The sequence below is a fragment of the Leiobunum rupestre genome, chromosome 9, assembly GCF_980474605.1.
Source record: "Leiobunum rupestre chromosome 9, qqLeiRupe1.1.hap1, whole genome shotgun sequence".
Classification (NCBI taxonomy): domain Eukaryota; kingdom Metazoa; phylum Arthropoda; class Arachnida; order Opiliones; family Sclerosomatidae; genus Leiobunum; species Leiobunum rupestre.
The window spans coordinates 21529492-21978596 of record NC_143392.1 but is presented as its reverse complement, the minus strand read 5'-3'; the positions used below and the strand labels follow the sequence as shown (position 1 = coordinate 21978596).

The following is a 449105-nucleotide window of genomic DNA, read 5'->3' as shown; positions in this document are numbered from 1 at the left end:
AAACACGGTGCCAAAACTAATAAAAAAAAAGTGTTAAGCAGAAATAAATATTTAAAAGAATGTTATACGGTTTTTTAGAGTTTAGAAATGATATATCGCGATGATAAAGAAATTTACTTTATTTTTATTATGTTCAGAATTATTGTATTTGTCGTATGGTGCTTTATAAAACCATTAATGCAATATTTAATCGTTAATTTTATAATTAAGTAAAATATAATCAATTAATTTGTGGTTATAATGTCGAATGTCCAGGAAAAATGGTTGAAAAGGAAAGTAACAAATGATAATGTCAAGTATTACAAACAAATAGCCAACTTAAAAGACAACTAAAGCAACCGCAGCTTTCAAAGTAAGAAAATTTGAAAGAGAAATGAGACATTGTTCCCTCAACTACAAAAAAAAAGATATGATAGTTGTCAAACCGAAACTGTGATAACTATTATAACTAATATTTCATTTCTAGTTAGGGCACATTGACTACACCAACTCCGAATTTTCGTTTCAGTGTTTAGATTATTCGTTAGAAAAAATATACAGTGCGTTTAAATGGTCGATTTAACAAAAAAAATTGTTTCCATAAATTTAAATTGAAAAAAGTACTGGTATTGAAATGCAATAATTTAACAATAAAGCTGTCGTGAAGTGAAAAGGGTTGTCTTTCTTAAGTGTGTTGCCACAGCATCAAATGTCTTCTCTAATCAATGCCTTTAAACTGGGCAGGCCGCTATTCAAAATCTTGGGATTTTTCCTCTATCATTACGAGGGTTTTATCTATTGCTACGCCATCTTTTGGCGGTCGTCGGAAGCAACGAGTGGTGAATAAACACCTACGTTATTAGTAATTTGCTAAGGGTTTGGGACTCCCCCGCAGCGCTAACTATCACCTAAGGCACCACCTTAGACCCAAGTCATCTAGCGAATTTTAATGCCTTTAAACAGGTAGCCGGGTTACAATGCGTAGGAGGGTGGTGGCAAACCCTTCATGCCACGCGAGCTAACAGCTCCCTACACTAACTATTACCATTAACCTCTACAAGTATTTATGGAAAGAGGAAACCGAAGTACTCGGGGGTAATTCCGAATAACCAGTGGGGAGATAACTTTCAAACTGAACGCGGAAGGAGTAATGGCATGAATATATTTAACAATGAATATACAACGGCAATAGGGTCGGCTGGTAGTACCTAGAATTAGGGTTGGAGCTTATCTAGTGGCGGCATTAGTCACGTGTCCGGAAATAGGAAAAAAAGAAAAGGAAAGCAGACGACAGCTCAGTAACATAGCTCGAGTTAGGGCTTTTGGCAAAGCTAGGGAAATAATTGTTAATAATGACTTAAATTGGTGAGTAATTTTTGTTTTCTAAAGATTTTTCTGGTAAATTATTTACCTAATATCGTTTTGGTTTTAAAGGTAGTGAAGGAATAAAGCCAAAACATTCCAAAACGTAAGACAAGTCCTAGGCCTTTACCCGAGCCTTTACCAATTCCTAAGCGTAAGAAGTCGACTCCATTGAGTTGGAAATCAAAACGTCGAATTTCAGTATTTCGCGAAACAAGTTTAAAAAAAATAAGAATACTGCCATCTGCTCCCAAATGACGAGAAAACTTTATCATTCTACCCGTGGCGCCGTCTATCTCTCATTGGTTCGTTCAAATAAGACGCATTTTCCGGCAATTTTTTTCCAAAAATAATGGATGGCGCCACGGGTCATATGATAACGTTTTCTCGTCATTTTAGAGGAGACGGAACATTCGTAATTTTCAAAAACTTGTTTCACGGGGAACAGACTTGATTAGATCTCTAGATTTATATTCCCAACTCAATGGTCGACTCCATCGCTTTCAAATGCTGTAAAACCCAAAACGTCATTTCCTAGTCTCTCCTGATTGGAGCTTTGAAACATGTAAAACATGTCACCCGGCTCTAAGCGACATCGTACTAGGGCCATCTTATACAGTTGAATATTCATTGTTAAATATATTCATGGTAATGGGTCCTCCTTGATTTTAGCCCCGGCCTTGTCAGTCCCCACCGGAGTCTAGGTTCCCCTGCTTGGACATATTGGGCGCATAATTTTCGACTCCCTTATCCTCCCTGCACCGACTGAGCGAATTCGCTGCTCACCCTGAGCTTGCTCATTTGAAAAGAAATAAAATCATCTGACGTGAGTGCTACCTCAATTGATAAACCAACTGAGAAAATTCTGAACATTCGTTTTTGGAAGCTGCTCATTTTCTGACCTCTGGCAGTTGGCAGACGAGTCACGATGATGAGTCTGTTGAGAGCAGTGATGCCAGATCGCAAAAATTAAATTTCCCTTTCCCAGCGTTAATTGTTTTTGTACCAAATATCCCCTAGTTTTCCGAAACAAAAGAGGCATTCATATTTACATATAAAATTTCATAATTTATTTATTATTTTATTTAAGAAGTAATACAGAGTGCGAAGATAGCGGGAGCTTATTATATTTGCGACCGAAAACTATCGCTACGCCCCATTTGGTTCGCCATTAAAACCTAGTTTGTAAATTTGACTTTATAAATGATACTTGCCATTTTAATATAATTTTTACATCGTTTGATTATATTTTGATAACTTTATTTTTAAAAAAATTCTTAAGACTTTTTAATGTGAGTGTCAGTGTTTCTCTAACTGTGTACCGCGGAACTAGAATTTTACAAACCACGGGAAACGTACCGCTACAAAAACTCATACTAATTAAATAAGTCAGCGGGGTAATTATTTGATCGCTGATAATCTTTTAAGTTAATGACGTAATTTTAGCAACTACACACGAGGACGTGTTTTTTAGATCGTATATACACTTTTTTTTACAAAATCATTTTTTACTGAATTTAAAAAGAATGAGTTACAATAACAAAGAAAGATTTGAACCGGCATTGAAAAATACTTATTAAATTCATTAGTAATTTGTCATATCTAGAGTTTTGCCATTGACATCAATACTCTTTACACAATTTAAATGATTATAGCTTGGGTTCTCTATTTCTCTAATTATTTTCCAAATTTTACTAGGGGTGGTTTGCAGTATTATTTATTTTTTTAATAGTATTTGGTTTTGTCGTTTTAATAAGATCAGATAATTAACGTTTATATTTTATATAATATTCTTTAAGTTTATTATTAAACGGTTCAGTTCTTAGGCGGCGATTGAATTTATTTCTCTTTTCAATACTTATGACTAACACACACGAATACCTAGGGATAGCGTTGGGAGAATAAGAATTAGTAACAATATTATAAACTTATGGTATAAACAATTAAGCTTACTTTAAATAATAAGCACAAGCCAAGTCACCTGTAATCTTTAAATCGAAGAAGATTTATATTGCTATAAAATTATTCTAAATTGCTAAGGCTTAGCGCGATAATTTTGTGAAAGGATATAAGGTGATTGACTTATTGTTCTAATGTACAGAAAGCGCTTTTATTTTGGTTGATTTCTTATATTAATTGTTATAGTACCAAAGTGTTGAAAAAGCGTTGCAATTCATTTTTATTAATGGTCAATGTTACTGGAAAATTTCAGAAAAACGTTTTCCTACTTTGGCGAAACTTGCTCAGATATTTATAAGGGTCCTCCTAATTTTCTCACTTTGCTCACCTTTCTCACTTTGTTCACTCCTATAGAAACAAACAAGTGCGTCGAGAGGGGCAAACGAATTTCAGTGAGCAAAATCTAATTTTTATCACTAGATAATAAAGTTGAAATCTCATTTCAATGGAAAATTGGATTTTAATCACTGGGCTATGTGGGAAAGATACCTCGCGGGGGAAGTGAGCAAAATCGAATTGGCATGGTTTTTCAATTGTACCAAGCCTCACGCACCAGTTAAAGACCGGCGTGGAATGTTCTCTTTGTATTGGCGCCTAACGGCGCCGGGCACTCACTTCGCTCGAGCGCTGGGGGCGCGCGGCGCCACCCCAACCCCAAACTAAATAAAGCGATGGGCCATCAATAACGCGACCTAGAGGACAGTACCTAGCCAACGCACCAAGTTTTGTCGAACAACTTACGTGATATTTCAACTTTATTATCTAGTGAGAAAAATTCGATTTTGCTCACGCCCCCGCAAGCTAGCTTTCCCACATAGCCCAGTGAAATTCGTTTGCCGCTCTCGACGCACTTGTTTATTTCTATAGGAGTGAGCAAAATGAGAGAGTGAGAAAACTAGGATCCCCCATTCGCTTTAACAGGTCAAGTATTGGTGCAAATTGAAAGGCGCTACTTCAATATCGAACGTGTAGATCTATTAAGCCATTTCTGTCACCAATTCTTACTTTTCGGGAGTATATCATCTTAAGTGACAAAATAGTCTGGATCTCCATATTTCCAAAATATTAAATACATATAATTTAAAACAACGGAAGTTTCATTAAAACACGCGATAATTTTATCGTCACATTGGATTACCTGATTGTACAAAGAATTTGTGTAATGTTTCATAAAAAAATGTTCATACAACCAATAATGTATTTATTTATACTCGAAGATAATAATTGTGTGGAGATGTTTTTTTGCATTTCACTTAATGCACCTGTTGAACCCGGTATGCGCCTCCGCTTAAAAAAATCAAATCTTCCCCGCCTCTCATTAGTTCCGTATAATTGAAACAAGGGGAAAATCAAGTCTTCCCCGCCTCTTATGGGTTCCGTATAATTGAAACAAGGGGAAAATCAAATCTTCCCCGCCTCTCATTGGTTCCTATGGACTGTGAGAAGGATGATAAAATACGCGAAAAAAGGATGTAGCTATATTATCCCTTTTAATTATGGACTTATCTACTTTTTCGCGTATTTTATCATCCTTCTCACAGTCCATAGGTGGTTTCTTCTTCTAACTTAACTTATCGTATATACTTTTCTCCACCACACTCCCCCCTTTTCGGCTTTCCGTTGCTATATGCAACGCGTTTTGAAATTTTTAATGTTTAGGCTTAGTTTCTCTTTTCGATTTGATAGTCGAAAGCCAGATTTCCAGCACGGTACTGATGAGTTCCAAATAGAACGAAACCGGTCTACCGTTGGAATTTCTGGCTATTTTATTTATTTTTAATTTAGTTTATTACTCGAAGATCTATTTGATCCGAGTTTCGCGTTGCTCGAAGACCTATCGGTACGAGTTATTAGTAAGTTTTTAAATTTCTTCAAATTTGTTTAGGATTTAGCTATATTATCCCTTTTAATTATGGTCTTATCTACTTTTTCGCGTATTTTATCATCCTTCTCACAGTCCATAGGTGGTTTCTTCTTCTAACTTAACTTATCGCAATATTTAATACTTGGCTTTTATGGAAAATTTATGATTTTCTAAAAATAGGTCAGAAAATGAAGTTTTTGAGGGCGAGACTCTCATCCCCGCCCGGGAAATATGAATTATAGATAAATTATTTAATTTAATATTACTTATATATTATTACTATAATTACATGTATGAAAATATTAAAAAGTTATTATTATTGTCAGAATGCTATATAATGACACCATATTAATAATAATAAGATTATTTAATATGATATATCTTTAATAATTACTTTATTTAAACGAAATCATTTTAGGCCATACAAGCGTAGCTAAATCATAAGCTAAAAAATACAAAAAAACCGCTGAACTTTTTAAAATAATTCGCCGACTAATTATAGTTCACTAAGCAAGGAGCCTACCCGAGGTGGTTATCACCGATTTAGTTGAAACTCGGGGGTTAGGTAGACCTTATGGTAGTATGAAAATTGCCAAAGGGAATAGTTACAATGCGCTTTAGTTTTCCCACGGCAACCGAAAATGTCTTGACCTCTCCATTTCAAAAAGCATGGGATTTTTTTGGTTACCCAAATTTTAAAAAAATTATCCATTTTACCCTAAATCCTTGATCAATTGCACCTAAAATAGGTTAAATTCATCTTTTTGGATAAGTTTTGAAAATATAATTTTCTCAAACCTTGTAAGTACCTTGTGAAACCGAGAAAATCCCATGCTTTTTTAAATTGAGATTTTTTGTTTTGAGAGATCAAACACATTTTCGGTTGCCATGGGAAAACTAAAGCCCATTGCAACTTTTCCCTTTGGCAATTTTCATACAAACATGGGGTCTACCTAACCCGAGTTTCAACAAAATCGGTGATAACCACCTCGGGTAGTCTCCTTGTAAGCTGAGTTCGGGAGAGGAATCCTTTGTACAACGAAAGAAAGGTAAACCGTACCTACACTCCCTCTAAGGGTTCCGAAGTGGCAGCGGCAATTTGAAAACCATTCGCGGCCAATGAACGATATTTTAGTTTTGCCAGGCACTGAAAAACAACGTAGTTAATTATTTAAACCGCATTTTTTAGGAGATATATCTTTACTAAACAAACGAATTTATTTGTTATTCAGAAAAAATATGTGACAAAATCGCGCCTATCAATCCCAATTCCGAAAAGATTTTTCAACTGAACGATTTTGGAAATTGATCTAGAAAAAAGTTCATTGATATGAGTTTTAAAAAAGAGAGGGGAGGGTAGAATTTTTTCGAAGACGAGATAAAGTAACTCAAGCTCATTCTAAGAAATTAGTGAATTGAAAAAACATTCACGAAATTTCCTTTTAGCCCAGCTCTGTTCACAAGGAAACAGCCAGTCAATTTGTGAAGTCGTTTTATATACTTATATTTTCCTTAACAATGATAACCAATTTATCATACCTCAAACTAATATTTTTCAGAAGAAACTGTTTAAGGCAGTGAAAAATATTTTCGTAGAACGGCTCTAAGAGAAAACACTCGTTGTAATCAAAAATATAATTTTGAATTAATTTTACAAAGTATTAACTGTAATACAAATGGTGCGCAAAATTAATGAAACTAGCACTATTGAATATAATTTTATTTGGTAGATACTTCAAATAATACATAGCAGACTGATAGCTTTTCAAAGCAAAATATAAGTGCACAAAAAATTTAATAGCTAACATTGCACCGTTGCCCAGTAATAAAATAAAAGTGTTCACATTATTTTCCAATCACGTTTAGAAATATTTTATGAATACCTCCAAAATAAGTACACCCAGAGCAAATGATTCAGCGACTATAAGGAGTAACAAAAATGGCCAATAATTGTTTGGAATGTTTCTCGTATCTCGGTGTAGCATTTGTCCTTTAGCGTTTCATATGCCAACTCAATAGTTTTGTCGAAAATACTCATAGCATTGAGCTGACGTATCCTGTAATGTGAAATATTTTATAGATATGAAACCAAACCAAATTAAAACTGTTTGCAATTATTTTAACCTGGTAAGGTGTAAAAGTGTTTTGCTAAGGTGATCATTATTTAGGATCAATTTTCATTTCTTGCCACAAGCGCGTTTTCCAAGAAGCAACGTCATGAAAATTGTTAGAATCGAAGCGCTATCGGTTTTCAGACAAACATTGTGCCATGTAAATACATGGCGAGTAGTATTTCATATTTCTACGGTTAATTAACTAGCTGACAGTGTTAACTAAATATAAATAATCTGTTACCACCGTTAGTTTCGTCACATCGCAATATACAATGCTCGAGTGTATAGTTGAATTACTTGCATAATAATTTGAAGCTTATTAAAAAATCACCCTACTATTTATTTCCTTAAATAAATCAGTAGGGAAGCCTTTGAGCAATTATAATGGCAACCCTCTATTTATAGGATTTGTGCATATCAAATTACGACTAATATCTATAGGGTGTGACTAAAACGAAGCTGAGTGGTGACCGTCTGGACTGCAGTAAATGGTAGGAATCTACTTTCCTAATATACGTAAATTAACTATGTCAGTGATGCCGCACTTTGGACATATATTGTTTTTCAGTTCTAGTCTGAAGAAGTGACTAAAATGCAGTGATGCATTACTTTGGACATATATTATTTCTCAATTCTAGTCTGGACGAAGTGACTAAAATGCAGTGATGCCGTACTTTGGACATATATGGTTTTTCAGTTCTAGTCTGGACGAAGTGACTTAAATGCAGTGATGCAGTAGACTGGACATATATTGTTTTTCATTTCTAGTCTGAAGAAGTGACTAAAATGCAGTGATGCAGTAGTCCCAGAAGAAATTAAACTGAAAAACCCGTTTTCGGCCATGTTCAGAAGGGTATTTCACAATAACGTCCAAGTCTCCATTGCCACTTTCTTCAACATTCCCTAGAACACTCTTCCAAATTTTAGTTTCATTTACTTAAATTTGTTGATCTACACGCATATCCTTAAAAAGTTGATATAAAAATTAAAATTAATTAGGAAAAAAACAGCCAAAACTATACTATTTTTGTTAGAAGAGTCAAAAGAAAAACATTCGGGCTATACTTAACTATATATTTTAGAAATTACTCTTATAGAATCTCATTTTAATTTAATTTACTGTTACAAAATAATTTTGGATTAATTATATTTATTTTCTGGTTCGGAAAGAACTTCTAACCTTAGATTGTTTAATATGGAAATGTTTTCGTCGTGCTCAATGTTGTTTTCTCTTTCGTCTTGAAGACCTTTATAATTATCATCATTTTGGTTGGAAAAACGAAACACGTGTACTCTCATGAAGATTACCCGTCAACTTCTTAATGAGCCCGAAGAACCAACATTTCCAATCATAGTTCCCTTCTAAAAGAAGGGCCACTATGATTGGAAATGTTAATAATTTGGTAGATTTTTATCAGTATAAAAAAGTATTTAGCCTAAGAGATCTAGAAACTAGACATTTGTATAAAGACCTTTTTTCGCACCCAAGTATGAAAATATTTTTTCTTACATAACATTAATCGGTTCCAGTATATCTTTTGTAACAGTCTGCTTTCTTGTGGACAGTGCATTACTTAAAATCCCCAAAGATTCCGGAGCCATGAAGAATACTGGTATAACCACATGCCTTAAATCCTCTTGCCAAGTGATATGCGACATTCGTCCATTTGCAACCTTCTGCATTACTTTTAGGTGATCTTTTGGTATTTTATTAAAAATTCTTTTCCTGATAGCTGCTCCTTTTTTACCGGGAAACTAAAGAATAAATTAAATTTTAAGGTAACAATTCCACCGTAAACCACAATGAAATAGCTAAAAGTCCATTCCCTATAAATTATTTTATAGATTGAATTTTATTTAAACCATGTGAACCTTTCAAAAACTCAAAAATGTCTCTACGATAACTACTCCATTTTCGCCGGAATATTCAAAAACTAATTCATTTTTCAGGCCCAATTAATCCATAGCCCCCAGTTAAAAGAATTAGCTTAAAGTCCACCTGCAGTCAATAATTTAAATTTAATTTGTTATTGAAAAATTTACCAACATAATTTAAAAAATTGTTAAAAAGAAAATTCTAAAAGAGCATAATCTGAAAACTTGAAAACTAATTCACCAAGGAACTAAAAAGAGAAGATGACCGTATAATTACACATATTTGATTGTAAAAGGATAAGGGCTTGTAATGATACAATACCACAATGCTTCCTCTCGAAACGAGTTCGTTACGTTCAATGAACCAAAGACACATGCTTAAATAGCTGAAGGAGGAACATTCGTATGTACAGGAAAAAGAATCTTTGATATAACATTGCGCAACGCTTGTGGACGAAACTAGGGCCCTGCGAATCAGCTGTATTCGACAAAGTCAAATATGGAATTGAATATTAAACAAATTCGACAAATTTGAAGACGAATCGTATATTCTAATAATGAATATTTCCATCCAATCAAATATCGGGCCGAATTGAACTTACAAGGGAAGGTCTTGGACTGTAAGTCGGGGATCCGAGAAAAAGTTATGGCAACCTTTAGACCATGCCCCAGGAAGGTATCAGCCGGGCGGATTTTTAAGCAGAGTCAAAAGGTCAAGTTTTATGAACTTTCGAAATTTTGACCTTGGTCGAGCAGGAAATTCCTTATGGGATTTTATATGCTAATTTCATGGGCACAAAAGGGTCCCCCCTTTGCAAAATTTTGAAATTTTACTTTTGTGAGGCCCATGTCAAACATTCGTTCGCAGTCATGAGCATGGAACTAGAGACAGGTCAAGCTTCGGCTTGAGACGGATGGTCAGAGGCAGGCCAAGGAACTTATCCCTAAGAAAAGAGCAACTGACTTGTGAGTTGCTCTCGCTCTCTAAGAGTAGAATCATGGTGGTTACGGGACTACTTTTAGGTCACTGCCAGCTTAATAGACATCTGCATCTGATTGGCATCAGTGAGAGTCCTATGTGCAGGGCATGCCTTGCAGAGGAGGAACCTTCCTCTAATGTCCTTTGTGACTGTGATTTTTACGCGGCTCAAAGGATTGAGCTTCTTGGTACGCAACTGCTGGAAACGAGCTATCTTTACAATATCTCGGCGAAGCAACTCACGCTTCGTTTCAGAGACTGGGCTTTTCCATTTTTAAAAGGCTTGGGCTGCACAATGGACCTCTGGTCGAAGTGCTACTAATAAGTTGTTACACTTGGGCTATGTAGAATAATATTCGTATTATTCCTTTAATTAAGATTATGAGTTAACACAATTATATTTTTATCAATTGGGTTTTGGGATTTAGTATTTTTACGTTTTCTTGTAAAATGCTTTGTGTTATTTTTTTAGTATTTGTCGGTCGAAGTTTCCCCGGCTTTTGTGACGGTCAGAGCAAAGAATTTAGACCCCAGGAATGGAAACTGCAGCTCTATCAAGTATAATTTGCTGGTCTCTAGCCTCCAAAGGCAACCCTAGGTTGACGGGCTTATTTCCGGTTCTATTGATTCGCCTAGCCGGAAGCTATCCCGTCAACTCGACAGGCGAGACATTAACGGTTTTTCTTTCGATTCCTGGGGTCTATATTCTTTGGTCAGAGTGCCGTTTTTTCCCGATGACGTGGGTAGTCCAATTTCATGCGGGCTACCTTCGTGCATCTCCGATGGCTGGAATTTCCAGCGCCGGCCAATCTCTGATTCGTCACGGGGGTTGGCGGTGGCCTCGACCGGATATTGGTCATAAGAATATTCTCGAACTATGCTCGAGAGTTTACTTAAGGCCGGTTTTGGCGCCTTTTTAGGCAGTTACCTTGAGAACCTGGAGAAAGCCTGTACCCCTTCAAGTTCGCGGACCCTTTATTGTACTAATTTTGCTTCGCGGTACTTCCCTCTTGTACAGTCGCGTGTAATTGTAACCCTTTTTAACTATTTGTAAATAAAAGTCATTTATATTTTATCTTAACTCCTCGTATCCTCCTTTCGTCGTCACGTTATTCAAACTTCACCGCACCAAACCCCAGTACAGAACTTTTGCCCTTTAGTTGTTTCAGTCCGACTAAAACTGTTCTTCAGTCTAATATAGGCTCTCCCACCTCCCTATTCGGCATTTATTCCACACGTTTATGGTGCCGCGAACCCGGGATAAGTACGGTCGGTTTACGCGGAGTGACTCGTCGAGTAACGCGTCGGACGCCCAATCGGAAATTTCTGAACTCTCGGTAGAGTCTGAACAATCAGCTAGTACCGGACTATCGGAAATATTAGAACTCTCGGATACAACGGAACAATCGGATAAAAATATCGGTAAAATGACAACTGCACTTGATAAACAAATTAGGAAACGCAGTGCGATCCGTAATTTAACGAACGTTATTATGAAATCTATAACCACGGAAATCGCCGAGGAAGATCCAGATACTGACATTCTGGAGGAAGCCATCATGCAGCTGAAAGCTAAAGAGAAACTTCTGCTTCAATAGGACGGAGAGATCGAAGATTTGGTCGAACCATGGAAATTTAAACGAAGAGATTCAGCATGCCCTAGAATTCCAAGAAAAGGTAATTCACGCCTAGGCTACAGCCAAGAGGTTCCTGGAAAAAATCAAAGAGATGACACCAACGCCTCTGCGGAAATTATTTGTCCAATTACTTGAAATTTTCTACTTTACATTACCTATTAAAGATAATAAATCCTATTAATTTTATTAAAATTTTAGGCCAATTTGGAAAATGGCGGATGTCATATAAGTTCCGTAATTATTGATAACTCGGGAAATTATTGATAATCGATAATTTTTCTAATAACAATCAAGAAATATATTGTTATGTGCTATTTTGCATACGGCAGATTTCAAATTAATGTACAAATAATTTCGGCAGTTATCGCATTATGAGATATTGATATCTGCCATTTTGTAAAATGGCGTCATATTTATATCACAGTGTAAGGGCTTATTTATTCGATCAGATAATGTAATGTAGAAAATTTCAATTAAATCGACAAATAATTTCGGCAGTTATCGCATCATAAGTTATATTTATATCCACCATTTTTCAAAATGGCGTCGGATTATTATTGGAAAACCCATAGGTCTAATTAACTCGGGCAGATAATGAAACGAAGAAAATTTCTGATTAATCGACGAATATTTACGGAACTTATCGCACGATGAGTTTTATTGATATCCGCCATTTTCCAAAATGGTGTCGGATTTCTATAAAAATCTATAGAACGAATTCATTCGGGCAGATAATGTAACATTGAAAATCTTAGGTTAATCGGATACAAATTACCTAACTTATTGCACCATGATTTATATTTGTATCCGCCATTTTATAAAATGGAGTCGTTTTTCTATCGAAATCTAAAAATCTGTTTACATCGTTCAGATAATGTAATGTAGAAATTTTAAGATTTATCGGCGAAAATATATGGCAGTTATCACGGCATATGTTTTACAAATATATTGTATTATACCTAAAATTTCGACGTATTTATTCAAATTAGCTCGAGTTCACCCAAAATGGTTTTTATTCCCCCCCTATTTGTCCAAAGTAATCCAAAAATGTTAAATTTATTGTTTTTTTTTATTTTTTTAAATTATTTTTGGTTTTGATTAATTGAAGTTTTGTCAGTTCCGCATGTTATTTTACATAGACTTTTCTTATTTTATGTTGTCAAAAACATTTTTGTGCCATGGCAAAACCGAAGCCCAGCGTAACTTTTCCCTTTACCGGGTTTCATGTTACATCTAGGTCTAACAATCCCCCAACGGCTACCTCGAGGGCAATTTCAGATGACGGTAGTATGGTGACGTCATTTTCCGAACGAACCCTCGAAGATTGAACACGGAAGTGGGAAAGAATCTGCTCCAACCGTGACGCAACGCCTCCGAAAACTTATCTCAACTTCGTGGGTGTTGCAGATCCGTCGGAACATGTTTCCACAAAACTTATGTCGCGTTTCCGTCAGCGACTATGGAAACTACTACTTGAATCAAATTGGACATGGATCGATCCCGGTATATAGAGGAGCGGCGGTACAAAGAGGATACGGGCTTGGTACTATATTGGCTTCGGCATTTCGATCGGCCATACCTATTTATAAAAAGGGGGCTTCATTCCTAGGGATAATTTTTTTAAATGCCGGGGCAAAAGTTGCTTCGGATGTATCAAGTGGTGTTTCCCTTCGATAATCTTTAAAAAACCGAGGGGCAGAAGCTGGGAAGGAAGCTTTGAGAAGAGCCGCTGAAAAAGTGATGAAACGGACTGGGAATGGCCGTAAAAGCGAAACCTATTATCAGTTCGGTTCGAACCAGGAAGAAGAAGAGGTCGTCTCCGCTACAGCACACCCCAGTTCGCCACGTACACAATGGCCCATCATATTATTAACTATAGCAGGCTATCGATTATTTAGGGACCACCATAATAGCCAAATGTGACTGTCAGGAATACCCCCACCACACTTGATAAAATTACTCGCGATCTAGCTGATATATCCTGTTTACTTAGCAAACTAAAAACTAATAACCCTCCTGGCTCTGATGACATTCATCCTCTTTTCCATCGTAACTGTGCCCAATTTCTTGCTTTGTACCCTTTACCTTCTCATTTCGTTTTAAATCTGGGCTTAAACTCCCTCTAGGAAGATAGCGAATATCACCCCCATTTGCAGGGTTCTCGTATTCATACCCCTAACATTTTAAAATTAGCTCCCCTAACTATAAGTTCCTAAATTAGCGAAATGTTTGTTCCATGTTCAACTTGCGACACTTTTTAAGTTTATATTTAATAATACACATAAATTGTTAAGTTGAGTTTAATTAAAATAACTAGGGGAAGAGAAAGTCAAAAGGCAATTAGTTGTCTTGGGGATGAATTTGGAATAGAATGAAATAAAAGTGTCAGCATTAAATAAAAGTAACAAACAGACGGAACTGGCAATGGTAAATTATTTATTGCGCGATAATGTAACATTAAAAGAAATACATGATTAACGTAAAGTAACTTATAACTAAAACCAAACAAAGTCATTAAGCTACTCGGCGAGTAGTATGTATCAAATCTTGGCTGGTTCTCCATTTTAAAAATATATTTGTTTTACGGTACCACATTTAAAACAGGGCTCCATCGCTGGCTTCGGGCTTTTACGGCTCCAGGCTGGGCGATGATGGCAAGCGGCGGCTCTGGCACAGTTGCTGGTCAATTCACGTAGTTGCGCGCCATTTTCAGGAACCCACGACTGTGTCACTTGGGCTCGTGGGGGAAACTTCACCACAACGGTGCACGCAGGGCCGGCTCAAGAAGTTTTTTTCACCCGGGCAAGGGGGATTTTTGGCGCCCCTCTTCTTTTGAGACAAAATTAATCTACCCCCCCCCCCCGTAATTAAAACATTACCATGTCCATGTTCTAAATTTACCGTTTTCATAACAATAAATAATCCCTTTAATCACTGTCTAAATACTTTGTGTAAACATATTTAATATTATCTTTATGGTACATGGTCATTTTACATGGAGCTTGAATCACTAGGTAAGGTGGCAAGACTAGTATACCTTAAGTTCATTAATAATAATGTCCTTACTAAATAGTATCACGGTTAATATATGTGAAATAAAATAATTAAGTTTTCGAAGAACCCGTGAGTTAAAAATAAAAATATCCATTATTTTTATCTTAGTAAACTTAATTCTTTTATTCCTTACATTAATTGCTTAATTAAAACACTTTTTGCGGGATTTTTAAGGCCTACACCATATGTAACATAATAACTCATAAGTATGCCATAAAAGCATTTTCGTTAATGAAACCTTGTTCACGGGATATGACGTTTATTACGTAATTTACAATTCCGTGACGAAATAAGCGTCATCAACTTTACTGATTGGAAACGGAAGTTAGTGAGAATTCCTCGCGCTTTTGTGGCTTTGCCCATGTCAAGTTTAGCTCGTACCTCGCGATCACATGATTTCATTTCCATGGTAACCTTTTCAATAGCGCAAGTATTATAAGCATTTTTGCATTTTAGGGTCCGCTTAATGTATGTTCCGCGTGAAACAAGGTCTCATTGAATTTTTTTTCAATGGAAATGTTATAAAGAGGCTTACTTATGAGTAGTTATGTTACATATGCCTACATTTATGAACATTTTTAAAGCTATCGCTTGCTTTTCTGCTTCAACGACTTCTCTTCATTTCCTTTTTTATATAAAGAACCAGAATGCTTCTTTTTCTCGGACATCTTAATTCAATTCAACGTGACTCTAATTAATATCTATCTAACTAAAACTAATAAATGGCTTTCTGCGCGTGCGCGTAAAATAGAAGAGACTAACTGTAACCACGGACACACGACAGATTAAATTGTACCGATAGACTGCTTTGGAACTAGCCATCGAAAACGATTTAAATGCATTTTAGAATATTAAATGCAGGTTCATAATAGCCTGAGAAACAAATATAATTCTTGAAGATGGTTAGTTTATTTATCATAAAGCTGGACAAACGACCACGAAATAGCAAGCAAGTACATTGAAGTACTGTATTACTTTGGGCTTCCTTCTATTCTTGTGGCCCTAAATGGGTTAGAGTGTGCAATAACTGGTGGCTTTAGCGGGAATTGGGGTCCGGCTCTTGTAACCCATAAGGGTGGTGGCACACTGGGATATGTTAGCTCTGATCAAATGGTCCTACTTCCCCCTCCGACTTCAGTCAGTTTTGGGCTGGAAACTGAGCTTCGGCTCAGGCTAACGGAGAGGGTCCAGGCGGATTGGGTAGCCTGCTGTGGGGCAGCGGGCCTCCGTATGAGGGCACGGTGGTCCTGTTTCCCGGCCTTTTGGACCGCTGTGTGCCCGTCGTTCCCCTTTAGGAGCTCTCTCCAAAGGGTATGACTCTTTACCTACGTAGGTAGGGTGCCGGCTGGAAATGCTATAGCATCCACTCTTAATCCCACCGCTGTGTGCGAAGTGAGAATTGGTCCACCCATTGCTGCACCTTTTTCTGGGTTGAGTGGTTTGGGTCAATGGTGCGACCATCAGTAAAAGGGTACTACTACCCATTCTGGATTTGTCACCTGTCCGGGCTTGGGGACGCTGGCGTAGGGCACTATGATGATAGGCCACCGGTGGTATGGCCCCTTTTGCTAGGTACACCGGGCTAAAAATTCTAGCACACTTCTATTCTTGTAGTATCGCCCAACTACTTTTTCTTCTTCATATTATATACCCTGGTTTATAATGAAAATACCAGGATAATGCTTCATCCGTCAGAACTATATGCGCCGTAATTTTATGGTTTATTTAATATTGTAAAATAAATAATCGCAAAAAAACGTTCATCGACGATGTTGGACATTTTGGTTGGGAAAACGATTTGTATTTCTAATTAACTAAAGATTTTTCAAATTATGTTATGCTTTCATTAAAAATTTATAAACAAATCCAATTCTTGGTAAACCAAAAAGGCACACAACTCAATTTCGGCGCCCCTCTCAAACCGGCGCCCTGGGCAGTTGCCCGGCCCTTGAGCCGCCCCTGGGTGCACGACTATGCGCTTGATTTTTAAAAAGAGTAGCGTTCTGGTCCAGGCACTGTTCTGGTCTTAACAAAGGGGAGCTACCAATTTTTATAGACTCAAAGAAGGCGTCTCGAAAGTTCTCCACCTGGGAAAACCATAGGACGTCAAAGACTCAGGGCCAAGCCAGAACTAGTTTTGAAAATGCGCGTCGCGTATTTCACAACACCGATTTTCGTTATTTTTGAGGGAACCAGCGCTTAGGGGGAAAACCAGCCATTGTATTTTATAAACCAATTTCCGATTGAAAACACACTTTTGAAAATATTATTTCTAAGATAAGCCTAAAATAGGGAAATTAATTTATTACAAGGGAATTAATTTGTTACAAACTTACGACGTTAGTACGTTTCTCCATTTAACAAATTGTTTACACTAGCCCAACAAAAAGATGCCACTTCATAGAGAAGTAAATTACGATACTCGTTTAATTTAAAAAGAGGTTATGTGGGAAATTAAAACAAGTTATCATTCGGTCCTGTATAGACGCCCCCTAATGGGTTCTCGATAAGATGACACTTGGGTGATGTTGGGAAGAAAAAAAACAGTTAAAATACGGATCAGTGTAGACGTCCGCTAGATGACACTTAGCGTTCTCTTAAAGATATTTTAATCATGAAATAACTCTAGCACATAGTACTTTCAAATTAGAACTATTCAGTAGAGATAAGCCGTAGCATCTCCCGCGGTTCCTGCTTAAACGCTAGCAAAGTCTCATTTTCCCGCCGAAATTTCATTATTTTTTAATTGTTCGTTAATTAATTAATTAATTAATGGCTTAGATTTGGATCATTTTAACTAAACGACAAGCTGCTGAAAAATGTCTAAAGCTATAATTATAATTATGGTTGAGCCCTTTACTTCCATAAGGTAGAACATATCTATTCAAATGCGGAAAGAACTATAAATGGTACCGCGGCAATTTATAATTCCAGATTATAATTGTGATGAGAAAGATGCAGAGGCCTAACCAAAAGTGATATTTGCACTTTAACTTATCTTCTCATAGATTAAATTTACTCTTATACGGTGAGATCGCTTGCTTTTGTGTCCACTCAACGGAAATGCGAGAAAAAGAGAGCGCTATTCCGTAAAACCAGCATTTTATAACTGGCACGAGAAAGTGGATCGTGGTCGGTTTTGCCTTAGCTTATTATTAATTAATAATCGCCGGTACCAGTAGCGTAAGAGAATATGACCTCACTATAGGATCCCCACATTCCCTGACACCGACCTTAAATTAAAAAAAAAATTATTAAAAAATTTATTAAAAATTATTTTTGTAATTATGGGATTTTTTTATGGGATTTATTTACGGGATTTTTTATGGGACTTATTTACGGGGTTTATTTTGGTACTCAAACACTGGCGCCAACGTCTTAGATTTATGGCATTTTTTATATTTACCCTTTGCATGACCGTTTCTCGATGTACTGCCTTAGCTATTTTTCCCAGAACCAATTTGTAGAATCTTCTTCAAAACGAGCTCGTGGTTCCAAATTCGTTCCATGCTTGTTGTTGTTGTTGTCGCGGTTCTTTCCCCCAGCCCCTACCAAGAATCGATACCGGATATTAATAACAAGACAAAAAATTTGAAATTTCGCTACGGACCTTTAAGTATCGTGTAAAAGGCCTGAGTAGACAACCAGTTTTCGACTTGTTCTCTAGAAATCCCCTTTTCTTTAGCGGCGTTGTATAGCATAGCCACCCCATCGTAGCTGGCCGGGTGCTTAGGATCGTAGAAAATCTTCTTCAAGACGAGCTCGTGGTTACGAATCCATTCCATGGTTGTTGTTGTTGTTGTCGCGGTTCTTTCCCCCAGCCCCCTACCAAGAATCGATAACGGATTTTAATAACAAGACAAAAAATTTGAAATTTCGCTACGCACCTTTATATATCGTGTAATAGTCCTGGGTAGACAACCAGTTTTCATTAACGGCGTTGTACAGCTTAGTCGTGGCTAGTAGGGTGCTTAGGATCGTAGTAAATCTTCTTCAAGGCTAGCTACGGCGTTCTGAATTCTGCCAATTGTTGTTGTTTCACGGGGGTTGTTTCTTATTCTTCTTAGCGTAAGATCTGAGAGTTCTCTCGATGAAACCGCCTGATTAGGTTCTTGGTTTAATACTGATGGGTGATTTTTATTATCGGCGTCCATTTTTTCTTTTTAACGCTAACCGGATAAGCGGACGACTAGCGGCGAGGGTGTTAAAGACGAGAACTCCGATTAGCCAATAGGAGGCCGCGTTCCCTGATTGTTTATAGCTCCAACGCCGTAGCTTACTAACGTCGCAATGTCTGACCGAGAAATCGGTTTATCGTCAATTAAAAACTCACCGTCTGAAGACCATGAAACTCGCGTCTACACCCTATTACACTTCTGTCGCGTTAAGTCGTTGTCCCGTATACTGATTCTGCCATTTCCCCTTACCTCGTTTAACGATATTCAATACCGATTGACACTGGTTGAAGCTCATCTACTTCCCATTTTAACTTTCTATAGCTAACCCGCTTAAAAAATTCCGCATATACTTTATCAAACCATTATTATTATTATTATTTTTTTTGTTTTTTATTTATTTATTTATTTTTTTTTTTCAATATTTAAGGACTGCCCCGCCCGCCGCCACAGCCGCGTCGCGAAAATTTAATATCGCGATAGCGAAAAAGTCTAGCGATTCTCGCGTATGGCCCTTCGCGCGCGCCCGCGATTTTTTTTTGATAGTTCATTCTCTCCATTCTTGGTAGCCAAAGGGTAGAGTTTTAAAGTTATCGATCACTCTTAATTTGTCTATATTTTTTTACTTGTTTAACGGTTACTACATTATGATCTCTTAATCGACAAATGTGATGTATGATTTCAATTCCGATTGGTAGAGTAGGAGCGTCAACATCGACCCCTAGCATACCCTTCAAAGAGTCCATAAATATTTTATTTTTAATAGAATAATTCTTAACGACATCGTCGGTTTCACCGGTATCGCGGTTGAATACTTTATACGCGTAGTTCTTAGGACCCCGCTACAGTACTCGGTTATATAGCAATTTGGGCCGTATTCCGATAATTGATCGGCTATTTGGCCTAAGTATGGTCCCTCCTCTAATAGTTTATGACCCTCTGGGCTGTGATACATGATTGAATCCGTATCCATATAAATTACGTGCTGTCCGAGCGTATCTAGGTGCTCGTACATTTTCATCCTAGCGAAGGCTGTGGTGTTACAAGCCAAAACAACGTTGACGTGTTTGAGAGCCGGGTGAATCTCTTTTAAGTGTTCCCATTTGAGTAAAATAGTGTCATCATCAATCGGCAGGACACATTTCCGCTCAATGTTGGGGTCGTTGAAAAATTCTAAAAAATTTTCTCTATCTCGAATTACTTAGGTCTTGACCAAGTTGTTACGTTGGCCCAGCTTACCCCAAAAACGACGTAGCCATAAGTTTTCCTACGCTTCTCCGACCGGCATTGTATTCAATTTTGTCAAAGTCTAGTTTGATACCTTCGACCTTTTCAAAATCTTGGTCGTATTTACGCTTATCTTCTTCGGTATTAACAGCCGGGGGAAAACCACTAGCATCCGCTTTAATTTAATACATCGTTTTGATGTAGGCCGCGAATAGTCCGCCCTCGCCCGTCTTTACGTCGTAACAACTCGTATTCCCATAATGCCACGCTTCGTATATCTCCAAAACTCTATACCCTTTTTTGACGGCTAGTTTTAATTCGTCCGAAATGAACGTACCGATAAAAGCTCGATCGGGGTCGTCGTGGCCACAAGTCTCCTGATTCATTTTTACGCTACATCGCTGGCAGAACGAACATACCAACTTACCATTCACGTGCATAGGGAGAACAGGGTGGAAAAGTTTATGGGGGGGGCAGAACTCGGCATTTAACTCTAGAGATTGTAAATCTTCAGGGTCGATCAATACTTTCGGATGCCCAACTGGGACTTTAGCGTATAGATTCACCGATGGATACAGCGAAATAAAGTCTCCGAAAAATATACGATCAAGCCTGGTAATTTTCATGTATAGACGCGTAGCGTTAGTCCGACCCCCGTAAAACGCGTCCCGCGGACTGAGGTGTGAAAAGATTTTCATCATAACATTTTCGAAAAAAGTCTTGTTTTTTGGGTCATTGGCAATACCCGCGAACTGGCATTCCCACATCTCTGTCACTGTTTCATTCATTTTTCTTAGAATTTCGACGGTCTTGAGCGTCTGTAGATAACTGTAATTATATTATTATTATTATTATTATATATGAGTCAGTATATATCAGGGCATCACGACCTATTTTCATACATGTTGGACAACCGTGAAAAAAGCAGCCTTGGAAAAAATAAATTTCATTGCCGTAAACACCGTCAACTTTAATCCCGCCGACTTTTAATAATCTACCCCGCATACCGCTTTGTATTATTATCTCCCGTCTCTTCTCCTCCCACGCTAACCATTGATATCCTTTAACCGACTGTCAATCGGTTAATCTATAACCATTAGATTAAGGTATAATGCCTATTATTGTATCTGGTTTTAGAATTTTTTTTCCTAAAAACGTTATTACAGGCCCCCGGGTAGAGTAATGGTGATCCTAAAGGGGTCTGCGTTACAGATTTCCATAAACTCTTTCCGGAAAACGCTACAGCTGAGCCTAAGGATGTTGCAATCACTCTTGCAGTAGACTATAGTGGCTTTAACAAAGTCAAATCCACGCCCATTAGCGATACAGTCTGAATGTCATTGCATCAACTCTCTTCGCTCATTTAAGCCGAGTTGATTGACACCGTACGCTTCCAAAGTAGGGAAGGGCTAACCCTTGGCGGTAGTATAGTTGATCTGTTCGGGTTTCTCGGGGTTGAAATGGTTTTCGACACAGTTAAACAATAATTAATGGGGGAATCGCCTTTTTGTCGATGAGGCCCTAAACCAAAGGTTTTGCTGAATTTCGACAGCGCCATTGGCAGAAACGAGTAGGAATCGAGGAAATTAAAATTAAAACATTTGAGAAACATTATCTTTGTTCCGTTAATAATAGTAAAGGGGGACACTTTTTTATCCACTAAAAACAAATTGCAGATCGTAACATTTGGCTGCGTGCGCCAGTAAATAAATCTTTTTAATGTCGGCGAGTGTCTGTAGGTATTCAACAAATCGGTTCACTACGCCATCACCTAAAAAGATTCGCTGCCGGGAGCTATACCGAACGCACACGGCGCAAACGTAGCTCGAATCCTTCTAAAACGCGAGATAAACTGGTAGTTATTCATTTATAATTACAAGGGCAGAGGAATATTATTTTCCAATTGTCTCATCGCCCAAGAAGTTGTCATCTGATTCTGCGGGTAAATAATTTCAAATTGCGCGTTATTCTATTGCGCCCATAACAAATTCTCGATATGAACGGCAAAGGTTAAGGTTATTTACTTCAGATTCTTTTTTAATATTAAAAGATTTCTCAAATATTTCAATGCACGTTTTCCATAGGAATAATGTAAGGTTTTCAAAATAGGAACAACTACCGGTTTTAGCAGATGAGTCATTAAGCCTTGTCGTTTCTTTCCAGGATTTCAGGAAAACACTATTAAATACGTTCATTAAATATATTTTATCGTCGAAAATTTCAGTCACAAGACTAATTACGACATCTTTACTAATTCCGTTCAAATAGTTTACATTTAACTTTATTTTATCTGGTGATTTAGTAGTTTTACTCCCAGGCGACATTTATCCGGCTTATAGAAAGGCAGCAGACGAAACGACCTACGACTTTTTTTAAAAATCGTTACGATAATGACCCACAGATGGCGACTAAGACTTCTCTGTAAAATTAGCTCCACCTACAAAATTTGGGAAAGAGTAAGTCTTGGAAACGTAAAATACCCGTTTGGTCGTTCTCAGTCGAGTCGATCGGTTCTTGATAATACATATAAATATATGGTGGTTTTTGAAATGCCCCCCCCCCCCCCCCCCGGTTATCAGTGTTCTCGGTATTGCCACGTTGGTGTGATAATCCTTTATGGGCTGAACGTAACAAAGATGAGGGTAGGGGTTGTAAGCTTGGCAAATAACGCAGTACACTTCGGAACATTGATGTAAAGTGTTCCTTTACCTGTAATCCAAGTACTTGTTACATTCTTTGCAAAAGATTATTTTATTTTGGCGCATAGATGCTCGCTAGTGGACGTGGATTGCAAGTGCGCGTCGAAGCACTCCTGACCGCCGAACGATCGCGAACATTTTGGGCATGGAATTAAGTCACCACGACAATTTATAGCGCGGCAACATAATTTACAATAAACGGCACACAGATGGCGCTATTTCTTATCGTAACCCACAAAACAAATGGGGCATGAGTAGTTAGTACTGAAAAATGGCGTTAATTTTGATATAATGTCGAAATGATTATTTTCGCATATCAAATAGAGTTGGTTATCAAGGTTTCCGTCTACCTCCTTAAAGATTACTTCGGGTTTGTCGTTTCTTATTTCGAAGACAATTATTTGAAAATCGGAAAGAATAATTGAAACTGCACTAGACTTTTGTAGCTGGCGCACTCTTTTTTAAGAACCCCTGGATAATGATTCGGCCTTAAGCCCGTCGCACACTGACAAAACATTTCTTCAAGTTGACGCGGTCGACGGTTATTAATTTTTAATCTTAATTCGTTTTCCCCGTCATCGCCAATAGAAGCTGACGCTGATGTTAGTTTAAGTTTTGGCTATTGCACACTACGCGTTCGCTACTACCGGAAGCAGGAACAACGTAAGATGCGCGCGCATTCATTTGTTTTGATTGCCGTGACTTAAATTGCGTTTCCTATTACTCAAAATTCATTTTAATCAATAATAATTAAGAATTATTAAATTATTATTGGGATACTTGGATAAATCAAATTTTATAATTAATTTATATTTAATTACCGTTCTTTTCTGGTTGATTAAATATAACAAAATAAATAAATTTCCACTTGCTTCCTCGCATGGTGCATTATTTGCTATTTGTAAAATTATTAATATCCCGTCGTAATCTAATTGGTTAGAAAGAGATGGAATGTCGTGACATCAGAGCCTGAAGCCAAGAGTAGCGTCAAAATGTTCAACGACGTTGAAGTCGGTACGAAACCGACGTTCGTCGTAACAGCAGGTCGCCAGCACCAGCGCCATTTTTCGTTACTGCAATGTTGGCGGTACCAGCAACAGTTGCGGAGACGAAAAACCGTTCAGTGTGCGACGGGCTTCAGTCGTTTGATGAACCGAGTCGGTCTTATAATTTTTTTTATATTCGTTATACCAGTTTTTGACGCCTGGATTTTGCGTTACTTTGAGTTTAGCTATAGCAACCACCAGCGCTCGTGCTAAACATAATTTATCTCTATTAAACGTGCTGTTACTTCGTAAATTTCGGCGTCTAAAAGGTCACATACGCTACCAGGCTCGAGCTGCGATTTTTTCCGGAAAGAAATTTCCAAGACTTTACTCGGAAAGGCTTCTGACCTACAAGTTATTTGCACTTGGTCGTCGTCCAATCAGGGCCGTCTTTACCTTTCAGGTGCCCCTGGGCTAATAATATCAGGCTCCCTTTTTTATGTGGCCGGGTCTTTACAATTAAATTATAGAAAAATATGAAGAACCATGCAGACGGCGCCCTACCGGAGCTCGACGCCCTAGGGCTTAGCCCTACTTAGCCCAATGGTAGAGATAGGCCTGCGTCCAATAATTCCTCGAAAATGTACGTAACAAATTGCGTTATCGCTAGCTCAACGTCACCGATGAAACGAACCCGTGAAATTAAATTTTTGATACTCTTTGACACCATCGTCTATGATTTCAAATTGTTCTGGTAATTCCAAATGCACAACATCGTTTACGGCAATACCACCACCACCATGTTGTGGCCAGGGCCGTAACCAGGGGGGACACTCGGGCCGTGCCCTTCCTGGAATTTGAAGTGCCCTACCTAGAATTTTGAGATGAAATTGAAATCTGAGGAAAATGCCCTACCCAGATATTTTGGTGATCATTAAAGTTTTTCAGTTGAAGGCATTTTTATTTTAATATTAGAAAATTTATTTTTTTCGTTAAAAAAATTATCGATTAGCAGTATAAACAAATAAATTTATAAAAATATGAATAACTATAAATGTTAAATATTTGTCGAGCCATCCCAACCATAGTCTACACTACAGATCTCTCTTCATCGTTACACCTTATCGAGGGGCTGATCACTCCGCGTAATCGGTGTACAGAGCCGTACCTTTGACTGTACTAATGGGATTACGCGTAATCTTTGAAGTCCCTGCCTTTGGCAGTGCTAATCTAAGCGTAATCCGGTGTACAGATTTTCTAAGAGTGGTTAGCCCCTCGCACCTTATTTACCAAGATATTTGTATCATGTGAGTAAAACGGTGTTTACCTACCCCACGAAAGTTCGTAACAGTGGTTTTGCAGCGTGTGATGGCCAAAACTGTGCAATAATCCATGAAAATGTTTTACATTAATATTGGTTTTTTTCTTTTAAATACTAATCTTGACTGAAATGTATTTCAAATGACAGTACGTAAGTAACTATGGCAAGGTCTAAAACTAAAATTGATATTAAGCCTTTGACGAGTTATTTCGATCAAGGTTCGTAGAGAAAAATACACTATTAGATCTAGGAGGATTCAAGTGTACCTGGAGAAGAAATTTGTATTCCCCCGACCAATGCCTCGCGGCTCGGCTACAGCTGTCGCCTGGTGTGTCAAATACTTGGACATGACATTTTTAGCGCCACCTACAAAGCTTCAAAGTAACCTAGGAGTTACCAAAACATTCGTCTCCTAGACAGTATTTCGAACCTTAACGGTTTTTAGCTTAGGCCACGTCGAAGAAATTTGCCCGAAAACTATATAATTTCAAAGAAAGTTGCAATGAATGTTAAGTTTTAAATTTAATTATGGGGAAATATTGTTGCTTTGACAACTGTCGTAGCGATTCTAGGTGCCATAAAAATATAATTTTTTTGCCAGTTCCTTAACCAAACACGTGGTCATAGTTCACATTTTCCCCACTAGATGGCTCCGTTGTAGTTTGATGTCTTCTCCCGTGACCCCCCCCCCCCCCCCCCGAATTCTTCTCCAGGTACACTTGAATCTTCCTAGATTAGATTGGAGCATTCGCCGGGAGTAGATATCCCGCCTGAAATATTCTGCTGTGTAAAAATGGAATAGGTGATTATGAAAAAGAATTGCGCGCAGAGGCTCACGGGAGTTGGTTATTTTTTGATAAAGCGTCGGCTGCTTAAATTCGTCTGCACCTACCGAGACCCGCGGTCGTCCGCGTTTAATAAAAAGCACCAACCATGGATTGATTGTTTGAAAAGTTAGTATTTTTCTAAAATTATTAGAAATACATAAAGTTAACAAATTTATTATATATTTTTTTTATTTCTTATAGTTCTAGACCAAGTATTGATAAAGAAACAAGCCCAATTTTAATAGAAGACACAAGGTTATATTTACATACATGTTTCCATTATTCCTGAAAATGAATTAAAATCAATTTGGATAGAATTTAAAAATATTTCATTTAATAAATCAATTACCTTAATTTAACGACTTGGCAAACTTCTCTCAAAACCAAAAACGAAAAATCCTTTCGATTGAACAATGAAATTATAGAAATCTCGCTAACCCTTGCCCAACTAGCCAGACGAATTTACAAAAAGGGCCAATTTTGATACTTTCAACTTGGTAGTACTTAACCAAATCACGTGACCACCGATATTTTTCATAATCCCCTATTGGGAAAACGAAAAATAAAGGGAAAATTTACAAGCTCTTCGGTCATTTTTAATCAAGACTCGTACTAATGACATGACAAATAAGTGTCTAACTAATGAAATATGAATTGTAAAATATTTTGTTAAATCTTCGAGATGTTGAATAATTATAATAATTAGCTAGGCTAATACCCTAGGCCGAAGTCAGCTTGCGACATTTAATGCCTTATTTACCAGTGGCCAGGTTACAACGCGTATGATGGTGGTGACAAGCCTTTCGTTCCACACAAGTAAGCCAGCATCTCGCTACTTTTTAACTATTATCATTAACTTCAGCGAGGAATCTATCAGATATCTTTTTTGTTAGGGTGAGGACAATAATACAAATAAACTATTTGAATCAGCTGTACCACGAGAAGGGAATGGAATAAGAAAGCCAGAAGTAATAAAAATTAAGAAAGTAACCACATCATGAAACGTAACCCAAGTTGGGTCAAAATGTTTAGTCTTTAGTAATTTTATATCTTATAAATAAAGTCTAGATGATTAAAATGTTATTGAAGTGGGTAAAAGTTGCCGGTGTAAGTTTTTAAAAGCGCATCTAATGGTTTTATGTTTTGTGAAATCTGATAAAAATTAGTCAAAAGTCAAAACGATTTTTAAAAAGAGCGAGTTTCTAAAAATGTTGTTATCGCGGTTTATCTCTTTTATGTAATTTGATTTCTAGTTAAATTTATCTAGTTGTTAAAATTATTGTTGTACTTAAATAAAATGATTTAAACTCTTAAAGCTTTACTTTTGCGAAATTTTTGATAAGCCTAAATAAATTTTAAACTAATTATCTGAGGTGTTTTTAAGACGTATTAAGGTGTTTGATAATTTATTATAGCTATATTAAAATTTTACACACGCCATATATATTTTAATATTAACTGAAGATATAATTGCTAAGAGTATAATGAGTTTATTATATTTATTACAATTTATATTACGTATGTAATTAACTAATTATATAAATTATATTACGTATGTAATTAACTAATTATATAAATTATATTACGTATGTAATTAACTAATTATATAAATTATATTACGTATGTAATTAACTAATTATATAAATTATATTACGTATGTAATTAACTAATTATATAAATTATATTACGTATGTAATTAACTAATTATATAAATTATATTACATACGTAATTATAATTTATATTACATATGTAATTAACTAATTATATAATTTATATTACGTACGTAATTAACTAATTATATAAATTATATTACATACGTAATTATAATTTATATTACGTACGTAATTAACTAATTATATAATTTATATTACGTACGTAATTAACTAATTATATAATTTATATTACGTACGTAATTAACTAATTATATAATTTATATTACGTACGTAATTAACTAATTATATAATTTATATTACATACGTAATTATAATTTATATTACATACGTAATTATAATTTATATTACATACGTAATTATAATTTATATTACATACGTAATTATAATTTATATTACATACGTAATTATAATTTATATTACATACGTAATTATAATTTATATTACATACGTAATTATAATTTATATTACATACGTAATTATAATTTATATTACATACGTAATTATAATTTATATTACATACGTAATTATAATTTATATTACATACGTAATTATAATTTATATTACATACGTAATTATAATTTATATTACATACGTAATTATAATTTATATTACATACGTAATTATAATTTATATTACGTACGTAATTAACTAATTATATAATTTATATTACATACGTAATTATAATTTATATTACATACGTAATTATAATTTATATTACATACGTAATTATAATATATATTACATACGTAATTATAATTTATATTACATACGTAATTATAATTTATATTACATACGTAATTATAATTTATATTACATACGTAATTATAATTTATATTACATACGTAATTATAATTTATATTACATACGTAATTATAATTTATATTACATACGTAATTATAATTTATATTACATACGTAATTATAATTTATATTACATACGTAATTATAATTTATATTACATACGTAATTATAATTTATATTACATACGTAATTATAATTTATATTACATACGTAATTATAATTTATATTACATACGTAATTATAATTTATATTACGTACGTAATTAACTAATTATATAATTTAGATTACATACGTGATAATAATTTATATAATACCGGATTATTTGGTTTCTGACAGACACCCATATATAGAAATAAGCTACCCAAGAATATGGGTCGCCCACGTATGACGTCACACTCTCTCTCTCTCCGAGCCGTTTCGGAAAATCTCCAAAACTCGTTCGTTGAATGCGCCCCCCTTGATTTTCGATCACTTGGGCCCAGCTCTGTTCCTGTATCTGAGAATTCTGTAACGCGGGACATACGACGAGATTGTGACGAGACTATTTATATTCAAAACAATAATGCATCGAACTTCGAATATTGTCAAACGTCTAGCGCACTCTAGCAACAGTGTGGCCAATGAAATAAATAGCGATTTCGTAGTCGATGACGAGCTTTTGGACATTGTTGAGCCACATGATTTAGGTGTGAAATCTCCAATGCAGCCGAAATTAGCAACTTATCCTAGAAAATTATTTGGTGCCAAACTAAGAAGCTTTAATAAATCGTGGTTTGTTGACAGAGATTGGTTAGAATATTCTGTCACACTAGACGCTTGCTTTTGTTTTCCATGTAGAAAATTTTCATTCACTCAAGAGAGAGGGCAGTGTTTTCCTGATTTTCTCTATTTTCTTACCACCTGTTCCCGTTGTTCTGGCGCACGAGAAAACGACTGTCCACACGGACAAAATTTAACGGATTTTCCGCCGTCAGCGCTGCCGGTAAACGAGAAAACGGAGAAAAAAATGTTGAAATATCTCTACTTTATTTTCCCGGTTTTTGAAGCTCTTTGAGTTCGACTAATCAGCGAGCGTTTCGCTGTCACGTGATATAAGGAGCGATTTTGAAAGTCTTTAAAAGTAGGCTTAAGAATTTTTGCGTCTACCACGTGACGGCATAACGCTCGCTGACTGGTCGAGCCCAACGCCACTCAAAAAAGGTTATCCGTTTTCTCGTTCCCCGGCAGCGCTCGCTGTGATAAAATCCGGCAAATTTGGTCAGTGTGTACAGTCGTGTTCCTGCGCGCCAGAACCACGGGAAAAGGCGGTAAAACTAGAAAATATAGAAAACCAGGAAAACACTGCCCGTTGTTCTGGTGCACGGGAAACGACTGTATACACGAACAAAATTTGCCAGATTTTACCGCCACGAGCGCTGCAGGTAGACGAGAAAACGGAAGACCATATTTTGAGGCGCGTTGGGCTTGATCAATCAGCGAGCGTTATGCCCTTAGAAATCAGATAACAAACTAGAACGATTTTTGAAATTTTGACGCGGGTTCCGATTAGAACTTTTAAAAAACCCTGCCTTTGGCCCATGCTTTGCTTGGCTGGCAACGAAAGTTACGCCATCGGTGTCAAACTGGTGAACTAACACTCTATTTCGCCTAAAATTAAATGGCCGACTTTAGCTCGACGCTAACGCGGTTTTCTTTTACATCTTTAAAGTAACTTATGTTTAATTAAAGTATCCAAATCGTGTAAGAGTACATACTCAAAAGAAAACATATCTTTTCACAGGTTAGTGTTAGAAATAGTTTTCTTTTTACCGTAATTTCCAATCGCTAAGAACGCACTAGAAAACGCGTTTCTTTCAAATCATAGAAAGATGGTTTTTTAAATAAAAAATTAAGAATGGTTCAAAATTCCGTAATTAAATATTTAAGGAGTAATTACTCAAACAAAAACATATCTTTTCACAGGTTACTGTTAGAAATAGTTGTTTTACGAGCAATGCTTATGGGGAAAACCGGTGCACAGTAATGGTTTATCGCGAATATCTACGTTAGTATTGTATGTACGGCTATAAACCCAAGTTTGAACATTAGGGTCCGGCTATTTCCCACAAAAAATGTTCTATGAACATTTTACATACGAGCAATCGTTGTGTCGTAATCGCGGTTTTAACGTTGTACCTGAAACGCGTCTTACAATTTTGCGCCTTCGTTGACTTAAAACGCATCCGCCGCTCTTCGTGTAACCGCGTTTAAAATTTACCACCCAGCTAACTCTTGTTATTTTGGCAATAAATCGCTTGAAAATGAAGCTTTTGTGAAGGTTGTGTGAGACAAAATGATGGGAAAGTCGGAATAATGGGTCACTTAAATTTAAGTTCATACTGACTGCTGTAAGGAATAAATCTAAAAGACCAGTATCAATGCTTTGAAAAGAAAACACGACACCGATGAGACTGTTCGACATGTAGAACGCGAGCGAATCAACCTACCAAATGATATAAGAAATATTCAACATACAAATTTTCCCGTTTATATGAACTTAAATGTAATATAAAATCGTCTTGAAAAACCGTTTATTGCTTTATAACATTCAAAAATAATATTAAAATTATAAACATTAATAATATAATAAGTTTGCGTTGTCAACGCGCGTATTTTGAAACGGAAAAACCCGATTACTATTGTTAGATCTTGGATTAATAATATGATATTTTTAATACGAAACAAATAACGAAATACGTGGAATTTAATAAATAAATAAGCTTAGAACGTATTTCGTTATTTGTTTCTTATTACAAGGAGCGTTCGCCATCATTTAACCAGGGAGTACAGAACGGGAGTCGTTTTGCCAGATCTTTTAGGGTTATCAACCAAGAAGTCAGAGAATCGAGGTGGGGTGGGTTGAAAGGGGGTGGAAGGTTGGCAAAATACGGGACAAGATACGGCTTTTTGCGCCATCTACCTAATTTTTGTGGCTTTGTTGTTTATGGAGGAAGTGGCTGCTGCCGTTTTTCATTAGATAATGTAGATCCTAATTGTAAATATTTAAATTATCTGGCATAATCCCAAGTTTCTAGAGTAAAGCGTATCATTTTTAGGATACAATACAATTTAAATCATAGTACTAAATCAATGTAAATATAATTTTGTATCATATTTCAAACATTTCCTTATTAAACGCATTCCCAAATATAGAAAAATAAATTGTATAAAATGATAGAAAATAATTATAAGATCTGTTAAAATAATTAAATTTTATTTCGTTTGACTTTTGAAAGTCGATTTATGTAACAATGATCCATGCTTATTTTCACCACGTGAGTATAAAATTTGAATTTCTCAACAAAAACCGCATGGACGCTGATAATAGATGGCGTTAAATAGTCGAGGTGTCCCGTATTTTGCAGAGGCGCCTGCTGAAGTGTAGCTCATTGCAGCAGAACCAAAAAAAAACCCTCTTTTCATCTCCCGTTCTGTACTCCCTGATTTAACGAGATTTAACGATAGTAATCGGGTTTTTCCGTTTCAAAATACGCAGTAAAATAAACCGAGGCTTAAGACTGGGCAAGATTCCGCGCCTTAAAATTTTCGTCTACTTTAAAGATACATTCTGAACGAACCAATGGATGAAAAGTTATGAAACTAGCTTTTAAATAAACCTTGAAACTTATTTCAAGTCATATTTATAATTCACCGATGACAAAATTCGTGAAAAGTATTAATATCGTTCCGAATTACAACCTACTTTCTAAAATATCATTTTTCTTTCTAATACGCGCGTTGACAACGCAAACTTTACCTAGACTAACAGCTGTTTGATTATCTACATGGCGCGTTAAAAATATTATTTTTGAATGTTGTAAAGCGATAAACGATTTTTCAAGACGATTTTATATTACATTTAAGTTCATATAAACGGGAAAAATTGTCAGTGGAATATTTCTTATATCATTTGGTAGGTTAATTAACGTTTAATTATCGCCAACTTTACATTAATTTCAATGGGGTGGGGGAAAACTTTTAACCAAGTTACGCGCGAGCGCGCCTCTTTAGGCAGCGCAGATGGCGTTACTTTCGTTTTAGCCAAGAATCTAATCGGTACCTTGTCAGCCATTCGATTAAGCGTTCTAGTTTGTTATCCGATTTCTATGGTTATGCCGTCACGTGGTAGACGCAAAAATTCGTAATCCTACTTTTAAAGACTTTCAATTTCGCTCTATATATCACATGACACCGTAACACTCGCTGATTGGTCGAGCTCAAAAACCTGGAAAATAAAGTAGAGATATTTCAATTTTTTTCTCGGTTTTCTCGTTTACCGGGCGAGCGTAAATTCATAACTCTTAAGTCTCTTTACACGAGAGTAGGAATTTTGGGAAAGACAAAATATTTCATTAAAGACGAAATAATTTTGAATAGACTAAACTCGTGCCACGTAACATTCTGATGCCTTCACATCTGCGGATCCTTCCATTTATCGTTATTTGTTTTCGTCTTAGGAAACGAAGATTTCTACATAGTTCTCAGATACGAAGAGAATAGTCTACCACAGGGCCGTGCTTAGGGGGTGGCAAGCCGCGCGGTCGCCCAGGGCCGCTAAAATTTTACCATAGGGATGTATATACCGGAGGGCCGCTACACTCACAACTTGTCAGTTTCGCCCATGCATTTCGCCCGAGGCCGCGAGATCTCTAAGCACGGCCCTGGTCTGATACGTGAAAATTTACTGGAAGTTGTCTGTTTGAATGAGCTTAATGCTGAATACACCTCAGAACGAATATTAGAAGTACTTCAAACCCACAAAATTGACGTCAATAAAATGGTTAACCAATGCTACGATGGAGCGTCAGGTAACTACCCTTTTATTTAGGGGTGTGCAAAATATTTGGTGAGACCAAATAATTCGATCGAATACCAAATCGAATAGCGCTTGAAAAAGTTGGCGAATATTCGTTTTTCCTCATCAAATAGTCGAATATTCGGAAAAGGTGTTTGGTATTTTCTAATAGTTTTCAAACTGGTAGAATAACCGCGGGTATTTTTCTAATTTGTTGAGTTTCCAGACAATCAAAAGATTACGTGATGAAAATAACGAACTATGCCTTATATCTGACACCTGCTTAGACCACCGCGGCAAGTAAAATATAAAGAGTACCTTGCACGTCCCTACTCTAACGAGGAGACGACCCGAGGTGGCTCTCACCGATTTGGTTCAAAGTTGGGGGATTGTTAGACCTAGATGTAACATGAAACCCGTTAAAGGGAAAAGTTACGCTGGGCTTCCGTTTTTCCATGGCAACCAAAAATGTTTTTGACAACATAAAATAAGAAAATGTCTATGTAAAATAACATGCGAAAATGACAAATTCTAAACTTCAATAAATCAAAAAAAAAAATTAAAAAAAAAATAATTTTTTTTGTAAATTTAACATTTTTGGATTACTTTGGACAAATAGGGGAGAATAAAAAATTTGGGTGAACTCGAGCGAATTTGAATAAATACGTCGAAATTTTAGGTATGATACAAAATATTTGTAAAACTTATGCCGTGATAACTGCCATATATTTTCGCCGATAAATCTTAAAATTTCTACATTACATTATCTGAACGATGTAAACCGATTTTTAGATTTCGATAGAAAAACGACGCCATTTTATAAAATGGCGGATACAAATATAAATCATGGTGCAATAAGTTAGGTAATTTGTATCCGATTAACCTAAGATTTTCTACGTTACATTATCTGCCCGAATGAATTCGTACTATAGATTTTTATAGAAATCCGACACCATTTTGGAAAATGGCAGATATCAATAAAACTCATCGTGCGATAAGTTCCGTAAATATTCGTCGATTAATCAGAAATTTTCTACGTTTCATTATCTGCCCGAGTTAATTAGACCTATGGGTTTTCCAATAATAATCCGACGCCATTTTGAAAAATGGTGGATATAAATATAACTTATGATGCGATAACTGCCGAAATTATTTGTCGATTTACGTGAAATTTTCTACATTACATTATCTGATCGAATAAATAAGCCCCTTACACTGTGATAGAAATATGACGCCATTTTATAAAATGGCAGATATCAATATCTCATAATGCGATAACTGCCGAAATTATTTGTACATTAATTTGAAATCTGCCGTATGCAAAATAGCACATAACAATATATTTCTTGATTGTTATTAGAAAAATTATCGATTATCAATAATTTCCCGAGTTATCAATAATTACGGAACTTATATGACATCCGCCATTTTCCAAATTGGCCTAAAATTTTAATAAAATTAATAGGATTACTTGATATTGTCTACTTTACATTACCTATTAAAGATAATAAATCCTATTAATTTTAATAAAATTCGAAGCCATTTTGGAAAATGGCGGATGTCATATAAGTTCCGTAATTATTCGACGATAAATCAGAATTTTTCTGTTTCATTAAATGATCGAATAAATAAGTCCTTTCTATTTTAAAAGAATTCCGAAGCCATTTTGCAAAATGGCGCATGTCTGAGAAGTTCCGTAATTATTCGTCAACTATTCTGAAATTTTCTATTTCTGACCGAGTAAATTAGTCCTATTTCTTTTGAGAGAAATACTCCGTTTTTCAAAATAACGCACATCAATGTATCCCTTGGTGCGATAAATTCTATATTGTTATTGTTAAAAAAATTATAGGAAACTTAATATAAAATGGGTAAATTTTAATACATTTCGGCAAAATCCAATAATATTGGGTAAGTTCTTATACCATTGGATTAATAATTATGGTTAAATTTATCATTTAGACATAATTTGGGTAAATTGAAATATTATTAAATTAGTTCAATTGGCATTGTAGAAATATTGGTAATTCGGGAAATTATTGTTAATTCAGAAAATGGTTGTAATTCAGGAAATTTTGGGTAATTTGGAAAATTATTGGTAATTTGGGAAATAATTGGTAATTTGGGAAATAATTTGTTATTCTGGAAATTATTGGTAATTCTTGAAACTAATGGTAATTCTGGAAACTATTGGTTTATCTTGAAACTAATGGTAATTCTTGAAACTAATGGTAATTCTGGAAACTATTGGTAACTCGGGAAATTATTGGTAACTCGGGAAATTATTGGTAACTCGGGAAATTATTGGAAACTCGGGAAATTATTGGAAACTCGCGATTTAATCATACTAATGACGATTTAAACGTTTCAATCAGGATTTAATCATTGTAATCAGATTCAATCATTTAATCATGATTAAATCAGATTCAAACATTATAATTATTTATTAAACGTGATTTAATCAACATAATCGTGATTAAATTGAATTAAATCAAAGTAATCACGATTAAATCGGATTTAATCTTTCGAGGGGTGCGTCGTTAATCAAGGAAGTGACCTGCCCCTCGGCGATAGCTGATCTTTTCAACTTGAACAAAAACCACTTAAGCAGAGAAATAGTACCTGCTCGCGCCTACATTCTAAAGAACGTAGCTCACGATGAAAGAAAAATAACAAATTGTTTGCTCAGCCCTCCAAGAATGTAAAGTAAGTGTAAACAATGAAAGTAGGCTACTTAAGAACTATAAAGTTCTAATTTTTCATTCAGGATGCTTTTCCTATATTGTACAAAATTTGCTGTGCAGCCCTTGCATTTGACTCATCAACAGCAGTATGCGAGGGAACATTCTCGACGTTGACCAGAATATTAAGCTCAGAACGTAGGACTGGTCGATTACTCGAACTCGACCTCGAATAGGTAATTGGAGAATACTCGTCGATTACAGAGTACCTAAAAATTGCATATTCAGGTACCCGATTACTCGAATGAGCTGCTCTCTAATACTCTCCGAGTATTTGTTTTTTCTATCCTCGTTGCTTCAAAGTTCAAAGAGGGGTTTTTACAACCTTTTGGCGACAATAAACGGTACCTACCAAGTTGTAGAAACTGTGGTCCATTTAAATTAAAGGAATGTTTTTCAGCATTGAAATTTACTTTATACTCCTTTTAAATTTAATTTCATAATTAATTGAATAAAACCACCTAATCAAGTACTCGATAACCCGACTCGTTAAAAATATTACTCGATGTTTTTTTTTAGTTACTCGACTCGAATAAGATAAAGTTTCCCCTCAATCAAGTACTCGATTACTCGACTCGACTTCAATATTACTCGACTCGAATACTCGATGAAAAAGAATTCGGTACTCGATATCCGACTCGGTTGCCTGAAACCACTACTCGCACAGCCCTACCGGAACTTCAATCAATGCAACCAGATCGTCTGTGCGATTTAACGTTACGCGCTGTGGAAAAAGACATCCCACAAAAAGTTACTTTTGACCAATTCCTTTCTATTTTTAAAGAAAAATCTAGAAAACTAGCAGTGTAAAGAGAAAATGATGTACTTTTGAAAAGGATTAAATTGTGATATCTAGTCTGAAATTTGAATTTCATAGTTATTACGGAGGCGAAACTTTAACTTATCAGTTCTCAAACATGCTATAACGCAAGGGGCGTTTGCCGCGTACCTAATTTATTCAGTTTTGGGAAGCGTATCCCCATAGAGGGTTGAATAATAATAATGATAATAATCAGCTAGGCTAATACCCTTGGCACCACTTTAGGCCTAAGTCGTCAAGCGACTTTTGAAGCCATTAATTCAGGTGGCCGGATTACAATGCGCAGGAGGGTGAGGACAGGCCCGCATGCCACGCGATCGAGCCAACAGCTCCCTACACTAACTATTACCGTTAACCTCAACAAGTTTTTATGGAAGGGGAAACCGAAGAGCTCGGAGGAAAACCCCTTAAACCAGAGTTTTCACCCAGTGCCACAAGCTGGGATCGAACCCGGCTCTTCTTGCTGCGAGGCGAAAGTGCTAACCACTCCACCATTCTTTAAGTATTATTCTTTAATCGAAAAATTATTATGAACTTGCAGTAAATCTAACTCGTTACAAGCTCTGATCGACTGCCCATTGAGACTAAAATATAATTTTCATCAATTTAAAAATATACATTGCGGAGTGCCTCGCTCGCTCATACTAAGCCACTAAAAACAGTGCCCTACTAAAATTTTGAGGCTGGTTACGGCGCTGATTGTGGCTGAGCCGGTGGCGATGGTGTATGATTTGAACTATCACTAGATATACTTTCAATAGAGCCCGAAGAACTATACGAAGCACTCGAATTTTCTAACATAGAAGACGGTATGAAAGACGGTGTTGAACCCCTTAAGGCACGTACGGATTGCGCTGCTAGATATTGCGAATTATCATCATCATAGTATAACGTCGATGTGGCTGAGCCGGGAATACCAACATGTTGAGACGTGTTATGGTCTATATAAACATTGGAACACATCGACGCGTTTATACTAATGAATTCGCTTATCGATAATGTATCAGCGTTAGATGTGGAACCTGTATCATGTCCTGACCACCTTGTTTTCCGTTTCGACCGAATTGATTTCCTTTCCGGAGATGTATCATCGTTAGAAGTGGAACCTGTATCAGACCCATTTGTTTTCTTTATTTTAACGTTAAAAGCCTCCCGCTTTCTTTTGACGCTAGATGGCCCCACCATCTCCATAAACGAGTTTGAAATTTCCACCTGAGCGTTCGTAGAGGAGTTAATGGATGGCGCCACCGTCTCGGTAAACGCGTTTTCTCGATTTATTATCTCCCTCTCTCCCGCTTTGGATTCTGGTTGCGTTTTATCAGGCGTGACAACGTCTTGTCGCGAAAAGTCTGACTCGATCGTATCATATATTTCGCGATCAGGTGTCAACCAGTTATTTCCATTAAACGGGAATTGATCAATAGAATAAATTCGATAACAGCGACGGGTGGCGTGATATAATTATCAGTGTTGTATAAGCTTGGTAACTCAAAATCATCGGCTAGCAAATCTAAACCGGGGGGTGTTAGAGGCGGGTTGTTCGTTATCGTTCCTAGCGTTTGATTCCACGAAATAATCCGACGTATTATAATCAATTGGTAGCTCAAAATCATCTCCCAATGCCGATAAAATATCATTCCTGTCCTGACATTGCATTTCGAATTCGGGTGTTAAAGCGTGGGTCGGGGTATTTTTAATTAAATTATTTAACTCGCTATGATTATTACATTTAAAAGGTGTTAGAGGGATATTACCGAGGTACTCAATTACTTCTCGAAACGCTTTAACTAAATTACTATCGATAACACAGTTTGGAACGTAATTGGTCATTAAAGACGCCAGATTAAAATAAAAATTGTACAAAAAAAGTAGACTTACTAGTCTAATCCGAATAAAGTATCATCAAATCTGCTAGGAGCTGCTCCGCCGACATTCTAGTACTTTTTCTGGATCAGATTAAAAAAGTTGAAAACGCTCGGAACTCTAGTTTCCAACTTCCAAGTGGTGTGTGCCAGGATCTTGGCTGGCCTTTTTATCCAAAAACGCGTCTAAAGGCCCATTTTCATGCTCGCTGGTAGCGGATAAAAATCATCAAAATTCGCATCCGCCACTCGCAAGCGTGAAAATAAAGCTAAAATATCTGTTTGAAACAGATCGACGCGGAAAGTGAAAAAGTGGGTAGCGGAAGCGGATTTTTTCGATTTTAACCCGCTACCAGCGAGCATGAAAATGGAGCTTAAAGCTTGTTTTCCACTGGCGCGCGCAACGACGCGTTTCTCAGCTTTGAAACGTTCAAACGTTTTTACGCGCGTAAAGAAAATAACATTATGACGCGCGCTAGTGGAAAATAAGCTTTAGGCTTATTAATGTAAATTCTCAAAAGTCCCGTATGGCGTATGAAACATCATATGTCATTCTTTCCTATGATATATACAGGGTGTCCATTTTTAATCGAAAAAGTGATTTTTCTCAATAACCGTTGAAGTTAGAATGTATAATTTTTTTTGTGTGAATTGTCAGTACCGGGGGCCATTGTTGTACATAATGTTTATCGATTTTAAAATAATATTTTAAAATTTTGAAAAAATAAATTTTGATTTATTGGAGCTCGTAAAATTTTGCCAATGAGAAAAATGTAGAGCGACGTCGAAAACATAAGAATAACGTTTGGTCGTTGAAAACACAACCATTTTTCACGAAAATACACGCGTTTGAAAATTGACTTAACGGGTAAACAAAATAATTGGATAAATCAAAAACTAGAATCTTTTGGATGCAGTGGAAGTCGTAAGACAATATTATTTTTAGGATGAACTAAATATTATTTTTATTTATTTAATGCAAGATTCTAAATTTCTAACTCTCATTTAAATGCTATATTACCATAGACCATTTTCGCTCGGGGAACCTTCAAGATATCACGTATCTAATTTCGGGGATATTGTTTTTGGACTTTCGGTTATTTTTCATTAAATTTAATTTAAATAAATAAAAATTGTATTTAGTTCAGTCTAACAATAATATTGTCTTACGACTTCCACTGCATCCAAAAGATTCTAGTTTTTGATTTTTCCAATTATTTTGTTTACCCGTTAATTCAATTTTCAAACGCGTGTAATTTCGTGAAAAATGATTGTGTTTTCAACGACCAAACGTTATTCTTATGTTTTCGACGTCGCTCTACATTTTTCTCATTGACAAAATTTGACGAGCTCCAATACATCAAAATTTATTTTTTCAAAATTTTAAAATATTATTTTAAAATCGATAAACATTATGTACAACAATGGCCCCCGGTACTGACAATTCACACTTCAACGGTTATTGAGAAAAATCACTTTTTCGATTAAAAATGGACACCCTGTATATTACGAGTCATTTTAGTTAGACCTATGCGTGTTTTTTTTTTCACATGAGGTTTTTTGAACGCTCTTTCAAGAATATTTTTTAGGCTGGCATATAAAAGAAAGATATTCTTGAAGAAAATAATGTCTTGATACTATTTCCTCAACAAATCTGGCGTGGGAATCCCCATTGAAATTAAAATAGTTATGGTTTTAAGCTGTTATATACGAAAAAGGGACCCCACTTGAAGAACATCTTGACTTAAAAATGTTTCCGAAACAACTTTTCCGTGGGATATGGTTTTCCAAAATTCTACGGGCCTCATTTAACTCGCAACTATATGGCAACCCAACGCCTTAAAGTGGGGTGATATCGGTTGGCATCTGTTAACATCTGTCTTGAAGATGCGTCAAATCATAAGCCTATCAACCCTAAGTTTGAATCGAAAGGCAATGTTGGTTCAAGCTAACGACTGTCGAAAGTACAGCGCTAAATCCACCCGGTGGCGGAAAAGAGAAACGTAACGCGTCCCGCAATGCATGATGCCAGCTGCTAAAGAGAGAGGTGCGTAGAGAGAGAAAGGGGGAAGGAAGAAGCTTCAATTTATTTCTACCAGATGCCGATACTATCGCCTGATTTCTTCTTTTTCGCCCGTCCAGTGGTGGTACAAAGGGCGCTATGCGCGTTTCAAACTTAGGGTTGATAGGCTTATGGTCAAATGAAATTAGATATCAACGTTTTAACGCTGTCTTGGAAAACGGTGTATTCCGTTAGCCGGACAAAAAAAATGGCTACATAAGGAAAATGTCTAAAACATGTGGGAACGCTTTTCTCAATATTAAAAACGCCCCCATTGAAAAAAAAAATCCCTACAAAACCAAACAGCTCGGTCTACCCCTGATCATTCCGCCAGACTCTCTAAACGTTAAAATGTACGCCAGAAGATCTGCTTCTCCGATGCCCGCGACTCCATCACCGGCTCCTTCGGTGGAGGAAATCCCGCAACGGTTTGCCACGGCGAGGTCAGTATCTATTTATTTGAATTTATATGACCCATTTGCACGAAAAAGCTCTAAAAATGTTTTATTCACGAACAGCCCCGTTGAAACCCGGCCTATCACGCTGATAATCAACCATTCAGACATCAACTGTAAAAGTTTAAATTTGTTTATTTTGGTATTCGTATATTTAAACCTCTTTTTTCTTAATTTTAAAAAGGCTCAATTTTGTCCAAGGCTGATTATTCAACCCGGTTCCTGTATGCAGTGCGTAATAGCGGGGTAATATACATTTATTCTAAAATGTCCGTAACAAACGACTAATGTGTTTTAAAATATATTCAGTCTGACCACCGAGCTTTACCATCAGAGGCTTGGGAGTTTATCAGACGGAGACCCCGAGCTTGAAGGTTAGACCCGCTTTTTTTTCTTTTTTTTTCTCGCCACTATCCATCGTTTTTCTTTTTCTCTAATTTAAAAAATTTAATTTAAACTTATTTAAATCTTTTTAATAAATATATTTTTATTACGATATATCTGGTTCTGTTTTCAAAGAAGATTTATTTGATTTTTTTTCTTACTATATACAATTTGCTTGTTTTCTAAAAGGAGGGGTCTGTCCGATTTTTAAGATTTTTTACTTAAGGGGCTCCAAAGTTCGGTAGCAAAATGTGTGTAAAGTAATAAAGAATCCTTGAGTAAAGTGCGAAATTTACGGTTGACTCTACCCGCAAGGCCGAGTGAGGGGTTGGGGGGAATGAAAAGCATGCTCAATTTTCTTTTTTTTGCCACCGAACTTTGGAGCCCCTTTAACATATCATAGCGTGCGAGGTACTATAACATGTTTAACGCAGATGTTTCCTCGTATCCATCCCCATATGGGGTCCCCCTTAGGGGTGGTTGTAAAACAGTCCTGAAATTTAGATCAGACTTTTATCAGCTCCGGCTAAAATAGACAGTGTCTGCTCTATCTCTTTCAAAAACTTATTTCCGAACATCATGGATTATCTCTATAACAACTAAGTACTTCTATTTAAATTATATCATTATGTTCGAGTACTTCTATTTAAATTATATCATTAGGTTCGTGAAGCGTTCATTTTATTAGTTGTCTAAACAATTATTGTAATTCATTAGCTTTACAACTCTCCCGGAAGGATGTAGTCCCGGCGAATATTTCTGGGTGCATGGGTAAATTTTTAATTCCATTTGGCTCTTTGTTTCTATATTTTACACCATTTTCTTTTCTTTTAATTCAATTTTCTTTATAGAACGATCTTCTCCCTGGCTATGGGACAAGACTTTACCTCCCTGCGTAAATTCTCGTTTGGCTCTTTGATTCTACATTTAGCATTTTTTTTTAATTCAATTTTCTTTATAGAACTAGAATCTCCCTGGAAAATGGGGAAAGATTTTGGCTCCCTGTGTAAATTCCTTTTGGTTATTTTTTAAAATTATTATTTTTTTTAATTACGTTATTTTATTATTGTCGCTACAGGGCGACACCACCCAATTCTACCGTCTTAGGGCGAGTGGCCATATTGAAGAAGGTGATTTATTACTGGGACCATCCCGAGGAGGTTTTCAGCATAGAAGAAATACATCGGTTTTATAACTAATAATAGACTTTAAAAAAATATATATATACATATATATTCATGTATTATTTATTTAATCTAGTGCACTATAGACAATAAAGTGAATAACTTTTTTTAAATCAAAACATTATTTCCCATATCACATTTTGGTAAAGCTTGCATTGTACAAATTGGTTCTGGGTTAACAAATTTCATTAGGCTGTGCGTTTTACGGGCGGGGAGCAATCCGAGCAAGACAATTTCCGAATTTTCCGCTTCCGACGGCAGCAGGCGCTAAAGCGTCTAACCAATGAAAAATGTACGCAAGAAAATGCACGACTTTTGACGGGTGGCGTTTTCCTTGTGTGGGGTATGGTGTTTGTTGCTCCTAGCATGTTGTCACTAACAATATATTTCCATAAATTTTCTAAAACAAAATATTCCTTTTAAATAAAATCGAATAAAACTACTGTACCTTTTTTTACTGCGGCAGGAAGAGGGGGGTTAGGTGATACAGATAGTCAATAGGCGCCATCTATGAGAGATAAAAATAACGGTTTTTAAAGAACTTGAAAAAAAATCAGCTAAGAGTTACATATTTTTAAATTAATTTATATTTTTTTTATATTTTAGGGACACAAATATTAAAAAACATACCAGAAACTTCGTTTTTTGGAGCCACGCTGTTGCAGGCCACGTGCTGACAGATTGTAGGGCTGTGCACGTGACTCAAATAGCCAATAAAAATTGACTCACCTTCGCTACTGGCGACACAGCGCGAGATAAATAGGAAATAGGCAGCCGCAACGAAGCTTCGGGTGCGAAATATCTAGCGTGCGACGTCCCTGTGTTTCTTGCTCTAAGGTTTCGGGCTTCTAACTTTTGTCTAGGCAGAATAATAGATCATGGAACTACCAAGTCAAATCTTTGATTACTGCAACTACTTTCCATTCATTATGTTTCTTTAACACATTCTAATATTAGCTGGGAAGATGTGCTACACAAATTACTCTAATAACACAGAGACTAAAGATAAACAAATGTGGCTCATTATGTTCTGCTTTATTATTTGTGTACTGGTCAACTGCTCTGCATTCGTATCATGCCCATTTATTTAAGTGCAATATGAAATCAATCTTTCCTTCGTGTCGTTCAAGTTCATGATAACAGGTTTAAGGAAGAAACAATTTCTTAAGTGGAAATATTTTCACCTATATTGTAACGACCATATTTTAGGCTTACGTTAGCCTGTTCATTTTAGCATTCTTGGGGTTTCTAGTTTCAGTTTAATTGTATAATAATCAGCTAGGCTAATACCCAATGCACCACCTTAGGCCTAAGTCGTCAAGCGACTTTTGAAGCCTTTAATTCAGGTGGCCGGGTTACAATGCGTAGGAGGGTGGTGGCAAGCCCTGCATGCCACACGATTGAGCCAACAGCTCCCTACACTAACTAATACCGTTAACCTCTACAAGTTTTTATGTATCGTTCTTTAAGTTTTTGTAACTTCCCCTCGGGCGTTCTCTCTCTACCCCTTGGCGACGCTCGTCTTGGGTTGGGTGGGATCGCGTGAACCAGCTGTTCTTAGCCGAGTTTCCCTTTCTTTGTTGACATGGGGTCCATAGCGGCTTTAATGGCCACGGGCTGCTGTGCCCCCAGTAGGTTTTCTCGTTCGCGTTTGGAGTAAAGGAGTGCCCCCTTGTCTTTGTAATGCCGCACTATCTTTTAACCCCCATCTCCCCATTTGGGATTTCTCCGAAACAAGGACTGCCAATGTGTCATGTTATTTTATATTTTTGTTATTTCTGTGTGACGTTTTTATTACTTCGGTTCTGAGAGTTTGTATTGATACGATTTTAACGAAATGAATAGAAAGCGAGATTTCCTCGCTTTGGGGTCATAAAGTGACTCCTATGGAAACTTTTAACGTCTAAGTGCGAAAAGTAAAAGTTTCACCGTGATTGTGTTTGGCTCGGCGGTACCCCCTTCATGTTAAACGAGCGTCCCTTCAACTAACAACTATTTTCGGGGTTTGAATTTAAAGACTTTCGCTCCCACGCTCGACGATTGGATGTCCTCAGTGATGACCGTTCAGGAAAAAAACTAGTGATTGGACAGAGCCCAAAAGCGCGGAAACCCAAGACCATCAAAACCAAAGATTTTGGCGGATTTTGATAGAACGATGGTATGACGTATTGTTTATTTTCGTAAATAAGACTTAACTGTTGTCAATTCCCTCGGAATGTTTCGGTGTTGTGTTTGTTATAAAATGTATGTCATGAATCAGTTAGTCTCTGCAGAGTCTTTGGTGCAGAGCTTTTGGTAGAGTTAAACCTAATTTGTGTGATTAATAATTAAAGGTAACCATTCTAATGGCAACTTGGCAGTCCGTCCTTTTATCCCTACGAGTAGTTTAAGCATACCCCTAGACTTCAATTCGTTAACTCGAATCGTGTACGTTATACGATTCTAAAAAAATTAAGCGTAAACAATTAATACTTTTTTTGCATTAACCGAATCGCATACAAAGCTAGATACGATTCTAAGGCCGGGTTATTTAAATAAAATATCAAATTACGACAGAAATATCTACGAAAATAAGTTGACAAAGCTTATCAAAGTTAGGCCTTTGTGGTCATCCATTTTACAATTAACTTCGCTATCGAATAAAATAAACAATTTTCGCTCTCTCTTGGTAATTGAACTACTCGAACAATTTTTAACCAGGCAGATAACCATTTTTAACGTGAAACTAATTTCTTAATCATTTGAAAATAATTAAAATCCGCAAACAGACAATTGAAACTGTTAACCCTCCCGTTTTACTAAGAAATCTACACCTTCAAAATGGCGGCATAGAACCGTTCATTCTTGCTCAAATTAAATATTTATTCTTGGTTCTTATATCTATACTTGGAACTGCGTCATTGATGACGTAGGGATGCAAACTATGTATACCAATCAAACGAAAATTACCTGACACTTATTGGGTGATTGGGAATTTTTTTAATTATTATAATTTTATGTAGTTGTTAATATTTTTAAAATGAACCAATCAATATTAGTTTTAAGTACATATAATATATATCTATATATATCTCCCCGCGGAGATAGATAAATTTCGAAATAATTTCTGAGAATGGTGCTATAAACAAAATCTAAATTTAGTTCATAGATGAAAATAAAACTCAAGGCCTAAGTCAAAAAACGACGTTTAATGACATAAATTCAGGTGGCCGGGTTACAATGCGTAGGAGGGTGGTAGCAAAAACCACGCAGGTCACGCGAACTAACTGCTCCCTACACTCACTAATACCTTTAACCTTTAGTTATGGAGATGGGTAGCGATGAACTTAGGAGAAAATTCTTTCAAGCAGTGGAAAGAGAAACGGCCTACTCAACGCGGAAGGTCAGAGCTACAAGATAGGATTGAACCCGGCTCTTCTTACTGCAAATCAAAAATGCTAGACATGCTGCCACCCAACCATGATGGTGTCCACAATGTTTGGTTTATAAATAGTGCAGAAATTGTTACTTATTCATTAATATATGATATTAGGTTGGTGTTGATACAAATGTGTAGAGCACTAAGCGTATCCTAATGACATTAAGCGCCGGAAATAACGAGAGTAAAGTAACACTAAGAAACGGTTTATTAAGCTAGAGTTTACATGTATTGCGCTTCGCGCTAACAAAAACAGTAACACCAGATAGAATCTAAATTCTCTCTGGTAACACACACAAAAGAGAGGGTACAAAGTTCGCTGGTCTCACAAGTCAGGTATAAATAGGATAGTTGATGCGGTCAGTCTATCTGTCCGTACACACACTAACAGTTAGGTCATCCTAAATTATTAATTTTAACGAAATGTGCTGTACATTTTTATTTAGATTTGGATTAGGTCAGTATATATTGACGTAGATTCCTCTGGATAATTTAAAGACGTAGATATTTTGAGATGATTTAAAGACGTAGATTTTTTGAGATGATTTAAAGACGTAAATATTTTGATATAATCTAAAGACGTAGATATTTTGAGATGATTTAAAGACGTAGATATTTTGAGATGATTTAAAGACGTAGATTTTTTGAGATGATTTAAAGACGTAAATATTTTGATATAATCTAAAGACGTAGATATTTTGAGATGATTTAAAGACGTAGATATTTTGAGATAATTTAAAGACGTAGATATTTTAAGATAATTTCAAGACGTGGATATTTTGAGATGATTTAAAGACGTAGATATTTTGAGATAATTTAAAGACGTAGATATCGTGGGAAAATCTCTAGACGTTTTAGATTTTTTAAAGTTTTTTTTAGAGTTTATGTAGTTTTTTACTCGAAGATCTATTTGATCCGAGATTCGCGTCTTTTTGTTTGCTCGAAGACCTATTGGGTACGAGTTATTTGTAAGTTTTTAAATATCTTCATTTTGTTTAGGGTTTAGCTATTTTATCCCTTTTAATTATGGACTAATCTACTTATTCGCGTATTTTATCATACATTACTAAATAAATGAAGATATAATATTAGATTAAAAGTAATATTTGCATCTTTAAGGCTTTAACTGGTAAGAGCTCTAAACAGTTTTTTCAGTTCGGAGAACTGTTTTGGTTATAATATATAACCATTTATTAAAACTCGAAAATTAATTTTCTCTTCATTCAATCTTAACACGTGACTTTAATACAAAAGATTATTTAAGGATCACCCAACAGCAAACTATCACTTACTTACGTTCGTTACGAACGACCACCAAAACGAACTTCCCGCAGCATTGCCCACCAATGATAAACTTGAGAGAAAATGAATGCCTCTAAACCATAACTTCGTGGCTTCAAAAACTTATATTAATTAATAGGAGGGAAGTGAGACACCGTCATTTTATGCATGAATAAAAACTTGATTTACAATTTTACAAAAATGTATACAATTAAACTCGACTAGTTTCGAGGTGACTAACACCCCATTGTCAAGAGCGAGAAGTGACGCGCAACCGTCGCCGGAGTTACATTTATCAGTTCGGCTTACAAAAAATTGATTTCCACGTCGTGCCAAAAGTGACATAATTACCAAAAGTGTGACAATCCCTGTACTTTCGTATGCTAAAGGTTTAATGAATGCTCGACTCGAGATCGACCACATAAAAGACTATTTATGGTCGCCTTTCTGGATCTTTTTTTAGTCTATGGTACTATATCGTAGGTAGATGGCGATAGCATCTCCACAGAACGACGAAAAATAAAAAAAAAATACACTAGCTTTGACCAGTGCTACTTAGTTCCTCCGTTCCTCACTACGAGGCGTTATTTGTTGGTTTTAACTTCCTTCCCTCCCCAAGGCATACTTTCCCTTCTCCCCTCCCAACTTGTATTTCGCTCGTAACATTCATTAAGAAATAGGTCCGATTGACACACTTTTGGTAATTATGTCACTTTTGGTCGTGCTTAAAAAAGGGCCGGAGTCGTTATTCATAAGGCGATTTTGTTTTTTTTTAATATTTCGATACTTTCTCCGGGTAATTTTTTGGTTCAGCATGAAGGTCTACAACCTAATTCCCCTACTGTTATTGATTAAATTATAAATCGTTAAAAGACGGGCCTATGGAGTGAAACAACCTGATTTTAAATCCGTTTTCAGAATTGAAATACGACAAGTGGTTGAGGTTACAGCGCGACCCAAACAAGAGCGAAAATGAATTTACATGGTATGAGTAGTGTAGCGGCGTGCGCAACTAGATACTATATTTTTTTTCCTATGGACCAAATAATTCAACCAAATACCGCCAAATGAAAGCCTATTTGTCAAATGGCAAATAACATGATATAAAATGGGGAAAGTGGTAAATAATTATAGATAATGTTATGAAATAGCTTTAATCCCGAGGGGCAGTTCACTCCTCTTTTGAGCGCATAATAGGGACTTGGCAGTGGTACGTCACAGTTTTTTTTAAATAGTTTTTATCGTGGGGAGAAAAATAATGCCACAATGGCGGCCATGGCCAAAGCTACGGAGTGCCAAGTCTCTATTCATCGGATTTAATTCTATTAAATGTATTAAATCGAGTTAATCGTGATTAAAGTTTTGATCCGATTTAATCGCGATTGAAATTTTTTATCCTAATTTAATCAAGAAAATATTTTAATATTGATTTAATCGGCTTAATCATGATCTAATATTTTTAATCACGACTTAATCGGCTTAATCATGATCTAATATTTTTAATCACGACTTAATCGGCTTAATCATGATCTAATATTTTTAATCACGACTTAATCGGCTTAATCATGATCTAATATTTTTAATCACGACTTAATCGGCTTAATCATGATCTAATATTTTTAATCACGACTTAATCGGCTTAATCATGATCTAATATTTTTAATCACGACTTAATCGGCTTAATCATGATCTAATATTTTTAATCATGACTTAATCGGCTTAATCATGATCTAATATTTTTAATCACGACTTAATCGGCTTAATCATGATCTAATATTTTTAATCACGACTTAATCAGCTTAATCATGATCTAATATTTTTAATCACGACTTAATCGGCTTAATCATGATCTAATATTTTTAATCACGACTTAATCGGCTTAATCATGATCTAATATTTTTAATCACGACTTAATCGGCTTAATCATGATCTAATATTTTTAATCACGACTTAATCGGCTTAATCATGATCTAATATTTTTAATCACGACTTAATCGGCTTAATCATGATCTCATATTTTTAATCACGACTTAATCGGCTTAATCATGATCTCATATTTTTAATCACGACTTAATCGGCTTAATCATGATCTAATATTTTTAATCACGACTTAATCGGCTTAATCATGATTAAAATACGTAATACTATCCCTCCATCTAACGTAAGATAAAACATGATAAATATTGGAAATTGTAATGTAGCAATAGAGAAAATGCGTATAAGGTTTTAACAGAGACATATACTTTATTTGGGGCCAAAACTTTATAACAAAACTGATAAAGATATAAAAAAATGTGAAACTTTAGCATTATTTGTGAAGCTACCAACTTGACCGTCTCACATTTTAAATCACCATTTTAGTTATTATTTAAAAAAATCTTAAACGTGGCTGTTCAAATTCACTTTTGGCGAGAAAATATATCTTCCTTTCCAAAAACTAGGGGGGGGGGCTACACCCGAAAGATAAAAAAATTACTTCCATATTACTCCCCAGTCCCCACGCCTGTGTCCCTAAGCCTTGGATGCATACGGCGCCGACCCTACCGGAGAGGGGGGGCTTGCAATCTTTCTCTCTATATATTTTTGTTTTGCGCTATTTAATTTAGTTTTGTAGAAGGCTCGCGTGTTTTTTGGGACGGAGGGAATTCGGGGCTCAAGGACGAACGTATATTTATTTGTTCGTCATGAGAGTAAATCAGCAATTGGATACAGGGGGTTTAAGCGCCCTATACACGATGCGATTTTTTGGGGGGCGACTTGTCGCTACGATCCGGGAGATCGCGATCGCTCGTCGGTTTTTGCCACACACGGCAAAACCCCGATGTTTCGAAAATGGAAAAATTTTACCAAACACAAAGCCTAGGCAGATTCCTAAAATCGACGTAGAGCACGGACTACAGTGTTTTACAGCACCAATTTTATTCAAAAAAAGAAAAGCTTGTATTGCGCTTGCCGTGATTATTACTACAGATGAAAAAAAAAAGGAAAACGAAAATGGTCGAAACAATGGCTTTTACTTACATTTAATTTATATAAACATAATTTTATATTACTTACATTTAATTTATATAAACATAATTTTATATTACTTACATTTAATTTATATAAACATAATTTTATATTACTTACATTATATAAACATAATTTTATATTACTTACATTATATAAACATAATTTTATATTACTTACATTATATAAACATAATTTTATATTACTTACATTATATAAAAATAATTTTATATTACTCACATTATATAAACATAATTTTATATTACTTACATTATATAAACATAATTTTATATTACTTACATTATATAAACATAATTTTATATTACTTACATTATATAAAAATAATTTTATATTACTCACATTATATAAACATAATTTTATATTACTCACATTATATAAACATAATTTCATATTACTTACATTATATAAACATAATTTTATATTACTTACATTATATAAACATAATTTTATATTACTCACATTATATAAACATAATTTTATATTACTTACATTATATAAACATAATTTTATATTACTTAGATTAATAAATAAATAAATAAATAAATAAAATAAATAAATAATAGATATTTAAAAAAAATAGAAAATTTCATTAGCTGGTCTGCCGACTAGCCCATACACGAGAAGATTTTTGTTTGCGACTCGTCAAAATCGCTGAAATTTCCCGCCCTGGTCGGAAGACCAGCGACGGTCGCTATCGCCGTCTTTGGTCTCCCAACAACGCTACACACGGTAAGATTTTTTCAAGGACAAACGACCGCGAGTCGCGGTCGCTCGAAAAATCGCATCGTGTATGGCCCGCTTTAAGGTGGTACAGGAGGGTTTGGTACGACTGCGAGTTTGAGTTATTTTTCCGGGGAAAAGGGTACCGCGAAAATTCTCGCATTGGAAAGGGGGAGGGGAGTACTACGGAAATTCTCGAATGGAGAAAAGGGGGAGAGGGTACCAAGGTAATTCAGTGGCGTAGCGTGGGCCATTGTCGCCCGGGGCGGAATCATAATTCCAAGGAGGATAGTAAGAGAGGCGAATTAGAAGGGATGAACGCGCCAAAATCATCCTTGTAAAAAGGGGCAATTTTGCCGCCCTCCTAATGGTGGCGCCCGGGGTGGTCCGTGCCTCCGCCCCCCCTAGCTACGCCACTGCGGTAATTATCACATGGAAAAAGGGGAGGGGGGTACCACGGTAATTATAACATGGGGAAAAAGGAGAGGAAGGGCCTTACTGGGGTGGTTCTACTTTGGGGAAAAGGGTACCATGGAGAGTATCGCATGGGAAAAGGAGGGAAGGGGGCCTTACTGGGGGTGGGTTCGACTATGGGGTAAAGGGTACCACGTAAATTATCGCATGTTAAAAAGGGGGAGGGGGCCATACTGCGGTAGTTCGACTATGGGGAAAAGGGTGCCACGGAAATTATCCAACGGGAAAAAGGGATGGGGGGGGCTTACTGGGGTGGAGGGCCTCGAAACACACAACTAGCTGGGGGCCCGCCTGTAAGGGAAAGTGTGTTTAAGCCTCTATTCCTACCGTTCGTTCAAAATTTTTATATTCACTGATTCCTTTAAAGAAGAGTCTACTAAATAACTCAAACTGTAAATTTGAGGAAAACGCCTTTCGTAAGATACCGAAAGACAGATTTGGGAAATAAGTTAAATGGTAATCGTAAATATATTTACGTTCATATCCAAATTATTTTAATATTAATTTTAAAAACACTTAAAATAAATATACTCAACATACTTAGTATTTATTGTTCTTAAGGGGGAAGAATACAGTAAAAGCCTCTTTTTCGTTCAAGCTGAACGTTTCTGTTTTAACAATTACATAATTGAATTATATTTTTCTGATTAGACTGAACCTTCCTCTAGTGCTTAAAATAATTTTGATAATTATAATATTATTAGTTAACGAGATATAAGGTCCTAACTAAAGGGTAGTTTGGGCGCTTGCCCAACTTATTTAGCTCCGGGGGTCCGAATTAAAACGTAATAACTTAATTACTTTTAAATATAAAATTGTCAAAATTATTTTAACCACTAAACAAGAGGCTGTTCTACACTTAAATATTAATTTTATAAGTTAAAATACAAAATTAAAAGAGTTCAGCTTGAAATAGCGCGAAAGTAGACAATGGCCACAGTAGTCTTCCCCCTTAATACGCCCTTTTTTTACCACTTGAAGAACAGTGAGTAAAACGTTTAATAGAACCATATCCAATTTTTAATCTTCTTATACTTATTTCATTAGATATGTAATTAAGAGTGCTCCTGCTAACTTTCCCAATACCTTTGGTAGAAAACCAGTGATTGAAAACATTGGATGTTAGCTATATCATATTGCACGACTAATTTATGGAAAATATTGGAACTGCAAACAACCGCAAAGGAACGTTTTTCGTTTAGATGACCTAAATGGATAATTTACTCGTACATGTATAATACAACGTTCTTGGTAATGTGATTAAGATTAGATATTATCAAGGAATTAATGTACTGTCTGTTTTAATTGGATTAAGCAAAAAGATAATATTTTACAAAACTCTCATAATATTTTACAAAACTTGAGGTTTCGTACGGCCATCAAGTGTCGGCAAAGCTTTCAAATTTTCATTATCTAAAAAAAAGAACAATGGCACAATTTGAAATTGTTTTTATTTTAAGTACAAATGATAGGCCTCCGGTGGTATGGTCTTTGTTACTAGGTACACCGGGCTATAAATTCTGACACACAGTTGGTCGCGAAACTAAACTGAAAGTTTTAAACTTGACTTTAGTAATTTGTGCTATTTACTTTATTTCATGATAGCAGGCCTATGCCAATACGTATAAATTGACGGGCTTAATTCACCTAAAATATGATACCATTTTCTGTAAAATGTGGTGGCTAAAAACACTTTCAATTAAATATTTTGTAAAATTATCTTCAATGACCATGAGTGTTATTTGTAAAATAAAGCGTTTGCCCTGCTCTCGCAACATGTCCGTGTTTTCCCGTTTTTGAACGGTTACCCGAATTTTGAAAAACAGATATATTCTTTTCTTATCTGATTATACCAATCATAAATGGTTAACCTTATTAACAAATTTACTAGCATATCAGATCAATATAAATACTATGGAGAGATAAAGATTACCTTTTACCTATAAGGAAAGTTTAATTCCGCAACTATTTCTGCCAACAATATTTGATAATTCAGTTATTATGAATTTTTGGTTCAAAACAAACATACCTCTGAGATTAAGGACCGGATGGTACACTGTAATGTGTACCACCGACTTTTGGAAATTTGTAAAGTTTTTCGTCACTCCAGTTCTAATATTAACACTTTTAATTTGGTTAGATTCCTTCTGGGCGTAATAAATTACATCCTCGAACGCTTCCAAGGTATTGACTGCAAAACAATGCTATTTAAAATGTTGCGTTAACATTATATATTTTGTAAGAGGTGATTATATTTCTAGAACTTAGATTATAAAAAATTTATCGGGAAGTCTTTGGGAAATATTAAATAGGTTTTCAAAATATTTTAGTTTCAGTTAGCTCTGAGATTTTACAAACTTAGACAAATCATTAAATGTAATTAATTGTGGTATAATTAATTATTTATTTAATTCACCTTAAGAAAGAAAAATGGCTATAAATATTATCAAAAAGGTTTGGGAAATTAGCAAAAATTGGTTCGGAATAACTAGTAATGTAAAGGAATTTCGTTAAAATTATCTTAAACTAAACACAACCTAACCTAAACGTCAAATTAATAAGTTAGTTTCAGTAAACGCACCATCACCTTTCGCCTTTAAAAATAACTATTAGGTTGGTACTTGTCACAATAAAGAGTATCCTAAGATAGGTCATAGGTCACCGAGGTCAGACTGAGTTAAGACGTCAAAGTACCATCTTCGTCTGCTTTTTCGTTTAACCGTGCATGTGTCAAATGTTATTGAAACTCGCTTATTAAGCGGAACACTGCGTAATTCTATCCCTAGCGATTGATTCGCGAATTTTCTAGAACCCAGAAAAAAACACAATATGTCGGAAACCACGAATATCGAAATAAGAAACCGTTTAGCCACATATTAAGTCTGTATCTGGTATAACTAACAAGAAGCAAATTCCTGAAGAAGGCTGTGTATTTTTGGTATAAAGTAAATAATTTCCACATTTAGATATTATCTTACCGACATCATTCACACTTAAAACCTGTGAAACAAATTTCTTTGGATTTTCCCCCGTAAGAGATGCGTAAAATATGCCAGGCTTGTCCAAGTCACACCAGTAAAGAACTCGATGTATCTCATCAATAGTTAAATCGTTCACTCGGCCAATTTCGTTTGTAACAAAAGCAGTTTTATTTGATCCATCAAGCCCCGCCTTATAAATTCCTCGATTTGGTCCCCAATCTGACCAATACATGAACCTGTCATTCAAAACGGAAATACTTTAATTTTTTATTAATCATCTAAGTAAACAATTGAATTTTAAAAATGATTTAAAAGGAACATTTTGTACGAGATAACAATTGCATCAGAGGTATTTTTAAACATCATTTTCCTGCTCTATAGTAATACAACTATAAGACCGGTTATAGTCAATCGAATTCAATTAAATGTCAGGGCATAATCAATAGAGCTCTGACACTGGCCATAAGCTCCGCCTCCGTTTCCATGACAACCACTGTAGCAGACGACTTTTCAAACTCTTGGAGGACAAGCACGGTTTTACAGCGGGAAAAACTATGGAAGATAAGATAGCTAGTCATTTTTAATTTATTTCAGTTTTAAAATTGGTTAGAAGTCAAAAGTTACTAATAAGTGAATATTTTAAAAGTCCGTGTATTACGGACGTAGCAGCGGGGAAGCGGTATGCTAATAAAATTACTTTAATAGATGGTGAAGATACATATTTAGTTGGGGTTAGGCCCAATGACAACATAACTGATATCAGACTGTGGCTTCCAATTACATATTTTGATTTATTTACATACTTAATTTTACGTAAAAGTGCATACACACTTGATGAATACACCACTTAGGCTTTACGTGCAGCGCTCACGGCGGCAAGTTCGAGAAACTCTAGTACGGGAATGTGTATTGCGGGAAGCTTAATTAGCAGGCGATGCCTGACGTAAGGTTGGTGTCTAAGGCTTTAAGCCGACACCATTTTGGTTTTTTCAAAAAAAATGCCTGACGTGAGAGAAACCATTTAGGGGCCTTAGACAACCACCAACTCCCAAGGCTTAGAAAACAAAGTTCGTTAGTTGTAACCCTTCAGGTTCATTTTCCCCCGTATACTTATTTTTTTTACTTTTTCTGTGTTTTATTTACTTTTGTTATTACGTTTTCCCCGCACTCTTGACCCTCTAAATTTACAGTTTTTGTTAAGTATTCGTAAAGCCCCATACGTCAAATTTCTTAGAATTCCGAGCTCTATTTAATGAAACTAATCCCCGTGTTAAATATAAATTTAATTTAATGATAAACTAAAAACTTAAATAACTTTTGAACCATACATACAAATTAATTATTGTTTATACGCCTTATAGAACTCGATCAAACCCCACGATAAAATATAAAATTAAGATAATTAATTAAACCATTCTCTCAATATAAATTATAAACTAAATCCCTGCCTTCGGCAACGTTAATATTAATCCCTCGCTAATGAAAGTGTTTTTCTCTCGGTCACAAGACCGTGTTGCAATACATTCAGCGAACTTTCCCAGCCAGATTTTCCCTAAAACTTTCCGAACTAAACCAGTAAAGCTCCCTCAGCTTACAGCGATCCCATGAAATCATTTCAAGTCCACAGGCTTCATATTAACTACCAGGTAGCGATAACCCAACAAAAGCGTTCGTTTTCCAAGGCCGTCGCCACAGGGTCAAGAGGGCGCCCGGACGTTTCCGCTTGGAGACAGAAAATCGGGAACCTCGAGACTCTCTGGCATTTCCCAAGCGACCTTTCGTAAATCGGACAACGTCATCACCGCATGACTAGACATGAGTCTTAAATACACCAAAGACCAGTTGCTTTTTGTTTCAACCCCGCCCCCCAATAATCGGAACAAAACCAAGAGACATAACTCTGCTTTTGGCAGACCTGGACAGAACGGTACAGAACTGGACAGAACTCTGCTTCTCGGGCAAGAGAAACCATGTCGAAATAAATATAAAATAATGTGCGATGAAGTCGCGCTTAAATATTAATTAACCCTCAATGCAAACCACATGATCGGAACAACCCTCAATGATTGCCTAAATGACCCACAGCCAGGACATTCCGACCGGAAGAACATAAGTCAAGCAGTAATAAGTCTTGAGAAGCGTAATGCCCTCAACACCCTCGAATCACCTGTTGATCACCCAATATCTAGCCATTCCGAGAGAAGGCAGCCAGATGACCGAGACCGATTCCCTAGCCTAGCCGGACGTTGCAGACTGAAACCCGAAGTACCTACGCCCCCGTCAGCTTGAGAAGTAAAAGAATATAGGAAGAAACCCGCAATCCGGCCGCCAAACCGTAGACGAGTAAATAAAGAGAATTAAAGAAAAGTGTGAATAAAGAAACGCGTAAACAAGCAATCCCCAAATACGTCCCGTTCTGTGAAGTGCGTGTGTCGGGCATCTTACGTAAACCGAGGAAAGAGAAAACCCGTAAACGGAGAGACGACAACGTTGCGGAGGACACCGAAACCAAGTGATGAGTAGAATTTCCATCATAACCCCCCCCCCCCCCCCCCATTGTAGAGTACCCAGGGTCGAAATACGAAGTAGCCAGTGAAAAGTAGAGAAAAAGTCTTGAAAATAAAGCTTAATCCCTCGCTATTGTCCGAGAAAAGGATTTAAGACAGGTCCCCTCGAGGTTGAGAGTTCATTCTGCCTCTTCTATTTATACAGTCCAGATTACTTTTTCCGTTCGCGTTGTGCCCTCGTTGTTATTATTTTTTTGAGTTAATTATTGTCATTGTTTAATTTTAGAATCTTTAATTGTAGTATTTAATTGTAGTGTTTATTATTATTTAGTGTAAGTGTATATTAATTTCTGCCCCCTCCGTCCTTCGAGCCCAAGATGCCTGAGAGTAAGGATACAGGAACCCATCCCATAGAAAATAGTAAGAGATAGTTTCATTAACAAATTTAAGGTCAAAGAGTGTATTTTTAGTGTTTAAATTCCCCTCGTATATTGGAAAAATCTAAAAGAACCATAGTAGAGATGGCCTAACCATCACTAGAAGCAAACTAAAATTATCCCCTCAGTTCCTCCCCGCAATTTTGTTAATTTGTTTTGTATTTTGGTGTTATTTATAAATTTGAGTGTTAAATAAAGATTTTGTGATTGATTAACGACAAAGGGTTTCCATTCTGAATTCGAATCTCCCCCTCTTTTTTATTTTTTTCTTTCCCCTGTATGTAACCCCCTCTCTCAGATTTAATTCACTCCACGATAAAGCCACGACTCGCATTTTTTCGCCATCTTCCCCCCGCCTTGGTGAATTAATATCTTTGAGCAAGGGCTAGGAATATTTCTGTGAACAATCAATCATCACGATTCATTAAAAACCTTACATAGTGTATGGCAACCTCTGTATCAGGCGGTTATTCTTGTTGTGTGCCTACTGTATTTGTAGAAATATAACAAAATTAAACAAAAGCTTAGCGTGGCATTCCTTTCCAAACGATCGTCCATTAAGAGATATTTGGTTTATAAAAGTTTAGAAGCATACAATTTTTATTTTGACAACTGTTTTTTCCCCATTTTTAAATGCAAGCAATTTCACCTCAGCACAATGGAAACCTACTGAATTCTCGTATCTATGAATAATTAAATATAATGTTTTAAATGATATTTTTTAATATACCACAATTTTCAGTCAAGTGTTTATCAGACACTCTTCCACCCCCTGCTTTGGACAAAAATGAAACAGAGCATAGTGTGGTTACTCCAATTAATAATTTTTCTGTATGATGTTTGTATTGCGACTGGAGCTGCCCTTTTGCTAACAAATTAGAAGGTTTTTCCATGAAAATACCGAAACAGTCAATTTTAACAGTTCCTTTATTACCGAACACATTAAAAAATGAACGTGGCATTGTTTTGTAGAGTTGATCTCTAGATGGGCAAATAACAAGATGCCCAAGTCGAAAGGGAAAATACGTCCAAAATTGAATGGAATATTCTTGATGTTGTGTGACTGGAAACATTAAACCTGTACGCTATATCTAAAAAGTCCAGATTTAATCTCAACTTCATTAGAAAAATAATAACTTGTTCAAATTTCGCTAGAGCAGATTTATTTGGTTTGACAATGTTGAATACAATCATCAGAGTTTCACAACTTGATAAGCCAGTATAATATTTCACTTTCAATTAATCTAGAAAGTTTTCTTCCATAATTGCTGTAGCTTTGAGTTTCGCGGTAGTTTTTTGGAATTAAGTTTTGGTTTCTAAAGATTTCTTATTCAATTTTGACTATATCTTTTTCACACTAATCCGATTGAGTTGAAGCATCTTGAATGTTAGGACAAACTTGAATGCACCAATAGACGAAGACTCTTCGTGTTCAGGTAAAGAAACGATATCTTCAAGAACCAACTCTTCTTCCGAAACCATAAGGGTGTCTTTTTTCCCTTTAGGCATATCATGGGTGTTTGTCTTTGATTTAGTAATTTCTAATCTTCGCAGTAATCTTTCTCTTCTTTCCATAATCTTTAAATGTTTATTGGAATTTTGAGATTTGTTGTAACCCAAATTTAAACTTGGGATCCAATCACTTATCTTGGTCTAACAATTTGGCAGGGGCTCCTGAAACAAATATTTGTTAATTTACCATTATTTACTTAAATTTTAAAAGAAACATATAAACTCACCTGTGATGAAATGAAGAGAACATATTATTGCACTTTTTATTTTTTCTTTACTTAGGTCTTTCCTTTATAAAGCTTGAATCCACCTTTGCCTCCTTATTTTTGAGTTTTACTATGCCTTGGTTCTTATTCTTTTCGTTTAATGATGGAAAGCGATAAAAATATACCTTATTGCCGTCTCGATTTCCGCGTATCGTAAAAAGCGCAAAAATTAATTATTTTTAACATGTTAAATAGATAATTTCACAAAATTAATAAGAAAATAAGTAAGTTTATTGTAAGCTCTATATGCCGCCAAAACCCTGTTTGCCCTCCAAGGCTCGTTTTCAAATTGAGAATATTACGTCACACCTACGTAATTTGGCTAGACCGCGCCCAGTGTCAGAGCTCTATATTGTGAAATTGAAATCCAGGACTGCTTAAGCCCTTGAGAAAGAGAATGCATTTTTATCCGCTAACATTTAAAAATACTGTAGGCCTACATCAATATTACGATGGGCACTGTAATCTAACAAATAATTACACATTTTTTTATTCCTTTTTTCAAATATACCATCTAAAACCGATTAAGTGGCCGGTTTCTTATCTTACAAAATTAAACCATTTCAATAAAAACACTTTTTCAGCTAAATCCCTGCACAGGTCGGTGCTATGATTAAACTAAAATATACAGGGTATAAACAAAAAATCAAGAATGTCATGGTGAAAATAATGCCCAAAAATCCAAATATGTTAATAACTAAGAAATACTTCTCGTTTTGTAAACAAAATTTTAATGATTAAATCATCGAGATGGGAGACGTTTGACAATGGAATGTCCAATGACTTTGAACCATGCCTTCAAGGTCATTCAAAGATGATCTTGATAACCATGGAGTTAAGAAACTTGGTTCCTATTAGAAAACTGTGTGCGATGACATTTTAGCGCAGTGCAGCGACTCGGTTTCGGCGAAACTATCCATAATTCCCAACAGCGCGTGTAAGAAATTTAAAAGTTATTATTCGATTCCAATTAACAGGAATTATTTATGGAAAAATTAAGCCTATATATCGATATTTTAGCATTTTTTTACGCCAACCTTCGCATTAGTACCGAAGCAGCTCTTGTCAAATTGGTATTATCACTTATATACATTTGGAAGCTTTTAAAAGGCATCAAATGCACCCTTACCATCTTCATATTCATCAGGGATAAAGGCGGGTGTGGTTTCATCCCAGCAAACACAAGTTTATCCCACGGATATCCACTAGATATCCAGTTTGGATATCCGTATAATATCCAAAAACCTGCAGATTACGCCCAAGGGACGTACTAAACCCATCCAAATGTCCCAGGTTTCTACGTCCGTGAGACGTCCACCTAACCTGGTAAAAGACGTCCAGTGGATATCAAATGGATGAAAACTGTACATAACAAGGAATGCTTGAGGACGTCCAATGGATATGCCTGAGACGTCCACTGAACCTGGAAAAGGACGTCCAATGGATATCAAATGGATGAAAACTGTACCTATATATGTACTTAAGGACGTCCAATGGATATGACTGAGCCTCCAATGGACCTGGAAAAGGACGTCCAATGGATATCAAATGGATGAAAACTGTACATAATAAAGATATGCTTAAGGACGTCCAATGGATATGCCTGAGACGTCCACTGGACCAGGAAAAGGACGTCCAATGGATATCAAATGGATGAAAACGGTACCTAAATATGTACTTAAGGACGTCCAATGGATATGCCTGAAACGTCCAATGGACCTGGAAAAGGACGTCCAATGGATATGCCTGAGACGTCCACTGGACCTGGAAAAGGACGTCCAATGGATATCAAATGGATGAAAACGGTACCTAAATATGTACTTAAGGACGTCCAATGGATATGCCTGAAACATCCAATGAACCTGGAAAAGGACGTCCAATGGATATCAAATGGATGAAAACTGTACCTAAATATATGCTTAATGAAGTCGAATATAGATGTGTAACGGATATCCATAAACAAGTCTATACGATTTATCGATAACATCGAAAGGAGTTAATAAAAACGTCTACTGGACAATTAAGTTTAGATATATAAAGCTGTGTGGGAAACGTGCGCGTTTGCAGCACTTGTGTATACGTTTGAGTCGACCCTAATTAACACATCTGCATTAATTTTTTAAAAGCATAATACGACAATAATTTATCTCAAATATTGAATTTAATGATTATGAAATATTTACAAATGACGTAACTATTTATCCAACTCTTTACGAGCTGATATAACTTTTCCTTTAGACTTGAGTCGTCCAGGGGCACGGCGAAAATAATCTTTAATAATATTTCCAATTTGGGCACAAGTTACATTGGTCATTGAAATTGAGGCATCTCTTGTACCGCTTCTAGAAACATTAACATTTTAAGAATTAGAGTACGGTACCGTCAGCATAGCATGTGCAAATACAAATAAATTACCGATCAACACTGTAACAACTTTCAGGTTATTTAATTGCAATTTTCCCTTCTTTCTTTCCCAGCTGAACTTTAGAGCCACTTCATCAGAAAAAATTAGTCTTTTTACGCAATCGTTGACACTCACACCTCCTTTTCTTTGAAGGAACTCCCTCTAAACAAAATAAAACCGCTTGTTGTTTTCTACAAAAACCGTATTTGAAAAATCTTTTACCTGTTTTATAGCTTTTTCCTTATTAATTAAGGGATATTTTTTTTGTAGGAAAAAACATAGGTGACGTCTTGCAACGTCACAGTGCCATGTCACTATAGAGTGGCAGCAGCTTGAAACCCTGCGACGTCACCAATGTTAAACGTCTATTGAGAAAAAACGCGAGTTTTCGTGACAACCATTACGGAAGCTACGGCTGTGACGTCACTAACTTTCAAAAACGCATCATCTGCTAGCACTCTATTGGGTCATGGGTTTTTACAAGCAAATGCCCAAGCCTGTCATTGTTAAAACCGGTCCCAACCCAAGCCCACTCAATAAGCAACTTTAAAAACCCGCCCATTTACGGCCCGAAAACATTTGTCCCCAACCGGCCTAATCCTAATCTAATGGACGCTTCAATAAAAGATACTTGGTTTCTACTCCCCTCTCCAAATTCATCTGGGAAGGAGCTATTTCCGGTCGGTCGGTTAAACGGTTAGAATGGCTAGCCAAAAAGTCATATTTAAGCCAATCGGAGCCGCGTTTTTGCCCTCATGAGAATTTTGCGTCAGATAAGAAACGCGTCGGCTCACGTGTATAAGGAACATACTAATGTTAATTTTCAATAATATATTTTAAGGTAAAATATATAATGTTACTAAAACTAAGTATAAGAAGATAATATTGTTATTATTATCATCCTCTTATGGTATAAATAATTAAAACTATATGTAATATTTTTATGATACCGGGCAATTTTAAAGCTTCTCATGTAGGCAGAGTTAATTCATTTCGTTTAAAATTATCTTTTGGAAAAAGATGAAAACTCACTCATTTAGAACTAAACATATTACTTTTACAGTACGGTATGCAACAAGTGTTTCCTTTTAACCAGGTAACGTTTTTGGCATGTTAAGGCTTAGCAAAAAACCGATGTTACGTTCGAGAAAGTTTCCAGCTTTCTAATATTTCAACAAGCACTATATTAATAATAACTTATGAGTCCTGGCTGTCGGAAATATTACTTCTTGACAATTTCTGGGAAGATGTTTTATTTAAGCGCCTATTACACGTATTGATCAGCCCCTCATGGGATAAATTAAAATCTGAAGCGCCCCTCAAAACGCGGTGCACATAGGCGCGCTCGTTCTTCGACTAATAGCTAAATAAGCCTCTGGTCATATCTGTTATAGAATCTAATTGTTTAATACAAAAATTATAACACTAAATTCTAGAATTTAAAAAACCCTTTAAAGTAAATATTGAAGCAATATTAAATGTGTAAATACAAATAATATTTAAAGTATTAAATTGTTATTATAAGGCTTTTTGTGTTGATCTTCTCATATAATCCCATTATTTTAAGACAGGGAAAGCCAACCCGCGGAAAAAAACGCATCTGTCGTCTGCTTTAACTCCGGAATTTCGGGAGACTAGTTTGCGCGGATTTTCAAGTTATGATGATATTTTCACGAAAAAAATGTAACTGTCAAGATTCTGAGGTATTTAAAAAGGTAATTTAAACCTTCAAAGTATGAAAAAAAGCCAATAAATAATCGACATTTTTCTACTCTATAATTACCAGTGGCGTAGGAACGGGGGGGGGGGGTTCCACCCTTGAAATTGTACAGGGGCGCCAAATTGTTTTAAAAGGGGTGCTAAAAACCAATTCAACATTCAATTTGCACCCCCTTAATCCAAAACGTTCCTACGCGCCTGATAATTACTTCAAAATATCTATTTGGCAGTTAGATATGGCTTCAAAGCTTTTTTATAGGTTTCAATTATCTTTTTAAATATATCTCAAGCACTTGACAATTATTTTTCTCTGAAAAATAGCACAATGACTTGAAAATATCCTGAGTTATATAGCAGACGACATATGCGTTTTTTCCCGTTACTCCTTCGGCCCATGATTAAGCCTAATTTCCGCCGATAGGGAATAAAGTGGAATAACAGCGCGAAATCTACAATGCGGTTGGAAGTATCAAAATAATAATTAATTTAAATTACCTTATTTGGATTTACGTAATGTCGTGAAGAACACGTTCTACCGCAGACCGCACTTAATAAATGTTTGATTATGAACAATATGCTTTCAAATAATAGAAATTCCCGCAAAAAGAAATAATGTAGAACCACGAGGGACGATGTCACTTAACCGTTGGCTCCTTCTAGGAAGCTCTAGCAGACAACGTATTGACTTTTTCTTCTTTAATTTTCGGGAGAGGACGTAAGGGCTAGTAGCAATAATCTGTCCTGCTTGAATTATTGTAACATAATATTTTTAATAAATATTTATTTTAAAAGTCATCTAAGCCAAAATTAAATTAAACTTACATCTCCTGGACATCCTACATACGTCATTCACATTTCGATGTAATCCGGAATTTGGGACATAAAAGGATGTTGTCATAACGTCCATCAAATTCACCGATATTTAGATCTAAAATGGACATCCAGGAGATGTCCTAATTTGTTAGCGATATTTTGTATGTAATATCTTAAAATTTATTATTTTTCTTAAGGATATCCATTTGGGCTTGGACATACAATGGTGACTTTGAGACATTCACAGGACGTGAAGTAAACTTTCTACGGTAGAATTTATCCTTTTTAACACAACATGCATTCAAATAAAAGAAATTGCCGCGAAAAGAAAATATATACGTCGAACCATATAATATAACTCATACCGCTGAGCTCCTTCTAGCAGACAGGCGCGGTGTTATCTGCTGGTAATAAAAAGAATTGGGCAGAACGAATGTGATCGTTTTCTTCTTCATTTTCCGGAAGACGACCGACGTAAGCGCTACCAGTAATCGGGCTTAAATTATTTAAATATAATATTTTTAATAAATGTTTATATTAAAAGTCATCTAAGCCAAAATTAAAGTTGTGGTGCACATTAATTTAAAGTAATTAATAATTAATAAAAATGTACAGCTCTTGGACATAGCCGTCATTCACAGTTCCATGAAATCCGGCATTCTGGACATTAGTGGATGTTGTCCGAACATCCATCAAATTAATCGATATTTTAGATCTAAAAATGTACGTCCCAAATGTTAAGCAATATGTTGGATCTATAATGGACATCCAGGAGATGTCCCAAATTTTCAGCGATATTTTAGATCTAAAAATGTACATCCAGGATATGTCCAAAATGTTTAGCGATATTTTGGATCTGTAAAGGACATCCAGGAGATGTCCAAAATGTTTAACGAAATTTTGGATTTATAATGGACATCCAGGAGATATCCAAATTGGTTAGCGATATTTTGGATGTACTTTGGATATTAATTCTAAAATATATTATTTTTGTCACGTCCCAACGACATTGTCTGGATATCCGTTTGGACATGGACGTATAATGCACTTTGAGACATTCATAGGACGTCCCAGGGACCACTTGTGTTTGCTGGGATACTTATTAACATTTCAGTTTTTTCTTTAATGCTTTTTCGCGATGTTCTACTTGTTATCGCCTTTAATTTATCGGCTTCTGGTTGTCCAATTGGCATGACCTTAAAATGTCATAGCGCAATATTTTCTAAGTAGAACCAAGTAACAGTTCCTAAACTCAAAAGTTATCGAGATAATTTTTGAATGACCTTGAAGACATGGTTCAAGGTCATTTCCGTTTTTAAATGTCCCCATGCACGAGCTAAGTGACCTTAGAATTTCATAAGTATTAAAAATAGATTTGGATTTATTCGCATTGGATCGATTTTTTTTACCCAAGGCACATCCTAGCGACTTTCAATGCCATTAAATCAGGTTGCATGCTTATACTGCTTAGGATGGTGGTGTAGCATGGAAAAATAAGAGGTAAAGAATAAGACAGCGCAGTTACAGTTGGTAGCGCGAACTACTATTTCAGTTTTATTGTTCACTTTTCCCGTAAAGCTTGGGTGTCTCTATTGGTAAGAAAACACCAAGGAGGATTAAGGGAAGGGGAGCTGTATTGAGGCGCCTCTTATGGCTGCATCCGTAGTCAGAGAGCGTGAGACGACCAGTGGGTGGGAGCGGGACGAAAATGTATGTAAAATACCGGCTCGCGTTCCTGTTTTGAGCGCCCTCTAGTTAAAAAAAATTGTTGAAAGTTATTTCGGTTTTTATTTTGAGAATTCGGCTGCTTTGGTGTTTGTTTTTCTAATGCCGTAAATTAGTAAACAATTTGCAAAACTCAAAATGTTTTTTTATATGGAAAATGCTCTTACTTTAGTTATATGATATTAATCTTCGCGTGATAAAAAAATTCGAATTTTATTTACTAAGTAAATCTAGTCGACATACATTTTTAGCGTATTCACGACGAAACACCGAAGCAGCAAAATTCTCAAAATAAAATCCGAAATAACTTTCAACAATTGTTTTGAACTAGAGGGCGCTCAAAACAGGAACGCGATCCGGTATTTTACATACGTTTTCCTCCCGCTCCCACCCACTGGGCGTCTCACGCTCTCTGACTACGGATGCAGCCATAAGAGGAGCCTCAATACAACTCCCCTTCCCTTAATCCTCCTTGAAAACACGAAGCTTTTGAAAAGTATTTAGAATACAATGCATAAGCAGAACGTTTAAATGGGAGTAAATTAGTTTCACTACGGATAACGGAATAGAATATTGCTCGCGGAAATTTGAACAACATTGCGGAAACGATTCGGTAACTTTTCAAAGGACAATTGTCTCTACGCCGGAAATGAATGGAGTAGTTGAGATTTTCAATAGCACGATGTTGGATGGTATACGTACTTTATTGACGGATGGGCAATTACCCCAGTATTTGTAGGGAGAGGAATTAGGGTGAGTGAGGGTAAGAATGGACACTTTTTGTAAAATTCGATTTAAAAACACAAATTGAGAGTAGACCATTTTAAAACGATTTGAAATACAAATAATGAATGTTAATTTTTAATATATTCTGGTTTTTGGTATTTAAATTTGTGAATTTTTAAAACAATAATTATTTTAAGAAATGAAGTGAGTAAGTCAAACATTGGACAAAATAGTTTTGAATTAGCCTGGGGGGGGGGGGGGGGTGCTAACTTTGGACACTATTAGGAAAACTATGGACAAGAAGGGTAGATATTGTAATATTACAATATTAATATATAAAGATATTAATATATTACATATTATACTTCTGGTGTCCAGTTATCACAGAAATAGTTTACGGTATCTTTGGAAATTTCTCCTTCGGGGTTTTTTTTTGTAAATTTGTAAATTTATGAATTTTCCTAAGATTTGCTAAAATTTCAATTCAAATTTCAATTCAAATTTCATAAAAATTTGCGGAAAACCATCAAATTTCATAAGATTTATTAAATTTGAGAAATTTGTTGGAATCGATAAAAAAAAATAAAATTTTCCAAAACATTTGAGAAATTTGAAAAGATTTTCTAAAATTTAATACGAAATTTGAAAAGTGTCGTACCCCTCGACTCTCCTTCACTAGCAATGTAAGCGAGGCAGCCTCATAGCTACGTGTTTCGTAGAGCTCCAACCTCACAGCCGTACACAGTCAGCCGTCTGCTTTCCCGGGAAATTTGAATATGAAAACTTGTTTTTAAAGTTTCCTTTCAAGGAAAGACTTTAAACTAAATCCTACCTCGTTTAAAATTGAATACAATCGACATGTGATTGATCACAAAGTAGGCTGTCCAATCTTAAACTTTGCACTAGTTAATTTAAATGCTTATAAAAAAGGCAAAACCTTCATTAAATTATAAATTTCGTGTACTAGAAAAACGCCAAATTGCTTAAAATAATACTTAAACAATTTATTTTTATCTCACCATTTCATGTTTCCATGCTATATCTTATTTCCTAAGCCACAAAACGAAATTTCCAATGAAATTTCAAGACATTTTTTTCGATAATTTTAGTTGTTTTATTTCAAGACTTGCTGTATAATCTGTCGCGGTGTAAATATTTAGTAATAAATTGCATGTTTTAGGGTATGTTTAAAGGCTGGTTCACACGGGCAGTGTTTTCCTGATTTTCTCTATTTTCTCGTTTTACCACCTTTTCCCGTTGTTCTGGCGCACGGGAAAACGACTGTACACACGGACAAAATTAAACGGACTTTTCCGCCGTCAGCGCTGCCGGTAAACGAGAAAACGGAGAAAAAAATGTTGAAATATCTCTACTTTTTTTCCCGGTTTTCTGAAGCACTTTGAGCTCGACTAATCAGCGAGCGTTTCGCTGTCACGGGATTTTGAAATTCTTTAAAAGTAGGCTTAAGAATTTTTGCGTCTACCACGTGACGGCATAACGCTCGCTGATTGGTCGAGCCCAACGCCCCTCAAAAAAAGGTTATCCGATTTCTCATTCCCCGGCAGCGCTCGCTGTGATAAAATCCGGCAAATTTTGTCCGTGTGTACAGTCGTGTTCCCGTGCGCAAGAACAACGGGAAAAGGTGGTAAAACGAGAAAATAGAGAAAATCAGGAAAACACTGCCCGTGTGAACCAGCCTTAAGGCTTCAAAATGAGACCAATTTTGCGCTTTGGCATCAAAGAATAAATTTTCAATTAAATATTTTTCAAAAGTGTCCAAACTTCGCCATGTCCATTCTTACCCTCACTCACCATATATACTTTTGCATATTTGATGAACCGCTTACTTCACTCTCATTTTAAAGTCAAGGTATCCAAAACAATTTTGTCGATTAAAACCTATCATTGGGCATTTAAAGTTATTTTCCTTTTTACCGAAACACACTAAAGTAAACTGGCGAATAGAGCAAAGCTTGGTATAATTGTGGGATACGGAGTGCTTACAAAAGCACATCGGATATGATACCCTTCCGTGCATCGTGTAATTGAAACAAACCACGTTCGTTTTAAATGAGTTCCAATTGGAAAGTATGGTCCTATTGAAAGACCATAAGAATTTTGTTTATCATTTTGTTGGACAAAGAAAGATGGCTCTAATGAAGATGAACTGGGATAATTTTAAAATATTTTCGAAGGAACGAGTGAAAAAAAAACCTGAAAATGTTCTGAATAACGTACTTACATTACCCGCAGGCTAGCGGAGGCAGGGACAAAGTAGACTTTCAGGAAAAACAAAGAGTCTTTTTGACTCCAATGTTCAAAATACACGATTGCGATAAGTAAAAGACGTGGAGGATGATGTTAATAATAATAATAATAATAATAAGGCACCACCTTAGGCCTAAGTCATCGAGCGACTTTTAAAGCCTTTAATTCAGGTCAGTGTTGCCAATGTGTGGGATAAATCCCACATTGTGGGGTTTTTGGCGATTTTTTGGGCTGTGTGGGATAAAGGGATTTTTAAGCGAAAATCATTGATTTGGTGGGATTTTTGGCCTGAATTTTTGAAAAAACACTATTTCCAGAAATTCATAAACCGAAAATATCAGACTTTTATAATCACAATAACCATAATATTAAATCTCTTGCAATATTAACAAGTTGGCAAGCCAAAATATACCTCTCCTCGGAAGAATTGTCCCTAGTGGTATTAATTTCTCGAGATAACCCTTAAAAATATATCTCCGCAATTTAGAGTTATTTGTTAAAAATATTAACCCATTTCTATCCCGCCCGGTATAAAATTTTTAATATAATTAAAATAATTGAGACGAAACGACCAATTTTAATTTATTCAGAATATCATAAGTTAAGTAGTTACAACAGTAAGTTAGACGTACTATAACAATGCACAATTGAATTAAACCCTTTTACAGAACAAGTTTATCAGTTAAATATAATACGAAGCAAATTTTAATGAAATATCTACAGAGGCTTTTTGGAATTACTCGCTTACGAAATACTTGCCGCATCTTTAACGCTCATTTTATTTCAACACTCGCCCTTGATGAAGATACCGTAGATATCTGGTAGTGGACGACTCGTTCACTTCCTGTTGACGTTGTGACGCATACCACATGAAAAAGACCAATGCCGTCCAATTTCCAATATCATATAATGACTCGCACACCCAAGAAATCATTGACTGCGTTAGAAATCGTAGATATCCAAATATCCACACCAAATGTATTTACAAGAAGCAAAAACCTTACCATCAACAAAGCACAGAGAGCCACTTGACTAACCGCCACCTCTTAAAGCAATTAACGTTAAATTATCTCCTTTGAATTAACAGAACTATATATAGGTCGTTAAGAAAGTGGACCACCCACAGGGTCTACCCTTTAACCCTCTAATCTCGGCTGACTGCGCTAAAACAAGATTTAACCTTTAAAAAATACCAGATTAGGCCTTCATAAATTCATTAATAAAAAAAGACTTTATTACCTATTATGCTTACGATGCCTGTCTTAATTTCAGTGAATCTAAGCAGCTATCGGTGGTTCTGTGGTAGAGCGCTCGACTGCCAAGCCGAATGGTCTGGGTTCGAAACCTGGGTGGCGCATTTGTTTTTAATCAATAGAGAAACGCTAAATTAGAATTTCTTCGATGCAATAATTTCAATTTCAATTCTATTTCAATTAAACCAAAATTTCCTACTCTATTAAATACGCTTCCGATAAAGCTGAAGGTCTAATTTTCAATAAGGCGTAACAAGTGTCGGTGGTTCTGTGGTAGAACGTCCGCCTGTCAATCAGGAGGTCTCGGGTTCAAATCCCGCCCGATGCGATCGCAAATTGATACTAAGACGAATACCGTGTACAACTGGTGGAAACCCTGCCATTGGACGTTGAGAGGTAGCATTACACTCAGCACTCGGTCCGTCCCAAAGTCATTAAGAAGAAGTTGGAGAGAAAACGCCCATATAAACACAACAGACTCAACATGCACAACCATCAGAACACAAACACAACAAATTCAACACTGACAAACTACGCATAAACATTACAAAAACGTAATACACCAAACCGTCACGACGGTGAGCGAAAAAACACCATCCAAACCAAACCGCAAATGCATCCGTTAACGCTCACCGTCACACGGTGGTTTTGCCAACCCTTTGAGAAACTGCGTACGCAGTGATTACACGTTGCACCGAAAATGCGAACGCGTTCGCAGTCCTGACAGACAGACAGACCCACCCACAGACCCACCCACAGACCCACAGACAGACACGGTCGTTGTATAACCCCTCCTAGGGGACTTTGTCCACTCGGAGAGGTAAAAATACTGCTCATTTAAGCGTACGTTTCAATCAAAGAAGATGGTAAAATGACTTAACAAAAATTTCCTATAGATTTTTTTTATAAAAATTATTAGTAATTTGTATTTAATTTTTTCCCCGCGCTGGCCTACGAAACTGGAAATTATTTGGCATGTTTTCCGCTGAGTTTTGGGAGGGGGCGTGGCTAAAAACGTGTAGGGGGTTTGGCTGGAAATTTTGGAACTGGACTGTGGGATTTTCGCTCGTCAAACATTGGCAACACTGATTCAGGTGGTCGGGTTACAATGCGTAGGAGGGTGGTGGCAAGCCCTGCAAGCCAACAGCAAAAATAACTAACTTAAAAAAAGGCACTTGGAATATACAAAAGCTCCGGAAAGTTACGTTTATAATAAAATGACGCTTGCTGATTGTTTCACGAATTTGAAGGTTCTTATAGACTTTTATGTAAAAAAAGTGAATGTTGAATTTAAACGGATATTTAATATTCGTTATCAATTACGATACAGTTCCACAGTAGATCTAGTAACTTTCAAAATTGCATTTACAATAGCTAACACATCCTATGACTAACGTTTAGCCAATTCTGTCAGAGATGAAGAAGCTTAAATAGCAAGCGCTGGTTTCGTTTCAACCAGTAACTTACCCTTCAAGAACGTCCAAAACAACTGCGACGGGAGATGAAGAATACTCGTTAATGACTTTGGCACATTTCTTAGCATCCGTGGAACAGGCTGAAATGAAGCTTTCTCCGCGGTCAGAGATGTAGAGTTTGTGGTTCAACCAGTCGAAAGCCAGTCCTTCTGGGTTTTTGAAATCGCTACTCAGCATCGTCTCGGTTATTTGAGTTCCATTCGAGAACATTCGCCTCACCACTCCTCCGTTGACGAATGTCTCTAACCAAATTATTTCAGACGTCGCTCCGTAAAAAGCCGCTCTTAAAATCGTGTTTTGACTGGAACCGTTAATTTGATACATCCGATTCGCCCTCAACAGGGAAAGCGAAATTTCTTTTAATGTTGAACTGATCAAAACAGGATATGCACCTATGAAATGTGACGCTTTTTGAAATCTTTCTTAAGATAACCTTAGTATATTTGAGCTATTTTTACGGTTAAAATAGATCACGCGAAAATGGCGAGTTCAACGATAGATATAAGCTTTGGAATAATACTGACCAGCTGCTTTGCACGTAGCATTGTCTTGGTTCAAATAATATCCTTTCAAGCATGAGCACTTGTAGGATCCTAGAATATTCTCGCAAGTGTGCGAACAAGGATTTGACTCGCATTCGTCGATATCTGAAAGAAAATTGGAATCATTACATCTTTAGACGAGCCTTTTTAAACCATCTTCATTGTTTTATTTATTATTTATAAATTACACGTATAAACTACAATGTTCATAAATATAGATTATAAGTATAAAAATACTGGTAATATACTTTAGTTAATTTTAATTTTCTAGATAACCAATTGTTTGACTAAAATTGCAGAACTCATAAGTTGTTTTAGATAATATTTTTATTTTTCGTATTTCGTGAGTCATAGAAAACATATTTATTGTTCGATTCGATCCTCAAAAAATGTGGTTTTCACACCCCTAATTTCGAAATAAAATATTTATTGTACCAGTCTGGTAAAGAAAATATTTAATTTTTATGTTTTTATTGATGTGAACGGTAATAGCAAGTGTAGGGAGCTATTGCGTCGCGTGGCATGCAGGGCTTGCCACCACCCTCCTACGCATTGTAACCTGGCCAACCGAATTAATGACATTAAAAGTCGCTCGATGACTTACGCCGAAGGTGGGTCAGGTGGCGCTTATAATATTTTTGTCTATGATAATGTTAATAATAATGTTAGTGATACTGTTAATTATAATTCTTATTTGTCAATTGTTCTATCAATCTGAGATAAAATAGCTGAAGTTCAATATTTTGGACGAAAAACGATTGTTGTTGTAATTAATTCATAGACAGCACAACCGTCAAGGCTTTATGACTTTCCTATTAAAACATACCATGGCAATTTTCAAATAAGTCAGGCCTGTATCCTTTATTACAACTGCAGTGTGCTTCTATGATTTCTTTGTACTTGGGTTCATCGTACTCATAATCATAATAATTATTGTTAATCTAAAAGTTAAAAAATTTGCTTTAATGTAGCTCTTAAAAGGCTAATAATGTTGAATCAACGATATTTCGTAAGAATAATACTTACTCTCTCCTTTCTAGTGGTTTCTGTGCAATTTTGGGCGCACCGTTTTTTCTTGCAGTTAACTCCATCTAAAACGTGTAAACAATTCCTTTAACACATTACCGCAGTAAGCACTTGTTTTAAACTTTATATATGTATTTGAACAATGCCTTTGTAGAAGATTCCTTTATTCGGAGCAATGGTGTGCTAAATATTGGTAAGTAACTATATCATCGTATATAATAAAATTAAATAAAATGTAAGCATGAAAATTTATTAAAATACCAAATTATTTACAAAATTATATTTATTGAAAATTAATTTTCAACTTTCTGCAGTTTCTGAATATACTTGTTCTGGATTCAACATAATATTTGTAATTTTTTACACAAATGTCTTTTATTTCCCCGTTGTGTAGGCAATATTCAAACATGTATTTTTTTAGCACTGTGCACGAAGTTACACTGTTAAAAAAAATTGTTCTAATTTGAACAAATCGCCGTTCAGAAGGTTGTCCCTGTAACAGAACGCCATTTTGTTCTAATATGAACAAAAATTATTCGTTCGATAAAGAACGATGGTTGATGGTTCAATATTGAACTTAGATGTTCTATATTGAACAAACCTTCTTTGTTCAAATTAGAACGCTTTGTCGTTCGCCGTGGATCATTTTCTCGTTCGACTTGGAATGCTTTATCGTTATCCAATACAGAGAGTTCATAAAGTTATTGCTTTTAAAATTATAACTCATGTCTCCTGCCGGCGGTTCATCATGCTAAATAATAAAAGTAGCCCAACCTAACCCATTGACCACCGGAAAGGAAAACCAGGCCTTAATCTAGATTATTTGAATTTAGTTCCAACCACAACTACAACCATCTTATTAAGCTTATAATATCTACCACGAAAATGATATGCGTTAAAAAAATAGCGCAAAAGATATTACATTCTATTCTCAGCCGAAAGGCCGAGAACTGGTAACAAATGAGTTTAGAATTTATTTCTATGCTGAAAACGTCAAACCAAATTGCAGTATATTACGAAATATTTTCTGTAAATTTTAATTCTGGAACTTGGGCAAATACATTTCCGAACGAATTTCGTCTACCTTGCCAATCAAATAAAAATATACTTAAAAAACAATGGTGCGTGTCCTATAAATTCGGACCTTTCACAACCCTTTTTCGTTTTCCACTTCGATAGGAAACGGAGGTTATTTATATCGTTATTTGTGTGAAGTCTCTTTTCAATAGGTGGGGTAGTTTCTGAGAAACAGCGTTACAGACCTAACGCCATTTGAGTCGCTAGTGAAGGAGCTACGCTCCAACAATGAAATTGAATCTTCGGTAAATTTCCAAACACACTGTTCATATAACTACAAAAACAACTTCATTACTACATGTTCTAACTCACCCTGTAAATAAATTACTACGAGTAATAGTTTAATCAACCAGTACACTAACTTAAAACAACATAATAATGTACGAAAAAACTACCTATAACAAAGCGCACTCTAAACCACTCATTTATTACTTTATGGTTGTCACACTTATTTGTTACTTTTGCTCATACGTTGGAAGTGTCACACTTATATGTTAGTACATTTACATCCATATAGGATTGTGTGTAAAACCTGTTCAAAGGGGAACGATCTCCTAGCCATTGGGACGAATCTATTCTATTGTGTAGTTTACAAGCCTTCCTCCAGAGGGCGAAAGAGCATTCGTTCTTATTTGAACGAAATAAAATATCTTGAACACACCGTTCTCTGTTACATACCTTTAGAACGCTATCGTTCATTTTTGAACAGACTGTTCTAAGTTGAACGTCTTCTAAACTAATTTTTTTAACAGTGTAGACTATTTTTCCTCAAACATAAATGATGATAATTATTGACACCATCGTTAAATTGTAACCATTGTGTACTTTTGTTAATTAACTCAGTGTTATTTTCAAGAATATCGTCCTTAGCCACCCTTAAGCGGAGTATTTCAATATTTTGTAGCCTCGCATATTACTAGATAAAATTGCAGATCAATGCTACGTCCAAGGACTGTTTTATATAAGCATAGCCTGTACTAAAAGCTTATAGGTTAAACGTGACATTTATGTCTCTGGAGAAGACGTGATCAATTTGAATTAGTATGTTTCATATGGATTTTTATTGCCCCCCGCGCGCAAGTTACGGAGTGGTTAGTTCTTTGTTAAGTTAAGAATTAACGTCAGTAATGAATTAGACGAAATTAATATTGACTAAACGTAACTAGGGCTTCCAGTTCTCATTGGACAAAATTTTCCTCGCAGACTAAATTAATTTTCATACGAATCACATCACTTAATTTCACAAAAAACTTCGAAAAGGTAGACCAAACAATCAATTCGCGAGATCCATATGCCCCGGAAGAGAAAAGTAATCTGTTAATAGACATCTTAAAAAAAAGGAAACCGTACCTTCATTTCGACACATTTCAATTACATAGACAACATACTTTCACAACCAGTTTCATCTGAACCGTCGGCACAATCTTTGCTTCGATCACAAACGTAGTCCTCAGAAATGCAGGATTCACCATTTTCACAAGGGTATTTTCCATTCAAACATGATATCTTTTCGTCAGTTGGTTTTCCTATAACAAACGAAATTGATTCATTTTAGTAATATCATTTAACTTTTACATTTTCCATTGCAGCTTTTGAAATATTATACAGGGTGTCCACTAAAACGATCCAGGGCGAATATCTCAGAAACCATTTTCTCTAATAATTAAAAAAAAAATTATGTTACGTAACTCGTGCAGGGGGCCAAAGAGAAATGATAACCTCAACGACCTTGAACCATGTCTTCAAGGTCATCCAAAAACTATCTCGAGAACCGTAAGTATTAGAAAGCTGGCTTAATTAGAAAAGTGTTTCCTGTCATGTTTTATGCCTAAATAGCGTGACCATGATCGGAAAATTGCAAGACAGCGCTAATAACTCTAGAACAAGTCGTGCTACATGATGTAAATTTGCTAAGAGATTTTAATATTCGGAAAATTGTATGAACTTGAACCATGTCTTCAAGGTCATACTAAAATTATCTCGAGAACCATTAGGCTTAGAGCTAAAATTCCAATTAGAAATTATAATTTCAAAACTTGTTTCAAGTTATTAATACATAAAATATGACGAAGAACAACTTTATAGTTAGAATTTTCGTCCGCTATTTACTCCCAAGTAATCATAAATGGCGATACTCAGTTACTAACTTAATCAGAAGCAGACGAACATTCGTACAGTGCCACCCATAGAAATAGAAATGAGACTAAAGTCACTGCGGTAACCGGTAATCTCAAGGAAAACGGGCAAGCTAGAACGCTGCCATGACAGTGGAATCACTACTAATCCACGCCGGAGTGCCCCATCTATTAAAAAAAAATGAAACCTTAATTTTTTTTAAATAGATGGCGTGCTTCCACTAAGATTACTGGCGATTCCACTCTCCTGGCAGCCTTCTAACTCGTACATCTCACCAAAATCTAATCGTGCTTCTAGTCTCATTTCTATTTCTATGGTGCCACCGCGCTTTATTTCCCACTCTGGCGGCGAGAATGCTTTGAAATATCTACAAATTATTATTAATTACTAATTAATAATACTAATTAAATAGTAATATATTATTAATAATTACATTTTGTATTTTTATTTTGAGCTGCATAAACCATTTTACATTTTTAGATATGGAGAAAGTATTTTGCATTTTACATTTAAAAATAAGCATTTTACTAAAAACTAAATTTTGCTATTTCTAGAGGAAAATCTGTTTACCCTACGACTTTAGTCTTTTCAAATTACCTGTTCCATTCAAAAGACAAGAGCCGTCCTCATCTAGAACATAACCAGTTCTACATTCGCATTTGTAGGAACCTAGAGTATTGACGCAAGTCTGACTGCACAACTCTTTGTTTGCACATTCGTTCACATCTGAAAAGCCAAGACTTCTGTTAACATAGCTCAAAGCCACACTCTATTGTTGGATCTCTCCATATTCATTCGGCAGATCCTAGTAAAATTTTTAACATTAGTTTTTGCTTAATTCTAACCCTCTCCTCTAAGGTTAGGATTATAGGTACAACTCTTTTTCTAATTTTAATAGAAATCTACCCCCCCCCCCCTACAATAGAAGCAGAGCCGTGCAGAGGTATCCTGGGGCCCGGGGTCAAACTTACACGCGGGCCCCTTCAATTTGCACCCCCCCCCCTTGAGCCCTGAAAACTTTTCCCAAGTTATCTGGATGTGCCCCCCCTCCCTTGAGCTTCTTCGATGGGCCCTACAGCTACGGTCCCCCCTACCCTTTTCGCCCAGGCCCCCGGGATTCTGCCCCCCCCCCCTCTGCACGGCAGCTAGAAACAAGATTGTGACTTCCATTGTGTGCCACAGAATACTAACGGAGTTAATAATACAAACAGGATCATATGCTTTTGTTACACGGTAGGTGTTTAGTTAAAATTGTAGCTGTTCGTCATTCAGTCTAGGTACACTCTGTTAAATAAGTCTTCGGCCGTTGGGATTTTGGCACTTATTTGCGATTATCTCAAAAACTATGAATGATAGCAAGTTGAAACCAATTTTATTTTTAATATTTTACTAATATCTTTCATACCTATGTCTTGATTCAGGTGTAGCATTTCCATATCCGCCGGAAACGCCAAATATCGTTTTTGACAACTTATTTAATAATGATGTTACGCCCCTGAAACCTGCATTTTTGGATTCAGAAGGGTCGATTCATATTCAGAAAGTGCCATTGTTATCTGGCTACGTCAAACGGCTGCTAAGATATAGCCTATCGAAACTTCGGGTCTCATTCGGTAAACTCTAAAATGCTCGAGGCGACCGAGAAAAAATATCTTATTGTTGAGGAAAAAACCACTTTCGTCGTTTCATTGTGGGTAACACAATAAGCATATATATATTTTTTTAACGTGTTGTTGGAACGCTGTGGTTATATGCCGGATTAATAATATTGATTAATGAGGCATTTTAGAATTTTCCGAATGAGGCGAAAGTTCTAACCACTCCGCCACCCCACTTGTATAGATTGGAAAAGTACTACTATTTTGCCCATGTTGAAGCTTAATTAATGCAATCGATAAACCACTGGAAGTATGCATATTAAAAAATTCAGCTTCTCTGAGGAAAAAGGGGATATATATGTTACCGTGTGTCGTTCACTGCGGCCAAGAAGAGACAGAAAGTTTATAGAATTTTTGGTGAGATGCAAGAGGTAACATTATGGATCCATTTATTTTTAACAATAGTATGTTTTAAAAAAATGTCATAAAAGTTTCAATCAAGTTTACAACATCAATTCAACAATTTTTTTTTATTTTTGGTAAAATGATTTTACCAAAAATAAAAAAATATTTAAAATCAATTGGTTTTCTGAAAAATTATTAAAAGTTTCAAACAATTTACAACATCGATGTACAAAAATGAATTTATTTTTTGTAACATCAATATGCTTAACCAAAATGTTTTAAAAGTGCATAAATCAAGTTTACAACATTAATGCATAAAAAATGTTCCTATTGGTATTACAACTTTCCTTTTCAGCCTATATATAGCGCCTTTTTACGTTTTTGTAATGTTTATGCGTAGGTTGTGAGTGTTGAATTTGTTGTGTTTGTGTTCTGATGGTTGTGCATGTTGAGTCTGTTGTGTTTATATGGGCGTTTTCTCTCCAACTTCTTCTTAATGACTTTGGGACGGACCGAGTGCTGAGTGTAATGCTACCTCTCAACGTCCAATGGCGATCGCATCGGGCGGGATTTGAACCCGAGACCTCCTGATTGACAGGCGGACGTTCTACCACAGAACCACCGACACTTGTTACGCCTTATTGAAAATTAGACCTTCAGCTTTATCGGAAGCGTATTTATTAGAGTACGAAATTTTGGTTTAATTGAAATAGAATTGAAATTGAAATTATTGCATCGAAGAAATTCTAATTTAGCGTTTCTCTATTGATTAAAAACAAATGCGCCACCCAGGTTTCGAACCCAGACCATTCGGCTTGGCAGTCGAGCGCTCTACCACAGAACCACCGATAGCTGCATAGATTCACAGAAATTAAGACAGGCATCGTAAGCATAATAGGTAATAAAGTCTTTTTTTATTAATGAATTTATGAAGGCCTAATCTGGTATTTTTTAAAGGTTAAATCTTGTTTTAGCGCAGTCAGCCGAGATTAGAGGGTTAAAGGGTAGACCCTGTGGGTGGTCCACTTTCTTAACGACCTATATATAGTTCTGTTAATTCAAAGGAGATAATTTAACGTTAATTGCTTTAAGAGCTGGCGGTTTGTCAAGTGGCTCTCTGTGCTTTGTTGATGGTAAGGTTTTTGCTTCTTGTAAATACATTTGGTGTGGATATTTGGATATCTACGATTTCTAACGCAGTCAATGATTTCTTGGGTGTGCGAGTCATTATATGATATTGGAAATTGGACGGCATTGGTCTTTTTCATGTGGTATGCGTCACAACGTCAACAGGAAGTGAACGAGTCGTCCACTACCAGATATCTACGGTATCTTCATCAAGGGCGAGTGTTGAAATAAAATGAGCGTTAAAGATGCGGCAAGTATTTCGTAAGCGAGTAATTCCAAAAAGCCTCTGTAGATATTTCTTTCATTAAAATTTGCTTCGTATTATATTTAACTGATAAACTTGTTCTGTAAAAGGGTTTAATTCAATTGTGCATTGTTATAGTACGTCTAACTTACTGTTGTAACTACTTAACTTATGATATTCTGAATAAATTAAAATTGGTCGTTTCGTCTCAATTATTTTAATTATAATAAAAATTTTATACCGGGCGGGATAGAAATGGGTTAATATTTTTAACAAATAACTCTAAATTGCGGAGATATATCTTTAAGGGTTATCTCGAGAAATTAATACCACTAGGGACAATTCGTCCGAGGAGAGGTATATTTTGGCTTGCCAACTTGTTTCACACGCACATTTAATACAACTTCATTAAGGCCATTAATATTATATTAAATAATATTAAAATTTAAATGTCTGTAAACCCTATGTATTTTTTTAAATACTTCTTAATAGGCCTTGTCACTTGGCCTTATGGCATATACAGCCTGAAATCAGAAAGGAAGTTGAATAATTGTTAGGGGTACTTAAAAACGCCGCTATATATAGGCTAAAAAGTAAACTTGTAGTACGAATGGGAATATTTGAATCAATTAATGTTGTAAACTTGATTGACACTTTTATTACATTTTTGTAAAACCTATTGATGTTACAATTAATAAATACATTTTTGTACGGTATATGCCTATTAGCGCAGTTCCCGTTAGCGCAGTTCCCGTTAACGCAGTTCCCAAAAGCGCGGTTTCCCAATAGCGCGGTTTCGATTATTACGTATATGTATATAAAAATTAATGAAAATAAACCAAAGGAAATTTAAAGGAGATTCCAACCACCCATGGATTCGAGGTAAAGCGTCCGAGTGCTGTTTAGGAAATCCGAGTTCGAATCTCCGTTGGGGAAAGTAAGTTCAAAAATATATTTCGATAGTTTCGATTAATTATCCAAATTTCAGTGTATATAACTTTGAATATGGAATGACTAAGTTAGGTTAGCCGGGCGCGCCGCAGGCTCGTAGGCACTGTAGGTTAGGTTTATTTTCATTAATTTTTATATACATATACGTAATAATTGAAACCGCGCTATTGGGAAACCGCGCTTTTGGGAAACCGCGCTATTGGGAAACCGCGCTATTGGGAACTGTGCAAATGGGAACCGCGCTTTTGGGACACTGCGCAAATGGGAACTGCGCAAATGGGAACTGCGCTAGTGGGCATAAACCTTTTGTACATTAAGGGGAAAGACTACAGTGGCCATTGTCTACTTTCGCGCTATTTCAAGCTGAACTCTTTTAATTTTGTATTTTAACTTATAAAATTAATATTTAAGTATAGAACAGCCTCTTGTTTAGTGCTTAAAATAAATTTGACAATTTTAAGTTTAAAAGTAATTAAGTTATTACGTTTTAATTCGGACCCCTGGAGCTAAACAAGTTGGGCAAGCGCCCAAACTACCCTTTAGTTAGGACCTTATATCCTGTTAACTATTAATATTAGAATTATCAAATTTATTTTGAGCACTAGAGGAAGGTTCAGCCTAATATGAAAAATATAATTCAATTATGTAATTGTTAAAACAGAAACGTTCAGCTTGAATGAAAATGAAGTTTTTACTGTATTATTTCCACTTAATGTTATGAATTGTTTGAATTTTTTATTAAATTTTAAGGAAACATATTGATGTTACTAAAACCAATTGTGCATTGATGTTGTAAACTTGATTGAAACTTTTATAAAAAAAAATTATAAAACAGACTGTTGTTAAAAAATAAATGGATCCAGAATGTTCCCCCTTGCATCTCACTAAGATTTCTATAAAATTTCTGTCCCTTCTTGGCCGCAGTGAACGACACGCGGTTGCCTATATATCCGCTTTTTACTTAGCGAAGCCACGGACTGTAAATTTTAGAGGACCGGTATTCCCGAGGTATTTTACGTCCCGTTCACCGATCAGGCTGACGGAAGTCCAGGGCCGGATTAACCAATAGGCCGAAAAGGCCTGGGCCTAGGGCACCAAGCCTACAAGGGGCACCAAGAGGGTTCGAAAAAGTAAAAGTACAAAACTTTAATCATTTGATTTTTACAAAATATTTTCCGGAGTAATTTTAGTAAATGCGTCCACCCCTATGAACCAAAAACGTTTGATTGTCACATTCTCTGACGGACTGCCGTCTAACCCCTGTAGACATACTAAATCTGGCAGAAAAATGAATTTTCCTTCCATTTCTCAATTATAAATTGAGGAAGTGCTTAGCTCGCTTCGCTTGCTATTGAAAGGGGGCACCAAAATTAACTTGGGCCTAGGGCCCCATAAAGTCTTAATCCGGCCCTGCGGAAGTCGCTCAAGGTCAACCAGATAACATGCGTGGGGGGGGGGGGGAATTTTCCCGGTCACAAACAGGGGTGGCTTAACGCGTTAATCTTCCCTCTATTTCTTTTCTATCTCTATGCATGGTACAAATGACCTTGACGGACTCTCTCTCTCTATTTCGAAGTGATTGATGCGCGGGGAAACCAAAATTCTACAGGAGAAGACTACGCTTTCCTCGTCCTCTAAAATTTACAGTCCGTGGCGAAGCTGAGCTTTTTCCTGTAATATATGACCCTTCTTCATAATTTCCGTGTTATATATATATCAAAGTGTGGTTTCATTTTAAAAACAATAGCAAAGCCGTAAACGTTTTCTATAGACGTTAAAGTAGACTTTAGACGTGAACATCCAGGTATTCCAAACGTGGTCGTTAAATCGTCTAGAGAGCGTTTCGACAGCGCTCAAGTTTAAGAAGAATATAATATAAAGTTAAAATTTTATGTTGTTTTCAGGCATTTTCATAATGTAATACTAACAAATTAAAGGGGAACGGCCAAGCTTTTCCAAATATGGCCTTATTTCCGTATCAAAAGATTAACAAGACGTTCAATATACTAACACGTACCTTTTTTTGTCTTGAAAAAATAGCTTTTGGCCCAAAAAGTTTAAACGAAAAATAACGCCAGGTGTTTGGGTTTGAATTTTCGTCGCCATCTTAGGGGCTGCCGCCAGCGCCCCTAACCCCGTATGAGCGATTTGCAAACTATCCTAACTTTTTTAAATCGCGCAATTTAGGCTTAAGTCTCTTATAACTGGAACGCGCCGCGCGTGCAAAACAAATTTTTTGCGTCTTCAGCAGCGCGCGCTTTTACGTAGTTTTTCCGTCTCACCGACTTCTCACCAGGTGTCGCGGCGGACGCGCGCTTTTCGATTTCCCGAAATTTCTTTATTTTATTAAAAATTAACCACTCAATAATTTTTTTGATGCGGTTTTCGCCATAAATTTTAGTTTTTAACGGGCTATAGGGCTATCTAACTGGTTAAAGCTTGACCGTTCCCCTTTAAACAAATGATGATTGATTTCAGTTAAAACAATTCGAAACCATTATTGTATGGTGGATTTTAATTACATTTTGACCATATTTTGAACAACGGTTCTTATGTAAATAAAAATTTATAAACATAATAATTTTAACTGAAATTTCTCTACTAAAAAGAAAATATGTCCATTCAATTTCTTAACTGATCATTATGAAATATGTTTTGCTAACATTTTCAAGCTAATATTTTAAATTGTATATAAAAGTTTTTTTTTAACCCAACACTATCTAGAAGCACTACCTAGCTAATTATTTAAGGCCCGTGCATGATCGGGAAAAACAATATTTACTGGTCCTTCGAATTCACCGTAAATTACCGCTAGGTGCGCATGTCTGAACTATAGCCATGCTGATTAAATCACGAAGGCTACGAGCCTACGGCCGGTATTGGCTGCATCGCAAACTTCGTACGACAGCGTTTGATGAATAAAACTAAGTATTTTTATTATAAATCTAAATATTTATATTATATTATACTAGGGCGTCGCAAAAACCGAAAACGGCTCTTTCAACAAAGACCTGAGTGGAGCGAGTTGGAAATTAACTAGTTAATTAGGCTAAAGTTAATGATACCCCCTCCCAGCAGAAAAGGAAAAGCAGTGGAAAAAGAAAACTGCGTTTTATTTGGAAAAGGAAAAAAACAATACGGCGTTTGCCAGTTTGCCACACAGCTTGCCCTATATGTGGTAGTGCTTTTTTTGGCACACAACCCACTTTTATTGTTGATTTTTAAAAGGCGCCCAATGTTAAAACCCGGGTCAAATATAATCCCATCCAAAGTCTTAACTCGCGACACGGCAACATAAGTCATTCCGAGGGCAAATTCGTTAGGCCCCATGTCCGCAACTGCTTTCTCCAGAGTTAAACCTTGGGAACGGTGAATAATTATGGCGTAAGGAAGTTGAAGCGGAAACTGTTTTCGGGTACAATTAGACCTTTTTTTAAAGGATACGGTGACTGGAGGAATCGGTTTAAAATTTCTGAGTGTTTTCGGGTACAATTAGACCTTTTTTAAAGGATACGGTGACTGGAGGAATCGGTTTAAAATTTCTGAGTGCTTTCGGGTACAATTAGACCTTTTTTTTTAAAGGATACGGTGACTGGAGGAATCGGTTTAAAATTTCTGAGTGTTTTCGGGTACAATTAGACCTTTTTTTAAAGGATATGGTGACTGGAGGAATCGGTTTAAAATTTCTGAGTGTTTTCGGGTACAATTAGACCTTTTTTTAAAGGATACGGTGACTTGAGGAATCGGTTTAAAATTTCTGAGTGCTTTCGGGTACAATTAGACCTTTTTTTTAAAGGATACGGTGACTGGAGGAATCGGTTTAAAATTTCTGAGTGTTTTCGGGTACAATTAGACCTTTTTTTAAAGGATACGGTGACTGGAGTTAGTGCGTTTAGTTAATCGTCACCACCGAGCCATTTATTAAGTTACTTTTGTTTACGAAATTGTATTAGTGTTTACTAGTTTTAATTAATATTGTAATCTAAAGTGTTTAATTAGTATTTAAGTTAGCTGTATAATAATGATAGGGAAATTGGCCACCTAGCTTAGTAGGGTTTAATCCTAATTGTGTGTAAATAATTAACGTGTGTTAAATATTAAATATCTTTTCTTAGTTCTGAATCTCTTGCGTTCTAATTTTCCTTAATAACTATTCATTTCACTAGAACTAATTATGTAACGTTTTCCTGGTAAGAAGGCCAATACTACCCTCTGACCAGCGTAGTCGATAACGTTAATAGTTAGTTCCAGTGAAGGTATTCTTCTATTTAAGGCGGGAGAAAGCGTAAACACTGCATACAATGTGATCAATATTTTTTTTAATTACTCGATTTTTATTAAAATTTTCTTTTCTTTCCCTGTTCCGAGCTTTTGATAACTAAACCACAATTAAAAATCAATCAAAATTTTAGTATTCTTCTTACCGACACAAGTGCTCCCGTCTGAATGCAGCATGTATCCTTTGAGGCAAAGACACTTCGGGTCTGTTACCGACTTTTCGCAAATATGAGAACAGGCCAAAATTTTGCAATCCTTTCCATCTACAATTTTCAATTAACAATATTAGAAGAAAAATAGTTATTTATTTTGGTTGTTATAATGACGAATTCTCTTTTGAGGAAACTCGTTAATTTCGCGAATAAGGTAAAGCTAATTTCCGTTTGTGGAGGTAAGACACACAACATCTACTGATCAGATAATGCATTTGCGCGGAAGCTTATTTTACATGCTGACCACCTGATTAACGACGAATTCTGTTAACCCAAACTCACAAGGGGAAAATGAGTTTCAATTTCGTAGAGTTTTCGGGTGAGTTTCGAGTAACGTTGCTTCTGAAAATCAAGATTTCTAATTGGAAATCTAGAATTTAAAAAGGTTACGACTTTATGTTAATTGAAATATATTTCAATATTTGTTATAAATTAGTGCATAATAGCCCAGCCTGTCGACCATCAATATGTGGTTTTTTTTTTTGCCTGTTCTGGGTTTTTTGAGCAGGTTAAAAAGTGTAGCCATATAACGTCATATTACTCCAATTCTATCTGGACTAAAAAAACGAGTTGGAGTAAGAAGGGAGTGGTTAAAGGTTAAAGGTTATTTATTTGCCGTAGCAGCCGTAGTTTTGTTTTAAGATTGCGACCGGTGGTGAGGTCATCAATATATGACTCATTTTTCTCATTTATTTAATAATAATAATAATCAGCTAGGCTAATACCCAAGGCACCACCAAGCGACTTTTTATGTCTTTAAATTGCATTTAACAATTGGATTTTCGTTATTAAAAGCTTGCCAAGTGTGAAGATGTTCAAAACCCGCCATGTTTTCGTGAAACGAAATTTAAGCAGACGAATTTTCTATATAAGCTAGATTACTCCCTCTGCACCTCCTTTCGAGGAGAAGTAAAAAGTGTAACATTTGAGCTCTGGAACAAGCGAACAAAATTCGGGACAGGGTAAATCTTACCCCGAGAACAGGCGAATAAAACGTTTTAGGGTAAAAAGTTTACACTTTTTGTCCTCGGAAAGGCGAAAAAAAACCACCTAATGTCGGCGCTGTTTTTGGTACTTCATCACGTGTTTCCTTTGTGTTAGCTTTTGTACGCACGCTTATGGCCTTTCCCTTTTCGAGTTGGGTCCAGACATCTTACAGGATAAATGCGAAAATATTTTCAAATCTACTTTCTTCGGAAAATATATTTGTTTTTGTCGTTACGTTCCTATTTTAAATTAGATATTTAAGTAAGTAAGGGAAATCGGTTAATTTTCCGTTGTTTCTAAAATAGTTTCCGGTTAACAATACCATCTTTTATAGACACAATTCTTATTTCTACAACTCATGAACGCCTTCCGAAGTTTAAAGAAAATGTATCTACAACCTTCGCATCCTTTTTCGTCAGATCGATCAGAACAGTCGTAGCTTCCATCGCAAAGAAAGTCCTTGGGTACGCAAGAAGAATTGTTCGCGCAAGGATACTTCCCATCTCCACAGGCCACTCGAAATCCACTTATTACTCCTAGAAAGAAATTAACACTGCGTATATATACTGGAGAAGGTTCCTACTACTAGACATAACTGAAGGCCACACTAACAAGGAAACATGCCGAAGTGTAACCCACCGATTTAGTTCAAACTCGGGGGATTGGTAGACCTTCATGTATCATGAAAAATCCTGAAGGGAATTTATTCAATGGGCAACCGTTTTGCCATGGCAACGAAAAATGTTTTTGACAACACAAAATATAAAATTTTCCCATGAGATTTTGACCTCAAATTGATCAAAAGTTGATCAATTTTTATGGTTTTTTTTGTCAATTTTTATCTATTTTTACTATTTTTACTATTTTTGGCATTTTCGAAATTTTTAAATTTGTTAAAATTTTTCACAGGGGGACCCTAGGAATTGGTCAGAATCCCATGTTATTTTCAATGGGAAAATTTCCATTTGTTGTTGTCATTTTTCGTTGCCATGGCAAAACGGTTGCCCATTGAATAAATTCCCTTTAGGATTTTTCATGATACATGAAGGTCTACCAATTCCCCGAGTTTGAACCAAATCGGTGGGTTACACTTCGGGATGTCTCCTTGTATGAAATACGGTACAACCACCACCCGCTCCACCAACATATGAGCGATAATTGGTCATCCTCTAGAGGCACACAGAATTCTTTGATTTTCAGACACAAGTGATCAGTAAACATGGCGACCGCATAGAAATGTTATTAAACCGAATCATTTTAAAATTTGCATTCGTCGAGTTTCGCTATATATACGCTGGTTGTGAATAACAAAGAAAATATACTTAGGTCCAGGGGCCTAGGATAGATTTTGGTTTGGGTTCCAGACCACAAAATCCGAAGTTTGCTAGTTAAAACCAATTAGATTTTGGAACTTTTTCTCTTTTTCGATCCGATAGCTCAGAAAAGTAATGTTGATTTAATTAAAACATTTACGATGTTAATATTTCAATTTTACCAGTCTTTTTAGTTTAAAATCTCCAATGAAATAAAATTTTATGAATTTTTCCAAATGTAATGATATCATTCATTGACTTGGCTGAACGGAAAGTCATACGGATAGAGTAAGAGATAGTACGCTATTATGTAACGTGAATCAACTATCGCTTTCCGCTGAAGTTGTGTTTGTTATTATTTTTGTAACAGATGCTGCTTTATGAGTAGTAAAGACCAGAAACGACATTTTTCGAGATTGTTTCCAGCAAAAGAATGTTTATAGGAAATATTATCACTCGAGCGATCAACACTGTGGTAAAAGAGACTAATTGCCTTCGTAAATCAATTAAATAGGCACTCCAGGGGTATATATAGCTTTAATTTATGAGAAAATGTAATTTCTATGTCAACTACTTCAGTTATCCGTTTAGGAAGCGGTGAATAAGCTTTCTACCAAACTACTTTAAACAGTGCAACAATTCACAAACACTACTCCAAAAATTACACAAAATTTCGACGAGACTACACCATTTTTAACGAAACTACGGAAACCTTTGCAGCGCTTTCACCAAACCTTTACAAAACAATTGCAGGCATTTATACCAAAACATATTGCATACACATTTTGTATTTCATCTTTATTTAAATTTCAAAGCATTTACGGTGCAACTATGATAGTAATAAGGTTACGAAGTAAACTACGAAACATTTAACAAAAATAATTTTACATGAGTAGTTTGATTAAAAATAACCATTAATGATATTTCTTCTTACTTCACCACAAACTCTAAAACCAACTATCTTTAAAATGTGATTAAATGAAAAATGTTGAAGACAAAAAAAGCGATGAAGATAAGAATACTGCATAAAGCCTGGACATCAGTTGATATTTGTACCATCGGTCTTGTTAACTGTGTTGGCTTAAGTCATGTAACTTTTGTTTATAATTCTATATTAAATGAAACCAGTTGTCTTATTTAAAATTTCGGTTTGGTCATCTTTTACGGTTGCGCTTTCCTTGGTGTGTTGTCAACTTCAACATATAAAATAATATATCCATATTTCATTGACCTGGTACTGATGATTTCTATAGAAACTGCCGAATTTGATAACTCGGTACCGATTTAGGATTAAGCCTTATTTCGAAATAAGAATTAAGAATTTTCTCTTTGTGCACCACTGATAACAAAATAAATTATTCAAGAGCTTCAGTGTAAGAACGAATGGCGATTTTGTTAAAATATTTTTCTTGTTAGTCGATTAGCGACAGCGGCCAGCGAAGGAATTTGAAAATATGCCCTACGCTTAACAAATAACGTTGTTACAATATGTAAACACTCCACATTTTTGTGTTTAAATAAAGGTTAAAATATTTTTTCAAATGATAAAAAAACAAACGGGCTTAGATACATTTTTATCAATTTAGAAAAAATGTTCTTAATTTGTACGTTAAGAAATAAAATCCAAATACAAATGTGGTACTCGAAGTTTTCAAGGATCACAAAATTTTCGGTGTTATGATAAATCAGAAAAAAAGACAGTAAAATAAAACGTTTTCAGTCCAATTTATAGTTCTTATTTAAGTTTGCAAAATTTTGAAAAAGTCAAAAGGTTTTCATTTTGAAACATGGTTAATCACAATGTCCACATTATCACTTGCCATTTTTTCAAAATATGTGTCTTGTGTTATTTTGACCAAAGACACGGAATTCTCAAAGTATCTAGCCAGGTGTTTTCTAAATCCAATATAGACGATTTTTTCAATTTTGACATTGACCCCTTGGGTATATCTAGAACGGCTTGGAGTAGATAAAGAAAAACAGGTTTCGAATTTAATATTTTGTTTTTTTATAATGGTCTTTCAAATGGAAGGGTCTTTAAATGTTCAATATTTGACAACTCAAAAACCATATTTTTACTTTCCGTTAATGTTATTTTGAGTTATTAATTTAATTAAAAAACCAAAAGTGTATAATATCGTTACGTAAGTGTGACACTTCCAATTCTTCACATGCAAAATTTTTCCGAGACCTATTCACGAGACAGACTGCATCACGGGATTCGTCGCCGTTTGGCGTCCGCTTGCTAACGTGTCACACCAGGAAGCACTAAACCCCTGGAGAGGTCCTGTGGGGTAGAATTGCTGTGAAATCGGCTATAGCAAGTATCTCTCGCAGACCCAAATTATCTTCCCCCATTTTCCTGGTATAGGAACGGAAGTCTGAAATGCGCATGCTTGTAACGTCATCATTGTAAAAAGACCTCGTCCCTAATATTCTGCGGCACATGCGCAGTTTCCAACTCCGTTCCTCAAAACTAGGAGGGGGAAGGAATTAGGGGGAAATTATAGAACTATCCCGGCCGCTAGCTTCTACCCCACAGTACCTCGCCAGGGGTTTAGTGCTCCCTGGTCACACGTAGCCTTTTGGCAGCGCTTCGATTGCGAAAGATTTTCTTATTGTGATGACGTCACTCCGCTACTAGCTCTCAAAAAATATTCCCCAAAGTGACAAACTTATTATAGAAACGGAAGTAGTTAACGTTTCGTTGGAGGGCCGTGCTTAGGGTGGGTTAGCTTGGCGGCTGCCCAGGTCTACCAAATATAAGGGAATTTAAGGGGCGCAAACATCGGTTTTAAGAGGTCATTACTAAATTAGCTTATCTGATATTTTACTCTATGCATATTTATCCTGTGTAGTATGTTAACATTTCTATCAGTTTTTTAACGTTACTGAACACTCGTAGTCCCATTTTTGTTTGGGTTACTTGGTAATTTCAGTACAATAATGCATTCCATTTTACTTAAAACTTAGTATTTCTTGGGCAAGTTGTGGGGAGTTTATACCAACTTTCATTAAATCTGCCCTGAAAGGTTGAAATGTTTGAAATTTTTTGAATTTATTTAAATTTTCTTACATAAAAATACAAATTTCAATGTTTACCTAATTTCATCCAATTATCAACATTTTTCAACCATTTTACCTAACATAACTTAATTTTACCCACAGTTCTTGAATTTTATCAATTTTTATAATAAAAAACGTAAATAAACCCAAATTGTATGAGTTTACCCAATTATCTGATACCTTTATACATTTAAACCCACTTCTCTTAATTTTACCAAAAATGCTTGAAATATTTTGGAATTTGTAAAGTTTTGCTTGTATAAAACCAAATTTCAAACGTTCATCCATTTTAAAAAATTGTGTTGGATTTTACAATTTATCTAATTTTACCCAATATACATGAAATTTAACTAATTTAACATGAAAAACTCGATATTGTTAATTTTTCCAAAATTGCATCCAATTCACCCAATTTCATCTGTTTCGCCTAATTTTATCCAAAATATATCACTATTCGGTATTTTTATTTATTAACATTTATTAGACATTACAGAAAGTATCCTTAAAATGTTTCATACATGTACCCATTTTTACCTCTCCGAGGGGACTATGTAATTAAAATCAGAGGATTCACGAAAAATTACATTAATAGATTTAAAAATTTAAACTTATTTGATTGCCGTTTGGTAATAAATTTAGCATTTAATTTTCCCAAGAAATCATCGGCCTTTTACTTTAAACAAATGGTGCATTTATTGCCAATAAATTACAAATTGCAATACTTTAGATAAATTTGTTTAAAAAGTAATATTTTTAAGAGTCTCTATAAGGTTGTTGCACACCTGCCACCTGACGAACTATTTCCCTAAATATTTGTTTACCTGTTTTGAAAATCTTTCCTAAAAAGATAATGAGCGATTCTGCGCTAATTATTTGAACAATGAAATGGCTTAATAATTTAACTTACTAATTTCAAAAACGATGAAGAAAATGATAACTGGAAGTAAGAACACACGCGCCTGTACGTGCGCGTTGAGACTAGACATCATTCCTGGAGGAGAAATCAAATCTATCAAAATTTTAAAATCGAACTTCTTTGGCGACCACTACTAGTAGTATCTCTACCATTATTTGCAAGCCTTTTTAGTGTATCACTTCCTTAAAACCAAAAGTAAAACCTAATTTTACCCTTGAAGAGAGGGATATTTGACACTACGAAGCGGCTTGCCTTTGTAGATTGATACAAATACAGCTTTAAATTTTTTTTATCTCCTTTGAAATTTGATACTGGCGTAGGATCACAGATAATTAATTAATTAGCTGGTACATTGGTTAAACCAGGGCCAAATAAACAAATATCCGATGTTAAAGGTTTAAATATAGTGGCAGCTTTTGTTTGAAGAAACGCATCTTCTTCAGCTGCTTTTTCAAAACACGTCCTTTAAATGGAAGAAAAAAAGTAGTTTATCTTTGATCATCTTTGACCAGTTTACAGGTTTCAGACGCAAACTGAGCCATGAATATATTATTTCTAGTAACAACCGGATAAGGTTAATGTGATAAAACGAATAACTGAAAAATATGCATAAACAAATAACACTAAAAAAAATAATATTTTATTAGGCTCGGAAGGAAACTTCACAATGGGTATATTTGATAAAAATATTTCAGTAAAAACAATTGTGCTCGAATTGACAGTCTGATACATAGAGATAGAAGTAAGTAGAGGAATTATTGAATCTGGGAAAGTGAAGACCGCGCTTGCGGTCTTGCGCGTGCTATGCGTTAAATTGCGAAAGTATGTGGCGTCATTTAGCCACGATAAAATAAACTAAAAACGTAAATAAGGCAACCAGCTGGTTGTCACGTGGTGGAAGTCTACGAAAGAAAAAGACGTTTTAGAGTAATAATTTAAATTAATAGTCGTAACTTGGTGAGTAGATATTTTACTTATTTTTCTTTAATATCAAGTTTCATTAATATTATATATAATTTAATAGAAAATCTAAACATTTTGCCCAAAGAGAAAATTGAATATAAGTCTGAAAAAGAATTAGCTTGGTGAGCTTTTTCCTAACAAGTTCTTTTTGTAATTGATGATTGATGTCTCGGCTTATTTTTCTGAGTCTTATGTTTACATAAATGTTTATGATCTTTTTCATTAGATCATTTACGTGGTGTTGGGAGCCAAGCTCATCATCGAACATATGTCCATGTAAATGATGTAAAGTTGGAAAAGTATCCACTGCAACTAACTGACTCAGCACCAAACATTCGATTTTCAAGTTTATGTTTTTAGCCGCAGTTTTTATTGGTATGAAATACCTCACTGCTTTCTCGGTTAAACTACAAATTTTAACAACACTAGCAGAGGGACGACATAATCCACCATTATCCTTTAAAAGTAATAGAAGTTTGGTTTGGTCAATTGCGTGATAGTTATGATTTCTTAGTGGGGAATTCTTACCATCCAAAGCAGCTAAACATGTTAAGCATTTAAGTTCCCTTTTTAGTTTTTTTACTACAAATCAACTCATATAATAAATTGTGTTATCTCTAAATATGTTGGATGTTGATGTTTCATCAGTAAGGAACAAAATTAAATTATCTAATTCTTCCTCTAATGTTTCGGTCAAAATGAGGATGTCCTTGCTTGGAACATGAGTATTTACCAATGCAATCACGTTACCACTTTGTGAAGTTTCAATTTTTGTAACTAAAGTGTTTTTGTACGCAGCTGGGATTGTTGTTCCACCCTCCTCTCTGACGAATTGTATTAAAGTACAATTCTAAATGGTCCTGAGAAAGCTAGTAGGTTAGAAGGTACCTTTAAAGTTAATATTTAATTAAAAACTTTATGTTGATCAAAATAACAAAATTTTTACTTTAGTGGAGCATTGGGTGGAACAATGTATTTCTCTGCGATACTCGAAACACTATGAATTGTCACAGCAAAACTCATAATAGCCGTTTTTCGTTGGCTTTCGAGAATTAAGTTGCCATCTTGGTCTGTCAAATTGAATAGAAGGTCTTTTGTCTTCAAAATGTCACTTTTAGTTACTTCCATGTTGGAAAGCCGAATTGGTGACTTGAAACCTTTAGCCCGCGGATTTCTTGAGTTTAAAACATCAAACAATCTGTGCAAATAAAAACATTGTTAAATTTTCTAGAAAAACCTGCCTAAAAATTAAACACTTCTAGGTACCGATCAATTGATGATATGAGTTTGGATGTTGGTTCACTTCCCTCAAATATTGGATCACCAGCCTCTCTCAAGAAGTCTAGACTGTTTGCCACTGAACTGCTAACTGTTTGTACCGCCAAGCTAACCTTCATTTTTTTAGGTTTAAATTTATTGTGAAATTTGGAAAGTTTGTTGGCCAAGGTTAAACCCTCAAATTCTTGGTAGCTTTGAAGGGTAGTGATGTAAGACCAGTAGACCACGTCCACTTTATCAGCTAGTAAATGCGTAAGGTTATTAGGAAAGTGAACCACATTTTTAATGTATTTTTCTTACTTCACCAGTTCGCCGGTCTATCAAGATACCAAAGTGCTCAAATAAATTTCTAAAAAGTTTGATCATATGGCAAGCGTCAAGGATGAAGTGAACCGTTTCACCTGGATCCGCTGGAAGGAAAATATAAAACATAGTAATGTTTAAATAAGCAGTGTTGGGTAGTATTTTAAATACTTTTTCAGTATTTAGTAATTTATTTTAAATACTTTCAGTATTTAAAATTTTATTTTAAATACTTTTTCAGTATTTAGTATTTTATTTTAAATACTTTTTCAGTATTTACTATTTTATTTTAAATACTTTTACAGTATTTACTATTTTATTTTAAATACTTTTTCAGTATTTAGTATTTTATTTTAAATACTTTTTCAGTATTTAGTATTTTATTTTAAATACTTTTTCAGTATTTAGTATTTTATTTTAAATACTTTTTCAGTATTTAGTATTTTATTTTAAATACTTTTTCAGTATTTAGTATTTTATTTTAAATACTTTTTCAGCATTTAGTATTTTATTTTAAATACTTTTTCCGTATTTAGTATTTTATTTTAAATACTTTTTCCGTATTTAGTATTTTATTTTAAATACTTTTAAAGAAATGTATTTAGTATTTTATTTTAAATACTTTTAAAGAAATGTATTTAGTATTTTATTTTAAATACTTTTAAAGAAATGTATTTAGTATTTTATTTTAAATACTTTTAAAGAAATGTATTTAGTATTTTATTTTAAATACTTTTAATGAAATGTATTAAGTATTTTATTTTAAATACTTTTAAAGAAATGTATTTAGTATTTTATTTTAAATACTTTTAAAGAAATGTATTTAGTATTTTATTTTAAATACTTTTAAAGAAATGTATTTAGTATTTTATTTTAAATAAATTTTTTCTTGTATTTGAACAAAATACTGAATATTATTAGCGAAAATACTTTATAAATCAAATAGTTTCTATACAATTAAATTGTCAGGGACAAAACACCATCAAGTCGCAAGTGGAAGAAATACGCGTAATTCATATTCACCCACAAACTCGTGACAAAATTCCGCTTATCACCCGTGGTGACTTTGGAGTGGCGAGTACTCTAGTCTTACGAGACAATCAGTCTTTTAAATAGCACGTAAAAGTGGAATATTCTCGTTCTTTCGAATATTCTGGCATTTTTTCGGCTTTTCAAGAAATTACAGTATTTTGAGTATTTAGTATTTTAAAATACTAAAATAAAGTATTTTATTTTAAATACTTAACGTTAAAAGTATTTAGTATTTCATTTTAAATACTTAACGTTAAAAGTATTTAGTATTTCATTTTAAATACCGAAAGTAAAGTATTTAGTATTTCATTTTAAATACCGAAAGTAAAGTATTTAGTATTTCATTTTAAATACCGAAAGTAAAGTATTTAGTATTTCATTTTAAATACCGAAAGTAAAGTATTTAGTATTTCATTTTAAATACCGAGAGTAAAGTATTTAGTATTTCATTTTAAATACCGAAAGTAAAGTATTTAGTATTTCATTTTAAATACCGAAAGTAAAGTATTTTACCCAACACTGACATGACAATAGGATGGCGCACCAGATGCTAATTCCCTCTTGAAACACTACTTTTAGGAAATGGGCCACCAGGCCCCCCATGTAGCGAAGAAATTCATTAAATTTTCACTTTCTGGGTGCGCCAACGAAACATTTTTTGTTTGTACCAGGATTTGGGAAACGGCATTCAATGATTTCTTCAGTTATTAGGTGGTTTTTTTTCGCCTGTTCTGGGTTTTTTTTTCGCAGGTTAAAAAGTGTAGCCCTTTGACGTCATTTTAATCCAATTCTATCTTGAAGAAAAAAAACGAGTTGGAGTAAGAAGGGAGTAGTTAAAGGTTAAAGGTTATTTATTTGTTTAGTTTTTAAGATGGTGAGGTCATCAATATATAGGACTCATTTTTCTTATTTATTTAATAATAATCAGCTAGGCTAATACCCAAGACACCACCTTAGGCCTAAGTCATCAAGCAACTTTTAAAGTCATTAAATAGCATTTAACAATTGGATTTTCGTTATTAAAAGCTTGCCAAAAGTGAAGATGTTCAAAACCCGTCATGTTTTCGTGAAACGAAATTTAAGCAGACGAATTTTCTATATAAGCTAGATTACTCCCTCTACATCTCCTTTCGAGGAGGAGTAAAAAGTGTAACATTTGAGCTTTGGAATAAGCGAACAAAATTCGGGACCACCTATTATAATAACAAGTTATTGAGTCCGTCACAAACTAATGCTATACATTTGGCCCCGGTTTTTTGTAGTTCAAATAGGCATTCTGTCACAAGATTCTTAAGCAAATAGCTTGGGGTTCCATGGACAAGGAAATATCCAATAGGTACTTTCCAGTGCATATTGATGGCTACCGCCATAAAAACCAGTGCTGAAGTGGCGATTTCATCTGTATCTTGTGTGTCATGTTCTAACCCGACATTTACGTATCCGGAAAATTCCTTGCCGGTCCATTCTGTGTGTTTTCTTATAGCTATCAGAAGTGAGTGTTCAATTGTGTTAACCTCATTTTTCATGTATTCGAAGCTCTCAAATGTAAATCCTGGTTTACCATCAACTTTATTTGACCATTCACGTAGTGTGCTGACATGCGGAAGACATAGATGTTTTCTTAGAAATTGGTATGCTTTTGGCGAATAAAAATGCATTGTCATAGCAAAACTTCGAATTAACTGAGGATATTTTTGCTTCTTTTTATTTTTTATTCCTGTTTGGTGGAAAAATTTAAACAACTCAATTGAAGTTGATCCAAACCTCTGTTCAATGTCGAGCGAATTTTCTTCTAAGAGCAGATTTTTTGATCCAAACCTCTGTTCAATATCGAGCGCATTTTCTTCTAAGAGCAAATTTGTTTATCCAAACCTCTGTTCAATGTCGAGCGCATTTTCTTCTAAGAGCAGATTTTTTGATCCAAACCTCTGTTCAATGTTGAGCGCATTTTCTTCTAAGAGCAGATTTTTTGATCCAAACCTCTGTTCAATGTCGAGCGCATTTTCTTCTAAGAGCAGATTTTTTGATCCAAACCTCTGTTCAATGTCGAGCGCATTTTCTTCTAAGAGCAGATTTTTTCTCGTAATTTGATGAAGCATGTGCTTCAGAGAAGACAATTTTAAATCTTTTCTTTTCTTTGCTTGTTTCGCTATTTTGAGTTGTTTCCGAAGAGTTTGGACTTTGTTCCTTTCAATTTATAAACTTCTTTGGAGCGCTAAAAACAGTGCAATGATGTTTGAGTCGATTTATTTTGAAACTCCACAGTCTCCATTGCTCCAGTTTGAATCTCAAGCGTTTCCTTTCCACGAATCAGCGTTGGAGATTCAATACCACTGAAATATGTCTGTAATTCATAAACAGAATATTTGTTAATATTAAGCAGGCAAGTATTAAGTTCTGCTTCAATTGCCTACATGATCGTGATTTGTTTTTCCCTAAGGACATATCATTTTCAATATCCGTTGTTTCAAAACCAAGAACTTCAATCATTTGGTCATCTTTCGTCAAATTCATTTCAGTAAATTCATTAGGTGATTTGTCATTTGAGGTCTCCACTTCCATCCCTACATACTGCGGATTTCAAAAAATTTAATCTAATTTCAAGTTATTTACCAAAACAGTAAAAACTAATATATTGATTATTAGGGCGGTGCCTACATTATTTATAACATAGACACCAGTTAGGATAGCTACATGGACGTCATTTGGACACTGACTTTTTGACCCTTGTGCAAATTTTTATTTATGACCGAAAACTTTTGTGTTTCTGCGTTAGTTCAATTAAATTGTGAATGTATAAATTGAATATTCACCAAAATAGGGAAATAACTATATATTTAGATTAAAAATAAAAAAAAATAAATTTGACGCATTTTTGGCATTTAAAAAAAAGGTGTTTTCTGGAGCACTGAGCCCCCTCCCCCTGGTAAAATCTTGAAATGACGTCCCTGGACAACTACTTACTTCTGTGAAATCGCCTGTTTTTACTTCCAACTCAAGACCACAGAAGTATTCATTTTGATACAAGAATGTAGAGATTATTGGAAAATCTCATGTCTCTGAAAGATTCTCAGTACTAGGAAGTGCACTGTTGGTTCCAGGCATCTCGGAAAAAGTCTCCATGTCATTGTGCTTGCTATAGCTCCGCTATAAAGCCGTTTATTAGGTAGCTACCCATTACTACTTTAATTTAACACTAAATAATTAAATACTTTTGTTCCAGTGTTATTAAATTTAAGGTTTAAATTCAAAATTATTTTTTCCAAAAAGACAGAAGGAATTACGCATTCTTTTAGTATTTTCCGCAGTTGACCATGACTCCCCTTTTTGCCAACGCGAAAGTCATCATCTTTGAAGGGTTTTCCACACACAAAATGGTTATTTCCAGGTTTGAAGTTTAACCGGCTTATAAAATTTAGCCATTTTTTGCGTTGATGTACGTTAGATTGAGGAAAACTTAACCATAAAAAGTTTATATGAAAAATTAGAGCAGATTTTTTCTCGTAATTTGATGAAGCATGTGCTTCAGAGAAGACAATTTTAAATCTTTTCTTTTCTTTGCTTGTTTAGCTATTTTGAGTTGTTTCCGAAGAGTTTGGACTTTGTTCCTTTCAATTTATAAACTTCTTTGGAGCGCTAAAAACAGTGCAATGATGTTTGAGTCGATTTATTTTGAAACTCCACAGTCTCCATTGCTCCAGTTTGAATCTCAAGCGTTTCCTTTCCACGAATCAGCGTTGGAGATTCAATACCACTGAAATATGTCTGTAATTCATAAACAGAATATTTGTTAATATTAAGCAGGCAAGTATTAAGTTCTGCTTCAATTGCCTACATGATCGTGATTTGTTTTTCCCTAAGGACTTATCATTTTCAATATCCGTTGTTTCAAAACCAAGAACTTCAATCATTTGGTCATCTTTCGTCAAATTCATTTCAGTAAATTCATTAGGTGATTTGTCATTTGAGGTCTCCACTTCCATCCCTACATACTGCGGATTTCAAAAAATTTAATCTAATTTCAAGTTATTTACCAAAACAGTAAAAACTAATATATTGATTATTAGGGCGGTGCCTACATTATTTATAACATAGACACCAGTTAGGATAGCTACATGGACGTCATTTGGACACTGACTTTTTGACCCTTGTGCAAATTTTTATTTATGACCGAAAACTTTTGTGTTTCTGCGTTAGTTCAATTAAATTGTGAATGTATAAATTGAATATTCACCAAAATAGGGAAATAACTATATATTTAGATTAAAAATAAAAAAAAATAAATTTGACGCATTTTTGGCATTTAAAAAAAAGGTGTTTTCTGGAGCACTGAGCCCCCTCCCCCTGGTAAAATCTTGAAATGACGTCCCTGGACAACTACTTACTTCTGTGAAATCGCCTGTTTTTACTTCCAACTCAAGACCACGGAAGTATTCATTTTGATACAAGAATGTAGAGATTATTGGAAAATCTCATGTCTCTGAAAGATTCTCAGTACTAGGAAGTGCACTGTTGGTTCCAGGCATCTCGGAAAAAGTCTCCATGTCATTGTGCTTGCTATAGCTCCGCTATAAAGCCGTTTATTAGGTAGCTACCCATTACTACTTTAATTTAACACTAAATAATTAAATACTTTTGTTCCAGTGTTATTAAATTTAAGGTTTAAATTCAAAATTATTTTTTCCAAAAAGACAGAAGGAATTACGCATTCTTTTAGTATTTTCCGCAGTTGACCATGACTCCCCTTTTTGCCAACGCGAAAGTCATCATCTTTGAAGGGTTTTCCACACACAAAATGGTTATTTCCAGGTTTGAAGTTTAACCGGCTTATAAAATTTAGCCATTTTTTGCGTTGATGTACGTTAGATTGAGGAAAACTTAACCATAAAAAGTTTATATGAAAAATTAGAGCAGATTTTTTCTCGTAATTTGATGAAGCATGTGCTTCAGAGAAGACAATTTTAAATCTTTTCTTTTCTTTGCTTGTTTAGCTATTTTGAGTTGTTTCCGAAGAGTTTGGACTTTGTTCCTTTCAATTTATAAACTTCTTTGGAGCGCTAAAAACAGTGCAATGATGTTTGAGTCGATTTATTTTGAAACTCCACAGTCTCCATTGCTCCAGTTTGAATCTCAAGCGTTTCCTTTCCACGAATCAGCGTTGGAGATTCAATACCACTGAAATATGTCTGTAATTCATAAACAGAATATTTGTTAATATTAAGCAGGCAAGTATTAAGTTCTGCTTCAATTGCCTACATGATCGTGATTTGTTTTTCCCTAAGGACTTATCATTTTCAATATCCGTTGTTTCAAAACCAAGAACTTCAATCATTTGGTCATCTTTCGTCAAATTCATTTCAGTAAATTCATTAGGTGATTTGTCATTTGAGGTCTCCACTTCCATCCCTACATACTGCGGATTTCAAAAAATTTAATCTAATTTCAAGTTATTTACCAAAACAGTAAAAACTAATATATTGATTATTAGGGCGGTGCCTACATTATTTATAACATAGACACCAGTTAGGATAGCTACATGGACGTCATTTGGACACTGACTTTTTGACCCTTGTGCAAATTTTTATTTATGACCGAAAACTTTTGTGTTTCTGCGTTAGTTCAATTAAATTGTGAATGTATAAATTGAATATTCACCAAAATAGGGAAATAACTATATATTTAGATTAAAAATAAAAAAAATAAATTTGACGCATTTTTGGCATTTAAAAAAAAGGTGTTTTCTGGAGCACTGAGCCCCCTCCCCCTGGTAAAATCTTGAAATGACGTCCCTGGACAACTACTTACTTCTGTGAAATCGCCTGTTTTTACTTCCAACTCAAGACCACGGAAGTATTCATTTTGATACAAGAATGTAGAGATTATTGGAAAATCTCATGTCTCTGAAAGATTCTCAGTACTAGGAAGTGCACTGTTGGTTCCAGGCATCTCGGAAAAAGTCTCCATGTCATTGTGCTTGCTATAGCTCCGCTATAAAGCCGTTTATTAGGTAGCTACCCATTACTACTTTAATTTAACACTAAATAATTAAATACTTTTGTTCCAGTGTTATTAAATTTAAGGTTTAAATTCAAAATTATTTTTTCCAAAAAGACAGAAGGAATTACGCATTCTTTTAGTATTTTCCGCAGTTGACCATGACTCCCCTTTTTGCCAACGCGAAAGTCATCATCTTTGAAGGGTTTTCCACACACAAAATGGTTATTTCCAGGTTTGAAGTTTAACCGGCTTATAAAATTTAGCCATTTTTTGCGTTGATGTACGTTAGATTGAGGAAAACTTAACCATAAAAAGTTTATATGAAAAATTATTGAAAATAAACATAACAATTGAAACTTATACTTATGAAAAGATATTTTCTCATTCGTAGAACGACTTTTACAGTTGGTAACAGCACATTTTTTACCCATTTTAGATATTAAAATTCGAATATTTCCAAAATCAAACTTTATTTACTGAAATTCAATCCCTTACATTTTGCGTCAAACCTAAAAAGTTTGGGTTTAGAATACGTATGACTTGAATTTCCCACATTTTTTAATTACTCCGTTACTCGATAGACAGCGCCACGTATTTTCGCCATCTGGCGCAGAGCACGCGAAATGACGTGGAGAGATGAATTTTCCGACTCAAGCACGCGCTCTTCCTGACTATCAATAATTTGTCCAGGTTATTCTTATTCTAATGTCTATGGTCTGATACGATAAAAAAAATCTTTGATTATTTGATGTTTTTCATTCTGTTTTATAATAACTGGACTAATATCCTATGAGAAAAGCAACATTAATCCGTAAAACTTTTACCTTAAACATACAGCCAAGGCTTAAAAATATTTACCATTCTCTGTTTTTGTGAATCTTTCTTCTCATTTCCATCTTGTAAACTTTCTACTCGTTTTCGTTTCAAATCTCGTGTTTGAGTTGGTTTATCACACTTGTCTTTCACAAAAAAAATACATTGAGTATCAGCGCCCATTTCGTAAATTTCAGCGTGATTTCGAAGCCCAACTGCAGAGCTTGTCCCGAGAGTCGCGAAAGAAAAAACCTACATTTAACTATTTTTCCAAGGCCACCAAAGACTATTAGGCCTTTATTTATTGGTCCGGCCTCGCGAAGCTATTTCTATAGTGATTGCCGAAACTTTGATGTTACACGATTTTAGCATTGGTGGTATAGGGAGTTAGTTACTCCCTCCGAAGGGTGTTTATTGTAAACATCTGGTTTTAGACAATGTGATTATTATTAAAACAATTCCGTAACGGTGTTGCGAAAATAATTTGTGTTTCGAAAAGCCATCACGGAAAAAGGGTCTCAAATTGTTTGATGTACCTACAGTTAATGTATAGGTATTTATACAATTATTTGCGATGAACTCTTTCGTCCATTTTCTCTAATCGACCTTCAGTTAAAATAAATTTTCTAAGCAATAGTTTCATCCTAGCTAAGGCAAACCCGTAGAGAAATTACACTTTTTCGAAAAGGCTCTTTGCAGATCATTGGCACCTAAGATTTTGCTTTCTGCTTTTGAAGTCATTTATTAAAATCTTCAGTTCTATCGTTTTGACCTAAAATAGCGTTTATTCCTCTAAGACAGCATATAGCTATAGATTTCTGAATAATAAAAATGTTTGTTAGAAGTTTAATTTTGGGCGAAGGTGAGGGGAAAGGAAGTATTTGCTTGAGTCTAAATCTTTGGTAAAAACTAAAATATATTATGTTTGATTTATTTCTTCTTAAAATTAAGCATTTTTGTTATTATATGTATTTTTCGAAATACGTCGTTTTCTGTGTCTTTTTGTGATAATTAACGCTACATTTCTCAAAAAAAGCTATAAGTTTAGCAATTAATATACCTTTCTTTGTGGTATAAGGTTTTGTATTATTCTGTAATACGTTTTTATTTATTAAATTAAAACATTTGTACTAATAATATACTTTTGTTTTGCACCAAATAGGTAACTTCGTACTAAATAGTTTTTGAAATATAATTTCAGTGGGCTATTCCTAAAATTGGAAGAACTTTTCCAAACAAAATAAAATACTATAAACAAGTTTTTGATATTTCTAGAAAATTTTCCTTACGGCCTAAGTCGAATCCAATTACCCTTTCCATTCAAAAGACAAGGACCGTCCTCAGCTAGATCATAACCAGTTCTACATTCGCATTTGTAGGATCCTAGTGTATTGACGCAAGTCTGACTGCACAACTTTGTGTTTTCACATTCGTCCACATCTGAAAAGCCAAGATATTTTAATATATTCGACTATAACGCATGAAGCCACACTATATTGTTGTATCTTTCCATATTTATTCACCATGGGTCGGTGGATCCTACTAAAAGTTTGAACACTCGTTTTTGCTTATTATTTTAACTTAATTATCAATACATTTTTGGCTAGATTTTGAAGCCAGTTTCTCAGATTACTAAGAGATTCAACAAATATTTTGGGGCCCTGGAGGAAAATTGAAATAATTTAACAGCTATCTAAACGATTCTCATTAAACTCTTCCACTTTATGACCAAAAATTCAACAAAATAAAGAAAACAATATTTAAATAAATAATCGTCATTATCGCTGTTTTCTTTTCAGAAAATAACTGTTTGTAAACTACTTCATTAGGACGAACGATTGTTCAATGTCTTTAGACTGAATGACGAAACACGGATCTAAACGCTTTGTTTTAATTAAAAATTGCATTTTTGTTAACGTGACATTTATTTGTAAACACCTTATAAATATAACATTAAATTTTTTCTTCAAAAAGTATTACGTTTCTACCAAGTATTCTTACCCTTAAGGTGGGAGAAATCGTAAGCACTTCATAAGCCAAAGTAAAATATTAAAAATATATAACAACGTACGTTTTTTAGTTCATTTTGCTTTTCTTTCCCTACGCCAAGCTTTTGATAAATATAAGGTAAAAAAATTCAAATTTAAGTACTTTGCTTACCGACACAAGTGCTCCCGTCTGAATCCATCATGTATCCTTTGAGGCAAAGACATTTCTGGCTTGTTACTGACTTCGCGTTTGGAATTACAAAGTTGTACCAATACCGTTAGCCTCCAACCCTCATCGAAATGCTACACCACGTCTCCCATTTCCCCCTACTCATACAACCGGAGCTATCCACAAAGTACCTTCCCACCGAACCATGGACACTTCAACTCTCAAAAACCTCAACAATTAGGGGTACATTCATCACCTACTCACTTTCCACCAAGTCCCCAATGGTCCCATCATGCATCGCACCATCCTCAACACCTATCGAACCTCCCACAATTCGTCATGCCTACCATTCCTCAACCACACAGTTACTGCTCAACTATTTCCCCAAATTTTGTACCCTTGGGGTATGAACAATACTCACTCCCGTCGGCATCGTCCAACTCAGGGCAACAATGCCCCCCTCAACAATACTGACAAGCATTTCCTCAAAAAACCATACCGGCGCCATATTCTTTTACTCAAACAACAATTCCTGCATCGCATTCATCTACTCAAACAACCATTCCTGCACTACATTCGTTTACTCAAATAACCATTCCTGGGCCACATTCATTTACTCAAACAACCATTCTGGCGCCACATTCGCACCCGATGGGTAACCTTCCTCCTGCGCCTTTCCCTTCCTCAAACTATCTACTTTTAAACGCTCGAAGCCTCCGTACATGTGAAAAGCGAGGTGAGCTATCATTTTTGCCAACTTTACTAAATTGCCCGGAAACTGACTGGAAATCTCTAACTAACCCTGCGGATTCGTCCAAGCACGATAATGTTCTTGTCGCGGCTATTGATTCGACTCAGGATGGTTGTCTTCCTGCGGTTCCTGTAAATACTGCTAATACTCCTCAATCTTCTTGTCTGAACCCCCTTGCTGGGCTGTTTATTCCCAACTCACTGAGTGACTCTTCCCGACGTCAACCGCTTTTGCTTCTGCTGACCAACCCCTGTACTCTAACCACCTACAAGACGTCGGAACTTGCCTCTATAATCTACACCAACCACGTCGATATAGTTGCTCTCACGGTAACTGGTCTCAAACCTGAGGTCTTTGATGGCGAACTGAGGCTGCCGCAGTTTACTATATTCCGCCGGGACCGCTCTGGTTCCCAAAAGGGAGGGGGTGTCGCTCTCATGTTTCTACTTCCTGCACTGTGCTGCAGCACCATATCCTGTCACCATCTGACTCAGACACCCTCTCCTCCCAGTACGGGCTGGATTTCCTGATTGTTCAGTGTTCCGTCCCGGGACGTTCGTTCCTGTTCTGCCTTCTTCAAAAGTCGCATGATGACTTAGGCCTAAGGTGGTGCCTTGGGTATTAGCCTAGCTGATTATTATTATTATTATTATCTTTACCGGTCTCCCTCCTTTGACAACCACACTAAACTGCTAGACGTCCTACAAGCCACTCTCCGCTTCAATGCAACTCTTCGCTCGGAGTTAATACTGCTGGGGGACTTTAACTATCCCTACGTAAACTGGTCCTTAGGACGCACTGTTCCCCCAGCTGATGCCGCCACTAAGCGTTTTTTCGAAATGGTCACTGACGCCAACTTAACACAGTCCATCTACTGTCACACCCGTTTGGGGTATGTCTTCCAGCGCCCTAGTACACTGGACCTTGTCTTCTCTATTGAAGAACACCTTGTCTACGATGTCAAACAGCTCCCTCCACTGGGTAAAAGTGACCACAATTTCATTCTCTTATGCATCGCCTGCCCAACACCATCGGTGCATCACCGCCAATGTCGTGACTTCTTCAGAGGGGACTACGACTCGTTCGGTACCTTTATCTCCCAGGTCGACTGGCGAGCTGAATTTGGCTCTGGCGATGTTGAATTCTGCTGGTCCCGTTTTTCGGCCATCCTTCATGACGGTATTCAGCGTTTTGTTCCTCTTCGGGTCATCCGTCCTCTTCGTCCGGCTCATTTCTCTGCACGCTTCCAGAAATCTTTACATTTTAAAACCACTACCTGGGCGCAGTACGTGCGTTCTAAATGCCGTGGGTACTCCCAATCTCGGGTTGAAAAGGACTACGCTGCGAACAAAAATGCCAGGAATGCCGTAACTAATGCTAGTCGGAACTTTAAGCGCAAATTTGAAGCTGACCTCACTGCGCAAATTGCTTCCAATCCGAAGGTCTTCTACAGTCATGTTAATAGATTGCGGCGAACTAAATTCACTATTACAGCGATGAGGACCTCTGATGGCCAACTTGTCACTGAACCTAGTTTGATGGCTACTATCCTCACTGACCATTTAATCTCTGTTTCCTCTACTGTCAATCAATCATTTTCGCCCTCTACTGTGCCTCCCACACCCAGCCTTCTCTCGACTCCTTTTCTTGTACTGCGGCTGATGTACACAAACAACTGCTGTCGTTGAACTCTACCCAATCTGCTGGCCCCGATGGGCTACACCCGTTCCTGCTTAAACTCCTAGCCAATGCGCTCGCCTCTCCGTTATGCATCATGTACAATATGAGTTTCACTACAGGGATTGTACCCCAGCAATGTAAGAGTGCCAACATCACTCCGATTCATAAAGCTGGCGCCCGTGACAACCCTGCCAATTACCGCCCTATTGCCAACACCTGTCACGTTGCTCGAATTGGAGAACGCTTGGTTGATAAACCCATCCGTGCCTTCCTGGAGGCCACCAGTTTTCTCCATCCGTCTCAACATGGATTTCGCGTCAAACATTCTTGCACCACTAATCTCTTGTCCACCACCAACGACTGGACCACCTGGTTGGATGAGGGGAAGCCTGTCGATGTCATCTATCTAGACATCAGAAAAGCGTTCGATACCATTCCCCATCCTGAATTGATTGCTGCTCTGCAGAAAGCTGGTATTACGGGAGCTGCTCTCACATGTCTCTCCAACTTCGTCATCGGGCGTCGGCATTCTGTTGTCCTTCAAGGGTATGCTTCACCACCACAAACTCCTCTCACAGGGGTTCCCCAGGGGAGTGTGCTTGGTCCGATCCTTTTCACCGTTTTCATCAATTCCATGCCGCGGTAGTCGGTCATTTTGTACAAAGGTAAAAATGTACAGGACATTTTTACCCAGGTAAAAATGTACAAGATAAACATGTACATCAAAAGGGCAAAAATGTACAAGATAAACATGTACATCAAAAGGGCAAAAATGTACAAGATAAACATGTACATCAAAAGGGCAAAAATGTACAAATTTTTATTAAAAACAATTACAAAATCGTTTACACGTCGGGGTTTCCAAACCGAATATTTTTACTAACACCGTTTAGAAATAAACTTCTCACTAACATTTTTCCTTCCATATCGAACGACCATAAGTTTAGAACTAAAACGAAGCATAATTATGCTAGAGATTTTATATACTTAGTATTAAAAAATAATAATATGCTAGAGCTTTTAAATACTTAAAAAAATAATTTTTTTCTCGATGGTCATTTTTACCGTGTAACTTTAAACACGTGTACATTTTTACCATGTACATTTTTTCCTAGGAATAAAAATTTTATACAATTATACCTTTGTACATTTTCACCTAGAATCCCATGCCGCAGGTGGTCCAGCACTCTCGACTCTACTTATTTGCCGACGACTCAAAATTAGCAAACCAGGTTTCCACCTCATTAGATCAACAGCGCCTCAATCAAGACCTCCAGGCTGTGGCGGCCTGGGCTAAAGCTCACAAAATGGAATTTAATGTCTCTAAATGTGGAGTGAACCACCTTGGGCGTTCTAATCCCTGTGCTTCGTACTTTTTGGGTGGTTCTACTATCTCGACCAGTGATTCTCCGGTGCGCGATCTCGGAGTTTGGGTGGACTCCTCCCTCAACTTCAGTCACCACTGCGCAAAAGCTGTTAAAAAGATTAATTCTATCACCGGCTTGACACGTCGCTCTTTTTATTTTCGCTCCCCACGGCTGATACGTACCCTGTACAACTCTCTTGTCTTGCCCTATATCAACTTTGGATCCGAAGTGTGGAGCCCGCCCCTTCAAGGTGACCGGGACAACCTTACAAAAGCCCACAACCGTTTTACTAAACTCACTAAGGGCCTCGAGTGCCTTCCTCCGGTTGCGCGGAATGAGGCCCTCAAGCTGGACTCCCCGCTTCTCAGACACGCGACCTGGTGTGTATCTGGAGCATGTGGTCGGGTCAGTCTGCTCTCCAGTTGTCCGCTTTCTTCAAATTAGACACTCTTCGCAAGACCAGGGGTCATGCAGCAAAAATATTCAAACCACGGGCCCGGACCAAACAACGTCAATGGCACCTTGCTTTCCGTGCTATCCAAACCTGGAACTCCCTCCCCGCAGATGTACTTTCTGCTCAATCTCGTTGGACTTTTCGCAGCCGCACTCGGGAGTTTCTCCATTCTACCGTTTAATTTTTTTTTCTTGCTTTTCCACTTGTGGGTTATATACAAGCCATTCTAGCTTCGTAACTTGTATTTTTCTTAATAATAAATAAAAAATGGGAACAGGCCAAAATTTTGCAATCCTTTCCATCTACAATTTTCAATTAACCATAGAAGAAAAATAGTTATTTATTTTGGTTGTTATAATGACGAATTCTCTTTTGAGGAAACTCGTTATTTCCGCGAATAAGGTAAAGCTAATTTCCGTTTGTGGAGGTAATACACACTTCATCTACTGATCCGAGAATGAATTTCCGCGGAAGCTTATTTTACCTGATTAACGACGAATCTGTTAACCCGAACTCATAAGGGTAAAATGAGTTTCAATTGCGTAGAGTGTTTGGGTGAGTTTCGAATAACGTTGCTTCTGAAAAACAAGATTTCTAATTGGAAATATAAAATCTAAAATTAATTGAAATGTATTATTGAGCAGAGCGTAGCTTTCTTAGCAGCGAGTTCTATGGGAAAGTTTTGTCCGTTCGCGCTCCGAGTGCATGCTAGAGAAAAGGGTTAGATAGGTAAAGACTACATAAAACCATTTCGAATTTTTAGATTTTTATTCTACGATTGGATTACACATTTATTTACACTCGTATTTCAACTAATAAAACTTCGATGGATATACCACCACTGCGAGTTTCCTCCACCTCAACTACTCCTCTCCATAATTTCATCACAGTTTCCCCAGACATTAAAGTGAACGGTATCAAACTGGCCAATTTGTCGAATTCGTCGTTCTGTCGACGTTAAACACCAGATCGTCCGTAAGGTTTCTCCTTTTAGAATAACGTTATTTAATAAAAAAATTCCATATTTTAGAAATTCATTAACGGGAAAGATAGTTACTTTGCTGGAGGGGCGGCTGCCTTTTTAACGGGCGTTTTGTGGGCCGGAGAAGTATTGAAATCAACGGCTGCCTTTTTGACGGGTGTTTTGCAAGCCGTCGACTGAGTAGGAAAGTGGGTTTATTTGGTGGTTGTAAGCGGTCGCGCACCAGAATTGCAAAGGGAACGTCTAAGGATATATTAGAAACGGAAGGCAGACGTAATTTTATAATTACAAACTTAATTTTATAATTACAAACGTAATTTTATAATTACAAACGTAATTTTATAATTACAAACGTAATTTTATAATTACAAACGTAATTTTATAATTACAAACGTAATTTTATAATTACAAACGTAATTTTATAATTACAAACGTAATTTTATAATTACAAACGTAATTTTATAATTACAAACGTAATTTTATAATTACAAACGTAATTTTATAATTACAAACGTAATTTTATAATTACAAACGTAATTTTATAATTACAAACGTAATTTTATAATTACAAACGTAATTTTATAATTACAAACGTAATTTTATAATTACAAACGTAATTTTATAATTACAAACGTAATTTTATAATTACAAACGTAATTTTATAATGGAAATTTTATAATGAAAATATTAAAATATATTGTGCAATTACCTTTCGCCCTCCAAATTTAGAACGACTTTTGAAAGTCAATAGTAAGACCGGACTAGCTTCCAAAAAAAAAAACTACTGTGATATGTATGTCATAAAAATAAAAGTTCTTACCTTAATTTCTTTAAATGTGTGATCAATATTTGAATAGTTCTTTTTATAAAATAACCTTGGCCATCTTGTTGAAATGTTGCCTCCCCGCTTCAGCTGTGGATCCGTTTTCTCTCCCACTAAAGAGCTTATGAACTCATTCTTAGGCATTGACTGAACTATTCCAGGGCAACATTTCAACAAGTTGGGCAACATTTCAACAAGTTGGGCAAGCGTAAAGACATTTTATAAAATCAACTATTATTTATATTGTCGCTAGCTCGCTCCGCTCAGGTTTTTGTCAAAAATACCCGTTCGGGTTTTATGACGCCCTAGTATTTTTTTGTTTTAAATTAGCAAAGTGCGTAATAGACCACCTGGTCGACCACCAATGTCAGCGCTTTGGTCTAAGTTTACTTTTTCGATTTGGGGCTCAAGTTTGAAACGAATGGCGTTTTAACGTTAATCTAATGACTGGGCAAACTGGCTACATGAATCCACCTATCCACCTAATGTTGAAAAACCAATGCACTAATCTCCCAATGCATGCTACCGGAAAATTCTTCGTAGATGGCAAGTGGTAGTATAGGATATAGGGGTGAGGGGATTGCAAGGATTTGCTCTTTTTTCCGCCAGGTAGCGTAGATCCGAATTTTTTTTTTCACGCGCCTTTCTAGTGTTGAATACATGGGCCCTTAAACCCAATTCAAACTTAGGGGGACCTTGATAGGCTTATGATAATGTTAATAGATTTTATAGCGGAAAAGGAGAATGGCAAAATCAAATTAAAAGACGCCTTTTAAAGACGAAGAAAGTAGTTTCAACAAAGGGCAATTTTGATTGCTGGATTTACGAACGGGTTTCATTTGCCATAGTCGTTTGCCAATGCTGTCAACTGCAACTAGACGATGAAAACATTGTGGCTTGTTACTTTCTTCTCTCGAAATACAGTTCCGAAGTCACAGATTGACATACTTGTGCCTACCGACCATCGAATGATCTGAAAATATCTTGTTTCTGGGGTGCTTTCGCGGGTAGAAATGAAATAACCAGGCTAAGGATAAATTTATAGAGCTTTTGCGGAGAAACTGTTTGGGAAATTCTACAAAGATTGTAGTGTTCCGAAGTTTGTTAGTATTATAGAAACAGAGAAGGTGATGGTGACAACATATATCAACAGTTACAAGAGCAGAAACTGCAATAACTCCGCCCTTCTGTAACACAACCAAAAAAATTAACTAAATTTTTTGTACGGGGGTTAAAATGTTTTATCAACTGTACAATACTATAAAATATTTAAATACATATTCGGCGGTCAAAAGATTTTTTAAAAGTGAAATGTTTAATTATAAATAATCAAATCTCATCTAAGCTCTGTTAGTCTTGTACCAAAAAAAATTGTTTTACTGTTTTCAATAACTTTGTTTTCTTTTTTTTTAAATAATCGCTTTTGTAATTTACATTGAGATCTGTTATTGTTATTTTATGATAATTTTGTAAAAAGAGGGCTATAAGTCGTATGCAGCTAAACTGACTTTCATGTTAGAAAATGCTGGTAACTTGATATGTTTACGTTTCAGCTTATGTGTGCTTTGAAACTTACCAATTTCTTGGTCTATTTTGATAAAATGTTCTAGGACTGCCCAAGAAACTAGATTGCCTTCCACTATTATGGGATACCGTTTGAAATTGTTCCTCACACTTTTCAAGAGATGTGGAGGATCAATTTCAATGAATGGCTTTTCCACTGATATCCCCATACTTTTGAACAAATTTTGATTGCCTGTTCCTTGGTCACAGACTACAGCTTTGACAATAAGGCCAATACGTTTCAGGTGAGTTACGCAATCATGAAGCAATATCTTCAAAGTCTGTTCGTGACAAGCATCTTTTGTGAGGAAGTAACCAATTGGTGGTTTGAATTTCAGTTTTATGTCATTCACCATGAATACTAGGGCCTGATTTGCGTACTATTTTGACCTTCCATATGGACCGAAGTCTACGAAACCTTCAATGTTATGGTTTTCATTTGCTACTATTTGAATTAATTATAAATGAACATAAGGCAGTAAGAGACCATGGCGGGATATGTTTTTGCCTTCAGTTTACCTAGGGAAAACCGTGGTTTCATTGCAATTTTCAAAAAAAAAAATAGTAGGTGTAGCTAATGGTGTAAGCCTGTTTTTGGTTTTGATACTCCTAAAACAATCGTCGGTGAAATGAAGACGGCAAAATACGAGGTTAAAGTGTAAGTAATCTGTAGTTTTATTTTGGAGCTGTTCACTGTTTACATTTTGCAGCCACTGCAGAACTATTAAGTTTTAACTTTTTTAAGAAATGTTAATGTATTAGAATAGGCTTATTAAATTAAAACGCGTATTCACGGCAGGGGCGGATTAACACTGACGGCGCCCCTAGGCACATAAAATTTTATCGCCCCAAATCCAAACTAGCTGTTGATTTCAGGTTTTGTTTTGAAAATCAAAAACCATTTAAAAAATATAACTTACTAACTTTTAAGTATCTACTATAGTTTGATTTCCCTTCAACGGAGAACCTTAACCTTGGATCGGACCATTATCGTATTTTTTAGCGTTTGGATAATTGTGCAACAAGATTACTGTCCGTCCAATGTGACGATATTTCAGCGATATTTTTAATAAATTCGCGGAAGAATGATTAAATGTGACCTGTTTTACAGTTTCTTCGTTTTACTACATTAGTCTGTCTAATTTTGAACAAAACGTTTGAGAAAATGGAAAAACGATATCAGAATATTGGCGCCCCTGGAAAAGTGGCGCCCTAGGCACGTGCCTACTGTGCCTAATGATTAATACGCCCCTGATTCACGGGTCTTATTCGATTTACAATTTTAAGCCGAACAAGACATTTCAAAATAAATTAAACTCGCAAAAATACCTAAAACACTCTTCCTTTTTTGCGTCTTCTCAAACTCTAATCTAGCGCGCGCCGGAGATACTAGTAGCGCCATCAAACGCCCGGGAATTGTGGACATTCTCGGCGAATAAAATCGTACCACGGATTTTTTAAAGAGAGGCGCCTCTCTGTAGCGAAGCGACTTTACACTCTCTTATACAGGGTGTCTGAAAATATTTGGCATGGACATTTTTCTCGAAGACCACTCGTACTAAAAATCTTAAATTTTCAGGATATGTTCTCTAGTAATGGACCTCTTCGATCTGTAAATTTCAGAAGAATCGGAAAATATTTCTCGGATTTGGAAAAAGTATTTTTTCACCGGCAGGTGGTAGACAAAAATTTTCAATGACAAAGTTGAAGAGAGTTTTACCATGGATGAAGGATATGACTGGAAGGCGATACAGTCATATCCTTCATCCATGGTTTTACTTTCTATCAAACCTAAAATATGGTCAGTTTGAGTGGGAGTCATCCTACTGAATTGCACAAATAAAGGGTCTCCTCGTATTTCAAATGCTAATTGAAGTTTTGGAATAAGATTGTGGAAATCTCCATCTTTCTCTCCAACTGTAAAAATCTCTCTCATCCAAATTTCCCTATTTCTTCGGTTTTTAATTCTATTTAATAAATTGTTATTATTCAAAATTAGCGCCATTGTAGCCTATTTCAATGTTTCCGCCGTTATTACCGAGCTCTGATTGGATGAACAATCACCTTTTATTTTAATCTCCGTACAAGGTTGGTTCCTTTCTGAAAAGTGAAATGAACGAACCGACGCGACAAACATAACCGAAACGACACGGCCGACGCTAACGTAATATTTTCGCATAGTCTGAACGCTGTTTTACTCTCATGTTCGGAATCGATTTTTTCCTTAACGGGTCGGAGTGTGCAATAACTGGTGGCTTTAACGGGGAGTCGGGGTCCGGCTCTTGTAACCCATAAGGGCGGCGGCGCACTGGGAGATGTTAGCTCCGATCAAATGGTCCTATTTCCAACTCCGACTTCGGTCAGGTTTGGGCTGGATACTGAGCTTCGGCTCAGGCTAACAGAGAGGGTCCGTGCAAACTGGCCGCCTCGGCGGTTTGGGTAGCCTGCTGTGGGGCGGTGGGCCTCCGTATGAGGGTACGGCGGTCCTGTTTCCCGGCCTTTTGGGGTCCCACCGGGATCTCCGGTGCCAGCTGTGAGGTTTTACTTGGTCTGCTGTGTGCCCGTCGTTCCCCTTTAGGAGCTCTCTCCAAAGGGTTTGACTCCTTACCTACGTAGGTAGGGTGTCGGCTGGAGTTGCTACAGCATCCACTCTTACTCCCACTGCTCTGGGTGAAGTGGGAAATGGTCCGCCCATTGCTGCACCTTCTGCTGGGTTGAGTGCCTTGCGTTAAAGGTGCGACCATCAGTAGTAGGGTTTGCCACCTGTCCGGGCTAGGGGGACGCTGGCGTAGAGCACTATAATGATAGACCTCCGTTGGTATGGTCTCTGTTACTAGGTACACCGGGCTATAAGTACTAGTTCTAAGCTACTTTGCCCATCCGGTTAGAGATAAAGAGTCCATGGTTGAAAAGGGATAAAATAAAATCATCTGCCGTGAGCGCTCGCTCAATTGATAAAACAAATGAGAAAAATTTTAAAACCAATTTAATTCTTATACTTAAAAAAGTATCGAAGCATATCAAACGAATTACGTCAAAATAATGTTAACCCTAACATAAAAGATAAATATGTCAATAAATAATTAAATATGTAATAAACTGTGCATTAGAAACATATTTGGCTGAAACAATGCCTTCTCTCGATGTTGGAATGAAGGGTAAAATTATTCCTCTTTCTTCGTACTCTTATGACAAGCCATAACTGTTTTAGCAAAACTCTAAATTACAAAACCAAATTCACTATTTGAACTAAGACCAGCATTCACACCAATCTCTGTGAATAGGTTGAACTTACTTCTTCAAAAGTTTCTCCATCAAAAATGGAAAAAAAGGCCTGAAACTTATGGTACAATTTGAGTGTCGACTGTCTTACATTTTTATCCTTATGAAAGCGACACTGCACGCAGCGTTGAAGAAAAATTTGAATAGTGCAAATTTAAAGGAGATTTAGATAATATATGTACTTTTCCAGTCAGATTCACAATCGGATAAGCCAAAATTAGTGACTTTGCAGTGATAGCTCTTCGGTCAATCGCTTCAAATACTTTAATTGCTCTTTTAAAATCAACCTAAAGTAAACAAATAACCACTCTAGATAATTCTACTGAAATGTATGACCATGACATACTTCATTATCGGTAGATAAGTTTGTCATTGCACTTGCAAACATTTGAAGTAACCATACCCCCGTGTTTAAATCTAAGAATTTTAGGGATAATAATTATAAAACTCAATTGCTATTTAAAAAAATGTTGCAGTACTTTCAACTTCCTCAGGCAAAGAATTATTGAGGTCTGTTTTAGCTTGCAATCTGATTGCATACAAAATTGTTTAAGACACTGCATCTCCAAAATATATACTAATCTAGAAAATAAAAAACACGCTTACTTTTTCCTTTTTGTAACTTTCTTTATCTGGGGTTGATACTCTCCATTGCGTATTTGAGTTTGTAGCCTGTTTCTGTTCCTCAGATCAGCCATTGCGTAGTTTTTGGTAAATGGTGTATTATGCTACAGAATAAAAAAATTATTAAAGATATATATTTTTATTAAAAAATGAATATGGTTACTTTATTCAGTTCATCCTGACTGATTTGGCCAACAATAGGCATATTAACATCAAATATTTGACTGTATGTCATAGAATCATTGGAGTCTTCATCGTGAATTATTGGATTTATATTCTCCAGAGCATCGTCTATGTCAGCAAATTTTGCTTCTTCATCAATTAACAAATTAAAATCGTCAGTAGAAATGTCATCAATGTCCTCCAGTTTGACATCTTCCTCAACCATATTTGAAACTTCCATATTTGAAGAAGATGCACTACGTTTTTAGCCTCTGTAACAAAAATTAAATCTGGGTGATACTCTAACTTAACTGCTTGACGTTAACAGCAATAAAAGTTCTATTAACTAATACTTTGAAACGCTTCTAAAATAAATTTTTATAATTTAATTCAGTATAGAAAACAAAAACTGACCTTTACTAGCCCACGACTGATTGTGCTAATCATTTAAAAACGAACTAGCCGCCAGACAGTGCTACCATTTGACGCAAAATCTGTTTCCCCGATACCCGTAAAAATATAAAGTATGGTAATTACATTGGTTTTTTACTAAACCTTTTTCAAATTAAATATAGGCTACTTTGAAAAGCTAGCAATTTTAAAACCAAAATTTCATGTTTTAAAAATTAATTTTACTATCTTATTATATTAATTTTTGTCAGAAGAATATAGGAAGTTAAATCGAAAACGAGGCTATTGTAGCTTTTTCTAATTATACCAGTTTCACGGTGACGTGTCTTAAGGTTGAACTTGAAGCGAAGCCGCGACGTTGAAAAGTTCTGGGAATGGGATTTTATGCAATGTTTTTCTTCGCTTTTCATTAATTTATCCTTCGTATTGGTATGCTAAAACAGAATTTACATCCTCAGCAAGACATATTCAAATATAATTAATTTTATAGTTCAATATATAGGTGAGTACATTTTTGTTACCGGCAAAGGCCGAGGCTTACTTAGAAAAGCTTGTTTTACATAATAAAATTATTCCATTTTTAGATTAAACTATGTGTACCTCATCATCAATTATCATAACTGAACTTAGTCTTCTTGGCTTAGTTCTACTTGCATCACACATTTCAGCAGTTGAACTCACATTTGAGCTTCCAGACAACGCTAAACAGTGCTTTCATGAAGATATACGAGAAGGAACAAAAGCAACTTTAGAATTTCAAGTAACTGATTGAATAATTTTGAACCTATATGATTAAAAATTGGGGCTGTTATTGTTTATTATAGGTTGTAACAGGAGGGCATTATGATGTTGATTGCAGTCTAGAATCTCCAAGTGGTCAAGAACTATACAAAGGCATTAAAAAACAATTTGATAGTCATTCATGGACAACTACGCAGTCTGGAACATACACCGTTTGCTTCAGCAACGAGTTTTCTACCTTCAGTCATAAATTAGTATATTTTGATTTACAAATAGGAGAAGAAAAACCTTTACCTGGTCTGGGCGAACATTTAACAGCTATGACGAAGGTAAATAATTATTTCTTTGTTTGAAATAACTTTTAAGTATTGGTTGCATAAAGTTTGAGAGATATCTAAGTTTTGGTTCATTAGTAAGAACAGATTTCAATATAAAAGTACTGAAAGTTTAGTAAAATTCAATTGAATGATTAATTAGTAATTATAAGTGAAAATGGTAGAAATTTTTTAGAATTTTCCAATATATTATTCCCACCTCTGACATCAGGGAAGGTAAAGGATATTTTTGGTTCACCTTAGAAGTCGAGAATTCTAAAGCACCCTCTTATGCGTCACTTATTGATGCTTGTTTTAATCATGTAGGACACACTTAAATAGTATTTTTAAAACTAAACCTAATGTTTGTCAAATTTGGTAGCAAATCTTTTGAATTAGATTACACAGCTTCTACTCTTTGCTAGCACCTCCTGATGTCAGGGGAAGCAGCAATATTGCTCGTGCTTGGCAAAGATAATAGTTATGTTAAATTTAAAAAAGACATTCAGGCTCTCAAAACAAATTCATAATGTTTTATTCCTATTGGGTTTTCATGCAACCAAAGCTTTAAAAACCAGCTGAAATAACTTTTCATTTTAGATGGAAACTGCGGCTGTAAACGTTCACGAAAACCTCAATACGATAATAGACTACCAAACCCACCATCGATTACGAGAAGCTCAAGGCAGAAAACGAGCGGAAGATTTAAATTCTCGAGTTTTATACTGGTCGGTTGGGGAAACTGTAATGGTTTTAGTTATCACGCTCGGACAAGTTATGGTTCTTAAAAACTTCTTCAGTGAAAAGAAACCTTCTGGCACATAAGTAATGTGATAAACTAGATAAAACATATTTTTTTTTTTGGAATGATTGAAAGCACGTTTTTTGAGGGAGAAATATTTAATTCTTCCTATACCAGCACGTCAAAAACACTATTTAAGATTGCAGGATAGTAGTATTGTTGGGAAAAAATCTGGAAGGTTAGTTGGTTTAGATCTAATTCGGACATTTGAATTTTTGCCGCATAAAATTTCATTTAAAACATTTGAAATTTTAATTTAAGTATTTAAATTACCCTCATAAATTTTGAGTAGTCAATCGCCTTAACTTCATAAAATGCTACGCGTTTAAAATTTTAAAGTTAATGTGGGTGAAAATTCAAAAATTCTTTATAATTTTTCAATTATATAAAGGTAAAATTGTATACATAAATTTAAATATTTTTACAAATTCATTGTATTTAACATAAAATTGAACATTATCCAAATCATTTTAGATGAGTTTGATTTATTATTTGTATAAATACGTACTTCCAATATTTCTGTTTTCCCAAGATATAAATTTCAAATAAAAATTTAGAACTATTTCCAAAAAAAAGAAATCTAAAGGTCCTGAATTTTGCCTTAAAAATAAAAGCTTGAAAGTATGTAATTATATTTATTGTATTTTGTCAATTTGGCTTATAGATTATTTTCATTAGTTTTCTTTCGTTTAAAGAAACCATAGGCCTAAAAAGTATTTCTTATGCATTGTTTAATAAAAGAAGCGAAGAAGACGTTGTATGTGTGAGACGAATAAATGTTTTATAAAGTTTTTTATGGCTTCTGGTTTAAACCATTAAACGCTCCGTTTTCTGAAATTAAATCGACTGTACCAAATGCAATTTAGTTTGAAGTTTTGATGTCAAATAATTTCATTGTATTAATGCGTAGGTGTACTATGTTTGTGCTAGACTGCAAATTACAATGTGACATCATATTGTCACTTTTGTCAGCAAAACAAAGGTAAAATCTTAGTAAAACACATCTGTTTGAAAAAATAATTGCTCACCAATTTTGCAGGACTGGATAAATAAAGCTTTTCTAATTTTTAAAGTGCTTAAGTTTAAATATTAGGTAAAAATTACTATTATAATTTTCAGGGGGATTAATAATAAACAAGCCAAATTAAATGGCCATAAGTAACATAATACGTATGACATAGAAAGGTTTCAGAAGAGGGAACGCGTCAAATCTTACTTTCTTCATTGGCAAAATTACTGCCAGGTTAGTGTGATGACGATAAATACAAGCTAAAATAGGTTTAGGTCTGAAATTCTAAAATAACTACCTTGAAACGATGGGGTGTATTTAATGGTTAATTTTATGTTCCGATATAATAATTTACAATTATTTTTTCAAAGTAAATCTTATTTAATTTCCACTAAGCCTTGGCTGATCCTTCAAAGTATTGAAAAGGGACCACTTAATTTATTTAAAAGGGGCGCTCAATTTGTTCGTGTCCATGACCGATTTGATTGTAACAAAATCAACTATCTGGACGCGATTTCTTTGGCGACAGGTGCGGAAATTATGATGAAATAATAAAGTGCTCACAAATTTTATGAGCCACCATAAAGGTTTCTAGGTACTAGATTCATCTAAGGGAAATTAATAGACAGTTGTCTTACGGGTCATATTCCAAGAAAAGGGGATAGAATATAGTGGACTGCAGAAAGGAGTTGTGCAGGTGAGCTTGAAATACATAAATTCTGCTTTACGATCATACGATGATTACAATTTTACAAAAATATTGGATAACTGACCCCCTGGTCCGGAAGGACTACGCCGTTATTGCAATGATACTATGAGTTTTCAACAATTGTAAACCACGCCTTAGCGGAATGGTAGCAAACATTTTCGGTTATTGTATTTCCAAGCTTAACCCGCATACTGTGGGATATGTTTTTTGCGAGTCAGTCTTTTCATGCGAAATGTCCGGGATTTCTGGAAAACTTATTTGTTTGGAGTTCAAAAGCGTCAAAAGAAGAAAAAGGTTAAGTTTAAATTGGTGGTGGAAAACGATAATTCATTTCGTAAATATTCGTGTCGTCATTTGCCATTTTATTTAAATAACCCGGATTTAAAATATTACCTGGTTTTTTAGGGCCCATAACGATATTACTTTAAAAATTTGAAAGCATAAATCTAATTTTCGTACGTTTTGTCGCTTCGATGAGATTACCAACAAAATGGCTACATATTTAGTAGCTACGCGTGAAATGGTTTTTGAACCCCCTCCCGGTTTCTATGGAGACCATAAGCCCCTCCCGTTAGGTGCAAACTAAGTATTGCCAAAATCAAGTTTTGGAGGTCAAAATCGTAGTTTTAATCAGTCTTGGTACGAAAAGTACCCAATTATAGAATATTCAATAGAAAATAATAAATAGTATGACTTTTGCTGCAAGCATTTTCCACCTCTAAACTTAGTTCTTTTGTTACCGGTTACTGTGACTTGAAAAATGTTACAAAAAATTTTAGGAATATTTTAATTCTGAGAAAGCTTCTTATCAAGTAGTTTACTTAAAATATATGTCTTACCTAGAATACAAATCAAAAGGATCAATTGCGTGTCAAATTAGCCTGTGCTCAACAAAGAAATGGTATTTTAAGAAATAGAGCAGTTTTATCAACTCTCGTCGAAGTAATATTATTATGTGCTCAGCAAGATATTGCATATCGAAGTCACAGACAAAATAGTGAAACGGTTAACAGGGGAAATTTCACAGAAATTGTGGAACGTATTAGGAGAAAATGTTCTGATTTATGAGCAAATTGCGAAACAATTGAAAATACATAGAAGTAAATGACCGAAGTTATCGAAATAGCGCTCAGAATCGGAGGGCGTTTTCCTTATGAAAATGATGAGAAAATCGAGGCAAATAAAAGCTAATTTCCATCCCCGTGTTTTGACGCGGTAAATTGCGCTTGGGAATTGTGGGTATAGCTATTTATATGCATAAAAATGGTTTCATAAAAACAAAAACGTTTTTTTTTTGGGCCTAGGAGCGCGCAAAATTTCAAATTCGAGGCCAAAATGTAACTTTAAAAGGAAAACGCCTCAAGCATGTGGAGTATAGCAGTCTGATAACTTCAGTTTATTTTCTTTTGACTATACAAAATGAATTCATTATGGTCGGCGAGATTAATGAATATGGGGGTGGTTGTAGTAGATGAAGAGATATTGGAGGATTGGAACAGCTGCGCGTATGTGTCAACTGTCCACCCGTTTGAGTGGAACTAGCGAAAGGAGATTTAGTACTATAATTGGAATAAACAGAGTTACGCGAACTACAATTTGTAGGCTGTCGAATCTCACCTTGTTATCAATAATTCTAATACCCTTAGAGACAATCCGATGTGCACCATGAATCAATTAAAAAAATTAAAGAATTTCTTTCAATATTGAAAATGATAAATTTGTAAAAAAAAAATTTTAACTGAAAATAAATATTTTTTGTTCCATTTCCAACTTTTTTTAATGGGTCCCCAAATCCTGGCTGCGCTATTGAATCACGACGAGATCTTAGTAATGATATGGTCATGGGTGAAACAAACTGGCATCTAGGAGCAACAAACACAGCACCCCACACAAGGATAACGCAACCCGTCAGAAGTCGTGCAATTTCTTGTATACATTTTTCATTGGTTAGACGCTTTAGCGCCTGTTGCCGTCGGAAAAGGAAAATTCGGAAATTGTCTACCCACTTTCAGTAAAACGTGCAGCGTAAAAGTTCGCCCAAGGAAATTAATACACAACACTGCGTTAGCGTGTTTAAAGGCTAGCTGCGTTCTCCTTGTGTATGTTGCTCCTAGCTGGCATTAAGAAATTTATGGTAGGGCGAATATGCTCATGTATATTATGTTACTTATGGTAACATCGAATGTGACCTTATAGGAAGATAAATCGTTTATTTTTTCATATAGTGACGACAAAAATATCGAAATAGCGCCACTGCGTGAATACAAGTCGGCGGAACGAATAAATTAACCGGCAAAATTTCGATTAACCATAAAAAGTTTGGTTAACTTTTTTTATGAACATTTTATACGAATAAACAACGATTTAACATGCAAAAATAATCGGTTGTTTCGTATATTTTTTGGATAATTTGAGGTTATGAATAAAAATAAATAATTGGATAATTTCTGATTCAAACGCCGATCTCTATGCGTGAGCCATGGACAGTAAATTAAGAGGACAGGTTTTCGATAGCCTTCCACAGTGCATTTTATTTCTCCCCGCGTATCAATCAGCTCGAGAGACTCCGAGGGAGTCTTGCAAGGTCGTTTGTACCACGTGACCTTAAAATTTCAAAATGGAAATCTATTGCGGTTGATATTGTTACGTAATTTTTTACGCTTTATATTTTAGTAATTTTTAATTTTGGCTTTTTAATTCAATAAAAACTATCAACTGATATTTAGTATATCATATTTAATCTATAAAAACGTGAAAAAATACCTTTTGGCGTAAAAATATATAATAACAGTATCGTCCAATCTTAGCGATACTTGTTTTTTTTTCAAATAACCTTGCACGACTCCCTTAGTGTGATTGGTTTACGGGGCTTTAAACCAGGCTTTTTACCTATCCTCTAAAATCTACTATCCATGCGTGAGCTACGTAAATTGCAAAAGGTTAGGAAAATTGGTTAAAAAATCTTCCGGATAAGGGATTTGATAATCCGACTTATTTATTCATAGACGAAAATATCTTGTAGCAGAAACTTATAATATATCTTACGAAACATGTACACAATCTTCGCAGGCTCCCGCTGAGTTTTCAAAATGCTATTTGGAACAAAACATCTAGTGCGGGGCTAACTTCGTTTTTCGTGAGATATATTATAAACTTAAATAATAATAATAATAATAATAATAATCAGCTAGGCTAATACCCTAGGTCATCGAGCGACTTTTAAAGCCTTTAATTGTGAACTAGGTCATTAAAATGAAACACGTGCCTTGTTTTCCCATTAAGTAAAATGTAAAAATTACACTCTGTAACTTATAAATAATATTTTAACTCTATATTACTTTGTTACTTAGAACATTAACCAATTTTATGGCTTATAGGTTCTAGTCTAGGTAGTTCTAGGAATTGGTGATAAGATGACGGCCATTGATTAAAGGTAAACATGGCCGGCCCAAAATTAGCAGCAAATTTTATTAACCCCGCCTACTCAAAGTACGGCATGATGAGGAAAAGGGGAAGATGAATTTTACGTTGGTTCAACCTTAAAACAAACGTCACGTGAAAGCTACTTATAAAATAAGCAAATGATAAAATCCTTAGGCAGTGGTGCTACGTAAGCTTTACCATTAATTTGAAATCTAACATACGAAACTTACAACGCGATGGACTAATTCCAGCCAGGCAAAATCTCGGTTGAAAAATGACTAGTTAATGTTCACTATATTATCGTCAGTTGTACATTGAGAGACCAACAGCCAATGGAAAGGCTGGCAATGACGTAGATAGGAACGTAAAAATCGCGGGTCAACGTCTAGGCACCTTCTATGTTTAGAGACTCTGAATCAGCGCGGTTCATTTCGCCCCCTTCTGCCATCCCGGGCTCTTCAGCATTTCAAAAAAACACGCAAAATCTCTCGAGAGGAAGAGAGAGAAAAAGTTTGAGAATTTTTCGCGCTTTTGGGCTTTGGTTGGCTTCGAGCCCAAAATTCCGTAAGTGGGTCAGGAATGGGCAAATTGTTCCTCGCTGAATGACGGGTTCTGGAACAAAGAAGGCCATATCCCTACTAAGGACGATGCCTACTCCTATCTTTACCTCTGTCTTCCCGCACACGTGTGCCACTGAGGTGGATTCTCAGCCATCAGGTTTCTCCAAGAACCGCCAGGTGTCGGTTTCCACTTTGAAGCCTCGGCCTTTCTTGGGATCTAATCGTGAAGCAATTGCTCCAATTCGTTTTTAGTGTCTCTTGACCTTTTTAGATTTTTCTCTCGGCAATCGGGCCACGGAAATAGTTCCAATCAAGAAATAATGCAAAGGCGCGTGTGTAAGTAATAGATTTTTCAGGCGAGACACCCAACCTTAGACTCGTTCAGGAACTTCGAAATTATAACTAGCAGTGCCATTTTAAGACCTTTGTATTCCTTATAGACTTCGAGCTTAGGAAATATAGCGCCATCTGCCTTGATATCCGTAAACTAAATATGTGAAAAACTAGCAGACACCTTTAGAATTTCTAGGTTGAGCATTCAGCTGTTATGCAGAGAGAATTTTGAACGAGCAGACAGCTTTCGTATATCCAATTAAAAATCGGTCGGTACTTATGACCAAAATTTAAACTACGCACGAAGCCTATTTCTAAGAAAATATTTTTAATGGATTTTTTTTCATACTCATAAGCCTTTGTAGCCCCCTTCCGATAAAACGGCCCTGATAACCAGATTCATCATTCATTCATCTGTATGGGGTGCAGACAACTAGTCTTATTTTCCTTAGTTGTCTCAATCGCTTAGAGATGGCGTCAAGGTCGTTTGAGCCCCACTATTGAGGGTGGGTCTACAAGCACGGAAGAAAGCATTCGCTAATCGTGTAGACTTTATTTATCCAACTTGCAATTGATAAACTTATCAAAATATAAGCAAATGATGTAAAAATTATATTAAAATGCAAGTATCATTTTTTATAAAGTCTAATTTACGAATAACGTTAAGGAAAACCTAATGGCGTCTGCTTTAGCCGCTATCTATCTAGGTTACAATTTTCGGTCTTCTTTCAAGAAGTTTAAGAAACCATAAATGTATAATTGTTATTTAGAATTAGTAACGGCATATCATTCTTGATATGTATTTTGGTATATCTACATACTTGCCTGATCTAATATTGAAATCTGATATTGGTATCTAGGATAGTAATAATAATAAGCTAAGCACCACCTTAGGCCTAAAGCCTGGTTCACACGGGCAGTGTTTTCCTGGTTTTCTATATTTTCTAGTTTTACCACCTTTTCCCGTGGTTCTGGCGCGCAGGAACACGACTGTACACACGGACAAAATTTACCGGATTTTATCACAGCGAACGCTGCCGGGGAACGAGGAAACGGATAACTCTTTGCGGATGACAACAAGGTTGGGCATAAGATCACCTCACTATCGGATGCACACGCTCTTCAGAGCGATATTGACGCTCTTGACTGCTGGGTGGTTTCAAACGGTATGAGCTTTAATACTGCCAAATCTATGGTGCTCCACTGTGGAGCGAAAAATCCAAAATTTCATTACCGGCTGAGTGGTAAAGATATTGAAGCCCAGGCTGTTGTTCGTGACCTCATGCTAATAATAATAATCAGCTAGGCTAATACCCAAGGCACCACCTTAGGCCTAAGTCATCAAGCGACTTTTGAAGCCTTTAATTCAGGTGGCCGGGTTACAATGCGTAGGAGGGTGGTGGCAAGCCCTGCATGCCACACGATCGAGCCAACAGCTCCCTACACTAACTATTACCGTTAACCTCAACAAGTTTTTGTGGAAGGGGAAAACGAAGAGCTCGGGGGAAAACCCCTTAAACCAGTGAGGAGATAACTTGCAAACTCAACGCGGAAGGAGTTGTTCCGAGTTTTCACCCAGTGCCACAAGCTGGGATCGAACCCGGCTCCTCTTGCTGCGAGGTGAAAGTGCTAACCACTACGCCATCTATTAGGGACGCCGCACAGTAAGGTGGCTTCTGCTCGTGGGATGAAGGCCCTATACATGTTACAACGCTTCTTCTCACACTTCAGTCCTAAATCGTTTCGAATCCTGTATCGTACATACGTACGTCCCCACCTCGACTACTGCTCCAGTATTTGGTCCCCTCATTTGGTGAAGGACTTAGATAACCTCGAGCGTGTGCAGCGAAAGGCCACAAAACTTGTAGCTGGATTACGCGGTCTTTCTTACCCCGATCGCCTCAAGATAAGTTTCGCGGATGGCGCTAATGTGTGTGTAAATATTGTTTGGGTACTGGGTGTATTTATCTAAAGCTATGTCTATGTAATCTTTGCTCTTTTATTTGTTTTTGCCTGTAAACTCTAGTGTTTTATTACTTTCAATTACTTGTCCATTGCTTGTTCATTATCTGTCGGGGCACAATAAGTGTATAGCTTTCTTTACCTGATGAAATAAAATTATTATTATTTAACCTTTTTTTGAGGGGCGTTGGGCTCGACCAGTCAGCAAGCGTTATGCCGTCCCGTGGTAGACGCAAACATTCTTAAGCCTACTTTTAAAGACTTTCATGGCGTTTTCCATTGGGACTGCTCCGAGCGTGATCCGGATTTGCCTTCTACGTCATCGCTCTACCACGGAGAACTCCGCTAGGTGCTCGGAGGACTAGACTTCCAGCCCTCCCAATGGAATACGAATTTTTCTCGGAGTCACTTTGCTTAAAAATTGCTCTTTTTTGGTTGCCCCGTCCCTCGAGTTGGGGCAGCTCGGATCAATCCGCGAGGGAGCAACAGTGCCAATGGAAGACGTGCCTCCTTTTTGGAGTTGCCCTTTTTGTCCCAATGGAACACGTTTTATATTTAGGAGCGCTCCAGGAGCGCTCAGAGGACTCCAATGGAAAACGCCATCAAAATCGCTCCTTATATCACGTGACAGCGAAACGCTCGCTGATTAGTCGAACTCAAAGAGCTTCAAAAACCAGGAAAATAAAGTAGAGATATATCAACATTTTTTTCTTTGTTTTCTCGTTTACCGGCACGCTGACGGCGGAAAAATCCGTTAAATTTTGTCCGTGTGTACAGTCGTTTTCCCGTGCGCCAGAACAACGGGAAATGTGAAATCTTGAAAATCCTTAAAAAAACGTAATATATCAACTTTAGAAGATCTTAAACTTTATTTTCATATCTCTACGAGTCGGTTGTAAATTTAAAGATTTTATCTCCTTAAATGTAGGTTAAGTTTTAAATACTGTAAATATTTCATGCATATATATAGTTTTCCATTATCTACCATTATTTACCACTTTTCCCAATTTATACCACAATGTTATTTACCACAATATTTAACACTTGTTAAATACCACTTTGGAAACCTGTCACGGTCACCGATTCATGAGGCGGGAATGATTTTAAAGCGAAAATATTAAAAATTAACGAAACAAAATGGATTAAGTTTGCTAAAAAAATACAATTGCTTAATTTAGTCTATTAACTTGAATTTCTACGAGGCGAGTTTTAATTAGGAACTGAAAATGAAACTACGATAGATTCTTTGATCTTAAAGAAATGATTAATATAATGAAAAATCGAATAAATCATTAGGTTAAGTTATATTTTGGTTTAAAAATTAAAAACTGATAGTAAATCTTTAATCGAATTTGGTTGAGTTGGCGCCCCGGAAATCTTGCTTGGGTATTTCATTTTAGCCTTCATTAAATAACTAAACTAAAAATCAAACAATATTAGAGTTGAATTATGTATATATAATTCGATATTGAGAATATAGATGGCGCTTTATTTTCTATACTAGGGCCCTACACCGATAACTAAACTGAAAAACCGTGAAAATCAAACCATATTTGAGTTGAATTATGGGTATATAATTCGATACTGAGAATATAGATGGCGCTTTATTTTCTATACTAGGGGCCTACACGGATAACTAAACTGAATAACAGTGAAAATCAAACAATATTAGAGTTGAACTATGGGGTGTATAGTTCGTTATTGATAATATAGATGGCGCTTTATTTTCTATAACAGAGGCTTGCAGTGATAATTATTTTGGAAAACTAGGGAATATTTGCTCAGAAAAGGGAAAATTGAAAAAAGGAAAATTTCATTTTTGAGATCTGGAATCACTGAAGTTCCAGACTAGGTCACTGTTTAAATTCATCAACACCAAATAACTTATAGCTTACGCTGTTAGCGCACCTCTGATGTGGTAATTTCTAAATTTGGTAAAACACAAGATATGGCAGACAAATTACCTGAAAAGGTAGAAAAGTCCATAATAAAAAGGGGGCAAAAAAAGTTAAACCCTAACAAATTTGAAGTAGTTATAAAACTTACGAAATACTTCTGGGACCAATAGGCCTTCAATAATAAAATTAAAACGCGAATCTCGGACCAAACAAATTAAAATAGTCAGAATTTCCAGACCTAGACCGGTTACACCGAGGGGGTAGCCACTTAAAAAATATAGTGTACAAATAGCGAGAAATAAAAATAAACATGCCTTGAAATCCATAAGAAATATTGGAAATATCAGAAATATTTGGAAATCTGGTGTACAATTTTTTTCCAAGTGCCTACCCACTCGGGTTACACCAGATTTGAAGCGGTGTGCATTACCGCGAGCGTCTTCCTTAAAACTCGTAATTTAGTTTTTAAAGAACCCCAGTAATGGCACCCACTATTAAAGCTACAGCAATGACGTAACGCGACTTGAAAAACGTCATAACTTTGAACTATATTACCCTGACCTTACGGAATAAGAAGTACAATAATTTTATAATTTCACATAAGTGTGTCAGTTCCCAATCTTATGACGGCAATTCTTCGTCAGTTCAACTAATTGACACATTTATGTATATAATTATAGAGTCACGGATTTTAAAGAAAAAAAACTTTAAAGTCAAAGATACCCGTCGATAAAAGCGAGGGGGTAGCCACTTCGAAAAAAAAAAATGTACACCAGATTTCTGATTTCCAAATATTTCCGATATTTCTTAAATATTTACGATTTTTCTAGATTTCCAGCAATATAGAAAATATTTCCGGTTAATTCTCTAGATTTCCAATACTTCTTTGCATTTCTCGAGATTTCTAATATTTCTTTAGATTTCTTGATTTCCAGAAATATCGAAAATATTTCCGTTTATTTCTTTATATTTCCAATATTTCTTGTGGATTTCAAGATTTCCGGAAATAATTATTTCGATTTCTCACTGTTTGTACACCAGATTTCTTAAGTGGCTAGCCCCTCGGATCAAAGGGAACAAACCAGGAACCCAGATTACACCCATCCGACCCAATTAATTTTCTAATTATAAACCTGAGCGGAAGATCCCCCTTTTCATAAACAATGATTTTCAACCCAGTTATTTCTTTGTCTAAAAACGATATACCCTAGCGGTCCATAACGTAATTGTCAATAAGGACACTCCCAATCCCAAGCCTTCCCACTGTCCTCGAGGCTAGGTTCATTGTGGAAAGCGTAACGTACGCGTCGCGGAGTTGCAAAAATCCTGAACCGACTTCAATAACAATTAACAAGCAGCGGCGACTGACAACTACCAAACGCTAGAAATGGAAAAGCTCAAATTGAAGGAAGAGATACCAAGATCCTTGATGACGCCAAACAGCCCAAAGTTGCTGGCTGTGTTTTTAGCAGGGCTTCGAGAGCAGCTCCCCCTGGGTGTCTTAAAAGACAAATCCCTCTTCGCGACTGAAATCGGGGAGCACATTTCAGTCTAGGCCTGAACCGGAGCACATCGCAGAAGCAGAAATGGTGAGTCAATATTTCCCGTCGATTTTTCTTAACACTAATTCGGTGTCGATTACCAACCGCGCCTACTACAACGAATACAATATTATCGAAATCAAATTGTACGATTTCGCGTTAATTATATTTGAGCTTAGTTAATTACGCCAAAACGCGACTAACACTTAGATTATTTAATTAGTTTTCCCTGTTTTTGAGAATGACGGTTTTTCATTATTGTTTTTCAGGCGGATCTTAGACCAAACGAAGTTCAGAGTAAGTTTTATTTTGTTTTTGTTGATTTTTTGGTTATTTATGTAAAAGAAATTCGGTTCTTTTAACTACCCCAAAACAAATGCAAAATTTTCACAATTTACGCGATCAATTCGGGACACGTGCGGTTTTGATTTAGAAACGAGGCGGTAATGAAACTAGATCCACGCGAGAGTTACTTACGCTACGACAAACGGTTACAATTGTACTCAAACTTTTAACAAAGTCAAATATTTCGTGTTTTAAAACAAGGCAAAAAAACCGCGTGTGAAATCGAAACTTTCTAGAAGTTTAGTCGCATAGTTTACTAGGTAAGGCTTTAAGAGAGGAAGAGGCTTGAGCTATTTTTAGCCCCTCGAAGTATGTGTCGAGAGAGACGTTTTCTCCTTGGGGAGTGAGTCTCACGATGGAAGCTCTGGAGCATCTTTTCCCTCTCTGGTGCGGTACCTCAGCCTTTCCTTATACGGATGAAGCCGAATTAGATCCAACATCTACGCCAACAAACTCCCTTCGCGCTGCGAGAGTTACGAAATTTCCAAGAAGATATTTTCTTAGAAAAACACAAGCGTCCCTAAATACCCCTCGCGTTACGGTCTATAGCTAATTCTTCGCCCAAGGACTAACGCTGGTACTCGGGATTATTAAACTAATGGACCTTTACACTTAAAAAAGGGAAAAGATAAAATTCAGAAACGAACGCCTGATGTGCAATTCGTTTTCGAACAACCTAGAAAGACCAGACACGTAAGAAATGAGACCAAGTAGGCACATGGTCCTGTCCTTGAATATTTTTAGACAATAAACAAAACTTTGAACTTATTTTAAAATATGTTAATAAAGTACCCTTTCATATTAAAAAAACAAATTATATTTATTATAATTATTAATTCTCGAGACTTACTTGCTTTACCGTTAACTTTACGATTGAGCTAACAAGTGTAAGTGGGCATTACCCAAGGGCAAGGGCCCCATGCATGCTGCTGTTTAGAGCCACCAATGCTGTTGAGACAATCTTGATTCATTTTTCAAAAAAATAATGTATCGTTTAAAAAAAATTTCATTGTAGAGGCCATGACTTTTATTTCAATATCCCATTTCACACTCGGTCAAATCTGCACACCAATAAAGTTTTCCCAAGTTTGCACATTGAGTCACTTAGAAGAATCTTATTTGAACTAATCATCGCAAAGCCCGCGGTAAAAGGCACACGCGTGCGTATTTTGCATTAAGCGGAAGAAATAAACTGGCCTCCTCTGTAAATTATATTAATCAGGGTTCATACAGACCTGGAAAATCTTGAAAACCTGGAAATATCAGGGAATTTGATGGTTGACCGAAAAGTCAGGGAAATATCAGGGAAATTCCATTTTTTTTTGTAAAATCAGGGAAATTTATGAGGGATCCGAAAGTTTGCGCTAATGAATACAAATTTACACCGAGAAGTTGTTCTTATTAAAGATTTGACTTTAATTATACTTATTTTATATTATGATATTGAACCAATTTATCTTAAATGACAATCATGAAATGAGTTACTCTGTAATTCTTAGTTTTTATTTGAGTTTATCTTGAACCTGGAAAAATCAGGGAATTATTATCCGTGGGAAAACCTGGATATATCAGGGAAATCGGGTTGCCAATAGCTGTATGAACCCTGTTAATTATCCATAAAAGTTTTGATCAACAGTGCTTCAAGTGGCAAAAACATGAAATTCGTTGATCTACTATATACTCCCTTGATATTTAGCGTCCTAATTTGTAGTGTAAGAATAAACCGATGTGGTTAACGTATTATTTTTCCTGGTTTCGGTTACAGCGTGCCGGGAGTGTTTCGACGTTTTCGACTTCGCGGGTGAGTCGAAGATCGACGCCTTTGATCTTGGCGATTGTCTCCGGGCCTGCGAGCTCGTCCCGACTCTTACCTTGATCGAGAAGAACGGCGGCACCAAGAAGAGGGGTACATTATTTTATTCAAAACAGTACTTCTGTATTACCAAGAATGACTAAGAATAATTGTGGCGAACTTCGTATCGAAATTTCGTCTGCTTTTTAACTGCGTGAAATAAAATCACGAAAAATGGAAAGCAGAAGAACTTTCTCCATAAAGTATGCCAGATTGGGCTTGGAATTTCTTTGTATAACGCTCTTATTGGCGCGCCATCTACAATAAGGAAAGTAAAATGCTTAGTATGTAATTACTATTCGCGACCGAAACGAGTGTAGGTGGCGTAACGGCGCTAGCTTCTCCGAGGTAGCTCCTATGATCTAGCGTCTGCAACATACAAATTAAAAAGTCATAAGAACGTTTCTTCTCAAATTAACTTATCAAGATATAAGCAAAATATGGCTAAATTATTTATACTTTATATATAATTTACGAATAACGATGAGGAAAAACTAATAGCGTCTTCCTTAGCAGCTTTATCGATAGTTTTCGGTCGCGAACATGTATCTATAAAAATTAAATCGAACCTGCTTTCGAAAATCTGCAGTAGATGGCGCCATAATAAATACTGAAATTGCCTTCGCTTCTTTAGATGTCTAACTGTCCTTCTCGCGATATCTCTGTTGACAGGTGAAAAGATGTTAACGGTAGAGGAGTTTTTGCCCATCTACAGCCAGATCAAGAAGGAGAAGGAAAGCGGAGCCATTGAAGATTTCATGGAAGGACTCAAGGTCTACGACAAGGCCGAAAACGGAACCATGATGGCTGGTGAATTGGCCCACGTCCTAATGTCACTCGGAGAGAAGCTCACCGACGCCGAAGTTGACGAGATCATGAAGACCTGCGCGGGTCCAGAAGACGATGAGGGATTCATTAACTACGAACGTAAGATTGTCGCTCTTACATATTTTTCTAAAGACGCTTCAATAAATCATCCTCCCAGGAAATCGCCAACAAGTAATATTTCTGAGAGCCAGGACATGCAAGTCACTGTTTATATAGTGCTTGTTAAAATAATGGAAATTTTTCACATTTACGGCAGCAACAAGCGTTCCCTTTTAACCAGGTAGCTTTTTTGACATATTAAGGCTTGTCAAAAACACGACGTTCTGTTTACAGGTGATAAGTTTCCATTATTTCAACAAGCACTACCTTCCTACGCATTGTAACCCGACCGCCTGAATTAATGGCTTTAAAAGTCGCTTGATGACTTAGGCCTAAGGTGGTGCCTTGGGTATTATCCTAGCTGATTATAATTATTTAACAATACCTTGCGGGTCCTGGCTCTCGGAAATATTACTTCTTGGCGATTTCCTGGGAGGATGAGTTATTTAAGCGCCTATCGCGTTTCTGTGTTGAATAATATTAAGTAGAGTTCGTCAAAATTTAATTATTTATTAATAATCTAATATCACAAAATATGAAGATGAGAAAGTATCGAAGAATTTTTATACAAATGTTCTCGTTTAAAACGCATCAAAAGTGGCGTGAATAAAACTACATGGCAGAATCGGCTCAAACTGAAGATAGTACCTTTGGCGTTGTACTGCAGCGCCACACGCGGACTTCCTTTAAACTAGATCGCCAGTGTCGTGATGCAGTTTGAGCATATTTTGTGGCTTAGTTTTCTCCCCCTTTAATCATCCTGCCTAGTGCCTACAGTAACTGTTCCTAGAGTTTAAGACTAACTTTCTCACTTACCAATCCCAGCACATATTATCTTTATATTGCGATTAATGCTCGTGGCGTCATCGCGTGAAAATAACGTAAAGTTTGATTTATATCTGTTGTTTCTTACCGTTTTAGAATTCTGCAAAGCCGTCATGGCGGGACCCTACGCGACTGAGGAGGCGGCGAAGTAGTGAGACCAGGCTGGGGATTCAAAGAGTTTAATTTATTCTGTCCGTGTTTGTGCAGTCATCACATCTTTTACACAACAACTACGAAAACGCAATAAAACACCATAAATTGGACGTATATTATACAATAATCTCTATCTTGGCTCTCGCGTTGAATATACAAAAGTCTTCGCGCTCAAAAAATAATATAAAAAATGCGAAAAAACTGCCTATACAGATTTCTTGTATAAAATATTTGAAAAATGTTTTTTGTTGAATCTGTATAAAAAATTATCTTAAGTTTCTAGACGATGGTTTATGTTATGCTCTCTCATATTTATAAAGAAAATTCACTTTTTATTGGAAAAAAAAGGGGATCTGAAAAACATTTCACAAAATTAACTCTTAATATTAAAACTTGAAGTACAATTATTATTAAATAAAAATTAGCTTATTTAACTCAAGTAATATCAGTTTGAAGTTTAGACAAAGCAATGGCTTAAGTCAGTTTTAGCTTTTAAGCGGTGCACCAGTGGCGTAACTTTGGGGCCCTCCCGCGGAAACAGGTTTTAGAGCACTTTCCTATAATCAAGGGGTTGGTCACTCCGCGAACTCGGTGTACACTGACGTACCTCTGACTGTACTAATAACAGTCGTGAGCTCTTAAAAATTGGAACCTTTAACGGTACTAAGTACGCGAAGTCGGTGTACAGGTCATCCGAGAGTGACTTACCACTCGCCTATAATAGGAACGATTTTTTCAGAAGCCTTTGTGGGGCCCTTAGGGCTGTTATTTACGCCACTGGGATTCACTCAAAATATCGGTGTAAGTGGAAACCTATAATTAATTAGGTTTCCAAGGTAAGAGAAGCTTCGAAAAGTTGTCATGAATCAAGAAATCACTAAAGGGACTAACCTAGGAGCAACAAACACAGCACCCCACACAAGGAGAACGCAACCCTTGTGTTTGTTGCTCCTAGGACTAGCTAACAAATTTTATCGACACGGTTACCAGGGTTGCCATTCTTTAAAAAAAAAACAAAAACAATTTGTTTGATTTAAATTGCATTTTTTCAATTTATGGATTTCCATAAATCTAATAGCTCTTTGCTTGTCTAACTGATAGATAATTTGCTTCTATCAGTTTGGTCAACTTAAATTTAACATAACGTTCACTATTTTTAATTAAATTTAACAATTTGGTTGGTTCGTTTTTCCTTCGAATTAGAATTTTTACAGAAACTGCTTTTTGCCATTTTTAAATTCAAATATGTTATTTAAATCATTTAAAAAATTACTTTATTTAAATTTTCCACGGATTTCTTGGTTCGTGAACTTGTTAAAATGTAGTAGTTTAAAAGATGATATTCTAAATGGTAATATCATCGGCTAACACGTTCTATGATCTTGTTATAGCGTAAATAGCAACAGTTAGTCAAAGCCTGGTGGCTAAAATATAAAATTAGTCGATCCACCATAAATAACGAACTTTTTACCGCTTTTAAGTGCGCTATAGAACGCGCATATCGGGCAAGGACTTGGAACTTAGAACGAGGCCAGTATTTGGCTCAGATTTAGACTCGCTGGAATCAAAAATAGGCGGGTACTCCCAATTAAAATCCACTTCCTCCAAATTAGTCTTGAGCGTCTCTTCGACAGCATTTACACTTCCGGCGATATTGTTCATTGAGTTTTTGTCGACAGGATGGTTTCCACTCTGCCGCTGTTCCGATTCACCTCCGCTCGACCTAGTTCGACCGGAAGTGTCATCCAGCAGTTTCCGGAGAGCCGGGTTGTCCATAATTCCCGAACGTCGTCGTTGTCGCTGCTTGTAGCGTCCCGAGCGAGACACGGACATTTGCTTCTTATCACGATGCTTGTCCGATGGCGCCGATGTGTCCAGGCCGGGGTCACCTCCATCCAAACGCGAATGACCGTCGTTCCTCTCGTGACCCGAGGACATCCAGCATTTCAAGAAGGACATGGCGTCCTTCATACGGACCGCAATTTTCATAAACACCTGCGAAATTTCAATTCCAATGGTTATTTTTATAAACTAACGTGGCCTTCTTGTTTAAATGTTGCTCTTACATCACAGTCTCTTACTTTCACAAGCCTACTAGCGCGCGCTACAGTCGCGAGGAATATAGGTTTTTTAGCGCGCGTGCAAAACGCTCGTGCGCAAAATATACTAATAAAGCTTTGTCTTGTGACGTAAGAGCAACATTTTGACAAGCTGGGCAAGACCACTTTTATTTTATAAAATCAACTATTTAACATAAATAGTCCTAGTCGCAATACGGCGCCAAATATACATTCCGAGCGTAAAAATAGACAGGTTAAGCCACCGCCCGAAAACTTGTAGTGGGAACTTGAAGGAATGTAGTACCTTTGTGTGTACAGCCTACACCTTCTACAAGCTCCCTCTACACGTTTTCTGGACCTTTTCTGGTACTCGCTTAATCTCTCTAATGGGGTGACAACTGGGAACAACTCCTGCGTTGAGTTTGCAAGTTCTCACCCCACTGGTTTAAGGGGTTTTACTCCGAGCTATTCGGTTTCCCCTTCCATAAAAACGTGTTGAGGTTATCGGTAATATTTAGTGTAATGATCTGTTGGCTCACGTGGCTACGAATTGTAACCCGGCCACCTGAATTAATGGCTTTAAAAGTCGTTTTACGATTAAGGCCTTGGGTATTAGCCTAGCTGATTATGATTATTAAAGTGGTCCATTTTTTGGTGTACTTTAAACCAAATATTTTGAATCTGGCACAACTGCTTTATTTTTTAACCGGCTTATAAATGTTTACCTGGCAGCTCTGTTTCTCCACGCCTAAAATGGCGGACGCTTGCTGCTCCAAAAATGTTTCGAAAACTGGTCAGAAAAATTTGGGTGAAAAACGAATTTGCCAGTTTCTATAATTTAAAGGTATTTTCAAATACCACAAGTAGAGTCAACTTCAATAGGTTTGAGACGCGCTTTTATTTCATCGCAATTGGCCAGCATGGTACTTTTGCGCGAGACTAATTTTAAGAACGCGCAGCCTTATTTAGTACAATTTTTTTTAAACCGATAGATGGCGGTAATGTTATTGAAACTGGCAAATAGCTCCTCCCATAGAGATAGAAAAGAAATAGAGGCACTAATGTATCTGGCGAAGTTGACCGCGAACGCCGACCCCCTTTTCGCCAATGTAGGAAGCCATGAGATGGGCAGATTACGTGGCGCCATCGATGCGCGGTGAAATGAAATACATTATGCCTTTTGGAAAATCAACTGTCATTTGATGTAAACAAAGGAAGGATAGATGACGTTGCAAATTCTGCCCATCTCCGCTTTCATACATGCGTTGGGGGGGATGAATTTTCCCGGTCAAAAACAGGGATGCCTTAACGCGGTAATCTTCCCTCTATTTCTTTTCTATCTCTATGGCTCCTCCCCTTCCTTATCCTTTGATACCCATAGATATATGAAATAACATAGATACCGTTCGCTGGACATGGGCCCGTGGGAAGAACACGGAAGAGACAGCTAACACATGGACCAAGAATCTAATGGGACTCACTGTTCAGGATTTAAAAAGCACGCGTTAATACCGGGAAGAAGAAAATCACGGCTAATTTTATTTCAATGTGGACAAACTTGGCCTAGTTTCGTAGAGAAGCTGGAGCGTTCACGTTCAATTTGGACGAAATGGCGCCGTTGTGGTCGGTGAAATGATTAGGCTTAGTAAGTTTTAGACCTTTTACTTTTGAAATTGGTTCTTTAAAAGTTTAAGTAATGGTAATTAACCATTGTGTTAAGTAAAAATTACCCGTATGCCGCAAATGGCTGAGGTTTTTTAATCAAATTCACTGGAATCAATTTTATTTTTAAACTTAAAAAATTAATTAACTAAGCCTAATCTAACTTTCTCGCACGGTACACGTACTGTCGCTTAGCAAGGATCCTAAATTGGCTTAAGCCTCTCGTAGTGATAGTTGAACCGAATTCTTGAGGCGCTTCATAGCGGCTGACTTACCTCAGCCTTCCGATTTAAGCCACGACCTACCGTGTCAAAATATCGGGAACAGTGAGTCCCCTTAGATTCTTGGTTCATGGCTAGCAGAAGACCCATATTTTCCCGATGCGCTACGTAATAGTGCCATCTATCGGTGACAAAAATTAGTATTTTGAAAAAAGAACGCGGTAGCTTAGGCCTAATAATGTTGATAGCCCTAGAGTAAAATGGAGTTGAAGTCACGTGACATTTTGGTTTTTTGCTTCTAGTGGAAAGATGGCGCTATAACGTAGCGCATCAGGAAAATGCTAGTTGTCCCTTCTGTATCAGTCCCTCGTAGAATTGTGGATCTATAATATTTCATATATCTATGGTGATACTAGCCCCCACAAAAAATTAAATGGGAAATTTTCCAGCCCTATTTCAGGAGCTATTTCAAGTTTTCTCTTTTAATTCTTTAAAGGGAGTAGAAACTAAAATACTAAAACAGTCTGCTAACACACGCTACGATTAGTTTCTCACGTAATTAGCGCCAATCACCTCTACTTTCTGTTAAACTTGTGTGGGGTACTGTGTTTGTTGCTCCTAGGTGGCAGTAATGCGAATTTCGTTGATAACATAAATATGAAAGTTCGTACTCCTTTTAAACTATAATTTTCCCGAATACTAACTTTGATAACGACTTGACAAACGCTGTTAAATAAACGTAAAATTTAATGAGCTCAAGATAACAATGCAATGTTTCATAGAAAAAAAATGTACATGATTTTCCAATACTAGCTATAGACTCTTAAACGTGCCTTCCCAATCGACCGCCATTATTTTACAGTCTACGGGGAGGGTGATGAAAAAACCGGTTTTGGGTGGATGAAATTTCTGCGGTAGAGGGCTTGCTCGTTAGTTGTCTGTACGATAATGGCGGCGCCCAGTAAACGTTTCTAAAAGAGTGTATTCCTTTGCCCCCTCCAACTTTTTGATCGGTTATGAAATACAAATTGTCTAATCAAAAATATTCAATGCTAAATGTCCTTAATTTTTTTAAGAAAAATAGGTTTTGTATCATAATGTACTTGAAACTTACTGAAACTTCAATCATTTGCTTTTTACAAAATATTTTCCGGAGTAATTTTAGTAAATGCGTCCACCCGTATGAACCAAAAACGTCCGATTGTCACATTCTCTGACGGACTGCCGTCTAGCCCCTGACGACATACTAAATCTGGCAGTAAAATGAATTTTCCTTCGATTTCTCAATTATAAATTGATGAAGTGCCTAGCTCGCTATTGAAAGGGGACACCAATTTTAACTAGGGCCTAGGGCCCCATAAAGTCTTAATCCGGCCCTGCCTCCAAGCTTCTCCAACGTTCCTACACCACTAATATTATGAACTTCTGAATAAACGTATAGTTTCTTACCTTTTAAAAGAACACCATACTGGAATCACGGCCGTATCCAAGACCCGAAAATACGCGTCTAACAACCGAGATCTTCGAAGAACGATTACGAATTTCGAATAGCCAAAAGAAAGAATGGTATAAGTAGTGAAAATACCAGGATTGTTTGTGAACTATAATAATTAATAATTACGTTTATGTCTTCATATCAACGAGAGACGTGGGAAGACAACACCGATAGCTGGCGTAAAACGGGCAGACAGTCGTAGACGCGTGCTGTCGCGACGGTCAGCAATGCGGATACTCGCGAATCTCTGAACTTTATTGTCCGTAAAAAAAGTAGAATCGAAACATTGACTCGCGTTTTAACAATTAGCTAGGCGTGCGCGCTCGCTTCCCGATTCCTGGTCGTCGCTTTCAACCGCAAAAACGAACCAACAATTAATAAATTACAAATATCGCGCCCGAGCGCTTCCAATATCACCCCCCACCGAAAAAAGGATGACAATTTTTCTTTGTCAATGGACACGATATGGCCAAGTTCACATACAAAGTTTCGTCGGAGTTGACGATATTTTAACGTAAATAGTGCTTTAGTGTGTAACAGACCGTTTAGTTAAGTAAACTATTAGTAAGTTCCATATTTTTTCAAAGTTAAATATTTCGTAGCTTGCTCGTGGGTGTGGCCAGGATCGCGTTACTGATTAGGCAATATGTAGGCAATAAGCGAGTTTCAATAACCACACTGCCATCTACACATAACTATAATAATAATAATAATAATAATAGTAATAATAGTGTATAATATGATTACATAAGGGGGACACTTCCTATTCTTCACATGCAAAAGTTTTACTTAGAGCTATTCACAAGACAGACTGCATTACGGGCTTCGGTGCCGTTTTGCGTCCGCTTGCTAACGCGGCACACGTAGCCTTTGACAGTGCCTCGCTAGGGGGAGATTTTCTTCTTGTGATGACGTCACTCCGTTACTAGCTCTCAGTAAAATATTCCCCAAAGTGACAAACTTAAGGAACAATATCATAGACTTATGGTAGTAATAATAATAATAATAACAAGAACCCATAGACGTACCAAGAACAGAGGAAAGGAAGTTTTGCTGGATCGCCTCCTAATCGATTTTTTTGAAAGAGGCGGAGCTATTGAGTCTTCCTCCACTATTGTTACTTCTAAGAAGAAGGTGCGAACCCTTACATTTACAGAAAATTATATATTATTTTTAAGTTGCTTTCAAGTTGGCTTTAAGTTGCCGTTATTAAGTTTCATGTTGGCTCTAAGTTGGCTTTAAGTGTCCTCCATTAAACGAAATTAGAGTTGGTTTTAAGTGGTTTTTAAGTAGGTTTTTAGTTAGTTTAAGTAGTTCTTAGACCGCTTATTTTTTTGGTTACTTATGTTACTACAGGCGGAAAATATAAAAAGGCGGGGCTTATTTTGAAAATATAGATTAGGAGGCTCCACGCCGGGCTAAAGCTATGATTACGTGTTCTTAGTACGTCTATGGGTTCTTGATAATAATAATAATAATAAGTTAGGCTAATACACCTTAGGCGTACGTCATCAAGCGACTTTTAAAACCATTAATTCATTATTAATTTAGAATGGTACTTGTCACAACAAAGGGAAGCCTAAGCTGATGTCCTGTCAAAGAGGTCACGCTGAGGTATCACGTCAAAATACCATCCACGTCTGCTTTTCCGTCTAACTGCGCATGTGTCAGACATTATTGAAATTATTGAAACTCGCTTATTGCCTGGAGCCCGAACTTTCGAAGGGCCAGTATTCTAATAGTAGGTTTCCTTTCAGGAAATCTTAAAACTGCTATATTAGGGCCCGATTAGAAGGCTTTTCACCACTAGGGCCCGAAAAACTGTGGCATATTTTTGTTGCCATGGTAATCAATTTATGTTGACCATGACAGTGGTCACTTGTCAAACAAAATCGTGTGATATAATAATCAACTAGGCTAATACTCACCAAGTCATCAAGCGACTTACAATGCCTTTAATTCAGGTGGCCAGGTTACAATGCGTAGGAGGGTGGTGGCCAGCCCTTCATGCCACTCGAGCCAACAGTTCCCTACACTTACTATTACCGTTAACCTCAATAAGTTTTAATGGAAGGGAAAACCGAAGAGCTCGGGGGAAAACCCCATTAACCAGTGGCAGGAATCCATATCTCTACTTGGAATGCTTATCGCGGCAGATTTTCGTCTCGATGTGGCTGACGGTTTTTTTGACGTGACTATCTTAACTTAACAAACAACTACGTGTGAGGGGAGCGTGCGCAGAGGGGATTTTTTATCTCTTACCATACTCGATACGACAGCCTCGGCAGGATAAGCATTCCAAGTAGAGGTATGGATTCCTGCAGTGGGGAGAGATAACTTGCAAACTCAACGCAGAAGGAGCAGTTCCGAGATTTCACCCCACCCCGTAATCGGTGACGTAGAAGCAAGCACCGAATTACTAGAACGATCACCAATTTTTGTTGCATTTAAAGGTCAACATAATCAATGAAAAATTCGGGTGGAATTTCAGGTAGATCCTCCTCTTCATGATTCCCTAAACATGTAATTCGTTAGCCGCACTCTCAAATATAAATGATTTTGTGGCCCTTTAAGACTAAGTCAGTATTCTTAATTCGAAGAATGCATTAATGTACCTAAGAATACTATAGCATTAGCCTCTGGTACTTCATCGAGTATAATTCTTCTACTTTTTATCATGAAATAGAAACATAGATGGCGATAGTGTATCGAAAGCGGATGAACTTTCGTTACGAAGTATGCGAGGGTTGAGATGATTTTTAGCGTTGCTTCCAATCTCCGTCGTGGTCTAATCATCGACAAACTACATCTTAGTAGTTGGTTGATGCTCTAACAGTAAGCTCCTTCCCCAAAAACCAATTAAACCAGCCTGGTATCTCATTGGATCCTTAAAACTATCGTCTTCTGCCTGTGACGTTTATCCCCCCCCCCCTCGTGGCGCGTCTCAAAATAGTCATTTTGTAAAAATCCCGTACACTAGCGAAAAAAGATTTTCAAAATCCCGTACGCAAAATTTGCAAATGTTGGACTCTCGTATTTTCCCTAAGTATAAAGAAATACGTTCTTGATAGGACAGAAACGTGATAATTTGCTATTTTTGAAGTTGGGTATTTTTTTCCTTAAAGCAAGTGGCGGCTCGACGTGAAGTAGCTCTTTTTCAATAGATGTCGCTAGCGTCGAAATAAAAAAGGTGGTACTTATAGGTACCCCACGCGTTGATTGGATCGTTTGTAAATTGGTCAATAACATAAATTGCAGCAATTATAAACAATATTTGTACACGGGATATAAAATTTCGGCTTAAGTCCGCTAAATAGAGTATACTTTGTCTAACAATAATACTCTATCATGAGGATATTTTAAATTTTAGCATCCTTTGGCACCCCGCTCTCCAGTTAAGTCGCGTTTTTGGAAGAATCGGATAGATTCATGGCCTTCTCTAATAACCGGGGCCTTTTCATAATACAGGTGGCAATGATAGTGCCGCCACTTCCTTTAAAGGCGCTTATCTTATTGGGTAATACGTAAAGTAACGCCACTACCCGCATATCTATCAGTATTTCCACTATTTTACACTCTAATTAAAGACTTATGGTTAAAGGGTTGAAGTTAAGGCTTAATTTTGAAATAAAAAAGACTACTAATTAATTATTCTCGACTGATACGATTATAGGTGGCGTTGAAGCCGCGCGCTACCTCGGAAGAGCGTGGCTGCCTATGACCTAGCGTTTGTTATTGTCAAATTAGAGAAAAATGGGAAAATGCCTAAATCTGGATGTCGTAGTAATTGCTCTGTTTTATCATGGAGGAAATACTAAAACAGTAAAATTACAATTAAATGCACCATTTAAATCTTCTATTTCATCCATCAACCGATAGTTGTCGGTCGTGAATTGAACTTCGAGTGTTTTTCCTAGAGCTCGAGAAAGCATTTGTAATGCGAACATGGACAATATGTATCCCTATCAGAAACCTCGAACGTCACGGTTGCGTTGAGACAGTAAATGAAGTTTTTTTCCTAACCAAAGTCCGAAAAAGATGGACTTTTTTATTCGAATTTAGTGGCCCGCGGAATACTGTCGAGGCAAATTGAAGTTTGGTATAAACACGTATCGTTCTACCGCTGTATGTCATGAAATAATTCAACCTTTACCCTTGGAACGGCCGGTCCATTCTGTAGCATCACTAATAAGCCGACACATTGCCATGTGGAAGGAAAGCAGATTTTATATTAAACTATTCTCTAGCAAGATATTTCCAAAATTAACTTCCTCGTTGGTAGAACACAAAAAATTCCTATATTTTATTGCGGTTGCATTGTTTAGATTTTTCAACGAGATCCTAGAACTAACGACTTTTTCTTTAAGAATTTAACGTTATGTATATAGAATGAATAGGCGATCTATCACTTTATAGCACTATTCCACTATTTTAAAAGAGTACAATAACTGTCGGTAAACAAACTCTTTTTGACCACCGTAACCCTCTTGTTTAAAATAGAAATTTTTAGGTTAACCGTGGCGCCATCCTCTGAACGGAATAGGTACCGTTATAAGCGCCATCTAAAGATAAAAAGAACAAATAGATAAAAAGTATAGGACTGTAGAGGGGGTGTTTCAAGCGTCATTTGAGTTTCTGTCAAATATTTTGATCCAATTATAACAAAACTAAGAAATGGTAAATTTTTATTTGTTAAAAATATATATATTTAAATTTAAATAAGAATTTATAATTTCAGAGGTTTCGATTCTGTGGAGACTTAGATTGCCCTGATTGGGTTCTAGCCGAGATTAATACTCTTACAAGAATTGTAATTAAATATAATTAAAATTAATCTCATTACTTCAATTATAAATGGTTTTTCATTTTTATTAGAGTTCTATTAAAATGAAACTTTTGTGCGTACAAGTAGTCAGTGATCTATTGGGAAAAGAAATTGATGTTAGACTTAAAATTTTAATTATTTTTATGAAGTAACATTTAGATTATTTTTTTTTGCAGTATGATAAAATTTATAAACTCACTACCGATGCAAAATATGGTAAATTTAAGTGATTGGTAAATGTACGAGAAAACAATTTAAGTATAAATTTTGTATGAAGATTCAAGAGACGTGAAAGCCGCAATAGCTGTGTTAATTTTCATATTATCGAGTGCAACTAAACACAGTGTTGATGAAGAATCTTTGTCTAATGAATTACAACAACTAGGTTTACCTAAAGGTATTTTCAAAAATTTTATAATTAAGGGGTTTTATTTTAGTTATTCAATTTGCTATTCCAGAACACGCTGGTGCATTGTGCAAAGTATATGGAGAAAAAGTGTCGGCTTTAGAGGAAAACTTTAAAAAGAATAGCCTGAGATGTAAGGTATCCTAATGACGTTAAATTTGTTGTAAACTAATTAAATAGTTATTTTTACAGTCTCTCATCTAGAAGAAAGCCATTGGAGAATTGATTTTCTAATGAATTCTAGCGAGGTCACTGAAGTGGCTCAGCCAGTTATTAATATAAATTTAAAAATCAAAGAGGATGATAAATTTAAAGATTGCACTTTTGCAGTAACGCAAGAAAAGTTCAGAGTGCTTTTATATGGTAAGTAGAAAAAAAATATATAAATAATATAGTTATTAAATTTATAAATATTTTTTTTAGAACTGAAACAAGCTTATGAAGCCATGAATTCAGTAGTTTGATAGCTATAAATATTTTGTATAGTTTCTTTTTTAAATAAAATTGTCTGTCATACGTTGTTGTCATGCCGTTGAGATACATTTATAGGGGAATTCTATAAATAGTTTCTATGACGTCAATGTTTCTTAACCAATCAAAATTTCGGAAATTGTCAATAAATTAGTCATTAAAAATGGCGGCGCGCGTGCAGTGGGTAGAAAGTTGAGAAATTTTTAATACTTCTATTTATATTTTTATCTTAGCTTATCGCTGTAAAAAGTATAAGGCTAATAAATTTGATAAGCACAATCATAGTTACACCTTTTTCGATATAAAAATGTCTCGAAATATAGCAGGTAAAGATAAAAATAAAAATATTTATAGGCCTTGGTTTAAATTATGGGCTTTTTCTTGGAGTTTATTCGAATAACGTTTAAGTACTAATGAAATATTTTTTGTTAGTGAAAGATCGTAGATATAAAAACCTATTAGGTGGGGATATTCCCCCAATATGGAAAACATATTGTAAGTTTTTTACCCTTTGGCTAATCTAATATTCTATTCGACTTGTAGCTGACAATATTAAATTTTTGTAGTGTACCATCTACAACAACAAGCCCCGACTCCCAAAAGAGTAATATGTCATCGTCAAGTCCCCAACAAACCGTCTCATTATGGACGGGAGTAAGTCTATTGTTAGCCGATGGTCTCCTTAAATATCAATCTAACCATTATATATTAAAGTTTTCACGGTGCGGTTTCGCGAGAAGAGGCTGACAAACTTTTAATAGAAGAAGGTAGTTATTTAGTACGAGAGTCACAAAGAGCACCTGGCCAATTTACCCTCAGTATGAAGTGAGTGTAGAAAGATATAACACCCCTAAAATAATAATTTAATAATTATAAATAATTTTTTAAAGATTTCGGGGTCAAATGAAAAATTTTAAGCTCTATTTTGATGGAAAGCATTATGTCGGAGAAAAACGTTTTGATACAGTCCAAGATTTAGTAGCAGATGGATTAATTACATTGTACTTAGAAGCTCACGCGGGAAATTACATTGCTATGATGCATCAGGAGTCAACCTATGCAGAGAGTCCATATATGACCTTAAATCCTTATCGGGATAAGCTTTGGAAAATGCATCAAAGAACGCTACGTAAAAATAAACAAGCTAAACAACAAGAAGCTCGCGCCATTACTCCATCTGTCCGTTCCGAAAGCCCAGAATCACCACATGATTACGAAACTCCTCCACTAGAGGTTAAACCATTAATATTTTTTCCATCCCACCTGCTAATCTAATCTAATGTTATATGTTTAGGCTTTCTTAATGGATGAGGAGGATGAGGATATAGATGTGTCACAATTTGAAAAGCCTCACAATTTCAAGGTGATAAAGAGTTCATTTCGAGATAGCAAAAGAAATATTCTATTACTATAAAACCAATATATTTTGTAGACCCACAATTACAAAGGTTTACCGTGGTGCGATTTTTGTGGAAATTTCATGTGGGGTTTAATCGCTCAGGGTGTTAAATGCGAAGGTTATTTAAAAATTATTTTCTATGAAACTTATAATGATTCATTAATAAGGTTTAAAAACATTTAGATTGCGGATTGAATACCCATCACAAGTGTTCTGAAAAAATTCCCAACGAGTGCCTACCTGATTTACAGCATGTAAAGCGCATTTTTGGTGTAGATTTAACAACTCTAGTAAAGGCTCACAATACACTAAGACCCTTTGTGGTGGATATGTGCGTTAAAGAGATCGAAACGAGAGGTACTTAATGAACATATTAAATAAAGTGAATGTGAAATATCTAAAAGATGTACAATTGTAGGGTTGGACATGGAAGGCATCTACAGAGTCCCTGGCTTCAATGACGCCATAGAAGATGTCAAAAATGCATTTGAAAGAGGTACTTTGGCTCTGCTAACTTCAGAATTAAAGAAAATTAAATTAAAATGTTCAAATAGATGGTGAAAAAGTGGATATAACAGCAGCCGTACCCGCGTGTGAAGATATTAATGTCATTGCTGGAGTGCTGAAACTTTTCTTTCGCCTTCTTCCAATACCTCTAGTCACTTACGACACATACAATTACTTTTTAGCAGCTGTCAGTAAGTATTGTAGAAATAACAGCATTAGTATATAATATATCTCTTATGAAAGAAGAATTGGCAAAAAATCAACACACCAACACATGTCCGATTTCTTTTAAATTATTTTGGATACTTTGAACGATACTGAACATTTCCGTGTCAAAATTATTAATATTACCTTTCGCCAAAATTCGGGCCGTTTCATTGTTGTAGGTGAAGTCGGATACGTGATGGGCTTAAAGGAAATAAATATACAATTAAAGTAAATCATTGTCCAATTTTTATTTGTGGAAATAGTAAATTAAATGTTAGTAAAACTTCTTACCCTCTGTTGGTAAAGCACCTATCTCCAAACCCATAACGAGGGTAAAAAAGTATCGTGGAAAAATACCAAAATATAATAATAAACAAAGTGTCGTTGCCACCGAGATATTACCCAAAAAAAAATAGAAAATACTTTGTCCCCGCCCAATATTGCACAAAACGGAAAATTTTGTGTACCCTACTATACCTCAAACGGAAAAGTTACGCTAGAAAATGATAATTTTGGTTAATTTTCAAAAATTAATATCTAAGCGAATTTTCATTTCCTTAAAATAATTTTGACACAAATGTTTAGTATTGTCTAAAGTATCCAAAAAAAATAAAGAAAAAAAATAGAACAAGCATTGGTGTGTTGATATTTACCCGAAGAATTAATATTGTCCATGTTTTTCGGTTAAATAAATGTAACTTCTCAGGCTCCTACTGAATTTCAAAATATAGGTTTTGGAAGAAAAAGTAGTACAACACAAAATATGTCATGTTGTAACTTACTAAAACTATTACATAATAAATAAGATTTATATATAGCAGTTTAAAGTTAAGATTTTACATTTTTACGCGTGCGGTAAATTTTGAGTCATGTGCAGTGTATGCTTTCACAATTCTCCACCCATTAGAATCTTATAGCCTACGTGGGTACTTTTCTCATAAGAGATATAAACTTGTGATTATTACAACTTATTAAAATTATTTAAAAAATATAGGACACACTCAATTAGAGAATAGACTACAAGGTCTCAAAGATGCAATTTCGAAACTACCACCTGCACATTATCAAACTATGAAGTTTCTATTAGGCCATTTAAATAGGTAAAATAGTGTGATCTAACTAAATTCCCTTGAATTTGAAAATAATCAAATATCAATTGTAGAGTTGCTGAACGAAGTCGCATTAATATGATGACAGCTCACAATCTCAGCACAATATTTTGTCCCAACATTTTACGGTCACCCGAAATCGGTCCAACTGCGCAACTAGCTGCGTGGCATTTAGAAGCATTGGTCATGGAAATGTTGGTATCTCACCAGAAGACTCTCTTCTCATCCTGAATGTAAGAAGTATTCGAGATACGATAAAGGAAAGAAAATTTTTTTCTACGTTACAAACTGTTTGTCCATCAAAATTTTAAGTGATTAAATATTCTAACAATATCTCGCACAAGCCTATTTATCGAACAAAATTAAATACACGTATAAAAATGTGATATATATATATAGCTTTTGGACTCATTTCTTATTTGAATTAACACACTCAATATTTCAGAAACTGCTACGCGATAAATGCTATAGAGAAAAAGTTACCAATCCCTAAATATAAAGCTTGTAGTTTGACATAAGTTGGCTGGCTGGTTGTGTCGTGTTACAAAAATTTTTCCGTGGGTAATTCAAATTGAAATAATTCCAGTTTATGGGCAAAAAGATTTATTGTTGGAATATTGTCTAGATTAAAAACATTCCGATAGAGAAAATGGACAATCAGCGTGTATAATTTGGCTTACAAGTTCAAGGCCCCAAAATGACGGTTGAATTTATTAACCAGGTGTATTTTCTAGACCTTAATTGGGTCAGCATGAGTTTTTGTAGAGATTGTACCGCTGTAACAATAGTTTGTAGCTTTTTTCGCAAGAGATAAGAACTTTTATATATTGCTAGTTACATTTAAAGATTTATAAATAAACCAAAAAAAAAGAGCTTTTGGTGTAGAAGGCTACAACCTATGTTTAAACAATTGTTTCTTGTTTTAAACAAATGGTTTAATACACTATGAGCTTTGTGCCAAAAATTGGGACAATATTGCGTTAAATAGACTGTATAAATGTAATTTAATTTTAGACATGTCAACAATTTTAAGAATTTCCATAAAATGCAAATTATCGTACAAAATTAAATGTATTTGTTTTTGAAAAGGGTAAAAAATTAGAAAACTACTTTCATTGCTTAAAAATTGCTTTTGAAGAAGCAATTTTCGGTTGGAGTGACTGTTAATTGAAAATTGAACGTATCTAATTATTTGATGTTGAAACTAAAAAATATAATGTAAATTTAAAAACCCAGCATCACTCAAGCACTATTTTGCAAATGCAAAAAATTCTGTGCACAGAAATGGTGTGTATTGAATTTGATTTTATTCCTAACCTCTTAAGGCTAAAAGTGGCATAATTACCATTTATGTCACTTTTGCTAAGACCGAATCTCTAATCGTATAAATAACTTTAAAAAAGACTACTCTAGTCAAAATAAAGGGAGATTGAATGCTACAATGAAGATTGCGCGTAAATAATACGTAAATAAAACTAAGGTTAATCAAATTTAATTGGTCTTAGGCAAACTACATTGAATTTAGTTCTACAGTAATTCAATCTTGGCTGCAAAGAAGTTATTTCCCCAAATTCCTTGAGAGATTATATTTTCTTTAAAGGAAATACAACCCTAGCATATCGCACCAATGTATATTGATATACATCTCAGCAAGATCGGAAATTGAAATTTCCTACTGCATTCTAGACTGTTGCACTACAAATAAATATTGATGAAGTATGACCTTCCCTGTTAGGATTACATTCCTTGAAAAAATATTTTTCATTTACTTTCTGTAAAATAAAAAATAAACTTTAGCATCCTAGCCAACTTCTGAACAAGTACTATTCAAAGTTGGCTGTTTCATAGCATTCAATTTCCCTTTAAAGGAACCATTAGATTAATAATATGGAAAGCGTATAAAATACTGGGAAATGTAAAATAAGTGTTTTCATCACACTGGCCTTTTTAAAAACAATTATAATCATTGGCATATTTTTTTTTCCAAATTTATTTTTGGCGCTAAACAAAATTACCCTAACTCTATTTCATAAAGTTTACGGAGATTATTTAAATTGTTAAAAATATTTTTTATTTTAAGTTGAAAACATGAAGATAATTATTCTCTGTATTAAGAGTTTTACAATTACCCAATGAGGGTATTTAAGGCAAATATAAAACAATGTGAACACAAATAAAAATACCTTTAAAAGGGTTAATTTGTGGGAATGTTAACTTTACATTCGCAAATATAAATTAAGAGTCCTAAAAGATTTAAAAACTATAAGGTATTCACAGGGGAGGAGGTTGAATACGGACGTCTTCAAAAAATCTGTGACTTAAGGCAGTTCTGGCAGATACACGTTTCATTGGTTCATATGTTAAAAGTTTCTATAAAAAAATGAAAGCATTCAATATCTACAATGAAAAATTCGAATTGTCCAAATTGATCTACTTTTTGAACAATTCAAGTTTGTGGCAAAAAACCAAACGAACCAAGATCAGATCTTGTCCATCATCGTCTAAAACTGGGATTATTTTGCTCATATCTTGAAGAGTCCATTTCGGAAATGTCGATTTATAATCTGGCATTTTACTGATTCCAGGCCATTGCATTTCATCTGGTGTTCCTAATGTTCGGAACACTCTGAACAATTGGTCTATTTCAGAATCACCAGGAAATAACGGCCTTTTTGTCAACTAGATATTGATACCTTTTATGGAAACTATATTATTCTGGAAGAGGGTGGGAAAGGGGGCAAAATTATACCATCTCTGCAAAAATGCACCCTGCACTCCATACATCAACGGATGTAGAATAGAATTGGGTTCCTAACAAAATTTCCGGGGCCCTATACCACAGTGTCACAACCTGAAAGAGATTTTTTCATATTAAAATTTTCATTTATAAGAAAAGATCAGATTTGTTTTAACCTCATGAGTGTATGTTCTTAGTGGTATACCAAAAGCCCTAGCTAGGCCAAAGTCAGCCAATTTTAAGTTGCCCTCAGAATCTATCAACAGATTTTGTGGTTTCAGGTCACGATGAAGTACTCCATGGCAATGGCAGTAAGCAATTCCTTGCAAAATCTGCCATAGATAACTCTGTAGTGTAAAGAATTTGGCGTTAATTTAATTTTGACCTCATGTTGCTTTAAAAATTATATTACTTTAACTAAAGGCACCGGTAAGCCTTCTTTGTTATTATCCATTAATTTCTTAAGATCTTGGGTTAAAAAATTAAAAACCAAATAGAGTTTGTGCTCTGAATATACAACATCTAACAACCTGAGAACAATTGGTTAGTTAAATTCAAAGAACATTTATAAGCCATCAGATTTTGTCTAACCTAATCACATTTGGATGGTCTAATTCTTTGAGCAAAGCTATTTCTCGGATAGCCGTACTAGGTACACCTTCGGATTCTCTGCAATGAATTTGAGTATATGAATACTGTTATAACACAGACTGTTGCTTTTCTTACGTTTCTAGACGTATCTTCTTCAGCGCGACTAGTTTTTTGGTTAATTTGTCTCGAGCTTTGTAAACTACTCCATATGTTCCTTCGCCAATTTTTTCCAGTTTTTGAAAATTATCCATCACTACAACATGTAGAAGGCTTTTTTGGCTTTATGTTTCCAGTTTTCTAAATAAATTTCAATCTTCGATTATGAAATGCATTCTGCGTTTCTTCTTTGTGCATTGTCATTATACGCAAAGAAGAAACACTTCAGAAAACAATGGTTGCTTATGATAATGCATCAAGGCAAATTTGGTTATGAATTTTATCTACTTTACAACTCATTACTAATTCGACCGTTATCCAAAATATTTCTTTATAATTAATAATTACCATAAAAAAACTGCAAAAAGACGTTTGTCTTAGACGAAACGTAACATATTGGTGGCGTTTACCAAATAACTGACTAAATAATTTTCCCGCCGAATCCCGCGTTTTCGATGAACTCTCATGACCTCTTAGTTTACTTTTGAAAGCTCGTTTCAGAGCTTTCATTTCCAAAATTTTAATTTTCGCTTCATTCTTGATATTATCTAATATTAATAGTGACGAAACAGATTTACGAATTGATTATTTCTTGAAAGAGTGCTCTTCGGGATGAAAATACGGTAATGTGATTGACATTTAAAAGGCTTAAAAAACACGTGGATAGGACGCGTTGTCATGGCAACGCAACGTGTCTGACAAGCTTGTCTGTGAGATAAGGTAAAAAAAGGGGAAAAAATAGAAATGGCGACATTCCTTTACAACTTGGATTTTTTAAGATTTTGATATGAAAATTATATAGTTTTTTATACTATTTTAGTTGGTTTTTACTTATATTTCTTACTGTTAATTAATAGCCTATATTTAAAATGTCAAATTTTGGTGACTGTGAACACAATTATATTGGATTAGATCTCAGTACACAGCAGGTAAGAAATAAAGGACACTATCGAATTTATATATTTTTAAACATTTTACATTTTAGCTGAAAGCGACTGTTGTAAACGAACTACTTGAAATAGTTTTTGAGGCGTCAGTAGCTTTTGATAATGACCTTCCTGAATTTAGGTATTTTATCCAGAATTCCATAAGATTTGTTGTACGAGTATGAAAATTAAACTATTTGTTAACATTACAGAACATCGGGTGGTGTTCATAAACATCACGATGGGAAGCGTGTTACAGCACCCTCCATAATGTGGATAAAAGCCGTAGATATTCTATTTGAAAAACTAAAAGTTAGCGGCTTAGATTTTAGTACTGTTGCTGGCATCTCGGGAGCTGGACAGGTAAAAAAATTAATATCATCTACTTCAGCTTTTAAAATATATAATTTTTCAGCAACATGGCAGTGTTTTTTGGAAATATGGAACAAAAACTAAATTACAAACTTTAAATCCCGACAAATTCCTGCATGATCAGTTACAGGTATCAATTGAAAATTAAATTTATTTGAATATAAATTTCAAGTGATTATTTTTTATAATTTCAGGGATGCTTTAGCATATCTGATTCTCCAGTTTGGATGGATTCAAGCACAACCGAACAATGCCAGATTTTGGAAATTTTTATGGGAGGGGCAGAAACAGTGGCAAAAATAACCGGATCCAGAGCCCTCGAACGTTTCACTGGAAATCAAATTGCCAAACTATTCCTTACCAGACCAGAAGCGTACAAAAGCACGGAACGAATTTCTTTAGTCAGCAGTTTCGTTGCAACAATTTTACTAGGAGATTATGCATCAATAGATTATAGTGATGGATCAGGCATGAATTTATTAGACATAAATTCAAAAAAATGGTGCACTGACTGTCTACATGTTAGTTCTTAGTGATATTTGTTCCAAATATTAAAATTGGCAATATATTTTACTTCTTTTTAATCTTATTTAGGCTTGTGCTCCTGATCTAGATGAGAAATTAGGTGTACCAGTTCCTTCAAATTCCGTTTTGGGACCAATTTCAAATTATTATGTGCAACGGTACAATTTCTCACCTGAATGTAAAATTATAGCATTTACTGGAGATAACCCTGGTAAAATTTAAAAAAATTTAGTTCTAACTTTTATCAGAAGTAAAATAATAATAATAAGTTTGACAATGATTTTGGTTCATGATGAGTTAAAACTAGCAGGGCGTTGTCATTGGGTACGTTCAGTTTCTCTAAAAAAAACCATCGATGCACATTGGAAAAGAAAAAATGTTACTTTGAGTTTTGTCGTCACAATGCCCATCAATGTTTTGGTTGTTTTTCCCAAGCACGTAGAAATTAATAATGTTAATTTGGTTTTCTTGACTTTAAATCGTGATAATAGAAGCTACATCTTTGAAGCACCTATAGAAGATTACCAGAAATTGATTAATTTAAAAATTTAAAAAAATTTAATTTACTGACAGCCGCATATAGATGTCCCTACTATTCGTAATGCTCATTGATGGCATTGATGTGGGGGAAAAAAGCATACAGTAATGTTTCCTTTTTAGTACCGTCTGTTGCCTTCATAAAATCCATAGATGGCATCATTTAACGTCACGATGCTCATCTTTGAAATCATATGAGTCAAAAATTCTATACAACTGGTACTGACATCACGATGCACATCGAAAAAAATCGCAATTGTTTTTTTTTGGATCGGTTATTAACTGAATGTACACCATTATCAAAATCAGACGCGTCATACTATTTTTTATTATGTTACTTATGCTTTTATTCAAACAAACCATTGATTCATGATATAAAAACTTTAGCCTCTCTGATGGGACTTCGTTTACGTGAAAAAGATATGGCGGTTAGTTTAGGAACAAGCGATACCGTTTTTATCTGGTTGTCAGACGCAAAGCCAAATCTAATTGGAAATATTTTCATCAATCCAATTGACTCTAGATCATACATGGGCTTACTCTGGTAAAATTCAACTGTCTAAAAGATTAGTTTTTTTTGTCATTTACAAACCATCAAACTATTTCAGTTTTAAAAATGGGTCTTTAACGAGACAGAGAATTTGTGATCAATGCGCCGAAGGTTCTTGGGATTTATTCACGGAACTACTTAATAGCACACCCAGAGGAAACTTTGGAAATATAGGCATGTTTATAACTTGTGATGTTTATGTAGTGAAAACTTATAAAAAAACTTTATTTTTGCAGGTCTCTATTACGATTTTATGGAAATTATCCCACCTACCGAAGGAGATTACAGATTTAACAAGAATAACGATAAGGTTTCAAGGTTTTCGAAAGAAGTAGAGGTGCGTGCTGTCATAGAGGGCCAATGTTTGGCTAAAAGAGCCCATGCCGAAAATTTAGGTTTTATTACAGGTATAATTTAGATTATTTAAATATCTAATTACGAGAAATGACCAAAGAATATTAATACAGGTAGCAGAGTTTTAGCGACTGGAGGGGCCACCTGTAACGAGTCCATACTTCAGGTTCTAGCCGATGTTTTTAACAGTCCTGTTTACGTACAAGAGTCCGTCAATTCGGCTAGTTTGGGAGCAGCTTTCATGGCCAAATATGGTAAGGGTTTCTTTCAAGCCAATGTTCAAAATAGCCTTCAATTGCAATATTATTCAAATCATCTTTTCCAGCGTTGCTGGGTGAAAATGCACAATTTGAAAAAATGTTTGTTGCAACTGAGGAGTATCAATTGGCAGCTAAGCCAGCGAGAGATGCGGAAGAGGTTTGAAAACTCTGTTTAACTAATTAAAACCAATTTAAATTTGATTTTTTCCATTAGATATACAAGCCTATGATAGCTCGATATCGAAAATTGGAAGCGTCTCTCTTATCTGAAAAAAGTTAACGTTGTACGTGGTCAACCCATCCCACCCTAAAATGTTCAAATTCTTCCAAAAAAAAAATGAAATTTTTGTTAATATATTGCGAGAATGTTACGATAAAAGCTTCCGATGTTACAGTGTAGCTGTGCAATAAAAACTAGTGCCTATCACGCAATAGCATTTGAAAGAAAAAGCACATAAACCTGTCCATGTACTTACAGAAAATATTTGTTTCACAATTAGCATCATGGTGCCTAATAAATTCCTAATACTCGTAACCGATACTCAAATTCTGTGAAAGATACGCAGTAAACTGTAATTTTAAAACTTAATTTTTAATAATTTTTGTTAATAATGAATGTAGATTTTTACCCGAATAAAGTTAGTAATAATATAAGTGCATACATTTGTATTGAGTACTTTTGAGTTGGTATTAACAAAGACAAGAATTTTTGTGAAAACAAGTTGACCACTGATATAACGGCAGTTAAAAAATCTCTAGTCTATTTGTAACGCTGAAAATATTTCACTTTAAATTGTAACCTTTCAGGTTCATCTTCCCCTGCAGACTTACATTTCTTTAAATTTTTGTGTTTTATTTACTTTTGCCATTACACCCCCCCCCCTCCCGCACTCTTGTTAATATTAAGTGTGCTTAAGTTCCAATAGAGTAGTATCGCTTTGGGCTTTGCCCGCCATTTTGAGGGCAGTTTTTTATCTATAGAGTAATATTGACGTGACGTATGTCGACGTCACCCATGCTTTTTCCTATAGATAAAAATTTGAAATAGCCAGTGAAACGTGGACTCGTGGAGAATCATTCTTAGAAAGAAGGGATAAACCCTCGATATTGTACGGAAAAAGATTAAAGACAGGTCCCCTCGAGTTGAGACAACTTGGGAGCTCATTCCCTTTCATGTATTTATACAGTTAGGATTACCTTTTTCGTTCGCGTTTTACCCTCGCCTTTATCATCTTTGAGTTAATTATTTGCCATTGTTTAATTGTAGAGCCTTTAATTGTAGTGTTTATTATTAGTGTAAGTGAATCTTTGTTTCTGCGCCCTGCTTATTTAAAGCCCAAGATGCCTGAGGTCATAAACACCGGCACTGATCCCATGGAGAATTGTAAGATATAATTTTATTAACAAATTTATAAGGTCAAAGAGTGTATAATTTAGGTTTAAATTCCCCCTCTTATTTCTGTAAAGCTAAAATAACCATAGTTGAGATGGCCTAACCATCACTATTATCGAGGGAAATTATTCCCTCAGTTCCCCCCCCGAATTTTGTTCATTTTGTATCTAGCGTTTTTATAAATTTGTTAAATAAAGATTTTTGTGATCGATTATAAACAAAGGGTTTCCATTATGAATTCGAATCTCTCCTCTTTCCCTTTTCCCTTCTAGTACAGGGTAGATAAGCATTTTTTGGTCAAAGAAAAATATGCTGTTTCTGAAAATTTCAGAAATGAAAGGTGTTATGGTCCTATATCATCCCTCAAAAGTCCCCAAGCCTCCGAAGCCGGCTTTAGCCGCTATCCTCAAAGCGCGCGCTATACCGGAAGTACCCGTAACCTGTGAACCACTTCGCCGATTTGGATGAAATCGGTGTCAAAATGCGTCCTATCCAACGAATAGCGGCTCTGAGAGTCTGCTGTGCGTATCGTACAATATCTACTGATGCGTTATTGGTAATTACCAACTTAATCCCGATAGAAAACATTGTAAGTGAGGAAGCAACCATCTTTAGATCATTTTACCAACAGATGGGAGCTAAACACTGTGGTTACAATGTAATAGGTGGAAATTTTCTTTACCCGGGGCGACCCTTGGGCAAGGGACCCAGCATCTCGTGTAGAGATTTCTAGCAGAGACGGTCTTCCCACTAATGCAGGTTTAGAGATCTACTCCGATAGTTCGCTATCGGAGAATGCCGCAGCTGCGTCATTTGTGGTCTTCTTTAATGGATTAGAACTCGTGTCTAAGACATTTCGTCTGGACATGAGTTATAATCCTAGTATTTTTTATATTGAGCTTTACTCCATATTGGAGAGCATTAAGTGGTTCGCTAGGGAGCGACCCCGCGATGAAGAGGTATCTATCTTTAGTGATAGTTAAACTTCTCTACGAACCATTGGAAATCCTTCCACCCTTAATGGTATGTGTGCTAACATTTGGGATTTGATTATTAATCATGGCGCTAGAATCACCCTTAACTGGTTTAAAGCACACAGTGGTATTCTAGGTAACAAGAGAGCGGATCATGCGCTGGCCAAGGGCGCATTAACGAATCAGGTTATCCATTCTATCATATGTAACATAATCACTCATAAGTATGCCATAAAAGCATTTTCGTTAATGAAACCTTGTTCACGGGATATGACGTAAATTACGTCACTTACAACTCCGTGACGAAATACGCGTCATCAACTTTACTGATGGGAAACGGAAGGTAGTGAGAATTCCTCGCGCGTTTCTGGCTTTGCCCATGTCAAGTTTAGTTCGTGCCTCGCGATCACATGATTTAATTTCCATGGTAACCTTTTCAATAGCGCAAGGATTATAAGCATTTTTGCATTTTTGGGTCCGCTTAATGTATGTTCCGCGTGAAACAAGGTCTCATGGAATTTTTTTCAATGGAAATTTTATACAGAGGCATACTTATGAGTAATTATGTTACATATGATTCTATTAAACCCGATAAGGGCAGTATTAAAAATATTTTGAGGGGCATTAACAAGAGGCATTGGCAGAGTAGTTGGAGCGACAGCAATAAAGGCAATGCTACAGGGAATTTTATTCATAACGTCGGCGACAATGCCATCAACCCTAACCACTTCTCAACGCAAGTTCTCAGTGGTCACGGCAAGTTTCCTAGCTACTTGCATAGTTTAGGACATGTGCTCAGTCCTGCCTGTGTTTGTGGGTCAGACACAGGCGATTCTGAGCACTACTTAGTTAACTGTCCCCTCACTCTCCATCTGGTCCCTAGAGGCAACCTTGGAGGTATGAAGCTTGCAGAAAAGATGATCGTATTCGAGAAAATCATGCGCTTCATAACCAGCAACTTCGAGGACATTTGTCCAGGACTCCGGGTTGATTGCTGGTTATTTTTATCGATTTTATTTATACTTGCCGTTTTTTTTCTTTTAACTTTTAACCCTTTTTACAGGGCTTTTATACATGTTTTGTGCCGTTATTTTAATCTTTTATTTAAAAGAAAAAAGTGGGATGCGTGATGATTCATATTATTTGATAAGTTACAATTTAAAATTGTATAATTGGTGGTACCCCCCGTAGTGCCTAGCGGAACTGGGGGTATATAAATATCATAATCTGATGTACTATTCTACGTAATCCCCTCTCTCAGATTTAATTAACGCCACGAAAGGCCACGACTTGCATTGTGTCGCCATCTTCCCTAGCCTTGGTGAACTAATATCTTTGAGCAAGGGCTAGGAATATTTTCTAGACCGTACTCCTTATCCCAACCGATACGATACGTGGTTTGAGAAATATATCATTTCTATTTTCCACACGAAAAGGTTGCAAAATCTATTTTCCTTTTCCATAGTCTCCACTCCTACAATTTCAAATAATTATAAGCATTTATAATGACAAAAACTGAAATTAGCACGTTTATTTACAATCGTTCCTTCTCTTCCAAGTTTTCTTTTTCTTAGGTTCTTCTTGAATTTCTAGAATTTCCAAAATAATTTTAAACATTTCTAGTAAAAAACAATGATATAGCACTTATTTACCATTGTTAACTCTCTTTGATATCACGCTATGTTCTTTAAATATTTTAAATTGATAAACAATGTCCATTTAAAATTTAAAGAATACCAACTTTCATAAGTCTTGTAGCAAAAACTAACCACTACAATTCAACTAGAAATAAAAAAAAACCTCAACATGTGGTCATAGTTAACTAGATGGCTCCGTTGTAGTTTTATGTCGAAGGGTCTAAGGCTTTGAGCAGCTTCTACCGTTGCCCCCCGAATTCTTCTCCAGGTACACTTGAATTCTCCTAGGTTCGATTTTCATACCTTTATTTACAGAGTTGGGCAAAACTCAAGTGAAATTGTGGGAGTAATTTTTCCCCAAAACTTTGCTCACTCCTAAGAGTGGAGTTTTCACTTTTTCGTCAGCTGCTCTTTCACTTGCTGCGAGTGGTCTCATCCACGCCTTGGGGCGCACTGAAGGTGCTCTATCTGCAGTTCATTCGCTCCCGCATTGATTACTCCTGCATCGTATATCACTCCGCGGCGGCTACGCACCTCCATCGTCTGGACCGCGCATTAAACGCTGCGCTACGTGCTATCCTGGGCGTTCCCAAGTCCACATTCATCCCGCTCATGGAAGCTGAAGCGGCAATAATGCCTCTTTCGTATCGTCTTGGTTAATACTCTTGGTCAGTTTTGGCCAGTTTTGGCTGAGATGTAGTACTGGCGTTTACTGGTTGATTTCCACCTCACTGGGTTTCATGATCCGGCACCGAGGCTTCCCTGTCTACCATCACCTCCTTTTTGGTTTCTGGTGGCTGCAGAGGCGATAGTGCATATCCGCAGGACGTGTAGCGTTTCAGGAGCCTTTGTTACGGTTACCCCGGGCGTATTAATCTTCTGTGGTGTCCGTCCCATGTGAACATCCCTGGAAACGAGATGGCGGAACATTGTGCCAATGTCGCGTATATTATTATTCCCGCTCGGTCAGTGGCGTTTGCACCAGGCGTTCCCTCAAGGCACGTTGTTCCTCCGTCGTTACGGTTTCTTGGCGCCGTTCTTGGGGTACTTTTATTGCTGACCGTGCGGGGTTTTATATGGCCGATCCAAGTTTATTCTACATGAGCTATTTACAAAGGAAAGGTCTAGAATCAAGAGTGAGCCCCCAACAGTTTCCTCGTGGGCTCCTGGAGGGAAGGGGTATTAGTTTATACCCCCATTAACGTAATTATTTGCTTAGGGTTAAAGCGCCATCTAGCTATCATAACTATAAGATTGTTTTTTGCATACATATACAACAGATACGGATAGTGTTCCGCGGTTGGGACAGCACATCACGTCCAAGGTTCGTAAAAAAGGGAATTATAAGGTTGCCTTGATCGCATGGTTTTTTTATCAAAATATTACGGCTTTTGCGTTGCTAGGTAAAATCGTGACGTCAGCCAGATGAGATCGTATTGAAAATCAACGTAGGCTCATCTGGGTGACATCATCAATTTTAACTCGTACAGAAATTTTTTCAAACATCTTCTTGATCGAGACCCCCTTTGCATCACGTCCTCTTTGTCTGTGCGGGTACTGTCTATCTTCGCTAGCCGCTTATGTAACATAAATTATGTTACATATATTTATACCATAAGTTTATAATAAAGCTCCTTATACTTGATGCGACGATTTTAGATTTTCCGCGGCAAGGGTATAAATACTTATTGATTTATTAAAGAAACAAATTCTAACAGACTAACATTATTTTTACTTAAATACTTTAATCAAAATTTGAATTCGTCTGGACATTTTTTTAATGTTTCATACTGTTAGCGTCATCTGTAAAAACTATTTATTTTGCATTTGACCTCTAATGGTGTTAGCCTTGTGAAAATATTTTTTCTCTGATAAAATGTGTAGCGGTCTATATTTTTCCATGGATACATTTTTTGTTGCCAGAAGTACGATAATTATCGTACACGACGATAATTTCGAGCTAATTTATAGGACGTACGATATTTTCAATGGCGTACTATATAGTACATATTTTTCGATAATTCAGCTGGCGCGTACGATAATGTACGGTATTTTTTTAAATTGGCTGAAAACCAGTTAAAACACATTACTTTTAAAAATGAGTTTTCAATCGGTCAAACTTTAAGTGTTATTAAAAATTTTGATTTCATAAGTTTAACGTCAATATTTTCACACAAAATTCAAATTGACCGCCAGTTTTCAGGCGTACAATAATGTTTTTCTGAAATCGATAATTTTTGGGCTTTGGTACGATAATTTGAGTTTCAGGAACTGGCAACGCGGCTCTAGAGTTCGGAGACTGATTGTACACATTAAAAACAAGCGGGTTTGCAGGTTTTAATTTTTATTAATTTAAATAAAATAAAAAGTATTTAAAGTGTCAATATGCCCATAAGCGCTTCAATAAAACATCTTCAAGGAAATTGCCAAGAAATAATATTTCCGAGATCGAGGACCAGGAAGTTACTGTTTATATAGTGCTTGTTAAAATTATGGAAACTTTTCACCTGTACAGTATGCAAAAAGTGTTTCCTTTTAACCAGGTATATATTTTTTTGGACATATTAAGGCTTAGGAAAAGCATGACGTTCTGATTATAGGTGCCAAATTTCCATTATTTCAACAAGCATTATATAAACAGTAACTTGCAGGTCCTAACTATTGATTTCCTTGAAGATGTTTTATTGAAACGTCTATTAATGTTATCTTATTCGCTTGCAAGTTGGTGCTGCTTTTCAAAATACGTTTTAGTCGAAAAAATTACGTGGGACTAATAGAGTTTTCCATTTGATTGCTCAAGATTCGCTCCGAATCTGTCTCTGACGTCATAGATCTCGCCCCAATCGACTAGAGTAAAACCGCAAATGGAACATCACATTATCATATTCCCGCGCTTTGTGGTTTTTCGTAATTTGAATTTTCGCGTCTTGGTCTGCCATTTTGCCAAAAAATCTAAAAGGAACACGCAAAAAATTGGTCCGGTCTCGATCTCGATCCGTTGTCGGCAGATCGGTTTTGGGCGATCTCGGAGCACCCGAGAGTGGGAAATGGAACACGCGAAACTTGATCGGAGCAGATCCGAGCACGCAAATGGAACATAAAATGTTGATCAGAGCGATCTAGAGCACTCGAGAGCAGTCAAATGGAAAACGCTATAAATCTCTTATAAAATTTTGACAAGACGAAGATCCTTTATGTAATCACTTTTTAACATTTACGCTAGTACGTTTGGAGCGAGGGTGGTAGGCTTACTTCCAAATCTGATTAACGCTTCTCTTATCGCAACCGAGGCACTTTGTTGTCGAATCTTTTCGAGTTCCATAATCTGCGAAATGTCCAAGCAAATACTGTCCAGCCCATCAATGTAAGGCATGGCTTCCGAGATATTATCACCGTCCTCGTCCACGCAGTAGCAATCGTTACCGAAGCACTGGTGGTAGGCAAAGTGACCCTGAGCCCCGCATTTCAACACGGGGAAACGACCGTGGTTCCATTCGTTGTCGTATTCGTCTCTGGCGCAACCTTCAAATCGACAAATCATTCGCTACAAATTGAAAAACAAGCAACCGTCCGAAAAGACTCAACCATAGATAAAATCACTTCGTATATAGATAGGAAACTTCATGTTGTAGAAGTGACGCCAGAATTTTGGCCTACATTTGGTGGCGGCACCCGAATAATATTATTTGGTGAAGTTCGCGCTACACGAAGTCCGTACTAAAACCTTGGGGTAACGCAATCCCAATTGCAAAGGCTTAAGTGAGCTATATGTATTAAAAGTACTTTTTTCTTGAACTGAGAGCAAATTTAAAAAAATAGCACTAAAGAAATAGCATTCAGTAATGATTTCGTTTGTTTTAAACGTTATTTCTTGTATATTTGAAGACATTTACCTTGCTAAATATGTTTATTCACAAAACTCCGACCTCAAATTCTTCTACGCGCGGCTCTTGAGAACACCGTCAACTGGTGCAGTCACTAGATGTCCGGGCAATCTCGTGAGAGTCAGTTTGCCCCATTGAAGTTTCCTATCTATATACAAAGTTATTTTATCAATGGACTCAACTTACGACAATGCATCTTTGTCTCGTCGGTGCCGGCACGATCAATTTTGTAACTTTTGAGACTGGTCCCATTACGGTCCGTGCAGTAACACCTTAAAGGCAATTTATTTACTTAAAAATCGACCATTGATTAGAAGTAGAAGTATATAATATATCTTTAATAGACAAATTGCATATTACTATACTACCATAAGTAACAAAATAGATAAGTATGATAATTCCTATTCTCCCAATGCTAATCTTTTAATGATAGACTGTTTCGACAATGACCATATAAATCATAATGTGGCTACGAATCCTCGATTATTTATTTTTAGTCTTTGTAACTGGCAGGTAATCATTCCCGAGAAATTCGCGACCAAAACGAGTATAGCGGGTGGCGTAACGGCGATAGTTTCTCCGAGGTTGCGCCTACAGACAAATTAAAAAGTCATAAGAACGTTTTTTCTTAAATAAACTTATCAACATATAAGCAAACGATGCAAAAATTATATTAAAATGCAAGTATCATTATTTATAAAGTTAAATCTATGAATAACGATGAGGAAAAACTAATAGCTCGTCTGCTTTAGCCACTACCTATCTAGCTTTCAATGGCGAACCAAAGGGGGCATAGCGATAGTTTTCGGTCGCGAATCGCTAACAGCTACAAGACCTATAATTGAAAATGGAAACGCTTTGAAAAATAAAAATATACCCTTACTTTGGCCAAATAATGATACATTTTGAATCGATACATAAAGTAGACTAGTATAAACACTCGTTCCGTTTCTAAACGTAGTCATTTTGGAATTTAATAGCTAAACGCGTTTTCGCTGGTATTTATCGCCACCACATTATCTTAGAAGTAATTTTGCTTGCGAAGGCAGAAGGGAGCGATTAATTCCATGTTCCAAAATATCCGATTAAGAAATAGCTCTATGACAGACTATTATCACAATAAATCGTACAGTGTCGTATCATGGACCAAGAATCTAAGGGGACTCACTGTTCCCGATATTTGGACACGGTAGGCGTGGCCTAAATCGGAAGGCTTACTGAGGTACATCAACCGTTTTGAAGAGCCTCAAGAATTCTGTTCAACTATCACTATAGTCGTGTTTAACGGTTTCGAAAGCTAAAATTGAACATTTTCAGTGTCAACTGTATTAACAGCCATATGATAAATACATTCGACAGCAAAATTTTACAATTTGTACTTTCGAAACCGTTTTAAAACGGTTCCAAAGTGTCTAGTGCTTATGAGACGCTTAGTACGTGCGGAAAGTTAATAATAATAATTTTTTTTAGTTTAGAAATGAAATGGATTCCACTGAATTTGATTAAAAATAAACTTCAGGCATATGTTGCTTACTGGTTATTTTAACTTAACACAATGGTTAATTACCATTACTTAAACTTTTAAAAAACCAATTTAAAAAATAAAAGGTTTAGAATCTTTAATTTGAAAAGTTTTATATGCCATGGCATTAGAATTTAAAATAAAATAAAATTCCGTAATAAAAAGACTAGATACTTCATGGCTAAAATTTATTTATTTACATGGGCGAGCTTTCGCGGAATTAAACCAAGATAAGGGACAAGTAGGTATTAAAAATTGGGGAAATTTGAAGGCGTAAAATTGTTATAAAAAATGTATTTTTGTGTGAAACCTTATGATTGTTCATTTTTAATTTTCAATCCTCGGCTTGAAAAGGGACCGCGGTCCGAAAGCTCGCCCATGTAAATAAATAAATTTTAGCCATGAGGTATCTAGTCTTTTTATTACGGAATTTTATTTTATTTTAAAAGGTTTAGAACTTATTAAGCCTTATCATTTAACCGACAACAACGGCGGCATTTCTCAACTAAACTACGCCGGAAATCGACTTCAGCGACGCCAAGTTTGTCCACATTGAACTAAAATTATCCGTGATTTTCCTATTCCCAGGATTAACGCGTGCTTTTTAAAGCCTGAACAGTGAGTCCTCTTAGATTCTCGGTCCATGGGCAGGGTAACCACGGCGATTTAAAACTGCCTTGAGCCTGAGAAGGTACAAGTCTCATTTTTTACGTCCTAAATGAATACGTCTCTCACAAAAGATATATTTTCCACTTCTGTAAACAATGGCGTTGTGAAGAGACCAAATTACTCACGCTTGAGAATCGCACTGTCTCCCGGAGAAAGCGCCGTCAATGTCGCAATTAACTGTCTTGAAACCTTGTTGGATTTGAATCCCTTTCAAGAAATACTCGTAGTTGATTTTGTTCTCCCTCATCTCTTGCTTTTCGCATGAAGTCAAGTAGGTTAGTTGCTTGTCGGGCTTCTGTTTGTCTGTAGTTGTTTAATCAGCGTGAATAAAGGGAGTTTAACCCTATCAGGGAACGTCAAACTTCCGTGGCGCGACAGTCTAGAATCAAAGATAATATAGTCCTAGCAAAGAGTATGAAGGAAATAGAGATAAAACAACCGGGAGAGGTCCGCAACGAAACGTTCACCACCGAGGGGTTTGACAATGGGGAAAAACATCTGTAAACCGAGCTTCAAAATAGCTACCGCATCGCTAGTTTGAAGCTCGGTTTACAGATGTTTTTCCCCATTGTCAAACCCCTCGATGGTGAACGTTTCGTTGCGGATCTCTCCCGGTTGTTTTATCTCTATTTCCTCCATACTCTTTGGTCCTAGTAACTTAGATTCAAAATCAATGCCTCTCCCGTAGACAATAGCGTTTACCCACTTCCGGTCGGAACTCCGAACAGAATTAGCTCCATAGTTACTATGGTAACTAACTATAGATACAGCAACTGATTTAGGCCGATTTTTCGGAGGTCACGTGCCGGAAGTGGGTAATCGCTTCGTTACAAAACCGTCAATCGGAAAACCATGGAAAGCTCTCTGAATTCGAATCTAGGGTACGGAGTTCTATAAATTATATTATCATAAGTAACATAATTATGTTACTTATGATATTATCTTTGCTAGGATGTAGTAGAAAATCCCGCTGCGGGCGTATTCCTCCCAACGATACTTCTATACACAACGTAGCAGGATGAAGATTTTAATTTTTCTACTACGTTCAAGACTATCGCGCCACGAGTAAATATTGATCTTCCTGCAGCTTGTTAGGGTTAAGGCTTATTTTCCCCATAGAAATAGAAATGAAACTAAAATCACTGCGCTATCCGGTAATCTCAAGGAAAACGGGCAAGCTAGAAGGCTGCCATGAGAGTGGAATCGCTACTAATCCACGCAGGAGTGCGCCATCTATTAAAAAAAATTGAAACTTTTAAATTTTTTAAAATATATGGCGTGCTCCCACTAAGATTACTGGCGATTCCACTCTCCTGGCAGCCTTATAATTCGTACATCTCACCACAATTTAATCGTGCTTCTAGTCTCATTTCTATTTCTATGGTTTTTCTTATAGAGAATAACGCCACTAGAACGAGCGTCAACGCAAAAAATGGATTAAGCCTAATGAAGATTTTTTGCATCGACGCTGCCGTGCTGGCGTTTTGGGATTGAATAAAGAGGGTTGTGATCTTACAGCAAGGCAGAAATTCGTAATGGTCCAAAAGAACTAAGTTGCTCTTGGGCTTGCCCGTTTTCTGGTCGGCGCAAAAGCACAAGTTGTCGTAGCACTGGAGCTCCTCGTAGTCGCCCGTCTTCGTGCAGCGCATATGCGGTTTCGTCATCCAAGCAGCTTCCCCGTTTTTCAAACGATCGCTGTACACAGCCGCTGAACACTCTGCGTACAAAAGAATTTCAAGGTCCACAGAATTGCTTAAAAAATAGGTCCGAATTTTAGGTAGCTCCTCCTTGTTTCCCAAAACGCGTGATTATGTAGCCGTACCCTCAGAATTCATATGATTCTATGCACCCTAAAGGCTGCTTCTCACGCGGAAAAGTAGTAACTAGACTGGTTTCAATAGGTGCTTCAATAAAGCATCTTCAAGGAATCAAGGAAACCGTAAAGAATTAATATATCCAAGAGCCAGGACCTGCCAGTTACCGTTTATTTGGTGCTTGTTGAAATAATAATGGAAACTAACTTTTCACCTGCAAACAGAACATCGTGTTTTTTCTAAACCTTAATATGTCAAAAAAAAGCTAGCTGCATACCGTACAGGTGAAAAGTTACCATTATTTCAACAAGCACTAGATAAACAGTAGTGTGTCAGAATTTATAGCCCGTTGCACCTAGTAACAGAGACCATATCAACGGAGGTCTATCATCATAGTGCCCTACGCCATCGTCCACCGCCCGGACAGGTGACAAAACCAACATGGGTAGTAGTACCCTACTACTGATGATCGCGACTCAACCCAGCAGAAGGTGCAGCAAGGGGTGGACCATTTCCCACTTCGCACACAGCAGTGGGAGTAAGAGTGGATGCTATGGCAACCCCAGCCGACATCCTACCTAAGGAGGTAGAGAGTCGAGCCCATTGGAGAGAGCTCTTAAGGGGGAACAACGGGCACACAGCAGCCCGCATAACCCAGCACAGCTGGCACCGGATATCCCGGTGGAACTCCAAAAGGCCGGGAGATGGGTCCGCCGTGCCCTCGTACGGAGGCCCGCCGCCCCACAGCAGGCTACCCATACCTGACCGAAGTCGGAGGTGGAGATAGGACCGTTTGAAAGGAGCTAACATATCCCAGTTATTGCACTAGATGAACAGTAATTTGCTGGTCCTGGCTCACGGAAACATTACTTTTTGGCGATTTCCTTGAGGATGTGTTATTGAAAGGCCTATTATAGCAACAACGCCACGACGGTGAACTTTGACGCAAACAAATTGTATTAGGGCTAATGGAAATTTTTTTTGCGTCTGATTCGCCGTCGCGTCGTGACGTTTTAAGCCTAGAACACACATACGTAAAAATTTTACGGTAAACCAAACTGAAACGTAAACGCAAAATTTAATTATGTTGCGTTTCCAGTTTTTCGGCCACCGTGGCGCCATCTGAAATACTAAACTTCAAACCAGAATAAATGATTTGATTATGGCGTCCATAAAACATTTAGCAGTCTACGATAAAAGTGGATCTAATGGCTTTCCAAATGTTTTTTTTTTTAATATTGTATCCTTATAATTATAATTTTTTTGTCAAATAGGTAAGGGTAGTTCCTTACTTTTTCTTTAAAGTGTTCCAATTCTTTTCTATTCAGAGCTTTCTTTGATTCGGCCATATTTTATCACGGATGGCGACGGTGTGTGACACCGACTGCCTATTGGCTGGCTGATAACGTACAATATTTTGCGGCGCAAAAAGTTGAACCATTGAATTGGGAATAATACCATGATAATACTGCTAGAATTACAATTACGATTTCGGTTGCCATGGTAACGTTGGGCCTGTTCTGAGAAGACTGTACGAAATTTATCTTTATAATTAGGCGGTAGCGCCATCTATAGTTTGTAAAGTTATATGGCTAAAAATAAATAATTATTAGCTAACTCACCGTAACTTGAGTTAAAAAGGATCGTGTTGACAGAATAAAATTATTTTTAAACAACTTCAAAATTTTATTTGTTACGAGAAATCATACATTTCAATTTCGCGTCAGATTCGCGCAAAAATTCAATTGCCATATAGTGGCCACCACCAGAGACAGATGCCGCCACGGTAGAACGATAAAGTTGATTAAGTTTCCTTATTGAAAGAAATTAGTCCCGCGCCAGCCAGATTAAGTTGTACCTCTATTTATTCTCAACTCAATGTTCAACTCTCTTACGATTCCGTCCCAAGTTTGCGCATTTTTTTGGGTTTACGTTTCAGTTTGGTTTTCCGTTCGATTTTTACGTATGTGTGTTCTAGGCTACCAGCGCCGACATTAACCATCGTGTTCATTTGGCCTTAGTGAAAACTTGGATTAATATTAATAAAACCCAAGGGGGAAACCAGCCAGTGTAATAATGTATTTTTATTTACGCTCATAAACATTTTGGTATGTCCCAAAGTTGATATCCCTACGCTAGGGGAACCTGGGATTAATAATATGTTACATATTATATTATTAATCCAAGGTGGAACCTAAGGATTAAGTCTCGCATTAAGGTTACACTAGCGCCTGTAAGCTGTGGCATAAACAAACGTTTTTAAATAAAAATATGTTGTTCTGCGCGATTGTGGGTTAAGGCCGGAAATCATAAACGAAAAATAAAATTATTTTACGCTTCTGTTTACGTTTCTTATTTTGACACACTTCAAAACGTAAAATACGCTATACTTTTTACGTTTACGTTTCTGTTTCTTGAAGGGAATTTTTTTGCGTCGACGGACGCCGTTTTAACTTTTTTGCCTTACTGAAAACAAGTATATTTTTATCTCACTCAGGCTAAGGGAGATATGCAAGTTTTTCGTGAGGCCGTACACGCGTATCGTGGCGACATCTAGTAGAATGGAGTAATAATTTTCGGGAAATAAATATTTTATTCCCTGCCACCTAGGAGCAACAAACTCAGCACCCCACACAAGGAGAACGCAACCCGTCAAAAGTCGTGGATTTTCTCGCGTACAATTTTCATTGGTTAGACGCTTTAGCGCCTGCTGCCGTCGGAAGGGGAAAATACGGAAAACGTCTTCCCCCTTTCCGTAAAACGTTCAGCGTAAAGGTTCGTCCAATGAAATTTGTACACAACATGGCATTAGCGTGTTTAAAGGCTGGCTGCGCTCTCCTTGCGTTTGTTACTCCTAGCTGCCACTGAGGCGCTGGGCCGCTGGCGTAGCCAAGGGGAAAAAAGAGGGTAGGCACTGTACGCAATTTTACCATTGCTCTAGCGTAGTGTTTCATATCTCCCTTATACTAGTACAAATAAATACATTCTTGTTGAAATTCAGCTTTTAAAAGGGTTACTCCAGCTTTTAAATTTAACTATGCTTCCCACGCGAGCTCCGTACGCAGGGCTGGAAAAATCCGGGAATATGAAGTGACTGGATCTCCTATCACCATATGTAACATAATCACACATAAGTATGCCTCTGTATAACATTTCCATATAAAACTTTGAATGACACATTGTTTCACGCGGAACATACAATAAGCGGACCCAAAAATGCAAAAAATCTTATAATCCTTGAGCTATTCGCGACCGAAACGAGTGTAGGTTGCGAAACGGCGCTAGCTTCTCCGAGGTAGCGCCTATGATCTAGCGTCTGCTACAGACCAATTAAAAAGTCATAAGGACGTTTTGTTAATACATAATCTTTTCAAAATATAAGCAAATTATGTAAAAATTATATTAAAATGCGAGTATCATTATTTATAAAGTCAAATTTACCAATTTAACGATGAGGAAAAACTAATAGCGTCCGCTTTAGCAGCTACCTATCTTGGTTTCAATGGCGAACCAAAGGGGGCGTAAAGATAGTTTTCGGTCGTGAATTGAACAGGTTACCATGGAAACGAAATCACGTGATCGCGAGGCACGAGCTAAACTATAGATTGTTAGAAGCGCGCGAGGAATTCTGCGCGATTTCAAAATCCACTTCATTATCTTCCGTTTCCCTTTTAGAAAGTTGAAGACGCATTTTTCGTCATATCCCGCGAGCAAGGATTCATTAAAGAAAATGCTCCTATGGCATACTTATGAGTAATTATGCTACAAATGGTGGTATTTCAGAGGAGTAGCTTTAAAAACGATTCTAATCAAAATTCAGAACGAGTAAGTAAGCCTAGGACTATTTACGAAATCAGTGTACCACAGGTCATGTTACTCGCTAATTCCTTCTCGGCATTTCCAAACAGACGTTGTCCTTCCTTGTACAGACACATACATCTATGGCGATAGAAATAGACTCATCATCTCTATACGCAAAACGAAGTCCGAGAAATCGAGGAAGAAAAGGTCTTACTTTTTATCTTTGCACTGTAACGGTTCAAATAAACCATCTTTATCGCATTTAGGCATCCACAGGTCTTTGCGCACGGGAACCGTAAGCAATTTGGCCAATTCCTGCCGTATTTTGATCACTTTTAAACAAATTGGCAAGCTATCGACTAAACAAACAATAAATGGTATTGTTGAAAGGCGACATTGTATCATGTATAGTACAGAAGTATGTAATATCATAAGCCTATCATAAGATCCCCATAAGCAAAGGCTTAGGTCAAATTTTTTACGATCACAAATACCCGTTATTAAGAGGTAGGTATTCAAAATCTGCACCTCCTAGTGGCTAAGTCCTCAACTATGCATTTCTGAATTAAATTTCGCGAAATGCATTATGAATGCGCACAAGCCGTGCGCGAACGTTTTGAAACTTTGAACCATGCGGGATAAATCTCCACCGTGAGCCCTTAGCACCAACTTTATCGCTTTGAAACTTAAAATTAACTCTCATCTTTGCAAAATGATTCATCAGAACCTAAAACTGGCTATTAGAAAATAAAAGTTGTGTTTCTGAAGGTATTTATTTTTCAAATTGAGATTTAGACGCGTTTTGTGTGCCATTTATGAACTCGAGCGTGGCTGCTCTACCAAGTAAGATAATACTTTAGATGTAGACATTTTGAAAAAGAAGATGTCACTACTGCCCGATCGTCGTACGTTAATTTTCTTATATCCAGGACAACGCCGTTAACATGGGCCCCTATGGTAGACCTTTACTTACGGGGACCTTATGATAGGCTTATGGTAATATATAATTACTTATTGGTCCGAGTATATTTCGTAATTTTTATCATTACTTTAAATTTGTTAGGATTTAGCTTTTTTGCCCCTTTTTATTATGGACTTTTCTACCTTTTCGCGTATTTTAACTGCATTATAGTCTATTAATGGTTTTTATTAATATATAAGAGAAGTATTAATAAATGTTATTATCTTTAAACACGTTAACGGTAACAGTGAGTGTCTTGCCATCACCCTGAATTAAAGGCATTCGCTAATTGACTTGGGCCTAGGCTGGTGCCTTAGCTGATTATGATTATCTATTAGCTTTACAAGCTTCCGTTGATTTTTGAAACACACGGCTCGGAGGTAAATGTTCAATTTTAACGGTTTATTTGGATACTCCTCACGTAATAAATATATTATAAAAATCAAGTGAATACAACCTTCTTGTGGCTCGCATTTCTGAGTGAATTGATTACACTGGAGTCCGGCTTTGCATTGGCGTAAGGAAAAGCTACCAACGGATGTAGGTTTTTCCATACATTCGTCATCCAGTTCTGAAACATTTCAACCATTTAAAATCTCGATACAAAGATTGTAGAACGCGTCATTTACCTAACAGAGTAACGCAGGCGTCGCAACACCGACAAATGGACTTGTTGTCGACTATTTTCTGATTCTTCCCATCGCACGATTCGATTTTCTGGCATTTTACTCTTTCACATAATTGATCAGGATCGTAGTTTTCACATTTGGGGGTAACTTGGCTTAAAACGGGAATCGAGAACAGACATAAGCCGAGAAAAATTGTTACGATGCTCCGCAAGTTGAACGCCATGATTTGTGTCTTGGTTTGGGAAATAATATTGCCGTCAACAAAGTCGAAACAGATACGGAGTGATAAGATTAGCGTCATAAATTTATCATTTTATCGTGACACTCCTAGGTAACTAAGATATTACAAAAGGTTAAGCCAGCCCCCGAAAACGTGTGGTGTACACGTATTGCTTGAGTTGACTTTTGTTAATTATGAAAATTAATCATGGAAATTCTACGAAATAAGTTTAATCCAAACAATGGAACCAAAAATATAATATCCACTACCGCCAAAAAAAACTGATTCTCAAAGACCTTTTCGTAATTAAAAAATTGGTTTTTAACTACAGCGCCGTTTTTTTTTTGCTAAATTGGTTGAACTCATGAAATCTCAATTGACGTTTTGGTACTTCGTCGTCTTATTTTTTCGGAGAAATTTGCGTAATGAAGTGTCGGCTGCTTATTTTAAATTTAAATATAATTTTGAAATTAAATTGGGGAAATACCATTATATCGATTTTAACAGTGAAATGAACAATATTTTAAAAATTTTAACTAATTATTATTGGATATTTATCTCTATGGTGCCGCTGCTACTCTCTCGTTATCGTGCTCGAACTGCCTTTCCCGCGGGCCCAAAAGGTGTACGGGCGCCTGTTGGAATTATCTGAAATATTGTGTAATTTAAAAATTAAAATTAGCCGTAAATAACTGGAAATTTTGCGTAATTTAATGATATAAAATTACAATTAGCCGTAAATAATTTAAAATATCACGTAATTTAATGATTGAAATATTAAAATTATGCGTAAATAACTTGAAATATTGCATAATTTAATGATTTAAAAATTAAAATTAACCGTAAATAACTTGAAATATTGCATAATTTCATAGTTTAAAAATTATAATTAGTCGTAAATAACTTGAAATATTGCATAATTTCATAGTTTAAAAATAAAAATTAGCCGTAATTAACTTGAAATATTGTGTAATTTGAGGGGGGTAAAGAATACATTATCGAAATTTTAAATTTTAGCCATTTCAGCGCCATCAAGTGTGGAGTTTTAGGACGTATCTCCATGCGCGACTAAAAAGGAGATAAAATCGCACCAAAACTAATTAGCCAACAGACCAAAGAGAAAGCTTGGCGGACTGGGTGCTACCTGATTTAAAGGCCACAAAAGCCAGTGGGGGAGGGGGTCACATACCATTGAAAACCTAAAAAATATATACGTTTCGGGGGGGGGGGGAATGTGCCTCCTGTGTGGGGGACACCACTGCACTGAGTAGGTATTTCAAAAGGCGCAAAGGTAGGGCTGGCACTTCTGGGTCTTATGTCGCTTTTCCTACCAGAAACACGTATTTTCTCCCAGTCCGAATGTGAAACTCGACTCGTAAGAGCTTGATCCGTCTTGTTACTTTAATCAGTTTCCTATTGATAAAAACTCCCACGTCGAATTTTGATCATTCGAGGTAGAAGAGTCACCGTGATTTTTCTATTCAGAAAATCAGAAGAGCGCTCGCATTTATTTTCGTCTCTTCGAAGACGCGTCAACAGGTACGAAAAAAGTGGACACGGATGAGTGAAAGGATCCAATATCCATCTATCCATATTTACAGAGAGAAGCCTCCAATTTCTTACACGAGCTAATCTCGTTCCGGAAGGACCTTTATAAGGTCTCGCTTTTCATCCCAATCCCTCAAAAATAGCCGTATAAATGGAAGTAGTAACGTAATCTGAAAACTTACAAGGTGTAACTAATTGCAATTGAATGGGTTTTACGCAGATTGGTCCAAATACGTCGATACGCATTCTTCTTGTTTAAATCCTGAATTTAATAATTGTACTAACATTTTGCGGCTCTAGGGAAAATATAATATTTTTCTTATAAGGAGAGTACTCGAGGTGTTTATTGCCGATTTTGTTCAAAGTCGTGCGTAATGTAGACCTATATGAGATATGAAATTTCTCAAAAGGAGACATTGCACTAACCATTCGATTTGCCATAGCAACCGTAAATGTTTTTGACCACTTACAACGAAAATAAGATTTTTTCCTTATTTTACCCCAAATTTACCCCAAAAATGTTACAATTTACCCAAACTTGATGAAATTTACCTAAATGTGGTCCAAATTACACATTTCGTGATTTTCAAAATTTTTAAACATTTTCGTAGCTAGGACTCTGTGAAACCGAGAAAATCCCATGCTTTTTTAAATGGAGATTTTTTGGTTTTAAGTGATCAAAATCATTTTCGGTTGCCATGGCAAATCGAATGGGTAGTGCAACTTCTTTTTGGGAAATTTCATATCTCATAAAGGTCTACATTACGCCTGACTTTAAACAAAACCGGCAATAAACACCTCGGGTACTCTCCTTGTTAGTGATAAATATGCATATAACTATGTTATTTGCTGGAAACATGTAACTTCGCGGGTTTCGCTGATTTGGTCAAAATACGTTTCGGTAAAAAAAATAGTGGGAGACAAAATGTCTAAAATTATTTCATCTGGAAAATATGGTTTATTAAAGGGGAACGGCCAAGCTTTTCCAAATATGGCCGTATTTCCGTATCAAAAGATTAACAAGACGTTCAATATACTAACACGAACCTTTTTTGATTTGAAAAAATAGCTTTTGGCCCAAAAAGTTGAAATGAAAAATAACGCCAGGTGTTTGGGTTTGAGTTTTCGCCGCCATCTTAGGGGCTTCCGCCAGCGCACCTAACCCCGTATGAGCGATTTGCGAACTATCCTAAATTTTAAAATCGCGCTATTTAGGCTTAGGTCTCTTATAACTGGAACGCGCCGCGCGTGCAAAACATATTTTTTGCGTCTTCAGCAGCGCGCGCTTTTACGTTGTTTTTTCTGTCTCACCGACTTCTCACCAGATGTCGCGGCGGACGCACGCTTTTCGATTTCCCGAATATTTTTTGATGCGGTTTTCGCCATAAATTTTAGTTTTTAATGGGCTATAGGGCTATCTAACTGGTTAAAGCTTGACCGTTCCCCTTTAATAAATAATATTTATTAATTTTAGCCGTGATACGGCGTATGCTACTATGGTTCGACGTTAAAATAACTCCCATTCAAAGGCACATGTTTCATTTTTGATGCATAAATGGGCTCTTTTAGTAAATGGAGATCACCTTCCCAAATATTCATCTCTCAAATATACCAAAATCTTATAATAAAGATTAACTACTATAAATTGGGTGATTTCGAATTTGAGAAAGGGAGTCTCGACTATTTCAATGGTGATCTCTACCTTAAGAATGATAATCTCGACCTTAAATATGGCGATCTTTACCTTAAGTATGGTAAACTCGACCCTCAAAATGTGGATCTCGACCTAAAGAATGATAATCTCGAACTTAAATATGGCAATCTTTACCTTAAGTATGGTAAACTTGACCCTCAAACTGGTGATCTCTACCTTAAGTATGGTAAACTCGACCCTCAAACTGGTGATATCTACCTAAGTATGGTTAACTGGACCCTCAAACTGATGATCTCTACCTTAAGTATGGTAAACTCGACCCTCAAACTGGTGATCTCTACCTTAAGTATGGTAAACTCGACCCTCACACTGGTGATATCTACCTAAGTATGGTAAACTCGACCCTCAAACTGATGATCTCTACCTTAAGTATGGTAAACTCGACCCTCAAACTGATGATCTCTACCTCAAGTATGGTAAACTCGACCCTCAAACTGATGATCTCTACCTTAAGTATGGTAAACTCGACCCTCAAACTGATGATCTCTACCTTAAGTATGGTAAACTCGACCCTCAAACTGGTGATCTCTACCTTAAGTAAGGTAGACTCGACCCTCAAACTGATGATCTCTACCTTAAGTATGGTAAACTGGACCCTCAAACTGGTGATCTCTACCTTAAGTATGTCAAACTCGACCCTCAAACTGGTGATCTCTACCTTAAGTAAGGTAGACTCGACCCTCAAACTGGTGATCTCTACCTTAAGTATGGTAAACTCGACCCTCAAACTGGTGATCTCTACCTAAGTATGGTAAACTCGACCCTCACACTGGTGATATCTACCTAAGTATGGTAAACTCGACCCTCAAACTGATGATCTCTACCTTAAGTATGGTAAACTGGACCCTCAAACTGGTGATCTCTACCTTAAGTATGGTAAACTCGACCCTCAAACTGGTGATCTCTACCTAAGTATGGTAAACTCGACCCTCAAACTGATGATCTCTACCTTAAGTATGGTAAACTCGACCCTCAAACTGATGATCTCTGCCTTAAGTATGGTAAACTCGACCCTCAAACTGATGATCTCTACCTTAAGTATGGTAAACTCGACCCTCAAACTGGTGATCTCTACCTTAAGTAAGGTAGACTCGACCCTCAAACTGGTGATCTCTACCTTAAGTATGGTAAACTCGACCCTCAAACTGGTGATCTCTACCTTAAGTAAGGTAGACTCGACCCTCAAACTGATGATCTCTACCTTAAGTATGGTAAACTGGACCCTCAAACTGGTGATCTCTACCTTAAGTATGGTAAACTCGACCCTCAAACTGGTGATCTTTACCTTAAGTATGGTAAACTCGACCCTCAAACTGGTGATATCTACCTTAAGTATGGTAAACTCGACCCTCACACTGGTGATATCTACCTAAGTATGGTAAACTCGACCCTCAAACTGATGATCTCTACCTTAAGTATGGTAAACTGGACCCTCAAACTGGTGACCTCTACCTTAAGTATGGTAAACTCGACCCTCAAACTGGTGATCTCTACCTAAGTATAGTAAACTCGACCCTCAAACTGGTGATATCTACCTTAAGTATGGTAAACTCGACCCTCAAACTGCTGATGTCTACCTTAAGTATGGTAAACTCGACCCTCAAACTGGTGATCTCTACCTTAAGTAAGGTAGACTCGACCCTCAAACTGATGATCTCTACCTTAAGTATGGTAAACTCGACCCTCAAACTGGTGATCTCTACCTTAAGTATGGTAAACTCGACCCTCAAACTGGTGATATCTACCTTAAGTATGGTAAACTCGATCCTCACACTGGTGATATCTACCTAAGTATGGTAAACTCGACCCTCAAACTGATGATCTCTACCTTAAGTATGGTAAACTGGACCCTCAAACTGGTGATCTCTACCTTAAGTATGGTAAACTCGACCCTCAAACTGGTGATCTCTACCTAAGTATGGTAAACTGGACCCTCAAACTGATGATCTCTACCTTAAGTATGGTAAACTCGACCTTCAAACTGGTGATCTCTACCATAAGTATGGTAAACTCGACCCTCAAACTGGTGATATCTACCTAAGTATGGTTAACTGGACCCTCAAACTGATGATCTCTACCTTAAGTATGGTAAACTCGACCCTCAAACTGGTGATCTCTACCTTAAGTATGGTAAACTCGACCCTCACACTGGTGATATCTACCTAAGTATGGTAAACTCGACCCTCAAACTGATGATCTCTACCTTAAGTATGGTAAACTCAACCCTCAAACTGATGATCTCTACCTTAAGTATGGTAAACTCGACCCTCAAACTGATGATCTCTACCTTAAGTATGGTAAACTCGACCCTCAAACTGATGATCTCTACCTTAAGTATGGTAAACTCGACCCTCAAACTGGTGATCTCTACCTTAAGTAAGGTAGACTCGACCCTCAAACTGGTGATCTCTACCTTAAGTATGGTAAACTAGACCCTCAAACTGGTGATCTCTACCTTAAGTATGGTAAACTCGACCCTCAAACTGGTGATCTCTACCTTAAGTATGGTAAACTCGACCCTCAAACTGGTGATATCTACCTTAAGTATGGTAAACTCGACCCTCACACTGGTGATATCTACCTAAGTATGGTAAACTCGACCCTCAAACTGATGATCTCTACCTTAAGTATGGTAAACTGGACCCTCAAACTGGTGATCTCTACCTTAAGTATGGTAAACTCGACCCTCAAACTGGTGATCTCTACCTAAGTATGGTAAACTCGACCCTCAAACTGATGATCTCTACCTTAAGTATGGTAAACTCGACCCTCAAACTGATGATCTCTACCTTAAGTATGGTAAACTGGACCCTCCAACTGGTGATCTCTACCTTAAGTATGTCAAACTCGACCCTCAAACTGGTGATCTCTACCTTAAGTAAGGTAGACTCGACCCTCAAACTGGTGATCTCTACCTTAAGTATGGTAAACTCGACCCTCAAACTGGTGATCTCTACCTAAGTATGGTAAACTCGACCCTCACACTGGTGATATCTACCTAAGTATGGTAAACTCGACCCTCAAACTGATGATCTCTACCTTAAGTATGGTAAACTGGACCCTCAAACTGGTGATCTCTACCTTAAGTAAGGTAAACTCGACCCTCAAACTGGTGATCTCTACCTAAGTATGGTAAACTCGACCCTCAAACTGGTGATATCTACCTAAGTATGGTTAACTGGACCCTCAAACTGATGATCTCTACCTTAAGTATGGTAAACTCGACCCTCAAACTGGTGATCTCTACCTTAAGTATGGTAAACTCGACCCTCAAACTGATGATCTCTACCTTAAGTATGGTAAACTCGACCCTCAAACTGATGATCTCTACCTTAAGTATGGTAAACTCGACCCTCAAACTGGTGATCTCTACCTTAAGTAAGGTAGACTCGACCCTCAAACTGATGATCTCTACCTTAAGTATGGTAAACTAGACCCTCAAACTGGTGATCTCTACCTTAAGTATGGTAAACTCGACCCTCAAACTGGTGATCTCTACCTTAAGTATGGTAAACTCGACCCTCAAACTGGTGATATCTACCTTAAGTATGGTAAACTCGACCCTCACACTGGTGATATCTACCTAAGTATGGTAAACTGGACCCTCAAACTGGTGATCTCTACCTTAAGTATGGTAAACTCGACCCTCAAACTGGTGATCTCTACCTAAGTATGGTAAACTCGACCCTCAAACTGATGATCTCTACCTTAAGTATGGTAAACTCGACCCTCAAACTGATGATCTCTACCTTAAGTATGGTAAACTGGACCCTCAAACTGGTGATCTCTACCTTAAGTATGTCAAACTCGACCCTCAAACTGGTGATCTCTACCTTAAGTAAGGTAGACTCGACCCTCAAACTGGTGATCTCTACCTTAAGTATGGTAAACTCGACCCTCAAACTGGTGATCTCTACCTAAGTATGGTAAACTCGACCCTCACACTGGTGATATCTACCTAAGTATGGTAAACTCGACCCTCAAACTGATGATCTCTACCTTAAGTATGGTAAACTGGACCCTCAAACTGGTGATCTCTACCTTAAGTATGGTAAACTCGACCCTCAAACTGGTGATCTCTACCTAAGTATGGTAAACTTGACCCTCAAACTGATGATCTCTACCTTAAGTATGGTAAACTCGACCCTCAAACTGATGATCTCTACCTTAAGTATGGTAAACTGGACCCTCAAACTGGTGATCTCTACCTTAAGTATGTCAAACTCGACCCTCAAACTGGTGATCTCTACCTTAAGTAAGGTAGACTCGACCCTCAAACTGGTGATCTCTACCTTAAGTATGGTAAACTCGACCCTCAAACTGGTGATCTCTACCTAAGTATGGTAAACTCGACCCTCACACTGGTGATATCTACCTAAGTATGGTAAACTCGACCCTCAAACTGATGATCTCTACCTTAAGTATGGTAAACTGGACCCTCAAACTGGTGATCTCTACCTTAAGTATGGTAAACTCGACCCTCAAACTGGTGATCTCTACCTAAGTATGGTAAACTCGACCCTCAAACTGGTGATATCTACCTAAGTATGGTTAACTGGACCCTCAAACTGATGATCTCTACCTTAAGTATGGTAAACTCGACCCTCAAACTGGTGATCTCTACCTTAAGTATGGTAAACTCGACCCTCAAACTGATGATCTCTACCTTAAGTATGGTAAACTCGACCCTCAAACTGCTGATGTCTACCTTAAGTATGGTAAACTCGACCCTCAAACTGGTGATCTCTACCTTAAGTAAGGTAGACTCGACCCTCAAACTGATGATCTCTACCTTAAGTATGGTAAACTAGACCCTCAAACTGGTGATCTCTACCTTAAGTATGGTAAACTCGACCCTCAAACTGGTGATCTCTACCTTAAGTATGGTAAACTCGACCCTCAAACTGGTGATATCTACCTTAAGTATGGTAAACTCGACCCTCACACTGGTGACATCTCCCTAAGTATGGTAAACTGGACCCTCAAACTGGTGATCTCTACCTTAAGTATGGTAAACTCGACCCTCAAACTGGTGATCTCTACCTAAGTATGGTAAACTCGACCCTCAAACTGATGATCTCTACCTTAAGTATGGTAAACTCGACCCTCAAACTGATGATCTCTACCTTAAGTATGGTAAACTGGACCCTCAAACTGGTGATCTCTACCTTAAGTATGTCAAACTCGACCCTCAAACTGGTGATCTCTACCTTAAGTAAGGTAGACTCGACCCTCAAACTGGTGATCTCTACCTTAAGTATGGTAAACTCGACCCTCAAACTGGTGATCTCTACCTAAGTATGGTAAACTCGACCCTCACACTGGTGATATCTACCTAAGTATGGTAAACTCGACCCTCAAACTGATGATCTCTACCTTAAGTATGGTAAACTGGACCCTCAAACTGGTGATCTCTACCTTAAGTATGGTAAACTCGACCCTCAAACTGGTGATCTCTACCTAAGTATGGTAAACTCGACCCTCAAACTGATGATCTCTACCTTAAGTATGGTAAACTCGACCCTCAAACTGATGATCTCTACCTTAAGTATGGTAAACTCGACCCTCAAACTGATGATCTCTACCTTAAGTATGGTAAACTCGACCCTCAAACTGGTGATCTCTACCTTAAGTAAGGTAGACTCGACCCTCAAACTGGTGATCTCTACCTTAAGTATGGTAAACTCGACCCTCAAACTGGTGATCTCTACCTTAAGTAAGGTAGACTCGACCCTCAAACTGATGATCTCTACCTTAAGTATGGTAAACTGGACCCTCAAACTGGTGATCTCTACCTTAAGTATGGTAAACTCGACCCTCAAACTGGTGATCTTTACCTTAAGTATGGTAAACTCGACCCTCAAACTGGTGATATCTACCTTAAGTATGGTAAACTCGACCCTCACACTGGTGATATCTACCTAAGTATGGTAAACTCGACCCTCAAACTGATGATCTCTACCTTAAGTATGGTAAACTGGACCCTCAAACTGGTGATCTCTACCTTAAGTATGGTAAACTCGACCCTCAAACTGGTGATCTCTACCTAAGTATGGTAAACTCGACCCTCAAACTGGTGATATCTACCTAAGTATGGTTAACTGGACCCTCAAACTGATGATCTCTACCTTAAGTATGGTAAACTCGACCCTCAAACTGGTGATCTCTACCTTAAGTATGGTAAACTCGACCCTCAAACTGATGATATCTACCTTAAGTATGGTAAACTCGACCCTCAAACTGCTGATGTCTACCTTAAGTATGGTAAACTCGACCCTCAAACTGGTGATCTCTACCTTAAGTAAGGTAGACTCGACCCTCAAACTGATGATCTCTACCTTAAGTATGGTAAACTAGACCCTCAAACTGGTGATCTCTACCTTAAGTATGGTAAACTCGACCCTCAAACTGGTGATCTCTACCTTAAGTATGGTAAACTCGACCCTCAAACTGGTGATATCTACCTTAAGTATGGTAAACTCGACCCTCACACTGGTGATATCTACCTAAGTATGGTAAACTGGACCCTCAAACTGGTGATCTCTACCTTAAGTATGGTAAACTCGACCCTCAAACTGGTGATCTCTACCTAAGTATGGTAAACTCGACCCTCAAACTGATGATCTCTACCTTAAGTATGGTAAACTCGACCCTCAAACTGATGATCTCTACCTTAAGTATGGTAAACTGGACCCTCAAACTGGTGATCTCTACCTTAAGTATGTCAAACTCGACCCTCAAACTGGTGATCTCTACCTTAAGTAAGGTAGACTCGACCCTCAAACTGGTGATCTCTACCTTAAGTATGGTAAACTCGACCCTCAAACTGGTGATCTCTACCTAAGTATGGTAAACTCGACCCTCACACTGGTGATATCTACCTAAGTATGGTAAACTCGACCCTCAAACTGATGATCTCTACCTTAAGTATGGTAAACTGGACCCTCAAACTGGTGATCTCTACCTTAAGTATGGTAAACTCGACCCTCAAACTGGTGATCTCTACCTAAGTATGGTAAACTCGACCCTCAAACTGATGATCTCTACCTTAAGTATGGTAAACTCGACCCTCAAACTGATGATCTCTACCTTAAGTATGGTAAACTCGACCCTCAAACTGATGATCTCTACCTTAAGTATGGTAAACTCGACCCTCAAACTGGTGATCTCTACCTTAAGTAAGGTAGACTCGACCCTCAAACTGGTGATCTCTACCTTAAGTATGGTAAACTCGACCCTCAAACTGGTGATCTCTACCTTAAGTAAGGTAGACTCGACCCTCAAACTGATGATCTCTACCTTAAGTATGGTAAACTGGACCCTCAAACTGGTGATCTCTACCTTAAGTATGGTAAACTCGACCCTCAAACTGGTGATCTTTACCTTAAGTATGGTAAACTCGACCCTCAAACTGGTGATATCTACCTTAAGTATGGTAAACTCGACCCTCACACTGGTGATATCTACCTAAGTATGGTAAACTCGACCCTCAAACTGATGATCTCTACCTTAAGTATGGTAAACTGGACCCTCAAACTGGTGATCTCTACCTTAAGTATGGTAAACTCGACCCTCAAACTGGTGATCTCTACCTAAGTATGGTAAACTCGACCCTCAAACTGATGATCTCTACCTTAAGTATGGTAAACTCGACCCTCAAACTGATGATCTCTACCTTAAGTATGGTAAACTCGACCCTCAAACTGATGATCTCTACCTTAAGTATGGTAAACTCGACCCTCAAACTGGTGATCTCTACCTTAAGTAAGGTAGACTCGACCCTCAAACTGATGATCTCTACCTTAAGTATGGTAAACTGGACCCTCAAACTGGTGATCTCTACCTTAAGTATGGTAAACTCGACCCTCAAACTGGTGATCTCTACCTTAAGTATGGTAAACTCGACCCTCAAACTCGGTGATATCTACCTTAAGTATGGTAAACTCGACCCTCACACTGGTGATATCTACCTAAGTATGGTAAACTCGACCCTCAAACTGATGATCTCTACCTTAAGTATGGTAAACTGGACCCTCAAACTGGTGATCTCTACCTTAAGTATGGTAAACTCGACCCTCAAACTGGTGATCTCTACCTAAGTATGGTAAACTCGACCCTCAAACTGATGATCTCTACCTTAAGTATGGTAAACTCGACCCTCAAACTGATGATCTCTACCTTAAGTATGGTAAACTGGACCCTCAAACTGGTGATCTCTACCTTAAGTATGTCAAACTCGACCCTCAAACTGGTGTCTCTACCTTAAGTATGGTAAGCTCAACTCTAAAATGGCGATCTCGTCCTTAAGAATGATAATCTCGACCCTCAAAATGGCGATCTTTTAAATTGGAAATTGGTTTGCCTTTGATGGTATGTGTGGATACTTATCTCGCTAGAGATATATTATTTACTTCTGATAGCAGTTCCGTACGCGAACAAGGTTCGAGAACAGAAAGAAACCCGGTCGGACTTCCCAAAAGAGCGGTGGTGGCGGGCGAAAATAATTTATCTCCGAGCCAACAGCCTTCACGCCAGGCGGTATAACAAAGAAGCTACCAGTCGGAGAGAGAAGAATTCGACGCTATACTGGAAAAATGTCCCTGTAACGGAAACGGAAGAAAAATAGGTGGAATGTCCGGCGGGGAAGGAACGCTGGAATACCGATACATTTCAGTCTCCATCGATCTAACACTTGTACCTCCGGCTGGATGGCCAATGAAAAGAACCCGTACAAGCTACTACGCCAGAAACAATGACTTTTCCAACTTTTTTCGGTAGCACCTTCTTCTCCTATAGGATCTATAACCGCGGTATGTCCGATATCCTTAGAAACGCGGAGTTTACCTACTCCTACACGTTTCGTTCTTAGTGTCAGTTAACGAGAAATAAAATTGGAACGTTAGAAATTACACCCTCGCATTTTGTTTCAAATTGCTCCGAAGGAATCGCCTCTTCGCGGAGATTTCTTTGAAGTGGGCGAACTCGGTGTCAGCTAGCTTTTAGTGGTCGTATAATGGCCGACGTTATTAATAGTTTTTTCGCTTTTTGTCAGCGTCAAAAGCTATTTATAGCGACTAAGACATCTTCTTTTTAATAGCGTGTATAACGCGGCCGATATAGCTCGAATTCCCGAATGTGAGAGTCGACGATTTTAAATCGTATCATATATTTTAATTTATGTAAATGTAATAAATTACTAATGTTTATTACAATCAAATTAAATTAGAAAAATTATTAAATTTAATTAAGATTATCTAGAGTTGTAAGTAGCGTTCGGCATTCGATTAATTTTTATCCATGAATAAAATAAGTTCGGTGATATTTAAATAATATTTATTTAAATAACCAATAGTTGAATAAAAAATGTAAAATGTTTAAATAATCGAAAGTGAATAAGCCTATTATTTAAATAAAGCAAACAATTATTTAAATAATACCATTTTTATTCAAATAAATGCTTGGTTGCGTAAAAAACATAATTAAATAAGTTAAAATGATATTCTTTTTACCAACGTTTTTTAAATAAATCGGAAAATTTGTGGATAATGAATAAACAATTCCAAGCACTAGTTGTAAGTCGGAAAATTTCCGTGTAAAATTACCAAGGTCTTTTTTCCGGAAAATTTTCCGAAATTTTCCGAAAAAAAAATTAATTCCATGACTAGCTTAATATTGTTTGCAAATTTAAATTTCGCGGCATTTTTGCTTCATTTTGACGAATCCAAAAGTAAAACTAAATCTCTAGGCTAATTTAGAATACAAATCCTTAAAAAGTAATGTTTAAATTTTTTCCGATTTAACGAAAATGTTTCGCATTTAATATTTTCCGGAAAATTAACAACTCTAAGATTATCTTTAATTTACGTTATCGATACGAACAATTAATTTGAAGAGAAAAAAACAGTAAATTTATGAAAAAACCAGTTGATTAAATAATATCAGAAATTTATAATATGGTATATTCCCGTTGGATAGAATCCTATTGGGTCGAATTCCCAATGTATCAAATCAAAAAATATACTTTCCCAATTGATCGAATTCTAATTTTGCAATCTCATTGGGTCGAATCCCATTTATTCGAAAAAGTTAGGTTAGGTTAGGTAAGGGTAGGGTAGGATAGGTAGGGTAGGGTAGGATAGGATAGGGTAGGGTAGGATAGGGTAGGATAGGATAGGGTAGGATAGGATAGGGTAGGATAGGATAGGGTAGGATAGGATAGGGTAGGGTAGGATAGGGTAGGGTAGGATAGGGTAGGGTAGGGTAGGATAGGGTAGGGTAGGGTAGGGCAGAACAGGGTAGGATAGGACAGGGTAGGATAGGGTAGGGTAGGGTAGGGTAGGATAGGATAGGGTAGGGTAGGGTAGGGTAGGGTAGGGTAGGTTAGGTTAGGTTAGGTTAATTTTCATGCTTTCACTTGTGAGCAAACAAAATGTCGGTCGAATCAAGGACAGTAGATACAGGGACGAGAAAGTGTATTGGTGGCCTCTGTTAGAATATATAACCTAAAACGACCTAAACGCAAGGAGAGTTAGTTGTAAACAAAAAAACGGCGGTCACTTAATTTTAGCGGTTCAAGTGTTCAAAACAAATGGGCATTTTTTATTTACGCTCGTAGTTTTATTTTTAATTTAACATCAAAATGGTAAAAACTAACTACAATAATACTGTCCATGGTGAACCACGTCTTAACAATGGCCGCGGTTTGTTTACATCTAACTCCCCGTGAATATAAAGACGTTTAAAATCGAATTTTTTCCCCTGCTTTCTCGTCCATGTATCTACTGTCCTTGGTCGAATTGGACAGTCGGTCGAATGGGATTCGGTTGAATGAGAATCGACCCAATAGGCACCGACCCAATGGGGCAAAAGCATATAATATGATTTAAATCATAATGTTAAGAATGTATTTATTTATGCGTTAGGGATAATAACTATGTTGATGCGATTCTTAGCTTTGCTCGAAGAATAAGCTTCCCCCTAAAAACCAAAAATCATTTCGGTATCTTATTGGTTCCCCAACGATTGAAGCGCATGTCGGTGACGTATTTCATTCCCCTCTAGTGCCTGGGGGGGGGGGGTGGAATTAGGACATAGTCATTAAGTATAAATAATTACATATCTGGTACTTCGATGAATGAATAAAACGTAAAACGTAAAACTAAATTTGAAAATAGTTCAATTTGATTACGATATGTACGATACATGTATGTTCTTTACAAACAATGAAAATCACTATAATGAAAAATCCGGCTTATATATTTTTCGAAAAATCAGCAAGCGAACAGCTTTAGTATTATAGGTAGATGAATACTTCTACATAAGATATATATTATTTACTTCTGACAATATTATTTCAAATAATAAAAAAATATGTTTTAAATGAAATAAATCAATTTTCAGAATTCTTAAGATAACGGCAAAAATGAACAACTTTGTTGGATTTTATCGAGAAGAAGCCACCAACACCAACGGTCATTGAATTATGAATAAAGTAAAATAATTTGAGTAGGACCGTTAATTTTTAATAAGAAAAACGCGGTTACAAAATGAAGAATAATTAATAGGTGTTTCTATAAAATAAATCAATAAAAAATTGAATGTACAAAATGTTTTTTCCCGCGTCACGAGCTTAAGCTTTTTAGTGCTTTATTGGCACGCGCGTTAAGCACGTCGACTTCAAATACCAAAATCTTTATCTATTCGAGCGCGCGCTCTCTATATTCAATAACTTTAGAAAAAAAACATTTACACGTGACCTAACGTATTTTATAGAAACACCTATTGAAGTACCACGTTTTTTCTTTTTCGTAGCTTGCTCGTGGGTGTGGCTTGTGTTCGTTGCCATGGAAACGCGTATAAGTCGGCCATGACATTAAGACGCCCATGGTGGTCACTTGATTATTTCGCGGGATCGTGTGGCGTTTTGCCTCGTGATCTGTCACGTCAAATTAGTGTCATGGTGGACGTTTCAAGGCGGGGCTTAGCTACGACGAATGCTTACGACGCTATGAGCAAGCACCCAATCAAAATTAACGGTCCTATTCAAATTGTTTTACTTTGCCGAATTTGAATTGCGACTTTAAGGGGGAAGAATACAGTAAAAGCCTCTTTTTCGTTCAAGCTGAACGTTTCTGTTTTAACAATAACATAATTGAATTATATTTTTCTTATTAGGCTGAACCTTCCTCTAGTGCTTAAAATAATTTTGATAATTCTAATATTAATAGTTAACGAGATATAAGGTCCTAACTAAAGGGTAGTTTGGGCGCTTGCCCAACTTGTTTAGCTCCGGGGGTCCGAATTAAAACGTAATTACTTTTAAATTTAAAATTGTCAAAATTATTTTAAGCACTAAACAAGAGGCTGTTCTACAGTTAAATATTAATTTTATAAGTTAAAATACAAAATTAAAAGAGTTCAGCTTGAAATAGCGCGAAAGTAGGCAATCGCCACTGTAGTCTTCCCCCTTAAATTCAAATGGTTTCTAAAAATAAATATTTATATATTTTATCACAACTTAAGCCACTGTACTCGGGGAAATAAAATTTGTCGTTAACTCAGACGGACAAGAACAAAAATGAATAAGCCTCTTCTGAGCCTTCACTTTTAAAAAAAATAAAATTTAATATAAAAGTAATTTTGCGACGGAACTAAACCCTTTCTTTTCTCAAGTTTTTTGTCATTTTTTTTCATATTATTTTCCTCTAACGTAAATCGACATACGCGCTCTCTAGAGTGGGTCCCAGGGGTAATCCGCTCTCGGAAAATCCATTTTCTTTGTTTAAAGAAAATATGTAGCACAAAAAAAAACACTAACAACTGCCATTGAAATTCTTTCGCAAACTTCCATACGTTCCATAGAGAGAAATACTTTTATCCTGTCTTAAAAATTTCTTTTCTAAAATATTACAAACCTTCCTCGTATTAAAGAAAAGTCAAAAGCTGTTATTTTCCGATTTACGTCATTTCTAAGGGGCAATTTTTAAGCGTACGTTTTTAAGGCGAATCTCGGGCGAGATTTGGGTGATCTAGATTTGATAATCTGAGAAATGTAAATTCTGAATGGAAGTAGTGGGTAGGAAATGTTGAAAATAGAAAACAAAATTGACGGAGTACGTATTTACGGTTCAAACTCCTGAAAATCGAGAGATTTAAAATATCAGAAAAATAAACCAGTTTAAATTCTAGACGTGTTACTTTTAACCTATTTTTGGCCCAAATAACCCTGTAGAAGTGTTCAACTTACAATGAATGAATGAATATTTATTTACTCTTTTAAATCAGGTAGGAAACCATTTAAATGGTTTCACGAGTGCCGTATATTTGACATCGTCAAAACATTTTTTAAATAAGTTTGGCAAAAAATTAAACGTATGCAAAAATAGAAAATCAAAAATTAAAAATGAAGGACAATATTTGTAGAAAACTAGACTAATTACAATATGTACAGTTAAACCAAAAAGGAGAATATTTACAATGAATGAATGAATATTTATTAGCTCAATGTAATTTGCAAATTATCCCTTTTAAAACAGGGAGGAATCCATTTCAGGATCCACGAGCAGTTTCATTTTACATTTTTAAATCGGAAATCAAGTTGCACTAACAATATTTAAAAACATTTCCACTATTTACAATTGATATAATGAAGACCAATTGATACAATGCACTGGTGTTCAGGAAGAAGCAAACGTTTAATATGGGATTATAATTTTACAAAGCTACTAATTATTTATTTAAAATTAAAATTTCTTTAGTGCCATACATATTAATAACTGTAGATAGCCGGTTTAAATAGAAATATCTCTAGGCCTTGTATAATTAAAGCAAAATCGATACGACTTTACAAAAAGAGAGGCTTTTTCGGTAAACCAGGGTAGACGAAGACAAAAATGTGGCTTTTTTTAAAATAATTTAAGCGCTTATTTGTTAGTGAAATTTTTTTTAAATGTGTTAAAATGCTATTATAGTTACAACGTTTCGGGCAGATACACATTTAACATATTTTCAATTAGTTATTTAATATATATGATGAACTAGTGAAGATTATTTGAAAGATATAGCGCGCTAAATTATAATTACGGGAAAATCAATACAATTGTACAAACATGCTTTAGACCATGCTCAAAGTACTTACAGGAGACATCCCGAGGTGTAACCCACCGATTTTGTTCAAACTCGGGGGATTGGTAGACCTTCATGTATCATGAAAAATCTTAAAGGGAATTTATTCAATGGGCAACCGTTTTGCCATGGCAACGAAAAATGTTTTTGACAACAACAAATTAAAATTTTCCCATTGAAAATAACATGGGATTCTGATCGATTCCTAGCCCCCCCCCCCCCCTGTGAAAAATTTTAAGAAATTTCAAAAATTCTAAAATGCCAAAAATAGAAAAAATAGAAAAAAATTGACCAAAAAAATCATCAAAACTGATCAATTTGAGGTCAAAATCCCATGTTATTTTCAATGGGAAAATTTAATATTTTGTGTTGTCAAAAACATTTTTCGTTGCCATGGCAAAACGGTTGCCCAATGAATAAATTCCCTTTAGAATTTTTCATGATACACGAAGGTCTACCAATCCCCCGAGTTTGAACAAAATCGGTGGGTTACACTTCGTGATGTCTCCTTGTTAGTAAATTGTTCAAATGCATATTTTGTCGTCGTTTACTGAACATAAATAATGTGTGTTAAAATTCTATTAGATACAGGAGATAATTTTTCAAAATGCATTTTGTAAGAAATAAATAATAAATAATTTATAAATTAGTACATATTCCTACGCAGTGTAATTTTAACATTTGACATAGTAAGGAAATGTAATAAGTGCGCTAAACTTGGAGCCGTGATGAATCCACGTCGAGCCGGCGAATATACAATTATACGCTAAAGCCACTATAATACACACTTTTAAAAATAGAGATGCAACTCCACATACGTTGTAACGTTCTGTAATCCTCGTTTTATTACCGATAAAAATCTTGTGCCCGAAAAAATGTTTACAACAATAGGTCAAAGCATGCTGTATACTCAGGTCCAAAATTATATAATATAATCGATATCAAAAATTGTCTAAATGTTCAGTTATTTAAAAAAAATTCAAAATGGTTATTGAATTATGGTTTAGAAAATCTAACTACTTTTTATAATTAACGCATGCTCTACATTGAAAAGAATGTTTCATTTATAAAAAAAAATAACAATTCATTAAATATTACTGCCTCTACGAAGGCTACTATTAAAGTAATTTAATTATATCCCCAAAACGCACAAGTTTCTTCTATATATATATAAGGCACTAGTCACGGCATTTGACTACTAAAATTAATCGAAATCTGATGGCACACTAATCATTTTGACTAGTGAAAAATTTAACTAAATGTTCATAAATAATGGCGAATATGGCGTATCATAAATTAATCAATTCCATTTTATTTAAAAAAAATCACATCATGTAACTCAAGTGATAAAAAACTCCTATTTTAATTCTGACGGGTAAAAAAAAATAATGGCTGTTCTTGTTGTTATTATACCCCCATTTTTACCCCCACTAGTCAGTGACTACTAAAATAAATTAAGGTAGGATGCTCACTAATCAGGTTGACTACTTAAAAAAATATCCTTATGTCCAACACTGGTAGTATACCTTAGTTATACCTGGAAACCTAAAAAATGCGCCAATAAATTAAATTAATAATAATAACAAAACATGCTTCATCTTGATGCCCTAGATTTTTGTAATACATTTTCTCTTAAAAAAATGTCGGGAAACCAGGCAACGTCTACGCGTCTTCCTCTACGTGTTTCAATGTCAGGCTTAATCTCTCTATCAAATATAATTTGAAACAAATTGAAAGTTCATGTTGGAGTGATTAGGCTAATACTCCACGCTTGGATAAGCGGCGTGTTTACATTGGGCGCCATCCACGAGAGTCCCTAAAGCCTCGAGTACCGACGCTGCACCTTTAACCACGAAGTGACGTCACGTCGTCGGAAGCGGCAATTACTCAGCGCGAAACATCAGAAACGTCACTCTTAAGCCTGGCCGAAGGCGGCGGGGAGCCTTCGCTCGTCAGAAGTACAGCGCGACTCCGATAACGACCACCCAATAAAACGTTACGGAGCAGACTCTATACCCGGTGTAGAAGCGCGTCACTGCCCTTATCGACCACTCAGAAACGTCCGACGGTTCCCGCCAGGAGGCAGGGGGCGAAAAATCGACGTTTCCTACCCCCCCGTCCGCCCACCCCGGCTAAACCCGACTCAAACCCGCCAGTAAGGCTTCACCGCTTCCAAAGAGACCCTGGAAGCCAGCTCAGCAGTATATCACGCGCTCTCCGCCGCTAAAACCATAACTTGGCTCTCTATTACCATATCGCTTTCAGCATACAGCCAACATTGCAGGTGAAAACGCATTCGCAACTACGATAACATTTGCGTCGCTCGATTGAACGGTTCATCGGATTGATTTTTTTGGTAAGTAAAGAACCTATCTTTAAATTGTTGTTCCGGACTTGGGCTAGTAAACTGGACGACCTAAATAGAGAAAGTACTCATTAGATAACATTCCAGGAGGGTTTCGTCCCGTGGGTGTAAGTAAACGTTGGGAGGTACGGATGTTTTCCTTATTCGGAATGTCGGTTAGTGATGGATAGTACGCGGAGCTTTAGAGGAAGGCTAGGATAGAGGGCAGTTTGCTAGTGGGGATAAATGAATTTATTAAAACCGTGTTTGGAAAATAATTTAGAAAATCGGAGAATAAACATCTAAATCATTATGCTTTGACTTTAAAATTTCGCAATTCTAAAAATGGCAAAATAACTAGTCCGATGAAAAATTACTACCAATTTTACCTATATTGAACGCTTGCTTTTCCCTGAACGCTGGTGTTTTGCAAGTTGAACACTTCTACAGGGGTTAGTAGGTCAAAAATAGGCCAAAACTAAAAATGCCCAAAAATTTTAACGGATTTCTATAAAGGAAATTAAGATTTAGATGATTGCAAATTCAATGAAATAAGACATAATAGAAAGTAATTAACGGAGTAGCGACTAATTAAGAAAAGCAATTCATTCTACATGTATAAGAATTGGGATTATTTCCCAAACGAAATTAAAGTTGGTAACTTTCAACAAAGATAATTCATTTTATAGTCACTAAATATGATTTTATATAAATATAAATTAGCATACCATAAACTTCTAATTTACGATGAATTTCGCATAAAATGTAAGCGAGTAAAAGTTTCATAACACTGATGATTGCTTCGCTTTTAAACAAAGATGGAAACTCCTTCTTGTGATTATGTTTTGTTACTTTAATGAGGTAAATCTCAGTTATTTAAATATCAGTAACCACAACATTTCAAAATTTAAGATATATTTCTTATCATGACCGAAATCTCTATTCTTTAATTATGTTTTCCCTGGTATAGCAATAATACATTCATGTCGGAGTTATTTTTAAGGATTTGTCATACAACGTTTATGGATGGGGAATATCTAGGATTTAAGACTTTTTAGGGATCTGTAAAATAACGTCTCGGTGAGATAAAATCTTGGATTTTTAAGGATCTGTCGAATAACGTCTAGGTGAGATAAAATCTACGATTTAAGGTTTTTTTAAGGATCTGCCATATAACGTCTAGGCGAGATCAAATCTAGGATTTAAGGTTTTATAAGGATCTGTCATATAACGTCTAGGTGAGATCAAATTTACGATTTAAGATTTTTTAAGGATCTGCCATATAAATCTAGGTGAGATCAAATCTAGGATTTAGGATTTCTTAAGGATTGGTCATATAACGTCTAGGTGAGAAAAAATCTACGATTTAAGATTTCTTAAGGATATGCCATATAACGCCTAGGTGAGATAAAATCTAGGATTTATGATTTTTTAAGGATCTGTCTTATAACGTCTAGGTGAGATCAAATCTAGGATTTAAGATTTTTTAAAGGATTTGTCATATAAGGTCTAGGTGATATAAAATCTACAATTTACGATTTTTTAAGGATCTGACATAACGTCTAGGGGAGATAAAATCTAGGATTTAGGATTTTTTAAGGACCTGTCTTATAACGTCTAGGTGAGATCAAATCTAGGATTTCAGATTTTTTAAAGGATTTGTCATATAACGTCTAGGTGAGATAAAATCTACAATTTAAGATTTATTAAGGATCTGACATAACATCTAGGTGAGATAAAATCTACAATTTAAGATTTATTAAGGATCTGACATAACATCTAGGTGAGATAAAATCTACAATTTAAGATTTTAAGGATCTGCCATATAACGTCTAGGTGAGATAAAATCTAGGATTTGTGATTTTTTAAGGATCTGCCATATAACGTCTAGGTGAAATAAAATCTAGGATTTAGGATTTCTTAAAGATCTGTCATATAACGTCTAGGTGAGATAAAATCTTGTTTTCAGGATTTGTCATCTTAAGTCAAAGAGAGGAAAAATAAAATATTTTCGTTTAAAGTATATGGAAGGAAAAATCTATTAGTTTAAAACATAACATTTTTAGCATAGTTTTGGAAGGAATTTTGCGAATTGTCCTTAGAGTACACCCTTGATTAAATGTTCCCCTTGAATTTAATTCTACATTAATTCACAATTTAATAAAATAAAAGTGATTATTCGAAATTAATTTTTTTGGTTTAAATCCGTTCCAGGCTTTTTCCCATAATGAAATAAAACTCTTCTAAAATATCTGAAATTTCAAACCTACGGAGTGCCATAACGCTAGATACAACAGCGTAAAATCAGGCCAAACTGACACAATCGATCATAAAGTATACCTTAATTTATAGATAATGTTATACCGCGTTGTATACGGAATTAATTACAAAGAAAATCCAATGAAGAAGATTACATTCTTGGGATATTTTCGAAATTGGTTACCGCCAAAGGAAGAAGGGACCCTCGGGACTTCTAGATATAAGAATGTTTTTTATATTTGTTCGGAATTTTCCAATCAATATAATCTGGACCGAAAAGGAGGCATTTTTCTTCTTTAAAGTCCCTTTCAAGCTCGCTCTCTCTGGCCCCCGTTTTATTGAAAGTGATGCGGAAGAAATTACCTCGGGGGGTTCCTGCAACTGCAGAAAGAAGCACCTTCTCCATCCGGCCCACTGGGGCCAAATGCAATTATTCTCTTCATTTTCATTCCCAATGCCCCGAAACTTTATCGCGTCGAAAAGTAAAAGTCGTTATCCTTGGAAGAATTCCCATATTCTTTCTAGTAGTTTCCGCGAATGGCTCTATTATTTTTGCGGTTGCTAACGCGGCTCATTATTAAAGTTGCCTAATTGGAATAGTTGGAGAAAAATTGCTTCGACGGGTTTATTGGTGTGGAATATTTATTTGAGATAACGAAATTTTTAAGATGTATATCATGGTATGCGTTAAGTTAAGAATAAAAGTTTGTTAATCTTAAGAATTGCTAAGACTTTATTACCGAACGAAAAAGAAGCCGACCCAAAATTTTGAGTAGTTTGAGAGGAAGTAAAGCTGACCCAAAATTTCGAGTAGTTTGAGAGGAAGTAAAGCCGACCCAAAATTTCGAGTAGTTTGAGAGGAAGTAAAGTCGACCCAAAATCTCGAATAGTTTGAGAGGAAGTCAAGTCGACCCAAAATTCCGAGTAGTTTGAGAGGAAGTCAAGTCGACCCAAAATCTCGAATTGTTTGAGAGGAAGTAAAGCCATCCCAAAATTCCGAGTAGTTTGAGAGGAAGTCAAGCCGTCCCAAAATTTCGAGTAGTTTGAGAGGAAGTCAAGCCGTCTCAAAATTCCAAACAGTTTGAGAGGAAGTAAAGCCAACCCAAAATTTCGAATAGTTTGAGAGGAAGTCAAGCCCTTCCAAAATTTTTAATAGTTTGAGAGGAAGTGAAGCCGTCCCAAAATTTCGAATAGTTTGAGATGAAGTGAAGCCCTCCCAAAATTTCGAATAGTTTGAGGGGAAGTAAAGCCGTCTCAAAATTCCCAATAGTTTGAGAGGAAGTAAAGCCGTCTCAAAATTCCCAATAGTTTGAGAGGAAGTAAAGCCGTCTCAAAATTCCAAATAGTTTGAGAGGAAGTAAAGCCGACCCAAAATTTTTAATAGTTTGAGAGGAAGTAAAGCCGTTCTAAAATTTCGAGTAGTTTGAGGGGAAGTAAAGCCGTCTCAAAATTCCCAATAGTTTGAGAGGAAGTAAAGCCAACCCAAAATTTTGAATAGTTTGAGAGGAAGTAAAGCCGTCTCAAAATTCCCAATAGTTTGAGAGGAAGTAAAGCCAACCCAAAATTTTGAATAGTTTGAGAGGAAGTAAAGCCATCCAAAAATTTCGAGTAGTTTGAGAGGAAGTAAAGCCGTCTCAAAATTCCCAATAGTTTGAGAGGAAGTAAAGCCGTCTCAAAATTCCAAATAGTTTGAGAGGAAGTAAAGCCGACCCAAAATTTTTAATAGTTTGAGAGGAAGTAAAGCCGTTCTAAAATTTCGAGTAGTTTGAGGGGAAGTAAAGCCGTCTCAAAATTCCCAATAGTTTGAGAGGAAGTAAAGCCAACCCAAAATTTTGAATAGTTTGAGAGGAAGTAAAGCCGTCTCAAAATTCCCAATAGTTTGAGAGGAAGTAAAGCCAACCCAAAATTTTGAATAGTTTGAGAGGAAGTAAAGCCATCCAAAAATTTCGAGTAGTTTGAGAGGAAGTAAAGCCGTCTCAAAATTCCCAATAGTTTGAGAGGAAGTAAAGCCAACCCAAAATTTTGAATAGTTTGAGAGGAAGTAAAGCCAACCCAAAATTTTGAATAGTTTGAGAGGAAGTAAAGCCAACCCAAAATTTTGAATAGTTTGAGAGGAAGTAAAGCAAACCCAAAATTTTGAATAGTTTGAGAGGAAGTAAAGCCATCCAAAAATTTCGAGTAGTTTGAGAGGAAGTAAAGCCGACGTAGAATCCTGAATTGTTTGAGAGGAAGTAGAGCCGTATAAAAATCTCTAAATGTTTATTTTCAACATGAATGTTTAGGGAACTCTTAAATGTTGTAATTCGAAAAATCGAAAGCGTTGTTGCGCATCTCGCGAGTCGAAGGACACCATTTGTATTTTCGAGTTGCCGAGAGCAAAATAAATCTAATTATTCTTGAAAGAACTTTTATCAACTTATCTTATCTAAAAATACGAACTACGCCAAAATTCTTTTATACAGAACTCTACATGGACGCACGCCTTTTTAGAAAGTTCTAAATTCATTTTTCCGCTCGAAGATGGCGCTACGTTCGCCTAAGCAGTAGACGTAACACTCTGTCCGCATCAGAGCTCTACTCAAAGGCGCGCAATCCTCTCTCTCTTCTACGAAGCATCTTCCATACATTATATTTAATATAATTATCGAAGTTGGAAGGTGGATGGACTTTACGTTTACGCATTTGGGACTAATAACGGCGGTACATCAGCCTTTCAACTAGGGCCCGAAATTGGCCGCAAATCCTTCCCCGATGAGAGGGGCTTTAAAAGCATTTACCTCCCTGTTACACGCTCCCGGAGATTTTAGCCGAAGAATGCACCTAGAAAGCATCGCAGCCAGATCAGCGCTAGTCCCGGATTTAGTTTCGCGGGAAGATGACGAAAAAAACCTTTTAATGATTGGACGCGGCCAGCGCCATCTGTACTCGCCGTAATTTAAGGCTAATCTTATTTTTGTCCCCGATTAAGGTTGCCGAGAGGGGAGGGAAAAATACGATTCTCCAGGAAAATTAACCGATTTACCGGATAGTCCTGGAAACGCTTCGGGGGTGGGTATTGTCTGCTTCGCGAGGTACGGAGATTATTTTGGAAGCGGTAATGAAAGAGGCATTCAATGGGGCAAAGGCGTTGTTAGAACCACCCGCTGCGGTCTTCCCCCTCCCCCCCGTCGTCGCACCAAATTCTTGGTGAAATAACGAACTAATTTGTAAAGGAGAAAAAATCTCACTATTTTCTGACAGATGGCGTTAATGAATGATTTGTTCGTACTGGGCCTACGTGCTGCCTAACGGGTTTTTATCTAGAAAGTTCGTATTGGTTATCATTACTGGCATAAGTAACATAATATAATTAAGTATGTCAATTAGGAAAAATTATCACCGAACTGGTTTTCAGAGCTATTGCGCAACCTAGTTGTAGTCCTCTAGTGTATTGAGATTTCCCAAAACGGCACACTTTTAAAATAAAAATTTCGTCGAGGTTTTTTTAGTAAATACTGGGTGTCAGAACAAAATCTGACACCATCGCATTTTTCTCAAAATCCATAATAGGTAGAGTTTATAAATTTCCAGGGCTGACGTATGACGTAGGGAAAGATTCTAAAAAGATTTTCATGTTTTTCCAAAATTTATTTTTTGTCCGGTAAGACAAGAAAGTTGTTGAGCATTCTTGAAAACATTGGGTTCCTTACGTCATACCATAAGTGTATAATATTGTTACATAAGTGTGACACTTCCTATTCTTTATATGCAAAAGGTTTACTGATATATCTAACTATTCACAAGACGGGCTTCGTCACCATTTTGCGTCCGCTTTCTAACGCGTCACACGTAGCCTTTGGCAGCGCCTCGCTAGGGGGAGATTTTCTTCACTCCACTACTAGCTCTCAGTTAAATATTCCCCAAAGTGGCAAAGTTTAATAATATTATACAGGGTGTTTCAAAACGTTATTCAAAAATTTGAAGGAGTTGTAGGGGGTGAGTTGAGAACTATGCCTGTTTTTCCCCCATTTTCCTTCGATGAGTTAAAAGAGCGCTAGAGAGCTTCAAAGTGTGGCCTACTAGCCCCTGGAAGTAGGCTGCAACAAGCGCAAAACCAAGCAGCAGGGAAATGCTATTTCAGGGGTACGATTAATTTGAGAATGCGTGAGAATTGAGATAAATAACACAAAACAAATGAGTAAATAAGAAATGTGCAATGGGTTTAATTAAACACATCGTAGGAAAATGGGAAAAAACTGGCATACTTCTCAACTCACTTCCTACAACTCCTTAAAATTTTTGCCTAACCTTGTGAAACACCTTGTAAAATACGTATACTCTGAAAGTTTAAAAATCTACCTTCTATAGATTTTGAGAAAAATGCGATAACGGTTTTAGGACATATATATTTAAAGGTTCCAAACTAGAATAATTTTTATCTATAAAATAAAATATTTTTTTTATAAATCAAATTTTGCCGTTTCTGAGATAACGTGGGAGGGAGCCTATTTTCGCGACACACGAATTCGGAAATGATTTCATTTTAGCGCAAGATTGTTTACGAGAGCAGAACCACCTCGAATTCGTGAAATCACTTCTCGGTTCGCGTTATTTTGTTAAAAATATGGTTTGAAGTTATAAATATTTCTATAATCAAAATACAATACTTCGATCTTTTGAAAGCGATTCTATCGAGTGCCTGTGAGGTTTTTAACAATTTAAACATACAAAATTACAAACTATCTCTGAAAAACTAAGCCTCGGTGATACTTTGGACGAAGACCTTTGTCAGTGTTTGCCATATTATTATTACTATTAAATAATAAATGATCCGTTATAATTTTATTATAATAATAACTATTCTAATAATATTAAATAAATACATGAATCTTTTTGTACTGCTATAAAGGAAACCTAACCACGTAACTAACTGCTTATAAATAACAGCCGAAATATACCCCCACGCCGGAGGTGACCTAGTGTATTCCAGTTGAATATTCATGGCTTAATTAGATTCATAATACTACTCAGCTCTGGTGCAAGTCCCGGCTGGAGCTTGGCGTGGATTTCAGTGTCGAAAAAAGGTTCGATCAGGAAATTAGCATTAATACAAGAGGCAGTGTCATACTTATTGTCTTTATGTAACTTATGTTACTAGTTATACGCTTTCACGTGACGCCATCGTCTCTATAGGGAAAGGCTACTTTCATCAGACGCGTATAACATATTTCTTAAAGATAATATAGACGATCGGAATTTTTACATTTGATATTGGTAAACTATATATTTTCAGTCGTTATTTAATGTATGCTTCGCGTTTTGAAAACTACTAGAGCCCGTAAAACTATTATACCATACTAGTATACTCACCTTATAAGGAATATATTATACAGGATGCATTTTATACAAAAGTGGCTCTGAACCGATGTTAATTGGCCAATAATAAGCTAAGAAAATAAACACCATTAACAAGATGACAAATAACAATTAGAAAGACAAAAAATATTTAACTTAAAGGCCGACTACATAAATCTTCGGTTTACTCTGTCTTTCACTGGAAGTAGGCTGACTGCATGGCGCATGTGTTTTGCAGTAAGCCTGCTACCAGTGAAAGACAGAGTAAACCGAAAATTTATGTAGTCAGCCTTTAAGCTCAGATTAGGTCGGTTGAAAAAAATTTGGACCTAAAAGTGATGGAGCGCATTAATGCTTTCGAGATACATTTTGAATGACCTTGAGGACTTGGTTCAAGGTCAACCGAATTTGAATAGTGTAAGATATCTTACCAGAGTGAATTTGTCCTGAAAGTGACGATGCCGTAATACAAGTACTTTCTAAATTTTTAACACCTAAGAATGATCTCTTGGACAGTTTTAATTATGACATTCTGGTTTTTGGTGTTTATTTTCTTGGCCTCCTATTGGACAATTAACATCGGTTCAGAGCCATTTGGATATAAAATGCGATGGCGCACACCTTTCTAATTGGAATAGAGTCTCTAAATCTAACGGTTCTTGAGATAGTTTTTGAATGACCTTGATGACATGGTTTTAAGTATTTAACTGCGAATTTTCTTTGTAATATAATTTTTGAAGGGTCGGACATTTTATCTGTTTTACGTACAGTATTTAGAATTCCAACATACTTTTAAAATATGAGACTAATTAATAGATTTTAAGGTTTAAAATATTAAAATAGATTTTAAGGTTTTAAAGTAGATTTTAAGATTTTTAAGTAGATTTTAAGATTTTAAAGTAGATTGTAAAATATATTTTAAGATATTAAAATAGGTTTTAAGGTTTTAAAATAGATTTTAAGGTTTTAAAATATATTTAAAGATTTTAAAATAGATTTGAAGGTTTTAAAATATATTTTGAGGTTTTAAAATAGATTTGAAGTTTTTAAAATAGATTTGAAGGTTTTAAAATAGATTTGAAGGTTTTAAAATAGATTTGAAGGTTTTAAAATAGATTTTAAGGTTTTAAAATATATTTAAAGATTTTAAAATAGATTTGAAAGTTTTAAAATATATTTTGAGGTTTTAAAATATATTTTGAGGTTTTAAAATAGAACTGAAGTTTTTAAAATAGATTTGAAGGTTTGAAAATAGATTTGAAGGTTTTAAAATAGATTTGAAGGTTTTAAAATAGATTTGAAGTTTTTAAAATAGATTTGAAGGTTTTAAAATAGATTTGAAGGTTTTAAAATAGATTTGAAGGTTATAAAATAGATTTCGACATTTTAAAATAGATTTGAAGGTTTAAAATAGATTTTAAGGTTTTAAAACAGGTTTCGATATTTTAAAATAGATTTCGATATTTTTAAAATAGATTTCGATATTTTAAAATAGATTTCGACATTTTAAAATAGATTTCGATATTTTCAAAGTAGATTTTAAGATTTCAAAGTAGTTTTTAAGATTTTAAAGTCGATTTTAAGATATTAATGTAGATTTTAAGATATTACAGTAGATTTTAAGATTGTATAATAGATTTTAAGATTTTAAAGTAGATGTTAGGATACTGAAATAGGTTTTAAAGGATAATTTAACCAAGGATTTACTATTTCAAAAAAAGTTTTTGAGATTTTAGCCAGATTCGTAAATTTTCAAACCACAATTTTGATATTTTGTCACTAATTTTACAACTAATTTTCGAGTTGATTTAAGGATTTTAAAATTTAAGAGTGGACCTGGGTAAATGTCCGATCTCCCCGGTCAAAACGTCGACCGAGACATTGCCCCGGGTCCGCCACGAAATAGATAAACTGCAATCACGAGAGCGAAATAAAACGAAACATTTTCCAATTTACGTCCATTTCAATTTATCTGTAGAAAAACGAAAAGCGATTCTCATTAGCGCCGCCGAAATTCATCAATTAAACTCGGAATCCGGAAATTCAAAAGTCACTCTGGCGAAACGGGGCTTTTAATTTTCGACACCCGCGCGCGCGATGGCGCTGTCGTCGAGTATTGCCTTCGTTTGGAGGGAAACACGTAGACGTAATTCCGAGGGGACACGGTCCTCCCGGGCGCGAGCCGCGTCGAAATGAAGAAGGGGGACACGCGAATGCCCCAGCGAGTTCCTCCTTGAGACTACTTAGCCCTCCTTTTAATCAATATTGGATCTAAGGGATCTATGACAGACGACCTTTGAACTCTTCCTCGCTGCCCACCGCGTTCCCCTTTTCGGCTGCAGCGACTAATTGCCAGAGCAGCCTTGTCAGATATGCCTTTTGACAGGTCGCCGTACCGACAAAAGCGGGATATTAAAGTTTTCGGATCCTGCTCATAGCAATTTCCTATTCTCCGGAAGTCTTTGTGCTTCCCGGAATTTATTAAAAACAAAATGGAATTGAAATATGAATAGGCTTTATTTTAATCTATACATTTTCTATCGAAAAATCCGATTAGAAAGCCGCCTAGAAAGTAGAGCTAAGCGCCGATTTTTATAAAATCCTCCGCGGTGTTGCATTTTTTCGGCGGTGGCGGCGTGAAGGGGCAAAAGTTTATCCCCCCCCCCTTTTGAAAATTTTGAAATAAAATTCCAAAATGTTTTTGAAGGAAAAAAAAAAAGTTACGTAGAAAATCTAAAAAACAATTCGGCGGCGGGATCAAAATTTATCGGCGGCGGTGGCTCGACTTCAGAGAAAATATCGGCGGCGCTAGGCTCTACTGGAAACGGTTTTTTACGAATAACAGCGGTAATCGCGGGAATGGAGAGTGATCAGATTGATATCTTTTTTTCGGTTTGGGAATGGATGGATCAAATTTCGGGAATGGTCGGTAATTTAATTTCCTTCTGATCGAAATACTTTGAATTGAGAATTTGGGAATGGTAAAGTTTTTACTTCAAATGCAGCTCTCTAAAGCTGATTCCACTGTAAAGGTTCTTAAAAATATACTGGAGATTTCATCAAGGGTAAATTCGTATTATAGCAGACGAAATTTTGTAATTACAGTACCGCCATCTATAGCTTCTTTACTGAACCACTATTTAGCACATAACAATTTCTGAAATCCTGTCCGGATATACATGCTTAATTGGGGTGGCGGAGTTGTTAGCACTTTCACCTCGATCCCAGCTTGTGGCACAAGGTGAAAACTCGGAACAACTCCTTCTGTGTTGAGTTTTAAATTTATCTCCCCACTGGTTTAAGGGGTTTTCCCCGAGTTCTTTGGGTTTCTCTTTCCATAAAAACTTGTTGAGGTTAACGGTAATAGTTAGTGTAGAGAGCTTTTGGCTCGCGTGGCACGTAGGGCTTTTCACCACCCTCCTACGCATTGTAACCCGGCCACCTGAATTAATGGCTTTAAAAGTAACTTGATGACTTAGGCCTAAGGTGGTGTCTGGGTATTAGCCTAGCTGATTATTGTTTTAAACCACTAAGAACTTGTAGCACTATATTTTACGTAAAAACTAAAATCAAAAGTACAACGCGCTTTTTATATAATTTAAAATTTCTACGTTTCAAGCAGCTAGCGCCATCTGATAAAACTTAGAATATTTAAAAATCCATCTTTAATGGTGTTACCACTGTGACAAGATCTGCTTAGCCCTTAGACAAACGATACCATAGTTAAGCAAATCCATTCAGTAGCTGCTCTGAGGGTAGGCAGCCTAGGCGGGGTGGGGGCTACAGCAAAAGCCTACCTGGAATTTGCAAAGCGTCCACAGAATGGAATACGGACAGAATCCCCCAGCAGGACAAAATCCCCCAGAAGGTCACAATCCCCCAGGACAAAATCCCCCCATTCCAATTGATTGTTCGGACAAAATCCCCCCAAATTTCTACCGATTCTAGGATAGGTTAGGTTGGCTGTTTACTTTCGGGTAAGTTGTAACTTATTTTCGGGTAGGTTGTAGCTTACTTTCGGGTAGGTTGTAATATACATTCGGGTAAGTTTTAGTTTAATTTCGGGTAGGTGGTTATTTATTTTCGGTTAGGTATAAGCTCACTTTCGGGATGATTCTTACATTGTAGCATAAATAAGAATAAGTTAATATTGGTTTAAATAATACCAGGTGCGTTAGGCTAGGTACTGTCCTCCAGGTTGCGTTACAGACGGCCCATCGTGATAGCAAGAATGGGGCTGAGGTGGCGACGCGCGCCCCCAGCGCTCGAGTGAAGTGAGTGCGCGGCGCCGTTAGGCGCCAATACGGGGAACACTTACTCTATTTTACTTATATTTAATATACGCATTGTATTGTAAATGGTCTAGGTTGTGGTGGAAATAAAATTAATGCATAGAAATATTAATCTAATTTAAATTTAAAAATTAGGCCAAAACTTTAAAATCATTTTGTCTTTTACTTGGGGGGATTTTTTCTTTTACTGGGGGGATTTTGTCTTAGAAAAGCACATTGGGGGTGATTTTGTCCGGGGGATTATGTCCCGGGGGGATTTTGTCTTAGATCCCCACAGAATTCTCAAAAAGGGGGCCTATTTTCTTTAAATCTATGTTAGTACTCTGGAAACAAATGTTTTACCAGTCAAACTCAGTATATGCACCGATAAAAATCAATAATTTAGGTATTTATTTGAATTCAAAATTGTTTTTTTAATAAAAACGAATAAGATTATAAACCTCTAGATGTTTCAACGGAAACTTCGTCTTGTTTTAATTATAATTGTTGAATTGTAAACATTTAATTTTTACAAGTCATAATTTTGGGTATTTATTTTCAGGTGCGAATTTTGTGCAATCTACATAACATAAACCCAGCATGAAGTTCCGAAATTCATTTCCGAGTTTGCTATTGGCTTTAGCAGCGATGCACTTGGTCAGCGCTCTTCCAAAATCGACGACCGGTAAGCTCTATTTTGGTCTACCAACCCCAGCGCTCGTAAATTTCTTAAGGAACTTTCAAGGGAGCTGTGAGGGGACGGAAGTCGATTCAAAAAGCGCCACTGAAACGTCATCAGAGTGTAACTTTGTAAATGCAGCGAACGTCGACCGAATGACGTATTTTAAATGGATTTCACCCCCCCCCCCCCCCACAGATCTCCCGTGAAAGTCCCTTTAAGGCAGCACCCGGTTAGATGGCGCCACTAACATTGTTAGTACTAGGGGTTTTAAGGCATTTTCACCAATGGGAAAGTTGGTGAAAGGTCACGCTTTTTGATTGCCCAATAGAAAAGAAGGGCAAAGGCCAAAAACCTTTCAAATGCTTTCTTATTGGTGGAAATGGCTTAAGCCTCCTAGTACTTACGTCGTTAGTGGCGCCAGTGTTGCCAGACTTACCATAATTATGGTACAATTCAATAATTCTAGTTAGGAATTTAGAATGTACTAAAATTTCAACAGTGTGCCATATGGTACGCCTTTCATATTTTCAAAAATTCTTATACTACTTACCATATAGACTAATGGCAGTGTTACGTCACACGGCGTCACCCATGCTTTTTAATAATTCATAAAAATTTCGCGCCCCATGGCAAAACCTTATAACCAACAAATTTGTGAAAAATTTGATTTTTACGCATCAGTATTACTAAGGCATGTACAAAAGTACTGTAAAAGTTTCAGGTAAAAGTCAATATTTAACTATTTATGACTTAAAAAATGGTTTTGGATTTTATAATTTTTGCATTAAAACCACGTTAAAATCTTTTAACTTAGGTTTTCAAAAAGTCAAATATCTCAAAATTACGATCGTGTTGGTTAAAAGGTTTTGCTATGGGACAGCCGTACTCTATTGTCAATAATTTTCGAACCCACTAACATTTTGCACTCATGTTTCGCCAATAAGGTTATTAGTCGCCTTTGTTTAAATTAAATCTTGACGATGACAACGCCAATTTTTGGTGGTTTGATCTTTAAAATTAATTATTAATTTAATTTTCGTTTTGAAAACGAAAACATTTGAGAGAGTTTGCCGTTTTCGGTCTATCGAAATCTGGCAGCCTTGCCTGCCTTCCATCCTGTATCTCCATACCGAAAATGGCCGACGATTACGCCGCCGAAAATATTTGACCGTTATTTTGAATTATCGACTAAGACTATTCTCGAAACAGGCCTACATAATGCTAGTGAAATAATTTTGCAAAAATGCAATAACTTTTGAGTTTGTATACCATAATTTCCTTTTCTTTACATCTGGCAAGTTCTAAATTCAGTTATTAATTTAACAAAGTATTACATTTAAAAATAAAATTATATACCAAGAATGTAAAGGCTAGTTTTCACTAGGTCAAAAACGCCGCAACGGTGAGAGTCGACGCAAAAATATTGCATTAAGCCTAACGGACATTTTTCGGGTCGACGCTCATCGTCGTGGCGTTTTTGCCCTAAGGAAAGCCAGCCTTTATGGAAAGTCGGATCACGTTTTGCATATTTAACGCGCACCGTTCCACCCGCCACGCCTTTAGATTCTGACCTTTAGCACCGCACGGACGTGGGCGAAGTCAACATTTAGGAGATTCCAAACGCAATAATTTTCCACTTAATCTTAGTTAGAGTTAGTCGCTAATAGGTGTTTCTATAAAAAAACGGGAGGTTACGTGTTAATGTTTTTCTACGTCGCTGGAATCGATGAAGATTTTGGAATTCGAAGTCCGCGTGCGACACGCGCGTGCCAATAAAGCACTGAAAAGCTTAAGCTTAAGGAGAAAAAACTTTTTATACTTTTAATTTTTTTTATGGTTTTATTTCATGGAAATGAGACAGTACTTTTTAAAATGTCACCCTATTAGCAACCGAAACGAGTCTAGGGGGCGTAGCGGTGCTAGCTTCTCCGCAGTAACGCGTACAGGCCATTTATTTACTTAAAATTCGACCATTGAGTAGAAGTAGAAATATATAATACGGTAATAGTTAGTGTAGGGAGCTGTTGGCTCGATCTCGTGGCATGCAGGGCTTGCCACCACCCTCCTACGCATTGTAACCCGGCCACCTGATTTAAGGGCTTTAAAAGTCGCTTGACGACTTAGGCCTAAGGTGGTGCCTTGGGTATTAGCCTAGCTGATTATTATTATTATTATTATTATTATTATCTTTTATAGATAAATTGCTATTACTATTCTACCATAAGTAACATAATAGAATAAGTATGATAATTCCTATTCTCCCAACGCTAATATTTTAATGATAGACTGTTCCTACCTGGATATATCACTCTATAGCTCCGCGTGCAATTGCTAAGTGTGTGTTACGGGCTCTGCCTTGTAGACGGCTACGTGTGACGGGAGTTTTAGAAATTCTCCGCTAACTTCCCCGTAGCGGCGCTGCTGTCGCGAAAGCCAGTTGCTAGTCAGGTTTTTTTTTCCCCAAGTGATATATCAGGTAGGAACTACTATTATTAATCCAAGGTTTCGCCAATGGCCATATAAATCATAATGTGCCTATGAAATCTCGATTATTTATTATTAGTCTTTGGAACGGTGATAGCTTCTCCGAGGTAGCGTCTGCTACAGACAAATCAAAAAGACATAAGGACGTTTTTTCTTAAATAACCTTATCAACATATAAGCAAACGATGCAAAAATTATATTAAAATGCAAGTATCATTATTTATAAAGTGAAATTTACGAATATCGACGAGGAAAAACTAATAGCGTCTGCTTTAGCCGCTACCTATCTAGGTTTCAATGGAAAACCAAAGGGGGCGTAGCTATAGTTTTCGGTCGCGAATATAAAGAAGAATTAGTAGGTCAACAGTAGAAAATTCAGAGATACGGTTTTCAAAGGCGCGGGAGGGGGGCAGAAAGAGTTTGAATTTTTGGCAGTGAATCAAAGCCGATAGAAAAATAAACGAAGGCGAGCTGCAGAGGCAGAGAGAGAACGCTGGTAAAGTAGAAAAACGGTTCAATCATCGCGTTCTGAGCGTGTTTCTCTTTTTCATTTTCGCCGATCGGGAATAAAAGCGGGTGGAGAGAAGGAAGAAAGGCGGGGTTGCCATGGCAACAGTAAGTGATCGTGGCCGCGTGCCAATGACGTCATATGACGTCTGGTCTACTCGGCTCCGAAGCCGAACTTCGACTCTTAAGTCATACCGATAGACTGTACCCGTTCGATAGCTTTCCTTGAGCTGTCCGATGAGTCATAGTTGGGCCGTATACCAGACGACTCCCGGGATTTTACGAAACTACAAAGGCCAGCGAATTACGTCACCCGCTTTCGATACACGCGCGGGATAGCTGTCGTAGCGACGTGGATTACCTGATTGCGTTGATAAAGGCCAGGATAATGTCAATTCCGTCTTAGACTTACCACCAAGTGATACGTGACGGGAATATATATATATGTCTGGGGACCTAATCTTTCGGACACTATTGTGTCGATTAATATGTACATAAAGAGAAAACCTTCCTGGAAATTGGATTTCTTTTTGTTTTAGCTAAATACACGTTTCGATCGATGGCTATTTCACCTAAATACAACGCCATAGAAGTGACTTTATGATATTAACAAAGTTTATATATATATATATAAACTTTGTTAATATCATAAAGTCACTTCTATGGCCTTGTATATATAGAGCATAGCGCCGAACCAATTTTCAATGGCGGTGGCGGGAACGATAATTAGTTCGGCGGCGGCGTGGAGCGCCGATTTGAAGAAAATAATCGGCGGCGTTGAAAAAAATCGGCGGCGGCGGCGCCTAAGGGGAAAAACTGCCCCCCCCCTCAGAAATAGCGCCAGCCTTTTAATAGACCGCTAGAACTTAAATTGTTAAACACATATAAAAAATACATGTTTAATAGAATGTATTTTATTAAAATAGGAACCACTTGTTTCCAAAACAAAGAAGAGGTAACTTTGGTTACATACTATCAGATGTAACTTATTTAATCATAAGTGTGCCTGAATGAATTTTTTTGCAAGGATATGACGTTATTGACGTCACTTCCCAGTCGATGACGGTTTTATCGTCATCAAAACTAGTTCTCGCGTAGGGGGGAAGGAAGTTAAAACCAGTTTTACGCGACGTTAGTGCTGTATTTTCTTTGGTGGGTGTCAAAGACTATATAAAGTTACGCGTAGCTTTATATAGCCTTTGGTGGCTGTGAAACAAGGTCTCATTTAAATTTTAATACAGATATGTTAAACAGAGGCACACTTATGAGTAACTATGTCACATATGATACTATTAAACTAAAACATTTACGCTAGTAATAACAATACTGTACTAATTTACTACCATTTCACTAGTATTATTATCTATACACTCTTTTTAGAAACTTTTGCTGGGCGCCGCCATTATCGTACAGACAACCAACGAGCCAGCCCTCTACCGCAGAAATTTCATCCCCCCAAATCCGGTTTTTCCCCGCGCATTTAAGTCTATTATCACAAATTATTTTATCTTTGTACCAAAGGAATTTTTAAAATGTAATAGAATAGTTATTGCTGAATGCAGCCAATGCAGCTGATACGTTTCTGTACTTATTACAAAATACGAGGCGAGGCAACTCCAAAGCCGTTTTCATTTCTCTCTCTCCTATCCCAGCTATCTGCTGCAGAAAATCTTGGTGCGCGCGGTGCAGTGGTGCCAGATCTTTTGGAAATTATTAATTATTTTTCATTTTATAACGCTAGTACGGTCCACCCAACAGCCTAGGAATCGTAGCACTACCAAAAGAAAAATCTATGTAGTTTAGATCTCAAAACTTAATTATTATACTTTAATAATGGAAATTAATTCGGTGGCGAAATGAAAATGTTTCGGCGGCGGCGGCGGCGTTTCGGCGTTATCTAAATAATCGGCGGCGGCGGCGTTTGATCGGCGGCGCTATCCTCTATGTATATATATATATATATAAAATTATTCTAAAACCAATCTTACAGAAATCAGGTTCAATTCATTATCCTTCAATTTCTCTTCTTCTGATTGGTCAAATTTAGTCAAATCTAAGTTATTTGAACTAGTAATAAGGCGAGCAACAACTTTCTCATTATAATAAAAAACCGTAAGCCCAACGGTTTTTTAATGACCTTGGAGACATGGTTTAATGTCATTCAATTTTACACTAGTAATTTTGTAAATGTCCCCCTGCACGAGGAATGTTTTATAGAAATTTTAAATTTTTCAAAAATAACGTTTTTCAGTTATTTATCAATTTTCGTTTTTAGTGGACACCCTGTATATACATGTATCTCTCTTACGAGAGCAAAATCAAAATACCCTAAATCGATACTTCTTTCATGAGAGATAGTTATAGACTTCTGGTACTAATGATAGTAAATTGCTTTTTAATGGACATCCTTCTAAATCTATAGATTTGTTTACAAAATGACCAAGAATTTTCATTAAATTATACGAAGGATTTATTAAGAGCGTTCATATTGATACAATATTTTGGATATTGCCTTTTTGATTTGTTTATATTTATCATCAAAAATTATTTAACAATTTTAATCCATTAAACTTTATTCTTGAATAGTTTCAACATAAAAGTGGTTTTTCGAAGCACTCGTATTGATTTCGAGCTAATATTAGCTAGTCTTAATATATAGTTAATTTTTCAACGATTTTGAATGTTCTGCATAAAATTTTTAAGTTAGAGTAAAACAAAGTAGCAAAATTGTTTGCCTAAAACAAGAATTAGTTTAGCGACATGGGCCCCTAGGCTACATGGGCTCCTAGGCTACAAGGGATCCTAGGCTATCCGGGCCGTTAGGCTACCCGGGCCCCTAAATGACACTGGCCCCTAAGATAGACGGGCCACTAGGCTACACGGGCCCCTAGGATACACGGGAAACTAGAATACCCGGGCTCCTAGGCTACCCGAGCCATTAAGCTACAAGACCTCCTAGGCTACAAGCAGTGTTCCTAAAATGTCACTTTTTTCGAATATAGGCCATGTCACTGGTAAATAGTGACAAGTAATGGCAAATTTGACCAATAATGGCATATAGTGACAAATAATGGCATATAATGACAAAAAGGGGAAAAAATAATTTTGTACTGTTAGAACACTTAATTTGCTATAACGTTTAGCAATGAATAAAATAAAAATATTTAATTGTGCTTTACAAATGTTTCAAAATAGCCAAACATTTTATATATTTATGTGAAAAATATAAAAAATAGCCAAATGGTATTTCATACGAAAAATCTATTAGTATTTTTACTTTTTCTAATATTTGCGACTATATGTCAATTTGTCACTAAAATCATTATTTACCATGACAATTTTTGCCACAATAAATGTCAGGTGGTATTTACCACCCCGGAACACTGGCTACAAGGGATACTAGGCTGTTCAGGCCCTTAGGCTACCCAGGCCCCTAAGCTACACGGGCTACTAAGATAGACGGGCCACTAGGCTACACGTTCTCTTAGGCTACACTTGCTCCTAGGCTACACGGGCTCCTAAGATAGACGGGCCACTAGGCTACACGTTCTCTTAGGCTACACTTGCTCCTAGGCTACACGGGCTCCTAAGATAGACGGGTCACTAGGCTACACGTTCTCTTAGGCTACACTTGCTCCTAGGCTACACGGGCTCCTAAGATAGACGGGCCACTAGGCTACACGTTCTCTTAGGCTACACTTGGTCCTAGGCTACACGGGCTCTTAAAATATACGGACCACTAGGCTACACGGGTCCCGGTAATTTGAACCGGCTTCCCCCCTCTCTGGTCGGCCCTGTGTGCCTTCTCAGTTCACAATAGGCGCAGTTTCCCCCCACAAATCGTGGAAGGATACACCGTATGATGTCTCAAACCATACAGCATCAGTGGCGGCGCCAGGAATTTTCGCGAGGGTAGGCAAACCAAATAAATGGGCCCCCGACCCGGGACCCCCCTTTTCTCAACGAAATGCTTCAATAAAATCTAGGAGACGAGTATTATATTCCTAGATAAAATAAAGTAGTGATGTACATCACGAACACAAAAAGTTCTAACAACAGTAAAACGAGTCCAAATATAACAGAACTGGTTTTATTTACTAGGAGATACCTAAAAAATTTGTAAATACATTATCGACAATTGTTTCATTGTTATTTATAAATAATTTTATCTCTTTCGACAATTTAGACCCTTTCTAGATCAATTTGGGGCCCCTCAAAATTTTAAGGTAGGCAGTGGCCTACCTGGCCTACCCCCTAGCGCCGCCACTGTACAGCATTACTTTTCCTTTTAAAATTTCACTGCCTGGGCTTTTTTATTCATAAGAGGTAATTCGCCCCGAAACATAATTTGAACAACAACGGGAACCCGGACCACGAAAGTACTTATTTCAAGTGAATAACATTAGCAGACTAGATAAATGGCTACTGCTCTCGTAAGAAATATATTACATGCTTTTGGCGATACGTTTTTTGTGACACAAAGTTTTACAAAGTTTCCGCGAAATGATGATTTATAAAATATGCAGAACCAAAATAATGAAATTCCTGAACTTTTCCGAGAATGAGCATTTTTACAGTTGACGCGATGAAGGCTGCGTTTGGTAATTTCTCGGACTAGATATTCCCTGGACAGATTCTAAATAAAAGTTTACACTCGCGGCGGAGTGAATTTAGAACGTATGAGATGAGAGAATCAACGGGATGGGAAATACGAGAGAATGAGTTCTCTATCAGCGATGTTCCTGTAAATTGAGAGACAGAAAAACTCCCGAACTCATTCATTTTAAACTTCGCTTTGAAAATAAAACCTGCCGACGGAAATAATGGACTTTGCGCGAAACTATACGCCATAAAAGGAGGATAAACTAAAGCTTAAAACAAGAAATCGCGTTCGATTTAATATGGTCCATATCATACTTCAAATTTATCGATTTTTATATTTCTTACATCAGATTTCACACTTTATCTAAGTACTTTCCAGCAAGTGTTCAGGATATTGATGAATACCCTACTCATGTTCTGTCAAAAAGAAATACTAAAGATATTTCCGAGTTGTTTCTATATAGACAAAGTGGTTGCGAGAACAGTATTTTTAATAGAAGTAAATTCGCAGTACATGGCGTACTGTTGACAAAATATCAAACTACAAAATAATAAAAGAATGCCTGTCGTTTTGATAAAGGGGTTTATTTTTGGAATATTTTAGATTCATAATGGCAAACTACAAAATAATAAAAGAATACTTGTATCAAGAGTCGTTTTTATAAAGGTGTTTATTTTGGAATATTTTAGATTAATAATAACAATAATTTAAATATTACCAGAAGTGTATAATATATATCTTACGAGAGAAGTATTCCCACTGATATTTTGAAAGGTTTTTACGAAGAAAACACAGTGCGAAAAGAAATTCATCATATAGCGAGTTTTTAATACTATTAATTGCTTTTATGTATCGGATAAACCATTTAAATAAAGGAGCCCCATAAAGTCTCAATAGAGCTTTAAATTTTTTTTGAAGTGTCTAAAGAAATTTTTGTACGGGTGGTGTTAAAAATGAACAGGCTACGTTTCATTACATTCAGCGGCTCAGTGCGCACAAAAGTACAAAATATAAACATTATAATTATTAAGGGAATGTTAATTAGTTTTAACATGTATTATCATAAGTATTATAAGATTATTGAGAGCTTTGCCTAACATCATTGTTATTTTAAAAATATTATCTATATTTATATTATATCAGATATTATCAAAAGCCTATCATAAGGTCCCCATAAGCAAAGGTCTAGGCCAAATTTTTGACTATCACATACCCGTTATTAAGAGGTAGGCAGTGCCGTAACTAGGCAGGTGCGACAGGTGCGGCCGCACAGGGCCCAGAAGCTAAGGGGGCCCCATAAACGAGGTTAAAAACCAATATGTAAAATTATTTTTTCGAAGCTGTGGTGGCACCGAGATTATTTGGAAATAAAATCTTCATATGGTAAGTCACCGTCTACATTTCAATTTCTTTGCCCATTAGAAAAATTTGGTATCTTCCCATTGCGCCGAATCCCATTCGACCGAATTCCGCCAATGTTTTTGATGAAATTAGCCCAAAGGCGGGTTTTGTATTTTTCTAATCGACCGACGCAATATTCACAATTGAGCGACCGCAAAAAAAATTGTTATTCTTTTTACTCCTTTTGATTTTTTATGGAAGCGTTTTAAAATATTTTTAAGTATGTTAGGTTAGGTTAGGTTAGGTTAGGTAACACTGCATGCTGTTCTGACAGATGCTGAAACGGATAAAACCGAATCCTAAACCCGGAGAAGTGAGGGTTTTTCGGTCGAATGGGACAATCCCATTAGACCGAATCCTAAATCCGCCAAAGTGCGGCGTTTTCGGTCGAATGGGATTGGGTTCGGTCGAATGGTATTTGGTGCAGTGGAACAGATTAAAAATTTCAATTATTTTAAGGGAATTTAATAGTTTTAAAATGCTTGTTTAATGTTTTGACCGCCTTTTAAATTACAAATTAAGCCGTCACTGAAAATAAACTGGACCCGTTAGGGCCTTATAGTAGCAGGAAATGAAGCTTAATGTTTTGAGATAAAATTGAAAGTTCAAACATGGTCAAATATTTGAAAGAGAATATAACCTCAACGCGTTATTTATGAAATATCCCTTACAATTAGCAAGAATTCACGAAGAAGCGGCAAAATATCTAAACCCATACGAGGAAGCAGGCAATGTTGGAAATGTTGGTGTTCCACACCAAATACCGGAGATTATATTCCCTTTAAAGCGATCAATTTCATATCATGAAATTTACGACTCACAATGTTCTGGTAACACAGCAAATTCAGCTCTGCACTAGACATAATTAAGCCCTTGATTCAATTAAACTTCTCTTGATCGTCCTATTTTTTACTGTTTTGTGAACTACCGGTGCCCGGGTATCCAATTGATTTGTTAGGACAGACCCAGGCAGTAATGTAGCTACGGTACAGCAGGCCCTTTAAGTTAGGGGGCCCTTATTATTTCAGGTGTATTAAGGGTGAGGAGAGAGTGCCCAAAAGCTGTAGGTACGCAACTATGCCTACGAGCCGATTTCCGAGAGTAAAATTATGTTTGATATAATAATAATAATCAGCTAGGTTAATACCCAACGCCCCACCTAGGCCAAAGTCATCAAGCGACTTTTGAAGTCGTAAATTCAGGTGGCCGGGTTACAATGCGTAGGAGGTTGGTGGCAAGCCACGCGATCGAGCCAACAGCTCCCTACACTAACTATTACCGCTAACCTCAACAAGTTTTTACTGAAGGGAAAACCGATGAACTCGAGGGAAAACCCCTTAAACCAGAGGGGAGATAACTTGCAAAGTCAACGCAGAAGTAGTTGTTCCGAGTTTTCACCCAGTGCCACAAGCTGGGATCGAACCCGGCTCCTCTTGCTGCGACGCTAAAGTTCTAACCACTCCGCCACCCCACCTAGTGAAAAACTGTGAAATAATTGAAATTTCGCCTATTCATAACTAAATCCGTGAAATTATATTTCTACACGGCTAAAATTTCAATGAATTTTAAGGGGAAAATTCGGAAATTGTCTTCCCCCTTTTCGTAAAACGTTCAGCGTAAAGGTTCGTCCAATGAAATTTGTACACAACACTGCGTTAGCGTGATTAAAGGCAAGCTGCGTTCTCCTTGTGTTGGTTGCTCCTAGGTTGCAGGGTGTCCTAATAATCATGATTTCAAATTTAATAATATATTAATAATTTTAATTTTTTGTACAGCCAAAGCTGAAGATTTGATTTTAACTATATTTAATCATGATTTTAGTCATGCGAAGGTGTCCTAATAGTCAAGAAAGTGATCTGCTCCTCGGGTTTCCTTTTGGGAAAGTACGAAAATACTCAAGAGGAATTTTTAACCAGATTTTTGTAAACGTCGGTGTGGTCGGTGTGGCCCTTATAAATCAATTATGAATATTATTTAAGCCTAACACCTCGCTCGCTTCGCTCGCTCGGCCAATAAATTTCAAATATTTACTAAATTCAGTAAATATCCAAAAAGGGCAATGAAATTAGTAAATATCTCGAAATATCCTATATAATTTGAATTTATAGACGCCAAATGACCTGGAGCTCGGTTACAAATTACATTACAATTTCATATGTGTATGCATAGAACCACCATTATTCTCACCGTCGAAAATCACGCTCACAAACTTGTACCATAAAATTTCAATCTTAATTATTTTCCATGCACAATTCGTTCTTAGTTATTTACCTAAAAAATAAGGGGCCCAAAAATTGAACTTTTCACAGGGCCCAAGAAGAGCTAGTTACATCACTGGAGGTAGGTATTCAAAATCTGCACCTCCTAGAGGTTCTCAACTATGCATATCCCCAAATGAATTTCTCTCGTTGCATGATGAATGCGCACAAGCCGTGCGCGAACGTTTTTAAACTTAGAACCACGCGGGAGAAAACTTTGCCGCGAGCCCTAGCACCGTAGCCAAGGCTTATTCCCAATTTTATCGCTTTGAAACTTAAATTTAACACTTATCTTTGCAAAATGGCTTTTAGAAATAAGAGAATTGGTTTCTGAAGGTATTAATTTTTCAAATTTGAGATTTAAACGCGTTTTGTGTGGCATTTATCAACCCGAGCGTGGCTGCTCTACCAAGTAAGATAATACTTTAGATGTAGACATTTTGAAAATGAAGATGGTGCTACTGCCCTATCGCCGTACGTTAATTTTCTTATCTCCAGGACAACGCCGTTAACATGGGCTCCTATGGTAGACCTTTGCTTATGGGGACATTATGATAGGATTATGATATTATAAATAGACAGGTTAAACCACCCCTCAAACCATGTGGGTAAAACTTGTAAAGCTACGTCTAATCTCCTACAAGTTTCCGCTACACACGTTTTTGAGAGGTGGATTAACCTGTCTCATATTAGTACCTTTGAAAAATGCTAATTCCAAATTTTTTCCAACTTTTTATTAAATGTTCGCCTCTCCTTGAACACCGGTGTATTGTAAGTGGAACACTTCTACAGGGGCTAGTAGATCACAAATAGGCTTAAACTAACACGGTGATCATTTTTTGTTATTTGTTTACAATACTTATTTCCATAAAATCCTCCCCGATGGTCTTGCCCTTCAGCTGAACGTTGCTGCCAGAACTTTGACCAATAGCTTTGGCAGTACAATGAATAACTGGTTTTAAGTTCAGTCGTGGTACCACGAACTCTATATTTGACTTTGATGGGGAGTTTATGGAAACACTGTTCAAAGAGATTTATACCAAGGATTTAGTTGAATTTCAATTTTGGTGAATTCAATTTTAATGGTGGAAGTGACGAGATATGTTTAACAGCTGATGCGAAACGTTACTACACTTTGATCTTAGCCAAATTATTAATATTATATTTTGAACAACGAAATATCTACTCTTAACAAATAAATGGGGTGGCGGAGTGGTTATCACTTTCGCCTCACAGCAAGAAGGACCGGGTTCGATCCCAGCTTGTGGCACTGTGTAAAAACTCGGAACAACTCCTTCTGCGTTGATTTTGCATGTTCTCTCCCCACTGGTTTAAGGGGTTTTCCCTCGAGCCCTTCGGTTTCCCATTATATAAAAACTTGTTGAGGTTAACGGTAATAGTTAGTGTAGCGTGGCACCACCCTCCTACGCCTTGTAACCTGGCCACCTGAATTAATGGCTTTAAAAGTCGCTTCATGACTTAGGCCTAAGGTGGTGCCTTGGGTATTAGCCTAGCTGATTATTATTATTATTAAATGTTTTATATAAATTTTGAAGAGTATGTTACAATACAGCGTTAGATAACCAAAAACCATTTCAAGACTAGTTGGTCTCATAATTAAATATGACAAGACAGACATATTCTTCGCTCTCGTAAGCCGCACTTCGACAAAGCGTATCGAAAGTTCACAGTGGCACCCGCAAAAGTGCGCTTTGAAAGGAATTTTAGACAAGGGACTTTGGAGTGTACGAAGAGAGAGAGAGAGAGAGTGAGAGACAGCCCAGGGACCATCCTCGGAACCGCACACAAGCACGGCACCTCGATGGCTTCGCGTCCAACACATCGACCCCTCTATTATTCGTAAAAATAAAAATCTGACGAGCGCACATACAGTCGTGGCGGAACGCTGTCGGAATACTCAGCTACGAGTTGTCCCGCGATATTAAACAAGTTGTCAAGAGGGAAAATATAGGCCGTCGCTTATGTCGCCATCTACATTCGGGAAACCGAACATTTGGCTAGGTAAGCACACTCGTAATATTTTCATATCAATTTAATTTAATTAATTGACTATTACTTAATATTATTATTGTTATTATTATTGTTTTAATCATTTATTTCTTAATTATTGTTTTAATAATTTCTTTCTTAATTATTGATTTAATAATTTATTTCTTAATTATTGATTTAATAATTTATTTCTTAGTTATTGATATAATATTAATTTAAATATTAATTATTGATATAATATTAATTTAAATATTAATTATTGATATAAGATTAATTTAAATATTAATTATTGATTTCATTTTAATTTAACGAGGAAGATTTTTCCTCCGCTTATGCTGAAGATGGCGCTACACAACATTAAGCGGTTTCCTTACTTCTATTTATCACGCTCCGGGACACGTTCCAATTAGCACGAAACAACGTGCGTGCCTCGCGCGCCGTTATAAATAGAAGCGGGAAAGCCCCTAATGTCGCGTAGCGCCATTTTCAGCAAAGACGGAGAAAAATCTTTAACATTCTAAAATTATGCTTTTCAATTACGCCCTAGATAGAAAACTCCATATTCCTAGAACAAACAACGACGAAGCGAAAAGACCTCAATATAATATCCCTCTATACCCAGGGTCGTTCTACCTTTGGCAACGGAGTCAATCAAAACTAAATTTATCGAATTTATCCCTTTATCAAAATATAATTCCTGTGGAAACGTAGATGGCGCCAGCATAAAAAGCTGTTTGCGAGAGAGAAGCTCGTCTTTCGTTTCTCCCTGAAATTTGACGGCAGAATTCTATTTTTGTCGCCTACAAAAAGAAGAAGATTAAAGAGCCTCGATGAACGAGCCGCTGTTTTTACCGTGAAACTTAATTTTCGCCGCCCAAGAATTTTTTTCTGAGGCTTGCATATAAATAGAGCCAAGGCTTAAGTTATGTTTTAGTTAGTCGAGGCGAGAGAATCGGAGGCGGAGTCTCGGAAACTTTCGATAAATCCTTCGGGTTTTACCTGAACGCTAGTTGAGTAACTTTTTTCCCCTGAGTGCCCGATTAAAACGATAAACAAGATGAGCTAGCCATCATGGAAACTACGCTTTTAGAAAATATGAGGGAAAGGAATCGAATTTTGCACGTTTCTGACCAAAACTGCACGGATCAAAGTTGCGTATATCAATATAAATAAAGGCACTAGTCACGGCATTTGACTACTAAAATAAATGCTCTGACTAATAAAATTTATCGAAATCTGGGGCTCCCTAGTCAATTCATAAATAATGGTGAATATGGCGTATCATAAATTCATCATTCATCAATTCCATTTTATTTAAAAAAAAAACACATCATGTAACTCAAGTGATAATACACTCCTATTTTAATTCAGAAGGGTAGAGCAAAATGTTGGCTTTCCTTCTTGTTTTTATACCCCCTTTTTACCCCCACTAGTCAGTGACTACTAAAATAAATTAAGGTAGGAGGCTCACTAGTCAGGCTGACTACTAAAAACAAGCAATGCCCATGACCTGAATTTTGCATAACCTATCAGAGTTTTACAAATGAACGACGGCTACAAGGGTATGGATTTCATAAGCTTGCTTTAATATAGATAAAAGGATTAGGTAAAAAACTGAGTTGCCGTTGATAATCTCGTTAAAGAATAAAGAGAGCATTTCAATATAGAAAGTATTTCTAAGCCTTTTTTTATATAGGACATTTTGCAATTTTTAAATTAAAATTAAAACTAAAACATTAATATTTAAAAGTACAGTATTCAACATCATTTGATGAATGTAAAATTAAATATAATCAAAAATGAAGTACATTTGTATAAAACCTCAATTATGTAATTTTACACGAAAACGGTTAAGCCTTTAAAACAATCATTTTGGCGAAATTATGTAGTTTCTTACAAACTACATCTGAAAGCACTCTTTTTGCATTTTCCTTTTGACTATACTCGAGCACTCAAGATTGCCTTGATCAACATTTCATGTTGTATTTGCGTGCTGAATTCTGCTCGGATAAATTTTCGAGTGGTCCATCTGGAGCACTCTAAGATCGCTTGGGACCGATTTGCGGAGATCATCCTTGGAGCCCGGTCATTGGGAGCAATTTTCCGAGTGCTCCTTTTCAACTGACTTGGGCCTAAGGTTATTATTATTATTATCTTGCAAGAACGTTGGCCTCAGATTTTCATGCTCAACGTTCTTGTAAGATGGCGCTACTACGCTTAAGCGGACCCGATGATTGCCTTATGGGTAAACAAATTATTAGGTGTAATACGGACGATATGGTTTAGTTTATGACCTATCACTTTTATACGATAAATATCTGGGACATTGCCCTTTTATTTAATTCTCTTTAAAGGCATTTATATGGCGCCATCTTTTATTACGCGTGGAAATAAGGAAATAAAGCCAGTGCCTTAATGGCTCTGAGCCGCTCGGAATAGGAGGTCAAAGGACGTTTTAAAAGTTCAAAAAAAGAACTATAAAATAACGACGCCATCTACCGGGTTTATTTTGCTAGAGAAGCTTAAGTTCGGTTACAAAAGTCACGAATCAAAAAGTTATTCGCGGAAATGGGCTCGAAAATGTTACGATTTTCGATGTTAAATAAATTTATTTTGTTGCGAAATTCCTTGGGCACTTTAGTCACACAATTTCATATTCGAATCGAAAAACAAATTGCGTAAATATTTCATCATGACACTTGAGTAAATTTGTCACTGCATTCTGACACTTGAGTAAATTTGTCACTGCATTCTGACACTTGAGTAAATTTGTCACTGCATTCTGACACTTGAGTAAACTCGTCAGTGCATTCTGACACTTGAGTAAACTCGTCAGTGCATTCTGACACTTGAGTAAACTCGTCAGTGCATTCTGACACTTGGGTAAATTCGTCACTGCATTCTGACACTTGGGTAAATTCGTCACTGCATTCTGACACTTGGGTAAATTCGTCAGTGGATTCTGACACTTGGGTAAATTCGTCACTGCATTCTGACACTTGGGTAAATTCGTCAGTGGATTCTGACACTTGGGTAAATTCGTCAGTGGATTCTGACACTTGGGTAAATTCGTCAGTGGATTCTGACACTTGGGTAAATTCGTCAGTGGATTCTGACACTTGGGTAAATTCGTCACTGCATTCTGACACTTGGGTAAATTCGTCAGTGGATTCTGACACTTGGGTAAATTCGTCACTACATTCTGACACTTGAGTAAACTCGTCAGTGCATTCTGACACTTGAGTAAACTCGTCAGTGCATTCTGACACTTGGGTAAATTCGTCACTGCATTCTGACACTTGAGTAAATTCGTCACTACATTCTGACACTTGAGTAAATTCGTCACTACATTCTGACACTTGGGTAAATTTGTCACTGCATTCTGACACTTGGGTAAATTCGTCAGTGGATTCTGACACTTGGGTAAATTCGTCAGTGCATTCTGACACTTGGGTAAATTCGTCACTGCATTCTGACACTTGGGTAAATTCGTCACTGCATTCTGACACTTGAGTAAATTCGTCACTACATTCTGACACTTGAGTAAACTCGTCAGTGCATTCTGACACTTGGGTAAATTCGTCACTGCATTCTGACACTTGGGTAAATTCGTCAGTGGATTCTGACACTTGGGTAAATTCGTCACTGCATTCTGACACTTGGGTAAATTCGTCAGTGGATTCTGACACTTGGGTAAATTCGTCAGTGGATTCTGACACTTGGGTAAATTCGTCAGTGGATTCTGACACTTGGGTAAATTCGTCACTGCATTCTGACACTTGGGTAAATTCGTCAGTGGATTCTGACACTTGGGTAAATTCGTCACTGCATTCTGACACTTGAGTAAACTCGTCAGTGCATTCTGACACTTGGGTAAATTCGTCACTGCATTCTGACACTTGGGTAAATTCGTCACTGCATTCTGACACTTGAGTAAATTCGTCACTACATTCTGACACTTGAGTAAATTCGTCACTACATTCTGACACTTGGGTAAATTTGTCACTGCATTCTGACACTTGGGTAAATTCGTCAGTGGATTCTGACACTTGGGTAAATTCGTCAGTGCATTCTGACACTTGGGTAAATTCGTCACTGCATTCTGACACTTGGGTAAATTCGTCACTGCATTCTGACACTTGAGTAAATTCGTCACTACATTCTGACACTTGAGTAAACTCGTCAGTGCATTCTGACACTTGGGTAAATTCGTCACTGCATTCTGACACTTGGGTAAATTCGTCAGTGGATTCTGACACTTGGGTAAATTCGTCACTGCATTCTGACACTTGGGTAAATTCGTCAGTGGATTCTGACACTTGGGTAAATTCGTCAGTGGATTCTGACACTTGGGTAAATTCGTCAGTGGATTCTGACACTTGGGTAAATTCGTCAGTGGATTCTGACACTTGGGTAAATTCGTCACTGCATTCTGACACTTGGGTAAATTCGTCAGTGGATTCTGACACTTGGGTAAATTCGTCACTACATTCTGACACTTGAGTAAACTCGTCAGTGCATTCTGACACTTGAGTAAACTCGTCAGTGCATTCTGACACTTGGGTAAATTCGTCACTGCATTCTGACACTTGAGTAAATTCGTCACTACATTCTGACACTTGAGTAAACTCGTCAGTGGATTCTGACACTTGGGTAAATTCGTCACTGCATTCTGACACTTGGGTAAATTCGTCACTGCATTCTGACACTTGGGTAAATTCGTCAGTGCATTCTTACACTTGGGTAAATTCGTCACTGCATTCTGACACTTGGGTAAATTCGTCACTGCATTCTGACACTTGAGTAAATTCGTCACTACATTCTGACACTTGAGTAAACTCGTCAGTGCATTCTGACACTTGGGTAAATTCGTCACTGCATTCTGACACTTGGGTAAATTCGTCAGTGGATTCTGACACTTGGGTAAATTCGTCACTACATTCCGTCACTTCCGTATAGGCTTACGTCAACATTCTAACACTTGAATCAATTTGTCATAACCGGATATTTTTACTCCTCACTTATACATGCTTGCTACGTTCTTAGGGATTTAAATACATTGTTGGTGGCAACTAACTGTAAGAGCAACAAACACAGCACCCCACACAAGGAGAACGCAACCCGTCAAAAGTCGTGCACTTTTCTTGCGTACAATTTTCATTGGTTAGACGCTTTAGCACTTGCTGTCGTCGGAAGGGGAAAATTCGGAAACTGTCTCCCCCCTTTCCGTAAAAAGCTCAGCGTAAAGGCTAGTCCAATGAAATTTGTACACTTTAAAGGCTAGCTGCGTTCTCCTTCTGTGGGGTGCTGCGTGTTTGTTAAGGATAATGACTACGTTGAGACAATTCACGTGCACCGCAGTCTACTTTCCCCTCGTCACGAGACGGGGGAGGAGAAAACGTCACCGGCGTGCGCTTCTATAGCGTCAGAAGCCGACTATGGCAGGAAAAACTTTTAACAATAAGAAAATTGTCGATTAACTAACTAATGATAATACTTAATTTGATTGGCCGCGCCACGTACGCCAGAATTCAGAAGCTAGATCATACCTGTTTTTAGACAGGGGGTTACGAGTATAAACAAATAAAAAACAACGATATTCGATTTGTGATAGAAAATATGTATCAAGTAAATCCAAAAGTAAATGAACAGAAGTTATCAAACTGCTATACTCCACATGTTGGAGGCGTTTTCCTTATGAAGTTACATTTTGACCTCGAATTGGAAATTTTGCGCGCTCCTAGGCCGAAAAAAAAACTTTTTGTTCATATAAAACTATTTTTTAAATATAGAAATAGCTATACCCACAATTCAAAATTGCAATTTATCGTGTCAAAGACTAGGATGGAAATTACCTTTTATTTAACTCGATTTTCTCATCATTCTCATAAGGAAAACGCCCTCCGATTCTGAGCGCTATTTCGATAACTTCGGTTCATTTACTTCCGGTAAAATGAAAAGAAACATATTTGGATATGCTCTTGCAAACTTTTTAATGAAAAATTAGAATAAAATGGTATGACAGTGCACCGAACCGTCTTTTACAATGATTTTATCATATACACTACTGTTATGATAGATAACGTAGTTAATATCGGCCACGAATAGCCGAAATATCGTCTGTACCCATATCGGTGCATCCCTAGAACTAATGTGATCCCAGGCTGATTTGGCTTTGTTACGTGGAAGGAGTTTACTCTCTCGAGCGTGAAGGGGTCATGTTTTAGGGAACCAATTAGATTCCGGGTCAATTGATTGAGGGGTTAAGATTATGATCGTTCTGGTAGCTAACGACTAAAAATTGTCTCAACATAGTCGTTCTCCTTAAATATCAACATAAGTCTATAATATTGTTACATAAGTATGTCACTTTGGGCAATATTTTACGGAGAGCTATTCACGAAGTGACATCATCACAAAAAGAAAACCGCCTCCTAGCGAGGCGCTGTCAAAGGCTACGTGAGACGCGGGAGCGAGCGGACGCAAAACGGTAAAAACGAAGCCCGTTATAGCGTATCTCTCGTGAATAGCTCTCACAAGGAGACTACCCGAGGTGTTTATCTCCGATTTGGTTCAAACTCGGGTGGTAAGTAGACCTTCATGTAACTTGAAAATCCCTAAAAGGGTGGACAAGAATGGGCTTTCGTTTAGCCATGGCACCCAAAAATGTTTTTCACAACTTAAAAACTGATTACTCGTATTTACCCAATATATGTATATTTACTCATATTTACCAAAATTGACGTATATTGGTCCAAATGTACCAGATTTAGCCATGATCTGAATTATGTATCTAATTGATGAACCTTTTTTAATTTTTTGAAAAATATTGTTAGTGGGGACCCTTAAAATCTTCGATTTTCCCATGTTAATTTTCATAGAGAAAATCAGTTTTTAAGTTACGAAAACCATTTTTGGTTGCCATGGCAAAACGAAAGCCCATTCTTGTCCACCCTTTTAGGGGTTTTCAAGCTACATGAAGAGACATAACTTGTTAATTAAAGCGGGAGAAGATGAAATCGAAGAATAATTTCCGTATTGTTTCCCTTTTTGGCAGGCGGGCAGGTGAAAGGTAAGGAAGACGACCCGTTGAAAGGGCTACGCGACAGTAGCGCCACGGAGGATCGAGAAGAGGAGGCGCTGAAGGAGGCAGCCGCCGCTTCTTCCCGGCAGAGGGAGCGCAATGCCCTCTCCAAGAAAGCCACAGCCTGGAAAGAGAACGACACCCCTGATCGAAGCTCCGATAATAACCACGAGGTACCTTCCCAATTTATTCGGAGCTCCGATAATAACCACGAGGTACCTTCCCAATTTATTCGGAGCTCCGATAATAACCACGAGGTACCTTCCCAATTTATTCGGAGCTCCGATAATAACCACGAGGTACCTTCCCAATTTATTCGGAGCTCCGATAATAACCACGAGGTACCTTCCCAATTTATTCGGAGCTCCGATAATAACCACGAGGTACCTTCCCAATTTATTCGGAGCTCCGATAATAACCACGAGGTACCTTCCCAATTTATCCATGTCCCTCTTTCCTTCAATATTTCATTAATAACATCATTGGACGCGAATGAGAAGAGATAGATCCTATTTATAGAAACCAGTTTGATTCTGTATATCGTCTCCTTTCAAGTTACATCATCATTTATTACGTGGTGTGATTAAAAGGTGAAATTAAATTATGTCAGGTTTCGCTTGCGTCAAACGTTTTACAGAAACAAGTTAAGGTCTATTCATACGAGCCAACTTTTTGATCCAACTAGATGAGTCAACTTTGAGTTGAGTAAACTAGTTGGTTCGTGTGAATAAAAGTTCGATGAGTTGATCCACCAAAAATGTACGCGAGAAAAAAATGGATCACTGATCCATTTTTGCTGACTCAGCATTTTGATTTGAAAAGTTGGCTCGTGTGAAAAGGTCTTAAGATAAACGCTAAAGCAGGTGATCCTTTCAAAGTTTCCAATCGAATTTTTCAATGGAAAAGAAAAGGTTTAAATTTTAGAAGAAATATGTAATATGTCTCTTTCGAAGGAGGTAACCATTTAGAATGCAATAAGGTTATGAAAAAATTTGAAGGAGTTGTAGGGGGTGAGTTGAGAAGTATACCTGTTTTCCCCCCATTTTCATACGATGAGTTAAAAGAGCGCCAGAGAGCTTCAAAGTGTGGCCTACTATTATAGCCCATGGAAGTAGGCTGCAACAAGCGCAACACCAAGCAGCAGGGAAACGCGAACATTAAGGTTTTGGTTCGTGTGATTGGTAATAAAGGACTTTGTAAACAAATCGGGGTAACCGGCGTAAAAAAAGTAAACTTAAACAGTATTTAAAGTCCCTGCTGCTTGGTTTAGCGCTTGTTGCAGCCTACTTCCATGGGCTAGTAGGCCACACTTGGTAGCTCTCTGGCGCTCTTTTATCTCATCGTAGGAAAATGGGGAAAAAACAGGCATACTTCTCAACTACCCCCTACAACTCCTTAAAATTTTTGCATAACCTTTGGAAACACCCTGTATATTTCTTACCAGAAAAGTATAAACCGTTTAGCGGGAGCCTACGATGGTACACATTTCAAGGGAATAACATTAGAGGTATTGGAAAATGATACTTCTCTTTATAGTAAAAGATGTATTATATACTTTTGAGAGAAATATTAATTTACGTCATAAAAATAAATCGTGTTATAATGGTGGCGAATTTACAGCCAAACGCTGAAGAATACACCCATGAATTAGGTAACATTACAAAGATGGATCAATCTTCTACAATTCAGCTGAGCCGTGTCAAGCGAATAGCAGACAAGCAAATTCAAGCGAATTAAATTAACAGTTTCAAGCGAATTACATTAGCAGTTTCAAGCGAATTACATTAGCAGTTTCAAGCGAATAGCATATGAACAGATTGAAGCGAATAGCATACAATCAGTTTCAAGCGAATAGCATATGAACAGATTGAAGCGAATAGCATACAATCAGTTTCAAGCGAATAACATACGAGCCGTTTCAAGCTGAAAATATGAGCAGTTTCAATCAAATAGCATATGAGCAATTCCAAGTTAATTACATTAGCAGTTTCAAGCTAGTAGCATACAAGCAGTTCCAAGCGAATAGCATACAAGCAGTTTCAAGTGTATAGCATACAAGAAATTTCAAGCGAATAGCATACGAGCCGTTTCGAGCGAATAGCATACAAGCAGTTTTAAGCTGAAAATATGAGCAGTTCCAATCGGATAGCATATGAGCAGTTCCTAACGAATTACATTAGCAGTTTCAAGCGAATAGCATACAAGCAGTTCCAAGCGAATAGCATACAAGCAGTTCCAAGCGAATAGCATACAAGCAGTTTCGAGCGAGTTACATTAGCAGTATAAGTAGGATAATACTTATCTCAAAGATATATATTATGTATCAAACACACGTGTTACAATTCCCAGATTATACAATTCTGATTAAAGTAAATGTCCCTAAATTTACATTACTAACAAAAGCGCATTTAATGAAACGGTTAATTTGCAATTAAACTATCTTGCAGGATAATGAATCCTATCGAAAATTCTCCGGCATCCGTTACACTCCGCAGGATTTGGCAGAGTACATCCTGAAAACGCGGGACGAAGAAGGGGTGGCATTGGCCATCGAAGAGCTGCTCCAAGAAGGACTGGTAAATTTTATAATTAACGAAAGCATCTCTGACGAACAAAAATCGATAAAAGCGATATTTTAAAAAACAACGTCTTCCCCTCCCCCTGTTTGCTCCCCCTCTCTTTGAACAACACCAATCAATTTTCGATCGAAGATTCGGCGAGACGAAGCGATCCAATATCTCGAAAGTGTTAAGAAGGAACTGGGTAACATGAAACAACAGTACGCCTTGGCGCAGGAAGCCAAAGCTTGGCATCCAAACACTATCACCGCCTCCTCGTATCCTCCAACCAACAAACAGGTATCGTTTTAAACGGCGCTCTCGCCATCTAGCGAGCTTCGTGGATATTAATCCAGCCCGTGTTTCTGAGCCTCGTCTTGCTTGACGTTACTTAGGCATACTTTAACGCTTCCCAAAACACGCGATTATGTAGCCCCATCCGAGGGGCAGATCACTTTGATACAGGGTGTCCTAATAATCATTGGAGTGATCTGCCACATCCTTAAATTGAAACCATTCTGTAGCATTACCATCCAGTATTATAGGAAATTTTCCCAAGTTTACTGTGTAAGTTGTTAAACAGAATATTGAGCGAATCAGCTAATCAGTTAAGCTCGGAGGAACGCCAGCTGGAAAGGCGCACGCCTTAAAATGTTTCATAAGGCAATAGGAATAGATGCTACTGCAGACTAATCACCCTAAAATTCAAATAGTGGAAATTATAATGAAATTCGTGGACACATCATCGAACGTCCTACCAAACCTCTATACTGGAAGTCACTGTTACCTTCGACCACTACCAAAGGCGGGGATTTTTCAGCCTCCGCCGGAAATATAGTCCGCTAAATAAAATGATTTGTGATAAATATTATTAGATTAGAATTAGGTTAAATTTATTGTCTGCCACTAATATGAAGTAAGAGCTTGAAAGGGCTAGTAAAAAAATTAGTATTTTCATAAAAATTAAAATTCTATTGAACAAAGAATCAGAATTATCAACCATTGGACATAAAAGATAAGAGTGTTTTGGCGCCCGGTTAAATATTAACCCCCGGGTCGGTACGCCTCTGACTATCAGGTAACATTGATTTCGATTAAAGTCGAGCCACTATACTCTAACTACGGAGTACAACCTAATAGATTAGGGGCCCGGGTTCCAGAGACGAAAACGTTTCGTTAAATAACGAAAAAGGGGGCGTGTTTCGTTATTTAAGGAAACTTTTTCAAAAACGAGACAAAAAGTTTAGATTTTTAACGAAAATAATGAAAAAATGGCGGCGGAGTTTCTTCGAGCTAACGTGATAGACCAAGGTGTAAACAATAACGAAACAGATGTTCAAAATAATGTATCGTGAGTAACCAAATACTATGAATTGATTATAAAAAAGGATTTTTGGCACTACCAATCAAACTTTTAAAATCTCTCTGGAACGCGTTTCCCTAACAATTAAGGAGAGCATCCGAGGTGTGTATTGCCGATTTTGTTCAAAGTCGGCCGTAATGTAGACCTATATGAGATATGAAATTTCCCAAAAGGAGACGTTGCACTACCCATTCGATTTGCCATGGCAACCGAAAATGATTTTGACCACTTAAAACAAAATAAGATTTTTTCCTTATTTTCCCCAAAAATTGTTTCAATTATACCACAAAAAATTTCCAATTTACCCTAACTTGATGAAATTTACCTAAATGTGGTCCAAATTACCCATTTCGTGATTTTCAAATTTTTAAAAAAGTTTCGTAAACCGAGAAAATCCCATGCTTTTTTAAATGGAATTTTTTAATTTCAAGTGGTCCAAAATATTTCGGTTGCCATGGCAAATCGAATGGGTAGTGCAACGTCTCCTTTTGTGAAATTTCATATCTCATATAGGTCTACATTATGCCCGACTTTGAACAAAATTGGCAATAAACACCTCGGATACTCTCCTTTTAAGTCTAGTCTGGGTTTCGGTAAATCGGTTTTGAAAATGTCTCTGAAACGGGCTCTTACTCTTTTCGTAAGTAGAATGACGTTGATGGCACCTAGGAGCAACCAACACAAGGAGAACGCAGCTAGTCTTTAAACACGCTAACGAAGGGTTCTAGCCAATGAAAAATGTACATAAGAAAATCCACGACGTTTGACGGGTTGCGTTCTCCTTGTGTGGGGTGCTGTGTTTGTTGCTCCTAGATGGCAGGGAAAACGCGTTTTTGGTCTAAAATTTAAAAAATGAGAAATAAATCGAATCTTTATACTTGCATTCATTTTTATGTTCTGATTAAATATTTTGTCATTATTTCGCCGAAGTAAGCCTCGGTTTTCTCTTTTGAATGAGTTTTAATTTTCATAACTAGTTAAAGAGATTCCTCGCGGCGTATGTGTCGATAGTTTTTTAGGTGTCAACGACGTTTATACGACGTTTGCTATCAATAATTTACCCTAATATAAAATGTCTGTCTTGTCAGGAACAATCTCGGGAATTTCACGCGAGAATCAAAGAGCTTCAAAGAACGGGAGAGAAGCGGAAATATCATTTCGGCGTCCCGAATAACGAGCTTCCTGCTCGAGCCCCGCAGGAGACAGCCGTCAACAGGAACCCTCCATCCCCCGACGAAAACGAACTGGTCCAGCCAGAGAAGACGACGGTCAAGGAGGCGAAAGGGCCCGACGACACGCCCCGAAACTCCACCCACGATCAAGTCGCCATCGCGTCCGGGAAATCGGAGGTCACGGAAAAACGAACGCAGTCTACGATGACCTACGGCGAACCCAAGGCCAAAGAGATCGCCAGTAACGCCCTGTACGAGGAGTACCTTTTGGAGAAGGTCATCTATCAACTGGCCAAGGATATGTTCACGCAAAGTTTGATGAAAGGTATATTTGTATAGAGACTCAGAAACTACGACTGTAGTGGCATAGCCCCCTGCAGGAATCCATACCTCTACTTGGAATGCATATCGCGGCCGATTTTCGTCTCGATGTGGCTGACGGTATTTGCCGTCACTATGTTAACTTAACAAACAACAACGTGAGAGGGGATTTTTTTTAAAGCCACGGCCGGCCCCAGGTAAGCGTTCTCAGGCCCCGGTCCACCATTTGTTTTTTTTTTTTTGAAAAAGTCAGAATATTTTAGTTAGGCACCCGGGCCGGCGGGCCCCTTTCGGAGGCCCGGGCCCGGGGTATTTTTGCCCCGCTTACCCCCCCCCCCCCTTTAACGCCGGCCCCGGCCAAAGCCGTCAGAGTGATCTTGCCATACAAGATACAGCAGGATAAGAAATTCCAAGTAGAGGTATGTATTCCTGCCCCCTGTAATAAAGGGGGCTATGATATTAAGAAATATATTGATATCTATATTCAAATAATATTAGCGAATCTAACTGATGTTTCTTCTTGGATACTATACCGAATATTTATACTTTTCAGATGACGCGTCGGCTGAACAATTATTATCGAAATTTGCCACTTTCCTGGAGAACGAACTCTCACAGAGAAGGTTTTCCAAAGCCACTAAAGAAAAGATTCTGGGTACGTCTCAACTTGAACGTATTTAGGTTACTGAGAACCTCTGAGTTTACCTTGTAGGCGCGCTAGCATGATCTACTACCATAATTATGTAACATAATTACTCATAAGTATACCTGTTGAAGTAATTGCTCAACGGCAAACAGCAAAGCTCCCGAAAGGATGACGACGAAGATAAAATTACGAAATGGGTTTATTTACACGTTAAAGTTAGAACTGTACTACCGAAAAGAGCGAAGCTAATGAGAAGTTACAATAATAAGGCAGTTATTATATATGCATTAATAAAAAACATTATTATCGGGTTATTAAGTAAAAAAGACGTTTCCCGATAATCTATCAGGGTAAATGCATTGCAGGTCGAGAGTCCTCATCGCATTATCTCCAACAATACCACTGTAGCTTTATTCCATTCAACAGTCTTCACAAACGGTTTGTTTCACCATGAACCAGTAAAAAGGTGGACTACGTTAGATTTTAACCTTTTTATTAATTCTAGTAAATTTGGAAGTCACACTACTAACATATTTATTTAAGCCAATGGAAAACCTGCGTCGAAATTTTAGTCAGCCCAATGTAGCTTTATTAAAATTCATAAACTCGCTTGGTTTGTGCGGATGAAGTTAAATAACGAGTAGTTTAGAATAAGAAACGGTTGGGGAAAATGACCAATACGGTTCAGTGATCGCTTTCCGAATATGGAACAAGTCGTCGAAGTGGGATATTCCACAAGCGTTATTAAAACCCATACCAAGCCTACAAGAGTTAGGCCTAGGCTCAAAAGAATCTGCAAAGACTGCAACCTTGTAGATGCCCCAGAAAAGCTCAACCTGAATTTCAACTATTTTTTCCAATAAACCTGCTTCTTTTAGTTCACAATGCAAATTTATTTTAGATCCTGAGTCTCTGAAAACTTCATTAATTTGAAAATTAATTGCATTAACAGCACTGGACACTATATTGCAGTTCATTTTAGCCTTGGTTGTTCAAACAGGTTTGTTTACTAAAATAATGGCCCTCAGTTTATCAGACGTACAGCTAATTGTGCGACGGCATAATCGGCATTTGAGATTCGATGACGTCAAACATGACGTCAAATATTACGTAGGGTACGGATAACGCAATATCTGTGAAACAAACCGTTAGTGAAGAAATAGAGCTAGTGGCATACTTATGAGTAATTATGTTACGTATGCTACTACCTTAGCTATTATATCAAGGATAATATAGACCTCGTATACTAGATTCGAAATCACTGCCTTGACAAGAGCGTTTACCCACTTCCTGCCGGAACACCGCAATAATTAGCTCCATAATTACCATGGTAACCAATTATATTTAGTGCCAGTAGCGTAGGCGGGGGGGGGGGCACAGGGGTCACATGCACCCCCAAAACGTTTGGTCATACATACATATATTTGTATTTTTTTACACCCCGGAAACAAAATCCGAGCTACGTCACTGGTTAGTGCCCTACACCGTCTAGAATTGGTCGTAAGAACTTTAGCTTTCATCTTTCGAGAAAATGTGTATACTGAGAACAATATTTACTCCGACCATCCTACACGACACTATGGAAATTTAAACACGGTAATTCAATTAGAACGTTTTTTGTCATTATTTCAGATACAGTCTCTTCGGCGTTGATAGAAAGCTTACGCGAGCGTCTTTATAATGGAAACTGAAGCATTTCTACAAAAACTTCAATATTATATATCTAAACAACCCATGAACTAAATTTCTTTCGGATTCCGTCTGCGCGGATAAAAATTCAATCCATATCAACGACCATAGCAATCGACTTTATTTAAAACTGCACCCCCGAAAAAAAAAAAAAAACAAAAAAAAACAGAAAAAGTTAATCGGGAGGCTGAAAATAAATAATTTGTATCAATAAATTCTACTTTCCAATCTGGCAGGTTTCTTTGAAAATGTATAAAAAAAAAGGAAAACATGAATGCCCAAAAATGATGTGTCATATTTTTGTATAACGGGTTTAGTTAACCATGAAAATGTTTCCTTTATAAAAATAAATAGACCTAGTTGGCAAAATGTTATTATTCCCGGGGAATTTTGTGGTCAATAAGTATGTAAATAACCGCAAAGCGTTTGTTGGAATTGAGAGTGTCCGAATAAAGTTGGAAAAATGTTAGTTTTTCTTTTCCCAGCACCGTGAACAAGAATGTGTTAATCAACATTTATGGGTTCTTGTTTAGCTTAATAAAGACGCACTCGTTTTCCACTTGACTCCTCTAGATTAGCTCCGAATCCGTCGATGACGTAATCGATCTCACTGGACAGAGAAATGGAACATGTGTAGAAAATCCATTAATCTGACGAAATAGGCAGATTGGTTTCGAGCAATGTCAGAGCGCTCGATAACGGTAAATGGAAAACACGTAAATTGATCGGAGCAGATTCGAGCGCGTAAATGGAACATAAAAACCTGATCGGACGATCTCGGGAGTAGTCAAATAGAAAATCATATTAGCGCAATTTAAAATTTGCCGTTTTAATCGCAGTGCGCAGAAAATTATTACGTGTCTACTGTCTAGCTATTATCTAACGAGAGCAGATCCCAGTGGTAATATACCAGCTAGGTTTATACCCAAGGCACCCCCTAGGCCCAAGACAGTAATTGTAATGCCATTAATTCAGGTGACCGGGTCATACTGCTTAGGTAAGCCCTTCATGACACTCGAGCCAACAGCTACCTACTTTTATTACTACCGTTAACCTCTACAAGTTTTTACAGAAGGGGAAACCAAAGAACTCTTGGAATATCCCTCTAACCAGTGGAAAAATATCTTCCAAACTCAACGCGGAAGGAATAGCTCCTAGTTTTTACCCAGTGCCTCATGTTAGGTGAATTTGCTAACCACTCCATCATTCCACATACTTCTTTCTATAAAATCATTCCCAACTGTCTTGCCCCCATTCCGAACATTGCTGCCAAAACTTTGAAGACAGCTCTGGCAGTATAACGAAAAACAGGATGTAAGTGCAGTCGCGGTAGCACGAACTCTATATTTGACTTTGATGGGGATTTTATGGAAGCACCTATTGGGACGGTACTTCGTATAAATTAAATAAAGATGGCGTTACACATACTCCGTGACGGATTCTATTTAACCCATAGAGATAGAAAGTAAGTAGAGGCCCAATGAAATCTGAGGGTTTGTTCCGCGGTGCTAAGAAACTAATCTCCCTTTATGGCAACCAGCTGGGCTCTACGACGTCATTGCAGGATATTTCGAGAGAAAAAAGGTAAATTTACCTCTATTTTTCAACATTAAATACAACTATCAATCGTAATAATATATTTCTGATGGTTTGAGTCTTTTTGATTGATTCCCAAATGATCGAACGGGTCCCATTTGATCGAATTGCATTTCATCGAATGGCATTTGATCGAACGAAAATTGATCGAAAGCTACTGTAGGGTAAAACTACTAGTTTTTGGGAGTAAATCGAAAAGGCAACATCTAGTCAGAATGAGATGAATAATAATTATTTCTTTAAACTGTACTAAAGAAAAATAACCATAGTACTTCTCCATAATAAGACACTAAAACAAACAACACAGATTCAAACTATTCTCCGCTATATTTATAATACAACTAAAAACAACAAAAATTCAAAAAATAATATACAGAAAAAAACCTGAGCGCAGTGACGTAGAAAACAAAATATTCTCTCGGACATAATTAATAGAAAGACCTATTAAAAAAACGAACTATGTACCTAATTTTTAGCAATAGAAGGGCCGTGAACGTGGTCAGACCCCTCGTATACAACGGTGCATACGTGCCTACGGCGCGAGTACATCAACCTAACCTAACCTAACCTGACCCTATTTATATATATCAAAAACAACGGGCCGTTATCGTCGATGTCATAAAAAATTCCATCATATAGTGTGTAAAGTAAAAATCTCTTCATCTTTGTGGCTTAATACAGTTAAAGTTATGAATTATTCCATCATTATTCCTTCTGCACTTAAGCAATTAATTATTCCATCATTATTCCTTCTGCACTTCATATTGACATTCGGTAAATAAAAACATACCAACTGGTACTATAAATACTTTTGAATTCGATCAAATAGTATTCGATCATTTGAAGGTTCGATCTTATGTAACAAATGACAAATGGGATTCGATCAAATGGGATTTCGATCAATTGCAACGTATAATGATCGACTGTCGATCACATATTTTTCGATCAAATGGACCAACACCTTTCTGATAGACATACAAAATTGTCCTTGGAAAAGGATTCTTGTGGTAAGTTTTCTTCGAACTGCTTCTTTTGACTATCGTTGATGTATATGCTGTATATCCTATGGGGACTTTCCAATGGCCGCTGATAGCCACAGCCATAAATACAAGGGCTGATGTTGCAATTTCGTCAGTGTCTTGAGTTTACGAATCCGGAAAATTCATTTCCTGTCCATTCAGTATGTTTCTTGATTGACGATTCATCAATAGATAATGCTATTAAAGGTTGATGATCTGATTTGTCACTCTCATTTTTAATGCAATTAAAACTTTCAGCTGTGAAGCCAGGTTGGACCGATTTTGTTTTTCCATTCTCGTAGAGGGTTGGGATGTGGTAAAACTCAAGAAATCGTATATGCTTTCGGAGAATAAAATTGAACTGTCATGCTGGCAAAGCTTCGTAGTAACTGAGGGTATTGCTGTTTTTTTATTCTTCAATCCAGTTTGGTGTAAAAATTTAAACAGTTCTATTGAAGTTGAACGAAATCTTTCGTCCATACTGACTACAAATTTTAAATAACATTGTCGTGTCCAATCGCGTACTCCATGGCCAATGAAAGCTAATGGTAGGTAGAATAACTCTGAACGAAAGAATGACACCCAGTTTGAAAGATCAACAACGAACATTCTTTAATTTATCCTCTTTATATATCGAATAATAGACCAAATAAAAAATATAAATTAACAAATATTATTTTCAAAATAGATAAAATTAATTTTTTCCTGATTGTAATATCAAAAGTGCATAAGCGAACAAACATTAATCACGGAATATTAATTATTAAGGCAACTATTTTCTTCTGTATATTCTTTATCTGAGGATGGACTCGAGAGTGTCGAGACCATAGAACGTTTTTGGGAGTTTTAATGTTTCCGTGCCACAGTAGGTGCTAGATGTATATTATTAATCTCGATTGTCTCCGAACTGACCAAATCATTATATTAGCTGTAAGTCCGCTATAAAGTTGTTTTTGTATATACCGATATCACTAATATCAGGGGTAATATTATTAAACCCTTAAAATTATATACTTTTCTCCCGGTTTTGTTGAATCTCAAGGGAAAATCCAATTTGGAACTTCACAAACTTCAACTATCTTAAGATTTATTTAAATTTACATAATAACTATAATTAAATTATTATAATTCATTCAAAATTTATGTAAAAAAATTAATATTTCAAACTACAATTTTTTTTTACTTTATTTATGATAATAAAGCCTATTACAAGTTACAGAAACTTCCTTAGAGCCTAAGAAGTTTAGTTTTCAAAAGCTGTAGTTTGTTTCTTACGCCTATTTCTATTTCCTCCAGAACGGTGTGGTGGCGCTACGTACTTCTTCCCTATAACGCATGCCACGGGGGGGGGGGGGGGATGAAATTTCCATAACAGAAAGAAGCTCTTTTTTCCCCTGGCTGGGCCTCTACTTATTTTCTATCTCTATGATTTAACCCTGGAGGCGGCCATGGAGGAAAATTTAATTATATTAGAATAATTATCATCATTCTTAAAGTTGAGAAGATGAGTATTTGGAAGATGGATTTTCGAGGAATGATGTAAATAAATATTCGGATATTATAAAACTTTGCTAAAGCCATTTTTAAAAATTTAGTCTAAAAGTGAACGAGAAAAATCAAGGCGCCTTCAGCACAAAACTAAATATAAGTAAGTTATATAAAACAAATTATTTTATATGTGCTAATATTTAAAGGGAATATAACCTCAACGAAGACCCGTCTCTATTTTAGGAGAAATTAGGTCCCACAATTACATATTATAGGGCCTACGAAGGCCAGGAGTGTCGGTGAATGAGAGATTTTTGCCTAAGGCCTACTGAAGGCAAAAACGGCCCTGTCATTTGGTTTAGTATAGTCTACAATTATATTTTGTTAACCACGAGTTCTTTCTTAGCTCATAAGTATTTATTTTCAAATAATTCGCCAGACCTTAGAGGTAAGGTTCAGACTAAAAATACTTTCAGCGATATGAGAGACAGTCAAAATTAAATATTTAATGCAATTAGAATAGGTGTTTCTATAAAATACGGGAGTAAATGTTTTTTCTACGTCACTAGCTTGAGGAATTTGTGCACCATCTTATTGATAAGCCACCTGTTCGCTACAGCCATTATTGGAGACCATGAACCAGGACACGGAATTCCTCTTCCAGCGGCGGCGATCGGAAAATATTTCTGAGGGGGCCCGGGCCATTATTTTTTCATCCAAAAATGCATATACTTAAAACTGAAGCAAGAAAATGTACAGCTCTAAATTTCTATATATTTTTAAAAGTGTTCTTTATAATATCTCATCCGGCATGGATTACATTGATAATAAAAGTTAAGTCGATATCTTTAGAAAAATATCTGTGTACATGGCTAGATAATTAAGCCCTTCTTGGCCACATACTTAACGAAGGTATTTGAGGTAAAATAGGGTACACGACGGGACGATTTTCTGTTTGGACGAATCTATCGAAATCAATTTTACGGTTATATCATCTTAATGCTACTCGCATCTGCAATCTCAAAATAACTTCTGTCAAAAGACTGAATTCGAACCCAAATAAAGGCAGTGATATTATAAATTTTACCCTGGTTGCTATTTTTCCTCAATTTAATTTCTGTGGGGGCTCTGCCCTCGTTTGGATTTCCCTGTGGGGGCTCGAGCCCCAGAGCCCCCACGGGATCGCCGTCACTGTCCTCTTCGATACTCACTTAAATACTTGCCCCAATCTATAACGATACCAGCGCTCTGGAACTCTTCACCCAAGTGTCTCGGGAGAAAAAGTTGAAACTGTATGAAATCTACATTCTGGGAGCAAAACGCCTTTAAGTAACAGCAGTAACCATTATGGCCACTGTTTGTAAAGCGTTAGTTACTGTTTTATAAACAGTCACTTGCGTCATTTTTTAGTAATGATTACACTTTTCGAAAAGCGTTAAAAGCGGTTTTTTAAACGGTTTATTGACGGACTTTCAGCAGTGCCTTTACGGTTAAGTTTGTTACAAACAATCCATTGACATATTTTGAACCATTATGCCCACTGTTTATACAGGGTGTTTCAGAGAAGTCTGGCACAAATTAACAGGCGTGTTCTTTGGGTAACAAGGAGTGAAAAGGGTCCTAAGAAACGTTGATTAAATTGAACAATAGAGGGGCCGCAGACGAGGCTTAAGTGAGACATCTGGACGGAACATCCGGTTTGTGACGTTTTGAACCACGTGACCGCCAATGAAATATACAGTTGGAAGTAAGGAAACGGATGTTCCGTCCAAATGCGGAGTTGCCAGGTAAAAATGTTAATTTTCGGCCCCCCAACTTTCATCATTGGCCGTCAACAATCGGCCTCCAAAACGTCGAAAAACGCGCAAATGTGCAGTTATTATTCCTTGGACCCAATTGTTTCCTTTCACTAAGCATTGGTGCGTTATTAAAATGAAAGAAGTAAACTACGTGTAGAAATACGTTTTAACAATAACCAGGATATCTCCGCAATTCATAGTTATTTGTTAAAAATGTTATCCCAGTTCTATCCCGCCCGGTATAAATTTTTAATTATAATTAAAATAATTGAGACGAAACGACCAATTTTAATTTATTCAGAATATCATAAGTTAAGTAGTTACAACAGTGAGTTAGACGTAGTATAACAATGCACAATTGAATTAAACCCTTTTTACTGTACAAGATTGTCAGTTGAATATAATACAAAGCAAATTTTAATGAAAGAAATATCTACAGAGGGTATTATAACGACCGTTCGCTTTTTGGTTTATAATTTTAACGGAATCGCGCCGATTTGAATTAAAGGATAGTTTATCGAAATTTTGTTAAAATAATATTCCCTAATTTCCCGTCGCCGTTATATCAAAAAATTTAGTTGATTCGGGATTGCCAGAACTTTAATGTTGTGGGCGAGTGATTCGAAAATAAAATGGCAACCAGAATTATGCAAAATTATAAATGTTTATTTTTATTCAGAACAGTCTATGGAACGTTCTAGATTTAACTTTCATCAATAACCTAACAATATATATCCCTTATACGTAATTGCGTAATTGTACAGAACTGGTACTCAAGTGTCTAAGACTAGATGTGTCTTAGTTCATCGTGATTGAAAAATAAACCAAAACACACTTACACTTAAAAAACTAAATTCAAACTACCTTACTATAAACTCTTGTCTTAATTAACAGCTGAGAGCTGTTTGCTACTAATTACTTCCAATCTACTTAATTATCCTCACAGGTTGAGTTGATAATTTCAAGGGTATAATTAGGTTATTCCAATTCAAAAAATAAAAACAATCAATTTTATCTTACAGCTGACTTGAGTTAGCACTGTTCATACACTTAAGTCCATTCACTCACGTTCCAAACGCGAAACACAATTTAACTCTTTTCTTGACCGAAGACCGAACATACTAATTAAAACCGCAAAGTTACCTCATAACTTTTGACCGACACCAGGACCCCGTCCTGTAGTAGTTCGTCTGACAGCCAAGAACTAAGAAAGACTAAATCTTCTAAATTGACGGCAACGGCTTTATATACTTCTATTTGGTGTCTTTTAGACCTGTCAAGATTTGACTAAAGTTCGAAAAATTGAAAAGATTATAGTTTTTACCCGGTTTGATTGATAGTTCTCCATACGGTGGCGCTATATTATTACTTTGATATAGTTTCCGCGGGAGCTTTGAACAATTATCCTTTTTCTAAGCGTTATTAAAAGGTAAAAAACCCGCCTTATCATAATGGTTTCTTTACTTTCTATTTTCCTAAAGAAAGTCAATGGCTCGGCGGTAAACTATCTGCATTGTAACGATGCGACCCGAGTTCAATTCCTGAACACGATTAAATAAATTAAAATACTCAGATATTTTATTAAATATAAGATTAATATAATTTATTAATATTTAATTAAATATAAGATTAATATAATTTATTAATATTTAATTAAATATAAGATTAATATAATTTATTAATATTTAATTAAATATAAGATTAATATAATTTATTAATATTTAATTAAATATAAGATTAATATAATTTGTTAATATTTAATTAAATATAAGATTAATATAATTTATTAATATTTAATTAAATATAAGATTAATATAATTTATTAATATTTAATTAAATATAAGATTAATATAATTTATTAATATTTAATTAAATATAAGATTAATATAATCGTAAATTTTAATTTTCTCAGTCACGGCTTATTTTATTATAAGATTAATATTTAATTAAATATAAGATTAATATAATTTAAAAATATTTCATTAAATATAAGATTAATATAATTTATAAATATTTCATTAAATATAAGATTAATATAATTTATAAATATTTAAAATGATGTAGAATAAATTATAGTACCTAACGTTATAACTTTGTAAATGACATTCGCCAAAGCTGTTTTTTAGAAAAACACCGTAACTTAGCAAGCGTTGGTGGCTGAGTGGTTAGAGTAAATCTCTTGCACGAAGCAGACCAGGGTTCGATTCCCGGCCGGCGAGAATAAATCGCAAATTGATACTAAGACGAATACCGTGTGGATGTTGAGAGGTTGCATAGCACTCAGCACTCCGTCCCAAAGTCATTAAGAAGAAATTGGAGATAAAACGCCCGTACAAATACAACAAACTCAACATCTACAACCATCATAACACAAACACCACAAATTCAACACCCACAACCGTCATAACACGAGCTCAACATCCACAACCATCATAACACAAACACAACAAACTCAACACCCACAACCGTTATAACACGAACTCAACATTCACAACCTACGCATTAACATTACAATAACTAAATACCCAATAAAACTGAGTTAAAACCGTCACGACGGTGAGCGTTAACGAAAAAACACCACCCAAACCAAATCCATCCGCAAAATAATCCGTTAACGCTTACCTTCACACGGTGGTTTTGCCAACACTACGAAAAACTGCGAACGCAGAGATTTCGAGACATTGCGTACATTGATTAACCTTTGCACGGAAAATGCGAACGCGTTCGCAGGACACACACACCCACACACACGGTGATTGTATAACCCGTCCTAGGGGACTTTGTCCCCTCGGAGAGGTAAAAAGGGAATTACTGAATTTCGTTTTTTTATTCTTCTTCGCTTCCATACAAAAAACCTCTTAACACTTTCGAAACACGGGAGAAGCGTTTGACCAGCCGTTAGAGGCGCCTTTAGTAGCACTGCTGTAGCACTAGGAAAATTTTGATCAGCGTCTGCTATCGTATGCAAGCTGGGCCATCGAGCACCTCAGTCTATGTAGCGAAGTAAGTACAAATTTAAAGGGGCTCCAAAGTTCGGTGGCCAAAAAAAAAAAGAAAATTGAGCATGCTTTTCATTCCCCCCAACCCCTCACTCGGCCTTGGCACAGGCGGGCAAAGTCAACCGTAAATTTCGCACTTTACTGACTTTACACACATTTTGCCACCGAACTTTGGAGTCCCTTTAATTATTCACCCACACAAAAGGGTTTTAGACTTTTAGTCTACAGGTTTTGTCTAGAACACATAGTTTTTTTGGACGGTATAACCTCTTCTTCTCGTTTTCGTTATTGTTTAACCAATTAACGATCTCAACGATACTTTCTCCAAGGCTAAGGGAAGATGATGGTAATTGCAAGTCGTGGCCTTTGGTGGGGTGAAAGATATCGGAGCGAGAGAATGATTATAAAATAAGGGAAGGGGGAAAAAAGGGGGAAGTTCGGATTTCAGTCTGGTAACACTTTGCCTGCGATTAAATTCCAAAAATCTTTATTTACGTATTAAAATATATATACATACAATGAACAAATATCAGACGATAAGAATATTATAGCGCGGGAATTAAAATGCTATACAGTAAATTAGGGCGTGGGTCAATATTATACACTCTACGGACACAAAATAATAAACGAAATTGAAATCTGATTCTGATTTCCTGTCATTAGCGCGGGACATTCAAATGCTCTGACCACAATTTTTAACATTAAATATTTAGATTACTCACAATCATTTAGGGGATCAGTCCCCATTTCTCGGGCGAAAGCCATCGGTTTGTTTAGGCGAGGGAAATGCAAATACTAAATACACTATTCTTAAATAAAACTACAATTAAAAATGCTACAATTAACTTCACTACAATTAAGACTTATATAACAAAAAGGAATACACCACACTGCGAAAAAGATTTATATATATATATGGGACAGAAAACAATTCGGAACGACCGTGAAAATAGTGGGGCCTCCTAAGGGATAATCTACGGATAAAATGAGCTCTCAAACTCGATTTTATCCTCTTCGGACCTCAATAATTAATAAATAAGCCGTGGTGGTGGCCAGCTCTTCATGCCACGCGAGCCAAGTTGCCAATAGCTCCCTCCAGGAGTGTCTGCTACAAATTTTAGGGTGGACTGGCTGCACAGAAAATCACGTGGCTGTCGAGAGATCAGTCTTCGGGATTGTATGATCAAGATACCAAACATTCATTACAAAAACTTGATTAAAAAATATTTTTTGTAAGACATTTATTTTAATTAGTGCAAATAATCAAAAAACAAAATTTATATTATAAATATGTCCAAAAGTTAGGAATACATTAAATAATGGCGTTTTTCTTTGGGCTGCTCTCTCTGCTCCCGGAGTGCTCCGGAGGTCCTTGCGTGTCCCATTGGGCTTTCGAGAGCAGATCCAGCAGAGATTCGCGTTCCCATTGGGACGTTGCTCCGCGAGAGTGGCTGATTTCTTGCTCTCTGTTGATCCGAGATAAGTGACGGATCAACGGATTCGGAGCAAGTTTTGTGGAAAATGGCGGCGGCCAGGGAAGAAGATTTACGAATTATTTTGTTATTATTAGAATCTTCATTATCAAGTTCAGAGGATGAAGATTTTTTGGAACATATTTTTAAGGATGAAGCAGAACATCCGAAAATTGAGGGATTTATTAAAAATGTAGTGGATAGATTTTCAAATTAAGAAGTACATAAATTTATTACTACCTCTACTATATTGTAATGTAAAGGTAGACTATAGACTAATAAGATAAAATTATAGTTTAGGGATAATTTTCGATTAACCCGTGAAATGTGTTATTCCCTCGTCGCGGAATTTGAAGCTTCAGAGATCTTTCCATTAAACAATAAAGGACATGGTGGCCGTAGTGCTATTTCTGCCGAAAATCACCTTTTGACTCATTTTTACAGCGTTCTAGGCCTAATAAAACGCGTCTGAATTCTATACAAGAAAGTTGGAGAAACTATTGTTTCTCATTGGGAAAAGCGCGCCAAAAATACTGATCCGAAAAAGTTACGGTTATCATTGGAAAAGTACTCTCGTCCGCTCTCTTAAGGATCGATGACGTCACACGTCATTATTTTTTGATCCGAAATTGAGTTGACAGCGGTTTCGGAGTAACCCAAAGAAAAACGCCATAAAATGCGCTAGCAGCTTAAGCAATCATCAATGCGGAAGTAGTAGCTAGGAATAGGATTAAAAATAATTATAGGCGGCAGAGTGTTTTTAGATCTCGCACAAAACAACTAGAAAACCAGCCCGAATTCCCACACAAGTCGAAATCATAGAAATCTCATAGGTAACTAGAATGCTGCCGTGTAACTGGCAAATGGGCCAAACGCCGTGGCAGACGATAGCCAGATCTCAGCCAATCAGAGCTCAAAGAATGGTTCTGCCAAGAATTTAATGTCACCAGAGAGAATGACGTCACCTATCTCCCGCTATAGTAGCGGATCCAAGGAGGATTATTATCCTCCTTGGCGGAACCACTCTACAAGGAAATTGCCAAGAAGTTATATATCCGAGAGACAGGAATACAGGATCTGCATATTACCGTTTGTTGAAATAAAGGAAAATTTTCACCCCTGGACTTTATAGTTTCGCCTATTCCCATTGCTGGGTAGTAAATGTCCCGCAAATTGCCACCCCCAACGAAAACTCAACGGAAAACATGCCATAATTTTCCAAATTTTTTAAAAATTTACTTAATCTACTAATTAAATTTTATTTAAATTAAAATGTTTAAAGATTTTGGTTGTTAGGAATATTCATTGATTGATTGTAGTATTATAGGAGGCACCTCCTTTATATTATTTATAAAAACCAATATTCACGAAAATACACTGCTGTAGATAATTTCGAGCTTTCTATTAATAACCAAATTAAAAAAACATAGGATAAATACCCGCAGACATGAAAATTCCCACAAAATCAACGTTTTTGAAAAAAATTACCTTTTTCGCACAGAGCCAAAACCATAGAAATCTCATAGGTAACTAGAATGCTGCCGTGTAACTGGAAAATGGGCCAAACGCCGTGGCAGACGATAGCCAGATCTCAGCCAATCAGAGCTCAAAGAGTGGTTCTGCCAAGAATTTAATGTCACCAGAGAGAATGAAGTCACCTATCTCCCGCTATAGTAGCGGATCCAAGGAGGATTATTATCCTCCTTATCCTCCTTGGCGGAACCACTCTACGGCCTCTCATTGGCTGAAGGTTCAAGGCGAACTGGCGTCAAGCTCGGCCGTAGGCGGCAGCATTCTAGTTACCTATGAGATTTCTATGGCCAAAACGGACCCCAAAAATTCCCACAATATGGAAAATTTCCCACGATATGGCAACACTGACTTCTGGGTGATATCCTTAAAGATGTTTTATTTAAGCGCCTATTGGCGCTTTATTTTAAAATAATTTTGGATAGATAGGTAATGGAACCATTTCCAAAGAAAACACCACAGGTGTCGGGTCATGGAAATGCCCCCAATTTCCGCAAAATAATCCCCAGGAGAGGGATTATTGGGGGCTCTATCCTCAGCGGGGAGTCTAGCATCCACGCTATGGGTTCCCGTAATGAAGAATGGGGTGAAAGGGGGAATACCGGTACCCCGTTACTTCGCCTTGAATTTTTGAAACTAGCCCAAGAAACCGCCTCCCGCCCAAAGCTTTTCCCCCCGCAACAGCTTCCGAAAAGCAGCCCAATTGGGGCGGAAAACCACCCACCTGAAAAATTCTTGTTTGGCGGACAGGCCCTGGAATAGTTGATTTTATAAAATGTCTTTACGCTTGCCCAGCTTGTTGAAATGTTGCCCTGGAATAGTTCAGCCAATGCCAAGGGCGTATTTAAGGGGGGGGGGATCCTGGATACGCCCTTGGCCAATGCCTAAGAATGAGTTCATAAACTCTTTAGTGGGAGAGAAAACGGATCCACAGCATAAGCGGGGAGGCCACATTTCAACAAGATGGCCAAGGTTATTTTATAAAAAGAACTATTATCCTCACTTTATATACCTGTACAATGCGACTTTGATGTTTGTATATGCATGGTTGAAGTGTTTTGTTAGCTTATGGTTTTTCCAGTGCTTCCACATGCGGGGAATTTTTTCCTTTTTCGAGATTTTTCAACCTTCCAAAACGCTTAAATGGAATAATGCAATTTAAGAGGGAAAACGGGAAAAGTGAGTGGAAATGGCCTTTCGCTGAGGGAAAAGCGTTCGTTAAACGAGAAGAAAGGTAATTCTTAAGCTTTCTTATAACATTGCCTATTCTAGTCTATCAGGAGACATGCATGACATGTCTCCTGAGTCTACTCTAATTATATATTTATTCCATGGATATGTTATGAGTCGCAGATTAAGTTTTCCTTTCCTGAAGTCGCCTGCTTAGCTTACTCTAGTGCACTGCACCACGCTTAAACCGTCGTTGTTATCTCACAAAGAAATTAAATTGAATATATGCCTATATGAAAATTAGAATTAAAAGCTCCAAAATATAACGAGGTATAAAAAAATGGGAATTTCCAAGTCAAAAAAGAAGACAATGGGATCTTTCATTTAATGAAATTATTACACGAGGGAAATTTTAGATATCAAATGTGGAAGCCCTGGGTTTTTCTATTGTTTTCGGTTTTTATTGTTTAGTTCGAAATTCGTTGAAAAGCCATGGGTAATGCTAAAATAATTTATTTTCAATAATTCTATTAATATGTTGGTGTCATATGGTGTTTCCCTTTATTTTTCTTGTGAAGTTAATGAATATTTTGCTATAATTTCAGTGGAAAATGATCAAGATGACAAAACTAAGGCTTAGAAGAAGCCACCATTAACTTTTGAGCTATGACCTTTATAATGATTCATCCTGGTTTTGAGGGCTGTTAAATCTATAGCTTTTCAAAAACCACTATGGGGTGCCAAGAATCCAAAACACTGAATGATAAATATTCCAAAAATAACTCTGTCATTAATATTCAACAAGTATTAAAGCCACATACAACTTCAAACCAGACTGCGAAAAGGAATAGACAGAGAAGGCGATCTTCAACCAGATCAAAATCGCAAACCTCTTCTGCACGTAAAACTACAGGGAAGACATTGAGGCCCAAAGAAAGTGTAATAATTGACTCAAGAATCAATATCAAGTACAAAATTAAAGCTGTTATAGGTAAAGGAAGTTTTAGTCGTGTGGTGAGAGTCGAAGATAGGTTAACTCACCAACCATACGCCATAAAAATGATAGAAAGTGCAGAAGGGAAAGATGTTTTTGAAGCTGAATTAACTGTCTTACGCCGGGTAAATCACCCAAATGTTATCCAGTTAATAGAAGTTTTTGAAACGGATCTGAAGGTTTTTATGGTGATGGAACTCGCAACTGGTGGCAGTCTACTAGACCGTTTAGAAACCCATGGTTTTTACAATGAATTTGAAGCTCAAAAAGTGCTTAGAATGGTGTTAAGTGGAATTAGTTATCTTCACGGTTTGGGCATAACTCATAGGGACTTGAAACCAGATAATCTTTTATATTATCATCCTGGAAATGACTCCAAACTTTTAATTACTGACTTTGGTTTTGCCAGTACACGAAAATCAAATGGCCATCCCTTTATGCATACTATTTGTGGAACACCTCAATACATTGCCCCGGAAATAGTAGCCAGAAGACCATACACTAGTAGCGTAGATATTTGGGCAATTGGCGTAATTACCTATATTCTCTTAAGTGGAACTTTTCCATTTGATGCCAAGCAAGATACGCTAATATTTAAACAGATCTTGAAAGGCAAAGTCAGCTTTTCAGGAATTGTAAGATTTTTGGCCTAAATTTTAATTATTGAAAGATCAAAATAACGATTTTGGTATTTCAGGTGTGGGAAGGAATATCAGAATATGCCAAAGATTTCATCCAAAGTTTGCTAACAATAAATCCAGAAATCAGGCTTACTGCCGCAGAAGCCTCTCAGCATTATTGGATATCGACAGTTTTTCCTACAGCCGCCTATTATACAAGTAGTCCACACCGACAAACCTCTGGATTACGTCGTACTGGAAGCCAAAGATCATCGTTGTCAGCGGGATCCTCCAGATCCTGCCGTTCTTTAAGATCTGAACATCACAGAGTCCAAACTCATCAATTAGAAGCTTTACAAACAGATCCGGAAATAATTGCCATGGTGTCAAACCAACATATCTCATCACATTTATCCTGCTGAAGTGTAAATTATTCTGATCTCCTAAAATAATCTTAAACTCAATTCACATTTTTCCAAAGATTTAATTAGGCCTAAACCTCATTATTACTGTTTTAAATGCAAAATTTTAGCACATGTAACTTAATATTACATTTGTTTTTAATTTTTTGTTTAAATTTGATCGTTTTATCTCATTTTATACCAAATGAAAGCCTTTTTTTAGAAAAACAAAGACTTAAAATTGAAAACTAGTCTTAATGACTAGCTTTTCTTGGTATAGTTAGTGATTGAAATAATTTTATTTAACCTAAAGTAGCCTTATAATTGTATCAAGTGAAGTGCAATTGGTTTTTAGCTTTAATTTAATTAGTGAATTATTTCATATGATAATTTATAGTATGGTGCCAAGAGATATATTGGTTCTTTAATTTAATAGAAAAATTGTGCCGTGCCTTAAATGTTATTGTATGATATATATATTTATGCTAATTAGGTGGTAGAAGAAAGTTTATATAAGAAAATTTTTGGGAAATTCCTGGAAAAGTGCTTATGCACCATTATGGGTCTTATATATTATAAAGTGCCCCGAATTATTGAAATATTGTATTTCAAAGTTTTATTGCATTTATTAATAGTACAAAATGTTCCAATTTACATATAATACTCGGATAAGTAGAAATTTGTATCGTTTTTGTGCCAAACAGATATAGCCTTTTAATATTTTACTACACAATGAATAAAGAAATATTTTAGAATTATTGCAAAGTGTTCTTTATTCCCTCTGTGATACAATTGGAATACCGTGATGAAAGTCACGTAGTTGTGTTATTTTTTCCCGGGGGCCCCTTTTGTAACTAGTTTTGCGCCTGCTTCGCGTCAAGTAGCACCCCTTCTTTTCCTCCATTCGTGTCCAACGAAAGTGGAGAGTGACGTAAGACCACACCCCCGTTTTGTGGAATCCCCAAAATTTCGTTCCCTTCTCTTCCGCCAGTCGCTGTTTTTTCGTCAACGCTCATCGTCGCTCGCGTTTATTTAGTGCGTCGTTCTTTTGTACACAGTCGAATTTTATAGCGCTTTCTGTCAAAATTAGTCCTGTCACAGTACTTTACCCTTAAAAAACGTAAGTATTAACTCGAAGTTTCAATTTTTGTGATCTTTAGTGTTATCCGTTTCGGCGTTGTCAGGGCAGTCAGGCCTGTATTTGGCGTGTCCTTTCGCTCCCATTGTTTTATCGATTTCTTAGGCCTTGCCCTGGAGTAGGCCTGTTTCCCGCACAGTAGGTCAACACGGATTTCGCTAAAGGAAGGGTATTGACTTAATATTTCTAGAGACCCCCCTTAAGGTTTCGTGGCCTACGCCCTAGGACATTTTTTTCCGAGATATTTTTCTCCTTAATCTGAATTGTTAGTAAACAAACGATTCTTCAGATCACTGCTTAAAATTTGTAGCTATTTATTATGTATTTAACTTAATTTTTTCCGTGTAGAAAGAAAATTTATTTGGACATAATTATTATTGAGGCCCACTGGATTATGTGATGTACATGACTCTTTAGATTCCATGATTATTTTTATATGATCGAAACAAAAGTAACATATATTATGTTACTTATACACATAAGCTTTTTTATTTCTCATATCAAGAATTTTATAAATGTACCAAAGGTTATAATTTCTTTCCCTGAAATCATGTACCTCAACTTCCTCAAGTGTGAAGTGTCATGATGAAATTTGGGCTCTTCTCAATTAAAATATATTTTTACATTGGATTATGTACTGTGTGCACTCAACATGTCAATTATTAAGTATTTTTAATGCCCAAAATTAAATATTTTGAATTTATGAAAATTGTATCAAAATTAAAAACTCCACCCTTATTTAATTTTAAACGGAAGGTCAAATCACTTTGGCATTTTCAAAGAATTTTACCACAGGAGGGCCAGCCATTTAGACCTTCATAGAACATTTTAACTGGTTTTTAATTTTTTCTTGACTAAATTATAATATTTTAAGTTATAAAAAGTAGTTGACTTATAGATCTAGTTGAGATATGTACCTGATAATTTACAGTATTCATTGAATCCAATGAATTTGGCGCGTGTTGCTAAATTTAGATGTAACATCATAGATCAATCACACTTTCCTAGAACGTAAAACTGTATAGTCATACCTACTGTTATTTTTTTCCTTTTTTATGCCACAATGTACATGTCCTTATCTTAGTTTTCCTTCTACTTTTAGGTGTGTTTATATTAAATCTAAGGGTTTAAATTCTAAGTTTAAAACACTTTTTTTTTAAATGGATAGATCCATATAAAACTGTTAACCAAGTGTGATTTCAAATATATGAAATTATGCTAAAATATTTAGCTAACACCATGGAAGGATTTATACTTAATTTTATTTTTGACTGGCTGCACTGCAGATCATCTTATCATGTTTTAAGATGATTAATAATTTGTTTTAATTATAACATATATCTACAAGATTTTAGCTATCACCACATTTATAGCTAAACCTTTATATGTCTAGGAATTTGTCATCTTAAATATCTATGAATGAGATTTTTTATAAACAGCTACATTAGTATGGAAAACAAAATTGGGGCAATGTTTTTCATAGTTGGGCAGTATTTTACACACCAGCCTGAAGAGGGTGCTACATTAGATAAACATGATTTTTTAAGGTTAATGTTTAATTTTCATTTGAATAATTAATTGAAGGGAAGCCCATCTTTCCTATAATTTCTATAAAATCATATATTTTTAAACATATTTCAATATTCAGTAAATCTTTGAAAATGTCCTGTAAGTTTGATATGTGTTTTCTAATTACTTCATTTATCAAACTAATTCATGACTGAAAACTCTTAATCTTCATTCGGTTGTTACCATCAGCAATAGAATGTTGGCTCCTCAGTGCCTCGTATGCTTGTTTTGGTCTTAAATTATTGTCATTTATATGTATAAGAAATTTTCATCCTTAAGGTTTTTGGAATCGTTGTTTTGTTTTGTAAGATTAAAATTTGCCTTACAATATATCCTGTATTTGAGGAATTTTAATCCCGTTATGTCCTGTGTCGTCCTATAAATTGAAAAATATAATTGTATTTTTCCTATAATGAATTTTATTTCCTGGCTGGGCTTCCTGCTATGGTTATCTACGTTTTCTGAATCCAAAAGTCTTTTCTTTAAGTTGTTGTTATGAAGTAAGAGGCTGTAGCGATTACATGTAATATCTGTAATTATCCCTTTAAACAGGGTGTAGAATTTTGGGTAGTATTTTTAGTACATTTCCACATTTTAAATTTTTGTTGTTCAATTTTGTAGCGTTGAAAATTCATCACAGAAATGGATGATATAGAGCTAAGAAATGTGGAGCTACAGTTTCCACTCATTCGCTCTCTCTCCAGGAGTGATTCGTATTCTCAGGTATGATATTTCCCCCCATATTTTCGTTGTTAATTAATAAAGTGTTAAGTGTTGGAATGGTAAAAGCACAGTTTAACCATGGTTCACAAAATATTAGGGTATAATATCTCAAAAAAGTGCTGAAAATAGTTATTTGTATTCGGAGATTTGTATGTTGTGTGTTTTCTAAGTCTGTCTCTTTTCTGATCTATCCAATGCACACAGTATCTTTCTGGTACCTTAATTATGGAGGTACTTGTACTCTCTGCTAATTTTATTAACACATTTTTTTTAAAGTTTTTATTCAACTTATTTTTATCAAGTTTTATAGTTACTAAGTTAGTGTTGTGTATAAATGATTTATAGGAGGATCGTATTGAAACTACCTTCGGTACCATGTTAGTCGCGGTGCAAGGTGAAAGAAATAAACCAGCAATATTCACCTATCATGATATTGGTCTCAATCGTACGTACTGGTACTTAGATTTATAATCAGCATACCAACTAATTCGGAGAAAATTGTACAACTCAGTTGATATTTATTTTCTAATAGTAGTGGATTTAAATTTCTATAAATAAATTTACTGGGGTCAGAATTTTTTCAATTCTAATTAAACTAATTTATTTCTCTAACTAAATGCTTTCAAAATTTTTATTTTTATGCAATTATATTCAATTAATATTTTACCATTGTAATATAAACGCACTATATTAAATACATGTATTCTTTATTTTCAATTATTAAATCTATTTGCCCTTTTCATGGAGTGCTTCAAAACTATAATTACGTAAACGAAATAAAATTCTCTGAATAAGCTCGTATGGTATGCTACAATGATTGATATGTGATTAATTGGTAATCTGGATATTTTCTAGATGTGTCAACATTCCAGGCTTTTATAAATTACCCAGAAATGCGAACTTTAATGCAAAGCTTTTGCGTTTATCACATAAATGCACCAGGCCAAGAGGAAGGTGCCCCACCGTTACCTGAAGGGTAATTAGAGAGATACTTATTATTTAATAACCTGATTTGTAAAATTAAATAAGCTATGAAACTAATTTAAACTTAATTGGCAATAAGGTTTATCTATCCAACAATGGACCAACTTGCGGAAATGATACTTCCCGTCATGAAATTTTACAAGTTAACAGTTTTTTTTATAATTAAATCTATTCTTAATGCGTATTTTAAATATTGACGTGCGTTGTGTATTTCAACAGTGTGAAACACTTCATTGGTTTTGGTGTAGGTGCAGGAGCAAACATACTAGCTAGGTTTGCTGTAAGTTTTCATTTGTTATCTTCCATCATGAAGCTACGATAATGATTCGCTTGTGTTGTGGGGCTTTTCGGTTTAGCTCGAGAACCCAGACTGTGTTGATGGGATGTTCTTGGTCAATGCTTCTTCGACGCAAGCGGGCTGGACAGAATGGGGCTACCAGAAACTAAATACCATGTATCTGCGAAGCTCTGGAATGACCAATTCGACCCAGGAATATTTAATGTGGCATCATTTTGGCAAGGTTGTTCAAATACTTGCTACGATTATCTTTGCCAGATAAATTAGGTACTCACGTCACATTTTTCAAAACAAAAACAGTGCTCTGAGGAGAGAAATCACGATTTGGCACAAGTCTACAGGCAATATTTCAATAAATCCATTAATGCCCACAATCTCTCACTATTCATTGATTCTTTCATCAAGTTGGTTTCTCTTAAAAATTGTATATACTTGAATAGTTAAGAGTTATTAATAATTCCTATATACGACTAATAGGAGAACTGATATTGGAATAGTTAGAGAAATGGACCCTTCTAAAAAAGACACCATCAAAAACTTCAAGTGCCCTGTACTTCTCATGTCTGGCGCTTGTTCGCCGCACTTAGACGACACGGTTACTATGAATGGGCGCTTAGATCCCACAAAATCCACATGGATGAAGGTATAAACCAAAAGACACTGAAAATGCAATTAGTTCCCTTTAAAAATCTTGAATTTGGATCAAAGCTATCCGACTGCGGCATGGTACTAGAGGAGCAGCCTGGAAAAGTGGCTGAAGCTCTTACCCTGTTTCTTCAAGGCTTGGGATATGGTAAGAATATATTTTTATGACAAACGTCAGGTGATGGTTTCATGGCACTTATAAATACGAGTTTGTTAAACTCTTCTAATTGGCCTCTTATTGAAAACTCCGAAACATTAGCCTTGAACCAGTGTCGACGCAAATCATCTTCCGCTTCTTCTTGCAGTGTAGAAGGTAAGTGTATCATTTCTTAGTCTCTCGTTTCCATTCATCCGATAAGATTTTTTATTCGTTGTACAGTAGTTATTTTTTTTAAAAATGTCATTTTTTGTGGTTCAAGTACAGTGAAATCTCTTCACTCCAACCTACATATTCTCAGAGCTTTGTAAGGTATTTTATAGTTATTAAGGGGCTTGTTTATGATATTTTCAGGGTTTCTTAAAAGCGCTTAAATCTGGGGAGGCTTAAAAAGAGTCGTATCTACTAGAAGTCTCGATTTACAACTTTATTATGATCAAAACTATATCAATCTCTTTTTAAACTGCTCAATATTGACTCTTTACGTAGCGCTTTTGTCCCGTAAGTTTAGATTTTTTTGTTGGATCATACTTGTGCCTCTTTTATCTTCGCGCTCTTCTTTCTGAACATTATTATTCGGCATTTCTTGGCTAAAAAGGAACATTTTAACTCTCGGCCCTATGGTATTTTGTGCATGAACCTTTACAAATTTGAACTGCCTAAAAAAAGAACAATATATGGCTGTAGTTTAATCGTAGAACCTTTAAAGAAGGAATGAGAGAGAAAAAATCTTCGAAACTAACCATGAAAGAATTTTTAATGGACTGTACTTTAACCACTACCTGCCAACAACTTCATTCACGCAAGATTGTAGTCTTATGGTTTCTTTTTGTGATATATCATATAATTTAATTTAATACCATTTGTGGCATGTTACCTCCTGCCCAATCTTTCTAAATTTCTTTAGTTTCTTATCATTTCCACCTTCCAAAGAAAAACTAACTTTATTCTCTAAGTAATTGGAAAACCTTTTTAATGGTATAAAATTTAATCAAATTTCGTAGCTCAATTTATTCTAATATTGTTACAGCAGCCCGAACATTTTAACAATTAGATATTAGTGCTTGTTATTGCGGAGTATTCCCTATTTTATTCTATATGTTAGGGTTGTTTGTAAAGTTCCCACAAAGCGCGTTTGCGCGATACCCATTTTAATTTCAGTATTTTGTTGTAATGTTTGCGAGGTGTACATATCCATTTCCTTTTGAGATACCATTAAACTTATTTTATGAAGTTAGGGTTGCTGTAATAGCTTTTGGCTTGTTAAAAAAATAATTACGCTTAAAATTTTACTAATATTTGCGAAGGAAGGCGAGGAAATACTTCATTTTAGTCTTTTAGTTCCTGTCGTAAATTTACATTTTCCCCACGACTCTTTCAGTTCCTTGTATGACCAACCGTAAACTGAGTAATTCTCAACAGAATTCCCTGGAGGAAAATCAGGTTGAGAGCAACGAAGTTCCCAACAACAAGCGAGAAGTGCACATTGTGGAAAACCCCATTAACTTACACACGACCATTTGTTAAAACCAGAACTAACAAATTCGGTAAAAAAATGAAACACTAACACACGCAAAACAGCACCAACTGACTCATCAAAACTACTGTGAACAATTCTAACAAAAAGAACCGCTTTTAGTTCAGACAAATTCTACACGGTTTATTCTATATTGAAATCTTGACAGCTATAAAAAATATCTACAAGAGTAAGTCATCTCAACGCACTATAACCCTAAAACACATCAATATCTATTTTTCTTTTTTAAAATAAATGGCTTTCTTGAAGAAATGCATGTATTTTCCAAGAAATAAGGTAAATTCACTTAGTATTTTGAGAGTATCGCAAAATTTTAAAATAGACGTTGACACAAGAGATGACTCACTCGCCTTTTAATTAAGCTGTATCAAGATTTCAATATGTAAGAAATTTTTCACGCTGCTTACAACTTCAATGTTTTAGAAATTTATAGGAAAATTTATATAACCAAAAAATAATAGGGTAAAAAGCTTGATCATCTACTCAAGTAGAAGACAAATTATATTCCTAAAACAGTTTTTAGGTGTTAGTTGTCTCCTGCGTGGCCCATTCCACCCCATTTATCAGTCTGAGAAGTACACGTATAAGGATACCACACAGAAAAAAATTCTGATGAAAAGTTTTTGCTTTATTTTTGATTTTTAATAAACACTCCTGAAGTTAGTGGTTCCAATATATCCAAGGACGTTTATCATTTGTTTAACCGAGTTGCGCGCTGTTTGTACGCTTTTTACCCAGTGTTTACCTCCATTACGGTATTTTGAGCGAAATCTCTTGTGGTGATATAATTTTAACGTGAACGTTTATTATTTCTTGAATTGCAAGTGCCTTACTGGAAGAAACTACTGGTATTTCTTTTTAAAATATCTCATTTATACAAATGAAAAATTTATATATATATATATTATTTTCCAAGTCGAATGATGACAACTATTTTTGGGTTGCGCGATTTTTCTGATCTAAAAATGACCAGTACCGGTAACACGCAAAAAAAAGGAATATAGCGCACTAGAACACTAGTTTCTTCCTTCATAAGGTATAAATATTTATTTTCCAAGAATATGAATGGGCTTGTATAAGAGGAATATCTTTGTATCGAATTGGGTTTGAATGGAACTTTTTACTTGCCGCGTGCTTCCATTTTTCTCTGCGTTTCAAATATATATGGTTTTAAAAAATGTGTCTTGAAAAACAATTGATGGGACTTTCAACACTGTGCACTCACTTGCCCTCTTAATAACGTAACAAAAAATAACGGAAGATATTTGCGAACACCGTAATGGTTTTTCACAAATACTATTTAGACTTATAAGGCAGTTCCTTTATCCAAGAAATTGTTAAAGAAATGTTTTACAATATTTAAATTCTTTATTGATGATATTGTTGCAGGATTGATAACTTGTTTTCCCCTACCACCCAGTTGACCAGTACTAAATTTTTAACTCTAAAGAAATTTAGATAAAACACGAGACAAGTACGCTTTTCAATATTTATGAATACCATAGACTGTAGAACTTAGATAAGTATCTTTAAAAACACAGAAAAAATGGTTTTAACTTGGGTTAGTGCTAGTGGATCTTTATTGTTGGTTAAGTGTTTTCAATATGAATATGACTTTTTTATATTTTACTGGTACTTTTTTTTTAACAATCCATCCTTTTTTTGTATAAGAAAATGTAGACAACTGTAGATATTTTAATTTTAGCTGTGACCTGCAATATTTATGTTTTTTATTTTTAAATGTGTCGACAGATTTTGTTATATGTAAGTTTAATGGGTTACGTATCAAGTGAAGGGGAAATTCGATCTCGTTCCATAAGTAAATTAAAAAGTGTTAGTTATCTGAGAATTCAGAATTTTAGAGCTGTTAATTTTCACAGGCATACCCGGTTTTTTAGTCTTCCACATAGCCTAGGTTTTTTTCTAGTCAGAATTATGAAATTGATTTTGTTAACGGATTGTAATTGCAACTGACACTAAATTCTATGATGGAAGAATGAAATGATTTTTAAAATTAAGTTTCGATTTTGTGGACCGGTACTTGGCTTACGCAAGAATTTCACATTTTTTGCTGCAATAAAATAATGCACATTGTTTTGACATATATACTGCAGCGTGCCTGTGAAATTCAGCTGTGTTAAAAAATTGTATAATCTATCAAATAACTTGGACCATCTGCACTTTTCAGTGTATAATGTAATCTGAATAATTAGAAACTAATAGTACAAAGAGATAATAAGCTTGATACGAAGGAATTTCGTGTATTCTGACTTATTAAAAGGCACTAATAAGTTTAATAATTTGTATCTAAGTTCAGGGTATGTAGAAGCATTGTATGTGATGAAATAAAATGGTGCATTTAAAATATCATTAATATTTTGTTTTATTTTTCGTTCAAAATTACAAAATGTGAGTAGGATTTTTTGTGGGTTTTTGATTTGACGTTAAAAAGACGCTTTTTGAACAATACTTTTCTTAAAATCTTACCAAATTGTTTTGCTTCTGTGTCGCTGTCAAAGATTTCTTCCAGAACCATGACCACAGCTTTAACAGTACTTAAATAAAAAACCTGTTGTATGTCCTGTATTGGTAGCACAAACTATGTTAATTTAATTAAAATTGATATAATCATTAAATAATTAACGATCCAATAACGAAGTTCAAGTATGATAGAATCGCGTGGTAACAATCCCTATAATTAGAAACTAATAGAACGGTGGTTAAAATTTACTTTTTATAAATGCTAGATAAAACTAGGTTTTTGTATAATTACTTAAGATTCATATTACACATTTGCACATTTAAAATCCTGACACATTCATTTTAATTCTACACTATAACTGTAGCATTTGTAACAATGAAGGTACACAAAAGTAAGTTTAAAATACGTGGAAAATGTAAGTAATTACTCAAACTAATGTAAAAACACTCCAGTTTTATTTATTATTTCTTTCTAAAGTAGCGTATCATGTAACATCATACCATATGTAACATAATGCCTTAAAAGCATGCCAAAAATGAATTTTCTTTAATGAAACCTTGTTCACGTAAATTTCGACCTTTCCAACTCCATACGTGACTAAAAGCGCGTCATAATTTTCTTACGAATGCGAGTTCATCGCACGTCGCCTTACCAACCGAAGGGCCACCTCCGCTCAACTCTCTAGTATCCACCTACCGCCCTTGATCCACGACGCATGGGACACGTTGAAGGTGGCGACGGGGGCTCATGTGCCCACCAAGCGCATCTCATCGCGCCACAACCTGCCTTGGGTTAGGCCTTCGCTTCGCCGCTTGACGCGGAAAACTAAACCCCGGTACAACCGAAGTAAACTCCACCCAGATGATATCAACAGGAAGAGGTTCTCGCGCCATCGAGCTATAGTGAAGTTTGCCTTCCGGGCCGTACGCACTCAGCACATGGATTTGGTTGCTTCGTATCTCAAAACCAATAGAAAACGCTTCTACCAACTCGTCTCCAGGGTTGCCACGCGTCAGGGAAAACAGGGAAATCAGGGAAAAGTCAGGGAATTTAAAAATGGGCCTAAAAAGTCAGGGAAATGTCAGGGAATTTTAAGAACTGGTAAAAATTCAGGGAAAAGTCAGGGAATTCAATTTTATCTTGGCACTTTTTGAAGGTAATTTATCTCTAGATCTATGACAAATTCCACGATTATCATTTATTTCCATGAATGTTTGGCTAATTTTTTCAACATTGCAATAACCTTTTTACTGAAATATAAATCCATCAAATTTATTAACTTCTGATAAAAGTAAAATATAAAAGAAAAATTTTGGCTTTAATAAGTCAGGGAAAATCTCTTAAAATGGTCAGGGAAAACAGGGAATAGTCAGGGAATTTGAATCTGAAAATTTTGTGGCAACCCTGGTCTCTCGGAAAAGGAAGACCTCAAAAAGGGCACAGTTCTCTACACGACCGCTGCTTCAAAGGCTGAACATGTCTTCGACTCGACTCCTCTCCTGCCGAGGCGGGCCCCCACGATGGGGCCCATCGTGTTCTCTGTGCTGGATATCCGGAAGCTGCTTTGGGATAAGCCCTTCAAGGCCCCGACGGCATTCACTCAGTCCTACTACGAAACTGTGCAGAAGCTCTTGCTGCTCCCCTGACTGAACTATTTCAAATGTCGTACGATGCGGGCGCTAAACCCCCTGACTGGAGCACCTCAAACGTCACCCCAGTTCCGAAAGGAGGCGACAAGTCAGACCCGAATGAGCAACGCCTCCCAGATCACCAACCACCTCATTGCGCACAATGTGCTCAAGCGCTACCAGCACGGGTTCCGTTGTGGGTTCTGCACCGAAACGCAACTTCTCTGTTGTATTGAGGACTGGTCCACCGGCCTCGAGCTTGCTGGTAGAGTGGATATCATATTCCTAAAGGGACTCCCCTATCAAGCTCAGTTACGGAAGGAACTGTCAAACTATATGAGTAATTTTCTGCCTTTCTGCCTCCAGCTAGTTGAATATTGACCATTTACTTTTGTATATTGTGCAATTTACTCTAATTCCTGAGATTTTATTAAATGTGCATATAAACAGATCTACTTGGTTAATAATAAATTAATACCATATCTACAAAACAAGTAATTATATGTTACCATAAGCAAAAATAACTAGACATAAATAGAAAGTATCGCATTGGAGGCAAAGTTCGCGTCGTGTAATCTGAGAAACTACTTTATCCCCTTTCTGCGGTGCCGACCCCTTCGCGGATCGTTACAAATGTTGGGCATTGCACGAGGTACATGCGAAAAGTGGTCTTAAAAACCTCGCTCTCCGCGAAATAGCTAGCATCTATAAGTTCGTAGCCTCCACGCGCACGTGTGTATCAAAACTTAATGTTTTAGTTGTGTTATAATAATGGAAAATTCTAGGAGAGTTGCAGAGTTTATTATTAAGAAATATGCTGTAGACGAGTTTTTTCACAATGAACTTATTGAAGATATCGTTTCTCAATTTACATTGGCGTTTTAAGAACACCAATGATGACAGCAAAGCCTACACTACACTAAACTGACGAACTAGTAAGAAGTCATAATATATTAATTAAAATAACAAACGTTTATTAATGAAAACATATTAATAATGAATACTGTACAAGATGGCATGACAGAATATAATGACACACAATAAACGCCATAAGCGGATATATATATACTAGGTTAAAAAATAGTAAACAGAGATTAGCAATAATTAAAAAGAACTTATTAACATTTAACATTTTAACCTGTTAAAAAACGAAACGGAAAAAGCCGATAACGTTTCTTAAACTTCAACACTCGCCCTCGATGAAGACTTTTCCAAGGTAACGTAGGTTGAGTTTTTGACGAAAACGAATGAAGACTTAGCTGCGGACAGAGATTTGGTGAATATGTCCGCTAGTTGTTCTTCATGACGTTGATGATGCCCTCTTCAACCAGTTCACGAACGTAGTATTGACGAATACTAATATGTTTCATTCGGCGGTGAAACTCTGGATTTTTTTTTATGAGTTTGATGGCTCCTGCGTTGTCGATTCGAACTGTCGGGACATTATCGTCTATGACTTAACCCGTTCAATCCAGACGACATCCTTCACTGCTTCGGTGGCAGCTACCAGCTCAGCCTCTGTAGTTGATAGGGCAACGGATTGTTGCTTCCTGCTCGCCCAAATGACGGGAGTTGTACCAATTAAGCATACGACTCCAGACGTTGAACATCTCGTCTTTTCGCAGCCAGCATAGTCAGCGTCGCTGTAAGGGTTTGTCGTCATGGAGTCGCCTGCCTTGAATAGGAGACCAAGTGTTGTGGTCCCTCTGAGATATCGAAAGATTCTTTTAACCCAGTTCCAGTCAGCGACTGTGGGATTGGCCATGGCTTGAGATGCTCGATTGACAGCGTATTCTATGTCAGGTCGTGTTCCTGTGGCTGCGTATCTGAGACATCCAATGGCTGAGGCGTACATGGTTGTTGACTCAAAACTCTCTTGACTGATCGGTCGTGTCTGGACTGCCGGTGGGAGTTTTTACTGGTTTGCAGTCTTGCATGTTGAACCTCTCTAAGACATTTTCGACATAGGCGCTCTGGTGTAGAAATATGGATCCGTCTTTCAACGTATCGATTTTCAGGCCAAGGTAGGTTGATGCTTTTCCCGTGAGGATTTCTAATTCGTCACTGAAGTTGAGGAGGAACTCGTCTACCGCTTCGATTGTACTTCCAGCGAACAGACCATCATCAACGTAGAGGATAAGGACCAAGAAAACGTCGTTGGTTCGATCTCCATCAGCGCTTTCGAATCCATGGTTACGTAGGAACTTGTCGATTCGCTCGTTCCAGCATCGTGGAGATTGCTTGAGACCGTAAAGACTTTTTCGTAACTTCCAGACTCGTCCGCTATCGTCGTCGAAACCTTCGGGTTGGCGCAGGTAGATTTCTTCGAAAAGTTTTCCATGAAGAAATGCAGTCTTTACGTCAAATTGTCTTAGAATAAGATTTTCCTTGGCGACCAGACTGAGAAAAATTCGTAGCGTCTGGAAGCGAGCAACTGGTGCGAAAGTCTCGTCGTAGTCGATACTCGTTGCGTGTAGCCTGAAAACTCATCTGCCGTTCTATGGATTCGCTTTATTTCCTGGATGACAAGTATGGCATAGCTGAACTCTCTTGAGCGTTGAACGATCTCCGAGTACCGGACCACTCTTCTCAGAGCGGTTGTCTGACATTTCGTCAGAGACTGTTGCCTCATTGTGTCCGGTAGCCACGTCTTCCGACGCTTCGACGGATTTGGTCGTCTCGTCTTTTGAGTAGTTGGCAGCTCTGGTTGGCATGCCTGATGGTGCATTTGCGGCTCTGGTTGGTCCGTCTTTTGATGAGTTGGTGGCTCTGGTTGGCTGGTTTTCGCGAACCAAATCGTCGGTCAACTGCTCGCCCTGGCTGGACAACTCCTCAGAGACAAGAATCCAGGAATCAGAAACGCACATCTCGGGATTGAATTTAACATCTCAAGATCTTAGGACAACGTTCAGCTCTGGAACAAAAACTCGATATCCGTCTGCATTGTCTTCATAGCCAACCAGGAAACCTTTATACGCCTTCCGAGACAGCTTCTTTCGCTTCTCTTTTGGTATGTGGACAAAGCACTTAGTGCCAAAGACTCGCAGATGCTGGATCGATGGGTTTGTCTTCCCTGCCCACAATTCGAACGGTGTCTTCCCAGCGATGCATGTAGGTGCTGTTCGGTTCAGGATATAGATCGCCGTGTTCACCGCTTCAGCCCAGAGTTTCGGTGGTAGGTCCGATCTGGAATGCAACATGGCCCTTACAGACTCCATGATCGTACGATTTTCTCGTTCAGCGACCCCGTTCTGTTCGGGCGTGTATGGCATGGACTTGCGGTAATGTAACCCTTCTTGAGACGTCGATTGACGGAACTCTTCATTGACATATTCAGTTCCATTGTCCGTGACCAGCTCTTGTACTGTGAGATTGCAGGTTCGGCAAAAGGCAAGGAAATCTTTGAAACAGTTGACGACTTCGGATTTCTTCGTTAGGAAACTCGAACACTGGAATACTCGTCTTTGAATAGGAGGTAGTATTTCTTCCCCTTCATGGACGGGGTCAGTGATGTCCCCAGAGATCTGAATGGATCCTTTCACCTGACTTCGTAGCCTTCTCCAAACGAGTGCCGAAACTGGGCCTAGTCATCTTGCCGTAGATGCACCCTTCACAGAGCTTTTCAGATGTCTGGTTTAGAGCTTCGTATCCGAGTCTCCGTAACGTCGCTGCTACATGTCGTTTATCCTGATGACCCATGCGTTCATGCCAGACTTGGAGATCTGCTTTCCGGTAATTTCTCGGATCTGCTGCGATGTGAGCGGAGCATGATGGCTGCTCGACTTTGATATCCAGACGATACAGACTCTCGACCTTGCCAGGTACACAAGGTGGGGTGGCGGAGTGGTTAGCACTTTCGCCTCGATCCCAACTTGTGGCACTGGGTGAAAACTCGGAACAACGCCTTCCGCGTTGAGTTTGCAAGTTAAAGAGGGTTCCCCTTTCCATAAAAACTTGAGGTTAACGGTAATAGTTAGTCTAGGGGCGCTTGTGGTTAACAGTGGCATGAGGGCTAGCCACCACCGTCCCACGCAGTTTAAAGGGACCCTCTTGAAAATCAGTTTTGAGCTGAAGAGAATTTCCCTTCTTAGAAGAAGCCTTAATTATTATTCTTATCATTATTAAAGGTTCCTTTTGCCTCCGACAACTTCATAGAGACCGCAAGAATTTGGTGTGACCTTGAATTCCAGATTCTTGTTTCTCTTCATTGCGCTTTTCAACGAGAAAACGTTGCAGATAAAGTCACGGATGTGCCAGACATTGTTTACGACCTCTTGATAGAGTTTCTTTCCGATCCGGAACTGAAACCTGATGTATCCTTCATAGTGCTCGGAATTACGAACAAGATGAATATCGATAAACCGTATAAATTTCGATAATTTGTTTATTGGATAAGCATCCATGAATAAAGTGCACCTACCTTTAACTTTGGATTATCAAACAAATGAATAACGGATAAACGCTTTATCCATTGTCGAAACAGATATTATCCAATTTATTCGTTTAGATAAGAGCTCATAACATTTTAAGAATGGATAAAATGACTACGGGGGGTTATCCACAGATATGTATTTACGTATAAAGAACGTGGCGTATAAATAATTTTTTTAACCAAAAACAATTCCAAGCTGCAAAATAACTTATCTATCAGATAAGTCTATTTTATTATTTATTCATATTTTTTATCTATTGAACATACAGTTTTGTACTTTTTTTAAGTTACTATCTATTAAATAATGTTTACTTCGTTGTTATTTATGGATATTGCAAGATTATCCACGGATAAAGAACAAAGGTCTCTCATTCTTCCATTTTTCGATTCAAGTTGCCAGTTGCAAAATTTTCCCGCCAGATTTGGCTAATTTAAAAGTATGACGCGAAAAATAAATTGTAGGTCCTTGGATAAGACAGTGCCGTCTTTCTCATTGGGCAAATAGGGCACTGCCCTAGGGCCCCAAGATTCTGGAGGGGCCCAAGATTCTAGAGGGCCGCATTTTCAACTTTTGTAATGTGAAAAAGATGAATCTTACAAATATTGTTTTTCACATTTTTTAAATTGTAGTATTGTCTATTTACATTTTACAAATTTTTAAACTATCTAAAACATGTCTTTTCGTGATATAGACGGTGTAGACCGTCGCATTTTTTTATTTGAACCAATATTTGAAGATTAGGGCGACGATGGACTTTGCATTGGAGGTTAAAAGCCTAGTTTTTCTTCTGCCTGCCCCCCTTTAAATTAGGCCAACATGTTCAGCGGTTGGCCTACCACCGGGGTATTTGTGCTCCAATAAGTTAATTTAAAGGGGGACAGGCAGAAAAAAACCTAGGCCTTTAAGAAATTGTCTGAAATTATTAGGGGCCCCGCGTATCGCTTTGCCCAGGGATAAGAGACATAATTTTGGGGTATGGGGAATTGTAACTTTTGAAATTTAATTGTTCTTAAACTTTTTCAATAAGTTAATTACGAGAGTCATTGGGTGAGTTTTATTTCTCATGTCAAGCGAAGATTTACTACCCCTACGTAAAAACGTAGTCTGGTCCGTGACCCGTCGTCTCACCCGCACTCGTCTATGGTTAATGGTTGAGGACGGAACAAAACACGTTTTGACGGAGGGGAAATGAGTCTTAAAAATGACTTCTTATAAGGTAGGATTCCGAAGCGGGCTCGGGCCGGGTCGGGTATAAAAAGCCCGATTCAATCGGGGGCCCGACTCGTCTATATACCGTAGCTACGCCACTACATGTAGGCAATCGTGAAATCAGGATTTTTAAGTGATTAAATCATTGTACAATTCTTTCCCTCGCCACTTGTCGTTGATAGGATCATTGAAGTGTTCCAGATGCTTCTTTCGAATGTGATAATTTAAATTCCCAGTGCTAAAGCCCGATTTTGCTCCATGGCTATATGATATGACGTGATTTGCTTAGTTAAAAAAAAAAGATTTTTAGTTTTTCTCAATATATTACCACTTAGGAAAGTCTTATCAAAAGTTAATTATATTTATCACTCTTCTTATTGAAGAAATTAATTTACGCCGCTCAACTCTCGTCTCGAGGCAGATTTCAATAGGCCTAAGCCCACACGTGACCACCAACACTTTGGAAACATACACTGTGACACTTCACAGTTTAAAACGTTTTGCCGGTATTCTTTGGGGTTTATTCGTGAGCCGTGGGCTTTGAGCGAGAATGCCATTTTAAGCGGGCCTCTAGTAGAGGCCCTATGGGCACAGTCTTTATTGCGTATCTTTAAAAATCTAACAAGATTTGCTGATGATGTTTTCCATATTCCTATAGTTCAAAGTGTACGGTTTAGCCAATGCTTAAAATGTGGACCCCGGGAGTCAAGAATAATAAAGTTACTGCGTAGCTGCTACTATAGACACTGCTATAAAATACTAATTATGTGATTATTTACTTTTGTGTATATAGAGGCAAAAGGTTTGGACGGATTTTACACGAGTCAGGGAGGCTCAAAAAAGTTTATCTGGCAAATCTTCTAACCTAGTTCTTTAGCTATAATAGGTTAATTTTAGATTCAAATCCAACTCATTTCACGGTTTTATACAAACCATTGTAAATAGTGAATGAACTATATATCTTTGATTATATGAAAAGATCAGTTAGAACTGGCTATATTTCGAAACACAATCTTCACGTGGGCTACCTCAGCTATACTTTGAAAATCGACTTTACGAGTGTTGCTTTAGAAAATATCAAGCCAATAAGACTGAACATAAGCAGAAATTTTAAAACCAGAGAAGAAATGCATTCTAAGTTCACAAGTCCTACTGAAGTAGAGCTATGCTCTATTTGTGAAGTGTTTGGTCTGTTTAGCAAGGAATTTATGTCGGTTGATGCCCAATTTTCCTTTAATTCAAAAGGTACGCGAGACAGCCAGTGCCCAAGTTATGGGACCCTTTGAGTCCAAATTGATAAATCAACAGCGAAAGAGCTATATGGTTATCCTTATGGATTGGGGAGGGGGGAGGGGAGAAGAATCCGTCACTCCCTAGCGGGCACCAAAAACTGTTTGACGACCTTTTTCTCAACGAACTAAGTTGCATTTTAGGAATTTTTAACGCAAAAAGGGCAAAAGCTATTTGTCTCGGACGCCAGAAACATTCGCTACGCCACTGGATTGAGGCATCAGCTTCTATTTAATAACAAAAAAATATTTTAAGCAAGGTTAATACCATTTTTCCCCACCGTAATGTCTAAGGTCATTTTACAGCTTTGCGCCCGATATAAGCGGCCCGAAATAGAGCCCAAGCCGTAGTCGGGATCGCATCCATTCCCTTGGCATGCCAGTCTGAGTTTATAGGGTTCCGGCCCGCGTTGAACACAGCCCGTGGGCCTAGTACCGTACACCGGAACATGTCTATTTATGTTTGTAAGGAACCTGTCCGCACCCACTGTTTCACTCTCTGATCGTGAAGGTATCATTCCTATTGGTAAAAATTGAAGACCTTAGCCGATACCTGCGCGCGTACTATCAACCCGCACTAACTAATATTCCGAAACTCATTTCGGAAAATCATGAATAACTAGCGAGGGGGGGACCCGAGCGTATATGTTGTGAGTACAAAACGTCAGCGTTTAAAATTATATTATTTTGCACAGGAACAGTGACACCGTTTCCAAACACTTTCGTCGGTTGATTGTTAAAATGCAAGTTCTGGCGGTGAAGATAAAAAATAGCGAAAGTGAAACTAGGCACGTTTCCTTTTGTGTCGTTTTGACCCAAATTAAAATTTTGAAGGAAGGGCTCAAAAAGAGGTTCTATTTCAGTGGCGTAGCACTGATTAGATTTTCCCGTGGCAAATATTTATTTTGGGCCCATATACGTAGATACGACCCAATAGACCGCGACATTATCCGCCCAGGCCACCCTTTTGCTACACCACTGTTGTATTTAATAACCATCTTTGAGAGTTCAACATGGATATCGGCCATTGCTATATCATTGTAGCTGGTTGTCCCTGTACGAAGCACTTTAATAAGATCATGGTCTCAGTTCAGAGCGATGTATACCATTCTCGTATGAATTGTATAATTTTACTTTTACTTAATCCGCGCAGTAGAGGCATTGAGCCACTTGGTATTTTGAACTACGGTCTTCGGACGATCTAAGCGACACTTTATGTTTCCACGCGTCACTTCGCAGTCTAGAAGTGCCTGCCATGCTTCCGTTTGCGAAAAGAAACCAAACCGTCCGTTTCGGAGTTGAGTTTACGAGTGAATTCTTCCAAACTACGTGACTTCCCGCGTAACAAATAATCGGATAAAACCAATAGATTAACCGATTCAATATTCATTTGAAAAAACAAAGTACACATTACGAAACGAATTAGATAAAGTTTTTTTTTTGTTTGAAACTGAAAGGATATGTCTACTTTATTTATTGGATAATTTATCCAACGAGCAATATTTTTTTAAGATAGACCTCCTAATTAGATAAGCTTAGTCGATGTTCATTTAGATTTATCCATGGATAATGGAACTGTGAACATACTCCACACTTAATTTATATTATTTGAACGTTTTATAGATAAGAGGGGCCAAAGGTTAAATGTATAAAATTACACGTTTCGATATAGGCTTCGTTTTATCTGAATTGGTAGATAATAAGAATGTCTATTTTCTTCAAAATGGATAAACCCATGAATATTAAAATAGACCTTATCTAATAGGTAAAAATTACAGGAATTCCGAGCACTAATCCTTCACCATCCGCTGTCATCTGCGTCTTGTTTCCAATCTGAAGAGTCGCTGGAGTAGCGAACTTGCGGATATTTAAGAACTTTTTGGCGTCGTTCGTGATATGCTGTGTAGCACTCGAGTCAAAGTACCATGCTGCTTCAGATGATGAGCGAGCAACGAGAACGTTTGCTGCAATCAGACCCGCGATGCTGGTGCGGTTACTTTCGTCAATGCTCGTCTTTCTGGGAGCTCTTTTTTTTGTCCTCAACAGTCTTCTGCAACGTGACCGAACTTTTGGCAATTGGTACATTTTCGCTTACGTCTCATGCCTTTCGTCTCGTTTGATGAGTGACCATGATGACTTCCGGTAGTGCGTTTCGCGATCAGACCATGTTGTCAGAATTTATAGCCCGGTGTACCGGTAAGAAAAGAACCACACCACCGGAGGCCTATCATCAGAATGCCCTACGCCAGCGTCCACAAGCCCGGGCAGGTGACAAAACCAGCATGGGTAGCAGAACCCCACTACTGATGGTAGCACCCTTGACGCAAGCCGCTCAACCCAGCAGAAGGTGCAACAATGGGACGACCAGCCCGCCACTTCGCACACAGCAGTGGGATAGAGAACGGATGCTCTAGCAACTCCGGCCGACACCCCACCTATAAAGGCAGGGAGCCAAGCCCATTGGAAAGAGCTCCTAAAGGGGAACGGCGGGCACACAGCAGCCCGCATAACCTGTCACAGCTGGCAGCGGAGATCCCGGTGGAACTCCACAAGGCCGGGGAAACAGGACCGCCATGCCCTCATACGGAGGCCCGCCACTCCACAGCAGGCTTCCCAATCCGACGAGGCGGCCAGTTTGCCTGGGCCCTCTCCGTTAGCCTGGGCTGAAGTCGGAAGTGGAGATAGGACCGTTTGGACGGAGCTAACATCTCCCAGTGCGCCACCGCCCTTACAGGTTACAAGAGCCGGACCCCGACTCCCCGGTAAAGCTACCAGTTATTGCACACTCCGACCCCTTGAGGGCCTCGCGATCAGACCAGAGGAATCTCGGAAAGCGTCCCCTTCTCGAGTTGCACGGCCAATCAACAGACGTTCCAATTCTGTTGGCAGCGTGTCCCAGAGCATACCGAATTCTCGATACTCATCCTGAGGTAGAGACTCGTAGTTGCAGGCAATGAGGATGCAGTCGTCGAATGTTACGTTCTTCTCTGTCTGTGCCGTTGACAAGATGTCTGTCCAGAGAGAACACATATGGGCAATGTGGGTAGCCATGTCGACGTCTGGTGACTTCGTAGTTCGCATAAGTTGCGCCAGAAGCTTACGCAATTTGTAATTGTTTTGGACCTTCTTGGACAAGGCTGACCAGATGATACCCCGGACTGTACTGAATGCCACTCGGTATTTTTTCTTGTATTCTGACTTCTTTTCTGCTGTTGCTGACAATAACGGCCCCGTGGGCTCAACCCATTCACCAGTCATTATCTCGTACAGTGAGTATGTCGACTATTTGTCGTTTCCAACTCCTCCAATTCTCCGGACCAGATAGCTTTTCAACGTCTTGGCGAAGTAGACTATCCATGGTTACTTTCGGGAACTGTTGACCAGGACACGGATTACTGTGATAGTAACTGGGATGATGATACCGGATACAGCAGGCGGTAGACTAATCTATCAGTGTTGTTGTGGCGCAGTGGAAGCGTGCTGGGCCCATAACCTATTGGATTTCGCCACCAGATCAGAGGAATCTTATATATACTAGGTTAAAAAATAGTAAACAAAGATTAGCAATAATTAAAAAGAATATCTTATTCACATTTAACATTTTAACCTGTTAAAAAAACGAAACGAAAAAAGCCGATAACGTTTCTTATCTTCAACAAGGATAACAACAGATTCAGTCACTAAGCCTAGGTCTAACTTATCTAAATCTTCTAACCCTTTGCTTTTTTTTTAAATGTCTTCATTGTTTTTCCTTTCAACTCCAGTCCCTAACAACTCTTTTACGTAAAAATTAAATTGACTTGCCTGGTTCTTAGGCATTAATGCCAATTGAGCTGCGGTTTTTTTCCGAGCCATCTAGAACTGAAAAATGAGCGGCCGACCGAAAGAGCTTGTAGGAAATCCAGCCAGGGTGTTTAGCATCGCGAAACACTAGCCTTACAGGCTAATTTCTCACCAAAATTTTCAAATGCTTTAGAGGCGATCTGATTGGGTGGCACTCTACGGGTTTCGAAGCATTGGGGGTTTGCCCCTTAGATTTCATGGACACCAAAGGGAAAGGTACAGAATGAGAATACCGCCAAAGATAATTTAAACTCGTACGAGTTTAAATTATCTTTGATACCGCTAATGCGAGACTTTCTGTTTATGTCTATTTATTTTTGCCATAAGTCACATAATTACAATAAGTATGACACTTCCTATTGTTTTAATGCTAATTTCCTGACATTCTCGCCCAGCTCCGACTGACTTGTAAGTAGCGTGTTTTCGTCATTGGTAGGGTGTTTATTTTGCTCGAAAAAGTGCTTTCAAAAACTGTTTTCTAGAAAGTTGAAATTTGTACTGTACATTATACGTGCCGGGGGACACTTTCTACCAAAATGCATCTAATAGCGTTTTCCATTGGGAACCTCCGAGCACTCCCGAAGCGCTCCAAAATCAAAATCGTATTCCATTGGGAAAAAGCGGGCAACTCCGAGAGGGAGGATCGTCTTCCATTGACCAAGGTACTCCCTCCCGGAGTGCTCCCGGAGTGCTCCCGGCTGCCCCAACTCAAGAGTCGGGGGGAACCAAAAAAGGTGCTCCGAAAACGTTTCGTATTTCATTAGGAGTTACCAGGGCGAATCCTCCGAGCGCCTCCTACAGGGAGCAGTGACGTCATTCAACAAATCCGGATCACACTCTGAGGTTCCCAATGGAAAACGCTATAAATCGAAAAATATTTTCACGTTTTTTGAAAATTTAAATTTTAACCGCTAGGTGCTATAAGAAAATTGTCAATGAGAAAACGTACTGAAAAAATATAACTTGAAAAAGTGACAAGTTGGGCAAGGTAAAATAACTTTTTTTGAAATCCCGGAACAAGCGAAAAGAAACCACCTAGTGATAACAACTGCGACCACTGTGACACATAGACAGACAGACACGGCGAAGGCAATACGTCTCCGTGAACAAGTTCTTTCGGAAAGGTTTAGCTCGCGCGACGCGATACCTTGATTTCGTTTCCATAGTAACCTTTCAATAGCACAACCATTTTTCTTTTTGGGTCCTCTGTAACCATGGACACTGTGGTGTAACAAGGTCTCATTGAAATTTATCTATGGAAATGTGACACAGAGGCAGTCTTATGAGTAAGTATGTTAGGCCTACATATTCTTTATTTTATGAAATTAAAATAAAAAAGTCGTGCGCCCACCAGCTTCTACAATACATTTTTTACTGTCACGCTTGTTCGGCTTTGTACCTTCAAAACGGCCTCTACTTGCCGTGAGATGGCGCGCTCTTAAAAAAGGCACATCACATTCGAGACATAAAAAATTTAAATTACTACCAGCAAAAGTGACATAATTACCAAAAGTGTGTCAATCGGACCTATTTCTTAATGAATGTTACGAGCGAAATACAAGTTGGGAGGGGAGAAGGGAAAGTATGCCTTGGGGAGGGAAGGAAGTTAAAACCAACAAATAACGCCTCGTAGTGAGGAACGGAGGAACTAAGTAGCACTGGTCAAAGCTAGTGTATTTTTTTTTTATTTTTCGTCGTTCTGTGGAGATTCTATCGCCATCTACCTACGATATAGTACCATAGACTAAAAAAAGATCCAGAAAGGCGACCATAAATAGTCTTTTATGTGGTCGATCTCGAGTCGAGCATTCATTAAACCTTTAGCATACGAAAGTACAGGGATTGTCACACTTTTGGTAATTATGTCACTTTTGCTACAAGCGGTACATGTCCCTCTTAGGGTAGGTGGTCTGTGCTGTAAGATACCTATTAATCGGAAAGGTGAAATATTTGTTTTTCGCCATAACCCGTCTAAGACGAGCAAAAGTGACCAGGAAGCAACAATTTTGTGACCAGCTGTCTCAAATTTCCGCCTAAATCTCTGTTCGTAGGGCCCAGAAAACAAACAGTTCGTAACACAAAGCTAACCGTTTTTTTGCGTTGCGGTTTAAAGGTCGACATTCATTGTGGGTAATTGTTTAATTTCATTTAAGTAACTTTATTATTTTAAACGAATGAATAAACATAGGATACGTTCGGTAACGCTCATCAAAAACATCGATGAGTAATCGATTCCAACATTTTGTTACTGCTACGTATTTTCGCGTTTCCTATTTGACATCACGAACTCACGATGGGTATCGATGCTCAACAAAATAACCATCTCGGAGATAAGTTTTTTTTGACGTATTGCAGGGTGACCACTGAAAAACCCCAAAAAATGTATAGGAATATAGAAAATTCAACAGTCGATTTATAGGAGAATATTGGAGTATTTTCTTTGATAATATAGGAACATATGAAAATTTGCATAAATAAAATTTTAATTAGTTTTAATATAAAAGGAACTTCTTTTAAGCAGACGACGATATTCTTAATTCCGTTCAGTGCAGTAATTTCTTTGGCAAAGCAGTTTACAACATTTTATCAAAGGGATTTAGTACATTGAGCGCCATCTCTATTACGAAACGCAAACTAGGCAGGCGGGAAATTCGAAAAATCCGCGCGAAATAAAAAATAATATAAATTATAGGAAAATTAGGAAAAATGGTTAAATTATAGGAGAATAAAGGAAAGCATTGAAATATAGGAAAAATTATAAAATAAGTCGGAGTTTACAGTTTAGCTGGCGGAGGAGTAGTTTTAATTAACAATTCTACTGGTTTGGTCAAAGGCCTATCAATTAATTAATAATAATAATAATCAGCTAGGCTAATACCCAAGGCACCACCTTAGGCCTAAGTCATCAAGCGACTTTTGAAGCCATTAATTCAGGTGGCCGGGTTACAATGCGTACTCCAAGGGCCGTTTTCGCTTTTTTATTAAAAGACTGATCGTTGTCAAAAATATCGTCATTTACCAACTCATTTTGCATTAATTATTGAAAATAATATTTCTTGCTTTCTCTAATTTTAGGGCCCCGGAACATTTATAGCCGCCATCTTTAAAACAGCGCTGACTAGAAATAACAGCGTTCAGTAACTTCCCACGTCACTATGACGAGAAGCGCTCATCAAGCAAACATCAAGTAAAAACCGATTTTTCCCAGATTGGCGTTACTGAACGTACCCATAGAAAAGGTCTATGTCGTACCAGGTAATATGTCACCCTCGGAGTGTTTGAAGCGGCCGCTAACGCCAACCAATTGAACCAGGCCCACGAGGGGTCGGAGTGTGCAATAACTGGTGGCTTTACCGGGGAGTCGGGGTCCGGCTCTTGTAACCTAGCACGGGCGGTGGCGCACTGGGAGATGTTAGCTCCGTCCAAATGGTAATATCTCCACCTCCGACTTCGGTCCGGTGTGGGCTGGTAACTGGGCTAACGGAGAGGGGCCGGGCAAACTGGCCGTCTCGGCGGATTGAGTTGCCTGATAGGGGGCGCTATATATTCCGCCCCCTTCGCACATTTGAAGTTAGCTTAGTTTTTGAACTAAACCACGTGATGTAGGGTATTAATTAAAGCTTATAACCTCAAGACTAACACTATGTAAACTCTAATAACCCTGGGTGTATTTATGCAAAGTATTAAAGATAGGGGGCGCGTAAAACCATAACCCCAGATACTTTGATGTCGCCGTTTGGAATATAACCGCACGGTGTAGAGTATCAAATGAAAGCTTATTACGTCAAAAAATATTATTTAAAAAAAAATATAGTTTCAAGGGGTATACTTAAAGCCATAAAGTTAGAAAGGTTATATGAAACCATAAGTAATTAGCGGGCTCGCATAGAACGAGAGAGAGAGATAAGCGGGCGAGTAAGGCAAAGGTCTCCGGTTATAACACCTATAACTGTTACACGAATGAAAAACCAAATTTCAGGGCTATTATTTTAGGGTCATGTGGATGGGCAGATCGATAGCGTTTGTTGACTTCGAGAACCTCGATTTATTTAGCAAAGAGTTTCGGTCAGCTAAGGAAACGTCCGTTTTCTGGGGATTAAAATTATTTTTAAGATGTCACGGGTGCCTAAACGTGTTAGATGTGTGTTTTGTAAAAAGGATACCAGAGAAAACCTTGTGGAAAATCCAGCAAATTCTATTTACGAGACTATATCTTCTTTATTGACGAAAAATGCAGATCAAGAAGACGTTGACAGCCAAGAACTTCTAAATTTCCTGGGTGGAAATATAACAGTTGAAAACTTAAAGAAGCGAAAGGTAAAGTGGCATTTGACCTGTAATAAAAAAATTATCTGAAGTCTCGTGGGAGTCAAATTGAAAAAGGTTATCGAGAAAAATTTAAATCTGAAACTAGCAAAAAGTCTTTAGAGCTAGCCACTTCTACTAGCAGGGGTCAGACTGAGGGTGTACCATTGCCTTTTACGAGAAGCAAAGTACTTTAAACTTCTTTGCTTCTTTTGTGATAACAAAGAAACTAAAAGGCACTTTTTACATATTATATCTTATGATTCAAGCGGTGCATCTTTAAGAGAAGCAGTTGAATTAAGTTGGAACGACACATGGAGGGTACGATTAAATTAATGTATAAATGGAACGGACGCCTACGCAGTAGATATTATGTATCACTTGCAATGTTGGTTAAAAAACGTATCTTAAGCCCCATTTTCAATCACAATTTTTCCGAACAAAAATCACGCTTTTGCGTCAAAACCAACTGGGAGAAGCTTCTCTATCGGCTTTTTTGTCACGAGAAGCAGATATCTAAATGGATTTGATATAGGCTTATTTTGAAATAAAAGCGCGTCAAAAAAGCAAAAGCGAAAAGCCTTAAATTTATCGTAATTGAAAACGTGGCTTAACGCTTTCTGATCCAAGACGTTAATGGCAGCTCCACAGAAAGTGAAAAAGGCGGCAGTGGTAGCTTCGGGCATCGAGTTCCTTAATCTAGTTGAAGAGGACTTTGCACAGAATACAATGAAAGTCATAGCTATGACTGAACTTCATGCCTTGTACTTAAATATTTGTACTTCAAATGCTCTTGACCAAACTAAAGACGAAATTATGTCAAGAAGGCAACTGAAAGATTTTTTAAAAGAGGAAGTACTCGGAATCGAGTTTTCTCAACCAAAACAAAAGCGCTCCTCGGAATTAGTGTCTTTGAGAGGCACCTAAAGACGCGGTTTTAACCACTTTGAAAGACGAAGATAACCAATAGTCTGTTCAAAGCTTGGCCAAGTAATACGAAAGTTGATTTTGTCGTCAGAAAAGTGGTGTTTTAATGGGTCTCTTGACATGGAGAGTCACGTAATACCTCAAGAAGTATTACTTTTTTAAATGGTGTATGAACGGAAAAGCTACTCTTAGCTCAAATCAAAAACGCGAAAGCGAAATCGACCAACGATCATTAAGATTAGCTCAGACGTCCGATAATTGCCTTTGCAGTTGGGGTCGGACTATCCATTCACAAGGAAACACGAAGCTCAAAACTAGTTGAACTACTAAGTCATTTAGGAATGAGCGTCAATTATTCAAGAGTAAAAGACGTTGCGAATTTAATAGCTAAAAATGTGCTTTGTAGAATGAAAGAAAATGGCGGTATCTATCTTCCACCGAATTTCATATTTGGAAGAGCAATATCGTTCACCTTTGACAACTTAGACTTCCAAGAGGATACCCCTGATGGTCAACGTACTATGCACGGAACGGTTATTTACCAAAAAGTCAAGTCATCTGATGCAAACCATTTCTCTTTAAAGAAGAGCCACAAAATACAGAAATTCCACCGTCAATTTTCAAATTACTTCCATGCTCAGTTTCGAAGTCAAAACGCCCTAAAAGCGCAGTATTTCCCACTTATACCTAAGATGTTGGAGTTTCTAGTCAAATGGAAAAAGCTTTCAATCACGATTTCCTGTGGATTCTTTCAAGAATAGGTAGTGGAAAACAATATGGCTTTGACCATGGGCTCACTTGGTCAGCACACAATTCCCTTGCGTATAATACCAAAGAAATTACACGCATCGCTGTTCTACCACTACTCGGATTATCTCCTATTCTGAGCATTGAGACCTGCAATACGTAGGGCGCATTATTAAAGCATTACCCTGATTACCCCCCCCCCCCCCCAGAGAATTACGGGTGGTTCGTTCAAGATGGTACCTATCAACCAGTTCTGCGCGACCTTCCTTGCACTCCAGAGGACGTTTTGTATTTTATTAAGTGCAATTGTGGACGTGGCCGTTGCAAACTCCCCTGTAAATGTGCTTCACACACTCCTCGAATGAAATGTACTGAAATGTGCGCGTGTGGGGGCAACCCAGAAAAATTTGACAATTCGTACATAGAAAATTATGTCGAAGACCTTGAAGGGTGTAGTGAAGATGATGACAGTAAAACGGAACTTTCGTTTTAAACGGTGTATTCCCTTTTAAAAAGGTGCATTTCTTTAAAAATGTGATATCAAATATATTTTACCATTATTGTTGTATTAAAATAGCGTAATAAATGTTTATCTTTCAGTAATAGAAAACCCTTTTATAACCTGAAAACTTGCCTTAACTAACGCGCTCTTAGCCTGCTCTCTATATATTTTAATTTTTGACGTAATAAGCTTTCATTTGATACCCTACATCATGCGGTTATATTCCAAACGGCGACATCAAAGTATCTGGGGTTATGGTTTAATACTTTGCATAAATATACCCAGGGTTATTAGAGTTTACATAGTGTTAGTCTTGAGGTTATAAGCTTTAATTTGATACCCTACATCACGGGGTTTAGTTCAAAAACTGAGTTAACTTCAAATGTGCGAAGGGGGCGGAATATATAGCGCCCCCTATCTAAAATACCTAACATATATTAGGTTGTGCTTAACCAGGGTGGTAATTAGTGTATATATGTAAGTTCTAAAGCATTTCAATAATAATTAATTAATTAGTTAATTAATTACTAATTATTAATCCCTGAAAAGCTATTGGGTGGGCTACCGCCCCCCAGACGCGCCCCCCAAAGTTGTACCATCGATATTCGGATTCTCCTCATTTTTCTGAAAATTTGGGTACCACCCACCATACTCTTTAATTTACGTGCACACGAGAAACATAACGCCACGCACTAATAAATATGACGCATGAAAACCAATTGAACCAAAGGTTGGTGGAGTGTTTAACTTCCAATGACGATTACTTCAAGATCTTTGGATGCGGAGTTGTAAAGATTGGTGGATTCCGATGAGCTAGTGATCACCGTCATTGGCGCCCCCTTTGCATTAAACCCGCAGTGGTAAGCGGTATCCTTCGACTCTATGTTGACGTGCTGTCTTGGGATTATATAATGGTTCCAAACAACGTAATCATGGCTGGAAACTACAGGGTTAATATCCAGTACCGGGGTATCAAACGCCATGGTTACCAATGTGGGGGACCTTTAAGAGGGGTACTCTCACCGTTCTGGACAGGGGCGCCGATCGCTTTTTTGCCCAAAGGGGGCCGGGGCTCACGGTTAGCTCGCGTGGAATGACCTGGGTTTTTAACCTATAGCTGATTATTATAATCCAGCCACTGATTAAAAGGCTTTACAAGTCGCGAGATTAGCCTAGCTGATTATTATTATTATTATATCTCATAGGCTCCGAGATTAGTTACATCATAAGTGTATAATATTGTTACATAAGTGTGACACTTCCTATTCTTCACTTCCCAAATTTTTACTGAGAGTTATTAACAAGACACACTGCATTACGGGCTTCGGTGCCGTTTTGCGTCCGCTTGGTCCCGCGTCACACTTAGCCTTTGACAGTGCCTCGCTAGGGGGATATTTTAATCTTGTGATGACGTCACTTCGTTACTAGCTCTCAGTAAAATATCTCCCAAAGTGACAAACTTATGGAACAATATTATAGACTTATGGTTACCTTAGTACTTTTAGTAGGTGTTTTCGCTTTCAATTATTTCTCACCATATTTAATAATATGGAAAATACGGTAATCTAATTAACAAATTACTATATGTATTATCAAAGTCACGTAAAATTATTTTAAACAGCGGCTAAGTTATATTTTACTAAAATATAACCCGGCCACTGGTTAAAAGGCCTTATAAGTCGCTAGCTGACTTAGGCCTGTAGTGGTGACTTGGGTATTAGCCTAGCTGATTAATATTATTAATTAATGAAGTAATTAAAATAGAGAAAAGAAAAATAACTTACAAATTTAATTGTCAGTGTCAACTAACAAATGAGTGATCTGAGAAAAGGGGCGTGCCAACGTTTTAATGAGAGCGGGGGCAAAAACAATATTATAAGCACAACCTTGTGGGGTGGCGGAGTGGTTAGCACTTTCGCAAGAGGAGCCGGGTTCAATCCCAGCTTGTGGCACTGGGTGAAAGCTCGGAATCACTCCTGCGTCGAGCGAGGGGTAAATCACTCTCGGATGACCTGTACACCCAGTAGCGGCGCTAAGGGTGGGCTGAAGTGGGCTTTAGCCCCCCTGCCTTTCTGAGAGGGGCCACATATTTCTATTAAAAGGGCCACATATTTATAATTAAGAGGCCACATATTTCAATTTATGAATTTTCTTTATCTCTAGAAATTGTTTTTATTGCGAAAACAAATTTCTGAGAAAAAAATCAATTTGTTTACTCAATAGTAGACCATAAACACTTAGATTCGGGAGGAAGGGAGCGGAAATTGATAGAAAGTTGAATGGACAATAGAAAGAAAAGAAAGGGAATTTAGGGAAATACCCCGGGCATGCACGTATCCCCTCCAGGTCAGATACAACGTCATAGGGGTCTAGTAAACGCAACGAGAGCCGCACCAAGAAAACGACCTTGCTCTTCTCGCTTCCTGGAAAATTTATAAGGGGTCACTCAATTTGTAAAATGGAGTGTAGCTTCACTCCATGGTTGTAAGGGCCACAAAATTCTTAGGGGCCACCAAATAATTAGCCCACCAGTGAAAAAACCTTAGCGCCGCTACTGTGTACACCGAGTTCGCGTACTTAGTACTGTTAAAGGTACGGATTTTAAAGAGTTCACGAACTCTTATTAGCACAGTCAGAGGTACGACAGTGTACACCGAGTTCGCGGAGTGACCAACCCCTCGGCGTCGAGTTTGCAAGTTCTCTCCAAACGGGGTTAAGGGGTTTTTCCCCGAGATCTTGTTAAGGTTAACGGTAATAGTTAGTGTAGGGAGCTGTTGGCTCGCGTGGCATGCAGGGCTTGCCACCACCCTCCTACGCATTGTAACCCGGCCACCGGAATTAAAGTCTTTAAAGGTCGCTCGATGACTTAGGCCTAAGGTGGTGCCTTGGGTATTAGCCTAGCTGATTATTTTTTATTATTTATTGACTGCGTCCGAAAAAATGACGAGTAGGGCTGTGCGAGTACTCTATCATCATCGAGTACCCGACATATTTTTAGGTCGGGTACCTGAACTCGTAACGCGATTAAGAAAAATGCAATACTCGACGATTATCGAGTATCGAAAATTGACATATTCGGGTAATCGAATACTCGAATAAGCTGCATTGCTGAATTCGTTGGGTTATTATTTTTCCCATCATGTTCGGGTACTCGACTATTCATTATTAATTATCATTGAATAAATGGCTTTAAAAGTCGCTTGATGACTTAGGCCTAAGGTGGTGCCTTGGGTTATACAAGTTTAAGTTTAATACAACTATGAAAAATAACGAATACCGTTCTAAATAATTAAATAAAATTACCGGAAAAAAATTCGATCGAATACCCGAACGTTTTTCTTAACTACTCGACTACTCGAATACATAATTTTTTGGCTTAATCGAGTACTCGATTACCCGACTCGATACACGACGGAATAATTTTCAGATACGCGATACCCGACTCGATTACCGAAAATCATTACTCCCACAACCTTAATGCCCAGACATAAAAAACAAAACACAAAGGTGTCGTATGTTTAGTCAACTTGTCAGGTTGACTAAAACTGCGACACCGTAAGTGTCCGTCAGTGGCAAATAAGTATAATGAGTGAAATAAAACTCCAAGGAAAGTCTGTCCTGAGAAAAAGTAGCGGTGAAATAGAAGTAGGGGCCAGTAGCCCCCCCCCCCGGTCCCTGTAGTTGGCAATCCCCTGTCTGAGACTCTGAGTACCCAACTGTTCGTATAAACCGTGAATCCGTTTCCGTTAAGGGTAATTTAAAGACTGAACACGATGATCACGATTGGATAAATCTTCGACGGACTTCTACCTCACGGTTATTACTTACCTAGTATCCGCCGGACTCAATATGTAATTTAAATGAAAATCTTCGATTTTTCACCCCTATTAATTTGGCACCCTGGGCCACTGCCCCGCTCGACCTACCCCAAAATCGACACCCCTGAAAATAGGTGATTTTCTCAGGGGGGGCTCTGCCCCCGTTTATTTCCCCGGGGATGCCAGGGCCTACGAAGGTCTTAAAACAGCACTCTAGAATTACTACAGTTACTACTATAGCTTAATCAGCTAACGAGGAGTGTACCCGAGGTGTTAATCACCGATTTTGATGAAACTCGGGGGGTATGTAGACCTTGGGGTGACATGAATTTTCACCAATGGAAAAGTTACGCTGGGCTTTCGTTTCGCTATGGCAACCGAACTGAATTAGGAGTAGTACTTAAATTTAATTGCTTATAATGAAGTGGATCGATTAAAAAAAATTAACTTTACCAGATGGTGCCAATTTTAGCATTTGACGAAATAGTTAATTTATTACAAAACAACTTCTAATACTATTTAAACTATGCTTTATTTAAAAACTCTTAACAAAAGTTCAATTCGGGTGAAATTCGGCTTAAAAGACACGAAATAATTACTATTTTTAGCATTTTTTAAATAATTTAAAAATTCACACTGTTGGTGCCAACTGGTGAAACTACGTGTATTTAAAAGTGGGCCTCAAATGGCGTTACTACCGTGAAAGAACTTTCACCCTAGTCAAACGTGTATCAATCTATATACAAAATAATTCCATCTGCATTTCTATTTAGCATTTACTTCAGTCTTACTAATTAGTTCCCCGTTGATTAACAGTAAATATTAATCCCCAGGGGTGAAGGATTTCGTGTTAAACTTCCATCTTTTCCTTTTGTTGTCTTTTTTCGAAGAAAAAGTGGCCTTCAATGGCCATCATATAATATGTCCTTAGAAGTAGTGGCTCACATTGTATAGTTAATATTGTAACTTTTATCCGATTTGGCGTCCATCGAACGCGGGATTGGGGGCAACAAGAAGGGATGGGGAGGGGAGCAATTGGGGAAATGTTTAATTAAATCCACCCGGAGGGAGATGAACGTAGGAAGCATCGGCGACGGAAGTGGTGCCTATTTTTCGGACAGCGCAGGGACCCCAATAAGTGACTTTGATTAAAATCTTGCTAGACTTTTCTCGGAGCGAACAAATATTAGTCGAATGTCGTCCAAACAGACATTATTTACTCTATAGCCCGTTTTAAAAGACAATATTTTTCAATTTTCTAAGACTTAAACAATTTTAAAAAGAAGCAAATGAACGCTCAGAGAATTGAAATTGAAATGAAATTTTGATTAATACCGTAACATATCTAATAAATCAAATTAATTTTTCAGTTGTTTAGAATTTAATTAAAATATTGAAAATTATTATAGAAGAAGGTGGTGGGCAAAATCGCAACTTTCTTTGGAAATTCCATGATTACATAATTAATAATACAGCTTCAGCAGTTATAAGACGAATTCAATTTTAAAAAATAAATTTAATAGACAAAACAAGACGTTCTGTTTACAGGTGAAAAGTTTCCATTATTTACAACAGGAATCCATACCTCTACTTGGAATGCTTATCCTGTCGTATCGCGTATGGTAAGATCACTCTGACGTCTTTGGTCCCGACTACGAGAGAAAAAATCCCCTCTGCGCGCGCTCCCCTCTCACGTGGTTGTTTGTTAAGTCACGGCCAACTTTGATCACGCGCTGTTCGCGCTACTACGGCCAACCCATTCGTCGAAATTCTGCGAGCAAGGATTTTCCCCCTATAAACTGTACTATAACGTGTAGGAGTTCAGCGCCACGCTCGGTTGTTATATTGTCCCCAATGTAAAAACTATACCAAAAATAATAATCCGCTAGGGGCGCTGACGTCATACACATCTTTTGCTCATAGGTTAACACAGAAACGTCAACGAATGAGATGGCCGCTGTAGCGCGAGAGATGCGCGAGAAATCAAAGTTGGCCGTGGTTAAGTTAACATAGTGACGTCAAAAAAAACCGTCAGCCACATCGAGGCGAAAATCTGCCGCGATAAGCATTCCAAGAAGATGTATGGATTTCTGTTTACAACTATAAAAACAGTAACTTGCAGGTCCTGGGTTTCGGATATATTACTTGTTGCCGATTTCTTTGAAGAGGTTTTATTTAAGCCCCTATTAGCCTTTTAAGTTTACGCAGAGCCACATAGCTTTTGCTCATCAGACCAAACGTGGCTCTATGTTTACTGAAAAGTTTTCGACCAGAATAAAAGGGGGTGTTGGAAATTAACTATTCAGCTATGGGCAGGGCCGATTTATCTAATGGGCACAATGGGCACAATGCCCAGGGCCTACCAAGGCTTGAAGGAGAGTATGAAGTTTATGATTATGAAAAAACTATATTAAAAATATTTCTTTTTAGAAATAGGACCTACAAAGATCATAGTGCCCAGGGTCTACGTAAGTCTTAAAACGGTACTTGCTATTAGAATTTCGTCTATGAAGTATTGGCAACACTGTATTACTATGCGTCTTCACTGTGTACTATAAATCATATCTAGGATCAATAAATATATTTAAGCAGGAAACTATTCGCGACCGAAACGAGTATAGGTGGCGTAACGGCGCTAGAGGTGGCGCCTATGATCTAGCGTCTGCTACAGACCAACTACGTTTTTTTTTTTAATAATCTTATCAAAATATAAGCAAACAATGCAAAAATTGTATTAAAATGCAAATATCATTCTTTATAAAGTCAAATTTATGAATAACGATGAGGAAAAACTAATAGCGTCTGGCTTTAGCCGCTATCTATCTAGGTTTCAATGGCGAACCAAAGGGGAAGTGGCGGATTATCCAATAGGCTGAGTAGGCTTAAGCCTACGGGCCCGGAGGATAAATGGGCCCGGTATGATTTTTCTAGAAGGGCCCTCGAGAATAAATAATCCACAGTTAACGCAAAATAGAAAAATATTTAAGCTTTAAAGCTGCGGGAAGTTTCCCAAGGTCAAGGGGGCCCTAAACAAAGCTAAGCCTAGGGGCCCGAGTGGTAGTTAATCCGCCACTGCAAAGGGGGCGTAACGATAGTTTTCGCTCGCGAATACATGCATGCAATTGGTATCTTAGAATGTCTAAAGATCCATTGGAACCGTGCCTCGAAAGCAGCTCGAAAAACGGGCGGGGCTTAAACGTAAGACGTAACTCGTTTTTTCAAATTGATTGGCTGTCCGCCATCGGTAAGAAACTGCAACAAATGAAAAATACTCACTCGGAAAATAGACTTACCAGAAAATGAACTTAAGAATCCTCGATTAGTCTAGTTCCGCGTAAAATCACATATTAGATGATTAAAGAAAGAGCAAAAGTGGTAAGTGAAAACTACTGTGAACTTCTATTCGAAACAAGGCTTAATGTCGACTAGGAGCCACGTCTAGCCTTGTACGTCGAGAGCTAGAACTCCGCAGCAAGGCACCAAGGATTATCCTTTAAGGCACGTTTGTTCCAATGAGAATCACCAGGATGACCACAGTCTTCCACAGATATTCCAATAGGTGTTTTCATAAAATCCCCATCAAAGAACTGCCTAGGAGGTGGTATACTCTGGGAAGGGACATGCATTTCTCGGTAGTGTTTGGTTTTTATTGATTTTTCGGAAGCATGTTTGCCAGCTTGTTGACGTACATTAATTCGAGTCGCGCCGACGGTTCTAGAACTGGAACGTACTGAACTGAACTCCCATCAAAGACTGATGGGGCAATTTTTGTCGGGGGGGGGGGGGGAAACAACATAGCCGGATATTATGAAAACACATTTAGACGCTTCAATAAATCATCCTCCAAGGAAATCGCTGAGAAGTAATATTACCGAGAGCCAGGACCTGCAAGTCACTGTTTATATAAAATATAATTTTTTTACCTTTACGGCAGCAACAAGCATTCTCTTTTAACCAGGTAGCTTTTTTGACATATATTAAGGAATTATAGGTTTTTATAGGACCATTTCAGAATTATAGGTAAATATAGGTATTATAGGTTCGCTGGGAGCCCTGGAATAGTGTCACACTTATGTAATAATATTATACACTTATGGTATAAGTTGTCAAATTATAATACTCTACAATAGTTCTCTGACGACGTTATGGTTTCGTTATTTTGAATTTTAGTTTATTTTTCCATTAATAAATGGCACCACACTTTCCAGTAAAGTCGTTTTTTCGACGAATCCGATAGATTCATTACCATCTCTAATAACAAGGTCCTTATCATTATACAGGTGGCAATGATAGAGCCGACAGTTGCTTTAAATTAATTTTGTATGGCATTCGAACGAACGTCTAACTCTGGTTAAGAACGTAATTAATTATCGGTTTTCCTTATGAAATCCTCCTTTAAAGGAAATGAAAAAGTAATTCCTGCGATCAAAAACCCCATTAAAAGACGAAAACTTTACATCGGAAGCCAAGTCAAACAGTAGTTTTTTATTTCTATTTCGTTTGAAAGCCGCCAGATGGCGCCACCTTCCAATGAAATGGAGAAACCAAGCGCTTACTTAGCCGGTGAGCGGCCCCTTCGTCGTATCAAATTCTCGTAAATCGGATGAAGGGCTATTGGCCATCCTATTAAGCCTCGGAGTCGGGTCGCTAATAAGCGGTACATTAATCCATCAAATTGGACTTCCTCCACCCGCCCAAGAATGTTTTCCAACTTTCTTCGTCACCTAAGATACGTCGATGACGTGTATTAGCCACCACGGAAATGAAAGCGATACTGATTTACTTTTTCGGATCTTTGTACTTTTTTTTAGCAATATTTTTTTGACCTGTCAGTTTGTAAGCGGGTTCTCTCCGTTGTTCAAACACAGATAAGGGATTACGTCCTGCCTCTCCCTTGAATAGTTGAGTTAATTAACTGAACTAATTACGAATACTTAATAGGTTTAGAGTAATAGCTATCTGGAAATCTGGACCATAAAATCCATACGTAGGATATAATTCTGTCGACGTAACATATTATAAGTAAGCCATGCACTTCGGTAATACCATATGTAACTCATAAGTATGCCTCTGTATAATATTTCCACTGAAAAAATTCAATGAGACCTTGTTTCACGCGGAACATACATTAAGCGGACCCAAAAATGGAAAAATGCTTATAATCCTTGCGCTATTGAAAAGGTTACCGTGGAAATGTAATCATGTGACCGCGAGGCACGATCTAAACTTGACATGGGCAAAGCCAGAAACACGCGAGGAATTCTCACTAACTTCCGTTTCCCATCAGTAAAGTTGATGACGCGTATTTCGTCACGGAGTTGTAAGTGACGTAATTTACGTCATATTCCGTGAACAAGGTTTCATTATCGAAAATGCTTTTATGGCATACTTATTAGTGATTATGTTACATATGGTAATACCAATACCCTTTGGGGGAGAAAGTCTTGGACGAGTTATTTGAGGGGCAAAAATATTTTCAAGAATTTTCTTCCATCCCCCAATCGTGTTTACAGGGATTTTTATTGAAATTTTGTACTCCGCCTCAAAAAAAATAGTTCCGTTCTTTCTTGGCTTTTTTTCAGGCAATACTAAATTTGTAAGTAGTTGAAAAATTACATTAACAGTTTATCAACCAATTATTCATTTCTACTGCTAATATATTTCAGGTTTTAATAAAATTAATCAAAGTATGTTTATTGGCTAATTTCACATTATTACCACAACCAACCGCGCCTCGGTTCTTAACTTCTTACTAGTGAAAACTGGATTTTCATTTTGGAATTTGGAAATGGCCAGCCAAGGCTTAATTGTAGAATTATTATCGGATAACTATAATGATGATTTTTTTAATTGGATGAAGATTTTAAATCAATTTGTGGTACCTTTTCGCGGCATATTAATACTTATAATAAGCTAAAAAATAAACGTACTATAAACAATGAAACGAATCTACACAACGCAGCCGACACGCGATCACCGGACCAACGAAGCAGTATTTTTTGAGAAAAAGGCGCGAATTTCTAGCAATCCTATTGGCTCTCTGATTCAAATTTTCTCAATGCGTTTAAAAGCATAGCAAGCAACCACAGTGGAAGCTATAAGAAGGGGGCAGTGCAAGACTCTCTTCCCAATACTTACTTTTGGTAATACGGTCGAACCAAGCGCAGTGACTGACCCGCCATCTATTATCAGAAATTAGAAATGCTAATTATCATAAGCCTATAATATCTAATTTACTTTCCATATCGCTATACTAGTAACGCATAAGTAACCGAGGGGCTTATCACTCCCCGTAATCGGTGTACAAGCCTGTAGCTTTGACTGCACTAAAATGATTACGTAAGTGAGTACAGATTTAGCACTACCAAAGGCTATACTCATTTTCATATTTATGTAATCGGTGTACAGATTTTCCGATAGTGGTTATTATGTTAAGTAACATAATAAAATAAGTATGACAATTAGGAAAAATTATCACTGAACTGATTTTCAGAGCTATTGCGCATTCTAAATTTAGTTCTCAGCACAGAGCTCCCTTCTGTCTAAATATAGCCAAGGCGAAATATACTATTACCAAGGACCATAACACGCTACTCATTTCGAGTGCAAGTCCTATTCGGAGCTTGGCGAGAGTGTCAGTGTCGGGAAAAGGTTCCGTCAGGAAATTAGCATTAAAACAATAGGAATGTTACTATCGAGGAGTGTACCCGAGGTGTAAATCACCGATTTTGATGAAACTCGGGGGGTATGTAGATCTTGGGGTAATATTAATTTTCACCAAGGGAAAATTTACGCTGGGCTTCCGTTTTGCTATGGCAACCGAAAATGTTTTTGACAACAAAAAATGAAAAAATCTACATTTAAAAAAGCATGGGATTTTATTATTTGGTTTTTCCGCATTTTTATAATTAAAACCAAAGAATTATCAATCAATCGACATTTAATTTAATATTCGGCCCATTCTTTGCGTGGTGACTTCATTGAACCAAAGATAATATATGTATAACTAGATTTAAATTCATCGAACTTTATTTTCGATTGACGGTATTGTAACGAAGCGATTACCTACTTCCAACTCTTGACCTCCGAAAAATCGGCCTCCATAGGTTGGTGTAGGGCGCTATTTATAGTTGGTAACCATAGTAACCATGGAGCTAATTTAGTTCGGAGTTCCGGCATTAAGTGGGTAAACGCTATTAACTACACGCCAGGCAGTGGTTTCGTACCTGGGCTACGAGGTCTATATTATCTTTGATTGAACGCAGCACCAGTGGTATACTAACTTTGTAAAACTTTTATATCGGGAAAACAATGTTTTTGGTTTTAATATAAGGAAAAGTTTCTTCCTCGGTTCATTAGAGTGTAATTTTGACATTTCATATCATTGTACGGAAATATATAGGCGGTATAAAGTTTGAGCTCTGCTGCGGTGTAAAATGCCTCGAGTTTCTACAAAACTGAAATAGTGCTTGCCTGCTTTCGAAAAATTCCCATAGATGGCGCCACAATAAATACCAAAGTAAGACGTATATTTTCCTTTCTCCGGTTTGTACAAAATTAAAACAGGGTGTAGAGTCTGCTTTCAAAATATTGCCGTAGATGGCGCCACAATAAATACCAAAGTAAGACGTGTAGTTTCCTATTCTCCGGTTTATACCAAATAAAAACCGTGTCTAGTGTCTGCTTGATGGCGCCACAATAAATACTAAAGTGGCCTGTTTAATCTCCTTTTATCTCGTTTCTACAACGTAATATCTGTTTCTGAAAATTGATATAGATGGCACCACAATAAATGGAAGTGTGTGGTATTACGAAACATACTTTTACTTAGGGTGAACTTAACACTGTACAGATTATGCCCGCGTAGGGGGAACGTGAAGGGTAAACAGTCTGCGCGCAACAAAGCGAATGCTACTGCTACGCCCTCTTTTGGTTGCCGTCAATAGCTAAATAGCGTATTGACAGACGCTAATAAGCCACGTTCACACGTACCCTCGGAAACCTTTCGCCTCGTTTCGATCTCGCTGCGGTTCTTAGCATTTGTAAATCGTTTTGTTCACACGTTCATTTTCCAGTGAGTTTTGAATAAAATCGGACATGCGTAGTATAGAAATATAATTAGAAGTTCGTCTGCTCACGCATTTGAGTTACGTTTCAAAACATTCAAACCCAGAAGAAATTTGTTGTATTTTTTAAACAAATAGACAAAAAGTTGCGAAACATTTTCTTCTAAAAAAGGCATACAAATTTTATTAGCCGCAAAAAAATTCACGATTAGCGATTTAAAAAAAAAGGCTCATGGTTCACAAAAGCCGACTCGATGACGCCACTGGAATCGCTGCCAAAATGGTCAACGATGCGGTTCAGCCGAAGCGATCTGAAACGCTGGCACGCGCAACGGTAACTGTTCACACGACGGGATACACACGTTGCAGAGAGGGTATGTGTGAACGCGGCTAAAGTGTTTGGCAACCAGTACATTGAAGACGCGTAACAATTGCAACCCCCTGATTTGGGCATTTTTCTCTAATTTGAAAGAAAAGCAGATGATAGATCATAGTGTGCTACTTAGGAAGAGCTTAATGCGGCAGCGCCACCTAGACTCGTTTCGGTCGTAAATAGTATATTTCTTTAAAAGCATTAGATCCAGGAAAAACAAATTAATCCGCCCAAATTCAATACACTCTCTAGGTGCGACATTTAAAATTCTTCGCGCGTACAGTTTTCTAAGAATGAAATGATTCAATTTATTTATCGCTTAATCAAAATAAAATATCTCTCCGCTCCCGGAGATAAAAGATCAAGGATTGGGGGATCATATCACTGCTGCTTGGTCGAGAGCCCCTCGCTTTGTCCCGAGCATGCGCGTTGGCTCCCCGTATCTCTCTCTCTCTCTTTTGCTCTCGGCTATAATGTCTCCTCTCTCAGTTATTTGAGTTAGTTGACGTCGGTGTGGGGTCTTGGGTACACTTTCCAAAACTCCAATAAAAGCTACCGGCGAATATTTCGCTTTCAACAATTAGCGTTCGTGAAACATTTGGCTTTTTGAAAGCTTCGTTATTTAATATAGACAATTTAAACTCATCGAATAAGGGCGATATAAAATGGTATCGCTTTTTTAATAACTTAAAAGAAGCGTAGTGAAATATTGGACCATAGTGACGAAATGGAAATGCCTTATTTCAATGACACTTTCAACGCGACTGGTGACGGTGTGGTGAGAGCGGCGTCCAATTCAGGCGAGATTTCTATAAGTTACGAGACGGCGGACGTCAGTTTGGAAGCGTTGGGTCCAAGCATGCAAATCTTCCTGGTGACTCTGTACTCGCTGACCGCCTTCTTGGCTTTCGCCGGGAATATAACGGCCATCACCGTCCTGCTGTTCGGGAAGAGTTTCTCCAAAGAGTTGCGCGTCTTCTTGATCAACTTGGCGTTGAGTGACATTGCCATGGCCATCTTCAGCATTCCTTTCACGTACACGGACTTTATGCTGGGACGCTGGATATTCGCGCCCGTCTTCTGTCCCGTTGTCCTCTTCATGCAGCATGTCTCCGTCATTGTCAGCGTCTATACCCTGACCGCCGTTGGCCTGGACAGGTAATCGACCTTTTCGCTAATTGTCTTTTTATATGATGCTGTCTGTAAAATTTCTTACTGGAATTGGCTTTTTTTATGTGGGTTTAACAATTTATTCTTCGGAAGTGGCTAAGAGGGTTAGCCACTTTGTAAACATGTCTACAAATCGTTAATAATAACGGGAAATTAATTAGAAAAATCATAGAGTGAACTCGGTGGGACTCATATAAATATTAATATAAATCAGTGTTTATCTCAAAATAATTTAGATCACAAAATTTAGAAAACTCAGTTAAAATCGCAGTAAATTTAGATAACTCTGTAAAGATTACAGAAACTTTAAAGAACTGAGTGGAAAACGCAGTAAATTTAGAAAAAAGAGGAAAACGCAGTAAATTTAGAAAAAATAGGAAATCGCAGTAAATTTAGAAAAAAGAGGAAATCGCAGTAAATTTAGAAAACCCAGTTAAAATCACAGTAAATTTAGATAACTCTGTGGAAATTACAGAAACTTTAAAGAACTGAGTGGAAAACGCAGTAAATTTAGAAAAATGAGGAAATTACAGAAACTTTAAAGAACTGAGTGGAAAACGCAGTAAATTTAGAAAAATAAGGAAATTACAGAAACTTTAAAGAACTGAGTGGAAAACGCAGTAAATTTAGAAAAAAGAGGAAATCGCAGTAAATTTAGAAAACTCAGTTAAAATCACAGTAAATTTAGATAACTCTGTGGAAATCACAGAAACTTTAGAGGACTCAGTTAAAATTACAGAAACTTAGAGAACTCAGTGGAAATTACAGTAAATTTAGAAAATTCAGTGGAAATCAGAGTTCGTTTCTAAAATCAATAATCAGGCGTACACAATGTTTTACGAGTTACAACACCATCGGATTTTGTTAATTCTTACTAATTTAAATATTCGACCATCCTAAATGCTACAAGTTACTTAGTTAAACATAGAATTGGTGGATATTTTCGTCGCGGAAATCTCCAAAACTCTGGTCTATTGTTCGCGTATGAACATTTCTAGAATCTAAATTTTTTTAAACTCCAGACAAGATTATTTTTTATTTGTCCCGGAGGTTGGAAACATTTTTCCATTCCAAAAGTGGACTTCTGTCGTAACTTTTAGCGAGGAAATAATCCGAAATCTCGACCTTTGAACGTTCTGACTCGCGAAACTTCATTTCCATAATCCATTTATATACGCGAGTTCCGACTTACTTTGGCGTGGAAGTCGTTTTCTTGGGGCTTCGAGTTGACACCTATCTCAGGTCCAATTTCTTCTTCTAGCCCTTCCGTTTGCGCCTCGGAAGCCGATATCTCCAAAAGTATTTCCATCTCTTTTATTTGAACAACGACGAAAGATATGGCGAAGGCGTTTAGTTTATATATTTTTGTCCCGAGGTATGGATGCAAAAAATTTTAAAATGAATTTTGAGTCGACCTCCTGTTCTCTTGTTTGACTTTCGATATGGTTCAAAGAATATTTCCCCCTTAATTCGCCGGCCGAAGAGATTTGTCATGTTTATTTTACCGTCATTTAAATTCTTTTAGTTTCGGGTTCAATATTTTTGATGAATAGTGTAGTTTTTGGACTCGCAAACTACGACCGCCCTTCTAGCTTAGAGCGGTATTTTGGATATTTAGATTGAAAATTAGAAAGCTGTATAACGTTTTACAGCAGATTTCTCTGAGTGATCTAATGAAGACACTACTAGTCGTATATAATTTTTTTATTACCACCAAAGGATTACTGACATGACAAATATTCGATCTTTCAGCATTTCAAGTTATTTCTTTATTGAATAATTAAATTTAAAGACTTGAACGACCGCCAGAGGAGAAGACAACAGGTGAGTTGCAACCACAGAAAGATCTGATGATCTCTACGTCGCCCGTAAAACTTTAAGGATAGCCGAAACCGATAAACTATTCATATCACGAAAACTTATTTTCGTTCTTTTATTTACTCAGATTTTACTGCGAAACTACGGAATCAGAAGTGACATAATTTCAAGTCGTATGCCGAAGTTTAAAATTTTTCAAGAAACCGTCGAACCTTCAAGAAATAGCGAAGTTTTAGTTCCTGTATTTACCAGTTTCCACCTACCGAGTAGCTAGCGCTAAAATACTTGAAATAATTTTAATCGCGAGTGTTAATTAATAATAGTTAATTAAAATGAATCATTAAAAATAGCTGAATTCATATAAAACGAGGAAGTCGTTTTCTTGAGAGCTCTAAAAAACAATTTGCGTTTTAAATTAACTTTTTAATCACCATTTTTTCCAGGTAAATTGTTTGTTTTTTTTTAATAATAATCAGCTAGGCTAATACCCAAGGCACCACCTTAAGCCTACGTCATCAAGCGGCTTTTAAAGCCATTAATTCAGGTGGCCGGGTTAAAATGCGTAGGAGGGTGGTGGCAAGCCCTTCATGCCACGCGAGCCAACAGCTCCCTACACTAACTATTACCGTTAACCTCAACACAAGTTTTTATGGAAGGGGAAACCGAAGAGCTCGGGTTAAAACCCCTTTAACCAGTGGGGAGAGAACTTGCAAACTCTACGCAGAAGGAGTTGTTCCGAGTTTTACTTACTTATTTGAATGAATTTCTATTTTTTTAAATAATTAGGGAAAATAGGTAAAAAATACTTGCTTAGTTAAATATTTAATGCTCCGAAAAAAAAAGGACATGATAATGAAGATGTTGATTCAAAGATTTTTATTGTTTCACGTAAGCGGATTTATCGCTTCCGTTAATTATGGACATAGATATTGCGAAGTAATTTTACTTAATTTTTACACGCTTTACTAATAGTTGCTGAAGTTTCTCAAGATACAAGGCGATGACAATAAATCGTTATTTCTAACCAAAATATATCAATTACTATATTACAATAACCGTGGGGATTCCACGGGAATAAGATTATGACGTTATTTTCGGTTAGGGAATGGATGGGAAAGGTAATTTTGAACTGGGAAATGGGGGGAATCCAAGGGGTCGGACATTCAAAGAAATCCCGTACACTTTCCAAGAAATTCGAAATCCAGCCGAGCTTTCCCCAGTTCTAAATTGCCTTTCCCATCCATTACCGAAAATAAGAAAATAATATGATTCCCCCGAAGGGTCGTACATTCACCAAAAATGTTTATGGGTATTGAAATCCGGGATTTCACGCTGGATTTCAAGATTTCATGTTGGATTTAGGATTTCTAAGCTTTTGCCCCGGATTCCGTTGTTTATCGTCGGATTTCGAGGTTTTTCGTTGGATTTCTGGATTTCTTGCCGGATTTCTAGATTTATTCAAAATACGTAGATTTATTCAAAATACGTAGATTTATTCAAAATACGTAGATTTATTCAAAATACGTAGATTTATTCAAAATACGTAGATTTATTCAAAATACGTAGATTTATTCAAAATACGTAGATTTATTCAAAATACGTAGATTTATTCAAAATACGTAGATTTATTCAAAATACGTAGATTTATTCAAAATACGTAGATTTATTCAAAATACGTAGATTTATTCAAAATACGTAGATTTATTCAAAATACGTAGATTTATTCAAAATACGTAGATTTATTCAAAATACGTAGATTTATTCAAAATACGTAGATTTATTCAAAATACGTAGATTTATTCAAAATACGTAGATTTATTCAAAATACGTAGATTTATTCAAAATACGTAGATTTATTCAAAATACGTAGATTTATTCAAAATACGTAGATTTATTCAAAATACGTAGATTTATTCAAAATACGTAGATTTATTCAAAATACGTAGATTTATTCAAAATACGTAGATTTATTCAAAATACGTAGATTTATTCAAAATACGTAGATTTATTCAAAATACGTAGATTTATTCAAAATACGTAGATTTATTCAAAATACGTAGATTTATTCAAAATACGTAGATTTATTCAAAATACGTAGATTTATTCAAAATACGTAGATTTATTCAAAATACGTAGATTTATTCAAAATACGTAGATTTATTCAAAATACGTAGATTTATTCAAAATACGTAGATTTATTCAAAATACGTAGATTTATTCAAAATACGTAGATTTATTCAAAATACGTAGATTTATTCAAAATACGTAGATTTATTCAAAATACGTAGATTTATTCAAAATACGTAGATTTATTCAAAATACGTAGATTTATTCAAAATACGTAGATTTATTCAAAATACGTAGATTTATTCAAAATACGTAGATTTATTCAAAATACGTAGATTTATTCAAAATACGTAGATTTATTCAAAATACGTAGATTTATTCAAAATACGTAGATTTATTCAAAATACGTAGATTTATTCAAAATACGTAGATTTATTCAAAATACGTAGATTTATTCAAAATACGTAGATTTATTCAAAATACGTAGATTTATTCAAAATACGTAGATTTATTCAAAATCCGTATCCGTAGATTTATTCAAAATCCGTTTATTTATTTAAAATCCGTAGATTTATTCAAAATCCGTTTATTTATTTAAAATCCGTAGATTTATTCAAAATTCGTTTATTTATTTAAAATCCGTAGATTTATTCAAAATCTCGAAATCCGGCAAGAAATCCAGAAATCCGACGAGAAATCCCGAAATCCAGGACAAAAGTTTAGAAATCCGAAATCCAACAAGAGATCTTGAAATCCAGCGTGAAATCCCGGATTTAAAAATCCCGTACACATTTTTGGTGAATGTCCGACCCCGATAAGGGAAATCATATTGTTTTCTTATTTTCGGATAAGTAATTTGGGAAAAGCAATTTTGAACTGGTGAATGCTCGGGAATTTTAATCTAGTTGAAATACTTTGAATCACGATGGAGCGAGAATGAGAAAACTTTGTCAAATTGAATGGTAAATATTTGAATAGAAATAGGATGGGAAATTATTTCAACGTGAATGTTCTGGGATGGTAACGTTTCTGCTTCGAATGCAGATCTCTATACTACAAATCTAGTTAAAGGAGTTTAATATTTATATTTCCGATTAGTTTTATCCAATTAAAAGAATTAACGTGTATGGAAATTATTATATTTTATTATTGTCGCTAAGCCTCGCTCCTTAAATCCTTCGGCTGTTCTCCTTCTGAGAATCTCGAAAGCTTGGGCAACAAAAGTATTTGCGTTTCCAATACGTTGCGGACATTTTTACCTCTCCGAGGGGACTTTGTACCCTAGGAGGGGTTATACAACCACCGTGTCTGTCTGTCTGTGGGTTTGTCTGTCAGGCCTGCGAACGCGTTCGCATTTTCGGGGCAAAGCGTAATCACTGCGTACCCAATTTCTTAGAATCAAGGAAAAGGTTTTTCCAAAAGCGCCCTCTTTATGTCATTGGGTGTAGTATAATTTTTTAATCGGCCGGGATTCGAATCCAAGCCCTCTTGAACGACAGGTGAGCGTTCTACCGCAGAACCACGGATACAGTTACACTTCACTGAAAATTTAAAACTCTTCCGAGGAGAGGTATATTTTGGCTTGCCAACTTGTTCTCCATCGTCACTGTTTGCAAAAATTTCGGTAACCAGAAGTGTTCGCTTTCCTCTTGAAAGATTCGACCCTTCCACGTACATAATGGATAGGTCAATTCCCTTTCATTAACCGTAGTTGGACCATGGCGAGATAGTTACGCGGTGTGCCCTCCGCGCTACAACCAACAAAGAACAAAGGTGGTCTTCCGTACAATTAATTAAATCGCGTTAATTTAGGCAGCATCCAACAATCGAGTGTTTTCGAAAGTGGAGCTGAGGAGAGTTTAGTCCGAAGTCCTCGGAACTAAAACTCCCCGAAGTACGAGGGAACCTCTTTGTCTCCATCGCCACAGAAACCGAGTGAAGCGAGTCGCCTCTCGCAGGGAACGTCGATAAAATAAAAATCGCGACAGTCGAGTTGGACAATGCGACGGCTCAACCGGTTCCCCAAGGTACCGGGAACACTTTTGTTGGCTTCAAGTAGGGCGTTGACAAAGCAACTCAAAGGAGTTTAACTAGAGTTTTAAGAAATAGACGCGTCGAAGTACAAATATTGTCAATTTTTTTTATTTATAATACTATCCTCTTATTTTTCACGGATGTATGGATTCTCCTAATGCACTTGGTCTCTTTTGGGATACAAATTCCCTTTTTGCACTTGCTAAGTAGCTTCGATTGAAGTAGAAAAGCCTGAAGTATATAACATATCTCTTAAAAGTACACTCAAGAATGTATTGAAGTTACTAAGAATATTTCAGCATAGCATTAACCCCTGTTCGTCCGCATTTAAGGCGCATTCAAGGTTATACCATATAGCAAACTTGAATGGGAAAGCGGACGAATTTAAGCTCCAAAGGCTGCGAGGATGGGAATCAGAATCCTGTAGTCCAATATTCTTAGTAACGTCAATACATTCTTGGTATACTACTATGTATTATAACCCGGCCACCTGGCTTTAAAAGTCGCGTGATGACTTAGGTTTAAGGTGGTGCCTTGGGTAGTAGCCTAGCTGATACATCCATCTCTCAATACTACCATGAATCTATTTAACCCATGAATATTCAACTCTATCATTAGCCATGGTATACTACGAGAAAACGAGGGCGGAGCCTATTTTCGCGACACACGAGTATATTTACTTTTTTCAGTCAATAAGAACGAATTCGCGAAATGATGTCATTTTAGCGCAAGATAGTTTACGAGAGCAGAACCACCGCGAAATGATTTCTCACGGCCGGTTCGCGTTACTTTGTTAAAAATTAGTTTTTTAGTTATAAATTTTTCTAGAATAGAAATACAAAATGAAGGAATGTAACTCCGATCTTTTGAAATACTGAGGCTCTTTCCATGAGCGCACCCAGAGCGACCTTTCGGTGTCTCGGCATCTGAACGGTCATGGAAACGCGTTAGTGCGATAAAAGTGGTCGACCTTCTTGGCACGACAAAAGAGGTGTTCCGGGGATAAAATATCGCTCCTTTTTGTTTCTTGGAAACGGTCATCGCATCGTTCTCACTACATTTTGGGTGTTTCTCTCCTTATTCCTTCTATACTCGGTGTGCCTCTTAGCCAATTTCCGAATTGAAAAACAACTGCTAAATCTAGCGCTTCTAATTTCTATCTGAACATATCAATCCTTTATCTTTTTCTCACATGATCAGGTACAATCTGAATTATAAATCCAAACTGCTTCACTAATTTCACCGTCAAATTTACATTTAAATGAACGTATAAATTTGTGGCGTAAGCGTAAGTCAAATTAGTTTGGGTGAAAGTCGAGTTTGACTTAATCCACCGCATTGGGCTAGAAAGAAGATATTAGGATAAATGCTTCAAAGTGCCAGTTAGTAGCACTACAAATGGAGCGATTTACTCATCAGTGGGGGTTCGATTCGACAATGGAAACAGGCGGCGATATCGCGTCGCGTAATTTTCATGACCGTTCAGATGCGTCGACACCGAAAGGTCGCTCTGGGTGCGCTCATGGAAAGAGCCTAACTATCGAATTTCTGTAAGGTTTTTTTAGTGTTGTTAATTTTCCGGAAAAATAAAATGCGGAAAAATTTCCAGAAAATTTTCCGCAAATCGGAAAAATAAAAAATTGAAACATAAATTACTTTTTAAGGGTTTTTAATTTTTTATCGGTGTAAAATGTCTAATATCAGTAAACATACTAAAAAAACATTAAAAGTGTTACATTGTTAATCGGTTTAAACTAGTCTAGAGGTTAAGTTTTACTTTTAGATTAGAAAAAATGAGGCGAAAATGCCGCTTTATTTAAATTTGCAAACAATATATTAGACTAATCATGGAATGAAAATTTTTTTTTATTTTTTTCGGAAAATTTCCGAGCGGGAAATTTTCCGTCTTACAACACCAGTTTTTTTTAACAGTTTAAAGTTTTTATTGCCAATTTTTTTCAAAGTCGGGCGTAATGTAGACCTATATGAGATATGAAATTTCCCAAAAGGAGACGTTGCACTACCCATTCGATTTGCCATGGCAACCGAAAATGGTTTTGAACACTCAAAACAAAAATAGGATTTTTTATTTATTTTACCCAAAAATGTTCCAATTTACCCAAACTTGATGAAATTTACCGAAATGTGTTTCAAATTACACATTTCGTGATTTTCAAATCTTAAAAAAATTTCGTAGCTGTGAACCCGAGAAAATCCCATGCTTTTTTAAATGGAGATTTTTTTTGGTATTAAGTGATCAAAAATATTTTCGGTTGCCATGGCAAATCGAATGGGTAGCGCACCGTCTCCTTTTGGGAAATTTCATATCTCAAATAGGTCTACATTACGCCCGACTTTGAACCAAATCGGAAATGAACACCTCGGGTACTCTCCTTGTCAGTATAAACATAACTCTCGAATCAGCAACGGGGAAAAATACTCGTCTCGGCTCATCAATATTTTTGTTAAACAAGAGAGCTCGTCTCGGGCGCAAATTTTTTTCTCCTAAGCACAAGAGCTCGTCTCGAACTCACAATTCCTCTCCCTAAACATTTGAGCAGCTCTCGGGCTCATACTTATCTCTGTTAATAACAAGGACTCGTCTTAGTCTCATAAGAATTTGCATAACTCGTGGTGCTCATTTCAGTCTTTTAATATATTTTTTTTAAGTCCTAATGTTTTTTCATATTGATATATAAATCATAAGTCAATAGCCAATTACCCAGTAGGCCAGAACTCTCTTCAAGGGCGACGCAAACAGCACGTAATCAAAGTTGGTCGTGTCGGTGAGAAAGAAAGCGTTACGGTTACGGCACGTGTTACTCTGCGCCGCAGCGCTCCCAGTGGCCAAGGGAAACATAATCGTGCAAGAACGGACACATAACTGTCCCTTAAAAATTAAAAGGTCTCATATCGGGCTCGTTTCCAAAAATATGGTCTCAGCTCGTACTCGTAGTAATTAATACACTATATTATATTGGACTCAGCTCATGCTCACAGCAATTTACTATACTTTAATGGTCTCATCTCGAGCTCACAAAAATATGCTATACTATAAAAGTCTCATCTAAATGACCATTACGTTTTGGTCTCTTCTCGGGCTCGTATCATTCTCATCATAAAGCCTGGGCTCAGTCTCAAATCGAGCTCGGGCTCTTAGTGTGAGACGAGCCCGTTCAGCTATGTCATTTGGTGGAAAGTGTGAATATCGTAGGCGGACCAATTAATTGCTTTATCGGAACAAATAATTTGACACCAATAAAGTTGCTATAGTCTGAAACGTACTTGACTGAAGCTTCGAACGCGCGATTCTACAAAAGACAAGTAAGACTCAGAAATTAATTCAGGATGGCTGCTAGATTAAAGAATAAATAAAAATTGAACGTAATTCCGTTTATGGAGCTGTCCTCCTTGGGTGCGCTACTGATGGAACTTTATCTTTTATGGTTGAACTATTTGGAAAACTTTCCAGCAGTACAATCTTTGCGGCAGACTGATTGTTTTACTGAGGGATATATCTGTTGAGCCGTAAAGGGTGTTTGGTGGACACGCTTATTAAAGGTGTTCTGGTTATCACCCTTTTGGGGAGTTCAACAATGGTCGTCGGGGACAGGAACTTAATTGGGATTTTTACGAAAAAGTGCTAAAAGTGCTGGTCATAACGGCTTCAAATCGGAGCGCGTAAGACTCTAAGGGGGAAGACCACTGTGGCCATTGTCTACTTTCGCGCTATTTCAAGCTGAACTCTTTTAATTTTGCATTTTAACAGAACAGCCTCTTGTTTAGTGACTAAAATAATTTTTACAATTTTAAATTTAAAAGTAATTAAGTTATTACGTTTTAATTCGGACCCCCGGAGCTAAACAAGTTTGGCAAGCGCCCAAACTACCCTTTAGTTAGGACCTTATACTTCGTTAACTATTAATATTAGAATTATCAAAATTATTTTAAGCACTAGAGTTCAGCCTAATAAGAAAAATATAATTCAATTATGTAATTGTTAAAACAGAAACGTTCAGCTTGAACGAAAAAGAGGCTTTTACTGTATTCTTCCCCTTTAAATGGAATGTAACATATAGCTTGAGAGCAAATGTCAAGCAAGTCAAGATAAGTGAATTTTAAAATAAATTCCAAATAATAATCCTCGAGTGTTTCTACATATGAATCGTAACTTCAATTTTAATATTACTTTAACCTAGGAGCAACAAACACAAGGAGAACGCAGCTAGCCTTTGAACACGCTAACGCAGAGTTGTGTACAAATTTCATTGGACGAACCTTTACGCTGAACGTTTTACGGAAAGGGGTAAGACAATTTCCGAATTTTCCCCTTCCCCCGGCAGCAGGCGCTAAAGCGTCTAACCAATGAATAATTGAATACTGTACGCAAGAAAATGCACGACTTTTGACGGGTTGCGTTCTCCTTGTGTGGGGTGCTGTGTTTGTTGCTCCTAACTTTAACATTATTTTTAGTATATTTAAATTATTAGATTATTATGACCATGATTATAGATATAAAACAAAAACCTTGTTTTTCTCAAAATGGGTTTTTTAGACTCGCTTTACTTTTGCTCTCAGGTAGCGTGTAAAATTAGAAGACCAAATTTTTTACCCGCGGAGTAATACACGCGGTAAATGCTCAATCGTGAGGCGGTGTACGCTTCCGCGGCTTGGGGATACCATACTCTTTATGTGGGCTGGTGGGGTAGTTAGCTTTTTTTGGCTCGCAGCAAGAGGAGCCGAGTTCGATCCATGCTTGTGGCACTGGCTTCCTCCCTTTCGATAAAAACGTGTTGAGGTTAACGGTAATAGCATAAGTAACATTATACCCCTAAGTATCACACTTGAAGCCTTGCTCATGCACATGCATTTTTTCTTACTATACATCCTTTCTTCACCAAAGTCAGTAAAACGACTAGCAACTCTGTAACCCTGAAGTTTGTGATTTGAATTTTTCTATTTGTCATCCTATGATCCTAAAGGAGTCAGAGTTAAAAATCAGCCTATCATATAGTACTCCAAACAAATTTCGTCTGCTGCGTAACCATAGTGCGTAATTCAAAATCGCGCGCCAAATTCCCAGAATATCACTTTAACGAAAGTTGGGTTGGCATTGGGTGAAAACTCGGAACCACTCCTTCTGCGTTGAGTTTGCAAGTTCTTTCCCCACTGGTTTAAGGGATTTTCCCCCGAGCTCTTCGGTTTCCCCTTCCATAAAAACTTGTTGAGGTTAACGGTAATAGTTAGTGTAGGGAGCTGTTGGCTCGCGTGGCATGCAGGGCGTGCCACCACCCTCCTACGCATTGTAACCCGGCCACCTGAATTAAAGGCTTCAAAAGTCGCTTGATGACTTAGGCCTAAGGTGGTGCCTTGGGTATTAGCCTAGCTGATTATTATTATTATAATTATTAGTTCATGGAGCCGCTACCGAGAGGTGCTATTTAGAAAATTGTTTGGCGTCACTATGAAGAAAGGATGTATAAAAAATCCTAATGTCACACTTAGAGGTGTTATGTTACTTATGGTAATAGTTAGTGAATGAACTGTTGGTTAGCGTGACTTGAAGGGCTTGCCACCACCCTCCTACTCATTGTAACCCGGCAACCTGAACTAATGGCTTTAAAAGTCGCTTGATGACTTACATTGTTAGTGGTGCCTTGGGTAATAGCCTAGCTAGCTGATTATTATTTTTCACGTATGATCTGGCGGGGTAGGTACATTTGTTCGAATTTCATTCGTCCCAACCGCCGAAATAACAAATGTTTCATTCGTCCGAATCGGTAGCATCACTTGTCCGAATTCTGTCGCTAAATTAGTATTTCTTGTTGCTGTTTTTTTTTCGGTCCGGATTTTTTTTAGTGCAAGAATTAAAAATAAAAAACTACATTATAAATATCGTTGTTTGTTCAAGTTGTTTTTTTCTTAATTGCTGCTATATCTATATATTGTATATTTTAGTTCATATTCGAATTAATACCGATCAATGTTGTGGATATTTAAGGTTAGGTTAGGTTCACGTTAATGTTACTATTTTCTTATATTAACAATATTTAAAAAAAAAACACACAATTCCTAATGTTCGAAAAAATGGACAAACGATTATTCGAACAAATGAAATTCGCGAGTAAAGTTAACATAAATTGAACGACTAAATCACCAACAAAAGTTGTGATAAATTTTTCGGTCAAATGAAATACGTTTTCGGACATACGATCCTGTTTTCCCGGCATTCGGACAAATGATCATTCGGACATTTGCACCACCGTTCGGACGAATGAAATTCGAACAAATGTACCCAAATCGATCTGGCTCACGCGGCAAGATTATTTGGTAAAATTGGTTTCAGTGTGAACAAGACTTTATACATTGTAAAGATTTTCATTGGCTTAATCACCGTGGGGTTATTCGTTTGGTAAAGCATACGATGGTCGTGAAATGTAATTAGACGTTGGTCCAGTAGATATATAACCAAATTTTCGTTTTTATCCACGTAGATTTAACCGTTTATTCCCATTCGACCGAAATCCCATTCGACCGAAATAATTTTAAAATGTAGCCCAATTGGCGGGGTGATTTGGTATTTTATTTATAAGGTATGTACTATCGAAGATCCATGTTTAGGTTAGGTTAGGTTAGGTTAGGTTAGAGTTGGTTAAGTTTACTATTTCAGTTTTGGTTCAGTTACTTTTCTTGACTAGGTGAAGATAAAAATATAATTCATGCTCATTCCAAAAGCCAATTTATATAGCAGCGTTCGGTCGAATGGGACACATAAAAACCGCACGTTTCGGCGGAATTCGGTCGAATGGGACACCTCAAAAACCGCCTTCGGTCGAATGGGACTAAAGCAGATTTAATGACCTACGGTTATCTTGTAATTAAAATTGGCACGTTTCTAAGGTTTTTCCACAAACTCGATTTAATAAAAAAAACGTATTTCTAATAACCAATTTTTGTATCATCTTTGGAAGCTTATTTCAATATTTATACACGCGAAATTTTGGTAATATATTTTTTCAATATATTTGAAGTGAAAAGGGGCTCCGTTTTCAGATTATCTTACGCGAGAAGCCCGTTTCTTTGTTTCCATAATGTCGATTCCCTTTATTGCTAAGCACCGCCAGAAGATAGTTTTTTCCTCCAGAAGGGTTGGGCCCATGGCCTAAGCTGTTTGCGGACCCTCGCGCTATTGTTTTAACTGCGCCCTTTCAAGATGTGCCACCGAAGCTATTGTAATGATGACTTGTGTCGATTTTTGTGGTCGAGACAACGCAAAGCTAGGAATATGAATGACCCATATCCGGGAATGGAAAACTTTTTTATCCCAATACGGGCTCCCCGTCGCCCCTATGGTAACGCAGCTCGAGCTAAAACTTTATCCTAAGCCCGTTGCGCCATCTTACGGCAGGCAGTGTTACTAGATTCGGTTAACCGTAATAGCAAACGTGACATAATTAGCAAAAGTGTGTCAATCGGATCAATTTCGTTATAAATGTTACGAGCGAAATACAAGTTGGGAGGGGAGAAGGGAAAGTATGCCTTGGGGAGGGAAGGAAGTTAAAACCAACAAATAACGCCTCGTAGTGAGGAACGGAGGAACTAAGTAGAACTGCTCAAAGTTAGGGTATTTTTTTATATTTCTTCGTTCTGTGGAGATGCTATCGCCATCTACCTACGATATAATACCATAGACTAAAAAAAGATCCAGAAAGGCGAAAATAAATAGTCTTTTATGTGGTCGATCTCTAGTCGAGCATTCATTAAACCTTTAGCATACGAAAGTACAGGGATTGTCACACTTTTGGTAATTATATCACTTTTGGTAATAGTTAGTGTAGGGGGCTGCTGGCTCGCGTGGTTTGAAGAGCTTGCCACCACCCTCCTACGCATTGTAACCCGGCCACCTGATTTAATGGATTTAAAAGTCGCTTGATGACTTATGCATAAGGTGGTGCCTAGCTGATTATTATTATTATTAACATATATGCGTGTACATATATAATTTCGTCTGCTAGACGTTCGAAATAAGGAGTAACGTGTTTTTCTTTGGTTTACTGGAAACTGATTTTAATTAGTGGAGGAAGCTGAATGTTTGGTTTTAGAAGCCAAATGGAAAAACGGTATAGTTGTGTTCTTGGAAAATTAAATTGAACGTTAGTTTTAGTGACTGAGAGGGAAGAACGTAGCCCCGTTTTGATTATAGGCTAGCATAACAGCGGTTAGAGATGCAGTGTCCATGATAACAGCAACGAGCAAACTCGCGTTGAGGCGATAATGTTGCGACACCCAGTACCATCCACGGCAATCGCGTCTCTCCTCGGGTTATACTTCCCTACTGTTAGTGACGTCATCTGGGAATCGTCTACTCGTCGCTGTAAATGTTAGCCCTTGTTGTATTTTGATTGTTTTTTATTAAACTTTTTATAACAGTTAATGTTATAATATAGACGGTAATTGTTGGTTATTTGGATTTGGATTTGCAAATGTAAGTAAACTTTAAATCATAATTTAAAAAGGTTTATTTAATTCCGAGCTCATCCTAAACTTTTTAATGTAATTTTTAAATATATCGCGTGTTAAATGGGCATTCAATATTTATTAGGTAATTGTTAAGTTAATTACGCTTATTGGACATTAAGATCGGGCATTCAATATTTATTAGGTAATTGTTAAGTTAATTACGCTTATTGGACATTAAGATCGGGCATTCAATATTTATTAGGTAATTGTTAAGTTAATTACGCTTATTGGACATTAAGATCGGGCATTCAATATTTATTAGGTAATTGTTAAGTTAATTACGCTTATTGGACATTAAGATCGGGCATTCAATATTTATTAGGTAATTGTTAAGTTAATTACGCTTATTGGACATTAAGATCGGGCATTCAATATTTATTAGGTAATTGTTAAGTTAATTACGCTTATTGGACATTAAGATCGGTAACTTTAATGTTTTTCATTAAAATGAAATACTCGATTTATTAGTTTTGTTGAACGAAGTTTATTATAGACTGCCATCTTTTAAATCCAGAATCTCCCTGCCGCTTTTCAAAAGCCCGCGTGCTCCTCGCTCTTTTAAAGAGCTGTTAATTCACGCGCTTTTTTTAAATATTACAATTTTGTGGCATATGAATATAAATGTAAAAACAGAGACCATTACATTCCTCCCTTTGCAAGAGGTAAAAAGGAAAATTAGAATAAAATAAGGTTAATCGTTAAGTGAAGACAAATTAGTGCAATCTCCTATGGTATAAAACGAGCTGGTGGCTTGATATTATTCCTGGGCCGTAACTCAATTCCTCTGTTTGTGTTTGATTGCATTTCAGGTGTACGGTTTCTTTGATGGCTTCCAGCTCCTAAATTTTCTCCTTGAATTGGTTGTATTCGTGGTCTTTGTAGAATTTGTAGATGATTTTGGTTTGGCCTACTAGTTGTATCATATTGGTTTTGATATATGTCAGATGGTGAAGGTTTCTTTTGAGCGTGGTAACTGGGCGGTAGAGGTTTCAGCAATGAGCAGTTTCGAACTAGTCGTTTTCCCTGAAAAGTATGTGACGTAGACCCTCGATTTTCGTCAGCCCTTTCTTTCATTCGAGCCTTATTCTTTCCATCGGTGTTTCTAGCAGCAGGGTCTAGAGTTGGTGATGACTTTATTATGCCAGGTAATTTCGTATTTATGTTCCGATTAAAAAAAAGGGTAGCGGGTGGTTTTCCGGTTGTTGGATGCGTCGTTGCCCTAAAATTCATGAGAAAATCTGGAAGAATATCGTGCCAGTTGGTTTGGTCGATGATGGCAGTTCGAATTACTTTAGCCAGCATGGGTATCTGTCGTTCAATTATCCCATTTGCCTGAGGCCATCGCGGGGTTATTTTGTGGTGAATAAATCCCAATTTTTTCGAAAAGCGTGTGAATTCATCCCAAATGAACAGTCAGATAATGGGTCCCTAAGTGGTATACACAATATATATATATTATTATTATTATTGTCAAAAATAAATTATCTTTATTATACAAAAAAGATTTTTAGGAAATCATGAGAGACATTCTACGGTTTTCTATTTTTGCCTTTTTACCGAATTCTTCGACTTCTAGAATTGGATTTTCTCTAAGCTTATTGCAATATTTTCCGTGATAGAAATAATACTTATGTTAACGTAAAGCGCATCGAAAAAATAGTTTCCTGACATTTTGGAATCAACTTTGTAGGGTTTGGATTAAGATATAAGTGTTTGGTATTTTGAAACCCGAACTACAAAATGCACCTTAGGTTTCCAATTGTGCCGAATTTTTTTTAACTCAAGGTACCCTACCTAATCCTTTGCGCGGGCCAACTCTCCAAATTATTGGGGGGGGGGCTCCTCCCTTGCCCCCCCCCCCCAGGGGTACGCTTCAAACAAGCGGTTTCACTCTGAACATAAACGAAATGTTAAGTTTGGCTCCTCGGGTTCCAGTGGGTGCCCACTCAGAAATTGCCCCCGGACGAAAGTCGACTTAATCTGGCCCTGCTACCTACCCAGTCTATCCCATAATTTCCATCCTCCTAGAGCAAAGTCATTCTCCCGAAATAAAAATAGAGCCATTCTTGGGTTATATAATATACATTTCCGGTAAAAATAATAAAAAAGATTTGTGTCCATATCTTTGAAATGGAGCACTCTACCACTTATCTTTACTGTCATTTTAGATTAGGTTTAAAAATCTGGATCTCTTTAGTAAACTAAACTTTTAAATTTATATTTAAATATTTAAAATAAACTTTGGTATAATAAACTCGGTTAAAGGTAATAATCGGATAATGTCTTGACCTAAAATAAAACTTATTTTTTATTATGTAAAGAGGTATTAGACATTTTTGACTCAAGATGACCTTGAATTTATTAATAAGCTTCTTCGTCGTTTGGCTAAGCTCAAAGTGCAATATGTTTTCGCCTCAACAAAATTTGAAATTTAATAATAAGTAAAATAATGAATATTAGACTCCTATATAAAGGTTAGACATATATTCCGTAGAAATCTATGTAATTTATAAGAATTACAAGTTTATTTTCTTTATCCGGCTAAGAAGTAATACTTTCTGGATACCTCCTAAAAATTTAAATTGTAAATTTGTAAATATTTAAAGTTGCTTTTATCCGTTATATTTTCATTATATTTTCATAATATTTTCTTTATATTTTCATAATATTTTCATAATATTTTCTTTATATTTTCATTATATTTTCATTATATGTTCATTGTATAGTTTCATCCTTTAACTGTTTTACTAGTATTTATATTCATTGTATTGGCGAGTTATAAATAATTAATTAATTCATTAGTGCTATCACAGGGTTGAAATGTACTCGTCATCTGTGGTTTCGGGCGATTCCCTAGAAAATTTGGGGAAGGAATCGAAGTCTGAAACGTTTCAGCGGTACTGTGGCTACAGGCGCGGTCCCAGAGATTTTTGTTTGGGGGGCCCCATATTTAAAAGGGGTAAGCATGTTTCTACCTTCTTTCCCCCAAAACGGCTACTAAAATAAAATTCTAGATATCCCCTATGGACCTTTCACCAATGCTGTAGTTTTCGTCTAATTTCTTAATACTTCTTCATGGGCCCTGGTGGATTTTGATAATTGAACCCTCTCGAGTTTTGGTTCGCGAGTGGCATGTAAAAAATACATTTTAGGTCCACCCCTTAGAACCGCGACTGTGTGGCTCCCTCTTTTGGGCCCTTGATCAAAACTCCATGTTTCGTCTGCTTCGGTGTCCGAACATGATAGTTCTTACAATTTTTGAATTATCACCATTTTCCCATATTTACTTTAAGCCTTGGTAAAATAAAATAAACCTTAAATTAATATTATTTCCGGTAAATGTAACGTAACATTTGTCTTTAAAGAAATACCTTTGGAAAGCAAAATTCCGCGAAATCTGATGAGGAAAATAATCTAAATTCGCCGTTCTGGTCCAAGATTTAAATTATCTTTGAACTTTCCAAACCGTTGTCTTCCAGTAGGCCTTTCTGTAGATTAAAAAGGCCATCTTGTTTACTGTTTATCTCTCACTTCTACAATGCTTCCTCAGCTCCCGCACTAAAGAGAGCTAGTGAATTCGTCTATAGGTTCGACTTCACAATTTTAAGAACAAGCTGGGCAGTCATAGCGAATTTATGGAAAGGCCTGTTCGGATGTTTTTTTTCTTCAAAATACTTAGATGGCCAGGTCCGAAAGGTAATTTGAAAACTGATCTGAACTGAATTTTTCAGACTATTTAATACCACCCAATTTCATTGCCCCCTCAAACAGGGAATCGAGTGTCTCTACCGTCGCCCATTGGACATTCGGGAGATTTCTAATCTAAGGTTGTAATAGTAAGTGTAGGGAGCTGTTGGCTCACGTGGCATGAAGGGCTTGCTACCACCTTCCTACGGATTGTAACCCGGCCACCTGTTTAAAGGCATTATAAGTCGCTAGATGACTTAGGCCTAAGGTGGTGCCAAGATGATTAGATAGCTGATTATTAGATATAGATTATCTTTGGTGCTATACAGGATGTTTCAAAAGGTTGGGCGAAATTTGAAGGAGTTGTATGGGGCGAGTTGAGAAGTATGCCTGTTTTTTCCCCATTTTCGTACGATGAGTTAAAAGAGCGCCAGAGAGCTTCAAAGTGTGGCCTACTAGCCCCTGGAAGTAGGATGCAACAAGCGCAAAACCAAGCAGCAGGGAAACGCGAACATTAAGGTTTAGGTTCGTGTGATAGGTATAAAAGGACTTTGTAAACCAATCGAGGTAACCAGTGTAAAAAAGTAAACTTAAACAGTATTTAAAGTCCCCGCTGCTTGTTTTTGCGCTTATTGCAGCCTACATCCAGGGGCTAGTAGGCCACACTTTGAAGCTCTCTGGCGCTCTTTTCACTCATCGTAGGAAAATGGTGAAACAAACAGGCATACTTCTCAACTCACCCCCGACAACTCCTTCAAATTTTTGCATCACCATTTGAAACACCCTGTATACACCAAATTTGAAACCCCCTTCAAAGTATACAATCTGGAGAAGAGTGTGTCCCAAAACAATACCAACTTCGCCAGCTGAAAATCTTTCAAAGTCATCGTAGGCGTATAGATGACGTGCTGCTTATTTTGACCACGGTCCAGCTTGTTTATTCCGTATCCGATGGTTTTGAGGTTGATCCTATCAGGAAACAACGGAACGAGTCTGAGGCATGTGCTAAAGTGACGTGGCGGGACAATCCAAACCAATAATTCTCTTCGCTGCGGACACCGTGGTTTCCCATTTAAGTAGGGCTATCCGAGTCCGTCGTACGCCCCGCTATCTCGCCCAACCGCCGGGGCTGCCACCCCACGGGGAACTACTTGTTTATCTTTTATCAGCCCAATTTCGTCGCTGTTTTCTCCCACGGGGCTTTCTCTAACTCGACGATGAGTCCCCGTTACATTTTGCTATTCCGAAAACCTCCCCGGGGTGAGTTACGTATTCATCTGTTTATTTTGGGTCGAATAAATCCATCGGCTTTCCTTTCTTTCTCCTCAACCGAAATCCTATTTTATTTTAAGGGTGCGTCCACCCTTTAAGTTGATGCTATTCGCTCGTTACGGAACTAAAAGTGTTAACCTTTACCCCGAAATCGAGTTATTCGCCCGTTCTGGTACTGACAAGGAGACATCACGAGGTGCCTTAGGGCAAGGCAACCGAGGCGACTGCCTAGGGCCCCGCGCTTCACCATGCTTTCTGGGGCCCGATTTCAGTGTAAAACTATTTTTGGGCCCCTATTTCATATCTTGCTGCCTAGGGTCCCGCACACCGTAACGCCAGGCCAGTTTTGAGGTAATTTTCGTATTAATAAAGGTACATGAAGCTAGATGTCTACATAACCCCCGAGTTTGAAATCAATCGGGGATAAACACCTCGGGATGTCTCCTTGTGAGAGCTACTCTATATTAGTTTTACACGTAGCATACAATAAGGGGACGCAAAAATGGAATTTTTTTATCATCCTTTTGCAATAGGGGTTTAAATAAAATCATCCATCGAGGAAATCGCCAAGAAGTAATGTTTCCGAGAGCCAGGACCTGCAAGTTACTGTTTGTATAGTGCTTTTTGAAATAATGGAAACTTTTATGGAGTTGGTTTCGCTATAGAGGGCAGCGTTGAAAGCCGTACGAAAATTACCTCAAAACAGGCCGGGCGTAACGGTGTGCGGGGCCCTAGGCAGCAAGATATGAAATAGGGGCCCAAAAATAGTTTTACACTGAAAGCGGGCCCCGGAAAGCACCGTGAAGCGCGGGGCCCTAGGCAGTCGCCTCGGTTGCCTTGCCCTATTTCTATCTCGATCGCCTTATCTATAAATTTGAGAAATTTATTTCTTTGAGACCACATATGTAAATGATCCGTAGATTCATGAGGTATAAAATTTTCTGGATAACGATGCCCATTGGTGCCCATACATTTGGCCGATGTGGAACTAATATAACATCTGAGCCGCCTTGTTTTTCAGTAATAGAAACGGAAATACTAGCGAGTACATAATTGTAGTTAAATGACGTCAAAGAACTACACTAACACCCCTCCCTCCGAATCCCACTCTTGTTAAAATTATGAATGCATTATGTATTGATTTTACGTGGGATACTCGTTGAAATAACATCCGGCTTCATTTTCGTACATTGGAAAGGCTAGTGGTATAGAATCTAACGTTGACACTTTGCCATTTTCATATTTAGGGGTTCCACGGTCCAAACCGGATAATTTAACCCATTTTAAGCAAATTTATATTAGACGTTATTTTCAAAAATATTCCATAGAATCCGTAAATATTCGTATGAAGATGAAAAGGTTAAAAATTAAATCCCGTCTCTCTACGGGGTTTAATGAGCAAAAAATAGTATAGAAGCTTTTCAAAGAGATTTATTTTCCATCGGGGGATCCGACGGGATTCATGGTACGATTTTTACGCCATCTGGTGTAAATTAGAAGGAAGAGATAACGCCGCTTTCAAAAAAAGAACCATTTCCCCACTAAACGAGCTTAAAATGTTCCAAATGTTTGTTTAATAACAGTGAAGAGGGTGAGCCGTTTCAGAACTTGGATTAATTTTGGAATGGATTAACTTTTAATGACTCGAAGTTGTTTAAAAAAATTTTGGTCTCTATCGAATTAAATTGGAATTTTATTGCGAATCTATTTAGTATTCAAATACGGGCTTTTACAACTTGTGATGCCCTAAGCGCGATGTGAATTTGGGGCCCAAATCATGAATACATTTCATATCTTGATTGTTTGGACACTATAATAATAATAATAATAATTAGCTCGGCTAATACACAAGGCACCGCCATAGGCGCAAGTCAGATAGCGACTTTTAAAGCCATTAATTCGGGTGGCTGAGTTACGATGCGTAGGAGGGTGGGGACAAGCCATTCGTGCCACGTGAGCCAACAGCTCCCTACGCTCACAATGACCGTTAACCTCTGCAAGGGCAAACCTAAGAGCTCGGGGAAAGACCACTTCTATACCAGTAGAAAGAGAACTTGCAAACTCAACGGTGGTCAGATATCGACTGCTGCGACATCAAGTTGGTCCGAAATGAATAGTGCTTTTTTTGAACCTGAGCTCTGCTGTTTGTGGCTGAACGACGTTTTTATTGGCTGTTAAAAGAGTATGAAATTTAACCAGCCACTCCAGTGGTTAGGAGAATTATCCTCTCGTGTTAAAAAGCAAGAGACTTAAGGTACTGATTGGAGCTAAGGCTTAAAACTACCGTTCCCTGATGAGCCCGCGAGCCCGAGTTTCTAGTGGCTCGGATGTAAGCCCGTCGTATAAGTTCCTGTATAATAATGTATCATGCGCGCTACTTAAAATTCCTAGTAGTGGTTATGAAATCCTAGTATGGGGTCTTAAAAATATACTTGTTAGGAAACATAAACTGACTTTTAATATATCATTAAAAAGAATGGGAAGCCACGCTATTTTCGCTAGTCTAAAAGTGTAATTCTAGAACATTCTCTGGTTTGTGAAACAGTTCGCGTCATCTAGTGAGATAAGCTTTAAATAATATCAAAAGTAATATAATACTGATAAGTATGACATATAGCAAAAATTGTCATCGTAGCGTTTTCAGAACGCAAGCAAGGTTTAGTTCAGCGCGGAGCCCCCTAGTGTCTAAATATGCCGAAGTACGGCATTTTTTCTTATTAAAATTTACGGTTCTATTACCATTGTTTTACTTTATTCAAGGTATATAATCAGGGGCGGATTTAGGCGAGGTCTTTAAGGGCTACAGCTCAGGGCCCCCTTCGCGATCAAAAAATAAATAAAAACAATTGAAATTTAAAATTAAAAAGAGGTTGAAAAATTATTTTTTACAATTTTGAATGAGTCGCCACAACTAGCCCAAAGTTGGGTAGGCCCCAAAACAGTGTTAGTCCATGGCCCCCAAAGTTAACGGTCCGCCCCTTTCGATAATATTCACCTCGGTTGCGAGTCCAAATCGTAGCTGGTCACAGTGGCGTAGCTAGCATGGTTGGCACCAGGTGCCGATATCTTGGTGCGCTACCCCTAGATACGCCACTGGCTTGGCGAGAGTCTCAGTGTCGAAAAAATGTTCGATAAGACACTCATTTTTATTACGTTACTTATGATAATATTCGTAAAACAGCTCTACCGCTAACGTTCCCTCACAGATTCCTGTTTCAGACCTCTTAATCCAGTCACAAGATTGGAACTAGGGCTAGCAATTAGGGTCAATTAGGGTCAATTACGGAAAATATCCCATCCCACAATGCTGGCTATAATTCGTCTCCAAACCTACGAGTGTAAATCAGTACAAACGCTGTTTAAATCCCATCTTAAATCGGCAGTCGGTATATCACACCACGGGAGAAAAAACTTAATCCTATTTGAGGAAGTAAACGATATAGATCAGCTCTAAACCTCAGTCGATCTACTTCCTGATAGCTCGAACACCTCCCTGGGAGTTTCGCGGTAAATTTCATCCAATTCCAAATGGACGGTACCAGCGACCATTAACGGAAATAGACCAAGTGACCTACAAAGAGAAAAAGCACCGCTAGAAATCGAACTCCGTTAATTGAAACAACGATGTACTTTTTACGGCGAAACCATTTGGCGTCGACTTCTCTCGGCGGGATATAGTTAGCGCGAAAAAGTGTCCACCGAGTTCATTTATCAATAATCGAGGCGAAGGAGGGGACCTGGAAGTCTAAATGAGGGTCAAGGGGGTCTGGACAGTTTGGGGTGGACACGGAGCTGTCAAACTACGGTCTTTCCGTTTGATGGTACCGCGATGACATAGGCGAGACATCTCCTTTCGCGTTGTTTTATCGTCAGGGCGAAAACAAAACGGATAACGAATGGTTGTTGCGTGTCTTTGGCGCGGTTCTTATTCTTTCGAAGGACGTTTTTATTAGGTAAATGATTGATCCAATAAAATAAAGGTTTCTGCCTTTCGAGGGAAAACTGGTTCGTTGTCTCTCGGAACCCAGTAAAAGGAAAAGCTCCGGCGTAATATGCCTAATGCGCTCTCTTTGCCTCTGTCCTCTCGATGTCCTAAATTGATTACCGCCTCATCATTTTGCCCTTAACCTATTCTCTCTTGCCCTTGATTTCACGGACTTTCTTCGGAATATACAGGGTGATTCCTAACTTCAATGTCTCACGAAAGAAGCTTCGAAACTAATAATTTAACGAGTGTTAATTTTATAACTTGATGTTTGATAGTACTAGTGTTGTTCATTTTCCGGAAAAATAAAAATTGAAACATAAATGATTTTTTTAATGGTTTTTAATATTTTTACCTTTTTATCATTATAAAATGTCTAATATAATCAAACATATTACAAAGCATTAATAGTGTTACATTATTAATAAGTATAGAGGTTTAGTTTTACTTTCAGATTCGATAAAATGAGGCAAAAATGCCGCTTTATTTAAATTTGCAAACAATATATTAGACTAATCATAAAAATAAAACCTTTTTATTTTTTTCGGAAAAATACCGAACATTTTCTGACTTACCACACTATTTGATACTGATAATTTGATAAATGATCGAAACCGATTATTTTATAAATGTTCGAAACTGATAATTTGATAAATGATCGAAACTGGTAATTTGATAAATGTTCGAAACTGATAATTTGATAAATGTTCGAAACCGATAATTTTATAAATGATCGAAACAGATAATTTTATAAATGTTCGAAACCGATAATTTGATAAATGTTCGAAACTGATAATTTGATAAATGATCGAAACTGGTAATTTGATAAATGTTCGAAACTGATAATATGATAAATGTTCGAAACTGATAATTTGTCAAGTGTTCGGAACTGATATGTCACGTATTTTCTAGACTTATAATTTCACGGGTGTATGGTGTCAAATAGGTTCACAAATTTTCGAATTAAAAGATTTCAAAAATTTCCCAATCAAAAACTTTACAAATTTCCCAGTCGAATAATTTCACGACATATTGTTATCTGAACATTTCCCAGTCAAATAATTTCACTAATGTTACAGACAAATAATTTCACTAATGTTACAGACAAATAATTCCACTAACGTTACAGTCAAATAATACCACTAATGTTACAGTCAAATAATTCCACTAATGTTACAGACAAATAATTTTACTAATGTTACAGTCAAATAATTCGATTAATGTTACTGTCAAATAATTCAACTAATGTTGCAGACAAATAATTTCACTAATGTTACAGTCAAATAATTCGATTAATGTTACTGTCAAATAATTCAACTAATGTTGCAGACAAATAATTTCACTAATGTTACAGTCAAATAATTCGATTAATGTTACTGTCAAATAATTCAACTAATGTTGCAGACAAATAATTTTACTAATGTTACAGTCAAATAATTCGATTAATGTTACTGTCAAATAATTCAACTAATGTTGCAGACAAATAATTTCACTAATGTTACAGTCAAATAATTCCACTAATGTTACAGACAAATAATTTTACAAATGTTACAGTTTAATAATTCGATTAATGTTACAGTCAAATAATTCAACTAATGTTGCAGACAAATAATTTCACTAATGTTACAGTCAAATAATTCCACTAATGTTACAGACAAATAATTTTACTAATGTTATAGTTTAATAATTCGATTAATGTTACAGTCAAATAATTCAACTAATGTTGCAGACAAATAATTTCACTAATGTTACAGTCAAATAATACCACTAATGTTACAGTCAAATAATTCAACTAGTGTTACAGAAATAATCTCACTAATGTTACAGTCAACTTGTTTTAAATATTTATTGATCCGATAATTTTGAATGCAAACCCTTTTTCACGTAACGTCGAAGAACGTACTGATCCAGACGACGAGGTACAACCTGAATAAACTCGACCCTATGTTTTTGCTAGATTCAACATTAGAAAACCCTTATGTAGAAGGTCCATAAAAGGGTTGTACTTTTAAGATATTACATAGTTTAGATAAGCTATAAGTACGCGCATATAAGCCTCATTATGTACAACCAAAAAGGGGTCTGTTTTCCCACGCTGATGGGATACGTCCACTTTTTGCGGCCACCGCTTGTCGTCTCGCGATATTTACCAAATAGATTTCCGATGGTAGAGAGAAGACCCTGAACGGGTCTTACTCTACACGGACTGTTTATCAGTTTAGGAGCTCGGGTCCTTCTTTAGCGGATTATTACATTAGCGTTTTCTTTGTTTTGACCGGACGTTTCACTCTCGTGGACGCGGAAGCCTACATTGTCTCCTCCTTTTCGGCTTTTTGCTCGTCGTTCAATAAGCTTTTAAGACAGCGAACGGAGCCAACTAAAATAGAAAGATAAAGGCTTTAGTGCCGAGTCTTTTGAAAATCACTTATTCTCTTTCAAAGTATCTTCCTGTACGCTCGATATTAATATTGATAATCGATTTCGAATCTCGGCTCGTTGACTGTTGGCTATTAATCTCTTTATCAGACACCTCGTTAATTTCGTACGAACGTTGTTGCTGTAAATTAAATCAAGAACTTCAACCTTGCTCCTACGATTTATTGTTCAAGATTCGTACTTCCTAGTTCTGAATCTTTCCAGTTACCTGGTTGAGAATCAGTCGAAGTCTGTCTATCAGTTAGCCAATGAACGGCGGGAGAAAACGACTCAGCTTTGACGAGGCACGTCACTGGATAACGCCGGCCTATAAACGCTTCTGTACAATTTACCATTCCTAGCGGTGAATATGAATTCTTGGTATGGGGCTTTAAAATTGAATTTATCTCTTACCCCAAACAAAACACAACATCTAAAATACTATTATAATTTATTAATTAATTATTATGTATAACTCTAATGTGCACAATAAAGAATAATACTAATACTAATAATAATAGTAATAGTGATAATAATATAATTTCGGCAAAAAGTCTTAGCCTTGAAGGGGACATTGCAGGATAACGTCGTCCCCTTAACGTTCCTAGTAAAACATTCCTAGTAGGGAATATGAATTATTGGTATGAGGTGTAAATATTATAATACTATATACTACGTCTGAAATACTATTATTACCTTACTATAATTATCCGTAAGAAACTTCTCAGCTTTGGTGGATAACGTCGGCCCATAAGCGTGTCTTTACTATTTACCATTCCTAGTAGTGCTTATGAATTCCCTTTATGAGGTCTTTAAAATATTTAAATCAATATTATAAAACTGCTATCCTACCACCCGCAAACAGCGCGTCTGAAAGACTATTATTACCTTTCTATAATTATCCGCAAATCAATACGCTTCACTTTTATTAGCGCGAATCCAGCTTTGGAGTGCTATTAAAACGAAACTATAAAAATAACAAACCGTTCTATAATTATGAAAAGCGCACGGTTGGCTTAAACGAATATTCATTACTCAAGGGTATATCTTATATTCATCCCCCTTCACACCTGACACCCCCAACCCGCGCTGTAGAAAATTACGAATAGCCGATAGAGATTGGTCATATTTTTCGCAACTTGGACAGCTTTGTTTGACTTTTCAAATGACTCCCACCCGCTTCCGTTAAATTCGCGACACACGACGGACGCACGGACGGACGGACGCGCCTCAAACCTTTCAAAGAGCGAAACTTGGTACCGCGTCCGATCACTCTACCCAGGCTGCCCGGATATTTATCGCCATGCATTGAATTATTATTAAAGTGGAGGAGGTTAGCCGAGAATTTCCGCGCCAATAATTAAGTAGGCTTGAAGGAAGCCATTTGATTAAAAGGTTACCAATTTGCCCTATAATTAGAGGTAAACCCACGCCCCCTCACGTCGAACGACGTCGACGATGGCCAAATAGGCCCTACTATTCTTAGGAAAAGAAATTTTTAAGCCTTTGCTGAGACCTTTCGCGCCCTTTCCTCTGGGAAATTAGCGCCTTTCGAGTCTTTGTTTCCAAAAGTCACTTCATAGAGTGACGCGTAACGGGTCAAATTCAGGCCTTATACAGGGTGCTAACTGAAAACGATACAGGGCCAATAACTCAAAATGTGTTTAAGCTAGGAAATTTTCGGGACACATAGAAAGTGCAGGAGGTCACTTGACAACGGAAATTTTCATATCCTTGAACCATGTCTTCAAGGTCATTCAAAATGCTTTTTTTTTTTCAATTAGAAACGTGTTCCCCGTCACATTTTAGGACTAAACAGCTTTAGGACCACCTAATTTGACCAAGAACAAGTCGAGGGATTTTAGACAAAATTTGGTAGGTCGTGATGAATAATATTGAATCAGAGACCAGGTTGAAGGGCTAATAACTCGAAAAGTACTCATGCTAGAGTATAAAAATTTGCTAGAGATACTCATCTAGTAGGAAGTCTTTATAATTTGAAAACTAGGATGACATTCAACTCATGGTTCAAGGTCATTCAAAGTTTATCTCTAGAATCAATGGATTTAAAGATATGGTTCCAATTTGAAAGGTTTTCCTCGTGGTGTTTTGCATCGGGCTCAAGTCATTTCAATTACAATTCACCCACTTTTCAAATTGATTCTTGATATAACATTTAACGGCGGTAATCTCGGCCGATATGATAAAATCTTTGTAAAAGACGGTTCAGTACACTGTCATACCATTTTATTCTAATTATTCATGAAAAACGTTTGCAAGAGCATATCCCTACGTTTAACGTTCCGAAATCTTTGGCTACGCTATTTCGATGTGCAACATCATCACTCAAAAGATTTTTCCTTGAATTAAATCTAGTTGAAGGGATGTGACGTCATTGAATAACTTCCAACGAGTGACATCAACGTTTTAGACGAGAAACTAAAATTTATCGTTCCAATCCATTTTGGCAAGTCAGGGGTGCGTCAAGTTAACAAGATACGTTTCTTATCTGTAGGAAGAACACTTCAAAATCATTTACGTCCCTCATATCTGCTTACGGAAAAGCGTTCCCCGATAAGACACCACAATAAAACCCATGGGTGGGTATAAAGTGTTGCATAAAAATACAGTTGTCATTTCAAGTTTAAATTACAAACAATAAAATTTAGTACCTGATCTTATTGTACTTTATTACCAGCATATTAGTTGTTACGTACTATAATAATATAAGGGGGGGTCGATATTTGTTACGTAATTTGAGAAGAGGGGTCTTTCCATTTGTTACTTTTTGTTACGAGGGGAGGGGGGGGAGTCTAAAAAGTGGTTTTTCTGCGTTACGTAATTTGTGAACAGCCCCTATTTTCATTTGTATGTGGGTTTTGAATAATATTCAAAATTGTCAAAAGAAAAGTGGGTGGGTCAATATAAAAAGCGTGGAATTTCAAAAATGGCTACAGATAGCTAATACCATTATATCAAGTGAAATAATGTATGATTGTAGCTTTCAATTGATGTATAGTACGAATCATTCTGACAATTAGAACCGAAGTTATAGGCAATGTAGTAAATCGCGCGTCGGCCATCTTGGAACGCAAGCGTCCTTCAGATTGAGGCTTTGTTAAATCCGAAAGCGTCTGCTTAGCAGTTTAAGAGCTTCTTCTGTTGGTCGCTACGTGGCTCTGTTTAAACTGATAAGGCTAATTGACAAACTTCCAATTCATTTTACTAAACAATTACGTAAGTACGTATAAAAAATTATTATTTTTAAATAAAATGTGTTAATTTAATCCCGAAACTTTTATGAGCCGCAATTTGGAATACTTTTAAATCGTACGAATGACGTCATTCGTCCTTACTTCGGGACTGTTCGAAAAACCGTTAAGTTGACGAAATGCCAAGAAAAATTACAAATCTTACAAGATTTCTTATTAATTTGACGTACCGCAAGTTTATTTGGCGATCGCGATAGTAGATTAACCTTTGGATTTAGGATTGGTCAAGTGGATGGATAAATGTTTCCGATAGTACAAGGAATATAAGACTATTATAATCAGCTAGGCTAATCTAGGAATATGAAAACCCGGTACCCTGGAATAGAAAAGTATATTCCCCCACTACGAGCTCCCCTCTCTCTCTACAGCGAGCCAGAATCGCGGACATACGAGTTTAGCGCCACCTTTTCTATATGTTTTTAAAAAAATCGTCTGCTAGTTTTCAAATATTAAAATTAATTGTCTATTCCTACTAAAAACACGGGACTAGAAATACGTGAATAGAAAAACTAGCAGACGAAAAGCCGATTAAAAGTGTAAAGGTTCTACGATGGATAATAATAATAATAATAATAATAATCAGCTAGGCTAATACCCAAGGCAACACCTTAGGCCTAAGTGGCCGGGTTACAATGCGTTGGAGGGTGGTGGCAAGCCCTGCATGCCACGCGTTCGAGCCAACAGCTCCCTACACTAACTATTACCGTTAACCTCAACAAGTTTTTATGGAAGGAGAAACCGAAGAACTCGGGGGAAAACCCCTTAAACCAGTGGGGAGAGAACTTGCAAACTCAACGCAGAAGGAGTAGTTCCGAGTTTTCACCCAGTGCCACAAGCTGGGATCGAACCCGGCTCCTCTTGCTGCGAGGCGAAAGTGCTAACCACTCCGCCACCCCACTACTTGGCGATACTTGTTATGTCCGTGAATTTTTTACTGCCCCGCCTAAAACGGGAGACGACCACTCCAGGTTTACTTGAATCCTCCTAGGGCTAATAACCAAGGCACCACCATAGGCCTAAGTCATCAAGCGACTTTTAAAGCCATTAATTCAGGTGGCCGGGTTACAATGCGTTGGAGGGTGTTGGCAAACCCTTCAAGCCACGCGAGCCAACAGCTCTCTACACTAACTATTACCGTTAACCTCAATAAGTTTTTATGGAAGGGGAAACCGAAGAAACCGGGGGAAAAGTTGAACCCCTTAAATCAGTGGGGAGAGAACTTGCAAACCCTACGCGGAAGGAGTTGTTCCGATTTTTCACCCAGTGCCACAAGCTGGGATCGAACCCGTCTCCTCTTGCTGCGAAGCGAAAGTGCTAACCACTCCGCCACCCCACTTCCTATTAACCTTTAAAGTCCACTTATTCTGTGTTCTACGATAAACAAGGTATCATTGAGATGTTTTACAGAGGCATACTTATTGGTTGTTATGTTACCTAGTTATTGGCATAGATCGTAATTAGATTATGATCTAAATCTGATTATTTGTACCACTAAAGAAACGAAAGATAGGATGGTATTTTCAACTAAACTAATCTAGGTTACGAAATATCTAATTTATTTTATCTCGGAAATTGTTTACTAAGAAATCCCGTCGATTCATCTTCATTGGGACGCATCGAATATATCCTTAGAAAACTCAGGGTTATTCAACTCTTAAGAGGTTGAGTTAATAAGAATCACGGCTTTGGACTTCATTGCAAAGAATTATAAAATACGCGAATAGGTAGAATAGTCCACAATGAAAAGGGATAAAAAACTGAACCCTAAACAAATTTTAAGAAATTAAAAACTTTATGTTTGCTCGAAGACCTATTGGTACTCGTGAGTTATTTGTAAGATTTTAAATTACTTCAAATTTGTTTAGGGTTTCAATTTTTTGTCCTTTTCTACTATGGACTATTCTACCTATTCGCGTTTTTATCATTCTTAAGAGGTTGGATTACCACGCTATACTATTAATATAAACCCGTTTTCCAGACTTTCTTCTCCTGAAGGAATTAATAAAATTAATTTACTTTTAACTTGGAAAACTTAGAAAATAAATATTTCCTGTAATATTTAGTTAAAAGTAAACTGTGGTTACGTTACTCAATGTCACCCAGTGCGATTTGAGGAAAGCAAGAAAGACTAAGGACGCCATCTGAAAACTACGTAATCAAATCTCCAAATGTTAAATAACTCTGAAAAAACGCTATAGTTAATTCCCTATTAAAAACAACCGATATATTTAAAATTTTTCGTTGAGAAAGACAAGCGAACGAGTACTAATCTGTAACATACTTTTGAAGAAAAAAAAATTAAACACTTACTAATAGTTAAGCACCTCCGAAGTTATTAGTTTTGATACTAAGTTCAAAACATTATTAAATATAATAATAACAGGGTTCGTACACGACCTGGAAAACCTGGAAAAGTCAGGGTATTTGAAAATAATTCCCAAAGATCAGGGAAAAGTCAGGGAATTTGAAAATTATTCCAAATGGTCAGGGAATAGTCAGGGAATTTTAAAATGTTCAAAAAAAGTAAGGGAATTTTAAAATGGTCCAAAAAGTAAGGGAATTTTAAAATGGTCCAAAAAATAAGGGAATTTTAAAATGACCCCAAAAAAATCGGGCCAATAAATTTTTGAAAGATGTATTAAAAATACGTAATCAATATTTTTCAAGATTTTACTATTTATTCTACCAAAATGGTCAGGGACAATTTGGAAATTTGGTCAGGGAAAACTGGAAATGTCAGGGAATTTAATTCCGGAAATTTTGTACGAACCCGGTAATAAGAGACCAAAGTGTATAGTATCTTTTAACATCAGCTGTTACGAATATCTATCGTAGTATGGACCGAAGTGCAGATTTGTCTAAGTGTGAAATTTAATTAAGTCCCTCCCTCAAACAATTCCTACCCGTAATTCAATTTGAAAGCAATAATGTAAAATACCATTTCCCATAGAAAACGTGCTGATAGCCTGATACACGTCTTTGGATCAGGTTCAATCAAATAACTACTGCGCCAAAAGCATAACTAATAGGCTTATTATGGAACAAAAGTTGTACTCCTCTTCCACTTAATTAAATTTCGCTTGTTCTTGTGGAGATAATTTATCTACACCGTGAACTATTCGTCATGGTCAGAGTATTGGGACTACACTTTTTACTCCTTCTCAAAAGCAGGAGTAAAGAGAGTAAACGGATAAAATCATCTGCTTATCCCGAATTTATCTGCTAAAATGGTCACAGGCAATCATTTTGGGGAAATATTTTTACCCCGACTCCAACTATTCGCCACTACACCATCGGGGTAAAATGACGTCATAGGGTTACTCTTCTTACCCTACTCCGAAATCCCAGAACAAACGAAAATCTGTATCCACCTATAGTGGTTATTTTTAACGCGTGGTTATCCTTGAACATTGTCTCATTTCGGGCGAAAGACCCGTTTACGTTCGGGAGTATCATCGAACTTGCGGTCTTCATTGTAACCTATATGAATAATGAATCGCAGCGCCGCGTCATTGAGAACGGCGGCTTCGTCAACTAATTGTGTCCGGTTTATCGCGCGGCTCGTCCTTTCGGCTGTGCAATCGCCTCTCTCTTCGGGTTGAGAGCTATTCTCGGGCGTGCCATTAGCGCGGCCTTGATGGCGTATTAAGCCCGCTCTCCATTTCCTTGTTTAGCTTTCCTTCTCATTTCTTCGTAATAGGACTCTTCTCTCGGACGTTGTTTCTCTTTTCGCCTTTACGTAAACTGGTCTCGCTCCGACCTGAGGTCGCTTTATGCTTCTGGAAAAGTCTCATCATCAAGATAACACCGTTCTTTCATTTTTAATACAGCGAATGCTTAGAGGAATTTGACGCGATATTTACCACTTTTTATTGAATGCTTTTCAAACTCTAAAGCTCCGTTTTCACGCTCGCTGGTAGCGGGTAAAAATCGTCAAAATCCGCTTCAGCTATACACTTTTTCACTTTCCGCGTCGATCTGTTTCAAACAGATATTTGAGCTTTATTTTCACGCTTGCGAGTGGCGGATGCGAATTTTGACGATTTTTATCCGCTACCAGCGAGCGTGAAAATGGGGCTTTAAGCTTGTTTTCCACTAGCGCGCGTCATAATGTTTTTTTCTTTACGCGCGTAAAAACGTTTGAACGTTTCAAAGCTGAGAAACGCGTCGTTGCGCGCGCCAGTGGGAAACAAGCTTTACGCTAAACTAATACTTACATCGTAACGCGAGAATAATAATATCGTCTTTTAAATCTATTTTAAAAGAAAAATTGCATGATTTCTCCTACAATACACGGTATTCCGCAAATTTTCAGTATAAGTGTTGATAAAAATGTGTAGAGCACTAAGCGTATTCTAATGACATTAAACGCCGGAAATAACGAGAGTAAAGTAACACTAAGAAACGGTTTATTAAGCTAGAGTTTACATGTATTGCGCTTCACGCTAAAAACAACGAACTGTGGGTTTTCTCTCCCGACAACAAAACAGTAACACACGCAAAAGAGAGGGTACAAAGTTCGCTGGTCTCACAAGTCCGGCATAAATAGGATGGTTGATGCGGTCAGTCTATCTGTCCGTACTCACACTAACAATAAGAATGTTGTACTCAAGCCCAGTGGTTTTTAACCTAAATTAAATTAAATATTATCCCGGGGTTTGGTGGGCAAAGCCCCCAACGTTTGGAAAACCAAGTTTTGAAAGCCAAAACGCATCATATACGATTTTTTATTTAAAAAAAGTTAATTATGTTAATTATTATTTATAATAATAATTTATCTATAAAATTAAATTATTATTTATAATAATAATTTATCTATAAAATTAAATTATTATTTATAATAATAATTTATCTATAAAATTAAATTATTATTTATAATAATAATTTATCTATAAAATTAAATTATTATTTATAATAATAATTTATCTATAAAATTAAATTATTATTTATAATAATAATTTATCTATAAAATTAAATTATTATTTATAATAATAATTTATCTATAAAATTAAATTATTATTTATAATAATAATTTATCTATAAAATTAAATTATTATTTATAATAATAATTTATCTATAAAATTAAATTATTATTTATAATAATAATTTATCTATAAAATTAAATTATTATTTATAATAATAATTTATCTATAAAATTAAATTATTATTTATAATAATAATTTATCTATAATATTAAATTATTATTTATAATAATAATTTATCTATAAAATTAAATTATTATTTATAATAATAATTTATCTATAAAATTAAATTATTATTTATAATAATAATTTATCTATAAAATTAAATTATTATTTATAATAATAATTTATCTATAAAATCAAATTATTATTTATAATAATAATTTATCTATAAAATCAATTATTATTTATAATAATAATTTATCTATAAAATTAAATTATTATTTATAATAATAATTTATCTATAAAATTAAATTATTATTTATAATAATAATTTGTCTATAAAATTAAATTATTATTTATAATTATTTATAAACAAAAATGCAGAATTATCAATTTATTAATCAAAACAACACAAATATGAAGTAGAATAGGCTAGATTATAATTTTTTTATTTGATTTTTAAAGATTTTTACATATTTTTGGAAATGTTTCCGCGGAACACCAGGGTTTGGCGGTACACATGTTGAAAACCACTGCTCTAGACTTTAAATCGAATCTCTTCAATCAGGATTTTTCAAGCACGCTCTTTTTGTGCATGGGAATCTGTACCCCGCTATGACCAGACTTGGAATTAGCGGGAGTCTTGGGGCCAATGGCTCTTAATAAAAATAAGTGGGCTCTTAAAATAAATCATTCGAACGGGGGTTGCGGGCCACCGGGGCTCTCAATTTAATTAAAAAATATTTATTAAACATTTTACGGAAATTTCTGGAACATGATTTGTACCCTATACGAGAGCGGGATCTAGCGTTACAAATGATTATGTGTGATATTATAATATACTTGCTTGTTTTAAAGTTAATAAATGTTATGTAAGTAACGTAACCAATTTTTATTTTCCAATTTTCCCTACCTAATATCACTATTTCCAAGTCTGGCTATGACGTCTAATAATCCTACCAGTTTTGGTAGAATCCAACCAGTTTTGGTAGAATCCTACCAGTTTTGGTAGAATCCTCCCAATTTTAGTAGAATCCAGCCAATTTTGGTAGAATCCAGCCAATTTTGGTAGAATCCAGCCAATTTTGGTAGAATACTGCCAGTTTTTGTAGAATCCTAACAGTTTTGGTAGGTCGGTAACCTCGCGGTCAATTCGACAATAGTACTTATTTCGCAAACATTGTGTAATTGAAGGGAAAAATAGTTATTCGCCAGCGCGTGGCTTTATTATTATTTTATCGTAGCTTCTGTCGGAACCAGGCGGGCATTGTCCTCACCCGTCTCAGACTCTCTCCTTCAGCTTGTGACGTCAAAAGAGCGTTTTATCCCACCTCAAATGTTTCTCCCCACGAACCAGCCTGATAGCGCGGTAAACATTTTTACGAACCTGGAGGACTTCCTCTATTTGGCGCATTAGTGGAAATATTTAAACGAATATCCGGCAGGGGTCTCCGGCTTCACTTTTAGAAGTTTAAAATCGAATTTGTTTCGGGCGCCGCTTACGGACACGATTATAATCTGTGAAATAGGTTAAGTAGAAAGTGGAGAATTTCCGCGGCACAAAGCTCATTGTGCGAAGTGACAAAGAGCGGCGTTGCCGGCTGAATAGGGCCGCCTCTTAAGGCATTTCGCAGCCCCTCTACGCTGATTATTATGCCGCGTGACCTACTTCCAATTAATTTAGATGTACTTCGCTTCTAATTGCCCGAATATAGGTAGATGACAATTCACTTTAAAGTTATTCGCTCGAAACACGTACAATCGCTGATTTTTCAAAATTTATTTTGGAAAAAATAGTGTTGTTAATTTTCCGGAAAAATATAATGCGGAAAAATTTCGGAATTGCGGAAAATTTTCCGCAAATCGGAAAAATAAAAAATTGTAACATATTTTTTTGGGTAAAATACGGAAAATTTTCCGAAAAAAAGGTCTCGGTCATTTTCCGTGAAAATTTTTCCGACTTTCAACACTAGGAAAAAATAGTATTTCATAAAGCAAAAGCCAATTTTGTGTGTTTTGTCCCGGGCGCTAAATATCATCGCAACGCCACTGGGTTAGGGTAGGTTAGGTTAGGTTGGGTTGGGTTGGGCCAGGTTAGGTTGAGCTAGGTTGGGTTGGGTTAGGTTAGGTTAAGTTGGGTTAGGTTAGCTTAGATTAGGTTGAGTTAGATTAAAAAAAAATAAACAAAATAAGATACTGTAACTTCAATTAAAAAATAGTTGGCATTTAGTGATTAAAAAACCGGATACATTATACAATAATTCTACGAAAATAATTTAAAATTTTATCCACTTCAGCGCCTCTAAGTGTGGCGTTTTAGAACGTATGTCTGTGCGCCATTTACGTGAAGAGATAAAATCGCTTGAAAACAAATTAGCCCATAGACCAAAGAGAACTCTTCCAATATATAGCCATCTAGTGGATTTTGTAGTCGACGGTGAGACTAGCTCCCAGTAGATATTTCAATACGGGCTTCCATAAAATACTCATCAAAGTCCATTATAGAGTTTGGGCAACCGCGACTGGATTTACAATCTTATTTTCGTTATACTACCAAAGTTGTCTAGCAGCAGTGTTTGAGGTGAATATTATAATAATTTCCTTAACTAATAGATGTTTCTATAAAATAGATTGAAAATATTAAATTTAAAATGTTTTGTTTAAAATTCATTACAACAAAAGTTTATTAAAAACTGCTACGGCCGTTTCGACGCCAATACTAGCGTTGTCGTCAGGCAAATTTTCAATATTAACACAAATAGAGCCTGTTAAGGGCACTACAGAAACAGAAACACTGTAATTACAGTTCGAGTATAACACAAGTTGTATTTACAAACGTCAAACAGAACACTGTAATCAGAGTTCGAGTATAACATAAGTTATATTTACATCCGTCAAACAAACCAACAAATTACCTGGTTTGAGAAAATTTTTACTCAATCACGCGCTTCTAAACTTGTTAAAGTAAGAGACGGTGACATAAAAGTAGCATTTAAACAAGAAGACCAAGTAACTTTAGAGAAAGAAAAATTGGTTTATACATCAGTAAATATCCCTACGGAGTGTACTTAGGAAGATTTACATTGGTAGGCGAAGTAAAACAAGTTGGCAAGCCAAAATATACCTCTCCTCGGAAGAATGGTCCCTAGTGGTATTAATTTCTCGACACGACCCCCAAAGATATCTCCGCAATTCAGAGTTATTTACGAAAAACGTATTCTCGGTTCAAACCCTGCCCGGTATAAAATTTTAATTTTAATTTAAATAATTGAGACGAAACAATCGAGTTTAATTTATTCAGAATATTATAAATTAAGTAGTTACAACAGCGAGTTAGACTCACTAAAACAATGCACAATTGAATTGAACCCTTTTTACAGTACATGTTTATCAGTTGAATATAATACTAAGCAAATTTTAATGAAAGAAACATCTACAGATGGTATTTGTATTTTTCTCGCTTACGAAATACTTGCCGCATCTTTAACGCTCATTTTATTTCAACACTCGTAGACTTCCAGTTGACGTTGTGACACATACCGCATGAAAATGACCAATGCCGTCCAATTTCCAATATCATATAATGACTCGCACACCCAGGAAATCATTGACTGCGTTAGAAATCGTAGATATCCAAATATCCACACCAAATATATTTACAAGAAGCAAAAACCTTACCATCAACAAAGCACAGAGAGCCACTTGACTAACCGCCAGCTCTTAAAGCAATAAACGGTAAATTATCGCCTTTGAATTAACACAACTATATATAGGTCGATAAAAATACCCGTAAATAAATAACAAAAAAACTAACAAAGTGGACCACCCACAGGGTCTACCCTTTAACCCTCTTATCTCGGCGACTGCGCTAAAACAAGATTTAACCTTTAAAATTTCATTCGTAAAAAAACCAGATTAGGCCTTCATAAATTCATTAATAAAAAAAGACTTTATTACCTATTATGCTTACGATGCAAGTCTTAATTTCAGTGAACCTAAGCAGCTATCGGTGGTTCTGTGGTAGAGCGCTCGACTGCCAAGCCGAATGGTCTGGGTTCGAAACCTGGGTGGCGTATTTGTTTTTAATCAATAGAGAAACGCTAAATTAGAATTTCTTCGATGCAATAATTTCAATTTCAATTCTATTTCAATTAAACCAAAATTTCGTACTCTATACGCTTCCAATAAAGCTGAAGGTCTAATTTTCAATAAGGCGCAACAAGTGTCGGTGGTTCTGTGGTAGAACGTCCACCTGTCAAGCAGGAGGTCTCGGGTTCAAATCCCGCCCGATGCGATCGCTAATGGATCCTAAGACGAATACCGTGTACAACTGGTGGAAGCACTCGGTCCGTCCCAAAGTCATTAAGAAGATATGGAGAGAAAACGCCCATATAAACACAACAGACTCAACATGCACAACCATCAGAACACAAACACAACAAATTCAACACTCACAACCTACGCATAAACATTACAAAAACGTAATACACCAAACCGTCACGACTGTGAGCGAAAAACACCATCCAAACCAAACCGCAAATGCATCCGTTAACGCTCACCGTCACACGGTGGTTTTGCCAACCCTTCGAGAAACTGCGTACGAAGTGATTACACTTTGCACCGAAAATGCGAACGCGTTCGCAGGCCCGACAGACAGACAAACAGACCCACAGACAGACACGGTGGTTGTATAACCCCTCCTAGGGGACTTTGTCCCCTCGGAGAGGTAAACATCGGAAAATATTCAACCGCCCATTGAAAACTGACTAGATCTGACGAAGTTACATGTTTCACTTTTACGTCACAGATGTATATCATATACTTCTGGTAAATGTAAAGCTTTTTACTGTGCATGGTCTAGTTTTATGAAAACTTATTTAAATTAAAAATAAAAACAACTTATTTTTTCGTCTTTAAAATAAGATGACGCAAAAATACAATTTTGTTATAATGGTCCAAAATTAAACTTTAATTTACAATACATACTTAGCACATTTCAGGTGATTGTGTATACTCAAATTTCCGTCTTACACGGATAATTCTCTCTAAGAGATGTATTATACTTATAACTGAATAAATTTGTTAAAGCAATCCGGACGTCGACAATTCCTCTTCAAATCGAGTGCTTTACGTCTGAAACACTGCTGCGCGCGTCTCCAAATAGATGGCGCTAGTATAACGAAATCCTGTAATTTAACTTCTCCCTGAACAATGGTGCTGTGCGGATGGAGCACTTCTACAGGCGCCACTTAAACGAGTATTTATTTATTCATATCAGAGGTGTATAACTAAAAGAAGTGATCCGTAACATAGATTTCCGAGCTTTAATAAATATCTCCAATAATAAATTATAATAAATTTCAAGCTAAACCAATCTCAAAGAGTATAGAGTGAAATTCTGTAGGACTTATAATATAATTTCTCTCTTTGCGAAACATTTTAGTAAAACGGGAAAAAAGAGTGATTTATAGAAAGGTTAATTATCCCCGTCCTTTCACTTCATCTTTCTTCTGAACGCGTTCCGTAATTAAATTATATTTAGCTCTTGAGAGAAATTACCGCTAATAGCCTATTATCTCTTAAGATCTTCTTGAATGACTTTCTTTATGCTTGAGCTGACGCATTTTCATTTACCGCGTAAAATTGTTAATTTTATTGTAACTGATGACAGCTTAATTCAAAGACGGAATGGTGGGAATCAAACCAACGCCTTCCCTCTTTTCGCCAAACTCCATCTGAGAAAGGCTCGGAGGAACATTACTGAAAAGGTCGTTCAACTAACCTCAACCCTTACCGCCATGGTTCGTCCATGAGTAACGAAAGACCAGCCCACAAAGCAAAATCTAGTCACGGCCTCGCTGTAATTTTGCCCATTTGACCACGTGGACCAGTGCCAAATGAACAATCGCCTGGCCTCTAGAATTGAGCCTTGATCTTGTTCTATAGCTTCGTCTTGGGCCCCTCTTTCCTATTCGAAAATGCCGGGCCCTTATACTCTGCCTATTGGTTAATACGTGAAAATCTGGCTTAAATACATAATCATCTCTAACAAGGAGACTACCCGAGGTGGTTATCACCGAATTAGTTGAAACTCAGGGGTTAGTTAGACTTGATGATAGTATGAAAATTGCCAAAGGGAAAAGTTGCAATGGGCTTTAGTTTTCCCATGGCAACCGAAAATGTTTTTGATCTCTCAAAACAAAAAAATCTCCTTTTAAAAAAGCGTGGGATTTTCTCGGTTTCACAGGGTACTTACTTAAAAAATTTGAATTTTTTTTTCAAAACTTACCCAACAAGATGAATTAGACCTATTTTGGGTAAAATTGTTCAAGGATTTTTGGTAAAATTGATCAATTTTGGTTAAATTTTTACAAAATTTAGGTAACCGAGAAAATCCCATGCTTTTTTAAATGGAGAGGTCAAAAACATTTTCGGTTGCCATGGGAAAAATAAAACCCATTGCAACTTTTCCCTTTGGGGATTTTTATACTACCGTAAGGTCTACCTAACCCGAGTTTCAACAAAATCGGTGATAACCACCTCGGGTATGTCTCCTTGTAAATAATGTTTCCAGGATCCAAATATATATATATTTGGAGGTAGCTTACTCGGTAAGCACCACTATAGATTACAACGTAAATAATATAACCTATTAATTCAAATCCAAAAATCATCTCCACAAATAGGCGTTCTTGCTCCGTGTAAATACCTAGCAATTCAATTCAATTATTAAGATACAAAAGGGTTTTTTACGTAGAGGTATGGGACTAAATTGAGACGATTTGTGCCCTTGAAATAAAGTAATAGACGCTAGTGAATGACACTTGGGAAACGATACAATGCAAATGAACAAAAAACTTAAAGAAGCCGAACATAAAACTTTATAAAGTAAAAAATAATTTAGCGATCAGAAAAGAAATAGTTTTTTAGATTATTTTTAAATTTTGAATAAATGGTTTGCAACGTACAATACCGTATCCAAATCCTTTTTCAATCATTTCAACCAACGCTGTGTGACTAGTCGGTTGACGCAATTTCAAGTTAAGTTATTAAATATATTTCGAGCAAACAGCAAAGCCCAATTTGCGTTATCACAGTTCAAAAAGAATGCTGCTTTGGAGACCTCAGACGAAGCAAACTTCGAAAAGTAGCCATGAAAAGATTTTCACAAATTAGCACTCACAAAATCAAAATTCCAACGACGCCACAATCTAACTATTTCAACCGTAATAATTTTCTTATTTATAAAAATATTTCCTCGCCTAGTAATAGTTTAAATATGACCAGAAGTTTATAAGTGTATTATTTCTATATCTTCCGATAAAGACTGATATTCTTTGTTACGACTCCACACATCAGTAATGATTCCCCGACTAAACGTTCCTTTTATGGAACATTATTATTAGCTTATGAAATTACCTATAGCTTACGTGCTTAAAAAAATAACAGTATAGGTAGATGCTTACTTATCTCTATTATATTATATACTTCTGTTAATATTTATAGCGTATCAAAGTTTTTTTAAGAATTATTTTTAATATTTGCTAAAGAGCGTGAGATTAAAAAATTTATTTCGAAAGAAATAAAATTCAGAACTTTCTGAGTGATTAAGTAGTTCTTTGGGTAAATATCGAAGAGCCTTTCCTTCCGTTTTTTTGAGGATTTATCGAGACACTATTTCGTTTCGCGGTGATTAAGGGAGATTGAAAGTTTGGATGGAAGAACTTCTTGCGAAAGCGGATCTTACGAAGAAGTTAATTATTTTTTACGTTTCCATGGAAACTTGACAAATTGGTTGAGGAATTCGCAAAAAAATACGAAGCCCCCTTTTAAGGTTAACCTATGGTTATTGCAGTTTGATAAATACCTTATTAATTTTAACGACTCTATAGCTATCAGTAAAAGATAGGACAGGTCAATTTCGCATTCGATTTTCAAAAGAAGAACGATTCACAAATTGTAAACAGGCATACAAACTTTTTAGAGGTCCGATTTTAATGCTTTTAGATATACTAAATGGCGCCCGAGGCAGACGTTTATTCCCATTCGACCGAAAGAATTTTAAAATGTTGCCCAATTGGCGGGGTGATTTGGTATTTTATTTATAAGGTATGTACTATCGAAGATCCATGTTTAGGTTAGGTTAGGTTAGGTTAGAGTTGGTTAAGTTTACTATTTCAGTTTTGGTTCAGTTACTTTTCTTGACTAGGTGAAGATAAAAATATAATTCATGCTCATTCCATTTTATTTTCAAATAAATGCATAGTACAAAGATATTAAAATGGCATAGCTAAATTCATAGCTACTGCATCTAGTAGGGAGAGTGCTACTTCATTTTGAGATTAAGACGGAATAAATAATTATTATTGATGTATAAATACCCTCCATTGCAAACGGCTTCAGTAACTAAATTGAAAACATGGCAAAAGCCAATTTATATAGCAGCGTTCGGTCGAATGGGACGCATAAAAGCGTTCGGTCGAATGGGACACCTCAAAAACCGACTTCGGTCGAATGGGATTTCGGTCGAATGGGACTAAAGCGAGGCAGAGGCGTAGTGAGGGAGGGCAGGGGGGCATACGCCCCAGGCGCCAACGGTCAGGGGGGCGCCAAAGAGGCGCCAAAAATATTAAAGCGGATATTGGAAACTTGAAATTTTTTTAATATATCAATTAAATTAATATTTATTTTGTTATTGATAATGATTAGGTTTCGTTTAAAAACAAGGAATTTTATGGTGGAAATTGGGGCCGGTGTAGGGGGGGGGGGTGGCGCAAATTTTGGAGTTTGGCCCTGGCAGCCAAATAACCTCACTACGCCACTGGCCCAAGGGGTCGGACATTTACCAAAATCCCGTACACTTTGTCTAAAATCGCAAAATCTTTTAACTCTCTCTATGGTAAATTAACATTGAAATCCCAAAATCACTTAAAAAATACTGATAAAATCGACAAAATCTCTACGAAATCCCGAAATCCCGTACAAAATAATGCCAAGTGTCCGACCCCTCGATGGCGCCACTTCAACGTTTTGACATAATAAGTTAAACAATTTAAAAAAAAAGTGCTTCTGATACTATTTTAAGAAATATTTAACGAAAAATGTAGTTTGTTTCTACTTTGGAAGGACGAGTATGTTGCGACTATTTATAACGTCGCTCCGGAAATCCCTTCCGTGCTCTAACAGTAAGCTCCTCCCCTCTTAACAAAATCAAATCAACCCTGTCTCTCATTGGTTCCCTAAAACTGACGTAAGGTAGGCTATTCTGTAAAAATCAAAAATTCCAAAAAAATCTCGATCCATCTAAAATGGCAATGCGCATGTGGAAAAGGGGCGGATATCGAAATATCAAACTATAGATTGTGTAAGTTCAATTTTTAGTGTTACGCGTTATTTTAGTCAAATCATAAACTAAATGCTTAAGCGGACGTAAAATACCTGTTTATTTTTGGTGCCCAAGACTTAAATTGGCACCATCGACCGTATGTCGAAGCATTTCATTAAAATTACTTACGTCGTCATTACAGACCGCCACGATTTTCAATTTGACCCATACTATCGATAGTTTGATATTTCGATAGCAGCCTCTTCTCCACACGCGCATTGTCATTTTTGACGGATCATGATATTTTTGCCATTTTGGGTTTTTTTTCAGAATAGCTTTCAAGTGGCAAATTAGATCATGGATGTCCGCGGATCATTTCAACAAAGTCATTCCCTCTAAATACAAATAATTACATTCTTGGTTTAACTAAATCGAAAAATCGTGTGCTATCTAACACATTTTACGACCAGGGTTGGACCAAGAATGTATTTATTTATATTTAGGAAGAATAATTATGTTGCGACAATCGCCGGGCACGTTGAACGCCTTTCCCCCGTCTCGCGCGGGGGGAAAGACAAAACGTCACCAGCGTTTGATTTAAGCAGCCAATGAAATACCGGGACTTTTCGTTTTATTTTAAGCGAAGGAGCGTACTGGGGGGACCAACGGGTGGATTGAGAGAAAGGCTAAAAACCGTCTCGACATAGACATTCTCCCTAGGTATAAATAAATACATTCTTGGTTGGACATAAGGATTTTTTTAGTGGTCAGCCTGACTAGTGAGCCTCCTATCGTATTTTATATTAGTAGTCACTAACTAGTGGGTTTAAAAATGGGGGTATTAAAACAAGAAGGACAGTCAACATTTTGCTTTACCCGTCATATAATGACTTAGCCGGTCCATGGAAAACTTTTTGTATTTCTAAAATAAAGAAATTTAATCATAATTAAAAAAGGAATTTAATATCACTTGAGTTACATGACGTTGGACGATCACAATTTGTTTTAAATAAAATGGGATTGATGCATGATTAATTTATGATACGCCATATTCGCCATTATTTATGAATAGTTAGGTAAATTTTTCACTAGTCAAATTTGACTGGTTTGAGGGGTTTTCACCGAGCTCTTCGGTTTCCCCTTCCATAAAAAACCTGGCGAAGTTAACGGTAATAGTTAGTGTAGGGAGCTGTTGGCTCGCGAGGTGTGTAGGGCTTGCCACCACCCTCCTACGCATTGTAGCCCGACCACCTGGCTTTAAAATCCGCTGGATGACTTAGGCCTAGGGTGGCGCCTTGGGTATTAGCCTAGCTGATTATTTTTATTATTTTGTCGTGACTAGTGCCAATCAACTCCAGCTACTGTTAACCATGGTGGCAGAAAGGGGAAATTCGTGGATCCACCTGAAATATGGAAGCTCATACAAAAATTCAACTTAGGAAAAAACAAATATTTCTAAATTTCAAATTTCTACTTATAGATACTATTAACGCCATCTAGTAACACGTCGTGCATTTAAAAATCGACTTCTTATGTCGTTACCCCCCGTGAAAGGATCTACTCCCCCGTCATAAGTGTATCGTTCTATTGGGAAGTCGAGAATTGGAAGAAAACGTGTTTTTAGTTGCGTTTCACTGACATATAGATTCTAACTTCTTCAATACTGCAAATGCTTTTTCGATGTTTTTCCTTGAAAAAATTGTAAGGCCCAACTTCCCCATCCTTACACTCGTTACAACTTTCCAATTCTACACTCTATATTATATAAAGTACATTTTCTATTTCCCCTCACCGTCAAAACGGAGTTGTACGAAATACAGTTTATAAAAAGAAATCACGGCCAACTTTTCTTCTTACGTCGTTCTTTCGGATCGACAAATATCTGTTTGAGGCTGTTGTTACCGTTTTGGGAATTAAATATTTTTCCAAACCGGGCCTGTATACAGGTATAAAACATTTTTCGATCGACTACTAAAAATACAACAAGAACTTTTGAAAATCTAAACCACAACGGAAAGCAGATTATTATATATATAAAAACTTGTAAGCTACATTTAAAATAAATATTTCCTATAGCTTTACTATATTTGGTTAAAATAGACCATTCTATAAAATACTATTTATTTGGTTATTTACTTTTGAGTATAGAGAGGCAGAAGGTTTGGCCCAATTTTTCATGAACCAGGGAGGCTCAGAAAAGGATTATCTGGCAAACCTGCCAACCTAGTTGTCTGGATAACTTGAGGAGTTTTGATCAAAAGCTACTCATTTAACGGTTATAGTTTTATACAAACCATTATAAAGAGTTAATTAACCATATCTCTTTAATTTTGTAAATAGTTCAGTTATGGACTTACTATATTTTGAAATATACTATCTTCACGTAGGCTACCTTAGCTTTATTTAGAAAATCCAGTTTATGAGGGACAGTTCAGAAAATACCGAGCAAATAGGAATGAGCATAAGCAATTTTTTACACTAAAGAATAATTGAAGTAGCGCTGTGTTTCTTGGTGAAAGTACTTGGCATGTTTAACTACGAATTTATACAAAGGTCTATTTAAAAATATTCCATACCAAAAATAAAGTGTAACAAATATAAATTCAATTGTAGTAGTATGGTGTAACCGAAAAGCCTTCCAGTACTAATAAGTACAAATCTATTATTAGTAAGGATTTAAAAAATTTCGTGCAATGGGACATTTGAAACGGCAAATTTCAGTGACCTTCAATCATGTCTTGAAGGTCATTCCTTTAGTTCGCGGACATTAAGGTAGATGGCGCTATATTTCCTAAGCTCCAAACCTATACCCCTGACTCGACGGAAGACGTCACTTTGACGTGAGATATCTGGGGCGCGTCAAAATTCTAAGAAGAAATTCTTCTCTTGAGAAGAGTTCTCGTTAAAAAGCGTCAAATGTAAAAAGATTCTTCTAAAGATGGCGGCTTACGAGAATGCCATTAACGTTGTAAACTAAGCATTTGGCAATAAATATTATTTATACACGATTTCACGACAATATCAGTACGAAGAAAACATTTCATTTATAATTTAAAAGGAAATATTTCATCGGAAATTAATTAACTTCTCTGAAATTCATTTAATCCATAAAAATATCATATACTGTTTATTTTCTTCAGCATCAAGTAAAATGACTAGAATATTAGCTGCCATTTTTATTTGTAATTTATCCCCCTTTCTGAACAAGTGAGAATGCTCGTAGGCATTTTCACTCTTCTCAAGAGAACTCGTGAGAAGATATTACGTCACTTCCTGTGAGAAAGACCGTCAAAATGTTGAGAAGTGAGAATTCTCACTATCAAGGTCAGAATTCTTAGAATTTTGACGTAGCGCAGGCTGTCTGATTTTGGGAACGAGCTTACTCTTCGAGAATGGAAAAGCTTAGAAGTAAATACATTCTTAGTTAGGCTAAGTAATTTACGGGGTCAATATCTATAAAATACTATTTATGTGGTTATTTCATTTTATATATAATAGAGTAATGGCAATGTGACGTCACGGCACGACACCCATGCTTTTTCCTATAAATAAAAAATCGCGACCAAAATGGCGACCATGGTCAAAGCTACGGAGTGTCATTACTCTATAGAGAGGCTGAAGATTTGGCCAGATTGAACCAGGGCGGCTCATTATTTTTTTTCAGGCAAACATGCAACACTGGTTGGCTGGTCGATCAAGCTAAATAAATGTAATATGTCTAGCCCGAATAAGGACGGAACGTAAGACAAATTCTTAAAACCAAAGAATAATGAAAGTTGCCAGTCCTACAGCAATAGCTTTAAAGTAGTGTTGTAAGTCGGAAAATTTCCCACTCGGACTCGGAAAATTTTCCGAGAAAAATAAAAAAAACGTTTTCATTCCATGATTAGTTTAATATTGTTTGCAAATTTAAATAAAGCGGAATTTTCGCCTCATTTTTCGAATCTAAAAGTAAAACTAAACTTCTAGACTAGTTTAAACTGATTAACCACATAACACTATTAATGTTTTGTAGTATGTTTACTTATGTTAGACATTTTATTTCGATAAAAAGTTAAAAACATTAAAAACCCTTAAAAAGTAATTTATGTTTCAATTTTTTATTATTCCGATTTGAAGAAAATTTTCCGCATTTTATTTTTCCGGAAAATTAACAACACTAGAGTTTAATGTCTTTGTCTAGGGTTTATGGTCAATTAATTTATTTCTGAGATATTTGTTTTCGTGTTTTTAAACACAAATATCATAAATTTCGTTTTGGTTGAAGCCATTGACAAAGGTAGAGTGAGCGTTGAATATCTGAAAACTGGCTTTCAGAGGGAGAGTGTATAGAGGGCTTCGTTGCTGTCTGTTCTAGGAATATGGAGCCCTCTATCTAATGGGGTTGAAACTATCAAAGCGTCATTTCAGAATTAATCTAATATTAAAAGAAAACTAATATTAATATTAATATTATTTATTCTTGGGGATAATTTTCTCGCAAAGAAAGGGTTTGGAAAAACAGTTGACAATAAATAACAAAGTCTAAAATAAAACTTTAAGATGGTCATGTATTAACTCTTACAGCTCATAACAAATCGAGGGAAAAAACAGCTATTTATAGAAAAAAAGGAATATTTTTATTTTTATTGTTAATGATAAATATCACTATATTTCTATATTACAGTAAATATTTAACCTAAATCTCCTATATTTCGATATTTTCAACCAAAATTTCCTATGTTTTGATATTTCTAACCTAAAACTCCTACATTTCGATATTTCTAACCTAAAACTCTTACATTTCGATATTTTCAACCAAAATTTCCTATGTTTGATATTTCCAACTTAAAACTCCTACATTTCGATATTTTCCACCAAATTTTCCTGTTTTGATATTTCAAACTTAAAACTCCTATATTTCGATATTTTCAACCTAAATTTCCTATAATTTGATATTTTCAACCTAAATATCCTACATTTCGATATTTTCAACCTATATTTCAAAATTTTTGATATTTTCACCTAAATTTCCTATATTTCGATATTTTCAAACTAAAACCTTTATACTTTGATATTTTCAACATAAAACCCCTATAGAGTGTTGTCTTCTGATACGATTTTGAAAACTGTAACGTCACAGCTGTAGTGTTAATAGTGGTCGCCATGACAGTTACCGTTTTTTATCAATAGGCAAATTACAATGGTGACGTCGCAGGGTTTCAGACGACAACACTCTATAATCGGTAATTTTAAACCTATAAATCTGATATACAAACTTTATCCTTTAATTCATACACATTTCGAAAAACAAATCCCCTTGCTAGGCTTCGTCTAATTGAAGTTCGACATCCTAACCGTAAATTGTATAAAAATACCGAAAAAAACCACCAGAATTCATTTAGTAGAAACGGAATTTTTTAAATATAAAGGCTACAGTTTTAATGCGGAAAAGGAGGCCAGGTGTTGGCCCAAAACGCTTATAGACTTTACCGCGCCAGCCGCCCTTAACGGCGCAATCGACTGAGGCCTCGTAGTCAACAGTTGAGTGACCGTGTAATGAAGGAATAAAGGGTTCCCTTTGAGAGATGCAAAAAGCATTTATTTTAAACGCAAAAGCCAATTAGTGTCGGCAGCAGTCCTCGCGCGCAACGCCTCTGGCTGGTATCGTCTAATAGAAGGTTTTTTTGGTCTGCTTTCTAGTATTTGTTGGCCGCTTCCGGTATTGTCTTTTCTTCCTTCCTTCTTTCATTCTTCTGTTTGTGACAGAGTGCCTTTAATCACGCGGACATTAGGGTGTCCGAGGATTCCTTTTTCCCTCCACTGGGGGCGCTCGTGGTGGTTCTCGAGAAAAATTGGAAATATACTAGCTGCTCTCAGAATTTCTTTCGAGTTTCTCCCAATTCGCGGTGATTGGGTTTCAGGCGCGCCTTCACTTTCGCTTCTCGCGAAACTTATGAAATGTAGCCGTGTGTAGCCGTTTTGGTCCTTTAAGCCTTTGTACTTTGAAATATTTGTCCATTATTTTTTATTTATTGACCAGAGCAGACTGGCTAAGATGTCAGTTTGCCCGATGGCCAGTGGGCAATGTGGGCCCCTTTAAACACTAGCGGCGCCATGCAGAGCTAGGATACTCGGACTATCGCCTATTTTTAATTTTACTTGGGGATTTTAAGGGTCCACATTGAAGCCTCTTTTTGTTTAATACTTAATTGGCACGCGCATTTCGCACGTACAAAATAAATACATTCTTGTTAATAATAATTTCTGGAATATGTATAAAATTGATAAGGTAAAAGAATCGGGGATAGGATATCAAATTCCAATGCAAAGGTGATATTTTTATGCCAAATCGGGATAATGGCCAGGGGCGCTTAAAAATTTTAAGAATTCTTCCCTTGATAGTGAGAATTCTCACTTCTCAAAATTTGGGCCGCATTCAGTGACGCTCAACGGAGGGGAAATGGTGAATTAACCGTTGATCTCCGTTTGCAATCGTGACGCCACGTCTGTTGAACGCTTTTTTACGATTGTTGTAAATTTTATAAAATATCGTCTGTCGTGTCGTCTGCAACTAGCCTTCCCGCGTGCTGTGACGTCACGATTGCGTTTATCAACGAAATAAGCGGCTCTTCCAGCCGCTTATTTCGTTGACTCTCCGTTTGCAAACGTGACGTCAAATCCGGAAGTGAAAAAAGTCGTACAGTAGCGAATGAGCATTCAACGGTCCAACCGTTTGCTGTTACCGAACGCGGCCTTGGACGGTGCTTCTCACAGGAAGTGACGTAATCTCTTCTCACGAGTTCTCTTGAGAAGAGTGAGAATACCTCCGAGCATTTTCACTTGGTCAAAAAGGGGTGGTAATTATAAATGAAATTTTCAGCTAGTATTCTAGTCATTTTACTTGATGCTGAAGAAAATAAACAGTATATGATATTTTTATGGATTAAATGAATTTCAGAGGAAGTTAATTAATTTCCGATGAAATATTTCCTTTTAAATTATAAATGAAATGTTTTCTTCGTACTGATATTGTCGTGAAATCGTGTAAAAATAATTTTTATTGTCAAAGGCTTAGTTTACAACGTTAATGGCATTCTAGTAAGCCGCCATCTTGAGAAGAATCTGTTTTCATTTGACGCTTTTTAACGAGTTCTCACGCAGAACTCTTCTCAAGAGAAGAATTCCTTCTTAGAATTTTGACGCGCCCCTGGCGAATAATGTCAATGGAAATTGTAATTATAAGATATTGTTGGGGGTAATCTGGAATAATAATTAAGAAAATTAAAGAATCAGAATATATAAAAAAAATTGGGGGAAAATTAATCAAGAGTGGAAATATTTGAAGATAATGGAAAATATTTAGTAATCTCAGTTGGATTTAAATCTTAAATAATCATATGATTAAGCGGACAATATACGAACCCTTTAAGGTTATATACCATTTGAAGAGATAATGATGTCGAAACATTTTAATCACCATGTTAAAAATATTAGGGCCTATATGATTGTTTTATAGAGTTGGTCTTTAGAAACAGCTAATAACCAAAAACTCTTCAAGGCAAGTCAGACTATGTAAAATTTCAAAATGGTGAAACGATAGAAACTTTAGAAAATTTGTAATTTTTAACGCCTTTTGATTAATTTAAAAAATTTAGCCGTAATGTATCTCGATCGATCCTTTAAAAATAAGCTTTTTAATAGGGCTGTGCGAGTAGTGGTTTCAGGAAATCGAGTCGGGTATCGAGTACCAAATTATTTTTCATCGAGTATTCGATTCGAGTAATCGAGTACTTGATTAAGGGAAAAATTTCCCTTATTTGAGTCGAGTAACTAAAAAAAAAACATCGAGTAATATTTTTAACGAGTCGGGTTATCGAGTACTTGATTAGGAGCTGGTTTTATTCAATTAATTATGAAATTAAATTTAAAAGGAGTATAAAATAACTTGCAATGCTGAAAAACATTCCTTTAATTTAAATGGACAACAGTTTCCTCAACTTTGTAGGTACCGTTTATTGACCACAAAAAGTTGTAAAAACCCCTCTTTGAACTTTGTAGCAACGAGGATAGAAAAACACAAATACTCGACGAGTTTAGAGGGCACCTTATTCGAGTAATCGGGTACCCGAATATGCAATTTTTGGTACTCGGTAATCGATGAGTATTCTCAATGTCTAGACATTTGAATTTGAAAATTGATTGCCAAATTATTGGGGGGGGGGGGATAGGGTGTCTTAGCTACAGCACTGGGTGAAGAGCTAGGCGATGGGCCCCAATCATACCGGGCCCCTAAAAAGCATGTTTCTCGGGCCCATTCCCCCGAGGGGCAGGTCACTTCCATTTTGGGTGCGTCTTAATCATAGTAAAATGATTAAATCAGGGTAATCAAGATTAAAAAATCTAATCAAGATTAGAAAATTTAATCACGATTTAAGCGATATTTAATCATTCTAATCATGATCTAATCTTTTTAATCAGAATTTAATCATTTAAACGAGATTTAATCATTCTAATCATGATCTAATATTTTTAATTACATTTAATCATTTTAATTAGATTTAATCATTTTAATTAGATTTAATCATTTTAATTAGATTTAATCATTTTAATTAGATTTAATCATTTTAATTAGATTTAATCATTTTAATTAGATTTAATCATTTTAATTAGATTTAATCATTTTAATTAGATTTAATCATTTTAATTAGATTTAATCATTTTAATTAGATTTAATCATTTTAATTAGATTTAATCATTTTAATTAGATTTAATCATTTTAATTAGATTTAATCATTTTAATTAGATTTAATCATTTTAATTAGATTTAATCATTTTAATTAGATTTAATCATTTTAATTAGATTTAATCATTTTAATTAGATTTAATCATTTTAATTAGATTTAATCATTTTAATTAGATTTAATCATTTTAATTAGATTTAATCATTTTAATTAGATTTAATCATTTTAATTAGATTTAATCATTTTAATTAGATTTAATCATTTTAATTAGATTTAATCATTTTAATTATATTTAATCATTTTAATTAGATTTAATCATTTTAATTAGATTTAATCATTTTAATCACGATTTAATCAATATAATCGGTCGAATAGAGAATTTATCATTAAAATCAAAACTAAAGTACGATTTAATCATACTAATCACGATATAATTTTTTTAATCAGGATTTAATCATTTTAATCAGATTTAATCATTTAATCATTATTTAATCAGATTTAATCATTTAATCATTATTAAATCAGATTTAAACATTCTAATCAAAATGTATTTAATCAAAATAATCACGATTAAATCGGATTTAATCTTTTGAGGGGTGCGTCGTTAATCAAGGAAGTGACCTGCCCCTCGCATTTCCCCCCACTGCATGGCTCTGTACACCTATCAATTAGTTTTCCCCCAACTGTCGCATGCACCATTTGGCTTACACCGAATCATCCCCATTCGCAAATCTTTCTACCCCTAGTGTTGTTAGGGCGCTTATGGGCGTGACAAACTTGTTTTCATCGTCTAAATCTTAGCCGTTCTCCCAGGAGTAAAGTCCCGAGTGACTCGAAGTTGTATTTCACGCCGTGGCGGTTTACAGACAGTTGGATAGATGAAAAAAACCCCACTATTTATTTGGACGTTAAGCTCCTGGTTTTAAATAGATTAAGTTTTTCGCCTCTGATGGCCGCCGCTTCTTTGTCTTTCGCCGCTAAAACAATGACATCCTTTCCAGCGGTTTTTAGTTCTATTTTCTCCTAAATAATATTAATACGCTCTTATCTAACAAAGGCAGAGGGAAAAATATCTCCTTTGTTTTTGAAATATGACGTAATCTAAAAAAATGTGGTCGTAACTTTATCCTCTTAATATACAGATAAAGGGGTCGGACATTCAGAAAAATTATAAAAAAAATCGCGTATACCCGTCGAAAAATCCAAAATTCGGCGAAAATTACGTCAATGATTTTCCTGGAATTTTAACAAATTCACAAAAACGCCTGAAAAAATCCACACAATTGAATAATCCAATAGTCCACTAGTCCACCAAATTCTTGACCAAACCCACAAAATCCCAGAGAAAATCCACAACTTCACCAAATTCTCGAAACAAATTAAAACTCAATTTTTTTATAAATACAACTGGCAAATCCGCAAATCCAGTTAAGAATCCACAAGACCAATGAAAAATCCACAAATCCCTTCAAAAATACAAATGAGTGGATTTTTAAATATAGAGTTAGAGTTTTGAAATATCCAGAAATCCACCAAAAATTACAAATCCCTGGTTTTTTTAAACAAAAAGCTTGGGTTTTCGAAAAATCCACAAATCCAGTAAAAATTCTGAATGTGCGACCCCACGATATAAAGCGCCAAAATCGGAAAATCTTCATTATTCAGTTTATTCCCAGGATCGAAAAATAAACATCTTAAAAGGACAGTTTTTCAAATGATATAAGTTCCAAGAAAAATGTGTTAAAAACAAATAAATCCAAACTAATGATTTATTTATTTATACTTAAAGATAATGACTTTTCCGAAGTATTAATAAATTATAGTCCAAAGTTTGATAGTGAATACATTTATTGCTAACTTGGATCATCCGTTTACATAGCTTTCTAAACGTTAACTAAAGCTGGTTGTTTGAAATTTATATATAGACATTTCCAGTCAATTACGTAAAGTTTTCTAGCGTAGATTTATTTCAATTATATTATTAAATTAAACAAAATGAAAAAAAAATGAGATTGCCACAACACGGCAAATGTCTACTTTATCTTTGACACACAACCTCGGGACTAAAACGTGACGCTGGTCACTTTTGGGTGTGACCGTTCGTTTCTGCCGCTTTTAACCAATGAATATTTATCACGGCCAGACGGCAAAGGCGTGCTTAAATGTATACGCGAAAAAGTCAAACATTTTCCATACATTTAATTACTAGCTTCCGTTGATTGCAATGCCGTATAATAAAGATCGAGGGTGTAATAATAAAAAGTATCTAAGCGGCGCTGTTTTAATATTTATCTATGAGACCTCCTTTCGAAGGGTGCCAGGGATGGGCACACTCCGCTCATTTTAGATTGTTTGGAGTTTATAAATAATTGAGAGAAGAACGGATCTGTTTCTGTATTTGGCTGTCACTTTCAACGCAAAGGTCGTTCCCAGGGCCGAGCAGAGACATTTCGGGGCCCTGAGACCAAATTATGTCACCACGAGATCGAGCCAACAGCTCCCTACACTAACTATTACCGTTAACCTAGACAAGTCTTTATGGAAGGGGAAACCGAAGAACTCGGGGGAAAAACCCCTTAAACCAGTGGGGAGAGAACTTGCAAACTCAACGCAGGAGTTGTTCCGAGTTTTCACCCAGTGCCACAAGCTGGGATCGAACCCGGCTCCTCTTGCTGCGAGGCGAAAGTGCTAACCACTCCGCCACCCCACTATGCTAACCACTCCGCCACCCCAAGTGGGTTGCAACTTGCTGGTGAAGGGTAAGGTGATGGGCCCCTAAAAAGCAGGGTTGGCATGGAACCAGCCCTAACAGTTATAACCATCTGGTTAAAGCCGGTTATAGCCACTTTAAAAAATCGAGATTTTTTGGGGATTTTTTTAAATTAAATAATAGCTTTTATTTAGTTTAGCTTTTGTTTCATATTTAAACAAATTGGGATGAGTTCAAATTTACCTCTCATTGAGGGGGACATAGGTAGGTTAAAAAAAAACCAAAAACTAGGAGGAAATCAAAATAATTTAATTATTCAATATAGTTATTTTGCTTACTTAGTTTATTACCTCTTCGAGGGTACAATGTAACCTAGGAGGGGTTTTACGATCACCGTGTCTGTGTGTCTGTCTGTCTGTCAGGGTGTCTGTGTGTGTGTCCTGCGAACGCGTACGCATTTGTGTTCGCAATTGCTTGGAATTAGAGAACGAAGTCGAAAGGTTGGCAAAACCACCGTGTGACCGTGAGCGTTAATGGATAAATTTGTGGTTGGGTAGAGTTTGGTTGTTGCTTTTCGTTAACGCGCACCGTCGCGGCAGTTCTAACTCAGTTTGATTGGATATTTTTTTGTAATGTTTATGTGTAGGTTGTGAATGTTGAGTACGTGTTGTGAATGCTGAGTTCGTGTTGTGAATGTTGGGTTCGTGTTGTGAATGTTGAGTTCGTGTTGTGAATGTTGAGTTCGTGTTGTGAATGTTGCGGGTGTGGAGTTTGTGGTGTTTGTGTTATGATGGTTGTGGATGTCGAGTCTGTTGTGTTTGTATGGGCGTTTTCTCTCCAACGTCTTATTACTCAGTTTGGAACGGACCGAGTGCTGAGTGTTATGCAACCTCTCAACCAATTGTACACGGTATTCGTCTTAGTGTCAATTTGCGATTTATTGGCGCCGGCCGGGAATCGAACCCGGGTCTATAATCTAACGACTCAGCCACGGTGTTTTTCTAAAAAACAGCTTTGGCGAATGTCCTTTACAAAGTTATAACGTTAGGTACTATAATTTATTCTACATCATTTTAAATATTTATAAATTATATTAATCTTATATTTAATTAAATATTTATAAATTATATTAATCTTATATTTAATGAAATATTTATTGATTATATTAATCTTATATTTAATGAAATATTTATTGATTATATTAATCTTATATTTAATTAAATATTTTAGTATTTTAATGTAAAATTTGATCGTGATCAGGAATTGAACTCGGGTCGCATTGTAACAATGCGGATAGTTCATCGCCGAGCCTTTGACTTCCTTAGGGAAAATATGAAAGTAAAGGAACCATTATGATAAGACGGGTTTTTTTTACTAAACGGATTAATACAATATCTGTATATATTGTTTATTGAACTTTGTGTGTTTATTCTTTGGTACGGTTTTTTGTTTTGTTTTAAATTTTTGTTAAATTCTTAACAAAATTTCGTTAAAACACAAAAAGTAGTTCATTGTTACCTTTTAATAACGCTTAGAAAAAGGATATTTATTCAAAACTCCCGCGGAAACTATATCAAAGTAATAATATAGCGCCACCGTGTGGAGAACTATCAATCAAACCGGGTAAAAAATATAATATCTTCAATTTTTCGAACTTTAGTCAAATCTCGACGGGTCACAAAAACACAAAATAAAAGTATATACGGCCGTTGCCGTCAATATCGAAGATATAGTCTAACTTAGTTCTTGGCTGTCAGACGAACTACTACAGGACGGGGTCCTGCTGTCGGTCAAAAGTTATGAGGTAACTTTGCGGTTTTAATTAGTATGTTCGGTCTTCGGTCAAGAAAAGAGTTAAATTGTGTTTCGCGTTTGGAACGTGAGTGAATGGACTTAAGTGTATGAACAGTGCGTGTTTAAGACTGAAAGTGTTAAAGTAATTGTGAACTAACTCAAGTCAGCTGTAAGATAAAATTGATTGTTATTATTTGTTTAATTAGAATAACCTAATTATACCCTTAAAATTATCAACTCAACCTGTGAGGCTAATTAAGTAGATTGGAAGTAATTAGTAGCGAACAGCTCTCAGCTGTTAATTAAGACAGTTTATAGTTAGGTAGTTTGAATTTAGTTAAAATTACTCAGTATAATTTATGATATTTACTTAAGTGTAAGTGTGTTTTGGTTTATTTTTCAATCACGATGTACAATTACGTAGAAGGGATATATATTGTTGGGTCATTGATGAAAGTTAAATCTAGAACGTTCCATAGACTGTTCTGAATAAAAATAAACATTTATAATTTTGCGTAATTCTGGTTGCCAATTTATTTTCTAATCACTCGCCCACAATATTACAGTTCTGGCAATCCCGAATCAAATAAATTTTCGATATAACGGCGACGGGAAATTATTCTCGTAAATTTATCGCACGACCTTAGGGAATATTCTTTTAACAAAATTTCGATAAACTGTCGTTTAATTAAAATCGGCCCGATTCCGTTAAAATTATAAACCAAAAAGCGAACGGTCGTTATAATACCCTCTGTAGATATTTATTTCATTAAAATTTGCTTCGTATTATATTCAACTGATAAACTTGTACTGTAAAAAGGTTTTAATTCAATTGTGCATTGTTATAGTACGTCTAACTCACTGTTGTAACTACTTAACTTATGATATTCTGAATAAATTAATATTGGTCGTTTCGTCTCAATTATTTTAATTAAAATTAAAATTTTATACCGGGCGGGATAGAACTGGGATAACATTTTTAACAAATAACTCTAAATTGCGTAGATATATCTTTAAGGGTTATCTCGAGAAATTAATACCACTAGGGACAATTCTTCCGAGGAGAGGTATATTTTGGCTTGCCAACTTGTTTTATAAATTACAAAAATAACAGCAGACAATTTCCTACTTAGAAAGTGAGTGACATAAGTAAAAGTCTAAGCTGTTTCTTTTTTAAACATAGAGCATAGCTAATAAGAATAAAAATAGCTACTTTATTTACACAGTAAAAGTTTAAAAGTACAACATTTAGTACGCGGCGACTAGTTCGCGCTCTGTTCAGAGGCATCATCAGGTCTGGTTTTGACAAATTAAAATATACAAATTACGGTTCGGGAGAACCACGTGACAAAACTAAAAAACTAGAAAAACCGGAAAGCTACAAGACCAAAAATAATACAGAAAAATAATCATGAAGCTGGTTTACCACAATTCAGCTAAAAAGCTACCCGGACCATTATCTCTGTTCAAGCTAAGATTTATTTTATTTTAGTGAATTCGATCTGCTGGTCCTGTAGTCTCTTAGGTTGCACTTCAGTGATATGAATTTGGGTATTACTAAGTGGTTCTTGCATTTAACCAGAATTAAGCCATTGTCTCCTGCTTAAAAATTATACTAAAAGTCACCAACAGATGCTGTCTAAAGACTACGGGCTGCGGAAAGGTCAAGCACTTAGTACTAAATTGCTAAGAGAGCTCGCGCTCTTGGTCACGTGCCTTCCTCGGTGTCTGCTAGGTGTCAAATCCGTATTTTATGTTAGGATAGACGCCCCGAAATTTATCTAGACCTTTATATACATTTCTTATATCTATGACATAGAGTCACGAAAATTATTGCGTAAGTAAAATATTTTATTTCTAAAATTTTAAAAACTTATCGTCGACTAGTATCGGCGGTGTCAACGCCATCAAGATCACGTATACATTGTATTTAAAATTTAAATAATATTAATTTTGTAGGGATTTCTGAAATTGATCTGATATTTCTTTTTCTCAATAAGTATTTAACACAGAATTGTGAACTAGTTTGGTAATACGTATTATTAAGTGCTTATAAGCGCTTATCCGATCAGTTGATATGGGTCAAGATGAGAACCAGATGAATTCTAGTAAACCGACAGACTTATTGTGAGCATATATATATATATATATATATATATATATATATATATATATATATATATATATAAATATATATAAGTCCAATATCTGTTCAGCTAACGGAATCAGTTCAGGTTCGTTATTTATGATAATTAATCAGATACCAATTGAGACGAAATTTGTTTGTCAGGATAATATAAAAGATAAAGCTGGTCTGACTAACTGATTATCTTTAGATGCTCTGATAATTATAACCTGATCAGTTGGACTTTGGCAGCGCTAACTATTGAACAGGTAGTATATCACCGGAAGGGGTAATTAAATCACTTTAAATGATACATTTTCTGAAATTTAAGTTGGTTAAATGTAAAAAGGCACTTATTTCGAGCTATGCTTTATCGTGCTCGTCTAGGTATCTAACCTCACTCGTAACTTTAAAACTTCAAAATAACAAATTATGTTTAAAATAAGAACACAAACTTTTACAACAACTTTGGACAATGCACCGAAAAAAGCTATTGCCTCCTAGTACCACCTTGTTTTTTTGGTATCTTCCCATTGCGCCGTATCCCATTCAACCGAATTCCCATTAGACCGAATTCCGCCAATGTTTTTGATGAAATTAGCCCAAAGGCGAGTTTTGCATTTTTCTAATCGACCGACGCAATATTCACAATTGAGCGACAGCAAAAAAAAAAGTTTTTCTTTCTACTCCTTTTGATTTTTTATGGAAGCGTTTTAGTATATTTTTAAGTCTGTTAGGTTAGGTTAGGTTAGGTTAGGTAACACCGCATGCTGTTCTGACAGATGCTGAAACAGATAAAACCGAATCCTAAATCCGCCAAAGTGCGGGTTTTTCGGTCGAATGGGATTCGTTTTTTTGTGTCTTCATATGTTAGAGAAAAATTCATTTTTCCACCCATCCAACTTTCTTTTTGCGCGTTCCAGTATGGTCTGTAAATTACACATTGATTTGTTTAATTTACCCCTACCGGTGGTAAAATTAACTTTTGAAATTCGTAAAAGGTCTCAATTTTTTTATAAATTAACAAAATAATGCCTAACCTACGTAATACATAACCTTAAAACAATTCATAATTTTATGTTAAATACTATAGTAACTTGGCCTTCTTGTTTTAATGATAAAACCTACAACCTTTTTAGCTCTCCCACTAAAGAGCCTAAGAATGCATCCATAGGCTTTAACTGAACTATTTCGTCGACCAATTTGAACCAGTTGGGGCTTGGGCCAAACATAGCTGACTTTATGCTTTCACTTATTGAGACAAAAGCAATATCAAAGGCCCTGTATACAATATCTCTGCACATCAAATTATTAATTAAATAATATGACATAAATAAGGGCGGCGATATTGTTTGTGATAAGAGGGAAAGATATTCCGTTATGAACGCAGACTCTTTTCCGAAAATAATGATAGCATAGTTGTCGCTTCATATTATCTGCTAATACATTCTTGGTAATAAATTTCCCCAGAAATTGAGGATGGATAATTATAATTAGCCTAAAAATTGGGCTTTCAGGGGTTCGCTTTTACGTTGATTTTTCAAAATTGTCTATTATTTTTGGTAGTTCTATAATTTATTTTGTTGCTGAAATAACTAATGTAATAAAATTTTATTTTTCAGCATTTTTAAAGAACTGTAATTAGTTAACTGTAATATTTTATTGAGCTGAGCTCGAGAGAGCTTTGCTGTAATCAATTCGATATGAGCGAATGAGAGAGCAGGCACTTTGTTTAGGAAATGGACACGTTTGATCTTAATGGTTATAAGAGAAAAGCATTTTTTAAGTCGCTCTTGCCATGAGCCTCTGAGAGAAAATGTCAGGTTACCCTGAGCGGTTTGTGAGTTGAGAATGAATGTTTGTAAAATGCCCATCACTGGCTCTGAGATGGATGAGAAATCCCCGAGCTCGCAGTTTAATTTAATAAAGCCGTCTACACGATGACGCTAGAAGCTCCCTGAGCTGAGATCGAGAGAGCTTTGCTGTAGTCAATTCGATATGAGCGAATGAGAGAGCAGGCACTTTGTTTAGGAAATGGACACGTTTGATCTTAATGGTTATAAGAGAAAAGCATTATTTGAGTCGCTCTTGCCATGAGCCTCTGAGAGAAAATGTCAGGTTACCCTGAGCGGTTTGTGAGTTGAGAATGAATGTTTGGAAAATGCCCATCACTGGCGCGGAGATGGATGAGTAATCCCCGAGCTCGCAGTTTAATTTAATAACGCCCTCTACACGATGACGCTAGAAGCTCCGTAATTTAAAATTTTAATACCGCACTAGAAAGAATTCTCGGGAGGCTTGTGTCCTTTTTTCGTAGATCAGTTTCGCAGCCACCACAGACTTCAACCCCAATAAATCTCTACCAAAATTCAGCGTGTTTTTTTAAATTCAATTTTGATGTATTTAATTTTTAATTTGATTAGAAAAAATATTGAGTGGTTTCAAAGTACATTAAGAAATTAATGAGATCGAGAGGTCATTCAACAAAATGTGTTCGGGATTTCACGATTTCTAGTTGGATTTCGAGATTTTGAAAAAAATCTCCCGATTTCTTGGAAAGTGTAGGGAGTTCTTGTCGGATTTCTTGGAAAATGTTGGTATTTCCTGGAAAGTGTGGGGATTTCCTGGAAAGTGTAGGGATTTCTAGTCAGAATTCTTGGAAAGTGTACAGGAGTTCTTGTCGGATTTCTTGGAAAGTGTACAGGAGTTCTTGTTGGATTTCTAGGAAAGTGTACAGGAGTTCTTGTCGGATTTCTTGGAAGGTGTAGGGATTTCTAGGAAAGTGTACAGGAGTTCTTGTCAGATTTCTTGGAAGGTGTAGGGATTTCTAGGAAAGTGTACAGGAGTTCTTGTCAGATTTCTTGGAAGGTGTAGGGATTTCTAGGAAAGTGTACAGGAGTTCTTGTCAGATTTCTTGGAAGGTGTAGGGATTTCTAGGAAAGTGTACAGGAGTTCTTGTCAGATTTCTTGGAAGGTGTAGGGATTTCTAGGAAAGTGTATAAGGGTTCTTGTCGGATTTCTTGGAAAGTGTACGGGATTTCTTGTCGGATTTCTTGGAAAGTTTACGGGATTTCTTGTCGGATTTCTTGGAAAGTGTAGGTATTTCTTTGAATGTCTGACCCCTCGAATTGAACAGTAAATGTACGTTTGTAAAATGTGGGCACTCTTGGGAGGTTAAGTCATTTCCCCTTACGCGTGTTAACGGGTTAGCTTCAGAGTGAAACGTCTACTAACTGTTCCTCATCATTCAACTTTCTACCGTTGACTCTGTGATAATAAGGCTTACTAATTACATTAACAATACATTTGGGAATCTGCAAAAATAGTTGATACCCTGTTTGGAAATACGATATTATCAATTGTTTATTACAAACATTTATTTAGATTCCGTGGCGGCGGAATAGGGGGTACAAAGAATGTTATTCTACACCCACAAATTGCCCGTCCAAAAATTTCGTAAGTAAGATTTGGTTTTTTAATTTTCTAAAACCCCCAAATAATAATTACATTATACATAATATAATAATACATATATATATATATATATATATATATATATATATATATATATATATATATATATATATATATATATATATATATATATATATATATAAGGAAAGATATTTAATTGAAGACTGAATTAGACTCGCTATTTGCTAAATACGGCTCTATTGTGGTGAAAATCACTGATATGATATTATTGTTCGACATACAAAATCTTGTAAGCGTGTTAAGGCTTAGCAAAAAACCGATGTTACGTTCGAGAAAGTTTCCAGCTTTCTAATATTTCAACAAGCACTATATAAATAATAACTTACGAGTCCTGGCTGTCGGAAATATTACTTCTTGGCAATTTCTGGGAAGATGTTTTATTTAAGCGCCTATTAGTTTAGATGGATTGCCAAATCCAGAATCTGAAACAATCTATATATGGGATACCTAATTAAATAGTCGATACTTGGAATATTAGGAATCGTAGCCTATCTTGAATATGCATAGATAAAAGTTGTGGTACTACTTTAATTAAAAGTGTAAACTTGTGAAGATGTAATGTTGGTTTGATTAATACCAATAATGTTTTCATTTATAATTAGGGTTAATGACTATATTGAGACAATTATTATCGTTGAACCCAATCCTCTTTACGCTCTAAAAGCAAGCTTCTTTTCCTTAAACATAATCTAATCAGCCCTGAAACTCATTGGCAGGTTCATCTCTACCATTAGGCTAGGCAGAGTTGGAAAATAACCAGGTTTTTTTGGTTTAAAACAGATTTCTTTAATCACTGCTTTTATTACTTTTAATCTATTTTTCGCTTTTGTTTAACCGTGCATACATAGTACCAATCAACTCAAAATTAATATGAGTATTATTACAAGCCTCACGTGACCAGAACAAAGTTGTAGTTTGGGTTTCATTTTTTTTATTTTGTTTAAATGCAGGGTGACCAGGAAAATGCCTCTAAAATTTTTCAGAAAAAATAGGAAATTTTCAAGCGAATTAAAGGATAGGAAAAATCATAAGCTAAAATAAGGATTCTTATCGAATAACAGTAGATAAAACAAAGTGAAATATAGGATGAAGGTGGGTACACGACGAAGGAATGTTTTCGGGTTTATACTACATGAGAAAACGTATGGTATTTATAGGAAGGTATTGAAAATAAAGGAAATGTGGTCACCTTGTAAATGTTTTAGAAATGTAATCATTTCGGTAAGAAAATGTTCAAACATTTTGGAAAATTTAAAAAAAAACCATTGGTTTAAAAAAAAAGTAACTTGGTTTAAACTATGATTTAAACTATGGTTTAAACCAGTGTGGTTTAAACAAGCCTGCCCTGAGGCTAGGTAGGGCTAAGCCCAAAGACGCCGTCTGGCTCTTTTTTTTAATTTAATAGTTCTTTTTATAAAATAACCTTGGCCATATTGTTGAAATGTTGCCTCCCCACTTCAGCTGTGGATCCGTTTTCTCTCCCACTAAAGAGTTTATGAACTCATTCTTAGGCATTAGCTGAACTATTAAGGTGGGCTGGAGGAGTGTTTAGCACTTTCACCTCGCAGCAAGAGGAGCCGGGGTCGATCCCAGCTTGTGGCACTGGGTGAAAACTCGGAACAACTCCTTCTGCGTTGAGTTTGCAAATTCTCTCCCCCACTGGTTTAAGGGGTTTTCCCCCGAGCTCTTCGGTTTCCCCTTCCATAAAAACTTGTTGAGGTTAACGGTAATAGTTAGTGTAGGGAGCTGTTGGCTCGATCGCGTGGCATGCAGGGCTTGCCACCACCCTCCTACGCATTGTAACCCGGCCACCTGAATTAAAGGCTTCAAAAGTCGCTTGATGACTTAGGCCTAAGGTAGTGCATTGGGTATTAGCCTAGCTGATTATTATTATTTAACATTTCAACAATTTGGGCAATCGTAAAGACATTTTATAAAATCAACTATTGTAAAGCATTTAATGAAGATCCGGCCATATGAAAAAGGGCGTTTGATATTATTAGCCCAGGGGCGCCTGAAAGCTAAAGACGGCCCTGCTTATTGGTTCTCTAAAACCGACGCCTTGTGACGTAATTGAAGCACTCGCCGGTGACGTTTACCTTCCCCCTTCCAGTAGTGAGGGACACAAGACCATAGTGCCCGCTGGTGAAACAATAAAATGCCTTTCGTGTAAAGTAGGCCTCGCTACTAACAAAATATAATTGTAGACTATATTATTAAGTAAAAATTACCAAATCGACCGTTTCTAATGTTTATTTCTATAACTATAATCATAAGTAACGTAATAGCCAATAATAATAATAATTAGCTAGGCATCACCATGAAGCCCAAGTCATCTAGCGACAAGTTTTTATGTATGACACTTCCTATTGTTTTCTAGCCAACACTGACCCTACCTTCCAGAACTCCAACTTCGACTCGCGACTGAACTGAGTAGTATATTATCGTCCTATATTTCTATTTGGGCTTATTTTAGACACTAGGGGGCTTTGTGCTGAACGAAACTCGGATTGCGCAATAAATATTCAAATCAGTTGAACGGTGATAATCAGGGCTATTTGTCATACCATATGTAACATAATTACTCATAAGTGTGCCAGAAATAACATTTTCTCAATGAGACGTTGTTGCAAGGATATGACTTAATTGACGTCACTTCCCAGTCGATGACGGTTTCATCGTCATCAAAACTAGTTCTGGCGGGGAGGGAAGGAAGATAAAACCAGTTTTACGCGACGTTTGTCCGTATTTTTTTTGGTGACTGTGAAACAAAGTCTCATTTAAATTTTTAATACAGAGATTTTAAACAGAGGCACACTTATGAGTAATTATGTTACATATGGTCATACTTATTGTTATTATGTTACTTACGCTCTTAATATAATTACTTCTCTCGTACTAAACATTTTATACGCTTCAGGCGCCACAATTTGTTTAGACAGACAATATCCTTATTGTTATTGTAATCGCGTAGTTTCTAGCCAAAATTATAGCAATTGATTTCAAAATATAACCGCTCCCAAAAAATTGTAGTTCCATCCAGGGTAACCGCACGGTCCTGAGATATTTTTAGTAACGTTCAATATAAGTGATAACTGATTTTTTTCACCATCATGGCATGGCGTATAATACATTTCCAATTATACTTGGCCAAACTCGAAAGACTAAAAGACTGATGGACCAGAAGCTTTTTTTATAGCCACCAAAAAACGTGACCTCCGCGCCCAGGTTGGGTAAGCATTTTTTGTACACTATTCCTCGAAGCGTGAGAGATCGTTGCCAGGACTTATTGATTAGTTAAGCCTCGGGTGTTCGTTGAGGGGAGGGTCCTGGTAATAGCGCAGGCTTTTGCTAATAATTCGCTTCATTATTTTCTCAGAGGGTCGTCCTCCTAATCGCCGATGCCGCCGCCGGGAAAATGTGCACTTGTTTTTATAGCGACGCGCGTAATCGAAATTCTTGACTCTTAAAAGCCTTAATCTTGTCACAATGACACTTCTCACGCCCTCCAAATTCCCCCCCACCTGCGGAACAAAACCTACCTAGAGGGACTAAGAGCTAAGTCCGAGGGGTCGGACATTCACCAAAAATGTGTACGGGATTTCACGCTGGATTTCAAGATTTCTCGTTGGATTTTGGGATTTCTTGTCGGTTTTCTAGATTTACCATCGTATTTCGACATTTCTTGCCGGATTTTGAAATTTCGCGTCGGATTTCTGGATTTATTGCCGGATTTCTATAATTGGCGTCGGATTTCTGAATTTTTTGCCAGATTTTGAAATTTCCCGTCAGATTTCTTAATTTCACGTCGGATTTTAAAATTTCGCATCGGATTTCTGGATTTATTGCCGGATTTCTATAATTGGCGTCGGATTTCTGAATTTTTTGCCAGATTTTGAAATTTCCCGTCAGATTTCTTAATTTCACGTCGGATTTTAAAATTTCGCATCGGATTTCTGGATTTATTGCCGGATTTCTATAATTGGCGTCGGATTTCTGAATTTTTTGCCAGATTTTGAAATTTCCCGTCAGATTTCTTAATTTCACGTCGGATTTTAAAATTTCGCATCGGATTTCTGGATTTATTGCCGGATTTCTATAATTGGCGTCGGATTTCTGAATTTTTTGCCAGATTTTGAAATTTCCCGTCAGATTTCTTAATTTCACGTCGGATTTTAAAATTTCGCATCGGATTTCTGGATTTCTTCCGGATTTTTAAATTTCCCGTTGGATTTCTGAATTTCGCGTCGGATTTTGAAATTTCTTCCGGATTTCTGGACTTTAAATACTGTTTAAGTTACCTTTTTTTCGCTGGTTACCTCAATTTGTTTACAAAGTCCTTTATTACCTATCACACGAACCCAACCCTTAATGTTCGCGTTTCCCTGCTGCTTGGTTTGACGCTTGTGGCAGCCTACTTCCAGGGGCTAGTAGGCCACACTTTGAAGCTCTCTGACGCTCTTTTAACTCATCGTAGGAAAATGAAAAAAAAAACAGGTATACTTCTCAACTCACCCCCTACAACTCCTTAATATTTTTGCATAACCTTTTGAAACACCCTGTATATCATAAACTATTTTCTTTCCCTGTTGCTAATGTATATATTTATTTAATTTTCATTCCCCCACGAGTCAGTATCAATATAGACATGAAGGGGGTCAGAGGTAGCAAGGACCCCCGTCAAAAATACCACTATTAGCTAGTCTGTTCACTCGTGGCAAGGCAGTCTAGAACACCTGGCGACAGGATTGGGAATTTAAATAAAGTTTGACCTTTGGACAAAAATCTGTACAACAATTCTTATTTCCGTAGACCCTAAAACGACCGTTTTTAAGCCACGGGTCCCTCTGAAGATTTCTCACTTTGCTGACACCCGATACCTACTAAAAATCACCTTCGCAATACAAAGGACTCTTCGTTAAGCTTAATCCTTACGCGGAGTTCCAAGGCTGGCTGCTCACGCGCAAAAAATGATTTTAACCTCTAGTATAGAGGGAAGAGGCTGTTATTTTCGCTCCTGATGTATGCGGTGCTAGTGGTGATGGGCCCTAAATGGGTTAGAGTGCGCAATAACTGGTGGATTTATCGGGGAGTCAGGGTCCGGCTCTTGTAACCCATAAGGGCGGTGGCGCACTGAGAGATGTTAGCTCTGATAAAATGGTCCTCCACCTCCGACTTCGGTCAGGTTTGGGCTGGATACTGAGCTTCGGCTCAGGCTAACGGAGAGGGTCCGTACAAACTGGCCGCTTCGGCGGATTGGGTAGCCTGCTTTGGGGCGGCGGGTCTCCGTATGAGGCGCAGTGGCCCTGTTTCCCGGCCTTTTGGAGCATAACGTGATCTCCGGTGCCAGTTGTGCCTTGTTATATGGACCGCTGTGTGCCCGTCATTCCCCTTTAGGAGCTCTCTCCAAAGGGTTTGACTCTCTACCTATGTAGGTAGGGTGTCGGCTGGAGTTGCTATAGCATCCATTCTTAATCCCACTGCTTGTGCGAAGTGGTGATTGGTCGTCCCATTGCTGCACCTTCTGCTGGGTTGAGTGACTTGTGTCGAAGGTGCGACCATCAGTAGTAGGGTTCTGCTACCCATGCTGGATTTGTCACCTGTCCGGGTTTGTGGACGCTGGCGTAGGGCACTATGATGATAGACCTCCGGTGGTATGGTCTCTGTTACTAGGTACACCAGGCTATAAATTCTGACACACTGGTGGTGGTGGTGAATAATACAGTGGAAGCTATAGCTCCGTATAGGTCCCCGGGAATCGACGGTTTATCTTCAACGGCACTCGATATAAAATTAATTCAGGCATCATTCGATTGGTATTAGTTCTCTCTATCTACCTATGCCAGTGCCGAGCCTCGGTTTTTAATCAAAGGGGTAAAATCAAGAGTGCTAGGAGGAAGAAGCAACTATTGTGACGGCGCCATCTTGTTCTTTTTAACGCTTATCCCGTGCCAAAAGCGTATTGATTGGAACTATGTTTAGCCCGCTTTATTAACCCGACCTTATTAGTTGGGAATAAACTGTTCCTGTTTGGTCTAGGCTTAATTATGAACTTGAGGGTTTACCTTCGATAAGTCAGTGGCGGTGACAGGACCTCCACGTATAAATAGACCCTCTTTTACAGAAGGGAAATGACCTGGCTTGGGGCACCATCAATAACTCGAGGAGGTTTTTCCTGGACCCCATCAAATCGATTGGTGGCCCCCTAAAGTAAAATATAAAGTAGGCCTTGGGTGAAATGAGGAGGGACTGAGTTTGGTGTCGCCACCTATCGGAAATATTTGCAAAATATTTTATCGAGTGTTTTCTCGATCATAGAGGTCGGTTAAAGCGTACGACCCTATCAAACCCGCTAGGGATTCTGGGAACGTCTTCGGCAGCGGCGAAGGAAGTCAACAGAATGGAATTTATTTCGTCCAAAAGCAGGCTATGAAAATGCTTCGTTTCGATGTCCAAATTTGGATCCAACTATAATCAAGGCACATCCAGTTCTATTACAACTATGTTTGGATTAAATAATTTCAATCAAATCGGATATAAATTTGAATATCGTGTGTTAGATCAAATATAACACATTTGCACAATTTTGAATATCATTTTGAAATCCAAATTGGATCTGACCAATTTGGATATCATTTTGGTATAAAAATTTAATCTGCTCATTTTTGGATATCCTTTTTGAAATTAAATTTGGATCTGCCAATTTCGGATATCATTTTGAAATAAAATTTGGATCTGCCCAATTTCGGATATCATTTTGAAATGTAATTTGGATATACCCAATTTCAGATTTCATTTTGAAATTAAATTTGGATCTGCCCAATTTCGGATTTCATTTTGAAATTAAATTGGGATCTGACCAACTTCGGATATCATTTTGAAATTAAATTGGGATCTGACCAACTTCGGATATCATTTGGAAATTAAATTTGGATCTGACCAATTTCGGATATCATTTTGAAATTAAATTTGGATCTGCCCAATTTCGGATATCGTTTTGAAATTAAATTTGTATCTGCCCAATTTCGGATATCATTCTGAAATTAAATTTGGATCTGCCAATTTCGGATATCATTTTGAAATAAAATTTGGATCTGCCCAATTTCGGATATCATTTTGAAATGTAATTTGGATATACCCAATTTCAGATTTCATTTTGAAATTAAATTTGGATCTGCCCAATTTCGGATATCATTTTGAAATTAAATGTAAAATAACTCAGCTTTGGGCCTCCATAAATTAACTTGAGAAGGCTCTTCCTGGGCCCGTTTAAACCGATTTGGGGTCCCAGGTAAAACGAAAAGTAGGCTGCTAGTGTAGCTTAGGTAGCCTACCCCAGTAACCTTAGCCTACCACCAAAAGCGCGGTAACGAGTGTAACTTAGTATCGATATTTGTAAACGTCAGTAATTACTGACGACTGTGGTTGCGACACGTCCAAGAATCTCTTCTACTTTCTAGAATAAAAATAGTTGTTTCCGACCGGAAGTAGAAACTAACCAATAGAAGAAAACTCTAAAAAGTAAAAATGTTCAAAGCGATCGATGCTAAAAGTCGGAGATTGGGGAATTTAAAGTTTTACCGAAAGGAAGATCATATTCTTCGCGAATACAAAGTTTGTCAGTTTTGTCTATTTTCCCCCGAGGCGAAACCTTTTAGCGAAAGTCGGTGGCCAAAAGCGGAAGCGAAGGCGTCTCCAAATCGTTGTAGTTATTTTTCATCGTTGCTTTTCGCGGTTGGCAACAAACCGAGGCGGCTTCGCCAAGTTTTCAAAAGTCTCCCTTTTAAGTCCGGATCCGGGGATAAAGTCCGAGCTTAAATAACTCTTCCCTTCGAGACGTGACCAGTGTCCGAGATATCTCTCTCGCGCTTATATAACCTTGGCCGAACCTTTTCCCAATATTGGGACAGTCTGACCGCTCTTTTACGTGGCCGACGCGTCCGACGACTGATTGAGAATCGCTTCGTATCATTTCCAAACCAAATCACTCCGGGAAAAGTTACCCGTCACTTGACCATTACTTCCACGGCGGAATCGCCTCTACTTTACCCGATCCGCGCCTTTTACCATCGGTGTAAATTAGCTACGTCAATGACATTTTACTTCGATATATGACCTAGGGCCAAATATTCTTGACCTATTGGATTTTCGGTCCTGAAATTCTCAGATCCCTAGAGTCTCGACCTTTATTAGGCCTAAATATTATATTTCTAAACCTCCGGAGATTTCAGTTAAAGCGTATCGTTAATTTATTCGAGCTTTAATTTGGACTAATTAAGAAATCTGGACCAATTCGACGTTTTACGAATGAGAATTTCCCGGATAATTAGTGCCTCATTTTGAAACGTAGCAACGTTAGTTTATAATTTAATAGCTAGTGAATAATAGAACTTTCGCTATATAGCTTTAGTTAATTCTTAATGATATCTTAATTCCGCTAACGGTTAATGAATTATTTCGACTCTATACTCAAGAATCTAAAGTGAATTGCAATATAGCTTGCGGACTTAAAACTTCCGCTCCGAAAGCCGCGCTGCGCTTGGAAACTCAAAACTCAAATTGCTTTTCGATGCTGCCGGTATCTTACGTTGGGTACCAAGAATCCATATTTATGAGTCACTGGGGCTTTGTTTCATGGATGAATGAGATATTAAGAAAATACTTGTGAAATTTAATCCAAATATTTATTTTAAGAGGTATTGGATGCGAAATGTTGCTATGCCACTGGATCTAATATATCTTATGGACTTAGCGCTTTTGGTACTGACAAGGAGAGTACCCGAGGTGTTTATTGGCGATTTGGTTCAAAGTAGGGCGTAATGTAGACCTATATGAGATATGAAATTTCCCAAAAGGAGACGTTGCACTACCCATTCGATTTTCCATGGCACTTAAAACAAAAAAAATCCATTTAAAAAAGTATGGGATTTTCTCGGATTCACAGGGTCCTAGCTACGAACCTTTTTTAATTATAAAATCACGAAATGTGTAGTTTGGACCACATTAAGGTGAATTTCATCAACTTTAGGTAAATTGGAACATTTTTGGGGTAAAATTGTAATAATGTTTCGGTAAAATAAGGAAAATATCTTATTTTTGTGAAAACCTATACAAGTACTAAAATTTCACGCTTCTTGGAGAAATCAAGCTTTATAGCTATAGCGCCATAACAAACACCGAACACACTAAAAACATATTTCTGGTCTAATGATAGTTCGACCAATCAAAATAGAAGGATGGTCCTATTAATTCAAAATCCTTGCAAGCAATATTTACTCCCATTTTTACCACTTTTTTGAATGGAAAGATTCAAGGAAAAAGTAAACCAAACCATTTCACGAATTTCTTTAAAAGTCGGCCTTAAAGAAAATGGGAGGGTTTTACATAAATTTCGCCTTATATAGAAAATTGTTAAAAGCGATTCCGAGAAGTTGAGCAGACTTGGTAAACATCATTTATTTCCTAAACCAACGATAAAACGTAAGCCTTTAAAGTTTCTGTGTTATAAAATATGAAAATCTTTCCTAGTACAATTAATGGACGTTAAATTTTCTGTTCGAAATAAATTCCCAAATCTCCTAATCTAGTAATAGACCCATGATGAAAGTTGAGGGGCCGAAAATTAACATTTTTACCTGGCAACTCAGCATTTGGACGGAACATCCGTTTCCTTACTTCCGCCTGTATATTTCAATGGCGGTCACGTGGTTCAAAACGTCACAAACAGGATGTTCCGGCCAGAGGTCTCACTTAAGCCTCGTCTGCAGTAAAGTAACTTTTTTGCCATACGCTCGTATAATTAGAACTGGGCTCAAAATTCCATTTCCCATTTTGGCTGCTGAGCATTCAAGAATAAAATACTTCTTAGAAAAGCTTTTTTTTCTTCAAAGTTTTAGGGTAAACCAATACTTTCCTAGAAAAGCTAGGCTATTTACAACGAATATTTAGGTTAATAATGGTTATAGTTTACCTAAGTCTGTTGATACTACGAACAAGATAGAACTTATAGAAATCCAAGATCGTATATTTTCTGGAATTTTTTTGGCAAGTCAACCGGGAAAATGCGAGTTACGCGGACCATGTACCCCGAAATTGGACGTTATACTCGAAGTTTCTTAAGAAGATGGTGTCTTGGTAACGTATGCTCTTGTTACGGTGCTATTATATGTAATAGGCTGGTCTTACGAAATAAATTCTTTCGTCCACGGTACAATGACCTCACCAAATATATTATACGTCGTCACAGCTACAACGATCAAATTGTACAGGGTGTTCACTAAAAAACGGTACAGGGCCAATAACTCCAAATGGCTTTTAGAGCTCTAGGAATTTCAAATTTTCAGGATATTTATCGCCTTGCATTGAATTATTATTAAAGTGGAGGAGGTTAGCCGAGAATTTCCGCGCCAATAATTAAGTAGGCTTGAAGGAAGCCATTTGATTAAAAGGTTACCAATTTGCCCTATAATTAGAGGTAAACCCACGCCCCCTCACGTCGAACGACGTCGACGATGGCCAAATAGGCCCTCCTATTCTTAGGAAAATAAATTATTAAGCCTTTGCTGAGACCTTTCGCGCCCTTTCCTCTGGGAAATTAGCGCCTTTCGAGAGTCTTTGTTTCCAAAAGTCACATCATAGAGTGACGCGTAAGTACATTTTTTCCAACGGGTCATATTCAGCCCCTTATATAGCTTTTCGATGCTACGCAACGAGTTTTGAATTTTTTAATGTTTAGGCTTAGTTTCCCTTATACAGGGTGCTAACTGAAATCGATACAGAGCCAATAACTCAAAATGGGTTTTAGCTAGGAATTTTAAATTTTGAGGACACATAGAACGTGCAGGGGGTCACTTGACAACGGGAATTTTCATGGCCATGAATCATATCTTCAAGGTCATTCAAAATTTATCTCGAGAACCATTAGATATACAAAGTTGATTTTAATTAGAAACGAGTTCCCCGTCACATTGTAGGACTAAATAGCTTTAGGCCCACCTAATTTTACCAAGAACAAGTCGAGGGATGAAAATAATGTACCAGAGACCAGGTTGAAGGGTTAATCACTCGAAAAGTACTCATGCTAGAGTATCATGGGCGCCAACAGTGGTTTTCCTAGGCGTACTTATATAACTTTATAACTATTATCCATAACCCTAAATGACGTCATGTTTTATTTTTTATTGTTTGTCTTCAATTTCGTTGAATTCATCGACATAAAGTAGAATTCGTTGGTACAAGCCGAGGTCCATTAGTCGCTTCGGAGGCCTGGAGACTGGAGACCTCTTAGTCGCTTCGGAGATTGCAGACCGGAGACCCTAACCGCGGCGGAAAATTGTCTTCTGCCGTCTTATTCCTCAAACTGAAGTCGCTGCGTCTAACTCATATAGAAGAGTAAGATACGTCTACGAGAAAAGTCACATGTTAGCTAAGATCGCAAACCATATACTCCAATGGACCCATAGTGATTGGAAACCAGATCTTGCAGTGAAGAATCGAGGAATGAAGACCAAACATTCTGGTAGAGGTCTGGAGACTGGAGACCAAATCTTCCGGTGGAGGACTGGAGACCGAAGACTAAACCTTCTAGTGGAGGCTGGAATACTGGATACTGGAGACCGAATCTTCCAGTGGAGACTGGAGAGTGAATCTTCCAGTGGAGACTGGAGAGCGAATCTTCCAGTGCATGAGACTGGAGACCAAATCTTCCAGTGGAAACTGGAGGACTGGAGACTGGAGACCAAATCTTCCAGTGGAAACTGGAGGACTGGAGACTGGAGACCAAATCTTCCAGTGGAAACTGGAGGACTGGAGACTGGAGACCAAATCTTCCAGTGGAAACTGGAGGACTGGAGACTGGAGACCAAATCTTCCAGTGGAAACTGGGGGACTGGAGACTGGAGACCAAATCTTCCAGTGGAAACTGGAGGACTGGAGACTGGAGACCAAATCTTCCAGTGGAAACTGGAGGACTGGAGACTGGAGACCAAATCTTCCAGTGGAAACTGGAGGACTGGAGACTGGAGACCAAATCTTCCAGTGGAGACTGGAGAACTGGAGACCGGAGACCAAATCTTCCAGTGTAGACTGGAGGACTGGAGACCAAAAGTCTTGCTGACCTACCTATGCCTCTAAGTAGTTAAATAAGCCCTTACAAGAGGGGATCTTTGCCTAGAAAACGTGATGGCAAAACTTGTCTCTTCGATTCCCGCGAAAATGAGAAATTTAAAAACCATCTCAGAGCCATCGCTGCTGTCCGGTCGAGAATAAAACCAAGGATCCTATATGTTAGAAGGATATGAGGCGAGGGACGAAAAATGGCAGCGTCGTCGGTGGGTCATGCGCGATAGAGAATCCGTCTTTAGATTCCGTCAAGGACAAAACATGGAGGAGGAAGCACCGCCAAAATTTGTCCTTGAGGGAATTGAAACAAAACGTCCCACGTTTAGAGGCTCTCTTAATATCGACGGCGCATTTTGAAAACACGGGCTGGCCGGAGGGCTACCTATCCTTCTAACATATAGGATCCTTGATAAAACTATATTGGTAATAGTTCAACAGAATTGTTGAGGCGCTTCAAAGCGGCTGGTGTACCTCAGTAAGCCTTCCGATTTAGGCCACGCCTACCGTGTCAAAATATCGGGAACCGTGAGTCCCTTAAATTAATGGTCCACGATCTAGTGTGGAAAGAATGGAATACGGAAGTTAGATTGGAAGGGAATTAGAGAGCCAAAATTATGGATGAAATGAGAGATTAAAGAAAGTTTTTAATTCTATATATCTTTATGGAAAGTTACTTATCAGTTATAAGCCTTGGCTCTAAAAACTTTACCGCTAGCGTTTGAGTGCCTTTCTTTAAAGTTTTTACTTTAAAATGGACTTGGGATGATTTTTCCAAACGCTTCCCACTCAATATAATGCCTCTTTCAGCTGCAAGATTGCACTGGGTTTGTTATACACACAAATTAGCCATAATAAAATTATTATAACTTGAGAAATTTAAACTTCCAACACATCAAATATCAACTTCGCTCCCATTATCTCGTTAAAACTGCCGGCTATTTCCATTAGCCAATGACCGTGACTTTTTAGTTGAATCACGTGAGAAAAATAAACCAATAGAAAAAAAAGGTTTTTTTTCCTGTTGGGGGGGGGGTGAAGAATTTTCCGGGGAATATCGAAATTTCTCTTTTTTTGAGGCGGTTCAAGCTAGGCTTGCACCAAACGGGATTAGAGAAACGTCGATTTCGGCAGTTCGGGTTTATATATGAAGACTACGTGATACACAGTGTGAAGAGAGTATAGGCGGGAAGGGCTTGCCACCACCCTCCTACGCATTGTAACCCGGCCACCTGAATTAATGGCTTTAAAAGTCGCTTTATGACTTGGCCTAAGGTGGTGCCAAGGGTATTAGCCTAGCTGATTATTATTATTATTATTAAGTCTATTTGGACAAGCATAAACGCCATAGGCCGCATAGCCATTTGATTACTTACAGGTATCATAAACTTATGGCTCTAAAAATACGCGGTGTCGGGAAAACGTTTGATGATAGAAAACAAATTATCGAAGGTGGAAATAACCTCAGACTAAATTGGCGATAACGTCGGTCCGTCGCATTAAAACGTTTGAAGGGTAACAAAAGCCGAACAACGCGCCGGAGTAGAACATTATTTTAGACAAAACTAAAAGCCATTGGCTAATATGTTTTTACAAAACCACGTGTTCATTGAACCCATTTTTTTACAATAAAACAAATGTGGTAAGTTTTATTTTCCTATTTCCTCCAAGCGGCAGCTTTTGGAATCTAAATATTTCTGACCCTAACCATGGAGGAAGCACGTGACTGATACTGCGTTCAGTCAATAGGAGCGGACATCTCCATAGAAGAGGAGGGGTTCAAAAATCAAGTGGCTCTGCCGAACGGCGGAGACACGAACTGAGTCTCAGCGGACGAATTTTCATAAAAATGGTTTTTTCTCCCCAATGCTTTTCCTACGGTAATTTGTTTTCCTAACTGTGTTGCAATTCGGAGACTTTTTAATAATTTTAGTGTTTGTACTCAACTTTGAATTTTTCATATGATTTTTAGTAAGTTTCCAGGTTTTATTTAAGACTACTTTCATAATTTTCCCTTAATTATTTCGCTCGTAATCTACTTTTAAAATCGACGAAAATTTTAAGGCGAGGAAATGAATTCCCCGCCTTTGGGACCTGTATTTGTGCTAGGCCACGGTATTGCGCAATGATTTTTAAATTCCAAACATTAAAACCGAGGCCTAGCACAAATATAGGTCCCAAAGGCGGGGAATTCATTTCCTCGCCTTAAAATTTTCGTCGATTTTAAAAGTAGATTACGAGCGAAATAATTAAGGGAAAATTATGAAAGTAGTCTTAAATAAAACCTGGAAACTTACTAAAAATCATATGAAAAATTCAAAGTTGAGTACAAACACTAAAATTATTAAAAAGTCTCCGAATTGCAACACAGTTAGGAAAACAAATACCCGTAGGAAAAGCATTGGGGAGAAAAAACCATTTTTATGAAAATTCGTCCGCTTAGACTCAGTTCGTGTCTCCGCCGTTCGGCAGAGCCACTTGATTTTTGAACCCCTCCTCTTCTATGGAGATGTCCGCTCCTATTGACTGAACGCAGTATCAGTCACGTGCTTCCTCCATGCCCTAACCCTTACCGAAAACAAAGTTACATAGTTTCATTTGAGTGACTTGTGCAAACTCGCCAAACTGTCAATATCTGGTACCTCAAAATCGTGACCATAAAATTTTCAATATAAAATCTATAGCTAATGTAACTTTCTACATAGGAAAATTTTATGTGTCGTGCGTACGTTAAATATTTGGTAACACTGTAGCGTATAACAGTGGGGATAATTAGCCTTAGGGAGAATTAGGGTTCGAAAGCTGAATTTTAAATGTTTTTAAAATAGTTTTATTTGAGCATCCAAAACCTTTTAGTCGTGTAGTATGGCCCCTTTATTAAATTTCATTTATAGTAGGGATAAATTGAACAAGAGGCCTTTTTCGTCCACTCGTAGCTAATATGATATGGGGTACAGAATCGCGTTTGCTAATTTGTTTATATGTCTTACTTTTGTGTTAGAATGGTCCAAAAATTAATGTACCGTCGAGAGTTTACTGTACTCTGGTTTACCACTTTAAGCAAGAACTAATTTATGTATAAGAACGATCTAGGAGCCATATTTTCTAGGCGTCAAGTACTATAGTGAGTTGCAAGCTAAGAAAGACAAAATATATAGTACAATCGGCGCAAGGATGCCTCAAACCGTTTCCGGTCATTCCACGGCGCAAAATTTGAATTTGGCCATTTTACGGTCAAATTCGAATTTTGCTCTTTTTGTCGTCTTTTGGCGCCATCTAGAGACCGAAATTGGTATCTTTATTTTTTAATTTCATAATTGTGGTGGCGAGCAAATTTAAAAGATAAGGCATTCCTATCATTCTTAAATTTAAAATAGTATGTATAATTATTTTATTTTGTAAATTTATTTCTACGTCTTACCAGTTAAATCGGCAGTTTCTTTTAAAATAGTTACCACGCTTTCTTGGGGGTAACGTTGTATTAATGAGCTATAGACGTTTAAAATTATATTTTTCTCTTTACTTGTTAACAATAAACCTTTATCATGCTTTTTATAGTAACCTCTTGGGCTATTTAAAATATTTGGAGCTTCAATTATCGAATTTTCTTTAGCTGCATTCAGTAATTAAACTCATGACAACATGAAATTAAAAAATAGATTCCAATTTCGGTTCCTAGATGGCGCGAAAAAATTATGAAACTCACGAAATTTGAAATTGACCGTAAAGTGGTCAAATTTAAATTACGCGCGGTCGACTGGCCGGAACTGGTCTGAGGTATCCTTGCGCCGAATGTACTATATATTTTGTCTTTCTTAGCCTGCAACTGACTATAGTTGTTTTTATTTTATGGGCGGAGTTTCGTATTTGGACTTTCGACATCGCCATCTACTGAGGAATTATGGCCGCCTTCCACACAGGCATTCTTTACTGAGCACGCGCTTCTGGCAATCTGAAGATCGTGAGTTCGCGCCCGACTCCGGACGGAACGGTTTTTACTATAAAGTTTTAAAATTAAATTTTACAAAACTGAAATTTAACTCTACTAAATAGTTCATTATTATAATTCTCTACAATATATAATGTTTAACAATGTTAAATTTGTTTTATAAAATATAAATTAATAAAACTCTATAGTAAAAACTGTTCGGTCGGGAGCCGGGCGCGAACCCACGATATTCTGATATCCATAGGGAAGTGAAAATGACACAGATTTGTTATTATTATCGCGAAACTGTTTGGAATTTCACTATTAAGAATTAACTCAACATTACATATATCACCTTTTATAAAAAGAAACGATAAAGCCGGTGTTAACAGAATAAAGGATATACGGATCCCTCCATGTTCAATCTTGTTTAATAGTTTCACAGTGGCTCGGCAGATGGCGGTCTGTACTTAAAATTCAAAAAAGGGGTGGAACTACAACCAAAGATAATTTATAATCGTACCCTAGATTCGAAATCACTCTCTCGCGCATTGCCGATAGCGTTTACCCACTTCCCGCCGGAACTCAGAAAAAATTCGCTCCATGGTTTGCGCCTTACCGCAACCACGGCCAACTTCGATCACGCGCTATATAGCGCGGCAGCGCGTCATCGAAGTTGGTCGTGCCGCAACCGATGGAGCCCGATTTTTCTGAGGTCACGTGCCGGAAAAGGGTAAACGCTTCGTATCAAAACCGTCAATGTGAAAGCTCTCAGTGTTCGAATCTAGGGTACGAGTTTAAATTATCTTTGCTACAACGTACATGAGTGCAGCAGGCTTCAAAGCTACAGTAGATCGTTCTTATACATAAATTAGTTCTTGCTTTAAGTTATAATTCGTCATCAGTTAGGAGCAACAAACACAGCACCCCACACTAGGAGAAAGCAACCCGTCAAAAGTCGTGCATTTTCTTGTGTACAATTTTCATTGGTTAAACGCTTTAGCGCCTGCTGCCGTCGGAAGGGGAAAATTGTAAGTTGTCTTTCCCGTTTCCGTAAAACGCTCAGCGTAAAGTCTCGTCCAATGAAATTTGTACACAACACTGCCTTAGCGTGTTTAAAGGCTAGCTGCGTTCTCCTTGTATTTGTTGCTAGTCATTAGTACCTACCGGAAAATATCTTAAAATTTAAAAACTTAACTACGTATGAAAACCAAACATTTTACGGGGAGCAAAGTCTGATCCAAAGGGGGCAACGGAGCAACCACCATGTGAGCCTTGAGGGGGGCAGATTCTTCATCTCCCCCCCTCAGGGCGCCCATGTATTGTATCAAAATTTGATAGACATACTCATCTGGTAGTGGGTCTTAAGAATTTTCAATCTCGAATGACCTTTAACTGATGGTTCTAGGTCATTCAAAGTTGTTCATCTCGAAAACCACTGGATTTAGAGAAATGGTTCCAATATCATGATGTTTTGCATCGGGTTTAGGTCATTTAGACTTAAAATTTCTATTCACACTTTTCAAATCGGAACCATTTCTCTAAATCCATTGGCTTTAGAGATAAACTTTGAATGACCTTGAAGGTATGATTCAATGTCATGAAAATCTTAGTTGCCAAGTGATCCCTACATGTTCTTTGTGTCTTGAAAGTTTCAAATTCCTAGCTTAAATACATTTTGAGTTATTGGTCCTGTATCTTTTTTAGTTAACACCCTGTATCTATACTTGTTAACATAAAAAAAAAGATCTGTCCCCGTTAAAATAAGCTGCAGAGTATATCAAGAGATTTTGCAATTCTCGGGAAAGCGCGACCGGTGGAAAAAATTTACGTCGCTAGGAAAGGGACGCGCTTACTGGGTCAACGTGTTGGCCGCGAACGCTGTCAATCCTGTGATTCGAGGCTCTGAACCAGTGAGCGCTAATAGGGTATTTTTCTCGATGGACCTGATTTTTACCGCCCTAAAACATTCCTAAAATCTAAAGCTCTCTGCGGTGAAAAATTATCCCAAAGAGCAGCGTTGGCATAAGCCCATATTAAAAGGCGCGTAAAAATGCCGACCCACCCAGCAAAATGTGAATTTATATGATCTATTACTATCTATAACTATAAGTCTTAAAGTTTGTCCTTTTATTTATTTATTTATATGTTTTGTTCTTAAAAACTTGAGAACGGTCAGCTCTAGAGCTTTGAAATTTTAACTCAATGTTCCGGGCCTGATTTCCAACTAAACGCGCCTAATTCCGAATACCTGACATGGTTATTAATCTAATTCAATTTTACTCTTAATTCAATTTTATTTTACTCGACTTTGGACTTTCGCCTCTTTGCTTCCCTTATCTATTTTTCCGGCTGGTCTCGGCTTTCAATTTGTTTTTCGACTTCCACCCCTTTGCTTCCCTTATCTCATCTCTTGAGTTCCTTGCGCCCGTCCCGACCTTTAAACTTTGTTAACGGGTTAGTGTGAAATTCGTAGAAGGGGAGTTAGTGTGAAAGAAAGGGACTTCGTAGAAGGGGAGTTAGTATGAAAGAAAGGGACTTCGTAGAAGGGGAGTTAGTGTGAAAGAAAGGGACTTCGTAGAAGGGGAGTTAGTGTGAAAGAAAGGGACTTCGTAGAAGGGGAGTTAGTGTGAAAGAAAGGGACTTCGTAGAAGGGGAGTTAGTGTGAAAGAAAGGGACTTCGTAGAAGGGGAGTTAGTGTGAAAGAAAGGGACTTTGTAGAAGGGGAGGTTTAGTTGGGATTTTTGAGTAGTTCAGGACTTTTTGCTACGTGTGTTACGTTTTTGCTACGCGTGTTGCGTTTTTGCTACGCGTGTTGCGTTTTTGCTACAGCGTTTACCTTTCTTACGTACAAATCAGATCTAATTCATTAAAACTAAGACGCCAGGCGAAGCCGGGTATTAAAGCTAGTAAACCGATAAGAAACTGCTCTTTCGTAACACGTCGTCTGAAACGCACATGATTTTAAACCAAAAACAGGAAACTATGTAAGACAGGAAATTCGTTTTCATATAATTTCAAATTTAATACTCCTGTATATTTTTTTAAATAATAATTTGCTAGGCACCACCTTAGTCCCAAGTCATCTAGCGACTTATAATGCCTTTAAACAAGCGGCTGGGTTACAACGCGTAGGAGGGAGGTGGAACGCCCTTCATCCCACGCAAGCCAACAGCTCCCTAGACTTACTATTACCGTTAGCCTCTACAAGCAATAGAAAGCTTACACTTATTTTACCCTAAAGAAAAAAAGAGAATACTGAGAAAAACACTGTATCAGTGAAATATATACAATACTGTTAACAGAGAACGATGAATTAATGTCATATACAGGTGTTTCGAAAGGTTATGCAAAAATTTTGAAGGAGTCGTAGGGGTGAGTTGAGAAGTATGCCTTTTTTTCCCCATTTTACTACGATGAGTTAAAAGAGTGCCAGAGAGCTTCAAAGTGTGGCCTACTAGCCCGTGGATGTAGGCTGCAACAAGCGCAAAACCAAGCATCAGGGAAATGCGAACATTAACAAAGCATGGGGGATGTGTTTCTTATATGCGGTCAGCTCTTGTTGCCTCTTTAAATCTAGGAGCAACAAACACCAGGAGAACGCAGCTAGCCTTTAAACAGGCTAACACGGTGTTGTGTACAAATTTCATTGGATGGGCCTTTACGCTGAGCGTTTTACCGAAAGGGGGCAGACAATTTCCGAATTTTCCCCTTCCGACAGCAGCAGGCGCTAAAGTGTCTAACCAATGAAAACTGTACACAAGAAAATGCACGACTTTTGACGGGTTGCGTTTTCTCTGTGTGTTTGTTGCTCCTAGCTTTAAATCGTTCCGTAACCATCCCAAACATCCAAGTGTGCCAACTGAAAATTGATGGCAAGTTATTGCTGATATTCTGCTGTTATCGTAGCCCCTCTTCCTCCTTATCCTTTTTGAAACGTTTAGTTATTGGGGGGATTTCAATGACCCAAAAGTCAACTGGGTCCACCAATAGATGGGTTCGTTCAGTGGAGAAGAGACTCCTGGACACCATTTCTGCAAATAAACTGCGACAGCAAGTCCTATCTCCTTCTCGTAGGCGGTGGGAGAATGTTCCCTCCATTTTAGATATTGTTAATTAAATAATTGTGTTAATGTTTGATCTTCTCGCCCCCTTTGACAAAAGTAACCATGATGTCCTCTATTTCAAAATTGATCTGCAGAGTAGTCTACCCGTGATCCCATCTCCCCCGGCGCATTTTGCTTATAATCGTGGAGACTCTATGCTATGAGGGCAGGACTAATGCCATATATTAACCAAGTTTCCATAATTGTAACACAATCAGGAACGAGCTCCCACATCAATGGCCGCAGTTCAAAAAGTTTACGTATGAGGGATCCGGTATTAGTGGATATAAGCTTTGGCTTTTGAACAAAATTCGGTGCGATGGTGTTGAGTGACGAGGAACACACCGATGCACAGGGTTTCAAAATTGGGGCACTGGGGTTCAATGCCGACGAAAAGACTGAAATATATGGCATTAGTATTGTAAAAAGTCTTACAATCATCAGCTATATCTACCGGCACAATAGAGGATTGTCAGAAATGATGTGGGGTATAGTTGGAGACTCCATTGTTCCAATGCGAAACCTGCTGGTAAGGTATGAGTGGCGGGGCAGGCCGCATGTACGGAGCATTGGAATGAGGGTTTTTTCACTGACGGCTAGAGTTTGAGTATGTGGGATACCCTCGTGAATTTGAGGATGGAAACTGTTTGTACTATTTCAGGGCGTAGTTTTAGTACACTTAATGGACTCGAATCATTTTTAAGAACAACTAGGTCTGAAAATCAATTAACAAATGTAGCCTTGCTCTCTATAAATAGAGATTTATCTAATAGGTTGAGAGACAATCCTTTGTTGGTTCTTGACGAGTTTAGAAAAAAAAAGAGAAGTGTGCAATTTATACTTTGAGTTAAATTTTTAAATTTTGAAATATGTATACGTTATAAGAGACATTTGGGAGGGCAAGCCACAAAATTATAAGGGGTCACTAAAGTTGTAAGGGCCACAAAATTCTTAGGGGCCACAAAATAATTAGCCCACCTGTGAAAAAACCTTAGCGCCGTTATGCGCAGCCGTGATATATAAAAAGCAGTCATGGCTGGGGCTGCCAGAAGGCCATTCGTGGGAGATGCAGATGGCACTCTCAATATCTGATGAGTGCGAGGCGGTTGGGTTTTTTGGGTATCCTTCTTCGGTTGTTTCTTTCCCCGGACTACCGTCGTCCAAGACGGAGGAGTTGGCTGTTGCAGGTTAGGTGACTTAGGCTGGTGCAGATCTGAGCCAGGATTCCAGGAAGTTGAGGATATTCTCCAGACTGCTTTTTTTGGTACATTTTCAAATTATAGGTACCAAAGTACATTTTAGGTGTTTTAAAAACATTTTGGTACGTTTTAAGATTTGATAGGTTTTCCAATAGTTCTTCCAAAACCGTAAAATTATGAGAAAAACGACTTTTAAGACTAGGTTACCAAATTTGGGCTCCATTGGCTCGCCATATTTTGCCTTTGAGACTCACATGCTCAAAGTTACAAATATATTGTTGTACCCAATTTCCATTTAAAATTGAAACATCGACGAAAAAATAAAGATAAGCGCCATTTATTGAAACTTGTTGGTATTAAAAATATACAGAAATAGGTGGTGCTTTGTTTTTTATTGCAAAAGTACAAAAAGTAAGTTTCCTTATTCTATAAAGGTACATTCAGAAAATATCTAGGGGCAACACTGCCGAAAATGCACTTTTTTTATAATAACTTATGGTGTCGGCCAAAGGCCTTAGACACCAAACACCAAAATAAAAGATCAAACCAAAGAGGCACTTAATAATAATAATCAGCTAGGCTAATACCCAAGGCACCACCTTAGGCCTAAGTCCTCAAGCGACTTTTAAAGCCATTAATTCAGGTGGCCGGTTTACAATGCGTAGGAGGGTGGTGGCAAGCCCTTCAAGCCACGCGAGCCAACAGCTCCCTACACTCACTATTACCATTTTTAAGGAGCAACACCGATTCTGGACTGAAAGGGTCAACATAAAATGTTCAATTAACGGACGCTCCAAATGAGCAAAATTGTTATTGGTTGTTTTGTCTAAAATAAATTGGATCGTTTTGTTAATTACCTGAATTTATTTATCGGTTATTTTCCTTGGCCTTTAATGTGATTAGCGAATTTTGGATATTTCAATTTTTGCTGACTTTAAGATGCACCGTTATCTTAAGAATAAGTGATTTATGTCCGTCTCTCATTTGCATATTGGACATTTCTCAATTTGGAAAGTAAAGGATTTTGTTATCGAGTTGCGGGTTCTGAATTTTAAATTGGATATTACATTCTCGGTGACTTTTGAGGGCGAAATTTGGAACGTATCCAAGTCCCTCGTTAATTTTAATAAATATCCAAGGCCTTTCTCATTTTTAATCAGACGTCAGGATCACAAACTTTATCTCACCTGGGAAATTTAACTTTCTTGACCGGAGTTTCGGAATAAATTATTCATCTTGTTTTACGTTTAAGGCCTTTATTATTTAATCAAATTTTTGTTCCTTTTGTTTCGATAGATATTACGCCGTGATGTACCCGCTGAGTTCCAGACTGACCAAATCGAGGGGACCTTTTATCGTGGTTGGCATTTGGATGGTGGCGGTGGCTTTGTCCAGTGTCCAGTTCATCCACGGACGCGCCGAAAGCTTCAACTATCACGGCCGCGAGTATTACGACTGTTTGGAGGTGTGGGACGACACCGAAGGCAAGATCTACACCATCTCCATCTTCCTGTTGACCTTCTTGTTCCCCATGCTGATCTTGGTGGCGACCTACGTGGCCATTGGCTTCCGTCTCTTCCGACATTCCTCTCCTGGCAACAAGGACGAAGCCAGGGATAACAATCAACTAGTCGCCAAAATGAAGGTAAGTTATACAGGGTTCTAAAAAACCCGGGTTTTTTTTGCCAAAAAAGCCCAACCCAGTGGGTTTTTTTGTACGTTTTTAATGGGTTTTTCATTTGGGTGGGTTATTTATTTTAGTATATAATTTCCATATTTGTATTAGACGATATGTAAAAGTATGCAGCTACTGCAAAGCTGAACCAAAGGACTGGTAGAAGTACCGACAGTGGCGTAACTAGGCCAATGCACCCAATGCGATGCATCGGGGCCCGTCTAATTTATAAGGACCCGCATGCTTAACCGTCCACCACGACGGGTGAACTGTCACTGGCATTTTGCATTGGGGCCCAATTTTTCTAGTTACGCCACTGGGTACCGAGTTATAAGTTTCAAGTTAACAAGCTAATTAACTTGGTAAAGTCTGTATGACATTACAATTCAGTCTAAGATATATATTAAAGTGGTCATTGCGCAATCATGAACTAGTTGGTTTTTCATTTAAAATGAGTTTTTTTAGGTGGGTGGATCCAAAAAAAACCCACTAGGTTTTTGGGGTTGGGTTTTTGGTTTTCGAACCCTGAAGTTATAGTCTTGAGAAAATATTGACCGCAAACACTTTTTATTAAACCGGTATAAATATTTTCGAACACATTCTTTTTATTACATAAAACTAAATTATAATGTAATATAATACAATATAATATATAAACCCTTTTATTAATATAAATGGAATATTTTGTAGTAGAAAAGGTATTGATTTAAAAATTACGAGTAATTTATTTCGCCGATTCGTGAAATATCGACAACTTTTCGTGAAGTGTGTGGACGAAAACGCAACGTGCAAAATTCGAAAACTACATTCATCAACAAAGTTGGCGAAAAATTTGTTAAAACTAAAGTTTCTTTTGTTTTGTTTTGTTAGGTTACAAATAACTTTTTAATTAATTACAGAAAAGTTGAATTTTATTCCTAATTTATGTCGTAATAAAGATGATTTTAACGATTTAATTAATTAAAAATAGCAAAATATTTTCCCAATAATTGCTTGAAGAAAACATCTAAAAACAATTATCAGTCTGATGGCCTTACTGTTTCAATTTGAATCGCGAATTTCAGTTTAGTCTAGGTAGTTTGTTTCTATAAAGAGGTCGTCGCACGCGTTCTCAGTTACCTAAATACGTTCATGGTAATATTAAATAACTCTTAGAGCAGTACCAGCGGATTGCCTCAATTTGCACGTAACTTCGTAATCAGGAAGCTTAGAAGTTTGTGAATTAATCTGTCAGTTGTGTAACAATAGATAATTTTATTTAAAATTCAAGCGCGAGACTACAGCTAATTAAGTTACTTATGATAGCGGATAATTAGTTACTTTCAATAATTAAATAAAGAACGCTTTATCGTACGTCCTCTTTAAATTAGTAAATTCCTAAATTCTGAGTGTGAGTAAAAATTAGTACCTTTAAGTATAGCTAGGAAGTAGGAATTACTCTACAGAGGCTTACTTTAAACAAACCCAAAGATTGCATTTATTACTTTCTGTTACGCCGTATTATGACGTAAGCTTTTCCGACGAAAAATGTCCAATTTCAAAAGCCTCTTAAATTCGAGTTTACGTACGACGTTATTTCTGCCCTAATGGCCGGATGCGGAATTTTTAATTAATTCCGCACGCGAATTTGGCTGGCTTAATTAGCGTGGGCGAAGGATCTTAAAGATATACCGGGTTCAAAAGTTTTTTTGGTGTTTTTAAACAACTTTTACGCGGTATCTCATTACTAGCAAAATTTTACGATTCGCGTTTCACGTTAATTTCTCTTCGCGAAATATCCTTCAAGTTTCGATTTTACCCTCGCTTTTTTTTCATTTTTTAAGATTACGCGATAAGGGTTAATCACCCTTCCTATCATTAGCATTTTTCGCGAGAACGAGTGTGGCACCATCTACAAAAAACTACTTAAAACTTTCCGAATTATTTATTTTAATTTTTTCTTCAGAGTTTCAATATTTAACCAGGTAGCAGATACGGTTGATCTTCTTCCGACCCAATTTCAGAATGGATGGGCTTGAGGATTAACCCAATTTCTGTCATCAATTGGGTTAATCATTGCGGGAATCAATTGGGTTAATCCTTGGTAACTCCTTATGGCAAAGGCCTATTCGCCAAAAACAACTTTGTTGCTGAGAACTGTTTACATCACAAAAGTTGTCGAGATTTCGCGCATTAGCTGGTGGAGATAATTACTTCGTAATTCGTAGTGTTGTTAATTTTCGGGAAAAATGAAATGCGGAAAATTTTCCGCAAATCGGAAAAATAAAAAATTGAAACATAAATTACTTTTTAAGGGTTTTTAATGTTTTTAACTTTTTATCGATATAAAATGTCTAATAACAGTAAACATACTACAAAAAATTAATAGTGTTAAGCTTGGCTCACACGATGCGATTTTATCGTACGCGACTCCTTGTCGCACGCGATTCAGAACGCGGTCGCACCAGAATTCCGTCAACACAAAGCGACGATAGCAAAGAAGAAAGCAATGACCATAAATGAAACAAGTCGTAGCCTCCAAATAGAGAATCCATCGCATCATTCAACCATTTGCTTCTTGAAAAGGGCCCTCATTTTAGCGAAACATTTCGAACGTGTACGATGAAAAAAAAGCTTCGAATTGGACTTAGTGCTATTAGCAATATTATACCAGAAACACACTCCCAAATGAAATATAAATTCCCATTTTGACCATTTAATTTGGACATTTTACGTTTATGCTAGCATAAACCCGTCGAAAGAAGAGGGAAAAGCCCTGGTCCGAATGCTAAAATACAATTTCGTCGCGTGGAAAAAACTAAGAAATTATCCAAAAGAATGTCTCCCGTTTACTCCCACTTTTAATGCTACCAAAGCTGCCCGTCGCGCGCGATAAAATAGGTTCCAACCTATTTTCGGTCGTCGTCGCATGCGACTTCATAAAACCCCTTCATACGACGCGATCTTTGAAATTTTGTCGCGCGGGACCGGTCGCTTACGACAAAATCGCATCGTGTGAACCAGGCTTTACATTGTTAATCAGTTTAAACTAGTCTAGAGGTTTAGTTTTACTTTAATATTCGAAAAAATGAGGCGAAAATGCTGCTTTATATAAATTTGCAAGCAATATATTAAACTAATCATGGAATGAAACCTTTTTTTTATTTTCTTCGGAAAAATACGGAAAATTTCCGGAAAAAAGGCCTCGGTCATTTTCCGGAAAATTTTCCGACTTACAACACTAATTCGAAAAAATTCGTCTACTACTGCCAAATATGTTAATTTACCTAAATATAGGTATTTTATATTCATTATTATTTTTTAGTTTTCTTCAATCTGAAAGATGTGTACCAAAATGATTAGATTTAAATATTTGGAGCTAAGCCTTTGTGGAAATATTTGATATATTCCAATGGAGCAGCTCGATTTGCGTCTCGTGTTGACCAACAATATTTACAAAAGTGATTGGTTCGTGCGAATAGGCAACTGATCAGATTATTTAGGTCGCAATTTTCAGCTATCTAAACAAAATGAGGTGGTCGTATCTGATTAATCTTTTATTTGATTCACTTAGCTGATTAGTTATCTAACTTCTACGTTTAGTATATAAAAGTCTGGAAAACAAATCAAAATAAACATAAAGTCAATATCTAAATAAAATCAATTGAGGGATATGTAAAATCGATAACTGTGAGGCAACTTAAATATGCTCACTTTATATTTGTCAGTCTACGTTGAACTCAAATTAGATTCGCTTTTAATCTATCTGGTTTGCATTTTGAGCCATATCAACTGACCCGATAAAATATGAACGTACATGCGGGTAATTTGATATCCTGATCGATCTTAATTACAGTGAAATCACTTGATATCTTGAGAATCAAGTTAAATCACTTGATATGTTGAGAATCAAGTTAAGTCACTATGAAATCACGGGAATAATTTTGAAATCACGATAATCACTATGAAATCACGAGAATCATTTCAAAATCATGAGAATCACTAGGAAATCACGATAATCACTAGGAAATCACTGAGAATCACTATGAAATCACTGAGAATCACTATGAAATCACTTGAAATCTGAAATCAGGTTTAGAAATATTTCCACAGTGGTTAGCCCCTAGCGCAACTGTTCTCTAATAATCGGTTGGGAGTACTACTTTCAGCGTATTTCTTTGCCCTGCTCCAAAATTACTTGGAACTCCAGCTAAATCAGTTAACTTTCCCATTGAAACAAGATTTTATGCCACAGTGTCTTCCCGCCTTATCGACAGAAAGGGGGAAGTTCTAAAGTTTTCAAATCCGGCAAAAGGCATTACCCATCACGCCCGAGCATAGAAGACTCAATTAGATTCGCCCAAGATGCGTGTTAAGTTCACGGCTGAACTTAGAACGGTTAGCGAGGCACTTAAGGGGGAATAATACAGTAAAAGCCTCTTTTTCGTTCAAGCTGAACGTTTCTGTTTTAACAATTACATAATTGAATTATAATTTTCTTATTAGGCTGAACCTTCCTCTAGTGCTTAAAATAATCTTGATAATTATAATATTAATAGTTAACGAGATATAAGGTCCTAACTAAAGGGTAGTTTGGGCGCTTGCCCAACTTATTTAGCTCAGGGGATCCAAATTAAAACGTAATAACTTAATTACTTTTAAATTTAAAATTGTCAAAATTATTTTAGGCACTAAACCAGAGGCTGTTTTACACTTAAATATTAATTTTTTAAATTAAAATACCAAATTAAAAGAGTTCAGCTTGAAATAGCACGAAAGTAGACAATGGCCACTATAGTCTTCCCCCTTTAGGTAGTCCTGAAGAGAGTTCTTCCAAACCGATTGTTTTATGGATGGGAGGATGCGGGAGGTGGCGCGTTTTGATTCACGCGGGGAACGTGAACATGAAGAGATGGACGAGCTTTGTGGATTACGGAGTGGACAGAAACATATTATTTAACATCTATGAACATCCGTAACTGACAGAATGACGAAGAAGATTTTAATTTAATCAAACATTTTCTCTCAATTTCTGAATCTAACTTTTCCGCTCCGTCACTGTCCTCGGTGCAACAGGGAGTAAGAAAATAACATCCCACAATAAAACGCGATTTATCTTCTTGATCTACCCTGGATAACCCAATGGGACAGATATCGACTTTCTGGGTACTCCTGGAACAGTCGGAGCAGCCCAAAGGAAAACGCCGTTAGACTGCATCTTTTTTTTAATATTTATGATGGATCGCCTAATTTCCAACTACTACCACTAGATTTTAGATAATTTAGGCGCTTGTTATGTTGAAAACAAGTCGTAGCGTGTGTTAACAACGATGTTTTCTGTTACAAGCCTGTAGTTTTGAGTTACCGAGAGAGTTAGGCCTAGTAAATGAACTTAATCAAATCGTGTTGGCGCCATCTATCGTGTTATTGGAAAACTAAACCTTAATATATTTTGTAAAAGTGTCTGCTTTACAAACAGATGGCGCCAACACGTCTGGATAAAGTTGAAACTTAAGCCTAATTCTCCTACTCAAATAAAACGTGTGCCGCGAATCCCAGATTTGTTTGGATCTCTATTTATTCTATCTCATTGGTTTTGACTGTTCAAAAATTTTAACTTAAATCATGGACACTGTATCTCTAACCGGACGGATAAAGCTGTAGCTTCCACCATACAAAATCAGCTGCCGCCGCCACCGTCTCTCGGTAAAGGGGGGAAGGATCTAGAATTTTGAAAGTTTCGGGCTGTCAAGGCCATATAATTCGTCGCGTGGTCGACAAAACGTTCCGTTTGAGATGGGGTTTACATTTTTCCGAATGACCTTGACGGCCCTGCGAATCGAGTACGACCGACTATTTCAGCTAATACGGAGTAGGACGCAAACGGACAGAGAGGGGGTACCTCTTTTAGGGTGCTTTCCCGTCCGGTTAGAGATACAGTGTCCATGCTTAAATAATTACAGATTTAGCATTATTAAAAGTCTGTAATAGGTTTACCTAATTTTACCTCAATAATATACTATCTAAAAGAAAAATTAAAATGTAGTTGGTCAATGTATCACAATTTTGGCGCCTCCCACAATGAGAGCTAATGGCGATACTAATGACGTGCAATTACTTCATTGACAGATAATCAAGATGCTGGCAGTGGTGGTAGTGCTATTCGCACTCAGCTGGTTGCCCATCCAGATCTTCGGCTTGCTGATCTACTTCAACCTGGACCTAGTTAGCTTCTGGTCCGACTTGTATTACACTTCGTACGTCTCAACATTCTTCGTCTGCCATTGGCTCTCGATGGCGAACAGCTTCGTAAACCCGCTCATTTACTGTTTCATGAGCGACAATTTCAGGGTAAGCTTATAAACTTTCAAGTATGATTTTTTAGCTTAGGCCGTAACAGCAACTGAACCAATCAGTTCTTTTTACGGAACTCCTTTGCCTATTTCGCGTCTTTTTTACCACTCGTCGCAAAGTACATAAAATTCCGCTTTTACGTTTAACTTTTATGTCGCCGCCCAAAATGGGTTGCTGAAACTGCTAGCGAGATTAAGTTCAGTACGCCGTTCACTCAGCCAGGTAAAATTCACTGTGGACCCAATATCTAGAGTGATACCATATATTGCTTCGAACCTTTTAAAGTATTTCCTATAACAAGCGAATTTTTCAAAATCGACTTCAGCTCCACCAAATTTATACAAAATATATCGAGTTTCGTTAAACCATAAGTGTAAAAAACTCCAAACGGATTTTAATAGTGCAATAAATTCCATACGATTGTTTAAATAGTTTAAGTAGAATGCGTTTTTATGGCAGTTAAATAATGGATAAATACTGATTGCTTTGATAATTGCCGTAGTGATTATAAGAATATAACTTTTACCCAGTTCCTAAACCTGGTAGCAAAAGTGACATAATTACCAAAAGTGTGACAATCAGTGTACTTTCGTATGCTAAAGGTTTAATGAATGCTCGACGCGAGATTGACCACATAAAAGACTATTTATTGTCGCCTTTCTGGATCTTTTTTTGTCTATGGTATTATATCGTAGGTAGATAACGATAGCATCTCCACAGAACGACGAAAAATAAAAAAATACACTAACTTTGACCAATGCTACTTAGTTCCTCCGTTCCTCACTTCGAGGCGTTATTTGTTGGTATTAACTTCCTTCCCTCCCCAAGGCATACTCTCCCTTCTCTCCTCCGAACTTGTATTTCGCTCGTAACATTCATTCAGAAATAGATCCGATTGACACACTTTTGGTAATTATGTCACTTTGCTGGTAGTTATAAGAAACATTTAAGTGTAACCATAAGTGCATAATATTTACATAAACGTGACACTTCCTATTCTTCACATGCAAAAGTGTTACTGAGAGATATTCACAAGACAAACTGCATTACGGGTTTCGTCGACGTTTTGCGTCCGCTTCCTAACGCCTCACACGTAGCCTTTGCCAGCTCCTCGCTAGGGGGGAGATTTTCTTCTTGTCATGACGTCACTCCGTTACTAACTCTCAGTAAAATATTCACCAAAGTGACAAACTTATTCAATAATATTATAGACTAATGTTTACACGATGGTGGATCAAAGAAATTAATGTTTTCCACGCTAGCGGGCGTTGTCAAGTGACCTTTTAGAGTGAAAAGTCTGTTGGAGGTTCTATTCCTACCGCCTAGCGGGAAATTCGTTTGAAGAAGATTCCGCTGATTGTGAAATGGGAATTTGAAATTAAATTACTACCCCCAATTTTAAAAACGTGTTATACCCCCTTTAAGCCCTGATAAATTCCCATAAGTATAAAATATATTTATTACTAGAGAAGTATTCACCTACTTATAGAGTATTCGTTGAATTTATTCCAAAATTTGGGGTCTCTGGAACACTGTGCGCCCGTTTTATTGTTAGTCTAAATCCCTCTATTATCAATAACTCTTTTTCCGCGTACCAGATGGCGTTAGTAGGCTAAACTCAGTAAATTAAATTATCCCGGAGCCCCGTTAAACCTTACCGTTATACTGACCTATTTTACATTTATTTGTTTTATGTCCAGCGAGATTTTGTTTGTGATACTAGACAAGTAAACGCGTAAGGAAACGTGTAGAGTAATCAGTCTGTACACAATATAGCTACACGTATCCACTACGCGGGCATAGCTTCTCGTCAAAGAAATGTAAACACACACGTCACTTTATAGAAAAAAGCGCGAGACGAACGTCAGAGATTTTTATCAGATTCCCCGGGCTTTAAATTGAGGAATCTCTCTTTTCCCGTCAGCTCTCCAGGGACGCGATCCCGCCGCCCTAAGATGCTCCCTCGGGGAATTATTGTAAATTTTATTCTGCCTAGTGATTGCTTCGCTCCGGGTCTCCGCCTCTACCCGAGAAACCAAGGCCTAGCTAAATCGGTTTTTTATTTTCTTTTTCAGTTCACTCTCGCGCCGGGGGTCTTTCTTGGGAAGAAAGTTTATGTCGGTATTTATGTTTGAATTAAGGCAAAAACGCCACGATGTCTCCGTTAGGCCTAATACATTTTTTCCGGTCGACTTAAAAAATCTCGGTTAGGCCTAATACATGTGGTTTCGCGTAAACGCCACAAATCTCCATTAGGCCTAATACTTTTTCTTACGTCGACGCAAAAACTCTTCGTTAAGTCTAGAGTTTGTTTCCAATAGCACGTGTAGTAATAAAATTTTCCTGACGTTTGTTGAGTGTCGCACGCTAGTGGAAATCAAGACTTTGAATTTAAGGGGTTTTCCCCCGAGCTCTTCGGTTTCCCCTTCCATAAAAACTTGTTGAAGTTAATGGTAATAGCAAAAGTAGCATAACACCCAAAAGTGTGTCAGCTGTACCTTCGCGCCTATTAAATTTTCTAGTGAGACCTAGTCACAATATAGACTACATAACCTACTATAGTGAGTTGCAGGCTAAGAAAGACAAAATATATAGTACAGTCGGCGCAAGGATACCTCAGACCATTTCCGGCCAGTCTACCGCGCGAAATTTGAATTTGACCACTTTACGGTCAATTTCAAATTTCGTGATTTTCATCGTATTTTCGCGCCATCTAGGAACCGAAATTGGAATCTATTTTTTAATTTCATGTTGTCATGAGTTTAATTACTGAATGCAGCTAAAGAAGGTTCGATAATTGAAGCCCCAAATATTTTAAATAGCTTAAGAGGTTACTATAAAAAGTATGATAAAGGTTTATTGTTAACAAGTAAAGGGAATTTTAAACGTCTAGAGCTCATTAAGACAACGTTACCCCCAAGAAAGCGTGGTAACTATTTTAAAAGAAACTGTCGATTTAACTGGTAAGACGTAGAAATACATTTACAAAATTAAATAATTATACATACTATTTTAAATTTAAGGATGACCGGAAACGATCTGAGGCATCCTTGCGCCGATTGTACTATATATTTTGTCTTTCTTAGCCTGCAACTGACTATAGTTGGAATAGTACTAGCAACATTATATTTAGTCTACAATCTGGTGCGATTTTCTCTGTTCGATTTACTCATAGACAGTATATATCCCTTAGGGATATATACTGTCTATGGTTACACTGCGTAGGAGGGTGGTGGCAAGCCCTGCATGCCACGTGATCGAGCCAACAGCTCCCTACACTAATTATTCGTAACTGTATCCGTGGTTCTGCGGTAGAACGCTCACCTATCGTGCAAGAGGACTCGGGTTCGAATCCCGGCCGATTAAAAAATTATACTACACCCAATGACAAAAAGAGGGCGCTTTTGGAAAAAACTTTTCCCTGATTCTAAGAAACTGGGTACGCAGTGATTACCCTTTGCCCCCAAAATGCGAACAAAGTCCCCTCTGAGTGGTAAAAACAAGTTGGCAAGCCAAAATATACCTCTCCTCGGAAGAATGGTCCCTAGTGGTATTAATTTCTCGACACGACCCCCAAAGATATCTCCGCAATTCAGAGTTATTTACGAAAAACGTATTCTCGGTTCAAACCCTGCCCGGTATAAAATTTTAATTTTAATTTAAATAATTGAGACGAAACAATCGAGTTTAATTTATTCAGAATATTATAAATTAAGTAGTTACAACAGCGAGTTAGACTTACTAAAACAATGCACAATTGAATTTAACCCTTTTTACAGTACATGTTTATCAGTTGAATATAATACTAAGCAAATTTTAATGAAAGAAATATCTACAGATGGTATTTGTATTTTTCTCGCTTACGAAATACTTGCCGCATCTTTAACGCTCATTTTATTTCAACGCTCGTAGACTTCCAGTTGACGTTGTGACACATACCGCATGAAAAAGACCAATGCCGTCCAATTTCCAATATCATATAATGACTCGCACACCCAGGAAATCATTGACTGCGTTAGAAATCGTAGATATCCAAATATCCACACCAAATATATTTACAAGAAGCAAAAACCTTACCATCAACAAAGCACAGAGAGCCACTTGACTAACCGCCAGCTCTTAAAGCAATTAACGTTAAATAATCTCCTTGGAATTAACACAACTATATATAGGTCGTTAAAAATACCCGTAAATAAATAACAAAAAAACTAACAAAATGGACCACCCACAGGGTCTACCCTTTAACCCTCTTATCTCGGCTGACTGCGCTAAAACAAGATTTAACCTTTAAAAAAACCAGATTAGGCCTTCATAAATTCATTAATAAAAAAAGACTTTATTACCTATTATGCTTACGATGCGTGTCTTAATTTCAGTGGTTCTGTGGTAGAGCGCTCGACTGCCAAGTCGAATGGTCTGGATTCGAAACCTGGGTGGCGCATTTGTTTTTAATCAATAGAGAAACGCTAAATTAGAATTTCTTCGATGCAATAATTTTAATTTCAATTCTATTTCAATTAAACCAAAATTTCGTACTCTATTAAATACGCTTCCGATAAAGCTGAAGGTCTAATTTTCAATAAGGCGTAACAAGTGTCGGTGGTTCTGTGGTAGAACGTCCGCCTGTCAATCAGGAGGTCTCGGGTTCAAATCCCGCCCGATGCGATCGCAAATTGATACTAAGACGAATACCGTGTACAACTGGTGGAAACCCTGCCATTGGACGTTGAGAGGTAGCATTACACTCAGAACTCGGTCCGTCCCAAAGTCATTAAGAAGAAGTTGGAGAGAAAACGCCCATATAAACACAACAGGCTCAACATGCACAACCATCAGAACAGAAATACAACAAATTCAACACTCACAACCTACATATAAACACTACAAAAACGTAAAACACCAAACCGTCACGACGGTGAGCGAAAAAACACCATCCAAACCAAAACGCAAATGAAACGCTCACCGTCACACGGTGGTTTTGCCAACCCTTCGAGAAACTGCGAACGCAGAGATCTCGAGAAACTGCGTACGCAGTGATTACACTTTGCACCGAAAATGCGAACGCGTTCGCAGGCCCGACAGAGCCACAGACCCACAGACCTACAGACCCACAGACCCACAGACAGACACGGTGGTTGTATAACCCCTCCTAGGGGACTTTGTCCCCTCGGAGAGGTAAAAATCTTTAAAAGAAAATCGGTTTGAGAATCGGTGTTTGCACTCGTGTCACAGGTTGTTGAACGGTTTCTCTTTTCAAATACAGGTGTTTTAAAACATGTCGGCGATTCTACCATGTCATTTCATAAAAAAAACATCTTTTAGCTGGGTTTTCGGATGAGCATTAGATTGACATTATAACGTCAAAACCGGTAACTGATGAGTTACTGTACGTAACCCAGGTTTCCCAAATTGTTTTCGCGTCGACCCCAAAAATTTCAATTTAGCATTGCTTTCCATTTTTGGAAACCTAGCTTTAAAACTAATACGTAATGTCCACTAGCCCACGTGTTACAATTTTGTTATATGCTAGTGGAAACTAAGCTATATGGCCAGTTATCACTTTGTTAAAACACCATAACGACTAGCGTCGACGAAAAGAAATTGCAATATGCTTGGTTTCCACCTAGAAGCAATAAACACAGCACTGCCCACACAAGGAGAACGCAACCCGTCAAAAGTCGTGCATTTTCTTGCGTACAATTTTCATTGGTTAGACGCTTTAGTGCCTGCTGCCGTCGGAAGGGGAAAATTCGGAAATTGTCTTCCCCCTTTCAGCGTAAAGGTTCGTCCAATGAAATTTGTACGCAACACTGCGTTAGCGTGTTTAAAGGCTAGCTGCGTTCTCCTTGTGTTGGCTGCTCATAGGTTTCCACTAGCTCGCGTGATATCGCGTCTTTCAATTTTGGGACGCACAAAGGTTTTTACGCGCGTTAAAAAACTAACATTATGACACGCGCTAGTGGAAACTAAGGCTTGGTTTTCACTAGTGCACCTAATGGCACGTCATTCTGCTTTGGAAAGTACAAGAATTTCAATGTGCTTAAAGAAAAATATATTCTGACTCAAATTGGGGATGTACAAAGGTTTTTAAGCGCGTCAAAATATTAACATTATGCTTTAGTTTCTTGATTCGCGTAAAGAAAAATGCATTTTGACGAGTGCTAGTGGAAACTAAGGCAAAGGCCTAACGATTTTTTGCGTCGAAGCCCTAGTGAATACCAGTCTTGTAGCTTAAATTTCCTGTCATATTTTCGTCTGATCCAATTCAACGGAAAATCATCCGTGTTTACGGTGTTTGTAAACATTTTAAAAGTCAATCGGTCAGACATCAATTAGGCCTAGCATTTAAGTTTATTTCCGGGAAATGAAAATGCCCCTATTTCTACTGGGATAAATGATGCGGATTTAAGCCATAATCAGAAAAACGATCGAGTTGATCCCATCCTTCAAACAAACACGGCTAATGACCCTAAATAGGCCTTAGACGAACGACTCTTTTTCTAAATAGCAAAGAAATTAAGGACTCTAGAGATCCTTAAAGTTTCTTTTTCTATTTAAGGCCTATTCACACGAAACATTTTTGTTCAACTTTTTCGACGCTTTACATTTTCGTTGAGATTTCCCGCGAATTAAATTATTCGTAAAAACAAGATTATTTTTAGCGTTTCTCCAATTCCACCCGTTGGGGCCCCCGGTATGCTCCTCCGCTTTAATAAAATCAAATAATACTGCAATCTCATTGGTTCTTAAAAATTACGTTTTTCGACGCGATTAACGCTGCTGCGAGGACGCAAAAAATAAGACCGCCCCCCCCCCCTTAGCGTGACGGGGTTAGGGGCTCAACGTGTCCGTCGATAGTCTCGACATATTCATTCTCCCTGAGTATAAATAAATACATTCTTGTCTCTACTACTACAAAATATGTCAATAAACATTAATAAATATATGAATATTTACTTTTTGAGTAATCGAAAGACGCGCACGAAAGTTATTGGTTGATCTTAAAATTCATTTTGCGCGTGAAAAGCAGGTAAATAAGCCTCACGATGTAAAGGTATTGTGCGTAAAATCGTAATTTTGAAATCGGTCAATTCGTGACCGAAAACTATCGCTGCGCCCCCTTTGGTTCGCCATTAAAACCTAGAAAGGTAGAGGCTAAAGCAGACGCTACTAGTTTTTCCTCATCGTTTTTAGTAATTTGGACTTTATACGTAATGATACTTCATTTTAATATAATTTTTGCATCGTTGGTTTATATGTTGATAAGTTAATTTAAGATTAAAACCTTTAAAATTAAAAAAGATAAAAACTTTTTTATGATTTTTTAATTTGTCTGTAGCAGACGCTAGATCATAGCCTTTACTTCGGAGACGCTAGCGCCGCCCCTTTTCGGTCGCGAATTAGATTTAAATATTTGAATCTAAGCCTCGATCACACAAAAAACCAGTCCATAGTAAGCAATAATGGTTTGGGCAAATGTTGGCTGGTGTGAATAAGTCTTAAAAAGTTTTCTTTCTATTTAGTTTTTTTCTTCTTCTGAAATAAGGTTTTTTATTTATCTCCGATAGATGGAGCTAAAACTCTTCGGTCACAAATGGATTTTGGGCCGTTCCAAAGTGTGTCGTCGAAACTACACTTTCCGATCGACCATCTCCCGCAGCACGACTTGCAGCGCCGGCAATTCCATGAAGCAACAGCAGAGTTTCAAGCAATTAAACAACAACAAATTAGAGTTGGCCGAGTTGGCAGGCAGCGATAGAAGGAAAACGCTCGACACGATGGATCGCCTCACTTTTTGATCGCGATCCCACGGATGCCGAGTACACTGAACATTTTGTTTTCTAACTACAAGTACCAAAACACTTTGTGGACTAACAAACTGTGTGTAAGCGCGGTGATTTACTAACATTGTTTATACTAAAGGAAACTGAAAATTAACGTTGATGGTGCGACGTACGTGGTGTCTATATAAGAATTCTGTCCAATTTAACCATGGATTAGTTAATTAGCTTCGCTAAAGAATGTACCTCAAATGTGAAAATAGGGTTAGCCATCTATCGGGATTAGGTTGTTTTCTTGAACCCAACGAAGCTATCACCATGGTTACGAACGGATATATGGCTTCCGCTAGGTTCAGCGTTACCATGGGAATGGAAGGAACTACACACGTTTACGAAGCTGGTTAATTAATCCGTGATTTAACTCTTATATAAATGGTTATATGTGTATAAATTATGTGTACAATCTATAGAATGGTATATATTTAATGAAAGTCGTCTGCTTCAAAAACATAATCTGCATACCGAAATGAAATAATAAAATTAGTACGTAATATTATTTATTTTTGTCGATACTGCGGTAATTACTGAAATTTAGATGTGTATATCTTTCTGTATGGCATAAGCGGATGTTTTTCGTGTATTTTAACCATTAAAGCATTCGAATGGTTTTTAAATTAACGCCGTCAATAACCCAAATAAATAAGTGTGCTATAACCAGAAGTATATCGCGCGTAAGTGCGTAACTAGACCTATATATTTAGATATTTCTAATATTTAAAATAGTGGTGTGCGAGTACTCGAAAATTGCGAGTACTCGTTATCGAGTCAGAGTCCGAGTACTCGGACTCGGACTCGGAATAGGTAATTTTATTACTCGCACGGGTACCCGATTCCCACGAAAACGGTACATAATTACTCGAAGCGGACTCGAGTAAATAGATAATTTGAAAATTACCCGGCGATTCTAATATTACTCGGCGAGTCCATTATTACTCGGCGAGTCCATTATTACTCGGCGAGTCCATTATTATTGGGCAAGATTATTTAAACAGCGGCAAATAAATTTCAGACGAATTGGCCACGATAACTTAGGACTCGAATTGAACTCGATAAAAATTAGGACTCGAATTGGACTCGTTAAAAACATTCCGGACTCGTATTGGACTCGAAAGCTTTAAACCTAATTCTTTAGGACTCGAGGACTCGATCAAGTCCTTAATATTTGGACTCGAGGACTCGCGAGTCCAAGTTTCTAAGACTCGAGACTCGACTCGAATTTCAAAAAACAGGACTCGCACACCCTTAATTTAAAAGATACATTGAGTTTCTAAAACTAGGAATATAAAATAACTTTTGAACTCCTTCAATTGCTAATTGGCAATTGCGGTTATATACATGGATTCATGAGATTATAATAACATTTCGCATAAGTGTGCCAGTTCCCTGTCTACCGCGTGTTAAATATTTACTGAGAGCAATTTCTAGAAAGACGACACATTTTTACTAGACTTCTTCGTCAACGCAAGGATACTATACAGTATCCTTGGTCAACGTGAGCGCGTCTAGGGAACCTTGCCGAGGCGCGTGATATTTTTTTTTAAATTGCGAATTTTTCTAGCAAGAGGCGCTTTTAATTTTGGACTTGACGTTTATTATACGTCACTCCACACAGAAAACTATATATGTATACAATAGGAATGGCTAAGGAAGACTTTGGTGGCCCTGATGATCCTTATAAAAACGGAGTGGTTTACAGCAGAGATTTTGCTCGCTACATGCTAATCTAGATTCGGCTCCTAGTCGACATAATAATCGACATTAAGCCTTGTCTCGAATTGAAGTTCACTTACGTATTTTGCTCTTCTTTAAACGGAATATAACCTCAGGTATTTGGTTTGGAACACCAACGTTTGCAGCTCTGGCCACTCTTGCCTTGGCTTTAACAATGTTTGGAGCCACTGTACAGAGAAATTTCTAAAATTGGGGGGTCTTCCATCAAGATTGCTTTGCAGGTTATATTCCCTTTTATCGCCCAAATACGTGATTTTACGCCGGTTATTTAGATAACGCCGAAACGCCGCCGTTGATGAAATTAATTTCGGCGGCGCCGCCGCCGCCGCCGATACATTTTAATTTCGCCGCCGAATTAATTTCCATTATTAAAGTATAATAATTGCGTTTTGAGTTCTAAATTCGAACTACATAAATTTTTCTATTGCTATTGCTACGATTTCCAAAAGATCTGGCACCACTGCACCAAAATGTTCTGCAGCAGACAGGGCTCTGGGATCGGAGAGAGAGAAACGAAACCGGCTTTGGAGTTGCCTCGCCTCGTATTTTGTAATAAGTACAGAAACGTATCAACTGCATTCAGCAATAACTAGTCTATTATATTTTAAAAATTCCTTTGATACAAAGATAAAATAGACTTAAACGCGCCTTCCCAATCGACCGCCATGACCTTACAGTCTAAGGGGGCGGTGATGAAAAACCGGTTTTGGGGGGATGAAATTTCTGTGTTAGAAGGCTGGCTCGTTGGCAGGGCCGTCTTTACCTAATTGGAGGCCCCTGGGCAAAGCTATGGGCGATCCCCTGTAACTCCACCCAAGTTTCTAGCCTCCAGTCCATCGTCGCTCTAATCTACCACTATCGGTTCAAATAGTTTCACTTGTCCTACTAAAGATTACTAAAGAAAGAGCTTATTCTGAATTTAAAAATAGCAAACCAAAAGTCTTTATTCGTTTTAGATTTACCCTGCCTATAGACGCGACTAAATACGAAGTTTAGGACTTTCGAGCAATGTTAATTATATTTTTTTTATTAAAATTTCTTTTGCATTTCACAATTTGAAAAATGGGGCCCTCCAGAATCTTGGGGCCCTAGGGCAGTGCCCTTTTTGCCCAATGGGAAAGACGGCACTGCTCGTTGGTTGTCTGTGCGATAATGGCGGCGCCCAGTAAACGTTTCTAAAAAGAGATAATAATACTAGTGAAATGGTAGTAAATAAGTACAGTATTGTTATTACTAACGTAAATGTTTTAGTTTAATAGTATCATATGTAACATAGTTACTGATAAGTGTGCCTCTGTTTAACATATCTGTATTCAAAATTTAAATGAGACCTCGTTGTACAGCCACCAAAGAAGATACAGCACTAACGTCGCGTAAAACTGGTTTTAACTTCCTTCCCTCCCCACCAGAACAACTTTTGATGACGATAAAACCGTCATCGTCTGGGAAGTGACGTCAATTACGTCATATCCTTGCAACAAGGTCTCATTGAGAAAAAGTTCTTTCTGGCACACTTATGATTAAATAAGTTACATATGATAGTATGTAACCAAAGTTACCTCTTTCTCGTTTTGGAAACAAGTGGTTCTTATTTTAATAAAATACATTCTATTAAACATGTATTTTTTTAAAATGTGTTTAACAGTTTAAGTTCTAGCGGTTTATTAAAAGGCTGGCGCTATTTCAGAGGGGGGGAGACAGTTTTTCCCCTTAGGCGCCGCCACCGCCGATTTTTTTCAACGCCACCGATTATTGTCTGCAAATCGGCGCGCCACGCCGCCGCCGAACTAATTATCGTTCCCGCCGCCGCCGCCGTTGAAAATTGGTTCGGCGCTATGCTCTAATTATAGCTTGTGACACTGGTTGAAAACTCGGAACCACTCCTTCCGCGTTAAGTTTGCAAGTTCTCTTCCTTCTGGTTAGAGCTTGCTGAGGTTAACGGTAAAATTAAGTGTATATAGGGAGCTGTTGGCTCGCGTGGCATAAAGGGCTTGCCACCTAGGAGCAACAAACACAAGGAGAACGCAGCTAGCCTTTAACGCAGTGTTGTGTACAAATTTCATTGGACGAACCTTTACGCTGAACGTTTTACGAGCGGGGGGGAAGACAATTTCCGAATTTTCCCCTTCCGACGGCAGCAGACACTAAAGCGTCTAGCCAATGAAAAACGTACACAAGAAAATCCACGACTTTTGACGGGTTGCGTTCTCCTTGTGTGGGGTATTGTGTTTGTTGCTCCTAGTTGCCACCACCCTCATAGGCAATTTAACCCGGCCAACGGTAATTGGCTTCACAAGTCACTAGTTGACTTAGGCCTGTGGGGTTCCTTGGGTATTAGTTTAGCTGATTATTATTATTAATTATGGTGGCGGTAAACAATAAACACATGTCCTATATTCTTCGAGATATGAATAACGTCTGGCGTAAGAAGTATATGATTTTCTGGTGAAGATAAAATAAGTACACTTTATTCTTTATGCGTGTCCTTTGAAAGTGGCCCAAGGAAGCGTGCTCTTTTTCCGTAGGAAGCTGTAATGACCGTGGTAGAGCGCATTTTTTAACTCCGTAACATAACCTCCTCCCCCCTTATTTGTACCACTCGGTCAGTTATGGTCAATATTAGTGGTTTTATAAATCAGTCAAGACGTCCCAATATTGGTTGGAAGACCATATTTCATCGCCGCCAGGAGCTCCGAAGATTCGAAGTTGCCAGCCAGAGGGAATAATATCACTCTCCTTGCCTTTAAGCCTCGGCAATCCGTGTCAAAGAAACTACGATCGGCCGTAAAGTATTCCTATTATTCCCCCCCCCCCCCAATTACACGGGGGCGCTCGCTGCTAGCGTGGTGCCTTCTATCGCCGGAGAGTGGCCCAACATTATCGTTCTATTCTTAAAACTACTAGCCGTTGATCGTTAAGACTACCGTCCATTGAAAGCGAGCTCTCCCCGGGGTGGTGGCGCCATCTGTACTAGTACGCCGGAGAGGTTCGGAGACGTGCCGACCAAGAATATATTTGAACCGTAAACCGTCATTAAGCCTTGGCTCTTTTTTTCCCTCTTCCTTCCTCCGTCGCTAGCGTCATGTTCGCGACCAGGAAAGCCTCCTACGAAATAACGACCCGGCTTTTGACCCCCGGGAGAGAGTGACTGGGAAGTGTACGTTGAAATACGAGTTTCGGGCCGGGTTAAGCCTACCGAGGGTGGTCCGAAATGAAATTTTTATATAGGAAACTGTCCATCGGCTAACTTTCGCGCTCCCACTCGCTACTAGCGACACTCAACGGTGAATTTAAGAGACTAAAGGGGATGAAATAGGTCAAAGACGAAGCCTCCTGAATGTTTTCCAATACTTGCGCTAACTTTCTAAAAAATTATCTTGATCTTTTTGGCCAAACTTTACTAGTTGCGTTATAATATTAAGATAACTGATAAAGACAAGTGGATAGACCTTTCTGTTTTCGTAGTTTACAACGATAGATTAGATTTTGATGCGTTTCCGATGTTATAAGTCATAAGGTAACTCTTTTGGCGTATAGATGGCGCTAGTAGACTAAACCCCCTTTAAATAAACTTATCCCTGAACATCGAAACAATGCGTGTGGAACACTTTTACAGGCGCTTGTTAAGAAAAATTCTGATATTACCAAAAAATTACTTTTAATTTAATAAATAGATTAAACAAGATTATACGCCCTTTAGTGGCAAAAACTAAAAATCATTACGCGAAATTTTGACGTAAATTGTACGTTAAAAATGCGTTTTTGATATTTAAAAACGACCCCTTAAAATCGGATAAATGCCCAAAAATCAACCGATTGTGAAAAATTTTAATTTATTAACGACTTTAACGCTTTTTTTTTGTTCTCAAGCGCCCGAAAATCGTGGAAAATTTAAGTGTTTATTGAAGCTGAAGCTTGGAGTGGTTTCTAAAAATAGGCGACGGTTAGGCGTTCTACGCTACTCCATATACTTTAATGGAGAAGCGTTCTCTACAGAGAGCTGGGACGTTTGGGGAATTTCCATTTGCAACTTCTATAAGTGGCGAAATTCCGGAGAGTAAGGCTCATTAAGGCCAATTCGCGGAGGCCTTTGTTTCGAGCCCATAATATTCCCGGCGGAATTTTGAATGTTTGAAGAGAGCTCGCGGTCCTTCGCTAGCTGCTTTTGTTGAGTCAAATGAAATTCAACCTCGGGCTCACGGTTTGCGTCAAAATTTATACCGCGCGTAAAGCAATGGGTTTTTCTGGCCTCTTTCCTCGGATCTATTCGATGGAAAAATCGCTTTTGCCATCAAATTCCCCCGAAGGGCATTTTATTTCGGCTCAAGAGTCGATTTTCCACCGTATATACTCATTCGCTCCATTTCCATAATAGTATTTAGGATTTTCTACGTTCGTTCTGCCGCGTTATTTTTTACGCAACTTCATCGTTTTTGTAGCATTGTTGAAAAGACTGCTTTTTTGTAACTACGATTCGCGGTAATCTATCCTATACCCTTAACGATAACATCTCAAAATATCCACTCTTGACTTTCAAATATCCTCTTCTAAAGATTAGACTCCTAGGCCTTGGTTTGTTATTGACACTGAAATTTAGCTTGTTGAATAAGTTGGAATATATACCGGATGTTTTGGGGATACGTTTTCCATATATTTAGGACCTTGTTCACATCGACTCCAAAAGTTCTCCGATTTAAAGAAATGGATTCCAAAAATCTGTAACTTCAAAATAATAAATAATAACAGAAGTGTATAATACAGTCTTACGAGAGAAGTATCCAATTAGGGAATAAAAGAATCACGCACCGCGTGTATTACTCCGCCTAACAATGTAAAATGTTTAAATTACACCGCGATATTTAGCTATGTATATTTAGAATTTGAATTTCTAGGGATTAGGGCTGTGCGAGTAGTGGTTTTATCAGAAGTAAATGAACCGAAGTTATCGAAATAGCGATCAGGGCGTTTTCTTTATGAAAATGATGAGAAAATCAAATAAAAGCTAATTTCCATCACCGCCTTTCGACGAGATTAATTTAACTTGGGAATTGTGGGTATGTATAAATAATGGTTTCATAAAAACCAAAATGGTTTTTTTTCGGCCTAGAAGCGCGCAAAATAGCAAATTCGAGATAAAAATGTAACTTCATAAGGAAAATGCCTCCAACATGGGGAGTATAGCAGTCTGATAACTGCGATTCATTTACTTCTGATTTTATGCAATCGAGCCGGGTATTAATAAATTTTTCATCCGGTAGTCGAGTCGGGTAATGTTTTGATCGAGTCGGGTTGTTGAGTTTTCGATTATTTCCAAATTTTCCTTGTTCGAGTAGTCGAGTAGTCAGAAAAACCCGTTCGGGTACTTGATTAATCGACGAGTTCTATTCGGGTAGTCGAGTAATTAAGAAAAAAAGTAAAATACCCTACTAGTTACTTCTTCAATGGATGTTAGGCAACAACTAACAAGTTAAAAAAGATAAAAATAATTAACAAAACTCTTAACTAAAGAACATTACTCAGGCAGAGAAAATTCCGAGCTCTCAAAACTAAAACCAAAACTAAAAAACTTAAATACGAATCCAGGCAGCCAATCACTCAAGGTCATTGAAAGGGATGTTTGTTTGGATTAATTTCCACCGTTTTTCTACCCGGCCGACTGGCTATGACAGTGTGTCAGAATTTATAGCCCGGTGTACCTAGTAAAAAAGACCATACCACAGGAGGCCTATCATCATAGTGCCCTACGCCAGCGTCCCCAAGCCCGGACAGGTGACAAATCCAGCATGGGTAGCAGAACACTACTACTGATGGTCGCACCTTCGACGCAAGCCACTCAACCCAGCAGAAGGTGCAGCAACGGGTGGACCAATCCCCACTTCGCACACAGCAGTGGGATTAAGAGTGGATGCTCTAACAACTCCAGCCGACACCCTACCTACGGAGGTAAGGAGTCAAGCCCTTTGGAGGGAGCTCCTAAAGGGGAACGACGAGCACTCAGCAGCCCAAGTAACCCGGCACAGCTGGCACCGGAGATCCCGGTGGACTCCAAAAGGCCGGGAAACAGGACCGCCGTGCCCGCTTATGGAAACCCACCGCCCCACAGCAGGCTACCCAATCCGCCGAGGCGGCCAGTTTGCCGGGACCCTCTTCGTTAGCCTGAGCAGAAGCCCAGTATCCAGCCCAAACCTGACCGAAGTCGGAGGTGGAGATAGGACCATTTAGGGCCCGACTGGCTATGACAAAGAGATGGTCGATTAACCGAATATTGTCTGCGGGAAAAACAATTCGGCGAGTTTTACAGGTGGCCTATTCGAGTACCCGATTATGGAAATGTCTGATACTCGATAATTGACAAGTATTTAAAATTTTCTTATTCGAGTTCGTGTTCGAGTATCTGACCTCAAAAATCGTCGGGTATTAAGTTAACGTACAAGATGATTGAAAATTTGTTCAAATTTAAATCTAATATTTAAAATATATTTAATAAATCGGGGGGATTGTGTGTACTTAAATGTCCGTGACATCTTGTTTCAAATTCATTGACTGGCTGTCGTCGCCAAGCCGCTAAAAATCGCCTCAGCAAATAAGTCATTCTCCCGAAGTAAAAATAAATACGTTCTTGGGTTATATATTCTATTTTTCCGGTAAAAATAATAAAAATATTTGTGTCCATATCTTTGGAATGGAGCACTCTACCACTTACGGCCATCATTTTAGATTTAAATATTTAAAATAAACTCTGGTTTAATACACCCGCTTTAATAATCTTGGTATAAGGGTATAAAAGTATAATTGCTAGGCCATAAAGTCTAAGGAGTATATTAGACGTGTTTGATTCGATATGACTCGAAAAGTTCGACGTTGAATTTCTGCCAGACTGGCCATAAACAATCTCCGCTAATATTTACCTATTTTATTTTATTTTATTTTTAATTTCTACTGCACTCTGCATTTCAAAAGGAAGTCCTCTTTCCAAAGTTTCCATTCGCTTGTAACAGGTCTGCAAAATAGAATCAAAGGCTAAAAAACCCACACTGGCGCTCGCTACGAATTCTTCTTTTAAACGCGACCAAAACGGATACGATGCGGAGTTGCGTTGGACTGCCGGCGATGTTCTTACTAGAATCTCTTTGAAATAATTCGGATCTCCGCTGCGGTTTCCTATATTTTTTACTCTTGAAACTCGTCGTTTTGGGGCTGTTCACAAATTACGTCGCGCAATTACTCAATAGGTGTTTTTTTTTTAAATACGGGAGGTCACGTGTAAGTGTTTTTTTACGTTACAAGTTATAGCTATTGACAGCTAGGAGCAACAAACACAAGGAGAACGCAGCTAGCCTTTAAACACGCTAACGAAGTGTTGTGTACAAGTTTCATTGGACGAGCCTTTACGCTGAACGTTTTATGGGCGGGGGGGGGGACAATTCCCGAATTTCGCCCTTCCGACGGCAGCAGGTGCTAAAGCGTCTAACCAATGAAAACTGTACACAAGAAAATGCATGATTTTTAACGAGTTGCGATCTCCTTGTGTGGGGTGTTGTGTTTGTTGCTCCTAGTTGACAGCCTGAATCCATACCTTTCCTTGGAATGGTTATCCAGCCGTATCGCGTATGGTAAGATCACTCTGACGGCTTTGGCCCCGCCTACGAGAGAAAAAATCCCCTCTGCGCGCGCTCCCCTCTCACGTTGTTGTTTGGTAAGTTAAAATAGTGAAGTCAAATAAACCGTCAGCTACATCGAAATGCAAATTTGCCGCGATAAGCATTCCAAGTGGATGTATGGATTCCTGCGAATGGTGGTTGAGGTACTTACGCCAAGGTTTTACTTCAAATTAAAGTTTTAAGTGGGAAAATATTTTGATGAAAATACTAATTTTTTTACCAGCCCTTTCAAGCTCTTACTTCGTATTAGTGTCAGACAATAAATTTAACCTAACTCTAATCAAATAATATTTATCACATATCACTTTATTTAGCGGACTATATTTCTCTTGTTGGTGGTCGAAGGTAACAGTGATTTCGAGGTTCAAACTAAATTATTTGTTATTTTAAGATACCTTTATAATTTATATTTAATCACTTTAAGGCTTATGGGTGGGTCTTTCCAATAAGCGAGTTTCAAGAATATCTGGCACACGCGCAGTTAGACTAGATGAAAAAGCAGACCAGGATGGTACTTGGACGTCATAACTCAGCGTGACCTTGATGACCCATGACGTCAGTTCAGGATTATCTTTGTTATTAAAAATTATATTCTAATAGTTATTTTTAAAGTCAATACCACGGTTATTGAAACTCGATAAGCATTCCAAGTAGATGTATGGATTCCTGCTATTGAAGATAGAGAGCACGTGCTGGAGTCGAAAACGTTTTTTACAATTTGAAGTCCACGTGCGAAACGCGCGTGCCAATAAAGTACTAAAGATTAATCTCGTGACGCGAAGAAAAACATTTTATACTTTTAATTTATTGTTTTATTTTATGGAAACACATATTATAATGGACGCTTCAATAAAAGATACTCGGTTTCTACTACCCTCTCCAAATTCATCTGGGAAGGAGCTATTTCCGGTCGGTTGGCTAGCCAAAAAGTCATATTTAAGCCAATTGGAGACGCGTTTTTGCCCTCATGAGAATTTTGCGTCAGATAAGAAACGCGTCGGCTCACGTGTATAAGGAACATACTAATGTTAATTTTCAATAATATATTTTAAGGTAAAATATATAATGTTACTAAAAATAAGTATAAGAAGATATTATTATTATTATCATCCTCTTATGGTGTAAATAATTAAAATTATATGTAATATTTTTAAAAAATTATCTTTGGGAAAAAGATGAAAACTCATTCTTTTAGAACTAAACATATTACTTTTGCAGTACGGTATGCAACAAGTGTTTCCTTTTAACCAGGTAACTTTTTTGGCATGCTAAAGCTTAGCAAAAAACCGATGTTATGTTCGAGAAAAGTTTCCAGCTTTCTTATGAGTCCTGGCTGTCGGATATATTACTTCTTGGCAATTTCTGGGAAGATGTTTTATTTAAGCGTTAAAGCGCCTATTGACGGCTTTTAAAAATCATTTTGCGCGTGAAAATACCTATACATGTTATGGTCAAAAAAGCACGCAAAGAAGGCTGTGTGCCCAAGACATGTAACTGTAGTGTCGCGCGCTAAAACGTCATTTCAAAATCCGTCAATTGCACCAAATTATTAAACTAAGCCTATTTATTTATTGTCCTAATCTAACTATTATAAATGAGAAAAACCAGTATTAAATTGCGAGACGGATTAACCAATTGACTGTGTAAGTTTAAAATGATAAAACGTGGGGAAAGGTAGAAAAGTTCATAAAAGGTTCAAAACCGCTAAACCTTAAAATAATTTAAAGATATTACAAATCTTACGAATTACTCGTACCAATAGGTCTTCGAGAATAAAATAAAAACGCGAAACTAAGACCAAATAGATCTTGAAGTCAAAAACGAATTAAAAAGCATGCAAAATATCCAGAATTTCCAGCGGTAGATCAGTTTAGCCTTATTTTGGGCTCATCAGTAGCGTGCATAGGTGGTTCTTATTAACTGAACTTGTGTAGGCTTAAGAAAAGAGGACCTGAACTCAGCGTCAAGCTAGGGAGCCTAACAGTGGCGTAACTAGGGTAAATGTCGCCTATAACAAGCACAGAAATCGCGCCCAGTCTGCAAGGGCGTATTTAAGGGGGTTGGGGTTAAACATGACGTGTTACCATACGCACTGGGGGCTTCTACTTAGGAGCAAGGCGATTCATTAATAATATAAGCAAAATAATAGATCATTTTATAATATTATTACCTCTTGTATTGATGTCAGACCAACATGTGATATTTCTTAAAGAGGCTAAAACGTTTACTGAAGATATACATTTTTTTTTAAATATCTTTCTGAATATTTTCATATTACTTTTTTTGATTTTTGGCCATTTTTCGCCCTTCTTGAAGTGGCGTCCATGGCACGTGCCATGTCTGCCATACCCTAGTTACGTCACTGAAGCCTAACACGAGGCTAGTGTAAGATCAGGAAAGGTCACAATTGCCACATTTTTTAAGATTACAATTCCCTGACATTTTCCTGATTTTTAGACCCGTATTCAAATTCCCTGACATTTTCCTGACTTTTAGACCCATATTCAAATTCCCTGATATTTTCCTGACTTTTAAACCCGTATTCAAATTCCCTGACATTTTCCTGACTTTTAAACCCGTATTCAAATTCCCTGACATTTTCCTGACTTTTAGACCCATATTCAAATTCCCTGACATTTTCCTGATTTTTAGACGCGTATTCAAATTCCCTGAAATTTTCCTGATTTTTAGACGGGTATTCAAATTCCCTGACATTTTCCGACTGTTAGACTAATATTCAAATTCCCTGACATTTTCCTGACTTCTAAACCCGTATTCAAATTCCCTGACATTTTCCTGATTTTAAGACGCGTATTCAAATTCCCTGAAATTTTCCTGATTTTTAGACGCGTATTAAAATTCCCTGAAATTTTCCTGATTTTTAGACGCGTATTCAAATTTCCTGACATTTTCCAGACTTTTAGACTAATATTCAAATTCCGTGACATTTACCTGACTTTTAGACCCTTTTTCAAATTCCTTGACATTTTCCTGACTTTTAGACCCATATTCAAATTCCCTGATATTTTCCTGACTTTCAGACCCATATTCAAATTCCCTGACACTTTCCTGACGTTTAGACCCATATTCAAATTCCCTGACATTTTCCTGACCTTTAGACCCGTATTCAAATTCCCTGACATTTTCCTGATTTTTAGACCCGTATTCAAATTCCCTGACATTTTCCTGACTGTTAGACTAATATTCAAATTCCCTGACATTTTCCTGATTTTTAGACCCGTATTCAAATTCCCTGACATTTTCCTGACTGTTAGACTAATATTCAAATTCCCTGACATTTTCCTGACTTTTAAACCCGTATTCAAATTCCCTGACTTTTAGACCCATATTCAAATTCCCTGACATTTTCCTGACTTTTAAACCCGTATTCAAATTCCCTGACTTTTAGACCCGTATTCAAATTCCCTGACTTTTAGACCCATATTCAAATTCCCTGACATTTTCCTGATTTTTAGACGCGTATTCAAATTCCCTGAAATTTTCCTGATTTTTAGACGCGTATTTAAATTCCCTGATATTTTCCAGACTTTTAGACTAATATTCAAATTCCCTGACATTTTCCTGAGTTTTAGACCCGTATTAAAATTTCCTGACATTTTCCTGACTTTTAGACCCGTATTCAAATTCCCTGACATTTTCCTGACTTTTAGACTAATATTCAAATTCCCTGACAGTTTCCTGACTTTTAGACTAATATTCAAATTCCCTGACATTTTCCTTACTTTTAGACCCTTTTTCAAATTCCCTGACATTTTCCAGACTTTTAGACGGTTTTTTGACGTCACTATGTGAACTTAACAAACAACAACGTGAAAGTGGAGCGCGCGCAGAGGGGATTTTTTATCTCGCAGGTGGGGCCAAAGCCGTCAGAGTGATCTTACCATACGCCAGGATAAGCATTTCACGTAGAGATATGGATTCCTGTTTCCAGGTATTGTAGCAAAACTGAAAGACTTCGAGTTTTGTTGGACTCCTTTTGTGCATTTGGTGGGCCCCTTCTTCAGCCTATTCAGACTTATGGATTTGGATTCTGTATAAAACTATTATATGTGCCTTAGCATTTCCTCCGCATACCCCCTCCCCCTTTATCATTTAGTAGTCCACCCCCCCCCTAACAACCTTGCTTTCTTACGTAATTTGCGAACGGCCCCTTTTGCGGTGATAGCTGGAGGGGCTTTTTGTGGAAATTCCATTAAAAATAGCAAAACGTTTCTTGAAGTTTTTCAAAAGAGTCGACGATAAGTCCTTAGACTTTCAAATATATCCTTGGCCAGGTAAAGACAATAAGAAAAAGTACTTGACAGGAGCGTTATCTCGAAAGGGTGAAATTCCAGACTTTAACAATAAGAGAATTCGATAAAGAAGTTTTTTTTTGTCATGGGATATATTTCTGTGATTAATGTAAAGAATTGGAATTAAATCTGGATTTGACAGGATTTTCGCCATAGTCTAGACTAGTTAATGATTGTTATGAAATCGAACATTACTTTTTACCATTGTTCAGAAAGTAATTTCTATCCAAAAACTTCATTGCTTATTTCCCCGCTAGATGGCGGCTATGTTCTTGAGAGAATTACGATTATAAATTAGATATTTTTTGTTATAGATAATTCTTCACTCAAAGTTTTGCTGGTTCCTACAGATAAAGCCAAGCGCCGCCGTCGCCGCCGAGCCATTTACTTTTCGGCGCGCCGTTGACGCCGCCGCCGATAAATTTTGATCCCGCCGACGAATTTTTTTTGTAGATTTTACGTAACTTTATATTTTTTTCCTTTAAAAAAATTTTGGATTTTTTTTTCAAATTTTCAAAAGGTGGGGAAACTTTTTCCCCTTCGCGCCGCCGCCGCTGAAAAAAACCAATGCCGCCGAGGACTTTTGAAAAATCGGCGGCTGATTTTCGCGAAACGCCGCGGCGCTAGGCTCTACTTACAGAGACCCAAGGGAAACTTAATAGCTTAGAAGTACCCACCACCGCTAATAGATGGCATTCTTCAACGCGTCAAGGCTTTATGATCATCCCCTTCTCCTCCTGCCTGCCAGCCGAGCCTCTGAAACACGATGACGTACTACGAGAGGGGGGGATCAAATAGAACTATGAGAGTGAGGGGGCGATGACGTACTACGAGAGACGGGAGAAAAAAAAAGTACATGATTGACCTTATTTTTTTATATTTTAGAGATAAAATTTTTCTTTGTAAACATCCCGGCTGAAATTGGTTGATGTAGCAAAATGTCTCAAGTGTGGGTTTGGTGCAAGCGATGGCGTGCTGTGGAATTGAAACATAAATACCTAACTACGAGTATAAATAGAAAATACGGTAGCTCCGAGAATGTAAACTTTTATAAAGCCAAACACGGTGATTTCATTCAAGACAAACCGCAGCTGTCCAATCAGTATCTGACCGACACTTTTCTACGAAGTTATTTGAAACAGCGAGTGCCAGATAGTGTAAGGAATAATATCGTTCTCTTAAATTTACGTTGAGCCCGATCGGGCATTTTTACGAATTTCTAGGTATTGAAATCCTTTGAAACGGATTTAATTAAATTCGGATCATCGGTTGCTCTCGAAATACATTCTCTGGCTTTGGAATGCGAACAGAATCCGCCGAAATTAATTCAGCAAAACGCTTGGGGTCAAAGGGTGGACGAGCTCTGGACTTGCAACGCCTGGAAGAAGATGAAAGATATCAGCGCCGAACAGGGCCTGATATCCATCGCTTACGACAAGAAATTCGACGAATTCAGGTATTGAATATTTGGCCCCCAATTTATAAAACCATAAGTAACGTAATAAACATAAGTATGTCACCGAATTATTTCGGTTAATCGGAAAAAGGAACAAGAAATTCGTCACCACTTACTCTCTTCTTTGGTAAAATTACTGCCAGATAGGATCAACAAACACAGCACCCCACAACCACACAAGGAGTACGCAACCGGGCAAAAGTCGTGCATTTTCTTGCGTACATTTTTTATTGGTTAGACGCTTTAGCGCCTGTTGCCGTCGGAAGGGGAAAATTCGGAAATTGTCTTCCCCCTTTCAGTAAAACGTTCAGCGTAAACGTTCGTCCAATGAAATTTGTACACAATACTGCGATAGCGTGTTTAAAGGCTAGCTGCGTTCTATTTGTGTTTGTTGCTCCTAGGTGCCAGGTTATTGTGATGGGAGAGAAAACGCTTTTAGTGGTGGAGTGGTTAACACTTTTGCCACGCGGCAAGAGGAGCCGGGTTCGATCCCAGCTTGTGGCATTGGTTGAAAACCAGGGTTGGCAATTTTTTGATTTTTTTAAAAAAAATCAAATAAATTGATTTTTTTATTTAAATCGGATTTTCATTGATTTTTTGATTTTAATTAAACTATAATTTAGTATCATAATTTTACCTTAAACAAATATTTTTAATTTTTAAAGACTTAATCTGTATATATGTATAATTATTTTATTAAATTTAAGCTAATAATCATATAGAAGTTTTATTTTTTAAAACCTATTTTGGTACTTTACAAAAAAATTGGCTTAATCTCCACCATTGAGTTGGGAATATTAATCTAGAGGTCCAATCAAAACGTCGGATTTCAGTATTTCGCGAAACAAGTTTTTAAAAATTAGAATACTGTCGTCTGCTCCCATCGGCGTCCCAAATGACGAGAAAACGTTATCATTCTACCCGTGGCGCCGTCTATCTCTCAATGGTTCGTTCAAATAAGACGCGTTTTCAAGCAAAAATATTTTTTTCTTCAAAATAATGGATGGCGCCACGGGTCATATGATAACGTTTACTCGTCATTTTAGAGCAGACGGCACATTCGTATTTTTCAAAAACTTGTTTCGCGGGGAGCAGATTTGATTGGATCTCTAGATTAATATTCCCAACTCAATGATCTCCACCCACGGGTAGAATCCAATGCAACATTAGAGGGAAGTACAAGAAAGATTATATTTAAACCTAAATTATAGCAATTGGAGAGGTTTTCTATTTCAAAAATAATATTTAAAAATTGATTTAAATCAATGATTTTTTTGAAAAAAATCGTGATTTAAATCAAGTTGATTTAAATCAGCCAGCCCTGAAAATAACTAAATAAAGTGTCATACTTAATGCGTATTATGTTACTTATGCTAAACCCTGCATATCGTGTTTCCAACATTTTCAAGGCATTTATCGTTTTTGCAGTCGGCTCTATCAAATGGTAAAGCTGTATTTGTTCGGCCCTTCATCCGGGCTGTTCAGTTGCCCCTTGGCCATGACGGACGGAGCGGCGGAAACGATTGAAGTATTTATTGGAAAAATAAGCGTTCTATTGACGCGTACGTCATACAGTTTAGCTATTGCTATCGGCAGATGTATGCAAATAATACAATGCAAATAATGCTTTTGAAGTTTGAACGGCGACTTCGGAGTATTTAAAGGTTGAAATTTTATTTTAAGTTCGACGGATAAATAAAAGCTGGTACGCGTCTAATAGAATTTCAACACATTTGAAACATTTTGGTAAAGCTGGATACACGACGACAATAAAACAAATGTTTGGACAAAACTACAATGCCCTTCGAGTTTTGTCTAAATACAATTATCGTGTACCTCGGTTCATTGAGTTGGTAATATAGTACTTCTAGAGCCGAAATTGGTATTTGATGGCGGGGGGCACTTCCTTAAAATCATGTACGAAGCAAAACAGTTATCATTAGTCGGGGGCGTCATCTACCGCAAGTTAGCGGTAGGAATATTTTAAGCAAGTGGCGCTTAAAACCACTAACCCAGGGTGACCACAGTTTAAATATTTTAACTTAAAAGTTTGAAGAAATTAAAATAGTTGCTATTTTCCTCGGCTATTTTACCCTTAGAAGTCTTTAAAACGTCCTAGTTTATAAAGATGCTTATTTCCAACACTGTTCGCCGATAGTTTTCGACTTTTTCTATCGGTTATGAACTCTATTTTAAATGTTATACCCACTTTAAACAATTTTGACAACCGTTTTCTCTTATTGTGTAATTAATTTTATGCTATTTTTCCCCCAATTTTCTTCCTGTATTTCACTGATTAATTTTCTATACTTCCTTTAAAGGATTTTAAAATATTCTAAGGTCACCCTGCTAGCGTAAAACAAGTATAAGCAGATGACATATGAAATAATAATATTTTCTTTGAAAGATAGGTGACGCCACTGACTAATGATAACTGTTTCGGTGTGTACATGATTATAAGAAGGTTTTCTTCAAGACCACAGCCACAGCAGATATATATTGTGGCTCTAGAAGAACTATATCCCCCCCCCCCGTCTACCACTCTTGTCTCCTTGTATATTCGTACCGCTTTCGTCTTTAAGGGCTGTTTTTTCAAAACCAATTAAAATAATAACATATTTCATGATTAAGCCATGAACGAAGTAATTTTTATTTAGGGGGAATGTCTACGTTGAGACAATCCGTGAGACTCACGGTCTAATTTCTCCCGGCACGAGAATCAAATTGGTTTTCATCGAGTATTCGAGTCGAGTAATCGAGTACTTGATTAAGGGTAACTTTCTCTTATTTGAATCGAGTAACTAAAAAAACCTCGAGTAACATTTTTAACGAGTCGGATTATCGAGTACTTGATTAGGAGCTGTTTTTATTAGGAAATTAAATTTAAAAGGAGTATTAAGTAGCTTTAAATGCTGAAAAATATTCCTTTCATTTAAATGAACCACAGTTTCCTCAACTTTGTAGGTACCGTTTATTGTCCCAAAAAGTTGTAAAACTCCTATTTAAACTTTGAAGCAACGAGGATAGAAACAATCAAATACTCGACGAGTTTAGTCATCAGCTTATTCGAGTAATCGGATACCCGACTAAGAAATTTTTTGTTACTCGGTAATTGACGAGTATTTTCCAATTACTTTATCGACGTCGAGTTCGAATACTCGACCTCAAAAAAAGCCGGGTACTCGATGATGTTCGAGTACTCACACAACCCTAGGGAAGAAGCTTACTCTTCAAGTGTGAGATGGATTTTTTGAGCAACGCTCAAAATCGTCTCGACATAAGTAGAAATAAATACTTGCATGGAATGACATAAGCTCGACACAAAGATGGGCGTCATCTTCAAGTTCTAAAAATAATATTTGACTCCGAAGAACAAACGCGCAAAGTAAATTGTCCAAAATAATAACGTGACTCTCGATGTTGTCGTTCAAACGCGTAGAGTGCGTTGCTTAACCTCTCTGACTTTATCCATCTTATGGATAAAAATGAAACCCGTACCTTCGCAGGTTTGAATGCACCAGATTTTAATAGGTGTTTCTATAAAATAAATCAATAAAAAAATTAAATGTATAAAATGATTTTCTTCGCGTTACGAGCTTAAGCTTTTTAGTAATTAAATGACACGCGTGTTTCGCACGTGGACTTCAAATACCAAAATCTTTATCGACTCGAGCGCCTGCTCTCTATCTTCAATATCTATAGCTAGTGACGTAGAAAAAAACATTTACACGTGACCTAACGTATTTTATAGAAACACCTATTAACGTAAAACATCAAAATTTCATTCGAATCGTCTTTTAAAAAATAAGTGGGAGCCTGCGAACTTACGAAGTTACATGTTTCAAACGAATTACCTTATCAGGACCGGGAGATGGATACTACTCTATAAGAAATATGATGTACTTCTGATATTGGTGTATTCGCCCTACGTTTAATTGCTTACGAAGAACCTAAAAAATGTTGAGACTTCGCATTTAATGGCACCTTGACCAAAATCACAGGAAGCCTTTCGATTCTGCCAACAAAGACGGATGTTATTTGAAACCAGGGTTGGACATCAGGATATTTTTTTTAGTAGTCAGAATTAAAATAAGAGTTTATTTTCACTTGAGTTACATGCCTTGGGCCGATCACAATTTTTTCACGACTTAGAGTCTTTGACTAGTGTAATATATTTTCATTGATATCATCAAATGACACATTAAATTGAGATAGAGATTCTGATTCAGAACTTTTATGAGGTGCAGTTGACCCTCTGGACTCTTGATTTTCTACAAGCTCTACAAGCGCGTTGTGATTTTTTTAAATAAAATGGGATTGATGAATGATGAATTTATGATACGCCATATTCGACATTATTTATGAATATTTAGGTAAATTTTTCACTAGTCAAATTGACTAGTGAGCCCCCAGATTTAGATTAATTTTGGTAATCAGAGTATTTATTTAAGTAGTCAAATGCCGTGGCTAGTGCCTTATGTCCAACCCTTATTTTAAACACCATTCCGTACGTTTTAGGAAATAACCTTGGGGTTCGGAGTTATAGTTTTACCGGGGCCCCCTCTCGACGGCCCTGCTAAGCAGAAATGACGTCACGACTATATAATTCGACGTTATTCGAATTTACGGAGCATTGAATACTGTCTCGGTTCTTTCGTAGAATCTGTCGCAAACGGACCACGAAATATTCGGAAATGCCTATCGACATTTAACTTCGAGGGATCCTAAAACATTTTGGACGTCTGGACAGTGGATGACGGAGAAGAAAGGGGGATCAGATGTAGGTAATGGAAGCTACAAAGACAATATCTCAAATATCAAAGGGGCTGTTCTCCAATTACGCAACCCAAAAAGGACTTTTTCGATTTCCATTGTCCCTCGTAACATTGAGTTGGAATGAGCGAGTTTCAATAACAGTGCTATCGGCTTTAAAAATAACTATTAGAATATAATTTTTAATAACAAAGATAAGCCTGAACTGACGTCATGGGTCACCGAGGCCACGCTGAGCTATGACGTCAAAGTACCATCCTGGTCGGCTTTTTCATCTAGTCTAACTGCGCGTGTGCCAGATATTCTTGAAACTCGCTTATTGGAAAGACCCACCCATAAGCCTTAAAGTTATAAAATTTATTTCGAAAATTAAACCTATTTAATTATTGCCACACCCCTGGAAAACATTAATTATAAATGTATCTTAAAATAACAAATAATTTAGTTTGAACCTCGAAATCACTGTTAACTTCGACCACCAACAAGAGAAATATAGTCCGCTAAATAAAGTGATCTGTGATAAATATTATTAGATTAGAGTTAGGTTAAATTGGTTGTCTGCCACTAATACGAAGTAAGAGCTTGAAAGGGCTTGTCAAATATTAGAATTTTCATCAAAATATTTTCCCACTTAAAACTTTAATTTAAAGTAAAACCTTGGCGTAAGTACCTCAACCACCATTCGCAGCAATCCATAGCTCCACTTGGAATTCTTATCGCGGCAAATTTGCATTTCGATGTAGCTGACGGTTTTTTTGACGTCACTATGTTGACTTAACAAACAACAACGTGAGAGGGGAGCGCGCGCACAGGGGATTTTTTCTCTCGAAGGCGTAGAGTGATCTTACCATACGCGATACGCCAGGATAAGCATTCCAAGTAGAGATATGGATTCCTGTCATTCGTAATAACATCCTCTTCTGCATTAAAAAGATCATGGCAACCCTGTTTCAATAAATTATACAACTAAAAACTAACTATTGGACAGGAAACGGAAAATTTTCTACGTAAATTAACACGATGGTTTTTCTTGGAGAAATTGAGTAAGTTGGGAGATAATTTTTTATCTGTGTGTGCTCTGAATTGAAAATTCAGATAATGGAGTTAATTTTAAATGCCGACCGTTTTGGTTGTATCCGGTAACATTGATTTCGAGTAAAATGCCCTTTTTGAACGGCCCCAAACCCCTTTGAATTCCTTTTGTCAAATTCCTCGTAATATTGCAGCAAATGGAACGGAAACAACCGCGGTGGAACAAGCGGACGGAAGCTATCTTTTGAGAGGCTACAAATTCTTCTCTTCGGCAACCGATTCCGACATGTCTCTAACATTGCCCAGAGTCGTCGATCAAAAGGGAACGATAGTCCAAGTCAGTCGCCCGAAAGGGGGGTCGATGGGATTCCAAATATGGACGGAATTTTAACTTTGATTCTTTATACCAAAGGGAACCAAAGGCTTAACTCTCTTCTATTTGGAAACCAAAAACGGAGACGGTCGATTGAACGGCTTACAAATGGTCCGATTGAAGGATAAATTAGGGACGAGGCAGTTGCCCACGGCCGAACTTCTACTCGATGGTACCATCGCCCATAAGGTTGAATTTATAATTCAATAGACGCTTCAATAAAACATCTACAACGAAATCACCAAGAAGTAATATTTCCGAGAGCCAGGACCTACAAGGTACTGATTATACCGGGTGTTTCAAAAGGTTACGCAAAACTTTGAAGGAGTTGTAGGGGGTGAGTTGAGAAGTATGCCTATTTTTTCCCCATTTTCCTACGATGAGTGAAAAGAGCGCCACAGAGCTTCAAAGTGTAGCCTACTAGCCCCTGGAAGTAGGCTGCAACGAGCGTTAAACCAAGCAGTAGGGACTTTAAATACTGTTTCAGTTTCCTTTTTTACGATGGTTACCTCGATTTGTTTACAAAGTCCTTTTTTACCTATCACACGAACCCAAACCTTAATGTTCGCTTTTCCCTGCTTGTTGAAATAATGGAAACTTTTCACCTGTATGGTATACAACCAGTGGCGTAACTAGGGAGCCGCAGAGACCGCGATCGCGGGGGGCCCATGACATTTTCACAAATTAGGGGGCCCTTTCGTCTTAAGAATTAATTTTTGGCTACGAAAACTGTACTAATGCTTGATAACCAATAAAAAAGTTATTTTTATAAAGGCCCTTTTGATATCCTGCGGGGGGGCCAAACGTTGTCGTTACGCCACTGTATACAACAAGTGTTTCCTTTTACCCAGGTAGAATTTTTTCACTTATTAAGGCTTAACCAAAACTCGACGTTCTGATTACGGGTGTAAAGTTTCCATTATTTCAACAAGCACCAAATAAACAGTAACTTGCAGGTCGTGGCTCTCGGATATATTACTTGGTGATTTGCTTGAAGATGTTTTATCGAATCGCCTATTGTATAAATGTATATATTTCTACTTCTGGAAAATGACTATTCACCTCCCCTTAAAAGAAAGCCAAATCATCCCTGTATCTCGGTTCTGGGACAAGGTAGACTGGTGGAGTGGTAAGCACTTTCGCCTCGCAGCAAAGAGGAGGTGGGTTCGATCCCAGCTTGTGGCACTTGGTGAAAAATCGGAACAACTCCTTCCGCGTTGAGTTCGCAAGTTCTTTCCTCACTGGTTATAAGGGTTTTCCCCCGAGCTCTTCAGTTTCCCCCTTTCCATAAAAACTTGTTGAGGTTAACGGTAATAGTGAGTGTAGGGAGCTGTTGGCCCGCGTGGCATGAAGGGCTTGCCACCGCCCTCCTACGCATTGTAACCTGGTCACCTGAATTAATGGCATTTAAAGTCATTTGATGACTTAGGCCTAAGGTGGTGCCTTGGGTATTAGCCTAGCTGATTATTATTAACGGTAATAGTTAGTGCAGGAAGCTGTTGGCTCGCGTGGCATGAAGGGCTTTCCACCGCCCTCCTACGCATTCTAACCCGGCCACCTGAATTAATGGCATTTACAGTCATTTGATTAACCTAGCTTAGCACAGGCGGGTGAGGTTTTTCCTTCCCCCCTGTCTTGCTCGGATCGCCTCAACGTTCTTCCAAAGTATAAATACATTCTTATGAATTCTTTGATATTATAATTGTTTACATCCAGTTATCGGACGTTGGTAGAGGGGTTTCAGCCATTTCCACCATGTTGTCTCTAACTAGATTACATAATTCTTGTTCCTCTGCCTCAGCCATGAGGAGGTACTGGTTTTGTTTTTCAGCCTATTCTGTAAGGGAGTATAAAGTGCTACGAAAATCAAGTTTAGAAGTTGTGACTGTAATTAAATTTCAAATCACCATTTCCAAGAATCTATACTTCTACTTGGAATGCTGATCCTGCCTTATCGCGTATGGTAAGATCACTCTGACGTCTTTGGCCCCGTCTACGAGATAAAAAATCCCCTGTGCGCGCGCTCCCCTCACACATATTTGTTTGTTAAGTTAACAAAAAAACCGTCAGCCACATTGAGACGAAAATCTGCCACCGTAAGCATTCCAAGAAGATGTATGGTTTCCCGCCATTTCACACTCTGCCAAATTTCCATTCCGGTACATACTACGATGGGAGTTTTGCTCCAGTTTACCCAGTGAGCTGCTTAGCAAATACCTCTACGAACGAACGAATTTAACATGAGGTGGTAGGAATAAAGGCTCCTACAGACTTTTCACCAGGGCCAGATTTACAAATTTGGCGCCCTTGGCATTAATGAAAATGGCGCCCTTAAAGGCCGACTACATAGTTATTCGGATTACTCTGCCTTTCACTGGCTGATTGCATGGCACATGTGCCTTGCAGCGCGCCAACTTCCAGTGAAAGACAGAGTAAACCGAATAAGTATGTAGTCGGCCTTTAAGGGCGCCATTTTCATTAATGCCAAGGGCGCCAAATTTGTAAATCTGGCCCTGGTGAAAAGTCTGTAGGAGCCTTTATTCCTACCACCTCATGTTAAATTCGTTCGTTCGTAGAGTTTTCCGCCCTAGACACGCTCCTAGTGTGACTAAGGGGAAATCCAGTACTGCTTTTCACCCTAAAATACGAATCAACAGCTCTCCTACCAAGAATGACTATGTTGAGACGATATTCCGTTCGGGTATCATGGTTTAATCTAGGAGCAACAAACACAAAGAGAACGCAGCTAGCCTTTAAACACAATAACCCAGTGTTGCGTGCAAATTTCATTGGACGAGCCTTTACGCTGAACCTTTACGGAAAGGGGGAAGACAATTTCCGAATTTTCCCTTCCGACGGCAGCGGCCGCTAAAGCGTCTAACCAATGAAAACTGTACGCAATAAAATGCACGACTATTGACGGGTTGAGTTCTCCTGGTGTGGGGCATATAGTGCCGCTTGTAAGAACCTTGGGTGTGGGGTGCTGTGTTTGTTGCTCCTAGGTTTAATTCACCTCGGCATTAGAGAGGGGGAAGATTAAATGTCACCAGCGTCTGTCTTAATCGCGTCGCGAGACTAACGAACCAATAAGATAACGAGTTGATTCGATCGGCTTTTAAAGGCGTACTATCAGAGAGTGAGGTGGACTAGGAGCAACGTTAAAACCATCTCAACATGGTCATTCTCTCTAAATAGAAATGAATACGTTCTTGGTCCAACTTTCTACTCCCTTCAACCCCCGCAAATGAACAACTTATAAAAACAAAATCGCCTCCGTTTAGGATTTTGAACTTGGCGGTTGATTACAGTCATCGGCGTGTGGCGTTCGGTCAGCCCATTTGCAAATACCCTCTTCACGTTCAAACTCTGGCGAGGATGGAGTTGGCAGCCAGAGGAGTGATGATTCTGTTCTTAGAGACGGCCAAAATATTAGGCAGAATCGATTGCCGGAAAGCCAACGAAAGGGAGCTATTAATTTTCCGTCTAATTACCCCCGTATTGAAGCTCTACAGTGCCAAACAAGTAATTAAATTTATAACCAGGTATATAATTAATCAAGTTTGATTTAATACCTGTTTAAAGGCGGTCAAAACGGTCTCGGAGGGATTGGAATGTTTCGGCGGACAAGGATACATGGAAGACACCGGTTTGCCCATTGCACTCAGAGATTCTCAGGTATGACCATTTCGTTAAAGGAGAAACACCAAGCTTTTACCAGTAGAAGATGAAAATCTTGATTTTATAGCGAAAACAGCGTCAAAAATATGCAGCGGTTGTGTCGGAAAGTATTTTGATAATTAGAAAAATTTTCACTTATGCACAGTACCTCCCTCTTTTGAAACTCTGACGAACTACGTCTAGCGTCTCCCCAATCCCGCTTGTAGCCATGGCGACGCGACCGCCTCGTGAAGTAGCTCGTGCCAACAGCGCGCTCGTCAGTATTAACCTAAGTATGTAAGTTTGTTTTTGCGTCTTCCGCCGAGTGGCTCTGCGGGTAGGTTGCCGTATTAAAATAAAATGGCATGATTTTATAACGATTCAGATTGACACAGAAACGGAAATAACTATTTTCAAGAATGTATTTATTTATACTCAGGGTGTAAATAAATACATTCTTGCTATTTTGGAGCGTTTAAATATATTTGGTGAATAAATATAAATGATTTTAATAATAATAGACGCTTCAATAATACATGTTCAAGGAAAATGCCAAAAATAAATATTTCCGAGAGGCAGGACCTGCAAGTCACTTTTTATACAGTGCTTGTTAAAATAATGCAAACTTTCCACCTATATGGTATGCAATAAGTGTTCCTTTTTAACCGTGTAGCTTTTTTGACATAATAAAGCTTAGCAAAAACACGAGGTTCTGTTTCCAGGTGAGATGTTTCCATTATTATATAAACAGTAACTCTTTCTTCAAGGAAATCACCAAGAAGATGTTTTATTGATGGGCCTATTAGGGGCAGTCCGGGGGTCATTGACTCTCAAAATAAATGATGGAACCTTCGAAATAAACCATTCCAAGAGGAGTCGAGGGTCACCAGGACCCACAATTTAAATGAAAAATGTTTTAGAAAATTTCACAATGTATCAAAACCTTGTTGCTTTTCCGGTCGTTTCTGTATATATATATTTATTTAATTTTCACTCCCCCACGAGTTAGTGAACCTCATGAAAAATAGACTTGATGGGCATCGACCTCCGTCTAAAATAAAATACCACTATTTGCAAGTCTGGCCGCCAGTATTAGGAGCCCAAAGTTCGTAAAACTAGTGGCCGGAGCCAGTGTAAAATATAATAACTTTGACTTTTTGAGGATTTGCTTTTTCTAGTGGGGAGTGTAAACTTTCGTCGATAGGTAGCGCCGTGACCGACCTCCAGAGAGGGTCTAGTTACGAGTCGACGCGTATTATTATTTAAACGGGTCATCAAAACCAAAGACTATATAAGCTATCGCTACATAGCTATAGTCTTTGAATACTACCTTAACCTGGAAGGAAAAACTTGTATTTCTCATCCCCTAACACGTCCAGCTCTTCTGAAATCAGGGAGGATAATGCTGAAATCGATTACATGCCGGTCCTGGCTCTCAGAAATGTTACTTCTTGGCGGTTTCCTTGAATTACGTGTTATTTACGCGCCTATTAGCCACATTGTTTAACTTTTAAATCGATAATTGGAAAAGTTTGGTTCTACGCTCTTTAAATGTTTGCCCTACATTCTAATGAAAATGACCTTCTTTGTCAAGGTGTTGCCGATTTGGGAAGGGACCACGAATATTCTGTCGTTGGACGTTATTCGGAGTATTAGCAAATCAAACGGCGCTGTTTTGCAAGCATTAGCCGAAGATGTCACCCTTAGGCTAGAAAAGTGTACCATTCCAACGTTGGAATCTGCCAAGTTCAGCGTACAGCAAGCGGTTCGGGACATTTTAAAGTTCGTTTCGGAAAATCCGGATAAAGCCTTGGTGGCAGCGAGAGATTTATCCTTTAGCGTAGCGAGAACTTACATTGGAGCATTATTAATTGAAAATGCGGCCATATCATTGTTACCTGAGGACGCTACAACCGCCAAAAGGTAATTTTCACGAATTTCCGTTTGAATATGGCGCCACATAGTAACGGTGTAGCGTGGTTGTAAGTTTTCCTAAAACGGCAGACCGTAGGTGCGTTTAGTAACGCTATCAACGGACCATTTCAAGCCGGTTACACCTAGGAGCAACGCAAACCGTCAAAAGTCGTGGATTTTCTTTGTACATTTTTCATTGGTTAGACGCTTTAGCGCCTGCTGCCGCCGGAAGGGGAAATTTCGGAAATTGTCTTCCCCCTTATCGTTAAACGTTCAGCGTAAAGGTTCATCCAATGAAATGTGTAAAAAACACGGCCTTAGTGTGTTTAAAGGCTAGCTGCGTTCTTGTGGTGTTTGTTGCTCCTAGGTTACACAGATGAGACGCGAAGAAACAAAATTTAGTTTTGCACGTGCTTCGTTTGCTCGTACGCGAACTTGCTTTTTGAAACTAAGCATGCTTGCGCGCTCAAAATAAGTTCGCGAGCTTTATGCGTGCCGCCGGTTTTAAGAGCAATGCGTTTTCATTCCTCAACGGTATAGTGATTAATAGTCGTTAACCTTTATGGATTTCTTGACCAAGAAAATTGGAAATATTTTATCAAAATTATTGGAATACATGGGAATTACAACTAAGCCTTGGTACACCGGAGGTAGCCCCGCTTTGGCGCCATTTTACAAAATTGTCCATGGCCGAAAAAGCGTTCAGCCTGATTCTACGTCCATAGCCGTCTGTAATACTACGGTCAACTTTGATCACGCGCTGTTCGCGCTACACATTCGTCGAAATTCCGAAAAAAATGATTTTCCCCTATAAACTGTACTATAACGTGTACTATAACGCTCGGTTTTTATATAGGCTTTAATGTAAAAACTATTCTAAAAATAATAATCCGCTAGGGGCGCTCACGTCATACTTGTTTTATTTAATCATCCTCTCGTAAAAGTTATAAACGTCTGCTAATAATATATATTTTTTTAAATTATTTTAGATGGTGTAACGACGGAAAATTATCTCTAGTTGGAGAATACAACGAACAATCGGTTTACGACAAATCTGAAATCGAAAATGATTATAAGTTAGTTATGAACGGATATAACTCTGTTAAAACAGAATTATAGGTAATAAAATAAAATTTGTAAAAAGATTGTGAAATTTTTTTCCCGAATCGAATATCAAATATTTATTTCTGGGCATATCAAATACCTCGTCAAACGTCGTTTAATTTGATCAGGTATTAAAAATGTCAATTAATTTGATTGGATATTAAACACATCGATTAATTTGGTTGGATATTAAACACGTCGATTAATTTGGTTGGATATTAAACACGTCGATTAATTTGGCCGGGTATTGCACACGTCGTTTAATTTGATCAGGTATTAAAAACGTCAATTAATTTGATTGGATATTAAACACGTCGATTAATTTGGTTAGATATTAAACACGTCGATTAATTTGGTCGGATATTAAACACGTCGATTAATTTGGCCAGGTATTGCACACGTCGTTTAATTTGATCGGGTATTAAACCGTCAATTAATTTGATTGGATATTAAACAAGTCGATTAATTTGACCGGGTATTGCGCATGTCGTTTAATTTGATCAGGTATGAAAAACGTCAATTAATTTGATTGGATATTAAACACGTCGATTAATTTGATCAGATATTAAAAAGTCGATTGATTTGGACGGATATTGAACGCTTCGTATAATTTGGTCGAATATTGAAAACGTCCCATAATTTGGTCGAATAATACCGGACGTAATGATCACGTACGAAATAATCCGATACACAAATATTGTCATGGAAAAAGATCCTTTCCCGGCGTAAGGCCATTAGATACAGATTTTTAAATACCCATAGTCTTAATTACCAGATGGCGCCAATATGTGTGTATGTTTTTATATGCTGAGTTTTTCCCGCGTTGAATTTTTTTTATAGTTTTTATATAAACAATCGATTAAATAGAGTTAAAATTGTTTTTTTTTGTAATTGATTCCCTTCTCGACAAAATGTTATACTAACGCCATCTAGTATCATTAAAAACATTAAAATTGAGCTTCGTGATGTTTGTTTCACTGTAAGCAATTTTTGAATCGGTATATAGTTTTTCGAATATTAAACATTTTCCAATTTTTACAAACAATCTCTGGAGATTTGTGTGTATTCGTTTCAACGCCGTTGCTCGGATTTCTCGCGGTACATATGATACGTCAATCGATTGGAATTATCATGCCCTAAAATCATTGTCTAAAAATTTATTTATATAAAAGTGTTCGCGTTTCGCTACTTTATTTCCAAACCAGGTAACTCGAAAAATTCATTTTCGTTACATATCCTCTTGGGTTTGTTAAGTTAATGTACAAGATGATTGGAAATAAGTTCAAATTTAAACGTAATATTTAAAATATAGTTAATACATACATCGGGGGGACTGTGTGTACTTAAATGTCCGTGAGGGTAATGGGTAAAATGAGGGTATTTTGAACATTTCATGGGCAATTTAAGGGTATTTAAAAATTTTGAAAATAATCTAGCATGAAATATAATTTCCCTTTTTGACAAAGAGTAACTAAGTTGGCCGTAAGTGGAAAACTGGTTTTGCTTATATCGAAACCTTTTTAAGTTCTTTCTCTGTTGTCAGCTTTGCCTATTGGAGCAGACAAAATATTGTTTTCGTCCCTTAGTAAGCGAATTGCATACCTACCATTAAAATTAGTGTCTTTTTCTTTGTAGAAATTAAAGACAAAACTGTGATAATTAAACTACACTTTCTAAATCGTTGCTTTTTATGGGAATTTTCAGAGTATTTTTAAATTTAAAATGGGTAAAAGTGGGTATTTTATTGTTTGATTCTTGTGGGAATTTTAAGGGTATTTTTGAAATTTGGAATGGGTATAAGTGGGTATTTTTCAGCTTATGTCTGGGTAAAATGATCTTTTGGAAGTGGAAGCACTGATGTATCCGTTAGTCGCGAAAATGGCCGAAGAAAAAGAAGTTTCCGAGCTTACCGACAAATCGGATCCTTTATACAAAAGAAATCTTATAAAACAAAGATAAATATTCTGTCGGGGTATAATGATAGCGAAATTGTTAAGGGAGACTGGATATAGGACCAAGTGTGTGAGGTCTTAAATTAAGAATTTTCTTAATCCAAGGTGAGGCTAGCGGCAGATATTTGCCGCGTCCAAGGTCTAATTTTTCAACCTCCATAATTAAAAATATTCAACTGGCAAATAATTTTATTCCAAAAAATTGTTAAATCGAAAATATCAACGTCAAACTCTCGGAAACTAACTCAGTCCTTTTCTTCATAATAAATAAAAAGCAAAGCTTAAAACCTTGGTTTCGTTGGTGGTGAGCTAGGAAAATGGAAAAATTGGCGAATGAGAGCGAAATTGCGCTACGTGGCTACACCAAGGAGAATAGGTTTTCGGGCTGTATAAAATCCTCCTTGGAAAACCAACTTACGACTTGTAAAAGAAAACATAGTTCCAAACCAAGCGCCCCATACAAGGCCACTTGCGTTGCCCTTTAAAATTTTAAATAAAGTATAACCAAGAATGTATTTATTTATACTCAGGGAGAATAAATATGTGAAGATTATTTTTAGCGTTTCTCCAATTCCATCCGTTGGGGCCCCCGGTATGCTCCCCCGCTTTAATAAAATCAAATCATACTGCAATCTCATTGGTTCTTAAAAATTACATTTTTCGACGCGATTAACGCTGCTGCGAGGACGCAAAAAAAATAAGACCGCCTCCATTTTTACTCCCCCCCCCCCCCCCCCGGGGTTAGGGCCTCAACGTGTCTGGACATATTCATTCTCCCTGAGTATAAATAAATACATTCTTTGTATAACCTTAGCAGGGAAGTTCTAGCTTCTGCCTCCTGCTGCAAGGATATTATACTTACTATAATAGAAACGCCTTAAAATGCTGACGTATGTTGAATAATTACGTGAGACGACTTTTACTGTCGAGCTGGTCAGCTCACTTCGTCATCGTCATCTAGGATTCATTTACTCTTGCAATGGCTATAATCAAGTTCGAGGTATGAATTCCTGCTATAATTTAGGGCTGTGCGATTTGTGGTTTTAGGCAATCGAGTCGGTTATCGAGTATACAATTTTTTTTAACGAGTATTCGAGTCGAGTAATATTGAAGTCGAGTCGAGGAAAATTTATCTTATTCGAGTCGAGTAACTAAAGAAAAAAACACGAATAATATTTTTAACGAGTCGAGTTATCGAGTACTTGATTAGGAGCTGGTTTTATTCAAGTAATTATGAAATTATATTTAAAGGGAGTATAAAGTAACTTCCAATGCAAAAAAACTATTCCTTTTAATATGAACCACAGTTTCCACAACCTTGTAGGTACCGTTTATTGCCCCCCAAAAAGTTGTAAAAACCCCTCTTTGAACTTTGAAGCAACGAGGATAAAAAAACCAATACTCGACGAGTTTAGAGAGCAGCTTATTCTAGTAATCGGGTACCTGAATATGCAATTTTTAGGTACTCTGTAATCGACGAGTAATTACCTATTCGAGGTCGAGTTCCAGTACTTGACCTCAAAAAAGGCCGAGTAATCGATGATGTTCGAGTACTCGCACAGCCCTACAATATTGTTATATTTTGAAAACTAAAGTCCTAGCCCATTATCTGATGGACCTCCCTGTTTTCTAAGGGAACAACTTGAAACTTTGGTGCGGCGGTGGATGCGATTGTTCCTGGACTTGTTGTCGACTTTTCGTGTCTAGGAAATTCAAGCTACGATGCATTGTAATAGTACCGTCTCATTTCTAACGGGTAGGATACATTCTGAAGAAACCATTAGAAATTGTAAGCGACGGTGGTTATAATGGATTTTTGAGTCTTGAAAATTGAACCTACGACGCGGTGTTGGTACATTTCCACTATATGATAGATAATAACGATAACAATCAGCTAGGCTAATACCCAAGGCACCACCTTAGGCCAAGTCATATAGCGACTTTTAATGCCTTTAAACAGGTGGCCGGCTTACAATGCGAGCCCTTTATGCCACGCGAACCAACAGCTGCTCCCTACACTAACTATTACCGTTAACCTCAACTAGATTGTAATTAAGGTGAAACCGAAGAACCCCTTTAACCAGTGGAGAGAGAGAGAGAGAGATAACTTTCGAACTCAACGCGGAAGGAGAAGGAGTGGTTCTGAGTTTTCACCCAGTGCCACAAGTAGGAATTGAACCTGGCTCCTCTTGCTTAATTTAGTCCTTGTCTACTTGTGGATGTTTTTACGTGTCAATGAGATTTAATTTAAGACCGAGGGGCAGGTCACTTCCTTGATTAACGACGTACCTCTCAAAATATTAAATCCGATTTAATCGTGATTATTTTGATTAAATTCAATTTAATCACGATTATGTTGATTAAATCACGATTAATCATGATTAGAATGCTTAAATCTGATTTAATCACGATTAAATGATTAAATCTTATTAAAATGATTAAATCCTGATTAGAATGATAAAATCGTGATTAGAAATTAGAACGAGAATCAAACACAATTGCGATAGAGCCATCAATATTAATCATTCATATTAAATTATCGTACTTTAGTTTTGAGTGTTGTTATAAAATTTCAATTCAACCGATTATATTGATAAATAAATCGTGATTAAAATGATTAAATTTAATTAAAATGATTAAATCTGATTAAAAAAAATATAACCTGATTAAATCTGATTAAAAAAAATATAACCTGATTAAAAAGATTAGATCATGATTAAATCTCGTTTAAATCGTGATTAGATTGATTAAATCGTGATTAGATTGATTAAGTCGTGATTAGATTGATTAAGTCGTGATTAGATTTTCTTGATTACCCTGATTTAATCACGATTAATCTGATTTAATCATTTTACTATGATTGAGACGCACCCAAAATGGAAGTGACCTGCCCCTCGTTTAAGACTATAACATCAGGAGCCAAAATATGTGCTCATTACGACCTTCTTTTTTCCCTTGTTTATTTTCCTGATGTTTGTTCATTTTGGTTTTTAGGGAGGGCTTGTTTTTGGCCAGCAATGACGTACGGGGGTTCCCTCCAATCCAATTGCCCTGTTACATCAGAAGTCAATAATTTGAGGAAGCACGCGTTGCTTATAAAACCTAATAAGAAGTTCCTTCGTGGAGAGTTCAATATGAATTCCTTTTTGATTTATATTACAAAATAACAGAGTTGTCTTCGCCTTACGTGTAGTTGGCTCTGGATTTGATGATAATAACTCTAGTTCTTTATAAGTCTCGAGCTATTTGTTGCATTGTCGTATCCGCAGTGAAACGTCATTTTGTTTTTACGCTTCTTATTGCTTTCTTCAATGTGGACGGGTATGTTTACCATTCCGTCAAGTGACCCCCCAAAAACCCGAATTCCAAATCAACGAACAAGCTACAATCCACGACATTAAAATCAAGACCGTCTTTACTATAGTGTTGTTAGTCGGAAAATGACCGAGGCCTTTTTTCCGGAAACTTTTCCGTATTTTTCCGAAAAAAATAAAATTCCATGATTAGTTTAAAGGGAATATAACCTCAGGTATTTGGTGTGGAACACCAACGCTTGCAGCTCTGACCGCTCTTGCCTTTCGCTTTAAAAATGTTTGGCGCCACTGTACAGCGAAATTTGAAAAATTGAAGGGGTCTTCCATAAAGATTGCTTTGCAGGTTATATTCCCTTTAATATATTGTTTGCAAATTTAAATAAAGCGGCATTTTCGCCTCATTTTTTCGAATCTAAAAGTAAAACCGAGTAAAACTAAACCTCTAGACTAGTTTAAACTGATTAACAATGTAACGCTATTAATGTTTTGTAGTATGTTTACTGATATTAGACATTTTGTATAGGTAAAGAGTAAACATTAAAAACCCTTAAAAAGTAATTTACGTTAAAATTTTTTTTTCCGATTTGCGGAAACTTTTCCGCATTTTATTTTTCCGGAAAATTAACAACACTAGTTTTTACCTTTTAGGCGCCGTTGGGCTAATAATATCAGCTGCCATTTTTCATACGGCCAGGTCTTTATTGAATACTTTACAACTCTGCTCTAGCCTATTTTATTGGCACTACTAGATCGCCATTTCGTTCGCAATTGCTTAGCAGCTAAGGAAGAATTTGCTTTCTTTGAACGTCGCTTAAGAAACTAATATTTATGAAACTAGACAATCAGTCTAGCAAAGTCGGTTAATAATGCGAATAAACAAGACTAACAATGCGAGGGTTCAATGAAAACATCAATACTCGTCAAATAGAGAAAGGAGGTCCGAAAATAGAATACACAAATAAACCGGCAGCCACAAACAGAAACAGCACGAGTCTACGAACGATGGATTCAATCAAATTTCATTTTTTAATGATACTAGGTGGTTTATTTTCACTGGTTCTGCGATTTCGGAGTAGGGTAAGAAGAGTAAAGCTATCACGTCCTTTTACTCCGAATCTGTGGTGGCAAATAGTTCGAGTGGCAGTAAAAACGTTTTTCCAAAATTTAGGTGGTTTCTTTTCGCCTGTTCTCGGACTAAAAGTGTACTCTTTTACCCGAAAACGTTTTATTCACCTGTTCCGGGGATGAGAATTACTCTGCCCATGAACTATTCGCTTGCTCCGGAGTATTACGCCTTTAAGCCAATGAATTCTGGCTAGCAAATGACAAAATCCGATTCAGAAGGAGTAAAAATAGAAGAACTTATATTCCGGAACAAGCGAATGGGGCTGAGTAATTATCATCCGCGGAGCATAGAGCTCGGCGTTTGGATAAGAATTAACCAATTTATTTATTTTTATCCAAAACACACATTTATCCACAAATTATCCGAAAAAATCTATTATTTTTACATGTTAAATTGCTTTTTAGTCTGGATAATATCCACGAATAAACAGTTAATCGAAATTTTTATGGTTAATCGAAATTTCAGCGGTTAATTTATCTGTTTCGCCGAGCTCTAGCGGAGCAGGCGAATAAAACATTTTAGGGTAAAAAGAGTATACTTTTAATCCGAGAACAGGCGAAAAGAAAACATCTATAATACAATTATAATTATAAAACATAAATATGAAAATATTGAAACTGCATTACTCGAACATATTCTACGGGTAAGACATAGAATGTAAAACGTTCTTAATTATCACAATTTCCTTCAAACGCGCGCTTAACGGTACATTTAAGGTTACCTAATATGGGAGCAATATTTTATTCCAAGACCGGGCTTCGCTGATCCGAAAGAAGGGGGTTGGTCTTCGCGCCCCGAAAACAAATGGCAGGTAATTGGGTCAGCTATACCTGAAGCATCGACTTTATCCTATCTAGTTAAATGAAAATGCAGAACATTTATCTACACTACCTGCAAATGCGTGAAGGCTAACCTAATAAAATGTACTGTTATGTGCGCGTGTGAAGGAAATTTGTACGCATCACTGCGTTGGCGTATTTAAAGGATAGCTGCGTTCTCCTTGTGTCACTGCACTCCTAGCTTCCACGATTCGAAGAAAGACTAATAGCAGACGAAACTCAAATCAAGCGGCCGATAATATTGTCAGCGCGCATGCGCGGCAATGGTGGGAGCTGTACAGATTACCGGTCTCCCTCCTTTGACAACCACACTAAACTGCTAGACGTCCTACAAGCCACTCTCCGCTTCAATGCAACTCTTCGCTCGGAGTTAATACTGCTGGGGGACTTTAACTATCCCTACGTAAACTGGTTCTTAGGACGCACTGTTCCCCCAGCTGATGCCGCCACTAAGCGTTTTTTCGAAATGGTCACTGACGCCAACTTAACACAGTCCATCTACTGTCACACCCGTTTGGGATATGTCTTCCAGCGCCCTAGTACACTGGACCTTGTCTTCTCTATTGAAGAACACCTTGTCTACGATGTCAAACAGCTCCCTCCGCTGGGTAAAAGTGACCACAATGTCATTCTCTTATGCATCGCCTGCACAACACCATCGGTGCCTCACCGCCAATGTCGTGACTTCTTCAGAGGGGACTACGACTCGTTCGGTACCTTTATCTCCCAGGTCGACTGGCGAGCTGAATTTGGCTCTGGCGATGTTGAATTCTGCTGGTCCCGTTTTTCGGCCATCCTTCATGACGGTATTCAGCGTTTTGTTCCTCTTCGGGTCATCCGTCCTCTTCGTCCGGCTCATTTCTCTGCACGCTTCCAGAAATCTTTACATTTTAAAACCACTACCTGGGCGCAGTACGTGCGTTCTAAACGCCGTGGGTACTCCCAATCTCGGGTTGAAAAGGACTACGCTGCGTACAAAAGTGCCAGGAATGCCGTAACTAATGCTAGTCGGAACTTTAAGCGCAAATTTGAAGCTGACCTCACTGCGCAAATTGCTTCCAATCCGAAGGTCTTCTACAGTCATGTTAATAGACTGCGGCGAACTAAATTCACCATTACAGCGATGAGGGCCTCTGATGGCCAACTTGTCACTGAACCTAGTTTGATGGCTACTATCCTCACTGACCATTTCATCTCTGTTTCCTCTACTGTCAATCAATCATTTTCGCCCTCTACTGTGCCTCCCACACCGGGTAGTACCCAGCCTTCTCTCGACTCCTTTTCTTGTACTGCGGCTGATGTACACAAACAACTGCTGTCGTTAAACTCTACCCAATCTGCTGGCCCCGATGGGCTACACCCGTTCCTGCTTAAACTCCTAGCCAATGCGCTCGCCTCTCCGTTATGCATCATGTACAATATGAGTTTCACTACAGGGATTGTACCCCAGCAATGGAAGAGTGCCAACATCACTCCGATTGATAAAGCTGGCGCCCGTGACAACCCTGCCAATTACCGCCCTATTGCCAACACCTGTCACGTTGCTCGAATTGGAGAACGCTTGGTTGATAAACCCATCCGTGTCTTCCTGGAGGCCACCAGTTTTCTCCATCCGTCTCAACATGGATTTCGCGTCAAACATTCTTGCACCACTAATCTCTTGTCCGCCACCAACGACTGGACCACCTGGTTGGATGAGGGGAAGCCTGTCGATGTCATTTATCTTGACTTCAGAAAAGCGTTCGATACCATTCCCCATCCTGAATTGATTGCTGCTCTGCAGAAAGCTGGTATTACGGGAGCTGCTCTCACATGGCTCTCCAACTTCGTCATCGGGCGTCGGCATTCTGTTGTCCTTCAAGGGTATGCTTCACCACCACAAACTCCTCTCACAGGGGTTCCCCAGGGGAGTGTGCTTGGTCCGATCCTTTTCACCGTTTTCATCAATTCCATGCCACAGGTGGTCCAGCACTCTCGACTCTACTTATTTGCCGACGACTCAAAATTAGCAAACCAGGTTTCCACCTCATTAGATCAACAGCGCCTCAATCAAGACCTCCAGGCTGTGGCGGCCTGGGCTAACGCTCACAAAATGGAATTTAATGTCTCTAAATGTGGAGTGAACCACCTTGGGCGTACTAATCCCTGTGCTTCGTACTTTTTGGGTGGTTTTACTATCTCGACCAGTGATTCTCCGGTGCGCGATCTCGGAGTTTGGGTGGACTCCTCCCTCAACCACTGCACAAAAGCTGTTAAAAAGATTAATTCTATCACCGGCTTGACACGTCGCTCGTTTTATTTTCGCTCCCCACGGCTGATACGTACCCTGTACAACTCCCTTGTCTTGCCCTATATCAACTTTGGATCCGAAGTGTGGAGCCCGCCCCTTCAAGGTGACCGGGACAACCTTACAAAAGCCCACAACCGTTTTACTAAACTCACTAAGGGCCTCGAGTGCCTTCCTCCGGTTGCGCGGAATGAGGCCCTCAAGCTGGACTCCCCACTTCTCAGACACGCGATTAATGACCTGATGTGTATCTGGAGCATGTGGTCGGGTCAGTCTGCTCTCCAGTTGTCCGCTTTCTTCAAATTAGACACTCTTCGCAAGACCAGGGGTCATGCAGCGAAAATATTCAAACCACGGGCCTGGACCAAACAACGTCAATGGCACCTTGCTTTCCGTGCTATCCAAACCTGGAACTCCCTCCCCGCAGATGTACTTTCTGCTCAATCTCGTTGGACTTTCCGCAGCCACACTCGGGAGTTTCTCCATTCTACCGTTTAATTTTTTTTCCTTGCTTTTCCACTTGTGGGTTATATAGAAGCTATTCTAGCTTCGTAACTTGTATTTTTTCTTAATAATAATAATAAGGTCTGCAGATAACTGCAACCTGCGCAGGTCAGGTTAGATCAGATCACGATAGAAAATATTTTTTTGCAGGTTGCAGGTAGGACAGGTGAATGGAGTGGCAGATACAGGTTGGGTAGATCATATTATCGCAGATTTGCAGGTTTACCTGCCAGCCTGCCATAAATTAGAAAGGTCCACTTTACCGCAACATAAAAGAACTAAGAAAACGAGTATGCAATATGTATACTATGCTGTGATGAACTGGTGCCTGTCCTCGCAAAAATAACCGCGGGGAGAATGGAAATATGTAGCTTCTCCGATTCCGTTTTCCCTTACTCTCTCCACGCCAGCTCCAGTCTCCGGTCTTTAACTCTCTCCATGCCAGCTCCAGTCTCCGGTCTTTAACTTTCTCCACGCCAGCTCCAGTCTCCGGTCTTTAACTCTCTCCATGCCAGCTCCAGTCTCCGGTCTTTAACTCTCTCCACGCCAGCTCCAGTCTCCGGTCTTTAACTCTCTCCATGCCAGCTCCAGTCTCCGGACTTTAACTCTCTCCACGCCAGCTCCAGTCTCCGGTCTTTAACTCTCTCCACGCCAGCTCCAGTCTCCGGTCTTTAACTCTCTCCACGCCAGCTCCAGTCTCCGGTCTTTAACTCTCTCCACGCCAGCTCCAGTCTCCGGTCTTTAACTCTCTCCACGCCAGCTCCAGTCTCCGGTCTTTAACTCTCTCCACGCCAGCTCCAGTCTCCGGTCTTTAACTCTCTCCATGCCAGCTCCAGTCTCCGGTCTTTAACTCTCTCCACGCCAGCTCCAGTCTCCGGTCTTTAACTCTCTCCATGCCAGCTCCAGTCTCCGGTCTTTAACTCTCTCCATGCCAGCTCCAGTCTCCGGTCTTTAACTCTCTCCACGCCAGCTCCAGTCTCCGGTCTTTAACTCTCTCCATGCCAGCTCCAGTCTCCGGTCTTTAACTCTCTCCACGCCAGCTCCAGTCTCCGGTCTTTAACTCTCTCCATGCCAGCTCCAGTCTCCGGTCTTTAACTCTCTCCACGCCAGCTCCAGTCTCCGGTCTTTAACTCTCTCCACGCCAGCTCCAGTCTCCGGTCTTTAACTCTCTCCACGCCAGCTCCAGTCTCCGGTCTTTAACTCTCTCCACGCCAGCTCCAGTCTCCGGTCTTTAACTCTCTCCATGCCAGCTCCAGTCTCCGGACTTTAACTCTCTCCACGCCAGCTCCAGTCTCCGGTCTTTAACTCTCTCCACGCCAGCTCCAGTCTCCGGTCTTTAACTCTCTCCACGCCAGCTCCAGTCTCCGGTCTTTAACTCTCTCCACGCCAGCTCCAGTCTCCGGTCTTTAACTCTCTCCACGCCAGCTCCAGTCTCCGGTCTTTAACTCTCTCCACGCCAGCTCCAGTCTCCGGTCTTTAACTCTCTCCATGCCAGCTCCAGTCTCCGGTCTTTAACTCTCTCCACGCCAGCTCCAGTCTCCGGTCTTTAACTCTCTCCATGCCAGCTCCAGTCTCCGGTCTTTAACTCTCTCCATGCCAGCTCCAGTCTCCGGTCTTTAACTCTCTCCACGCCAGCTCCAGTCTCCGGTCTTTAACTCTCTCCATGCCAGCTCCAGTCTCCGGTCTTTAACTCTCTCCACGCCAGCTCCAGTCTCCGGTCTTTAACTCTCTCCATGCCAGCTCCAGTCTCCGGTCTTTAACTCTCTCCACGCCAGCTCCAGTCTCCGGTCTTTAACTCTCTCCATGCCAGCTCCAGTCTCCGGTCTTTAACTCTCTCCACGCCAGCTCCAGTCTCCGGTCTTTAACTCTCTCCACGCCAGCTCCAGTCTCCGGTCTTTAACTCTCTCCACGCCAGCTCCAGTCTCCGGTCTTTAACTCTCTCCACGCCAGCTCCAGTCTCCGGTCTTTAACTCTCTCCACGCCAGCTCCAGTCTCCGGTCTTTAACTCTCTCCACGCCAGCTCCAGTCTCCGGTCTTTAACTCTCTCCATGCCAGCTCCAGTCTCCGGTCTTTAACTCTCTCCACGCCAGCTCCAGTCTCCGGTCTTTAACTCTCTCCACGCCAGCTCCAGTCTCCGGTCTTTAACTCTCTCCACGCCAGCTCCAGTCTCCGGTCTTTAACTCTCTCCACTCGGTGGCGCACCTGGACTTAATGTCAATTTTCGAAAGCCGGTTTTGTTTAAGTTTCGTTTTTGACACTCTAGTCTCGTCACTCGTGGCCCACGAGTGACGAGACTAGAAGATCAGAACTTGGAGGTGGATTTAACATTCATTCACGACAATTTCGAATAGTAAGGACGTGGTTTTCTTCAGATTTATAACAGAACCAACGCAAATAATATCCCAGACTCGGATTAGATTTCAATAAATATAAAAAGACGTTTAAATGATTGAACTAATGTACTTGCTTACTCTTTAGCATTTACGTCAATAAAATATATATTAATACTTCTCTACATATGTCTTTATTAGTATTTCTGCAGGTGATTTGCAGGTTACCTGCGCAGGTTGCAGGTTGCAGGCTGGACAGGTGAAATAGCCTGCAGGTGCAGGTTGGGTAGATCATTGGTTTTAGGACCAATTGCAGGTTGCAGGTGGTACAGGTTAGAAACTTGGCAGGTGCAGGTTGGACAGGTTAGAAACTTGGCAGGTGCAGGTTGGACAGGTCGTCGCAAATTGCTGCAGGTCCCATCTTTGATGCGCGGTCGCAAATTTCCGGCGATTGACGTAGGCAGTGACGTGAAAAGCAACATAAAAAGCAGTTGAGAAGCCACATGGCGCATTTTATATTATGAAAGTAAACCGATAGGTTTACTGTTTATTCTTACCCTCGACTCCTGCCTTCTACAACGCAATCTGTTCCGGATCGCCTGGCTTTGGCCTATGCTGAAATCGTAAGCCCCGAAATTTCGACGGAGAACCTTTTTTAACATGCATTTCTTGTTATTTTTATATCTCTAAAACTATTGGTCCTAGGCGAAATCTAAAACCACCGCTGGATTCCTGACGTCGGAAACATGTGTCTTTTACATGTGTCGATATAATGGGGGTTTTTTTAAGTGCTTAATCATTAGTTTAAAGAAATTCGATTTTTTCGGTGACGCTCTTAACAAATTCCCGTTTCGCGGTACCGGCTACTTGGGGAGCGACAACTGGGGAGACAGTCGATTCACAGAGAAGGGGGAGAGAGAGAGATTACGAGACGGGAAAGGCGTCGGGGCATAGCGGAGTGAACAAGGAAACAAAAATATATTTCATATTTTTAACAATAGTTTTGGAAATACTACCGAAATTAAATACTATTATAAATAACTATAAGTGAAAAATACAGAAATTCCAAAATTCTAAGTAATTTTTTTTTGTACGTCGTTTTTTTAGTTTCAGTTTTGTCCGTCCTTGCTGTCGCTTCATTTTAATGAAATAATTAGTTTTAAATTCGGTAATTCGCTTAACTTTCGTTTTACTTCATTAAAAGGATACCCCAGTTCAACTAAACAAGGTAATAAAATTTAAGCCAAGTAAAAACTCCAAATACGCTTCCAATTCCAAACTAAAATACTTCGTTAAGTCTTCGCTGTTCTAAACAGTGTTTCCATATGAAACCAATTTGGTTTCACCTAAATAAATATTATTACGTTCCATTTAATCTTTTTTCTACTTCTGAAAAAGGGACATACATTATACAAAAACCAGTTCTTCGAACTGAAAAAACAGTGTTTATTCTTGTAAGTGTTACGGCTAAGAAGGGACAAACAATAAAATAAATTTAGAATTAATGTTTTTACGAGACGTCATAACAAACAAATGTAAGCGAAGTTGATCCAAAATAAACTCTATAAATGTTAAGAGATTAAATACAAAATTAAAGAGTGGAAAATAATTATGAAGAGCGATTCGAATCGCACGTCATAGTTATTTTTCCACTCTTTAATTAACTCAACTTGATTGCGAGCTAACTCAGTGAAGAAAATCGAAAAATTCGCGAATGAGAGCGAAATTGCGCCACGTGGCTACACCAAGGAGAATAAAGCTTTCGCGCTGTATAAAATCATCCTTGGAAAACCTACTTACGGCTTGTTGAAGAAAACATAGTTCCCCCCCTGCATGACCACTTGCGTTGCCTTTTAAGCTAGCAAATATTGACAGCTGCCAACTGACGGGAAAGACGAGGAGTGCTATCCCGGGTATTTTAACGCGTAGGGGCCATGAAGAAATTAATTGAAATTATTGAAAAATAATTATTTCTCTTTTTCTGTTAAAGTTAGAAGCAAAATTCCAATTGCGTTTATTATTTATTTTTCATGATATTTGAAATGGCGAAAACATTTTATCTTTCCTTTAATTTTAAAGATAGATAAAAAAAACAAGTTACAACATATTGGTTGTGTATGTCTTCATACAAGAGTGCAATAATTTGGTTTCTATATTTCCAAACCTTGGGATTTTTTTCGTAGATCAATTCCTGGATACGATTTGGTAACTTGGGCAACTGAAGTTAGAGGTAGTTTCTCTTCACACTCTGAAGTTTCATCCTCTTTATTTTCAATGGGTACATTTATTGTGAATTCAGGATTTTCTCTACCAATAATAAATAATAATTATTTGTTAAATATATAACACTAATTTTAGATAAACTCACTTTAAATTCGAGGACATAGAACTGCACCCAGGATTTTCTCTAACATTATAGATTGTAAATTAACTTTACTTTATCAAACGTTTTAAAAAAACTTACTTTGACGTTGACGGGGTTGGGATAAGTTGAAGACTAGTATTTGCAACTGGACCAATTATATTGAGTTCCGAGCCATCTGGTGGGCACTCTTCTTCATCGCTATCCAGATCCACAAATTTGTTCCATTTTGGCGATAGAAACTGAATGCCAGTGAACGGGTTTTTGAAAGCAGTTATTATTTTTACAGATAAATTTTCAATGGTGTGCGGTTCTTCCAATATAATTTCCTTTGTTTTTTCATTGTACGTTACGCAATAACTTCGAGGTGCCTATGTGTTCAAAATTGTTATGAATTCCAACGACAAAGCTTGTATCTTAAGCCGATGTATAATTTGGAATTAACAGTGTAGCCATTCATCGCCGAAAAGTCAATTTCTTCGCCGGGCTTTATTACTTTTCACTGTTTTGAGTCTTTCACTTCATAGGCATTTAGGTGCGAAGAATATTTATTGGACACCAAAGTGGAATGTCTTCACCATGTACTAAATCAATGGTTATGAAAGTGTTTAATTTGTAAGATAGTGATTTTAATTTATTTCATTTGCTTTATAAACCATCAGCTCTCCTAATCCTACATTCGTACGAGTACATCCCCTAATTTCAACCTTTAGTCTATATGGTAAACTAGAAAATTTTAATGGCTTTACTCCCTTTACTTCAGTTATAAGTAATAAAACATAATTAATATAAAAAGTTCAGAAATGCTAAAATTTAGGTCGTCTGAAAAACCCTTCTCTCTTCTACGTCACAAGAGTTTTGTTAAAGTGAATCAAATTAATTATAAACTCCATTTAATATCATTAAGTGCCTATATACCAAAGTAGTGCTTTAGCCAACATCACAAGCATTTTGTTAAAATAAGTATCTCAAGTTTTAGTATGAGAAACGTATCTTTCTCAAGTATTGTAATTGTACAAGCGATTCCGTATGACGACCTGATAAATTTATATATACCTATTGTGTACGATGAGCCGAAAATGATATGCCAATTGTAATAATAAAAATTTCAATGTGTAAATATAGGTAAAAATACGATAAAAACAACTTACCTATATTTTAAATACGGTAAAATACAATTCTTATACATAGTCGGAAAGATATAAAATCACAAAAATGAAAATAAAATAAAATTTGTGTGAATAAGATTTGTAAATATCATTTTGAAACTAATAATTTTCGAACGCGGTTGGCCTACCACCAGGATATTTTCGCGGCGGGAAGTAAACTTAGGGCTCGAATTTTTATGATCGTTTCAACCGGTAAATTCAGTTAACCATGATTAATCGGAAAACTTCCAGATACTCCAGTTTACTCATTTTCTCCCAAGTTAATTTTTTCTACGCTTAACTTCCATAGTGTGCGTATAGATAATGTCAACAGTAGCAGACGTTGTCGTAGACAAATAAGTTACACGTAGAAAGGAGTTCTTCATAGTCCTTCAAAGAAAACAGGTGTCGGTTGCACACAGCAAAGCTATACGATATACACTCAGTGGCGTAAATAGCGCCCCCGCAGACCTCGCGGCGCGGGGGGGCCCCCGAGAACTAGGGGGCCCCCAAACGTTTATGATTGAAATTAAAAGGGCCCCGAGTCGTTTTTCAAGGGGGGCCCCGGAGTTCCTAGTTACGCTACTGTATACACTCCTAAAAGTTGCCGCTGGTAATTATTGTTATATTATTAATTGGCTTATATATGGGGCGCCAAACCGGAAAAACTAAATAACATTTCTAGGAATATTTTAACAATTCTAGGAATATTTTCAAACTTCTAGGAATATTTTCAAACTCTAGAAATATTTTCAAACTCTAGGAATATTTTAAAATTACCTATCAATTTTAAAAATCCTATATATTTTAAAGCGTTTCCTAGTTATTTTAAGAGAGACGTTTCCTACATATTTTACGGACATAATATATTTTTCAGCAAAACGCGTGTTAAATATTAAAATCGCACTCATTAATAACTTAATCTTAAATATAAATTGAACCTTAAAATTAATCTTAAATATAAATTGAACCTTAAAATTAATCTTAAATATAAATTGAACCTTAAAATTAAAATATGAAACACTAAAACTAATAATTCTAAACAATTGTAACCCTTAATAATATTCCCAACATTTGTAAAAACCCTTGTATATATGTATATTTTCAGTGTATTATTGTATTTTTATTTTATTTTATTGTATTTGAAAACCTTCCACGCTCTCTGGATAAAACCCAGAAAACTCCAAGCACGTCACCAAAATTTCCACCGCTATGTCATATCGTTTTGCACACCTGCAACGGATATTGGCCATCGGCCCCTTCTTTTTCATTGTGACGCGGAGTTTTCTTCGATACCCCAGAGAGCGAGGAAGGGCAGAACTGTATAAACCTTTCTCCCCATTAACGGTACAAGAACCATCCCATTAACGGTACAAGAACCATCCCATCAATGGTACAAGTACCATCCCATCAATGGTACAAGAACCACCCCATTAACGGTACAAGAACCATCCCATCAACGGTACAAGTACCATCATAGTTCGCCTTTACAGTGTTCACACTCAACTCTCCGATTGGAAACTACAAGCGCTGCTTTCTGTCCCGCGTTTTGCCGAAAAATATTCTATGTCCGTAAAATATGTAGGAAACGTCTCTCTTAAAATAACTAGGAAACACTTTAAAATATCTATAGAAAGTCTATTAAAATATATAGGATTCTTAAAATTGATAGAGTTTGAAAATATTCCTAGAGTTTGAAAATATTCCTAGAGTTTGAAAATATTCCTAGAGTTTGAAAATATTCCTAGAGTTTGAAAATATTCCTAGAGTTTGAAAATATTCCTAGAGTTTGAAAATATTCCTAGAGTTTGAAAATATTCCTAGAGTTTGAAAATATTCCTAGAGTTTGAAAATATTCCTAGAGTTTGAAAATATTCCTATACTAGAAGTGTTAAAATATTCCTAGAAGTGTTAAAATATTCCTAGAAGTGTTAAAATATTCCTAGAAGTGTTAAAATATTCCTAGAAGTGTTAAAATATTCCTAGAAGTGTTAAAATATTTCTAGAAATGTTATTTAGTTTTTTCCGGTTTAACGCCCCATACGTTTCAGCCATGGTTAATCGCAACAATTAAACGTGAAATATTTATTTCAACTACCTTGCGCATAAGTTTTAAAAATCGTTTTTTTTTAGTACGATAAGAAACCAAAAGTCTAAAGATTTTTTTTCCGGTAATTGATAAATATGAATTTTTTAAATATTACCAACTATAAATAATGAAAAACTCACGGAAGATAATCAAATAAAGTTTTGGCCAAAAAGTGATAGAATAATTTAATTTTTTGGTTGAAAAAAAAACCTTAGGTGAATTTTAGATTATTGGATAATAGTTGAACTAAGAAAAAAACTATTGAACATATTTGCTAATAATTACATCAAAAGATAACTTTATTTAAAAAAATATACGTATTAATCAAATTATACGAATAAAATTGATCGAAAAATATTAACAACATTTTTATTCAAAGAAATATTTTTCGAAAAAATTCGTTTGTGTCTTAGTTACGGTTAAAAGTTTACCGACACCGAGCCCTAAGTAAACTTAAAGTAAAACAGGCAGAAGAAATCCTGGGCCTTTAAGGGAAAAGGCAGGAAATTCAATTTTCTCTTGACACTTTTGAAGGTAAAATTACATTGCAGTCCATAGGTGGTTCCTTTTAACGTTACTTTTGAAGGTAATTTAACTCTAGATCTATGACAAATTCAAGGATTATCATTTATTTCCTTGAAAATGTGGCTAATTTTTTCAACATTACAATAACCTTTTTATTGAAATATAAGTTCAGTTAAGTTTATTAACTTCTGATAAAAGTAAAATGTAACATGAAAATTCTGGCCTGAAAAAGTAAAGGGAATTTGAATCTGAAAATTTTGTGCCAACCCTGTTCTAGTGTTAGACCTTCGCACATAATCCTTGAGACAATACGCTAAAATACTGGCCTGCTAATGTACAATTTAAATAATAGTAACTAATTTGTTTTGCTTTATTTTGACTAACCCAAGATTATTCAAAAATATTTAAATAACTTAATAAATTGTTCTTTGCTGTATACAGAATTGGGTATAATTTTGTAACACACTTTTTTTGATAAATTTATGTTTAGATGAGTTCTGCTAATTTTTTGACCTTCGCATATATTCCTTGAGACAATACGCTAAAAATATTCGGCTGATAATGCACAATTTCAATAAAATTCATTAATTTTTGTTTTGAAATTTTATCAACACAACATTTGATATATCTTTCTTTGCTGTATAGTATTGCGTGTAATTCGGTGACACATTTTTTATCAGAAATGCTAAATTTAGGTCGTCTGAAAGACCCTTCTCTCTACTACGTCCAAGAGTTTTGTTAAAGTGAATCAAATTAATTATAAACTCCATTTAATATCATTAAGTGCCTATATACCAAAGTAGTGCTTTAGCCAACATCACAAGCATTTTGTTAAAATAAATATCTCAAGTTTTAGTATGAGAAACGTATCTTTCTCAAGTATTGTAATTGTACACGTGATTCTTATGAGCACCTGATAAATTTATATATGCCTATTGTGTAAGATGAGCCGAAAATGATATGCCAATTGTAATAATAACAATTTCAATGTGTAAATATAGGTAAAAATACGATAAAAACAACTTACCTATATTTTAAATACGGTAAAATACAATTCTTATACATAAATATAGTCGGAAAGATTCTATATAAAATCACAAAAATGAAAATAAAATCAAATTTGTGTGGATAAGATTTGTAAATATAATTTCGAAACTAATAATTTTCACGCTTTATTTAAGTCAAGCAATTACATTTTTAAAAATGAAAGACGTTAAACAAAATAAAAATTTTAAAATATTGTAAATATTTTTAGACAATCTGTAAATATAAATTTGAAACTAATAATTTTCACGTTTTAGTTAAGTCAAGCAATTACATTTTTAAAAATGTAAGACGTTAAACAAAATAATTTTTTTTTTAAATATTGTAAATATTTTAAGGCAATAAAGAAATTAAGAAATGTTTTAATTAAAATATCTTTTATTTTCTACAATAGTAACCTTTTATTACTATAAATATTCCAATATTAAATAGGAACCGCGTATGCGTAACAATTCCAATATGTAAATATACGTATAAAAATACGATAAAAACCGCTTACCTATATTTTAATTACGGTAAATTAAAAATACTTAATTAATGTACTAAGTTACGTTTAAAAGAACCTTTTGTAACAATTCCAATATGTAAATATAGGTATAAGGATTGAAAAAATACTTAAAGTAAGTGGTTTTACTGATAAACTCTTAAGGAATTCAACTTTAAAGGGTATCTTAGATTATTGTTTTAAATTTTATTCAAGTTCAAAACGTATGAAGAGTCCTTCAAAGTACTATAAAAGGATTTTATTTACAAACTAAATTCACATTGTCTTCAAACTTAGAAGTTAGTTTGTATGAAATACTTACTAATACCTGAAAAATGGACTTTAGGCCATAACGTCGACGCCGTTGCGTATTGCTAAATCTGAACGTGGAGCTAAAGATACATGTACTATAGAATAAATTAAAGGGGAATAATTTTAGTAACCATTAATAAATAATTACCTATACGTCCATATGAACCCGCCGGAGAGAGAATTTTAGTTGAAACGGATATAAGCATTAGGGTACCTGCGGGGTCATATGGACGTATACATATAAGTCACTTTTGGTACTAACGTATGAATTTTATAAATATTTGTCACGGTATGCCTACAGATTCGTGAGCTTGTAGGAGAGATGGTTGGTGCCCATTTCCTGAAAGCATATTTCGTCTATAAAACGCGATAAAACGTCGCTAGCTGACTTGGGGCTCGGGTATTAGGTTCTAGATCTGACCCCACAACTTACCGCCCAATTAGCAATCTCAATCAGGTTGCAAAATTTTCTGAACACCTAGTCCATGACCAAGTTACTTCTTTTCTGTACAGAACAAATTTTTTCTCCCCCTCCCAGCACGGTTATCTTTCCAAGCGGTCTTGCCTGACGAACCTGCTACTTTCCACTAATACCTGGTCTCGTTGGCTTGATGACGGCTATGGTGTAGACGTTAGTTTCCTTGATTTTTCCAAGGCCTTCGAGTCGATTCCGCACAACATTCTACTCGAGGCGCTTCAGGTGGCAGGTATTGAGGGTGCCGCCTTGTGTTGGTTAGAGAATTACCTCGTGGACCGTAAGCAAAGGGTTGTCCTGCAAGGTCGGGCTTCAGCTTGGAGTACTGTGAACCAGGGTGTCCCTCAAGGGTCAGTCTTGGGTCCCCTGCTCTTTAACATTTTAATTAATTCTCTGCCTGCTGTTGTGAGTGTTGCCTTGGTTTTACTATTCGCTGATGACACAAAACTGTCTCGCAAAGTTAAACTACACTCCAACAATTTGGCACTCCAGGCTGACCTCGACGCGGTAGTTACCTGGGCTAACTTTCATGGCTTGTCATTCAACACAGCGAAGTGTTCGGTGCTACATCTCGGTCGTCAAAACCCAAACTATGTTTACACTATCACGGGCTCCGCTATTTCATCAACTCTTTCAGAACGTGACCTCGGTATCACTTTGGATCCCAGTCTTAAATTTTCGACTCATACCCACAAAATTACTAAGCGCATATGCTACATTGCTGGCCTTATTCGCCGCAACTTAAATTTTCGATCTCCACTCCTTATTAAACAATTATATAACTCCCTGGCTTTACCACTTATAGATTATTGTTCCCGGATTTGGACTCCACACCTAGTTACGGATCTCACTTCTTTGCAGAAAGCTCAAAATAAATTTTCAAAGTTAGTCACTTGTTTGGAAAAAACCCTGCCCCTTCAAGGTTGAAAACCCTAGGATTTCAACCCATCTCCACTAGGCACAAATTCAATAATTGGCGACTACTCCATAAGTTTTTCTACATTTCTCCGACTTTTTCACCCTCAATTCTAAATCCACTACTCGAGGTTATACCCTAAAGCTGTCCAAACCTAGGGCCAGTGTAACAACCCGGCAAAACCATTTTTCCCACAGCGTCATTAATGACTTGAATAGCCTGCCAGATGATATGGTCACGCAAAAATCTTACCCTGTTTTTAAAAATATGTTACGGACCTACCTAGCTAAGTAAACCTCGTGTCTCCCTGTCTGTATTAGTGTATTTCGTTGTATTTTAATTTTTCATTGTATTCTAGTAATTTTTGCTTCTCTCTTTTGTAGTATCATTATATTCTGGTTGGTTTTGTTCCTACTCCCTGTATTCCGAATCTTGGACATAAGCCCCTGAGGCTTTCCAAGTAAACAATAAATAAATAAATGAGAAATCTTTAAATTTTTATTATTTATTTGTTTAAAGTTATCTCTCATGGAAACGCCCCTCAGTTGTATTCTGTTGTAGATTTGTTTACATCGTTGGCATTGCAAAATATATGGTTGAAATCTGAGAACCAGACTAAGCCAAAAAGACGGTAAATGAGATTTTAAATAGCTTCAGCAACTTGTCTTAAACTGTCGTTAAAGTCATTTTAACGGAAACCGTTGCTATTTGTGAAGCTACAGTAGCTAGCTTAGATGTTAGAAGGTCTGAACGGTTTGACTTTATTTGGAAAGAGGCTGAAAAGTCGCCAGAATCTTCCAAGGGCGGACCGTTAAATTTGGGGCCCTGGACTAACACTGTTTGCGGCCTATTCACAGATGCATTTTGCAGGGTAATTAAAGGCCTATTCAATGAACTCAAGTTGGGGGGTCACAGATGCATTTTGCAGGGTAATTAAAAATTTCATGTTTCTTAAATTTAAATTGTTTTTATTTTTTGGATCGCAAAGGGGGCTCTTTGTTTGTACGGGGCCCCGGTCCGCAGCCTATAAAGACCATGCCAAGATCCGCCCCTGGAATCTTCCCATATTTCGGTACCAGTGGGGCCCCTAGGATTCAATCTTTTTTGTAGCCCTCAAAAGGCCCTAAATGGGTTCGAGTGTGCAATAACTGGTGGCTTTACCGGGGAGTCGGGGTCCGGCTCTTGTAACCCATAAGGGCGGTGGCGCACTGGGAGCTGTTAGCTCTGATCAAATGGTCTTTGCCTATAGTCGTGGGGAATATGATCTATTTCGCGCTGCACTGCTTTCGAAGGATCGGTCAGCCGTCCTCGATGCCCCTTCCTTAGACGAAATGATTGATAATAATTCGAGACAAGCGTTCTGCCTTCCGTATCAATTAATATAAATGTAAATAGTTTCTTTTGTTTCGAGCGTTACAGTATCTTTTGTATCACGTATCAGGCCCAATAAGTGTACAGCTTTTTTATCTTGAATTAAAAACATTATTATTAAATATCTCCACCTCCGACTTCGGTCAGGCTGGGGCTGGATACTGAGCTTCGGCTCAGGCTAACAGCGAGGGTTCGTACAAACCAATTTATTCCAGTAATTGTGTAAACATTTCATTGCTAACATTGCTGTATTTCCAAAAATACTTTCTTCTAAAGGCGCTTCAAAAAATGCCCGCCAAAAATGATTACGTAATATTGGCGCACGTTTCACGCGCACGAATAGTTTACGTAATATTGACGCGCGTTTCACGCGCACGAATAGTTTACGTAATATTGACGCGCGTTTCACGCGCACGAATAGTTTACGTAATATTGACGCGCGTTTCACGCGCCATAAAATATTAAATTAACTTCAGACTTAGGCCTAAGCCTTTAACTCTCCTGGATCATTGTGCCGGACCACACCTTGGGGATTATTGACGATAATGGACACTCACTTGACGTCGTCAGATAAGAATTTATCGTTAATGGGTAACACCGAGGGTAACACGTAAGTTATACCAAACCTTTTTACAATTTTTTCTTGAATGTCAAATACTATATCTGTCAATAAAAATGTACACTATATGAATTTCATTTTCAGAGCCGAGGGATTTCCATTAGACGAGGAACACGACTTTAGGAAACGCGTCATCACCATCAAAAATCCGAAAGATTATACCCACTCTTTCAAAGTATGGAAAAATAACATTCCAAAATATCGAACTTAAACTAACGCGAGTATTGAACGTTTTGCCAGATTAACACGAACAACGTCGAGACCTACCAAGTTTACCCAACTACTGCCATCTTGAAGCCCGAGGAAATAGACGGCGACGCGAAATTGGTTTACGACGAACTCCCGCGAAGATTGGGATTAGAAGACAGCCCTCAACGGAACAACCAACGCCATGACACCGCAACGATCCGGATTCAAGAGGACGACACCAACGTGGAAACCCTTTCCGAGAATGCGCCGAAGGAAGAACAACCGCGGCAGACGTAAATGTCACGGCTATAATATTTCATGATTAATAGTTTGACTCATTTCATTTATTATACAGGACAATAGAAGACCAACCAAAGGATGTGGACACTAAAAAAGGTAAGTCAAAATTAGGTTTCTCCTTATTCACGAGACTTTGTTGTTTAGGAATAAGAAGAGTAAAGAAACAGCGCAAGCGTGAGCTCAGCGAAATCACCTACAAGTCCTACAAAGACCCAACTACCTATTGTGAAACAGTTTCTTTAAATTCGTCCCTGAACGAAAATCCACAGCAGACGTAACAGCTACTATATTTAATGATTTTCCATATCTTGATTACTAGAACAACCTGTTAAATTTATTATCCAGAACTTTATTGGATCAGCAGGAGGATGAGGACACTCACCAGGAAAAAGATGGGGAAGCTAAAAAAGGTAAGTCAAAATTCAGATTATCAATATTGACAGGACTTTGCTGTTTAGGAAAAAGAGGACACTATTCTCTTGAATAGAAGTTCCCTAAATGCTCCTAAGGGTGACCAACGGCAGCCCAGGTAAGCGTTACCACTTTTATATTTTATTCGCGCGGCATCTCGATTAAGAGTTTGACCCGTTTCATTTATTATACAGGACACTAAAAGATCAAACGTCAGTTGAGGACACTCGCCCGGAAAAAGGATTCGCACGAGGAAAATGAAATAAAAGCGAAAGACGCCAGAAGAAGCGAACTCGACAAAATTGCCAATAAATCCGTTCACGTAAACGAAACTTTTGTTAAACGAGAGTTGAATGCGTACATGCACAAAATTCATTTGGCTTTTGTCCGCTTTGGAACAAATATCAAAATTGTTTAGCTTAAAGATTATAAAACTATCTGTAAAATGTGTGAAACTTATTTAATCTCATTATAATATATTTCTGTTAACCATTAGTTAGTTGTTATTATTATTGGTTTTCATTCTCACGTATAGGTTTATAGAATGCATTTGAATAAAAAAACTTCATTATTTTGAGAACATATTCTAAAGTTATTTTTATTAATGTAAAAAAATTATCTTACGACGTTACATTTTCCTTAACCCGTTTTAGTCATCCGTAATAATGTTTGTTTTCCTTCCCATGTATAAGTTTATAGAGTGCATTTCAATAAATATAACTTTCTAAACTAGTTTACGAACGAATATCAAAATTGTTTATAATAAGAATAAACGTAATGAATGTGAAACGAATATTTTCTTATCGTGTTATATTTCCTGTAAGCACTTTCTAGTCCTTCGAAGTAGGGTTTGTTTTAACATGTACATTTAGTTGACTTAATATTTAGTAGTTTAGTATTAACATTTGTTTTAATTCTAATGTATTTTTATATAGAGTTCATTTTGATAAGCATTATTATCTCAGAATACAACTTTAGGAAGGAATATCAAAATTGTTTTTTCTAAACACAAAACAGTAAAAAATATTATATTGTATTTCCCTGAACCTTTCCTACTTTTATAACAGTCCTTTTTGTCGCTTTATATGCTTTGTTAAATGTTTCTCAAATTATTAACTATTTGCCTTTGTACCGTGTTTGTTTTCTTGATAAAGTTTAGTTCCCCCTTAAACGTTTGTTGTTATTTCGCCGCCTTTTGAGCCTCGCCCCTCTAGTTTTAGAGGGGTTGAGGCTGTTATTTTCACTCTCGACGTTATTGGGGTTGGTGAAGGGACTCCGAGAAAACTGATTGCTCATGAACGGTACTCAATCAAAATTTAATTGATACGTCGTTTGATTGGTATTTATTCCCTCTATCTAACCATGCCAAAGCAGCGCCGTTGCTTTTAATCAAAGGGGGATTTTTCGTCCCCCAAATGCAAAAGGTATTTATAGGTTCCCGCGAATTGGCGATTTCTGCCCAACGGCACAACGCTAGAAAAAAACCCAATCCCTCTCTGATGGTGGTGGAGAACTCTGCGGGGGTATTAATCCGCGATCCGGTTGAGGTGGTAACGGCGCTTAACGACTTCTTAAGCTCCGTGCTCACCCGCGAGCCCGATTTGGAGGCGGTATATCTGGGTGACGTTTCCGCTGGTTTTGACCGTTCTGAGCCCTCTGATTTTGTTTTCTTTCGTATTCCACAGTCCGACGATATTTAAAGCGACTGCCCACTTTTAAATCCCCGGGGCCTGATGACCTTCATCCGCGATTACTTTCAGAGGGTTCAGCCATCTTAGCTTCCCCTCTATTAGCCATTTTCAATTACTCTCTTTCTTCCACTTTTACGGAAGCGGGCTAATGTTACCGCGATTGTCAATTGGATCGCGGATTTTTTGAGTGGTCGAACGCAGCGAGTGGTCCTGCGTGGGGTCTGTTTGGAATGGGGTGAGGTGACCAGTGGGGTGCCTCAGGGATCTGTGTTAGGCCCAACTCTTTTTGTTATATTTATTAATGACCTTCCTCTGGTAATCAAGGAGTCTTTTCTCAAATTGTTTGCCGATGACAATAAGATTGGTCATAAAATAGCTTCACCGACTGATTCGCTATTACTCCAACGGGACATTGATGCTTTGGCCCATTGGGTCTTCTCGAACGGTATGAGCTTCAGTACTACTAAATCGGTTGTTCTCTATTGCGGGGCTAATAACCCTCGCTATCAGTACAGTTTGGGGGCGCATGCTGTGGTTCGGGACCTTGGGGTCATGCTTTCCGACCATATGTTCGGGGATACCCATAGCAAAGCCGCTTCCGCGCGCGGTACAAGGGCTTTATATATGCTGCGGAGATCATTATCTCATTTTAGTGTCAAATCTTTCAAAATCCTGTACAGTGTCTACATTCTCCCTCACCTAGACTACTGTTCCAGCATTTGGTCCCCCCACCTGGTCAAAGACATTGAGAAGCTGGAAAGGGTGCAAAGAAAGGCCACGAAGCTAATTTCAGGGTTCAGAAACTTACCATATGATGAAAGGTTAAAAAGGTTGGGTCTTCCGTCCCTTAAGGACAGACGTCTTCGCGCTGACTTAGTTGAAACCTTCAAAATCATTTATGGCCTGTTTGATGTTACTGTAGTTGACTTCTTCGACATCAAGTGGGAGGGCCGAAAGGCTCCCACAATCCGTAAAAAGTGGTGCAACGGGGTAGTTAGGCGGGTTTTCTTCACCCAACGGGTTGTTACATTTTGGAATGATCTCCCGGCTGCCGTTAAGACCAAATCCTCCGCATCGGCCTTCAAGTGTCGATTAGATACATATAAAAACTTGGGCTGAACTGTTGTTCATTTCACCATTACTTACAATTCGCCTTTTTTTTAAATTTTATTACTGTCCTTCATATGTATCTTTTTTTGTGAAATTCTGTTTTTTTATTTTCGTTTTTCGGGCACTATCATTGTATCAATTAATATTAATGTAAATAGATTCTTTTGTTTCGAGCGTTACCGTATCTTTTGTATCACGTATCAGGGCCCAATAAGTGTACAGCTTTTTTTATCCTGAATTAAAAACATTATTATTAAATATCTCCACCTCCAACTTCGGTCAGGCTGGGGCTCGATACTGAGCTTCGGCTCAGGCTAACGGAGAGGGTTCGTGCAAACTGGCCGCCTCGGCGGATTGGGTAGCCTGCTGTGGGGCGGCGGGGCTCCGTATGAGGGCACGGCGGTCCTGTTTCCCGGCCATTGTGAATCACACCGGGATCTCTGGTGCCAGCTGTGCCGGGTTACTTGGACTGCTGGGTGCTCGTCGTTCCCCTTTAGGGGCTCTCTCCAAAGGGTTTGACTCTTTACCTCTGTAGGTAGGGTGTCGGCTGGAGTTGCTACAGCATCCACTCTTAATCCCACTGCTGTGAGCGAAGTGGGGATTGGTCCACCCATTGCTGCTCCTTCTGCTGGGTTGAGTGGCTCGCGTCAAAGGTGCGACCATCAGTAGTAGGGTACTGCTACCCATGCTGGATTTGTCACCTGTCCGGGCTAGGTGGACGCTGGCGTAGGGCACTATGATGATAGGCCTCCGTTGGTATGGACCGTATGGTCTCTGTTACTAGGTACACCGGGCTATAAATTCTGTCACACTGTACCCCCTCAACATCCCCTTTTCACTTGTGATGCGTGGGTCCCTGCTTTGCCCCTGCTCTTTCGGCTTCAGCCTAGTCAGCCTTATGGATTTTACGGCCCTGGATACCGGTTCGTAGCAGCGAACCTTTAAGTTTACGCAAACGAAAGATAATACCCTCATAAATAATCTAGAAATTTATTAGAAATGGCAAAAATTTAATTCACGAAAACGATGTCCTAGCTCATTGTCAATCTTAAAGCCAGTTATATTCCGATCTCCATTGGTTAAAGGAACAGATAAGAATAGCCAAACATTAAATAAAAGAAACTTGAGTAGCGTAACTGACTGACTGTTTGAATTATTTAATGGCGATGCAAGATGACTTTGAAGATTTTACGCATTCCATTGGCAAAGAAGTTTAAATTATCTCAACAGAATTATAAGCTATAACAGCAAATTCCTAGGTAAACCGGTTAAACATTTTCATACAGACAACTAAGCGCTACTTCATTAGGACTAGCAAACTCTTTAATATTTAGTTTTAAAAATGTTGCTTATTTCTACTTGATTGGATATTTCTGAACCGTCACGCATAAAGTCTATTTTCAAAATATAGCTAAGGTAGCCTACGTTAAAATAGTATATTTAAAAATATAGTAAGTCCATGACTGAACAATTTACAAAATCAATGATATATAGTTAATTACCTATTAATAATGGGTTGCGTAAAACTATAACCGTTAGACGAGTAGGATTCTGATAACAAATCCACTATTTATCCAGACAATTAGGTTGGCAAGTTTGCCAGATAATCCATTATTGAGCCTCCCTGGTTCATGAAAAATTAGGCCAAGCCTTTTGCTTCTCTATACACCAAAGTAAATAACCACATAAGTAGTATTTTAATGGAATGATCTATTATAGTAGTTGATGAATTTGGGTGAAGAGATAATTTTAGGTGGAATTCTTCGATTGAAAATGAAGCCGGTAATATTTCATAGTAAATAATATATTTAATAATAAAATTTTTATTACTTTAATAATAATTTTTTTTAAATAATTAAATACAATAATTTGGCAAGTTAAATATCAACGAAAATTACAAAGAAGTTTTTGATGGGGGCCTCTTAATGACGCAGTGCCTACTCGCGAAAAAATTCTGGTGGGGCTACTGAATATTAATAAGAAAAATTCGATTCGTCTGTGCCGCCCTTTGCGAATAGTGACCAATACCTTACACAACCCTACCTTGCGTCCATCGGTCACTGGTCACTGCCATAAAGGTTTAAGGGTTTTAGGTTTAAGGTTTTATTTTTGGTTTTTTCAAACGGACACACCTTTGAAACCAGGCGGCATCACCAGAGGGCAGAGGTGGGCATTATCATATTTCAATGTTCAGAAATGAATGTTCAAAGTTAAAAAACAAACTTTATTTTTGAATGAGTTATCAAAGATATTCAGCAACTGTGACAGGTAATACGTGAGCGTGCTCACTCTGAGCGAGAGTTATATAGCTCGGGCAAAATTATCTCCGCCCACAGAGAGCAAACTCCCTCTAAGCAAGGACGTGCCGCGTTCTCCGGCAGCTGCTCACGGCGGGGAGAACGAAGTTCATCCCGAACGAAAGCGGATCTTGTTCGTTGTCATCGTTCTCAACGCAGAGTTCAATGGCAGCTGCTCACAGAGGACGAATGATTTTATCCCGAGCGAAAAGGGGTCTTGTTCTTTTTCATTGTTCTCAGCGTCACGTTCAATGTCGTTTGCTCACAAAGGACGAGCAGTTTTACACCAAACGTTTGCATCGTTCTAAGCGCCCAGAAAACGGCCTTAGAGCATTGCCGCATCGCATTCGGGGCAGTTGCTAACGGCGCGATGAACAAACCAACCTTTTAGGCTCAAAAATACTAAAATTCGTTTTATTTCTAAACTTGAAATAGACCTTAACCGTTATTACTGTTTAAGCCCACTGTCCCTATCTAGTTATTGAATGGGATCACTGGAGTCCTTGGGGGGCTCCACACCCGACGTTCTGGGTTTCGGGGCTCTTGGGGACGGTCCACACCCGGTTTTCTGGGTCACTGGAGTCCTTGGGGCGCTCTGTCCTCGACGTGCGCCCGCGGCGCTAGTAAGCGGAGTCGCTGTACATATAAATCCAGTGAATAGGGAAATCGAAATTGATTGATTATTTGGAATTATTAAACTGGTCACCTTCTGTTTTTTTGTTATTATTTCGAATTAATAAACTGGACACGGTGGCCAGTGACCCCCCAAATTTTGAATAAATAAACTGGTCTGAGCAATTAATTAACTGGTCTTTGACCACCTGACCACCGTTATTTCCAAGGCTGGTAGGGGGTACTTGTAGGATTGTAGACGTACCTTTGTGTGTACAGCCTGCACCTTCTACAAGTTTTCCAGCCATTTTCGGGCTCTGGCTTAACCTCTCCATTATCTTTGGCTCACTAAACCTGTAAACCTGTATTATTTAATAGTGAAAGGAGACATGTTCAATTATTGGCTGCGCTCAGCAGAGCTCATGGGACTCACCGATTACTAATCGATGACATCGGTTTCCTACTTTACGCTTTTTCGCGTTTCCGGCTTTGACGTCACGATGGTCATCGGTTACTTACCGAAGTCATCGGCTGGAAGAGTCGGTTTTTCCGATGACTGACGTCATTACTGACGTAAAACTACTATAAAAGCTACGCCATTTAAAAAAAAAACCGATGACTGAATAAAAGTGTTCAGCAACTTACGACGTCATTGTGACGCAAAAGCCCATTGGTGGAAAATATCAAATCCATCGGATTTTTTTCCGTTGAACGTACCCCTTGTTTATTTCTGGCTTATGAGGGAGCCGCCCTGCTCCTGCTGCGCTCTTCGGTAATTAGTACTCTTCATAGGTAGCAGGGTTGGACATAAGGCACTATAGTGAGTTGCAGGCTAAGAAAGACAAAATATATAGTACAATCGGCACAAGGATGCGCGAAATTTGAATTTGGCCATTTTACGGTCAAATTCGAATTTTGCTCTTTTTGTCGTCTTTTAGCGCCATCTAGAGACCGAAATTGGAATCTTTATTTTTTAATTTCATAATTGTGGTGGCGAGCAAATTTAAAAGATAAGGCATTCCTATCATTCTTAAATATAAAATAGTATGTATAATTATTTATTTTTGTAAATTTATTTCTACGTCTTACCAATTAAATCGGCAGTTTCTTTTAAAATAGTTACCACGCTTTCTTGGGGGTAAAGTTGTCTTAATGAGCTATAGACGTTTAAAATTATATTTTTCTCTTTACTTGTTAACAATAAACCTTTATCATGCTTTTTAT

The 449105-nt window shown here is 37.1% G+C and overlaps 15 protein-coding genes, 4 long non-coding RNA genes and 1 pseudogene across 30 annotated transcripts; 13 read left to right on the top strand and 7 right to left on the bottom strand.

The window, feature by feature from the left end:
- The first annotated feature begins 41146 nt into the window (after window positions 1-41146).
- On the top strand, window positions 41147-41678 carry LOC149926858 (uncharacterized). Its single transcript, XR_016473623.1, has 4 exons — window positions 41147-41294; window positions 41370-41422; window positions 41491-41552; window positions 41616-41678. It is a non-coding gene; the product is annotated as an uncharacterized LOC149926858 (long non-coding RNA).
- Window positions 41679-42693: 1015 nt separating this feature from the next.
- Window positions 42694-47701, bottom strand: LOC149926857 (uncharacterized). 2 transcript variants are annotated; one of them, XR_016473956.1, is made up of 3 exons: window positions 47585-47701; window positions 43323-43382; window positions 42694-43249 (listed from the first exon to the last, which is right to left on the bottom strand). It is a non-coding gene; the product is annotated as an uncharacterized LOC149926857 (long non-coding RNA). The 2 variants fall into 2 exon arrangements; XR_016473957.1 differs by having other exon boundaries at window positions 47589-47701.
- A 6961-nt stretch (window positions 47702-54662) lies between these two features.
- On the bottom strand, window positions 54663-72207 carry LOC149926856 (low-density lipoprotein receptor-related protein 8-like). The gene is made up of 3 exons (XM_090157765.1): window positions 71876-72207; window positions 54798-55014; window positions 54663-54722 (listed from the first exon to the last, which is right to left on the bottom strand). Exons 1-3 carry the CDS (start codon window positions 72205-72207, stop codon window positions 54663-54665), a joined length of 609 nt encoding a protein of 202 aa, XP_090013891.1.
- A 1069-nt stretch (window positions 72208-73276) lies between these two features.
- On the bottom strand, window positions 73277-77321 carry LOC149926855 (uncharacterized). The gene is made up of 4 exons (XR_016473595.1): window positions 77262-77321; window positions 75917-76054; window positions 73452-73516; window positions 73277-73366 (listed from the first exon to the last, which is right to left on the bottom strand). It is a non-coding gene; the product is annotated as an uncharacterized LOC149926855 (long non-coding RNA).
- A 34537-nt stretch (window positions 77322-111858) lies between these two features.
- LOC149926854 (uncharacterized) lies at window positions 111859-112330 on the top strand. Its single transcript, XR_016473795.1, has 3 exons — window positions 111859-111890; window positions 111973-112170; window positions 112264-112330. It is a non-coding gene; the product is annotated as an uncharacterized LOC149926854 (long non-coding RNA).
- A 2636-nt stretch (window positions 112331-114966) lies between these two features.
- LOC149926841 (uncharacterized) lies at window positions 114967-408572 on the bottom strand. 2 transcript variants are annotated; one of them, XM_090159458.1, is made up of 8 exons: window positions 408558-408572; window positions 115995-116332; window positions 115814-115935; window positions 115687-115736; window positions 115554-115624; window positions 115390-115494; window positions 115221-115322; window positions 114967-115143 (listed from the first exon to the last, which is right to left on the bottom strand). In XM_090159458.1, the coding sequence occupies exons 2-8, from the start codon at window positions 116232-116234 to the stop codon at window positions 115090-115092; spliced, it is 744 nt and encodes a 247-aa protein (XP_090015584.1). In that variant the 5' UTR covers window positions 116235-116332; window positions 408558-408572; the 3' UTR covers window positions 114967-115089. The 2 variants fall into 2 exon arrangements, with proteins under 2 accessions (XP_090015584.1, XP_090015585.1); XM_090159459.1 differs by lacking the exon at window positions 408558-408572 and adding an exon at window positions 116408-116490 and having other exon boundaries at window positions 115995-116265.
- Window positions 116704-119053, top strand: p24-1 (transmembrane emp24 domain-containing protein). Its single transcript, XM_090159036.1, has 4 exons — window positions 116704-116906; window positions 116989-117164; window positions 117229-117474; window positions 118060-119053. The coding sequence occupies exons 2-4, from the start codon at window positions 116997-116999 to the stop codon at window positions 118282-118284; spliced, it is 639 nt and encodes a 212-aa protein (XP_090015162.1). The 5' UTR covers window positions 116704-116906; window positions 116989-116996; the 3' UTR covers window positions 118285-119053.
- On the top strand, window positions 129614-134080 carry Mlc1 (Myosin light chain alkali). Its single transcript, XM_090158253.1, has 5 exons — window positions 129614-129744; window positions 129966-129993; window positions 131807-131947; window positions 132566-132820; window positions 133742-134080. The coding sequence occupies exons 1-5, from the start codon at window positions 129742-129744 to the stop codon at window positions 133795-133797; spliced, it is 483 nt and encodes a 160-aa protein (XP_090014379.1). The 5' UTR covers window positions 129614-129741; the 3' UTR covers window positions 133798-134080.
- LOC149926851 (COMM domain-containing protein 4) lies at window positions 143790-144983 on the top strand. The gene is made up of 8 exons (XM_090158661.1): window positions 143790-143913; window positions 143975-144046; window positions 144112-144177; window positions 144238-144277; window positions 144339-144458; window positions 144520-144600; window positions 144660-144830; window positions 144891-144983. The coding sequence occupies exons 1-8, from the start codon at window positions 143911-143913 to the stop codon at window positions 144929-144931; spliced, it is 594 nt and encodes a 197-aa protein (XP_090014787.1). The 5' UTR covers window positions 143790-143910; the 3' UTR covers window positions 144932-144983.
- Window positions 145109-148558, top strand: RhoGAP5A (Rho GTPase activating protein at 5A). Of its 2 annotated transcripts, XM_090159157.1 has the most exons (12): window positions 145109-145264; window positions 145371-145433; window positions 145505-145592; window positions 145653-145763; window positions 145829-146171; window positions 146233-146301; window positions 146371-146455; window positions 146521-146694; window positions 146756-146833; window positions 146892-147035; window positions 148046-148151; window positions 148214-148558. In XM_090159157.1, the coding sequence occupies exons 1-12, from the start codon at window positions 145246-145248 to the stop codon at window positions 148389-148391; spliced, it is 1458 nt and encodes a 485-aa protein (XP_090015283.1). In that variant the 5' UTR covers window positions 145109-145245; the 3' UTR covers window positions 148392-148558. The 2 variants fall into 2 exon arrangements, with proteins under 2 accessions (XP_090015283.1, XP_090015284.1); XM_090159158.1 differs by lacking the exon at window positions 148214-148558 and having other exon boundaries at window positions 148046-148155.
- LOC149926849 (cyclin-dependent kinase 2-like) lies at window positions 150205-152132 on the bottom strand. Of its 2 annotated transcripts, XM_090159160.1 has the most exons (8): window positions 151993-152132; window positions 151624-151785; window positions 151489-151566; window positions 151310-151427; window positions 151074-151244; window positions 150910-151011; window positions 150636-150839; window positions 150205-150530 (listed from the first exon to the last, which is right to left on the bottom strand). In XM_090159160.1, exons 2-8 carry the CDS (start codon window positions 151737-151739, stop codon window positions 150432-150434), a joined length of 888 nt encoding a protein of 295 aa, XP_090015286.1. In that variant the 5' UTR covers window positions 151740-151785; window positions 151993-152132; the 3' UTR covers window positions 150205-150431. The 2 variants fall into 2 exon arrangements, with proteins under 2 accessions (XP_090015286.1, XP_090015285.1); XM_090159159.1 differs by lacking the exon at window positions 151993-152132 and having other exon boundaries at window positions 151624-151911.
- Window positions 152433-155827, top strand: LOC149926848 (xylulose kinase). Its single transcript, XM_090159156.1, has 12 exons — window positions 152433-152573; window positions 152630-152712; window positions 152783-152933; window positions 152986-153072; window positions 153137-153463; window positions 153537-153678; window positions 154392-154548; window positions 154613-154728; window positions 154791-154961; window positions 155022-155162; window positions 155234-155325; window positions 155383-155827. Exons 1-12 carry the CDS (start codon window positions 152514-152516, stop codon window positions 155446-155448), a joined length of 1593 nt encoding a protein of 530 aa, XP_090015282.1. The 5' UTR covers window positions 152433-152513; the 3' UTR covers window positions 155449-155827.
- LOC149926847 (uncharacterized) lies at window positions 160986-172700 on the bottom strand. The gene is made up of 8 exons (XM_090159136.1): window positions 172453-172700; window positions 172281-172394; window positions 171077-171221; window positions 170924-171000; window positions 166764-166964; window positions 165373-165550; window positions 163243-163328; window positions 160986-162694 (listed from the first exon to the last, which is right to left on the bottom strand). The coding sequence occupies exons 1-8, from the start codon at window positions 172673-172675 to the stop codon at window positions 162387-162389; spliced, it is 1332 nt and encodes a 443-aa protein (XP_090015262.1). The 5' UTR covers window positions 172676-172700; the 3' UTR covers window positions 160986-162386.
- On the top strand, window positions 192239-233519 carry LOC149926846 (uncharacterized). Its single transcript, XM_090158380.1, has 8 exons — window positions 192239-192414; window positions 204829-204951; window positions 225269-225468; window positions 227743-227871; window positions 228007-228153; window positions 230305-230713; window positions 231263-231364; window positions 232988-233519. The coding sequence occupies exons 2-8, from the start codon at window positions 204867-204869 to the stop codon at window positions 233044-233046; spliced, it is 1131 nt and encodes a 376-aa protein (XP_090014506.1). The 5' UTR covers window positions 192239-192414; window positions 204829-204866; the 3' UTR covers window positions 233047-233519.
- On the top strand, window positions 246526-248877 carry LOC149926845 (serine/threonine-protein kinase H1 homolog). The gene is made up of 3 exons (XM_090159184.1): window positions 246526-246613; window positions 246723-247746; window positions 247809-248877. Exons 2-3 carry the CDS (start codon window positions 246850-246852, stop codon window positions 248151-248153), a joined length of 1242 nt encoding a protein of 413 aa, XP_090015310.1. The 5' UTR covers window positions 246526-246613; window positions 246723-246849; the 3' UTR covers window positions 248154-248877.
- On the top strand, window positions 249115-257553 carry MESK2 (misexpression suppressor of KSR 2). Of its 6 annotated transcripts, none has more exons than XR_016473587.1 (13): window positions 249115-249252; window positions 251461-251562; window positions 251908-252007; window positions 252418-252538; window positions 252626-252688; window positions 252766-252826; window positions 252903-253067; window positions 253145-253248; window positions 253322-253487; window positions 253553-253637; window positions 253749-253802; window positions 254001-254147; window positions 256573-257553. XR_016473587.1 is itself a non-coding variant. In XM_090157611.1 (12 exons), the coding sequence occupies exons 2-12, from the start codon at window positions 251482-251484 to the stop codon at window positions 255092-255094; spliced, it is 1026 nt and encodes a 341-aa protein (XP_090013737.1). In that variant the 5' UTR covers window positions 249115-249252; window positions 251461-251481; the 3' UTR covers window positions 255095-257553. The 6 variants fall into 6 exon arrangements, 3 of the variants coding, with proteins under 3 accessions (XP_090013737.1, XP_090013735.1, XP_090013736.1); XR_016473586.1 differs by having other exon boundaries at window positions 255069-257553; XR_016473585.1 differs by lacking the exon at window positions 256573-257553 and adding an exon at window positions 255028-255168.
- On the bottom strand, window positions 260744-261148 carry LOC149926843 (uncharacterized; annotated as a pseudogene).
- Window positions 289533-389518, top strand: LOC149926842 (RYamide receptor-like). Its single transcript, XM_090157764.1, has 4 exons — window positions 289533-289963; window positions 375008-375356; window positions 381495-381716; window positions 389288-389518. Exons 1-4 carry the CDS (start codon window positions 289533-289535, stop codon window positions 389516-389518), a joined length of 1233 nt encoding a protein of 410 aa, XP_090013890.1.
- Window positions 404157-417607, top strand: LOC149926840 (acyl-CoA dehydrogenase family member 11-like). Of its 2 annotated transcripts, XM_090159455.1 has the most exons (11): window positions 404157-404422; window positions 404489-404721; window positions 406150-406249; window positions 409382-409505; window positions 410721-410863; window positions 410939-411088; window positions 412616-412710; window positions 414181-414421; window positions 414482-414574; window positions 416151-416479; window positions 417460-417607. In XM_090159455.1, the coding sequence occupies exons 1-11, from the start codon at window positions 404204-404206 to the stop codon at window positions 417587-417589; spliced, it is 1857 nt and encodes a 618-aa protein (XP_090015581.1). In that variant the 5' UTR covers window positions 404157-404203; the 3' UTR covers window positions 417590-417607. The 2 variants fall into 2 exon arrangements, with proteins under 2 accessions (XP_090015581.1, XP_090015582.1); XM_090159456.1 differs by lacking the exon at window positions 406150-406249 and having other exon boundaries at window positions 404306-404422.
- A 23541-nt stretch (window positions 417608-441148) lies between these two features.
- LOC149926839 (uncharacterized) lies at window positions 441149-442533 on the top strand. 2 transcript variants are annotated; one of them, XM_090159174.1, is made up of 7 exons: window positions 441149-441262; window positions 441356-441446; window positions 441512-441753; window positions 441816-441856; window positions 441905-442034; window positions 442106-442289; window positions 442366-442533. In XM_090159174.1, exons 1-6 carry the CDS (start codon window positions 441198-441200, stop codon window positions 442245-442247), a joined length of 711 nt encoding a protein of 236 aa, XP_090015300.1. In that variant the 5' UTR covers window positions 441149-441197; the 3' UTR covers window positions 442248-442289; window positions 442366-442533. The 2 variants fall into 2 exon arrangements, with proteins under 2 accessions (XP_090015300.1, XP_090015299.1); XM_090159173.1 differs by having other exon boundaries at window positions 441816-442034.
- The last annotated feature ends 6572 nt before the right edge of the window (window positions 442534-449105 follow it).

What these genes read in the sequence shown, in the direction of transcription:
- LOC149926856 (XM_090157765.1), bottom strand. Translation starts at nt 72,207, where the DNA reads ATGTATCAAATTAACGGTTCCAGTCAAAACACGATTTTAAGAGCGGCT. An exon ending in GTTTTGGACGTTCTTGAAGG is followed by an intron (nt 55,015 to 71,875) that starts GTAAGTTACTGG and finishes TTTGAATGACAG; the next exon opens with GTTCATGTATTGGTCAGATT. An exon ending in CAAAGAAATTTGTTTCACAG is followed by an intron (nt 54,723 to 54,797) that starts GTTTTAAGTGTG and finishes AAAAATACACAG; the next exon opens with CCTTCTTCAGGAATTTGCTT.
- LOC149926841 (XM_090159458.1), bottom strand. Translation starts at nt 116,234, where the DNA reads ATGGAAGTTTCAAATATGGTTGAGGAAGATGTCAAACTGGAGGACATT. An exon ending in AAAGTTACAAAAAGGAAAAA is followed by an intron (nt 115,737 to 115,813) that starts GTAAGCGTGTTT and finishes GTATGCAATCAG; the next exon opens with ATTGCAAGCTAAAACAGACC. An exon ending in TTGTGAATCTGACTGGAAAA is followed by an intron (nt 115,323 to 115,389) that starts GTACATATATTA and finishes CGCTGCGTGCAG; the next exon opens with TGTCGCTTTCATAAGGATAA.
- p24-1 (XM_090159036.1), top strand. Translation starts at nt 116,997, where the DNA reads ATGTGTACCTCATCATCAATTATCATAACTGAACTTAGTCTTCTTGGC. An exon ending in AAGCAACTTTAGAATTTCAA is followed by an intron (nt 117,165 to 117,228) that starts GTAACTGATTGA and finishes TGTTTATTATAG; the next exon opens with GTTGTAACAGGAGGGCATTA. An exon ending in ATTTAACAGCTATGACGAAG is followed by an intron (nt 117,475 to 118,059) that starts GTAAATAATTAT and finishes TTTTCATTTTAG; the next exon opens with ATGGAAACTGCGGCTGTAAA.
- Mlc1 (XM_090158253.1), top strand. An exon ending in TAGACCAAACGAAGTTCAGA is followed by an intron (nt 129,994 to 131,806) that starts GTAAGTTTTATT and finishes TTTCGGTTACAG; the next exon opens with CGTGCCGGGAGTGTTTCGAC. An exon ending in GGGATTCATTAACTACGAAC is followed by an intron (nt 132,821 to 133,741) that starts GTAAGATTGTCG and finishes TTACCGTTTTAG; the next exon opens with AATTCTGCAAAGCCGTCATG.
- LOC149926851 (XM_090158661.1), top strand. An exon ending in CACTACCGATGCAAAATATG is followed by an intron (nt 144,278 to 144,338) that starts GTAAATTTAAGT and finishes TTTTGTATGAAG; the next exon opens with ATTCAAGAGACGTGAAAGCC. An exon ending in ACAACTAGGTTTACCTAAAG is followed by an intron (nt 144,459 to 144,519) that starts GTATTTTCAAAA and finishes TTGCTATTCCAG; the next exon opens with AACACGCTGGTGCATTGTGC.
- RhoGAP5A (XM_090159157.1), top strand. An exon ending in CCCAATATGGAAAACATATT is followed by an intron (nt 145,434 to 145,504) that starts GTAAGTTTTTTA and finishes AAATTTTTGTAG; the next exon opens with TGTACCATCTACAACAACAA. An exon ending in AAAAGCCTCACAATTTCAAG is followed by an intron (nt 146,302 to 146,370) that starts GTGATAAAGAGT and finishes TATATTTTGTAG; the next exon opens with ACCCACAATTACAAAGGTTT.
- LOC149926849 (XM_090159160.1), bottom strand. Translation starts at nt 151,739, where the DNA reads ATGGATAATTTTCAAAAACTGGAAAAAATTGGCGAAGGAACATATGGA. An exon ending in AAGAAGATACGTCTAGAAAC is followed by an intron (nt 151,567 to 151,623) that starts GTAAGAAAAGCA and finishes AATTCATTGCAG; the next exon opens with AGAATCCGAAGGTGTACCTA. An exon ending in TACCGGTGCCTTTAGTTAAA is followed by an intron (nt 151,245 to 151,309) that starts GTAATATAATTT and finishes TTTACACTACAG; the next exon opens with AGTTATCTATGGCAGATTTT.
- LOC149926848 (XM_090159156.1), top strand. Translation starts at nt 152,514, where the DNA reads ATGTCAAATTTTGGTGACTGTGAACACAATTATATTGGATTAGATCTC. An exon ending in GCATCTCGGGAGCTGGACAG is followed by an intron (nt 152,934 to 152,985) that starts GTAAAAAAATTA and finishes ATAATTTTTCAG; the next exon opens with CAACATGGCAGTGTTTTTTG. An exon ending in CAGCGAGAGATGCGGAAGAG is followed by an intron (nt 155,326 to 155,382) that starts GTTTGAAAACTC and finishes TTTTTCCATTAG; the next exon opens with ATATACAAGCCTATGATAGC.
- LOC149926847 (XM_090159136.1), bottom strand. Translation starts at nt 172,675, where the DNA reads ATGGCGTTCAACTTGCGGAGCATCGTAACAATTTTTCTCGGCTTATGT. An exon ending in TTACAGTGCAAAGATAAAAA is followed by an intron (nt 171,001 to 171,076) that starts GTAAGACCTTTT and finishes CTATCGCCATAG; the next exon opens with ATGTATGTGTCTGTACAAGG. An exon ending in AGCGAGTAACATGACCTGTG is followed by an intron (nt 166,965 to 170,923) that starts GTACACTGATTT and finishes TTTTGTACGCAG; the next exon opens with AGTGTTCAGCGGCTGTGTAC.
- LOC149926846 (XM_090158380.1), top strand. Translation starts at nt 204,867, where the DNA reads ATGAAGTTCCGAAATTCATTTCCGAGTTTGCTATTGGCTTTAGCAGCG. An exon ending in CACGCAAAGTTTGATGAAAG is followed by an intron (nt 230,714 to 231,262) that starts GTATATTTGTAT and finishes TATACTTTTCAG; the next exon opens with ATGACGCGTCGGCTGAACAA. An exon ending in CACTAAAGAAAAGATTCTGG is followed by an intron (nt 231,365 to 232,987) that starts GTACGTCTCAAC and finishes TCATTATTTCAG; the next exon opens with ATACAGTCTCTTCGGCGTTG.
- LOC149926845 (XM_090159184.1), top strand. Translation starts at nt 246,850, where the DNA reads ATGGGGTGCCAAGAATCCAAAACACTGAATGATAAATATTCCAAAAAT. An exon ending in AAGTCAGCTTTTCAGGAATT is followed by an intron (nt 247,747 to 247,808) that starts GTAAGATTTTTG and finishes TTGGTATTTCAG; the next exon opens with GTGTGGGAAGGAATATCAGA.
- MESK2 (XM_090157609.1), top strand. Translation starts at nt 251,482, where the DNA reads ATGGATGATATAGAGCTAAGAAATGTGGAGCTACAGTTTCCACTCATT. An exon ending in ACATACTAGCTAGGTTTGCT is followed by an intron (nt 252,827 to 252,902) that starts GTAAGTTTTCAT and finishes TTTTCGGTTTAG; the next exon opens with CTCGAGAACCCAGACTGTGT. An exon ending in CAAAATCCACATGGATGAAG is followed by an intron (nt 253,488 to 253,552) that starts GTATAAACCAAA and finishes TTTGGATCAAAG; the next exon opens with CTATCCGACTGCGGCATGGT.
- LOC149926842 (XM_090157764.1), top strand. Translation starts at nt 289,533, where the DNA reads ATGGAAATGCCTTATTTCAATGACACTTTCAACGCGACTGGTGACGGT. An exon ending in AACTAGTCGCCAAAATGAAG is followed by an intron (nt 375,357 to 381,494) that starts GTAAGTTATACA and finishes CTTCATTGACAG; the next exon opens with ATAATCAAGATGCTGGCAGT. An exon ending in TCATGAGCGACAATTTCAGG is followed by an intron (nt 381,717 to 389,287) that starts GTAAGCTTATAA and finishes TATCTCCGATAG; the next exon opens with ATGGAGCTAAAACTCTTCGG.
- LOC149926840 (XM_090159455.1), top strand. Translation starts at nt 404,204, where the DNA reads ATGTCTCAAGTGTGGGTTTGGTGCAAGCGATGGCGTGCTGTGGAATTG. An exon ending in TCTGCCTCAGCCATGAGGAG is followed by an intron (nt 412,711 to 414,180) that starts GTACTGGTTTTG and finishes GCCTCCGTTTAG; the next exon opens with GATTTTGAACTTGGCGGTTG. An exon ending in GACGCTACAACCGCCAAAAG is followed by an intron (nt 416,480 to 417,459) that starts GTAATTTTCACG and finishes AAATTATTTTAG; the next exon opens with ATGGTGTAACGACGGAAAAT.
- LOC149926839 (XM_090159173.1), top strand. Translation starts at nt 441,198, where the DNA reads ATGGACACTCACTTGACGTCGTCAGATAAGAATTTATCGTTAATGGGT. An exon ending in GGTAACACCGAGGGTAACAC is followed by an intron (nt 441,263 to 441,355) that starts GTAAGTTATACC and finishes TTTCATTTTCAG; the next exon opens with AGCCGAGGGATTTCCATTAG. An exon ending in ATTATACCCACTCTTTCAAA is followed by an intron (nt 441,447 to 441,511) that starts GTATGGAAAAAT and finishes ACGTTTTGCCAG; the next exon opens with ATTAACACGAACAACGTCGA.